We start from the raw sequence: 418,109 nt of genomic DNA on the forward strand, positions 1-418,109 counted from the left end.
GGCTAGATGCAGGAAGATTGTTCCCGATGTTGGGGAAGTCCAGAACAAGGGGTCACAGTTTAAGGATAAGGGGGAAATCTTTTAGGACCGAGATGAGAAAAACATTTTTCACACAGAGAGTGGTGAATCTCTGGAATTCTCTGCCACAGAAGGTAGTTGGGCCAGTTCATTGGCTATATTTAAGAGGGAGTTAGATGTGGCCCTTGAGGCTAAAGGGATCAGGGGGTATGGAGAGAAGGCAGGTACAGGATACTGTTGGATGATCAGCCATGATCATATCGAATGGCGGTGCAGGCTCGAAGGGCCGAATGGCCTACTCCTGCACCTATTTTCTATGTTTCTATGTTTCTGAACATAAGCTAGGGTACTGTTCGATTCATCTGGATCATCTGACTTTTGTCTATGGAACTGATGTGCTACGATGCTGAACTATATTCTACATCCGGAGGCTGCAGCGCATCGTTCGATCAGCCGAGAAGGTTTTTGGCTGCAATTTCCCCCCCACCCTCCCCCAACGATGAACTGTACACTGCAAGCGCCAGGATGCGAGCAGGTATGAGCATCTCTGACCCCTCTCACCCTGGCCACAAACTCTTTGAAGCATTTTCCCTCTGGAAGGCGACCCAGGAGTGTCAAAGCCGACAAAGCCAGACATAAAAACAAATTTTTTCCACGAGCAGTAGCTCGACTAAACAACCATATGTCTGTAGCCTCATTTTGCTTTGGTATTTTAATTCATTCTTCACATGTTTTAATTATAATGGTTTATTTTTAATTGTTTACTATATATCGTGTAGCGGAGCGCCAAGGCAAATTCCTTGTATGTATACATACTTGGCTAATAAAATGTATTCAATTCAATTCAATAATGTATCTTGCCCGTTGCTTTATCTATTGTACTGGAGTTTGACTTGATAGTATTCACATATAGTATATCTGTCTGTTTGCATAACATGTATATAACAAAATTTTCAACATATTTCGATACATGTGACAATAATGAACCTAAACCTAAAATCTTGATTTCAAAATTGGCAGCTGTTGCATTTTGTCATTGGCCATGTAAAAGACTTCACTGTGCAATGACAGGTGCTGGACTCGTCAACTTACAACCAATCTGAGCAGTAATATCCATCAACATGCCCTCTATGGTGACAGAAACAGAAATTCTGCTGCAGGAAAGTTAATACCTTGTAATTCGAGGTCCTCACAAGGAAAGTTTAATTTATTCATCTTTCAGGCAACCTAGGGACTCCCAAGCAACTGGTGCTTCACCATTTTCAAGCTATTCTGCCTTAAAGAATGTTGTATTTTCCACCTGTCAAGATCGCCTAGGCCTACCTAACTAAAAGCAACAAGTCTGGTTTGTGGAGAATGATCAGGAGATTAGGTGAATGTAGGAATTTGGAGTGGAGCAGGCCACTCCACCCTTCAAGCCTGGATACCATTTATTGAGATCAGAACTGATCACATTCTAACCTCTGCTTTGCATTCATAGTCATATAGAACAGATACAGGCTCTTTAGCCCAACTCGTCTATACTAGCCAAAGTATCCCGTCTAAGCTAGGCTAATTTTCTCGCATTTGCCCATGTCCCTCTAAACCTACTCGATGTTAGTCCAATGAACCCGATGATTCACACCTGATGAAAATCTTCATTCCATTGCTCATCAAGAATCTATCTTCCTCTGCCTTAAAAATATTCAAAACTTTGTTTCCACTGGAAGAGCAATCCAAAGACTCTTGACTCCCATTGGGGAAATAATTTTGCTTCATCTCTGTCCTAAATGGCGACCCCTGTTAAACAGTGAACATTAATCTAGATTCTATATCCACTCATTAATGAGCCGCCCACATTGTGTATTTGTCGATTAATCCTCTGAACAGAGGTGCTAGTAGCCTTAATAAATATTAAGCTGGATAAATTCCCCAGGACCTGATCTGTGTGTTCTTTGTGGGAAGCTAGCGAGGAAGTTGCTGGGGCCTTGGCACAGATATTTGCATCATTTTTAGCCAGAAGGGGATACATGGAAGATATATTTGCGCTGGGCCTCACTCTGACAATGGATGAGGCCCAGGCCCACTTACCTGGCAGGGGAATGACCGTGATCAAAAAGGCGGTTCTGCCTGGAAGAGTCTATCCCACTTGATCCAATTTGAGATACCAGCTACCAAGACAGATGTGTACAGCATTCTTCCCCCGCACAATTAAAGCATGGAAAAGTCTTCACCCTACCATAGTTACCCAACCAGGCGCAACTACATTTAAGGTAGCTCTTCTTCTCCAAGTCCACGCTCCGCCACCTCCAGTTTAAATTCCATTTGGAATATTTTGGAGGACCAAGAACCAAGAACCAAGAACAAGAATGCATTTCGTTGTCTCTGTACTGTACACTGACAATGACAATTAAATTGAATCTGAAGAAGACTGGAGGTTGTGTTTTTGAGACATCATGCTACAGCTGAACAAACCATTAGTGAAGATAGACACAAAATGTCAGAAGTTATGGGGAGAAGGCAGGAGAATGGGGTTAGGAGGGAAAAATAAATCAGCCATGATTGAATGGCAGAGTAGACTTGATTCGGAGTAAACCCATGCAGGTCACGGGGAGAACGTACAAACTCCGTACAGACAACACCCGTAGTCGGGATCGAACCTGGGTCTCCGACGCTGCATTCGCTGTAAGGTAGCAACTCTACCGCTGCGCCACCGTGACCGCCCATTGATTCATGTTGAGATCCTGCATCAGGACTGAGAGGGTTGAGAGGAAGGGTCGGTATAACGAAGTGAGAAGGAGGAAGGAATGAGGCACGGGCTGGCAGGTGAAAGGTGGAACCAGGTGAGGAGGAAGGTTCACTGGAATTTAGAAGGATGAGAGGGGATCTTAGAGAAACAAATTAAATTCTTAAAGGATTGGACAGGCTAGATGCAGGAAAAAAATGTCCCGATCTTGGGGGAGTCCAGAACCAGGGGTCATAGTTTAAGAATAAAGGGTAGGGCACTTAGAACTGAGATGAGGAAAAAAAGATTCACCCAGAGAGTTATGAATCTGTGGAATTCTCTGCCATTGAAGGCAGTGGAGGCCAATTCACTGAATGTTTTCAAGAGTTAGATTTAGCTCTTAGGGCTGAAAGAATCTAGGAATATGGGGAGAAAGCAGGAACGGGGTACAGATTTTGTACAGATCAGCCATGATCATATTGAATGGTGGTGCTGGCTCGAAGGGCCGAATGGCCTACTCCTGCACCTATCTTTCCATCTTTTCTACGATGGAGCCAGGTGGGGGAGGGGGAAGGGGGGAGTCAGGAGACAGATATCGGTGATGACAGACAAGGAAAGAGAGACAATAGCTGGCAGATGGGGCTCTCTGGTTGGGGATGAGACCTGGTGGAGTTATGCCCCTGTCCCACTTAGGAAACCTGAACGGAAACCTCTGGAGACTTTGCGCCCCACCCAAGGTTTCCGTGCGGTTCCCGGAGGTTGCAGGTGGTTGCCAGAGGTTGCAGGTAGTGGAAGCAGGTAGGGAGACTGACAAAAACCTCCGGGAATCACAAGGAAACCTTGGGTGGGGCGCAAAGTCTCCAGTGGTTTCCGTTCAGGTTTCCTAAGTGGGACAGGGGGTGACATAGACTGGAAGATGATAAGTAGGAAGCAATAACTAGCTGCAGATGTGGAGTCTGGATCTTAAGCTTTGAAATCTGTCTTTGTTACTTTTTATTACGTACAAGATGCATTGAGATCAGAGCAAAATAAAACCTTCTCCATAGAAACTAAGTTTGAATGGAATACGCTAGTACACACAGGCCGCTGTTACATTCGGGAATGAATTGAAAGTGTCAGATCCTCTGACATGTTGTTGATGCTTCTCAGCTCTCTGCCAGCCATTAGAAAATCTGCACCAGATGGAACAAAGCCAGGGAGCAGAGCTATTTATATACAGCACTGATCTTTCACGCTGTTGGACCACGTAAGCAAACACACAAACTGAGTTAGACACAAAAGGCTGGAGTAGGGTCTCGACCCGAAACATCACCCATTCCTCCTCTCCAGAGAAGCTGCCTGTCCCGCTGATTTACACCAGCTTTTTGTGTCTATTTTCGGTTTAAACCAGCATCTGCAGTTCCTTCCTGCACAATCCCAGTAACCATGTCAGGCTAATTAGTACTCGTTTTTTTTTTTTTTTTTGCTTTTCTCTATGTTATGTGCTTTCTTAAAGTAATGCGATGCCTTGGCACTTAGCTGTTATTTCCACTGGGTCATATGCTACTGTTTACAGATAAACAAACCTTCCTGGTTTTGACATTACAGTGACAGAAGGTTGGCCACCCTGATAACCACTTGTCTGCTTTCAGTTTCACGATTCACGCCCTTATTATACTAAAGAGAAAAACGTTCAATGTTAAGTCAAGGTGTTTAATTGTCTTTTGTACTGGTAACGGGACAGTGAAATTCTCACTTGCTGCAGCTTAACAGGCCGGTAAAAACAATAGAACTCAGATAAATATATAATAATCAATAATGCAATAAATTGATAGCAGTAATACTAGGTCACTTTAATAGGGCAAAACTGAAAACCAGAGTGCAACCAAAGACACAATCAATTCATAGTTTAAGAAGGAACTGCAGACGACGGAAAATCGAAGGTAGACAAAAATGCTGGGGAAACTCAGCAGGTGAAATCCATTCATAGTTGCTCTCTTTCAAGAGAGAGATAGATTTAGCTCTTAGGGCTAAAGGAATTGAGGGATATGGGAAAAAAAAGCTGGACCGGGGTACTGATTTTAGATGATCAGCCATGATCATATAGAATGGTGGTGCTGGCTCGAAGGGCCGAATGGCCTACTCTTGCACCTATTTTTCTATGTTAGTATTGTGTAGTGTTCAAGATGGTTGCTGGGAATAAGCAGTTCTTGACCCTGGTGGTCACGGTTTTCAGGATCCTGTATTATCTTCCTGATTGTAGTAGCGAAATGAGATTGTAGCCAGGGTAATGAGATCTTTGATTGTATTGGCTGTCTTTTTGAAGTAGAATAGAATAGAATAGAATAGAATGCCTTTTTATTGTCATGGTTTGAACAAAATTTAATTCCTACAGTCATGACATTACAAAAAAAAAACCAAGACACACACTTAACACAATTTACACAAACATGCATCACAGTGAATCTTCAACACCTCCTCACTATGATGGAAGGCAAAAGTCTTATCTCTTCTAGCGCCTCCTGCAGATCTTTTTGATGGAGGGGAGGCCAGTACCTGTGATGGTCTTGCCAATATCTGCCACTTTCTGTAGTTCCCTTGGTTCAGGGGCGTTCAAGTTGCTGAGCCAGGCACTATATTTTTCCACAACGTCAGGGCATCCCAAAGTACATTACAGTCAACAATAGACATTCGGAAATGTGGTCAGTGTTGTTCTGTTGCAAATGCAGCAGCGAGTTCACACAGTGGTCAGATAGTCTCTTGTGTTTGATTTGTTTAAGGAATAAACATTGATCGGGATGATAGGAATAACTCTACTGCTTCACTTTGCAGCATTTTTAAGGAAACTTTTACATGCACTATTGGTGGCACAAGAGGCCTCACCAACAAGCTTCCTCTGTAAGATAATATTTTGCAGCACGGATGTAAATGCTTACGACAGTGAAGAACTCCTTGAGGATGTAAGATTAGAAGGTGTGAAGCGACTTTATTTGTTTTGCTGACTTACATTCATGCATTAGACACAAAATACTGGAGTAACTGGAGAAAGGTCTCCCATTCCTTCTCTCCAGAGATGCTGCCTGTCCCGCTGAGTTACTCCATCATCTTCAGTTTAAACCAGCATCTGCAGTTTCTTCCTACACATTCATGCATTGTTAGTGTTGTGTCTGATGTCATTCATTGATTGGTTTCAGATGAATTGATAACCTCATCTTGTACAGCTGGTCCATGTATTGTGTTTGAAAGAATTTCCAATCACAGGAAAGCAGGACGTATTTAAGAGGCATGTGCTTTACACAAAGGATTATGCACATATTGAAATATATTACACAGTATAAAATAACATTCACAGTTTGGTAGACACAGGAACAAACAAATCAGAATCCACAAAACACAGAACTTACAATAATCATCATAATTTAACAAACTTCAACAGTCTGATATAGATAGGGTGGCACAGCAGTATATTTGCTGCCTAACAGTGTCAAAGACCCAGGTTTGATCCAGACCACAGGTGCTGTAGGTATGGAATTTGTACGTTCTCCCAGTGACTGTGTGAGTTTTCGCCAAGTGCTTCAGTTTTCTCCCACATCCCAAACACATTCAGGCTTGTACGTTAATTGACTTTTGTAAATTGCCCCAAGTAAATAGGATAGAACTAGTGTACGGGTGATCGCTGGCCAGCGCGGACTTGGTGAGCCGAAGTAGAAGAGATTTCCATGCTGTATCTCCAAACTAAACTAAATCTGATTGTATTTCACATATTATCAATGTTTGAACCTTTTCTTGTCTTTGCCATAAGTCTGAATAATACTGAATACCTTCTTATGAGTCCTTGTGATCAATTACAGTGTTAAAGATTGATAGACTGTATGTAGAATTATAATTGTACAGTCCTACTATGGATCCAACCTCCGCTCTCTCGCAATAACCAACCTGATCTCCCGGTGGCTCAGCACTTCAACTCCACCCATTCCAAATCTGACCTTTCTGTCCTGGGCCTCCTCCATGGCCAGAGCAAGGACCACCGTAAATTGGAGGAGCAGCACCTCGTATTTCGCTTGGGTAGTTTGCACCCCAGCGGTATGAACATTAACTTCTCTAATTCCAGGTAGTCCCCTACTTTATTCACCCCTTCTCAGCTCTCCCTCAGCCCACTGGCTCCACCTCTTCCTTTCTTCCTCCCCCCCCCCCCATCCTCACATCAATCTGAAGTAGGGTTTCGACCTGAAACGTTGCCTATTTCCTTCGCACCTGCCTCACCCACTGAGTTTCTCCAGTATTTTTTGTCTACCTTCGATTTTCCAGCATCTGCAGTTCCTTCTTAAACATGATTCCAACCCAGCCAGTATGTTGACTTTGCTTCTTAGCGCAAACAAACACACTGTAACTTCTGAAGCAATCCTCTCTTGGTGACACGCTGCAAGATTTTCACAAGAACTGACATTCTGAATTTTGTGCTGTTATCCTAATCCTTTTACACAACGAGAAATATTATCAGTGAAAAGGCCTTCCTCGAAAGGCTTGAGATTGATTGCAGTTAGAGAAAAGCTATCCTGTTAGAAGATGATTGGAAGAAGAAAAGAAAATTAGGTCATGGTTGTGAATGGAGAGAATAGAGCTGGGTGATGTATTTCTGATCCACCATCCTGGATGGGTCATCATTGCATGGATTTAGTCTTCTTTCAGGCTAAGTGAATCCAGTTGTTCTGAAAGAGAAATAAAAGTGTAATATAATCCTCTGGCATCAAAAAGTGTGCAAGGATAGTATTTTACTGTTGCTATTTCCTTCACATGAGTTAACATGCTCTGTCACAATGCTCTGCCCCTTAGTCCGGAGCATCTGCTAGAAGCCCACATGGTCACAAAAAAAAACGTGCAAACTCCACATAGACAGCACTGGAGGTCGATTGGAGCAGAATTAGGCCATTTGGCTCATCGAGTCTACTCCCCCATTCAATCATGGTTGATCTATATCTCCCTCTCAACCCCATTCCCCTGGTTTCTCCCCATAACCCCTAACACCCGTACTAATCAAACTTATTGGTCATCGGAGTAGTGAGGCAGCAACACCATGTGCTGGGTCGTTTTGCTGCCTTTATGATTCCTGCATCTTTTCATTTCTTATTTCATGTATATAATTACAGTAGCAATACCTGATTCAAGGTGTCGTCTCCCTTCCATCCTCTTCTCACCCCGTTTGGAACTGTTCCCAATTCCCTGAGCGCTCGCCATCTCTGAATGTGAACGGAGTCCATGTTCGGAGTTGTACAATTTGGCCGATTGGCTTCTCTTGAGCAAACTTGATGTGGCCTCCCTGCCACAGTCTGAAGAAGGATGCCGCATCTCATGAAACATTCTGCTTGGTTCCCCGAGGCGACTGATTGCGGAATGGCACCGCCCATATTTCCTAACGCCAGTGACTTGAAGGGCATCGGATGCCTTGTGTCTGGAAGATTGTGTTACCGATATTACAGAAGAGCGTATGTCACTATGTACAGCAGTCAGAGTGCTGGGCTCAATCACTAAAAATTAAATCAAAAGAACAAAGATTCACAGAATTATAGCATTAAAATGGCAATAGACACCTACAGGTATTGAAGTGGGTTTGTTTTAGGGATAATCTAGGCATACATTGACTCATAAGTTCATTGGTGATAGGAGAAGAATTAGGCCATTTGACCCATCTAGTCTACTCGGCCATTCAATCATGGTGATCTAACGTTCCCCCTTAACCTCATTCTCCTGCCTTCTCCCCATAACCCCTGACACCCGTACTAATCAAGTCATAGACTTATCAACACAAACGCTTGTGAGACAATAGCTTTTTCTTCTTCTATTTAAATCTTATCCCAATTAAGTTATAGTCACCTTGCATAAGTATTCTGCTTTCACAATACTTACTTGCTTTGTTTTATATTCAGAACCTGATCTGTTATTAAGATAAAGTAAATAGTCTATACCATCTTAATCAATCTTGTGAAAGATATCCTTTTGCACAGTGAGTTTTTGGGTGTACCTGAAGGAATTACAATGGAATAATATGGAGTGAGAAATGTAATTGAAGAAAGGGATGAAATTACAATTGATTTTACATTGCTCATGGGTAGATCATTAGAACCCTTAATGCTGGATGGAACGTGAAATCTAAGACTTAATATCACTATTAATTCATTTAATTGAACTTTTGCAATAATTATTGAATGTGTAAACTAAAACAATACAGACCCTCCCCGACATGCATGAGGTCAAGTTCCATGAACCTTTACGTAAATGAGATTTTCTGCAAATGAGATTTTCCACAAGTCAGATTTTACGCAAGTCGGAATCACCGACTCGCGCCACTAGGGCACTTTCTGCGGCACGCGGCCTTCTGGGTAAGCACCGCCGCCATGCCGACTTGTTTCCAATGTAATCTTGAGTGATCGTACAGTGTTGTGGAAATCACAAACTGCCTTGATTGCACTAGGGACTGAGTACAGAATTGTTTACGTACGTGCAAATTTACGCAAGTCACCTAATGCATAAGGTAGGGAGTGTCTGTGTACAGTGATGAATTTTCAGAAAACATATTGCAATTATGCAGCATGCTAACATCCCCACGAGAACCATCAAGTACCCATTTACACAAATTCAATTTTATTTCGTTTAAGAAGGAACTGCAGATGCTGGAAAATGGAAGGTACACAAAAAAGCTGGAGAAACTCAGCGGGTGCAGCAGCATCTAAGATGCTGCTGCACCCGCTGAGTTTCTCCAGCTTTTTTGTGTACCTTCCATTTTATTTCCCCATCAACTACTCCCAGATTCTACACCCTATGCATTTGGAACAATTTTAAGTGACCCAATAACACATCTAGCCACATCTTTAGGGAATGGGAGGAAAGCAGAGCACCTGGCAAGAGCCCAAATGTTCACAGGACCAATGCAAACACCACACTGAGCCAATACATGAGACAGCAGGTCCGCTGCTGCCTACAAGGTAAGAGAATTAGTATCCCATTGGAATAAGACAAATGTGACTTTAAGGAAATGGAGGCAATTAATGAACAAAAAAAACAAAGAAGTCAGTGGGTATATTGCCGTTTTGGGCACAGGGGTGATAACATGACAATCCGAAATATGAGGACCACACACACACACACACACACACCCCGCTGCTGGGAACCACAACTATACTTGAAATTGTCTGTAATTTCTCTGAATTGTTTTGTTTAATAAAAACTAAACCTTGCCATTGATTTGGATATCCGGGTGCTGTCGTGCAGGGTTGACGGTGGTGATGGATGAAGTGCAGCCCATTGGAGGCGTGAAGGTTGGGTGACCTTGTTTACAGCCAAATTTGAGTCAAGCCACGAGCAAAATCCTTCAGAATTAAGTGCTTTCTACTGGGAACAATTCACAATCAGTCTGAGAAATTCCACTCTTCACTCTTTCACCGGCCTTTTTAACTGGATTAGGTTTCTTTGTCATTTAATCCATGGAGCACTGGAGGCTGAGGGGGGGGGGGGGGGGGGGGGGGGGGGGGGGGGGGATCTTAATAGAGGTATATAAAGTCATGAGGGGAGTAGATAGCGTGACGTGCTTTTAACCAGGGTAAAGGAATCAAGAACTAGAGAGCATAGTTTAAAGTGAGAGTGGAAAGATTTAATAGAAACCTGAAGGGCAACCTTTTCGCTCAGATGGTGGTAGCTATAAGGGACAAGCTGCCAAAAGTACTTGAGGCAGGTATAATGACATTAGAAAACAAAACCTTTTGCACAGATATATGGGACGAAAAGCTTAATAGGGATGTGAACCAAATGAGACTAGCTCAGATGGGGCATCTTGGTCGGTATGGACGAATTGGGCCGAAGGGCCTGTTTCTGAGCTGTATTAAATCCAATAGTAGCAGTTCCTCCTTTCCAGCTCTTAGAATTCAACGTGTAGGAAGAAACTGCAGAAGCTGTTTTAAACCAAAGATAGACACAAAAAGCTGGAGTAACAGTCTGAAGAAGGGTCTCGACCCGAAATTGTCACCCATTCCTTCTCTTAAATGTCAACATTTCTCCCATATATCCCTTAGAAATAGTCTGTCTGCAATTAGCTTTATAAAATATTCAGAGTCGACATTTGCCCAACAATACTCTTTCTCCCTTGTGTAGAAAGGAACTGCAGATGCTGGTTTGCACCGAAGAAAGGCACAACAAGCTGGAGTAACTCGGTAGGACAGGCAGCTTCTCTTGGTTCAAGCTGGGCAAAAAAACGATTTCTGTTTGATTGTAAATCCTGATTAACGACCTGTTGGGCTCACGTTCAGCTCTTTCCATTCACTTTGATGAATTCACACTGTTTCTGCATTTGTCTTCCCTTCTACGTCGCTGGATTCTTGCTTTTTTTCCTGCTCTTGCCCAATCTTGGATGAATTCTAGTTGTACAAAACTCCTGTTGCACCTTCACTTTCCCTGTGCCTGTGCTCAGCTGATTTTCTTTGCTCCTATTTTTTCCTGGGCCATTTTTGCAATCTCGAGTCAGTCGGTCACACCGGGGAAACTTCCTCTTAATTTATTTTGAAATAATCAGCCTTTAACATCCCACCTCCAGGGGCGATTCACTCGCCCGATGACTGCCTAGCCTTGAAGTGTTCCCTATCTTTGGCTGCCGAGACACCCCTTAGATCCTAGCAGCTCTTTCCAGAATCATTCTGTTGATTTTTCGCTATTCCTGGATTTGCTCTGCAATCCCGAAGGGAACAAAGGCTAGTTTTCCTCTAGTTAATGGTAACATCGGTGAAACTGACCCATCTTGGAGGAGCTATGTGCAGAGATTATTTTCCTGATTTAAAAAAAAAAATCCTGGTTTCTCGGACTCACTGCGTCTCTTCTGTGCATGGATATTTTTCTCCCTGATTTTTTTTAAATTCTCAGTTAAAGGATTCCCCGCGGCTCCTCTGTGGGTAGATAGTTTTTCTCCATTTCGACAAAGAGACGGGATTTATCAAAATAAAAGACCGTCCGCATTTTGACGCACCGCTGGCGTTTAGAAGCTTCTTCCGTCCGACCCCTCACCCGTTCAGCGGTTATTGCGCATTTCTATTCCAGTTGTACCAATTTGCTTGTCTATGGTTGTAGGTGAGACTGAGATTGGGGCCCAATGCCTGGAGACCCGCCGCCCTTAACGGCTGGTTAGACAGAGGAGCGCCCGGTAAGTGCGCTGAAACGCTAGTGAGAAATTGCTACACTGGGCCATCTTGCCAATGCATAAGTATCATTTCAAGCCCCCCCCCCCTCAAACAAAAGGAGGCGCCGTGTAGGAAGGAACTGCAGATGCTGGTCTCCACCTAACATAGACATTAAATGCTGGAGTAACTCAGCGGGTCAGGCTGTTCAGCAAACAGGTGATCCTTCAATACATCTGTCCGAATGTCTTTCAGACCCCGTCTGAAGAGGGTCTCGACCCGAAATGTCACCCATTCTTTCTCTCCATCTATGCTGCCTGTCCTGCTGAGTTACTCCAGCAATTTGTGTCTATCTTCGGTGCAAACCAGTATCTGCAGTTCCTTTCTACACTAATGTATTTTAAATGTTGTTGTAGTACCAGCTTCAATTACCTAATCTGGCAGCTCGTTCCACATACCCAGCTGTGTAGAAAATGTAGCCCCTCAGGTTCCTATTAAATCTTTCCCCTCTCACCTTAAACCCATGTCCTCTGCTTCTTGATTCCCCTACTCTGGGTAAAAGACTGCATTCGCCCCATCTATTCCCTTCATGATCTTATCTGAATAAGGTCACTCCTCTCAGCCTCCTGCTCTCCAAAGAATAAAGTCCTCGTGTGCCTAGCCTCTCCAGTTCTGGCAACAGCCTCATAAATCCTCTCTGCACATTCTACATTTTTAAAAAACCATCCTTCCTATAGCAGAGTGACCAAAGAATGAACAAGAAATGGGCCTCCTCCGTGGCCAGAGTGAGTCCCACCGCAAATTGGAGGAGCACAACCTCATATTTTGCTTGGGTAGTTTACACCCCAGCAGTATGAACATTAACTTCTCCAATTTCAGGTAGTCCTTGCTTTCTCCCTCCTTTCCCTCCCCTTCCCAGCTCTCCCACTGTCTAAGCCTCTTCCTTTCTTCTTCCCACCTTTCTTCTTCCCACCCCCCTCCCCCACCCCCACATCAGTCTGAAGAAGGGTCTTGACCTGAAACGTCACCTATTCCTTCACTTCATAGATGTTGCTTCGCCCGCTGAGTTTCTCCAGCATTTTTGTCTGTCTTTGATTATTTCAGCATCTGCAGTTCTTTCTTAAAAAAAAGTAAGTTTATTGGCCAAGTATTCACATACAAGGAATTTGCCTTGATGCTCCGCCCACAAGTAACAACATGACATATAGTGACAGTTCCGAATAACTCAGAAAACACTAAACATTAATAATAATAATAAAACATTAATGATAAAACACCATTGATCAAGCATGTGAACCAACAAAATACCAGATCAAAGGGAGGCTACAGATTTTTGGCTGTTGAGTAGAGCAACTACTCGTGGATAAAAACTGTTTTTATGTCTGGCTGTGGCAGCTTTGACAGTCCGGAGTCGCCTTCCAGAGGGAAGTGATTCAAAGAGTTTGTGGCCAGGGTGAGAGGGGTCAGAGATGATCTTGCCCGCTCGCTTCCTGGCCCTTGCAGTGTACAGTTCATCAATGGAGGGAAGGTTGCAACCAATAACCTTCTCTGCTGATCGTCCGATTCGCTGCAGCCTCCAGGTGTCGTGCTGAACACAATGAACACAATACTCCAAATGAAACTTCATCACATGCTGTACGATTGTAACGTAACATCCCTACTATTATGATCAACAGCCTGACGGATTGAAGTGCAACGTTCCAAAAACCTCCTGACCACCTCACCTGTGAAACCACTTTCAAGGAACTATGTAACTGTACTAAATCTCTCTGCTACATCGCTCCAGGGCCCTGCCATTCATAGTGAAGGCCCTGCCCTGGCTCGACTTCCCAAAAAGCGACACCTGCATTAAGCTCCATTCAAGCATTCCTCAGCCCATTTGCCCAACTAAGATCCTCTGTAATTTTCTATAACCATCTTTGCCATCTATGATACCACCAACTTATTAATCATGCCTTCCACATTCTCATTCAAATCGTTGATATAAACCACAAACAGCAATGAGCCCAGCACCAATCCCTGAGGTGTACAGGTATACAGTCACAGGTTTCCAGTGCGAAAAACAACCTTGCACCATCACCTTCCATGAAACCAATTTTCTATCTTGTAGGTCTGATCTCCCTAGATCACACACAATTAAACCTTGCAAAACAGCCTACCATGGTGAACCTTATCAAATGCCTCGCTGAATTCCATATTTGCCCTTATCAACCTTGTTTGTTACTTCTTCAAAAAACTCAGATACAAACCCATACTGACTATCCTTAATCAGTCCCGGACTATCCAAATGCTTATCCCTCAGAATCTTCTCCAGACGATATCCCCCCATTCCCTACTACCTCTCTCCCACCCCAACCCCAAATGCTTGTCCAGCCTCCCAGGCCAAATGCTGACTCCCTCCAGATTCCGACTGATCCATCTCTTGCATCTTCTGTTTCCCCTTCAAATTGGAATCTGCCACACTTCTCCCAGTGTCATGACATTTCCACACGTATCATAAATATTTATAAAACTCTATGTTAGAGGAAAGAGTTATGTACAAATGTAACTCGTGCCTAAGATGATTACATGCTGCTGATTATTAATTATCCAGTTGGCATCCTGTTAATCCCAGCTGAGCCAGAACATTCAAGTCCGTACGATTATTCATCCTAGCCTGAAGGCAAATCTCTTGGTGCACTTGCCAAAGCTAAGAAATTTATTTATGCCTCGGGTGCTTCAGCTGTACAGTTCTCAATGTAAGCTTCCAAAGAAATTTGAATCTGACCACAGAATGCATGAATCGAAATACGTTCCCTTTTTCAAGAAAAATCCGTGCATGGTAGACCTAACTGAATAGCTACATCCATCTATAATTCATCAACAACACCCACCTAAATCTCTACTGTCCAAACATTCATACAAAAGCAAGATACGGGAGGTGCTGGGAGTCTAAAGTAAAACAGACAATTCTGCAAAAACACAGCACATCGAGCAGCATTTATAGAGTTAATATTTCAGATCAATTACCCTTTGCTTCATTCTCCACGGACACTGCCTGGCTTGTTCAATATTTCCATCCAGTTTATGTTATTTAACTCGATTGGTAAACCAAACTTGCCCAATATCACGCAGGTCCGTTATAATGTGCTCCCGATCTTCCAAGCTCTGGCAGTCTGCACTCTTTTGATTACATTAAAGTCACAGTCATGCATACAAAAACAAAGATATTTAGATTCCTGTTTGCACCTCTGACAGATCTGTCACAAGGCTGGAATATTTTCAAAATAGGTATTTTGTTTCTCATTATTTTTGCAGTTTACCAAATAAAAAAATTGTCTGAAGAAGGGTCTCGACCCGAAACGTCACCCATTCCTTCTATCCAGAGATGCTGCCTGTCCCGCTGAGTTACTCCAGCATTTTGTGGCTATTTGTCAGTGTAAACCAGCATCTGCAGTTCCTTTCTACACAAAAAACTTAATCTGAATCAATATGGTTTCTAACTTGACAGCTACTCCCCAAAATGCTGAATATTTTCATCATTGTCGATTTCATTTCAGATCCAGTCCTGTATCCCCAACACTTTGTTTTACTTTAAACTTTGGAGAGAAGATGCAATGCCTCATTCTTTTCTTTAGAAAAGATATAATTCAGGGAGGACTTGCTCTTCCATGTCCTAACCCTAAGCCTACCATTCTTCCCTTCTATGCACACCTTTGAAACATATAAAATTGTTAAGGGCTTGGACACGCTAGAGGCAGGAAACATGTTCCCGATGTTGGGGGAGTCCAGAACCAGGGGCCACAGTTTAAGAATAAGGAGTAAACCATTTAGAACGAAGACGAGGAAACACTTTTTCTCACATAGAGTGGTGAGTCTGTGGAATTCTCTGCCTCAGAGGGCTGTGGAGGCAGGTTCTCTGGATGCTTTCAAGAGAGAGCTAGATAGGGCTCTTAAAAATAGCAGAGTCAGGGGATATGGGGAGAAGGCAGGAACGGGGTACTGATTGAGGATGATCAGCCATGATCACATTGAATGGCGATGCTGGCTCGAAGGGTCGAATGGCCTACTCCTGCACCTATTGGCTATTGTCTAATGGGGTTGAGATGGAAAGATAGATCAGCCATGATTGAATGGTTGAGTAGACTTGATGGGCCTGAATTTATAATGGGAAAGAAGGAAATGGTAGAACAGTTAAACAAGTACTTTGGTTCTGTCATCAAATCTGCTATTCCTCTGTTCATTTTACCAATTGATCAACATCATCCTGTTGCCTATTAATTATCCCCCTCACCAGCAACACGACCAGATTTGATACTGGTTGGAATATGACACCATTTGGAACACGACTCAAGTGCAGTCTTGAAGTTGCTTAAGAAAGCATCCCACTAATTGCTGGAACAGGATGTGTCAATTTGTGGCAGCAGATTGAGTACTTTCACTGAGTTTTGATAAAGAGCTAAATAATAACTATCTTTTGAACGCAATCACATTTTTATAGCACCTTTTCACAAATTAAGAATATTCTATTTTTTTTTCCCAACCATTGAAATGCTGCTTCATTGAAATGTATTACTGGTGTAAGGTAGGGAAATGGCATTCAGTTTGATCACAGCCAGCTCCCATAAACAGTGATCAAATAATCTGCTTGTGTGATCCTGATCCAAAAATACTGGCCAGCATACTAGATAGAATTTTCTTGCTCTTTAACTCTTATTTTTGTTGTGATGTTTGTGAGCATGTGGGTGACATCCTGGTTAAATGGCTCACAGGAAAGCTTGGCTAGTGGTCTCTTTCTCTCGAATTTTGGTGCTAGTCCAGATCAAAACACTGAAGTGGGACTCAAATCCACAACCCGACTCGGAGGTGAAAGTATTTCTAAACCCACGGTTGAACATATTAATGGTTCATCATTCTTGTGCAGAGGTTAAATCAGCGGAATAAAGACAGGTCGCTGGAACATATTCGCTCAGAATAATATCAATAAATTAGCAATACATTTTCTTTATTGTATGCTGTACAGTGCAAATGGTTCTTGTATTCAAATCTACTGTCCAAACCTTCATACATACAAATGACAGAATTATTTTACAAACTATCATAACGGAAAATTAAGCAGTAGAATATTTAAAAATGTGCATTCAGTCTTGTTGTACCTTGTGATATGTATGGTGTGCGTGAAGCAGTTAATGAGAAATCTTGGATGGAACCCCTTCCAATTATTTTCAAAGATTTAAAGACGGGGGGGGGGGGGGGGGGTGGGGGGGGGGAGAGAAAAAAAAAAAGTAGCACCCTTAATGACCCCAAATGCCGTAAATATTTTAAATCTGACAGTAAACCAATAAAACTGAATTCCAATAAATGGCTTATACATTCATCATCCAACCAATTTCTTTCCTCCATTATCACAATTGAAATTATAACTATAATCAAATCTCATTTTCAGACATTTGAAGAAGTTTCCTGTTATACATTTTTTTTTTTTTTTTTTTTAAGACAAAAAAATTAGGTAGATCAAGCACAAACTTAATGTGATGATTATATCATCAAGTTTTTGATTGTGAGTATGATTATATCATCGTTTTTGATTAATGAGTTATTTAGTCATTTTAAACGTGTCACTTCCTTTTGAATCCATTCTTAAAAAGCCTACAAGTTCATCTAAAGTTAGTGGATGGATGGGTTTAGGAATTCTTCTGAAGTACCTTAGTTGTCACCTGAAAAAGGAGAAAACAAATATTAATTTGTGGGGGAAAAAAATATCAACGTTCATTCTTGAATCAGTTTCCCCATTAGAAGCATCTGTCTCCAAAGTCTGCAAGTTGCTGCTACTAGAATGAATGGTAAAAATGCTCTGCTGCGAGTAAACCCATCATCTATTTTCTTCACATTTATCTTCAAAATCTAGCAAAACAAACCCCGTAGAAAATGACATTTAGAACAGATACCTGTGTTTAAGACAAAAGGATATAGTTAGGATAAGTGTCAGGCTTGATTCCTATTCTATGCGAACATTACTGATCTTTGTTTCATTGCTAAGAGGGGTAATCCATGTGAGTGTAGTTGGTCATGGGGGAAAAAAAAACTAAGAGTAGTCATCTTGCTATTAGCCTTCCTGTTTATTATGTGTGGAAATGTAAGGGACAAAACAGGATTGAGGACAAATAACTTGTTAGGTTAAATGTCTGGGCCCACGCCATGAAAATAAGTGACAAAGTCAAATGGGTCTTTCAGGTGCCTTTCAAGAACTGAAAATCTTGAAAGTGGGCTGTTGGAGGCCCTGCAACAGCCTGGGGCTCGACTGGACCGGGCATCTCTCCCAGAGGCAGAGCACATGGACTGGACAGGGCCGACAGTGGTGGAGCAGCAGCAGAGGACACCAACAACCACGCTTGGCAAAGCTGACCCTGGAACATCGCCAGCAGAACAGACCTTCATGCCAGGTAAAGATCCCTGCACTTACGACAACTGGGACTTGAAATTGGCGCCAAACTGTATACTGTCTCAGTGTTCTACTACTACACACTTGTACTGTATCTGAGACGCTTATCTAATATGTATCCAAGTGCTCATGTATGGAGATGCTTGTACTGAACTGTTTACAAAATTGAATTTCACTGTACCTCGGTACATATGGCAAATAAAGTACCTGGAAGATTTTGAGCAGAGAGGTAAAAGGAAATCAAAAACCTTTTATGAACTGCTGTAGCATTCATTACATTCTAATATGTGGTTGCACTGTTAACACTTATTACTCACAGTTTTCACTTCTGTGTACGCTGCTAATCCATCCTCTCCAAGTTCCCGTCCAGTGCCTGATGCTTTGTATCCACCAAATGGAGCTTGAGCCCCAAATATATCATAGCAATTTATCCTGCGGGATAAAATTTGTAGGTTCAAATTTGGAAACCAGCTTTCAAAAAGAGCGCAGGAAGGAACTGCAGATGCTGGTTTACACCGTAGACACAAAATGCTGGAGTAACTCAGCGGGACAGGCAGCATCTCTGGATAGAAGGAATGGGCGACGTTTCGGGTCGAGACCCTTCTTTCGACTGAGAGTCAGGGGAGAGGGAGACACAGAGATAAGGAAGTGTAAGGTGTTTAAACAAAACATCAAAGGGGATGAGGTCAAGGAAAATGCAGAATCGATCATTATTAGCTAGGAGACATTGACAAGGAAGCACACAGAGATAACATTTAATGAGGGGGACAGTCAGATTGGTCAGAGAATGAGGAAGGGGGAGGAGGGATGCCAGCCATTCCGCTTCCTAGTTCTCCGACCAGTCTGACTATCCCCGATTAAATTTCAAAAAAAGTGTTTCTGTGTCGAATGGCACTTTTTATAATCAACAACGTTTGTTGAATAATGCCAGTACAAATATATTGAGATCAACTTGCATATCTCTATAATGTGGATGTATTCAATATCAGGTAATTAAATATTTCTGTTATATTATTGTGCAATTTGTTCAGAAAAATTGCAAAACTACCCATCCAAACAGCAGTGCCCAATATTCGGCAAAGAGCAGTTAGGCAGTCACTTGCACAAACAGTAAAGTGATAACCATTGATAGTCACAAAATGCTGGAGGAGTAACTCAACGGATCAGCAAGCATCTCTGGAAAAGAGGAATAGGTGACGTTTCAGGTCAGAACCCTTCTTCAGACAGGAAGGTTCCGACCTGAAACATCAAACAAGAGGACATGACTTCAGAATTAAGGGACAGAAGTTTAGGGGTAACATGAGGGGGAACTTCTTTACTCAGAGAGTGGTAGCGGTGTGGAATGAGCTTCCAGTGGAAGTGGTGGCGGCAGGTTCGTTGGTATCATTTAAAAATAAATTGGATAGGCATATGGATGAGAAGAGAATGGAGGGTTATGGTATGAGTGCAGGCAGGTGGGACTAAGGGAAAAAAGTTGTTCGGCACGGACTTGTAGGGCCGAGATGGCCTGTTTCCGTGCTGTAATTGTTATATGGTTATATGGTTATATCACCTATTCCTTTTCTCCAGAGATGCTGCCCGAGCCATTAATGTACTCCAGCATTTTGTGTTTATCTTTGGTATATACCAGCATCTGCAGTTCCTTCCTACACAAATGATAATGGTTAATGAGTTTCAAAGTCACAAGTTATATTATACACCTCCAACCCCCCCCCCCCCCCCCCCCCCCCACCACCATTAAATTAAATACACATTAAAAATAATTTAAAAAATATAACATGCTGGCTTGTGGACACGGCCCTCTAATGTCCAAGGGATTCTATTATCTAGATATGTCTTAAATTAGCAAGTAAGTAATTAAGTAAATTTTATTTAAATAGCACATTTAAATCAATTCGCTTTAGTGCTTTACATAGAAGAAAGTAAGTTTCCATACATCCGTATAAAATAATAAAGAGAAAAGACACATCACACCATAGAATTTAACATGAACGTCCCCCCACAGCAGAATCAGCATTTTACACTGAGAGGGAAGGCACTAAAAAGGTCAGTTAATTACGCAATTTCAACCCTTCTCTTAGGCCATGCATTTCAGGTATTTCTCTGGGTGAAAACAAAATCACCCTCCCATCCACTCCCCACTACTCTAAATGTCCTCTTTACTTATGGAGACCTGCAATAAACATTCACCTATCCCTTCACCGAATAGTCCGGCTAACAAATGTTTCCTTTATGACAACCGATTAAAAATATTTATTTAGTATCTTACCTATACTTTATGGCTTCATGCAGTTTTACCCTTAATTCAATTATAGAACACCTTCAGATTTACCCATATGCTGCCTACCAACAATTTCTCATAATCCCACTTTGCCTTCCTAATTTTTTTTAATTGCTTCCCTACATTTTTTATACTAATTGCAGCCTCCCCCATCCCCTATCTGGCATATATTCGTCTTTATCCAATCCTCAATAGGATTTACATCCTCGACATCCAAGGTTCCCCTGTTTACCCCTGGCTTTTACATCAACAGGAACATGTTGGCCTTGAACTTTTGTGACCACGTGGGTTGTCTCCAGGTGCTCCAGCTTCCTCCCACACTCCAAAGACGTACAGGTTAGTTGGTTATTTGTCTTAGTTAAAACTGTGATTTGCCGCTAGTGTGTAGCGTGTGCTTGTATAAATGGAGATTGCTGTTCGGCGTGGACTCGGTGGGCTGAAGGGCCTGTTTCTACACTGTACCTTTAAACTACACTAAAGTCTTCAAATATATTGCACACTGAACAATCCTTTGAAACAAGACAAACAAAATGAGGTTTTCCCACTCAGTGGTAAGACTAAAAAAAGCAGAGTATTATTTAAAAGGCATGAGATAATTACAGCTTGATATTCAAAGTGATCGCGATATCCTCTTATACAAAACATATGCAAAGTTTGCAGGTACAGCAAATAATTGAGATGTTAGACAGAACCCTAATTATACTGCAGATAGAGCAGAAAATAAGTCTTGCCATAATACAATGCTTTGGGGAGATTATGACATGGAGTAACAGACGAAATTTGGGTCACCCTATTTAAGTAAAAATATACTTGCGTACAAGGCGGTGCATTGACAACTCACCTGGTTGATTACTGGCATAAACTGAGCAGAATTGGTTATGCTCTCTGAATATTAAAAGGTCAGAGGTGATCTGATTGAAACATTCAAGATTCCGAAAGACTTAACGCGATAGAGACACATAAATGTTGGCTTTGCTCATGAAGTCAAGAGCCAAGGGCATTGTCTCCGAATAAAGCGGGAAGCAACTCAAGTCCAAGATTCTCTGAAATTCTCTCCCCAGAAAGTTGGGTGCTGAGTCAGTTGGTATGTTCAAGGCTAGGATAAATAGACATTTGGACAACAGGAGAGTCCACAATTATGGGGGGGGGGGGCTAGAGAAGACATGTGGGCTTCTCCTGTTCCATCATTGGCATGACCAATATATGATGAACAACATTTATGTTCCACAGGCTTCAAATTGAAATGGAAAGTAGACGTAGATATCAGAAAAGACACAGGGATCACGCACCCTCATTATAAAATGGCCGTAACATTTATGGCCATAACAGAGTGATGCACATTAATTTGAGGAACAATTACTTTTGGTGGTTTTTTCTAGACATTCGGGGAAAAAGAGAAGAAATCCAAAAGTTGAGCAATACAGGTGCACAACCTTTTATCCGGAGTTCCGGAAACCGAAAAACTCCGAAAACCGTCCATTTTCTCCAGGATGTTGTCTGCACACCAAAGCTCACGTTTGGCGCCAAACTTGACCCGAAACTACCCACGGTCAACCCAGGTCTGTACTACTGTAGCGGCTGCCTCCTCCCGGGGAGATACTTAAACATCTGTAATCTGTACATCTGTAAATCATTGCTTAAATGTTAGTCAGTTAGTTTGGAGGGCTTTTATGTGAAAGGGTAAACTTTAATTCTTAGTCCCTACCTGGTCAGAGAGGCGGGGAGCGGTCAATGCCTTACCGGGTCGCCTTGCAGTAAGCTCCGCAGCGCTGTGGCCGCCAATTTTCACACAGAGAGTGGTGAATCTCTGGAACTCTCTGCCACAGAGGGTAGTTGAGGCCAGTTCATTGGCTATATTTAAGAGGGGAGTTAGATGTGGCCCTTGTGGCCAAGGGGATCAGAGGGTATGGAGAAAAGGCAGGTACGGGATACTGAGTTGGATGATCAGCCATGATCATATTAAATGGCGGTGCAGGCTCGAAGGGCCGAATGGCCTACTCCTGCACCTAATTTCTATGTTTCTATGCTTCTAACTCCCAGCTGGGGCTGCGGGCGTCCGGCCGCGGGCGGCGCCGGTTGTAGCTCCGACCTCGGCAACTCTACCCCTGGCTGCGAGGCGCTCCAAATCCACCGCAGCTCGCGGCCGGACGCCCGCAGCCCCAGCTCCGCAAATGTTGGGAGTCGGCGGCGTCGCAGTGCTGGGATACCAGCGGGGAGCGGGCAATGTCTTACCGGGTCGCCGTGCGGTAAGCTCCGGAGCGCTGTGGCCGCCGACTCCCAACATTCGCGGAGCTGGGGCTGCGGGCGGCGCTGGATTTGGAGCGTCTCGCAGCCAGGGGTAGAGTTGCCGGGGTCGGAGCTCCAACCGGCGCCGCCCGCGGCCGGACGGAGCCCCCAGCTCCGCGATGTTGGGAGTCGCCGACCAGGTAGGGGACTAAGAATTAAACTTTCCCCCTTCAGCCCCCCACCCACCACCACCACATAAAATCCCTCCAAACTAACTGACTAACATTTATGCAATGATTTACAATGATTCCCCGGTCTCTGGGGAGGAGGCAGCCGCTCCAGACTTTTCATGCCGCCCGCGCTACCTACCTAATCTACGCTAAAAATCTTCCATTCAGAAATCCGAAAATGTCCGAAATCCGACAAGTGTCTGGTCCCAAGGCTTTCGGATAAAAGGTTGTGCACCTGTATATATATATATGTACATTGTGATTATATAGGGAAGCTTACCAGACAGTTCCTACGCGTAATCCATGAGAGATGTAATGAGCTTTATTGATATCGTTGGTGAAAACTGCAGCTGCAAGTCCATATTTGGTATCGTTTGCTCGTTCAATCACCTCTTCCAATGTCTTAAACTTCAGAATCTGCATCACTGGTCCAAAAATCTCCAAGTGAAAAAAAAATAAGAACTTGCATGAATATACATTTTCTCAGCCTTCTAGATTTTATGGAGACTTTCGATAGAACAGAGGGGAAACCATGAACTTCCGAAACACTGGTTGCCAGCATATCACTAGTCCACAGGCCTAAGATTCATTATGTTGCTCTTGGTAAAAACGCAGCTAGGCAACACCGCTATTAATTAAAAGAAACATTTACTTGGACTTTGCGGTATTATAACAGGAACCATGGACGAACCAGGCTGCCTTCTGCCACCCCCCCTCTCCCCTATAACGAATCATCTCACATTCCTGGTGTGGAGAGGCTTCCTGTGTGGACTGGTGTAGGGTGAGCCAGGGCTGGGAATGGAGTTGCTCAGCGCTGAAACATGGCAGGCATGACGAGTACAGGCCATCGCTGATCTGGAAGCACATATACCATGTGCAGACACATCACGCAGATCCTGCGGTTTCTCTCTTCCCCAACTGCTGGGTACTAGGCAAGCTGCCATCTTTGTCCGCCTGCAGTCTCCCCATTAGGAAATCAACAGCTGCTATTTAACTCAGCATCGTGACACATTGACTGAAAAACACAAGGATTTGACTCTTGGCTCTTCAAGCCTGCTCCACGATTCATCAAAATCATCTGTGATCTTCTACCCCATTGCCATTTTACTTTATCTTTTGATTCCCTTAATACTAGAAATCCATAGAACACTAATGAACTCAACGACTGATCCTCCGCAGACTTGGTATTGAATGGCCTTCTTCTTTTTCTGAGATTGTAACCACTGATTCTAGAGGCCTTAGTCATGAAAACATCCATCTGCATCTAGCTTGTTTCAATTGATCGCTTCTCATTCTTCTAAATCATAATGCATACAAGACCTAATCTATTCAGTCTCGCCTCAAATGGCAAAATCAACATCCGTGGAATCTGTTTATTCTATCTTCATTACACCATCAGTATTGCAACTATACTTTGCAGGTAAAGAGTCTAAAACAGCGCATCATACTTCAGGTTACATCATGTCTCTGTACTGTACACTGCACAATGACAATAAAACTTGAATCTGAATCTGATCCATCAGCAACTAAAAGGTTCTTACACTGTAGATGCTAGAACCTTGGGGAAAAACACAGTGTTGGAAGAACTCAGCAGGTCAGGTAGAATCTTGCGGAGGGAATGGAAGACCACATTTTGGGGGGAGACCTTTCTTCAGCATCTTCACATCCAAAATATAAGCTGTCCATTTCTTCCACTGCCTGACCCACTGAGTTCCACCAGCAATGTGCTTATTGCTCCAATTCTTTATGGTGGCTGAGGGATAAAACATTGTTGGAATTCCCTTGCTTTTCAATAAGTGTAATGGGATCTTGTATTCACCCGAGATGGCAGAGTGAGTTCAGTTCAATGTGTTTCCTGAAAGACAGGATTACCACCATAAAACCATGTACTTGCTACCAGCTCTGCACCAAGCATCAGTTTGGATTCCAGTCCCCAAAATTTCTGGAATGGCTCTTGAACCTATTATCTTGTTATTTAAATACAAGTGTCACATTATGCAGGTTATCAAGAAAGCTGACATGCAAGGTGAATATTACTGATATTAGACAATGACTGTGTACTGCAATAAATCACCTGGTCCACTCCAAATGCACGTCACAAGCCCATTACCACTAGGAGGGACCAGAGCACCCAAGTAAATGGGATCGCTACCACCTGAAGTTCACTTACAAATCACACCATCCTGACTTGAAAATGCATCAACAGTCCAGCATACAAATCTTGGAACTTAGTACCCAATAACCTTCACTAGGATTGCAGCGTTTGAAGATGGCAGCTCACTGCTACCTTCTCAAGGGCAACAAATGCTGACCTTGCCAGCAAAGCCCTGATCTCAGAAATAAATATTAACAAAGTAGGAAATATTGTAGAGTTTGGCAGACCTGTTCTTTCAGTTGTGCCATGGGCTGTTTAAGACAAATAGACAGAAAGAGGCTCACTTTAATATCTTGTCTAAAGCATACTGCGTCGTGGTATTCCTTCAATATACACCAAGATGCTAATCTCGATTACATATTTGTCACCTGATATGGAAGAATACAGAGCTATGAATAATTCTTCCAACCCCATTCTCAGGTCCCCATCCCAGTACCCTCGAGTTATTGAAATGGGAACTAGTACTCTAAATAGGTGATCAAGGGTATTATGACAGTGAGGAGGAGATTCACTGTGATGGATGTTTGTGTGAATTAAATTGTTTGTGTGTCTTGTAGAAATTGTTTCTTTTTGTATGGCTGTAGAAACACGTTTGAACCTCATTTGAGGTTCAAATGACAATGAATACAAATATTGTAATATTGTATAAAAGTGAAAAAGATAACTTTTATAGACTAAGGTTTCCGAGACCGGTCGACTCCCATAAAAGCCGCAGTGTGACCTTACCTCCTCTCTAGCAATTCTCATTTCATCCTTCACATCTCCAAACACTGTAGGCTGGATAAAGTAGCCACGGTCTGCTGCAACTTCACCTCCACAGAGTAGCTTGGCTCCTTCTTTTTTTCCAGTACTGATGTATCCCAGAATTTTATTAAATTGCTCTTCATCCACCTATGACACAAATTGATTGCAATAATTGTTGTATTCACTGTTCCAAAGATCAACATGTATAGTCAAGAGCAAATGCTCATTAAGAATATGAGCAACAATTTATTTCTGTGTGCCCTAGTGAAATATCCAAGGATTTTTAAAAAAAATTAATTTGCAGCTTCAAGTCCAGTATTTTCTCTCCTCGATTCTTGGTGGTATTTAATTATTTTGACTTTTTTTTTTTCCAAACCAATGATTCCTTTTTACTTTCAGGTTGAAATGGCAAATGTCAGCTGGCAATTCCAGCAATAAAAGCATCATAATAATCTTTTTAAATATATTTTCTTCATGATGAAGAATGTTGCCAATTTGGATGGTTTACCATCAGCCACAGCAGACAGGAATCACTCCACTGATTTTCTTTCCCATAGATGTGTTCCTCAGCTATGGATTCATCACCAAAACTCACTTAAGGGCAATAAGTGTTTAAGAAGGAACTGCAGATGCTGGAAAATCGAAGGTACACAAAAGAAATGCTGGAGAAACTCAGCGGGTGCAGCAGCATCTATGGAGCGAAGGAAATAGGCAACGTTTCGGGACGAAACGTTGCCTATTTCCTTCGCTCCATAGATGCTGCTGTACCCGCTGAGTTTCTCCAGCATTTTTTTGTGTACCTTAAGGACAATAATCCTTCTTCAGAGTGTTGCCACATAACAGCATAGCTTTGAAAAGCTTCGTACGGGCCTGCTACTGTACATTGCAGGTTGAACTTGGCTGGATATGGTCTATACCTGGTCTTAGTTTAGAGATACAGCGTTGAAATAGGCAACTTCAGCCTGAGTCCTCGCCGACCAGCAATCCCCGCACATTAACACTACACACTAGGTGGCAATTAAAAAATTGGAAGCCAATTAACCTACCAACCCGCACGTCTTGAGTGTGGGAAGAAACCGGAGGCCCCGGGGAAAACCCATGTAGGTCACAGGGATAACGTACAGACAACACCCGTAGTCAGGATCGAACCCGAGTCCCTAGCGCTGTAAGGCAGCAACTCTACCGCTGTGCCCCCAACATCCGAGGCATTACATTGGTATTCAAGAGAATTAACAGAAGGAAGTGTAAATGGTAAATGACCTCTTCACAGCATGAAGCATCGGGAAGTAGTATTCATTTAATAATAAAGAAAAACAACAGATTCTTGAAGCTGTTTAAGAGGGAACTGCAGATGCTGGAGAATCGAAGGTTACACAAAAAAGCTGGAGAAACTCAGCGGGTGCAGCAGCATCTATGGAGCGAAGGAAATAGGCAACGTTTCGGGACGAAACCCTTCTTCAGTCTGAAGAAGGGTTTCGGCCCGAAACGTTGCCTATTTCCTTCGCTCCATAGATGCTGCTGCACCCGCTGAGTTTCTCCAGATTCTTGAAGCTAGTTGATTGCCCAGGACATCTACCTGTGGCCCTTGCTCATTCTTGGCATCAAATGGATCTCCCACTGTACGACGTTTTGCTCTCTCCACACTCTGCTCCACAAATTGATCGTAGATGGCTTCTTGAACATAAGTACGTGTTCCAGCGCAGCAGCATTGTCCTTGGTTAAAGAATAGCGCAGTGTGGGCCTCCTCAACGGCAAAGCTCACTGCAAAATGGAGCAATGAATTCGATTATTTCTGAATGGACATTTGCCAGGAGGGAAGAAACTGCGAAACTAGTTTTCATCTTATCTAGATATGACCACAAAATGAAATATTATTCAACATTCTTGCCAAAATATCATCCTTCAGCACATTTGCAGATTACTAGTTCCTTTGGGTACGAGTCATCATTATTTGAATGAGTTGAGTGAAGAGCATGGCAAGGAAGATTAGTTTTCAGATGCTCCATACATTCTTTGTTGGTTTAGTTTAGTTTAGAGACACAGGGAGGAAACAGACCCTTTGGCCCACTGGGTCCGTGCCGACCAGCGATCCCCGCACATTAACACGATCCTACACACACTAGGGCCAATTTACATTTACACCAAGCCAATTAACCTACAACCCTATTCGCCTTTAGACGGCGGAAGGAAACCAAAGATCCTGGAGAAAACCCACGCAGGTCACGGGGAGAATGTACAAACGCCATACAGACAGCATCCGTAGTCGGGATCAAACCCAGGTCTCTGGCGCTGTAAGGCAACTGTACCGCTGCGTCACCGTGACACCCAAAGTTGATGGGCACGGTGATAACTTTTGATCTTCCTTTTTCACTTTGAAAACAATTTTTTTTTTAAAATGCACATACATCCAACGTTTTGTTAGCATTTCAGATTAATGACTATAAGATGGGCCCTGAAACACAAACTGTTTCTGCCTCCACAGATGCCGCTGACCATCTGAGTATTGAGCATTTTCTGTTTTATATCAAAATTCCACTCTCTGTGATATGTTGCCTTTTCATAGGCACCTTTATTGAAAACTTGTTTGTCTGCAACCCTAAAAATCCACAGAATGAGAGTTTCATTGAACATGGACTTTACTACGCAGAACCAAATAAATGTCAAGACGAAGGTGCAACTGTTGAAGTTGCAGGTCCAGTAGTATATCTTACCATCGGCGTCGGAAAGAATGATGTTCGGACTTTTCCCACCCAGTTCCAATGTTACCTTCTTCAAATTACTTTTCCCTGCAGCCTGCTGGATAAGATGGCCAACCTGCAAGAGATCATTAGAAACAGGTTTGGCAAGACATTCTTTAAAACTTCTGCTCACGCAAAGGCATTTAAATAAAAACAAATTACTGCAATGGCTGTTCAGGGAATGTTCTTCCAAACAAGGAAAATTATTAGTCATTCCCAAAGTCAGAATTAATCTCTACAAGGTCTTCTGTTATTGGTGACCATGACCTACTAAAAGAAACATTGTTACAGATTGGAATATTTTGCATTTGAGCCACACAGGAGATATATCAATTATCACTTTCCTCCTCGTAAATATTTATTCAAAAATATTGTAACTGACCTCAAAACTAGCCACAGAATAGTATCAATTTCAGAACTCGTTTAGAACACTCGAGGTCTTCCTTAGCAGTACCACATAGAGTACATAGGCAGGCAGGTCAAATTGTAAATTAGTATGTAGTCCTTTGGGTATCAATCGTCCATCTATAGTCCTGTCTGTCATGGTGGCAAAAGTGGCACACTGGCATGATTTAAGGGAATCAACTATCATTTTCATCTTGGTAGCTACAAATCTAAAAAATGTTTGGCGTTACTAGAATTCCTTGAAATTGCTAGCGTCAACAAGGAATAATTGGCAGATGAGGAACCGGTCTTGAAGTCTAGGCGTTGGCAGAAACCAACAAGTTTACCTCCACTGCAGTTAACTGCAGTTGGCACACTTTCAAAAAGGCGGGGACAAACCGCAATTAGCACAAGCTAACTTTAAGTAGTACAGGTGCACAACCTTTTATCCGAAATTCCAAATAACGAAAAGCTCCGAATAGCGGACATTTTTTCGGTCCTTGAAGACGTACACCGAGGGCGGCCCGCAGAGGTGACAGCGGAACTTCCGGTCGGTCCTCGAAGAAAGGGGAACTAAATCCCCATTCATAAAAGAGAAGGTGAGGGTATATTGCGCGGGAGGGTAAATCATTGACATTCTGCTGCTGCCTGCCCGCTGAGTTAAAAGGTTCCCACGGTAGACGCACGATACACAGTGTATCGTGAGTCTTGCGTGGGAACTTTTTAACTCAGCGGGCAGGCAGCAGCAGATTGTCGTTCCCTTCAGTTTCACCCCACCTACACCCCTCTGCTTCCCGGCCATGTGTGTGACCACTTCCCTCCAAGATACAAGATACATTTAATTGTCATTTGGACCCCTTGAGGTCCAAACGAAATGCCGTTTCTGCAGCCATACATTACAAACAAATAGACCCAAGACACAACATAATTTACATAAACATCCATCACATTGCTGTGATGGAAGGCCAAATAAACTTCTCTCCACTGCACTCTCCCCCCCCCCCCCCCCCCCCCAGATGTCAGAGTCAAAGTCAAAGCCCCCAGCTGGCGATGGCGATTGTCCCGCGGCCATTAAAGCCACGCCGGGTGGTGCGAGGTCACACACCGGGTTCTTGGTGTTAGAGCCCCCGGCTTGCGCTCGCAGAGTCCGGCCATTCCAAGATTTACAAAGTTTCCCCCCCCCCCTCCCACCCCCCACCCCCCACACACACACACCCCAACAAAAAAATAACAAAAACTACATAAAAACATAGACAGAAAATAATAAAACGCGGACAGACTGCAGAGGCTGCTGCTGACGAGAGTCGCGCCGCCCACCGGAACTTTTTCTCCCCTCTCCAGCTCCCCGCCCATTGCACCGGCGCGGGGGCTTTGCACTGTCTTCATGTCGGCGATGCCAGCAGGTCAGTGCCAGTCACCAGAGACGTCAGGACCAACGGGACACCGACCCCCAGGCCCACTGCAAGCACGGAGATCCCAGGGACCCACAGCCAGCAGCAGCCCAGTCCCGTTCCAACTCCAGAGGAACACGCTCGCCGTAGGGACAGAAGCTGATGGTGTGCAAGGTACGTCTTGTTCTTGGGGTTGCGGATGAGGGGGCGCAGCTCGGGCTGTGACGTCTCCAGCCACCCTCCTGTACAGGAGCTGAGACTGGGAACTGTACCTCCCTTGCAGGTGAGTGGGGTTGTTTGCAGTTGCAGGGAGGGGGCAAGGGCGGTACAGTTCCCAGTCTCAGCTCCTGTCCAGGGGGGTGGCCGGAGACGTCAGGACCAACGGGACACCGACTGCAAGCACGGAGATCCCAGAGACTCACAGCCAGCAGCAACTCTAGCCCAGCCCCGCTCCAACTCCAGAGGAACCCGGGTTGCGGATGAGGGGGCGCAGCTCGGGCTGTGGGCGAACTGCCACTTGTCGCTGTAGCGGCCCATCGGGGAGCGGGTTCCTGTTGGTCCTGACGTCTCCGGCCACCCCCCTGGACAGGAGCTGAGAGACGTCAGGACCACCAGAAGCCGCTCCCCGATGGGCCGCTACGGCGACAAGTGGCAGTTCGCCCACAGCCCGAGCTGCGCCCCCTCATCGGGACACCGACCCCCAGGCCCACTGCAAGCACGGAGATCCCAGATCAGCAACTCCAGCCCAGCCCCGCTCCAACTCCAGAGGAACACGCTCCCCGTAGGGGCAGAAGCTGATGGTGTGCAAGGTACGTCTTGTTCTTGGGGTGGCGCAGCTCGGGCTGTGGGCGAACTGCCACTTGTCGCCGTAGCGGCCCATCGGGGAGCGGATTCCTCTGGAGTTGGAGGGACAGGGAGACACAGCGGCTTTTGAGAATGGTGGGCAATCACTTCCAAAGTTCTGCCCACACAGTCAGTACACCTCTCCTACACTTGTCTCCCGCACTAAGATCATCTCGCAGAGAATGATCCCAGCCTAACCCTCCCTATTCTCTCCTATTCTGCAAGAAAAAACTACATTGAAGACTCAAACTCGCGATCGAGTAACTGCCGGGATCGAGGCGCAAACTCGCGACCTTGCGGATATGAGCCGAGCACTCTACCACTGCGCCAGCCGTTAAAATCTACGCTAAAAATCTTCCATTCCGAAAGCCGAAAAATTCTGAATTACGAAAAGTGTCTGGTCCCAAGGCTTTCGGATAAAAGGTTGTGAACCTGTACCATCTTTTGATAGTTTTTGAGCTCATGCCTCAGATGGCAGACGCCGAAAAGTACTGTTCATTGTGGCTGCACAAACTATTCATGTTAATTGACAGGCAGTGCAACGTTGCCAACAGCACGGCAAACATTTGCATCCAGAACCCATGTTCCGTCGAGCCAATTTCTTGACCTCTTGTATTCATTTTTCATACTGTTTTGCAACAAGAGTATTATTGCAAGTTAGATTGTAATTAACCGCTTAAACTATGTAAGGAAGTCTCTAGGTTACGCCACGTTTGTTCCCATAGAAAAGCCTGCAACCGTAAATTGTTCGTAACTCGGAAATGAACAACGGCACGGTGGCAGCAGAGTGACCAGGCACGGGAAGAATGACCAGCGGCCGTCCTCACTGACTCAGTGAGTGATTCTGCTCAGCGCTTCCTGGGTTTGCTTGGCTCAACCCAGCCCCCAATTGAAGAGAAAGTGAACGAAAATGTCACATTCCCACCTAGGAAGTCCATCCCACCAGTCTCCCAAATGCTCATTCAAATATCAGACAAAAACTAGGGAGGACCTGTATATGCAAAAATATTTACTGCAATGATTTGGTGAGAAGAGAGACACGAAATGCTGGAGTAACTTAGAGGGACAGGCAGCATCTCTGGCGAGAAGGACTGGGTGACATTTCGGACCAACACCCTTCTTCAGATTGAGTTCTGAAATTTGGTCAGTTCAATTATGGATTTCTATATTGTGTTGTAATCTATTAATTGAATGTTAAATGGTCAGCTCGACATAGACTACAAGACCTACACCAAACCCAAACCAATTAGGAGCAGACGGGGGCATTCGATCATATTTGTGATTCCAGATACAAAGACAGATGTGTACAGCAATTCGTTCTTATAGTTACCCAACCAGATGCAACTAAATTTAAAGTAGCTATTTCTTCCCAATAACCCTTTCTGGCTTAAGTCCTCCCTCCACCATCTCCAGTTTAAATTCCATTTGGAATATTTTGGAGGACCAAGAAACCAAGAATGAGTATTAATTTAGACGAAATCTTATAATATTGCTAAGAAAGGCAGCAGGACTAGGAATTCAGTTTCATAGACATAAGCAAAAGATGACGGGAAAAATACAGAATGAGAATAAACTGGCAAGAAATATATGAAAGACAGTTTCCACTTGTATGGGAAAAAGGATTGGAGACATCATTAAGGAAAATAACAATGGAAATGATGCTGCTAGGATCTACTTCTAAAATTCCATGTTAACTTTATGTGGTTTTCAAGACTAACCTCAGTGGATCCTGTAAATGCAACTTTATCCACATCCATATGCGCGGCAATAGCTGCCCCAGCTGATGGTCCATAGCCGGGAATAATATTCACTACTCCTGGTGGGAACCCAGCCTGTTAATTAAGGAAAGTGTGACAGAGGTTAAGAAACAAAGCAAATGTTTATAAATGTTTGTGTAGCCAGAAGAAACAGCAAATAATGTTATCATTGCTTCATTTACTTTTTGAATTCGTTATCAAAATTCACAAAGCTGACAGGCTGTGGACTCAGTTTTAGTGGCTTGATCATGATTAATACTTACCAATCCTTTTATGAACTTCCCAAATGTTTCGGGGCAAGCGGGAAGACTCCCCATAAATCAGTTTTATTTATCACGAACTTTCTTTTGGGATGGAGTCTTCTATCCATCACTAATGCACTTGAAATATACAAGAAGTGTCAGAATTTTGAGTGATGTGAATGAACAAAGGGGTTTTAGAGTCGTAAAATCATTGAGATACAGCATGGAAACAGGCCCTTCAGCCCAATTTGTCCATGCCAATCAAGATGTCCCATCGAATCTAGTCTGATTTGCCAACATTTGTCTCATATCCTCTAAACCTTTCCCATCCATGTATCTGTCGCAAGTGTCTTTTAAGAGTTGTTATTGTACCGGTCTCAACTACCTCCTCTGGCAGCTAATTCCATACACCCACCATCCCCCGAGTGCAAAAATTCCTCTCACATTCCTATTAAATCTTTCCCCTTAAACCTATGACCCCAAGTTCTTGATTCGCATATCCTGAGTAAAATACTGTGTGCATTCACGCAGGGTGCTCACCTCATGATTTTATACACTTTGTAGCAAGGGAAAAATCAAAATGTTTCAGGATTTGGTTTCAGCAAGAAAGGATGAATGATGACATGTCTATGCAAGGATGATGAGCACCTTAGAAAATAAGCTGCAATTCTTTATGTGCTCATACAGTAGTGTCTACCTGCTACCTTTCTGATATTGGATTGATGATATGGATGGCATACAAGGCGGACGGTGCAAATATTTTGAAAAGCGTGTATGTTTAGTTACATAAAATGATGGAAACATTTAACAGGTCTTGCAGCACCTATGAAAAAAGAGTTAACATTTCAGGTCAAAGGCGATCTATCAGAATTGCAAAATAGAGAAAAACAAGTTAGTTGCAGGAAAGATAAGGGGGAAAGATGTGAAGGACAAAGGCAAAATGTGTCAAAGGGCAAAGCCAAATTTGCCATCTTCAATCTGAAATATTAACTCTTTCCAAAGATACTGCCCGACTTGGTGCGTGTTTTATTTTTGATTGCCAACAATAATGCTATTGGATAGTGGATGTATTATATTGGGAATTCTTTTTGACTGGTACGATTAACATCAGCTCACAAACTCTTGACACATTGACATGAGTTACTTCACCCTCTGAAGACTTGCAGACGCAATTAAGTATCCTGCAATCATCCTCACATCTAACCTTATAAAGAAAGAAAAATTATTGAAGCAGCAGCTGAATGTAGATGGAATGACAACAGGACCACGAGGAACACCTTTCGCTGAGGCTGGGAAGACTTGTCCCATTGCTTTTCAAATGCTCAGACCTACCACACATGCTATCCCGAAAGATCTTGCTCACAATCCATTTAGCTAATAATATACATGGCAGGGAAGTATCTATATTGAGAATAGGGAATCTTTTCCAACAGGGGATAGCAATGACCAGGAATGGGTAAAAAAATAAAAATAGGAAAGGAAAGAGGGGTACATTCAATTAAATTACCAAGCAACATTACACAAAACTAAAATATTCTCCGGTTATGACGGAGCTTGCATGAAATGCGAGATACACCAGTCCCATTGTAAATTTTCCATGATGTACCAATGTCAATGTTTGCTCCGATAAGGTCAAATCACAAAACTAAAAGAAACAGGCACAAATGTGTAAAATCGCAAATGCAGATGTAATTCTTAGAAATTAGTTATATCTGCACATTGTAACACAATCAACTTAATACTATGGACCAACCTCTTTGATCAAATTTGCCACATAGAGGGCCGTTAGTGGGGTCTGCTCTGCCAGTTTCATCACCACCACATTTCCAGTTGCTAAGGCTGGTCCCAGTTTCCAGGACTGCATTGCCAATGGAAAATTCCACTGAAAAGAAAGATTGGAAATGAATTGTTTTTTAAAGTCACAAATGGTAATAATTATTACATTTCAAATGAAGCAGGTCAAGTCTATTACTGAGGGCTATTGATAAATGAACTACTAATGTCATTAACAACATGCAAACAATACCTTAATTAAGGGAAACTAGAAATCATGCATCTTCAGTTATTCAGACTACTACAATAGCTAACATGCTTCTCAGTTTTTAAAACAAGGCAATTATAATGTTTGGTTAGAATACAAGTGTGTTTAAAGCAGTAACTATTTAAACAGTAAAGATGCAAACTAAACATTTTTTCTTAATAAGATGTCTTCACAAACATGCAAAAACGATATTCAGGATACAGTGTGAATCGTGAATCGAATAATTCCACTTTTTAAATTTTTTTTTAAATTTTTGTGAGAAGTAAGTACAATAATGTGGTACCACAGTACCCTGATAATTTCACTTTTAATGGAGATAAATATTCTTTCAAATTTGTTCCCATTGTTCACTCACCGGGATGATTTGACCACACACACCAACTGGTTCATGACGTGTATAGCAGAAATAGTCTCCATCAATGGGAATAGTTTTGCCATGGTATTTATCAGCCCAGCCTGCATAGTACCTATTTAAAAAAAAATCAGAAGCGATTAAAAAATCTTTTATTACTTTGCCATTATACTTTGACAAAGTTGTGCAGTGTGCATTTATAGAGATCTCCAATAAAGGGAAACCTCATACAAAAACAAATGTAATACAAAAACAATGGTGGAAGTTCTTAGCTGGACAGGCGGCATTCGTGTGAGTGACTTCTCAAAAATCAGACAAACAACAGAATAGGTTCTAAGCCAAAAGAAACTTGGGAATTTAAAAAAAAATGTAAAATGGATTTTATTCCATTAAAAAGTGGCTGAGAGATCGGAGCTGCATTTAGTATTAAATGGGAACAGTAGAGAAATGATCTCAGACTGTTGAACCACATGTTGGAATAAAAAAATCTACAAGGTAGACACAAAATGCTGGTGCAACTCAACGGGTGAGGCAGCATCTCTGGAGAGAAGGAATGGACGACATTTCGGGTCGAGACCCTTCTTCAGGCTGAAAAAAAATCTACAATATGCCCAACCGAACTACGAGATGCTGTTTCCCAAACTTACCTTTGAGCGACACCGGATTAGCATCGGAGGCCGAAGATACAAAATAGGTTAGAGCAGAATTGGGATGGGGAATAGAAGTGACAGATGATCGGATGGTCAAATTCATACTTGTGGACCGCACTGATGCATTCTGAAAATGGAACAGCTAAAGTTGAGAAGCTAACTGCAGTGAAGAGAAATATAATATAATTATGGATAATGTTGTTGTATTGTCCGATATAGAATATTTCATTAGAAGCCGAGAGAGATAAAGTGCAGGCAAGGTAGCTGTGGGAGTCAGTGGACATATTGTGGATATAGACCACGTGAAATTAATAGAACAAAGTGGAAATTAATAATAATATCTTTTTATTGTCATTGCACATATGTGCAATGAGATTTGGTATTAAATAGGAACAGTGGAGAAATGAGGCATGTTGATGAAACTTTCCATTTTATGGCAAGATAGTAAATTGCATCCATACAGTCATTAAATTCTGGCAAATGAGATGAGAGAGGGGACCAAAGTAGGACTGGAATAATGATCCATGAATCCCATACAAAAAAAACAGACTCAGCTGGGATTCATTTGGGTATCGTTTTGCTGAGCGGAAACTAGGTAACTTAATATTGAAATAAAACACAAAACATGTTGGAATAACTCTGCAGGTCACTGATCCACTAAATTACCCCTGCACTTTTTTTTGTCCATTTTTCATAAACTCGTATCTGCAGTTCCTTGTGCTTACATTCTCAATGTTGAAGTAGTTCAATGCAAAAACTGGGTGAAATTTGGAACCTTCCAGAGCAATCTGTGCATGGTTGAAATTCAGGGTGTTGAACCACTTAGCGACATATACTGGACCAGATGCAGCTCAGATCTCCCAGCATGCCAAGCTAAGGTTAGGGATGCAAGAGGGTGGGCACAGTGGTGCGGAGGTAGAGTTGCTGCCTTACAGTGCCAGTGACATGGGTTCGATCCCAACTATGGGTGCAAACAGTGCGGAGTTTGTACGTTCTCTCTGTTACCGCTTGGGGTTTCATCGGTTTCCTCCCACACTCCAGAGACATACAGGTTTATAGGTAAATTGGCTTCGGTAAAAATTGAAAATTGTCCCTAGTGTACAGGATAGTGCTAGTAATTGTTGGTCAGCACAGACTCAATAAAGTTGATATTCAAATTTTGGTCATCATTGATAATAATAAACTAAATATCTGTAATTCTTCCCTTTGCATTATATATGGAGAATATTATTTTTATACACACAGGAAAACTTCTCACAAAGGGAAAAAATAGAAATGAAATGTAGCACACATACCTGATACATTTAATAACCAAATCTAGGTCTACCGCATAGGCAATGTGGTATGGTTTTCCATTATCCAATGTCTCCAATGACTGAAAAATAAAATCCAGAATGGAAATAAAATTAACAATTATTATTATTATTTTTTTTTTTAAATCAGATCAGGTTAGAACTGCCCTTTCTGATATTAGCTCCTACTGATCCTCAAATTTCTACCATGCAACTAAAATACCAAAAAGCACCACAGTATCAACAAAGGGGTGGGAGATTGCAACCGTCACGTGGTCCGCCCTGTTTCGATGAATGCAATCAACCTGGCGTGCACAATGAAATAAGATCAAATAGAACAAGTTGTCCAACAACTTTAGGCTGTGCACGCCCAAGAAGAAGTATGTATCAACATTATGGAACACTTAACTTAAAGGCATCCAAGCAAGTTTAACATGTTTATCTTCATATTTCCATTCCTTTACTTCAGAAACTGCAATTTATTCTAATTGCTGCCCTCAGATGACACTCAACAGAAGTTGAATATCAGGTTTTAGTTGCATGTCATTAACATCCAGCACTCATATCTGTCAGCTTCTCCGATTCTGTTGGCTGCTGGCCAAATATCCAGCCGCCAAAGTCTTTCAGTTCAACGTCCTATATCCTAACTCAAAATCAAGTTCAACTGCCACCATGCTTCTGGTTACAGATCCACGATGGATTAAGCTTCAAATCATGCAAAAGCTTGAATTTTAAAATTCTCACCCTTCTTTGTAAATTCTTTCATAGCCTTAAAACCTGTCTCTCTGACCAAGCTCCACTAAACTTTCCTAATGTGGTACAGAGTCAAAACATTTTAGCGAACATTTCTGCCCAAAACATTTCACCAAGTGCAATATTGTTGAAAGATTCAGACTGGTACCAGAGTCACAACTGTTTTAACTCCATTCACGATTGAGTATTTTACAGACATTAACAAGAGGATTTAATTCCTTATGTTTTAGAAATTTGGAAGATTATGTCTGGACATGCAAGAACTCACTGAACAATAATATCAGTCGGAAGAAGGGTCTCGACCCGAAACGTTACCTGTTCCTTCGCTCCATAGATGCTGCTTCACCCGCTGAGTTTCTCCAGCATTTTTATCTACCACTGCACAATCTAATGTCATTTAATGTACAAAACTTAATTAATTAATCTACCTTCAATTTGTTAAATGTGGTAACACAACTTTTGGCAAACGACTATGCATTTATATTATCAGCAATTTACATTTGATTTCAAATTAGTTTTGTTACTTGAGAAGAGCACTTTGCATTAATAAAGGACTAGCAAGTGGTAGGAATGTGTTCATTGGAGGTAATTGCCAGCGTAGATACATTGACTGGGAAACTATGCAAATACAATTGATTAATTTAGGTCATGGCACGACAGACACAGCCAGCTTTTGCTACCCATCCATACCATCGTTCAAAAGATTGTGGAAAGATGTCTTCTTAAAGCTCCTTCGTGGGAGTCTGCGGACCTACCATCGTGGAGCTCGCGATCCATTTGCTAGGGGTCGACCTCGGAGCTCCAACCGTGGATGCTTGTGGACTTAACATCATGGAGCCCGCGATCTCTGGTTAGAGACCGACTTCGGGAAATCTATGCCGTGGGATTTACGACCGCCTCTACGCGGGAGTTTCAACCGCCCGACGCGGGAGAATAAAGAGGAAGAAGTTTGGACTTTTTATCTTCCATCACAGTAAGGAACGTGGGGAGTCTGCTGTGGTGGATGTTTATGTTCTTTTATGTTGTTGTGTGTCTTGTTGCTTTTTTTCCGCATGGCTGTATGGTAATTCGCCTATCACTGTACCTTAATTGGTACGTGTGACAATAAAAGACCTTTGAAACCTTTGAAGTGCTGGTGTTTCCATACACCTGCTGCCATGGTAGAGGTCTGGAAGTGTTGTAGGGAGCAGCTAAGGCTGGTAAAAGCAGGGGATTTAATAGATAGTACAGAATGCAAACGCATTATGTCAGTTGTGGATTGTCCTATATGGCATTGAGTTTATTAAGTGTTTGTGGAGTTGTTCTGTCTGTGTGGAGCCAGCACATGATCGTTTGCACTGGTTCCTCTGGTTTAGAAAATAGACAAGAGGTGCAGGAGTAGGCCATTCGGACCTTCGAGCCAGCACTGCCATTCAATGTGATCATGGCTGATCATCCCCAATCAGTACCCCGTTCCTGCCTTCTCCCCATATCCCCCTGACTCTGTTTCTACCACATTCCTAAAGTAGATAAAAGGTTCCTGCAATTTTTCCCTTGGTGTAAGACAGTGACAGAAGAATCAGAAGTTGAACTGATCTACATGTGATACAGGGCCTCAAGGAAATAAGGAGGGGAATCGTTCTGCAGTGTATCAACGTGTAATCCAACCAGCCATATGGCATATTTGTGTTGTAAGGTAATGATGCAAAACAAACAGAAAATGCTGGAAGCACTTGGCAATTCAGTGGGGGGAGGGGAATCAAAGTCAATGTTTCACAATAAGGGCTTTTCATCAGAACTAGAAAACAAAGGTTATAGAAAGGGAGAGGGTTAAAGAAAACAGGGACTATCTGAGAGAGGATAAGGGCTACAGTTGACAACCTAAATTTCCAAAGTTGACAGGGCCGCCAACTGCAGCATTTTTAATTTCTGTACTTTTGCCCTCAACCCTTCTCCTCCCAGCTAGAACAGTAATTGCGATTCCTCCTTGTTGTCTCCTTCCTCTCACGGTGGCACAGCGGTAGAGTTGCTGCCGGAGACCGATTACAGGTGCTGTGTGTACGGAGTTTGTACGTTCTCCCCGTGACCTGCGTGGGATTTCTCCGAGATCTACGGTTCCCTCACACATTCCAAAGACGTACAGGTTTGTGGGCTAATTGGCTTGGTAAATGTAAAAGATTTGTCCCGAGTGGGTGTAGGATAGTGTTAATGTGCGGGGATCGCTGGTCGGCACGGACCCGGTGGGCCGAAGGGCCCGTTTCCGTGCTGTATCTTTAAAACTAAAACTAAATAAAACTAAAACATCCACAATCAACTGCTGATCATTCCTAATTTCCACTACTTTCAACAGGATTCCACCAACACATCTACCCCTCCCGGTACTTTGAAGGAGCTGAACCCCTTACCTGCTCCATTGTTCACTTCTCCATCTCCACTCATCACATCCCTCCTCATGGTACTTGCCCAGGAGGCCACGGGTATCTCTTACCTTCTCAGCATCCTAGCTTTTTAAAGAGATAATCAAGAGGATGGATGTGGGCAGGATGGTAGATGTTGTCGACCATTTGCCCACATTTGAACCATATCCTTCTAAACCTTTCATACCCATCTTTAGGTCTAGATATAAAAAACAACTAGATATGTGGCACAGTGGCGCAGCGGTAGAGTTGCTGCTTTACAGCGCCAGAGACCCGGGTTCGATCCTGATTACGGGTGCTGTCTGTATGTTCTTCCCTTGACCTCCGGGATCTCAAGTGTCCTCGCACACTCCAAAGATGTACTTACAGGTTCGTAGGCTGATTGGCTTGGTAAAATTGTAAATTGTCCCTAGTGTGTGTAGGGTAGCGTTAATGTACGAGGATCGCTGCTCGATGTGGTCTCGCTGGGCCGAAAGTCTTGTTTTTACACTGTATCTCTAAACTAAACTAAAAAAAACTCACAAACCACAGCTACTCTTACAGTACATTGGGTGATAATAATGCATCAAGGAAACCAGGCAAAGCAAAGAAAGTTTATGCACCCCAAGTTACTTTAAATTCATATGAAGTGTTTTGACAATGTTTTTGAACATATTATGGTAGAGAGGAAACGATATAGCTCAAGAAAATGACAAGTTTCAATGCAAACACCAACCGCTAGGTATGCTTTGTCACGCTCAATGAGGTCAGCAAGGCGGTTTAAAAGGAACCCTCTTGCTGATGCATCTGTTAATCGCCAAGGTGATCCAAGTTTAAATGCATCTTTTGCTGCCTTCACTGCCTTCTCCACGTCAGCCTGCAGGTAAATCAAAAGCAGATTGCAATAGGTGAGCACAGGAAGAGACTGCATCAGACAGTTCACAGACACACGCGCTATTGGACACCACTGTTAATTATGTCCTTTCCACTTGTAAATCACTTTTATTGTTGTCAAGGTGGTCTAGAGAAACATAGTCCAGAAGAGAAAGAGATCATTCGGTGCATCTTACCTGTGGGGACATTTTGAAATAGCTGTTTCCTTTGTCTTTGCAAATGTTCCTCACCAATCCTTTATTAATATTGCTTCTAATACCAACTTAGAGTGCATTATAGATGATATCCAGCTGTATAGTTTCCACCTAGCCAAACCTCACAACTCCCCTGGATCTTTCACTTAATTGTTTAATCCATGTCTTCTGGTTACCAATCCTTCAGTCTCAAGCAACAATTGGTACTGTATTCACTCTATCAACTATGAATATTTCAAATGTACCCTTTACTTCCTTTGCACTAACAAAATAAAAATCTCCAATCCTTCCACAAGACAATTTATTTTCTGACGTCATTCCAGTTAATCATCTTTGCATCTTCTTAAAGGCCTTAAAATCTTATTGTTTTAAATGGGACCCTGAATCAGCACAATACAGCAGCTGGTGACCAATTAAAAGATGTAGCAGGGCTTCCTTGCATTTGTCTTTTTTGCTTTAGTTTCAAGGGATGTTAACATAATTGATTTTAAATGGGGTTCAAATTTGAAAACCAGCTTTCAAAAAGAGTGTAGGAAGAAACTGCAGATGCTGGTTTTCACCAAAGATAGACACAAAATGCTAGAGTAACCCAGCGGGACAGGCAGCATTTTTGGATAGAAGAAATGGGTAATGTTTCGGGTCGAGATTGTTCCTCAGACTGAAGAAGGGTCGCTACCCGAAACGTCATCCATTCCTTCCCACCATAGATGCTGGTTGTTCCTCTGAGTTACTCCAGCTTTTTTTTTGTCTATCTTCGGTTTAAACCAGCATCTACAGTTCCTTCCTACACCTTCTCAAGTCAATTAGGAATGGACAATTAGATGCTGGCTCAGCCTGCAAAGACCACATCCCTTGAATGAATAAAAAGCTTCTTCTTTTATACAAAATCTTTAATATAGATTGTAAATAGTTAAAGCCGTAACACTTCCTTGTGGCACGTTACACGACTTAAAATGACTGCACTCATTGCAGTTTTACTTTTCCTGCTCCATAATCAAATGTAACAAAGTCTTGCCGAGATTGTGCAGGACCACGGAGTAGTCTGTGCAGTTTTCGTCTCATCCCTGAAGGATGCAATGGTGTTGGAATTATTGATGTGCAGGGTTACTATAGGGAGTTGTCAAATGAAGAATAATTGAGGTAGGATTGAGGCAGTGCTGCCAACTCTCACACATAGAGCATGAGAATCACGCATTTTGCCCAATTCTCACGCTGATTAACGTGATCAACGAGAATTCCAAAACTAATATTAACTGCTGGTGTGCGCGTCTGTTGACAAGACAACAGCATTCTTATTTTCTGTTATTCTAACTTGACCGAACCGTCACACACCTCCAAAGCATGTCCCCATGCAAATTTACATTGAAAGACACGGACCGGGCCGTGGAACCGGGGGGGGGGGCCCACTTTTTTGGCTAGACATGTTTCAATGCCTCCGGCTTTGGACGAGGTGCTACTGTGCTCTGAACAACGTGGTCGTGGGTGTTGGAGACCCCGGGCGGAGGGAGGGAGGGAAGCAGAAGCAGGGGTGGCGGCAGGTGTGGACGGGGAGCAGGGGCTGGCGAGTGTTTGCCGGGCTGGCGAGTTGCTCGCTGCAGCTTCGGCCATGGAGCAGCCTCAGTGCAAGAGTCCCGGGCCATCAGAAATGCAAGAGGCCATCAGGAATGCTTATTTGTGTTTCATGTAAAATTACTGTTACAATTTAAGACATTTGAAGCATTTTCTCTTGAAGATAGACATAAAATGCTGGAGTAGCCCAGCGGGACAGGCAGCATTTCTGGAGAGAACGAATGGGTGACGTTTTGGTCTAAGACCCTTCTTCAGACTAGAGTCAGTGGAAAGGCTTATGGTTGCAGCATTCCACGGTGAACAATCAGTTTTTTCATAAATCTCCACAATTTCTTCAAAGAATTCAACATGAAAGGGACATGTAAGAAGCATTCAGTTTAACTGTCAGGACTTGGGTTTATAAGCAATATCAAATCTAAGGAAACAAATTACCTTATCTCCTTCAGCAACTTGACAGATGATTTCCCCTGTGGTAGGATTGATGGTGGGGAATGTTTTCTTACTGACAGCGTCATGCCATTCATTATTAATAAAAATCTGCAACAGGAAAGAAAGGTGGCTTTCGTTTGTTGAGCATGGGATATACAATAACAGCAGCACAAAACTCAGAAGTGATTCTATAATTTGTCTTTTCTGTCTCCAGTGCATCTTGTACAACATGAGGAATCAATTTGTCATTGGGTTCTGTACTCAAATATGAAAGGTCGACAACATACGTCCTGTGAATAGACCTGTCTCTAATATCCTGCAAAAAATGTTCAAACATTACTTGTGAGAGGCAAGCACATAAAAAGGGTGCTATAGATGTTTATGATTTGTTAATAGCTCAATTATATTAGAAAATTAAAGCTAGACAAAAAATGCTGGAGAAACTCAGCGGGTGAGGCAGCATCTATGGAGAGAAGGAATAGGTGACGTTTCGGGTCGAGACCCTTCTTCAGACAGATTTCGGGGGGAGGGGGGTTGGGAAAAAGAATGGAAGAGGCAGACACAATAGGCTGGTGGGAGAGCTGGGAAAGGGGAGGAAGCAAGAAAACTACTTTTACTTTTTTGTTGGTATACTTATACTTGTCCATTTGGGGCACCTATCCGCGAAACAGTTTACAATAATGTTTCAAAACCAAGCAGACCAAGCAGCTTTTTAGTGTATTTTGGCATATTTGGTTTATTGCTGAAAGAGATAAAATTAATGTTAAAAGGCCTGATAAAAATGTTCTTTTACAGCAATAACGGAGTTCCAACCAAACATGTTTATATGGAGGTGACAGGTTTGGAATCATCTTCATATCCATCTGGCTACATTATACAAACTTCAAGGTAGAAAACAAATTATTCCAGCAAAAGATTCAAAAAAAGAACACAATCTCAGATAATCATTCATTTAAAAACTTCTTTTTGACTCTTGAACCGGGAGCAAACACAAAAAAATCAATGATTTAGGATTCAGTTGAGGAAAAAAGTCCCGGCTCAGCAAGTTGCAAAGGTCAAATTCTCTATTCTAACAGACTCAGTAATTTAGTATATTCAAGATGAAATGCATTTATATGTTTGGATAACAAGATCTTGCAGAGACCAAGATTAGATCTAAATATAACCGTACCAAATTGCAAGACAGCTGTTTGTGTCTGAGCCTGTCTGTAGAAATGTGTACATTTATAGATTCATCACATCACACAGCTTGGAAATAGGGCCTTTCATACAACCTACCCATTGGCAACTAAAATGGCTAAGATAGCCCCATGTATCCGCATTTGGCCTTATCCTTCTGAACCTTTCCCAGCCATATACCTGTGCAAATGTTTTTAAACATTGTAATTGCAGCTGCTTCTACCACCACCTCTGGTAGTTCATGCCGTAAGTTCACCGCTCTCTGCTTGAAAAAAAAAACCCCTTAAGATCCTCTTGAAACCGCTTCCTCCCACCGTAAACTTATGACCTCTAGTTTTACACTCCTCTATCGTGGGAAATAGACTATAACAATCTACCTTATCTTTGCCCCATATGATTTTTATAAACCTCTAAAAGGTCACCCCTCAGCTCCCTTCACTCCAGGGAAATCTGCCCCAGTCTATCCAATCCCTCATTATAACTCAAGCACTCAAATCCAGACAACATCCGTGTGAATATTTTCTGAACTTTCTCTAGCTTAATCACATCCTTTCTAAACTAAGGCAACCAGAACTGTACATAATACTCCCAAGTACAGACTAACTATTGATTTGTACAACTGTAACATGACATTCCCAAATTATGTAATCAATGCCGCAGCTGATGAAGGAAGCCATATGCCTTCTTCACCACCCTAAATGCCCGTTGCCACTTTAGGTGAACTATGTACTTATACCACTAGATCTATTTGTTCAACTTCTCTCCCAATTGCTCTACCATGCATTGTGTTATGTTCTGGGCTCATTTAACTTTCCTACTTGTCCAAGTTAAATTCTATTGGCCATTCTGTTGCTCACTTTCCCAATTGAACAATCTGATGTTGTAAACCTAGCCAACCTTCTTCACTGTCCAATATAGCACCATTTTCCAGCCTCCTATGGACCATATCAATGGACTGGCTAAAGTCCATGTAGACAACTTCTACTCCCTGCACTCATGAATCCTCTTGGTAATCTCTTTTAAAAAAGTCTAAATTTATTGAAACACGATTCCCTATGCACATAGCCATGATGAATATTCATTTTTTATCTCGGGTCTTTGTTCTAACCATCTGTCTATCAAAACATCCCCTTGCTTATACAACTTAAAGTCTGAAGAAGGGTCTCGACCCAAAACGCCACCCATTCCTTCTCTGCTGCCTGTCCCGCTGAGTTACTCCAGCTTTTTGTGTCTATCTTCGGTTTAAACCAGCATCTGCAGTTCCTTCTTACACATTATTATTACCTGCCATACTTTATCCTGCCTCTCCTCTTTTCCAGCTTTATTCTCCATCACTCCTACAATCAACCCGAAGAAGGGTCTCAATCCGAAATGTCACCAATCCATGTTCTCCAGAGATGCTTTGTGACCTGCTAAGTTACTCCAGCACTTTGTGTCCTTTTATGTATCAACTAGCATCAGCAGTTGTTTGTTTCTACATCCCTAATCAGTCCTTGCAGTCTCAGAATTCCTTCCAGTCACTTTCTCCACCATGAATGCAAGGCTCACAGGCTGTACCTCCCTTGCTTGTTCTTGCAGCCCACCTTAAATAAAGGCACAGCAGGCACCAGTTTAGTATTCTGTTATCACACCCATGTCTAGCAAAGATTAAAAAATCTCTGAGTAACTCCAGCATTCAATGTCTATCTTTGGCTTAAACCAGCATCTGCAGTTCCTTTCATTATAAAAACCTCTGTTAAGACCTCAGCAATTTCTTCCGTTACAACACCAGGAGCAAAGATTTAATTTACATTAAATTTGTAGTCTTTTTACAGGTACTTCAGTTACTCCAGATTATAAGTGTGAGACAAAGACACAAAAAGCTGGAGTATCTCAGCAGGACAGGCAGATTCTCTGGAGAGAAGGAAAGGGTGACATTTCAGGTCGAGACCCAAAGAGGGAAGATGTTAGGGTGGTGAATCTGTAAAATTCATTGCCACAGAAGGCTGTGGAGGGCAAGTCAATGGGTATTTTTAAGGCAGAGATAGATAGATTCTTGATTAGCACAGGTGTCTAGTGTTATGGGGGGAAGGCAGTAGAATGGGATTGAGAGGAAAAGATAGATCAGCCATGATTGAATGGTGGAGTTGACTAGCTGGGCCGAATGGTCTAAATGCTCCAGTGGCCCAGTTTCGATCCTGACCATGGTGCTAAGCGTGTGAGACATTTAGCCTACTTCAGAATTCAAAAAGTGAGGAGAAATGACGGTAGATAGAAGCGAGAGCTGAACGGACAACAACAGCCAGAGTGCTTGGCGAACATTGGCTGTTTGCTCACTGCATTTCATCAACTAACGCATTATTTGTGTTTTTTCTTGATTCCTTTGGCATCTAAAACGTTTCTGGCTGTAATTTTTTTTTAATCGCCCATGGTTCTCAAGTGGGTTTTTACATACAAAATGAAAACGCATCTGAAGCAAAATTCACAGCCAGATTTATCACTTCTGAGACTTTTTAGATACCAAAGGAATCAAGAAAAAACACAAATAATGTCTTATTGTTGATGAAATGCAGTGAGCAAACGCGATAATTCCCAATTCCGATATCTGCACAGCCAATGTTCACCAAGCACTTTAGCTGCTGTTGTCCCTTCAGCTCTCGCTTCTCTTCATTTCCCTTCACTTTTGTAATTCTGAAGTTGGGTACATGTCTCTCACACTTACCCCCGACTTCCACAGAATTTTTTCAGCCCAAAAATTCAACATTTTGGCGGTTTTTAACAGGTAGGAAAGTACGCGTTTCTTGCATTAATAACATATATGGTAAGTTACGGATGGATGTCCTCCAGATGGACTGAGCGGCTCCGTGCGTCAAGCCCTATGGCCCAGTGACCTTACGTGCAACCCCCCTATAGACGGCGGTGTGGAGAGATAAAGAACAATGAATGAAAGATATGCAAAAAAAAAAGTAACGATGATAAAGGAAACAGGCCTTTATTATCGTTACTTTTTTGTATATATTTCACACCTTCGACAATGATTAAGTTAATCCAGTATCTGCAGTTCATTTGCTGATTTCCTCCAGCATTTGCAGTTTATTCTTATACATATCGGGGTGAAACGGTTGGCTACATTACAAACCGGTTCAGACCGGCCACATTAGTTGTTTTTTTTGGCTTAATATGTTGGTGCAGTTGGCCTGTGAAACTCAGTATTGCTTGCTCCTGATTACCTTGTTGAAGTGAATGTCCGGCTGAGTGGACGGAGCTGGAATAGCCGCAGCCGCCGAGTATCTCCTCACTCTGGGGATCCTGGACAAGCGGCAGAACACCGACTGCAACATTGTTGTTGTTTTTCCCTTTCTTCCTCTTGCAGTTTACTCGACCGAAAAGGAGAAACTACACGCAGGGTGAACGGAAACAAGATGGACTGGCCCGCCCCGTTCAGCTCACCCCAGCAATGGCGAGCTGTTAAATCAAAACTGACAGCTCAAAACGGGGAACTAAGAAGGAGCGAGACTTAAAGTTGCTTTGCGTCATATATTTAAAGAGGCCGAACTTTGCTCAGGATAAGTGTTCTGGGACCTGTCAGTTGGGACATTTTACTGACCCTGTTTCCAAATAAAACCACTCAAAATGGTACCGCCCGGCAAACCCAGGCCGCGTAACCATGACGACGAGACCTTTGGACCCTGTTTTATGGAGATATCACGAATCGATTTACATCGAACTAGTGTCTGGCAGTGGAAAATAAACGTGTTCAGCCAAACACCGATATAAAGTTCAATATTAAATCAGTCGAAACATCAATCCCTGCTCCCATGGTCAGGTGGCTTAAACTTCCTGCACGGATTTACTGTGGCAGTGCAATGATAGGAAGAGATGGCAGGAAGAGATTTGCAAAGTAAGTTTGTACGTTGATCTCAGACTGGGAGGGGAGGAACTCTCTTCTGGTGATGTGTGCGATTTGGCTACTGATTTGCGACCACAAAAGAAGGCAAGCTAATCATCTAGCAGTTAAGGATGGGTGAGGTCAGTGGTTGTTTTTGTGTTATGGAAGGGTGGGGTAAATATCAGCGTGGAATTATAAGTGTGAGACAAAGACACAAAAAGCTGGAGTATCTCAGCAGGACAAGCAGATTCTCTGGCTGCCAAGTCAATGGGTATTTTTAAGGCAGAGAGAGAGATAGATTCTTGATTAGTACAGGTGTCAGGGGTTATGGGGAGAAGGCAGGAGAATGGGGTTGAGAGGAAAAGATAGATCAGCCTTGTTGAATGGCGGTGTAGACTAGCTGGGCCGAATGGCCTAAATCCTCTCCTATCACTTATGAATGTCAGTAATTGGTGTATTGTGTCATGGAAGAAGAGTGGCAGAATTCATAGAGCTGCTGCCTCACAGCGCCAGAGGCCCAATTTCGATCCTGACCATGGTGCTGTCTGTGGAGTTTGCATGTTCTTCCTGTGACCTGCTACAAGTTAGAATTTCATTGTTCAAAAGAAACAGGCCTTTATTATTGTTACTTTTTTGCATATCTTTCATTCATTGTTCTTTATCTCTCCACATCACCATCTATATCTCTCGTTTCCCTTATCCCTAGCCAGTGTGAAGAAGGGTCTCGACCCGAAACATCACCCATTCCTTCTCTCCAGAGATGCTGCCTGTCCCGCTGAGTTACTCCAGCTTTTTATGTCTACACTAGATAACTTAGCTTTGATAGGCAACTTGAAAGCGAAAATGTATAAATGTTGGATCCTTTGGTCGACTTACTCACATGACTAATGGAAGTCTGCCCACTCTGTACATAAACATTTGTGTTTATATCCTTCCTTATGACTCTAAAAGCGTGTTGTGTGTTCCAAACAGGCAGATAGATATAACAGACACATAAACTAGTCAGAAAAATACATTGGAGCATAGAACAGTACAGCACAGGATGTATTCTTCTGTCTTCTGCCTTCAGCCTACAATGCCTGTGCTGAACATTATGCCAGGATAAACTGAACTCAGAAAGACACGGTGTTGGAGTAACTCAGCAAGTCTGTAGCATCTCTGGAGAACATGGATTGGTGACATTTTGGGTCAGTACACTTCTTCAGAAGCTAAACTCATATGCCTGTGCATTCCCTGCATATCTATGTGCATTGAATCATTCGACAACTGACAGATAACTCATAGCCAAATCATCAAGCGAGCCAACCCACAGTTGGTGTAAATCTTGTGGGATATTCACGTGGCTCTGGTGGCTGCAATATGCACAGCTTGTCAAGAATGTCTGTTGAAGTGTGCTCTAATGCAACATATGGGAAGCTCCAATGCAGTACCAGATAAGGTCTCGAGAAATTTAGCATTCCCAACGATAACAATAACATTCAAAATAAGGATTTGAAAAGAAATCCCCGAATCTTTTACTCTTACAATTTCTCAGTTCTATCCACAATTACTCTACATCCTCTGATCCTAAGTCACCCCTCGCTAAGGACTGAATTTCATTCCTTACCAACAGTGCTATCCCACCCCCTCTGCCCACCTGTCTGTCTTTCCGATAGGATGTATAAACTTGAAGATTCAGCTCCCAGCTCTGATCCTCTTGCAGCCACGTCTCTGTAATTCCCACATCATACCTACCCATTTCTAACTGTGCCACAAACTCATCCACTTTGTTTCTTATACTGCGCATTTACAAATATAACACCTTTAATTTGGTATTCTCCTCCCCGCTCACACTGGTCGCAATTTTACCTGACCTTACTCTCTTATCCCTTCTTAAACTTTCCGTCCCATTAATTCTGGAGAGTTCTGTAACATTTCCTGCACTCTATTTCCCTTTATCTCCATCCTTATATTTCCAATTTGTTGACCCTCCCCCCCCCACTATTTAGTACTTGTCTGCATTTGTCTAAATGTCTTTTAAATGTCGTTATAATACTACCACAACCAATTCATCTGGCAGCTTGTTGCATACAGGTGTCACACACTTGTGAAAAAGTTGCCCTGCAGGTTCCTGTTAAATCTTTCCCACCTAACTTTAAACCTACGTCCTCCAGTTAATAATTCCACAAACTTAGGAAAAAGACTGTGTGCATTCATCCTATCTATGCCCCTCATGAATTCTTCTTTAGTCTTCCACAGTGCTCCTGGATATTCTTGGTCAGACCCCGCAGATTTATCTAAAGAAGGATCTCGTCCTGAAACGTCACCCATTCCTTCTCTCCAGAGTTACTGCCTGTCCCGCTGAGTTACTCCGGCATTTTGTGTCTGCCTTTTATCTACCTTCTGATGTTTTAAGATGTACATCTCCTCTATTGTAATGCGTACTATCCCTAGTCTTCATAGCTTCATGATAAAGACAGAGGGGTGAAATATTCATTGTGGAGCTTGTCCATCTCCTCACTTATCACCAGAGGGCAGTACAGGGCTGAGTTTCTTGAGTACATAACTATTTACTCTGCAAACTTAAAACACTGACTATAAAATGCTACTATTCCACAGTATCACTTTGGCAGCTCATTACATACGGGTACCACCCTCTGGTTGCCCCTCGATTCCTATCGAACTAATTGTCAATCCCCTTTATTTCTGTTTATGTTTAGTTTCACTTCGAGATACAGCGTGGAAACTGACCCCTTTGGTCCATCGAGCCCGCACCAGCCAACGATCACCCATTCACTAGTTGTACGTTATCTCAGTTTCATATCCTACGTACTAGGGGCTATTTACAGAAGCCAATTAACCTACAAGCCTGCATGTATTTGGGATGTTGGAGTAAACTAGAGCACCCGGAGAAAACCCTCATGGTCACAGGGAGAACTCCATATAGACAGCACCCGTAGTCAGCTTTGAACCTGGGTGTCTGGCGCATTAATGTAGCAACTCTACTGGTGCACCACTATGCCACCCTTATGCTGGGATAAAGTATTATGAGATCAGTAATGAACTAAACCTCACCTAAATGACCATTCATCATTTGTGATTTTCAACAAAGTCAGAAAATTATTTTAAAGGAAGAATTATCACAAATTGTTTCTTACTTTTCCATTTGACAAGAACTAAGGTTTCTTGTGTGCAAAGAGATGTCAAATTTTGAGAAAATACCTCATTGTCTTCGAGTGTGTGTTCATGTTGTATTGAGCAGTTTAAAATTGAGCAGTCGAGCAGTTCAACTCCCTCTCAGATTCAGATTCAGATTCAATTTTAATTGTCATTGTCAGTGTACAGTACAGAGACAACGAAATGCGTTTTGCTCCCGACAACGAAATGCTCCCCCCTCCCCCATCTTAATCAATTCTTAATTTCCCATCCAACTAATTTCTACTGGTTATTGTGGTTAGATTTGCCTGCTGAGAGCAAGAGAAAAGGTTGAGAAATAAAGTTTCAGTCATTAGAGCGGCACAGTGGCGCCGCTGGTAGAGCAGCTGCCTCATAGCGCAGTTTTTAGTTTTAGTTTTAGAGATACAGCGCGGAAACAGGCCCTTTCAGCCCACCGGGTCCACGCTAAACTAGCGATCCCTGCACATTAACACTATCCTATTCCCACTGGGGACAATTTTTACATTTCCCAAGCCAATTAACCTACAAACCTGTACGTCTTTGGAGTGTGGGAGGAAACCGAAGATCTCGGAGAAAATCCAAGCAGGTCACGGGGAGAACGTACAAACTCCGTACAGACAACATCCGTAGTCAGGATCGAACCCGGGTCTCCGCCGCTGCATTCGCTGTAAGGCAGCAACTCTATCGCTGCGCCACTGTGCCGCCCTTATGCCAGTACTATTCTGATCTTGGGTGCTGTCTGTATGGAGTTTGCATGTTTAGCTTAGTTTAGTTTACAGATACAGCATGGAAACAGGCCCTTTGGACCACCGAGTCCATGCTGACCATTGATCTAAAGATCCGACCCGAAACATCACCCATTCCTTCTCTCCAGAGATACTGCCTGTCCCGCTGAGTGACTCCAGCTTTTTGTATCTACGTTCGATTTAAACCAGCTTCTGCAGTGATCACCATTAATCACCCGTTCACACTAATTCTATGTTATCCTGGTTTTGCATCCTGCACACTAGAGGCACTTAACCTACAAACCTGCATGTCTTTGGAAAGTGGGAAGAAACCAGAGCACCTGAACAAAACCCATGCGGTCGCAGAGAGAACGTACAAACTCCACAGAGGCAGCTCCCATAATCAGGATCGGACCCGAAACTCTGCTGCAGTGAGGCAGCAGCTCTACCACTGCGCCACTCTGCATCCATCTCAGTTTCCTCTGGGTGCTCACACACAACCCAAATAAATGCAAGTATGTAGGTGAAGTGGGCCTTGGTAAAAAATGCACCCATTGTGTAGAGAGTGGTTGAGAAAGTGGATAATATAGAACTAAATGTGAACAGGTGATTGATGGTCAACGTGGACCAGATGGGCTTGTTTCCATGCTGTATCTTTAAACTAAACTAAAGTAAACAAATTAAGTCCATTTAGAGCAAAGCAGCAGCAGAAAAATAATTAAAGCAGGATGTGGCACTCCTGAAAAATAATAGAATTACAGGAAAAGTCATGCAACTTCAATCCTAAAATAAACTTATGGGAGACCAGTTAGTTAAATAACTATTATCCGTCAGTACTTGTGACGCTGAATGCAGTGTTACTGAATTAGTGTGAGAGATTTGCTATCATATAGACTCCCGGCTAGTGCAAAGGTACGGGTACACCTGATTAGTATGGGTGTGAGGGGTTATGGGGAGAGGCAGGAGAATGGAGCTGAGAGGGAAAGATAGATCAGCCATAATTGAATGGCGGAGTAGACATGAAGGGCCGAATGGCCTAATCCTGCTGCTACTTCGTATGAACTTACGAAAGGTACTGAAATTCAGTGGATCTCACAGTAAACCTTAAAACAGGCGCATTTACGGAAAAAATAGCACAAATATCTGTGTTTTCGGTCATTTACATCAATTCACCTGGTTTCCGTGTAGCACAATGACAGGGTATCAGCAAAACTATCATAGGAGTTGTTTCAGGGACAGTATTTTAATACATTGAAGTTATAAGATTGGAAAGAAAACATCTCTTTGTCTTGTGCTTCTCCTTACATTTTAATGGGCACCAGTGTTTATCAGCTGTCCTCGTCCTGTCTTTCCACAGGAAGCAACCTTTAGCTTTGAACACTAAATCCTGTCCTTGAGAGTGAGTTATTTCTCCTGATTTGTGTGATTCATTTCTGTTGTTTCCTAATGATCCCTTTATCTCCCCCTCACATGCACTCATTGTCAGTTAACCCTTTGTCACTGCCTTCATCTCCTGGGCAAGGCTGATTTTTCCTCACTGGTGTAACAAATCTTATGTGACCTGCAGACTAACTCAGAATTTGTTTGGATGAAGAGGTTTATGCAGAGGAGCCTCTCTTCTCTTAAACCCTGAAAGAATTTTGGAAGTTTCCATGAGATCGCCGCTTATTTGACTAATACGGGTCTAATCTGCTCAAACTCTCCTTATATGGCAAATCCACTATCTCTGGAGCCAGTGTAGTTCTCCACAAACAGCAAGTAAATCATTTCAGGTATGGAGCATAACTCCATAAGGAGCATAACTGTATGGAATACTCCATATTCAATCTCACCAAGGCCCCAAATAATGTCAGAAGTTATGGGGAAAAGGCAGGAGAATGGTGTTAAGAGGGAAAGAAAGATCAGCCATGATTGAATGGCGGAGAGACTTGATGGGCTGAATGGCCTAATTCTGCTTCTATCAATTATGACCTTGAATTTTTAATTGCAATAAGACCCATTTATTCTTGTATTCAAATTCTCTCTTGATGGACTCCCCAACAAGGATTGGTGCTGGGGCCCCAGTCATTCCCAATCTATGTAAAACAACTCAAAAAATAGGCCCTTGATACTGTACATAATGCCAAATCAAACTCATCTCTTCTGCCTGCAGCAATCATCATTCTCTTCATATTCATGTGCCTATCTATAAGCCTTTCAAATGTTACTATTTTATCTGCTTCCATCATTACCTGAGGCAGTCTCTATAAAAATTTGCCCGCACATTTCCTTTAATCTTTCCCCCTCTCATCTTAAAGCCATGCCCCTAAATATTTAACATTTCCGCCCTGGGGAAAAAAAGGTTCTGAATATCTACCTTGTCTATGTTTCTCATTGTTTTAGAAACTTTTATCGGGTCTCCTCTCAGCCTCTGACTCTCCAGAGAAAACAATCAAAGTTTGTCCAATCTCTCGTTATAGCTAAAAAAAAGGAACTGCAGATGCTGGTTTACAAAAACACTCAACACCAAGTGCTGAAGTAGCTCAGCGGCAGGCAGCATCTCTGGAGCACATGTTCTTTAGAGATGTTGCCTGACCCACTGAATTACCCCAGCACTTAGTGTTTTTTTTTTCTCTCCTTATAGCTAATACCCTCTGGTGCCGGGAGCATCATGGTAAATCTCTTCTGTGCCCTCTGGAAAGCCTCCACATTATTCCTGTAATGGGGCAACCAGAACTGCACATACTGTAACGCTTCAAATATTACCTAATCACCATTTTATAAAGCTGCAACATAGCTCTTGACTCTTATACTCAATGCCCTGACTGATGAGGGCAAGCAAACTAATTGCCTTCTTTCCCACTCTATCTACTTGTGTTACTATTTTCAGAGGGCTATTGACTTAGATCTCATGATCCCTTTGTATATCAATGCTGTTGGAGGTTATGCCATCAACTGCATACTTTCCCATTACATCTGACCTCCCAAAGTGCAATGCTTCACGTTTGCTTGGATCTAATTCCATCTGCCATTTCTCCGCCTATTTCTGTAACTAATCTGATTGTTGCTGATGTTTCAATGATCACAGGCTTTTTGTCACTTGGAGCTTGGAAGGAGAAAGTGGTTGATTAGAGTTTTACTGTATTTGGCATCGGGCTTTCTGCAGGGTTCTTGGGAAATGGTAGGATTTTTAAGTATTGTGTAGCAGGAAAAGCATTCAGGTTCACATTGGAGCCATGATCATTTAGTTTAGTTTACTTTAGTTTAGAGATAGGGCACCTAGTCCGCGCCAACCAGCGATCCCGCACACTTACCCTACCCTACACACACTAGGGACAATTTTATAATTTTACCAAGCCAATCAGCCTACAAACTTGTATGTATTTGGAGTGTGGGAGGAAAACCAGAGCTCGCAGACAAAACCCTCGCAGGTCACGGGGAGAAGGTACAAACTCCATACAGACAGCACCCGAGGTCAGGATCGAACCCCGGTCCCTGGCGCTGTAAGGCAGCAACTCTGCCGCTGTGCCACCGTGCTAATCCAAGTAAAGTTTGTAATATTTGCCAGTTTGGTACCAAGCTCCCAATGGTGTTAGATTATCAGAGTTACACTGTTTGAACAACAGAGCTCACTGCTATCTATAAATCGTGTGGAAGTCCTTGGTTGGCGTATTTGCAAAGAAAAGCCCGCAGAAAAAGAACATGTGGTGGAAATTAAACTATATTCTAGTTTGCAGACTGCTGCACACAAAGCTGCAATGTTCAGGGAGTTACTGTCGTGCTCCATCAGGCAGTATGAAAAGATGCCTCAGAAGTTAAAATTAAGATCATATTCAAGGCTAAAGTACTTGTCATTAGGCTGCACGTTAATAGTAGCCCTTCTTCAATGTTTAATTTTGTTGACTTCATCAAGCACAGGCACTAAAAATTATCTCAGCGAATTTTGGATAGTTTGAGGAAATGGGTGGGGTTCTGGCTATTCATCTCCCCAACAATTCTTGCTGAAAGCGCACATTTTGAGCAGTTTACTAACATTGAAGAATGACTACTTGAATGAGATATCGTTGAACCACTGGTTCCCATGGAATTGTACCCAAGAAGAAGAAGTGTTTTCAGCAGAAGGAGGAAATGAAAGACTAGTATTGTACTGAATCTCTGAAGGATTGTCTCTTAGTAAGATGCCCTGATTTTCGTGGCCTTCTGACCCTGTTGTGAGTTGCTGCATCTGCTTTGCTAGAACCCCAAATCACAATAAATTCACCAGCTCTAAGCAGCTCCTTCCTGTTGGGAGACTGCAATCAAGTTAGCCGTCTGGAAGGAAACTGCTGTTAGCCCTCCTCAGTGTCAGGTCATAAGACAGGGAAGCATGAACGACATTCAGAGATCTTATCGGGTTGTGTTGTGTATACTTGTAATTCAAGTTGAGAACGTGCAATAAAAGCTTGATTGTCTTGATGTCTCTGAAGGCTCTGCTGGAAATGGCACTTCCCATTATTAAAGTGATCTAATACGAAAACAGTTACAAATTGATATTTTGGGTAAAATTATTATTCTAGTTTAATTGGTTTTCTTTTCATGATTCTGGAACAAGTATTCTTTCAACTACGCACAGTGGCGCAGCTGGTAGAGCTGCTGCCTCACAGCGCCAGAAACTCGGGTTTGATCCTGACCTCGGGTGGTGTCTGTATAGAATTTGCACGTTCTCCCTGTTACAGCGTTAGTTTCTTCCTGGCGCTCCGGTTTCCTTCCACACCCCAAAGACGTGTGGGTTTGTAAGCCCATAGATGTTGCTGCACCCGCTGAGTTTCTCCAGCATTTTTGTGTACCTTGGGTTTGTAAGTTAATTGGCCTCTATAAATTGTCCTCAGTATGTAGGGAGTGGATGCGAAAATGAGATATCATAGAATTTGTGTGAATGGCCGATCGATGGTTGGAATGGACTCAGTGGGCTGAAGGGCCTGTGTACATGCTGTATCGTTCAGTCAAATGCTCCTCCTTGGAGTTAGTTATAAGAGCCCTTTTGAAAATATGTGCCAAGATGTTCATTTCTACTGCATCTGTTGGTAATTCAATCATTCAATAATTTTCCTTGCTTAAAAAAAAAATCTACTTAATATTGAAACTGATTGATTGTAAGTTGAATATGTGAAGTTAGAAAGTAAATTCAGAACATGGAATAGTGCAGTCCTTCAGCCGACCTTGTCTACACCGATCATGAGGCCAATCTAACCTATTCCCATCTACCTGCACATGGTCCATATTAGTAGAGGAGCCCTTCAAATTTGCTAGTGAAGTTCACAAAGATTATAAAATGGTTGGAGAACTCAGGGGCTGATTCAGCAAGGCGTTGGAGACTATGAAAGGATTAAAATTTGTGGTATGAATATGAATGAACATTTTTAAAATCTGGTCTTCAGTTTTCTGATTTGTTTTGTTGTTTGGTGATGTGTTGATCGCTGGGGCTTTCTATTTTATTTCTGTCGTGGTGAGATGGGCACATTTTTAAGGAGATGTGTGGGACAAGGTCTTTTTACACAGAGGGTGCCTGGAACGCACTGCTTGGGTGAAGGTGGAGGCAGATATGCTAGTGGCATTTAAGATACTTTTGGATAGGCAAATGGATACGCGTGGACTGGAGGGACATGGATTATGTGCAGGCAGAGAAGAGTTGGGCTAGGCATCAAGTGTAGGTAGGAACTGCAAATGCTGGTTTACACTGAAGGTAGACACAACATGCTGATCATTGTTGCTGGCTTTGATCTGTCATTTTGCATATCTTTCATTCATTTGTTCTTTGTACCTCTTTATATCTCTAGTTTCTCTCTCCCCTGACTCTCAGTCTGAAGAAGGGTCTTGACCTGAAACGTCACTTATTTATTTGCTCCAGAGATGCAGCCTGACCCCCTGACTTACTCCAGCATGTTGTGTCTATCTTTAGTCTTGGGATCATGTTTGGCACAGACATTGTGGATTGAATGGCCTGTTCTTGTGCTGTACTATATTCCATGTGCTATGCACTGTGCAATAAAATAAAATGAAGAGGGCTACATTCCTATACATATGTCATGCTGGTTCAGTGATATCTATTAATTTTCTTTCTTTATGATAATACCATTCAGCACAATGGAAGTGCTTAAACATGTTCCAGTCACATACAATACTATGCGTTGGTTTCAACATCTCTACCAACCAATGTGTTGACGGTTTAGTGTTTCATAACCTTACATATTTCCAATTGTTTAATTTAAATAAGACTATTTTTACATTGCAAACTGGAATGACCATAACATGCAGTCCTTAGTATAGCTGTGTAAGGCAGGGCTAACTTGTGATGACAATCACATCACACAGGAACCACATCATTTTGCTAACTTGGTGCGTACTTTTCTTTTGTCTGTTCAGTGATAAATAAAAAGCCACAGCTGGAGCCAACTGCAATTAAAATAAACATGCCATTCAATTTGACAATCGAATCACTTGGAAAGTTTAGTCAGTGTCTGCATTACATGAAGCGAGAGCCCATTGAGTTATGCATCATCCCTAAACCTAATTTGGAAATCTCTGCCTGGTAGTGTTTTGGGTCACTGCATGTTAAGAACAGTATGTTAAGTAATGCTTTAATTTGGAAGATAGTGTTCAAGAAATAAATCACATGCAAACCTTTGTGCTGATATTTACTTTAGACTTACAGGCCCTTTGGCCCATCGAATCAGTGCTGACCAGCAATCACCCTGCACACCAGCACTATCCTACACACTAGGAACAATTTTAAAATTTTACTGAAGCCAATTAACCTACAAACCTGGAGTGTGGGAGGAAACCGGAGCACCCGGAGAAAACCCACACGGTCACAGGGAGAACGTGCAAACTCCGTACAGACAACGCCGGAATCCAGATGTCTGGCACTGTAGCTGTACTGCTGTGCCACCCGACGCAGGACTGTTCCGCCCACTACATTCACATATTTAATGTTTCCTTTTTCCTATTTAGTGTTTGAAATGATGATGTGGATGCGTTGTGTAATCTTAGCATAAAGTGGGAGCAATCATTTTTTCTCAATCCCTGTATTCAAGTTTGGACCAAAGTGAAAGAACATCTCCCCCACCGGCACTGTGGGTACAATGTAAATGGTGTTTGGATCTATCTGAATGCATTCCCTATTAACATAGGATCACTACATAAATGTTCACAACTAAAATGACAATTTCATTTGTTCACAAAGAAACTAATGTCAAAAATGCAAAATCTGAAAGTTGGAGCTATGGTATATGTTGGTGTCGTAGAACAGAACAAGCAGAACTTTGCATCTATATATGGTATACTTGGATTGTGGAGTGCTTGATGCTGACACTGGATATTTCAATTGGAATAACAGGACCAGTGTGAATGAGTGATTTATCATCAGCATGGACTCAGTGGTCTAAAGGACCAGTTTCCATGCTGTGTCTCTAAACTAAACTAAACTAAACTATATAGGAGATTGCCAGAGAGGCCGAAAAACATAATTTCAAGGGTGTTCTCAAAGTTTCCTGAAGAAAATGTAATTTCCTCCTCAGTACCATCGGGTGGCGCCAGCAATGGCTGCCTTGCCGACAGTCTGTCTGCCCTTTCCTTCTTTGTGTCTGTTTTGTATGTGTTAAATTTTGAATGTATGTTTTTTAGTGTGTTAGCTTGTTTTTGTGTGGGGGGGAAGTTGGGGGAAACTTTTTCTAATCTCTTACCTCGACGGAGATGCGATTTTTTTCCGTATCGTATCTCCGTCTACACTGCGGCCTAAAATCGAGGAGTTGGCAGCCTTTGCTGGAGATCGTCCAGAAGCTCCACCGCGGACACCTGCGGATTTATCATCACAGAGCTCACAATCCCTATCGGGGGTCGTCTTTGGAGCTCCATCCAATCCCTATCGGGGGTCGTCTTTGGAGACCATGGTCAGAGACCGACTTCGGGGACTCCAAGTCGCAGGAGCTTTCGAGCGCCCCGATGCGGGAGATTCAATTGCCTCAACGCGGAATTTTCGATCGCCCTGACGGGAGAGTTTCGATCACCCTAACGCAGAAGATTAAAGAGGAAGGAGATTGGACTTTATTGCCTTCCATCACAGTGAGGAATGTGGGGAATCAGCTGTGGTGGATGTTTATGTTAACTTTATGCACTTGTGTGTCTTGTTGTTTTTTTTAGTATAGCTGTATGGTAATTCGAATTTCACCGTATCAATTGGTACACGCGACAATAAACTGACCTTGTCCTTGACCTTGAACCGTGAATTGATGGGAATTCCTGCTTTGTGAACATTAAAATGCTGAAGGAGCATCTGGGCATTTAGATCTTGCGTCTTTATGATGGGAGCATAAGGAGGCCACAGACCCAAAGACTTTGCTTTGAGACAGCATTGCTGGTACAGGTACTTCTAAAAAACTTCAATGTGTCTACAGTTCCAAAGCATACAGGAGTGGAGAGATTACTGCTGCTGGAGGGTATGTAAAGGAATTATGCCTCATGGAACCCATAGAAATAAGTGGAAGTCAATTATTCTTGATCCAAAGTAAAGGCCCAAGAAGAAGACAAGGAAAGTCGCAAACCATTTTGCCACACGACAATATTATCTACATATCAAGGTTGATGAACATCTTTTAACTGGGATTGTTCCAAACAGACCATTACGAAATGTAAAACAAAATGCTGGAGAAACTCAGCGGGCTAGGCAGCATCTCTGGAAAACATGGACAGGTGAAGTTTCGGCTCAGGACCCTTCTACAGAACCTTGAGGAGTGGGGGGGGGGTTGGGGGGGGGAGCTGGAAGAGAGGAGGGGCAGGACAAAGCCTGGTGATTGCTCGCCACAATCAGTCTGAAGAAGGATCCCGACCCAAAATATCACTTATCCACATTCTCCAGAGATGCTGCCAGACCCGCAGAGTTACTCCAGCACAATGTGTCTTTTTTTTCTAAACCAGCATCCGCAATTCCTTGACCTCCTTTAAGAAAAGTAAACCGAAGGTTTCATTCCACTGGGGCTAAGACAGATTCAGAGCAATAATTCAGCTTTGCTTCATTTCATTCTTGATGTTGAAACATTCTGAGAGATCCCCTTACTTTGTTTTTGTGAAATTCAATCAAATTCACGGTCTTTTATGACAGTTCTGGTACTCTTGGGATCTTGTAGGCCAGCCAGAGAAAGTGCTGAAGTACTTGTTTAGTTAGTTTCATGAGAGATCATTTTGAGGTAAGAGTTAGGAATTTTCAACATAAGTAGAATGAAAGCAAAATACTGGAGGGTTCAAAAGAAGGTTACATTTTGCTGCAAGGGCAAAGAGAACATTTAAGACAATGGCAAGGGAAACTAAGTTAGCACCTCTGGAGACAAGGAATAGGTGACGTTTCGGGTCGGGACCCTTCCAACCCTGACTCTCAGTTTGAAGAAGGGTCTCGACCCAAAACGTCACCTATTCCTTTTCACCAGAGATGCTGTCTGACCCGCTGAGATACTCCAGCTTTTTGTGTCCATCTTCGGTTTAAACCAGCATCTACAGTTCCTTCCTACACAAATTAGTCCACTGCTAAATTATCTGTTCAATTATGCTAACCCGGGACAACAAATAAACGCGTTGAAAAATATCAACGGTCCAGGCAGTTTTACTCCACAACTTCCCATCAAAGGCTACTAGGGACGTGGAATAAATGTTAGAACTGCAGATGCTAGTTTACAACAAAAAAAGGACACAATGTGCTGGAGTAATTCAGCGTGCAGAACATGGATAGGTGACAATTTGGGTAGGGACCCTTCTTCAAACTGAGGAGGTGTCTTGACCCGAACATGAATAGGTGATGTTTCAAATCAGGACCCTTCTTCTTCTCTCTATTCCGAGACTTCACCTACCCTTGTTCTCCAGAGATGCTGCCCGACCCGTTGAGTTTCTCCAGCACTCGGTGTCTTTTTTGGATGAATTTTAGTCTTCTGACCAAGCATGGGGCAGAAGTATTTCAGATATCCTTGGGTTACATGGTGTCATTTCAGAATCATACTTTTTAACTCGCAGAAAGCTGGAACAACAAAGTCCAATTTCTCACCGGTAATCACCAACATATTTACAATTTTTAATGAGTAAAGTTGCAAGAATGCTTTTCAATTAACAGCTGAAAATGCAGTCTTGGTCCTGATATGTCTAAAGTCTAATTCCATTAAAGAATAAAAGAATAAAAAAATAATTGGCAGAATACGAGATCTTATCACAATAAATTGTGATAAATAGTATGTTATTTATAGATCCACTAACATTACCGTACTGAACAAATGAAGGAAATCACTTAGTAGAGGACTTCTGATTGTGCATAGGATTAATCTAATGCTGTTGCTAAAAGTTTAAAGCAGTCCAAAATGGACATTCCCTTTGTTCTCTCCAGACCTCCTTTTTGCAACAAAGCATTTTTTCTCGCCTCTCCAGTCCCGATGATGGTTCATTGACCTGATATATTACAGACCCACCACCGATTTTCCGCAACCCTTTGTTCCAGAGCCTTTCTGGATTATCCGTTTTGCCAGACTAACATAGGTCAAGGCTTACAAGAGGAGTCCAATGGTATCAGAAATCCAGACGAGGTAGTGACTGGCCGCTTCACCCGGACTAGGCGCCACCTTTTCAGTCTATGTCTTTATTCCTACAACCAAAGAGCATGACTGCATTATGCTGTGCTCCATCTGCCACTTCTCTGCCCGCTCTCCCAACCTGTCCAAGTCCTTCTACAAAGTCCCTGCTTCCTCCACACCACCTATCTTCGTATCATCCACAAACTAGGCCACAAAGCCTTCCATTTTCTCCTCCACGCCCGCTTTAATAGGAGATACATAAGTGGTCACTCAGCTGAAGTATCAACGTACAAAATGCAATGAATTGAAAGAATGATCTGCTATTTCACATCCTGGGATTTCCCTTGAGCAATGGCTAAATACCTAGAGCAAGGGTTCCCAACCTGGGGTAAATTTACCTCCAGGGGGTAAATTTCACCTAACCAGGGGTTAAATTTGTTGATTCTGGATTTGTACATATTTCTTCTCATTGACTGACTGTGTTTGGTTCTGGTATACCGGTATCTGTTCATCATTAGTTGTTGCTAAATAAGTGAAATAACATCTATTAAAGTTGCCTGGGGTAAACGGGACGAAAAGGATTGGGAACCCCTGACCTATAGAAACAAAAGGAATGGCTATGAACAGACGAACCTCATTCCCCAAATCTTTCTCAAGCTTGCAACAAAATCGCTGTGACTGATTACGAATGCCCTGTAAAAAATCTTAAACGTGCCTTCTTTGAGGCATTCAATATTTGGTGGGTTAACACACCCTGTTACTGAGACACTGATCTTTAGATGCCAAGATTGCATAATATTATAATGGAAAAAGACTATGTTAGCTGCCATGGATTCAATCTGATAAAACCTGCCCTGGTCCCACTGTGCACCAGATCTCATTGAAGTAAGGAGGATATCCTGTGGTGAAGCTCCCACAGAGACATTAGCTTCCTACCTCCAAGCTAAGGTAAAGAAAACACTGGACCAAGAGGAAGAGGGAGGAGATGAGTGTGGATCCAGGGGGAAAGGTCAAGGACAAGAATGAAAACATAACAAACAGAATTTTAAATACTCAGCACAATATGTACCACTTTTGCTTGGCTGTCAACAGCAATCTCTGTCTTTTCAGTGTGAAAAATATTATTGAGTAAAAGGACAGAATATCCTGAGGAAATTGACTAGATTTATATTTTGTCACCTCTTCATTCGAGTGCACAAACAGTATGGGCTTGCATTTAATCAACTTGTAAGCGGAATGCTCGTCCCACCCATTGCTATATTTTTAATTTTAGTTTGGGTAAGGCTTGGCCATAAGTTGGGTAGAATGAGAGGATTAATACAGAACTAATGTGAATGGGTGACCGATGGGTAGCATGGACTTGGCAGGCTGAAGGGCCTGTTTCCATGCTTTAAATTGTACTCTCCCTAAACTATAATGGTGTATACTTGTTTGCGTATCATGTATCTGTACGCAGTGGATGGTTTGACTGTAGTCATGTATAGTTTTTCCGCTGACTTGTCAGCACGGAACAAAAGCTTTTCATTGTATCTTTGATACACGTGACAATAAACAAAAGCAACAATTTCCCCACAGTGCCAAGTGCAGCGGCAGGCAGGCAGGCAGGCAGGCAGAAGATGGGACTGTTCGGTGAACCTTTGTAACATTGTCGGCGACAAAACGCGGTGACGCTTGTGACCTGCCGAGGTGAGGTCTGCTCCCTGATTGTATGCAATGCAAAGCATTTCAATGTACCTAGGGACACGTGACAATAAAGTTTCATCGAATAATTGTATCATTAATAAATAATTAATTCGTGGTTACAGTGGTGATTAACAAAGAATTAAATAATTTAATAATAATAAAGATTTAAATAAATGACTTTGTGTAAGTTCTTGTGCGGTTAAGATTCCATGATGCAGTTGACGATGAAATTGCAGCAATGGTAAACTTGCCAGGCCCAGTGGCTGTGGGACTGAAAATGCCACAACAGTCAAAGTAGCTAATCCCTGTGTGGCAGAACTACAGAGGCACTTTGAAATCCAGTTAGCCACGAGCAAATAATCATTTAATGGCCTTATAAATTGGATTAAAAATCACTTGTCTGGAGCTGGGACAACAGCAAACAGCAAGTAAGACTCCGACCCTTGTACTTAGCAAGAGGATTCAATACAAAACATTGTTTGGTAAAATAATTCCACAGATCTGATAAAAAGTGACAACCTGTGTGTACTCAGACTATCATTGAAATTCAAAGTGAGATTGGATATCCATATAAATAAACCATGAGACGTTTGGCTGCCTCTGCATCTGGCCAGCGTCTGAGAGATTTTATATGGCAATGTATTCTGTGAGAATACTGGGGAAATAAATCAAAGATGATAGCCGTTGAGGGAAAGCGTATCATTATTTAATCCTCCAAACTACAAGAGTGATGCCAGAAGACTGGACATCTGCACCATTTAAATGTTGTTTAAAAAGTGAGCAATGGATAAAGGAAACAATTAGTCTGGTTTAATTTGCTTTATAATTGTCGCATTTACAGAGATACAGTGCGACCGAGCCAGATCATACATACCACACACATGAATACGATAGATCCTCTTCTGGAACAGCATGCAGAGAGTCGCCATGGAGAGGGACATCGGTTCATGAGCTGATCTGATCTGCTCTGAGGCGGTGGAGGGAGGCTGTGCAGGAGCCCGGGGCCTACCTGGATACAGTAGACCAAATGGGGAGGGTTGGCCAGATTTTGGAAATGGTGCCAAAACATGGCGGAGCCCGCAGGGGTAAATATGCAAAAGGAATTTCACTGTGCAGTTGTACATGTGGCTAATAAAGCAATTTCCAGCACTATTTTGCAACTTAAAAGACTCGGAAAAATCCGATCCTGACCAAAGGAGAAATCTCACTTTCGTTTGCTCTCACTTTAAGGCCCAGTGTACGGGCAGCACGGGAGTAGGGGTCACCCTGGCCCAGTGCGATGCTGTCTCGCTCCTTCCGCTGGCGCTCCATGCAGCTACCGCAGGCTGCGCTCGATCTATCGGCTGCCTCCTCCGACACCGTGACCCGTGACCACTGCAAATGTCCATCGCCTAGGTGAGTAGGGTGGAGGGTCCTGGCAGGTTTCCTTTCATCCCTGACCCACCGAGTTCCTCCAGCAGTTTCGCTCACGGTTCCAGCATCTCTTGTGCTGTAGAAATCGATATCTCTTCACTTCCATTTTGTCAAGTATGTGTTTGCAGATCTGAGGCTTTGATATTCCAGAAACACACCTGGGCTTCAGGGCAGGCTGGGTCACTTCTTCCAGATGTTTTTGCTGTGCACAGTATCAGTAAGAAAGAATGATGAGGTACGGAGTGAAACAGGCAATGGGCCAAGTGACTGAGTCAAGTAATATTTTTTTACTAGCTTGTGCCAATCTATTTATTCAAAGCCCCGCTCCAATATACAGGACCTCCAACAAATCACTCATTTTTACACAAAACCTCTGACAAATTGTTACTCTAATGATTGGCCAACAATGTGACAGGAAATTTGGGTGTAGTAGCTTCATTGTAGCATCTGGATATTTTCAATGACTTGGGTTTTTGCATTAGTATCGTAGCCCTGAAGCCCAGTCAAAATATTTACCTCTAGTATAATTTGTCTTTTTACCTTACTGGTCCATAGTTTGCATGTTTAGTTTTGCAGTCTTTCGTAAGTAGAGGCACAAAACCTGCAGTTTTCCGGCACCTCACCCCTGTCTAATGGTGATTCATGTATCTCAGCCAGGACTCCTGCAATTTCCTCTCGAGCTTCCCACAATGTCCTTGGATATATCTGATCAGGCCCGGGAGATGTATCTACCTTAACATGAGCTAGGACGTCCAGCACTTCTTTGACTGTAATACTGACTGTCCTCAAGACATCTCCATTAACCTATCCAAGTAACCTTGTCTTCAGGCACACAAAAATGCTGGAGAAACTCAGCAGGTGCAGCAGCATCTATGGAGCGAAGGAGATAGGCAACGTTTCGGGCCGAAACGTTGCCTATCTCTTTGGCTCCATAGATGCTGCTGCACCCGCTGAGTTTCTCCAGCATTTTTGTGTACCTCCGATTTTCCAGCATCTGCAGCTCCTTCTTAAAAACCTTGTCTTCATGTTTGTATCCACAGTGAAAGCAGAGAAGAAATATTCATTGAGTGCCTTGCCCATCTCTTGTGGTTCAACATATAGAAGGCCACTTTCACTTCTGAGGGCCCTATTCTCTCACTAGTGATCTTTTTCCCCTTAATATGTTATAAAATATCTTTGGATTCTCCTTAATTTTATCTGCCAGAACTCTCTCATGACCCCCTTCGTGTCCTGATATGCTCCTGTATTCTTCCAAAGCCACCCTTGATCCCTGCTCCTCATCTATGCCTGACCCATGCCTCATTATTCTTGGGGTTTTTTTCCTTCTTTTTCTTGGAAAACATTGGGCATTGCACAGGATGGAAGGTAGCTGAAGAGAAACTGTATTTTTTTCTGCCGACGTACCAGCAGGATGTGGATGTAAAAGTTCATGTAGATTCTATTTCTAAAGCACCAGGCACTAATGGAGAAAGTACAATTTCTGTGGCTTTGTGGCTTTGATTTCTGTAAGGGTATCGTACACTACTTCCTCTACCCGGCTGTGAATGATAAGGCGTGTAAAACAATGAAATGCATTTAAACCAATATACAGTAATTCAAATTCTTCCCAACCCTTTCACTGTCCTTGGAATGCAACTCGGAGATAAACAGTACAGCCAGTCTGACGCACAGATAGCACCTAGACTCAAGGACAATAAAGTCTTCTTTGCACAGTGAGCATAAACATTTGGGACTTAATCAACCAGTAAGGTTCAAAGGTGATGTTTATCAGTTGGAGGCGGAAAGTATAAATTCTCATCTTGCACGCAACACCCTTTGTCTTCATGCTGAACTTAGTTTATGACATATTAATCTGTCATATCTTGTTTCTGGATGGGGGTGGGATATCCCCAGACCTGGTTTTCATCCTCGGTGAAAATGATCGATCACTTTTTGTCTCTGCAAGAAATGGGCACAAATTAGTTTAGTTTAGTTTAGAGATACAGAACGAAAACACACCCTTCGGCCCACCGAGTCTGCACCGACCAACGATCCCCATACATGAGCACTATCCTATGCTCTAGGGACAATTTACAGTTTTTACCGAAGCCAGTTAACCTACAAACCTGTGGAGAGTGGGAGGAAACCTGAGCACCTGGAGAAAACCCACGTGGTCACAGGGAGAACGTATATAGTCCGTGCAGATAGCACCCATAGTCAGTATCGAACCCGGATCTCTGGCACTGCAAGGCAGCAACTCTACCGCTGTGCTACCATGCTGCCCTTGTTAACCTTGCAAAAACACACATCTTTATAGATGAAGACCATGAATGTTGGTGGGGTGGGTATGGTGGTGAAGGTGGCTTTTTGTTGTGATTTGATTACTACCTTGGGCAGAAGCGCACAACACAAGCAACACAAGTTTGTTGCTATTGTCGGGGGTTGCATGCACAGCCTGAGTTAGGGGGGCAAGCTTGTGCCCTTACATTTGTAACATCTCAACATGCATATATTTGAGATGATTATTGGTGAGGTGGTCTTGCCCTTGTGCATACTTCTGGCCTTGGGGTCCTTTTCCAGGTTAAAGACAAATGTTTGCTGTTGAATATCAGTGGAACCATTGCTGCAGATTAGTTGTAACTCCTTTCTCTTTTGTTCTTTTTTCTGCAGTCCTTTCTTCAAGATCACAGAGGATAAGCAGAAGAACCCTGTTGATTATTCCAGTCTATCTGCTATTGTGATATTGCAAAAGAGCTGTACAACATCTCCACTGTGGAATGTCGATAATATTTGGATAATCAGGAGTTGAATTTAGCTCAGAAAATAATTCCACCCATTCCTCAGCATCGACATCCATTTGCGGAATTTTCCGTGGAAAAACTTCAACTTGATTTGAGTCTGCAAACGCCTGGAGAAACAGGGAACTGCAGCCGATGTTTTTTTTTAAAAAAGGCACAAAGTAAGTACTAACATAACAGGAGAGGCAGCATCTCTGGAGAACATGGATAGGTGAGGTTTTGGGTCAGGACCCTTCTTCAGACTTTGGTTTACTTATTGTTACTTATTTACTGTATTGCATATTTATTGTTATTATTATAGACTAATAAAGCATAAACACACACCCTTCGGCCCAACTCGTCCATGCCGACCAAGATGCCCCATTCAAACTAGTCTCGTATGCCTGAACAAAATTTTGTTCAGACCAAAAGGTCTGAATGACAATAAACTAATCTAATCTAATCTAATCTAATCTGCCCCTTGACCATATCGCTCTTAACTTTTCTTATCCATGTGTCTGACCAAATGCTTTTTAAATATTGTTACTATATCTGCCTCCACTACTTCACCTGACACCCCTTTCCATATATTCTGTGTGAAAAAGTTGCCTCTCAAGTTCCTATTAACTCCTTCCCCTCTCACCTTAAACCTAACCCTTTAGTTCTTAATTCCCCTACCTCGGGAAAAAGACATGTGTATTCACTTGTTTAAGAAGGAACTGCAGATGCTGGAAAATCGAAGGTACACAAAAAAGATGGAGAAACTCAGCGGGTGCAGCAGCATCTATGGAACGAAGGAAATAGGCAAAGTTTCGGGCCGAAACCCTTCTTCAGACGGCATATGTGTATTCACTTTATCTATTCTCCTCATGATCTTATACACCTCTATGAGATTAACCCTTAGCCTTCTGCGCTCCTAGCCTGTCCACCATCTCCCTGTAGTTCAGGCCCTCGAGTCCTGGCAACACCCTTGTAAATCTTCTCTGCATTTTGTAAGAGGGAGGAATGTCTGCATAATATCAAACCTCTCCTCAACTGGTGTGGCGTGTGCTTTCACTTTTTGAAGCAATAAATATTATCACTAGGTCACAAAAGCTCACAGGACCACATCATTCCTCACACAGGCAGTCAACTGCCTCTGAAGATAGACGCAAAATTCTGGAGTAACTCAGCGGGATAGGGAGCATCTCTGGAGAGAAGGAATGGGTGACATTTTGGGTCGAGACCCTTCTTCAGTCTCATCAACTTCCTCAGTCACTTGCACAACATAAATATATTAACGTCTCATCCATTAGCCTGTGAACAAATTTGTGTCCTCTTTTGGATTATTTTTAAAGAGGCAAGAAAATAAACAAAGGTCTTTCTGAAAATCTTTGCACAAAGCAAGGGTTAAGTTGCTGAGCAAAGAATGAGGGAGGCTACACTCCCTAAAATGGAGGCTTCGCCTTCTCTTAGTGTACCACCAGAATTAAATAGACACCAGAGCCCTGTGATAAGTTGATTTATTACTGAAAGATGAATGGAATGTGGAGAACCATCAGACTTGATGAGTAATCCTTGCTCTTTCATCAACTCACAGCACAGATCAGCATAACAAGTGCAACTTGTGCAGCTGCAGCAACACAGTGCTCACACTGTCCACCGCTCACTTGTTCCTACCTCACAATGTTACGATGGCCGGCCATGTCCCTCAAGGTGAGGGATGGAAAGCAATTGTTCAATGATTACATTTTTGAATGTAATACATATCTCTCACACCTCAAACATCCAAGAGGTGCTGCAGCTTTATCTTCTCAGTACCACGAGAAGCACGGTTCAATGAGACTTTACATTACTGTCTACCCAGGTAGACAGTGAATTTTTAAAAGTTTTCGCATAGAGTACATAAAGAGTCACCAGGTTTCTGGTGTCGACAAAGTTACAAACCGTACTCATCAGAGCGATGTTGGTCTCTCTTTGCCCTTGGAGGGAATATTTAGCTTGCTGCAAAGAATTTGCCTGGTAAAGTGGTTTGTAGTGTGTGTGTGTGTGCTCCATAGCCACAAAAACAATGAATCACTTCTTCAGGAATGAAGTATTTAGTATTTAGTTCAGTTTATTTTACTATTGTCACGTGTATCGAAGTACAGTGAAAAGAAAAGTTTTTTTTGGAAGGTTGTCCAGTTAAAGAAAGTCCAAACTTGAATATAATAAAGCTGTCCAAGTTAGCACATTTAGAGATACATAATGGGAACAGGCCCTTCGGCCCACCGAGTCCGTGCTGACAACCTATCACCCATAGTGCGTCTATTCCAGAACAAGGGGTAACAGTTTAAGGATAAGGGGGAAATCTTTTAGGACCGAGATGAGGAAAACATTTTTCACACAGAGAGTGGTGAATCTCTGGAATTCTCTGCCACAGAAGGTAGTTGAGGCCACAGTTCATTGGCTATATTTAAGAGGGAGTTAGATGTGGCCCTTGTGGCTAAAGGGATCAGGGGGTATGGAGAGAAGGCAGGTTCAGGATACTGAGTTGGATGATCAGCCATGATCATATTGAATGGCGGTGCAGCCTCGAAGGGCCAAATGGCCTACTCCTGCACCTATTTATCTATGTTTCTATCCTACACACTAGGGACAATGTACAGAAGCCAACTAACATACTGCAAATCTTTGGACTGTGGTAGCAAACCAGAGCACCCGGAGAAAACCCACGCAGTCACAGGGAGAACGAACAAACTCCGTACAGACAGCACCCGTAGTCAGGATCGAATCCAGGTTTCTGGCGCTGTAAGGCAGCAACTCTACCCCCGTGTCACTGTGTTGCTAACGGTATTGGAATACGATGGAAATAATTAAAAAAAAATTGACATTGAATGGACAAAAAAAAACCTCAGAGTGTGCGGCACATTGATTGAAAACAACAGCAGTCACGAAACCTTAAGCGCCAGTCATAGTGGCGTTGGCATTGTGTGTATATTGTGTCTACCAAGTGCTCTTTGGCCAGCATCTATCATAAACAAGCTTTTAACTTTAATTACAATATCCTGTAGTAATAATTTTCAATGAAGTACAAGAAGTGAGTTGGATTGATTGTCTGGATGTCAGCATGTACTGCACCGCAATGCCAGTGTATATCTTTGATCTTCATGCTGTATGTCACTTCGAATGCCCAAAGTATTCCCCATACACTTTCCTCCCTGACGTTAGTGCATAACCCTGAGATATTGTTCTATTTACCATTTTTCATGTTAAACCTGAACAACAGGTGTCAGGTTTGCCTTTTCACTCCAGGGAACAGAAGATGTTCACAAACATACATTTCCTGGCAAAGGTCACGGTGCAGTGATCATCAGCAGGAACTCAGACATTATTTTTTCCCCTTCTGCCTCAGGAAATTGTAATACTATTTATGCTGTTCGGGTTAAGAATGGCCAACTCAGCATAAAGCGTGGATACAAACTTTCTTCCTTTGTTATGATCTTACAATGTAACCTGGAAGAAACAAAAAAGGCAAATATTGATAAAGCACACTTTTCTTGCTCACTACTGTCAATATCAGCATATTTAATTACATTTTGAAGTGCAGTTAATTCATTCACAAATCAGAAACTATAAGCAGTTTAGACGAACGAATGCATACAATTATGTTTAGTTTACAAGGTCATAAGGAATAGGAGTAGAATTAGGCCATTCGGCCCATTCAAGTCTACTCTGCCATTCAATCATTGCTGATCTATCTCTCCCTCCTCACCCCATTCTCCTGACTTCTCCCCATAACCTCTGACTGACACCCGTACTAATCAAGAAGCTATCTATCTCTGCCTTAAAAATATCAACTGGCTTGGGCTCCACAGCCTTCTGTGGCAAAGAATTCCACAGATTCACCACCCTCTGACTAAAGAGGTTTAGAGATACAGTGTGAAAACTATCCCCCATCGACCCACCATTCATACTGGTTCTATTACTGTTTTACTATTAAATTTGCACGTACCATGCATTTTATTTTAGTGTAGAGCGTTTGAAATATTTACTATTTTGTGAAGGAAAGTGAGTGTTGAAAATCCTGAAATAGGACAAAAGAAAATAAATCCCAAGTTCGCCCTATGTGGTGTGATTACAAGTGCATTCCTTATGGAACTATTTCACAAAATAATAATAAAACAAAGTAGATTGCAGGGAAGTCCAAAGATCATGTAAATATGCCGAGACTTGGCAGACTCTTACACTGGGGCTCGTAGGGAGGGGATTATTTAGACTAAAATTATTAACATAGAGAGCCATGGATAAGAAAGAATGAATAATTACCCTGCTGATCTGTTTGTCCATTTTAAATTTGTTAAACTTTGTATTGTCCACCATAATGATAGAGGTTTTTTACGAAGTTCTGGGATTGTTTAGTAAATCACCATTAGGATGTAATCTAAATTCTTATGCTTCAATAAGGAACCACAGAAAACAAGTCCAAAACAGTTTAAGTTTTAGTTTAAGAAGGAACTGCAGATGTTGAAAAATCAAAGGTACACAAAAAAGCTGGAGAAACTCAGCGGGTGCAGCAGCATCTATGGAGCAAAGGAAAAAGGCAACGTTTCGGGTCGAAACGTTGCCTTTTTCCTTTGCTCCATAGATGCTGCTGCATCCGCTGAGTTTCTCCAGCTTTTTTGTGTACCTTAGTTTTAGTTTAGTTTAGTTTAGTTTAGTTTAGTTTAGTTTAGAGATACAGTGTGGAAGCAGGCCCTTCAGCCCACCAAGTCCACGCTGGCCATCAATCACCCGTACACTAGTTCTATGCTATCCCATTTTTACATCCTACATAGGCCCCAATCGGTCATGGCTGATGCATCCTGGTTGTTGGCTGCTTGCTCCAAACATCGGCTAGAGCAGCGTGGCTTGTGGCTGAAGAGACCAATGGGGGAGTGACAGTCTCTGTGGCAAAGCTCACATTTGTGTGTGTGGTCTCTGGTCTGTTAAAGTTGCTGCGCTCCTTTCCGCGCGCCCGCTTGTCTGCCGCTGCGTTCATCAGTTTCTCCTCCCCCGTTATGAGATGTTGGTTCGGGGTACCTCTCCACCTCGTGCGGTCAGCCGCAAGGCTGTCTCAGGACTCCAGATCGAGGTCGAGCGCCTTCATACACTCACAGAGAGATCGTGCAAACTCCACGCAGACAGCATATGTAGTCAGGATCGAACCCGCAGCTCTACAAGCTGTGCCACTGTGCTGTCCCAGTTGTACTGTGAATGTATTGTATTGTATTGTATTCAAATTTATTGTCATTGTCTCAATTTGAGACAACGAAATGAATTTCCCTTACAGGCAGTATCATTAAAAAAAAACACAAATAAAATAAATAAATAAATAAAAATAAATAATAAAACATATTAAAAATAAAATTGAAATTGAATTAAAAAAAAGCACAAACACAGAAAGTCCACGACACAACATAACATAAATGGCACCAAGGTGAGGATGGCACCATAGTCCAGCCAGCCTCCCCTCCGTGTTCATCCGTGGTCGGGGCTTTCCGAGCACCCGCAGTCGCCGCCCCGGGTGGCCCGATGTTCAGGCCCTCTCGCCGGGCTGGTAAAAAGATACATTTGTCACACTCAGCAGCCTTTGTGGCTTTTTCATTAAAATTCTCCGTACAATGCATTCGCGTTGACCAGCGATCACCCCATGAACTAACACTATCCTACACTGGAGGGAAAATTTACGATTTTACCCAAAGCCAATTAACCTACAAACCTGTACATCTTTAGAGTGTGGGAGGAAACTGGAGCTCCCGGAGAAAACCCACGTGGTCACAGAGAGAACGTGCAAACTCCGTACAGACAGCACCCATAGTCAGGATTGAAACTGGGTCTCTGGCGCTGTAAGGCAGCAACTCTACCGCTGTGCTGCACCTACTAGCTCAGTGCATGCAGTTGTACCGTCACACTGTTCTTCAATTAAAATTAGTCTCCTTGACAGGCCCACAAAGAGATCAGAGCAAAACAATAACCTATCCCTTCTCTCCAGAGATGCTGCCTGTCCCGCTGAGTTGCTCCAGCATTGCGGGCAAAACAATAAAGATCAGTTCACATTGTGCCAGAGAGGCAGAGATATTTAAAGTGGGAGTTAGGGGCTCCAAGGAGGTGGATGATCATCTTATCTCATTACACATTAAACAAAATGTGTGCAGTTTGAAGTGTTGTAAATTAAATGGTCACCACAGAATCTATTACAGAATAAATCATCAGTTAAATGGACATGATAGATTTATCTTCAGGTTAATGGAATAGAAGCTTTCCATGCCATAGCATAAGAGTATCAAAATCCTTATCGATATTTGGTTACAAGTAAAAAAAAAGCTTGTGAAAAAAGCTGATGACTTAAGGAGTAGGAGAGTCTAGGACTAGAAGCACTACTTCAGAATAAATGGACGTATCTTTAGAATGGATACGAGGAGGAATTTCTTTAGCCAGTAGGTGGTGTATCTGTAAACTTCATTGCCACAGCTGGCTGTGGAGGTCATCATTGGGTATTTTTTAGATTAGTTTAGTTTACTTTAGAGATACAGCACAGAAACAGCCCCTTCGGCCCACCGGGTCCATACTGTCCAGCGATCCCTGCACATTAACACCATCCTACACCCACTAGGGACATTTTTTACATTTATACCAAGTCAATTAACCTACAAACCTGTACGTCTTTGGAGTGTGGGAGGAAACCGAAGATCACAGAGAAAACCCACGAGGAGAACACACAAACTCCATACAGACAGCACCCGCAGTGAGGATCGAACCCGGGTCTCCGGTGCTGCAATCGCTGTAAGGCAGCAACTCTACCGCTGCATCACCGTGACCGGCCTTTTTAAGCATAGATTGACAAGTTTCTGATTAATAAGGGCGTCTGATTAATTAGGGGTAGAATGCAAGAGACGGGGTTGAGAAGGAAAAATTGAGCAGACATGATTGAATGGCAGAGTAGACCAGATGGGCCGAATGGCCTAAATCTGCTCCTTTGACATGATCTTATGAGAAATGGGTACGTTAGTTTATTAGTTCTTGATTTGGCTAAATTAGTTGCTGCTTTTTAAGGAGTTCAACCGATTAGTCATGATACAATCTGTTCTCAGGGAATGCAGTTGAATAGATGGAAACTGCTCCCTTTTCATTTGCTTTGTTTCTGTGCTTTGAAGTACTACATCTTTAAAGAGACCACAAAAAGAGCTTAGTTTAGTTTTAGTTTAGTTTAGTTTAGAGATACAGCGTGGAAAAAGGCCCTTTGGCCCACCCAATCCATGCCGACCTGCAATCCCGTAGTAATAATGCACTGAACTTCACTCGCGGGGCAATTTAAAATTTTTTACCGAAGCCAGATTAACCTACAAATCAGTACGTCTTTGGAGTGTGGGAGGAAACCGGAGCACGCGGAGAAAACCCACGCGGTCACAAGGAGAACGTACAAACTCCTTACAGAGAGCACCCGTAGTCAGATTTGAACCCGGGTCTCTGGCGCTGTAAGGCAGCAACTCTACCGCTGTGCCGCCCATTTGAAAGAAATTGTTTTTGAAGTTAAAAAAAAAATCTGACCAGCTCTCCGTACAAACTGACAAACTTGTCTTCAGCATGGACAAGCGGGCTTAGCTAAACTGAGAGGCAGCAGCTGCTGCCAGAGAGATCCTGTCACCTTGAAACGGGAGAGGAGTCTGAGACACTCCTCAAACAAGGGAAGGGATATCAGGAAGGGATATCGCCCCAGGGGGCCACGTGAGTGCTACGGGTACTTTGTTTAAAAAGAGAGGTCTAAACACCACCAAGGATGACGCTAATGAATTTATAGATGTGAAAATGTCTGAAGTGTTTTTCCACAATTTTTGTTTTGTTTATATCTTTTCTTCCGAATAAGTTGATGTTTTGGAAATTATAAACAGAGACTCCGGTTCCACCAAGCCACCCATGGTAAAGACAAACGGAACTGGTATTTCAGTTGCAGGTATACAACAAAAGACACAGAGTGCTGGGGTAACTCAGCGAGTCAGACAGCATCTCTGGAGAACATGGATAGGTGACATTTGGAGTCGGGATCCTTCTTTAACCAGTGGTAGAATTGCTGCCATATAGCACCAGAGACCCGGATTTGATCCTGACTGTGGGTGCTGACTGTATGGAGTTTGTACGTTCCCTCTGTGACTGTGTGGGTTTTCTCCAGGTGCCCCGGTTTCCTCCAAAAACGTATAGGTTTGTAGGTTAATTTAGCTTCAGTAAAAATTGGAAATTGTCCGTAGTCTGTACGATAGAGCTAGTGTATGGGAGATCGCTGGTCGGCACGGACTCGGTGGATGAAGGGCCTGTTTCAGGTCTATATCTCTAACGTCACCTTTCCATGTTTTATAGAGACGCTGTCTGTCCCGGTGAGTTACTCCAGCACTTTGTGTCTTTTTTTTGCATGCTCGTGGTACTGGGCAGACCACAGTATGCTCATCTGACATTGTACAACAATGGCCATATCTACTAGATCCGTGCCAAGATCAACAAGTACATCCTCAATGGTGGCTGAATTCTTCCTGAAGACAGGTATGTTTAGTTTAGTTTAGAGATACAGCGCGGAAACAGGCCATCGAGTCCACACACCGACCAGCGATCCCCGCACATTAACACTGTCCTACACTATGGACATTTTTTACATTTATACCAAGCCAATTAACCTACAAACCTGTACGTCTTTGGAGTGTGGGAGGAAAACAAAGTTCTCGGAGAAAACACACGCAAGTCACGGGAAGAATGTACAAACCCTATACAGACAGCACACGTGGTCGGGATCAAACCCGGGTCTCTGTCGTTGTAAGCGCTACAAGGCAGCAACTCTACCGCTGCGCCACCGTGCCAGGCACGGTTGTTGCGTAGAAAGGGTAAAGTTCTTGAGGTTACACGATTTACCTCAGTGTGTACAGTATAGATAACTTTATTATAGAGATACAGCGTGGAAACAAGCTCTTCAGCTCACTGAGGCTCCACCGACCAGCGATCGCCCATACGCTAGTTCTACCGTACACACTCAGGGCAATTTACAGAATCCAACTAACCTACAAACATGCACGTCTTTGGAATGTGTGAGGAAACCGGAGCACCCGCAGAAAACCCACATGGTCACGGGGGGGGGGGGATGTGCAAACTCCATACAGACAGCACCCGCAGTCAGGATCGAACCCTGGCCTCCGGTGATGTACAGCAGCCACTCTACTGCTGCTCCTCCGTGTCGCCCTTTAGGTAAACTCACTTTGGTCTAAATTTAACTTATCTTTGTGATGTAGCTGAAGAAGCAACACATTCTGAATGTGTCACAGTAAACTGACGTGGGGTCAGCGCAAATGGTTCTTTGTTGAGCCTCACAGTGATTGTTTTTACTGATTGAAGATTAAGTTCCTCTCATTGTGTTTGCAAGTTACCTATCCCTGTCTGGCTCAGACTTTGATGCATAACTCTATGGATATAGTTTCTGAGATGAATGCATTATACAGGCGGCTTCCTCTCCCTGCCCTGTAGTTGAGGCTGAGAAACTGTGAACATGCATTGGTCTCTTGATTAAAGACCATTTGTTGAACTCAAACGTTTTACTTGCGAGAATTGAAAAAAGCAAAGCATGTTCATGAACAGTGCTTGAGGGTATGGGGTCTCTCAGAAAGTTGGCGGCCTTTGATCTCGTGACTGCTACCTCACTTGGTGAGGTTAAGATAACATCCTCAGGCGTTTGTCAATAAACCATTGGTGATAACAGTGTCTATCCAGTCAGCAGATGGATATCAGTGCAGCAGAATTTCAGATGGTACACACCAAAAGCTGGAGTAACTCATCTCTGCAGATGCCTGACCCACTGAGTTACTCCAGCTTTTGGTGTCAATCTTTGGTTTAAAGTTCCTTCCTGCACATAATTTCAGATGTACACTCAGTACACCAACTCCCCTCCCCCATGTTCAGGCTTGGCTTGTTGTCTGTTCTTGTCTCTCCTTTCTCTGCTGAAGGTGTTATTTCTTGTGGAGACACCGTCTCTCACAAATGCTAGCCACCTACCAGCACCACATCCAAATGGTCGTTCTTCACGCGCTCCCTAGACACTTGCCTACTGATGCATCTCCATCGCTCAGCTTTGACACATACACATTTTCCAGCTGGCCTTGCAAATTGCGATCAGAGGTGGGGAGGCTGCCTAAACTCTGGCTCCCTGGTATCCTCGCACGTAGATCAATTGTACTTCCACCGCCACAGCCTATAAACCCTGTGCTTAGCAGCTTCCTAACGACCTCTGTCATCACCTCAACTGTTAAGAATGGCACAAAATGCTGGAGTAACTCAGCGGGACAGGCAGCATCTCTGGAGAGAAGGAATGGGTGTGATTAGCACTGATAAGAGGCCACATGAGTGGCAAGGGGGGGCAGGGGAAAATTTTTGGGAACACAACGAAATATAACACTCATGAATGTATGTACAGTATATGTCAGAGGAATTTTGCACAGTTCTCGTTTGGTACTTTGTTTAAATCTTGAATAAAGTTTTTTTTTTAAGTTTCATTGGAAAACTTCCATCCAACATAGCTTTGGAGTTTGGAGTTTACAGTTCAGCATTTAGAGATACAGTGTGGCCCTCTTCAGCCCTCTGAGTGCACGCCAACCAGCGATCATCCATGCTCTAGTGCAATCCTAACACTGGGGACAATTTACAGAAGCCAATTAACCTCCAAGCCTGCACGCCTCTGGAATGTGGGAGGAAACCGGAGCACCCGGAGAAAACCCACATGGTCACAGGGAGATCGAACAACTTTCATGCAGATAACACACCCGTAGTCTGGATCGAACCCTGGTCTCTGGCGCTGTAAGGCAGCAACTCTACCGCTACGCCATCGTGCAGGGTTGCCATCACAAAGCCTTTTGGAGGTTTCTTGTACATGAGTGATTGATATCGAAGGGCCGAATGGCCTACTCCTGCACCTATTTTCTACGTTTCTATAGCGTTCACATCTACAAAAGTTCCTTCTATTAAACTGATTACCATGGGAAAACAGGTAAAATAATACAAATTTGCAGAGTTCTGCAGAAAGAACCGGGTAATAGGTCTTCTACAGAGCTAGTAAGGGCACAGTGGGTCAAATGGAAACCTACTCGTGGAAAGAGCATGGAAACAGGCTCCTCATCCCACCGAATCCATGCCGACCAGCGATCACCCTCACACTAGTTCTATGTTATCCTACAGTTGCATCCTACACACTAGGGGAAATTTACATAATCTAATTAATCTACAAACCCGCATGTCCTTAGAATGTGAGAGGAACCCAAAGCAGTTTAAACCAATTTAAGGCATTTGATTGATTGCCTTTTTTTGAAAGATACAGGCCCTTCAACACACTGAGTCCACACCGACCATTGACATTCACACTGGTTCTATGTGTAGGAAGGAACTACAGATCCAGGTTTACACTGAAAATAGACACAAAATACTGGAGTAACTCAGGGGGTCGGGCAGCAACTCTGGAGAAAAGGAATAGGTAACTAATTAATCTACAAACCCGCACGGCTTTGGGATGAGGGAGGAAACAGCACCCAGAGGAAACCCATTATCCAAACCTTCCGAAAGACAGCACCTGTAACAGGACATCGTTCCCTTCCATGGCCCCATAGCAGAACCGTCCATATTGCAGGACTGGAAACTGGAAGTATCCGGAGCTAATTCTGCTACCACCATCATCTATTGCGACAAGTGATGGCTCCCGCTAATTGTCGCCAAAAGCTTGCGTCCTTTTCAGGACGGACGATGACAGCCAGGTCAACATTTGTAACAAGATGGACACGAAAACATAGAAACATAGAAAATAGGTGCAGGAGTAGGCCATTCGGCCCTTCGAGCCTGCACCGCCATTTGATATGATCATGGCTGATCATCCAACTCAGTATCCCATCCCTGCCTTCTCTCCATACCCCCATTTCCCTTTAGCCACAAGGGCCACATCTAACTTCCTCTTAAATATAGCCTATGAACTGGCCTCAACTACCTTCTGTGGCAGAGAATTCCACAGATTCACCACTCTCTGTGTGAAAAATGATTTTCTCATCTCGGGCCTAAAAGACTTCCTTCCCCCTTATCCTTAAACTGTGACCCCTTGTTCTGGACTTCCCCAACATCGGGAATAATCTTCCTGCATCTAGCCTGTCCAACCCCTTAAGAATTTTGTAAGTTTCTATAAGATCCCCCCTCAATCTTCTAAATTCTAGCGACTACAAGCCGAGTCTATCCAGTCTTTCTTCATATGAAAGTCCTGCCATCCCAGGAATCAGTCTGGTGAACCTTCTCTGTACTCCCTCTAAGGCAAGAATGTCTTTCCTCAGATTAGGAGACCAAAACTGTACGCAATACTCCAGGTGTGGTCTCACCAAGACCCTGTACAACAGGAATAAGAAGATTCCCTTCCATTGCACAAATATGTCACCCTGCGTTTTGAGCTGGTATCTTTGGAATGTGGCTTAAACAAAGTGCCTTGATGGTGCTCCACTGTGTTACACTTAACACTCTGCACGAGGTTCATAAAAATAGAAAAAGCTGGAAATACTCAGCCCAGTCAGTTGGGGAGGAAAACAGTATTGAGATTTCTGGTCAATCAATTTATATCAAGCTTTCCTGTATGGACTTCATTAAAATCAGCCAAACAATGGCAGGGTCCGTTCAGATACCAGAATTAGTTGGAGGACAGGACTGGCTTCAGCTGTGAAGTCTTCAGAGTCACGTAGTCTTTTTTACAATCTTGGCATTGATTCTTTTAGAGATACAGCATGGAAACGGGCCCCTTGGCCCACCGATCACCCACATACTAGTTTTATCCAACACACTGGGGACAATTTACAGAAGCCAATTGACCTACAAGCCTGCATGCCTTTGGAATGTGGGAGGAAACTGAAGCACTCAGAGAAAACCCACACGGTCACAGGGAGAACCTGCAAACTCCGTACGGACAGCAGCCGCAGTCAGGATCGAACTCGGGTCTCTGGCGCTGGTAAGGCCGCTATCCCTCTTTGTGTCACGTCAGTCACAAGATAACATGGAATCACACATCATAGAAATAAGACTTTCAGCCTGTTAAGTTCACACTAATCATTAGGCATCCATTTAGTTTACATAAATCCTAAATTAATCCTCATATTTTCATCAAGTGGGCATTTCATCAATTTCATAATAATTTGTAATAATATAAAAATTCATCAATTTTAATTTTTTGCCAACTCCTTTCCTGCAGATGGTGACACATTGGCGCAGCGGCAGAGACCCGGGTTCAATCCTGACTACGGGTACTGTCTGTGCAGAGTTTGCTTGTTCGCCCTGTGACTATGTGAGTTTTCTCCGGGTGCTCCAGCCTCCTCCCATGTTCCAGAAATGCGCGGGTTTGTAGGTTAATTGTCTTCTGTAAATTGTTCGTAGTGTTTGTGTGTGTGTGTGTGTGTGTGTGTGTGTGTGTGTGTGTGTGTGTGTGTGTGTGTGTGTGTGTGTGTGTGTGTGTGTGTGTGTGTGTGTGTGTGTGTGTGTAGGGTGCGAAAGTGGGATTACATAGAATGAGTGTGAATGGGTTACCGATGATCAGCGTGGACTCGGTGGGCCAACGGGCCTATTTCCACTGCTGTGTCCCTAAAACTAAAAAAAAAGAATGCTTCCCCTCTACTATCTGGGTTCAGACATAAGAACGCTGCCTTGTAAAAACAGTCTCCCTTGTGTACCTTCCTTGGAGCCATCTGTTAACAGCATACAGCTCTCCCTGGGCTAAACATTTCCTTCAATTCATTCCTCTCAGAGCCTATCCTGTTAGTCTATTTACTTTGCATTAGTGCATCCCACACCCTTATTCTCAAAGATCTTATAGCGGAGCTTTGCTTATTCTCACCAGAGAAGATGTAAATGTTTTGAATCGTTCAAATGCAGTGTGAGCAAAGGCTTGCCAGCACTAAAATCCAGTTTTCTTGATTAATCTGGAAGTGTTACATCTCTACTACTCAATAGTAAGATGATTTGGACGAGGTTTATTCGCAGACGTCAGGGCAGCACAGTGGCACAGTTGCTGCCTTACAACAGCAGGGACCTAGGTTTGATCCCGACTATGGGTTCTGTCTGCACGAAATTTGTACGTTCTTCCCGTGACCATGTGGGTTTTCTCCAAGTGCTCCGGTTTCCTCCCATACTCCAAAGACATCTAGGTTTGTAGTTTAATTGGCTTTGGTACAAAATATTGTAAATTGCCCCCAGTGTGTAGGATAGTGCTAGTGTACGGGGTGATCGCTGGTCAGCGCGGATACGGTGAGCAGAAAGACCTGTGTCCATGCTGTATCCCTAAATCAAAGTAAAACTAAACTAAAACTTCATCTCTGCGTTCAAGAGCTGGCTTTCCTTGCAGTTTTTCATGAGGAGATTAGTCCATAGAGCAAATAGAATTGCCCAGATCACCTCCCACTGCAAATCAATTGACGTCAATGATGTGGAAGAATTATTGGCACAAATAGTCCTTTCACCACGCCGTAGAATCACATTTTGATGCAATTCCCTCTTCCACTCTGAGTATTATTCCTTCTGTAGCTTTTCTCCCAAATCACCGTATTCTGTTGTATTGCTGGTTACACAACACCCAGCAGGTTTGCGGTACTGTAAGCCACTCGTACAGGAGATCCCTCTTCAAGTGTTGATCTAAATAATGTCTCGGCAGAAGATTATTCAAATAATTCACCTCCAGGCACCTTGCAATAGGCGTGAAGGAACAGATGATTTTCTGTGTAGGAAGGAACTGCAGATGCTGGTTTACACCGAAGATAGACACAAAATGCCAGAGTAACTCAGCAGGTCAGGCGGCATCTCTGGAGAATAAGAATAAGTGATGTTTCGGGTCGAGACCCTTCCTCAGATGATTTTCTTCTCACAACTAAGTGTACTGAGGCCAATCGTAACATGAACAACGTATTGCACCTTTAGTATCCACTTTTAATATCCACCTTCAATAGCTACCTCTACCGGCTATAGCAATGAATTTCACAGATTCGCCACCCTCTGGCTAAAGAAATTCCTCCCCATCTCTGACCTAAAGGTACATCCAGAATAAAAGGAATTACCTTTAGAATGGAGATGAGGAGGAATTTCTTGCGCTGTCAGGAAGCAACTCTACCGCTGTGCCGCAGTGCCACACTTTAATCAGCCTATACATGATTTCATCTAGCACTATACATTATTCCCTTTATCCTGTATCTGTACACTGTCAATGGCTTGATTGTAATCAAGTATAGTCTTGTTGCTGGGGTGGAAGATTGCAACCTTCGCGTGGTCCGCCCTGTTTCGACTAATGCAATCAACTCGACGTGCACAAACGGAAGATCAAATAGAACAAGTTGTCCAACAACTTCAGGCTGTGCATGCCACACGAAAGAAGAAGAAGAAGTCTTGTTGCCGACTGGATCAATAGCACGCAACAAAAAGCTTTTCACTTTACCCTCGGTACACGTGATCTTAATAAAGTAAACGAAAGCGAAAAATTTATAGCCGTATGACATCAGGCTCAATAAGATTCATAAACAGGAAGCATTCCGACTATTTTCGTTTTCGTTTTATTTCCATTTATTCACTTCATCTCTTTTCCGCTGCATATGCTCCCCCTCCTCCCAGGTGTAAAATCCTCTTCCCAGATGGGCAGGTTGGCTAGTGGCTAGTTGTGTTCCACCCTCAATAAAGAGGCAGAGCAGACATGCTAACAAGGGGCTGGAAGCTGAGTTACAGGGTTAGAGAAGGCACCAAGAATTCCAAGCTTGTGCAGATGATGTATCACAGTGGAAAACTACAAAGCATATTTGCAGCGATAGGGAAAAATTACCCTGGGATGAGAAAAATAAAATGCTTTATACTTCGCAGAAGGTCGGTCAGTTCCGTGCCAAGTATGTGTAACACTAATATGGGCCTACAGAGCCACATTATTCATATGTTTACAATATTTCCCAGACTTGGAGAAGGTGAGGCTCCACAATTCATGTGGGATTCTTGAGGATCATAGAAATTCTTTCAGTCCAAATCACTAACCCTCAGACACCTGCCATCACCAAATAAACTCTAATTTTAAGAAAATGCTGGCTGTTAATGTCACTTGGCATGTTGCTGTCTTCTGGGATTTAGAAACATAGAAACATAGAAATTAGGTGCAGGAGTAGGCCATTCGGCCCTTCGAGCCTGCACCGCCATTCAATATGGTCATGGCTGATCATCCAACTCAGTATCCCGTACCTGCCTTCTCTCCATACCCCCTGATCCCCTTAGCCAGAAGGGCCACATCTAACTCCCTCTTAAATATAGCCAATGAACCGGCCTCAACTACCCTCTGTGGCAGAGAGTTCCATAGATTCACCACTCTCTGTGTTAAAAAAGTTCTTTTCATCTCGGTTTTAAAGGATTTCCCCCTTATCCTTAAGCTGTGACCCCTTGTCCTGGACTTCCCCAACATCGGGAACAATCTTCCTGCATCTAGCCTGTACAACCCCTTAAGAATTTTGTACGTTTCCATAAGATCCCCTCTCAATCTCCTAAATTCTAGAGAGTATAAACCAAGTCTATCCAGTCTTTCTTCATAAGACAGTCCTGACATCCCAGGAATCAGTCTGGTGAACCTTCTCTGCACTCCCTCTATAGCAATAATGTCCTTCCTCAAACCTGATTGGGTTTGAATTTCATCCCAATCAGATAGGATGAAAATGATCCCATGTTCATAAATTCACAGGAGCTTAAGTAGGCCATTCGGCCCATCGAGGCTACTCCGCCAATCAATCATGGCTGATCTTCCTTTCCCTCTCAACCCCATTCTCCTGTCTAGAGGTACAGCACGGAAACAGGCCCTTTGGCCCAACAAGTCCGTGCCGACCAACGATCCCCGTACACTGAATACTATCCTACACACTAGGGAAAATTTACAAGTTTACAGATGCCAATTAACCTACAAACGTCTGTATGTCTTTGGAATGCCTTGATGTATCTAATTCGAAATGTATATCTCCAGAATGCTTCTGTAGAATCTTCAATGTGATGTTTCAGGCATCTTGTGCAGTAGGATCTACTGCCCGTATATTTAGAGCACGTGCTCCCGTACTGCTAGCAATAACCAAGCGATTCTTTACAAACATTTTTTAAATCATGGCTTTTTGCCGCTGCTAAATTCTTGGTGGCTGGAGATTTGGGAGTTTAGTTTAGCTTTAGTTTGCAGATACAGTTTAGTAAGAGGCCCACCGAGTCCGCGCTGACCACTGATCATTAGCACTATCCTACACACTAGGGACAATTTACAATTTTACCAAAGCCAATTAACTTACAAACCTGCACGTCTTTTGAATATGGGAGGAAACAGGAGCACCCGGAGAAAACCCACGCGGTCACAGGGAGAGCGTACAAACTCCATACAGACAACACTCGTAGTCAGGGTCGAACCCGGGACTCTGGCGCTGTAATGAATGAATGAATAAGTTTATTGGCCAAGTATGTACACATACAAGGAATTTGCCTTGGTGCTCCGCTCGCAAGTAACAACGAGACATACAGTAAATCATTAAGGATAAATCATAAAGCATTAAAAATAAAACAACAATACCGCTGCACCATTCTGGTAAAGTTCTCATTTCTAATTTTGTGCTTCCTCTTGAGTTGCTACTTAAACTTCCACTATGGCGCTCATTCAACTTCCATTTCAGGAATCCCACACACAACCATCCCTCTAAATAAATATTCTCCCGCTGCGCCACATGCTGCCCCAATAGACTTTGCAGCTAATTGGGAAACAAGGAACTGCTTTGTTTAAATGGGGCAATGCCTCCAGCGCCTTCAAGTTCGGCTGCAGGAGGCGTCCCCGAGACACAAAAATGGCTGGGTGCACGAGAGGGACATCGGTTGGTGGGCCGATCCGTTCGATGGCGACGGAGGAAGGCCCTGCAGGAGCCTGGGACTTTCCTGAATCGGGAACTGCTCCAGTCAACTGAGCACGTGGGCAGACTGGACATTGGAAATGGCGGCAAAATATTCCGTATGTGTAAATATGCACACAAAACAATCCACTGTGTGGTTGCAAATAAAGTATCAATGAACCATTGAAATGAGCTTTGCCCCTCAAACCACCTTTAGAGAGTCAAGAGGCCTTCATTTATTTTCCTGTGGGTACACAAAAATGCTGGAGAAACTCAGCGGGTGCAGCAGCATCTATGGAGCGAAGGAAATGGGTGATGTTTTGGGCCAAAACCCTTCTTCAGACTGATGGGGGGTGGGGGGGAGAAGGAAGGAAAAAGGGAGGTGGAGGAGCCCAAGGGCGGGGGATGGGAGGAGACAGCTTGAGGGTTATGGAAGGGGAGGAGACAGCAAGGGCTAGCAAAATTGGGAGAATTCAATGTTCATGCCATCCGGACGCAGCAACCCAGGCGGAATATGAGGTGCTGTCCTCCAATTTCCGGTGTTGCTCACTCTGGCAATGGAGGAGACCCAGGACAGAGAGGTCGGATTGGGAATGGGAGGGGGAGTTGACGTGCTGAGCCACCGTGAGTTCAGGTAGTTTATTGCGGATTGAGCGGAGGTGTTCGGCGAAACGATCGCCCAACCTCCGCTTAGTCTCACCGATGTAAATCAACTGACATCTAGAGCAGCGGATGCAGTAGATGAGGTTGGAGGAGATACAGGTGAACCTTTGTCGCACCTGGAACGACTGCTTGGGTCCTTGAATGGAGTCGAGGGGGGAGGTGAAGGGTGAAGGTGAACTCGTTTTACACACTTCCACAGGCATCAGGAAAACTCCTGCTTCTCACATTTAATGGCATTTCCTCATCAACCTTCCAACATTGCTTCTGTGGGCAGGATGGCTTCTGTTGATACCAGCTTTAAAAGATAAATGAGATCTTATATTATGTTTCACCTTCCACTTCCCATTATTATCCCCAATAGCACTTAACACCAGTCTTCTGGCCAACAATCTCCAAACGGCAATTTGTTTAATTCAGTTCCTTCATTTTCTCAAAAGCTACCAATTGTTCAGCTCCAATCACTTCAATCAATTCCTAATTAAATTCTGCAGCAAATCCCATTTAATGATCTATTAATTATTTTCCTACAAAGCTCAAGCTTCTCTCAAAAGTACTCCAAAGCCTTTCTTTTGCCAGAGTGATCAACTCCTTCATAAGCTCCCTCTTTGCATTCCAGGGCTGCACTACACAACAAAGGTTGACCTGAAGACTGTTTAAATTGGGAAGCTTAAGTGAAGAACCTGGGGCAATGTTAAAGGACCCCAATACAGTCCATTAGACCTGGAAACATGTTGAGATAGATCATATGCTGAGGAACTGCGGATGCTGGTTTACATAAAAGGACACAAAGTGCTGGAATAACTCAACGGTTCAGGCAGCACCTCTGGTGAACATGGATAATCATCATAATCATAATCATATTTTATTAGCCAAGTATGTTTTGCAACATATACGAGGAATTTCATTTGCCACACCGTGATACTAATGAAAAGCAACAGAACACACAAAATACATTTTAACATAAACATCCACCACAGTGACTCCTCCACATTCCTCACTGTGATGGAAGGTGAAAAAACGTTCAATCTCTTCCCATCTTTGTTCTCTGGGGGCCTCGAGCCTTCCGGTGATGGGGCGATCTTGGCTCCCGTAGCGTCGGGGTGATCAGGGGGGTGTCTCAGCTCCCCTGCACCGGGCGATCTGATCCCGGGTCGGGGCTGGTCAAAACCTTCTGCGCCGTTAGAGCTTCCCCATATCGGTCTCTACCCGAAACTGCGAGCTCCTCGATGGTGAAATCCGCAGGCCGCGGTTGGAGCGTCCATCCCAGGCAAGGGATCGTAGGCTCCGATGGCAAGTCCACGTCCCCGCGGTGGGGCTCAAAGTCAGTCCCGAGCAAGGCCGCCAGCTCCATGATGTTAGGCCGCAGAGCGACCACAGATACGATCCGGAAAACAATTGTGTCTCCGGCAAGGTAAGAGGTTGAAAGAAATGTTTCCCCGACCCCCTCCCCCACCCCCCACATAAAACAAACCAGAGAACATTAACACAAACTTTTAAAACACACTAAAAATAACAAAAAAAAGACGAAAGACAGACTGTTGGCGAGGCTGCCATCGTGCGGCGCCCCCTGGTGGAATAGCTGACATTTCAGGTTGGGACTATGCAGACTGATTGTAAGGGGGAAGAAAGCCGGGAGAGCGGAGCGGCAGAAAAAAGTTTGGCAGTTAATAGATGGATACAGGCGAGGGGCGGGCTCTTGATAGGCTGATAGTTGGAACAAAGGGCAGAGATAAAAGCAGAAGGTGGAATCATTCTCGTCTAGACAGTTTTTTACGATATTATCAATAAACCAAACCACCTCAGAGATGGGCGGCACTGTGATGCAGCAGTAGAGTTGCTGCCTTCCAGCGCCAGAGACCCAGGTTCGATCCTGACCATAGGTGCTTGTCTGTATAGAGTTTGTACGTTCTCCCTGTGACCTGTGTGCGTTTTCTCTGGGAGCTCTGGTTTCTTCCCACAGTCCAAAGATGAATAGGTTTGTAAGCTAATTGGCTTGGTATAATTGAAAATTGTCCCTAGTGTGTGTAGGATAGCGTTAATGTGTTGGGGTAGCTGGTCGGCATGGACTCGGTGGGCCGAATGGCTTGTTTCCGCTGTGTATCTCTAAACTAAACAAAAAAATGTGTGTTTGCTGCTTTTATCTACATGGACTTTCCCTTTCTATCAAGAGAAGATTCCATATCTAGAAGATAAATATGTGAACAGATTTCAAAGCAACTGTCAAGGAATTAATAATGTGAATATGGCAGAGTCAATGAGTTGGGAACTCACATACTTTACAGCATTAGATACGTTATCAATGCCAACATATTTGCTTGTTTCCTGAATATTCAACGACCAAATTTCTAATATTTTACGTAGAGTCGTACAACACGGAAACAGGCCCTTCAGCCCAATTTGCCCATGCCGACCAAGATGCCCCATCTACGCTAGTCCCACTTCCCTGTGTTTGGCCCATATAAGGAAACAAGAATTTTGTTGTCTTTTAATTGAAGACAATGACAATATATCAAATCAAATCAATTCCTCTAATCAACCTTTTGTACAATTGATAGATTTGGGAAATGTGGATTTTAGATCAGCAGAAGTAACAATTCTTGCCTAGATGTTGCATTCTTCAAAACAAATGACCTTAAGCCATAATTAAAAATTGAGATTTGCAACCAAACCTGAGTAACATTGGTTTCACTGAAGTCCTCGGATAATTGTTCCTCGGTTATTCTTGTCCTCAATCCAAACTCCACCAGGCTTCCTTTCAGACTCCTTATCTGTGACAAACTTCCGATATCATTTTGCTAAAGCCAAGTTACAGCACACATGGCCTATGAATCATTGCTGTCTCAGCCTGGCAAAGTTACTCAAGGAGTCAATTTTAACCCATAGGAAATTGGGAACGTTGCAAATGCAAAACACTCTCACCGGCCAGAGTTTATGATTCTCGTACATTTGTTCCCACAGGTTTATGGCGGGATTAATCATAAAAGGATACTTCTGGGAAGTATTTTAGTTTAAGAAGGAACTGCAGATGCTGGAAAATCGAAGGTAGACAAAAAGTGCTGGAGAAACTCAGCGGGTGCAGCAGCATCTATGGAGCGAAGGAAATAGGCAACGTTTCGGGCCGAAACCCTTCAGGGTTTCGGCCCGAAACGTTGCCTATTTCCTTCGCTCCATAGATGCTGCTGCACCCGCTGAGTTTCTACCAAGTATTTAGTTCAGTTCAGTTTAGTTTAGTTTATAGATACAGCGTGGGAACAGGCCCGTTGAGTCCACGCCGACCAACGATCACCCCGTACACTAGATCTATCCTAAGCACCAGGGACAATTTACAGATGCAAATTAACCTCCAAACCTGCACGCCTTTGGAGTGTGGGAGGAAACCCAGAGCGCCCGGAGAAAACCCACGTGGTCTTAAGGAGAATGGACAAACTCCATCCAGACAGCACCCGTAGTCAGGATGTGGTGCTGAAAGACAAAACTCTATCGCTGCTCCAATGTGTCGCATCGGTTATCAATCACTCATGAACTATGTGCAAGAAACAGAAAAGATGCAGCAGGTTCTATTCGAACCTGGGGGAATGAATTCCACTGATTGACCACCCTCTGACTAAAGAGATTCCTCCGCATCTCCATTTAGAAGGGTACGTCCTTTTATTCTGAGGCTGTGCCCTCTGGCCCTAGACTCTCCCATTACTGGAAGCATCCTTACCATGTCCACTCTATCTAGGCTGGTCATTATTTCATTACCCCTTCTCAAGAGCATGACACAGTGGCCTAGTGGTAGAGTTGCTGCCTTACAGCGCCAGGAAACCGGGTTCGATCCTGACTACAGCGGCTGTCTGTACGGAGTTTGTACGTTCTCCCTGTGACCGCGTGGGTTTCCTCCAGGCACTCCGGTTTTCCCTCCGCACTTCAAAGATGAACAAGTTTGTAGGTTAATTGGCTTCTGTAAAATTGCAAATTATCCCTAGTTCCTCGGGTAGTGTTAGTGTAAGGGGTCGGCGCGGACTCGATGGGCCGTGGGTTCCACGCTATCCCTAAAGTAAAGTCTAAAAGTACTTAGAGGTTTCACTGGCCAGAGCAGCATTTCACCCTGTGAATAAACAAGGCAATATGTTATTCCCAGCTGCTGAAAAACAATACTCTTCTTAAGCAAGGTTATCACCTTAATTCTAATTATTGAATTACAGTCTGCAGCTCATTGTAGTTCAGATTGCTAAAGCCAAGAGGCCGAGGAGATATTTTTTTAATGTGGATTTGGACAGGATTCACATCCTGCAATTAATGATCCTAAATACATTTTCCCGTCCCCTGTTGAACATTCTCTGTGATCTTGAAGTTGGCTGTGGCTATTTTTCATGCTGGGAGCTACTTCTACCTGAGTCAAATGAGGACAGATATATTTTCTTCCCCCCTTTCCGCTCCACCCCCCTCCCTCACCAACCCTCACCTCTTCCACACATTATTTTAACTTTTTCTGGGATATTGTTATTGTTGCACGATTCCACCCAAACTGCTGCATCTTCCCTGTGGCAAACAGTCCACAAGTGATTGTTAACTGTTTTTAAAAACTGATATATTGTGAATTTCTCCGTGCGTGTTGTTGGTGGGGTCAACTGTGGCCTAATGTGAATCAAATATACCCTCTCTCGATCGGGGCAGAAAAAGTGGGTTCAGATCCCAGTTATCTAGTCAAGTGAAGCAGGGTTAATGGTCGTACCCCCAACTACTGTGAGGTCCAGGTACATTGAAAATCTTTAAGAAGGAACTGCAGATGCTGGAAAATCGAAGGTGCACAAAAAAGCTGGAGAAACTCAGCGGGTGCAGCAGCATCTATGGAGCGAAGGAAAAAGGCAACGTTTCGGGTCGAAACCCTTCTTCAGACTGATCGGGGTGCCCCGATCAGTCTGAAGAAGGGTTTCCTTGCCTTTTTCCTTCGCTCCATAGATGCTGCTGCACCCGCTGAGTTTCTCCAGCTTTTTTGTGTACATTGAAACTCTTGTTTGCAATAGCATCACTGGCACATTGACCATGATAACACACAAAAGCATAGGTTGGACACAAATCGCACATAAATCCTACAAGAATAAATATGAATACAAAAATATGCAATTGGAAAACAAGTCCATGGCAGTGCAAGAGGTGGTCAACAGTGTGCCTTTGCCGAGGTAGGATGAGGATTGTGCAGGTCAGTTCAAGAACCCTGATAGTTGAAGGAAAGTCGCTGTTTTTGAACCTAGTGGTGTGGGATGCAAGTTTCCGTATCTCCTGCCGAAAGGTAACAATGGGAAGAGGGCTCGGGGTTTGATGGTGGGGTTTCATTATGATAGATACTGTCTTCTTAAGGCAACACAGCTTGTAGAAGCTTTCAATGGAGGGGCAGGTGGTGCTGGTGATGGACTGGGCTGAGCCCACCTCTCTCTGCAGCCTGTTGCGTTCCAGTGCGTGAAAGTCTAAGTTGAAATTACTTTGTACATTGTGGGAGTTATTCGCTATCAGGGATGCCATCTTCAAGCTGAGGCTCAATCTGTTTGAGACAAATAGAAACATAGAAACATAGAAAATAGGTGCAGGAGGAGGCCATTCGGCCCTTCGAGCCAGCACCGCCATGCATTGTGATCATGGCTGATCGTCCCTAATCAATAACCCGTGCCTGCCTTCTCCCCATATCCCTTGATTCCACTAGCCCCCTAGAGCTCTATCTAACTCTCTTAAATCCATCCAGTGACTTGGCTTCCACTGCCCTCAGTGGCAGGGAATTCCACAAATTCACAACTCTCTTGGTGAAAAAAGTTTTTTCTCACCTCAGTCATAAATGGCTTCCCCTTTATTCTAAGACTGTGACCCCTGGTTCTGGACTCGCCCAACATTGGGAACATTTTTCCTGTATCTAGCTTGTCCAGTCCTTTTATAATTGTATATGTTTCTATAAAACCCTCTCATCCTTCTAAACTCCAGTGAATAAAGATCTTAAGACAACAACCAAATAATACACAGGACATCTCTTTGGTGTCGTGGCTAAAGTTGAACTTCTGGCCAATTTGTCTGAATTAAATGAGATGAGATGAGATTCAATTCAATCCATCTCAATTCAATTCACTTCAATGAGTCTTCATTGCCACGTCTGCACTGCACAGTGAAATTCTTTTTACATTGTTCATACATGCACAGTCGCCTTATAATATTCTGGTGTCATTTACAAAAATAACAAGTCCAAAGACCACAGTGTGGTCCACAAGCTGGATGTACTGGAGCGCCCCTGATCCAGGTAAACCCCAGGCAGCTGCAGTGCCTCCTCCATCGCCCTCGGCCGTGAACTGACGTCCCTCTCCTCGCCCGACCATCTTTGTGCCCCTGCAGCCGACCTTGAAGGCACTGGAGGCAATGCCCGCCCTCTCCCCTCCCGGCCCACTCCTCACATCCCTCGTCGCCAGCGGCTCCCTCCTCCTCGACTCGAATAACCCGGCCAACTTTAAATTGCTCTTTGTATGATCTTGTTCTGAACCAGAATTGACCTCAATCGTGCTGTCTGTCTGCAAACAGTTCCGCGGGGACCTGTTGGCTGTTAGTACTTCCCGCATTCCTGCAAGGTGAAAGCCAGAAAGTTATCAACAAGTGTCTGTGTGTTCTGGTGCCAGTACCTCAGGCTAAGCACCTCTCGGACCCTGCCTCCTCTATATAGATACATGGCTAATGCTGGGGTTAGTTTATTTGAGCTTCTGTGAAGCTGTGGATGGCAAGTCTGTGCAATGGACTGAATCCAGGGTAATTTGTGTAAACAAGGAACCACAGATGCTGGTTCACACAAAAGGTCACAAAGTGCTGGAGTAACTCAACGGGTCGGGCAGCATCTCTGGAGAAAGATCCCAACCTAAAACATCACTCATCCTTTTTCTCCAGAGATGTTGCCCGACCCGCTGAGTTACTCCAGCATTTTGTGTCTATCTCTGGAGAACATGGAGACGTGATGTTGTGGGCTGGGACCCCTCTTGCCGAATTGACATCAGTAAAACTCACAACAACTGAGTTAAACCTAAGCTATTGTTGATGAAATAACACTGGATATTTCCACAACTTTTCAAGACAATATAGAGGCAAAGAACTGCAGATGCTAGTTATTACACAAAAGGTCACAAAGTGCCGGAGGAACTCAACATGGATAGGTGAGCTTTCGGGTCTAGGGAAGGGTCGTGACCCAAAATGGCACCCATCCTTTTTTCTCCAGAGATGCTGCTTGACCCGCTGAGTTACTCCAGCACCTTGTGTCCTTTAGAGAATTTGACCCAGTTTGTAACTTCATTGCCAGTTTTATTCAGTTGGCTTCTAGCATCATGCAAATCTTTGAAAAAAGATTGTATTGGAAAATAATTTAAGTCCAGATGAAAAAGCCCACTTCTACATATTAATTAAAGTAATTAACAATTATAAATGACATAGAGTTTTTCTAGAATGATACTTAGGCTGCATTTTTTCATAATGTGTAACATACCGCTGCTAAAGACAGATCATTGAGCCCAACTTAGCACAGACTGACTCACTATAAGCTCACTGCGATTAATGGAGTGAGATGTATGGCCATGAAACAAAGGAGTGAAGTCTGAGAACACAACTAGCCAAGGCATTTGTGTTATACATGCCAAACTGACTGCAATTGTTTTTTTCCTGTGATATTTACTTATTAGGATACGATTCAACAATGTCTACCAGTCTCTAATTTCTTTACTTTTCTGTGTATTGAAATTGATGGTTAGCATACCATTCCATTCTGGAGTCGGAAGGAACTGCAGATGCTGGATTAAACCAAAGATAGGCACAAAAAGCAGGAGTAACTCAGCGGGACAGGCAGCAACTCTGGAGAGAAGGAATGGTTGACGTTTCGGGTCTGTAGAAGGGTCTCGACCCGAAACTCAACCATTCCTTCTCTCCAGAGTTGCTGCCTGTCCCGCTGAGTTACTCCAGCTTTTTGTGTCTATCTTCTATTCTATTAAGCTGGACTGATACTGTATTTAGCCTTTTACTAGTTGTGAGTGTCTCTTAAGGATCTCAACCCCGAAAAGTCACCCACACTTATCTCCAGAGTTGCTGCTTGTCCCGCTGAGTTACTCCAGCATTTCATGTCTGTCTTGAGGATTGATGAATGTTCTGGGAACTAAATGAAAGGATCATTTTTGAAAGACACTCAGACAGGTACGCGGACAGGAAAGGTTCAGAGGGATATGGGCCAAATGCAGGATAATGGGACTAGTTTAGATGGGGCATCTTGGTCAGCATGGGCACGTTGGGCTGAAGGGCCTGTTTCCATTCTGTATGCTTCTAGGATTCATCTAACATCAAGAAACCAATTTTAATATATGTACATAGATTTCAAGGGTAAGACAGAGGCACAAAGGAACTTTTTTTTTCTGATGTGGAAAAATCGAGATGATAAAATGGTGGCAAAAAGTTGGAGTGTGGGCAGTGATTAGAAACTGATCCTGTACCTACACAAGACCAGGGCAAGGAGTAGACTACGCAAGGGGCCCAACAATGTGACTGTTTGGTCATGTTAGACTGAAGTGAAACATGGGATCTGGTTTGCAACCAGTGACTGACTCCCCATGACCACGTGGCTTCTCCCCGGGTGCTCCGGATTCCTCCCACATTCCAAAGACGTGCAAGTTTGTAGGTAAATTGTCCCGAGTGCGTACGATAGAGCAAGTATACGGGTGGTTGCTGGTCGGAGCAGACTCGATGGGCCGAAGGGCCTGCTTCCACCATCGGCAAACTAAACCAAAAAGAATTGGCAACTTTCGTAGGAAGTAATTAAGAAATTAGATCATATCTAGGGTTAATTAGGAAAGATCTTATATTTCACAGTTTCCTATAAATTAGAAGACAGGCAGCAGAAAGAAATAGTTTGAAGAAGAGTTCCAACCCAAAAAATCACCTATTCATAACTTCATAAGTTATAGGGGACATTTGGCCCATCAAGTCTACTCTGCCATTCAATCATGGCTGATCTATCTGTCCCTCTCAACCCCATTCTCCTGCCTTCTCCCAATAACCCCTGACACCCATATTAATCAAGAAATTATCAATCTTTGCCTTAAGAATTATCCATTGACTTGGCCTGCACAGCCTTCTGTGGCTATGAATTCCACAGATTCACTAACCTGAAGAAATTCCTTCTCATCTCCATTCTAAAGGTACATCCTTTTATTCTGAATCCTCTGGTCCTAGACTCTTCCACTAGTGGAAACATCTCTGCACATCCACTCTATCCAGACCTTTCACTATTCAGTAAGTTTCAATGCGGTTTTGCCCCTCATCCTTCTAAACTCCAGTGTGTTCAGGCCCAGTGTTGTCAAATGCTCATCATATTCCTTTTCTCCAGATATGCTGCCTGACCCGCTGAGTTACTCCAGCATTTTGTGTCTATCTTGTGTTCAATTAATTTAATCAATCTCTGTAAAGCACTTTGGTTCAAATACTGGTTTTGTTGAAAAGTGCTATATAAATAAAGATTATTATTATTATTATTATCTTCAGCAGAAATAATATGTTCATTCAGATATTACGGCGGCAGGCGCGGGCACACCGCGACGCCCTGTGTCTCCCTTTCAAGGGAGATGCTAAAAATGCATTTCGTTGTCTCTGTACTGTACACTGACAATGACAATAAATTGAATCATTTCATTTCATTTCATTTCATATTAACCAAACTCTTTTTTAATACCACGCATTTGGCCACAGAAGCTTTTTTATATCTTGCTGTCAAATATACACGTTATTTAATGAGATATTGAAGAAAAATCGGTGAGCATGATTCATCCATACAGGCTTTGCAAAACCACAGATTCTGGGCATCTATGCTAAGCCTTGGTTCCTCGCAGGGTTGTTCAGTCAATTAGCAGCTAATAACACAGACAGTTTAGCGTGGCGTGATTTAACTGTGGGAACTTTTGCTAAAACCAGCTGTAGTTTTATTGAAACGTCAATATTAGAGTTGGTGGCTCACAGATCACACCTGTTTCTACTAGGCCTCACTCACAAACACCCTTTTCTTTATGTTACTGATGATGTGACTGCAGTCAGTGAACTTTCCTCTCCTGTCCCACCTCCCTACTGGTCCTGCCTTCACCGCCATCCCTGACACCTCATTCTAGACACCAACAACCTTGGGGAGGCACGGTGGCGCAGCGGGTAGAGCTGCTGCCTTATGCCCCTGTCCCACTTAGGAAACCTGAACGGAAACCTCTGGAGACTTTGCGCCCCACCCAAGGTTTCCGTGCGGTTCCCGGAGGTTTTTGTCAGTCTCCCTATCTGCTTCCACTACCTGCAACCTCCGGCAACCACCTGCAGCCTCCGGGAACCGCACGTAACCCTTGGGTGGGGCGCAAAGTCTCCAGAGGTTTTTGTTCAGGTTTCCTAAGTGGGACAGGGGCATTACAGAGACAGAGACCCGGGTTTGATCCTGACCACGGGTGCTGTCTATACAGAGTTTGCACACTCCTCCCTGTGACCCCGTGGGTTTTCCCCGAGCGTTCTGGTTTCTTCCTACACTCCAAAGACGTGCAGCATTGTAGGTTAATTGGCTTCTGTAAATTGTTAATAGTGTGTAGGATAGAACTAGCGTACGGGTGATCGCTGGTCAGCGAGGACTCGGTGGGTCGAAGAGCCTATTTATGTGCTGTGTCTAAACTAAACTAACCTGAACTACTTCCTGGGTGAAAAATTTACCCCACAAATCTTTAAACCACCTCCCTGTCAACTTAAAACAATGCCCTCTAGTTTTAGACTCCCCTACCAGGGGAAATAGACACTGGCTTTCAACTCTATCTGGCAATGGGGGAGATTTCAATACAATTCACCCGATGGGACCAAGCCTCTCTCACTCAGTCTGGCTGACTGTTATTTTAAACGGCAGGTGGAAAACACACATGGCACCCTGAACCTAATCTGTTATTTTAACCTAGGCCCGATTTGCTATTTTAACCTGGGATGAAGCTGCCAGGAACAGGAACCAGGGGGCCAGAAGAGGTACAAGCTTGTTTAGGAATTCAGAAAGGTCTGAACTAAACTTTGTTCGTGAGTATTATAAAATGAGTGGCAAAGTGGCGCACAGTTCAAGGCAGCACGGTGGCGCAGCAGTAGAGTTGCTGCCTTACAGCGCCAGAGACCCGGGTTCGATCCTGACTACGGGCACTATATGTATAGAGTTTCCACGTTCTCCCTGATCGTGTGGGTTTTCTCCGGGTGCTCCGGGTTCCACTCACATTCCAAAGACGTACAGATTTGTAGGTTAATCGGCTTCTGTAAATTTGCCGTGGTGTGTAGAATAGAACTAGTGTACGGGGATCGCTGGTGGGTGTGGACTCGGTGGGCCGAAGGACATGTTTACACGCTGTATGTCTAGTCTAAACTAAACTAAGTTCCAACTTGCATTCCATTCCACATTCAGAGACATTTGTTTTCATATTATATGATTACGCTTACGTCACTTTTTATGCTCCCAAGTTAATTATTTTTGTTGGTATGTGTAGGAAGGAACTGCAGAAACTAGTTTATACCGAGAAAAAGAAGAAGGGTTCTGACCCAAAACGTCACCAATTTGTTTTTTCCAGAGATGCTGCCTGACCTGCTGAGTTACTTCAGCACTTTGTGTCTATCTTTGTTATAAACCATTGTCTGCAGTTTGTGTCCATCTATTTTTATCGGTATATCATTAAATGAATGTCATTGCTTAATGGGTTATTTATAGCGGTGTGATTTAAGAGTCAAGAATCAAGGGTCTTTGTTGAACCGAAATGGAATAATGAAATTCTTATTTGCAACAGCTTATCAGCTTTGCAATCACAGAACTCAACAGAAAACGACATTTGAAAAACATTTTAAAAAAAGGTTCAATAAATTAAAAAAATAACAATGTGCAAAAAAAAAGCAAACCCCAAAGTCTCTGAAGCAATCAAGGTAGGTTGTAATTCAAAGTTTAGTTGGAGTTAGTTTGTAGTGTTCAATAGTCTGATGGTTGTTGGGAACAAGCTGTTCCTGAACCCGGACGTTACAGTTTTAAAAAAAAATCAAAAATAAGCTTTATTCAGGATAAAAAATATGTACAGAATAAGAACTGTGCAAAATTCCTCTGACGTTCTCCGTGGCTACACATACATTCGTCCAGGCTCCTATAGATTCCTCCCGATGGCAGAAGTGAAAGGGGAGAATAAGGCTTTTAGCTATTCCTATCCCCTACTCCTTACAGCAAGGTCCCCCAGCAGGATCCGAGTGGTTCTCTGTCAGACATGAAAAAGGGGCTTGTTTTCCAACAGAATTTTGCTGACTAAAGGCCAGTACTTGAATTCTCAATCCCAACGCGGCAGCCAAAGCAAACGTTAGGAGAAGTCCCCTGCAACCAGCGTGCCCCTGCCTGATTCACAGTGATTCATCGCGTGTGTGGGCTAGTTGTGGTGGGCACTGAAGAATTTCAGCAGGTTTTTCCAATTAAAAAGTATGAGATTTCATTGAAAAACGTTGCTGTATCTTAGCACAATAGAAAGAGATGTAGGAGGCCCAGTAAGTCATTTGTTTAAGAATGTAGAAAGGAATCCAGAGCCTGACCCTGGATTGAGCAAGAATGAGCCAGCATTTTGAAAAGAATGTGAAAATAAATTGATATAACAGTGAATTCTTTCTGATGCAATGGCTGCTTGAAAAATAGATTATTAAACGGACAGATGTCGAGCTCCCAGGAAAGTTTTCAGAATTTAAAAAAAAAAATGTTTGATTCAGAGAACCAAATTTTAATGGACTTTATCTGCACCAAACGTTATTCCCTTTATCCTGTATCAGTACACTGTGGACGGCTAGATTTTAATCATGTATAGTCTTTCACTGCATAGCAGGCAACAATAAAGCTTTTCACTGTACCTTGGAACACATGACAATATACACAAAGAAACTACACAAAAAATGTGGTGCTACTCTGATGGCTAATTGTTAGCAACAACAAAGCACCACGGTACACATGACAATAATCTAAACTAAACTAAACTTAACGGAACTAACCTTAACTAACTTAACTAACTAAACTAGACTAAACTAAACGAAACTCACTAAATTAGACTGAAAATGTGGCGCCACTCTGTTAGATAATTGTTAACAAGGCCGTCAGAACCTAGTTCAATCTCCAGAACTGACACTTAATTTCTACTAAGGCCATGACAGGGGCTTCACAAATGGCTTCTGTGTCTTTGGGCGAATACATCCAATGATTTACATCCTGACACCCCGCCAATATCATACATTTGTTAACATTCTTTGGATGGTATGCATCTTGGACAATGGACAGGACATGATCGGACTTGCCTCTGATTGCCAGTAATCACCCTGTCATGAAGATTGGCCATTCCAGTGAGGTATTACAAGGTGCAAAGTGCCTGCAAATCTCAACGGGGCATTTTACGGGAAAGATTTAAGGGAAAATTTAACGCCAAAATTTGTAAATGGGGTTAAAATGTAGGCTAGGTAGTCACAAAAAATGCTGGACTAACTCACCGGGACATGCAGCATCTCTGGATAGTTAGATGTGGCCCTGGACAGCATCTCTGTGAGTTAGATGTGGCCCTTGTGGCTAAAGGGATCAGGGGGTACGGAGAGAAGGCAGGTACAGGATACTAAGTTAGATGATCAGCCATAATCATATTGAATGGCGGTGCAGGCTCGAAGGGCCGAATGGCCTACTCCTGCACCTATTTTCTATGTTTCTATGATAGAAGGAATGGGTGACGTTGCAGGTCATGGTGCAGGCTCGAAGGGCCAAATGGCCTCGTCCTGCACCTATTTTCTATGTAGGAGATACTTAGCATGAACTACTTTGGCATTTGTAACATAAGCAGGAGGGCAGCACAGTGGTGCAGCAGTAGAGTTGCTGCCTCACACCTGATTATGGGTGCTGTCTGTATGGAGATTGTTCGTTCTCCCTGTGGCTGCGTGGGTTTTCTCCGGGGGACCCGGTTTCATCTCGCACTCCAAAGGCGTACAGGATTGTAGATTAACTGGCATCTGTAAATTGTCCCTAGTGTGTAGGATTGTGCTAGTGTAGGGGTGATCATTGGGCGGCATTGACCCGGTGGGCCAAAGGGCCTGTTTCCATGCTGTATCTCTAAAGTATAAATTCTAGCCTAATGCTGTTTTCGGCGATTAACTACAGGGACTTGCAGGAACCAGGAGAGTTAAGATTTAAGATTCAGCAAGAATTGGGTTAAAGATCAAACCTGCCTGACTGTAAGCTTGTTCAAGGAATGGAAAGTCTGGAGGAAAATACAAAGCAATGTGCCAAAGTAAAAATGTTCCCTACTGAGTGGAATTATATATCTTTACATGAAGAATGTGTTTACGAAAATGTAAAAGTCCACAAGTCTTCAGACACCTCAGAGTAAAGCATTCCCTTTATCTGCAAATGTCGGTAGGATTTGAGAAACAAAGATGATTAGCTTTTCTTCATAAGTGATAGGAGCAGAATTAGGCCATTCACCATTCCTTGCTGAAGGGATCCTGAATGTACACCTGTCGTAAAGTCATAGCATCATACAGCATGGAAACAGGCCCTTCGGCCCAACTTGCCCACACCGACCAACATGTCCCACCTACACTAGTCCCACCAGTCTGCGTTTGGCCCATATCCCTCTAAACCTATCCTATCTAGGTACCTGTCTAAATATTTCTTAAACGTTGCAATAGTACCTGCCCACAAATACTTCCTCCGGCTGCTTAATGCCCTGGGTACAATTTCTTGTTGGCTGATCCTGTATGGATCCATCCCAGTCTGAGATTTAGTTTAGTTTAGAGGTACAGCATGGAAACAGGTCCTTTGGCCCACCGAGTCCACGCCTACCAGAGATCACCCATACACTAATTCTATGCCCTACACGCAAGGGACAATTTACAGAAGCCAATTAAATTACAAACCTGTACATCTTTGTGGAGTGTGGGAGGAAACCGGAACACCCGGAAAAACCCCACGTGGACACAGGGAGAAAATCCAAATTCCGTACAGACAGCATCCGTAGTCAGGATCGAACCCGGGTCTCTGGCGCTGTAAGGCAGCAATTCTATTCCAATGCCACTGTGCCTTCTAAAACTAATATGCAGATATTAACAATATTTTTAAGAATGATGGAAAGCTAATGGAAAAATCAGATTTTCTATATGATTTCTTGTAGATCATAAATTTTGAGTAATACCATGGGATCGCCAGAAAATAAAGAGCCAAAATAGATCAATGTTATGTTTTATTCATGCAGTACCATCCAAATAAACGGGTCTCTCCACTGACGCAAGTTTATTTGTCCTGATGTTCACATTGGAGGTTAACTTTAAGATAGAAATTGAATAAACTAATTTTCAGCAGCATGTGAAAGAAATTTGCAATTATTTTCAGAAGTAAAAACAAAAAATAGACACTAGACAATAGACAATAGGTGCAGGAGGAGGCCATTTGGCCCTTCAAGCCAGCACCGCCATTCAATGTGATCATGGCTGATCATCCCCAATCAGTACCCCGTTCCTGTCTTTTCCCCATATCCTTTGACTGCGCTATTTTTAAGAGCCCTATCTAGCTCTCTCTTGAAAGCATCCAGAGAACCTGCCTCCACCGCCCTCTGAGGCAGAGAATTCCACAGACTCACCACTCTCTTTGTGAGAAAAAGTGTTTCCTCGTCCTTATCCTTAAACTGTGGCCCCTGGTTCTGGACTCCCCCAACATCGGGAACATGTTTCCTGCCTCTAGCGTGTCCAAGCCCTTAACAATCTTGTTCGGAAACACTCAGCAGGTCAGGCAGCGTTTACAGAAAGACAAACAGAATTAAAAATTCCAAAGATATCCAAAGGTTTGTAGATTAAGGAGATGAGGAGGAATTTCTTTAGTCAAAGGGTGGTGAATCTATGTAATTCATTGTCACGTACAGTTATGGAGGCCAAGCCAATGGATATTTTTAAGGCAGAGATGGACAGATATTTGATTAATACGGGGGTCAGGGGTTATGGGGAGAAGGCAGGAAAATGGGGTTGAGAGGGAAAGATAGATCAGCCATAATTGAATGGCAGAGTAGTCTTGATGGGGTCGAATGGCCTAATTCTGCTCCTATAACTTATGAAAAAACTTTTTTTTTTTTTAGTTTTATGCTTATGTTTTAGGACACTTAATAACCTTTAGTATTATATGGTGCTTAAAGAACAAGCAATTAATTACAGAATTTGCAATCCAGTATATTTTCGCTAGGAAAAGAAATGTGAAGGGTGTGGTGTTCCCTTAAGACTTTAATTGTAATGGTTTCCTTAATATAAGCAGGATATTTATCCTACACACGAGACAGGAAAGTAAGATGGTTGTTTTTCTGCACTGTTACCAGGATATTCACTGTCCTATAAATATTTCAATTTGGCTATAAGGTTTGGCATCATGTAGATGAAGGGAAATTCTTATTTTAGCCACATAGTCGGTGAATCAATTACTTTAAAAGCCATATGTTGGTCCGGATGTCCAAGCTTTGTTTTTCTATCGGTGCTAGTGCTGGGACATGCTGGCTTGGAGAAACATAGACTCCACCAACTGATGTACGCATTGGGGTGGGCTTTCCACTTGTTTATTGCTTCTAACGTTATCGAGGTTGTGAAGAAACTGTTGAATCAGAACAAGGAATAAGAATGATTCGAGTATCTGCTGGGAGAGAATCTCAGACATGTTGGGGAAGTCCAGAACAAGGGGTCACAGTTAAAGGATAAGGGGGAAGTCTTTTAGGACCAAGATGAGAAAAAAAAAATTCACACAGAGAGTGGTGAATCTGTGGAATTCTCTGCCACAGAAGGTATTTGAGGCCAGTTCATTGGCTATAGAGTGAGTTAGATGTGGCCCTTGTGGCTAAAGGGATCAGGGGGTATGGAGAGAAGGCAGTTATGAGTTGGATGATCAGCTATGATCATATTGAATGGCGGTGCAGGCTCGAAGGGCCGAATGGCCTACTCCTGCACCTATTTTCTATGTTTCTATATATTTTCTGGTAGAAATTGTGACTTCTACAATTGGGTGGCACAGTGGTGCAGCTGATAGAGCTGCCTGTCCGCCTGCCCGCCCACCCAGAGAGGAGAGTGTCGGACTGAGAACCGGTGAGCAGACCGGTGAGCAGGAGGGAGGGCGCGGCATGGACGGTGGAGCGGGCCGCTGGAGGCCCTGCAACAGCCTGGGGCTCGGCTGTAACGTAGAAACATAGAAAATAGGTGCAGGAGGAGGCCACTCGACCCTTCGAGCCAGCACCGCCATTCAATATGTTCATGGCTGATCATCCTGAATCAGTACCCAGTTCCTGCTTTCTCCCCGTATCCCTTGATTCCGTTAGCCCCGAGATTTATATCTAACTCTCTCTTGAATACATCATGTTCTACGGCGTATCTGCACTGGAGCTCCCGGGGAGAACCCACGCGGTCACAGGGAAGAACATGCAAACTTCACACAGGCAGCACCCGTAGCCAGGATCGAACCCGGGTCTCTGTTGCTGTAAGGGAGCAACGCTACCACCACGCCGCTGTGCCGCCCTTATAAAATTCGCAGTAACAGAACCCAGTGGAAACCTGGGGACGTCCTGTACTTGTTAAGATGGTCACTTGTCCAAAATACTGCAGGATGGCTAATATTCTCATGGTGTATCCACAAGGGCTGCTGTCTTTAGAAAGAGGGGAAAGCATTGGGGATTGAAGATGTGCTGACTCTCACCCTAATACTCACTTACTTCCACGGTTCACGTTGTGAAATGTGTGTTTAAAGAAAGGGGTACAATGAATTTGAAGAAGGTTCCGATCCAAAACTTTGCCTGTCCATATTCTCCAGCTTTGCCTGACCTACTGGGTCACTCAGGCAAAGAAACTTTGTGTTTCTTTGCTCAAGATTCCAGCAACTGCCGTTCCTTGTGTCCGCACTGTCTTCTATTCATTTTGATCAATTGGCCCATCTTAGTGACACAGTATTATGCCCCTGCGTAATGCCCCTGTCCCACTTAGGAAACCTGAACGGAAACCTCTGGAGACTTTGCGTCCCACCCAAGGTTTCCGTGCGGTTCCCGGAGGTTGCAGGTGGTTGCCGGAGGTTGCAGGTAGTGGAAGCAGGTAGGGAGACTGACAAAAACCTCCGGGAACCGCACGGAAACCTTGGTGGGGCGCAAAGTCTCCAGAGGTTTCCGTTCAGGTTTCCTAAGTGGGACAGGGACTTTACACACAGCAGAGGATACCATTTGGCCCATCGTACCTGTGTTGGCTCTTTGTAGAGATCCCTCCAACTAGTCCCGAGGTCTTGCACTTCTCAAAACGTCTCACAGATCTCTCCTTTATGTGAGGATCTAATACCCTTTTAAGAGTTACAAGCAAATCTGTTTCCTTCCCCCTTTTAGTCACTGAGAGCTCTCAACTACCAGACTTGGGTCAGCACGGTGGCGCAGCAGTAGAGCTGTCTCCCCTACAGTGTCAAAGACCCGGGTTCAATCCTGACTATGGATGGTGTCTGTATGGAGTTTGTACGTTCTCCCTGTGACCACATGAGACGTGCAGGTTTGTAGGTTAATTGGCTTCTGTAAATTGTGCCTAGTCTGTAGGACAGAACTCGTGTACGGGGACCGCCGGTCGTAGCTTGTCGGACAACTTGATGGTTTTATCGGCATCATTGACCGACGCCGGCAGTTGCCGAAAAAATGGCAGAATGGGATTGCCTTCTCCTGTATGGACTGGACTTCTAACAGCTGCAGTTAGGATGAGATCTAATATTTAGAAGCTGGGACACGAGCCAGTACATCAAAGATAATAGTGTAAGGAAATGAACTGATGATGGGATGGAGGAAGCAGACGGACTGAATCCTGACCCCTCTGACCATGTTCAAAATATAAATAGCTAAGTGAGAAGTTTGATAACTGTTTTTTAACTGTGTGCATTGGGCTTAGGAAATACTGAGTTAAGTACATCAGATGTTGATCAAAGTGGGGAAGGTATTACTAGCCTAGTGATGGTAAATGGTGAGTGTAATCACAGATGTAGAGGGGTAGAATGGAGTCTTCATGGATGTGGGATCAGGATATCATCACATGGTGGTGTAGCTGGTAGAGACGCTGCCTCACATCGCCAGAGATCCGGGTTCGTTCCTGACCTTGGGTGCTAACAGTGTGCAGTTTAAAAGGCTTTTAGACAGGCACATGAGAATAGATGAAGATAGATGAATCTTGAAGGCAGAGAATAGATGGATGTGGATCATGTACAGACAGATGAGATCAGTTTGACTTGGCATCGTGTTCGACACGAACATTGCGGGCCAAAGGGCCTGTTCTTGTGCGGTTCTATATTCCAAGTGCAAACAGTGATGTGAAGACACATGCGGACCAGTGGAGTGGTGAAGGAGCAGGGTGCCTAAATAAAGATGTTTTGTTTAGTTTAGTTCAGTTTAGAGATACGGAATGGAAATAGGCCCTTCGGCCCACCAAGTCCGTGCCGACCCATTTACAGACGCCAATTAGCCTATGTGGGAGCAAACCGGAGCACCCAAAGGAAACCCAGGCTGTCACAGAGAGAACATGCAAGCTCCACACAGACAGCACACAAGGTCTGGTTCGAACCCAGGTCTCTGGCATTGCAAGGAAGCAGCTCTACCGCCGCGCCACTGTTTCACCCCACAAACCCCCCCCCCGCACATCTCCTTTAAACTTTACCCCTCTCACCTTAGAGCTACGCTATGCCCTCTAGTATTTGCTATTTCCAACCCAGGGAAAAGGGTCTGACTGTTTACCCTGTCTATATCTTATATTCTCAGATGATTGTCAGTGAACTATCAGTTCTACCAGTTGGGCCACTGTGATGCCCTCTTTAATCTTTAATCCTTTACAGGGCAATCCTGGGACATGACCAAGTTTGCTTATGGATTAGGCCATCACAGTATTATTCTCTGACGGCATCACCTTCATACAAATGGAATGTCCAGTTTGTAAAAGTAGAAATCCCAGGATGATATGAAACATTGTGGCATCAATGCACAGAATGAAGGGATAAACAAAAGTGGTTAGAATGCTATTCGATATCCAATGTGTAGGAAGGAATTAAACCGAAGATAGACACACAAAGCTGGAGTCTTCTTCTTGAAACATAAACCAAAGGAATAGTTAGATCTCAAGCCAGGTGTTGAGCAGCCAGGTTGTTGTCTCTGTTGGCGTCAATGTCTGCCAGGCCCTGAGCTCCATTTGGTGGGTGGTAGAGTGGGCACCCAGAGAGGACATGGTTGGCTGGCTGTCGTTCTGCCCCGCATTCACAGGCTGGGCTCTGGAGTCCAGCTGGAGGAACGCTGTATCTCTACGCGAGAAGGTAGGAACGGGGGTACTGATTGTGGATGATCAGGCATGGTCATATTGAATGGCAGTGCTGGCCTGAAGGGCCAAATGGCCTCCTCCTGCATCTATTCTCTATTGTCTAAAGGGGAGAAAGTGAGAGGGATACTGAGGTGACTTTCATTCCAAACACTTATCTGCAAGCAGCGATTTGCAGGTCATTCAACCACAGATGGTTGAATGAGAAGACCAAAGATAAATTGTTTTTCTTTAAATCTCTTAAAAATAAAATGTATTAAAAATAAAGCTGTGGAAGCAGCCTCCAGCGATATCCAGTCACCTCCTTCCTACTATTGTACTCCTACTTAGGGTCAGGGCAGTTCAAATCTTGCGCAGCACAGTGTAGTACAGGTTCCTATGTTAGTTATAGCCAAAATGAAAACAAGTTAAAATAGCAACTAAAATGTTATCTGTATCGAAGTGGCTGTGGAGTTCACTTTAGCTTATCACTTTGGGATGGTTTCAGAACAGCCCCAGTCTATATCTTGGTCGCTGGCTTTCATTTTAGGATGGCCGTAGTTATTCAACTCAGGAAGGTATCGCAGCAAACAGTGAGGAATAAACGGCAACGTGGACCTTTGTGCCGTGAATTATTTGTTTCCCCCTTCATATTTTAAAGCCGAGACCTATTGTGCTACTCTGGTTGATTTAGTGATCTCAACACTGGCCCGACCACAGCTTGGGTGGCACAGCTGAGCAACGCTAGAGTTGCTGCCTTTCAACCGGGTTCGATCCCGACTACGTGTGGAGTCTGTACCTTCTCCCTGTGAACGCGTGGGTTTTCTCCAGGTGCTCCGGTTTCCTCCCAGACTCCAAGGACGTGCAGGTTTGTAGGTTAATTGGCTTCTGTAATTTGCCTCCAGTGTATATGATGAGAAAGTGGTCAAACAAAGAACTAGTGTGCGGGTGGTCGATGGTCAGCGTGGACTCAGTGGGCCAAAGGGCATGTTTCCATGCTATATTTCGAAAAGCTATACATAAGGCATAGTTTTTTTCTCTGTAGTTTACACCAGGTTATCTTTAACCAACATGCGCTATCGGGAGAGGGTGTTTTTAATTAATTGATTGGCTTATGCCTAATAATCACATGCAAGGGTGAAATAAACAACAAATATATCGGTTTCAGTCCACAATTACACTCTGATCATTTGTTTTTATCTCACTGCTGGGGGAATGTATGTTTCCAATAGGTTGTGTATTTGACCATGTCTGAGACTGCATTTTGACCAGATGTCAATGGGCTAAGACTGCAGGTACCGGAAGGTAGCCGGAAATCCCGTTGGGTGCATAGGTTGTGTCTGGGCAAGACACTTCACCCACCTTTGGTAATGGATTAAATTCGGCAGGCGCGGGCACACCGACGCCCTGTGTCCCCTTCAAGGGAGATGAGCATTTCGTTGTTCTGTATGTACACTGACAAACATTACATTGTTCACAGTTATTTCATTGTTTGGGCCATTGGGGATGTTCACCATCCCTTCATGCTGGGTGTTGATAACAAAATTACAGTTTACAGTTATCTTGTTTTTGATGTTGTTATGGGGGAAAGAAGGGAATCTAAAAGCAGACCAAAAAAAACACACACACAGTGCTGTAGTAAATCAGCGGGTCAGGCAGCATCTCTAGAGGTCAAGGATAGAAAAATAGGTCAACTCAGCTGCTATGTTGAAGTAACTACACTAGGCTGTGCTTTCTCCAATGTTATGGAACCTCCTGTCTTCAATTTGCTACTTCTGGTGTTATGTTGAAACAAATGATTTTCAAAGCTGGACAAGGGAGACAAAGCAGGAAATGCAGGATTATACAAAATGTGTAATATTTGCCATCTAGATCCCAATCTTGTTAGCTTTCCCTGTTGATATTAGTCGGTGTACCCAGATCTTACACCTACTGTTCCATGTCCACCCCTGTATGTGGATTAAAGCCCCTTCTCACTAAACGTACCACATGCAGGCATTAGGATTGTTTGTCTTGAACAAGCGACAAAGTCTTCTTTTCCTTCTCCAATGTTCTTCCCCCTAATCTGCTGATTCTAACTGAGGTACATTCGAGCAGCACGGAGGCACAGCAGTGGTGTTGCTGCCTTACAGCGGCAGAGACCCGGGTTCGATCCTGACAACAGGTGCTTGTCCGTATGGAGTTTGTACATTCTCCCCTTGACCGTGTGGGATTTCTTCGGGCGTTCCGTTTCAATAGATAATCGACAATAAACAATAGGTGCAGGAGTAGGCCATTCGGCCCTTCGAGCCAGCACCGCCATTCCATGTGATCATGGCTGATCATCCCCAATCAGTACCCCGTTCCTGTCTTTTCCCCATATCCCTTGACTGCGCTATTTTTAAGAGCCCTATCCAGCTCTCTCTTGAAAGCATCCAGAGATCCTGCCTCCACCGCCCTCTGAGGCAGAGAATTCCACAGACTCACCACTCTCTGTGAGAAAAAGTGTTTCCTCGTCTCCGTTCTAAATGGCTTACTCCTTTATCTTAAACTGTGGCCCCTGGTTCTGGACTCCCCCAATATCGGGAACATGTTTACTGCCTCTAGCGTGTCCAAACCCTTAACAATCTTATATGTTTCAATGAGATACCCTCTCATCCTTCTAAACTCCAGAGTGTACAAGCCCAGCCGCTCCATTCTATCAGCATATGACAGTCCCGCCATCCCGGGAATTAACCTTGTAAACCTACACTGCACTCCCTCAATAGCAAGAATGTCCTACCTCAAATTTCCTCCCACACTCCAAAGACGTACAGCTTTGGCTTTGGAAATACTGTAATATTGACCCTAGTGTATGTAAGATTATGCTGGTGTTTGGGGATCACTGGTTTGTGTGAACTCAATGCTCTAAATTAAACTAAACTAAACTAAACTACATTTACATTGCTGCCAGAAGTTCCCCTGGGAACATGACCCACTGTGAGGCCAAGCTATTCTGGAATGGAGACACAAGAGAATCCTGAGCAAACAACAAAGTGTTGGAGGAACTCAGCAGGTCAGGCAGCACCTGTGGAGATTAATGGACAGCTAATATTTTGAGTCGGGATATTTCTTCAGCTATTCTGGAGCATATAGCCGAGGATTGGGAGTAGGGGTGCATACTTTGTGGTGTGCATGTCGGAAACATCTTTGGTAGAGGGAAGGTAGTACTCCACTAGATTGTTGACTTGTGTGGAGGTGACTGGATTGGCAACAACATTTGGAGATTTGATGGAGTTCCAATACATGTATGGGGCCTAGACAAGATAGATGGATAGCCTGGAGAAACTTGGAATGATACACTGGATAGACCTTTGGGAAGTGGAGGGCCTGGACTGGATAGACGGTACAGGAGCCTGTAAACTGTAAGTTCCAGATTCCTTCCTACAACCATCGAGGGAAACATAGATGAGCCATGATCGAATGGCGGAGCAGGCTCGATGGGCTGAAAGGTCTAATATGATCATAGGAAAAACAAGTCATTGTTTTTACCAGTTTTACAAGATACTCCAGTCAATTTTATGGAGGGATTTACTGTCACAGAGGAATGTTACAGCTGGGAGCACAGATTAGATAAGACCCTTTCAATGATATCAAGTACTTGTTTTTCATGGGAGGAATTTGACTTAAAAATGTATTTACTCCAAGGATATTTTGATTATGTGAATTGTCCAATGTTTAGTTTAGTTTAGTGATACAGTGCGGAAACAGGCCCTTCGGCCCATCGAGTCCGCACCGACCAGCGATTCCCATGCACCAGCACTATCCCACGCGCCAGGGACAATTTGCTATCTTTACCAAAGCCAATTAACCTATAAACCTGTGTTCAAGAAGGAACTGCAGGTGCTGGAAGACCGAAGGTACACAAAAATGCTAGAGAAACTCAGCGGGTGCAGCCGAAACCCTTCTTTGGAGTGTGGGAGGAAACCGGAGCACCTGGGGAAAACACACGTGGTCACAGGGAGAATGTACAAACTCCGTACAGACAGCATCTGTCGTCAGGATCGATCCCAGGTCTCTGGCAATGTAAGGCAACAGCTCTACCGCTGTGCCACCATGCCGCCACTAAGTAAGAATATGAATGTTGTATAAGAACTGATATTATCTCTAAACTAAACTAAACTAAACTCAAGCCACAAGATTGTGATTTGGACTATGACCTCTGCCATCCTGATGAAGCTCTGAGGCAGCAAATAGTTGACAGTTTGTTACAAGATAAAAATTCATGTTAACAATTCGGCTTGCAAGACAGGCTAGAGAAATTCCTGTGGTGACTTAATCCATTATCTTCTTTAAATACGCAACAACTACCTACAAAGCTCACAAGAAGGAACCATTCTCACCGTTTAACTAAAATCACTCTACAATGATCATGTCAGGTCATGTCAAGTTTATTGTCACATGCACAAGTTTGGTTAGGTACAGGTATGGTGAAATGTTGATCATGTTTTGTCCACAAGGAATAGACAATAGACAATAGGTGCAGGAGTAGGCCATTTGGCCCTTCGAGCCAGCACCGCCATTCAATGTGATCATGGCTGATCATCCTCAATCAGTACCCCATATCCCCTGACTCCGCTATTTTTAAGAGCCCTATCTAACTCTCTCTTGAAAGCATCCAGAGAACCTGGCTCCACCGCCATCTGCGGCAGAGAATTCCACAGACTCACCAGAATCTTATTATAAACCCTCTGCTTAATACTGAGATTAACTGTAAGACCAATCACCCTCTCTGTAAGGGGGTAGGTTTGGTGGCTGTAAGGAAGGGAGTTTTTTAGTTCAGAGCAGGGGTTCCCAACCTTTTTCGCCCCGTTTACCCCTGGCAACATTAATAGCACATAACGATGTAATTTCACTTATTTATGAACTAATGATGAACAGATACTGGTATACCAGAACCAAACAATGAGAAAAAATATGTACAAATCCAGAATCAACACATTTACCCCCTGGGTAGGCGAAATTTACCCCAGGTTGGGAACCCTTGGTTTAGAGATTTAGTTCAGTTTACTTTAGAGACACAGCACAAAAACAGGCCCTTCAACCCACCGGGTCCACACCAACCAGCAATCCCCATACACTAACACTATCCTACACACACTGGAGTACAATTTACAATCTTACCAAGACAATTAACCTAAAAACCTGTAGGTTTTTGGAGTGTTGGAGGAGACCGGAGCACCCGGAGAAAACCCATGCAGATCATAGAAAGAATGTACAGACTCCGTACAGACAAGCACCCGTGGTCAGGATCGATCACAGGTCTCTGGCACTGTGAGGCAACAACAACTGTGAGGCAACCATGCTGTCCTCCTTCTTACTCATCCTTGCATCCCACCATCCAAGCAGATCAAAGATGGGAGGTTGGGAAAGAGACTAAAACATTTTGACTTGTTTTGCCCTGGTGCTGGGGAATGGTCTGGGCTAGACGCGCAATGACTGTGCACAGATGTCAGCTACGGATTAAGACCTTTCTAAAGGGTTGGAGGATGTTTTGAAGACCCTCATTTGTGTGATCGGAGACCCCTAGTATCCAACCATAGCAGTTTTGAAACATAGAAACATAGAAATTAGGTGCAGGAGTAGGCCATTCGGCCCTTCGAGCCTGCACCGCCATTCAATATGATCATGGCTGATCATCCAACTCAGTATCCCGTACCTGCCTTCTCTCCATACCCCCTGCTCCCCTTAGCCACAAGGGCCACATCTAACTCCCTCTTAAATATAGCCAATGAACTGGCCTCAACTACCCTCTGTGGCAGAGAATTCCAGAGATTCACCACGCTCTGTGTGAAAAAAGTTTTTCTCATCTCGGTTTTAAAGGATTTCCCCTTTATCCTTAAGCTGTGACCCCTTGTCCTGGACTTCCCTAACATCGGGAACAATCTTCCTGCATCTAGCCTGTCCAACCCCTTAAGCATTTTGTAAGTTTCTATAAGATCCCCTCTCAATCTCCTAAATTCTAGAGAGTATAAACCAAGTCTATCCAGTCTTTCTTCATAAGACAGTCCTGACATCCCAGGAATCAGTCTGCTGAACCGTCTCTGCACTCCCTCTATGGCAATAATGTCCTTCCTCAGATTTTGAGCTGGCACCTCCCATAGATCCCTTCAATGGTGGGGAGGTCAGTATCTGTGATGGATGGAGTAGTGTCCACCACTTTCTGTAATCTCCTTTGTTCCTTTGTGTTGCCGGACGAGGCTCTGATGCAACCAGTCAGTATTCTGTCTACCATATGCCTATAGAAGTTCAATAGAATATTCAACAAATCTCAACATAAATTCAACATATCTTGGTTGCAAATGGCATCCTAGTAGTGGATGGATGAAACACTGAACATTCAGTTTAGTTTCTTGTCATGTCTACCGAGGTACAGTGAAAAGCTTTTGTTGCGTGCTATCCAGTCAGTGGAAAGACAATACATGATTACAATCAAGCCATTTACAGTGTATCATAGTTAAAGTTAGACATTTTGCTGTAGGAATATCATAACAAGAGGATTTCAGTTTAGGAGTAGAGAGGTTCTTCTGCAGTTATATAGGGCTCTGGTAAGACCACATCTGGAGTATTGCGCACAGTTTTGGTCTCCTAATTTGAGGAAGAACATCCTAGTGATTGAGGCAGTGCAGCGTAGGTTCACAAGATTGATCCCTGGGATGGCGGGACTGCGTATGAGGAAAGATTGAAAAGACTGGGCTTGTATTCACTGGAGTTTAAAAGGATGAGGGGGCATCTTATAGAAACATATACAATTATAAAAGGACTGGACAAGCTAGATGCAGGAAAAATGGTCCCAATGTTGGGCGAGTCCAAAACCAGGGGCCACAGTCTTAGAATAAAGGGGAGGTCATTTAAGACTGAGGTGAGAAAAAACTTTTTCACCCAGAGAGTTCTGAATTTGTGGAATTCCCTGCCACAGAGGACAGTGGAGGCCAAATCACTGGATGGATTTAAGAGAGAGTTAGATAGAGCTCTAGGGGCTAGTGGAATCAAGGGATATGGGGAGAAGGCAGGCACGGGTTATTGATTGTGGACGATCAGCCATGATCACAATGAATGGCGGTGCAGGCTCGAAGGGCTGAATGGCCTCCTCCTGCACCTATTTTCTAATAGGGATTTAAGAGCGATTGTTATATGTGATTGTAGATCTGCTTCTGTGGCTGGCGCACAAATAGTCACCTGGGTTGGGCACCATCCGTAATGTGTTTACGGGTCACGGACCTGGGCTTACGTGGATCGGTGGAGCTCCAGTCCTTCCAGCACCTGGACCAGACGTTTGGACCTTTCTTTGTAAACGGTGCCACAATATGCCGACTGTGCATTTGTACGTTTTGCAAAAGAATTTCACTGTGAGGTGCATACGTGACCACAAAAAAAACATTGAACCATTGAGAATGAATCGATGAGTGTTTTGCATCACTGGTCCAAATCTTGCAGAGCCTGGATTACATTTAAACAGCCAGTGAATGCTAGGCTCTTCACACAGCAGCCAGCCCGAGATTGTAACTGGATAAATCTGTGCAGCTGATGGACATGGTGGGGCTTTGTCTGGCATTCCAAGCTCCACAGACATAAACTACTTCTCCTCAACAAGAAATACTTTTCCCTTTCACCTCCTTGATGACGTTGATGATCGCTCTGGTGTAACAGGTGCCTCGTCCATGTGCAGTGAAATACCAAACGATTAACTGTGGGGATGGGGAAGGGTGGGCTGGATTACAGCTAAATCAAACCCACACTTGCTGCCTGTATTGTGAGTTTCTCCAGCATCTTGTATTTTGCTTCTGATGGCCTATTGTCCGTGCACTCTGTGCAATAAACATTTGAACTATTAGCAACTTTGTGGCATTCTGATCCAATTTCCAGTTTCAGCGATACCACATTATCTACCAAGAACTGGAAGAACAATTATTTTTAAATTAGATTTACTTTGCATTTGACTAAGCCTTGAAAATTTACGTTTGTGTATTTGAATTGACATTTTAACAGCCATATAGTCCATCCCCCCCCCCGACTCACCGTCTGAAGAAGGGTCTCGAGCCGAAACATCAGTCTGAAGAAGTGTCCAGTCCCAAAACGTCACTCATCCTTTTACTTCAGAGCTGCTGCCAACCGCTGAGTTACTCCAGCACTTTGTGTGCATCCTCGGCAAAGGCTCCTCTAGTATCTTTGATGCTCGGTATCAACTAGCATCTGCAGTTTTTTTCTACACAGAGGTTCCTTGCAGATGTTAGTTTAGTTTACTTTAGTTTAGGGCGAGTTTGGTTCAGTTTAGTGATACAGCATGATGACAGGCCTTTCGGCCAATCGAGTCTACGCTGACCATGTTATTTATCCCACTTTCTCATTCACTCCCTACACACTCGGAGTAATTTGTAGAAGCGCATCATTGGGATGTGGGAGGAAATCCACCCGGTTGCAGGGAGAACGTGCAAACTCTACACAGACATCACCCAAGGTCAGGATCGAACCTGCATCCCTGTAAACTGCTCTACCCACTGCGCCAATGAGCTGGCCTGAGAAATCCCAGTAACAGCGTTGACAGAGAAAATAAAGACGTGGATTTGGGACCGAGATGAGGATTTTTTTTTCCACACAGAGAGCGGTGAATCTGTGGAATTCTGCCACAGAAGGTAGTTGAGGCCAGTTCATTGGCAATATTTAAGAGGGAGTTGGATGTGGCCCTTGTGGCTAAAGGGATCATGGGGTATGGAGAGAAGGCAGGTACAGGATATTGAGTTGGATGATCAGCCATGATCATATTGAATGGTGGTGCAGGCTCGAAGGGCCGAATGGCCTACTCCTGTGCCTATTTTCTATGTTTCTATGAAGGGAAAGGGCAGAAAGCTGCTATTTTACCTGTAGCCATTTGCAAATTCACTATTCATCATCATTTCTAATGGACTTCCTGAGTAGATACTTAAACAAAAGCTTCCCCCCTTCCCCCCCCCCCCCCCCCACCCACTCAGTGGCAATCCCATTTAAAGCAATCAACGCATTCAAAACATCCTTTTGAACAGTAAGGCACTGATAACGAGATACAATTAATGATGAACATTTCTTCTTGTTTACAATGTGTTAATCTCTAGTTCCAAGTTTCGGTGTTGAATAATTTGCCAATGTGTTTTGATGATTCTACAGTTTCAGTGAATACCACATGTAGGCAGATTTCAACAAACAAAAGTGGGAAAATGTACGTGCTATAATTACCAATAAATTCCCCGTCCCAGTTAGTGGTCTCTGTCAGAACTTGTAAATGAGGAAAAAAAATATCTACAGCTCAAATATAAAAATATGCATTGCCGTGTGTTTAAATCCTTCCGTGGCATTGTCCCTCTCAATTTCCACAATCATTGTGTAAATCCATGCTTCTCTATTCCTGGCCTCCTGTGCTTTCCTAAAATTCCTAAAACCCCCTAAAATTCTTAAAGGGTTGGACAGGCTAGATGCAGGAAGATTGTTCCCGATATTGGGGAAGTCCAGAACAAGGGGTCACAGTTTAAGAATACGGGGGAAATCTTTTAGGACTGAGATGAGAAAAAAAAATTCACACAGAGAGTGGTGAATCTGTGGAATTCTCTGCCACAGAAGGTAGTCGAGGCCAGTTCATAGGCTATATTTAAGAGGGAGTTAGTTGTGGCCCTTGTGGCTAAAGGGATCAGGGGGTATGGAGAGAAGGCAGGTACAGGATACTGAGTTGGATGATCAGCCATGATTATATTGAATGGCGAAGCAGGTTCGAAGGGCCGAATGGCCTACTCCTGCAGCTATTTTCTATGTTTCTATGTTTCAAAACCCTCCATTGCTAAGCATGCTTCTATCTTGTAAGCTTACAATGCTCATCCACCTCTTTTATAAGGAGGTAGATAAAAATACTGGAGAAACTCAGCGGGTGAGGCAGCATCTATGGAGCAAAGGAAATAGGCAACGTTTCGGGTCGAGACCCTTGGGTCCATAGATTTGCTCCATAGATGTTGCCTCACCCACTGAGTTTCTCCAGCATTTTTATCTACCTTCGATTTTCCAGCATCTGCAGTTCCTTCTTAAACACCTCTTTTATAAGGTCATAAGGAATAGGAGTAGAATTGGGCCATTCGGCCCATCGTCTACTCTGCCATTCAATCATGGCTGATCTATCCCTCCTTCCTAACCCCATTCTCTTGCCTTCTTCCCATAACCTCTGATACCTGTACTAATCAAGAAGATTTGCTCTCATGCTGTAAGCCATCTTGAAAGTTTAGTTTGTGATTGTCACATGTACCGAGGTACAGTGAAAAGCTTTTTTTGTTGCGTGCTATGCAGTCAGCAAAAAAAGTCCACATATGATTACAATCAAGCCATCCACAGTGTACAGATACAGGATATCGGGCATTATATTTAGTGCAAGATAAAGTCTGGTAAAGTCCGATCAAAGATAGTCCGAAGGTCTCCAATGAGGTCGATCGGAGGTCAGGACCGCTCTCTGGGTTGGTGAGAGGACGGTCCAGTTGGCAGCTGGGAAGAAACTGTTCTTCAATCTGGAGGTATGTGTTTCCAAACTTCTGTCGACAGATCTGAGCGGAGATTAAGAAGAGCATACATAGTTAGTGTAAGAAATGCTGCGGTTGAAATAAAGATTGAAAATAGTGGAGTGATTGTAATGTATGATAGCCAGCGGATCCACTTCTGGAACCAGCATGAAAGAATCGCCTGGCTTCAACACCATCTTGGTTTGCATGTATGTAAAACTCACCTATTAACCAGCCCTCGTGTTTTGTGTGAATTTTTGTCATTACCTATTTTTGCTTTTGTAACCTGTGATGTGCATTCTTTTGCATGTTTTGTTATAGCTGCTGTATGTGTTTTCTTTTGATAGTTTGGTTTTATATCAGAAACATAGAAACATGGAAAATAGGTGCAGGAGTAGGCCATTCGGCCCTTCGAGCCTGCACCGCCATTCAATATGATCATGGCTGATCCTCCAACTCAGTATCCTGTACCTGCCTTCTCTCCATACCCCCCGATCCCTTTAGCCACAAGGGCCACATCTTAAATATAGCCAATGAACTGGCCACAACTACCTTCTGCAGCAGAGAGTTCCAGAGATTCACCACTCTCTGTGTGAAAAATGTTTTTCTCATCTCGGTCCTAAAAGATTTCCCCCTTATCCTTAAACTGTGACCCCTTGTTCTGGACTTCTGAAGAGCCCAGGTCTTAAAGCAATGGTCGGTAACACAGCATATTAGTACATACACTCACTTCATCACCATGAACTTTTCACCATCATTTTTCCACACACTGCATGTGGAACGGACAGCCATGGTGTGTGGTATCAGGTCCAAAAAAACATTAATGAGTGAAGGGTCTCAACGAGAGAAATGTCACCTATCCATGTTCTCTACAGAGATGCTGCCTGACCTGCTGAGTGACTCCAGCACTTTGTGTCCTTTTCAACATTAATGACAGAACCTGTTCTAGAATCTAAAAGCATGCACCACCAGACCCAGGACCAGCTTCTTCCCCTCTGTTATCAGGCCTTAGTTTAGAGATACAGCATGGAAAATGGCCCTTCAGCCCGCTGAGCCCGTGCTGACCATTGATCACTCATTGTCGCTGGCTTTGATATGTCCTTTCTGCATACCTTTAATTCATTTCTTTCTATGTACCTTTTTATACCTCCAATTTTCATCACCCCCGGACTCTCAGTCTGAAGGAGGGTCTTGAACCAAAACGTCATCTATTCCTTCTCCCCAGGGATGCTGCCTGTCCCGCTGAGTTGCTCCAGCTATCTTTAACGTGCTTCAATGCTGAGAACTATATTCTGCACTCTGTATCTTTCCCTTTGCTCCACTTATTGTACTTGAGTTTGACCTGTTTGCATGGTATATCCGATGTGTTTGGATAGCGTGCAACACGACTCTTTCCACTGTACCTCGGGTAACAATAGTAAACCCTAAACTTAAGCCTAACCCTAAGCAATTTCAGTCTCCAAAGATTGCTGGGATATGCAACCCCCTCCAACCTAAGCTCTCAGTTCCTTGTTACAACAACTGCCTCCTGTCAATATCATCACCTGCTGTTTAAATGCCGACATCAAAGACATTCTGTGGACATTAAAAGCTTCCCAATTCCCAATGTTTTCTCCCCCCCCCCCTTTTCTCCCCATCTTTCAAACCATCTGCTCCTTATCCAGCTGCTCAGAATTTTTCTCTCTCTCTCCGAACAGTCTTTGACTATTACTTTCAAAAAAGTATGTTGTATAATAATTATTAAACATAAATAAGGGGGGGGGGAAAGAAACCAAGATAAATGGTGACTTTTTAAAGTGAATTGCACTCCGCTGTTGAGCGGTTGAAATCCACAGACTCCGTGGTTTGTTTTTATTTAAGGAAAAAAAGACCATTCTTTTGTTTTATTTAGGCACTTATGTTGGTTCCCACCCGGGACAATGCCTGGGTGTTTTTCTAGCTGAGGCCACGTTTCCCGTGGGTCAGCGGGATAGGAAAGATTATCAGATTAGCCGAACCCTTCAAGCAATCAAGTAACAAACTGCCTCTATCCGTGATCACAACTATTTTCAGCGTTTAACTCTAAACTGACTTGCAGTTCAATGGATCATGAAATCGAGATCGACCTTGGGCTGAAGATAGGCACAAAATGCTGGAGTAACTCAGCGGGACAGGCAGCATCCCTAGAACTGCAGCATCCCTAGAACCAGCATCTGCAGTTCCTCCCCACCACACATTTCCCCGCTATCCAGAGATGCTGCCTGTCCCGATGAGTTACTCCAGCATTCCGTGTCTATCTGGTGTAAACCAGCATCTGCATTTCCTTCCTACACATTTCGTGGCTGGGTTGCTTCTAAAGTCTTTTCGTTCTGCAATTTCGTTCTTCACAATAATTTCAACATTGTCTTAAAGAAATCTGCAGGAGGATCTGGACCCGGAGGAACGTCACCCATTCCTTCTCTCCAGAGGTGCTGCCTGTCCCACTGAGTTACTCCAGCATTTCGTGTCTATAAACAAAATATACGTGCAGTTTTAGATTAATTTTGAAGAAGGTGAGAAAGCCGGAATGTTTATTTATGCATTTTTTTCTTGCAAAAATAGCTGAGGAAAAAATAGAAATTCAGCCAATTTCGGCAGAGTCTGTTTTTCTAATATGGGTAAATCTCCGGAGAAATGTTTAATTGCTTGGAAAACATTGGAAATGTCACCTCAAGAGGCGGAGGAAGCGTCTTGCTCCCTATCTTCCTTTAATAAGGACTACTTCCCCCCCTCACAAAACCACTCCCAAGATATACTTCTGATTATGTGAGATGATTACTTTGTGTGTGTGTGTAGGAAGTTACTTTAAGATTTCTGTATTATCAGAGGGAGTGGAGTGGTTAACTCCAGGGGCGCTGAAGCATTGCCTCTGTCACTCGGCACCTTCACTGCTATCAATCACACACCATCCAAAAGCAGAAAAGGGTTTCCTTTCACAGAACCAGGGGCAGTAGCAGAGGGGCGGGGAGGGGGCTGTAAACATAGTAACAAATTCGAAAGTAATGTCCTTTTACATTTTGGCAGCTTGCCACATCTGAGTAGTCCTTAAATAGACACAGAATGCTGGAGCGGGACAGGCAATATCTCTGGAGAGAAGGAATGGGTGACGTTTCGGGCTGAGAAGCTTCTTCATACTGGTCCTTAACCTGTGTATCAATGAAGGATTGGCCCCACAGCAGAAGTGTCCACGTCACGGGACTGGAACCTGGAAGTATCCCGAGCTAATTCTGTTACCACCGTCATCTATTGCAACAAGTCCAAGGGCCAGGAAGCCTGCGGGCAAGATCACCTCTGACCCCTCTCACCCTGGCCACAAACTCTTTGAATCACTTCCCTCTGGAAGGCGACTCCGGACTGTCAAAGCTGCCACAGCCAGACATAAAAACAGTTTTTATCCACGAGTAGTTGCTCTACTCAACAGCCAAAAATCTGTAGCCTCCCTTTGATCTGGCATTTTGTTGGTTCACATGCTGATCAATTGTGTTTTTCATTAATTGTTTTTTATCAGTCATAACTGTCAAGTCAAGTTCAAGTCAAGTTTATTTGTCACATTACGAGATGTGCAGTGAAATGAAAGTGGCAATGCTCGCGGAACAACAAAACAACCAAACAAATTATAAACACAATCATAACACACATATTATTTTACATAATAAATAATAGAAGGAAAAACGTTCTGTACAGTTAGTCCCTGGTGAGAAAGGCGTTTACAGTCCGAATTGCCTCTGGGAAGAAACTCCTTCTCAACCTCTCCGTTCTCACTGCATGGCAACGGAGGCGTTTGCCTGACCGTAGCGGCTGGAACAGTCTGTTGCAGGGGTGGAAGAGGTTCTCTCATGTATGTTTGCTCTGGAGTTGCACTTGTTGTATAGTTCCAGGGGGGTGAGTGAAGTTCCCATAGTGCGTTCGGCCTTACTTAAGTGCAGAGCTCCTTGATCCTTGGCAGAGCAAGGATTCCCGAACCAACGATGGTAATTTGTTCCCGGACAAGAGCTTTCCACACGAAATAAGGATGCGTAGAAGCACTGGATCCATATGGATCCTGGAAACAGGCCCTCTCGAATTGTCTCCACCGAGGATCTTGACCTAAAACGGGCCCCATCTACACTAGTTGAGTTTGAGTTGAGCTTAGACTGGTGATTGCCTTACTCACAGTGCTGATAACAACATGTTGTAGCACTTGTGTTACTTGCAAAACCTTTTCCTTGTTTCTGGCCTCCTTAATTAAGGATGGCTCCCAAGGATTGTCGCAAAAGCAGGACGGAGGAGGGCAATGATCACATTTGAAAGTAAAGATGGACACGCAATAAGAGCATATGGTGTGAAGACAGGCCCTCTCAAGGATCTCGAAAAAACGGGCCCCATCTACATTAGTTTTTTGAGTAGAGATTAGCTGGTTAGCACGTCACAAAACTGAGTTCTGGACTCCTTAATTAGGCAGCCAAGGATACAAACAGTATCAGGCCTATCACAGTTAGAGTAATCATTCTGCAGAGAGCTGAACCCTCCTCATCCCCGACCCGAAACATCATCCATCATTTTTCTCCAGAGATGCTGCCTGGCCCACTGAGTTACTCCAGCATTTTGTGTCTAATATCTGTACTGTTCTGTGTTCTATAATTGGTTTAAACGAGGTTTGTTGTGATGTATTGGCCAGAATACCAGGTGTAGTTCCACCTTGTGGCTTTGCTACTATAGCCGGTGATTATCATTTTTTATCCTTAAGATCTCTACAAATTACAGTAATTTAAAAAACAAGTAATCGGATTGGGTAGAGACACTTGGAAGGTTTCAGTAGAAACTGATTACATGGTGTGGAACACCAGTTACAGGCCAAAAGGGTTGCCGTTTTTGCAGCTAAAGATGATCTCAGCCAAGTTTCCGGTAATGTTTCAAATCCCTCTGCCTTTGGGATAATTTTGAATTGAGTCAATGGAAGAGAAGCTGGTCACATTCTAGAGCCATACAGCGGGGCAACTGACCCTTCAGCCCATCTCAAGTATTGAAAAATAAAGCAGTCCAATGCACTGATTATAAATTTTCAATCTGCCACCTCTACATTGCCCATAGATATAGAGTTCTCCAGATTCAGAGCCAGTTTCTTCCCTGCTGTTATCAGGCCATTGAACCATCCTACCTCAACTAAAGAGCAGCCCTGAACTACTATCTGCGGTATTGGACTCTCGGATTATCTTTGATCAGACTTTTCTGGCTTTATCTTGCACTAATGGTTATTCACAGTATTTCCTTTATCAAGTATCTGTACACTATGAATGGCTCGCTTGTAATCATGTATTGTCTTTTCCGCTGACTGGTTAGCACGCAACAAAAGCTTTTCACTGTACACGTGACAATAAACTAAACTCAACTTTTGGTTTCCTGCACACACAAGGAACGGCAATTGCTGGAATCTTGAGCAAAACGCAGTGTTGCAGGAGCTCTGCCAGCCGAAGGGCCTGTTTCCACGCTGTATCACTATGAATTCTTACCAGCAGCAAACCAGAGAGAATAAACATATGGTTTAATTACAATTCAAATATTGTTCAAAACTCTAAATAAATAGAGGAACACACATTTATCATAAAGGTAGATGCTAAAATATCATATGTGTGGAAACGAACAGCAGATAGACAAAAATGCTGGAGAAACTCAGCGGGTGCAGCAGCATCTATGGAGCGAAGGAAATAGGCAACGTTTCGGCCCGAAATCCTTCCATTCCCTTCAGGAGTCTGGTTGTTGGCATTGCTACAAACCCTCTACAACCAACCTCTACAGGGAGCACCTGGGTACACCAGCCTGTTGTTCTGCCTCGGCTGCTAAGTCTGAATACATCAGACATTTGCGTTCATGCACCTCGCCAACTGCAGCCTCCCAAGGCACAGTTAACTCCACGATGTACAGGGACTTCTGTGAGGTTGACCACAAGATCAGGCCCAGCCTGAGATTAGTTGTGATGATCTCTGGTGGAAAGATGAGCTTCTGGTCTGGATCAGCCTGCATTTTCCAGTCCCGGGCAGTGTCCAGGAGTGGCGGTTCCTTTCTTGCAAGTAGCTTCTCTGGAAGTTGTCCTGCCTTTACAAATGGGGTGGTGTTCGAGAAACCAGGTATTGGGGGAGGGAGTGCTTTGGTGGTAGTTCTCCTTCATTCCAAGGTAATCGGCAGTGGTCGCAGGACCTGATTGTGCCTCCAGGTGCAGCGTCCTTGTGAAAGTGGTTTTGCAGCCTGTAGGATGTAGGATGTGCCTTAATGTTGCTGGGGTTTGGCAGGGAGAACATGATGGATCTTCTCCAAGCCACTGGTTTAGGTTCTTGGGTGTGGGAAGAACATCGTAGGTGGCTCTGATGACGAAGCTAAGACGGCTTCCTTCCAACTCCCACAGATCCTTCCAGGTAAGCTTCCGATGCTCCAAGTTTTCCCAGGTAGTCCACTGGCCCTGTTTGGACTGTGAGACTGCCTTTGCGCATCTCTCTGCCTCCTCTTGCTGATGGACCTCAGCAACTACCAGCTTTCTTCTCTGGATGAATGTTGCCTTGTGCCATTGGGGTCGACTTGTCCCGAGTCCAATCCCACCTCTTCCCTGCTGCACCTGCATTACAATATCTCCATGTCTGAGAGCAGATGTTGCTTGCTGTACAGCCTCCGATGGGGTCCACTTCCTCCCAGTTGCCAGTGTGCTTTTTGAATAGTGTGCTGTGCCATAACTCCTTAGCATAAATATTTATATTTTTTATATTTTATTTTTTTAAGGATATTTTTAATTGGAGATCCCAGCCGCTTGTAATGCTCATCTCCACTTAAAATATCCTTAAAAAATTAAAATATTAAAAATATAAATATTTATACGAAGGAGTTATGGCACATTCAAAAATCGCTTAGAATATTTTACAACAGAAGTGAATGTAGATAATTCCATTGACAAAGGTTGCATTCGGTAGAGTCAACAGAGGAAAAACTCACTGCCCTTTCCGGATCTCTCCTACATGCCAGTTGCCATCAGTTTCACGGTGTAATTAATGACAGGGAAAGCTCACGGTCGTCATGAAATGCAGATCAGTAAAAACTCGATAGCCATTGTGAGCTCGGCATCCGATGGAGACGTCCAAGCTGTTACTTACAAATAATTCCGACTTCAACTCCGGCAACATCAACTCACAGGATGCTGGAGTAACTCAGCGGGTCAAGCAGGAATAGTGATGCTGCCTGACCCACTGAGTTACTCCAGCATGTTATGTCTACCTTGGGTATAAACCAGCATCTGCAGTTCCTTCCTACACTATTCAACACTGTTAGTTTAGTTTAGAGATACAGCGCGGTCACAGGTCCTTCGGCCCATCGAGTCCGTGCCGCACCTGTACACTAGTTCTAGGTTATCACATTTTCGCGACACACTAGGAGCGTTTTTTAAACATAAACCAATTAATCTACGAACTTGCACGCATTTGGAGTGTGGGTGGAAACCGGAGCACCGGAGAAAAACCCACGCGGTCGCTGGATGAACATGCAAACTCCGTACAAACAGCACCCGTAGTCAGAGAAGAGTCTGAAACGTCATGTATTCTTATTCTCCAGAGATGTTGACTGACCCGCTGAGTTACTCCAGCATTGAGTGTCTATCTTTAGTCAGGATCGAACCCAGGTCTCTGGCGCTGTAAGGCAGTAACTCCACCGCAGCTCCACCGTGCCGCCCTTGGTTAGTAAAATCAGTTTGAGAAACACTTGAAATTGGTGTCTGTGTGTGAGGATAGTACTTTCTTTAGAGGATTTACAGACTGTTTATCGTTTTGGAAATATATGATTATGATCAATATCTGATCATCATTCTACATTTTTTTTTAAAGCGACCAGATTTGGAACAAACTGCCCGTTGAGATTGAGATTTGAGAAGGTAACATTTCACCACAAACTCTAGCTTCGGTGGGACTCAGCTGGAGCGGGGTTTACGATCAGATCCATTGGCTTAGGAATTGACAGCACAGGAGGTGGCCATCCGGGCCATTGTATTCGCGTCACTAACCCAGTCCCACTGTCGCTTACACAGACACAGGGTCATACAGTGTGGCAACAGCAACAGGCCATTTGCTCCAACTTGCCCACACCGACCCAACATGTCCCATCGACACTAGTCCCACCTGCCTGCATTTGGCCCATATCCCTCTAAACCTGTCCTATCCATGTATTTGTCCAAATGATTCTTAAACGTTGCAATACTGCCTACCCCTTCCGGCAACTTGTTCCATGCACCCATCCTATTAAATTCCCTCCATGTCCTTTGGATCGCGATTCCCCTACTCTGGGCAAGAAACTCTGCGTCTACCCGATCTATTCCTCGCATGATTTTGTACACACGATGATCACTTCATTGGATTTAAAAAAATATCGCTGGAAATTGTTAAACGGCGAGTGACGGTAGAACTAGACTAATCGTATGAACGTATGAACATTTGCACTCCGATGCAGTTTGTGCTCTTATTTCCATTGACAAAAGCGAAATTATTTGGGATATTGAATGTCTAAATCCTCTCCCTCCCTGCGTGTGTAACAAGTTCCTTCAAATCTTGTTATACGAAAGGGCGTTGCACGGTTGCAGCCATAAAACAAACCGACCAAGTCCTAATGTAGTGACTTTTCACGCTTAATCTCTGGGATTTTACAGTACGCCGCTCCCGCTGTGAACCATTCAAACTCCAGGAATGTAATAAGATTCTTGTTTTCTTTTATTCTCCACTGCCTGGGGTTCAATCTCTTTCACCGCCGGTTGTCACCGGTCAAAACTGCGAGACATCAGTCCAACGATTCATTGATACTCAATGATACTTTATTGTCGCATGTACAGTGAAAATGCTTTGTCTTGCCTCACAACCCGGCTAAATCACACGGCAGACCTCACCTCGGCAGCACACACACAAGAGTTCCTGGCGCCGGCAACGTTACTCATTTGATGGCATTGTCTACCTTCCTACAAACCAAGCTCTTTGTAGAGATGTGTCGGAAGGAACTGCAGATGCTGGTTTACAACAACATGCTAGAGTAACTCAGCGGGACAAGCAGCATCACTGGAGAGAAGGAATAAGTAACGTTTCGGGGTCGAGACCCTTCTTCAGACTGAGAATCAGGGGAGAGGGAAACCAGAGGCATGAAGAAGGGTCTCGACACATATTCCTTCTCTCCAGAGATGCTGCTTGACCCCTTAAGTGTTAAGTCGCTGAGTTACTCCAGCATTTTTGTGTACCTTCGATATTCCAGCATCTGCAGTTCCTTCTTGAACGCTTTTAGTTTCTTGGCTGGTTTCTTGGAGACGGATGTTATCGGGGTTTCGCGGTTCGTGCTTTTAATGTCGATTCACCAACTGCAAGTGGAAATTGCCATATTAAAATAATTCAATTTCTTCACTGATGCTGTCTGTCCCGCTGTGTTACTCCGGCATTTTGTGTCTATCTTCGGTTTAAACTAGCATCTGCAGTTCCTTCCTACACTTTAAAACCAAAAATCTGTTTTCTTATTGAAAATCGGTTTGTTCTAATCCCCCCCCCCCCCCCCCCCCCCCCCCCCCCCCCGCTCGAACTCACATTCCTAACCTGACACTTTATCGCGAAAAAAAAATCTCATGGTTGAAAGTCCCGTTTTAATTGGGAATTATTTTTGCAAATTGCATCTGCAAACAGCACCATTAAGGAGGAAGTTTCCATGGGGAGATTGTTTGTAAACAAACCACGTGGATGTCTCTTTAAGGATTGGCGTTTGGTGGGTTGTGTGTAATCGGAGCTGCCCCTTTCGGAATTGCTGATTGGTGTTGTACAGGGAGGGGGTCTGTACTCAGGGGTTATATCAAGTCTCACAGCAACGCCAGACCCAGAGATCCTATAGCGAGCCAGAGAGCCAGACCCGCGGTGAGTTTGTAAGAGGCTGTACGATGGGTGACTGTCTGTATGAGATGGAGAATAGCAGCGAGCTGATAATTGCTCCTTGTGGCAACGAGAGCCAGGAATGCGATTACACCGACTGGCGGCATTCTGCCTCGGTGGTCCCGGTGCTCTACATGCTGGTCTTTGTGTTCGGGCTGTCGGGGAACGGAGTGGTGATCTGCACGGTGTGGAGGTCCCGCACCAAGAGGAGGTCGGCAGATACTTACATTGGGAACCTGGCGCTGGCCGACCTGGCCTTCGTGGTGACCCTACCTCTGTGGGCGGTGTACGCGGCGCTGGACTACCACTGGCCTTTCGGCTGGTTGCTCTGCAAGCTCAGCTCCTACCTGGTGATGATCAACATGTACGCCAGCGTCTTCTGTCTGACCTGCCTGAGCTTTGACCGCTACCTAGCCATCGTCCACTCCCTGTCCAGCAACAAACTGCGCTCCAGCCGCACCACGCTGCTCTCCCTGTCCCTCATCTGGTTCACGGCCGGACTGCTGGCTCTACCGGCCTTGGTCTTGAGGCAGACCCACGAGAAGGACAACGTGACCGTGTGCGCCATGGACTACTCCTGGGTGGCCACCGAGGACACCGAGCATTTCTGGGTGGGAGGGCTCAGCCTGTTCGCCAGCACCGTGGGCTTCATCCTACCCTTCCTACTGATGTCCACCTTCTACTGCGCCATCGCCAACACGGTGACCAGGCACTTCCAGAACGTCAAGAAGGAAGAACAGAAGAAGAAACGCCTGCTGAAGATCATCAGCGCCCTGGTGTTGGTTTTCGCAGCCTGCTGGCTCCCCTTCCACGTTATCAAGACCATAGACGCCTTGATCTGGCTGGAACTCGTCTCCATCCAGTGCTCGGCCGACGTGTTTCTCCACCTGACGCATCCTTACGCCACTTGCCTCGCCTACATCAACAGCTGCCTCAACCCGTTCCTCTACGCCTTCTTCGACCAGCGTTTCCGAGCCCAGTGTATGTCCGTGCTGCGCTGCTCCAGGTTAAAGAAAGCTCTACACGTCTCCATCACCTCCATCTCCACCAGCATGAGCAACCCGACCAAATGCGAGCCGCCCTCCTCCGCCACCAAGGTGTAGCGCCCCGGGGTCGTGTGGGGGGGGAGGCAGGAGAGAGAGACTCCACGGAGAGGCCACCCATGTTCTCTTTGCCCCGTTGCCTTGTCTTTGGTGACTTAAATCTCCCCAAATCCCATCCAGGTCAAAACTCTTGACTCGAACCGGGACTCTGGCCACTGCGCTGAGCGATGTGACTCTGTGCGGGGACCCCGGGCGTGGGAGCCCCTGGAGCGGCCGGTGACCGAGCGCCGTGTCCCACCCACACCCAGCCTCTGGACCGCTCCAGTGACCAAACACCCCCCACCCTCCTGGAGGCGCCTCTCTCCTTGGCCTCACTCCTTTAGAAGAAAACCACCTTTCCTGACGTTGACATCTTTCCGATGTGGGTTCGGCGGTTGATTGGGAGGTTTGGGATGGGGAAGGGGAAGGGTAGATGTGTGGTCGTGAGACAGAAGCCGGTTTCTTCTGTGCCCCCCCCCCCCCCCCCCCCCCTCCCCCCCCCCCCCCCACCCCCCCCCCCCCCCCACACACACAAATATACGGAGGGTTGGAGGCCAGGCAGCATCTCTGGAGAACATGGATAGGCGAAATTTCAGGTCGGAGCCGTTTTAACAGATGCAGGCTGACCGGCTGAGTTACTCCAGCACTTTGTGTGTTTTTATTTTTAAACCAGCATCTGCAGTCCCTTGTGTCCATATTCTTCAGTCCCACCTTTTTCCTGAAGGGTCCTCACCCGAAAATCCACTTATTCATGTTCTCCAGAGAAGCTGCCTGGCCCGCTGAGTTAATCCAGCACTTTGTGTCTTTTTTTTTTACCTTCACTTCTCCTCCTCCCGGTCTTCCTTTCATTGAAACATAGAAAATAGGTGCAGGAGGCCATTCGGCCCTTCGAGCCACCAACGCCATTCATTGTGATCATGGCTGATCGTCCCCAATCAATAACCCGCCCTTCCTCTCTCTTTTTCCTCTCTACACTTTCATTCCCTGTTCTCTCTCCCCCCACTCCCCCTCCCACCTGCCCCCGCGGACAGTCCCACACGAGCGTCTCTGGAGATAAGACACAAAAAGCTGGAGTAACTCAGCGGGACAGACAGCATCTCCGGAGACAAGGAATGGGTGACGTTACCCAATCTTTCCCATTCCCGTTCCAATCTCCAGAAATGCTGCCTGTCCCGCTGAGTTACTCCAGCAATTTTTGTGTTGTCAATTTCTTCGGTGTAAACCAACATCGGCAGTACCTCCCTTCCTACACCAGCATCTCTGGGCGCTACCCGCACACACAGTCAGCGCCCAGTAGCGACCATGACCTGAGTTTGCCGCTGATCCCGCTCCGCCCTGGCAACGCGGTGGCGGGAGCTCTGAACCACCTCTCTCTCTCTGGCTTTCCCACAGCGCTCCCAAGTGGATCCCACCCGGCTGGTACTTCCCCTGAACCGCAAGATGTGAGGGGTGGGAGTGCAGAACTGTGCCCTTGACTGAAGAAACGACTGTTTGGGTAAACAAGTATATTTATTTTTTGCTTCTGGCTACAGCGAACACCCTCCATGGAAAGCTGAGATATATTTTATAAATATAGCCCGCTTCATTTGCTACTTTTTTTTTTCTAATTTAGTAAATGTTTTGATAATGATCATAAAGGCTGGGAAAAACCCCGGAAACCTCGGAACTTATTTCACTGTGTATTTTTTAACTCGTTTAAGATAAATCAGGGATCTAACCGTAAAGAGAGTTGCTAAATGGATGTGCTAATTAACATAATTAATGTGACCCATTGCTCGCTATCTATTTTTTCTTGTGTAATATCGAGTCGATTTATTTCCTAAAGGACACTTGTTGTCCGGCAAATTCACATCTAATAGTCTCTCTGATGCCGAGTACAGTCAGCCGACACCATGATGTTAACGTTGGGATTAAAGCGGAGAAGTAGAAAAATGATTTGGGATTTAGTGACATTTTACACCGAATTCTCCATTATCCTTTGGCTCGTGTAAGAATGTAGATGTAAATGTGCGGTCACTATGGAAGGAGTGAACACAACACTCTGTGTTCAACAACGCAGGTGTTAGGCTGGGTTATGAGCACACGTGCAGTTCTAGTAAGCAAATTATGCAATCAAACCTAACAAAGGAGACAGCTTCTGCTTTTCATGTTTAGAATCTGTTTAGTCCCCCTCCCGCCAACCTAAAGAGAGAAAATAGGTGCAGAAGTAGGCCATTCGACCCTTCAAGCCAGCACCGCCATTCAATATGATCATGGCTGATCATCCAAAATCAGTACCCCGTTCCTGCTTTCTCCCCATATCCCTTGATTCCATTAGCCCTAAGAGCTCTATCTAACTCTCTCTTGAATACATCGCTTGAATACATACTCTCTTGAATAAACATCTTGAATAACACAATTTTGCTGAAGATTCCAGCACCTGCAGTTCCTTGTGTCTCACTCTATACTTGCCCGGCCTGCCACACGATGGGCCGAACGGCCACCTGAGCTGCAGTGAGTATGTCTCCAGAATGAGACACCATCTCGCCAGTGCCTTGCACCCCTTTAGTACCTCGCCTATGCTTCAAGTTACAAGCTGAAATTAAAAAAAAAAAAAAGATGCTGGAAACGTGAGCCTGGTAAAATAGGAAAGAGACTGTGTGTTTTAATAATCTTGGTGGAGACCAGGGGCAGATTTGACGGAGTGGCTAACAGCAAGGATGTTCTGTGGTCACTCTGTTACGCTTGCATATTGCAAAGAGGCAGCTAATTCGTTTATTAACATGATATTGTACCAATGGAACTGGATCATCTTTTGAATTGGTTAAGTCCCACCCAATTGGTTAAGCACCAGGTTACTCGTTATGCAAACAATATTAGTCTTCACCAATCTGCCATGCTGTGTACACTTTGAGAGTGTACCAACATGATTCTTCTTGGGGGCGAGGTTAAAGCAGCTTAACTGTTGCCTGCTTTTCTGGATTAGGTACCCGAGTATGTATGTGGCTGGAGAGAATGTACACCCCGACAGTAGACAAGACACAATTTGCCCATATTTAACAATTGCAAGAGCTTTCCGAACATATCGAAGACCCTACTAACTTGCACAATTAACCGCTAATTTGTAAGCATCAATGCACATATTTTTGGTCAGAACTATTAAGGGGTTCTTTTGGCTTTTTTTTGTTCTTTTGTTTTAATGAGATGATAAACGGCTTTCATTTTGTAAAGGCCGCTGGTGTTTTTGCTATAATGTTCTGTTATTGTTCTGTAAGAAAGAACTTGACATGTTTGGTTTAATTATGAGTGGAGAAGGAGTTTTGACTTGTTTTGTCAACTCCAAGTGCTGTAAATTGTATGTGACTTGGTGCATTCATTTGAGAAGCACCAGTGAAACACTGGAGATTTCATTTGCCATAATATTTGATGTGGCTACATGTAACTTTTGAATTTTTAAAAATTGAAATATTTTCTGGACTTTTTGTATTGCTGTCTGACTGTAGATCAGTTTGACGTCCTATTGCATTTACAACCGTAAGTCTGTATTATTGTATAAAGTGTATAATGTATACCTATGTCTTCCTACAAAATGCTTTCAGTAAAATTCTCCAATTGGAGAATAAAATGTTAAACATTCTCTGGTCTGTTTTTTTTATTGTGATTGTGATTTTGTTTTTTGAAACATAATCCACATTTACAGTGTCTTTATTGCACACTCCCAAACAATGCCCAAATACCACACAGTAACAATAATTCAATTGTTACATTGTAGGGCGATACAGCACACAACAGGCCGTTTGGCCCAATTTGTCCATACCGGCCAAGCTGATAAACCAAGCTAATCTCACTTGCTGGTGTCTGGCACTCCAAACCTTCCTCTCCATAAACCCATCCAAGTCTCTTATAAAATCTCACAATTGTACCCATTTCTACCTGACTACATGTGCTGTCTGTGTAGAGTTTGCATTTTCTCCCTCTGACCGCGTGGATTTCCTCCAGGTGCTCTGCTTTCCTCCTACACGTGCAGGTTTGTAGGTGAACTGGCTCCTTTAAACTGCCCCTAGTGTGTTGAATGCAAAAGTGGGATAACATGGAAATAGTGGAAATGGTCGGCATGGACTCGGTGGGCCGAAGGGCCTGTTTCCACGCTGCATCTCTAAACTGTAAAATGCTTCTGTGTGGGGGAAAACGTTGCCCCTCAGAGCCCCTTTAAATCTTTCCATCAAACCTTTAACCTGTTCAGTGCCAATCCCGAGTATACTCTGGTCATGGCCGATAGTGAAATAAAATGTGGCAGTAAACAGGTTAACCCGATGGCATCTCATTTTAGACTGCCCTACATATGGCCCATTCACCTTATATATGCTTTTCATTATTTTATATGTTTATTAGACTAAGTGGGACCTGTTGGGTCCCAGCATCACACGGGAGGACTGGTCCCCCAACGCAATATTCCGCCTTTCCACCAATTCCAATATTGGTGGCCAGTGGGGGGGGGGCTTTCTGGAGTGCTAGTATGGGTGTTGTGGGCTGAAGGGACTGGTTTCCAAAGGGCTAGTATGGACATTGTGGGCCAAATGGATTATTGGGCTGGCGGCTCAGTCACTCAAGCCTGTTGTGCTGGCAGCTCACTCACTCACGGCTGGTGGGCTGGCAGTTGACTCACGGCTATTCTTTGAAATTCCATTTCAAGCAGGGTGCAAGGCCACCAAATTCAAATGCAGTTTCTTACCATTTCAAGCAGGGTGCAAGGCCAGCAAAGGACCAGCCTGTCTGTACAACTCAATTCTTCTAGACCCAGTAACATCCTCAAATCTTTTTTGCAACCTTTCTAGTTTAATGACATCTTTATAGCAGGGTGACCAGAACCATATGCAGTCTTATACATCTGCAACATGATGTCATGACTCATGTACTCAATACCCTGTTGGATGGAGGTAAGTGTTCCAAATACCTTCTTCACCATACTGCCCACCTGTGTTGCCACCTTTGTGGAACTATGTACCTACACCCCCAGGTCTCCCGATTCCACATCACTCCCCAGAACCCTACTTTTTACCATCCACGATTTGCCCAGGTTTGTTCCACCAAAATGCAACACTGCATTTATTGGAATTAAACTCCACCTGCCATTCCTCAGCCCAGTTGAGGCTCAGATGAATCAAGATCCCGTGTGATGATATCTTTCTTCACTGTCCACTACACCATTAATTTAAGTATTATCTGCAAATTTACTAAATCATTGAGATTATAAATAAGGAACAATGATCACTATGGTACACAACTTGTTACAGGCTTTCAGCCTTAATTCAGTTATTTAACAAAAAGTCATTTCTTAATTACACACCATTTATGTGAAAATATGTTCAGATTTTATTTTGCATTTTCTACAACTTCATGGATGTTTGCTACTAACTGAATAATGATCTGTTCCTCTTCCTTTCTCCCATTCTCTCTTTCTGTACTGTCTTATACAAGCAGCCCTTCTGCAGTTTTACAGCATGTGGCTCAACCTTGCGATTTCCCAAATCAGTTCACCATTAAGCTCCACTGGAGTGCACTTCCTGTTGGAATTATGTTAGCACAATGGACTGTTTCTACAAAGAGCAATGAGATGATGCATTGATATTTTAAAAGGTAATAAAAATAATAAATTGTAAGGACATTGGGGGGAAATGTGTCTGCTTGTATTAGTGCGACAGACTTTTTATGACTACCTTATAAGACAGTCTAGACCTTGGTCTAACATCTGCAAAATATGGCATTTCTGACATTACATTACTTGCTCAGCATTGTCCTAGGCATAAACATAGTGAATGTCGGATGCACTCAGCAAGCCAGGCAGCATCTGTATAAAAAAAAAACAGTTATGGAGACACAATGCAGAAATAAGGAACTCCAGATGTTGGTTTACCAAGTTAAGTCACAAAATACTCAGCAGGTCAGATAGCATCCCCGGAGGTCATGAATAGGTGATGTTCCGGGTTGGGACCCTTCTTCAGACATCTTAAGTCTCAAAAAGCTATAGTAACTCAGTGGGGCAGGCAGCATCTCTGGAGAGAAGGAACGGGTGATGTTTCCGGTCGAAACACTTCTTCAGACCTGAAACAACATCCTTTCGTTTCTCAACCCAAAACATCACCCCCATTCCTTCTCTCTAGAGATGCTGCCTATCCCGCTGAGTTACTCCGGCTTTTTTGAGTCTATCTTCGGCTTAAACCAGCATCTGCATTTTTTTACACATATTGAGTCTCAAGATGACCTGAAATGTCACCTATACCATATTCTCCGGGGATACTGGGAGTTACTCCAGCATTTTGTGTCTTTCCATGGAGACTTGACAAGGAAGTACAGATGCTCTGGGATTAAGTGATCATGATTATGTTTCAGGATGTAGACCCTTGTTTTGACAAAGGCTTGTTGACCTTTCTACAGATGTTTTCTGACCTGCTAAATGTTTTCAGCATTCTGCTTTTATTTCAGATTTTGAGCATCTGCACATTTTGATTTGCAATGCCCTTGGAATGTTAGCCTGGATTTTAGGATCACATTTCTGCCGAAACTTTGGAATCAGAGGAGTGCTACTGCTGAGCTGCAGTTGATATTTTCCTCTTAGACTCTTACATTCTGGTACCTCCTAGTCAGACTCTGTCACACCCTAGCACATTTCTCCTGTATACATCCCCTTAGTCTCTGAAAGTGTTTGTTAACCTTGCTGAGTATATTCACCAATGCTGGTTATTAATGAGGATTGAAGAGTTCTGAAAGCAACACCCGGAGAAGAGTCTCGACCCAAAACGTCACCCACTCTATCTCTCCAGAGATGCTGCCTGTGTTACTCCAGCATTTTGTGTCTATCTTCGACTTAAACCAGCATCTGCAGTTTCTTCCTACACCTGAAAATGAAATGTTAATATGGTGAAAACGTAGGAAACATTTGAAATAGGTTTCAATGGACAAAGCTGAGATTCATGTACCTATGCCACATCCATGAGAAAGCTTCAAAAATGTGCCTATCCTCAAAATAAGGTTTGTACAGCACTTGCATTCAAGGTTCAATTTTCTTCAACCTTTAGCGCTGGTAAAGCTTTCTTGACAATCATCTTGAGATATTCACCATCATCAATGTCTTCAATCATTGCAATTTACTCTTCATACACCAAAGCAATGGCAGGAAATAGCAACGTTTACTAGTCTTCAAACATCTGGAGTTTGTGCTGAAGACCTTATGCAACTAAATGCTCCCCTATTTACCAGGTATGCCACAGCTTAGAGTCATAGGCATTCAACATAGAGACTGGCCCTGTGGTCCACCTCGTCAATACATTCAAGGCTTGTCCCATTTGACTGGCTATTAAATTTAAAATAATTGCACTCTGTCGATTACCACCTTTTTCAATTATCTACAATTTTTTTTCAATGTTTCAATTATCAACAAGCTGACAGAGAGAGTCGTGAAGTGTTTGCTAACCAATTACTAAGTCAGCACATCTCAGAGTGGATTTCATGATGGCATCTTAAGTCTAGACTGCTTTAAGCCTAAATCTAAACATTGACAGAATAATTGGTTTCCAAAGGTGATATCGGAGTGACTCCTTGAAATCAAGTCAGCTTTTCCAGAGATGCTTCTGACCCACTGAATTCATCCAGCACTTTGTGCTTTTTGAATGAGATTCCAGCATCTGCAGTTCCTTGTATCAGCATTTGACAAAGTGCAGCACTGAGGTAAAACAGAAGGTAACGGAGATCAAGGGAAATAACAACAATCCCAGTGGCCAGAGTCACATCTGCCTCAGAGGTGGTTGGTGAAGGCTAATGATCTCAGCCCTTGGATAGGGATCACTTTTAAACTGCTACATTTACAACTTTCTCTACATGATACAATCACAAATGTTCATTCATTTTACAAATCCTCAAATCATGAGACAGAAAGACCTGGATGTCATCAGATAAACCGCAAGTTACATTCACACTATATACTCGCCAGACATGGTTCTTGAATAAACTTGAGCAAATCTTATAGAATCTTATTGGGGGATCTTATAAAAACTTACAAAATTCTTAAGGGGTTGGACAGGCTAGATGCAGGAAGATTATTCCCGATGTTGAGGAAGTCCAGAACTAGGGGTCACAGTTTAAGGATAAGAGGGGAAGTATTTTAGGACCGAGATGAGAAAATCATTTTTTACACAGAGAGTGGTGAATCTGTGGAATTCTCTGCCACAAAAGGTAGTTGAGGCCAGTTCATTGGCTATATTTAAGAGGGAATTAGATGTGGCCCTTGTGGCTAAAGGGATCAGGGGGTATGGAGAGAAGGCAGGGATGGGATACTGAGTTGGATGATCAGCCATGATCATATCGAATGGCGGTGCAGGCTCGAAGGGCCGAATGGCCTAGTCCTGCACCTATTTTCTATGTTTCTATGTAAATCCTATTCACCTTGACATTACAATCACCAAATTTCCCACCATCAAAATCCAGCAAGATCGTGTGTAGATGCAGATAGATGCATCAAAGTTAGACGGCAGGATCTTGTTATTTTGAAATAAAAAAAGATGTAGTTAGATGTACCGAAGATAGACGCAAAATCTTTCAAGTTTACAGATGATACGAAGGTAGGTGGAGGGGCAGGTAGTGTAGAAAATGCAGACACTGCAGAAGCACTTGGACAAGTTGAGAGAGTGGGCAGAGAAATGGCAGATGGAATACAGCGTAGCAAAGTGTGGAGTCATGCATTTTGGTGGTAGGAATAAAGGCATAGAGGATAGCACGCCACAAACGTTTTTCACTGTACCTCAGTACACATGACAATAAATTAAACTGAACAATTTTCTCAACCCAGAAATTGGAGGCGAAAGGTGGTTGGTGAAAGGGACTTGGGATTGTTGGTGCAGGATTCCCAAAAAGTTAATTTGCAAGTTGAATCAGTAGTAAGGAAGGTTAGAATAAAAGAGGACTAGAATACAAAAATGCTATAAGGCGCTGATCAAGCTGTGTTTGGAGTATTGTGAGCACGTTTGGGCCAGCCTATCTGAGGAAGGATGTGCTGGCTCTGGAGAGGGTCCAGAGGATCTTTACGAGAATGATCCCAGGAATGAGTAGGTTAACATATGATGAGTGTTTACTCACTTGAATTTAGAAGGATGAGGGGTCTCTGCATAGCAACTTACTGAATTTTTAAAGGCCTGGATAAAGTGGATGTGGAGAGGATGTTTCACTAGTGGGAGGGTCGAGGACCAGAGGTCATAGCCTCAGAAATAAAGGACGTTCCTTTAGGAAGGAGATGAGGAGGAATTTCTTTGTGTAAGAAGGAACTGCAGATACAGGTTTAAACAGAAGATAGACACAAAAAGCTGGAGCAACTCAGTGGGACAGGCAACATCTCTAGAGAGAAGGAATGGGTGACGTTTTGTGTCGAGATCCTTCTTCAGACAAGGGACTCGACCCGAAATGTCACCCATTCCTTCTCTCCAGAGATGGGGTTAGGAAGAAGAGATAGATAGATCAGCAATGATTGAATGGTGAAGTAGGCGATGGGCTGAATGGCCTAGCTATTTTCCTATCTCTTATGAACTTATGAAAATGCTGGAGTAACTCAGCAGGTCAGGCAACATCTCTGGAGAAAAGGAATAAGTGACGTTTCGGGTCAAGACCCCTCTTCAGGCTGGTCTGAAGAAGGTTCTTGACCTGATCTTGATGCTGCCTGACCGCCTGAGTTACTCCAGCATTTTGTGTCCAGCAATTCTAGTTGAACTGAATGGCAATTGGTTTTGATTGTGGCACAGTTGCTGGCAGCCTTGTCTCGGCTTCAGAAAACTTCAGTTTCTAATCCCATTCTGCAAACCCGAGCACAAAAACATCTGGAGGTGGTTCTGGCATTAATATTGAACAAATTCCCTTGATCTTTTATTTGTGAATTGTTATAACATAAAGATTGCAATGCATGATGGTAAACTTAGCTAAATGAGTTAAGGTCTAAAAACAAGTTAATGTATAAACCTCTTAATGTGTTGGTGTTCTGTTTACCTGTTATATGGATCTTTGTTAACTCTGACAACATGCAAATGCATCTTTGTAAAGGGGCTGTCCCACTGCGGCGACCTAATCTGCAAGTTTAGATGAGTTTGCCCTCGACTCAAACTCGCAGCATGGTCGACTCGAGGTCCTATGAGGTCACTGGAACTCTCTTTCATGCTCGAGGGAAGTTCCCGAATACTCGTGGCCTCAGCTAGGTCGCGGAAAAATTTTCAGCATGTTGAAAGATTTTCCACGAGTATAATTTGGTCGGCACGGTTCTTTTTGACTCGTAGTGCAGTGGAGTTGGGTCACTATTTAGTTACAGGCAGTCGAGGGCAGCCGTGGGCAATCTCCTTCGCTGACCGGGCATTTTGATTGGCTCAATGGAGTTTTCAGGACCAGGGAAAACCGACCGGTAGGTAAAATGCCACCTAAACTTTATTATACTTCTTAAAAGTGTCTCCACTCCTTCTCCCCCCTTCTCTCTCCTTCTCTTCGCCCCGCCCCCCTGCACTCGCTAAAGGACTTACCGTACACTGTGGCAGCCGTTTACCTTTCTCTTCATCGCGGGTGTGAATTTCAGACACTGCTCCCCCGCTTTCCCTGGACCCCGCCTTTGCGATGTGTTTGTGTGTGTGTGTGTGTGTGCGGTCGGTCGATCCAGCTCGAGGAGGTTTTCCAGGCGAGTGCCCTGAAGCTTGAAGGCTGAAGGCACTCTTCTTAACTCACGGATGAGGTCGCCGCAGTGGGATAGCCCCTTTAGAGAGGTCTTTATGTGCAGTTACCATTTGAGGCAATCTGCTGCGGAAAGATTAATAATAAAGACAAGCCAAATCAGACCTTTATGGACATTAATCATATTCCGTTTAGGGAGTCTGCATCCTGGGGGCATGAACATCGAATTCTCCCAATTTTGTTAGTCCTTGCTGTCTCTTCCCCTTCCTCAGTCCCCCTGCTGTCTCCTCCCATCCCCCAGCCTTCGGGCTCCTCCTCCTTTTTCCTTTCTTGTCCCCGCCCACCCCCGCCCCCGATCAGTCTGAAGAAGGGTTTCGGCCCGAAACGTTGCCTATTTCCTTCGCTCCATAGATGCTGCTGCACCCGCTGAGTTTCTCCAGTCTTTTTGTGTACCTTTATGGACATTAGGTTGACGGAGAAAAGGGCATTTGAACAAATGTTCCCTTTATTGCACATCTGGAAAGAGTGGTGTGGAGAGGATGTTTCCACTAGTGGGAGAGTCTAGGACCAGAGGTCATAGCCTCAGAATAAAAGGACGTTCCTTTAGGAAGGAGATGAGAAGGAATTTCTTTAGTGATTTTTTTTTGGTGAATCTGTGGAAATTATTGACACAGAAGGCTGTGGATGCCAAGACAATGGATATTTTTAAGAGAGATAGATAGATTTTGAATTAGTACGGGTGTCAGGGGTTATGGGGAGAAGGCAGGAGAATGCGGTTAAGAGTGAAAGATAGATCAGCCGTGGTTGAATGGCAGAGTAGACTTATAGGGGCGAATGGGCTTATTTTGCCCCTGTCATTTAGGAACTTATGATGGTCTACAGGAAGAACGTGTTAGCCCATGCGAATCATGAGTGTAAGGGTGTGATGGTAAATAATGCCCAATGTACCTTGAGGTTCTGTCCTGGGATGGAACTAAAAAGTCACCCGAGGTCACACGTGGCAGAGGGATTTTTGAGAACCAAAGCTAATGAAATAAAATGAATTCTGTAAAAGATCATGAATGGCCACTGATTGAGTGGTTCTTGTTTGAGGATTAAAGGATAAAGCTAAGCACATGGAAGAATGATTCACACAGGCTTAAAAGCTGTATAGGAAGACTGGAAGGAAGTAGGAAAACAATGTCTCCCTTGTCAGATTGGCTCAAAACCTAGGCTATAAGCTGTTCATCAAATATCTCCAGTTGTTAAATATATTATACTTACAAACTCTTGATCTTTTACACAAACCATTGGTTGTTGCTTGTTTTGTCTTTGGCCAAGATCCACTTGTCTTATGCGCTGCTGGAGATGATTCCTTTGGTTGAGACAATCAAATGTGGGCCTGTTTCTTTCTCAGGTAGGAAGAAAGACTATGTTACTTAAAATGAGAGAATTTGTTTATCAATGGCTGCAGACTGCAACTTGCCCTTGCCAAGGACGGCTCAGTGGCACAGATGATAGAGCCTCGGCCTAGAGCCTCGGCCTCACGGCACCTGAGATCTGGGTTCAATCCTCATCTCAGATGCTGTCTGTGTGGAGTTTGCCTGTTTACCTTGTGTCTGTGAATGCTTCCTCTTGGTTTCCTCACACATCCCAAAGACATGCAGGTTTGAGGGTTCATTGGCCTCTGTGACATTGCCCTTGGTGTATAGGGAGTAGGTGAGAAAGTGGAATAACATAGAACTAGTGTGGACAGGTGATGGATGGTCGGTGTGGACTCGGTTGGCAGAAGGGTGTGTTTCCATGTTGTATCTACAAGACTGGTACCATTGTTCCTGGAGCTGGTGTTGGGTTTTGTTGTAACATTGCAGACAGTCACAGATGTAGAGGTCAGTGGGGGGAGTCAGATGGGGAATTAAAGCAGCAGGTAACTGGAAACTCAGTCACTCCTGCGGACTGCCCTGCAGAATGATCACCCAATCTATATTTGGTGTCTCTGTGGATGAGGCTCCATTCTGAACACCGAGTGCACTATAGCAGTTGGATATACAAGTGAATCCATGCTTCCCCTTTAAAGACTGGGTCCCTTGATGATCGGAAAGGAAAATGAGAGAGGGTAGGTGTTGCACCTCCTACCTGGCAATGTGCCAGCTACCGAGAGCGTGATCACTTTGTAAAGCTGAAAGAGGGAGGGAAGGGAATAAAAAGGGACACAAAATGTTGGAACAACTCAGCGGGTCAGGCAGCATCTTCTGGAGAACATAGTTAGGTGACCCAAAATGCCAACTATCTATGTTTTCCAGAGGTGCTGCCTGACCTGCTGAGATACTCAACCATTTTGTGACCCTTTGCACAAACCAGCACCTGCAGTTCCTTGGTTTTACAAAGGAAGGAACGTGTGTTCAGTGGTTGAACTGGCAAAAATTACAATGTTAACCTGTTGAATGTGGACGCTATTGATTTGGAAGATAAGAACCAGGGGACCTTTGTTGGTGCTGTGTGCAGGAGGGGATGGGTGTAAATGCAGAGGCACGGCAAATAGATAAGATAGACGCAATGACTTGCTATGACTCCACAACACTGGAGTCATAGCAAGTCAACCTCAACCCCAAGGGGGAGAATAAGAGAAAGAATTATAAAAAAATGATGAAAAACTATTTGCTTGGGGAATTATGTGGGGCTTTCCCTGCAGTGGTGTCCTGAATAATCAGCCCTCTAATAAAATGGCAAAAAAACAACATACATTGAGGCCATTTCCTTTCTAAAGACAGATGGTAAAGAATTTGGCTACTAAACACTCAGTTTAATACAAACAGAGTCTGTTTTTAGCTCCATTCATGGCCACACGCCTTCAGCGGGCCCTTCACATTCTACCTCAGGCTCATTGAAGTGAGAATAATCACAGACAAAAGTTCAGCAAAGTTTGTTTAGAAATCTGCTGACTTCTGCAAAAAAAAAAAAAAAAAATCAGGGATATCTGGTCTGTGTTGACAAGTGGCTTCCTCTTCCCCTGAGCCACTCTTTCTGACTTGTGGTTGTTGATTTTTCCAAACACAAGGGACCTGTGTGCATCGGGCTCTCTCTGTGTGCCGAGAACTTGGCTCCCTGCCACCTTCCTCCTCGTCCTCAGGAAGGGACTGGAATCCAAACAGAATGGAGCGAGATTCGAAAAAACATCAGCCAGTCTCACCACTCAGAGATAAAGACTTTTCTTCCAAAGCAAGCCAGCTGTCAGAGATTTCCTGAGACCCCCGTATCCTTGGAGACACCTTTTTAGGCCTTGCTTCGTTCGTTTATTTTGGCTTCAGAAGAGAGCTGCACACAAATGTTGACTTGTTCAATGAGATTTCTTTCAAAGGGTTTGAACACACTCCTGTCAAAAGCTGCCCCTGAAAGAATCAACATTTTCTTTAGAAGTAAATGGGCTCAGATGTGTTAGAGAGAGTGGGGAGTGTGAATGGAGGAATGGAGGGCTGGGGGAGGGGGTGGGATGCTAAGGCTATAAGCAAACACACCATCAAGCTTGAAAATAATTCCCAAACTTCATTTTTAAATATAGAACACTCATCTCATAAGGGAAGGCTTGGAATATTTTCCAAAAAGAAAAGAGCGTGGAGCACAAAATTGAACAGGAGTAAAGCCATGTTAGAGCAGGCCATTGAAGGAAGTCAGGTAAAGAAAATACTTTGAATATATATAATGCCTTTCATCACCTCACAAATTACTTTACAATTAAGTGTTTTCACTGTTGATGCAGGAAACACTACCACAAGCTTCCACAAACAGGGTGAGGGTGGTTGTAAAGTATTTTGAATGAATCTTGGATTATGCCAGGAATGCTGGCAAGCTCTAAACACATCTGCAGAAGCTGCATAGCAAGGAGATGTGCTTTATCATAACCAAACTCACTGCTCGAAACCAAACTCATATAACCACTCCTTGACTTCAACAGCAGTAAACTCTATGTCAACATTATCTTCAGGCATCTTCTGCTCGTATCTTCAGGTCTGCCTCTAACAGCGATAATCCAATTTCCATGGATTCCAAATCCATGGAGATTTTTGACAGGATTTCCAATGTGTACTAAAAACATTTAGATTTTCAGACTTGTGTTACTTCATTGAGTTCCCACATATGTTCACAGGTCTGGTGCCTCTGACGGTTTCTTTTATTGACATTGCTTTTCCTTGCTCATTGTTTCATGAGCTATTCCCTCCTTTTCCCTCCATTCAACTGTACCAAGCTCAGTCATGCACAAAAAACTGCATTGTTTTCCCATTCCCATTTTTATCACTGCATGGAAGGAGGTCTTTTGGCCCATTGAGTCAATGCCAGTTCTCATAATATTCCGTCAGTCCCATTTTCTCACTTTAATGTAAAACCCTGATTTTCCGCTATCCCATTATTTGGAAACATGAATGGTTTGGCTCCTGGGTCCCATGTTTCCTTTAAACTCTTTGGGGCCCTGGTTCCTGCACTCCCTTGAAATTCACCAGGCCCTATTTTCCACCTTCCCTTGAAACACACTGGGGCCCTTTCTCCAGCACTCCTTTTAAACATGGCCTCGCTGGATTTTTTTTAATACTACTGTGTAAAGTATATTAAAAACAATTAAAAGTGTGTTATGGTATTAACACGAATAACATCAAATGGACGGGTTAATCTGATGTCCTAAAGATGATGGATTATCGGAATTTTACTGCATTTCCATGTAATTTAACCTCCCTCCATTTGTCGATAATTTCTCCCACTATCTGCCTATAGTAGGGGCAACTTATGGCAGGCAGTTACATAACCAGCACATCTCTGGACATGGGAGGGAACAAGAGCACTTGGGGCAAACATGCACAACCACAGGAAGAACATGCAAACTCCACACATGCAGCAGCTGAGATCAAGATTGAGGTCAAACAGCGTGACTATTTTAGACACAAAAAGCTGGAGTAACTCAGCGGGACAGTCAGTATCTCTGGAGAGAAGGAATGGGTGACGTTTCGGGTCGAGACTCTTCTTCAGACTGTTTGGTTGGAGTTCAGTGTTGTACTGTATTTAAACAAGTTTACCAATTGATAAATTTGAGAAAACTTGTTTCTCCAAAGCTTCTTTTAGCCTATAGATTTTTCTGCTGTCCAAATGGAAGAATTGTAAGGAGTGATTTGGATATTATATTGCATACATTCTCAGATAAATGTGATAAACAGTGAAATGTGGCCAGACATAAATTCTCCCAATATGACATGTGTAGCAAGTATCTACTCATCTCTTCAATGGTGCATACGAGAATGATCCCAGGGATGATTGGGTTAACATATGATGAGCGTTTGATGGCACAGGGCCTGTACTCACTGGAGTTTTAGAAGGTTGAGGGGGGACCTCATCGAAACTTACCGAATAGTGAAAGGCATGATTGGAGAGGATATGGAGAGGATGTTTCCACTAGAAGGCAGGCACAGGTTATTGATAGGGGACGATCAGCCATGATCACAATGAATGGTGGTGCTGGCTCGAAGGGCCCAATGGCCTCCTCCTGCACCTATGTTCTATGTTTCTATGTCTATGTTTCTAGTGGGGCAGTCTATGACTTTTACAAAGGCGATGAGGAGGAATTTCTTTAGTCAGAGGGTAATAAATCTGTGGAATTCATTGCCACAGAGGCTGTGGAGGCAAGGTGAAGAGTGATAGATTCTTGATTAGTATGGGTTCAGGGGTTATGGGGTGAAGGCAGAAGAATGGAGATGAGAAGGTAAGATAGATCAGCCATGACTGAATGGCGGAGTAGACTTGATGGGCTGAATGGCCTAATTCTCTCCTACTACTTATTACTATATATTGTTATCTTACAAGTACGTACATGTTCAACATCTGTTCATTTTCAGTGCGAGTGAATGAGAACAAAGAAATTGTCATTCACTGTTTGGCAAAAATGTACATGGACTTGTCTGGCTGGACATGTCACTGAATTCCATGATCCTAGTGATGTCTGATGATGCTGCTCGCCATTGTTGGCAAACTGCACACATTGTCTTCACTTCTTCCCAACTTCAGCCAACACAATAAACTTCTGGCACTAACTTTCATGCTAATGATGCTAATTCTTTATGTAGCCGTACTTGAATGTTTTTTTTCCAAGAATCATTGGCATAACTCCTCTTAATCCACGTTCTAACCTAGACCGGTCGGTTGACAATTCAAACACTCTTGTAAAAACGCTGTAAACCTTCATTTGGACACTTGCCCAGGCTGGACTGTTCTTTCGAAGTGTTTGTTTGTAGACTTACTTTGTAGTACATTTTCCCTAAGTTGCCTGAGCAACCTCAATGGCTGCAACAGGGAAATCCTTCAGGTCAAATCAGGATTATTATCACAGTGGCGCAGCAGTAGAGTTGCTCTCTTACAGCGCCAGAGACCCGGGTTTGATCCTGACTACGGGTGCTGTCTGTATGGAGTCTGTATTTTCTCCCTGTGATGGTGTAGGTTTCCTGCCAGGTACTCCAGTTTCCTCCCAAATTTCAAACACATGCAAGTTTGTAGGTTAATTGGCTTCTGTTCATTGCCCCTAGTGTGTAGGATGTGAAATTGGGAGAACATAGAATTAGTGTATGGGTGATCATTTCAGAACCTATCTATGTTCTTCAAAGTTGCCACCTGACCCACTGAATTACTCCAACACTTTTTGTAAACCAGCATCTGCAGTTCCTTGTGTCGCCAGGGCCTATACTGGCTTCAGTTCAGAAGAATGAAAGATAAGGTCATTGAATCCTCATGAGCAGCAGCAGTTTTCCCCTGGGTGTGGTGTTTAGAACTAGGGGCTTACACTCTCAAAACAAGGGTTAACCATTGAGGATGGAGATGAGAAGGAATTTCATCATCTGGAGTATAATGTATCTTTGTATTCAGCCACTGACTCCATTCAATACAGAAGTCTGAAGAAGGGTCTCGACCCGAAACGTCGCCTATTCCCTCGCTCCATAAATGGTGCCTCACCCGCTGAGTTTCTCCAGCATTTTTGTCTATCTCCATTCAATACAGAATCCCTTATTGTATATTAAGGGATTCAAAGGAAACAGGTTTAGTGCAGGAGAGTGTCCCTGAGATAAGAGATTATCCATGGTGCCCAGTACACAGAATGTACTAACACTCCAAAACATAGGCCTGATAACATTAAGAATGTATAAATTGGAATGTAAAATAAGCCATGGACTGTTATGTATCTCTAGTATATATTTTTGTGAATAAAGTTTATTTTTGAATTAAAAAAACTTCTTAACAAATCTCTATAACAAAGGTTTTTATTTAATCTGATTCTTCGAATAATGAGGATGCTTATCAAAGGCTGTTGAACATTTCACATCCTGCAATACAACTGAATAGTCATCCTGTGTCATGCCAACAGGGCCGGAAGCCACCATCATGACACAATGGCGTAGCTGGTGGAGCTACTGCCTCACCACGCCAGAGACCCGCGTTCAATCCCAGCATCGGATGATGTCTGCCTGTGCTCTGATTTCCTCCCACACCCCAAAGATGCGTAGGGTTGCAGGTTAATTGTTCTCTGTGAAATTGCCCCTAATGTGAAAGTGGGATAACATTGAATTTGTGTGAACAGGCAATTGATGGTCAGTGTGGACTCAATGGGCCATGGGGCATGTATCTCTGGATTAAACACCATGAAGACAATGGCCCTGAATACATTGGCTCCTGCGAAATGATGACTGAACAAGGGAACAGCATCAGCTGAAAGGTCAGTGACCTCCCACTCAGACAAACAGAATTGACCAACCATGACAGGTCATTAAACCTGTTCCACTCTGCACATTCAATGAACAACCTCCTTCTACCTCCTTCTCCACCCTCCCACCACAACCTTCTCAGCACTAGTTACCACACTGAAATTCATCCATTGGAGCTTGACAGATTTTTGCATGACCAAGGTTCCTTGGGAACTCAATCCGTTCATTACATTGCTGCGGCCTGTATTAACAAAATTGTGGATCTACTGGTACAAATATTTTAGATGTGTAATTTATTTATGTGGCTTCAAGAGAACAAATGCCAAGTACTTCCAGCAAAGTAAACAGAACTCTGTCTGTGTCTCTGATTGGTTCTGCTAGATACCCAGGTCCAAGTGCATATCCATCTAATTCCAAATGATCAGATCAGATCTGTCAGCACTCTACGCCCAGGCTAAATCTGATTGAACTCTTTGGACCAAGCTCTACTCCCAGTCAGGGGAAAAGGAAACATCCCAATTCAAATACAAGATTTGAAAAGCAGCCAGGTTTAAATATTTATAGTTACCACGTATGAGCTAAGGTGAAGTCATGTCTAGTTTTGCTCAGTCTCTCCATGTAAACAGAGTCTCTGTTTAGTTTTTCCTGCACTTTTCTTTTCATCCTGGTTTTTGGCAATGGTGCTCAGTGGTTAGCTGGTGGAGGGAGGGTGGCGAATGTGACTTTGTAATATCAAAAGACACAAAGTGCTAGAGTAACTCAGTGGCTCAGGCAGCATCTCTGGAAGAGAGGAGGGGCAGGACAAAGCTTGGCAAGTGATAGGTGGGTGCAGGTGAGAAGGGAGGAGAGGGAGGGAAGGGTGGGCTAGCGACAGAGGCTGGGAGGTGGTGGGCCCTCCTCGGTCATGACTGACCATGGGTGATGCATCCTAGTTTATAGGTGATGTGAGGTCGGATGCAAGCCTGGGTGATGTCATATGGAGGTCAGGCTGTTGCCCATGCAGCATGTCCCCCCTCTCCACGTCGCTGATCAATCCAAAGGAACAGCAGGGCCGTTGCAGTTTGGCACCAGCGCCATCGCAGGAGCTGCCAGAGCAAGGTTGTAGACAACGACGAACTGCCTTAGGGGCTCCGACTCTGGATTTTCATGAGGTTTACTCCAGGAGCCTTCTCCATGACTGGATATCGCCACAAGGCAGTGGAGGTTTTAAATCAGAGTTTTCCCTCTCCTAGATGGACTGCCTTCCCAGGCTGACGAACCCCATCTGACCGACAGTCATGGGGGTGAGAGCGTCTACTTTCCCGTGCAGGTCTATAGCACCTGCTCACTGCCCAGATCTCACTGCTGGGAGGATATATGTGGAGATAAGACTGGAACCAAATAAGGAAGGACAGTGGCAGAAGGGATCAACAGAGGGAGGTGATCGATGGGCTGTGAAGGAGAGAAAGGGTCATGAGCAGATGGGGTAAGTGATAGGAGGGGGAATAAATAGCATGTTGGGGAGAGTGGGGGGGAGGTGAAAGGTATGTTTGAGAAATGCAGGATAGATGGTAGAAAAAAAAGAGGGACAGAGGGGGTGCAGATCACATGAAATTGGACTGGGTTCATGCGACTGGGTTGTAGAATAGTAAGATTAAACGAGAACTTACCAGTTTGAAGTTTGATCTGTATTTTATGAGGAGGAACGTTGAGGGAATACATGAAAGAAACCCGCTACGACGCATGCGTGTCATCCTTCAAAGCAGCGGTGTGAGGTCACAGATACCCTATATTGACCTAAAATAGCAAGATTATCAAAGAGATACCAGCTTAAGATTTGACCCTATGAGGGTGGGAGCGGAGGGCATGTATTCCCTCAACGTTCCTCCTCATAAAATACAGATCAAACTTCAAACTGGTAAGTTCTCGTTTAATCTTACTATTTTACTTCGGAGTCACGTGAGGGACTCCATGAAAGATTTCAAAGCTCTGTGACCTCATGCCGTGGAAACGAGTCCATGCTTCACAACTGCCTTGGTAATTAGAGAGAAATTGTTAATTATATTCAAAGCATTCATACCAATTATTTAATGGAAATGATAAATAATATCGAATTAATTCAAATCATAACCCTGTATTCTTCAGGGATAAATTATCATACAGAACTTAAAATTGTTCCCCGAAAAACCGTTCCCATGCTGCTAACTGGTTTGTTAACATTTCTGAAACGTATTCTCCAACAACCATCCTGCAATCCTGAGGATTTGGTCCATGGATACATCAAGGCGTTTTGCTGCAGATGTAGCTGCAGCCCTGGTGGGGTGAGAATTAAATATGTTATTGTCCACTCCCGCCTATCATATCCCATATTTCAGCCACCGCGAAATGGTCTGAGTTACACTCTATGGTACAGTATCTTATAGCTGATTAAACGCCAATTCCTTGCCTCTGATAGCCTTATTTTTCTTACTGTATAACAAAACCGTACTTTACTATACATAGGCATTGTCCTCCGGGTAGGCCATCAATTCTATGACCTGCCCCGCTAATCCTGGCCTATTTTGTTTAATAATACGGTCCTGGATCACAAACCTCAATCTTCGTGCTGCAATAGTGAAGCCATCCAGTCTTACTTTTAGCAATAACTGGAACTTATGCACTGTGACTAGCGCTATCAGCATTACCATTTCTAGTTAGTTATCCAGATTTAATGCTGTAGCCGGCGACCAATTCCTTAGCAAGATCAAAGCCACACTTACATTCCAAATATAGTTATCTTACTGTTTCTTGCCATTAATAACTTAACAATGCACTTTCGGCATTATTCACAGTGCTGAAACACAGTCCTCCATATTGCAGGCTGGTAAGCAACTGTAGCACCCCCGGAACATCCTTATTTCTGTGGTCCAGAAAGTTTTCATGGCAGTAATTAGTCCATTTTAATATGACCTAAATACTGTTATAGAGTAGACCTTCTTCGTGCGGTTATGATCATGTCCACAGTTCTATCGATAGCCCCATGTCCCATAGCGGTGTTATAGAGTCTACAACCTACTAAATCAATATTTTCTATGACATGGATAGCTATCCTCAGTTACTGGATGCACCAGCAACTTAGGACTACGTCTACCGTTATACATAGTTCCAGCACCATGTCCTGTACCCCGGGAAAACCATAGTTGGGTAAGCCAATCAGGTACTAAGACATCCCCAATGCCGATTCCTGTTTGAATGTCCCTTCGTACCCCAAATTTATAACTAGACAAGGAGGTAATACATAAATGAAAAACCCCTTCCCTAGTGCAGTGAAACAGCATCTGTAGCTTCTGCCTCAGGATCTGGTATCAATGATACATACCTCGGTAACTGGTGATTTAACCCCGGATGCAATTCTAATATCCGGCCTTACCTACTTTACTGATTTTAGCAAATACCATCTATCCAACATCCATTTAGTACTTCCAATAATTTTTCGTGGCCTGGTGTCTGCCACCGATTTAGTATCCCTGGTAGATACGTAGCCCATAACCAAATATTCCTTTGGACACACCATTCCCAAGTTTAATTTGCCAATTCATCACAAGCTGGTGATATCTTTCCACCCATATGACTTAAATATGCCATCACCGAGGTATTATCTATCTACCATCTACCATGCTGCAGTTCCATTCCTGAGCAATAAGATTTTTGCCCATGAAATGCACTTAACATTTCTAACCCTTAGTGTTATGTAGGTTAGCTTATTATATATTCCATCTCCCCCATAGCTCGAGATGGTATCAGTTGTACCATAACCAATTGCACTGGCATCTGTTTGTAATAGCACAGACGGGTTGTGAATAACTATTGGGTTTGGAGCAATACTTAACATTGTGTTCCCAACATTGTAATTCTTTTATAGCTTCTATCATTTTTCCCTTGGCCAAAATAAATGACCTCTATAATATATGCGCCCATTAAACTCTGTGGCTTTCCATATTAGTAAAGTCATTAACATATTAAATGTGTTAATGGTGTCAATTTTGACTTAAGTGGATGGATAATGAATCCCAGCTGTTCAAACAATTGTATAGTGGCAACCACTGGCTAACATGCCGATTCATAAGTTATTCCCACAATAAGGATATCATCCAACTATACCATTACTCTATGATTTTGGTGTTGCAGCAGTCCCAACGCTGGTTTAAATTTTTTCCCCCTGTTGGATATTGAGTAGCAAGGATCTTAAAGATTAATACTTGCCATACAGTAGCCTGCTGAACACTAAGTCTTTAGCACTGCTAAAAATATCCATTTTGAAAATGAATATATTGCACAACATTGTGAAGTATTGATAATCCATAATAATACGGCACCCCCATCTTTCTTATTTCTAATAAAGATATTTGAGACAAATCCTGTTTTTCAGGTTTGGTTTATTCCATTACCAGCATGTATATCTGTCCGGTATATGTTGTACTGGAGGGTTTTGTTTGTGTAGAAACTCTATCAGATATCCCTTAAAACTGCTAAGGATATATCTGTCCATAGATATATTACACCACGCTTCAACATGAAGTTGCAATATCCCTCCAACTTCCGTGCTCCCTATTAATGCTGGAGCCCCAAATTCACCTACCTCCATGGTATTGGTGGTAACCAAGTTATTTTTCTTGGTTTCATATGCGGTTGTGGAGAGCCTAAAGGTTAATGTTACTTTGCATCTCCACAGAGGTCGTCCCGGCCAAACCCTAAACAGGACGCTGCTGCTGGGTACCTCTGCCCAATTCTTTGTAGTATAATTACAAAAACACTACCTCTCGTAGGATGCACATGAGGTTAATGTCTTCCCCAGATAACCTTTGGATGCTTTAATCAGCCCGAAAGTCAAGCCTCCTCGCCAATTCTTTACCTGTTTAGACAGGTCTCCCCCCCCCCAAATAACGGGGTCTATAGCCCTTTGCTTACATAGTATAGCGAACTAGGGTCTAGAGCTGGCTTAATGGCCCTTCAAACTGCACATTTCAAAAAAATAGTGCTAATGGCATCCTTGTGGTCACTAATTTTGTACACCTTATTTAACATGCGGGCCAAAGCTGTTATGCCCGCCATGAGACCTTTCAGAGTATTACGGATTTTCCCAACTCCTAACGGCCTTCCCAACATGTCTGCAAATGCACCTGTAACAATGGCTACATTAAGAGCACCACAATATTCCGGGGTATAGAAGCCTTGCCAACACTTCAGCAAAATATTAGCTTGAAGTTGATGGGTGGACACACAGTCCTTCCATACTCACAGCCATCCTCTCGCAATCATTCTCCGTGAGTTCTGCTGGCAGTACTGCTCATCATATTCGGCAGGTTGTTTTCCCCCCCTTCAATAGGGGACAGTGGCTCCATCACCTGCTCAGGCTTTACCCCGTCAGACCTTCCATACCCTCCTCAGAGGCGTCCGACATTTCATGCAGCCCATGTGGGAAACTGCTGTGGGACTTATATTATTATTTGCCCACTGTGGCTACCTCCAATCCCGGAGCCTGCCAATATGGAGAATTTTACTCCAGCAAACCGCTCCAGCCGACTTACATGCTCTCGGGCACTCGTCGTCGTGGGTGCTTAATATATGGGACCGCTCCTGCCGACCTTGGTGCTCTCGGGCACTAGTCGCACGCGGGTATATCCCACAGCCCGTCCCCATGCCTACGGGCACTGGACCGTTCCCCATGGTCCTGGTCCTCACGGGCACCTCTACCCATTTAGGGTGAAGTTTGGCACTCGCTCCCATCTGGGAGATGCTGGTGCCGACATTAATTGCTGGCTGCTGCTGGTCATTAAACAACAGCCCTTCAGCTCTATACTGACATCAGTAGCTGGCTCCCTGCTGTTCAGCATCCCACCAGTAACGACCTGTGGCTGTGGCCTGCCTTCCTTAGGTGGCTCCCTGCTGTTCAGCAACACACCAGTCTCTTCAGAATACAGCAAGCACTCTGGAAAAAGCACCAAAAAAGGTAAGGGAAATTTGTTCTTACCTGTACTGGTTTTCAGCCTGCCGTTTTCGGAGGAACGTCCTTCCTCCCGCAGCCCCACGTACCCCGTAGCGCAGGTCCATGGCTGCTGTTCCCGATGTCTGCTCTCTCTCTCCCCGGGTGGTGCAGCTGCTTCAATCAGCTGCGGAGCGCCTAACGACTGCCTCTAAAAATAGACCCGACTTGGTCTAGAAACTCCCCGGGCCGTGTAGCTTTGTTTCCCGCCCGGCAACAGTCAAAGCTTGCCGGTGCGGGGAGCGACGTCGGGCACAGCTGTTCTGTGCTAAAAATAGCCGTTTGGGAATCCCCTCCGGAGGGTTCACACTAACGGCTGCTGCTGCTGTTTCTGGCTGCAAATTTTTCTGCAGTCTCCCTCCAGCTCCTGCAGCTTCTTGTATTTCCTACCTGCAAGGTAAGTGGAAAATTTTTTGCAGTCTCTTACCTGCTCCTTTGCCTTTCTCTCTGGGGAGACGTCCTCTCCCACTTCTGACTCGTTCAATGCGTGTATGCGATATGACACGCATGCGTCATAGCGGGTTTCTTTCATGGAGTCCCTCACGTGACTCCGAAGTAAAATACCCAGGTAGAATATTGTTCATCCAGTTTGCATTTGGCCTCACCCTGGCAATGGAGGAAGCCGAGGACAGATAGCTCAGTGTAGGAATGGGAAGGGGAATTAAAATGGACGGCAACCAGGGGATCCAGATGGCCACAGCAGAGTGCAAGTGCTCATCAAAGCGGTTGCCCAGTTTGTGTTTAATCCCACTGATGTAGAGCAGGCCACATGGAGATCACTGAATGCAATAAATGAGGTTGGAGGAGGTACAAGTAGGAGGAGGCTCTATAGGATCATATGCACCAGATGATCTTATTGCTCTGTTTCTTTGCCAGCCATCCAAATAATTCCATATTAATGACTGGTTATACCCGTGCAGATTCACTCCCGTCCGTCGGGGAGAAGAAACAGAAAGTATCACCAGTCTTAGGAGCAGTTTCTTCTTCTCTGTTATAAAGCTTCTGTATTGTCTTTCCAGTAGCTGCGGTTCAGTCCCAATTCTCCAACCACCTTCATTGCAGACATTGGGTTTGTTCATGAAATATAGTGTTTAGCATTGTGCTACATTGCTGAGAATGATATTCTGCATTCTGTATCTTTTTCTTTGCTCTACATATTGTACTTGAATTTGGCTTGATTGCATTCATGTATAGTAGCATCTGATCTGACTGGATCGCAGGTAAAACAATACTTTTCAGTGTATCTTGGTACATGTGACAATAACAATAAACCTAAACTTAAGTGACATTGGGCCGGCTTCCTTCTCATTTATCTCCATTTTTCATTGTTGCTCCAATGTTTTAGTTTCATGAAAATTGTTTAATTTACATCACTGGGTATATATATTTTTGAAGCAAAACAATGACTTTGGTTGAAGAATAAATAAATCCGATTCACTTTGTTGCCTCTTGGTCTCAGAGCGCCCTCTCCTGCCCACTTGGAATTTCTCAGTTTAGTTCAATTCAACAAGAACTTCCATTTACACAATGTAATAAAAAGAAACTGCAAATGCTGGTTTATACCAAAGATAGACACAAAATGCTGGAGTACCTCAGCAGGTCAGGCAGCATCTCTAGAGAAAATGGATAGGTGACGTTTCAGTTCTGAAGAAGAGTCCCGTCCTGAATATCACCTATCCATTATCTCCAGAGATGCTGCCTGGCCCACTGAGTTAGACTTTAAACTTTAGTAATACAGCATGGAAACAGGCCCTTCAGCCGACCAGTGAACACCCCGTAGACTAGCACTATCCTAGAAACAAGGGACAATTTACAATTTACAGAAGCCAATTAACCCACAAATCTGTATAACTTTGGAGTGTGGAAGGAAACTGGAATCCACTGAGAAAACCCACACGGTCACAGGGGGAATATACAAATTCTGTGCAGACAGCACCCATAGGCAGAATCGAACCCGGGTATCTGACGTTGTAAGGCAGCAACTCTACTGCTGCGCCACTGCGCATCCTGCATTTCTCCAGCATTTTTTGTCAATCTGCATTTATACACGTTCTGTTAATGCAGAAAATGGGTCGGAAGCATTTCTTTGGAGCAATAAACTTAAAAAACTGATGGCAAGTCACAAAAGGAGTTATTATATAAGGGAATGGTTGTATGGGTGGAGGAGATTACTGAGATTTAGAGAGATCTTTGAGGGTGAGGATTTTAAAACTGAGCTGTTGGTTGACTCGGAACCAATGTAGACCATTTGTTATGGGCGTGATGTGTGAGGTGAGATGATCATCCTGCAGGCCAAGAATGCAGAGGCAGTGAGGAATTGAACTATTGCAAGCTCTAGAAAAGCTCTGGCTAACTGTTGCAATGAAGTATCAACTAGCCTCTCTCTCCCTACTCTCATTAACAAGGTCATCCAAAACTACCGTTAATGAAAGTAACAGAAACATAGACATAGAAAATAGGTGCAGGAGTAGGCCATTCGGCCCTTCGAGCCAGCGCCGCCATTCAATATGATCATGGCTGATCATCCAAAATCACTACCACGTCCCTGCTTTTTCCCCATAACCCTTCATTCTGTTAGCCCCAAGAGCTAAATCTAGCTCTCTCTTGAAAACATCCAGTGAATTGGCCTCAACTGCCTTCTGAGAGTAGTGAGAGGAAGGATAATCAAAACTCCATTGGAACAGTTATCCTGAGCTTACCTAGAGCTTGCGATCGTCCAGTTCCTCTCCTCAGTTGCTCAAGCTCCAAGACCTAAAACTCAAGGTGCTTAAGCTTTATTAGATTTGCTCACCTCTTTCCTTCACTGCATTACAATTACCCACTTATAAACTTAATGTTGGTAATTGTTTGAACTGTTGCCGTCAGGCAGACGGTACAGATCTACAAGGACAAGGACGAACAGACTTTACCCCACTGCTATAAAAGCACTAAATGTAGCCGCCAAGGAACGCAGGGGCGAGACATACTAAGGGACTGTGGTACACTGTGAAATCGACAGAAGGATGGAGGGTTGGGTGTTTATGCGTGCTATTTTTGTGATATTTATTTTAGTTGTTTATCTTTTAATATTTTACCTTGTATGTATCGTTAGCTTTTAGAAATGTTTGAATGGTGCACTGACTGGCTGACATTTTTAAATTTCGTTGTACATGGTTCATGTTACAATGACAATAAAGAAACTATTCTATTATTCTATTCTATTCTATTCTATTCTATTCTAATGTGCTTCTTACTCTTTGGAGCTTGTCATTCCTGACCCTGGGAAAGATTTGGTGGTGGAGCAGGGCAGAAATAAAGCAAGGAACTCACAATCGAGGATGACTTACTTCCACTCTTGGTCTGTGGGTACTGAGGTAGCTGAAAAGTCTCAAGTGGGAACCCAACCACCATTGGGCTGGGAGTGTGTTGGGTTGGGGTGGTGGTTTCTCAGGTGGTTGACCTTTTCGTACATTTTTACAGGGCCCGTGGGTGCTCCAGATGCTGGGCCACAAGATTCTTGCAATGTCCTTCTCCACAGTGCGTGATCGTGGCGCCGAGATTCCCCGTAATTAGTGGAAATGGCGTAATTCCGTGGAAAAGGCTTTAATGAGTTTGAGAAAGGCCAGGTATAGTAAAAGGCATAGTGAAATTCTTAGTTTGCAGCAGCAGCACAAGTTTGTAAGCACAATAATCAACAGATAATTTAATAAACAACCAAAAAAAAGTTCAATTCATAAAAAACCTAATATAGTACGAAAGGAAAACAAGCCTCAACGCCCAAAAATCATGTGATTAGGAATCTTTGATTTTGGGTCATGGGTGAAAGTTGGTGCAAAATGGATTTGTTAGAGCAATAAATAGCATGACGTTTATATCAGAAGAATTGGCACATTGTCTCAGATTTATAGTCCAGCTTGAGACAGCTCTCCTAGAGGGAAGAGAAAACATGAAAACATGCAAAGAATAGGAGTTTTTGTTACTACAGAGTTGAGTAATTTTCCTGAAGGAGATACAGGCAGATTCAGCAATGCCTCACACCATGCAACTGTGCAGCAAGATTTAGTTTTGTTTAGAGATACAGCGTGGAAACAGGTCATTTGGCCCATTGAGTCCATGCTGACCACGATCACCTGTACACAAAGTTCTATCCTACAAAGTAGGGGCAATTTTCAGAAGCCAATTAACCTACAGACCTGTATATCTTTGGAATGTCGGAGGAAGCTGGAGCACCCGGAGGAAACCTACTTAGTCACAGGGAGAACGTGCAAACTGCACACAGACAGCATCCAAGGTCAGGGTCGAAAGCTGACCTGTAGCGCTGTGAGGCAGTAACTCTACCGCTGCACCACTCTGCCTCCCCAAACCCATTGTTGTAGAATTCCCCCTCTGGTTCCAACCCATTGTGTTACCCACAACACATTAGCCCTAGTCATGATGTCACACATAGAGGATTCCATATAAATAATCGGTCACCTCTTCCTAGCAGTTCCAAAGCACAAGACTAATGACAAAGAGTGATCAAGAGACATCAGCCAGAGTGTGAGCAAAGTTTCATGTCATTTTGTGAAGGTGCTTTGCAAACGTTTTGTTTAGCATTTTATTGTACAGAAATTGGTTCCCAGATCACAACCGAACTAGAGGCCATAAACTAGAGGAATCTTGGCGAACCGATAAGACTTAATTGTTTATATGTGATTTCTCACTTATCCTAAAACATCTTTTTTTTCTCTTTCAAAGCATCCCATACTCCAAGCTATATTCCTTACTTTATCACTGTTTTGAAATGAAAATTATTGAACTGTCTCCTCATAATTATGAACCTTCTTTGCTTTCCGTTTTCCCTTCCTTCAAAAGGTGTGTTACAGCAAGCCCAAGGTTAACTTCTTGTCCATCTAATTCTTTGCAACTCAGTTGGGCTTTGGGCATTTAAAGCAAACTATCAGATTAGCCTTGTTTAATTTCTTAGAATTAAGATGTTTCATGTTGTCCATAATTAATACAGTGGTTCATTACACCTGGGTTAAATGGTCTTGATTTAGATAAATACAACAATATTGTTTCTACCAGGCTAAGTCCTAAAACATGTAATTCCTGGATGATACGTTGGAACTAGGATTGAGGATATCACTAGGTACACAGAAATGCTGGAGAAACTCAGTGAGTGCAACAGCATCTATGGAGCGAAGGGAATAGGCAACGTTTCGGGCCGAATCCCTTCTTCAGACTGATCACTGCCAGGGTTTAGTTCCATTCGTACCTCTCTCTTCTCAACCCCGGATAACTGCATTACCTGCTTTAAAGCAGATAAAGACCTAGTTTATCGGCAACATTCACTGGGCAGAAACCATGAATAGGGCTGGTCCCTGATATTTCCCTTCCGATCAAAGGGACACTGGAAGTCTAATGACCATTGCAGACTAGCTGACAGAAAAACCTATCATTAACAATTCAGTGCTTAGAGACACCCTGAAAAAGACAAAGATACCAAATATATAGAATTCCAGTTTATTTTTTCAAACTAGAGCAATAAAACAATTGGATTTTGAACAGCTTTGATTTTGGTGCCTGTCCCTTTAAATACAACCTACTTCGTTTCTCCCAGTCATCCTTTAGTGGAGCAGGTTGTTTGAATCTGCTGGCAATTAATTCAAACTCAGAAACAGTGAAGACCGTGTTAATTTGCTGAATTGTGGCTGTCTTTTGGAACCCATTAATAATATTGGTTCAGTCTCTGCAATGGTAAGAAATCACTGGATTATACAGGATTGTAATTTGGAATGATGTTTGAATAATATACCGTTAATTATTTTGTCTGAGAGGGAAACTGCTTATAAATTAGGCCTGTTGGTCACCTTTTGCTCATGTCCACGATGGTCTAAATCTGAGCAAAATTGATTCAGTGGTATTCCAGTTTATTCAAGTCGTGTATAGATCCTGTTATGGATAGGGTTGATTTCCTCTGATTGTGCCATTATGTTATCATAGTCAACTGGTTATTATAAGAAGGAAGCTCATTTTCATTCTAAAGTTACCGACAAAATCCAGTTGAGCCTTCAGATGGCAAATAACCCATTTTAAACTCTGATCCAGGACTAGCATGTGGGGTGGCAGAGTAGTAGAGTTGTTGTCTTACGACCCGGGTTCAATCCTGACTATGAGTGCTGTCTGTACAGTTTGTAGATTTTCCCTGTGACCGTGTGGGGTTTCCCCGGGTGCTGCGGTTTCCTCCCACACGCCAAAGTGTACAGATTTGTAGATGAATTGGCTTTTGATAGAATTGTAAATTTCCCCTAGTGTGTAGGATAGTTAGTGTACAGGATGATCATTGGTTGGCGTGGGCTGATGGACCTATTTCTGCACCGTATCTCTAAAAGTTTGAAGGCCTGCCCCTGGAGTTAATGTCAGACTTGTAGATGAATTGTTAATACATGCAACCTCATATTTTCCTTTAATCTACGTATTGTATTTGAGTTTTGCTTGGTGGTATCTATGTACAGTTTAAGCCGATTCGATAGCGTGCAAAACTAAGTTTTTCCACTGCACCTCAGTACACCAGATTATAATAATCCTGAACCTCTATGTTTAATATTTCACTCTCTGCCTCTGCGTGAAATGTTGGGGGCAAGGACATGTTATTAAAGCGAAGTAAACTGTTTCCAAAGCAAACCTGGAGTGGAGCAGAGCAGAACCTTAGATGTATTCCAGTTGCCCAGCTCCCTGGGCGCTAACACTGTTACTGTGTTGATGAGCATTGGGTAATTTCCTGTTTGAGCGACTCTGGGACGGCGACTCTCCGCTACAGCTCGAAGGACCGTCTATAAACTCCTGTTGATTTCCGGCTGGAAGGCGAAAGATATCGCGGACAGTCGAAGTTTGTTTGTTTGTTTCTTTTTTTCCGCCTCCGGAGCTTGGATTCGGTGGATCAATCGGTCGGGACCGCGTGTGGTTCCGGGGTGAGGTGGAGGGTGGTGAAGACACCTGAGCAACAGGTGCCAGAAACACTCACTCACTCGGGTACGGGATCGCTGCAGGAGCCGGATTGCGGTGGGACAGGGGGAGGGTGGGGGCGAGGTGAAGGGTCTGGCGGAGACGGGGTGTAGGGACTCGTGGGTACACAAAAAAGCTGGAGAAACTCAGCGGGTGCGAAGGAAATAGGCAACGTTTCGGGCCGAAACCCTTCTTCAGACTCGTAGGGACTCGTGTGTGTGTGTGGGATGTCGGGGGCTCCCCGTGGTGATCAGGGTGCTCGGTCCCACGGGTGGGAGCGGGGGGGAGAGGTTCTCCCAGGGGTGTCGAGCTTTGGTGAGGGGGTCAGTGGCGGGGTTTAGTGTCTGGTGGGGGGGGGGGGACGGGGTCTCAACGGTTGGGGGAGGGGGGGGGGGGTGTGTAGAGTCCCGCGGGGAGCGGTTTGAGGTCGCGACGGTTGGCCGTGGGAGGGGCGCGGGGCAGTTGCGGGGTCTCGCCCGTCGGCGCCCGCATCACGAGACCCTCACGTGGGGGCGGTGTCGCGACGGTTGGTGAGGGCCGCTTCGGGGTCTCGAGCGTTGGTGAGGAGGCGGGAAGTTTAAGGGGGGGGGGGGGGGTGGGGTTGAGGGTTCTCCGTTTGGGGTCTCGACGGTGAGGGGGGGGGGTGTAGGGTCTCGAGGGTTGGTGAGGGAGCAGAGCGGGGTCTCGGGTGGGGGGGGGGGTCTCATGAGGATGTCAGTGGGTGGGGTTCAGGGTGTGGGGTCTCGAGCGTTGGTGATGGGGTGCCGGCTCTCGTGGTTGGTGAGGGGTGTTGGGCCTCACTTGTGGGTTCAGGGTTCTCGGGGGCAGGGTATACTATGGGGTCTCGAGAGTTGGCGAGGGGGGCGGGGTGCTGGATCTAGTGGGTGGGTGTGGGGTCTGGGGAGGGAGGTCAGTGGGTGAGGTTCAGGGGTGTGGGGGGGGGAATCGTTGGGTGGTGGTGTCTCGACGGTTGGTGAGGGGTGTGGGGTAGCGTGAGGTAGTCATTGAGCATCAGTATCTTTGCTGAGCATGGTTCAGAGGGGGGCAGGATGTGGGGTCTCAACGGTTGGTGAAGGGGGGGGGGGAGGGGAGGTGTGGGGATCTCACGGTTGGTGAGGGCAGGGTGTGAATCACACAGTGTGGTGTCCCTATAGTGGGATATTGTGACCCACAGGATGGACGGGTTTACTTCGGGCTTGGGTTTACCAGCTTCGGGCAGACTGTACCCGTCCTGAGCACAAGGGAGGGTCAATCCTGGGGCTGGGTAACCCCCGCCCGCCCTCTTGTTCGATTGTCGTTTTACGTCCAAACCCCAGACTTGGACTCGCCTCGATGGGAGCCGTCTCCCTGCCCTTTCCTTCACCGCAGTGGTATCACCAAGTGGAACAACGAGCCAACTTACTCCATGGCGGTCTGTAATTTTAAGAAGTTACCAAACTAATCAAACTTATTTACCCCTTCTGGAAAATAAGGCATCATTCTTCAAACACAATCGAGCTATTATTTTCAATGTTTATATTTTAAGTTTTTTTAAATGTGGTGATAATGCTTCCATAATAAACAATATTTTGTCCTGTGTCGGAGCGTTGGGTCCCACAACAACTAGGTTTGTTTCTCTGGGACAGTTCTATCCTTGTTACATTTACACTCCATATGGTCCCTCTGAATCTGCACATCTCTTAATACCCTGTCACATATCAGGTAAATCTGTAAATTGTCCCTAATGTGCAGGGAGTGGATGCGAGCATGGGATAACAGCATGATCGATTGTGGGTGTGGACTTGGTGGGCTGAAGAGCCGGTGTTTTTAAACTAAACTTACGAATGGTACAGTAGGCTTGATGGCTGAATGGCTTGTTCCAACTTTTTTTTTTTTAAAGTCCTTGTGTTCCTGTAATGTGCAACTTCCTGTAGCACCCTGCTAATTTTACTGTATCTTGATTGTTGTTGAGTGTGGTTTGCAAAGCAAGAGCAGGAAGGACACGATTAAACTGTTAGACCCCAGTCATGTTTACAGGAAGAATGTTATCATACTCAAATGGGCGCAGAGATGATTTCCAGAGCGCTTAAGTCATGAGTTGTTAAGCTTGGGTGGTTTAATTTCGAAAGGAGGTTAAAGGGAAATGTCACCATATAAAATTGTTCAAGGCCTAGGCAGGATGAACTGGAAGGACCTGTTTTCCTTTGCAGTGGTATTAATAATGGAGATTTCATGCAATTGGCAGTAGTTTAGGGGGGAGTTGAAGAGAAGTGTTTTCATTTTGAGTGAGAGTCTGAAGATCAGTACCAGTGGGTGAAGGGTAGAGAAACCCTCGGCATGTTAATAGAGCAGTAAATAAAAGGGTACCGATCGTGTTCCGGTTCTGAAAGGCCAATGTGGATGGATGTTGCGAAAGCCCTCCATCTGTGCCATAAATCTATGTGATGATGACTTTCATGTTTTTCCTTTTTCAGGATGAGTGTGAAAATTGGGCCCCAAGGAATCCATGTTGATCAGTCTGAGCTGCTGTGTAAAGATGGCTGTGGTTACTATGGCAACCCGGCCTGGCACGGATACTGCTCGAAATGCTGGAGGGAATGGAATCGGAGGCAGCAGCAACAGGATGAACATCTGAATAAAGAGTAGGTTTGAATCTCAGGGATGATGTTGGTAACCAGGAGGCACTGGTCTAAATTCTGCATCCTTTTGGATTTTATTTTAATATGCAGCTTTGTTCTGTGCACTTGTGTTTATCCTGAGATTGTCTGGGAATTTGTCCAGAGCTCATTTCTGCACAGCAGACAGAAGTGTGTTTAAACCTGAACTGAGAACAATCCCAATGCCAGAAATAAGAAAAGCAGACTGCCAGCATATTCTGCTTCTCTCTCACTGAAAATGGATTCACAATGCATTGCTGATCACCTGACACCCAGAGCTTCATTGAGTTGGGATTTCTGATTATTTTTTTTCCCCTCATGATTCAGTTTTTTTGAAAAGGTAATACAAGGCAAATGTATGTGGTAGCAGTGCAGAATTTAACCATAGTTACAGGGCTCAGAATTACTTTGTGGTTTTGCAGGCCCAGACACCAGTTATTCTGCACACAGTAATCATCTGAACCTTTGACTGACTCTACAGATTGCCTCCTAAGTCAATGTTATCTTGTTTTTATTTCTAGAAGGTCAAAAGGTGTAATCAATGTAAATCTACCTTGCTTTTGGTGGTGCTCCTGTCCCCAAATTCATCTGTGATGTCTCTTGCTGACATCATCATCAGTTTTCGTACCCATGTTGGGACCAACGCTTCCCTCAAGCTCGGCCAAATTTCTATCGGTCTGGCGTCTAGAACTGCTTGAGCAGTTTCCATCAAAGAAAGACTGAGAAGGCTAAAGTAATCTTTCTGGCTTTCTGTTGCAAACTTTGTTCCTGAGTCACTGTCCCCATCTAGGAACTAGCTGAGACTTCCTTCCTTACGCCTTGCTCCCCAAGCTTGCCCCATATTTGCCTGTCACTCCTGTGGGTTGCTGACCTACATTGGCTCATGGTTGAGCAACATCGTTTTCACATTCTCATGCTTGTTTATAAAACTGTGGATTTGCCTCTTCCTGTATCTGTAATTGCCTTTCATCTGGTTGTCACCAATTCTGATCTCATCACGTTCCCCATTGCTTCATCACCATAAGTAGCAACCAAGGTCCTAGGCTTGGGATTCCTTCTTTAAGCCGCCATCTTTCCCTCTGTTAAAATCCTCTTTAAAGTTTACTTTTCAACCAAGCCTTTATTTTGGGGTGGTTTAATGTCATGTGCTGCTTAAGATGTGTTGCCAAGTTAAAGATGGCTTGTTAATTAATGCAAGTAGCTTTTTTGCTGAGTGTTGATTGTTTATTTGCTTAATGTTGGATGGTGTGGTCTAAGTTTAATCTATTTATTTATTCATCAAAGTTTAAACGTAATGTACAATGTGTCTTTGGATGATGATCAAGTAAGATGGGACCTGTTGAACTGGCCAGTGTTACTGGACATTAGAGCAGCAAATTTAGTTAAATATTTCTGTGGATCAAAATGCTGGAGTAACTCAGTGGACAGGCAGCATCTCTGCAGAGAAGGAATGGGTGACGTTTTAGGTCGAGAGTCTTGATCCGAAACGTCCCCCATTCCTTCTCTCTGGATATGCCGCCTTTCCCGCTGAGTTACTCCAGCATTTTTGTTCTACATTCAATTTAAACCAGTATCTGCAGTTCTTTCCTACACATTACTGTGGATAATTTGGACATCTGCTAATTAAGTCATTGTTTTATCTATTTAATTGAACATGTTTTTTGCCTCGCATATTCTTCGCTGGTTATTTAAATCGCCCTGTTATTTGTTGGTTATTTAAATTGCCCAGTAGAAACCTGTATAAGTATCTTTTGAGGGAAGTTCATAAAATACTTAAGAATCACTAAGGGACAAAATTTCATGAGATTTAGTGAGGTCAACTTTTGGGAAACCTCCATAAGTCCTTTCATCACTTTCTGTTGCTTTTGTGATTAAAAAAACATTAAAAAATTTTTTTTTTACCTGAAACCAACTTTTCAAGCCAAGTTTTGGTTCCTGATAAAGGAAGTTCACACTTATGACAATGCACATTAGTGAAGAGCACACTGGCCTTGTGTAGAGTGGTTGTAGGTGTCATTGGCAAGAGTAGTTTTTGCTGCCGATCTCTAACTGCCCTTAAGAAGGTGAGCGTCTTGAACAGCTGTAATCTTCCTAGCAGAGGATGTGCTGCAAAGTGCTTGGGTAGAATTCCAGGAATTAAACCACTGATGAGCGAATGGTGCAAGAGTTGGAGGGGAATTTGCTAGAGGTGGCATTCTTAGGAGCTTGTTTTTTTTAAATCATTTTGGATGGTAGAAGGTTCAGTGTTTGAATTTTTTCTTAAATTATAATAGGCATGAGATTTCTCTGCAAATCTGCGGATTTTGAAATTTGGTTTTTAAAAAAAACTGTCTAAATCTCCGCTATAAATGGCTTTCCGCGAAACAGTGAGCTGCTGCACCGTGGTTTAATGCATGAAAATCCGCTGAGTCGATTTCAGTGGGAAGTGTGTGCGCGGGTGCGGGCCGACCGTCTTTGCAAGGTATTATTTTTTTAAATCACATTATAAATTAAGGGTAAATAAGCATGGAAATTGTGTCATTTCAAGGTATAATAAACAATTATCAAAAATTTCTTGTGTAAAGGATACTTCTCTCTACTTAAAGTAAACAAGCCAGGAACAGGTATCGTGTTACAAATAGGTATAGTATAAAATATTTTCAATATGACTTGAGTGTAAACAAGCAAGGAGTTGGTGTCATTTTAAGGTATGATTATCACAAATTTTCTGTGTAAATTAAGAAGTGACAAGCAAGTAAAATGTGTTATTTTAAGGTACAATAAAAACATTCACAGTATAAATTAAGGGTAAACGGGTAAGAGAACAGTGTCATTTCAAGGTACAAATCAACAATTATTTGCATCTCTTCCTTTTTTTTTGTTTTTTCCTGTCTCATGCCTGTTAGATGTAGTGTGATCTTTTCTGTTCTTTTCTCCTTTTTAATGAAGGTAATATAGAAGGCAGGACAAGCAGAGAAGCACCACACTAGCAGGAAGTGTGAACTATGTGAATCAATACAACTTATTTCAAGTCAAATTTGACAAACCTTACCCACTGTAAACCTGTAGTGAGGTATTCAAGATTTACAGTGGGTAAGGTTCGTCAAATTTGACTCGTGAATGTCCTTGTTCACACGGGCATGAAGCAGGGCCTTCTTACTGGAATCTGAGTTTGGGATTTTTTCAATGTATAAAACTTCTAGCTTGCAATCGAGAAGGATCACTGAGTACAACTCCTTGTTGCTGTGACACCTGCTAGTTTTTAAACTGGAGCTCTCTGGTTTCCTCAGCCTGCATTTTATTCAGCCTTTTACCATTTCCGAATGTCTGTAAAATTCAGTTTCTTTGCAGGATGAACCATGAAGGGCCCACAAATTCACTGGTTGCAGGGGCCACCAGCCTACTGTTCAACTTTTCAAAGTTTGAGAAGAAGAGGAGTAGTGAGAAGGGGCGTCGAGTGAGCACCGTGAAGAAATTATTTGGCTCCAAAGCCACCCCCAGACAAGGTATGGACCCACAGAGGGTTGGAGTGTGGTGAAATATCCTAAAGGATTGTGGTTATTTAAAATTTGACACTTAACTATATGATAGCAAGTAAACAAAAGCTTAGACCATGTGGAAGGTTTCAAAGTGAGGTTTGAAGAAATATTAAGGAATAACTTTCATTTAAATAGTGCCTTCCACATCACTTTCAGGATGTCACAAAGCGCTGCCAATTAAGTTGGTGTATTCATTATGGTACTGCAGGAAGGATAACACCTAATTTATACACAACACGATCCCTTAGCCAGTCATGAGGGATTGGCTGCAAAATCACAGCTAGTAACGATGTCATGATATCCAACAGTGCAGGAACCCCTCTGAGCTGTGTATAGTTTACTTTTCTTGTGCTAGTTTATAGGGGTAGGATCTGAGAAGGGATTCAGAGGGGATATGAGTGGCATCCTCTTCATTCAGAGAGTGGTAAGAACCGAGAATGCACTGTCTGAGAGTGCCTGTGAATGCATTGCCTTTAAATAATGTCTGTGAATACTTGAATTGCCTTGCAATACGGGGGTATGGAGCAAGTTCGGGGAAATTAGATTAATGCGGATGAATGCCCACTGGTCGTTTGGACTGGAAGGTCTGTTTCCGTGCAATACAATTCCATGACTATAGATTTTTTTTGAGTCTCCAGCTGTCAAATGTGCTGAATTCACACAGGTTCCTTTTGGACCCTAAAGAAAAGGCCCTTTATTGATGTGTTCTGTTCAGTCTGACCTCTGTCTCTGCTGTTTATCCTAGAGATCCAGCATTTCCCCACAGTCAGCTCGCCAACATCCACACCGGTACATTCTGGGGATTTCACAGATTTCCTAAAGTCGTTTTGGAAACCGTCCATTCAGGTCATCCAGAAACGCTGTGTCCAATTTATTGAGCATCTTCAGGCAAGGCAGGTATGTGGCATCTTTCACCTTCTCACCCCTGCACACCATTCTGAGCCTACAGTGCTTGCTCTGTTGGGGTGGGAGGGTCGTCTTTATTTCTTTCTATTCACTGTTTAAGTTGATACGGTAGAGAAAGGCAGTGCATGGTAGAACCACAACTGAATAAATGCTGCTGGACAATACTGTCATTGAACCCCCTGTCACTCTGATGTATGGGAATAGTCTGATAGGTTGAGTTGGAGATGCCCATTTAGATCCTCCATTAGTAGGACAATTTTACATATTGTTGGATAGATTTTGTTGTAATTCTGGATCAGCTTGGAGCTCATCTGGGAGCTAGGTCAATGATGAAACGGCTGAAGATTGGTGTTTCTATAGCTGAGATGTTGGTTAACACACAAGGATGCAAAGTGCTGGAGTAGCTGAGCAGGTCAGGCAGTATCTCTGGAGACCATGGATAGGTGACATTTTAGGATGAAACCCAGAAGTCTTGACCCAAAACATCACCTATTCATGTTCTCCAGAGATGCTGCCTGACCTCCTGAGGTTTTTTTTTTTTATAGCACTTTTTGACCTTCTGATTCTTTATCACCAACTTAAGTTGGCTTAAGAAACTCTTCTGTGAAAGTGGAACTGAGAAAGAAGGTAAGATAGATTGTCCTAGTGGCACTTCTGGGCAACTATGGCTGGAAGCTGGTTTGCCCTACATGGCAGTAGAGATGCTGGTTCACCATATCTGATGGTAGAGGTGCTGATTCTGGGGATTTGACAATGGAATTTTGGTTATGAGGTGATTTATGGGATGAGATGAACTGTAGGACCTTCTATTTCACCCAATTGATGAATTTGTGTCTTCCAGGATTTGACTATAGAGGCACAATCTGAACTAGCACAAGACTTTTACCAGAATATTGCAATATGCTTTAATGGTGAGTGCAAAAGCAACACAAGAGAATCAGAGTCTGAAGAAGGGTTTCGACCCGAAACATTGCCTACTTCCTTCGCTCCATAGATGCTGCCTCACCCGCTGAGTTTCTCCAGCATTTTTGTATACAAAGAGAATGATGCCTTTTGGTTACCATTTTTGAGAGAAGGAAAGCCAATTGAAACAGAATCCCTCTGAACTGATAAAGTTGTTGCCTGTTCTTTGTAACCTGACAAAATCGAAGGAGCCTGCACCTCCCAGAAAAGCAGGCTATGTGAAGATAGCCAAAGCGTTGCCTGTTTCCTATGTGCAGAAGAATGCTAATATTCCTATCCTTATCCGCTTCATTAACACATCTCCCATTGAGAGCCTTGATGGCCTCGTTTTTTGGGGTGGATAGATTGGAGACCAAAGATATTCCCACAGAGACTGCATGAAAACTTGGATTTTTTTTTTAGGGTTTGCAAAGCTGAGCTTTGAATGATACTTCTGCGGCACTTGAGTGAATAGATACCACCCCTGGTACTGGTCAATACTCTGACCATGGCAGGGAGAAGAAATTTCTCCCACCTTTTGCTCTTAGCTGGCTTTTTTAATATTTTTTTAACCCCAACCAGCATGGTGATTAAGGTAATAAAACCCATAAATAGGTGGGTTCCCATTCCTGATCTCAGTAAATAACACTTACCTATGGAAGTCCATTCGTGGACATTGAGTCTGGATCTGAACAGTTTGTCCTGACCTTGCAAGGAATAGCAAAACTATATTCCTGAGGAGCTGGTGGTTGAGAAGCAGTTCTGGGCTGCCTCAGTGGCAGACAGTACACGGCCTATGTCTGCCATTTCCAGATAATAACTGCTGACTAAGCCTGTAAATGATGTATCCATCACTGGGCATCGAAGCTGAAAGTTCCGCCCTGTCTGGGGAGCAGGGAGGCAATGAGATGCTGCTCCTAAATAGGAAAGCCAAGTAATTTTGCTAGGTTACTCGAGTAATAGAATTGTCAGCTCTGGGTCTGAGCACAGCTATCTGTTTTTAGTGAGTTACTGAACAGCTGCTCCTTGTGTCTCATTGGGTTTAAAGTGGAGATATTCCCTTTGAGACAGCAGGATATCTTTGCAAGTCAGGAACCAGGGAGTACGTAGGGACGCCAAGGGAGAAACAGAAACATATTTGACTTTATTAGAAAGTGGCAAAACATTCAACTGGTGACATCACTTGTCTGGCAGTAGAACTTTTAAAGCTAAGGCCATTTTGTCCATTGTATTGAGTTATCACTGGCCCAAGCTGGTTGTACTAGTGATCTTTAGAGGTACTTATTGCCTGCATTTAAGTGGGTGGGAGAATTGGGAAGTCTCCATCTCTTACAGTCACTAATCCTTTTGTGTGCATTTTAGGATAGAGTTAGGGTCCTGATCCCTCTGCCTTCCTCCATGCAGGTTTCTCCTCTGAGCAAAAGGACAGGATGATGGACAATATTGAAAAATTCATCATGACCCAGCTGTATAAGACTGTGTTCTGTCCTGATATCTCAGAGGATGAACACAAGGATTTGGCAATACAACAGCGTATACGGTGAGCTTTGTTTTTAACCTGTTTTGGAAGATTTGTAACTATTTCTTGGATTGGAAGATTAAGCTGTCGTGAAATCCTTTGATGGATTCTATGAGATTGTTCAGCAGAACTGGAACTGATTGGAATCCATTCCTCTCCCATGGGTCTGAAAGTCAGACCCTGTGTCCTTGGATTAGTGATCTAAGGTGGTTTAAGCCTTTGGATGCTTTGGCAACATGGGTGCTTTTCTGCCAAGAACTTGTAGGTATAATAGGGAATATGTTTGCAAGATGTTTATAAAAATGAATTTACATTCTCTGAGGTTGGTTCCTAGTGTGAACGGGTGATTGCTGGTCAGCGTGGACTCTGTGGGCCATAGGGCTTGTTTCCATGCTTTATCTTTTGCTTTTTTTAAACGGGACTTAATTCTGACCACAATTATCTTGTTTGAATTGTTAAACTTTTTTGTGCTTGCAGGGCTCTTCACTGGGTGACCCCTGAAATGCTCAGAGTTCCCCTTGATGAGGACAAGCCAGAGGTCACCGAACATCTTGTGTCTTCTATCACAGGTTTGTGCTTGGACATGGGGCAAGGTACTTTCACATGACCACATCACACCATAGTGGCAGAGAGCAAAGGCAACTGTAAAGTGTCTGGAAATTTTCAATTTCCCCATCTCGGTTTTTCCAACTAGGTGGATGCCGGGTTAGAATGCACTTCCCCACAATCAGTGATACAGATGGAGGATATTTTAGGATAATAACTAATTTCTATTTTTCAAGAAGATTTATATTTCTGAGCAACACCAAGATCACATTTCTGTGGTGGAGATGGGTAATTACAGAAAGGCTTTAATCATGAGTTATTTTTTGCTGCAAATTGTAGCAATATGTAGTAGATGTTTGTGTTCACATAGGATGCTATTTAATTTGACAGCTGTAGTATATCCTGGTCAGCTGCGAGTCTTAATCCCACCCCCAACTCACAGCAGACCCAATAATGCCAATAGACATTCTGGTGTAGTAACAAATATCCACCATCTGGGGCCCAGTGCCAGATAGGAATATAATTGAGGGATATGTTTGGTTTCCATGTAGAACAGCTGGTATTCTGAAGGAAGCTGCAGATCACGACCAATTACATTTTGCATGTCGGATTCAGATGTATTTCTTCTTAAAATGTTTTACTAGCAATCGTGAAGATGGATTCCAAGCGAGCTCCACAGGATAAACTGGCCTGTATCTCAAAATGCAGCAGACATATTTTCTCTGCAATCCAAATCTCCAATGAAAAACCAGCAGCTGCAGATGACTTTCTCTCCAGTTTGATTCATGTGGTGCTGAAGGTGAACCCTCCCCGGCTGCATTCGAACATCCAGTACATTATCCGCTTTTGCCACCCGAAACGACTGATGACTGGTGAGGCAGGTTACTATTTTACCAATCTGGTGAGTGATGGCTCCTGTCCAGTGCTGGGGTGGGGGAACGGCAAGGGAATCCAATTAACAACACGGAAACATTGATTTATTTCAGCAGTGATTTCAGTGACTGGGTGCTCCATGTTTAGATTTTGTTCATTGTTTTAATGTTTGTTTTGCCTTCCAAAAAGGCTTTCTTTCACTCCATTACTGGGTTCGCTTGATCCATCTGGCACAGAATACTCCCCTTAACTTTCCAACCTTCAACCAAGGCAGATAGATTTCATGACTCTATTTTAACAATGATTAATGATCCACCAATGATAGACACAAAAAGCTGGGGTAACTCAGCAGGACAAGCAACATCTCTGGAAAGAAGGAATGGATGACGTTTCGGGTTGAGACCCTTCTTCACATTGGAGAAGGGTCTCGACCCAAAACATCACCCATTCTTTTCCAGAGATGAATCCTTAAATCAGCATCTGCAGTTCCTTCTTACACATTAATGATCCACCCTTCCTACTCCAACTTAGACTAACTATATTGGACTTAAGCCACATTTTTACAATTGTTTCTCTGTAGTTGAGTTGATCATTTATCTGTGAGCATAACTCATTGATTCATTGGATCATTGGAAGTATTGCTATTGCTGAAAGTTCATTATTTTAGCACAGCAATAGGAACAGTTCTTCAGGAACAGTACCTGTAAGCTCCATGACTTTGCCAATGGTTTTGAGCCACTGCTCCCCAGCTCATAATATTTCAATGCCTCTGCAGATATTAGCATTTTATTTGTGCAAAAAAAAACATTAAATTGCTTGCTTTCACGTGACCCCAGCTCAGATTTTGTAACTGAATTCTTTGCAAAATACTTCCTGTGGGAGTACAGTAAGTTTTTTTTTTTTATTTTATTTTTTTAACCTATCTCGGCACCCAGTCTCAAACAGTGTTTGCAACTGGTTGCCGAGATCTGTAAGAATGTTTGAAATGGTTAGCCATTTTCTAAACAAAGTTGCTTATTTACAACATCCTAAACATGCCTAATCCTCTTAGCCTGGCAGTGCCATGGGACGATTAGTATCTGTTCGACAGGTTCACATTTAATGTCATGCATACTCCTTGTTGTTCTATTGATTCTGATTTTGATATTGCTGATGCACAAACATTGAAAAAGGCTCCATGTAGAAGATGTTTTTGAACAGGGAAATAGAGCAAGACTTCTGCAACGTGTTTTCCCCTTTTAAAACTGAAATGGATAATTCAAGTAAGTAGAGTATTGTGAAAATGAGCAAAGGTAGAAAAAGGAAGTATGTTCTATTTTGGGATTGTATTGGATAGAATCTTTGGGTAATATTAAATTCTCTTTCTCTTCCAGTGCTGTGCTGTCACCTTTGTTGAGAAGTTGAATGGCCCCTCTCTCAATCTCTCTCATGAGGAATTTGAACAATATATGCAAGGTCACAAACTGTCTGCCAAAAAGACTCCGAGCTCCCCCCTCCTTCACAGTGCAGACCCTGGCATTCAGAAGATGCACAAGAATCTGCAGCTGCTCCTCTCTCAAGTGTGGGAGAGACAGGACCGTATTATTAAAGAGGTGAAGAAACTGGAGCAGGAGGTTCTCGAATGGAAACGATCCGTTAAGGAGGAGGTCGAGGAAACCATTGAAAAATTTCCACTCTGTAACACTTTGAATCCAGAATGAGGTATTTTGGAAATCGGGTCTGTGTAACTGTGACTTCCACTATTTGTAGAGAATCAAATTTTGCACAATAATTAGATTGCACAAATGAAGTAGGTTTTTATAAAACTTGAATGCACAATAAAACAAGCAAAATGTTTCATTACGTCTAACTTCCCATTCAATAGTTTGGCATCAGGAATTTAAATTTGTGTTACCTTAATCTTATGGCCATTCTTCAGTAATAACAAGAGACACAAGGAAAATTGGCACCCCAGAAAGTTCTACTAGATTCCTATTGTGATTATGACATTGTAGTGCATTCTGGTCTGTTTGTTGTGTCGCAGAAATATGATCCACAGAGCACAGTAATAAAGAGCGAAGACCTTTCAGGGATGGAGGGGGAGGAGAGAGCATTTTATATGACATTGTCAGAGTGAGAAGGAAACTGAATGAAAATATTTTTTGTCCTGATCAGGAATGTGACTTCATTCTGCCTTAAGTAACCCCATCACTAGAGGCCACATCAGTTCTTTCAAATACAGATTTGAACTGAGTCCTGGACAGCTATGTGAAGGTTTATAATTTGTGATGGAAATAGTAGTAGATCGTTCGGTTATTCAGTGAGATCATGCCTGATCTTTTACCTCTATATCCCTCCTCCTCCACTAACTCCATATCCCTTATGTAAAAATCTATCCATCTTGAATATAATAATAAATTTTATTTATGGGCGCCTTCCAAGAGTCTCAAGGACACCTTACAAAAATTTAGCAGGTAGAGGAAAAACATGTAAGGGGAATGAAATAAATAGAGACATGACTCGTACACAAAGTAAAGACAGAATTCAATTCAAAACACAGTATGAGGCAATTAATGCACAGATGAAAAGGGAGGGGGACGCGGGGCTAAGGATAGGCAGAGGTGAAGAGATGGGTCTTTAGGCGGGACTGGAAGATGGTGAGGGACACGGAATTGCGGATCAATTGGGGGAGTTCCACAGCCTGGGAGCTGCCCTGGAGAAGGCTCTGTCCCCAAAACTGCTGAGGTTGGACTTATGGATGGAGAGGATCTGAGGGACCGTGAGGGTTGGTAGTGGGAGAGGAGGTCAGTGAGATATGGGGGGGGGCAGATGGTGGAGGGCTTTGTAGGTGAGGATCAGGATTTTGTAGGTGATTCGGTGGGAGATGGGAAGCCAGTGAAGTTGTTTGATGACTGGAGTGATGTGATGCCAGGATATGGTGTGGGTGATGAGTCAGGGGAGGGGGGCTGCGTTCTGGACCAGTTGGAGTCGGTTGATGTAGGTGGAGCTGATGCCAAGGAGAAGTGAGTTGCAATAGTCCATAGAATATAGTTGGCAGCTGGGTCTTCACAAGCCTTGGATAGTGAACTACAAGATTTGCTATTGTCTGGGTGAAGAAACTTCTCCGCTCGGTTGCAACTGGACACCTTATTCTGAGATTGTGTCCCTTCCACCCCACGCCCCATTTTTAACTACCTCAGTCAGAACAAATGCCATCTCTGCATCCACCCTGTGAAGTCACTTAAAAAAATGTATATGTGGATAAACTTGTTCTTCTAAACTCGTTTAATTCTCTCTGCGCAAGACAAACTCATTGCCCCAGAAATTGATCCTGTGAAGCTTTTCTGCACTCCCACTATTGAAAGTATATCCAGTCACATTTCCATTGTGGCATTGAAGCAGTCTATTGTGCCAGCTCTTGGATCACGCCCATTAGTCCAGTCTCTTCCTCACTGGACTGCTCCACTTTATGTCTATGCATCCTGATTACTCTCAATAAATATCAACTTCCCCAAATTTCCTTCCAACTGTCCATACTAGGGGTCATTTACATGGCCAGTCAACCTATCAGTACATATTTAGGATGTGTAGGAAAGAACTGCAGAGGCTGGTTTAAATAGAATGTAGACACAAAATGCTAGAGTAACTCAGTGGGACAGGCAGCATCTCTGGAGAGAAGGAATGGGTGACATTTTGGGTTGAGACCCTTCTGACTATTCTGGGTTCTGAGCATTTTGGAAGTGCATCCATAGCTCCATTAGCACCACCATTGAAATCCTGGTGAGCAGGTCATCGGAACTTGGACATTTATCACATTCAGTCCCATTAAGTATTTTTTTTTAAAGTCTTCACTATCAGCCAGCGGTAGATGGCTGTGTAGCAATGCATCCACAAGGTTGTCCACCGTGGTTTAAGTGTCCTATCTGAGCACATACTGAAACAGTGTCCAGAGGATGGTGCCTGCCAGATGGGAAGAAATAAGTAGGAAGTATAAAAATTTCCAGAGCAAAATTTGCTCCCTCTCCAGCTTTGAAAGTGTATCTAGGGGGTTAAGCCAATGATGTTGTTAGACGTGTCTCTGCCTCATTGGTAAGACTGGTATGTCACCCATTTCTTTTACAGCATTCTATTGAAAGCTTGACAGGTAAAGTTAATCAGTGAGAAACTAAATACCAGAGATATTAAATCTGCTCACTATATGGTCTCCGCTGAAATGGAGAAAACAAATGCAGTTGGGTGTCTAGGTTGCAGAATAGGTCTGGTTGACTCTGAATTTACAGATGCGATCTGTTCACTTTAATTCTTCATTCCGCTTTCTGTAGCCGCTGATGCCCAAATTAAGATTGGGGAACAACATTTCTTTCCCATGGTCACACTGTAGCTCTCTGGACTCTACCCAATATTGTTTTATTCAATGATGAGAATTCTTTTCTTTTATCTCTGACTGCTTGGATTTAATTTGTTGCATTTTGGTCCCAAGATGTGCTATTTCTCTGCAGTTTTTTTGCTCCAGATACTGGGACCCATCTATCCAATTTCTCATCTTAATGTTGTGCAATAGTTGGGTTTTCTTTAACCATAGTGGTTGGAATGGGATATAATTGTCAAATCAAATGGGTAGTTTGATCTTTTTAAAGTGGATGTTTAGAATGAGATTTTCTTTGCATCGTTGCTCCAGCAAAGTTTGTTTATTAAGCTACTACAGTGGTTCTGTTGGAGATAAATTAAAGATATTAGGCAGGGCCTGTGGTTAAGTAAACTTAAAACTTGTGAAATTTTGAATTATAAACAGAATATTCATCTGTGAAGCTCCAATAATCCCTTCTCCATTCAAATTAAACAAGTTCCAGCAGGACCACTGGTCACAATTTATTTGCACGGTTTTCTTATTTGAGAGCCTGCTTGTGCCAAGGAATTAAAAATTCTCCTTCTGCCTTTGATTGTATCCACCCCAGCTCCAGTAACAGGCTCTGAGGCTGGATTAAGTTGCCTTGCATTGCTTGGTAAATGTCTGAATCAATTCTATCTAGTATCCCTTTGTTCTGCCATACGATTAACAATGGGCCAAAACACATTAAGATACTTACAAATTTTATTAGTTATGATTCAAGTTTAAGAATTGTATTCCATCATGTAAACTGAAAGAGGGAGAGATATTCAATGAAATATCTCTGACCTGTAAATATTTTACAACTTTTGTGAATTTATTCCTGATATTCTTGCAAACAAACTTTTTTGAGTCTCAATGAATATGTGGCAAATCTTTATTAAATCCACTATATTTAATCTATTTGCAATATTATTTAGAATTTGGGACTTTCATCTTTGCACAGGATGGTAAATCTTTTCAGACTTGCTGTATTGTTCAAGGCTGAACTGGCAACTTGATAATGAGCTGTGGGTGAAATGACCCCCACCTTCTTGGGTAAAGAATGGAGCAAGTTCATACACTAGCTGTTTGGGATACGAGTACAATAGAATTAACAAACCTGACTTTTGTTTTCCCCCATCATCCTTTGAAAATTGTTCTGAAAATCAATTTTTGACACCATTATCTTTTTTTTGCTTTCATTCCTGTAAAATGGTTAATTTCCCCAAATGCAAATTGCTGAATTCTATCTTGTTAGCAGCAAGTGTTATCAGATTTGCAGTGAATCTTTCTCCATTCATTCCAGCATATGCTTCAACTTGTACCTTGATTGACCATGTGGGAATTCATCAGTTGTGATCTCAAGGATAATTTAAGGAGTTGAAGCCAGTTCCTACACTAGCTACTGCTTTGGGATACGTTTAACAGAATTGACTAATCTTTGAACCTAAAACATTCATCTTATACTGTACACTTGTTTGTCAAGACATCTCAAACTGTAATCCAGGAAGCACGAGTCATGCTCCAGATAATAACATTGAAAGTTATACTTTGATCAGCACCCTACTGAATTTAAACTACTGCTTATATAAGGTAGAAAAATGCAGGTTAATTGAGCTTATAATCATGGGCACTTCAAGCAAAATTATTTACCTGTTAAATGCAAAAGTCTACCTAAATGATGTGATTTGCAGCAGCAAGTCTGTCAGCCAGTCATTCACCTAAGACAAATATGCTGCTGTAAATGGAACCATGTCAAAACATCAGCACTTCTAAAGTTGGAATGTCAACACTGGGACAATTGCAGGTGGGTGTTCATAATTCATAATTTAAATAATGAAAAGTAAAATGGTAGATGTATGTACACAAGGAACAAATGGTACAATTGTATTTTTAATAAATATAATACAAAATTACAGGCCCATTAAACAAGGTGTAAAACTTTAAAGCTAAAACCTCAAAATGAAGTAACATTTTTCTAAAACACTGCTTACATTTAGTCCACATTGCAGCAGTGTACTAGAGACCTTTCCAATACACTTTGTAACAGGTGTATGTGTGGGAGAAGAGGGTTGGGGTATTCAGTCCACTTTTGTAATTAGTTCCTCGATGTAGGCATCGAGCTCGTCGTCTGTGCTAATTTCAATATCCTGTAAAGTAAACAAGCATTTGTTAGTGTCATATTACAATAACCAGTGTAGTGTACTGAGTCCGTACACAAGAGTCGCTGCGGTTTAGAAAAATTAGCAGTTACCTCTTGAACTTTCCGCAGCAGCTCCACTATGTTGTTCCTCAGTTTGCAGAGCTTTTCCTGTGCATCTGTCAGCTCTGCATCGTTCTGTTGCAACTTTTTCTCTGTGGTTCGGACACGCTCTTCAGCACGGGTCTGGTAAGCAGTGCACAGGTTCTTCAGCCCCTCTTCATACTGCTCAAAGTAATCTTTCTGTTTTTAATACAAAAGTCAATATTTTAATTACAGTAAAGCAACTTTAATACATCTGGTACTATACATATCCAAGAGGCAATACAGATTGCTGTTTGCAATATACATGAATGGTTTGGGCATGGATGTAGGAGGCAATGATCAAGAAGTTTGCAGATGACACAGCCCAACAGTTGTGGATAGTGTGGAAGGTAGTCTTAGGCTACGGAGTGATATTGTTACAGGGAAATTGCAGATGGAGATTTCATTTAGATGTAAGTGAGATGATGCATTGTTGGGAGTATTAGTGAACTACAGACATACACTAAGAATTGGTGGCGTTGGGGAGCACTGATGAACCAATGGACTTGAGATCCTTGAAAATGGTAGCACAAGAATGTGGTTAAGAAGGCATTTGGGATAATGACTTTCATTAAATCTGGGCACTGAATACAAAAGCAGGTAGTTTATGTTCCAACTTTATAAAACTTTAGTTAGTCCCCAGAAAGATTACTGCGTGCAGTTTTAGGTGCCGCATTGTGGGAAGGATGTGTGAAAACCAGGGAGGGTGTAGAGGAGATTCACCAACATGTAGCCTGGGAGGAGCATTTCAGTTATGAAGAGACTAGAGTAATTTGGTCTACTCTCTAGAACTGGAATGGTGGAAGTAATTACATGTGTAGAAGGGTATGCTCCAAGCCTTGGGGATGAGAGCCCACTGCTCGGTGTGGAGCCCAGCTTGATTCCTTGCTGACTGAAATCTGAATCTCATTTAAGAATGGTTAATGACATCTTTAGGATGATGATCCAGTGTAGTGCTCAATTGTCATGATCTCTCTTGGACAAAATATTGGACGCAACATCCCTTGTCCTTCATTGCTGGATTCAAACATTCTTGGTATGGAGTTCTCCATTTATCTTTCAGTTCCTCGTTAATTTATAAACTTACAGGAGTTATCCTCTCAACTGTGCAGGGAATCTCATATTTCGCATGGGCAGCTTACAGTCCAGTGGTATGAGTATGCTGCCCTGTCCTGCTGGCAAACACAGGCAGGTGGGAGTAGTTCAGCTGGGACATGTTGGTCGGTGTGGGCAAGCTGGGCCAAAGGGCCTGGTTCCAGGCTGTATCACTCTATGACTATCCTTGGTGATTTGAAATCCATGAGCAACTCTGGTAGATCTGTTGCTGCACTCCCTCCAAAGCCAGTATTATAGATAGCCAGTACTCAGTGTTTCTGGGCAGTGTATGTTCTGATAAGGGATTTTGTACAACAATGGCACAACTTCTGTCTTGTATTATAGATTTTTATTCCTTTGGATTATTTCCAGTACTTTCCTTCAAGTTTTTTTAAATGGTGCACATAAAATCTACTAACCCCAAATAATTTATATCTACTGTTTTTGAGTTGATCATTAATAAATTTATTCATCCAAAGTTCTGCATGAATACATTTGCTTAAATTTTAGAATAGGACTTGAAGCTACAGGCAATAGTGTTACAAATGTAACCAAGATAATTACTGTGCAAATCTGATCAGCTAACCCGTTTGGACAGAACAGGCAAAGAGACTAGGAATGAGCTCTTAAATCCACCGATTCTCAAGAGATGCAATAAAAAAAAAAGCACATCTGCACAAAATGGCCAAAGTAAGTACTTTTAACTTTGATCCAAATCTTACCAGAGGGAATGAAGCAAGTTCTTCTGGCGTCATTGAGCTCAATTCCTCCTTATTTATCCTGTAATTTGGTGGCAGAAAATACCGCAAAGTATTTCTGAATAGAAGGAAGTGAGAAAAATGATTAAATTGTATTCACATGTTAAGAGTAATTTAAAACATGTCTTTGGCCTAACACACACATGCCGACCAAGATGCCCCATCTAAGCTAGTCCCATTTGGCTGCGATTAGCCCATATCCCTCTAAACCTTTCTGATCCATCTGTCAAAATGTCTTTTAAATGTTATTGTACTTGCCTCAACCAGTCCTTGAACTCCTCGTTCCATATACCCGTATTCGCATTAAATCATTCCCCTCTCACCTTAAACCTGGGCCCTTCGTTTTTGATTCCTCTAAGCTGGGAAAAAGTTTGTTTATACAACCATATCTATTCCCCTCATGATTTTCTTCACCTCTCGGTCTCCTGCCTTCCAAGAAATAACATCCTAGCCTACCCAATCTCCCCCTTGAGTCCTGGCAACATCCATGTAAATCTTGTTTCCATTCCATCTTAATGGCATATTAACCAAAGGAATAAAATGGCAAGAGTATGTATGCTAGGCTCCTGGAAACAACTGAGGTAGGGATTGGAGCACTCCTAGAGACAGTTAATAAAATTCACTAAAGGGCCATGGAGGTCATAGGTTCAATTGTTTGGATGATGCAGCAGGGAAATACAAAACTAAGGGAAATAGAAGTTTGGGGGAGTGGGGGAAGAAGAGAAACAGGTGCCAGCAATTACTCATGATCCTGCAAGCCATTCTGGAAAAAGCACGTGAGAATCAGACATTGACTGGCCTCGCATATAATTCATAGGCTAGATGCCTATGACGATTTTCCTGACGTTGGAGTCCAGAACCAGGGGTCACAGTTTAAGAATAAGTGGTAGGCCATTTAGGACTGAGATGAGGAAAAACATTTACACCCAGAGAGTTGTGAATCTGTGGAATTTTCTGCCACAGAAGGCAGTGGAGGCCAATTCACTTGATGTTTTCAAGAGTTAGATATAGTTCTTATGGCTAACGGAATCAAGGGGAACGGGGTACTGATTTAGGATGATCAATAATGATCATATTGAATGGAGGTGCTGGCTCAAAGGTCGAATAGCATACTCCTGCACTTATTTTCCATGTTTCCACTCAATATCTGGAATTGGATATGAAGAATGTCAACTCCAAGAGCCTTTTGCACCTGATGCATCCCAATGTTGAAGTTGTGTAAATAATGAAGAACAAATTGCTCCTTATTCCTGAATGGAAACATTGGATGGCTACTGCATCAGAGATGTCACGTTTAAATACTTTGTGATAGTCTTTGTGATTTATGCCTGCACATTTTCCTTAACCGTCCAGTCAGAAGGTTAATGGGGTAGATAACCCATTAACTCCTTCACCTGAAGCTGAGCACAAGTGATTCCACAGTCTCTTTGCTGGTTGTTGGCTGTGTAGTGTCTGGCTCCATCCTGGTACTGTCTGAAGTTGATCCTGTTTCCGCAGATATGTCTTCCTCACCACCCAGTGTGTCAGGTGTCTGGTATTCAGGAGACGGTGGCTTCATTAGTCTCACATCCATACTTCCCTTCTCAACCCTGCAGGAAAAAAGTTCTCAAGTCAACTAAATCAAATTTTGATCAAAAGATGTGCTCATGGAAAGGACAGCTGGCAGTCACCGACCAGCTTGGAGTGCCAAAAAATCTAGAAACTGGAAATAAAAGCAGAAATGCAGTTAACATTTCATTAGTTCTCAAAGGCAGAGTGGGTGGGGGAGGTATGTACAGAGCAAAGGACATGGCCAGTGTTGCTGAAGTTGTAAGCTGTTAATGGAGCAATCTAGTTGATAGATTAATAACAACAGTTATGGAGACAGAACCCAAAGGAAAATGTATGGAGGCAAGCTGCTGGAAGATAGCTGCTGGAATCTAGAAAAAATAAACTTGGAAGAACTCTGTGGAACAGCATTTGTGGAGGCAAAGAAATGGTTGACATTTTAAGTCAACACCCTGCATTTGAGCATTCCTTTGCCGCCACAGATGCTGCTTGGCCTGCTGAGTTCTTCCATCAACTGTAATATGGGGGGGAGAGGGGGGTGAAATGCAGAGCTGCAGGAAGTGTCCAACAGTCCAGTTTGTGAGTGGACGGGGAAAAAATTCATTAGCTTTCTGCCCCCACAGCAGCCAATCAGCATTATAAAAGAACTCAGAGCTGGTTACACTTATTTTCAATTAGTGAAGACCAAAGCAGTATGCCAAGGTGTGGTGAGCGCAACAGAAGGAATAGAATCATTCAAGGAGATGATGGCAGTGACAGAGTTGGATGGGGTTCTTATGATTCCACTGTTAAATATATCCTCCTCTAAACTAATTACGCTCTGCGTATTAAACTTCTCTATTTGCAAAATAATAAAAAGAAGAGACTAATGAATAAAGAGGCATACTTCAGAGATGTCTTAAAGTGTAGACCAGGGAGTGAGGAGTTTAAAGAAAAGCGCAATTTTCTCACCATCGGTCTCTCGGAGTAGTTGCCGTTGGGACATAATCAAACTTGACCTTCCACCGCACTGACTGTTTGCTGGCTGCAACAGCAGTGACCCGACCCGTGTGCCACTCCTTATTCACCTTCATTTCTACCAGAAGTCCTCGGTCTGTATACAGGAAGGACAAAGTGTTCTCATTACACAATGCGAATTACCCAATGCATTGATGGAAATACAACACACTGCCCCATTTAAATAATTTCAAGTTCCAGCACAAAATTTTTCCTCTCATGCGCAGATTGTTCATTTACTTGCTGTGAATCATAAACATTAAGAGCACAAAAAGTTCATTTGGTCCACCAGTTGGACTAAAATAAGGAACCACGTTACTGGAGCCATAATGCTAGTCAGCTCTGTCTGCTGGCAGAGCATTCAAAGATACTTCAACATAGCTTAAGAGTAGGAATTGTAAACCCCATTCCCACCTTTCATGGTGCTGACCTGCTCCTCTTCATCCACCTCCCCTCCACTGTCCGAAATCTGTAACGTAACACACTAAGACACTTATTGGGGCTATACAAACAACCAGTTCTACAATTTAGAGAGAAAAAGCACATCATTGTTTACATCATCATAATAATCATAATCATACTATATTAGCCAAGTACGTTTTGCAACATACGAGGAATTTGATTTGCCGTACAGTCATCATACCAATAAAAAGCAACCGGACATATAAAATACATTTTAACATAAACATCCACCACAGTGACTCCTCCACATTCCTCACTGTGATGGAAGGTGAAAAAAAAGTTAAATCTCTCCCTTCTTTGTCCTCCAGCGGTCGGGGGCCTCTAACCTTCCTTTGACGGGATGATATTACTCCCGTAGCCGGGCCTCCTCGTCGGGGCAATCGAGCTCCTGCATCGGGCGAGCGACCGGAGAAATGATCCGGTAAACAATGTCCGACAAGGTAAGAGACTGAAAAACTTTCCCCCGACCCCCCCACCCCGACATAAAACAAACCAGAGAACATTAACACATACTTTTTAAACACTAAAAACAACTAAAAAACCACTGGAAAAAATTCTCGGAATTGTAATATTTCGAGATAATATTCTCAAAATATTATCCGAAGAAATATGTCTTGCCCATTTCTCACTTTCTTCCTCAAAGTTACCCAAGACCATTATTCCTCACAACTGTCTGAAATCTGATTATTCCCATTTTAACCTAAAAGCTCAAGTAACTTAAAGTAAGGAGGAAGGAGAGAAAATCACTGGTAAACAACATGGGAAATTGCAAGTGCCCATGGTGGTGGTGGTGGTGGTGAGAAAATGGTGAATGTTTCTACACAATGCACACCTGCATGCGCATGACTAACTCCATGCACTGTGGGCTCAGACCCTATCAATTGACACAGTACATGGGGATCTGACTTCGAAACAGTTCCATCGATGGTTAGTAAGAGCAAGATTAAGAAACCTCATATACTGCAGGAAGGTGGCAAGTTCCAACCCTATTGATAACAGCTAATCCAGAATGGAGACCAGAAGTCCCAGCTCGCTTGCCCAGAATGGTGGGCCGGGAAGCAGACCAGCTGCAGGAGGCAGTGCAGTGCCTCAACAGAGTGGGCCGCTGAAGGCCCTGCAAGAGACTAGGGCTCGGCTGGACCGAGCGGCGCTCCAAGATCCCGAGAGCATGGGACTGCATGTGGCCAACAGCGGTGGAGGACACCAATGGCTACGCTTGACCGTCACTACAAGGCCGCCAAGACATCGGGCCTTCATGGTCAGATGAAGAACTCTGCACTTACAATATCTTGGACTTGACAAGAGGAAATTGCCTGATGTTGGCAGTTATCATACGCTGCTGCTGAAATGTATGCGGTGACTTGAGCACAGTGCCAGATTCACCCAAGAAGTCAATCCTTCTTTAGTCTCACCTAGGTTTGCCTTCCAAGCAAGATGCTAGGTGACTTTATACACCAAGGCAATGTGACCTCAAAAATCAGTACGGTATGGATAAAATAACAAAAAAAAGACACTGCTAGAGATTAGAATCCAATTACTTGATTATTTTCAAATAATAACAAATGGCATGGGGACATTGAAGGAATGTAGTGTTAGCATATAAAAGGAGGCTACTGAGGGCACCATATAAAATGTAATATTACCTCCACCACATCAGCTGTGTCTTTTTTCAAGCGCTTTGATTCGGAAACGGTGGGGATTATCTTAGATTTCCTTTCTTCCTGTTCTTTTTCTTCTTCCTCATCATCCTCGTCGTCGTCTTCCTCGTCCTCCTCGCTACTTTCCATGATCGTATTCCTTTTCCTCGTTCCGGCAGACTGGGATAGAAAAACACCTTCAATTATAACATCTTCCTAAAATTGCCCTGGGAGTGATATGGCAGGTAAACAGACCACTGAACCTGCCCGCACCGACTACCAAACACCCATTTATAATAATCCACCACATTATATTCTTTCTACATTTCCACAATATCTCTCCAGATCCTGCCACTCACCTATGCATCAGGGGAAATTTACAGAGTCCAATTAATCCATACGTCTGGGACATGGGAGGAAACCAAAGCATCCGGAGAAGATTCATGCAGTTACGAGGAGAATTTGAAAACTCCATATGGACAACAACAGAGGTTGCTTTGGCTCCGAGGCAACAGTTCAACTAATCAGTCTGAAGATGGGCTTCGGCCCGAAACGTTGACTATTTCCTTCGCTCCATAGATGCTGCCTCAACCCACTGAATTTCTCCAGCACTTTTGTCTACCTTCGATTTTCCAGCATCTGCAGTTCCTTCTTAAACAATTCAACTAGCTTGCTGCTTTCTGGCAGCAATTAAAAAAAAAAATCTCTCTGCAAGAGTCGGTGAAATGTTTCTGGGGAATTCTGTAAAGTTATAAAGACCGTAGAAGTATCCTGGTTTTATCTTTCATCTTTAAGTTCTATGATCCAACACAGAGGAAATAATTGCAGGCACCTGCTTGGGGGCCTGCGGTGGCCAAAATTATCTCTGGGGCCTTTTCCCAAGGCATTACCATCCATGGCCCTCAAATCATCAAGTCCACAACTCCTGCCAACTGCAAAGTGCACATTTGATACGCAACTAGGTGTTTTTTTGTTAGTTCCGAGTACTTCCTTCATACTGCAAAATTTGATATGAACAATTTACATTATCAGTTAAATATCGGACCCAGAGTAAAATCCAGATCCATTTGCAATACCAGACAAGCACCTTATTTCTAAGAGCACTTTAAAAGATACAGTATTTAACATTTCAGAGAATTTATTTTAACCAGTGGACAGCAGGGAATTGTCTAGTTTTTAATGGAGTTAGTTTGAGTACCAACTATGAAGCAAATAATTATCTACAAACGAAGATGCTTCATTGATTTAGCGATGTGTTTTCCTTAAACTTGTGTAAAATACCTGCACCGTCCTACTGGGCGTCTCCCTTTTGTGTCCCAAGGCCTTTGTTCCTTTCACCTGTTGGCTCTTTGCGTTCACAGAGACAGGGGTGGCATTCCTCACAGAGGTGGATGGCTGCGCTCCGATCCTGGGAGACACAGCGTTTTTTGCAGAGGCTGACAGCCGCTGCTGGGATCTTCCCGCATTGGTTACTGCTTTCTTAACGGTAACGTTGGCGTGAGTGTCTGCAGCCTTGCTTGCGAATCTGGAGGTGGATGACTTGCGTTGTAGCGCGTGGGACCTCAATCCAGGTGGGTGGCTCGGGGCATTTTTGATGATGTCAGCCAACGGCGGTGATCGTGCGCGCTGACTACTTACAGAAGCCCGTGCCTACAGAGAAGTCAAAGTAATATCTTACAAAGCACAACAAGTTTATTTTACGTTTTGTTTAGTGACACAGCGTGGAAACAGTCCTTTCAACTCACCGAGTCCGTGCCGACCAATGATCACCCCGTACAACAGTTACACCCCCACACACTAGGGACAATTTACAGAAGCCAATTAACCTACAAACCTGCACTTCTTTGGAATGTGGGAGGAAACCAGAGCACCCGGAGAAAACCTACGCTGTCACGGGGAGAACATGCAAACTCCATACAGACAGCACCCGTATTCAGGATGCCACCCGGGTCTCTGGTGCTGCAAGGCCACAACTCTACCAGCTGCGCTACTGCGGCGTGTTATTTAGAGACTTCAAAATATTCTCTCTTCTTGCCTCAGGGACAAATGAAAATGAGCAGGGAATCAATAACGCATTGCTCTACGTGGACATGTAATGAATTTTCTCCTTTCAAAACGAGAATCGATGGAATGAAGACCATCTCTCAAAATGTTTTGGCAAATTTCAATCCACTCACTAAATTGTTATTGAAACTGTGGAGTGGATATCCAAACTATAAGCAGTGGAGGCAACCAAAGGCGTATCTAGTACAGTCTAGCCAGTTCATTTTCTCCTTTACACTCTTACCAGTCTATATTAGGACGGCTGAAATCCTCAGTTTTCACTATTCTGTAACAGAGTGGAAATGTCTCAGTAAAAAAAACCCGATTTTCACTCCTCTGACTCGGTCTGAAGAAGGGTCTCGACCCGAAACGCCACCTATTCCGTCTCTCCAGAGACGCTGCCTGTCCCGCTGAGCTACTCCAGAATTTTGTGTCTACCGTCCATTAATTAACACCTAAATATCCCGTGATATGATATTACAGTTAACTTCAGTGCACAAGCCCAACTCATCTCTTCTCTAGATCGCACAGTACCCACTATTACTCACCTCCAGTGTGGGATTGCAGCTAACATCAAGTGGAAGTTTCTTTAAATCAGCATTGGAACGGATAGGCATGTTTTTCTGGGGAAAGACAAAAAACAAAAAATATACATATAATAATAGCTAAAAAATGTTTGAATGAACATTACTTAAGACAAACATTACATAGTCATAGTGATACAGCGTGGAAACAAGCCATTCGGCCCAACTTGTCCACAATGGCCAACATGTTCCAGCTACACTACTCCCACCTGCCTGCGCTTGGTCCATATCCCTCCAAACTTGTTCTATCCATGTACCCGTCTAACTGTTTCTTAAACGTTGGGATAGTCCCTGCCTCAACTACCTCCCCTGGCAGCTTGTTCCATACACCCACCACCCATTGTGTGGAAAACGTTACCTCTCAGATTCCTAGTAAATATTTTTCCTTTCACCTTGAACCTATATCCTCTGGTCCTCAATTCCCCTAGAGATTTTCAGGAGATTTTTCCAAGAGATTTTTCTACACTTTCCTAATTTTTTTTGGCAAGCACATTTTAATTCTCTGCAGGCACATTACATGTAGAGATGATGAACAAAACAATTATACAGTTTGTGTTAGATTTAAATAAAAGATGTGCCCACTCTGCAGAGGTACCGAGACAAGTTTAACAACGAGACCGATTAAACTGGTGTTACTTACTTTGAAACAGTAGAAGCCGAGGAAAAACCTAGTTGCGGGATAGTTAAATTTAAAATCAAAGGGACAGCACAGTGGCCTAACTAGTAGACAGCTACTTTACAGATTCAGACACTCGGGTTTAATTACAATCTCTAGTGGCATGTGACATTTGGCCTCCCTGTGACTGGGACTCTATTTTCTTCCATGTCCCAAAGACGTGCTAATTTGTAGTTTCATTAATCACTGTAAATTGGCCACTAGTGTGCAGGTGAGCGGGAGAATCCGAGGGATGCTGATAAGTTATGGAGGGAATACGTTACAGGGAAAATTAACGGGGGAATGGGATTGTTCGGTAAACTAGCATAGACTCAATGGGCTGAAAACGCCTCCTCTAATGTAAAAGGAAATATATAATATTCATATTACATGCTGGAGTAACTCGGCAGGTAACACAAAATGCTGGAGTAACTCGGCAGGTCAGGCAGCATCTCTGGAGAAAAGGAATAGGTGATGTTTCACGTCGGGACCCTTCTTCAGATGTAATATTTAGATTGAGCCACTTATCCCAGGATAAGGATCAAAAACTCAGGAGGCAGAAGTATTTTATCTCAACACTATTTATGGGCAAGCAAGGAATTTAAATTCATATTATGATTGAGTCTAGGCATTTTACTTTCTGGTTCCTAGCTTTGCACTCTGCATCTGCACCATTTCCACAGAGTGAGCCTTTACTTGCTTATTTAACACACTTTTAAATGTGTTTATATCCAATCAGTGGTTCTATTGGAATTTATTGTCTTTACTTGCACCTAGGTACGGTGAAATTCCCTTTTACCTGCTGGGAAAACATGAACATGGCCGTCAGAACCACTAGATTGTCGAAGAATCTGGTCATGTAACATATCTCCTCACCTATGGTAGCCATTTGGGATGGCACCAAAAACATTAGCCAAAGTACAAGAAACGCAAGTGAGGGATGTTAAAATAAGGCAGATACACGTTCAAGAATAATGAAAGTCTAGTGTCTCTGTTCACAACCTTAAACTATCTAAATTATTTAATGGGCCCGTTAATGCATCTCACCTTACCTTCAATGCTTCCAGTTTCTTTTGCTGCACTCTTATTTTATCTTCGTGTGACTTCACATCTTTTCGCAGTGCCCCTATTGGTACATTTTGCTTCTGCTCTGGAGCATCACATCTGGAAAAAAAGACGCAAAGTGCGCTCTAATGTAATACTGAAATGTAAACCATTCATTGTCCACTTTCAATGCCATATTCAAATGGATTCTAGCCTTGAAATGTCTGATCCAGTAAATAGTTCGGCACAGTGACGCAGCGATAGAGTATTTGCCTTACAGTGCCAGATCCCCGGGTTTGTTCCTGACTACAGATGCTGTCTGTACAAAGTTTGTACGTTCTCCCTGTGCCTGCGTGGGTTTTATCCAGGTGTTCCAGTTTCCTCCCATACTCCAAAGACGTGCGGGTTTATAAGTTAATTGGCTTAAGTGAAATTAAAATTGCTGCCAGCGTTTCGGATAGTGTTATTTTACGGGGTGATCGCTGGTCTACGTGGACTTAGTAGGCCGAAAGGCCTGTTTCTACGCAGTACCTCTGAAGCCCCTTTTCCACTGTAGTGTATTTAAAACACATGCTCCTTTATCGTAAGTACTCAATGTTGGAAACTTAACAATTACCTCATTGCAGTCTGTGCTCTCTGAATAGAATTTTAATCTTCCACACATCATAGGACAGTTGCATCATCCAGCCAGGTTAGACATAAAAGAGAGATTACCAACACTACCCTAACAATGTCAGGCATAGCAGGGTCAATGCAGACTTTTACCTCAGTTGTGTGTCTTGCATTTACTGTACGTACCGATTCTGGATATGATCAGGGCTCATGGAACACATCCAACTGTCTGGATATGCCTTACCAACATCATCCACTCGGTAGGGAAGGGTCCGCCATTTTAAACAGTGATCTAGAAAGCAGTTCCAAAATTGTTAGTTTGCAGAAAATGGTCCATTTTGGAATAACTGTTTAGTATCAACTTTGATGGCTCTTTCTAGATTACCAATTTTTCTCCCACTCAGTGCGGCAGTCAATTCCCTTTGCCCCTTTTCTCTATAATTCTTTTTGGGCTACTCTCCATCAAATCAGGGCACTGACTCAATCAGGGTACTAGCAGTTCAACTACCTCTGCCATTAACTTTACATTTGAGGTCTTAGAAAGTGAGCAACACCAAACAGAAGCACATATACTTCTTTTTTGGGGTGATTTGCAGAAACTATGGACAATGTGTGATCTCTCTTGGACTTGAATTGAAATCTCTCAAATGTATTTTTTCAAAAATAGAATAGTGAGCTTCCTAATCATTTAATAAGTAACTGCATGGCATTCAAATTGGCAAATTCTAAATTGCAGTTCAAGATTTGTTAAAGGCTAGCTGATGTCCCAGTACTCAGAGTCATACAGCGTGGAAACAGGACCTTCAGCCCAACTTGCCCACACTGGCCAACATGTTCCAGCTACACTAGTCCGACCGGCTTGTGTTTGGCCCTCCAAACCTGTCCTATCCATGTACCTGTCTAACTGCTTCTTAAACGTTGGGACAGTCCCTGCCTCAACTACCTCCTCTGGCAACTCGTTCCATACACCCACCACCCTTTGTGTGAAGTAAGGATAAGAGGCAGGCTATGGGCATTTTAGCCCGCAATACTCACAATTTAATCTCCCAAAAGTAAAAGCTGGCATGATACCAGAAAACAAAAAGCAAGCACCATCAATAAGGCAGAAGGAAAGAAAGGAAGCTGGGAACAGGACATGGATGGACTAAAAAAAAGGGAATCAAATGTAATGCAAGTATGGAACATAGAATCAAATATGAAGTAAGAGCCACAACTTCAGTGGCTACTGTTTAAATTAATTGTTGGTGAGCAGGAGGAAGGATTTTGATTTTTTTGACATGACTAGCCTAATAAGCGAGTTCGGTGTCTCAATAAACGCAAGGAATCACGGGATTTGTCAAAGGTCATTCGGGATAAAATAAAAGCGAACGCAACGCTGTATCAACTGTGTATAAATTGTTAACTATTTTACCAAGGAGTTAATCTAGAATTCTGGCAATTCAATAGCTTCCTTTCTTGTTCTGCTGTTCACACACTACTTACACAGTCCCAGTTCAGTTCAGTTCATTAATCTGCAATTATGAGATATTCAAAAAGTTAGAATTTATTATTTTCATTGAATCCTTAATGTGTTAGCTACTGGAATAAGAAAATATTACGTGTTTGAAACATTTTCTTATCTTTATTCATAATTTATGTGTAAAAATATATTTAATTTGAGGCAGGCAGCGACTGTATCAGTGTGATGTGGGCTGATGCTTTACCTACAGGCAGTATGAATGTAGCGTTAAGGCAAAGATTCATCTCCGAGGAAAACTGATTACAGGGTTGGCCCTGTGAAGGAGCCGCCAATACGATATACGACATTTAACTGTGAAATGCCTGCCCTTTAGTATTGGATAGGTTGAGTGGAGGATCTGTGCAGTTCCAAGTTGCCGGTGGTTGTGATGCGTTTCCCCAGTCATCTCACCCAGTGCACGTTGACCAGCCCTTGTTAGCAGAGGCTCTTTACGCAGGTGTTACCTGAAGCGCAAAGGTTTTGTGGAGGTTCTGCGTTAGGATCGGGCACGCAGCGAGCTAGTGAGAGGGCTGTCAGATCAGATCAGCCCGTGTTGCCGAGTGGCCAAAGGGCGGATTTTAATGAGTTGTTATTAAACTGTTCTGCCTGTGCGGTATCGCCAGCTCTCTTGCTACCAGATCCCCCGCCCCAACTGTCGACAAAGTCTGACTGAGAAAATGCTCCCACTCATATTACGGGCTGGCTCCGCATTTGCCCACTCGCTGGGGCAGGCAGTGCCTCCTTCAAAGAGAGTGAGAACAGGTCCCGTCAGCTGGGGAGCTGCGACCCACTCCTGAATGAAGCTTCTAGTTTGGCTGTGGTTCAAATGGCTGCAAATTCTCATCATTATCACCGCCCGGTCACCCGGACCCAGCTCCCAACTGTGTGTCCTGACACACTGGAACCAACCCCAGAGGTTAAAGTGACAGCATCTTTATTTAAGCCAACCCACCTTGAAAGGTTAGCCAGCCTGTTCGAATCCAATATGAACTTTCCAACCTACCTCCCACACAGCACGTTCTCCTTGTTTCCTTCCATCCAGGAAGGTTGTTTAGATAGGAATGCAAATGTCTCAAATTGGTTGACCACACAACTTGTAATCCGTGTAAATCAATATCGAATTTGAATGGCTGCGACTCAGGCTAATGCCAGGGATTCTTGCGTTTTTAAGACTGGTGCTATATTGAGTCAATAATTTAAATAGATACAATTGTGGATTTGTGCAGCCTGCAGTACGCTGTGGCCTACTGCTGACATATATGACGGATAAATGTATTTATAAATCTCATTGAAATGAATACGCAGGTCCGTACACACACACACACACACACAGTAGCTCAGCTAGCGAGAATGTTTATCCCGAATGAGCCATGACCTGGGCATGCGCAGTTGTAATACCGAACTCGCTTATTCATACTCGTCTGTGGAACTTACCAACTTTATGCACAGAAAGCATTGTGGTGAGACGTACCGCACTGAATGGTGGTCGGAATCTCCATGGCACGCCGCCTCTTGTACAATGTCTCGTCAGAAGGCGAGTGGTTCCAGTTGGCTGACAGATAGCCAAATTCATCCCAGAATTTCACTATCCCCTTCTGTGCTGTAGGCCAGGAGAATTACCATGTTAACTTTGTAAGTCATATTCTTTAAAAAAAAAAGCTGTACTGCAATGAATCTTGCACTATGAAAAGAGAATGTGCTCTATAACCTAGACACATCCAACAAGAACAGTTTCCAAGTAATGAATGGACAAAGGACATTTCTGGTGGAGTGAAACTTGAGTTGCCATTTGCAGCACACCAATAAAAGCAAGACCACATTAAAGACGAATTTAACATAAAACATAAAACCATCCCCCCCCCCACATTGGTTCCCACTGTGAGGAAAGACAACAAAGTCCAGTTCCTTTCCTCTTGTTCACACCGTATCCGGGGCCTATTTGAGGCCTCCGCAATTGTCGCAACGGCGACCTGATGTTTCTCATGTGGATGATGGAGCTCCGGCGTCGGGAGGACACTCTTCAGCGGCTTGGTGTGCCTGGAACGGCTCCCGAAGTCCACAGGCTGCGCTGGTCGGAGCTCCAACACTGGCGATCTCGGTGAGAGATCCCAGGCTCCGCGGTGTTTAAAAGTCAGCATCGCCGCGGCTGGGCAGCTCCGCGATGTTGGAGTCGGCGGTCTCAGCACGCCGGAGCTTACCACACGGTGACCCGGGTAAGGCATCGCCCGCTCCGCGCTGGTGCTTCAGCGCTGAGCCGCTGAAGTTCTGGCCGGTCCGGGCAGGGAACGCCGCTCCAGGCCCGCTGGTAGGCCGCGAGGAAGGGGCGAAGATACGACTAGGAGAAAAGCTGCATCTCCGACCAGGTAGGGACTGAGAAATGCAGTTTCCCACTCCCCCCCCCCCCCCCCCCCCCCCCCCCCCCCCATAAAAAAAAGATTAGACCTCCAAGACGAAACCTTTTAACATACTAAAAAATGTTTAAAAGGGTGAAAAGACAGACAACTGCAGGCTGGGCAGCCATACTCGACAGCGCCCCCCACTCGAGCTATCGTGTCCCATGGATCCACCTAGAACCAGGTCTAAAATAGGAGTTGAAATAAGATCACCTGGACAGTCTTGTGAAAAATCACAAAGCAAAAGGGATTAAATGAAATGATAGCAACAGACAATACCAACAGGTGAGTGATCTGTTCAGGTTAATCTTAACTAGCAGGTGGCAAAGAACATGGTGCGTTGACCAAACTGGTACAAAATGACCAGCTAGGTTAGGTAACTCGGTCGGCATGGAGGAGTTGGGACGAAGGGCCTATTTCTGCATGGTATAGGTTTCAGACTATAACAAACAAATATCAATTCCATTACAATTAAAGTTAAACAAGCGTTGAGCTGCAGATAAGCTGGAGGTTCATTGTCAACCATATCCTTTAAAACTCTGCATCAATCCACCAATCAGTTTGTTGTTTGTAAGCAAAAGAACTCAAGAATAACATGCGCAGAAAAAGCTCAAAGGAGCGGCCAGGGTCTGTTTAACTGTGTTTGGCACAGCTGAAAATCCTTCCCTTACCTATGCCGATATCTTTCCAGTACTGCACCAGGTGTTCTCCCATGGCTCTCAGTAGATGGCGATACTCCTTGGCATCTGCAAAGTCCTGCTTGTTGTGGGTGGGCTCCAGAACCAGGTATGGGACGTCCACTACACCCACAACTCCACCACACGCACTGATGATAAACAAAACAATCGTTTCAACTGTTTGCAGATTAACTTCCATTATATGCAACATTTTTATCTATTCCTTGGTCACTTTTTAATGTAGCTTTCCTCACGCTGACCTTCATCCACTATGAAGTCTACAAATCATCTATTACACCTGGTCCAGAAAACATTGGCTCAGCTGCCCTCCCCGATTCCCCAAATAGAATAGAATGAAATCTTAGTGGTATTTGCACCTTAAACAACCTCAGTCATCATTGTCACTGCAGAACTAAGTTCCTTCCCATATGTTCCAGTCGTCTGACCACTTCTTCCCTTGCTACACTCTCAGTGGCAGCCTCTATTCTGACAGATCCTCTAATTTCTCCACTCTGTAGCATTTTCCCTATCTTAAGGCCTTTTCCAATATACACGTGACTTTTCAAATGCAGTTAGAAAAGCCAGTGTGTTGTTTTTTATACCGGGCTGCACGGTGGTGCAGTGGTTGAAATTGGGCCTTACAGCGCCAGAAATCCAGGTTCGATCCCGACTATGGGTGCTGTCTGTACGGAGTTTGTACATTCTCCCCATCACCACGTGGGTTTTCTCCAAGATCTTCAGTTTCTTCCCACACTCCTAAGATGTACAGGTATGTAGGTTATTTGGCTTGGTGCACGTGTAAATTGTCCCTATTTTGTGCAGGGTAGTGTTAATGTGCGGGGATCACTGGTCGGCATGGACTCGGTGGGCCTAAGGGCCTGTTTCCGCGTTGTATCTACAAACTAAACTAAACTCCTTAGGCAATTAGATAATGTGACAACTTGTCACACGACAATGTTGTATCACAGGACACAAATGTGAAAAAGCACACCTCCAGATTCAGGGACAGTTTCTTCCCAGCTGTTATCAGGCTACTGAATCATCCTACTACAACTAGAGAGCAGTCCTGAACTCTTATCTATCCCGTTGGTGACCGTCAGATTATCCTTGATCTGACATTGCTGGCTTTATCTTGCACTAAACGTTATTCCCTTTATCCTGTATCTATACACTGAATGGCTCGATTGTAATCATTTATTGTCTTTCCGCTGACTGGATAGCACACAAAAAAGCTTTTCACTGCACCTCGGTACAAGCAACAATAAACTAAACTGCAATTGTGGTGGAACCTCGAGTGGACAAAGGACATTTTCAACAGATATCTTGAAGACTACGACGGACGCTGGACAAAGTGCCGTTTTCAAGATGGTGGCGGATAGAGGAGAGGATCGGTGTCGCCAGGACAACAGGCCTTTAAGGCCAAGATAAGACAAGACACTCTTAAGATCTTTGAAACTTTGTGTACTGTCTCGGCTAAGTGTACTATTACACTACCACCCTCACATCAGTCTGAAGAAGGATCGCGACCCGAAACATTGCCCATTTCCTTCACTCCATAGATGCTGCCTCGCCCGCTGAGTTTCTCCAGCAATTTTGTCTACCTTCGATTTTCCGGCATCTGCAGTTCCTTCTTAAACATATTATACTACCATTGTTGGTTGCACTTTTGTACTTATCTATGATTGTGCCCATCTATCGTAGGATTTTACTGGATTGCATGCTAAACAAAAATTGTCTCTGTGCTTAGGTACATGTTAATAATATCATCATATTCTAGTAATTTATTAGACTGATACTGAGAAAAATGGACCTCATTTATCAAAGTAGTAACAAGCTTATGGTAAGATATTTAAACTAAATGCAGGCAATTGTCCAAATACTCACACTCCTCCTTCCAGCTGTGGCCCCACTTTCTCATACATCTTGATGAGACGACTGCAGTTATAAATAAACATTCCATCCTGGACGCGATACTCAATATTAACACCGAAAATAAAACACATCTCCTTTGGTTCCTTCAAAGCTCTATAAGAGTTAGAAAATAAGATAGTTTACCAGAGATTCTCTTCAAGCACATTAACAGAAGGATTTTTATTTATAATTAGTTGGCTTTGTAAACACATTAACAAGGCATCACCTTTCCGATGGTTTAATTTACCACCTGACACATGATGTTTCTCTCAGAAATTGGGAAAATGGAATGACAAGGGACCATAAAGAAAGATGTTATTCCGCTTTTACACGAGACAACCAAGAAAATCCATAACACACGAGGAGCAGGATTAGGCTGTTCGGCCCATCGAGTATGTTCTACCATTCCTATCATTCTTTCTCAATCCTATTCTCCTGACTTCTTCCCACCAACAAAATGGGAAATGGAACTTTAACAACTGTGGGGTTACCCGCTACTACAGCAATAGCTTATGGATCCAAATGTAAGTGTGCCTGCCAGTCACTGATATGTTCTATTTTCCTATCATTGCCTGCAAAATATTCTCATATTTGTCCACCGGAACAAACCAAATCATTTAAGCATTTTAAGGCTTTTCCCAGATTCAAATGCTCAGTAGTAAATTAGCATGTAATTAAAATATAGAGACCAAAAAAAATCTAAGCCTGTGTCAACGGTCCTCAGTGACAGGAGGAGCATTTCATTAGTCGCAGTGGAGTTAGCATGGGTGGGAAGGAAAGTTGAGGACCCTACAAGAGAACAAATAGGTCTCATTCCTGAATCTGAAGAAGGGTCTCAACCCAAAACATCACCCATTCCTTCTCTCCAGAGATGCTGCCTGTCCCGCTGAGTTACTCCAGCATTTTGTGTCTACCTATGGTTTATACATCAGCCACTGGTGAAACTAAGGGAGTGACATCTTCAACTTGTGCAAGGCCTGAAACGTACCGAAGTTTGGCTTCATGTATTCGCTTCTTCACATCAGCTTCTCTGCTGAGATTGAATGCAGCATCCTGCACTTGTCTCAGATGAACCTGGGAAACAAAGGTCATCTAGGTTAGTTAACTGCAACTTTTGGCTTAAGGAGGAAAATAGAAACAAGTTCCTGACACTTACTAGAAAATACTAAAATAACAAACTATTGCAGTTGCACAACCTACTCACTTGATGTACTATTTTACACTGTACACCAAACGTTTCAAAATATTCTTAGTAAGATTGTCTAGCATTGAATTTTTGTCATTGGTAAATGACAAACAAACATTTCTAGTTGGGCAGCAATTTCTAGGTATGAGTTTTTCCAGGTTTTTTTTGCTTTAATCTCTGTTGAGATTCATGATATTTATTTTAGTTTATCTTTTTTAATATTTTACCTTGTATGTATCGTTAGCTTTTAGAAATGTTTGAATGGTGCATTGACTGGCTGACATTTTTTAATTTTGTTGTACATGGTTCATGTTACAATGACAATAAAGAAACTATTCTATATTCTATTCTGGTTTCTCTTGTAAGTTTCTTAACCAACGGGTCTGGGTATGTAATGATTAACCAGAAATTTTAAGAGTGCTGGAAATGCTAAACAGTCCATTCAGTATATTTAGAGGAAGCAGGAAAAAGCAAAAATAAAACAGATTAATAACATCCTTTCAGAAATGAAAATTAATCGACTTGAAATATTGTTTTTCTCTTCCCTGATGCTACCTGACCGGCTGAGAACTTTCCAAATTGTATTTTTTATGTATTTCCACTACTTGCAGTGTTTTGATTTGCTCTTTGATTAGTGATGATTGACGAGATTACAGAACTAACTTTGTGTAAAACATTTCAAATCCTAAAAGTCAATGCCAAAGCTCTATGAAGTTTCTAAAGTAGCTATTTCCAGATAGCAATATTCCCTGTGTGGAAACTAGCATTCAGAGTTACAGCATGGAAACAGGCCCCGAGCCACACCGACCATCCTCTCATACCAGCTCCACGATATTCCACCCCTACATCCACTCCACACACACCATGGACAATTTACAGAAGCCAATTATCCTGCAAACCCACACGTTTTGGGGATGTGGGAGGAAATCGGAGCACATGGAGGAAACCCTTGCGGTCACAGGGAAAACGTGCAAACTCCACCAAGATAGCATCCGAGATAGAACCCGGCTCTTTTGGCAGCAGCTGTACCAACTGCACCGCCCCTTGCCCATATCATATGCCCATGATGAGGCAACGTTGCATAAAGGAGAAACAGACAAAATGATCCTTTATGGCATGCAGCCAGCAAGCAACCACTGCCCACAGCTACCAGAGAATAACTATGACATTTCAATTTATGACTTCCACAAACAAATCCATGTGTGCATATTCAGATAAATGATTGCATGAGTTCTAATTATTTAATATATAAGCTAAATAAACTTACCCTTGATTCCCTGCTCAAATCACCACTCAGCTTCAATACCAGGGCACGTGCTTTACTCTCTGCTTCCCGTGACTTCTCCTCAGCTAGAAACAATAAGTGACATTATCTACTGATAGCGACACCATTAAGAATTAAAAAACTAAGTAATAACGTAAAAACAGTGAGAGATTGCCTGTCAAATATTAAGTTTTAAAATACATTGCAAATACGACATTTTCCTACTATTTACACAGACACTTGGACAACACATTTTCCTTGCAGATCCTAGTCAACAGAGTCAGGAACACAAAGATGAACCCATAGCTTTCTCGTGATTATAATGGAGCCCTGAAAATGCAAACAGTAAACCCTCTTTATTGGATTTCTTTATAATAAATTTTGGTTAAAGCAGCCTGAATCTGTTTGTTGTTGTTTCACAGAATGACCACTAGATGGATGGTGTTTTTGAACAATTGTAGCTTAAGCTTAGTTTAGGGATCCAGCGTGGACCAGCGATCACCCTTATACTAGTTCGATCCAACACACCGGGCGGGGACAATTCAGTAGTGGTTCTATCTTTCCTCCCACATTGAAAAGATCTTGTGAAAGTGTGGGTTTCCCCGGGCACCTCCCACCCCCACTGCAAAGACATGCAAACCTGCAGCCCAACTGGCCTCCGCGAACTGCTGACAGAGCAGCCGATCCCGGGCATCCCCCGCACCCGCCCTGGCACACCAGCTCCACCCCACATCCCAGAGTCAACTCACAGTGCAGGTTTGAACCAGTGCTCTCAGAGAAAACCCAGGCGGCCATCGAGAGCATCCAAGGCCTGGATCAAACCCGGGCCCCTGGCGCCAAGAGGCAGCGACTGCACAAACGACCCACAGAAGCCAACCAGCACGTGTCTGCAATGTGGGAGGGAACCCGAGCACCTAGAGGAAACCCACGTTGCGGCAGGGAGTACCTGAAGCCAGGATCAAACTTGGGTCTCTGACGCTGTGAGGTAACAACACTACCACTGTGCCGTGCCGTCCCAAGGTATTGTGTATGTCTGTGTCCTTTACTGTTTATTGTGTAGTGTATAGTTATTGGCTGCTTTTTCCCCCCCAATACTACTCTACATATGAACCCCCTCATTCGAGGGGGACAATCGGTAATAACGGACACCATCTCCTCCGTGTGGTCCGTTATAGCGAGGGTTTAGTGCATTCACATTCATTCAGCTCTGAATAATCCTGCAACATTCACTATGTTACCTTCACTGCGGACAAAAAAAGTTGCTGAATTACCAAATTTCAGCAAAGAGAAACATTTTCTAAAATTATGTAAAAAATCAACTTCATTAAAACAAATTCTCAGTACCAGCGCCTCCCGCTCAGCCCCTTACTATAATCCCTATAGACACGTGACTCGGCAGACAAATGCTGCTCCAGCTCCATAAACAAGCTTGCAGATGATGACAGTATCATAGCCGGGCTGGATCTCAGACAACAATGTGATGGAGACAGAGAGATCTATAGCATGGTGTCACGCCAACAACCTTTCCCTCAACATCGGCAAAACAAAGGAGCTGGCCGTTGACTTTGGGAAACGGGGTGGGGTAGGTGCCACGGTCAGTACCAAGGCTGTTGAAGTGGAGATGGTGGGGAACGTCATGTCTCTAGGTGTAAATATCCACAACAATTTGACCTGGTTTAACCACATCGCCAATACGGCCATAAAAACAGATACTTCTACTTCGTCAAAGGACTAAGGAAATTCAACACGTCTCCAAAGACCCTTACTGAGTCTTAGGTTTAAACATGAATAATAAACATGATGTTGAAAGCTTTATTTACCCACTTTATCCTCAGAGCAGGTAACGTGTACAAGGTGCTGCTACCCATAAAGTATAGGGGAGGAAGAAACGTATGTGGAAAAAAACCCCACAATATATTTTGAAATTTTAATGCTTCATTGTTTAATTTTCAAATCTTATAATAAATAATCTGCCTTTGTCCATTTGTCCTATGATGCTTCATCTGAATTAAAATTACAACACTGGAATACCACATCGAAACAGTAAAAGGCAGAATCACAGCACCAAATTCAAATACCTCAAAGTGGCTCATCCAATCATCCCCTCATACCTGGACTAAACAGATGACTAAACTAAGCCTTGACATCCCTCAGGCACAGCATGACATGGTTTTACGCGCAGAATCACATTTTTGCAGACATTCCTCTCCCTGCGAAACATACCTAGTTTCATCAAGTGCTCAGCTTTCTTCACCTCTTGTTCAGCACGGGTCCTGAACCGATTCGATGTATACTTGTACATTCTGTGAAGGAGGGAAAAGCTAGTTAGAGCCACTGCATCAACACAAAGATCAAAACATAATCTGTGATTTTCAATTTCAGTTTAAAACAACATGGGGATGATCAGCCATGATCACATTGAATGGCAATGCTGGCTCGAAGGGCCAAATGGCCTACTCCTGTACCTATTGTCTATCACTACGATTTGCCAATTAAACAAAGATATTGGTTTTTAAAGATCACCATTTGCCATTTAAATTAGGATAAATTTCTAATGTATATACCTGTTTATCCACAATATCCCTTTCACATTTCTCATTCATTATATTCGACCTCCACCATAAATGCACAGCAATTGTCAGGACATGCTGCCCATGCTGTTAAGAACTTGGGAACAGGAGTAGGCTATCATTCCATTAAACGATATTTTGTTCATTCCAATGCTCCATCTACGAGTCATCTGCTTGACTACGAGTCAAAGCTACAGGTTCAATTCTTTCTCCATAGACATGAACACGAAAATCTAAGCTCACAGCCAACTGCAGCCAAGACAACATGAAATAAAAAGGAACTGCAGATGCTGGTTTATATCAAAGATAAGACACAAAATGCTGGATTGGCTCAGCTGGTCAGGCAGCATCTCTGGAGAAAATGGATGGGTGACGTGTCTGGTTGGGACCCTTCTTCAGACTCAAAACCTGAAGAAGTCTCTAATCTAAAGAAGGGTTCCGACCCAAAACTTCACATATTCATTTTCTCCAGAGATGCTGCCTGTCCCGCCGAGTTACTCCAGCATTTTGTGTCTATCTTTGGTACAGCTAAGATAATGTTGGATTATCTAGATAATGAAAGTGATGCAACTTTCAGATGAAATACTGCACCAGAACTCAGTTTACCCTCTATCTCAAATGTATAAACAAGAGCAGAGGGATGCCCCATCCTTCCGATGTCTTAGTCGGGTTATTATCAAGCTCCTGTCACAAAGACCTTGCTGTATATAAAACGCCGGCTAAATTTTCCACATTACAACATTGACCAAGCTGTATTTAATTTACTTAACACATGGGTGGGCATGTCTGAATTTCAGATCAAGTCACAGTAGAGGGTATTATCAAACACACAATAACCGTGAGATACAGGTCTGAAAAATGCTGTTCTCAGCAGCATCGCAGGCACAGACCTAGACAAACAAATTATACATAAATTTCATATAAAATTCTAAAGGAATGTGCAAAAAACACACGACATTAGTCCAATAACATACATGGAAAACAAAACCAAGTCCACTGAAGTGCAAAAGATGGGTTGGAGTATTTGGTTGTCGAGGCAGGTTGTGTAAGTTTTTTTCAAGAACCTAGTGCTGGGAAAGTCGCTGTACTTGAACATGCTGGTGTGGGATTTCAGGCCTCTGTTAATCCTGCCCGATGGTATCAATGAGAATACGGCATGGTGCGTTTGTGAAACACACCATATAATCCAAGTTTATCTTTATGATAGTAAATGTCCATAGAGTCATCGTGCATGGGAAAAAAGCCCATACAACCCAACTTGTCCACACCAGCCAACATGCTCCATCTACACTAGTCCCACCAGCCTGGGTTTGGCCCTCTAAACCCATCCTGTACATGCAGCTGTCCAAATGTTTCTTAAACATTGCCATAGTAAAACATTTGCTATTACCTTGGTTTAAACAGGCAGCAAGACAGTCGTTTTGTCCGGACCTTGTGACCCTGGATAAAGATTCTCATTCTAGGGTCAATGTACAGAACAGCTGTGTATGCTCTGAAGGAGCGCCGCTCTGGTTTGCTGCAAAATAGATACATCAATTAGAAAGCTAAATTCCAAATCTCCAAGCAATCATGCAATAATCCTGAGTGACCTGCTCTCCCAACACCTGAATCTCAACCTCAGTATAGAAGTTGGGAGGTTATGTTGCAGTCGTATAAGACATTGGTGAGACCGCATTTAGAAAATATTGTGTTCCGTTCTGGGCACCATGTTATAGGAAAGATATTGTCAAGCTTGAAAGTATTCAGAAAATATTTACGCGGATGTTGCCAGGACTAGAGCTACAGGGAGAGGTTGAGTAGGCTGGAGGCGCAGGAGGATGAGGGGAGATCTTACAGAGGTATACAAAATCATGAGAGGAATAGATTGTGTAGATGCACAGAGTCTTTTGCCCAGAGTAGAGGAATCGAGGATCAGAGGACATAGGTTCAAGGTGAAGGGGAAAAGATTTAATAAGAATCTGAGGAGTAACTTTTTCACACAAAAGGTGGTGGGTGTATAGAACAAGCTGCCAGAGGAGGTAGTTGAGGCTGGGACTATCCCATCATTTAAGAAAGTTATACAGGTACATGGATAGGACAGGTTTGGAGGGATATGGACCAAGCGCAGGCAATAGTGGGACTAGTGTAGCTGGGACAGTGTTTAAGAGGGAACTGCAGATGCTGGAGAATCGAAGGTTACACAAAAAAGCTGGAGAAACTCAGCGGGTGCAGCAGCATCTATGGAGCGAAGGAGATAGGCAACGTTTCGGGCCGAAACCCTTCTTCCGTCTGAAGAAGGGTTTCGGCCCGAAACGTTGCCTATCTCCTTCGCTCCATAGATACCGTAGCTGGGACAGTGTTGGCCGGTGTGGGCCAGAAGGGCCAAAGGGCCTGTTTCCACACTGTATCACTCTATGACTCAGCTTGGAGACTTGTTGACCTAATGTCCAAGGATGGAAACTACCGATATACTAACCCTCACATGCATCATGTTAAATTGGCAGATTGCAGGGATCACACCCACAATAACAGTGTCATGTCCCTCAGCTGAAAGAGTGGTAGGGAGATTAGTGTGAAGAGGAAAAGAAGATGTATAACCCTCAAGAACTTTGTTGAGAAAGTCATCACCGCTCCTCCATTTTTCAGGACAAATTGAAGAGAGAAATGGATTGATGGTGAAAATAAAAAGTAAACTGCTCGTTTTCTCTTTGTGGAACTGGTCTTCAGATTTTCATAATTATATCTTTTACTCATTTATGACTTCAAGTCATAGTGGGAGAGTCTAGGAACAGAGGCCACAGCCTCAGAATAAAAGGATGTAACTTGAGAAAGATGAGGAGGAATTGCTGTAGTCAGAGGGTGGTGAATCTGTGGAATTCATTGTCAGATTGCCATGGAGGCCAAGTCAATGGATATTTTTTATGGCAGAGATGGACAGATTCTTGATTAGTATGGGTGTCTGGGGTTATGGGGTGAAGGCAGGAGAATGGGGTTGAGAGAGAGGGAGAGATAGCTCAGCCACGATCGAACAACAGAGTAGACGATGGGCCAAATGGCCTAATTCTGCTCCTGGAACTTAAGAAATATTTAAAATTCCCAAAGGGTCTACATCAAATTCAGTATACACCGTGAGAGCTACAAACTATCAACATATTTAGATCAATATTTAAGTTTATTTTTTACTTGTTTTACAAAAGACTACCACAATATCCAACCTCCCTTTACAAGTGCAAAAGGAATGGGTGATCTGGTTCTTCATCATCAGTGAGAGAGAAGAATCAGAGGGTGGCAAGAGTGCATTTCAATCAATGGTTTATATTATCATTCAGATCCCATAGTAAAGGTTTAAATCCATATGTATTATTTAAAATTGCAAGGCATTTCATGGCAGCTTTCATCACATTAAATAGAAGTTAAGTTGTTTGCAAGGTACTGTAAGCCTTATTCACTGTGGAGATTTTTTCTTCCCCAAATAAAACACGCCCGCAGCCTCCTCACTGATTACTCACATGCCCTCAAGTGGTGGACCTGCCATCAGAATGTCTGTAGGATCAGAGATGGCATCCAGCTCTGGCTCACCATTATCCATCAGTTTAAGGTTATAAACAATCACCAAAGTACCTGCAAAGTATTAAAACAGTACAGAATGCAGTTGAGGATTTAACAAATACACTTCACAATCAATTTTCACTGTAACAATATTTCATCACACATAATGGACACATTGTTCATTTCAAGAATTGTGGAAACATCTACAATTCCACGGTAAAACAGGTCACTCTCTAACACGTGTCTGCATCAACATTTGTTTTACTTTCCGTCAACTATTCAAGTGCTAGTTTCTCACATGCTCTTCGTAACTGAAGAAACAGGAGAGAGCCAAAGAATATTCCAGCCTAATCCGCCATTGGGCATGGCAAATACTATGGCTCAAGCCCATTCATAATTTTGTCATGTCAAAGGAGGTCGTTCTTCAGGGTGGCACAATGACGCTGCAATAGAGCTGCTGCCCGACAACGATAGAGACCTGGGTTCAATCCTGACTATGGTTGCTGTCTGTACTGAGTTTGTACGTTCTCCCTGTACGTGTGAGTTTTCTCCGGGTACTTCGGTTTCCTCCCACATTCCAAAGATGAGCAGCTTTGTGGAACCATACCTTACGTGGAAAAGACTTCCAAACTTATGTCTACTCATCAGGTCTGGAGCTTAGCTTAAACTACATCGGTTGGTGTGGACTTGGTGGGCCAAAGGGCCTATTTCTGCACTGTAGCTTTAAAACTAAAGATTGAGGCAAGCCACCTTTGCCATTTTCATATCTTTACTAGCTCTAGATTTGACCATTGTAATACCATCCTAGTCAGCCTCAAATCCTCTGGTGTAGAAATTGATGCCTTACGCCAGGGGTTTCCAACGTTTTTCATCCTGTTTACCCCTAGCAACTTTAATAGCTAATGTTAGTTTCACTTATTTATGAACAACTAATGATGAACAGATACCAGAACCACACAGTCAGTCAATGAGAAAAAATATGTACAAATACAGAATCAACAAATTTACCCCAGGATGCAAACCTTTGCCTTTCGCCTTCCTTTCAATTGTGAATCATTTCTCAGTCCATCAGCACCAAAGCCTTTGCACTCCCATTCTATGCCAGTATCTCTACACTCACAACCCCAAACTTGGTCTCCACTTCTTGTTTGAAGCTCGTCACTACATCTACTAATACTTTGGGATATATTATGCTGGAACAGGTTTGTCATGGAAAAAGGTCCTTACCATTATTTTCTTTGATTTTCTCAAACTGCTCCATGACCTCCGACTTGGACTTGAATGGTGAATATTTGTAGATGAGTTCTGTTTCGATGGCAAATTTCTCAGGGTTGTCAGTCATGGGCTCCTTTGTTTTGGAATTCCATGTTGGAAGTGGAACTATCACCTGTTGTGTCCCAACCAAAAAGAACATAATTGAAATGAAGGAACCACAGCCAAGGTTTTCATGCTATCACCTCTGCATGTGAGGATTATTACTCAGCAGGTATTAAAGATTCCTATTTATTTGGTCAAGTTAACAGAATTGGTCAGAACCACAGAGGTCAATTCCTGGCCTATGTGGCGCAGTTCAATCCAACTGTCTGACAGTGGTCATATTGGAACTAATCACAGTTCCCCAAATTAGAGACCAAAAAAAAATAGGACTACCACTTCTGAGGCCACAACAGTAACAGCAGAAATGTGGAATACAAGTGGAAAAAGCAGAGAGGTCATTAAAAAAAGCATTCACTTGCTGTCAAACAGCATAAATCACGTTTAAGATTAGGCTATTGAAACACAAGTAGAATAATTGTATCTAAAAACAGAAACTAACCTCATCAATCCCTTCCTCCTCATGAAATGTTCGTGAAAGGAAAACGCAAGTCATTGTATCCTCTTTTTTGGTGAATAAAATGAAGTCTCTGCCTATTCGCATTGAGCCACTGAAGGGGATGAAAACAAAATATTTAGCATAACGATAGAGTTGCTGCCTTACAGCGAATGCAGCGCCGGAGAACCGGGCTCGATCCTGACTACGGGTGCTGTCTGTACGGAGTTTGTACGTTCTCCCCGAGACTTGCGTGGGTTTTCTCCGAGATCTTCAGTTTCCTCCCACACTCCAAAGACGTACAGGTTTGTAGGTTAATTGGCATGATAAATGTAAAAATCGTCCCTAGTGGGTATAGGATAGTGTTAATGTGCGGGGATCGCTGGTCGGTGCAGACTTGGTGGGCCGAAAAGGCCTGTTTCTGCTCTGTATCTATAAACTAAACTACATACATTTAGCGTTACTCTCTGATATGTCCAACAATTTCAAAGTGTATAATTAAATATCATCCTTAAAGTTATCGTGCGATAACACATATTAAACAATTACCATCACAGTCACTGGTTATTAAGATCTTGCAAACTGGTCACACAATGACTAGTCTGTGGTTTATCCATATCCAAGCAAATTCTAATAATGGGTTTCCCGAGGCTTCATTTTCAATGGCTCTTTTACACAAACGGCAATAGGTATATGGAACCGCCGGCAGCGGTGGCAGTTGAGCCAAGTAATATTGCAATGTTTAAGAAACATTTAGACAGGTTTGGAGTGATGTGGGCCAAACACAGGCAGGTGGGACTAGCGTAGATGGGACATGTTGGTCGCCGACGGGCCTGTTTCTACCCTTTATGATTACATGACTCTGCCAGAGTTTTGATACGTGGAAGACACATTATTAATCTATATTCTGACTTTTCTCATACTTCAAATAGGTGTTATTATTACTTCAATTTAATTTCACCATCATGGACAATGCCACATATCCCAATGAAACCCAATATAACCTCTGTTGATATAAATGCATGTCACACAAAATAAACCCCCTTCCCTTACTCCTCTGCCTCTATTATTTTATTTATGACAACAAGGCATACATCTACTTCAGACTCTCCAATTTCTTAAATATTACTGGCCCCTGGGCTTACAGAGTTTCACTATTACGCATCCTATTTAACAATTTTGGACTGATTTCCTAAATGATGTCTCATCGGCCACCCACCAGAAATTCTATTTTAAGCAGATCACCAGTCATCTGTACCACTTGAATAAGGAGGTTCCGCTCTTTCAATGTCCGCAGTAAGATGCTGCAGATGTTCTGTCAATCGGTGGTGGCCAGTGGCATCTTTCTTGCTGTCGTGTGCTGCGGTAGCAGGGCGAAGGATGCAGGCGCCGACAGAATTAACAAGCTCATCGGGAAGGCTGGCTCCGTCCAGGGAATGGAGTTGGATTCATGGGAGGTGGTCTCCTCAAACTGCCGAGCATCTTGGACAATACAGCTCACCCCCTGCATGACACACTGGTCAACCCGAGGAGCACCTTCAGCAACAGACGGGTTCCACCAAGATGCAGCACAGAACGCCACAGGAGATCCTTTTCCCCCTGTGGTTATCAAACTGTACAACTCCCCCTTCTGTCGTGGGGTAGACACCCCTTCCCTTTCTCTCCCCTCCCCCCCCCCCCCCCCCAAAGTTTGCACATCCCCAATCCTAGACATTCCACTCCTCACTTTAATTTCACGTTTCATGTTTCTTCCTGTGTTTTACGACTGTTGGCAGACCAATTTCCCTCCTGGGATGAATAAAGTTCTATTGTATCGTAATACAAGAACATGATCATATGACCACCTTTTTCATCCTAACCTAACGGTCCAAAAAAAATACCGTGCTTTCAGAGTGAAGACACTTTCATAACTCAGAATTCTAGTGACAATCAAGTAATTTCCGTTTAATTTGGTGGTGGGTGATTAATTCGTCCAGAATACTTGGGAATGAGAGCCTGTTAAATCGACCGTGACAAATCTAGCCTGCCCATCATTTTTTCCCCTCATCTCCTCTAGGTTTATAAAACCTTGTTCACACCGTTCACTACTATGAGCATTTTCGGATCGTATCTTTACAAAGTTACTGATGACAAGGTTCTCAACTACTCTAATCTTGGTCTTCAGGATGACAATTCTAATTGTTCTCCTGCCCCCCCCCCCCCCACCCCCTATATTTTATAGAATGGCCATTTATTTGACCAATCACCTCAAAAGAGCTTTGAATATTGTTGATGCTAAAGTCAGCAGCAAAACCCAAGTTGCTGCTCTAGTAGAATTTTGTCTTCAATCTTCAGTGAAGGCTTTCTTCAACACTAACAACTGTGAAATATTTCTATGGTTGCAGGTCAATTGCCTACACAACATCAGCAAGAATTATCGCTGTCATTGGGAAATCTTGTTTTAAACTATATCAATATCCCATTAGTATTTAACAATTTCTAGTATTATATAACACCAAAAACAACATAACTTGCTACTACAAAATCCCAACAATGTTTTGCTAAGAGGACAAAGTACATTTAAAAATAAATCAAATCGGACTGAAAATGGAAAAGCTTACGACTTGAGTCCATTCCCATACTGCCCGATCTGCGTGGATTCTGGGGTTCTTTTGGCTGATTTTCCAAACTGGATCACACTGGCAGCCTCATCTGTTGGGGAAGAAGTTGAGGTAACTTAAAAAAATACCAAGGACATGTCATAAACTTCCTTCATGCTGTTAATAAAGCACATCTGTCAGCACTCATTTATATTCCAATACCAGATTTCATACTGCCAAAAAGTAACGAGTTACAAAGGTAAAGAACACACACTTGAGCAGGACGGGAGCACCACATGTTAAAATTAAGGTGCTCTAGACCAAGGTGCTCCAACAATTAGAACCAAGTAACTCCAATACAGGGTGCCTGCATATGCACGGATGGGACAGGTTTAGAGGGATATGGGTCAAACTTAGACAGGTGGGACTAGTATAGATAGGACTGGTTGTTGGTTGGTGTGGGCAAGTTGGGCCGAGGGGGCTGTTTCCCCACTCTATAACTCCACGACTCGATTCATATTCCATTGCTTTCCTATTCCTGCAATGCCATTAAAAAACCAATGAGGCACATTTGAGATAAAATCAAGCATGATTTTCTAACTCTGCCTTCTGACCGAGATGTTAATCATTTGCCCTCTAAAATTAAATGCACAAATCTGTGGCATTAATTTGAAAAGATAGTTTTCTCTGAGGATCCAGCTAACTTTTACCCCTCATTCAGCATCATTAAAATAGCCTGGTCATTATCACATTGCTTTTGGGAGCTTGCTACGCACAGATTGGCTGGAGGATTCCCAACAAAAAAGCAATCATTTCACTTTTAAAATAAATAATTAGCTGTAAAGCTCTTTGCAGTCTTAAGATTCATTAAAAGCAATGCATGAATGCATTTTCAGTCCGATTTGATTTATTTTTAAATGTACTTTGTCCTCATTTCTCACATGAGAAGCTCAACAGATATCCTTGCCAAAATAAATCAAAATAAGAGTGATCTATTTTGCCAGCCGTCTGTTGACTATATTAAAACATAATTCACTGGCTATATTAAATGGAACTCAGTTCTTTGTGTGAGATTATTACGTCATTCATATATCAGTTAAACATAATTAGCAATGCCATTGTGACCTGATAATTTGCCTGTAATCAAGACTGATGAATAAATTATTGGCTAAAACACTGGGAATAATTCCCACACTTCTCATAACACTGTGTATTGTTTAACATCAATCCAATGGCAATAAGGCCTCCAATTAGTGCCTTGCTGAAAGATAGCGTTTCCGATCGTGGTACATCGGAGCAATAGCCGTGATATTTTAGGTCAAGTCACTGGAGCGCGACGAGACAACACAGAACCAACAAAGTTCCAAATGCAAGCCTGTCTAGATAGTATAATCAATTATTGGTTTTGTTTGGGAGGGGAAATGATGGGAGAAATCCAAACCTTGATTTACTGATTTAAAAAAAATCTGATTTAGTAGACAGCAGATTAGTTACTATAGCACAAATAAATGCAAATAGAAACTGCAGCATTAAAAGAATTCTTAAAGTGCCATGACTTCACGTAATTAATGATTTATTAACTGTTTTTTTACTTGATATGTCCATGAGTTTGTTAAATATAAATTGGACTGATTAAAATTAGTTGTTTTCACAAGTCATAGTACTTTCATAAAATTAAAATCATGGTTGGAAGCTTGCTCTTCAACAACCATGGATTGTTTCAGAACAGTTTTTCGGTTACCTTCACCTTAACTGCCCTCTTGAGATCCAGAACATGCCAGAAGTGAATAGTCAATATTGACCAGGCAAAGTACATTACCACAAAGAGTGGCCCTCCATGCAATCACCTATAGCTAGTTTTGTTGGAAATAAATTCACTAATCCATAACATGCCTTGGAATAGCTTGTATACTTACTGTAATCCATTCCAGTTCCATCGTCCAGAAAGCATAACATGAATGCTCCTCGAAAATCCACATTCTTTACTGGAACGTTAACAGCACAAAAGAGATAAAACGTATATGAATAAATCCATCAGTTTTGTTTATGGTTTAACAGGATGTGAATAGATGTCATATCCAGCAAGGGTAAGAATGAATAAAACTCCCTTTACCCACCAGTGCAACATTTGTAATTTCTACACCTGCGCTATTTCTAAGTGGCATACAAGAGTCATGTGTGTGCAACAATTTAAGGTGGGTGATATAAGTGAATCATCAGCAGCCAGGAACCAAAGGACTAAAGCTCGTGTTCCCAATTTATCATTGTTAAAAAAAAAGTTGCCTTTGAAATAAGAATTCAGATGTCCTGGTGGTGCAGAGACACTGCAGTATTTTGTACGACATGGAGCTCATTTATTTATACAAATTTAAATGGCCCAGCATATAGCAGGTACTTCTGTCACATAGCATCCTTACTCTGTATGTTTTGAACTAGCATAATCTTGACTCTGGTCTTACCTGCTCTCCTACGTGATTGGTACATATTGAAAAGCTATAACCAAATTAAAGATTTTTTTAATCCTTCTGTTTCTATCATCAATTTAATTTTTACTACATTTACAGTTTTGTTTTCCTCTGGGCTCCATCAAATTCCCCCACTAACTTACTGGTATCTCAGAAACAGGTTTCACAGACTTTTAATCAATTAATTTAGAAGCAGCACCAAAGCATATGTAACCATATCTTAAGCACAAACGGAAAAATTAACCTTTTTCTTCCAGCACCTTAGTGGAATGGCCATAAACCCCAAGTCAAGCCTTTTTTTGGGCCTTGCTATATCTAATTTGTTAAGAACATATAATCTATACTAAACATCTTAGAATAAAATTTACAGGATTTTAAATGATCCCATTTTCTGTGGGTCTTGTTAATAATTAATGTGCAGTATAACATTTTCTATTTTGCATTACCATTTGTTTGTTAACAGTTACATTTCAAAACTGTTAGCTAAAGTCGGGATTAAAAACATGCAAGGCCCTGAACAGAGCAGTGGAGTGCAGCAACAATGGTGAAATAACTGAGCTCAGAGTAGAAATAACAAAAAAAAACAATAAGAGGAAAATATGCTGAAATATTCATGAAAGGGACGAGGGCAATATGCCCTTCATAGTCAAACAGTCTTCAATATTCATCACCCACAGTTAAAAAGTATCCAACTGTGAATTTTGCAGGATTGCCAGCAGACATGTAGGACCACATTAGCAAACCATTTTTAGAAGTGAAAAATTGTACAGAAGACCAATTGCTCCCCAAAACAAAACTGTACTGCAGAAAGTTGCTTTGGAGGCATAATTTTTACCCCCCCCCCCAGAATCTCATCCTTTTCCGTCCCAAAATAAAAACGTTGTAGTGTCAACGAGCAACATAGCATGGAAACCGGCCGTTCAGTCTGCAAAAGATAGCAACAACCCATATAACTCTTTATTTTATTATTCCCATATTTTCATCAATTCCTCTACATTTTCTCAGAGATCGTCGGTTTCCTCCCACATTCCAAAGACGTACAGGTTCGTAGGTTAATTGGCTTGGTATAAGTGTAATTTGTCCCTCATGTATGTAGGATAGTGTTAATGTGTGGAGATCGCTGGTCAGTGCGACTTGATGGGCCGAAGGGCCTGTTTCCACGTTGTATCTCTAAATTGAACTAAACCAAACCAAGTGGTAATGAGCGTTGGACAATGCGTAAATTTGCATTTAAATGGAAATAATTTTGTTACTTCTCACCCCATGTATAGGGCCATAATTGGGTGAATATCAGAGTAAAATTAATACAGAATAAACGCAGCCAAGTTCCAAATAATGACATGACATTATGCATACGATGCCTACATGGTGTGCTTCTAAGAGCCATCATCAATCGTGTTTCTCAAGGCAGAATCCACATGAAATTACTGCTTGACTGCATGGGCAGTCGACCTGCTCTTCGGCCTCTACCACATTCATCCACCTTTTCAAGCGTTGGACAGCAACCAACTAGCAAATGTTTCCAGCTTGTCAGATTCAACCTAGTTTCTTTCCCCCGTTTGATGGAAATCTGCAAACACCACTTCAGGGACAATCTGGGCACACACTTGCACCAACGTTCCGTGGTGCAACATTCTTTAATTAATTGCAGGGTTTTTTTTTGTTTTTTTTTTTAAAACAGCGCATAGCTAATCTATATTAATCGGAAGAAGTGATTAACTTTAACTTACCAGTATATATGTCCACTCTTGTAGCACCTGCATCTCTGCAAGATTTAATAAAAGGATAAAAATTTGAGATGAAAAACTGATGTCATTTTTGCCCAAACCATTAAAGGATAAAATGCATAACCACCCCCATCCATAACCTTTTTCAACGAGGCCTCTGTTTGTACATACTCGTAAATGATTGGAAAAATAAAACAGCTTGCTCTCGGGATAAAGCCATTCAGTTCTTTCAATGTTCCACAAAGAGGTCAGGTGAAGAGTCAGGATTGTTAAACTCTTTATCTTGAATAGGCTCCATTGAACCATTTTAATATATCTCTGATATTAAATAATTGCATCCACAGTATGGCACCTACAACAGCATCAATACTACTCATTAGTGATTTAATGCCACTTTATTGGCCCACATACCCAAGTACAGTGAAATGCGTTGTTTTGCGTACAACCTGGCAACATCATGAAGCAAACCTCACCCAGGCAGTACACAAGTGTCGCCCCTTTTTGGCACGATCTTAGCGAGTATACATTTTTCACATAAACAGGATAGATTGAAATAATTAAATATTCGCAAGTACAAGGGGAAAGAAAGTACATTCATGGACATTCTTCAGCTGGATAAACACATAAATGAAACAAAAGCAGCTGCAATGGTAGAAATGAAAGGGGGCAGCAGATGTAAAGGTTATACTCCTACCTGGCATTGTCCACCAGCTCAGCCAAAGCTCCAAAAAGAAACTCATGAGTAGTTCTGAAATGTTAAAAAAAAAAAAATTTCAAGAAGAAATATTTATAATCACTTCTGAACCACTGTATTTTCAAAACATCCACATGCAAGAACATTTCAAACCATCCACAGATGCTGCCTGACCCACTGAGTTCCTCCAGCATTGTATTTTGCCTGCGTTTTTTCCACGGGTCCAAATTATATAACACTAAAAAAAAAGTGTCTTGCTGCGATAACCTCAAGTGGCAGCAATATTTTTGTTGCATTGAGAAATACTTAGGTATCCCACCTGTGGGGATTAGGGCACGGTAACAGTCCCTACAGCCTTTGTGAGGCTGCCAACCATGAATTTACATTAAGCCCTCTTCAATTCTCCCCATTGTTGAAGATTAGAATTATCACACAAAAACCTAGCAATATGAGCAAATCTTATTCACTGCAAATTTTCTGTAATAGTTTATTACAAAGAAATGCTTGGATAACAGTGGCTAATACCATAATTAAACAAACTAAGCATTATCACCTGCAATAAGCTAACGGATACTAAAGGAGTAAAAGTTATACTCCTAACATCATTAAAAATAAATACTTGTTGATTGCCTTGACAATCATAACATCGCAATGATCGGATATTTCTGAGAATCAGTGGGAAGCCTAAACGTAATCTGTCGCTGCATGATAATTATGGTTGACGATTCCTTCACACAATTTCTTCATGGGCGATTTTGTACAAAATGTATATGTTTCTTTTTACAATACTGCACACAAAAATGAGACAAATGGGGTCAAATTTCAAATTCCTTCAAAAAATTTGACAAGCGGTTTATTGGGTTCATGACTGACATAGTATCAACACCAAATATAAGAAAAGATAGCATATTGATGGCAAGTTTCTGAAAATGGCATCAGAATACAAATACATTTCGTGTAACGGTTGTTGCGTGGCGTTCACCAGTGAACTGGTTGGCAGAGTTAGTACACATATTTCTTATTCCTTTCCATGTTTATGAATACCACATGGAACAATAAAATTGCAAACACTATTTCCACTCCATTTACCCGGTCATGTAGTAGAATACCAGTTCTATCACCTGCGATGGAGATAGTCAGGTCAAGAAATGGTAGGGGAGTGTCGGTAACTATGTTTAAATTCTTTAAAATTCTTTAAACATTAGCCATTGTTTTTTAAATTATATATCTTCTAACTAATTCCCAAGTTACCATTGTCAACACATGCCTTATATCTTCATAGTTTTGTTTCAAACCCAGTTTCAGATTGAATTAAAAAAAAAAAAAAATCAGGTTTAATCTTTATCTAAAATTCATCATATTATTGCTCTTCCCCAGCGTTATCTTACCTAGCGGATTATCAGGTCTTTGCCTTCTTTTGTTCCTCAACATCCTGATCTTAAAAAAGTACCTCTTTTACAACTCAATGAATGTCTTGCTTAGAATTACTAGTTATCCCAGTCAATGTGCAACTTGAAAAGCCCATGATTATTATATTATCAATGTTACGAGCACCTCTAATTGCTGATTTATACTATGCACTAACTATTGCTATTGTTTGGGAGCCTAAAGGCAATTCTAACCAATGCTAGTTCTCTGATCAACCAAACTAATTCTACTTTTTGATTTCCTGAATTATAATCTTTCCCATCTATTACTTTTAACCATTCTTTGATATTAGGACCATGGTTTCATTTTGCCCCATCTAAAAGTGAAGTATGTCTGAATATTTAACTCCCAACTTTGCTCACCACAACCAGTCATGCCTATTTTTTTTTGTATCATTAATTCTTCCACCATCTTATGAATGCTGGACACATTTCGATAAGGAGCTTTTGTTATAAATTGGACTAATGTCATGGTCGGTCTCATTATTCATTATATACCATGGTTAAATCTGAGGTTACGTTGTTAAATAATCTTAATTCTTCAAATTGCTTCAATCACTGGTGAGAGCAGTAATAAATTATCTTTGCATCATACCTCTATTTTCTTGTGAAATAAAAGTGGACCTAATCCAAACATTAAATGTAGATCATTAGTACCCCAACTCCTAATGATATCACTGGTCCCATCAGTACTGAAGCAGACAGTGGGATGGCTGCAATACACAAATGTCTACAATATGTCAACATCTGAACCCTTCAGGATGTTTTTCCTTTGCAAGAATTCAAATTTGTTTGTCTTTTTTTTTAAAACCGAAAAGCCCGTAGCAACAATGATGTTAAGTGTTCACAAACCCCTGGGATTCCTGTTCAAAGCTAGTTTGTAGTTTCACCATTAAATTGTTCTGCTTCAATGAAAGCAGATTGCCATATCACCAATTGCCTCATGATTTGCATTGTTAAGACCACAATCTCTCCAGTGACAGCAACGGTTAATGATAAATAAAACAATGGATCTATTCTATGGGAATCATAAAAATCTGCACGCCATACATATGAACACAAACATTTCCCTTCAAAAAATAATTGTTATCTCAAAATATCAGAGCATCCAAAATAAAGCTTACAGTTTCATCAGATACAATGACTAATATCTAAAACTGTCACAAAAATAAAGACCAGGCTACAATGCCTTCACAATTGCAATGGAGTGGCGCAGGAAGTTACCTTGACTGAGCAAGGCAGAGGGGGATTTGGAACTAATGTAGGCAAATGGGATTGTATAGATAGACATGTTGGTTGGTATAGACAGTGGGCTGAAGAACCTATTTCTATGCTGTGCAATTCTATGGCTTTGAGTATATTAGCTAGTGTGAAAAGACCAGTGTGGACATATCAAATAAAGATGCAATGCCCTTACTCATTTAATGTGCACAATTCAGATGTCTTTATTTTATAAATAAGTGTCCAGTTGAAGTACAAGAGTTTCATATTCCCATGGTACCGTTCTACGCAGCCAAACTCATCTCTCTCCACACCACATCCATAGAAACATAGAAAATAGGTGCAGGAGTAGGCCATTCAATATGATCATCCAACTCGGTATCCTGTACCTGCCTTCTCTCCATACCCCCTGAACCCTTTAGCCACAACGGCCACATCTAACTCCCTCTTAAATATAGCCAATGAACTGGCCTCAACTACCTTCTGTGGCAGAGAATTCCAGAGATTCACCACTCTCTGTGTGAAAAATGTTTTCCTCATCTCGGTCCTAAAAGATTTCCCCCTTATCCTTAAACTGTGACCCCTTGTTCTGGACTTTCCCAACATCGGGAACAATCGATTCATACATAACCTACATAACATTGATTTTCCCCAACCCCAAACACCATCTTCCTCCTTTAACATTCAAGACATTCTCAATGTACACACATTGCCCAATTAATTAAAATGATGGCATTGTAAATAAGAACAGAAATCCAGATAGGAAAACTGGGTTGATTGTACAAAAATCGTACAGAATTAGCAGGATTTCTCATTTACCTTAACATAGCTTACAAAGTTAAAGACAGTTCCATTGCCCACTATCTAATAGCAGTTGAAGCTTTAGTTGCTAGGAAAACAAGCCTTCCACTTCTACAACACATCTACAATTAACTCTTATTTATCTAGAATTCTCATGCAATCAACCAAAAATATTAAGCATTTGATTCCGACTCTCAAAAGTTCTGAAGACCTGGTGAAATGCTATTAGAGTATCTAGAACAGAGTGACCAATGTTTTGACATTTCAGTTTAGTGCTAATCCCTATGCATGAAAGACTATGCAGAGCCTACATAAGAACGATCTTATTTTTATAAAACAAAAACTTTACCTGCATTTGTACTGTTATGCAAAATAAGTGTTAAACGACATTTTTAGTCAAGTTACGTTGAATGGAAGTAGTTGTCAGCCAATTAGCAGCAATATCCTCTTTGAAGATGGTGACCTGTCACTGTTTTTACTTTACTGTAACACTATTCAGTCTTTAAATAGAATTGTATAAAACAGTTAATTGAAGGGCAAGATAAGATAGTTCAGCAATTTGAAGGTTTCTGCATAGAATACTAACGTGCGATGCACAGCATTTTATTAAAAAACATTTCTCACAACCAGCGCTTGCTGAATGCACACTACATAGTCTGATAGCCACCACTTTGACATATATGAAATGGTTATCCGTGCCGATACCCGTGCACATGAAAATTGGAGCATAAGACGACAGGAGCATTTCAAAACAAAGAGGTCTCTGCCACCCAAATTGAATCTTGGTTAGACCACAGGTAGAATACTGCATACGCTTGTGGTACTTATACTGCTAAAGCGTATGGACTCACTAAGGAGGATGCAGCGAAGATTGGATGACGTTAGATTGCACAGTCCACATATCAGGAAAGGATGAACAGATTGAGTCTCTCTTTTTAAATATTCACTTTGCATGCTTTCGTCATATAAAATTCTGAAAAGGTAATGATATGGATGTAGTGACAATATTCCTTTATGTAGAGAAGATCGTAACTGGAGGCAATCACAATTGAATAGCCGCCAAAACATCCAACTGGGAATTCAGAATGGGAAAGAGCATGGAACTCATTACCATGTGAAGTGGTTAAAATGAGTAGCTGAGATTCATTTAAGAGGAAACTGTATATGTATTAGCATAGAAGGGAGAAGGGAAAAGTGTGTATTATTGATGAAAGATGTATAAATGGGTTAGATTAAACAGGCAGGTGCTGTGCTGTACATATCCATGCAAGGCCACATCATCTCTGCTGAGCTAAATAAATCATCATCACCAACTGTCAAGGAAGGGAAGTTAACTAAAGTTAATATTCAACCAGCTGCATACAACTCATGCCTGTCAATACCCAATACGGTCGGTACAATCCCCAAAACATATACGCAGATACCACCATACGAGCTGGCCAGCGTATTTAGGAACCTCCTTTAAATAAAAAAAAGTCAACATACAGAAGTAGGGATTTTTTTTCATTTGCATTGTAAATTCACAGATCAAATTAGTACATTTTCTTGCAACAAGAGCCTAACAACCTTCAGCCAAACAAACCAACCCAAACGTCAAATAATGAAGGAAGCTACAGAAAGTGGTGGGCATCGCACAGTTCATCAAGGATATTGAACACCTCACCTTTGAAGTGATGGGCAGGAGGTTCTGCATGACACCAAATATCAAAGACCCACACCACCATTGCCACATTCTCATCTACCACAGGGATGATGATACAGAGCCCAAGAATTATTATCTCCACGTTCAAGAACAGCTTCTTCCCATCAACCATGAGGCCCTTGATCCACACTGCGCAATCCTACCTCAGCAACGAACTACAAAGGACTTTTTATAGGTTACACAATATACTCCGGCTTGCACTAATATAACTGCTAATTTATTGCATTATATTTATTGTACATGTATGTGTTGTGCTGTTGCATTACCAAGCCTGTAACACTACAGCAAGTAAGCTTTTCGTTGTTCTTTTCCTGGTGAATAAGACAAACACTCTTGTCTTAACACTTGAGATTGATAAATGCAAAGTAGCAGGCAATTATTATATCTAACAGTCTATCCACCTCCTTGTGGCATTCAATGAACTTTAGTGCCTCCTCCTCCCCCATCAACATTTTGGGTTATCTTTTACGAGAAATGCAAGTGGACTGGATGGTCAAAGGACTTGGCATCCTGTGGCAAGAGATTCAGCCCTTGACTCACAAAATCTTCCCCTCCGCTCTATCTGAAATTGTATGTGAAGGAATCACCTCTACTTGGCTAGGTAAGTGCAACTCTAACACATCCAAGCAGAATGGCCATCCTAGTTTGCACAAAAAGCTGGAGTAACTCAGCGGGATAGGCAGCATCTTTGGAGAGAAGGAATGGGTGACATTTCGCTATTACAGCAATATGTACCACATACAAGATGCACTGCTACATTATGTGGCTTTTTCGATGTCAGCTTCCAAATCTATGATCTTATGTACCTCGAAAATGTAAAGCATGTGCTTGGGAACATCACCTTTAATGGAAGATGCTGGGTCTAAAACAAAATAATGGAATTCTGTATCTTGCCGCAAGTCATCAGCTCACCACTACTTCCCAACGGCAGTGTATGCTGGCTTTGCCAGTGATTCCCATAACCATAAACAATATCATTTCAGTTGCATTCAAATACATATTGTGCATGAAGTTGCACCAGATTTATATTACTGCCTTTAGTTTGGCCTTCTATGACAGTTTTTTTAAACTTTTGCACTAGATCACAAATTAAAGAATCAATGGGGACCCTTGGAGGATTCCAACTTGATGTTAGGATATGGTAAAATAAACAATCAGTAGATTTCATGGTTATAATCAGATTAGTGCAGTTAATTTGTACAGATTGCCCAAGGACCCAAAATCCAGTGGTACTGAAAAAGGAACTCAGAAAACACACATTCAACAAACAGATAATCTGTGGGCTTTTAAGAGAAGGTAAATATTGTTGCAGGGAACTAACTGATTAATACAGAGATGGAAACGTGTCACCCGCCACCGTGTCTGATCAACATGGAGATAGACAGGGCGAGGATAATCTTGAACCGAACCATTGCATCAGAATCGTGACCCACCTCCATACACCTATTGAGTTCCTTTAGCAGGTAGATACAAAATGTTGGAGTAACTCAGCGGGACAGGCAGCACCACTGGAGAGAGAGAATGGGTGACGTTTTGGTCAAGACCCTTCTTCAGACTCACCAGATGATCCAGAGATGCTGTCTGTCTTGCTGTGTTACTCCAGCATTTTCAGGGCTCTCACTTAACTTTTTTTCTCTGTTTCCAGCCGGGCAACCTAGGCAGCTTTTTAGGTTGCCAAATGACAGTTTAGTTGGTCATTTAAGGCAGCTTGCATGACACGTGCGATAATGTGCTCGGACAAAGTGCGTAGTTACCAGTCGGAATTATGCTCAATGAAGCATTCACATATTATTTCTGCTTCAAATAAAGTCACAAACTAAACATATTCACCAATCAAGATATGATATATACCACAATGACATGCAGCAAAATTATAATACAGTATATACAGTATCTCAACTCTTTTTACACGTTGCAATGAATGCAATTTCTATTATTTCTTTCCACTTCCAAACAAAAATGTGGTTGGATCATTCTGCATATGATCAATCTCGGTGAGACTAAGCGCAGGCGATCGCTTCGCACACCACCTCCACTCAGTTCGCAATAACCAACCTGATTTCCTGGTGGCTCAGCACTTCAACTCTCCCTCCCATTCCGAATCCGATCTTTCTGTCCTGGGCCTCCTCCATGGCCAGAGTGAGCCCTATCGCAAATTGGAGGACCAGCACTTCATATTTCACTTGAGTAGTCTACACGCCTGTGGTATGAACATTGGCTTCTCTAATTTAAGGCAGTCCTTGCTTTCTCTCTCCATCCCCTCCTATTCCCAGCTCTCCCACAGCCTACTGTCTCCGTGAGTTTTATTGTCTTGTGTTCCAGATAGGACAGTGAAATTCTTGCTTGCTGCAGCACAACTGAATATGTAAACATAATACAGAACAGGAGATAAAAGTTCAGTGTGTCTCTACACCATAGACCATATATATACATAATAGATAAACAGATAAAGTGCAATAGGCTGTTATTTTTCAGAGTTTGATGGTAGAGGGTCCACTCCAGTTTAAATTTAATTTGGAATATCTTTGGAGGACCAGGAAACCAAGAAACAAGAATTACTCCAGGGAGTTACTCCAACTCCAGGTAGTGATTCTGCGTTGGTTTTCAGCGTTCGCGGCGACCGGCCAGCAATGGCTGCCAGATCTCCCACAATGCAAAGGGAGGGAGAAAGTGCCCAGCGCCGACCAGTTGCCGCAGCAGTGCGCATGTGCAGGGGCGGCCGATGATGTGCTGGCTGTGGTTGTGCGCATGTGCAGGGGGAGGATGTGCAGGCCGTGGCAGTGCGCATGTGCAAGGCGGCCGGCCATGCTGGCGGATGAGGAGTGGGAGGTGAGCGGAGAACCAGCGGCCTGGACACAGATACGGATGGCAGGTGGAGACGGAGAGTGACAGAGAGAGAGGGGGGGGGGGCATTCATAGTTGAACGATAGGTGTCCCGGGTGCTTGCCAAGCCGGGCAAAATGGCACGGCTTTTAGGTTACCCGGCGGGACTGTAGGTGGCCATTGGCACCCGGGCAACCGTTAATTTCGAGCCCTGATTTTGTATCTACCTTCGATTTAAACTAGCATCTGCAGTTCTTTCCTACACACAAGTCCTTTAGCAGTTTGTTTCTTTGCTATAGTCTGGTCAATTTGTAAATACAATCCCACAACAGAATATTAATATAACCCAATTTCTTACGACCAACCAGAAATTAATAACAAATGTAGTCTTTAAATAAGGGATATCACATATACATCACAGAATGCCGCTTGTTACTTTAACTCAGGGGAATTATGTTAAGTGTTGATGAACATACAGATGGACCTGACAACTATAACACTTCATGCTTCAACCTAATGAAATGTATTATTAACATAAATATCTTATCATTCAATTTCAGTAAATGAACAAAATTTTATTTCTGGAAAATCATCAAATTAAAGGGGAAACGTGATCATTCCTAAACAGCACCACCTTCAACAGTACCGTCAAACTTACAAACACACTTTGATCAATACTTTGCTCCTTTGTCCGCATGCCTACATGTTCTGAAGAAAACATATATGCTGGTGTTTCAGAATATATAAGCATACTCAACTTACACCACTGCCGAAAATGATTAAGCTCCATGTTAATCATTTCCAATTGACTCCTATAAATTTGTCAAGAGTGTCTTATTGTCATATGTCCCAGACAATACAATGAAATTCTTACTTGCAGCTGCACAGCAGAATATGTAAACATGGTACAGTATAATAAACAAGAAAAAATATTCAGCGCAACCCTTCCACAGAATTTATTTCTCCAGCTTCAGTCGATTTAACCTTGATATTTGAAAATATACCACTACATCTGGTTAAATCTGACATGGATCTAAATAGCAAAATACAACATCTCTAGTCCCTTTTCTGGAGGATCTATTACCCACCCCCTCATTGTACAGGGTATTGGTGAGGCCAAACCTGGAGTATTGTGTACAGTTTTGGTCTCCAAATCTGAGGAATGACATTCTTGCCTTAGAGGGAGTACAGAGAAGGTTCACCAGACTGATTCCTGGGATGTCAGGACTTTCACATGAAGAAAGACTGGATAGACTTGGCTTGTACTCGCTAGAATTTAGAGATTGAGGGGGGATCTTATAGAAACGTACAAAATTCTTAGGAGGTTGGACAGGCTAGATACAAGAAGATTGTTCCCGATGTTGGGGAAGTCCAGGACAAGGGGTCACAGTTTAAGGATAAAGGGGAAATCCTTTAGGACCGAGATGAGAAAAACATTTTTCACAGAGAGTGGTGAGTCTCTGGAACTCTCTGCCACAGAAGGTAGTTGCGACCAGTTCATTGGCTACATTTAAGAGGGAGTTAGATGTGGCCCTTGTGGCTAAAGGGATCAGGGGGTATGGAGAGAAGGCAGGTACAGGATACTGAGTTGGATGATCAGCCATGATCATATTGAATGGCGGTGCAGGCTTGAAGGGCCGAATGGCCTACTCCTGCACCTATGTTTCAACAGAATTTACAAAGGCATGCACTTCCACGGTACAGAATCTTATGCTGACAGAACAAATTTGTTGCCACGTCCTAATCTTACAGTAAAAATTGTTGCCAACACAAGAAATTACAAAGGTTACTTACTGTACTTTATTGCACATGTACATCATACAGGCACCCCCCCTGTCCAAGAGTTCAAAGCAAGAACATCTTCAAAGTGGGAGCAGAGTCCAATAAATATGCCTTGGTGCAGGGATATTCTTCCTAATTTAATGAGTTACTATCTTATAATAAATGATCCACTAGCATTACATGGCACCCATCAGAAAGCTATCATTTACACGTCTTTTAAGGATATACTTGAATTATATATTTAAATTGCTTGACACAAGTTCCAGGGTGACTGATAAGCACTGGTGATACCTGTTGGGCTGGCACGGGAAGTGTCGAACATCTTCCATATTTTTAAGCAGTTACACATAATCTTGTGGATGCATAGATTCATAGCACCATCCTGGAGAAGCATATTTTCTAAGTACCGTTCTGGATGCTCCACCTCCATTGTCATTTTGAGCAAGATGTCCATGACATATGTTGAGGTTGTGATGTTTTTTGATGTTCTCTCTATTTAATTGAAGAACATTTCTGCTCTGACAGTTATTGGATGACAGAGAAAATGTGACAAATTTGAGAGGATGGAATAGCCGAAAGAGATGGTGGCGAAATGGATAGATATGATATGACCTTGATTTATAATCGCCACGCATTGCAATTAAATGATCTTTGGGTGCAATGCTGTAGTTGGAAAATAAATATTTGCAGATTTGATAAATAATAAGAAACAAAGCGTGGAGAATGCAGGAAAGGCACAGAGGAAGACAGACTGATCAAATTTGGAAAAAGCTTCAGATATATCACGCTGGCTGATGTTAAAATATTTGCGTAAAATTGATAAAGATTGCAACCTGACCAATCAGAGCCTGTTCAGTACCACAATATAGCTGCAAACCATTTGACAACAATTAAATGTCAACCATATTGGTGGGTCAGGAGTCACAGGGGGCAGTGAAGAGGGTTTTCCAAGATTACAACAGGATCCAGATGAACTGAGGAAGCGGGCCAAGGAAGAAATTGGAATTTAACTATCATGTGCGAGGTGTTCCCTTTTGATAAATTAAACCAGCACAGTACATGGAAGATCCTAGGAGAGTGATGTAGAACAGAGAGACCTAGGGATATAGATATATAGTTCTCTAAAGGTAGCAATGCAGGTGGACAGGGTCGTGAAGGCAGCATTTGGCACGCTTGCCTTCCTTCAGTCAGAGCACCGAGTACAAGAATTGGAGCACCATATTGCAAGTGTACAAGTTATTGTCGAGACCACACTTGGGCTGCTGTTTACAGGCGGGTCCCCCCACCTACAGGAAGGATGTAATTAAACTAGAAAGGAACAGAAAAAGATTCATAACAATGTTCCTAGGAATGGAGAATTTAAATTATGACAGACTGGGATCTTTTTTCCCCTGGAGCGTGGGGGGTTGAGAAGATATTTTGGAGGTATATAAAAATCATGAGGGGCTTAGATAAAGGTGAATGGAAATAGAATTTTTCTTAGGAAAGGAGAGTCTAAAAACTAGAGGACATAGATACAAGGTGAGAGGTGAAAGATTTAAAAAGGACTCAGGGAGCAACATTTACACACAGCGTTGGGTACATGGAATGAACTACCAGAGGAAATTGCAGAGGTGGGTACAATTATAATGCTTAAAATACATTTGGACAGGTACAGGCAAATGGGACTAGCTCAGATAGACCTCTTGGTCAGCATGGAGGAGCTGTGCTGAAGGGCTGTTTTTGTGCTGTGTGACTTTGTGGGGTTGGTAAGGATGGCACATTTCTCTAAAAGCTATTGAGGGGCAGGGTAGGTGGCATTTAAGAATAATCTAACAGCTGTATGGTCACCAATGTTTCTCACCACCCCCTTCCTGGATTATTGAATGTCCAATGAAACCAGCAAGTGCTCCAACTGAAACATGTACTCCAGGATTACATTGTATCTGGACCATCATCAGAGCTCTTAATGATAGCCCAATAACATAACTAAGCTCCCATACCAAAATGACTTGGTGTAAAGTTACAACCATCACTTTCCCTGACTGGAAATAGCTTTAGTATCAAACAAGAAAATGCTCAAAACAACTTAAAAATACAGAGAACAAGCCACTTCATTTGGCTGCAGAATCAAAAGGAACACCTGTCATTTCCACATTGTGTTTACTTCACAAAATAAGGACAAAATTAAGTACCTGAAAGAACAGCAATGGAAAACCAGCAAACTGCAAATGTTGGGAATCTAATATAACATTTTTAAATTAAAGCCAAGCTTCCTCAGTCTGAAATGTTAATTATTTCCCTTTTCAAAGTTGCTGCCTGATCTATTGAGTGTTCAACATTTTCTGTTTTTATTACATAAAAGAATTAGGCAGCCAAACCAAATTAAACTAATGGTTCATAACAAGCAAGAGTAAAACCACAATAGGAAAAGTAATAAAATCTGGACAGATACATTTCAAATCACTTATGTAAGAGGAATCTCGTAAGCAATACCAATTGTTTCTATTTCTTATTTTCTCATTTTTCTTATTTGAATAAAATGCTACCACATGAGATTAATCAAGTAGACATCGCATAACATAAAACTAGAGCTTCCTCCTTTAAATTATTTCATCAATGCACAATCAAAACACATTCTACATTTCCTTATAATCGTCTGCTTTGGTCTATGTTTTCACATCTTACCCTTCCATATCTCTCTCCTCTCCACTGATTCAGTCTGAAGGTCTCGACCTAAAACGTCACCCATTCCTTTTCTCCAGAGATGTTGCCTGCCCCCGAGTTACCCCAACATTTTGCGTCTATCTTTAGTGTAAACCAGCATCTGCAGTTCCTTCCTGCACGGTCTTTTTAAGTTTATCTTGAGTATAACTCAAGTTAACCCGCCTATAGTTTAAAGGGTGTAGGAAGGAACTGCAGATGTTGAGTTACTCCAGCTTTGTGTGTCTATCTTCAGTTTAATTAAAGGGCTCGAATAAACCCAGCACAATGTCAAGAATGAAGGAGAAATGAGGAACTGCAGATGCTGATTTACAAAATAAAAAGATACAAACATTCTGGAGTAACTCTGCGGGCCAGGCAGAGTTGGAGAATCCAGCATTTTTTTAATTTCATTTTAAGAGTGAATTGAATGCATCAGAAGTAGACTGATCAGTACACCAAAAAAATGGGGGTGATAATATAACAATGTAGATACAGAGTGTGAAGAAAGCAATCACATCACTAATGAATTTTAGAAAACATGGAATCGACGATTGTATCTTCAAATAGCGAGTGTATCGTTAAATACACACGCCTGGTTTGATTTAGGTGAGGGGTTCACACTGGCTACTCACGAGTTAGTGTGCAGGTATTCGAAGGTGAGTTGAGCACGGTTGAGGCAGCTGTAGTTGGTGGTAGCCATGGCGCCTCGCTTCACCTTGCCCCGGCCAAACCTCGCCTGATGTGGGCCTGCCCGCTAACGCAGCGCCGCGGCCTCAGGCTGCGCCACCCGGGCCTCGCCTGCTCGACGTGCGCCGCTCTCCCCGCCACATATAACGCTCCCAATCGACGCGGGGCTCGGGATTTTTTTTAAAAATTCTGTTGAACTATACGTGTGTGTTTTTGTTTGATAAATCCGTCCGGTCACTCGTCGGCTGCGGCTCTGCCTTCACTCACTCACTCCCGCCACCGTATCAACCCCGCACTCCCCCCTTTCAAAAGTAACTGCAACCAGCGGCCCCTCTGCGCAGGCGCCGCCTCGGCGGTCCCACTGCGCAGGCGTCGCCCCGGCGGTCCCACTACGCAGGCGTCGCCCCGGCGGTCCCACTGCGCAGGTGTCGCCCCGGCGGTCTCACTGCGCAGGCGTCGCCCCGGCAGCCCCACTGCGCAGGCGCCGCCCCGGCGGCTCAGTCCTTCCGCCCATCATCACATCAATCTACGCATGCGCCACAGCACCTCTCCATCCCTGCTAACTCTGTCATGGTTTGGAAGAGTAGTGAAGGCAATTACCTCATTCTATTTTTCTGCCCCCCCAAAATAAAGGGGGGCATGTTTTATTCCTCCCCTCCCCCCCCCCCTCCTCCCAAAAAAAAAAGGACTGATGTCAGCTACTTTCAAACCATAGTCTATGTTCATGTTATGGTATGTTAGCTTTCATAGCAAAAGGATTTGAGAATAGGAGCAGGGAGGTTCTACTGCAGTTGTACAGGGTCTTGGTGAGACCACACCTGGAGTATTGCGTACAGTTTTGGTCTCCAAATCTGAGGAAGGACATTATTGCCATAGAGGGAGTACAGAGATGGTTCACCAGACTGATTCCTGGGATGTCAAGACTGTCTTATGGACAAAGACTGGATAGACTTGGTTTATACTCTCTAGAATTTAGGAGATTGAGAGGGAATCTTATAGAAACTTACAAAATTCTTAAGGGGTTGGACAGGCTAGATGCAGGAAGATTGTTCCCGATGTTGGGGAAGTCCAGGACAAGGGGCCACAGCTTAAGGATAAGGGGGAAATCCTTTAAAACCGAGATGAGAAAAACTTTTTTCACACAGAGCGTGGTGAATCTCTGGAACTCTCTGCCACAGAGGGTAGTTGAGGCCAGTTCATTGGCTATATTTAAGAGGGAGTTAGATGTGGCCCTTGTGGTTAAAGGGATCAGGGGGTATGGAGAGAAGGCAGGTACGGAATACTGAGTTGGATGATCAGCCATGATCATATTGAATGGCGGTGCAGGCTCGAAGGGCCGAATGGCCTACTCCTGCACCTATTTTCTATGTATCCATGTCAACTATGAAACCAAGTACTGCAGATAGACACAAAATGCTGGTGTAACTCAGCAGGTCAGGCAACATAACTGGAGAAAAGGAATAGGCGACATTTAGGGATGAGCTTCTTCTTCAAACTGAGAGACTTGTCTGAAGAAGGGTCTCAACCCAAAACGTCGCAAAGAACGGCTGATGCTGGTTAATACTTTAGGAGAAATTGAGGAAATTTTTAATAACAAAATTTGCTTTAAGCAGAGAAAGGGAATGATGCATTAAGATATCAACATGCATCTGCAATTAGGTTTCAGGGGTCATAACTCACAAATTAGTGTTAGCTATTCCCTCAAACACTCACACCTCGAGTTCAAGCATGCCTGGCATCTTGCGACAATGTTAAGGTAATTCAATACCGAAAGACAAACATTTTGAACCATAATTCCAAACAAGCGATTCAGCACGTCCTACTAAATGCTGTACCCTTTATCCTTCATCTGTGCACTGTGGACGGCTTGATTGTATTCATGCGTTGCCTTTCTTTGACTGGATAGCATGCAAACTAAAGCTTTGCACTATACCTCGGTACATTTTAGACTGTAGACATACAGCGTGGAAGCAGGCCCTTTGGCCCAACATGTCCACGCAGAACAGTGATTACCCCATACACTCGGATTCTTCTACACACTGGGTACAATTTACAGAAGCCAATTGACCTACAAACCTGCACATCTTTGGAGTGTGGGAGGAAACAGGAGCACCCGGAGAAAACCCACGCAGGTCTTGGGGAGAACTACAAACTCCGTACAGACAGCACCCTTAGTCCGTATCGAACCCGGGTCTCTGGCGATGCAAGGCAGCAACTCTACCGCTGCGCCTCTGGACCACCCTAAAAGAGGTGATTGTTCTTAACTGTAAAAATAGATCTGTGGAACAGCTATTTAACAAACAAACTGTAAAGTATTTGCAAATTTTATGTATCTTTTTCCAGCATTAACACACGTGATCTGCCTCGAGCCATTTTATTTGATTACATTTATTCCCCCATCAGGACAACCTTGCCTGAGGCTGATGTCCATGAATACTTTGGCAGACACCTGACATTTGCAAATTTCTGATAATAATTATCTGGGATGTTCTCAGACATTCAAAATAAATCCCATCAGTACAAGGAACAGCAAAGTTCTTTAAATAATATTACATTTAAACCAACAAACAAAGTTAACAAATTAACAAATGCTTAAAACATCACCTCAATGCAGCACCCTTTTTTAAAACAGTAAATGGAAAATAGACCATTTTTAAAGTATACTGTAAGTTATTACAGACATTTGTAAAGATGTTTGCCAAGTCTTACAATTGGCGGATGACCAGCGGATTTTACACAATTAAAAAAATTCCACCTCCTCTTAAATAACAATCATGCCACAAGAAATAAATATCATTTGTGAAAGGAAATAGCAATAGTTCCAAAATTAATTGTTTTCAAAGGAAGAGCACAAATTTAATATGAGATTTAGCTCATTGCTATGTATATTTTCCTTTGGAGGGTTTCACAAGAGATACCAAGATGAAAAATTCTCCATTCTCCTCATGGATCCCAATATTTCTCTACACAAGTTTGGTCAAAGATCACATTTCCAGAAGATGGACCTGGAATATAAAGAAACATCAGTAAAAGCCATGAATGTCAAGACAATTTCATCCTCATTTCTAAACAAACCAGCCTACAAAAGATGCCGTGGTTCATTAACTGTGTGCTGGGCTGATGGGGATCAGATCTGGCATCACTTCCATTTGCTTATCTAAAAGCCTTTTATACGCCCCACCACCTCCCCGGTAATGCATTTCAGGACCCCCACTGCTCTCTGTGTAAAAAAAACCCTGTCCCACACATCTATCTCCATTAAACGTTACCCCTCTCACCTTATAGCTATGCCCTCTAGTGTTGGACATTTGAACCCTGGGAAAAAGGTTTTGCCTGTCCACCTTATTTATGCCTCTCATAATCTAACATATTTTTATCAAGTCTACCCTCAGCCTCCGACGCTCCAGAGAAAACAATCCAAGTCTATCCAACCTCTCCCTGTAGTTGAATCCCTCTAATCCAGGCAGCATTATGGTACACCTGCTCTACACTTCCAGAGCCCCCAGCTCTGCTCTCGTCGTTGGATACCAAATGGCCCAGGGTAACTAGGCCATTCTTCCCCCACACCAAGTTCCTCTCCAGTCTTGAGGAGATATTTTTGATCCTTCCACAGGCAGGAACGACTACCTTTTATATACTTTTATCAAGTCTCCCCTCAACCTTCAACTTTCTAGAGAAAACATTCCCATTATTCTCTGCAGCTTATCCCGCTGAGTTACTCCAGCATTTTGTGTTTATCTTCAGTTTAAACCAGCATCTGCAGTTACTTCACAGACCCATTCCTTCTCCCCAGGGATGTTGCTTGTCCTGCTGAGTTACTCCTGCATTTTGTGTCTATTTCCAAGTCTATCCAACCTCTCTCTCTGTAGCTTAAACCTTCTAATCCAAGCAGCATTCCGGTAAACCTCCTCTGCATGCTCTGCAAAGCCTCCAAATCCACCCTGTAATGCGGTAACCAGAACTGCACGCAATACTCCAAATGTGGCCTAACCAAAGTCCTATAGAGCTGCATAACGTCCTGTAGAACTGCTAATGTTAGTGCAAATGATGTCGAATTGTGCTATGGCCATTTTTTGATCCACATGCCCAGCAGTCTTTTTGGCTATTGTCATCAAAGACCCAGATCAAATATCCAGAAGCCTGGTCAATGCAAGAAAGGTTTTAACACAATTAAGTCACTTAAGGGGCTGTCCCACTTGGGTGACCTAATTAGCGAGTTTAGAAGATTTTCCAAGAGTTTGAAAAAATTTCATGTGGAAGACCTCCTTCGACTATGTAGAAGATCTCCTTCGACTATGTGGAAGACTAGCTTCGACTAGATACGACTAACTTCAGGAAAATTGAACACCGAATAGTGAAAAGTGAAGACGACCTCCTTCGACCTCCCTTCGACTATGATGAAGGCTATCTACGACTGACTTAGACTACCCTCGATTACCTACGACTAAAATGCCGACCTACTACGACTAAACCTACGAGTAAAAAAAGTATTGAATTTTCCATGGCGACCTTTCTTTACTCGCGGGCATTTTTCAACATGTTGAAAAATACGCCGCGACCTAGCTGAGGCCTCGAACACACGGGCAGGGCCGGATTTACCTATAAGCTAGACAAGCTTAAGCTTAGGGCCTCGAGGTCTAGGGGGGCCTCGCAGAGCCGGATTTACCACTTGGCTTCATAGGCTGAAGCCTAGGGCCTCGAAATTTAGGGGGCTTCCAGCCAAGGCAGGACACCTACCGTTCAACTCTGGGTGAAGCCCCCCTCTCTATCTCTCTCTCTCCATCTCCCCCCCCGCTATCCGTGTCCGGGCCGCCGGGCTCCGCTCGCTCCTCATCCGCCGGCGCTGCCTGCACGTCCTCCTCCCTGCACATGCGCACAACCACGACCAGCACATCATCCGCCGCCCTGCGCATGCGCACTGCAACGGCAACTGGTCGGCGCTGGGCACTTTCTCCCTCGCTTTGAATTGTGGGAGATTTGGCCGCCATGGCTGTCCGGTCGCTGCCTCGCCGCCAGCGCTGAAAACCAACGCGGAGGGGGCCTCACAAGTGGAACAGCTTAGGGCCTCTCTTCATCTAAATCCGGCCCTGCTTCAATACGAAATAGATCACGGTTCTCCTTCCGCAAATTAAAGCACTGATGATGCATGTTTTCCAAACGGAAGCATGAGAACCATTGATATATTGTTTATTACCAAAAGAGTCAACTTATCTTGAATGAGCCTGGTTACCTTGTGTAAGTTTGTCTCTTTGTGCCTCACTTTCTTTCTCAGCCCGGCTGCCACAGATACACAGAAGATAATGAGAGCCAGCAGAATTAGAACATAACTTGTATTCAGTAAATGCTGGCTGCAGAGAATCCGATCTTCCTACAGGTGAGAAATAAACAAGCAAAGTACATGTGACTCAATGAGTTCATCACTTTCGGCTGAGGAATTGTATCCTCTTGTTTAACACGAAACAAGAAAACTGCAGAATAGGGACAATTTACATTTTTTCCCCCAAAGCCAATTAACCTACAAACTTGTACATCTTTGGAATGTGGGAGGAAACGGGAGCACCTGGGGAAAACCAACACAACCACAGGGAGAACGTACAAACTCCGTACAGACAGCAGCGGTAGCCAGGGTCGAACCAGGGTCTCTGGCGCTGTAAGGCAGCAGCTCTATTGCTGAACCACCGTGCCGCCCTGAACACAGTAGATAAAATATTTGTTGTTTTCTTTGTAAAACGATAGAATTAAACAAATAACGAATACTAAAGTAAGGTGTTTTTATTCAATTCTTACCTCCGACAGCAGAATGGTGAACTTGGGCTCAGGCATGTACTGTGCTGTGTAGCACTCAGCAGAAGTGTGACCTTTTGAAAATGCCTTCTCTGACCTCTCTGCGAATGTGGCCTCGTACAGAGACGCACCAGTGAGATTGTCCAGGTTACAGGAAGGAAAGTACCTAAAAGAAACAGAAAAGAAAGAAAATGTAGTTAACGTCGCTAGTAACCTTAGTGCTCTAAAGGACACAAGGGACACTTTTACCCAGGATAGTGGACTCATAGGCTAGAAGCAGAGGTTTGGGCAGATTTTGCAGTTCAGGTAGATTTTGCTTCACAAACAATTCAGTATTTACCACAAAGGTTAGCATTTATACACAGATATGCTTAATTAATTTAATTTGAAATTCCTTACAATTGGATTTTAATTCATATAGTATATCTGGATCTGTGGTCCAGAAATGTCGATTTAGTTTAGTTTATTGGACGTGTACCAGGGTGCAGTGAAAACCTTTTTTGCGTGCTGAGCAGTCAGACGAAAGACTTTACATGATTACAATCGAGCCATCCACAGTGTACAGAACAGGATAAAGGGAATAACATTTAATGCAAGATAAAGTTCAGTAAAGTCCGATTAAAGATAGTCCGAGGGTCTCCAGTGGAGTAGATAGTACCGCTCCGTCCCACTCTCGAGTAGGATTGATAGGATCGAAGTCCCTCACCCTGAGTACAGGATCCCCCCAGGGTTGTGTCCTCAGTCCCCTATTGTACTCCCTGTACACAAATGATTGTGTGGCTAGGTTCAGCACCAACTCGATAATCAAGTTTGCTGATAACACTGTGGTGGTGGGTCTAATCTCAGACAACTATAAGAAGGCCTACCGGGAGGAGGTGGCTGATCTGGCACTCTGGTGTCAGGACAACTGCCTCCTCTTGAACATCAAAAAAACTAAGGAGCTGATCATGGACTTTAGGAGGGCACATCATCAGAGGGCGTACACACCATTGAGGATAAATGGGGATACTGTGGATAGGGTGAGCTGTTTTAAATATCTGGGAGCAGTAGCGGACTGGGTCTAAAAAGATTGGTTGCCAGGAGACAAAGGGGGCCCACTTCATCAGGGACCCACTTGATATAGGGGGCCCACTTCATCAGGGGCACACTTGATATAGGGGGCCCACTTCATCAGGGGCACACTTGATATAGGGGGCCCACTTCATCAGGGGCCCACTTGCCACCAGGAAAGCTGACACCCTGGCCAGTCCGCCACTGCCTGGGAGTCCACATCTATGACATGGACATCACACGCTGCAGCACTCGTGAGTAAGGCAACGCAACGCCTTTACCACCTCAGGCAATTGAGGATATTCAGAGCGTCTCCGAGGATCCTCCAGTGCTTCTACTCAGCGGCAGTGGAAAGCGTCTTGTCCGGAAATATCACAATCTGGGTTGGGAATTGCTCTGCCCAGGACAAGAAGGCTCTGCAGAGAGTGGTGTGTTCGGCCGAACGCACTATGGGAACTTCACTCGCCCCTCTGCAGGAACTATACATCAGGAGGTGCAACTCCAGAGCCAATAAGATCATGGGAGACCCCTTCCACCCCTGCAATGGACTGTTCCAGCTGCTACGGTCAGGCAAACGCCTCCGTCGCCATGCTGTGAGAACGGAGAGGTGGAAAAGGAGTTTCTTCCCAGAGGCCATTAGGGCTGTAAACTCCTATCTCACCAGGGACTAACTTTACTGTACCATTCTACTGGGTTTTTTTATTTTTAATTGCTGGGTTTTTTTTTCCCTTTTTCCTTCCGCCCACAATATTTAATATGTAAAAGAATATGTGATTCTGTTCCATTCTGTTTGTAGTTTGGTTGTTTGTTTGTTTGTTTGTTGCACAAAGTCTGCGAGCATTGCCACTTTTCATTTCATTGCACATCTCATATGTGTATGTGACGAATAAACTTGACTTGCCTCATAACAACTGGGTTGAAACTGTTCCTGAAATATAACTAATGGACCTGTAACCTCATTCAGCTTCAGATTGAATACAAAATATAGACAGTTTGGGATGTTGTCGGGGAATTTCTACCACTCAAGGTGGGTACCCTCAACTTGACCAACTTCAGGAGACAAGATAAAATTCAATGAAATTATGGTGAGGAACACTGGAAACTGCTAGCATTAGTCAAATCCATGAGTCATCACATTCATCGCAGTTTTTTTTTTAGCATTAACGCACTGAAGACAGAATATCCTAAACTGGATAAACCGGTTATCATTGAAATATGAGTTATCCTAATCATATGATGTAAAGACAAGAGAAAAGCAGCATAGAGGGTGGCCCGGTGCCGCAGTGGCAGAATTGCTGCTTTACAGCGCCAGAGATCCGGGGTCGATCCTGATCCTGACAGTGGGTGCTGTCTGCATGGAGTTTGCACGTTTTCTCCGTGACCGCTTGGGTTTTCCCCGGGTGCTCTGATCTCCTCCCACACTCCAAAGGCGTACAAGTTTGTAAATTATTTAGCTTCAGTTAAAATTGTAAATTGTCCCTAGTGTGTAGGATTGTGTTAGGGTACAGGGATCGCTGGTGGCCGTGGACTTAGTGGGCCAAATGATCTGTTTCTGTGCTGCATCTCTAATCTAAACTAAACTAAAAGGTCACATTTAAATTCTACTGGTGCATAAGATCAAGAGAAGATCTTGAAGATGTGGATCAGTGATTTTATAGTTTTAAAACACAAAGGGGAATGTAAATGGCAGGAACGTCAAGACCATCCGCATAACTTAAATTGTTACAAAGCAGAAGATTTTTTTAAATCTCTTTATGTTCAAGATCTTCCAATCAATGGGGATACCATCTGCTCTCAATCCCTTGTCTTTTGCCTGGTTTATGTCCTTTGTACTTATCAGAGCAGCACACTTTCCACATTTTATCATGACTATCTCACCACGACCATGCAACAACTCCCCAAATTGATCTTATTCATTCTTTCCCTTGTCCACCTAATCCTAGTGTGTATGATGATGGGAATAATATATGGTTCCACATCTGTAAAGTAAAAAATGGCTTGGTGTTTCTTAGTATTCCTCCCTTTCTTGGTATTCCTCCCTTACACCCCCCTCGTTTCTGGTCATGATACGTTATCCTGATCAGGTTTAGCAGCCAACAGGTATTGGTTCAATAAATTACAAGGAAAATATCAACAAAGAGAAACAATCTTCAAATTACTGGTGGCTAAGCCCGCATACTTTTACTCAACCCAATACAATAAACATTCTAAAAAAGACACAAAAGTGCTGGAGTAACTCAACGGGTCTCCAGTGTGAAGGATCCCGACAAGAAATGCCAACTATTTATGTTCACTAGAGATTACACCTGATCCGCTGAGATACTCCAGCACTTTTTATGCAAACTAGCATCTGCAGTTCCTTATTTCTATGTTTCAACAAACATCCTTCACAATTTATCTTTCACAGACCTTGCTTGGGGCAGGACATGTGCCGCTCCAGTCAATACGATGCAGGTGAGGGGACTCTTGGTATTCGTGAAATTTACTCGTGAAAGGTAATGTTCAGGTATCCATGGTGACATGAGCATGACGTTAATCGGCTCCTTTGAATCTGAAACACAAAGGCGATGACGGCAATTGTTTAAAGTAACACAACGGAAGAACCATGGGGAATCTCCACACAAATTTCTCAGAGGTAAGTAAAGGAAAGTAAGTGAGAGGAAGAAAAGGAAAAAAACACTATAGTGGTATTAAAATTAAACATTACGTCGTGAAAGGACACAAAGTGGCGGAGTAACTCTATGGGTCAGGCAGCATCTCTGCAGAACATGAAGAGGCGATGTTTTTGGTTCAGGAACCAGAAACTTCACCTATCCGTGTTCTCCAAAGATGCTGCCTGACCTGCTGAGTTACTCCAGCACATTGTGTCGTTTTGTGTAAACCAACATCTGCAATTCCTTGTTTCGACACTGTCACTTTAGTCTTTTCGCCATTTTAAAGTGGTCTGAAAAATATGCCCTCAGTCTGCATAATTGCCACTGATTTAGATACAAAAGCCAAAACTGTCTCTCTAAACCTAAAAACTGTTGCTTTTATAGATCAATTTTAGACTTTAAAGATACACCATGGAAACAGGCCCTTCAGCCCACCGAATACATGCTAACCAGCGATCACATTAGCACTATCCTATACACAAGGGACAATTTACAATTTATAGAGGCCAATTAACCTGCATGTCTTTGGAATGTGCGAGGAAACTGGAGCACCCGGTGAAAACCCACACGGTTACAGTGAGAATGTACAAACTTCATACAAACAGTACACGTAGTCAGGATCGAACCGGGATCTCTGGCGCTGTAAGGCAGCAACTCAACCGCTGCGCCGCCCTTTGATTGGGCAAGGAGAAGAGCAGAAGGAAGCATCTCAAATCCGACAGGTACACAAAAATGCTGGAGAAACTCAGCGGGTGCAGCAGCATCTATGGAGCGAAGGGAATAGGCAACGTTTCGTCTCGAAACGTTGCCTATTCCCTTCGCTCCATAGATGCTGCTGCACCCGCTGAGTTTCTCCAGCATTTTTGTGTACCTTCGATTTTCCAGCATTTGCAGTTCCTTCTTAAACATCTCAAATCCTACATCTGTATTTACATTAAAAAAGTTTTGGAGTAACTCAGCAGGCATCTGTGGAAGACAAGGATAACTGATGTTTTGGGTTGGGACCCTTCTTCAGACTAACAGTAGTTGGGGGGGGGGGGGAGAAAAACTAGAAGAGGTGGGAAAAGGGACAAATCCTGGCAAGTGAATATTTACATCGTGTCTTTAAATATTACAAAACAGAGACTTAAAACAAAGACACAATTTATATTCAAGTGGATACTAAAGCAAAGCTGTAACTATTATGCGGCTACAAAATACTATATCAAAGAAAGGAGTCCTTGGTTTAACAGATAATGCTCGAGTTTTTATAATCTTCATTGCAACCTGTCATTTTCCATGTGTCAAAACTATTACAGCGAATAGTTTAATGAACAAGCATCCATAGATATTAGTTCTGAGGGATCAATACTGTATACTTTTGCTTACCTCCGAGTCCCAGCAGATTTCCAGGCACCACAGCCTGAAGATGAGTTGTGTTGTCATACAATCTTTTGAATGGTTTCCTTAAGTCAAACCTCATGGGCACCAGCAGAGAGATGCTGACTGGTACACCGGGTGTAGAAACAGGGGTGGAAGGCTGCCCTGTTGTGGTATGAACTAATGGTTCTGGGTCTGGTCTCCTCCTTACCGAACCATGTCCCACAAGGGCAGGTAGACCTTCTGAGCTTTCATTTTTAAATGGACAGAATTTCAGTTTCCCGAGAGACTCAAGGACTGTATTCCAGACCTAAATCAAAATAGAGACATATTTAAGCACTTCAAATAAAATGGATGGCATCTCAGTAGCATCGATCTCAGTTAATCCCCCTCCCCCCCCCCCAATCCCCCCACCACTTCAGAAAATATTGAGTTGGGGTGGGAATAACATTTGGGGCAGCACGGTAGCGCAGCTGTAGAGTTGCTCCCTTACAATGCCAGAGACCTGGGTTCGATCCCGACTACGGGTGCTGTCTGCATGGTGTTTGTACGTTCTCCCTGTGACCACGTGGGTTTTCTCTGGGTGCTCAGGTTTCCTCCCACATCCCCAAGATGTGCGGGTTTGTCGGTTAATTGGCTTCCATAATTGTCCCTGGTGTGTGGGATAACGGGTGATCTTTGGTTGATGCAGACTCGGTGGCTTGAAGGACCTGTTTCCTTGCTTTATCACTAAACAAAACCAAACAATTTCACAGCCGAAGCTATCCGGTCCTATATCTGCATAAAACCTACCCTATCCATGAACCTGTCTAAATGTTTCTTAAACATTGTGATAGTACCTGCCTCAACTACCTCCTCCAGCAGCTCGTTCCATACACCTACCACCCTCTGTGTAAAAAGATTACCCCTCTAGTTCCCATTAAATCTTTCCCCCCTATGTCCTCTGATTCTCGATTCCCCTACTCTGGGCAAAAGACTCTAAGTGTTTTACCCGTTTCTATTCTTCTCATGACTTTGAATAGCCCAAATCTGCTCCTATGACTTATGAACTTGGATGGGGCATCGTGGTCAGCATGTGCAAGTTGGGCCGAAGGGCCTGTTTCCACGCAGTCATGAGTATAGAGTGAGTACAGCAGGGGGGCTGAGCACGCAGCCTTGAGGTGCTCCCGTGCTGATTGTTATCGAGGATGACACATTGCCACCAATACGGACAGACTGTGGTCTGTGAATGAGGAAGTCGAGGATCCAACTGTAGAGGGATGCGCAGAGACCCAGATCTGAGAGCTTGGTAACCAGCTTGGAGGGGATGATAGTATTAAATGCCAAGCTGTAGTCAATGAATAACAGCCTGACATATGAGTTTTTGTTGTCCAAATGGTCCAGAGCGGAATGGAGAGCCAGTGAGATCGCATCCGCCGTAAATCTGTTGTGGCGGTACGCGAACTGCAGTGGGTCCAGGTTTTTGTCGAGGTATGAGTTGATTTGCGCCATGATCAGCCTCTTAAAGCACTTCATCACCACAGACGTTAGTGCCACTGGTCGATAGTCATTGAGGCACGTCACCTTGCTCTTCTTGGGCACCGGTATTATTGATGCCCTTTTAAAGCAGGTGGGGACCTCAGACCTCAGAAGTGAGAGGTTGAAAATGTCCGTAAAAACTCCAGCCAGTTGGTCCACACAGGTTTTCAAGACACGCCCGGGTATACCATCAGGTCCAGGCGCTTTCCGAGGGTTCACCCCTCTGAAGGATCTTCTGAAGTCGGCCTATGTGACTGTGACCGTAATGCCATCACGGCGAATGGGGACTCGGGAAGGCACATCAGTATTCTCTCTATCAAAGCGTGCGTAAAACGCATTGAGCTCGTCAGGGAGCGAACTCCATCATCAAGTTCGCCGACGACACCACTGTCGTGGGATGTATCACTGATGGGGACGAGTCAGAGTATAGAAGCGAGATCGACCGATTGACCAAATGGTGCCAGCACAATAACCTGGCTCTCAACGTCAGCAAAACCAAGGAACTGATTGTGGACTTCGGAAGGGGTAGGATGGAGTCCCACAGTCCTGTTTATATCAACGAGTCAATGGTAGAAAGGGTCAAGAACTTAAAAATCCTGGGCGTTCATATTTCAGAAGATCTCTCCTGGTCCCAGAACACTGATGCAATCATAAAGAAAGCACATCAGCGCCTCTACTTCCTGAGAAGATCACGGAGAGTCGATATGTCATGGAGGACTCTCTCGAACTTCTACAGGTGCACAGTAGAGAGCATGCTGACCGGTTGCATCGTGGCTTGGTACGGCAACCTGAGCGTCCAGGAGTAGACAAGGCTGCAAAAAGTCGTAACCACTGCCCAGTCCATCATCGGTTCTCACCTCCCCACCATCGAGAGGATCTATCGCAATCGCTGCTTCCAAAAGGCTGCCAGCATCATCAAGGACCCACACTATCCTGGCCACACACTCATCTCTCAGCTGCCATCGGGTAGAAGGTACAGGAGCCTGAAATCTGCAACATCCAGATTCAGGAATAGCTTCTTCCCCACAGCCATCAGACTATGAACTGTAACTATAACTATCAAACTATGAACTATAACAATCTATTGCACTTTATCTGTTTACTGGTGTGTGTATATATATATATATGTTCTATGGTTTATGGACACACTGATCTGATCTATATTTATGACTCCAATATCTTGTTGTGCTGCAGCAATGCAAGAATATCATTGTCCTATCTGGGACACACGACAATAAACTCTCTTGTCTTGAACTGTGCACGACAAAGTCCAATAAAAGCATTCATATTGTCTGGTTCAGTGGGTGCTGGTAATGGTTAAAAAAAACCCTACAGGACAAGTTTTCAGATTTTTCAAATGTGCCATAGTAACCTCTGCGACCACTTTGAAGAACAGACAAGTGTCTGTTTAACATTTCATCTAAAGGGTGACATATTGAAGTGCTAAAGATTACTCAAGGCCTCAACAAGTGGCTTTCCGAGAGAGGTTTCACCCGCTATGTGGAAGGCTGATAAATGTAGCAAGGTCATTTGCATCACAATTGAAATGAGTTATATTCAGCATTGTTTTTTTTGTCTTGGTGTTTCATCAAGGGAACTAAAGAAGGAAACGACTGAAGTAATGTCTGATACATTCAGGATCTTGAAATAAATATCAGTTCTTTAATAATAGTGCATAGCTCCGGGGTGGGAGATTGCAACCTTCACGTGGTCCACCCCGTTTCAACAAATGCAATCAACCTGGCGTGCACAAACAGAAGATCAAACAGAACAAGTTGTCTTACAACTTTAGGCTGTGCACGCCATACGCAAGAAGAAGAAGAAGCACATAGATCCCAAAATATTAAGCAGCTGCATAAATGCAAAGGGAATCTGATTTAAGAACTTACACTTTAACCCCTATATTTTCATGTGCAGAGGAGAGGGGGAGGGGGGGAGAGGGGGAAATGACAAATTAGGCATGACATTCTTATTGCCAATACAGTATAACAAAAATGTGTACATTTTTCATTGACTGAGTTTAGTTCATTTTGAGATCCAGCATGGAAACAGGCCCTTTGGCCCACTGAGTCCAGGCCAACCAGCAATCACCCTATACACTGGCGCTATCCTACACACTAGGGACAATTTACAATTTTTACCTAAGCCAATTACCCTACATTCCTCCCACGTCTTTGGAACGTGGGAGGAACCTGGAGCACCCGGGGAAAACCCACGTGATCGTTGGGAGAACGTACAGACAGCACCCGTGGTCAGGATCGAACCTGGGTTATATTTAACCTGGGTTGCTATATTTAAGAGGGGGTTAGATGTGGCCCTTGTGGCTAGAGGGATCAGGGGGGTGTGGAGAGAAGGCAGGTACAGGATACTGAGTTGGATGATCAGCCATGATCATATTGAATGGCGGTGCAGGCTCGAAGGGCCGAATGGCCTACTCCTGCACCTATTTTCTAAGTTTCTATGTTTCTATGGGTCTCCATGCACTTTAACCCTTATATTTTCATGAGCTGCAAAAGCAGAGGAGAGGGGGGGGGAGAGGGGGGAGATTATACTTCACGGTTATAGGTTTCCATGCAGAATCTCAAAATGAAATAAACTCAGTCAATGAGAAATGTACAGCCTTTGCTGTAAGGCTACAACTCTACCGTGTTTGCTCATTGCATTTTACCAGCTTACCTGAGGCACGTCAGGGTTTGTGATTTCATGTGACCGGATGTATATCCCCAGGCTGAAGAATGCGACACCCAGTGAGCTAACGCACAATATAAACACAACCAGTTGGGGCTGGTGGATAACAAAATACTTCACTTTCTCCAACGCATGTCGTGTTAACATGGCGGCAGCTAATGAAGCTAAATTTAAAAAAAGATAAACACATTAGTAAGTATTAAAGACATCTTTGCATAAAGCTCAAAACTGAAATGTGAGTCTTGTAGAGGTGTATAAAATCATGGGGGGGGGGAGGAATAGAAAGGGTAAATGTCCAGAGACTTTTTACCCAAGGTAAAGGAATCCAGAACCAGAGGACATAGGTTTTTGGAACTATTGGGGTAACTTTTTCACTCAGAGGTTTGTGGACACAAGGCACATCTAATCAGACCGACTTCACCACAACCCATATAACCATTGAGTGGCAATTGGCGTGGCGTTCTGCACGGATGAAAATCATGACTGCGGCCCTCTTACAAAAACAGCAACCTGTTGAGCAACCTCAAAACCACAGATCACCGAGAAAGCACTGGAGCGCAAATTTTAGATTTCTCTATGGTTTTGCATGTTACTGAAAAGAGGATCTGCTGTCTCCCAGCGCCAGAAAATTGGGTTTGATCCTGACCACAGGTGCTGTCTGTGTGGAAATTGCATATTCTCTCTGTGATCGTGTGGGTTTCCTCTGGAGGCTCTGGTTTCCTCCAACTGCAAGGGTTTGGGCCGGGTGCTCCGGTTTCCTCCCACCTCACAAATTAAGATTTGTAGCTTCATTGACCTCTGAAAATTGACCCTAATGTGTAGGGACTGGGAAAATGGAACAACAGCGTGAACTAGTGAGAACTGGTGTAAATGGGTGGTCGATGGTCGACGTGAACTTGGTGGGCCGAATGGCCTGTTTCCATGCTGTATCTCTATACTAAACTGTTAACAGCGGGATCTATGCACCATCAACTAAACTATACTATACCATTAAAACTCAGATCTGTGAAACAGAGCTCAAGGGCTACGTGTTTAAGAAGAAACTGCAGATGCTGGAAACTCGAAGGTAGACAAAAATGCTGGAGAAACTCAGCAGGTGAGGCAGCATCTATGGTGCGAAGGAAATAGGCAAAGTTTTGGGTCCAAGTTTCGTGTTTCCAGGTTTTGTCACAAGTTTTATCTTAAACATGTAACACTAATACTTCAAATGAGGTGATATGAAATAATAGATGCTACTGCAAAGAAAAACAACAAAGCAAAAAATAAACTGCTAGAGGAACCCTGCATATCAAGCACTATTGTTCTTCAGTAGTGTATGTTTTGAAGTTGAGAAGGATGTTATGTTAGAATATCTGCCATTTTAAGACACCAGAAGCTTGAACAGATTAAGCTTTGTTTTTTTCTGAGTGATTTGGCAAAGGGAATGTTACACCTATTCCAAAAGTGGATGTATTCCAAGACATTGAGGTATTTTTGTGGTGTTACTCAAAAATAGGCCCTGACCTGCATCATAACTGCCAACATGACCTGCACCTTAAGGTAACAAAAGATACAAATCGCTGGAGTAAATCGGAGGGTAAGGCAGCATCTCTAGACAACCTCTTTAAAAGAAGGGTCCCAACTCGAAGCGTCACCTAACCATGTTCTCCAGAGATGGAGAAGGTGGCGGAGAGCGGCAGAGTGGTGCAGCGGTAGAGATGCTGCCTTACAGCGCCAGAGACCTGGGTTCGATCCCGACTACAGGTGCTGTCTGTACGTTCTCCCCGTGACCTCGTGGGTTTACTCTGAGATCTTCAATTTCCTCCCACATCCCAAAGACGTACAGGTTTGTAGGTTAATTGGCTCGGTATAAATGTAAAATTTGCCCCTAGTGTGCGTCGGTTCATGTGCTGGGATTGCTGTAGTTGTGGACACAGTAGGTGTGCCTAGTGTTCCTGTGCATGGATCGCTGTAGTTGTGGACTCAGTGGGCTGAAGGCTGTATCTCTAAACTAAAGGAAAATATGCTGCCTGACCAGTTGAGTTACTACAGCACATTGTGTTATATTTTGTAAACCAGCATAGGCAGTTCCTTTATTCTGCACCCTGAAGTCATTGCTCTACAATACATATGAGTGACGAGTGCCTATATTTTCAAATACCGTTTTGTATCCGAAGTAAATATGACATTTTGGAATGTAATATCCGGGTATGATGTTTGTATGCTGGATGCAAATATTGATCATTTTTGTGCTAGTTGTTCCACAGTATGGATTACTCATGCCATCCATAACTCACCAAATGGTAGAAATGTCTATCAGTCCAATTCTTAAACTTAAACTAGAGAAATGGAGAGTAAAATCTGCTTCAAGTTGTATATTTTTTCCAGTTCATTCTCTGAATACTAACACAAACAATCTACCACAGGTAATCACATTTTGATATAATATTTTTTAAGAATTTAAATCTAAAAAATAAACTAAATTCTGTGGTTGAGGTTTCGTAAGTGGACTGATTATCAAAAATTCATATTTCATTTTGTTTCGTTTAGTTTAAGTTCAAGATACAGAGTGGAAAGGCCCACTGAGTCTGCGCCAACCAGCGATTACCTGTGCATTAGTTTTATCCTACACACTAGGAACAATTTGCAGAGGCCAATTAACCTGCAAACCTGCACGTCTTTCGAATGTGGGTTGAAACCGGGGGCCACTGTGCCGCCCTCATGCATGGAATAAAATTATCAGTGTAGGAAAGAACTGCAGGTGCTGGTTTAAATCGAAAGATAGACACAAAATTCTGGAGTAACTCAGCGAGACAGGCAGCATCTCTGGAAAGAAGGAATGAATGGGTGACATTTTCGGGTCGAGACCCTTCTTCAGACTGATAATTATTAGTGTACTTTACAAGAATGGGTAACACAGAGAGCTGGGTTTGCATGGATATGCTGGTCCTCTTGTGGTTATTTTTGCGCTAAGAAATTGCAGTTGAGAAATGGCATAAGTCATTTAAAAAAAATTGCAAAGAACAATCCTAGAAATGAAACATGTGCAACTATAATGTCACAAAAAATAGACACAAAATGCTGGAGTAACTCAGCAGGTCAGATTCTGATTTGTGAAATTGTGAATTAAGAACAGCGGGTGAGTTTATGCACAAAAACGGTGAACATATACCCAATGTCAACTGCAAGCCAATCACTGGGACACACGTTAGGCAAGGCTTCCAAAGTCTGAATCAAACTGCAATGTACCAGCTGTGTTGTTAACGACTCTAATCCACACGGGAGTAATGGGAAACCACAGTACAAAACTGTCGAGATATCTCAGGTCAAGTCTCACCGGAGCTTCATATATTTGAATACAGAACAATTATAATTATTTTACAGTTTTTATTATTTTTGCAAGAATGATTCATGATCTATTTACCCCCCCCCCCAAAAAAAAATCTCCAACTGTTTATCTATTCCTAATCACACATCCTCCAGAGACATTAGTGTCGAGAAGAGCAAATCGTGTTTGTTTTGACTTCGCTGTTCTCATCTGGCACAAGGCAATGAGTCAGATATCATAGTCTGAGTCTAGCATGTTATGGGATTTGTCTCAGTGTTATGTCCCCCAGGAATTAGGAATTTAGCAAGGTTTGGACACACTGTGGAAGGAAGAAAACTAGGGTGGTGGGAGCAGCAGGCACTATATTAGAACAGCTGAGAACAGAAAGTGCTGGAGTAATGTAGTGGGTCAGGCAGCATGAATTATTCCACCACTTTTTGTTCTATGCAAGATTCCAGCATCTGCAATACCTTGTGCCTCCATTATAACAGTTGAGACAGATGGTATCTCAGCTGTTCCTTCTCTCCAGAGATGCTCAGCAGCGGCTCCACCCTCTCCGGAGACTAAGAAAAGCAGGTCTCCCTACTGTTCACCTAAGGACCGTCTACAGGGGCACCATCGAGAGTATACTGATCTACGGCATCACTTCCTGGTTTGGGAGCTGCAAGCCTTATGAACAAAAACAACTTAACAGGATAGTGAAGACAGCCAGCAGGATCATTGGTCCTCCACTCCCTTTCCGGTTTGAGATCTATCAGAAGCGGACCATCAGCAGAGCCATCTCCATTCTCCATTATTAAGGACCCCTATCATCCATCACACCACATCTTCTCCATTCTGCCATCTGGGAAGAGGTACAGGAGCATCAGCTGCAAAACCAGCAGGATGCTACACAGCTTCTTCCCACAGGCAATAAGACTGGTTAACGGACTGTGTCCCCTCCCCATACATTATACACCAACACATCTAACCTCGCCTATACTTTGACAGCTAGACACCTGCCAAAGCAAAGCCACTGTTCGGTCTGGATGTCTGTTTTTATTTCAATTTCTAGGCCTATTTTAGATATGTTCATTTTAATTTTAAAGCTATATGTATTTATTCTGTTTTTATTAACTGCACTGACGGGAACTGATTGAGAAACAATTTTTACGTTTCATCTGTGTATGTAAGAACTCAGTTAAAATGACATTAAAGTAAATACTGAATACTGAATGCTGCCTGCCCTGCTGAGTTACTCCAGCATTTTGGGTCTATCTTCGGTTTAAACCAGCATCTGCAGTTGCTTCATACACAGGTGGCATCCTACTTTTTAGTAACTAAGGAAGAGATTACATTAACTACATCGTGTTCTAAATTTTTCATCCCACCTCTCTAATGCATTCCGTTCACCGCTCAGTTGGATGGTCCTGAATTTGCCAGATTCCACTCGTATCTATCTGCAGATAGAAAATCATCATATTAAAGGCACCGAATAAGCTGAAATAGTATTTGCCTCATACGAGAAGACTAAGGTATCGCTTAGCTTTTCAAAATTTAAATAGGTCAAGAGTTTCAGAAAAAGAAAATTACGTTGGAATTCTGTGAAATATTGATTCAGGTTGTTTGGTTTAGTATATTGTCAAGTGAACCGAGGTACAGTGAAAAGCTTTTTTGTTGTTGTGTGCTATCCAGTCTGTGGGAAGACTGTACATGATTACAATCAAGCCGTCCACAGTGTACAGATCCAGGATAAGGGGAATAATGTATACTGCATGATAAAGTCAGATTAAAGATAGTCCGAGGGTCTCCAATGAGGTAGATGGTAGATCACGGCCGTTCCCTAGTTGATCTAGTAATGAAACATTTAGATTTACTGAACTCAATACATTTGTGATAAATAGCTTTAAAATAATAGGGCATGGACACTTCATCTATTTAAAAATATGAAACATTTTAAAATAAGCAATTCCCAAGCAGTATTCAAATCATGTAGTAATAAGTTAGCTAATGGATTAGAAATAAACAAATCTCCCTAATCACTCTTAAGCAATGTTTTGAAAGACACGATGGATCAGAATCACCTACCAATTACGAAGGCACATACCCATCACGAGTTGATTTAGAGCCAAATTACAACAAAATTAGGCACACGTACCAATGAACTCTATAGCTGCGCATAATGCTTATAACTTAATTATCACAAGAATCCAAGAGATGGAAATAAGGCCATCAAATTAAATTTGCAAAAACAAGTTTATCATTAGGGAGCATTTTTCATCTTTTAACTAATCCAAGGTTTAATCTCGAGAGGGAAAATTATAATTTCCAATCCTGCTGCGTTAGAGTCAAGAGTGTTTAATTGTCATTTGCACCGACAATGGAACAATGATATGCTTATTTGCAGCAGAAAAACAGGCCTGTAAAAGCAGTGCACACAGATAATATATACAATACCAAAGAATCAATGAACACACAGAAATGCAACTGTAGTACATACATTATACATAAATGTTGTAATGGAGTGATTTTCTGTGGCGTCTTTTGACGGGGAATTTAAGCTACCAGTCATTTATCTTTGCACAATGTCACCTAAATGCAAGATCAATTAGAATGTTAGTTTATTGTCACGTGTAGTTGCGTGCTAACCAGTCAGTGTAAAGACAATTCATGATTACAATCAAGCCAGCCACAGTGTACAGATGCATGATAAAGGGTTGTTTAAGAAAGAACTGCAGATGCTGGTAAAATCGAAGGTAGACACAAAATGCTGGAGTTACTCACGGGTGAGGCAGCATCTTTGGAGAAGGAATTGGCAACGTTTCTTCTGAAGAAGGGTTTCGACCCGAAATGTCGCCAATTCCTTCTCTCCATACATGCAGCCTCACCCACTGAGTTACTCCAGCATTTTGTGTCTACCTGCATGATAAAGGAAATACGTTAATAACGTTTAGTGCAAGTTGAAGTTCAGTAAAGTCTGATTAAAGGTCTGAGGATCTCCAATGAGGTAGATGGTAGCTCAGGTCTGCTCTCTAATTGTTGGTAGGATGGTTATCTATAATTAAGGTCATTAGTGATAGGAATTGAATGAGGCCGTTTGGCCCATCAAGTCTACTCCACCATTCAATCATGGCTGATGTACCTCGCTCTCCTAACCCCATTCTCCAGCATTCTCCCCATAACCTCTGACACCTGTATTAATCAAAAATCTATCTATCTCTGCCTTCAAAATATACATTGAATTGGCCTCTGCAGCCTTCTGCGGCAAAGAATTCCACAGATTCACCACCCACTGGCTAAAGAAATTTCTCCTCATCTCCTTCCTAACAGAACGTTCTTTAATTCTGAGGCTATGACCTCGAGTCCTAGACTCTCCCACTAGTGGAAACATCCTCTCCAGATCCACTCTACCCAAGCCATTCACTATTCTGTATGTTTCAATGTGGTCCCCCCTCATTCTTTTAAACTCCAGCGAGTACAGGCTCAATGCCGACAAACCCCAATGGGTTAATATACTAATAGAAACATAGAAATTAGGTGCAGGAGTAGGCCATTCGGCCCTCCAGAGCCTGCACCGCCATTCAATATGATCATGGCTGATCATCCAACTCAGTATCCCGTACCTGCCTTCTCTCCATACCCCCTGATCCCCTTAGCCACAAGGGCCACATCTAACTCCCTCTTAAATATAGCAATGAACTGGCCTCAACTACTACCCTCTGTGGCAGAGAGTTCCAGAGATTCACCACTCTCTGTGTGAAAAAAGTTCTTCTCATCTCGGTTTTAAAGGATTTCCCCTTTATCCTTAAGCTGTGACCCCTTGTCCTGGACTTCCCTAACATCGGGAACAATCTCTGCCTGCATCTAGCCTGTCCAACCCCTTAAGAATTTTGTAAGTTTCTATAAGATCCCCTCTCAATCTCCTAAATTCTAGAGAGTATAAAACCAAGTCTATCCAGTCTTTCTTCATAAGACAGTTCCACATAACAGTGGAGACAGTATCTCCATAAGACAGTTTCTTCATAGAGAGTTCCAGAGATTCACCACTCTCTGTGTGAAAAAAGTTCTTCTCATCTCGGTTTTAAAGGATTTCCCCCTTATCCTTAAGCTGTGACCCCTTGTCCTGGACTTCCCTTGTTCTTGACTTCACATAAAGGGAGGTCAGCGAGGTATTATTAAGGTTCATCTTGTTCAGTTCTTTTCATGAGGTTACGTTTGTTAACTGGGATGTTTGACAAGATAGGAATCGAACCGTTCTTCCATAATTGTGGCACAAAAGGCGGAGAGAATTAGAAGACACAGCAAAGAAAGATTGGGATGAAACTCCAGTGAGAAGTAAAAATGAAAGTATATTAAATAAAATGAATCGAGAAAGAATACTTGTCAGCAAAGATCATGATGACAGACATGTAGATAGAGATGTAAAATTGTGGAAGAAGGGACAACGAGGTTGAATGGGAAGGCAACAAAATGAATGTAAAATAATTGAATGTTCAAAATGCCGGAGTAACTTAGCGGGTCTGGCAGCATCTCTGGGGAACATGGATAGGTAACTTTTCGGGTTGAATTCTTTCTGCAGTGCTTGCTACTGGACCACAACCTCACACTTTCGAGTCTGTGTGGTAGGTGGTGTGCAATGGACATTCTACATTAAGTTTATATATAATCCAAAGAATACAAGCTCCTTTAGAGAAGAGATACAAGGGACTATGCTGGTTAACAAACAAAGACACAAAGTGTTGTAGTAACTCACGGGTCAGGCAACATCTCTGAAGGACATTCATAGGTGACGTTATGCATTATGACCCTTCTTCAAACTTCACTCCTTAGGAGTGGAGTGTGGAATGGAATCAGATTGATGTTACGGATGAAAAGGTGAAGATAAAGGTTTCACTTCACACCAGTGTGTTAAAATAAACAGTTTCTTCCAAGGCGTAATCAGATGGGCTGACTGATAGAATGGAGGCAGTTAAGAGCTCAATTAAAGTGTAGAAATTTGGTTTAGGTTTAGGTTTATTATTCTCACATGTACTGAGCTACAATGCAAAACTTTGTTTTACATGCTATCCAATTAGATAAGGTAATACTTTGCATAAATATAATCAAGTCAAATTCCAGTATGAATGAATGATATCTTTATTTCGAACGATTAAAAAAAGAAAAGATGAAAATGAATAAATAAAAGGAAAATTATATATATACATATATATATATATACATAAATACATACACACATACATACATATACATGTACATATATACATACATATACACATATACATATATATAACATATATGTACATGCATACATTAAAAAATCAAAAGCCAATTTCAACATAATACACATTAGACTCGTTCGAAAAGGGATAGGAAGAAGCCTATGCTTGTCAAGTCCTACCCCCATTCTTCATCATTAACAAATGCAAAATTCAATAAAATAAAAGTACAATAGATAGAAGGGAAAATACAGAATGCAGAATATAGTTCTCAGCATTGTAACATTATGTTTCGTTGATAGAGTCCATTGTCCACAATTGGGTAGAGGTGAATCGGACAGCACCTTAGCTTTTGAAAAGACCGTTCAGAAGCCTGATAACAGAGGGGATGAAGCTGTTCCCGAGTCTGGTAGTTTGCACTTTCAAGCATCTGTACCTTCTGCTGGATGGGAGACAAGACACAAAATGCTGGAGTACCTCAGCGGGACAGGTCTTTGATTACGATGGCTGCTTTTCCATGGGGGCATTACGTTTAGATGAAGTGAAAGGTGGGAAGATTTAGTTGAGTATCCAGCACACCTGTGACATTGCCAAAGGTTGTTGGAAAGATGCAAGATGCCTATTTTATTGAACATGAGGAATGCCAATAGAGGATGGAGAAACCATTACTTGTTTCTTATTACTGTGATTGAGTAGCTCAATGGAACTGGATGAGATGAAAGAGATTCAGAGTCTGATGTGGTTCAATCTTATTAAACTAATTTACTGATGCCGAATCTTCTAACCAGAGAAGGGAATCAAGAACCAGAGGACATAAGTTTAACTCAAGAGAGAAAAGATCCTGAAGGGTATTTGTTTTCCACACTAAGAAGGTAGTGAGTATATGGAACGAGCTGTCAGAAGAGGCAGTTGAGGCTGTTACTTGAACAACATTTAAAAGACATTTGGACAGGTGCATGGATAGGAAAGGTTTAGAGGAATATGGGTCAAATACAGACAAGTGGGACTAGCATGGATGGGGCATCTTTGTCGGAATGAGCAATTTGGGCCGAAGAGCCTGATTCCATGACGTGTGGCTCTTAGAAAACTTTGTGAAAGAAACATGTCACAAAGCTGGCCAAACAGGGAGAGAAGGGCACAAGGAAACTCAATCATCCTAACACTGAAGATAGACACAAAATGCTGGAGTATCTCAGCAGGACAGGCAGCATCTCTGGAGAGAAGAAATGGGTGACGTTTCGGGTCAAGACCCTTCATCAGACTGTCAGGGGAGGGTGAAACGAGATGTGGAAGCTTACAAAAAAACATGTAAGGTGGGAAAACAGATAAAAACTGATCCTAGCACTATCCAAAACTATCTGAAAGAACTGATCTTAACATTGTCTTTAAAAAAAACCCTCAATCTACGAGAACCACCTCGCCCCTTCATCAAAGAAAATAAAATGCTGGAAACTTGAAAAACAACAGAGAATGTTGCAAACGGTCAACAGGTCAGGCAACATAAAGTAGGGTTAATATTGTGTAGGAAGGAACTGCAGATGTTGGTTTAAATCGAAGATAACACACACTGAGGTTCAAATAACATGTAATAAATATTCAATTCAATTCAATTCAAAAGGCTGGACAGAAAAGGAATAGGTAACGTTTAGGGTCGAGACTGTTCTTCTGACTGAAGAAGGGTCTGGATCCGAAACGTCGCCCATTCCTTCTCTCCAGAGATGCTGCCTGTCCCGCTGAGTTACTCCAGCAGCTTTTTTGTGTCTTATAGAAACATAGAAATTAGGTGCAGGAGTAGGCCATTCGGCCCTTCGAGCCTGCACCGCTCCTTCCCTTCCTTCAGACTTTGGGGGTCTGGAAATCAGGCAGCAGTTCCCATGGAGGCCGCAGCGTTTCTCCAATAAAGTATCTCACGTACCGGGTAACTCAATACTTATCGACGACCGCCGTCACACTCCCCCCGTCCCTCTCTAAGTCAACGTTGTCGGGCCCATCCTCCATGTCACTCACCTGCAACGGTGCGGCGTCAACTCCCGCCCTAGTCCCGGTCCTGTCCCGCCCGCCCACCTCGACGGAAGTGGCCGCCAGCATCGGCGGATATGGCGACTGTTGATCCCAACACACACGTAGCACTGGTGCAACAGGTGAGGTCAGGACCAGCACGGCGCTGCCCAGCACAACCTGGCCCGTTGCACGGCCGCTGCTGCAACGGACTGCACCATCTCCTGATCCTCCTCCTCCTCCAAATTTCCAGCAAACATCAGCACTTGCATTTATAATATCAGCGCAGAGAATCAATTCAGCGAGGCGTGGTCTTGTGTCGGAAGGATCTGCACTTGATGGGATTTCTTACACCCAAGATAGACACAAAATGCTGGATTAAGTGTGTAGGGACTGCAGATGCTGTTTTTTCCAAAGATCCTGTAGCAGATCTTTGTTTTTTTCCCCACCAAAGACAACAGACCCACAATGCTGGAGTAACTCAGCCGGTAGGACCAGAATGTTGCAAATGTCAAACATACCACCTGTGAAGAAACAAAGAGCTGCAGATGCAGGTTGAAGCTAGATACAAAGTGCTGGAGTAATCCAGCGGGTCAGGCAGTATCTCTGGAGTTCATAACTTCCAGGAGCAGGATTGCTAGACTTGATGGCCGCTGTGCCCATCAAGTCTACTCCATTCATTCATGATATGGGTTATCTATTCAGCGCTATTTTCCTGCCTTCGCCCCATAACCCATGCTAATCATGAAACTACAAAAGCAGTCATTCAAGGAGGAAACGTGCCCTTCGGCTCAACTTGCGCACATTGACCAACGTGCCACATCTACACTAGTCCCACCTGCCTGCAATTGGTCCATATCTAAACCTATCCTATCCATGTACCAGTCTAAATGTTTCTTAAAGGTTGCAATAGTACCTGCCTCCACTACCTCCTCCAGCACCTTATTCCACACACCCACTACCCCTTGTGTAAGTTACCATAGGATGGCTGGTGTTTTAGGTTGAGACCCTTCTTCAGACTGAAAGTAGCGGGGATTTGAAGAGCTGGAGGCGAGAAACACATCACTACACCAGCAAAACACAAGGTGTTGGAGTAATTCGGGGGTCAGGCAGCAGCTGTGGAGGGGATGGACTGATGATATTTTGGGTTGAACCCATCTTCCATTCCCTCTGCAGATGCTGCCAGAGAATGTTGCAAACGTTTAACTGGTCATGCAAGTTGTTACTCCAGCACTTTAAAAAAAATAATAAACCAGCACCTGCAGTTCCTTAAATGTCCAACATAGAAAAACAGGTGCAGGAGTAGGCCATTCAATATGATCATGGCTGATTATCTAAATTCAATACCCCGTTCCTGCTTTTCCCCCCAATATCCCTTGATACCTTTAGTCCTAAGAGCTAAATCTAACTCTCTCTTGAAACATTTAGTGCTTGCTAAAGATTCTGACCTGTAGTTTATTGCATCTACATCATTTGGTGAGTGTCCTTTATGCAGTTTTTGAGAACAATACATCCAGGGCTGCCCTTGTATTGCCAGACAATTAGCACATTACTAAAAGCTGCACTATTAGAAAAGGAATGGACGACATATATAAATAGATAGGCCAGTTAAATTTAGATGGGAACAGTGACTATTGGAATCAATCCTGAAAGACCTTTATTTAAAAATACTTATCAAAGAAAATCAGCTTATATTGTAAAGTTCAGTTGGTAGAGCTGCTGCCTCACAGCCCCAGAGATATTGGGTTCAATCCAGACCTCTGGTAGTTTGTCAAGTTTGCACCTTTAACCTGTAACCATGTGGGCTTCCTCTGAGAATCTGCAATTAGTTTCTGCTCCAAATTCTACGCTTCACTCACTTGGCATATCAGTTAAAAAGCATAGAAACAAAGTACCAGCAAGCCAGGCAACATCTCTGGAGAACATGAATGGGTAATGTTTTGGGTTGGGTAGTTGGGGTGAGGGGAAGAAAGCTGGAAGAGAAGTGGGGGCAAGTGATAGGCGGACATAGACGAGAGGATCTTTTGATAAACAGATCGTTAGACAAAAAGGCTGGCAGTATCATCAAAGACCCACACCATCCTGGCCACACACTCATCTCCCTGCTACCTTCAGGTAGAAGGTACAGGAGCCTGAAGACTGCAACGACCAGGTTCAGGAATAGTCATCAGGCTATTAAACATGGCTCTGACAAAACTCTGAACATTAATAACCCATTATCTGTCATTTTGCACTTTATCTGTTTATTTATTCATGTGTTTTGTAGTCAATGCCTATTATGTTCTGTGTGCTGAAGCAAAGCAAGAGTTTCATTGTCCTATCAGGGACACATGACAATAAACTTGAACTTGAAAAGTGTGAGATAAGGAGAGAAGAGGTGCAGATTGTGCCTAGAATGGAAAGCCTCGTCTTGGGAGCAGATGCAGAGATTGAGGGAGAAGATCAATGTAAGGAATCACCTGTTAAAAGAAGAGAGTCAACATTTTTACTCCTCATCTTTGGAACTCTCTTCCTCATAGGCTAGTGACAGCAGATCCCATGAAACTTTCGGCAGACCCAGATAAGTTTGTTGTAAGCAAGGCGGTGAATGGTTGCCATGAGTAAATAGGAATGTTGGAGTTGAGGTTACAATAAGATGTTAAATGTTTGAAGGATCATGTAGCTTACTCCAGCTCCCAATTTGTACGGTTATGTTCCAACTAGTTTTTTATGAATATGATGTGGAAAAGTAAATTATTCCTTGAATAACTCTAAAAACTGTAAATTAAACTGAACATCAAGTCTGAATAAAATAAGTTGAAACAAAACAAGTAAAATTACTGAATACCAGTTTTAATAAATGCCAGCTTTTATGACTTGCTTAGAAGACCAATTTGTGTGGATAAACCCCCTTAGACAAATAGAACGTGGAATGGAGGTAACCACGTAGCTGCTGGACCTTTTTAATAACAGACATGAGCTGGCAGTCCACAACCTTCTGGTCTTTCTTGCGCTGTTCTGTTAACTGATACTTCTGTGAAGAGAGAAAAGGATAATAGTGAGGCAAGATAAAAAACTCAGTAAGACTACAGTAATTTTATCAAATCTGGTAACTGCTGTAATGTTGTATGTGAATTGTGCGTTGGACCATTAAACAACTGTTACAGATTTCAGCTTCCTAAGACAGAGAAGTCGCAATTATTGTTTCTGCTCCAAATTGTGATGCAACCAAATGAACACTTCAAAAAAATGCACAGGATCAGGAGCAATACTTAAATTTGTGCATTTAATGCCAGCAGCAATGCTATAATTATTTATCTCTTAGCAAGACAGTATAACGTGTGCCCTGCAAATTGTACAATGTACTCGCGTAGAAATAATCAGCAGATAGATTTTTAGGCTCATGTCATGTGCATTCCACTTTGGGTGGCACAGCGGTAGAGTTGCTGCCTTACAGTGCCAGAGACCCGGGTACGATCGTGACTACAGGTGCTTAGGTTAATTGGCTTCTGTAAATTGTCGCTAGTGTTGGTAGAGTGGAGCTAATGTACGGGTTGGTGCAGACTCGGTGGGCAGAAGGGCCGTTTCCACACTATCTCTAAACTAAACTTAGCTATAATTATTAAGCACTTGTATTGACATAGGGTAACCAAATAGGCTTACTATTTTGTATATCCTACTTACTTAAGGGGCTGTCCCACTTGGGCGACCTAGTCCACGAGTTCTGCCAAGTTTGCCCTCGACTCATACTCGCAGCATGGTCGACACAAGGTCGTAGGAGGTCTTTGTAACTCTCCTTCATGCTCGAGAGTAGTACCCGCGTACTCGAGACATCAGCTAGGTCACGGCGTATTTTTCAACATGTTGAAAAATGCCCGCGAGTAAAAAAAGTTCGCCATGGGAAAAAAAAAGATACTTTTTTACTCAAAGGTTTAGAGTAGGCCGTAGTAGGTCGGCATGCAAGTCGTAGGTAATCAAGGGTAGTTGAAGGTAGTCGTAGATAGTCTTCATCATAGTCAAAGGGAGGTAGAAGGAGGTCGTCTTCACTTTCCAATATTCAGGGTCCAATTTTCCCAGTTAGTCGTAGCTAGTCAAAGCTAGTCTTCAACATAGTTGAAGGAGTTGAAGGAGGTCTTCTACATAGTTGAAGGAGGTCTTCAACATGACATTTTTTCAAACTCTCCTAAACTCTTCTAAACTCGCCAATTAGCTTGCCCAAGTGGGACAACCCCTTAACCAGATCCAGTGGGACAAATGGAAAATTGTATCTCTAAGATCATGGTGCAGAACATTGAATCTTTTTTTGATGCTCATTACTGGGAAAATACTTATTTGCAGTAATTTTCATTCTAGAAATTCCTTAAATCAGCATCAAAGGCTAAAACTGTGGAACACACACTAAAACGTATCCATAATATACTAATGGACGTGTAGTTCCTCAGGACCTCCAAACGCACTTTCGATCTATGATTCTATATTGATACAGTGTGTAAACAGGCCCTTCGGCCCAACTTGCCCAGACTGGCCACCAATGTCTCCACAACTTGCCCAGACTGGCCACCAATGTCTCAGCTACACTTGTCCCACTTGACTGCGCTTGGTCCATATGCCTCTAAACCTGCCCTATCCATGTACCTGTCCAATTGATTCTTGAACAATGGGATAATCCCAGCTTCAACTACCTCCTCTGGCAGCTTGTTCCATACACCCACCACTCTTTGTGTGAAAGTTACCCCTTGGATTTCAATTAAATCTTTTCCCCTTCACCTTGAACCTATGTCCTCTGGTTCTCAATTCCCCCACTCTGGGCAAAAGACAGTACATCTACCCGATCTATTCCTCTCATGGTTTTGTACACCTTTATAAGATCTCCCCTCATCCTCCTACGCTCCATAGAATAGACACCCAGCCTACTCAACCTCTCCTTATAGCTCACACCCTCTCATTCTGGCAACATCTTCGTAAATCTTTTCTGAACCCCTTCAAGCTTGACAATATCTTTCCTATAACATGGTGCCCAGAACTGAACACAATATTCTAAATGCAGTCTCACCAACGTCTTACACAACTACAACATGACCTCCCAACTTCTATACTCTGACCGATGAAGACCAAAGTGCCAAAAGCTTTTTTGACCACCTTATCTGCCTGCCAATCGACCTTCAAGGAACTATGCACCTGTACTCCTTGATTTCTCTACACTACCCAGGGGCCTACCATTTACTGTGTAGGTCCTGCCCTTGTTCACGTCACAAAATGCAACACCTCACACTTTTCTGCAGTGAAATTCCATCAACCATTCCTCCGCCCACCTGGCCAATCGATCCAGATCCTGTTGCAATCTTTCACAACCATCTTCACCATCTACAAAACCACTAACTTCTGTATCATCAGCAAACTTGCTAATCTTGCCCTATACCTTCTCACCTAAATCATTGAAGATGACAAACAGTAACGGGCCCAGCACTGAACCCCGAGGCACCCCAGTCACAGGCTTCCAGTCCGAGAAGCAATCTTCCACCATCAAACATCACTAAAACTTTATCACAAATTCAAATCATTCTTTTACAAACCTTGGGATAAATCTTTGTTTCATTGCTGTTTGTCAACACTATTACAGCAAGTCTGGTGGGAAAGACCACTGAATGGGTTAAGACAACTACTGCAAGGAAAAAATTGTAGCAAATCATTGCTCAACTTTTGCCAGAGTGGAACTTGCACCTTCACACTCAGTAGGAATCATATGCAGTAGTTGACTTAAGTAATTACAAAAACAATGACTTTAACCTTCTAATCCAAAGCACAGAATAATAAATGGGGTATGGAGAGGGCAGGTACGGTATACTGAGTTGGATGATCAGCCATGATCATACTGAATGGCGGTGCAGGCTCGAAGGGCCGAATGGCCTACCCCTGCACCTATTTTCTATGTATCTATGTAAAACTGTAATTCATCTAAATAAAAAAAACTTCCCACTTCACCAAAAAGCACAAGGTCCAAAATTCTACTCAATTAGCACGTAAAGATGTTGACACACAATAAATACGACAGCCACTAACCACCACATGTTTATCACAGGATTTTTTTTCAAAGCAAAAAAAGTGGGAAATAGTATTAACCCCAGGACACCCGAATGTGTCACAAATAATTAATAACATAGTGCCATGAGGTCTTCCTGGTCTAGGAAAGAGCGGGCAAGTTTCTTTCAAATGATGCCTTATTTTGCCAGATTTCACTTCTTCAGCACTATGGGGTCTTACTAGTCCAAGAAATTGGGGATAGATGCTCTGCCTAACAATTTGTTCAAATGATGACTTCCTTTGGCAGACTGCACCTGGATGTTAGGACTTCTAGACATCTGTGTCTTGTCTCTGGAGTAAAATTAAAGCACATGCTGGGACACAAGGTGCCACTGATGACAAAATACAGTTCCGAAAAATGTGATGTTGAAATCAAGTCTTGTTTTTTTCCCCTCAGGGGTGTACAAGATCCCAAGGGACCAGTTTGAAGAGTAAGCATATTGTAGCCAGAGTCTGGTCAAAATTCACCTTTTAATTGACGTCATTGACATAAACTATCCAGCTATGACCAGATTACTGTTTGCAGCGTGTCCTGTCACAACAGCAACTACACTTCAAGAAAGAACTTCATTAGTTGTCAATCGAGTGACTAGTCCCAAACAGTAAATGGCATCATGTAAATATACTACCCCCACCCACAATCTATACTGTTGGTCAAACCTTTAGACATTAAAAGTTCAGTCTAGAATGCCACAAGGGATTGAAAGACAGCAGAAAAATGGAAAAAAAGAAAATCGACTCTTAGCAGAAAGCTCCTGTTTGTAATTGAGACAATAACAAGAGCAGGGTTGATTGCAATACAATCATGCCCTCTAGCCTTCGTTATATCCAACACAAGAGGTTTACCACATACAAACAGTTCTGACAAAAGGTCAATGACCTGATGCATTAACTCTGTTTATTTCACTATAGATACTGCTTAACCCACAAGTATTTTCAGCATTGGCCTACGTTTCAGATTCTCAGCCTCTGCTGTGTTTCCTTAAAACCGCTTTCTAAACAACTACGGCAACAGCATGAATCATAAAGAGGTATCAGGAAGAGGTAGAGGGAGGGGGATAAATCATCCCACTTTGGTTTCTACAATTCTAGATTTCCCCCCATAATTTGACCCCTTTCCACAAATAATTTACCTGAAGATACAACTCGTATAAACCAAAAAGTGACGTGACGTGCACTGTCGCATGGCCACCCATTCTCCAGCTTGCTCTGCAATGCTAGTTGCCCCAATCCAGTAATGAATGGGATTCAAATCGTTAAAGGGATTGTGATTCCAAAATAGTATCGATAAAAGTTTCAGAAACTAAGTTTCTGTAAGATGCTAGAATCCAACAAAACTGCCCTGTGGCTCATGGGAGGGGCAACATGCGATTAATGGAATTCAGGTCACGCTCCAAGTTAAAGCCTCAAACCGTGTACACCACACGAGAGATACTTTAACCACAACCAACTGTACAGGGAAGGGGAAAATTGAGGTACCATGCACAGGGCAGGAGCAAAGGCCAACCTATTGTGTCCACCAGGAAAAAATTGGAATACCAGGAAAAAAGAGAGGCCATTTTGGCGACTCAAGTAACAACCATCATGTGTTATGACTCTAGAGCTGGAGCATCTTAATATAGTGCAATGTTACCTCTTTCTCAGTGTCAAAGATCTCGCCTTCTTGGTGTTTGGGCCGGCGCAGCCTCTTCCTCTTGAAGTAGGAGTCAGTCAGGTGCTTGGGAAGTTTCACGGTGGACAAATCAATCTTTGTAGATGTCGCAATGACAAATTTCTGGTGAACCCTTCGCAGTGGGACACGGTTTAGAACCAGGGGGCCTATGGCAAAAACAAAACAGTAACCATCTCAATCAACACAAATAATCTGGAAAAGAAACATAAAAAGTAAAGTTTAATGTTAGCCCCATTGAATAATTCACATGTTTTTATTGCAATATGTCCCAATGCTGTTATAGTATGTTTTATATTAAAGAATTTCAATAAGTCAGTCTGACACATGAAGTAGAGGTCAGGATAGGTAGTGGGAAGTTTAATTGGATGCATTTGTCTTTTTGCACCACTTTTGTAACAAAAATACTGAAATACATACCATTGTGACGATGGCCTTTAAAGGCAAAATTAGTTTATAGACTCATGAATTTCCGTCCAAATGGACCCATTTTGCCCCAGTATGAGAGGAGCAGAAATTCAGGCGACCGTCAGCCCATCGTATGTTTATGCAAAAATCCAATTGTAATTATTAATGACCAAGTAACATCATGTAATTATGAATGAGTGCAAATGAAAAAAAAAAAAAGCTTTCACTTGCCAGGAAACCTAGTAACATCAACTCTAGCCCCCAGAGACTACAATTAAAGGTGACAACCTTTTATCCGGAGTTCCGGAAACCAAAAAACTAAAACCGGCCATTTTTTGGAACACCAAAGCTTGTAAACTTGACCTGAGACCAGCAACAGACCCAGCTATACTACTGTAGCTGCTTCCCCGGAGACCGGGGAACCACTTAAACAGCTGTAAATCTGCTTAAATGTTAAAGTTAGTTTGGAGGGCTTTTAGTCTCTAAACTTTAAAGTCCCCTATCTGGTCGACCGGGGACCAATGCATTATTTGAAGTAAGCTCCGAGCGCCCGCCGACTGCCAAATGGGGCTGCGGGCGTCCGGCCGCGGGCGGCGCCGGTTAGCTCCGAAAAAGCTTTACACTGGCCCGAGGCAAAACTGCCGCCCGCCCGCAGCCCCAGCTCCGCGATGTTGTGTGTCGGCGGCGTCGCAGCGCTGGGATACCAGCGGGAAGCGGGCAATGCCTTACCGGGGCGCCGTGCTGTAAGCTCCGGAGCGCTGTGGCCGCCGACTCCCAACATTCGCGGAGCTGGGACTGCGGGCGTCGGCCGCGGGTGGCGCTGGATTTGGAGCGCATCGCAGTCAGGGGTAGAGTTCCCGGGGTCGACGCTTCCAACCGGCGCCGCCCGCGGCGGATGGAGCCCCCAACTCCGCGATATTGGGAGTCGCCGACCAGGTAGGGGACTAAGAATCAAAGTTTCCCCCTTTACCCCACCACCACCACATAAAATCCCTCCAAACCAACTGACTAACATTTATGCAATGATTTACAATGATTCCCCGGTCTCCGGGGAGGAGGCAGTCGCTCCAGACTTTTCAAGCCGCCCGCGCTACCTTCCTAATCTACGCTAAAAATCTTCCATTCGGAAATCCGAAAATGTCCGAAATCTGACAAGTGTCTGGTCCCAAGGCTTTCGGATAAAAGGTTGTGCACCTGTACTACAATTGAATGGTAAATCCACAGCCTCTACCTTGCACCTGTGACGACCGTCAGCAAGATAAGGATTGTTCCTGGGGTGATGGTTTTCCGCAGGCGTCTTTTATGCTGGCTGAAAGGCTTGTTACCATGGCTGAGCCTTTTACGGGGAACATCTTCAGTGGGGTAATAACGTGGCTGAAAGATACAAGGCAAACATACAGAATTATAGGTGACTGCACAGTATACTTATGTCCCACATAATGTATGTTAACAAAATATAATATAATAAAATTGCACCCAAGCTTTATTCTAGCTGCCCAGAGACCTACATCAGCCCACAGGGATTGTGAAGTAACAAGGAGTAACAAGAGCACATGCCCCTTATCATGTGAAATGTGCAAAACCATTGTCAGAGCTTGGGGATGAGGGGGGGGGGGGGGGGGGGGGAGATAAGTAAAGGTAAGAGGCTGTGAATTGAAGCCAAATTATTGCAGAACGTGAAATCTCAATGTGAAAATGGCAGTTTGAAGGTTGCTGCTAACATCATTTTGTTCTACAACACTTCATAATTAGCCATTTTAAATCAGAACTCCAAGACATATTAACTCAAATAATGAAAGGCCTCGGTGGAGAGGATGTTTTAGTCATGGGAGAGTCTAGGACCAGAGGGCACAGCTTCAGAATTAAAAGACAAATCTTTAGAATGGAGATGAGCAGGAATTATTTTGCCAGAGGCGGCGAATCTGTGGAATTCATTGCCAAAGACGGCTGTGGGGGCCAAGGCATTCAGTATTTTTTAAACGGAGATGGATGGGTTCTTAATTGGTATGGATGATAAAGGTTACGGGGAAAAGGCACGAGGATGGGGTGCATGGTGAAGAATAGATAAGCCGTGATCAAATGGTAGAGCAGACCTGGGGACAAATGGCCCAATTCTGTTCCTATGTCTTATGGAAATTGGGCAATCCTAATACTAGCTATTACCACATCTCCCTTAGGGGAGAGAAAATCACCAAGAGTGCTGCAAAATAAAACAAAGTTTCATACAACAGTCTCAACTTAATATGACTTGAAACAAAATGAACAAAGTGGTGACCCTCCTGTTCCACTGTGCCAAAGTAGGATTTTTTAAATCATACTTTGGCATAGTGGACCAGACTTGTTTGCAAATCTCAAAACAGAAAAGGGTTTTGTTACCATCTTGCGGATTTTGACAACGCGGCTACCGCCATTCTTGTCTCCACCAACAGGCTTGGTGACGCTAAAGGGCTTCTTTTCCTTCAGCTTCTTCTCAATCTGAAAAAGGAATAAGACAGGACTTTAATTTTAGTCACAAAAGATGCAAAGAAAAACAGGTGTACAGAATTGGATGCTTAAAACCAGTTACAGCAATAATTTACACACAATATATTTTGGGTGCCTAAATAAACATACTAGATTGTAGATGACACTGTAAAACAAACTTCCAGAGCGCCTTCAGATCCTTCTGCTCACCTTGGTTTCAGGAGCATAATATTTGCGCTTGTACATGGCTCTTCTGGCAAACATGGCAGAGCGGGAATATCTGCCAATGCCCCGGGCCAGCACTGGGTTGCGACTGCAATGGTGCCGTCCTTTCTTCGCTTCCTTTTTTTCTTCTGCCATTGGTTCTTTCTTCTCCGCCGCTGCCTGTTCCTTTGCTTCCCCTGCCATCTGCCAAAATGATATTGGGTTTTAGTACAGGTGCGCAAGGGCATGAAATGAGACAAAAGTGACGTAGGCTGCCATCCCACTGGTAAATCAACCAGACCAAGGCAATGCTGGGAAATTAGGTTACTACATGCAAATTGCAGCCCAATTTGTTAAAATAATACCAACATGATAAAAGACCCTAGGTAGACAAAAATGCTGGAGAAACTCAGAGGGTTAGGCAGCATCTATGGAGCGAAGGAAATGGGCAACGTTTCGGGTCGAGACACTTCTACAGATAAAAACCTTAGACATCTAAAATTAAACACATTACAACACCATCCACAATTGAATAAACAATTTACTGCTAGACACAAAATGCTGGAGTAACTCAGCGGGACAGGCAACATCTCTGGAGAGAAGGAATGGGTGACGTTTCAGGTTGAGAACCTTCTTCAGACCCTAAATGTCACCTTTTCCTTCTCTCCAGAGATGCTGCCTGACCCTCCAGAGATGCTGCCTGATACTCCAGCATTTTGTGCCTACCTTCGATTTAAACAGCATCTACAATTCTTTCCTACACATTTACTGCTGGATATGATTTCAAATAATATCTGAAATAACAGAAAATTTAAATGGACTGGTTTGCCATGAGTCAACAATGAAGTAAAATGCAACTTTCTGCTCTGGATTGTCAAGGACTGTCACTGCTCTGCTCACATCTTAAGTCCCACACACCGTCACAAGGATGACACATTGATGCAGCAAGTAGAGCTACCTCACAGCACCAGAGACCCGGGTACAATCCACACCTCAGGTGCTGCCTGCGTGGAGTTTGAATGTTTTCTCTGTGATCACATGGGTTTCCTCCCACATCCCAAAGCCGTGCTAGTTTGGTTAAAGGTTAATTAGCCTTGGTAAATTGCCCCTCAATGTAGAGGGTGTGGATGAGAAAGTGAAATAACATTGAACTAGTGTGGTTGGTATGGTGTTGGTGGCCTGAAGGGTCTGTTTTCATACTGCATCTCTAAACTTAATTTAAAAAAATGAATGGGCAAATTGTCAGCCAAAGCAATTTGCTCCTTATAATCGAAGGTAGACACAAAATGCAGGAGTAACTCAGCGGGACGGGCAGATGCTCTTTATAATATCCCAAATAAAATGTAAGTTGTCCAATTGTGCCATATACAGGTATTACATGTGATTATATAAGCAGATAATATTCATACAACGAGCAAGTGACAATATTATTTACCAAATGGAGAAAAAAACGTCAATACCCATTGATTTGTAGGAAGGACTGCAGATGCTGGTTTAAATCGAAGGTAGACACAAAATGCTGGAGTAACTCAGCAGGACGGGCAGCATCAATGGAGAGAAGGAATGGGCGACATTTCGGGTCGAGGCCCGTGAGGGGAGTGGGTGGGACAGAGATAGAATGTAGTCGGAGACAGTAAGACTGGTGGGAAAACTGGGAAGGAGGAGGGATGGAGAGAGAGGGAAAGCAAGCGTTATTTGAAGTTAGAGGTCAATGTTCAAACCGCTTGGGTGTAAGTTAACCAAGCAAAATACGAGGTGCTGTTCCTCCAATTTGCACTGGGCCTCACTCTGACAATGGAGGAGGCCCAGGACAGAAAGGTCAGATTGGGAATGGGAGGGGGAGTTGATGTGCTGAGCAACCGGGAGATCAGGTAGGTTAAGGCGGATTGAGCGGAGGTGTTCAGCGAAACGCTTGGTCTCGCCGATGCACAGAAGTTGACACATGGAACAGCAGATGAGATGCAGGTGAACCTCTGCCTCATCTGGAAAGACTGTTGGGGTCCTTGGATGGAGTCGAGGGGACAAGGTAAAGGGACAGGTGTTGCATCTCCTGCGTTTGCAGAGGAAAGTACCTGGGGAGGTGGTGGTTTAGATGGGAAGGGACGAGTTGACCTGGAAGTTGCAGAGGGAACGGTCTATGCGGAAAGCAGAAAGGCGTGGAGATGGGATGTGGCCAGTTGTGGGATTAACCAATGATGGGCAATAACCATTGATTATTCAGTATAGAAACTGAACCTAGTGTTTCAGAATCTAAGAAGCAACAAAATGTATTTTTGGACAAGTCATTTGGATAAACTGGTTCCATGGCTATTAAAATATAATAAGAGATAAAGGACCTGGGACAGTTATGTTCTAGTTAACCCTGTGGGAGAATTAACAGGAAGGCCAGGCCGAAGCTCAGTTGTAGCTCTAACAACTAACCCAATGTAGACTGTCGGCCCTGGTTACATCTACTCTCCTCTCTGTTATATATAACGGTGACTCGGCATCCACCGCGTCCGTGTCGCTTTCCAGCTCAGTCTCAAGGCCAGAGCCGGCATTACGCCGCCTCTCCTCTGGCCCCGCCGAACTCCCCCAACAAAACGCCGCACAAACGGCAACTTAAATCGGCATCCACCGCAAATATCGGCTGATCCCAACCGATGATACCCCGGGACGTGCTTTTCGTGCATCATTTGATGTTAACAAGTCCCCCCAGCACGGATGGAGCCCGATATCCAACCCTCTCGCTTCACGACAAACGCCGCCATTCTTACCTTTCACTCTAAAAAGGCCCGACATCCGGGCCGCCGGGGTATTAACGTCTGCGTGCGTCACACAACTTCCGGACAAAAACGGCAAGGCACGTTGGGAGTTGTAGTCAATTAACTATACACAATGAGATGCACTGAAAACAGCAAATATTTTAATAATTATGTTTTAATCTTTCTAAAAAGATATACGGATTTTGGATGACTTTGTGATGGACACAGTCATAGAGTGACTCCACTTCCATTGAAGATAGGCACAAAATGCTGGAGTTTAACTCAGTGGATCAGACTGGAGAACATGGAATCTCTGGAGAACATGGAATAGGTGATTCGGGTCAAGCCCCTTCTTCAGACTGAGAGTCAGGGGAGAAGGAAACTGGAAATATGAAGAGGTACAGAGAACAAATGAATGAAAGGTATGCAAAAGGAGATATCAAAACCAGCAAAGATCAGGGAAACGTGGAGCCCACAATGGTCCATTGTTGGCTTTGGAGATGGTGATAAGGAGTGGAACTAATGAGTGAAATTTTTAGGACAATTAGGGTTGGGAAGGGAAGGCCGAGGATCTTTGAAGTTAGATGGTCTCGCCTATAGGAGAATGGGTACAGCAGATGAGGTTGGAGGAGGTGCAAATGAACCTCTGCATTACCTGAAAGGGCTATCGGGGTCCCTGGACAGAGTTGAGGGAGGAGGGATAGTGATAGGCAACACCACGAAGCACCCGGAGGACGTGCAAACTCCACAGACACCGCCCAAAATCGAACTGGGTTTCTAGCTCTGTGAGGCAGCAGGTCTATCAGCTGCGCTACCCTAAATGAAAACTTGTGTCAAGACCTAAAATGATTTACTTCTAAAGATATTTTGCTACCTTTCATTCCTTGCTCCTTTGTGTGTCTACCATGGTAAGAAGTGCACATGAAACGCAAGCCGTTAATGCCTTGGAGACAAGAACAAATCGTGACACAATGAGATGCACTGAAAACAGGAAATATTTTAATAATTATGTTTTAATCTTTCTAAAAAGATATACGGATTTTGTGGTGGACACAGTCATAGAGTGATACAATGTGGAAACAGGCCCTTCGGCTCAACTTGCCCACAACGACCAATATGTCCCATCTACACTAGCCCCACCCGCCTGCTTTTGGCCCATTTCCTTCTAAACCTGTCCTATCCATGTTTCTTAAACATTGGAGAAAAAATAGTGAGTCATGAAACATGGAAAGCAGGCCCTTCGGCCCAACTCGTCTATGTCGACCAAGATTCTCCATCGATGGTAATTCCGATTGCCAGTGTTTGTCCTATATTCCTCAATCTTACTTATCCCTCACTTGCTCTCATTCAACCAATGATACAGCAATCTCATCAAATCAATCAGGCAAATTGCAACCAGCTCATATTTTACCCTTCAGTAACTTTGTTGAACCATCATCTTGATACTCTATGTCACAAAATGGCTTCCTCACGGCAGGGTGAAAAAACAGTAACAATCTACTTTTAGATTTTTCTTACCTAAATTTGATGAAAGGAATAGAGAGGATTGATGCACCGAGTCTTTTACCCAGAATAGGGGAATCAAAAACCATAGCTATAAGGTGACAGGGGAAGGATTTAATAGAACCCAGAGGGGCAACCTTTTCCACACAGGGGATGGTGGGTCCTCTATCTTTGATGATGGAACGAGCTTCCAGAGGAGGTAGTTGAGGCAGATGCAATAGCAACATTTAGACAGATCCATGGATTGGAAAGGTTTAGAGGGATATGGGCCAAAAACGGGCAGGTGGGACTAGTGTAGATGGGGCATCTTGATTGATCTGAGCTAGTTGGGCCGAAGGAACTGTTTCAATAGACAATAGATACAGGAGTAGGCCATTCGCCCCTTCGAGCCAGCACCGCTAAAAGAGTCCATGCTGAATTGCTCTATGAAAGAATAAAGTATTGCAGGATTGTGTAAAAATACAAAGACAATCAGCGTTATTGAAAATCCAAAGTATTTCACAGACATGATTGTAATTTTATTTAAGAAATGTATAGGCTTAAAAAACACACAGGCAATTGTTCTGTTCATCCCCAGTAATCAGCTGTTCTTTGTGGAGCCTATTTGTTTCAATTCATGCTTGGCAAAAAAAATTCCTATGAACCTCATCTGGACCAAAGATCCTCTAGGATCTTTGATCTGGACCATCAGCAAGTCGCAACGAGCGTGCCGTTCCAAAAAAGTGAGCTAAAGGATAGTCTTCACTGAGGCCAGCTGCTCCAAATGCCTGCAAAGTAAAGAAATAAAGAGTTGGCAAACACAAGTGTTGGATGATTTTAGACTTTAGTGGGCGCGGGCGCGGCCACTGGACGGGTGATCACAACACAACAAGGGCGACACCAGGCCTCGACACCTTCCTCTGCCCCGCCCCCGCCGTCCAACGCATGGCCCCGGCCCGACGCCCAGGCCCCGCCCCACAGGCCCCGCCCCACAGGCCCCGCCCCCACAGGCCCCGCCCCCACATGTCCCGCCCCCGCCGCCCAGCCCCGCCCCGTGCAGCCCCCGCCCAGGCCCCGCCTCTCCTCACTCGGCCCGGCCCACCACCGGCCGTCAATACGCCATCATCCTTCCCCTGCGTCCGACCTCACCGTCCCACCGACCTCATCATCCCGCGTCCGACCTCACCGTCCCACCGACCTCATCATCCCGCGTCCGACCTCACCGTCCCAACCTCATCATCCCGCGTCCGACCTCACCGTCCCACCGACCTCATCATCCCGCGTCCGACCTCACCGCCGGGATCCCCTCGTCATCCGCGGGACTAAACGGCCATTCGGCCCCTCGAGTCCGTTCCACCGTTAACTAGTCTTGAGGCAATACGGCGCGGGAACAGGCCCTTCGCTCTATCGAGTCCATGCCGACATTCCGATACACTAAATATCTTGCTTTAATACCAATTTCGACTTCACAGCAACTAGAGACATTAGCAGAATCGCTACACCGCTCACATCTGATTTTTGTTGCATTTGCTCTTGCTTTGCATCCAGTACCATATTTCCATCATTAATGCAAGCCTGATTTACGGGATTTGCATTACCCATCATCAGCTAAAAAGTTGAAATGTACAAGAAAAATGTACCTCAACTGAGGAAACATACTTCAACCTATCTGATATATACAGGTGTTTGAATACAATTTGGTGAGTAAGAGTGTATTATTGTTTTAATTATTTAATGCTTTTACTCTACTCGCACTTAAATTATCTTAACTGTCTAATTTTTATTCCCAGTGCTGAACAAATGTTATAGTCATGGTAAATAATGAGTCCACTGTCTGGTCAGCTGGAAGCAGTTATTTGAAATGAGCCGAATCAGAATTTATGGACCCTGGGGTTACTAGTGTGAGAGAAGGGTTAATAGGGATGATTGAATTATACTAGAACTCTGAAAAATATAACTTAGAAAGAAATGAGCTTATCCGCAGAAGCCAGACTGCTAGTAGAATAAAGTAACAATATACAGAACAGAGAGAAATTCTAGATAAAAAGTAGCAAACAGATAACAACTTCAGCAGAAGGCCTTGGGAGTCTTGACGTCAGGAAATGGTCCGAGACATTCCTGGACTTTCTCGTGTGAATGTGGGCTTTATGTTATGATTGGACGAAACTCGATGGGGAGACCTGAGGTAGTGACCACAGTGAAGAAGGGTATAAAGATAGAAAGCATCTCCATTTTCTTTGTGCCTCCAGGGGACATCAGAGGAGAGACACCTATTCTGCAGAATATGAAATTAATAAAAACACTTCTTTGTCTGAATTTGTCTCAAGAGCATTTGTGATTTTTGAATCTCACAACTTGGGGGCTCGTTCCGGGATCCAATACCCTAGACAGCTGACGGGAGTAGACGGACGAAGGGAAGGTGCACCTTGCTGAGTTCAGCAGTCTCAGACTCCTTGCTTGCCATCAGCTGTTTAAGCAGTAGTATCCGGACCACACAGAGACTCGGCAAAGAAGTGGGAGTAGTTGGAAATCGTGAAAAATCAATCGAGCAATTTCTGTGCACAGAACCCAGGTAGGAACAATGACTAATAAAGTACTTCCTGGGCGATTGTGGAAAGACCTTGTACGGGCAAGGCAGGTATGATGAACACTGTATTGAGAATATGATGAACATGGTATTAAGAATATGATGATGATAAATAAGGTAATTAAACACGGTGTTTAGAAAAAGGGAGGGGAAAAGGCTGTGGGCCAAATCCCCGCATTCTGCCCAATAGTCCGTTGGGGCAAATGCTGGACCCTGGAGGGCAGGAAATACCCAGGGGTTGGAGGAGCCAACATGATAAGGTATAGTCCGTTGGGACAAATGCAGAGCCGGAGGGGGCCAAAATACCCAAAGGAAAGAGAGAGAGACAGGGGCCGGGGTGGACGGAAATCACCCGGCCAACAGGACGGGGAGTCAAAGGGCAGAAGGGGAAGATAAGTTCGGTTGAAATTAGACCCCCGAGGGAGGTACCTAGGAGAGGACCCTGAGGGGGAAGGGTGTTTGTTAAATAGCCTCCTTGAAGATTCTTTAGGTCTGACAAGAACAGTTAGATCAATTCCTTTTCACAGAAGTGAAAAACAAGTAGTAAAGATTATGTTGCAGGCAGTAGAAAAACAGCAAATAAGGAACAGAGAGAGCAGGATGATGAAGGAGTTACTCCCGAAATTAGCAGATAAGAAGACGGCAAAGGCCAGGGACAACAGTGCAGGACAGGGAGAAAATATAAAATGAATAATCTATTTGAAGTAAGAACGGAACGAATGTGATTTGTATGTAAAAACCGGTTTGGAACGAATGGTTGTAAGATGAAAGGTTGGAATGAGCAAGTTGTAAAATTGAACACAGTGGCGGGGGCGAGCATTTGTACTGTAGTTCAAATTGGATTGCGAACAAGCTGTACAATTAACTCTTTGTATCCTCGTAACCTGAAAAAGGGAAGTTGTAAAAATCAGCTTTTGATTTTCTTTTAATCGTTTCTTGATGTTCTTTTAGATTTCTTGTCAGTAAAGTTAATTTGGAAAATTGTTACTAGTGCTAGGAACTGGACATTTAAAATAATGGTGAATATGGATTGAAATAATTGGAAATAAGTTAATTGATGAAACATGACCAGCTTTTATGGTTTGTTGTTTTATGGTAGACATTCAAGTTGAGAAACAGAGAGAGAGAGAGATACAGACACCGAGACACAGAGATACAGACAGAGAGAGAGAGAGAGAGAGCCAGGCACAGAGATACAGACGGTTCACCAGACTGATTCCTGGGATGTCAGGACTGTCTTATGAAGAAAGACTGGATAGACTTGGTTTATACTCTCTAGAATTTAGGAGATTGAATTTAGGAGATTGAGAGGGGATCTTATAGAAACTTACAAAATTCTTAAGGGGTTGGATAGGCTAATGCAGGAAGATTGTTCCCGATGTTAGGGAAGTCCAGGACAAGGGGTCACAGCTTAAGGATAAGGGGGAAATCCTTTAAAACCAAGATGAGAAGAACTTTTTTTCACACAGAGAGTGGTGAATCTCTGGAACTCTCTGCCACAGAGGGTAGTTGAGGCCAGTTCATTGGCTATATTTAAGAGGGAGTTAGATGTGGCCCTTGTGGCTGAGGGGATCAGAGGGTATGGAGAGAAGGCAGGTACAGGATACTGAGTTGGATGATCAGCCATGATCATATTGAATGGCGGTGCAGGCTCGAAGGGCCGAATGGCCTACTCCTGCACCTAATTTCTATGTTTCTATGTTTCTATGAGTCAGACAGAGAGACAGAGACACAGAAAGACAAAGAGAGAGAGCGAGAGAGAGAGAGGGAAAGAGAGAAAGAGAGAGAGGAAGAGAGAGAGAGAGAGAGAGAACGAGGGAGAGAGGAGGAGAGGGGGGAGAGAAGGAGAGAGAGAGAGAGAGGAGGAGAGAGAGAGAGAGAGGGAGAGAGAGAGAGAGAGAGAGAAGAGAGAGAGAGAGAGAGAGAGAGAGAGAGAGAGAGGAGGAGAAAGAGAGAGGGAGAGGGGGGAGAGAGAGAGAGCGAAAGGAAAGAGAGATGAAAGAGAGATAAAGAAAGGGAGAGAGTGGGAGGGAGAGAGAGAGAGAGAGAAGGAGAGAGAGAGAGAGAGAGAGAGAGAGAGAGAGAGAGAGAGAGAGAGAGAGAGAGAGAGAGAGAGAGAGAGAGAGAGAGAGAGAGAGAGAGAGAGAGAGAGAGAGAGAGAGAGAGAGAGAGAGAGAGAGAGAGAGAGAGAGAGAGAGAGAGAGAGAGAGAGAGATAGAGAGAGAGAGAGAGAGAGACAGAGAGAGAGACAGAGAGAACAGAAGTAGGAGACGACAGGATGACAGATTATCCCTTGGGGCACCCATAAACTGAGAGGGCTAAAAAAAAAAAAATTAAAATAAATAATAAATAAAAATGCTTCACCCTATATCCCTGATGGGGAAGGAAATGGATTAGGGCTTTGGAGGAGGAGAACGTGGGATGATTATTGGCCATGAAAGATTTGAAGGCACCATTGGTAAAAGTAGTGGGAACCACTAAGTGTCAGATAAAGATGATGTAAATTGTTACAACCGGGCCGACAAAAGACTACAAACATGGCCGCCGCTCACAAACTTACCGGCTACAGCGCCATCTTCAGGTTGGATGCCGTCATGACCGAGGGTATGCAGGTCCCTCAGCAAATGTTACCCACTTAAGGTGAACCCCAAGGAACAAAGGGGAATGAAAAGGTGGAGAGTTGAAAATGAACAAGAAAAAGAAGGCATGTGGACATTATATTATGAACTATTGTGGTGGAAGTCATTCTTCTTAAAGTCAAGCAGAATTGAAGGAGGTGGTGGGATTGTCATTTATTTCCAACCCCCGATTCAGCAAACAGTTGGTCTCTGCGGTCAATGTCAATGAACAAGGCCCCTGGTTGAAAAGACTGAAATAAGTGATGAACTGACACAAGTGAGTCCTATGAGGGAACCAAGCGGGGCCAGAGAATTACATGCCAATAATACATGTCTTGGGGAACTTTTCCTCAAAGTCCTATCAGGAGTGAAATTAATCTGGAGATTATAAGCCCTAACTGGACTGGGGTCCCCAAGAGAGAGAAAGGGATTTAAGGGAGGATGTCAAGAAAGGCCAGGATGAGGTAGGTTTTTTTAATTAGATGGGAAAGGCAGAGTTGAAAGTTGAGGGGGAACTTCTTTACTCAGAGAGTGGTAGCTGTGTGGAATGAGCTTCCAGTGAAGGTGGTGGTGGCAGGTTCGATATATGGTTATATGGTATACCCTTAGAAAGTATTTGTTGATGTGGACAATTTGTTGGTTTGTTCCACAAGTGAAGAGAGAGAAATACTTCAGAATATAAGACAGCAGATGATGACCTTGGGAAAGGTAGGATATAGTTCAGACTAGATTGGGAATTTTGAAATTGTATGGTGAAATGGAAAAAGTACATGTCAAAGAAGTTAAATTAAAATGCAGACAAAGCAGCTGAAACAGCATCTGGAAGAGATGTCCAGGGTAAGTCTGAATCGATTTAGGTATGAGCACTGTAGTGTCGTTTATGCTGAATAAGGTAATTAAGAGGTTTGGTAAACCTACAGAAATCAGCTTTGACAACGGATTGTTTTCATTTGATGAAAAGAATAAATGGAACATTGAAGGTTAAAATAAATAAGATTTGTGTAATGCTCTGCCATTGGCACTGAAGAAATGTTGCATGCAAACTAACCAGCAGGTGACACAATGGAGAAGTTCCTGCAAGGGACCGAGTTTGGAACAGTTACCGATTAGAATTTAAAAAGTATATGAAACAGTTAATAATGATATACAAGTCTATTTATGAACAGGTAAAGTAAAAGCTGTCGGAGATGGACCAGGAAGAAGGACCCTTTAAACCTGAAGACAAGGTGTATGTATGAGTTTTCTAAATCACCGACCGATGTTCGTTTAGAAGGTTGAGATACCTAGTACGATTTCAATAATTACATGAGGGCTGGCCCACAGGTACGAATAGACAATAGCCCTGAGGTAATTGAACAGGAGGACAAAGAAGAGTAGAGTTTTAACAAGAACTTGTTTGACATCAGTGGTGGGAAATAATGGAAAGGATACTAAAGAGAATATTATAGGAATTTGGACAAATAGGGTAGGATTAGGAAGAATTAGCATGGATTTGTGATTGTGACATTTGACTAATCATGATTTTTCTTAAAAGAGGTTATTAGGAAAATTGATGAGGTTAAAGTGGTGAACTTCAGTAAGGCCTTTGACAAGGTTCAATAAAGGAAATAAGGTTGGTTAAGAAGTGGTTAGTCAGGAATAGCAAGATGGATTAAAAGTGACTGTTGGGAAATGTCAGAGAGTAATGGTGGATGGATGTTTATCAGATTGGAGGTCAATGACTAGAGGGGTACCTCAGGGATGTGTGTTGGGACCACTGTTGTTTGTCATGTGAATCAATAATATGGATGTTGGTGTGGTAAGATAGATTAAGAAGTATGTAGATAATACTAAGATATGTGGTGTTGTGAATAATTAAGTAGATTTTTAAAAATGTACAGAGAGATTTAAGTCATTTGGAAGACTGGGTTGAAACATGACAGATGGATTTAATGTTGATAAGTGTGAGGTGATACAACTTGGCAGGACAAATTCAAATTAGACTTACATGGTAAATGATTGTGAATTGAGGAATGAAGTTGAACAGAGGGATCTAGGAACAACTGTGTATAATTCCCTGAAGGTGGAATCTCGTGTAGAAAGGATGGTAAAGAAAGATTTTGGTGTGTTGGCCTTTATAAATCAGAGCATTGTGTATAGAAGTTGGGTTGTAATGTTAAATTGTACAAGGTATTGGTGAGGTCAATTGTGGAGTATGGTGCATAATTTTGGTAGGCATAATTATAGGAAAAAGGTTAAAATAGAGAGTACAGAGGAGATCAATTAGAATGTTGACTGGGTTTCAGCAACTAAGATACAGAGAAAGGTTGAACAAGTTAGGTTTTTATTATTTGGGAAAGAGAAGGAATACCCACCATGGTAATGATGTTTTCTTAAGGAACTGTTTACTGGCAGTATCTCATTCTATTACAGAATTAAAAACCAAGGAGCTGTTGGCACAGAGTCCCCATCTCGACTTGCCAATCCATTCTGTGAAAGCAGAGAACTGGGATCTTGTAAAATCATGGAAGGAAGAAAAGCTGCAACCAAAGTGGACTGGACCCTACCTTGTGTTATTAATCACCGAGACAGCAGTACGAACAAAAGAAAAAGGGTGGACACACGCAAACCGATTTAAGGGTCCTGTGGAGGCCCCACCAGACAATATCAGCCCGTAGACTGTGCGTGAAGGGAAGGAACCATTGACTTTGTGCCTATTCGGATGTTGTATTATTCCCAGCGCTGGCCTTCAGAACACAGTATGACTAGCGAGAGGAGGATAGGGAGGCGAAGAATCTGCTGCTAGCACTAGAAAAGGAAGATATAGTATAATTCAAAAGATGCGTAGCAAAAAGAAAAATGGTGGATTGTGAGAGAAGGGTTAATAGGGATGATTGAATTATACTAGAACTCTGAAAAATATAACTTAGAAAGAAATGAGCTTATCCGCAGAAGCCAGACTGCTAGTAGAATAAAGTAACAATATACAGAACAGAGAGAAATTCTAGATAAAAAGTAGCAAACAGATAACAACTTCAGCAGAAGGCCTTGGGAGTCTTGACGTCAGGAAATGGTCCGAGACATTCCTGGACTTTCTCGTGTGAATGTGGGCTTTATGTTATGATTGGACGAAACTCGATGGGGAGACCTGAGGTAGTGACCACAGTGAAGAAGGGTATAAAGATAGAAAGCATCTCCATTTTCTTTGTGCCTCCAGGGGACATCAGAGGAGAGACACCTATTCTGCAGAATATGAAATTAATAAAAACACTTCTTTGTCTGAATTTGTCTCAAGAGCATTTGTGATTTTTGAATCTCACACTAGCTTTTCGGTTCTGTTAAGGCACAGCTTCTGACGTTAGTTGTATGGGGTTCGCTGATGGTCATCGGAAAACCCTCATGAAGATTTAAATGGATTAACTAAGTCAGTACAAGCGGGCACAAAGTGCTGGAGTAACTCAGCAGGTCAGGCAGCATCTCTGGCGAATGTGGATAAGTGACTGACCGGGTTGATGGTGGAGTCAGATACGATAGTGGCTTTGGATTGGCACATGGATATGCAGGGAATGGAAGGATATGGATCACGTGCAGGCGGAAGAGATTTAGTTTGGTGCTGGAGTAACTCAGCGGGTCAGGCAGCATCTTTGGAGAAAGTGGATAGATGACCTTTCGGGTTGGTACCCTTTTTGAGACTCAAAATCTGAATTGTCACCTATCCATGTTCTCCCAAGATGCTGCCTGACCCACTGAATTACTCCAGCACTTTGCATCTTTTTTTCATAAAGCAGCATCTGCCGTTCCTTGTTTCTCCATTTCAGTACTGGCACAGCTTTACAAAAAAAAGACACAAGGTGCTGGATGAATAATGTAAATGAAAAGAAAAAATTGATGTGCAGATAACAGAGTTACAACCGAAAATATAGGACAAAAAATATATATCTTTGGCCTGCTCCACTGTTCACTTATGCATGGCTGAAAGAGTATTATAGTGATCATTCACGGCGGACTTTGACATATATATCAGGCAAGTCAAAGCAACAGGTAAAGGGCAAAGTGAAGACTCATGGAGTGTATCAGAGATAGTTTACCAAATTGAGGAACCAATTTAGGAATAGCCTACATTAGATCCATTATTGTGCTGTGATGAGGTCTCTGGAGGAATTGACCTAATCCAAATATAAAATGAGATACCATATATTCAACATTAAAACTGGATAGACACAAAAAGCTGGAGTAAGGACAGGCAGCCTCTCTGGAGAAACGGAATGGGTGATATTTCAGGATTTCTGAACATTCTGAAGGATCTCAATCCGAAACGTCACCCATTCTTTCTCTCCAGAGATGCTGCCAGTCCCGCGGAGTTACTCCAGCTTTTTGTGCGTCTATCTTCGATTTAAACTAGCATATGCAGCTCCTTCCTACACATTAAAACTCGAGGTATGTGAAGGAATGGAAGGAGGATGGTCATTCTCACACCATGTTGGAGGGAGTTCGGGCTATTCTCTCAGGGAATCTGCTCATCTTTTTTTAATCCCCTCGGGCAGAGCAGAGCTTAAACAAGGACCATTTCCCTGCAATGTATGAAAGCACTGTATAATAAGACCATAAGACATCGGAAATAGGCCATTCAGCCTACGCCATTCAATCAGGGCTGATCTAATTTTCCACTCAACCCCACTCTTGCCTTTTCCCTGCAACCTTTGATGCTCTTCCTATTCAAGAACCTTTCAATCTCACAGCATTTAAATAACATTTGGACAGGGACATGGATAGCTTTTCACTGTACCTCATCACACATGACAATAAACTAAACTAAACTCGAACGTTAGCAAATCAAAATGTTAGCTTCGTGTTTTTCCCTCCCCAGATGCTGCCTGACCCGCTGAGCATTTCCAGTCTCTTCTGTTTCTTTTTGTATACTTTAAAGATACTAAATAAAAGATAGTGTGGAAACAGGCCCTTCGGCCCAGAGTCTGCAGCAAACAGCGATCACCCCATTTACCAGTACTATCCTACACAATAGGGACAATATACAGAAGCTAATTAACCTACAAACTTGTACGTCTTTGGAGTGTGGCAGGAAACCGGAGCACCCAGAGAAAACCCACGCAGTCACTGGTAGATCATACAAAGTCAAGATCAAACCCGGGTCTCCGGTGTTGTAAGGTGGCAATACTACCTCTGTGCCACTGTGCTGCACCATTTTTTTATTTTATACATTTAAGGGTATACTCGTGCCAATATATATCATAGTCTCAGATAAAACAACATTGGATTGGAAACTAAAATATTGTAGTTTACACAATTACAACAAACACATTATGGTTTCTGGTTAAAATTAGACGCAAATCTCATTTGATTTTCTGAAGATGCATGTTCAGCCTGATTTTAATTAATGTTCACCATTTTCTGTCACGCATCAGAAATCCATTTGTAAATTGCAGAAGAATGGATTTCATTACAAAAAAAAAAAGGTTATGGTAAATAAGCTATCAGAGCAGTGTGAAGGGTGTAATTAAAGGCCTCACATTCTCCCAGATGCAGGAAAAGTTCAATCTTTGTTAACCAGCTTCAAACACATTCCCATCAAGGTGTTAATTCCCTACTGAGCACCAATTCACTGGGCGTCGTTCATATTTTCTAGGAGCAGAATTAGGCCATTCGGCCCATCAAGTCTACTCCTCCATCCAATCATGGCTGATCCAGCGCTCCCTCTCGAACCCCATTCTCCTGCCTTCGCCCCATAATCTCTGACACCCTTACTAATCAAGACTCTGTTAATCGCCTAAAAAATATCCATCGACTTGGCCTCCACAGCCGTCTGTGGCAATGAATTCCACAGATTCATCACCAGCTAACTAAATAAATTCCTTCTGATCACCTTTCCAAAGGCACTTCCTTTTATTCTCTAGTGCTCAGCAGGCTGTGTCATTCCGAACCAAACACTTCACCCTCTAGCAGTGGAGATGCAGATCTGCAGCGCTTCCAGGAGTGTTGAAACCAGTATTTACCCGCACACAACTGACTGACTTCATCCACTTCACCACTAACTTCCATCCGGCACTCAAATACACCTGGACCATTTCCGACACTTCCCTACCATTCCTTGACCTCACTATCTCCATTGCAGGTGATAGACTTCTAACCGACATATACTATAAACCCACTGACTCCCATGGCTATCTGGACTACACTTCTTCCCACCCTGCTTCCTGTAAGGACTCCATCCCCTACTCCCAATTCCTCCGTCTACGCCGCATCTGCTCCACGGATGAGGCGTTCCACACCAGGACATCTGAAATGTCCTCACTATTCAGGGAACGGGGGTTCCCCTCCTCCACCATAAATGAGGCTCGCACCAGGGTCTCTTCCATACCCCGCAACACTGCTCTCTCTCCCCATCCCCGCACTCGCAACAAGGGCCGAGTCCCCCTAGTCCTCACCTTTCACCCCACCAGCCGTCACATACAAAAAGTAATCCTCCGTCAGTTTCGCCACCTCCAACGTGACCCCACTACTCGCCACATCTTCCCATCTCCCCCCATATCTGCCTTCCACAAAGACCGCTCCCTCCATAACTCCCTTGTCAATTCTTCCCTTCCCTCTCGGTCCATCCCCTCCCCGGGCACTTTCCCTTGCAACCGCAAGAGATGCAACACTTGTCCCTTTACCTCCCCCCTCGACTCCGTTCAAGGACCCAAGCAATCGTTCCAGGTGCGACAGAGGTTTACCTGCATCTCTTCCAACCTCATCTATTGCGTCCGCTGCTCTAGATGTCAGCAGATCTATATCGGTGAGACCAAGCGGAGGTTGGGCGATCGTTTCGCCGAACACCTCCGCTCGGTCCGCAATAACCAAGCTGACCTCCCGGTGGCTCAGCACTTCAACTCCCCCTCCCACTCCGTCTCCGACCTCTCTGTCCTGGGTCTCCTCCATGGCCACAGCGAGCAGCGCCGGAAATTGGAGGAACAGCACCTCATATTCCGTTTGGGGAGTCTGCACCCCGGGGCATGAACATCGAATTCTCCCAATTTTGTTAGTCCTTGCTGTCTCCTTCCCTTCCTCAGCGCCCCTGCTGTCTCCTCCCATCCCCCAGCCTTCTGGCTACTCCTCCTTTTCCCTTTCTTGTCCCCACCCACCCCCGCCCCCGATCAGTCTGAAGAAGGGTTTCGGCCCGAAACGTTGCCTATTTCCTTCGCTCCATAGATGCTGCTGCACCCGCTGAGTTTCTCCAGCTTTTTTGTGTAACCGTGTTGAAACCAGTAGATGTGGATACTCCTGTTAACGTTAAAGTTCGGATCTTCAATGAGATCGCTTTGGCTAGTGATTGTCGGCAAGAACACTTCTAAACCATCGCGCACGGTGGCATTGGAGGCACCGTTCAGAAGCAGCAGGAGGAATTAGGCATTAGTGATCGCCAGTCACCGATAGAGTTCTTAAAGCATTTTCACAAAGGCTTCTGTAATGGAATGGTGAGTCATACAATTCTGCTTCATGTACACTGCGTGGGAAATTAGTTATATCTTTGGATTGTAGGTTCTCTTCTTTGGAGCAGGTCCCACGGCAAATTATTAAGAATTCAGCACAGGGACTGGGACCAGTCACGGTGACAACTGCGGTTCTTATCCACGACGCACGTCAAAAGGCCTTCATTCCACCTACTCATGTTGCACGATTGTTTTAAATATAACTTTCCATAAATAATCCCAGAGGCAACACCGTTTCACCGAGCCTTGTTGATGTCCTTCGTTCCTTAGCGTTGACAGGTACCCACTCACCAACTAAACTCACTGCTAAAGACCACTGCACTCCCTGGAAATCTTCTCACACAGGGACAGAACAATTCATTACACACAGCTAAACCTAGAAGGTAATAGTCCGTCACCAAGGCATGACACTTTGTGTTCTCGAGGTTGATACTGAAAGCAATATACAACTGCGTAAAAGCAGTTTCCTCAGCACCAAGTCCATGAAGCTTCTCTCAATTAAATAAATAAAATGCACATGTTGCTTTCTTCAGCAAGCTTCATGTTGTCAGTGAAGCTGATGGAACACGGAGGCTCGTACATTTCTAGCTTCAATTTGATCGCCGGCTCCTTGCTTCCTGCTGCCGCCCCCGATCAGTCTGAAGAAGGGTTTCGGCCCGAAACGTTGCCTATTTCCTTTGCTCCATAGATGCTGCTGCACCCGTTGAGTTTCTCCAGCTTTTTTGTGTAACCTTCACTTCTTTGGGATGTGGGAGGAAACTGGGGCACCTGGAGAAAACCCTCACGATCACAGGGAGAATGTACAAATCCATAATGAGGATCAAACCAAGGTCTGTGGAGCTGTGAGGCAGTAACTTTACAGCTGCACCACCATGATGCCCTAAATTTAATCAATCAATGGCTTGGTCACCAACCTTGTTTTCTTCACCGTTGGCCCATGAATCTGCAGTTCTGCAGATCAAGCTGAAGGTGGTGCCCCAGCCGAGCATGGTAAGTCTAACTGAACACAGCACAAGCTCGTTGCTTACTCCTGAATTCTATCTCCTCAACCCAATCACATTGATCAAGACTTCAACAACGTCACTTTCAAGTAACATCTTGTTCAGTTACTCCTTTTTGGAGAATTGGGCCCTTCACCTTGGAGCGCAGGAGGATAAGGAGTGATCTTGTAGAGGTGAATAGATTGGGTAGACACACAGAGTCTCTTGAAACTATCAGGCAGGTAGGACTATTGTATGTAGACACAAATTCTGGAGTAACTCAGCGGGGCAGGCAGCATCTCTGGAGAGAAGGAATGGGTGACGTGTCGGGTCGAGACCCTTCTTCAGAATGAAGATTTAAACCAGCATCGGCAGTTCCTTCCAACACATTTTACATGCTATCCAATTTCCGCACAAACAAATTATGTCCAATGAAACTGCAAGATGTAGATATTTACCTAAGGCAATTATTATTATCTTAATTATTATTACCTCTAAATTTTCATCCTGAAGGATTTGGAAAAAACCTGAAGGGGTGGGGAGTGAGGGATCTTTCCAAAATAATAAATGAGGGTCCATTTCAGGTACAAGTGCCTGAGTACGTTTCTCCCTCCTGCATCCTTCACACACATCCACATCACCCCTCCTCAAATCCCTGGCACGGTTGGCACTCAGTTGATGTCTTGTTGTTCTATGTTGCACAGGAGATACGGATGAGAAGGGAGGAATCCGCGGAAAGTCAGGTAATTTTCCCGATCCACCCTACACTGGTCTTGGTAAGGGTGACATTATATTTCGGGGGGGAGGGGGGAATCAGGGAATATTTGAATATTTTTCTGATAGACCCAAAATGCTGGAGTAACTCAGCGGGACAGTTTGTATCTCTGGAGATAAACCAACATCTGCAGTTCTTTATTTCTAATATTTTCCTGATCAGTTTTTAAATGACTTGCTGAGTAGAGTCCCAGAGATGGCAGTGAATTTGTTTTAGTTTTGGAGATATAATCGTGGAACAGGACCTTTCCCCACCGGGTCCATGTCGACCAATGATCACCCATACACTTGTTCTATCCTACACACTATGGACAATTTACAGAAGCCAATTCACCTCAACCTACATGTTTTTGGAATGTGGACAGAAACCAGAGAACCCGGAGAAAGCTCAGGCAGTCACAAGGAGAAAATACAAACTCCTAAGAGATAGCACGGGTCAGGATTAAACCCGTGTCTCTGTCCCTATAAGGTAACAGCTCTACCGCTGCCACACCGGGCTGCCCGAAGCCTGAGCTGGTGACATTTTTCAAAAGATTCTGGAGTCATGAATAAATTCTACGGATCTAAAGAGGATAGAATCTTGGAATTAGAAGTTACAGCGTGGAATCAGGCGCCTCGACCCAACTTGCACACGCCGACCAACAAGTCCCATCTACACTTGTCCCACCTGCCTGTATTTGGCCCATATCTCTCTAAACTTATCCTATCCATGTACCTGTCTAAATGTTTCATAAACGTTACGATAATATATGCCTCAACAACCTCCTCCGGCAGCTCGTTTCATATACTCACCACCCATTATGCAAAAATGTTGCCTCAGGGCCAAGGGCAGCATGGTGGCGCAGCAGTAGAGTTGCTGCTTTACAGCGCCAAAGACCCAGGTTCGATCCTGACTTTGGGCGCTGTCTGTAGGGAGTTTATACGTTCTCCCCGTGACCGCGTGGGTTTTCCACTGGTGTTCCAGTTTCCTCCAATGCTCCAAGGACGTACAGGTTTATGGGTTAATTGGAAATTGTCCAGAGTGTGTAGATAATGTTAGTGTTCGGGAATCGCTGGTCGGTGTGATCTCAGTGGGTTGAAGGGCCTGTTACTGTATCTCTAAACTAAACTCTAGCTCTATTAACTCCTTCCTCCCTCACCTTAAACCTATGATCTCTGGTTCTCGATTCCCCTTCTTTGGGCAAGAGCCTCTGTGCGTCTACCCGATTGATTCCCCTGATGATTTTGTTTACTGCGGCTGCTCTCTCCTCAGGCATGGAAGTCGAGCCTGGGCCTGCAGGCCGCGGTGCTCCCAGCTACACTTCTTCAGGAGCCTGGCCGGCAGAGCCACGCATGGTGGCAGGCAGTGAATGCGGAGGAGGTGAGGGTCAGGACGGGTACAGCGGTGACATGGAGGGAAGCAGCAACAGGAGCCCAGCAGGTCAGTCTCACCTGAAGTACCCTTCCAACACTCCACCTTTCCCTCCTTTAGTGCCTATCGTGTCTCGCATTATTTCCTTCTCTCACTCCCTGCACCTTTCATATCCAGCCATTCTTTCTTTTTCTATATAGGGTGGGCAGGATCAGCTTTGGTCTCCTCCATCTGCTTGATCTTGCTTTGACCACCAGTCCCCTCTTCCAGCTATCTTCTCCCCCCTATAATCAGTCAGAAGAAAGGTCTCGACCCAAAGTGTCACCTATCCTTGTTCTCGAGTGATTCTTCCTGACCTGCTGATTTACTCCAGCACTTTGTGCCCTTACAACCTTGGTCTTATTGAATGGGCCTGAGGGGTAGAGGAGCCTTCTCCTGCTCCTCAACAGACTTGGACCTGCCCACCCCCTCTCCCAGCTGTCTTATGTTCATAAGTTGTAGGAGCAGAATTAGGCCATTCTTCCCATCGAGTGTACTCTGCCATTCAATCATGGCTGATTTATCTTTTCCTCTCAACCCCAGTCTCCTGCCTTCTCTCCGTAACCTTTTACACACTTACTAATCAAGGACATCAATCTTCGCTTTAAAAATATCCAATGCCTTGGCCTCCACAGCCGTCCGTGGCAATGAATACCACAGATTCACCACTATCTGACTAAAGAGGGAGGTGAATCTTCTCCTCCCATCTCACCCAACACCCAGTCTGAAAAGGCGTTCCACCCCAAAATGTCACCTATCCATGTTCTCCATAAATGTTCCTGACCTGCTGATTTAATGCAGCAATTTATCTCCTGATCCTAATTAGTACGTTTATAAAACAAAATACAAAGTGCTGTGTCTCCATTGTATGTTTATAATGTACACAGAGAAGGAACACAGATCATGCAAAGTGGCACTGCAGTGACAGTATAAAGTGCCAGTATTTAGTTACTTCCTCTTTGTTCATTGCTTGACTTCAGGGCCTGTCCCACTTGGCCGTCATTTGCGCGCTATTTACGCGACCTCGTCGTTGCGTTGAGACGCATGGGTAACATGTGGGCCGCGCGGGAAGGTCGCATGGAGCAGTTTTCCAATTGCTAGCACCACTCAAGAAACTGGAACATTTTAGAAAATCACCATAAATATGATAAACTGGGTATTCAAATGATATCATACGTTCCAGACGGCTGTGCTGACGGATGAAGACGCACGATGACGCGCGCCACCGTCGCGAGTCAGTCACTACCGGCCTGTCGCGTAAATGACGGCCAAGTGGGACAGGCCCTTAACTCTTCACAAGCTTCTCCTTTGGTACTTTATGAAGGATTTCTGCTTCCATCTTCCTTTCAGGCAGTGAATTCCACTTCTAGCTTTCTCCCGCGCACCCCCCACACGATAATCAGTCTGAAGAAGGATCCCGACCTAAAACGTCACCTAAGCATGTTCTCCAGAAATGCTGCCTAACCCGCTGAGTTCCTCCAGCATTTACTTTAGATTTTAGAGATACAGCACTGGAACAAGCTCTTCATCCCACTGAGTCCGCACCAACCAATGATCACCCCCTTACACTAGCACTATCATACACACTGGGAACAATTTTCAATTTTTACTAACACCAATTAAACTACAAACCTGTACGTCTTTGGAGTGTGGGAAGAAACCGGAGGACCCAGAGGAAACCCATGTGGTCACAGGGAGAACGTACAAACTTCCCACAAACACACCCGTAGTCTGGATCGAACCCGGGTTGCTGTAAGGCAGCAACTCTACTGCTGTGGCACTGTGCCACCCCCTTTTGTGTCCTCCTTCATCAGTTGGGTGAAAAACAATTGTTGCCTCTCTTTTAATCCTCCCACCAAGTAGCACAGACCCATCTCCTTCATTTGTAGTCTTTAGCCGTCTAGATTAATGTTGAGGATAACAATGTTTGATGGGCATTAGAAAGGGCTGATGTAAATCATTGGAAATTTCTGGTTGTGTCTCTGCGTTCTCCAATATGTACCTCCTCCTGTCTGTTCAATTTGATAAAAATCCCAGTGATAATCATGGACACCCCTCTGGGCCTCTCAATGCCCATTGACAGCTTCCATAGCCGTCTGCCACAATGAATTCCACAGATTCACCACCTTCTGACTACAGAAATTCCTCATCATCTCCTTACAAAAGGTACGTCCTTTTATTCGAGGCTGTGCCTTCTGGTCCTAGACTCACCCACTAGTGGAAACATCCTCTTCATATCTACTCATTCTAGGCCTTTCCCTGTAAGTTTCAGTGAGGTCACCCCTCATTCTTCAAACCTCCAGTGAGTACAGGCCTAGAGCCATCAAATGGTTGTCATACATTAACCCATTCATCGCTGGGATCATTCTCATAACCCTCCTCTGGACTCTCCAACCCTCTCCTACTCCCTCCTCAGATATGGGGCCCAATTCCACTCTTCTCATTTGATATGAATTGTCCCAGGTCAGTGCAAGGAGACGTACTAGTAGAAACACTAGTAAGGAGCATGAATAGGCCAACAATGAACCATTGTGGGCTCCACCTTTCCTTGGTCACCTGTGCCGATTCAGCTTTGAACCTTTCCTTCTCCTGACTCTCAGGCTGAAGAACGGTCTCAACCCGAAACGTGAAACGTTGCCTATTTCCTTTGCTCCATAGATGCTGCTGCACCCGCTGAGTTTCTCCAGCATTTTTGTGTACCTTCGATTTTCCAGCATCTGCAGTTCCTTCTTAAACAACATGCTGCTTGATCCACTGAGTTACTCCAGCATTTTGTGTCACCTTCAGTGTAAACCAGCATCTGCATGTCCTTCCTATGGTAAGATTAGGGTATTTTGGAATAAAATAGCCTATGGACTAAGGACATCATTCCTGTGCCAGTAATTTTCACAAGACATGATGATGCAGAACTGGAAAGGGTTATGGTTGAGTTCTTCATTAGGATGGAGAGTGACATTGTTAATTCAGAAACAATGGTTTTGAACTTAAAGAAAGGTAACTTTGAGGGTATGAGACGTGAATTGGCCAAGATTGACTGGCAATTAATTCTAAAAGGGTTGACGGTGGATATGTAATGGAAGGCATTTAAAGACTGCATGGATGAACTACAAAAATTGTTCATCCCAGTTTGGCAAAAGAATAAATCAGGGAAGGTAGTGCATCCATGGATAACAAGGGAAATCAGGGATAGTATCAAAGCAAAGGATGATGCGTACAAACTAGCCAGAAAAAGCAGCATACCGGAGGACTGGGAGAAATTCAGAGACCAGCAGAGGAGGACGAAGGGCTTAATTAGGAAAGGAAAAATGGATTATGAAAGAAAACTGGCAGGGAACATAAAAACTGACTGCAAAAGTTTTTATAGATATGTGAAAAGAAAGAGATTAGTTAAAACAAATGTAGGTCCCTTGCAGTCAGAAACAGGAGAGTTGATCATGGGGAACCAGGATATGGCGGACCAATTGAATAACTACTTTGGTTCCGTCTTCACTAAGGAAGACATAAATGATCTGCCGGAAATAGCAGGGGCCCGCGGGTCAAAGGAGGTGGAGGAATTGAGTGAAATCCAGGTTAGTCGGGAAGTGGTGTTGGGTAAATTGAATGGATTAAAGGCCGATAAATCCCCAGCGCCAGATAGGCTGCATCCCAGAGTACTTAAGGAAGTAGCTCCAGAAATAGTGGATGCATTAGTAATAATCTTTCAAAACTCTTTAGATTCTGGAGTAGTTCCAGAGGATTGGCGGGTAGCAAACGTAACCCCACTTTTTAAGAAGGGAGGGAGAGAGAAAACGGGGAATTACAGACCAGTTAGCCTAACATCGGTAGTGGGGAAACTGCTAGAGTCAGTTATTAAAGATGGGATAGCAGCACATTTGGAAAGTGGTGAAATCATTGGACAAAGTCAGCATGGATTTACGAAAGGTAAATCATGTCTGACGAATCTTATAGAATTATTCGAGGATGTAACTAGTAGCGTGGATGGGGGAGAACCAGTGGATGTGGTGTATCTGGACTTCCAGAAGGCTTTCGACAAGGTCCCACATAAGAGATTAGTATACAAACTTAAAGCACATGGCATTGAGGGTTCAGTATTGATGTGGATAGAGAACTGGCTGGCAAACAGGAAGCAAAGAGTAGGAGTAAACGGGTCCTTTTCACAATGGCAGGCAGTGACTAGTGGGGTACCGCAAGGCTCAGTACTGGGACCCCAGCTATTTACAATATATATTAATGATCTGGATGAGGGAATTGAAGGCAATATCTCCAAGTTTGCGGATGACACTAAGCTGGGGGGCAGTGTTAGGTGTGAGGAGGATGCTAGGAGACTGCAAGGTGACTTGGATAGGCTGGGTGAGTGGGCAAATGTTTGGCAGATGCAGCTTAATGTGGATAAATGTGAGGTTATCCATTTTGGTGGCAAAAACGGGAAAGCAGATTATTATCTAAACGGTGGCCGATTGGGAAAGGGGGAGATGCAGCGAGACCTGGGTGTCATGGTACACCAGTCATTGAAGGTAGGCATGCAGGTGCAGCAGGCAGTAAAGAAAGCGAATGGTATGTTGGCTTTCATAGCAAGAGGATTTGAGTATAGGAGCAGGGAGGTTCTACTGCAGTTGTACAGTGTCTTGGTGAGACCACACCTGGAGTATTGCGTGCAGTTTTGTTCTCCAAATCTGAGGAAAGACATTCTTGCCATAGAGGGAGTGCAGAGAAGGTTCACCAGACTGATTCCTGGGATGTCAGGACTGTCTTATGAAGAAAGACTGGATAGACTTGTTTTATACTCTCTAGAATTTAGAAGATTGAGAGGGGATCTTATAGAAACTTACAAAATTCTTAAGGGGTTGGACAGGCTAGATGCAGGAAGATTGTTCCCGATGTTAGGGAAGTCCAGGACAAGGGGTCACAGCTTAAGGATAAAGGGGAAATCCTTTAAAACCGAGATGAGGAGAACTTTTTTCACACAGAGAGTGGTGAATCTCTGGAACTCTCTGCCACAGAGGGTAGTTGAGGCCAGTTCATTGGCTATATTTAAGAGGGAGTTAGATGTGGCCCTTGTGGCCAAGGGGATCATAGGGTATGGAGAGAAGGCAGGTAAGGGATACTGAGTTGGATGATCAGCCATGATCATATTAAATGGCGGTGCAGGCTCGAAGGGCCGAATGGCCTACTCCTGCACCTAATTTCTATGTTTCTATGTTTCTTTGAACAATCTAAAACACTAATATTGTTGCCATTCCCTCAAATATTGACTGTTCTCAACATGTTTATATCCTCTGTGCAAAGTTCATAAATTAACCACCTGGAATGCTTCCAACTTCTCAAGCATAACACCAGGTCATCTTAAATGTCCTTATTCATTATGACGCAGGAGACCATTCCGTCCTTTAACTCCCTGCAAAGAAAGCCGACCAGTACCATTCTCCCCTCTCCTTAGTTTAGTTTAGAGTTACAGCATGGAAACAACCCTTCGGCCCACTGTGTCCATGCCGACCAATGATCACCCATTCACTAGTTCTATGTTATTCCAATTTTGCATTCTACAAACTATGGGTAATTTACAGAAGCCAATTTATCTACAAACCCGCACATCTTTGGAATGTGGGAGGAACCCAGAGCACCTGGAGAAAACACATGCGGTCACAGGGAGAATGTGCAAACTCCATGCAGACAGCACCAGTAGTTGGGATCGAACCCGGGTGTCTGGCGCTATAAAGCAGTAACTCTACCGCTGCGTCACTGTGCCCCACATTCTGCGCACAAATACCCATCGACTATTCTGTTTGATTCTTCGGCCACATACCTACTGTCGGTGGGAATTTACAACAACCAATACACCTAAGGGTGGGAGGAAACCAGAGCAGCCTGCAGAGATCCATATAATCGCAAGAAGAGCAAGTAAACTCTGCAGAGGAAGCATTCAAAGTCAGGAATCAACTTGCATTGTTCGGGCTGAGGCAGTGGCACTAACTCCGCCACCCTAAACATGCCGAAGTTCACTTATTTCTTCCTTTCACCTTCCCCTGTATAGAATCAAGAGTGTTTAATTGTCATAGGTACCAACAGCAGAATAATGGGGATCTTACTTGCAGTAGCATAATATGCCTGGGAACACAGTACATGTAGATTTGGCATGTCTCCAACAACTCGTACACACTTCTACAAATACACCGTAGAAAGCATTGTGTCAGGTTGCATCCTAGCTTGGTTTGGGAACAGCTGTGGCCAAGGCTGTAAGAAATTGCAGATTTGTGGATGTAACCCAGTCCATCACACAGACCCACCATTGACTCCGTCTACACTTCACGCTGCCTAGGGAAAGCAGCCAACATAACCTGAGACCTTTCCCACAACCCAGGTAATTCCATCCTTTTCCTGCTCCTGTTAGACAGAAGATGCAAAAGCTTGAAAGCACGCACCATTCGACTCGGAAACAGCCTCTTCCCCCCGTTATCAAATTCTGAGCGGTCCTTACATAAGCTCTCATTTATCCAACCTACTTCATTGAGGACATTGGAAATTTTTTCTCTGGAATTGTTACGCTTCAACGCAGAGAAACATATTCTACACTCTGTATCTTTCTCTTCCCTCTACCATTTATACTTGAATTTAGTATTCATGTCATTCATGGTATTATCTGATTTCTTTGGTTAGCATGTGAGCAGAAAGTTTTTCACTGTTCCTCGATACATGTGACAATAATAAACCTAAACCTAAATAATATGTAGTAATAAAATATGTCAATAAATTATTTACCACCGTGCAATAGGTAATAGTACGAGCAAAAAAGCAGTGTTACCTAGGACAACCCATAGAAGTCCATAGTTAAGGTTAGTGTTGTGTAGTGCTCGCTGAATAAATACCTAAAGTGAAACTGTGTAAACTAGCTTTTGACATTATCTGTAGAGAATGGATGAGAAACGTTTCTCTGCTAACCTGACCCACATATCCTCTTGATACAAAGCAAAGCAAATGAATCATTCATTGAAGCTGCTGGTGAGACATCGTTCATGCAAAATGGCTAATGCATTTGCTTACTTAACAGAAGATGTTACATCACAGTAATTCTTTTGGAGATGATTCAATGTGAAAAGTACCACATTACTTCCATTAATAGTATTTCAATATTCTGACTACTAAAATGGAACACAGATTAAGTTTAGTGTTATAAATGATTTATTCTCATGAAGGGTGGGTTGCCAAACTCTTATCTCTTAAATATTTCAACATGTTTGATGCTTACTCTGTTTTGAGTCCAGGTACTGCTCAGCATTGGTCTAACACTGTGAGGAATATGATTGATAATTTAAAAAAAAACAATTATAGATGCTGGAAATCTGAAATAAAAACCGAAAATGCTGGAAACACTCAGCAGATCAGGCAGCATCCGTGGACAGAGAAGCTGTGATAATATTTCAGGTCAATTTTTTGGGTGGCTCAGGTAGAATCACTGCCTCACAGCACCAGAGAACCAAGATTTAATCCTGATCTCAGGTGCTGTCTGTATGGAGTTTCACAGCCAGGCTAGTGAAATGAGAAGAACTAAGTTAGAAGAAGGGTTCTGACCAGAATTGTCGTCTATTCCTTTTCTACAGCAGTTAGAACGTTTCAAAGACCAGAGAACCAGTACCACTCATTACTATTTGGGGCCAAAATAGTGTGTTACTGTGTGCTTGATATTATACATACAGTAACAGAGTTAAATCTGTAAGATAATGACAACGGCATTAATGCACATGCAGATAAAGGCGGAGAAATCGACTGAGGGAGGTGAATGTGATCTGGCTAAACAGTACAGCGCAGGAACAGTACATCACAGGGTCACAATGTCTGTGTCGAACATGATGCCAAGTTAAACTAACCTCCTCTGTTTGCACATGATCCATATCTCTCCATTCCGTGCACATTCATGTGCCTATCTAAACGCCTCATAAACACCACTATCAGATCTGTCTCCACCACAACCCCTGGCATCACTCTCTGTAAAAAAGTTTGCCCTGCACATCTCCTTTAAATTTTGCCCCTATCGCCTTAAATCTATGCCCTCTAGTCTTTGAAAATCCACTCAGGGAAAAAGGTTCTGCCTCTCTGCCCTATCAATGCCTCACATTATTTTATATAATTCTATCAATTCATAGAGCATGGCAATAAGTCCCTTCAGCCCAACTGGTCCATGCGGCCGAGATGCCCCTTCTAAGCTAAAACCATTTACCCGCATTCAGCCCATACTGTATCCGTCTGAACAGTTCCTATCTATGTACCTGTCCAAGTGCCCTTTAAGCGTTGGAGGTGGCACCAAAGACATAGAAACATAGAAATTAGGTGCAGGAGTAGGCCATTCGGCCCTTCGAGCCTGCACCGCCATTCAATATGATCATGGCTGATCATCCAACTCAGTATCCCGTACCTGCCTTCTCTCCATACCCTCTGATCCCCTTGGCCACAAGGGCCACATCTAACTCCCTCTTAAATATAGCCAATGAACTGGCCTCAACTACCCTCTGTGGCAGAGAGTTCCAGAGATTCACCACTCTCTATGTGAAAAAAGTTCTCCTCATCTCGGTTTTAAAGGATTTCCCCCTTATCCTTAAGCTGTGACCCCTTGTCCTGGACTTCCCCAACATCGGGAACAATCTTCCTGCATCTAGCCTGTCCAAACCCTTAAGAATTTTGTAAGTTTCTATAAGATCCCCTCTCAATCTCCTAAATTCTAGAGAGTATAAAGCAAGTCTATCCAGTCTTTCTTCATAAGACAATCCTGACATCCCAGGAATCAGTCTGGTGAACCTTCTCTGCACTCCCTCTATGGCATCCCCAGGTTTGATCCTGACTGGAATTTGTACATTCTCCCTGTGACCTGCGGGGTTTTCTCTGGGACCTCCAGTTTCCTCCTGCACTCCAAAAACATGCAGGTTAATTGGCTTGGTATAAATGTAAATTGTCCCTAGTGTAATCACTAGTTGACGTGGGCTCGGTGAGCCGAGGCACCTGTTTCCATGCTGTATCTCCAAACTAAACATCTGGTTCTAGATTCCCCTGCTCTGGATAAAACTCCCCTCAGCCTCTGACACTCCAGAAAGTCTGTCCAACCTCTCCCTGCAGCTAAAATAGCTGAGTTAGCTGGAGCTCTTAAAGATAGCAGTCAGGGGATATGGTGAGAAGGCAGGAACGAGGTACTGAATGTGGATAATCAGCCATGATCACAGTGAATCACATGATCACAGGCTCGAAGGACCGAATTGCCTACTCCTGCACCTATAGTTTATTGTCTTTGTCTATTGCCTAAAACCACCTAATCCAGGCAGCGTTCTGGTAAAGCGTTGCCTAATCTGCCGATTGTTTCCAGCATTTTGTGTTAAATTGCTTTCACCCTGCTGACGTTAACTCTAACCCTTTTCCCCAGCCGGACGGCGCCACTCTCCAGCTCCAAGCTCCCGAGCTCCTGCTACCCAACACCAGGCTGCTGCTACACAGCCTCCCCAAGCAAGTACGTATCTCCCGCGGGGTGGGGAATGAGGTGAGGCGAATGGGGAGCGCCTGAGGGAAGGCTTGACCAGCTGTGCGGGGATCGGACACGATGCCAACGCTCAGGAAAGAAAGTCAGATCAATGGACGAATTACTGAAGGGAGATGGGAGGGAGCTGGATTAATTCCACATTAATAGTATTTCAATGGAGTTCTGACTACTAAAATGGAACACAGAGCATTAAGTTTAGTGTTATAAATGATTTATTCTCATGAAGGGTGGGTTGCCAAACTCTTATCTCTTAAATATTTCAACATGTTTGATGCCTACTCTGTTTTGAGTCCAGGTACTGCTCAGCATTGGTCTAACACTGTGAGGAATATGATTGATAATTAAAAAAAAACAATTATAGATGCTGGAAATCTGAAATAAAAACCGAAAATGCTGGAAACACTCAGCAGATCAGGCAGTATCCGTGGACAGAGAAGCTGTGATAATGTTTCAGGTCAATTTTTTGGGTGGCTCAGGTAGAATCACTGCCTCACAGCACCAGAGAACCAAGATTTAATCCTGATCTCAGGTGCTGTCTGTGTGGAGTTTCACAGCCAGGCTAGTGAAATGAGAAGAACTAAGTTAGAAGAACGGTTCTGACCAGAATTGTCGTCTATTCCTTTTCTACAGCAGTTAGAACGTTTCAAAGACCAGAGAACCAGTACCACTCATTACTATTTGGGGCCAAAATAGTGTGTTACTGTGTGCTTGATATTATACATACAGTAACAGAGTTAAATCTGTAAGATAATGACAACGGCATTAATGCACATGCAGATAAAGGCGGAGAAATCGACTGAGGGAGGTGAATGTGACCTGGCTAAACAGTACAGCGCAGGAACAGTACATCACAGGGTCACAATGTCTGTGTCGAACATGATGCCAAGTTAAACTAACCTCCTCTGCGTGCACATGATCCATATCCCTCCATTCCGTGCACATTCATGTGCCTATCTAAACGCCTCATAAACACCACTATCAGATCTGTCTCCACCACAACCCCTGGCATCACTCTCTGTAAAAAAGTTTGCCCTGCACATCTCCTTTAAATTTTGCCCCTATCGCCTTAAATCTATGCCCTCTAGTCTTTGAAATTCCACTCAGGGAAAAAGGTTCTGCCTCTCTGCCCTATCAATGCCTCACATTATTTTATATAATTCTATCAATTCATAGAGCATGGCAAAAAGTCCCTTCAGCCCAACTGGTCCATGCGGCCGAGATGCCCCTTCTAAGCTAAAACCATTTACCCGCATTCAGCCCATACTGTATCCGTCTGAACAGTTCCTATCTATGTACCTGTCCAAGTGTCCTTTAAGCGTTGGAGGTGGCACCAAAGACATAGAAACATAGAAATTAGGTGCAGGAGTAGGCCATTCGGCCCTTCGAGCCTGCACCGCCATTCAATATGATCATGGCTGATCATCCAACTCAGTATCCCGTACCTGCCTTCTCTCCATACCCTCTGATCCCCTTGGCCACAAGGGCCACATCTAACTCCCTCCTAAATATAGCCAATGAACTGGCCTCAACTACCCTCTGTAGCAGAGAGTTCCAGAGATTCACCACTCTCTGTGTGAAAAAAGTTCTCCTCATCTCGGTTTTAAAGGATTTCCCCCTTATCCTTAAGCTGTGACCCCTTGTCCTGGACTTCCCCAACATCGGGAACAATCTTCCTGCATCTAGCCTGTCCAACCCCTTAAGAATTTTGTAAGTTTCTATAAGATCCCCTCTCAATCTCCTAAATTCTAGAGAGTATAAAGCAAGTCTATCCAGTCTTTCTTCATAAGACAATCCTGACATCCCAGGAATCAGTCTGGTGAACCTTCTCTGCACTCCCTCTATGGCATCCCCAGGTTTGATCCTGACTGGAATTTGTACATTCTCCCTGTGACCTGCGGGGTTTTCTCTGGGACCTCCAGTTTCCTCCTGCACTCCAAAAACATACAGGTTAATTGGCTTGGTATAAATGTAAATTGTCCCTAGTGTAATCACTAGTTGACGTGGGCTCGGTGAGCCGAGGCACCTGTTTCCATGCTGTATCTCCAAACTAAACATCTGGTTCTAGATTCCCCTGCTCTGGATAAAACTCCCCTCAGCCTCTGACACTCCAGAAAGTCTGTCCAACCTCTCCCTGCAGCTAAGATAGCTGAGTTAGCTGGAGCTCTTAAAGATAGCAGTCAGGGGATATGGTGAGAAGGCAGGAACGAGGTACTGAATGTGGATAATCAGCCATGATCACAGTGAATCACATGATCACTGGCTCGAAGGACCGAATTGCCTACTCCTGCACCTATAGTTTATTGTCTTTGTCTATTGCCTAAAACCACCTAATCCAGGCAGCGTTCTGGTAAAGCGTTGCCTAATCTGCCGATTGTTGCCAGCATTTTGTGTTTAATTGCTTTCACCCTGCTGACGTTAACTCTAACCCTTTTCCCCAGCCGGACGGCGCCACTCTCCAGCTCCAAGCTCCCGAGCTCCTGCTACCCAACACCAGGCTGCTGCTACACAGCCTCCCCAAGCAAGTACGTATCTCCCGCGGGGTGGGGAATGAGGTGAGGCGAATGGGGAGCGCGCGATGGAAGGCTTGACCAGCTGTGCGGGGATCGGACACGATGCCAACGCTCAGGAAAGAAAGTCAGATCAATGGACGAATTACTGAAGGGAGATGGGAGGGAGCTGGAGGCAGGTGGAGGACATTTCAGAACGCGTTCATAAGTTATAGGAGCAGAATTTGGCCATTCAGTCCATCGAGCATTCTCCCCCATTCAATCATGGTTGATCTATCTTTCCCTCTCAACCCCATTCTCCTGCCTTCTCCCCATAACCCCTGACACCCTATAATGTACTAATCTAGAATGTCAATCTCCACCTTAAAAATTCCCATGACTTGGCTTCCACAACCTTCTGCGGCAATGAATACCAGAGATTCACTACCCTCTGACTAAAGAAATTCCTCCTCATGAATGAGCCGTTGAAAGTCTAGCAGCCGAGGCGATCTCACAATCTTGTGCAGCAGCTCTAAGCTAAGCAATGGCTTGATTAGTATGGACGTCAAAGGATGGCGGAGATGACTCATGGGCCGAATGGCCTAAATCTGCTCCTATGTCTTGTGGTCTTCTGGCCGCAAGTGGTGCTTACCCAACTGCACAGTTTCCAGCAAACTATGGGACGATCAGAAAATCTGTGCAGAAAAACATAAACACAGAGGATGATAAAAATAGCAGCAGGAGTAATCCATCCAGCCTATGATCAGCCATTGACTAAGATCGTGGCTGAGTTTTTAGTGTTGAGGTCCTGGGAAAGTTCTCCTTTGTTAATTGGGCAGGTAGAGCTGCTGCCTCACACTGCCAGAGACCCGGGTTCGATTCTGACCTTGGGTGCTGTCTGTGTGGCGTTTGGACTTGTTACCTGTGACCGTGTGGGTTTCCCCTGGGTGCTCTGGTTTCCTATCACATCCCAAAGACGTGTGGTTTTGTATTTGGCCGTGGTCAATTGCCCCAAGTGTGTCGGGAGTGGACGAGTAAGTGTGATAACATAGAGCTAGTGTGAACAGGTGATCGATGGACGGCGTGAAATCAGTGGGTTGAGCATCCGGCAGAAACCCACGCGGTCACAGGGAGAACGTGCAAACTCCACACACAAAGTACCCGAGGTCAGGATCAAAGCCGGGTCTCTTGCGCTGCTAGGCATCAGCTCTACCTCTTTGTACAGACGTGTATTTTGAGTGGATGGTTTCCTTCCTCGTTCATTGGTGACCTTCATTTTGGTGCTCTTCTTACTGACATTATTGGAGAGCAGTGGACCTGTTGGACTGACATTGTTTTTGTCTCCTTGTTTACAGGTGGCCCTGCAACCTATAGACCAAGTCAGGGATCAACTCCCAGATACCCCGAGCAGCAGCCAAGTAAGAGCGACCCCCCCCCCGTCCCTTCCCTCCCCCGCCCATCCTTCCGCATTCTCCCTAGTCTTCATCTCGGTCCATCGATGGGCAGGGAAAAAAGAAAGACTTCCCTCTTGGGTGTTTTTTCTGTCTTTGACAGCGGTGGGCTCCCCGGCCCTGTCACATTCCGTGCCCAGTCAGCCCCCCCCAACAGTCGACTTGGGATACGTGGCAGCGAAGGAAGAGAGAGGCGTCAGGCAATCCAGCCAGTTTGCTGCACCCAGCGGCAGCCCCCCACTGCCTCCCTCCCACCAACAGCAACAGCAGGATGAAGAGGATGAGGAGGCTTATGATTCGGATGAACCCAGTAAGTAATCGTTGGGAAGTCCAAAAGGGCTTTATTAGTGTCATTTGGTTTGGTTTAGTTTAGTTTAGTAAAGACATCAAAGGTTACGGCGAGAAGGCAGAAGAATGGAGTTGAGAGGGAAAATTAGATCAGGTATGATCAAATGGCGGGGTTGACTTGATGGGTCGAATGGCCTAATTCAGCTCCCATGGCTTATGGTCTTAGTATTGGATACAATATGAAACATAAGTGCCTATGTTATCTGTGAAATGACAGCAGTAGCACCAGAGGAGATGTATCAGAGTTGTGATGTGGTGATGTGACATTTATGGGAAGAGATTATGGTTTTTAAACCAAAATAAGAGTGATTGACGAGAGAGCTAATTTCACCCTGACATTAGCGATTGTTGGCTCAGATGGTCTTGGTTGTGTTCACAGCGACACTGGGAACACTGGAGTTCAGTCTGACATATGACCAGGTCAACAACGCTCTGCACTGCACCATCGTAAGAGCAAAGGTGAGCTGGCATGACTCATTTCACTTCAAATTCCCCCTTTCTCTTATACCTCCGTGATCAAGTACAGAGTGAGGATTCCAAAGATATCAAATCAGTTTCTAGTCCATCAAGAGAATAAAAGTCAGCATTTATTCTTTATCAGACACGACAATGGAAGCAGAATTCATTTGATTCAATTATTCAATTCAATTCAATGATGCAATGTTATTCTACTGTCAAATGTATCCCGGTACAGTGAGATTCTTTGTTTTTGCATACGATACACAAAGCGTGCAAAGAGTCGCCACGCATTTGGTGCTGATAAAATGACAAAGTACTCATTAAGTACTCATGGTCCATCTTTGTTCTTGGCACCCTCTCGTAACACATCTTACGGAATGAGTGCATCCTTCCCTGTTTAGGAACCCTCTGTGCAAACCTATGTTTTTCTAAGAAAGATTAATTGGAAAGTTGAAGCAGGCCGGGCATACATGTCACCAGCTGGATGCACTTGTCCCAAAATACAGACCAGGGGAGCGGTTGCCTTTAGTTTGGTCTAAGGACCAAAGGGGCGGCACAACGCACAGCAGTAGAGTTGCTGCCTTACAGCGCCAGAGACCCGGGTTAGATCCCAACTGGATGCTGTCTGAACGGAGTTTGTACGTTCTCCCTGTGACCCCATGGGTTTTCTCTGGGTGCTCCGGTTTCCTCCCATTCTCCAAAGACGTGCAGGTTTGAGGGTTAATTAACTTCTATAAATATTTGGTTGGGCCACATTGGTATAGAGTGTGTAGTTCTGGTAGCCTTGCTGTAGGAAGGTTGTGATACAGCTAGAGAGGATGCAGAAAAGATTCACAGAAATATTGCCTGGACTGGAAGACTTGAGTTATGAGGAGAGAATGGACAGAGGCCCGGGACCGTTGGTGAGCAGTGGAGGAGGGTCAGGGCTTTTACCAAAATCCGTAACGTTCCACACTCCATAGGGAGGGTTCTGGTGGAAGCCGCTGATTGGTGGAAGCAGACTAGAGGAAGCAGCTGATTGGGTGCAACCTCAGGTTAGCATTTGTGCTTTCTGGTTAAAGGTGCAGTGCTTTAGTAAAGGTACAGTGGGCTAAAGGTACAGTGGGCTAAAGGTACAGTGGGCTAAAGGTGCAGTGCTTTAGTTAAGGTACAGTGGGCTAAAGGTACAGTGCTTTTTGTTTATATAATAAAGGGCTGTTTAAAGGTCACGAGGGAGCAGCTGTTGTGAGTCAGATACCTGCTGATTTCTCCCAGCAGTTTCTATTGTATTATACTGGTATCAGATCCAGGGTAAGGTGGGAGAATGACAGTCAGAGCAGTATACTGTTCTGGATGTCAGATGTGGGAGGTCATGGTGTCGGATGGCCCTCCAGACGTCCACATCTGCACCAGGTGCAGCGAGATGGGGCTCCTAAGGGACCGTATTAGGATCCTGGAGCAGCAGCTCGATGACCTCTGTCTGATCAGGGAGAGTGAGGAGGTCATAGAGGGGAGTTATAGGGAGGTGGTCACTCCAAAACCACGGGAGAGAGACATGTGGGTCACGTTAAGGAAGGGCAAGGGGCAGAGGCAGGAACGAGTGAGTACTCCAATGTCGGTACACCTCGCAAATAAGTACTCCTGTTTGAGTACGGATGGGGGTGACAGCCTACCCGGGGGTAGTGACAGTGGATGGGCCTCCAGCACAGAGACCGGCCCTGTTGCTCCAAAAGGTAGGGAAAAAAAGAGGGCAATAGTAATTGGGGACTCTATTGTTAGGGGGTCGGATAGGCGATTCTGTGGACGCAGTCGGGAGACCAGGATGGTGGTCTGCCTCCCTGGTGCCAAGGTCTCGGACGTGTCTCAACGCATCCAAGATATCCTTAAATCAGAGGGAGAGGAGCCTGAGGTTGTGGTACATATAGGTACCAATGACATAGGTAAAAAAAGGGAAGAGGTCCTGAAGGGAGGATTTAGGGAGTTGGGAGGAGAGTTAAGAAAAAGGACCAAAAAGGTAACAATCTCAGGATTACTGCCTGTGCCACGCGACAGTGAGAGTAGGAATGGAGCGAGGTGGAGGATAAATGCGTGGCTGAAAGACTGGTGCAGAGGGCAGGGATTCAAGTTCCTGGATCATTGGGACTTCTTTTGGGGAAGGTGGGACCTGTAAAGAAAGGATGGGTTGCACTTGAACCCGAGGGGGACCAATATCCTAGCGGGGAAATTTGCAAAGGCAGCTGGGGAGACTTTAAACTAGAATGGTTGGGGCGAGGGACTCAAATAGCGAAAGGTAGTAGACAGAATGGGAGGCAGGAAGCAGAAATGGGAAGCACTCGGACACAAGAGGGGAAAGAAAAAAAAGGAAATAAACAGAGAATAAGAGACGGGGGTTTTCTTAAATGTGCATATTTTAATGCTAGGAGCATTGTAAGAAAGGTGGATGAGCTTAGAGTCTGGATAGACACCTGGAAGTATGATGTTGTGGCGATCAGTGAAACGTGGTTGCAGGAGGGCTGTGATTGGAAACTAAATATTCCAGGATTTCGTTGCTTCAGGTGTGATAGAATTGGAGGGGCAAGAGGTGGAGGTGTTGCATTGCTAGTCAGGGAAGATATTACAGCAGTGCTTTGGCAGGATAGATTGGAGGGCTCGTCTAGGGAGGCTATTTGGGTGGAATTGAGAAGTGGGAAAGGTGTAGCAACACTTATAGGGGTGTATTATAGACCGCCAAATGGGGAGCGAGAATTGGAAGAGCAAATATGTAAGGAGATAGCAGATATTAGTAGTAAGCACAAGGTAGTGATTGTGGGAGATTTCAACTTTCCACACATAGACTGGGAAACACATTCTGTAAATGGGCTGGATGGTTTAGAGTTTGTAAAATGTGTGCAGGATAGTTTTTTGCAGCAATACATAGAGGTACCTACTAGAGGAGGGGCAGTGCTGGACCTCCTGTTAGAAAATGAGACGGGACAGGTGGCAGAGGTATGCGTTGGGGAGCACTTCGGGTCCAGTGATCACAATACCATTAGTTTCAATATAATTATGGAGAGGGTCAGAACTGGACCTAGGGTTGAGATTTTTGATTGGAGAAAGGCTAACTTTGATGCGATGCGAGATGATTTAAAAGGAGTGAACTGGGACATTTTGTTTTATGGGAAAGATGTAGAAGAGAAATGGAGGACATTTAAAGGGGAAATTTTAAGAGTACAGAATCTTTATGTTCCTGTTCAGTTGAAAGGAAACAGTAAAAATTGGAAAGAGCCCTGGTTTTCAAGGGAAATTGGACATCTTGTTCGGAAAAAGAAGGAGATCTACAATAATTATAGGCAGCATGAAGTAAATGAGGTGCTTGAGGAGTATAAGGAATGTAAAAAGAATCTTAAGAAAGAAATTAGAAAAGCTAAAAGAAGATATGAGGTTGCTTTGGCAAGTAAGGTGAAAGTAAATCCAAAGGGTTTCTACAGCTATATTAATAGCAAAAGGATAACGAGGGATAAAATTGGTCCATTGGAGAGACAGAGTGGACAGCTATCTGCAGAGCCAAAAGAGATGGGGGAGATATTGAACAATTTTTTTTCTTCGGTATTGACCAAGGAGAAGGATATTGAATTATGTGAGGTAAGGGAAACTAGTAGAGTAGCTATGGATACTATGAGGTTCAAAGTAAAAGAAGTACTGACACTTTTGAAAAATATAAAAGTGGATAAGTCTCCAGGTCCTGACAGGATATTCCCTAGGACATTGAGGGAAGTTAGTGTAGAAATAGCCGGGGCTATGACAGAAATATTTCAAATGTCATTAGAAACGGGAATAGTCCCCGAGGATTGGCGTACTGCGCATGTTGTTCCATTGTTTAAAAAGGGTTCTAAGAGTAAACCTAGCAATTATAGACCTGTTAGTTTGACTTCAGTGGTGGGCAAATTAATGGAAAAGATACTTAGAGATAATATATATAAGCATCTCGATAAACAGGGTCTGATTAGGAACAGTCAACATGGATTTGTGCCTGGAAGGTCATGTTTGACTAATCTTCTTGAATTTTTTGAAGAGGTTACTAGGGAAATTGACGAGGGTAAAGCAGTGGATGTTGTCTATATGGACTTTAGTAAGGCCTTTGACAAGGTTCCTCATGGAAGGTTGGTTAAGAAGGTTCAACTGTTGGGTATAAATGCAGGAAAAGCAAGATGGATTCAACAGTGGCTGAATGGGAGAAGCCAGAGGGTAATGGTGGATGGCTGTTTATCGGGTTGGAGGCAGGTGACTAGTGGGGTGCCTCAGGGATCTGTGTTGGGTCCTTTGTTGTTTGTCATGTACATCAATGATCTGGATGAAGGTGTGGCAAATTGGATTAGTAAGTATGCAGATGATACCAAGATAGGGGGTGTTGTGGATAATGAAGAGGATTTCCAAAGTCTACAGAGTGATTTAGGCCATTTGGAAAAATGGGCTGAAAGATGGCAGATGGAGTTTAATGCTGATAAATGTGAGGTGCTACACCTTGGCAGGACAAATCAAAATAGGATGTACATGGTAAATGGTAGGGAATTGAAGAATGCAGTTGAACAGAGGGATCTGGGTATAACCGTGCATAGTTCCTTGAAGGTGGAATCTCATATAGATAGGGTGGTAAAGAAAGCTTTTGGTATGCTAGCCTTTATAAATCAGAGCATTGAGTATAGAAGCTGGGATGTAATGTTAAAATTGTACAAGGCATTGGTGAGACCAAATCTGGAGTATGGTGTACAATTTTGGTCGCCCAATTATAGGAAGGATGTCAACAAAATAGAGAGAGTACAGAGGAGATTTACTAGAATGTTGCCTGGGTTTCAACAACTAAGTTACAGAGATAGGTTGAATAAGTTAGGTCTTTATTCTCTGGAGCGCAGAAGGTTAAGGGGTGACCTGATAGAGGTCTTTAAAATGATGAGAGGGATAGACAGAGTTGATGTGGACAAGCTTTTCCCTTTGAGAACAGGGAAGATTCAAACAAGAGGACATGACTTCAGAATTAAGGGACAGAATTTTAGGGGTAATATGAGGGGGAACTTCTTTACTCAGAGAGTGGTAGCGGTGTGGAATGAGCTTCCAGTGGAAGTGGTGGTGGCGGGTTCATTGGTATCATTTAAAAATAAATTGGATAGGCATATGGATGAGAAGGGAATGGAGGGTTATGGTATGAGTGCAGGCAGGTGGGACTAAGGGGAAAAAACCTTTGTTCGGCACGGACATGTAGGGCCGAGATGGCCTGTTTCCGTGCTGTAATTGTTATATGGTTATATGGTTATAGACACAAAGTGCATTTCCTGGTGCGAACAAGATTGAGGGACCTGATGAAAAGGTTTATAAAATTATGAGAGAATAGGTAGGTTAGGTAGTCACAGTCAGTTTCCTAGGGTTGGGGGATCTAAAACTAGAGGGTATAGGTTGATAGTGAGAGGGGAAATACTAAAAGGTGACCTGAGGACTGCTTTGTGTTTTAAAGTTATAGAGTTTTAAAGTTATAGAGATAGAGATGGGCATCTTGGTCGAGTTGGGCCACACAGACTGTTTCTATGTATGCTGGTTAACTCTGAATCGTTACAAATCTACAATTACAATGTGATCTTGATGAACTGGGCCAGTGGGCTAAGGAATAGCTGATGACATTTAATTCAGATAAAGGTGAGGTGTTGCATTTTGGAAGGACAAACCAGGACTAGACTTGCACAGTAAATAGTAGGACCCTGGAGAGAGCGGTACACAGACCTAGCGATGAAGGGAGCAACACAAGTGGACATGTTGGTAAAGAAAGTGCTTGGCACATTTGCCTTCATCGGTCAGGATATTGTGTACAGGATTTAGCACAATATGTTACAGTTGTACAAGGCATTCGTATGGCCACATTTGGAATATTGTGTATAGTTCTTGGTCCCTTGCTCTAAGAAGAATGTCATTCAACTGGAAAGGTGCAAAATAGACAAATTGATAAAAAAAACCCAGAACGTTACGAGTTTATACATACTCTGGACTATAAGGAGAAGGCTGAATAGGCTGGGTCTTTTCCCCCTGGAGTGTAGGAGACTGATGGCTGACCTTATAGAGGAATAATTTCATAGCAAAAGGATTTGAGTATAAGAGCAGGGAGGTTCTACTGCACTTGTACAGGGTCTTGGTCAGATTCAGATTCAATTTTAATTGTCATTGTCAGTGTACAGTACAGAGACAACGAAATGCATTTAGCATCTCCCTGGAAGAGCGATATAGCAAACGATTTAAATGAATAATAATAAGTGTCCGGGTGGGGGAGTGGGGTGGTGATTGGCAGTCACCGAGGTACGTTGTTGAGTAGAGTGACAGCCGCTGGAAAGAAGCTGTTCCTCGACCTGCTGGTTCGGCAACGGAGAGACCTGTAGCGCCTCCCGGATGGTAGGAGGGTAAACAGTCCATGGTTGGGGTGAGAGCAGTCCTTGGCGATGCTGAGCGCCCTCCGCAGACAGCGCTTGCTTTGGACAGACTCAATGGAGGGGAGCGAGGAACCGGTGATGCGTTGGGCAATGTTCACCACCCTCTGCAATGCCTTCCGGTCGGAGACAGAGCAGTTGCCATACCATACTGTGATGCAGTTGGTAAGGATGCTCTCGATGGTGCAGTGGTAGAAGTTCACCAGGATCTGAGGAGACAGATTGACCTTCTTCAGTCTACTCTGGAAGAAGAGACGCTGATGAGCCTTCTTGATCAGAGTAGAGGTATTGTGGGTCCAAGAGAGGTCATCGGAGATGTTGACTCCCAGGAACCTGAAGCTAGAAACACGTTCCACCTCCGTCCCGTTAATGTGGATGGGGGTGTGCGTGCCGCCTCTGGACTTCCTGAAGTCTACAATGAGCTCCTTGGTCTTCTTGGAGTTAAGGGCCAGGTTGTTGTCAGCGCACCATGCTGCTAAGTGCTGGACCTCCTCCCTGTAGGCCAGCTCATCGTTGTTGCTGATGAGGCCAATCACCGTTGTATCATCTGCATACTTGATGATGGTGTTAGTACCATGTACAGGTGTGCAGTCATAGGTGAAGAGGGAGTAGAGGAGGGGGCTCAGCACACAGCCCTGTTCAGGGTGAGGGTTGAAGAGGTGTGCTTGTCTAACCTCACAGACTGGGGTCTGTTGGTTAGAAAGTCCAGTATCCAGTTGCAGAGGGAGGGGTCGATGCCCAGGTTACCGAGTTTGGTGATCAGTTGGTGGTTAGATCACACCTGGAGTATTGTGTACAGTTTTGATCTCCTAATCTGAGGAAAGACATTCTTGCCATAGAGGGAGTACAGAGAATGTTCACCAGACTGATTCCTGGGATGGCAGGACTTTCATATGAAGAAAGACTGGATAGGCTCGGCTTGTACACGCTAGAATTCAGAAGATTGAGGGGGGACCTTATAGAAACTTACAAAATTCTTAAGAGGTTGGACAGGCTAGATGCAGGAAGGTTATTCCCGATGTTGGGGAAGTCCAGAACTAGGGGTCACAGTTTAAGGATAAGAGGGAAGTCTTTTAGGACCGGGATGAGAAAATCATTTTTTACACAGAGTGGTGAATCTGTGGAATTCTCTGCCACAGAAGGTAGTAGAGGCCAGTTCATTGGCTATATTTAAGAGGGAGTTAGATGTGGCCCTTGTGGCTAAAGGGATCAGGGGGTATGGAGAGAAGGCAGGGATGGGATACTGAGTTGGATGATCAGCCATGATCATACCGAATGGCGTTGCAGGCTCGAAGGGCCAAATGGCCTACTCCTGCACCTATTTTCTATGTTTCTATATAATATAGAAATTAGGTGCAGGAGTAGTCCATTTGGCCCTTCGAGCCAGCTCCGCCATTCAATATGATCATGGCTGATCATCCAAAATCAGTACCCCGTTCTGGCTTTTTCCCCATATCCCTTGATTCCCTTAGCTCTAAGAGCTAAATCTAACTCACTCTTGAAAGCATCCAATGAATTGGCCTCCACTGCCTGCAGATAATTCCACAGATTCACAACTCATTGGGTGAAAAGGTTTTTCCTCATCTCCGTCCTAAATGGCCTATCTCTTATTCTTAAACTGTTACCCCTGGCTCTGCCCTCCGCCAACACCGGGAACATTTTTCCTGCATCTACCCTGTCTAATCCTCTAAGAATTTTATGCTTCTACAATAGCACAATAGTCATAGAAGCAGCGAACAGCCACAGCTTTTTCCCCAGGATAGGGGAGTCAAACACTAAATGGCACAAGACTTTAGACTTTAGAGATACAGAGTGGAATCACCCCCTTTGGCCCACAGAGCCCACACCGACCAGCAATTCCCATACACTATCACTATCCTGCGCATTAGGGACAATTTACGGAAGACAATTGACCTACAAACCTGTACATCTTTTGAGCGTGGGAGGAAACCGGAGCACCTGGTAAAAACCCACACCGTCACAGGGAAAACATACAAACACCGTACAGACAGCAACCGTGGTCAGGATTGAACCCGGATCTCTCTGGCGCAATGAGGCAGCAACGCTACTGCTGTGCTACTGTGTTGCCCTCGGTGGTACAATATATTGGTATGGTCACAATATTATGTACCGTTCTTGGTACTCTGCTATACGAACAGGTGCAAAATAGATTTACAAGGATGAAACAAGTTCTGCAGACTTTGAGCGTTAAATAGGTTAAATAGGCTGGGTCTTTTTTCACTGGAGTTTAGGAGGTTGAGGAGTGAACTTATATGGGCGGCTCGGTAGCGCAGTGGCAGAGTGGCTGCCTTACAGCGCCAGAGACCAGGGTTTGATCCTGACTCCAGTTGTTTGTCTGAACAGAGTTTGTACCTTCTATGCTGTGTGGGTTTTCTCCGGGTGCTCTGCTTTCCTCCCATATCCCAAAGACGTACAGGTTTGTACATTAATTGGCTTGGTAAAATTGTAAATTGGCATCGTTTGTGTAGAATAGTATTAATGAGCGGGGATTGCTGGTCAGCACGGACTTGGTGGACCGAAAGGCCTGTTTCCACTAAACTAAACTAAACCTGTAGAGGAATTTAAAATCACGAGGGCCATAGATTCGGTGAACAGCCACAGTCTATTGCCCATATGGTGGAGTCAAATACTAGAGGGCATAGATAAGATGAGAAGCGGGGGGAGATTTAAAAGAGACTGGGAGGGGCTTGGGGGTGGGGGGGAGAGTCAACGCTTTCACATAGAGGGTGGTGTCTGCATGAAATGAGCGGCCAGAGGAAGTGACGATAGGCGGGCACGACGCAACGTTTAAAAGACAGACAGTACATGGATAGGAAGGTTTGGAGGGATATGGACCGTGGGACTAGCTCAGTTAGGCAATCAAGTAGGCATGGATGAGTTGGGCAGGAGGGTATGCAATGTATACTGTTGCACAGCTGTATAGCTCTATGAATAATGGGACCTGTTTTCCAGACAGCTCGCACTGACATACTCTCTGCCCTCTCTCTACAGGTTGAGTATGGTGCTGAAACGGAAGAGCGGGGCCGAATCCTCATCTCGCTCCTGTACAGCAGTCAGCAGGGCGGACTGATCGTGGAAATTATACGCTGCGTTCATTTGGCTGCCATGGATGCCAATGGATACTCTGACCCCTTTGTCAAAATGTATGCAAACCTCTCGCTGTTTGCTACTTGCTGACCCTTTATCGTGTGGCAAAGAACCGTCTCTTTCAAAACAGGGTGGCTGGTTTCTTGTGTAGAAAGGAACTGCAGATGCTGGTTTATACTGAAGATAAACACAAAGTGCAACACAGTAACTCAGCGGGTCAGGTAGCATCTCTGGAGATAAAGGATGGGTGATATTTCAAGGGACCCGACCAGAAATGTCACCCATCCTTTTTCTCCAGATATGGTGCTGGACACACAGATTTATTGCAACAATTTGTGTGTGGTTTCTTCCCTGTTCTGCTGACAAACATCAATTTAGTTTAGTTTACTAAACCGAGGCCTCAGCTCCCAAAGTGTCTTGTTTTGCTCCCTTAGACTGCTGAATTTTCTCCCAGGAATGCTGGTTCTGCTTCCTCAAAGCGCCAGATTTGCTCTCTCAAAGCATTGATATTGCTTTCATGGAGAGTTGTTCTATGCAACGATATGAGAAAAATATTTGATATATGCAGCAAACAGGCACAGTGGTAGAGTCGCTCCCTTACTGCGCCAGTGACCCAGGTTCGATCTTGACAATGCGTAGTGTCTGTACGGAGTTTGTACGCTCCCTCTGTGACCGCGCAGCGACCACGTGCTCCGCTTTCCTACCACATCCCAAAAACACGCAGGTTTGTAGGTTAATTAGCTTCTGAAAATTGCACCTGGTGTATAAGACAAAGTTCGTCTACTAGTAATCAGTGGTCGGCACGGAATCTGTGGGTCAAAGGGCCTGTTTCCACCCTGTATGGCATAAGCTAAAACTAAACACGTTCCAAAAACGCGCTTATTTGTAGATTAATTGGCTTCTGTAAATTGCCCCTAGTGTATAGGATATGAAAGTGGAATAACATAGAACAAGTGTATGGGTGATCAATGGTCGGTTTCACCTCGATGGGCGAAGAGCCTGTTTCCACACTGTATCTCTAACCTAAACTAATATGAAAAACAATTATATATTAACCTCTATCTTTTACCTGGGAATCTCTTCCATTGACAGGATTTATTTCATGACAAGTGGTATTCATTTGGTGTTCATTTACCATCATGTTCCATTTCTCTATTGCTATCGGACTGTTGGGTAAATAGTGATGACTGTCTGCAGTGAACAAGGCAGCTGAGCAGAAAATGTTTACATCACGGTTACTTGCAAGGTTTATCCTCAGTCTCTCATTTTAGTTGAATTGTTCACGCCGTTCAGCTTTCCTTTTTTTTCCTTAACCAGGAACTTTTATTGCATAATCACAGTTACAAAGTACTGCAAAGATCAAAACTGCCCAGCAGTTTTCATAGATCATCGATCATAAAATTACAACATTATCATCTATATCCACATCTCCCCCCACCCCTCTGGTCCTTCAGAGTCCCTGTGGACATCGCATTTTCCCTCTCCAGGGACATATGGACACGGACGTAGCCGTGGCCAAAGAGTCCATGCTGAATTGCTCTATGAAGGAATGAATTATTGCAGGATTGTGTAAAAATACAAAGACAATTAGCATTATTGAAAATCCAAAGTATTTCACAGACATGATTGTAATTTTATTTAAGAAATATATAGGCTTAAAAAACACACAAGCAATTGTTCTGTTCATCCCCAGTAATCAGCTGTTCTTTGTGGAGCCTATTTGTTTCAATTCAAGCTTGGCAACAAAATTCCTATGAACCTCATCTGGACCATCAGCAAGTCGCAACGAGCGTGCCGTTCCAAAAAACTGAGCTAAAGGATAGTCTTCACTGAGGCCAGCTGCTCCAAATGCCTGAAAAGTAAAGAAATAAAGAGTTGGCAAACACAAGTGTTGGATGATTTTAGACTTTAGGGATACAGCGTGGAAACAAACCCTTCGGCCCACCATGCTAACCAGCAATCCCCATATACAACCACTATCCTATACACTATAGTCAATTTTACCGAAGCCAATTCACCTACAAACCCATGTCTTTGGCATGTGAAAGGAGACTGGAGGAACCGGAATAAACACAGGCAGTCACAGGGAGAACGTCCATATTCCGTATGGACAGCATCCATAGTCAGGATCAAACCCGGTTCTATGGTGCCATATGGCTTTCTCTCTCCTCACACCTCTCAATGTGGAAATACTCTAACGTTAAAAAATGCTACCCAACAACTCACTCACAACTACAAGTGGCAGCACAGTGGGGCAGCGGTAGAGTTGCTGCCTTGCAGTGCTAGAGACCTGGGTTTGATCCTGACTATGGGTGCTGTCTGTATGGAGTTTGTACATTCTCCCTGTGACTGCGTAAGTTTCCTCTGCATGCTCCAGTTCCCTCCCATATTCTAAAGATGTGTGGGTGTGTAGGATAATTGGCTTCTGTAAATTTGCTCTCAGTGTGGAGGATGCAAAAGTGATCTAGCGTTGAACTAGTGTTCAGGTGATCAATGGTTGATGTGGACTTGGTGGGTCAAAGGGCATGTTTTCACTCTGTATCACTAAACTAAACTAGGAAATCTGAATTTCACAGATAGATGAGAGTCTCAGCTTTATGATGGCATCTCTGCATCAATCAAGTATGATCCTAGAATGGAAACCTGAAATGCAAATCTTCAACTTCGACATTGCCTGAGGTTTCGTAATTAAAGCTTCAATGTTAATGTTTTCCCCTATGCTTCTGAGGAAGTGCCAAGGTTGGTCCACCACAAACTTCTGATACTTTAGACAAAGGAGGGAAAATATTCCCTACCAGGCTAGTTTTATGTAGGAGATTAAGGTTTTCCAAACTCTTACAGATCGTCTTATAGGCATGATGACCTTTAAAAGGCTACCTGCAATGAGATTTCGTCGAGAATTATTTCTAGCCTATGGTTTACACAGGCATTTCGGCAGGGAAAACATTGACAATAACCCAGGTAGAAACAAAAAGGAAAATCATTGTGGACACGCTTGGCTTAGATTCAATAGTGCTACAGCTTGAATGAAAGAATGGAAACACAATTCATTCTTTATTTACACACAAGCTACACTCACCTGGATGGCACGGTCAATAACACGCAACGCCATGCTTGGTGTCACCAATTTAATCATTGAGATCGCAGAAGCTGCTTCCTGCATTGTTAAAAACAAAATTCATAAACTATTGTATTAAGTATAAACAAGTGAGAATATTAGCTGCAATATACAAAGCTATCAGAAAAGCAGAAAACTACCCTGGTTGATAATGCACCAATACTTCATCCATAATCCATTAAGAAGCAGCAATAACAAATATTTGTTCTCTTAATAATGACCTGTTATTATTTGTGATTAAGCTTTAATCGTATCACATTGGTGGTGTGGGCCCATGATAAGTTGGAGGATGTGTCACAGAGTCATGCCACAGAAACAGGCCCTTCGACCCAACTTGCCCCTGCCGACCAAGATGCCTCATCTACAGTGGTCCTTCCTTTGGTTATTGTACCTGCCTCAACTAATTCCTGGGATGCAAGCAGAAGCCTCCACGTGGCGCATCCCGGGCACTGCTGACGACAGCAACAGCACAGTGACTGAAGTAGCCAATTCTGCAACCACCGACCGTCAACCGTCACTGACTGACTGGTAAGACGTGATATCGAAGATGGCCGGACACGAGGAAGAAGAACTATTTCCTCCGGCAGCTCATTCCATATACCACATGCTATTTGAGAATGGTGGGAGAGATGTACAACTTAAAGCATTACTAGATGGTCAGACCTCCTTTGGCATCTACTAATTAGACCGGCCTCACATAGTCTAATGCACGTTTCGTTAGGATAATACTGCTAATTCTAGGTGGACATTATAAACCAAACAAATATTACACCAATGTTTGTATCCCAGGAATAACCAGCCCCCCGAGATTCAATGCACTATAGTCTGATGTGACATGGATTATTTATTCATATAAATTCAAGAGTGGTAAGAGGGATTAAGTGGCATTAAGGACACCAATGTACAAGTGCCAAGAGCTCAAACAAAGTGAATAGCTGGCACTTCTTTCATTCTAGTGAATTACAATGCTTACCAGGTAGCTTGATTGGGTGACTGGTTTGTAGAGCACATGAATTGATAGGGTGAATGCAACAAGTCTTTTACCCAGAGTAGGGCAATCAAGAATCAGAGGACATAGGTTTGAGGTGAGAGGGAATGAGTACAAGAAATGTAAAATGTTGCCAATTTTTAAATCGGAGGTACAAATAGATCATGCTCAGTGAGTCTTTACCTTGTTTCCCACAATATCCATCAGATGGGCAGCTTTGAGCACCAGCAACCGTGCTTGCTCAATCTCAACCAGGGAGTTGGCAATGTCAGCCTTGATCGTGCCCTGATCAGCTAATGACTTTCCAAAGGCCACTCTTGTCTTTACCTACGTACAGACAGTGGGAAGTTAGAAAACAAGTTAACAATCTTCCCTACATAACTGCATTCCCGTTTTGCAGAATTAGACAGTACCAGCAAAGAGATTAGGCCGATACACCGAGCAGTTGCAGCTATTGAATGGAATACCTTAGTGGTGTTATGTGTAATGGTTCCAATGGGACTTTATTTGTCACATGCAGTGTACAGTGTAATTCATTTTTCTATATAGTCCAGTACAAATATCACTGTACATAAGGACTTAGATACCACTGCAGCATGACATACTAACACAAAAAAAATATCATTTATAAATTGTTTGATATTGTTAAGACATCTCTAAACACCACACCATGAAGCATTTCAGAATACAACCAATTGCAACAAGTAACATGGGTTTTTGGTTTGTACATAAAACAGGTCTGCATAAACAACAATCCGTGGTCTAGGTCTGACTGAAGATACATTAAAGGTCAATTTATTTCTATCAGACACTCACCCTCTCCTTCATCAGTTCCAACGCCCGATCAGCATTGCCGATGAGTCGCATACAGTGATGTATTCTTCCTGGTCCCAGTCTACCTTGGGCGATTTCAAAGCCTCGGCCGGGCCCCAGAAGAATGTTCTCTTTTGGCACTCGTACATTTTCAAATATAAGTTCACTATGACCACCTGGAGCAAAACAACAAATGAGCTTTTATCATCAAATATAGGCAGCACGGTGGCGCACCAGTAGAGTTGTTGCCTTATAGCGCCTGAGACCCAGGTTCGATCCTGACTATTCAATTCAACTTTATTGTCATCGCACAAATACAAGTATGAGTACAACGAAATGCAGTTTTGCGTCAGTCCGTAGTAGTAGTGCATAAAGAAATTTAAAAAAATAGAAAGAGAGAAGATACAGAATAATCAAAAAATACAGAATAATTAAACAATGGGGACGGAGGGACCGGAGAAATCTATCGGCGGGACTCCGAGTTCAGCAATGTGATTGTATTGTTGTAGAAGCTGTTCCCCATCCTACTACGGGCGCTATCTGTACGTTCTCCCCGTGACCGCGTGGGTTTTCTTCTGGTGCTCTGGTTTCTTCCTACACTCCCAAGACATAGTTTTGTAGGTTAATTGGCTTTGGAGAAGATTGTAAATTGTCCCTCGTGTGTAGGATAGTGCGAACGTACGGGGATTGCTGGTCAGTGCGGACTCAGTGGGCTGAGAGGCCCGTTTCCACACTGTATCTCGAAACTAATCAATCATAATTGGATCTACGCCTCTTTTGACCTCATTTTGACAACTGTCTTATTGTCTTACAACTGCATATTTGTTATTTTTCACCAATTCTATATTCAGGTCAAAAACTTGGCTTACGTTCACAAGTCATTAGTGCAGAATTAGGCCATTCAGCCCATCGAGTCTGCTCGTGTGTTTATCAACCACAGTGGAGGAAGTGGTGATTTGGCCCAACTTGCCAAAAGAGCCCCCCAATTAGTCCCATGACTCAACTCCATTTTTTTCCTAATTTCTTTCTTTTATGTGTAAAAAAATTGAAGAAGTTGCTGAAGAGCCTTCTTTGAAATGGAACAACCCACATGATAATAATTCACTGTGTACAAATAATTCACCCCATTGTTTTCTGCTTAATAGACCTTACTCCCCATCTGCTTGGTCAAAAGGTTTTAAAGACCCTTAGTTGTTCAACCAGTTCCACAGTTATCTAAATTAACCCAAGATGAATCTCCAATAACAGCTTGCCTTACCTGGAGGATCTTCCATTCCATAAACAGATAAGGGTCGGATAACTTTAATCCCTGGAGTATCCATTGAAACCAGGACCATGGACTGCTGTTTGTGTTTACTAGCTTGTGGATCAGTCTTCCCCATAAATACACAGAGTTTACAGCGAGGGTCCATCGCACCTGTTAAGATACACAGAGGAACAATGGCTATCACTGCAAGGACGGTAAATTCACGATGCTTGTAAGTATCACTGATAGATTGTGTAGCATAATTATGCTAATAGATAATCATAATAATCCAGTTTTAATACCCTGAGAATTTTATTGTAGGTCTGATTACATGCTCTACAAGGAAAGATCAGTAAAACTTGAGGTCTACGGTTGAAAAATAGAAATGAACGCGACAAATTAGTTTAGTTTATTGTCACGTGTACTGAGGTACAGTGAAAAGCTTTTGTTGGATGCATTACCAGTCTGAAGAAGTGTACCGACCCAAAACATAACCTATCTATTTTCTGTAGAGAAGCTGCCTGACCCGCTGAGTGACTCCAGGACTTTGTGTCTATTTTTGCTACAGATTTCATGCAAGGCAAAGAAAAGGTATCTCAGAAATTTGCCTAACAGCACCAGAGACCGGGTTCGATCCTGACTACTGGAGCTGTCTGCGCGGAGTTTGTATGTTCTCCCTGCGACCGCGTGGGTTTTCCTCGGCTCTGGTTTCCTCCCGCATTCCAAAGATATACAGGCTTGTAGGTTAATTGGTGAGTGTAAATTGTTGCTGGTGTGTAGGATGCGAATGTGGGATAACATAGACTTGTGTGAATGGGTGATCGGTGGTAGGTGTGGACTCGATGAGTCGAAGGACCTGTTTCTATGCTGTATCTCTAAACTAAACATTGAATTTTCTAAGTCAAGGGGATATAATGTAGGCTTAAAAAAGTAAAAAAATAAATTAAAAAACAATGAATTAGAACCTTTTTATACAAAGTGTAAACAATTATAATAACATGCCATGGAGGCTAACAGATATAAAATAGAAATTCAAAGTACACCGAAATAAGAAAATGGGAGATCTAGAGTAGAATGTACAATACATAAAAAATACATTTATGACATTTCCTCTAAAATGATAAATTTCAGAAATAGGACATGCATGACAATATCTAATTATCTCATATAACCATATAACAATTACAGCACAGAAACAGGCCATCTCGGCCCTTCTAGTCTGTGCCGAACACTTATTCTCCCCATCTACCTGCACTCAGACCATAACCCTCCATTCCTTTCCCGTCCATATACCTATCCAATTTATTTTTAAATGATAAAATCGAACCTGCCTCCACCACTTCCACTGGAAGCTCATTCCACACAGCTACCACTCAGTTTTCACTTTTAATAATTTAGTTAGTCCGAGCACGAGTTCAACTTGGGCTAATGACAAAAACATATAGAGATTATAAATAAGAAAGACTACAGAGAAGAGCAGCAACATTATTACAAAATGTAAAACTGCTGGACTCTGATAAAAGTTGGGAAGATGGGGAAAGTAACAGATGAAGCATTATTAATTTGGCAGTCAATGAAAGAAAGAACGCATTAATTATTGACATCAGTATTCATTTGAAGAAACATTTTGTGAGAACTAAAAATGCAAAGTATTGGGCATGAGAAAATATAATTGAATTCACAATCACTGGCAGAGGGATGAATGGGTTTAGTTTAGTTTAGAGAAACAGTGTTGAAACAACCAAACCTGCAGCGATCAACACCCCATACACCAGTTCCATCCTACACTCTAGAGACAACTTACAGAAGCCAATTAACCTACAAACTTGCACATCTTTGGAATGTGGGAGGAAACAGGACCAACTGGAAAAAAACCCATGTGGTCACAGAGAGAACGTGCAAACTCAGTACAGACTGCACGCGTACTCAGGATCGAACCTGGGTCTCTGGCACTGTAGAGCAGCAAATGTAACCCTGCGCTACTGTGCCGCCCAAATTAGCAACTGATCATTTGGACGTGTCCTATTTTAAAATCCGATATGAATACGAGACTTGTACGACAATTTCTAGATGATCCATGCAAACCACCAAACAAGAAAAAATTCTAACACAGCTTAATTCGACATCAGCCACACCAGACTCAACTGCATCGCTGGGAATGTCCTCCTAATTTCAATCTTTACTTGGTTATCTCCAAACACACATCTCCTACAGTAGTGGTTTGAGAGGGAACCATCCCACTCTTTCCCATTTTATCACATTGTGCATTTTCCTTACCCGATGTCCACCACTTGTGGCCATTGAGAATATAGAAGTTGCCCTCCTCAACAATTGAGGCTTCAATGTTTGTGGCATCGGAAGAGGCAACCTGCATGATTCAAGAAAAGGAATCTGAAACCTCTGCAAATAAACCTCTGGCAAGATGACTATCAAGATCTTGAATATGAACAAGCAACTGAGTCTTTTAACGCAAAAAAAAAAAAAAAAATTACAATGCAGTCTATTTTAACAAAAATAGAAGTATGGGAGGAAACCGGTGCATGCAGAGAAAACACAGGTAAAACGTAGATATTCAGTCACAGGTAAAACGTAGATATTCTGTACAGACCTCTGTTCAGGATCGAACCCGGGTCTCTGGTGCTGTGAGGCAGCAACTCTACCGCTGCACCACTGTGATGCCCCACACATTGTGGATCCTTTTACAGGAGAATAGTTCCAAAAACACCAGCATTTTGAATATGTCACCAAGATGGTAATTCTTCTCTTGACAGAGATGTACTGACACTGTTGTGTTGCAGGAATCCTGACCAACAAAAGTCGTTTTGACCAAGCAGATGGTGAGAATGGTTTTAACCAGCGGAGACAAGGTTAGGGTAATCAGGGGAAAATACTGGGGAGAATTCTGAGTGGAATTTGCACGTTGTTTCTCTGCCAACCTTTGTTTCACTTCTTTGAGATGCTCTTGTTTTGTCCCGCATCTCAAGGAATTGCTGGTGGGTTAAGCGGCGACTACAAATTGCCCCTTCTGAAAAGTAGGTGATAAGAGAATCGGGGGCAAGTTGATGGACATCTTACCTGGAAATAAGTGTATTGAAAAGAATGTTCTGAGAGCCAGCATTGACTCAATGTTCATAAGTTATAGGAGCAGAATTAGGCCTTTTGTCCCATCAAGTCTACTCCCCCATTCTATAATGGCTGATCCACCTTTTCCTCTCAACCCCATTCTCCTGCCTTCTCCCCATAAAGCTCTGTTCATCATCTTAATGTATCATCCCATTGAAAGCATGTTCAATTAACTCTTGAGGTCTTCACATACCTCAATACCTACCAACTGATTCCAATACATTTATATCTGATTGTATTCTTGTTATGGATTCCTTTTAATAAGCAAAGAGAATATATCAGACCAAGAGCACTCAGACAATGGTAATGACTGTCAATGGCTTACAAGCATACACATTCTGAGGTATTTTGGGCTTCTCTAACAATTTTGGTTATGAGCAGAGCAACAAAGATCAGAATATCTTTCATACCTGCGGTTCAGTCATAGCAAAGCACGACCGGATTTTCCCCTCCAATAACGGCAGAAGCCATTGCTGTTTCTGTGCTTCTGTTCCATATTTCACCAGCATCTCCATATTCCCTGTATCTGGTGCAGAACTGTTAAAAATCTGTTCAACAGAATTCGTTATAAAAATATTAGCAGACTCGTGTGAATAAAGGTCAGTTGATTACATCAGAAACATGAGCGCACTCTTTACCACAAAGATACAAATGAAACAGTAATACCTCTGGTGCAAACAGTGATCTCCCCATAACCTCACAGAAAAAAGCATATTCCAGATTTTTCAGCCCAGCTCCATATTTAACCTCAGGATCAGTCTCCAGGGGTAGAAACAAGTTCCAGAGACCACTTGCTTTGGCTTCATTCTGATAATGCAAAATAAAAATCTTTGCTTATTAGACAGCATCAGAAAACATTTTTGCGAAACATTTTCTTGTCAGCATACTGCTTCCTACTACTTCACACAACCAAAACCCACAACATTCTCTGATAACCTGCTTGAGCTGTCTCAGGATGTTTTAGGGGTCGGGGTTATGGGGATAAGGCAGGAGAATGGGGTTAGGAAGGAGAGATAGATCAGTCATGATTGAATGGCAGAGTAGACTTGATGGGCCGAATGACCTAATTCTGCTCCTGTGACTTATGACCTTAAATCAAACAGTTTCCAGACATCTTTAAACCTAAGTCTAATGAAATCCCCATTCTATGAAGCTTTGCTTAATTTCCCCTTCCTCATAAACGCATAAAATTCACCTCCAGACTTGATGTCTCCAGAATCTTGAAGGTGGCTCCTAAACTCCCCTCTCCCACTTCTCCGACCTCTCTCAATACTCTCATGGCCACAGCGAGCAGCACCGGAACAGCACCTCATATTCCCGTTGGGGAGTCTGCAAATGAACATCGATTTCCCCAATTCTGTAATCCTTGTCGAATGTTTCCTCAGCTCCCCTGCTGTCTCCTCCCACTCCACAACCTACTCCCTTTCTTGTCCCACCTCCCCCCCAATCAGTTGAAGAAGGGTTTCTCCTATCTGTACATGTTCAAAAATCTCCTAATCCTTCCTCAAAAAAACAAGCCACAAACATCAAATCTAAAGCATTTCCAATTGTAATTTGTCGAATGTTTAGCCGTCTCCACACCCCTCATGACCTCCACCAACTTTTTATCTCCTATGTACATGTTCAAAAATCTAAAAAAATAATTCACACCACTATCTTTTCTAGCTGTTCAATACTAATCCATACTCTCCGATACCAGTTTACTCTAATATTGCTCTCCCCACACCACCTCCCATCGCCCATGTCAGAGATTTAATCCACTGGGAATACACATTTGAACTATGCTGTTCAGTTTAGTTTATTGTCACGTGTACCTAGGTGCAGCGAAAAGCTTTTTGTTGTGTGTTAACCAGTTAGCAGAAACACAATGCATGATTACAATCGATCCATTTACAGTGTGTAGATATATAAGGGAATAACATTTAGTGCAAGGTAAAGCCAGCAAAGTCCGATCAAGGATAGTCCGAGGGTCATCAAAGAGGTAGACAGTAGTTCAGCACAGCTCTCTGGTTGAGGTATGGTGATTCAGATGCCTGATAACACCTCAAAAGTCTCCTCAAATCTATTTCAAACTATTTATCTGCTACCTCTCCTACCTCCTTTGTGGTGAATGCTCCTTTCTATCTTGACTTGCACGCTATTTTAAAATGTTATTATACAAGCATCATATGTAGTTATAAGAATTATTGATATTTCAATCTCTTTTCTTCCTCAATATTGGAGGATTTCTACACACCAATGAGCAATTCAATCCACAGCCCGCAACTGAATGCCAGCATATAGGCTGCAGGCATGGCCCATACCAACCCAGGTACCAATCTATCAGTCTGAAGAAGGGTCTTCCTTCTCTCCAGAGATCCTGCCTGTCCCGCTGAGTTACTCTAGCTTTTTGTGTCCATCTACCAATCTACAGACTGGTTTGTGAGGTTGTCTGGGGTGAGGGAATAAGTGGCTGAGAAAAACTGAGCTGGATGTGGGAATGGAAAGGGAATGTGAAATAAATATTAATTTTTCTTTAAGAAATTATTTTTCAAAACGACATCAGATAGCAAACATATCTTAAAACGATGCCTCGTTCCAAAAGTTCAGAATATCATTTTTAATATCTTTCTGTTCCATATTTTACCAGGACTTCCAGGGATCCAGGACTGCGTGGGCTGAAGGGCCAGCTCACAGGATTCTTCCTTAAAACTTGGTTCAGATAAAGTCATACAGCATGGAAAGAGGCCATTTGGCCCAGCTTGTCCATGCTGACCAAGATGCCCTATTTAGTTAGTCCCATTTGCCCACGTTTGGCCGACATCTTTTAGGACCAATCATTTAGAATGTGGGTCCATTGGCCTGGTATGGCATATCAGAATGTGGATCCATTGGCCTGGTATGGCATATCAGAACGTTGTCTCTGTTTGGAACTGTACAGTGCAAATACACCAGACAAAGTCGGTGGGTAATTTTAAAAAGATTGGCAGGTTCTTGATTAGTAAGGGTGTCAAAGGTTATGGGGGGAATGCCGAAGGATGGGGGTGAGAGGGAAAGATAGATCAGCCATGATTGAATGGCGGAATACACTCGATGGGCCGAACGGCTTAATGCTGCTATGACATGCAAACTTATGAACAAATTCTTCAACACAGTTGAACACACCTTCAATTCCTCTATTCTAGGATTTGGGATCCATCGACGATCGGATCTGTGATAGTCAGCAAGTTCCTTCTCATGGGGATAGACATGTTTATCCATGAAGACAGTCAGTCTGTGGTACAAGTCTTTCACCCGCGTAGGTAGTCCCTCAGGTGAGATGATCAAATGTCCTTTGGGAACTGACACCAAAGATCTGTAGTGATTAACATCAAGGAAAGATGGAGACAAGAATGTTGCTGGCGATGTCCTCTGCCGGTTCCATGTGGAGTACTTTCTCACTGGAGGCCCTGGATTTCCAACAGGAATTGAATCGAAGATTCGGAACCCTTCTCTTACTGCAAACACCCATGCCAGGTCAGCCATTTTTGCAGCAAGCTTCCCAACTATTTCACCTTTATCTGAACTTGCCTGCCCTAAATAGAATATTAAGAGAAACATGAGATCAATTAAATATTCAGAAACATGGAACTGCAGATGCTGCAGTAGCTCGTCGTGTCAGGACCCTCGAGAAGTGTTCCCACCAGAAGCATCGCCTACCCATATCCTCCTGAAATGGTGCCTGACCCACTGAGTTACTCCAGCACTCTGTATCTTCCATTCAAATATGTATATTGAGCAACCTGTGTAATGGATGTTTGAGGCTCCAGTTTGGAGTCCACAGGTTAGTGATTGGATGTCCTTAAGGGATAAGAATAAATAATAATAGCAAATATAATGGCCGGCCATTCGGCATGTTTACTTGAGCTCAGTTTAGAGTTGTGCGCGTGGAAACAGGCCCTTTGGCCCACTCAGTCCACACCGGCCTTGATCAGCCGTTCACACTAGTGCTATGTTATCCCACTTTACCATCCACCAGGGGGAATGTACAGAGGCCAATTAACCTACGAACCTGCACCTCTTTGGGATGTGGGAGGAAACCTGAGCTCCTGGAGGAAACCCACACGATCACAGGAAGAATGTGCAAACTCCACACAGACAGCACCCGAGGTTTGGATTGAACCTAGGTCTCTGGCACTGTGAGGCAGCAACTCTACCGCTATGCCACTGTGCTGCCTCGTGTGCATAAGATCTCTCCTAAACTTCTACAGATGCACTATGGAACGTAGTTTAACTAGAAGTATCTCAGCCTGGTGTGGCAACGGCTCTGCTTTTCTCTCCCTCTTTGAATAGTTCAAGAGAATCTTTCCCAAATCCATTTCGTTGTTTTCTTGACAACCTTTTTGCTTCCCAGGAGATGAATTGATTTCTACTGCAGATTAATATTTAGTATTGAAATATCTAAGACCATAGAGGCAGGAGCAGAACTAGGCCATTCAGCCCATCGAGTCTACTCCGCCATTAAATCATGGCTGAGTATACAATCTAATTGTAACGTGACTGAATGGGTCTACAAATGCATGGAATTTCTAGCAGATGTCATTTAAAAAATCCGTCCTCTCTTTCTCCTGCTAACACTGCAGCCAAATGTAGCATCCTTGCCGATAGCAACCAATCTGGAATTGTTATTCTCTGAATAGCTCAATAATTCTTATATCAAACTTAGTTTTGCAATAAAGTTTGAGCCGCTAGTGATGCCTCAGTCATTCGGCACTCTGCATTAACGATGCAAAGCCCTACATGCAGAACAAGATCCATAGTCCAATCCTTCTGGATCACCACAAAGTCAATGGAGCACAAATAGAATGCGTTCCATGTCATGGTCCACAGTCTTACCTTGAAGTGACCGCTTATAGACACCCTGGAGTATCGCTGAGATTCGGAAGAAGGAGAAAGCCAGATAGAAATTCCAGTTCTCAATGGGATTCATCCCCAAGTTGTTGCAATAAAGGGCAAGGTATTCCAAATCGGATGGAATTCCTAATTCCTTTAAATCACACTTACTCATTCCTGCGGCAGAATAGAAAGAGGCTTAATTAGGGTTGAACCACCACAGTAAATCAATCCTCAATCACTGACCTGAAGATTATTGCATCAAAATTTTGTACTAAATTAAAATATATCAAGAACTGTAGCAAAATAACCTACATGTAAACCACATTGAACCACCTTGTTTCAGTGATCTCTCTATTTGAGTTCAAAGAAATCGTGATCTGAGTGTAGAAACTGAAATGTATCATTTATACATTTAAAGCAACTTAAAGGAGCATATTATGACTTTGGACATGAATGTTTGAGGTTTAACCAAAGCCACCACTGACACATTAACTGATCAGACGTTCTAGCAGAGCAATTAGGGTGGCACAGTGTCGCAGCGGTATTGTTGCCTAACAGCGGCAGAGATGCGGGTTCAATCCTGACTATGGGTACAGTTTGTACGGAGTTCTCTCTGTGACCGTGTGGATTTTCTCCAGGTGCTCCGGTTTCCTCCTGCATTCCAAAGAAGTGCAGGTTTGTAGGTTAATTGGTTTCTGTAAAATTCTCCCTGGTGTGTAAGATAGAACTAGTGTAAGATGATCTCTGGTTGTTGATTGTATGCTTATTTTGTATTTTGTATTTTTACTTCTATTATCTTGCACTATGACTATGGCCAGACGCTAAACTGCATTTCGTTGTACCTATACGCGTATTTGTGCAATGACAATAAGTTGAATTGAATTGAATTGAATTGATGTGCTAAATAAACCAAATGAACTTGTGCAATGATTTGGCCAGCATTAGTTTAGTTTAGAGATAGAGCATAGAATCATGCCCTTCGGTCCACCAAGTCCACACCGACCATCAATCACCTGTACACACCAGTTCTATGATAATTCATAGAAACATAGAAAATAGGTGCAGGTGGAGGCCATTCAGCCCTTCGAGCCAGGACCGCCATTCATTGTGATCATGGCTGATCGTCCCCCATCAATAACCCGTGCCTGCCTTCTCCCCATATCCCATGACTCCACTCGCCCCTAGAGCTCTATCTGACTCTCTCTTAAATCCATCCAGTGACTTGGCCTCCACTGCCCTCTGTGGCAGGGAATTCCATAAATTCACAACTCTCTGGGTGAAAAAGTTTTTTCTCACCTCATTCTTAAATGACCTCCCCTTTATTCTAAAACTGTGGCCCCTGGTTCTGGACTCGCCCAACATTGGGAAATGTTTTCCTGCATCTAGCTTGTCCAGTCCTTTTATAATTTTATATGTTTCTATAATTCATTTTCCGATCCACTCCCTTCACACATGGGGCAACTATACAGCGGTCAATTAACGTCCAAATCCGAGGATAGACACAAAATGCTGGAGTAACTCAGCGGGTCAAGCAGCATCTCTAGATAGAATGAGTGTAAACCAGCATCTGCAGTTCCTTCCTACACATTTAACCTCTAAACCCATACGTCTTTGGGATGTGGGAGGAAACCGGAGCACCTGGAGTCACAGAGAGAACATGAAAACCTCACACGAGGTCAGGATGGAACCCGGGTCTCTGACACTGTGAGGCAGCAGTTCTACCCGCTGCCCCATTGTATCTCCTTCATCCTCACTAGTTCCAAAAACAGGTTGACGGGACATGCATCTCATTGCTCTTTGGCAACGAGATTAAGTTATAAAATTAATGCAATTTATTTATTTCATTTTGGTATTAAGGCCCCAGTAATAGAAAACTGTTTAACTCATATTACCTCTGATAAGGGGGAAGTCCTCTGGAAGATGATGTGCTACGCAGTTATAGGCAACATCACAGATGGGATCACCCAGTGTAGACAGCTCCCAGTCCAACACTGCCAGTACCTCAGGCTTGTCAGGGTGGAAAATAAGATTGTCCAGTCTAAATCATTGAGGAAAGGATGGAAAAAAACAGGATGGATGTGGAAGGGAAATGTTTGGTAAAGATGGAGAGGTAACAGGAAGGGCCAGTAGGTTTGGGGGGGGGGGGGGGGGGGGACGGACAGGAAAGTGAATGTAAGTCAGAGGAGAGAGAAATTGAGAACAAAAATAGTGTGGTCAATAAAGAGAAAAATATTTGATTTCAATTATAAATTTCAATCAATTTCAAAATTGCACAAGGCTACACAAAGTTATACTTGCAGCATAACAGGGGCGACACGGTGGCACAGTGGTAGAGTTTGTGCCTTACAGCGCTAGGGACCTGGGTTCAATCCTGACTACAGGTGCTGTCTGTACAGATTTTTATACGTTCTCCCTGTGACCACGTGGGTTTTCTCCAGGTGGTCCGGTTTCCTCCCACACTACAAAGATGTACAGGTTTGTAAGTTAATTGGCTTCGGCAAAGATTGTAAATTGTCCCTAATGTAGAGTAGTGCTAGTGTACGGGGATCGCTGGTCCCCACGGACCCGGTGGGGCGAGAGGCTTGTTTCCACTCTGTATCGCCAAACAAAAGATACTTTCGTATTTCTTGAATACATTGATACCCAGATTACAAGCTTAAACCATGGGACACAGCATCCCGTTGAAGTCAAGTCTTCAATGGTCCATGGATTTTGAACCCTAGTCTTAAATATTACATTAAACTGGTATCTCTGAAGCTTGTGGATAAATTTGTCTCTGATGAGACAGTTATCATTAAGTAGGACAGTTTAAGACACACCTGAAGTCTCCGTGCACAACTGTGATCTTTTCCTGCTCTGGGATGCGCAGTGGAAGCCACTTTATCAGTTGTTCCATTGCCGGAATAACATGGGTTTCACTCGCTCGATACCGCTTGGTCCATGTGTGAACCTGCCGCTCAATGTAATTGCCTACGTGGAAATACAGTAAACACTCGTTTTAACCGACCCCATTACAATGGATTTCAGTTGTAGAGGACGGACCTGCCGATACCATCCTCCCGTAACCTCCCAACAATGGCTTCCGCGTTACCCTGGGCTCGCAAGAGGCATGAGCGAGCCCTTTGTCATCCATCAAGCGATTCGGTTAACGTGGCTGTTGTTGTCAAAGATCCTATAGTGGAGCAAGATAGACCATTCCTTCTAAATGCAATGGGCTGACGTGTGGTACGCAACGGAGCAGAACGTGGGCCTTTTTTTCATCCATTTCAGTAACCCGACCCGACCTGACCCGACCCGACTTGCAGTGTAATCAACGTTGCGGGGGAACAGTTTGCGTTAATAATTTATAATTCTGAAAATGCAGAGAGGATTTTTAAGGAAGAACTTTTATTTTTACGAGGATGTTTCCATACCGGCTTCCGTCTCCGCACGAGTATCTTTGTTCCGCTACGGGATCCTTGGTGCGGAGATGGAAGCCGGTTACGGAAATGGGGCCGAAAATTACCCATGAATCTGCCCATGGGTAATTTTTCTACGTCTTTTTTGTCGAGTGATCTATCTTGCTTGCTACAGGATCTTTGGTTGTTGTGGCCCACGTTGTAGCCCCTGGGGACAGCACTTAGTGCGGGCCGCCAGCGCAGAAGTGTCACGCTGGATCACCACACGGTTCCCTCCCCTCTCACCTCCTCCTTTCTTCGCTTTTTCCACTCCCTACTCCACTACTGCCTCCTCCTCCTCCTGTCCACTCGGCCTTTCCTTTCCCCTTCCTTCTTCCTCCCCGGAGTCACTGGCATGCTCCACCTTGGAGGGTGTCAGCAGCGGTGGGGAGAGTGAGGGGGGGGGGGGGGGGGGGGGTAGGAGGATGAAGGGCGGGGAGCGGGCCCCGCCGTGGCCAGCTGCATCTTGTTGTATCTCCTGTATTAAAAATATCCATTGACTTGGCCCCCACAGCCTTCTGTGGCAAAGAATTCCACAGATTCATCGCCCTCTGAATAAAGAATTCCCTCCTCATCACCTTCCCAAAGGAACGTCCGTTATTTCTGAGGCTATGACCTCTAGTCCTAGACTGCCCCACTACTAGAAATATCCTCTCCACATCCACTCTATCCAAGCCTTTCACTACTGGGTAAGTTTCAATGAGGTTCCCCCCCCCCCCCCCCCCCCTCATCCTTCTAAACTCCAGTGAGTACAGGCCCAGTGCCGTCAAACGCTCATCATATGTTAAATTAAATCTAACTCAAAACACAACTAGAAGGAGCAAATATACGATAGGCAATAACTGATCAGAAGGTGGCACGGCGATAGAGTTCCTGCCTTACAGCGCCGGAGACCCGGGTTCGATCCTGACTACGTTCTCCCCGTGACCTGCGTGAGTTTTCCCCGAGATCTTTGGTTTCCTCCCACACTTCTAAGACGTACAGGTATGTAGGTTAATTGGCTTGGTGTATGTGTAAATTGTCCCTAGTTTGTGTAGGATAGTGTTCATTTGTGGGGATCACTGGTCGACACCGACTCGGTGGGCCGAAGGGCCTGTTTCCGCGCTGTATCACTAAGCTAAACTACAGAAGGTGTCCCATACCAATTTTCCCATAATCCTCCAGTCCAGCCGCCTGGATATCAACCTTGTGAATCTTGCAAAGGACATGGTTCATGGCGGTGTAGATGTCTCCCCGCTGGCTGGCCGTTAGTCCGGGCAATGTTGGGTCCTTAAATATCCTTCCTGGGCAATATTCCATCAGGTAAAAGGAAGTCCCAACAACACTGGGGAAAAATAGGGGGAAAACACCATGTGTATGGAATGAATGATCGTGTTATACACTTGTGCAAGTGTGTTTTAAAACACAGCAACGTGTCTGGGCAGCAAAGGCTCCGGAATAATACAGCCTTCAGATAAATAATAGAAGGTAAACAAAAATGCTGGAGAAACTCAGCGGGTGAGGCAGCATCTATGGAGTGAAGGAATAGGTGACGTTTCGGGTCTCGACCCGAAACGTCACCTATTCCTTCGTTCCATAGATGCTGCCTCACCCGCTGAGTTTCTCCAGCATTTTTGTCTACCTTCGATTTTTCCAGCATCTGCAGTTCTTTCTGAAACATTTTGGATTAATAATCATTAGAAGTACGGTAGAAGTAAAATTATGGGCATTACAATTACATTTCCAGGTAGAGTTCAGCTTATGCTTGAAAACGCATATATAATTAGACAAACATAAATCTGCAACACAACACATATTCGCTAGTTTATATCCAAAACAGATTATATTCTTCCTTTCCCTCATTGTTCTAAAATCCTTCAAGTTGCTTTTTTTTTAGCAGATAAGGTAAACAATCATAGAGGATTTTATGTACATTATTAAGAGCAAAAGGTTAAGAGGAGAGAGAACAAGGCTATTTAAGGTCGATGTGGTCGTGTATGTGTGGAGGTACAGGAGATTGGTGAGGTCTTAAAAGAATATTTCTCGTCTGTAGTCATCTTGAAGGTGGCCATGGAAAATGGGAATCAGAGGAGAAAATAGAGTCTTGAAAAACATACCCACATTGCAAGGGAGAAGATTTTGGCAGTCTTAATTGTGGATATGAATAGTTTGGGGCATGGATAGGAATAGCTTTGGGCAAACACAAGCAAATGGGACAGGTTCAGGTAGGCGGGTTAGTGGACATGGACAAGTTGGGTTGAAGGGCCTTTTTCTGTGTTGGATAACTCTATGACACCCACTTGCCCCCCATCTCAGGTTGCATACCTACCCTTTCCCCCCCCCCAAATACTCTTGCCTGCAATAATGACGATACTCATGCACTTATTTATACGCAACATACATTGGAACGCATCTTTTGTACCTGGGGTCCTCGCAAATGTCGAGTAGCGTAGGGACAGGAATTCCCACAGCTCCGAGAGCCTTCATCACCCTGAATAAACAGAGAAGTGAAAGCGAAACTTTAAGCATTTAATTAATCCTCTCAGCAAACTACAAGATAATCTTTAGAATAGTGTGTAATTAAATGATCATAACCTCTGCAACTTGTGTAAGAAGGAACTTCAGATGCTGGTTTCAACCAAAGGTAGACACAAAATGCTGGAGTAACTCAACGGGGCCAGACAGCCTCTCTGGACAAAAGGAATAGGTGACGTTTCGGGTCGAGACCCTTCTTTAGACCTCTGCAACTTCCCTGTTTTTAACATTTCTTTCCTCCCCTCCTGGGTTTATGCAATCCAACATGTATTGGAAGCTTTCAATTGCATGCTGGCTTTACTTTACTTGCATGCTGGCTTTACTTATTAATCCGTGTTTGCGCATTATTTAGTTTAGCTTAGAGATCTAGCGCAGAAACAGGCACTTTGGTCAACCAGGACCACGCCGACCATCGATCCCCGTACACTAGCGCTATCCTACACACTAGGAACTATTTTACAATTTTACCAAAGCTATTTAACTTACAAATTTGTGTTGATTGGGTGTTTTTGTCATTTTTTAAAATTATATGTATGACTGCAGGGAAACGAAATTTCGTTCAGACCGAAAGGTCTGAATGACAATAAACAAATCTAATCTAATCTAATCTAATCTTATGTTTGCTCCATATCCACTTTCCTTCGATTTACTTTTCATCTGATGTTTCTATATTTGGTTCAATTTTCATTCATGTTATCAATGTGAAATCTGTTTAAATTCTTTTTTCCTGCTTCATCTTATTAGAGGTAGAGTTGCTGCCTAACAGCACCAGAGACCCGGGTTCAATCCTGACTGTGAGTGGAGTCTTGTACGTTCTCCCCATAACCACATGTGTTTTCCTCAGGTGCTCTGGTTTCCTCCCACACTGCAAAGGCGTACGGGTTGGTAGGTTAATTGGGTAAAGGTTGTAAATTGATCCTAAGGTGTTGGGTAGTGCAAGTGTACTGGTCCGCGCGGACTCTGTGGGCCGAAGGGCCTGTTTCCACCCTGTATTTCTAAACTAAACTAGTCAAATAAAGTATCTGGAGATACACCTGTCTGGATTTTTAAAAAGGAATATGATGAAGCAGGAAAAATGCAGCCTGACTTACTGACTTATTCCTGCAGTTGTGTATTTTTTTAAACTAAGATGTGAAGTTTATGACAAGCACGTTCTCCCTCCGTTTACTCACAACACACCTGTATTCTCTCTCCACTGCATGCGCCGACGGCAGTAGTTTTCCGGGAGGTTTCTTTCTCAGAACCAGCTGGTGGGCGCCACTCTGCACGTGGTACGTAGGATTAGATTGTCCGTGAGTGAACTGACGGAGGAGGACTGCATCTGGAACCAGATTCATTGTTTAATGTATGAAACAAGTCATCAATAAACTAATTCCCACCACGGCAACACTGGTCACAGACATCATTCCACAGGAAACACAGCAGCCCGTGCACCCACAGATTACAATAATTCATTAACAGAGTGTGGGGCTGCATGTTTGTTTCCAGTGTCAGCCTGACTGTCTTGCAAAATGTTAGCAGTTCCACTCAATCCAAATTACTAGTTTTGTCTAGAGATACAGTGGGGAAACAGGCCCACCGGCCTACCGAGTCCTCACCGGCCAGCGATCCTGCACACTAACACAATTTTACCAAACCAATTTGCCCACAAACCTGTATGTCTTTTGAGCAGGGGCAAAACAAAATTGCTATCAAAACATGGGGGGTGGGGACGACACAATCTCTTGGTGGCCGCGCGCACACAAACACGATTTTAAGCTGTGACGGGCGATGAAAGGCCCCGCGAACGGGCCGATTCAAACTCCACTCTATGATCTTTGCTCCACTAGGAAGTCTCCCTCCCCCCCCCCCACTGCCAGCTGACCGACGTCTCTCTCGTCCAATTGGCGCCCTCGATCACCAGTCCGCGGAAAGCGGAGATTTTTAATAGTTTTTTTCACCGAATTTAATAATCCGGATTACAAAACATGGGGGGGATTGTCCCCCACCTCTCAAAACATGGAAGGGGCGTGTCCCCTTGTCCTCCCCATGCTTTGGAGTGTTGGAGGAAACCCATGCAGGTCTCAGGGGGAACGTACAGACAGTACAGAACAGAACATACAGCACCCGTAGTCAGGATTGAACCTGGGTCTCCGGCGCTGTAAGGCAACAACTCTACCGCTGCGCCACAGAACGTCTTGTGAACATCGTCTTACTTTCTGAGTTAATTACTGTGAAGCCATCTCAATGTTCTCTCTAAGGCAAGCAAATACTTCCTTGGATAAGGAGATCAGACCAGAAACATAATTGTAGCATGATATTTATACCTTCATCCTCCATGTAATAAATACACAAAATATTCTTTAGAGAAATTGCAGGTGCTAGAATCTTGAAGAAGACACAAAGTGCTGGAGGGACTCTTCTCTGTCTCGTGTTCTCGTGTATTTTTATTTCTGATCTTCCAAGAATCCAACACTGCAGAGGTAAGGGTTTCACGAAGGTGCCCAACGTACCTTCTGAACTTAGTCCCAGAGTAGTCTGGAGATAATTCTTTAGACTGTCTGTCGGAATTTCCATGCCTTTACGAACGGCCCGAGTCCCATGCACAAAGCCACGCAACGGAAACCCCAGCTTTAATTCCAGCTCCTGGATAGCTGTGGCTCTATCTGCAACCTAGAAATTAAAATCAAAAACCTGTCCCATATTAGACCATAAGACACAGGAGCAGAATTAGGCTCTTCGGCACCATTGAGTCTGTTTTATCTATCTTTCCCTCTCAACCCAGTTCTCCTGCCTCCTCCCTGTAACCTTTGACATCCTTACTAATCAAGAATCTATCATTCTCTGCTTTAAAAATAACCAATGACTTGGCCTCCACAGACATCTGTGGCAATTAATTTCACAGATTTACCACCCACTGGCGAAGGAAATTCCTCTTCATCTCCATTCTAAAACTATGTTCTTTTATTCAGAGGCTGTGCCCTCTAATCCTTAAGCCCCTGTCCCACTTAGGAAACCTGAACGGAAACCTCTGGAGACTTTGCGCACCATCCAAGGTTCCCGTGCGGTTCCCGGAGGTTTTTGTCAGTCTCCCTACCTGCTTCCACTACCTGCAACCTCCGGCATCCACCTGCAACCTCCGGGAACCGCACGGAAACCTTGGGTCCGTGCAAAGTCTCCAGAGGTTTCCGTTCAGGTTTCCTAAGTGGGACAGGGGCATAATTCTCCCAGTAGTGGAAGCATCCTCTCCACGTCCACTCTATCTAGGGCTTTCATTATTCAGTAGATTTAGATGAGATTCCCCCCCGCCCTCCCCCCTTCCTCACCCACTCATATTGTTGTTCAGCTGTTGAATCTGTGTATTTTATAAACTATTTAATATCCATGCTATTATGAACTCTGCAATGGAGCTGAGCAGTGGTCTTATGAGTTATAGCAACACAGAAATGCACCATTCAGACTATAAAGGTCTTTGAACTGATTCCCGGCCAAATATGCTGTTGGATCAGTTCCCTCTGGGCCAGAGTGGACCATAGTTTCCACTCTGGATATCTATCTGGCGACCTGGAAAACTATAACCATGGATGGTGTGAGTTCTATTGTGATGCCAGAACCATCATATATCTGGTTTGTGATCACCATCTGGTTCATTCATAAAAATCACTCATGTGGTCTAGGTGCCGGAGATTTGAGAGAGGAGAAGATGCCATCTGACAATGAGGATGAAGAAAAGCTGTAATTTGGGCAGCACAGTGGCACAGCTGGTAGAGCTGCTGCCTCATGGTGCCAGAGACCCAGGTTCGATCCTGACCTCGGGCGCTGTCTGTGTGGAGTTTGCATGTTCTCCCTGTGACCCCGTGGGTTTCCTCCGGCGTCTCTGGTTTCCTTCCACATCCCAAAGAGTGATTTTTATGAAGAGGTGCAGGTTTGTCGGGTAATTGGCCTCTGTAAATTGCCCCCAGCGTGTGTAGGAATGGCATGACATATAAATAGCGTGAATGGGCGATTAATGGTCGTGTGTGGACCTGATGGGCAGAGAGGCCTGTTTCCATGCTGTTTCTCTAAACTAATATTGACAGAATCAAAGGCACCTGTACAATGCATCTCTCTCCTCATTAACCCATTACAGTCTCAGACTCGCTACCTTACCTTAATGGTGTGGATCCCAAGCTGGGCTGCTGCTTTCAGGTTTTGTCCAAGATCATCGAGGAAGATGGACTCTTCAGGGCAGACCTTCATTCGGTCCAAACAGAGTTTGTAAATCTCAGGGTTCGGTTTGGAAACTCCTTCCCGGCACGACTCGACGATCTGCAAAATAGAACAGTACAGCACAGGAACAGGCCATTCGGCTAATAATGTCTGTGCTGAACATGATGCCAAGACCAACACTTACCTGCCTGTACATGCAAGAACGGAACTCACTATCAAAGCATGGAGGGGACGGGGGACACAATTTTTTGGCGGCCGCGCGCACATGCGCACACTCACACACGCGCGCGAGGCTTCGGAGGCTCAATCCAGTGCTAAATGCACCGGGTTAACTACAGCCCTGTCTGGACTGATGGGACACCAGCGCTGCTTCTCCACGCTGGCCACATTTCCCGCAAGTCCAGGCAGGTTAACCTGGCGGGGATGTCGCCCAGCTCTCAAAACATGGGGGGGGGGACGTGTCTCCTCAGGCCCCCCCCCGGGTTTTCCGCCCATGTACATGATCCATATCCCTCCATTTCCTGCATACCCATGTGCTAACCGAAAAGTCTCTTAAATGCCACTAACGAATCTGCCTCCACCACCCACTCCAGCAGCCTGTTCCAGGAACTCTGTACAAAACAAACTTTCCCCACACACTTCCTTTAACTTTGCCCCTCTCACCTTAAAGTTGTGCTCTCTAGTATTTGTTATTTCCACTCAGCGAAAAAGGTTCAGACTGTCCGCCTATTTATAAAAAAAGGTTCTCAAGACCTGGCAACATCCTCGTAAATCTTCTCTGCACTCTTTCCTGCTCAACAGCAGCTTTCCTATAGCTAGACAACCAAAACTGAACTTAATACTCCTGAAGTCTGAAGAAGGGTCCCGACCAGAAACATTACCTATCGCTCCCCCCCCCCCCAAGCTAGCTGCCTGACCTGCTGAGTTACCTTTGCATTTATAACCATATAACCATATAACAATTACAGCACGGAAACAGGCCATCTCGGCCCTACAAGTCCATGCCGAACAAATTTTTTTCCCCTTAGTCCCACCTGCCTGCACTCATACCATAACCCTCCATTCCCTTCTCATCCATATGCCTATCCAATTTATTTTTAAATGATACCAATGAACCTGCCTCCACCACTTCCACTGGGAGCTCATTCCACACCGCTACCACTCTCTGCGTAAAGAAGTTCCCCCTCATATTACCCCTAAACTTCTGTCCCTTAATTCTGAAGTCATGTCCTCTTGTTTGAATCTTCTCTGTTCTCAAAGGGAAAAGCTTGTCCACATCAACTCTGTCTATCCCTCTCATCATTTTAAAGACCTCTATCAGGTCACCCCTTAACCTTCTGCGCTCCAGAGAATAAAGACCTAACTTATTCAACCTATCTCTGTAACTTAGTTGTTGAAACCCAGGCAACATTCTAGTAAATCTCCTCTGTACTCTCTCTATTTTGTTGACATCCTTCCTATAATTAGGCGACCAAAATTGTACACCATACTCCAGATTTGGTCTCACCAATGCCTTGTACAATTTTAACTTTATCTTTGGTATAAACCTGCATCTGCAGATCCTTTCTGCACAATACTCCAAATGTGGCTTTCTCAACGCCTTGTTTGTACAACTACAGTTTTCTGGGAATTTATATGTTGGAAATATTTGTTCAAATGAATTCAAATAATCAACTGCCTAGGCAGCATTAAATCTCATTTTCCTCTATTGAATGTTTTAAGTCAATGACATTTCATCAAAACTTGTTGGAATAGCTCATTGACTTGAAGCATGTACTCCATAGTGTTATTCCAACGATGCTTCCTGATCAGCAATTGATTTAGCAATTGATAAGTTTATATTTCAGATTTTAGCACTTTCATATTCTGCCAATCTGTGCCTCTCATAATAATTTTATATGCCTCTCTCCTCATGAAGAAATTTCAAAGCACACTGAAGCAAAGAGTAACTCTCAATCCAATTTGATTTCTGCATCCATGGCTTATAATTTATACATTTGACACTGCACCACATTAGATGAACTATACAAATCACTGCAATCAAAGTAAGCAATGCATATTTATTAAAATGGCAAATAAAGACTGGACATACTGTACCAAAAAAAGTAATCCTTGATGAATTGCTTATACATAAAGCGCTGGAGTAACTCAGCAGGTCAGGCAGCACCTCTGGAAGTCATGGATGGGTGACTTTTCTGGTCGAGACCTTTCGGGTCTCGACAGAAAATAAGCAGGACTGAACTTAAAGCAGAGTCCACATGGTGGCACAGAGCATTCGCAGTCTCAGCTCGATTTAATAGCTTGTTTGCGCAACATAACAAAGATGCAGGAAGAAAATAAATCTTGCTTGAAGAATTGTACTCACCACATCAAAAAGGTTTTTATCTGAAGGCAAGACACTCTGGCCTTTGAACCAAAAGTTATTGGTCAGTATAGCAGCTTTCAGTCCCTCTGCCTTGATGCACTGAACTGCCTCTCTCATTGCCACACACATCCCATCACTCATGTGATCTGTCACTTTCAATAAGTAAGATTGGACTGTATTGGTAGTTTGAATCTGTGTGAGGAAAAGGAAAATGGTTAACACGTTCAATAAAGGGGAACGATGTACAAGTGAAAAATACAAATAAACAACACAATTGGGAAAACACGCAGGGAAAATAGACCATTTTTTTAAATGTAGACACAAAATGATGGAGTAACTCAGCGGGATGGGCAGCATCTCTGGAGGGAAGGAATGGGTGACGTTTCGGGTCCAGACCCTTCTTCAGGGTCTCCTTGTACATTACTCACTGTAAGTGTACATGCAGGTGCAGCAGGCAGTGAAGAAAGCAAATAGCAAGTTGGCCTTCTTAACGAGAGGATTCGAGTATAGGAGCAAGGTCCTACTGCAGTTGTACAGGGCCCTGGTGAGACCGCACCTCGAGTATTGTGTGCAATTTTGATCTCCTAATTTGAGGAAGGACATTTTGCTATTGAGGGAGTGCAGCAAAAGTTCACCAGGTTAACTCCCGCGATAGCAGGACTGACATATGATGAAAGAATGGAACGACTGGGCTTATATTCACTGGAATTTAGAAGGATGAGAGGGTATCTTATAGAAACATATAACATTTTTAAAGGATTAGACAGGCTAAATGCAGGAAAAATGTTCCCGATGTTGGGGGAGTCCAGAACCAGCGGTCACAGTGCAGATAGGCCATTTAGGACTGCGATGAGGGAAAACTTTTTCACCCAGAGAGTTGTGAATCTGTGGAATTCTCTGCCACAGAATGCAGTGGAGGCCAATTCACTGGATGTTTTCAAGAGAGAGTTGGATATAGCTCTTAGGGATAAAAGAATCAAGGGATATGGGGAGAAAGCAGGAACGGGGTACTGATTTTGGATGATCAGCCATGATCGTAATGCTGGCTCGAAGGGCCGAATGGCCTACTCCTGCACCTATTTCCTGTGTTTCTACGTGTTGTCTATAGTTAGATTTTTTTTAATAACAAACTCGTTAGTGAGAATCGGATTTCTGCTTATTGATTATTTTATAATCTGAGTGATACTTACAGCCTTCCCTGGATCTTTGCCGCATAATTTTACAAACTCCTCAAATGTCAGTTCCCCCAGCAAGCAGCGATCCCACGCAACGCGAGTCTCTCCACTTAATATTGTCCGCCATATTGACCCAGCCTGGAGGCCATTCTGCCGCTCCCACTCTGAGGAACAGGAAGAATTAAATAAAGCTATGGATTATAGAATAGTCGACAGCTGGGAGCTACAAAACATGGAGGTTAATGCCTCAGAAAATCTACTGCACCTAAACTAGACCATAGAAACAAAGAACTGCAGGTACTGGTTTAACCCAAAGATAGACACAAAGTGCTGGAGTAACTCAGTGGGTCAGGCAGCATCTCTGGCGATAAAGGATAGATGACATGGAGTTGAGGGAGAGGGTATAAGGACAGATGTTGCATTTCCTGCTGGGTTTGCAGGGGAAAGTACTTTAGGAGGCAGTGGTTTGGATAGAGGGGATGAGTACCAAGGAGTTGCAGAGGGAGCGGTCTCCATGGAAGGCGGAAAGGGGTGGAGATGGGAAGATGGGATTAGTGGTGGGATGCGGAGACTAGGGGAGTGAAAGGTGAAGACCTGGGGGACTCTGTCCTGCTGGAATCTGGGGGGGGACGAGAGCAGAGCTAAAGGACACAGAGGAGACAAGTGTGAGGGACCCATCTATGACAGAAGGGCGAAACCCATTTTCCCTGAAGAGTGAGGACATCTCGACTGTCCTAGCATGGAGGGAGCAGATGCAGCAGAGGCGGAGGGATTGGGAGTTGGCAAAATGACAAGGTGTCCTAGTCTTTGTATTTCCCTCCACACTGCCAAACAGTTTAAGTTTCTCAGGTACACAAAAATGCTGGAGAAACTCAGCTGGTGCAGCAGCATCCCATGGAGCAAAGGAAATAGGCAACGTTATTTCCTTCGCTCCATAGATGCTGCCTCACCCGCTGAGTTTCTCCAGCATTTTTGTGTACCTTCGATTTTCCAGCATCTGCAGTTCCTTCTTAAACAGTTTAAGTTTCTCAGCAGCCCTGGACATCTGAGAAAGCAGAAAAACCTGCTTGTGAAAGGGACAAAAGCAGCCACTTATCCTCCCAGTAACTGGTCTCTGCAAAGACCCGAGCATGTTGTTTATTAAATATCAAACGATAAAATAAGTGCAGCCAAATCTCTGTCCTTTCTCTGAACTGAGAAATGATCTGTGTAGCTGTTCTCGATAGAGTTGCCCAACTGCTTTTAATCAGTTTAAAACTGCCCAAGTGGGAAATCTGTATTCTGAGTTTAACACTTTATCTGCTGCACTGCAAGGTAGTTTCGTGCAGGTTAGGTACAATTGGGATTAATGTTTAGGGTACTTGATGTCGTAAGACATATATGACATACGTCATGACATATAGCAGAATTAGGCCATTCGGCCTATCAAGTCTGTTCTGACATTCAATCATGGCTGATCTATTTTTACCCTCTCCACCCCATTTTCCTTCCTTCTCCCTATAACCTTTGACATCCTTACTAATCAAGAACCCATTAATCTCAGCTTTAATAAAACCCCAATGATCTGGCTTCCATTGCTGTCTGTGGTAATAAATTCCACAGATTCACCACCCTCTGTCTAAAGAAATTCTTCCTTGTCTCCATTCTAAAGGTATATTCTTTTATTCTGAGGCTGTGCCCTCTGGTCCCAGATTCTAGCGCTACTGGAAACATTATCTCCACATCCACTCTATCTGGGCCTTGGCCTCCACCGCCGTCAGTGGCAATGAATTCCATTGATTCACCACCACTGATTCACCACCTTGCGCTGTAGGCTCAATCATCCGAGTTCCAGTTTCCACTCCTGTATAACTCCTGACTCTATTCCAACTATTTGCCATCCTGAATAAAAAGCAAATTAAAATTCTGCAGACTCACCAGCAGCAATGCTGTATGGAGAAACCATCAGAACTCCGCCCATGTCGAATATCACGGCTTTGTACGGTCGAGAGGCAGAGTGTTTCCATCGCGATGATGCCCACACGGACAGGGGTAAATGGCGCAGGGACGGCAACCTCCATGGTTTGGCCGAGCAATACCGCGAGACACGGGACATCCCACAGACTGACATGGTGGTGGGAGCAGCTGTGGAAAGAAAGGGAGGTGTGCTAATTGGAAGCCCAAAGGTGCATAAATGACAACACTTGAAATACTTGTTCAGTTTATTATTGTCATGTGTACTGAGGCTTTATGTTGCGTGCTGTGGCGGGCCGTGACACGTTGGTCTCGGACGGTCCTGTGTCGAGCTCGAACACTCGCGTGGACCTGGCATGATCTGGGCCGAACAATCAACGCCGTCAGCTGGCGGGATGCAGCGAACGGCAGAGCCAGTCTCCACTTCACGGTCAACACGTTAACACACACAACTTGCCCTTTTGGACTAATTGTTGAGCTCTATCGTTTAATTATAAAACTGAATGTTTAAACATTAAACTGAGTGTTTATGCAACACATGAACCTCTTCAGTGCTAACCAGTCAGTGGAAAGGCGATGCATGATTACAATCGAGCATCCACAGAGTACAGATACAGGATAAAGGGAATAACATTTAGTGCAAGATAAAGTCTGATTAAAGATAGCTCAAATTTTTGTTTCAGTTTAGTTTAGAGGTACAGCATGGAAACAGATCCTTCAGTCCACCGAGTCCACGTTGACCAACTCTCACCCGTACACTAGTTCTACCCTACACACGAGGGGCAATTTAACCAAAGTCAATAAACCTGCACATCTTTGGAGCGTGGGGGGAGACACCCGGAGAAAAAAAACCAGGCCGTCACAGGGAGAACGTGCAAACTCCATACAGACACAGACAGCACCTGAGGTCAGGATCTAAAACTAGAAATAATAGAATTTTTCTTAAGTCTTTATGATCCCAATATTTTGCTGCAAAATATGTCGCTGCCAGATGAAAGATATCTTCAGGACTTGAGAAGTCTTTCTGGCACTGAATTTAATTATTTCTTCATGTCTAACAACACACCTGAAACATTAACATTGGCTGACCCAAGGAACTGCAGATGCTAATTTATACAAAAAGAGAAGCTGGAGTAACTCAGCGGGTCGGGCAGCATCGAAGGAGGACATGAACAGGACTCAGTAGACCAGTAAAATATAGACACAAGGGACCGCAGATGCTGGTTTATTCACGTCCTCTAGCGGTGCTGCCAGATCGGCTGAATTACTCCAGCACTTTGACACTGACTGACAACATTAACTGTTTCACTCCCGCACAAACAGTACCTGACGAATTGAGTACTTCCACCATTTCCCCTTTCGAGCATCTGTCGTGTTTTCTTTTCCCGTTTATTTACCGGATAAGAGTTCAGTAAAATTCACCATTCATGGTCAACTAAAGCAAGACTCCCGAGATTCAAGTCTAGTTTAATTTAGTTAGTTAAGAGTCATAGAGTACGAAAAAGAGGCCCTTCGGCCAAACTTGCCCACACCAACCAACATGTCCCAGCTACACTCGTCTCACCCGCCCGAATTTGGTCCGTTTCTCTCTAAACCTGTCCTATCCATGTACCAGTCTAAATGTTCCTTAAACATTGTGATAGTACCTGTCTCAACCACCTCCTCTGGCAGCTCTTTCCATACATCCACCACCCTATGTATGGAAAAAGTAATCCCTCTGGTTCCTATGAAATCTTTCCCCACCTCACCTAAACCGATGTCCTCTGGTTCTCAATTCCCCTAATCTGGGCAAGAGACTGTGGGTCCACCCGATCTATTCCTCTTATGATTTTGGACACCTCTATAAGATTAGATCTATTAACCTACAAACCCCTACATCTTTGGAGTGTGGGAGGAAACCAGGGATCCCGGAGAAAACCCACGCAGTTCACTGTTTTACTTTACTGCGTTAATTACGTTTTTTCACATCTTTCATTCAATTGTTCTATATCACCGTCTATATCTCTTGTTTCCCTTTCCCGACTCTCAGTCTGAAGAAGGGTCTCGACCCGAAACATTACCTATCCCTTTTCTCCAGAGATGCTGCCTGACCCACTGAGATACACCGGCTTATCTACGGTTCTCTGTTTCCTCCCATATTTCAAAGAAGTGCAGGTTAATTGGCTTCTGTACATTGCCCGGAGTGTGTAGGATGGAACTAGTGTACGCTTGGCTACACGCAGAAAGTGTGGCCATAATGGCCTGTTGTTGGCTGAGGAACAGGTGATAACGAAGGGATACATGGATGCAATGCAATACAATACAATACGGTTTTATTCGTCACATTGCACATAAAGTGCAAGTGAAATGAATTTGCCAGCAGCGGTACAATGAGAAACACCCAAAACACACTAAAAATTTGCGAACTGGTAGGGTGTCTAGACTAGAGTGGCGGAGAGGGGAGAAGAGAGGGGATGGATGCAGGAGTTACTTGAAATTGGAGGAATCAACCTTCATGCAGCTGGGTTGTAAACTGCCCAAGCGAAACGGGAAATCATTGACTCTTCAACCATCAGTTAGAGGCTCCATTAAAAAAATCGAGCTATTTGCACAATTGCGCTCGGGTATGAAGAGTAAAATTACTAACTTCAATTCCCAGACTCTTTTGGGATGTTCTCGGCTTGTTTCACGTAGACATCTGCGGCATGGAGTTGACAACTAACTTATTCTCGGACTTCCAGCCGGGCGCGGTCACTGGACGGGTGATCACAACAAGGGCGACACCTCGTCACCAGGCCTCGACACCTTCCTCTGGCCCGCGCCCGCCGTCCAACCCTTGGCCCCGCGCCATCCAGCCCAGGCCCCGCCCCGCCGCCCAGGCCCCGCCCCGCGCCATCCAGCCCAGGCCCCGCCCCGCCCCACAGGCCCCGCCCCGCCGCCCAGGCCCCGCCCCGCCGCACCCCGCCCCCGCCCAGGCCCCGCCCGCCCCGCGCCATCCAGCCCAGGCCCCGCCCCGCCCCACAGGCCCCGCGCCAGGCCCCAGGCCCCGCCCCGCGCCATCCAGCCCAGGCCCCGCCCCGCGCCACAGGCCCCGCCCCGCGCCCCAGCCCAGGCCCCGCCCCGCCGCCCAGGCCCCGCCCCGCCGCCATCCCCGCCCCTCCCCGCCCCGCGTCACCCAGCCCAGGCCCCGCCCCGCCCCGCCCAGGCCCCCCGCCCCGCCCCGCCCCGCCCCGCCCCGCCCCGCCCCCGCCCCCCAGCCCCCGCCCCGCCCAGGCCCCGCCCCGCCGCCCAGGCCCCGCCCCGCCCCAGCCCAGCCCAGGCCCCGCCCCGCCGCCCAGGCCCCGCCCCGCCCATCCAGCCCAGCCCCGCCCCCCCCGCGCCATCCAGCCCAGGCCCCGCCCCGCGCCACAGGCCCCGCCCCCCGCGCCATTCAGCCCAGGCCCCGCCCCGCCGCCCAGCCCCCGCCCCGCCGCCCAGGCCCCGCCCCGCCCGCGCCAGCCCCCCATGCCCCCGCCCCCGCCGCCCAGCCCAGGCCCCGCCCCCAGGCCCCGCCCCGCCGCGCGCCCAGCCAACCCCCAGGCCCCGCCCCGCCCCCAGTCCCCGCCCCGACGCCCAGGCCCCGCCTCTCCTCACTCGGCCCGGCCCACCACCGGCCGTCAATGGTCAATACGCCATCACCCTTCCCCTGCGTCTGACCTCATCATCCCGCGTCCGACCTCACCGCCGGGATCCCCTCGTCATCCGCGGGACTAAACGGCCATTCGGCCCCTCGAGTCCGTTCCACCGTTAACTAGTCTTGAGGCAATACGGCGCGGGAACAGGCCCTTCGCTCTATCGAGTCCATGCCGACATTCCGGGCTAGCCCCAATTTGGCCCATGTCCCTCTAAACCCTTCGTATCCACTTATCTGTCCAAATGTCTTTTCAAACTCATAATTGTATACGTTTCTTTCCTATTTCATTTCTCCAGAGACGCTGCCTGTCCCGCTGAGATACTCCAGCATTTTGTGTCTCCGGTGTAAACCAGGACTTGCAGTTCCTTCTCACACATTCTCCCACATCCCTTAATTATTTTTAACAACTAAACATCAATTAATCTCCGATTCAAATGAATGAGGGGGCAGCACAATAGCATAGCTGGTAAAGTTGTTGCCTCACAGCGCCAGAGACCCAGGTTCGACCCTGAACACGGGTGGTGCCTGAATGGGTGAACGTGTGGGTTTAATCTGGGTAGTCTGTTTTCCTCCCACGTCCCAAAGACATACAGACAACTAATGTAGGCTCATTGGCCTCTGTGAAATTGCCCCTAATGTGTAGGGAGTGGATGGAAAAGTGGGATAATGTTGGCGTGGCCTTGATGCAAAAGTGGGATTAATGTTGGCGTGGCACTGTGAGGCAGCAGCTCCACCTGCTGCGCCTATCGTTTGAGAAATAATCGATGATAAGTGTGAGTGGAACATGGATGTGGGAGATTTGAAATTGAAACTCAAAATGCAATAAAGCAGAATCTGTTCCTTATGAATATACTCAAGTTATTACTGCAACTCAGTTAGCTGTTTCCGATATCAATTTTTATTTGTTTCGGGTCAAGACCCTTCTTCAGACTCGGAAGAGAATGATCCTTGACTAGACTACACAATTCAACAAGGGTACAAAGACTAGACAATAAGACATTCCAAAGACGTACATGTTTGTAGGTTAATTGGCTTGGTATAATTGTAAATTGTCTGTTGTGTGTAGGATAGTGTTAATGTGCAGGGATCAATCAGACGGTGGTCGGTGTGGACTTGGTAGGCCGAAGGACCTGTTTCCGCACTGTATCTCTAAACTAAACTATAAGGGTGTGTAAGGAATGTGAGCACTGCATCCTGCTGCTGCAGATCCTCTGTCATGTTGTATTTATCTCTTTTCAATACACTTTTGATTATTCCTGCGCCTTTGTTGGATCTTCTGATGCTCTGAGAATGGCTGAAATTTTATCTAAGTGATCCGTGTTGAGAAAGTCAGAAATTGTGCGCCTCTCACAAATCTCAGCACCATAGAATATGTAAAGCACGGAATAAGGCCATTCGGCCCATTGTGTCCCCACCAGTTGAACAAGATACCTCGCCAAAGAACCTTCTAGCAATTGGATCACGTGGCACAGCTGGTAGAACTGCTGCTTCACGGCGAGGCTTTATAATTGCCGCGGGACTTATTTACCATCGCCCGCCGGGGGCTTTGACTCTGACATTGGGAGGAGAACGAGGAGTGCAGGGGAGAATAAGACTTTGCCTTCCATCACAGTCAGGAGGAGATTTACTGTGATGGATGTTCGTGTAAATTGTGTTGTGTCTTGGTTCTTCTTCTTGTTTGTATGACTGCAGAAACCAAATTTTGTTTGAACCTCTGGGTTCAAATGACAACAAATAAATTGTATTTGTATTGTATTCCTTCTCTCCAGAGATGCTGCCTGTCCCACTGAGTTACTCCAGGTTTTTGTGTCTATCTTCGGTTTAAACCAGCATTTGAAGTTCCTTCTTACACCAAACGTCACCTATCCATGTTCTCCAGGGATGCTGCCTGACCCTCTAGGTTACTCCAGCACTTTGTCTTTTTGTTGTTTGTAAAGCTACATCTGCAGTTCCTTGTTTCTCCATTTTACTATCACAAGAGCTGGAGATCAGCTCATGGATGAAGCCTGCTCTCCACTCCTACAGCTGGCTTGAGCAGCCCTTCATACGGATAGGATGATTTGAAAACGATACTGCAGAATAAATCACTACTAAATCAACTATGTCATGTAAATGGCTTTATTTAAACCACATCTTATAAAAAGTACATGTTAAAAATGTTAATATTAACAAAAATAATGAACTAAGCATTAAACATATAACTATAGGTACAAAGCAAGAATTTCATTGTCCTATCTGGGACACATGACAATAAGCTCTCTTGAATCTTGAATTACAGCACATAAACATATTTTCATCAAATAGCTTTGCAATCCACATGTGAACAGTCTCATCTGGAACGATACACTAAATATCTTGCTTTAATACCAATTTCAACTTCACAGCAACTAGAGACATTAGCAGAATCGCTACACCGCTCACATCTGATTTTTGTTGCATTTGCTCTTGCTTTGCACCCAGTACCATATTTCCATCATTAATGCAAGCCTGATTTACGGGATTTGCATTACCCATCATCAGCTAAAAAGTTGAAATGTACAAGAAAAATGTACCTCAACTGAGGAAACATACTTCAACCTATCTGATATATACAGGTGCTTGAATACAATTTGGTGAGTAAGAGTGTATTATTGTTTTAATTATTTAATGCTTTTACTCTACTCGCACTTAAATTATCTTAACTGTCTAATTTTTATTCCCAGTGCTGAACAAATGTTATAGTCATGGTAAATAATGAGTCCACTGTCTGGTCAGCTGGAACCAGTTATTTGAAATGAGCCGAATCAGAATTTATGGACCCTGGGGTTACTAGCTTTTCGGTTCTGTTAAGGCACAGCTTCTGACGTTAGTTGTATGGGGTTCGCTGATGGTCATCGGAATACCCTCATGAAGATTTAAATGGATTAACTAAGTCAGTACAAGCGGGCACAAAGTGCCGGAGTAACTCAGCAGGTCAGGCAGCATCTCTGGCGAATGTGGATAAGTGACTGACCGGGTTGATGGTGGAGTCAGATACGATAGTGGCTTTGGATTGGCACATGGATATGCAGGGAATGGAAGGATATGGATCACGTGCAGGCGGAAGAGATTTAGTTTGGTGCTGGAGTAACTCAGCGGGTCAGGCAGCATCTTTGGAGAACGTGGATAGGTGACCTTTCGGGTTGGTACCCTTTTTGAGACTCAAAATCTGAATTGTCACCTATCCATGTTCTCCCAAGATGCTGCCTGACCCAATGAATTACTCCAGCACTTTGCATCTTTTTTTCATAAAGCAGCATCTGCCGTTCCTTGTTTCTCCATTTCAGTACTGGCACAGCTTTACAAAAAAAAGACACAAGGTGCTGGAGGAATAATGTAAATGAAAAGAAAAAATTGATGTGCAGATAACAGAGTTACAACCGAAAATATAGGACAAAAAATATATATCTTTGGCCTGCTCCACTGTTCACTTATGCATGGCTGAAAGAGTATTACAGTGATCATTCAGGGCGGACTTTGACATATATATCAGGCAAGTCAAAGCAACAGGTAAAGGGCAAAGCGAAGACTCATGGAGTGTATCAGAGATAGTTTACCAAATTGAGGAACCAATTTAGGAATAGCCTACATTAGATCTATTATTGTGCAATAAGCTTAATTGATAGTGCTGTGATGAGGTCTCTGGAGGAATTGACCTAATCCAAATATAAAATGAGATACCATATATTCAACATTAAAACTGGATAGACACAAAAAGCTGGAGTAAGGACAGGCAGCCTCTCTGGAGAAACGGAATGGGTGACATTTCAGGATTTCTGAACATTCTGAAGGATCTCAACCCGAAACGTCACCCATTCTTTCTCTCCAGAGATGCTGCCAGTCCCGCGGAGTTACTCCAGCTTTTTGTGTGTCTATCTTCGATTTAAACTAGCATCTGCAGCTCCTTCCTACACATTAAAACTCGAGGTATGTGAAGGAATGGAAGGAGGATGGTCATTCTCACACCATGTTGGAGGGAGTTCGGGCTATTCTCTCGGGGAATCTGCTCATCTTTTTTTAATCCCCTCGGGCAGAGCAGAGCTTAAACACGGACCATTTCCCTGCAATGTATGAAAGCACTGTATAATAAGACAATAAGACATCGGAGATAGGCCATTCAGCCTACGCCATTCAATCAGGGCTGATCTAATTTTCCACTCAACCCCACTCTTGCCTTTTCCCTGCAACCTTTGATGCCCTTCCTATTCAAGAACCTTTCAATCTCACAGCATTTAAATAACATTTGGACAGGTACATGGATAGCTTTTCACTGTACCTCGTCACACATGACAATAAACTAAACTAAACTCGAACGTTAGCAAATCAAAACGTTAGCTTCGTGTTTTTCCCTCCCCAGATGCTGCCTGACCCGCTGAGCATTTCCAGTCTCTTCTGTTTCTTTTTGTATACTTTAAAGATAGTGTGGAAACAGGCCCTTCGGCCCAGAGTCTGCAGCAAACAGCGATCACCCCATTTACCAGCACTATCCTACACAATAGGGACAATATACAGAAGCTAATTAACCTACAAACTTGTACGTCTTTGGAGTGTGGCAGGAAACCGGAGCACCCAGAGAAAACCCACGCAGTCATTGGTAGATCATACAAAGTCAAGATCAAACCCGGGTCTCCGATGTTGTAAGGTGGCAATACTACCTCTGTGCCACTGTGCTGCACCATTTTTTTATTTTATACATTTAAGGGTATACTCGTGCCAATATATATCATAGTCTCAGAATAAAACAACATTGGATTGGAAACTAAAATATTGTAGTTTACACAATTACAACAAACACATTATGGATTCTGGTTAAAATTAGACGCAAATCTCATTTGATTTTCTGAAGATGCATGTTCAGCCTGATTTTAATTAGTGTTCACCATTTTCTGTCACGCATCAGAAATCCATTTGTAAATTGCAGAAGAATGGATTTTATTACAAAAAAAAGGTTATGGTAAATAAGCTATCAGAGCAGTGTGAAGGGTGTAATTAAAGGCCTCACATTCTCCCAGATGCAGGAGAAGTTCAATCTTTGTTAACCAGCTTCAAACACATTCTCATCAAGGTGTTAATTCCCTACTGAGCACCAATTCACTGGGCGTCGTTCATATTTTCTAGGAGCAGAATTAGGCCATTCGGCCCATCAAGTCTACTCCTCCATTCAATCATGGCTGATCCAGCTCTCCCTCTCGACCCCATTCTCCTGCCTTCGCCTCATAATCTCTGACACCCTTACTAATCAAGACTCTGTTAATCGCCTAAAAAATATCCATCGACTTGGCCTCCACAGCCGTCTGTGGCAATGAATTTCACAGATTCATCACCAGCTAACTAAAGAAATTCCTTCTGATCACCTTTCCAAAGGCACTTCCTTTTATTCTCTAGTGCTCAGCAGGCTGTGTCATTCCGAACCAAACACTTCACCCTCTGGCAGTGGAGATGCAGATCTGCAGCGCTTCCAGGAGTGTTGAAACCAGTAGATGTGGATACTCCTGTTAACGTTAAAGTTCGGATCTTCAATGAGATCGCTTTGGCTAGTGATTGTCGGCAAGAACACTTCTAAACCATCACGCACGGTGGCATTGGAGGCACCGTTCAGAAGCAGCAGGAGGAATTAGGCATTAGTGATCGCCAGTCACCGATAGAGTTCTTAAAGCATTTTCACCAAGGCTTCTGTAATAGAATGGTGAGTCATACAATTCTGCTTCATGTACACTGCGTGGGAAATTAGTCATATCTTTGGATTGTAGGTTCTCTTCTTTGGAGCAGGTCCCACGGCAAATTATTAAGAATTCAGAACAGGGACTGGGACCAGTCACGGCGACAACTGCGGTTCTTATCCACGACGTACGTCAAAAGGCCTTCATTCCACCTACGCATGTTGCACGATTGTTTTAAATATAACTTTCCATAAATAATCCCAGAGGCAACACCGTTTCACCGAGCCTTGTTGATGTCCTTCGTTCCTTAGCGTTGACAGGTACCCACTCACCAACTAAACTCACTGCTAAAGACCACTGCACTCCCTGGAAATCTTCTCACACAGGGACAGAACAGTTCATTACACACAGCTAAACCTAGAAGGTAATAGTCCGTCCCCAAGGCATGACACTTTGTGTTCTCGGGGTTGATACTGAAAGCAATATACAACTCCGTAAAACCAGTTTCCTCAGCACCAGGTCCATGAAGCTTCTCTCAATTAAATAAATAAAATTCACATGTTGCTTTCTTCAGCAAGCTTCATGTTGTCAGTGAAGCTGATGGAACACGGAGGCTCGTACATTTCTAGCTTCAATTTGATCGCCGGCTCCTTGCTTCCTGCTGCTGCCATCTCACCGATGGGAGTTATCGAAGATCTCAGACGCTAGAATTCACGTAAAGAAAAGCTGGTTTATTTGTGTTTCGATTTGAGACTTTACTTTCAACTGTAAAGATACGGCGTGGAAACAAGGGCGTTGGACCACCGAGTCCACGCCAACCAGCGATAAACCCCTTACACTAGCACTGAAACTAACAGAGGAAGAGTTTTAGTTTTAGAGAGACAGCCTACAAACAGGCCCTTTGGCCCAGCGAGTCCACACCGACCAAAGATCACCTGGACACTAATTCTATCCAACACATCATGGACAATTTACAGAAGCCAATTAACCTACAACCTGCATGCCTTTGGAATGTGGGAGGAAACCGGAGCAAAGAAAACCCATGCAGTATAAGGGAGAACGTACAAATACCCTACAGACAGCACCTGTAGTCAGGATCGAACCTGGGTCTCTGGCGTTGTAAGGCAGCAACTTTACCACTGCACCAGTGTGCTGCCTTGCTATGGCCGTGCTGAAAATTTATGACCTGGATTTTCATTGAATGGTCCTCACCCAGTGCCTTGTATTCCACGTATGTTTGATCGCACTCCCAGACAAATGACGTCAAGGTATTTTTCTGTCCCTTACACCATTTCCTGCTGTTTTCACCATTTCCCTTATAAAGCACAGAAGAGTAGAATGGCCCCGACCCGAAAGGTCACCTATCCATGTCCTCCAGAGATGCAGCCTGACCCGCTGAGTTACTCCAGCACTTTGATTATTTGAAAAATACAGCATGGAAACAGACTCTTTGCCCCATCGATGCCATGCTGACTAGTTCTATGACGGCACAGTGGCGCAGCGTTAGAGTTGCTGCCTTACAGTGCCAGAGACCCGGGTTCGATCCTGGCTGCGGGTGCTGTCTGTACAGAGTTTGTACGTTCTCCCTGTGACCACGTGGGTTTTCTCCGGGTGCTCCAGTTTCCTCCCGCGCTCCAAAGACGTACAGGTTTGTACGCTAATTGACTAGGCAAAATTGAAGATTATCTCTAGCAGGTGTATGACAGTGTTAGTGTTTGGGGATCGCTGGTCGGCGTGGACTCGCTGGGGCGAAGGGCCTGTTTCCGCTCCGTATCTCTAAACTAAACTAAATCATTGGTCTACCAGCGGCACACTGCGAGCAGCTCTCCCCGACCCGTCGCCATTCTCACCTGAATAAATGAGCCTTTGCTGGTGTACAGGGTGTGCACAGCTGCCAGTGGGATCCAGATGATGGAACAGAGGGAGATGATCCAGCCGAGGCCCTCAGCCCAAGGGGGGTACTTGTATGTTTGACCGTATCGGGCAGGACTGTAGCGGACTATGCTGGACACCAGGATAACCTGCAGGGAAGCAACACACGGCATCAAAGACTAGTTTGACAAACATTAAATGTTGCTGAATGAATGTATCAGATAAACATTTTCATGAATTGCACCGTCATAGAGTCGTAGGATAAGGGAGAGCCAGTGGATGTGGTGTATCTGGACTTTCAAAACGCCTTTGACAACCTTTAGAATGGAGATGAGGAGGAATTTCTTAGTCAGAGTCTGAAGTCTTAGTCTGAAGTAACAAGGAGTAGCAAGAGCCTTTGACCCTTATATTGTGAAATGTACACAACCTTTGTCAAGGCTTGGGGATAGGGGGTGATAAGTAAAGGTGAGGGACTATGAATTGATACCAAATTACTTTTAAGTCGAAAGGCAGGAGGGTTGAAACAAGACCACTGATAACATATCATTTTATTTCACAACACGTTATAATTAGCCATTTAAAATCAAAACTCCAATAAATAATAACTCAAATAGAGAAAGACCTGGAGAGATTGGATGAGGAGAGGATGTTTACACTAGCGGGAGAGTCTAGGACCAGAGGGCACAGCCTTAGAATAATAAGATATATTTAGAATGGAGATGTGGAGGAATTTCTTTAGCCAGAGAGTGGTGAATCTGTGGAATTCATTGCCACAGACAGCTGTGGAGGCCAAGTCATTGGGCATTTTAAAGGGAGATTGGCAGGTTCCTGATTTGTAAGGGTGTCAAAGGTTTTGGGGAGAAGGCAGGACAATGGGGTTGAGAGTGAAAGAAGGATCGATCAGCCATGATCGAAGGACGAAGTCAACTCGATGGGCTGAATGTCCTAATTCTGCTCCTGTAACTTATGAACCTGTGAACCACTGGTCGCCTCCAATCTCTGAGGAGTTGTCATTGTTTTGGGAGGGGGAGAATTAATGGTCAAGGAACTTAGCCCCTCCCTGAATCGATGTGATCTCCCTCTCTATCGCGGATAAGAGCGTTATTGGGAAGTTTAGTTACTCACTGTGACCAGCAGTGGAGAGACAACCCACCAGCACAGCTTGAAAAAGAAATTTGGTTCAGTTCCCAACATCTCCTTGTAGTTGGCAGATAATCTACGAACACCTGCAACAGAATGCACACACAACACAGTGAGGATGTTGCTCTGTAACCACAACGTGGCTGATGAATAGTATCTTGTTTCAAAGAGGACGTGTTTATTACTTAATTACAGTATAAGCATAAACATTATTAAGAGCAGTGTTGATTTTTCAGCCAACTCATAGTAGAGTGGAGATACAGGGAACTGCAGATGCTAGTTTACCAAAAAAAAAGACACAGGACTGGAGTAAAGGTCGTTAGGAGGGGAGAGAGAATGGGGGTCTGGCCTATCGCACCCTTCAGGTCGGCTGCGGGGACAGAGGTGGAGGGGCGAGGAGAGGGACGTGGCGTAAAAGGAAAAAGATGGCTGGAGACCTGGGGCAGGCAGCCTGGGACTTGCCTGGAATGGGCACCGCTCATAAGAACTGGAGCATGGACATTGCACAACAGCACAGTTTGGGAACAGCTCCAACCAAGACTGCAAGAAATTGCAGGGAGTTGTGGACGCAGCCCAGACCATCACCAAATCAACCTCCCTTCCATTGACTCCATCTACACTTCACCCTGCCTCAGCAAAGGCCACTAACATAATCAAGGACCAGACTCACCCCGATCACTCCCACTTCTCTCCTCTCCCATCAGGCAAGAGGTGAAAATGAACACCTCCAGATTCAGGGACAGTTGCTTCCCAGCTGTTATCAGGCGACATAACCATCCTATCACAAACTAGAGAGCGGTCCTTACCTACCATCTACCATCTAAAGAGATCTTTGAATTTTCCCTCAGCTTAAACCTATGTCCTCTGATTGTCGATTCCCCTACTCTGGGCAAGAGACTCTGTGCGTCTACCCGATCTATTCCTCTCATGATTTTGTACATCTCTACAAGATCACCCCTCATCCTCCTGCACTCCACGGAATCGAGTCCCAGCCTGCTCAACCTCTCCCAGTAGCTCAGACCCTCGAGTCCAGGCAACATCCTCGTAAATCTTGTTTGTACCTTTTTCAACTTCTCTTGTTTTATAATCTGGCTGGATCTAGCAAATGAAACACTTAATATATTTAATCCTTCTGCTCAGGCACTCTGCACAAAGCTCTCCCGTGTAGTTCAACACATGCCCATACTTGTGGGATAGAGATAATGCTGAACTTGGCAAATGCAGGAGGAGACAGTTTACTAGTTTAAAGGTTAATAAAAAGAGATAATTGAGGCAGTTACAATAACAACATGTAAAAGACACGTGGATAGAACAGGTTTAGAGGGATACGAGCCAAAGGTTGGCAGGTGGGACTGGAGTAGATGGGGCATATTGGTCGGCATGGCAAGTTGGGTCAAAGCTCCTGTTTCTCTGCTCTATGACTATTTGCGATTCACCTGCTGTCTTTTGGATATTTTTAAGGCAGAGATGGACAGATTCTTGTAGGGGTTATGAGAAGAAGGCAGGAGAATGGGTTTGAGAGGGAAAGATAGATCATCCACGATTGAATGGCAGATTAGACTTGAATGAAGGGACAAATTACCTAATTTTGCTCCCATAACCCATGAACTTATTTATCAGGACAGATCATTAACTTATCCGTGTTACTGCAAGAGGGGCAGAGAGAAGATGTGAACAGGGTTCGGAAGGGAATCTGGTGGAAGTGGAGGGCAAGATCTAGACAAAATAAAGCAAGATATCTCACAAAAGCAAGGGGGGAGCACAGCATCGGGCTTCTGAGTGTCAATAAGGTAAAATGAAGATTGTACCATAGAACCAACAAACGGCCAAAACTTCAAAGAAAGCCAGGAACATGAGTGACACCACGGCTGTGTAATGATCCATTAGTTGGAAGAAATAAATTCCGCCCTTTTAAAACAAAACACGAGAGTTAATTAATCACCTTTTGTTGCATAAAGATAATGTGATATTTCTAAATGACTTTTAAAAGGCGTTTGGACAGGAGCAAACTGGATTGGTTTTATTAAAATCGAACAATATGTCGATGGCCCACACGACCTTTCTTTCCTGTAACTACTTCCCTGCTCTCCAAAAGCTCTAAACCATCCCTGTGGCTCTAGATTGTAGAGAGTATAGATCTACTTTCTGCTCTGTGTGGAGTCAAATGATTCTGGCTTCATTTACATGGCACTTGAAAAGCGCTATACAAATAAAATTATTATTATTATTATTATTATTATTATTATTATTTACAGTGGTGCAGCTGTAGAGTTGCTGCCTCACAGGGCCAGACACCCGGGTTCGATCCTGACTACAGCTGCTGTCTGTACGGAGTTTGTACCTTCTCCCTGTGACTGTGTGGGTTTTCTCTGGGTGCTCCGGTTTCCTCCCACACCCCCAAAGACGTGCAGGCTTCGGTAAAAATTGTAAATTGTCCCGAGTGTGTGCAGGATAGTGCTAGTGTATGTGGTGATCGATGTTCGGCGCGGACTCGGTGGGCCCATGGGCCTTTTTCCGTTGTGCATCTCTGAAGTCTCAACATAAAAACCATGGTCAACATTCAATCCCAGTATTTCTCCTGAACATCCACTAAAAGAACAATACCTGTGTGACGTTGGGAATTCCAAGCAAAAAGGCCACACAACACACAGCAAGAACCACGAGTTCTTTGCGTCTGAAAAATTGCAGCAGACTCGTCCCCCAATTGTCCATCAGACTGACCACCATCACCTCCACCATGGCGAACTAGAACGGAACGAGTTAGAGGATTTATTAACAAATAAAATGTTCAGAATCAAAAACATTCACCACATAGCTTACTGCAAAAATAATCTGCACTTCTATATTTTCAAAACAGAATAAAACACACAAAATACTGGAGTAACTCAGCAGGTTAGGCAGCATCTCCGGAGAACATGGATACGTGATGTTTTGGGACGGGTCCCTTAATCGTTCAAAATCTGAAAAACGGTTCCCACCGCAAACATCACCTATCCACGTTCTCCAGAGGAGCTGCCTGACCCGCTGACATGCCAGCATCAAACTAATCTCCTCTGCATGCATGAGATCCATATCCCTCCATTCCCTGCATGTCGTTTTCACCCTTCTGTACCTCTTGCCTGATGGGAGAGGGGAGAAGAGGGAGAGTCCGTGGTGAGACTGATCCTTAATTATGCTGCTGGCCTTGCCGAAGCAGCATGGTGTAAATGGAATCAATGGATAGGGAGGTTGGATTGTGTGATGGTCTTGGCTACAACCCACCCGTCCCCAGCCTATGATTTCCCTCGGGTTTAACCCTTCCCCCGACTCCGCGTTCCTTCCCACCCAGCCTTGGGTTAAACTAATGAATATTTACCCCTTCACCCCGTTATAGCAGACAATCGGCAATAAGGAACGCTATCCCCTCTCCTCCCCGCGGTGCGTTATAGCGAGGGTTTCCTGGATGTTATTTATGTGTATTACACTTACAGCTATGCTGCGGTAAGAAAGGGTTTCATTGTTCCGTTGTCGGTACATTTGACAATTAAACACTCTTGACATGACTTCAGACACAGCTGTGAGATCTGCTCTTAGCTGGCAGATGACACCTAGTCTCTTACCTGGCTGTCCACTCCCAGGCAGAGGAGCATGAAGAAGAACAGACTGGCCCACATTGGGGCAATTGGCATGGTTACAAAGGCCTCCGGATACACGACAAACACTAGGCCCGGGCCTGCCGGAGGCAATCAGACGTGAAATTAGTCAGAAAACTCTGCCGAGGACATTCGTCAACAATGAGATTTCTAACTCTTCCCGCAGCCCGACAATATGCATGTTTAGATTTATTATTGACAGGATCTCAAACAACTGTTTGATCAAATTTTTTAGTTTAGTTTATTATTCTCACATGAAAAGTGAAACGCTTTTTTGTTGCATGCCATCCAGTCAGTGAAAAGACTATACATGATTATCTGTACACAGTGGATGGCTTGACTGTAGAGGAGAAAGGGAACAATGTTTAGTACAAGGTAAAGTCCTGTAAAGTCTGATTAAAAATAGTCCGAAGGTCTCCAATGAAGTAGATGTAGGTCAGGTCCGCTCTCCAGTAGGTGAAAGGACGGTTTAGTTGCCTGATAATAGCTGAGAAGAAACTGCCTCTGTATCTGGAAGCGTCCATTTTCAAGTCATAATCTGTCTGAAGAAGGGCTCCGACTCTAAATGCCACCTATCCATGGTCTCCACAAATGCTGCCTGATCCACTCCAGCACTTTGTGTTCATCTTTGGTAGACCTACAATTTCAAACATTCATTCCAAACATTTATCTCCCTCCCTTCCTGTCTGGTGAATTGCTCCCATTATATTTCTTGAATTGTCCTAATCAACTACATTATTGCTGCTGATAAAGTAATTCTGTGAACAAACCCCATTGGAGACCATTGGACTATCTCTAATCAGATTTTACTGGACTTTATCTTGCATTAAATGTTATTCCCTTTATCCTGTATCTGTACACTGTGGAATATCTCAATTGCAATCATGTATAGTCTTTCCGCTGACTGGATAGCACGCAACAAAAAGCATTTCATTGTACCTTGGTACACGTGACAATAAACTAAACTATCCATCCCATTAAATCAATGCCATTTTGTTGGAGATGAGAAGCTGCTGGCAATGTCTACCCAGGACTGATGAGAAGGTAACTTACCATCAGTGGCAATGTCTTCAACAGGTAAATTGTGCAGGTGGCTCATGTACCCAATGGCAGAGAAAATCACTAATCCTGCAAAGATACTTGTGACCGAGTTTATCACTGCCACAATGAATGTATCCCTGGGAGAAGAAAATAAAGTACAGACATGTAGAATATGCATAGCAGAAACACCCAAGCAAAAATAAATCTGATGTCACGTTTCAAGCTGTTACGCAGAACTGGTCATTAATGTCACAAATAGGCCTGCCAGGAGTCACTATTGGGCAACTTTATTTATTCTCACAAGCTGCTATCCTGGTCTCTGGCGCCGTAAGGGTGGCATACGAGTAGAGTTGCTGCCTTCCAGCGCCAGAGACCCGTGGTGCAGACTACGGGTGCTGTCTGTATGGAGTTTGCAAGTTTTTTCATGTTCTCCCTGTGACAGCGTGGAGGTCGGGCTGGTTGTGATCCAGGCCCTCCGGCTTCCTCCCACATCCTAAATATGTGCAGGTTTGTCGGTTAATTGGCCCCGAGTGTGTTGGATAGAAGCAGAGAAGATAAGACAAAGATCATTGGAGTAACTCAGCGGGTCAGGTAGCATCTCTGGAGAGAAGGAATAGGTGATGTTTCGGGTCGGAATCCTTCATCAGACTGAAAGGTAGCGAAAGCCAGAACAAAACAGGACTGGCAACAGATGACCTCAGGAGGGATGGAGTCCATAATAGAACTAGAAAAAGGGTGATCGCTGGTTTCCACGCTGCATCTCCAAAATTAAACATGGTCTTTCTTTTTGCGTCACTTTTCCTGTTGAGATCTGATGGTATCTCGCATGTATAAATGCTACCCTTTCTGCAATAATAAAACAGTGAGCAGGAATGTTACCTGAGGATGTTGTTATTGAATTTGTTGTAACTGGCCATGGATATCATGGAGCCAAATCCGATTCCAAGCGAGTTAAAAATCTGTGCGGCAGCATTCACCCAGACCTATGGTGACAAAACAGGAGGCATAAATATGACATGATGATGTGATGAGTGAGCAATTGTGAGTTACGTTGAACTTGATCATCAGTCACTAATCATTGACAAAATACTACAGTTGCTGAAAATCTGTAGGTCATTGAGCCGAAGCATTAACTTTGCTCCTCCCTCCACACATGCCTCCTGACACCAGATGGCAGTGATGGCCAAGTCAATGGGTATTTTTAAAGCTGAGATTGGCAGGCTCGTGATTAGTAAGGGCGGCAAAGATTACAGGGAGAAGGCAGGAGAATAAGGTTGAGAGGGGAAAATAGATCAGCCACGATCGAATGGTGGAGCAGACTCTATGGGCTGAATGGCCTAATTCTGCTCCGATGCTTTATGAACTTCTGAACGATTGAAAAGGAGAAGATAAGATCATTCAGCTCTGTGAGCTTGTACTGCTATTCATAGAGTCATACACTGTGGAAACAGGCCCTTCAGCCCAACTTGACCACGCTGACCAATATAAGTTCCACTTACATGTGTTTGCCCCATATCCCTCCATGCCCATCCTATCCATGTACCTGTCCAAACGCTTCTTAAACATTGTGATATATTACCTGCCTCAACTACCTCCTCTAACAGCTCGTTCCATACACCCACTGCCCTTTGTGTAAAAAAAGTTACCCCTCAGGTTCCTAATAAAACTTTCTTCCCCTCATGTTATACCTATGTCCTCTGATTCTCAATTCTCATACTCGGTATCTGTGCATTGACCCACTCATGACCATATACACCTATATAAATCTCCCCTCATCCTCCAGCGCTCCACCATGGACTAAAGTCCTCGCCTGCTCAACCTCTCCCTGCAGCGCAGGCCCTCGTGTCCTGACATTGTAGCTCATTCTTGATCACATATTCCTGTGCTGATCCCAGCTTCGGTGACTAGGTTCGATTCTAAACTCTGGTGTTGCCTGCGTGGAGTTTGCATGTCACCCCGTTATCATCTCCCATATCCAAAAGACACGCTAGCGGCTGATAGGTTATCAAGCTCCTATAACGTACTCATAAGCGTTGTGTGTGAAAGGGTGTGCGTGTTACAGGAAACCAAATATGGGAAAGGGATTGCTTTGTAGGCTAGCATAGTTTGATGGACTGAATGTCCTCATTTTACACCGTAAGGAAATATAAAAGTATAAAACATAAAATAATACGAAAGGCAGTTTTCTACTAAAATCCTGATGCTGACAGGCTGATGACGTGGAGGGGTGTTGGGGAAAAATGTTGCCTAATCAGATTTGGACAATGTGCATATTGTTGAACCAAATCCCAAACAGCTTAGACACAATTTTTCCATACTTCCCTCGACTCACAACCCAGGGAATTAACAGGAGAAACTCAGCGGGTGCAGCAGCATCTATGGAGCGTAGGAAATGGGCAACGTTTCAGGCCAAAACCCTTCTTCAGAACCCGTCTGAAGAAGGGTTTCAGCCCGAAACGTTGCCTATTTCCTTCGCTCCATAGATGTTGCTGCACCCGCTGAGTTTCTCCCAGCTTTTTTGTGTACCTTCGATTTTCCAGTAACTGCAGTTCTTTCTTTAACACCAGGGGATTAACATCCCACTTGTTTAAATGAATAGAATGCGGCCACCTGCTTTTCAGAAGATCGCGTGTAAAACAGTTTTGTTTTTTAACGACAGAGCCAGAGTGAAGCATCGGGACAGTGTCCCTGCCTCGCTCTGACCTCCCGCTTAAAACCCATTCATTGTTCTCATAGACACCTGGACATCCAGCAGCTTGCTCCAGTCGGGCGTGAGGAAGAAGAGAATCCCATCCTTGGCTCCTGGAAGCTGGACATTATTGATCAGCAGGATCATTAAGATGATGTACGGAAATATGGCTGTGAAATACACCACCTGGGAAGAGAGACGACAAGAGATTACTCCAGCATTTTGTGCCTACCTTCAATCTAAACCAGAATCTGCAGTTCTTTCCTACAAATGAGATTGGCCCCCATTTGGTACACTACAATGCAGAACAAAATCCTATTTTAATCAGTCAGAAACACTTGGAGCCTTTTTCCAATCCTCCTGACAAAAGCCCACAGGATATTCCAGTTGCCAAACATTTTAACTTCCCTTCCCATTCCCGTACTGATCTTTCTGTCCGGGGCCTCCTAGACTGTCAGAGTGGGGCCGCATGCAAATTGGAGGAACAGAACCTCAAATTTCATGTTCATAAGTTATAGGAGCAGAATTAGGCCATTCGACCCATCAAGTCTACTCCGCTATTCAATCATGGCTGATCTATCTTTCCCTCTCAATCCCATTCTCCTGCCTCCTCCCGCGGCCCCTGCCACCCGTACTAATCAAGAATCTATCAATCTCTGCCTTAAAAATATCCATTGACTTAGCCTCCACACCCGTCTGTGGCAATGAGTTCCACAGATCCACCACCCTCTGACTAAAGAAATCCCCTCAACTCCCCCCCTATATTATCATGCCCTCCCCCAGCATTTAAAATTTGGCCCCCCCCCCCCCCCCCCCCCCCCCCCCCCAGCCTCCCCCCCCCCCCCCCCCCCACCCCCCCCCCCCCCCCCCCCCCCCCCCCCCCCCCCCCCCCCCCCCCCCCCCCCCCCCCCCCCCCCCCCCCCCCCCCCGCCTCCCCCCCCCCCCCCCCCCCCCCCCCCCCCCCCCCCCCCCCCCCCCCTTCAGCCCCCCCCCCCCCCCCCCCCCCCCACCCCCCCCCCCACCCCTTTCCCCCCCCCCCCCCCACCCCTGATTTGACTCCCCCCCCCCCCCCCCCCCCCCCCCACCCCTTGAATCACCTTTCCAGATATTTGACAGAAATATACAGAAATAATCCCAAGATAAGATCAGAAGGCCAAACAGGTTCCACTGCATGTTGCCTGGCTGCTCGATCCCACTGCTCATCCCCAGCAACCTGTAACTGTTCAAAGAGTCAACTTGCAGAGTTTTGTTTCACTCCCATCACAATACTTCAATCGTAATTGATTTCTCACAGTGGATTAAATTCATTTTTTCTATGCAGTGCAGCACAAGAGTCTTTACACATAAGCATTCAGATACATCTTAGATAAATGTCTAATGGGAGTGAGGGGTAACTTTTTACACACAAAGGGTGGTGGGTGTATGGAACAAGTTGCCAGAGGAGGTTGTGGAGGCAGGGACTATCCCAACATTTAAGAAACAGTTAGACAGGTACATGGATAGGACAGGTTTGGAGGGATACGGACCAAATGCGGGCAGGTGGGTCTATTATAGCTGGGGTAAGTTGGGCCGAAGGGCCTGTTTCCACTCTGTATCACTCTATCTCAGATACAGTACAAGCGTATAGCAGTAGTACAGCGAGACAGTATACAGAGTCGCCAGTATACTGGCAACAGGTTTGTTTATAGGCAGTGGTGCAATGAACACCCAAGTTCCATCACAGAGACAGAATAGGATAGAGTGTCACTCTTCACACAGAGCCGTCTGGGATATATATCTATATATACGTTTCAGGTCTAAAAAAAAAAGGGTCTTGACCTGAAACGTCACCCATTCCTTCTCTCCAGAGATGCTGCCTGTCCCACTGAGTTACTCCAGCACGTGGTCTATCTCCAATGTAAACCCGCATCTGCAGTTCCTTCTTACACATATTGCAAGCCTGCATGCATGGAACAATCTGCCAGAGGAAGATTGGTACAAATATGAGAGTTAGAGGGCGGCACAGGAGTGCGGTGGTAGAGTTGATGCCTTATTCATGTTCGGCACAGGCATTGTGGGCCGAATGGCCTGCTCTTGTGCTGTACTCTTGTTGGCTCTAGTACAGAGGAGGCAAGAGGGACGGCACCATGGCGCAGCGGTAGAGTTGCCACCTTACAGCGCCAGAGACTTGGGTTCCATCCTGACAACATGCAGTGACCATTTTGTCAGGGAGTGCATTTCTAAGGTGGAAAATTATGTACAGAAACATTATTAACGATGGAGATTTGTTTTTAGGTTGATGAATAATGACAAATTGCAAAGGCTTTGGAATTCTTGAATATTCAAGAAAGCTCCTTTGAATTGCAAAGATTCAATAATAATCTCAAGTGTCTGCACCGCAGGTCATGTTTTTCCAACTGTTTACTATGTTCTCACGGGAATCACTGACTCACCCAGATGGGAACCTCTCTTCCATTAGGAGAAGTGGAAATTTCCGTGTTGTCAAACAACATCTGGATTTCTGCCCATAAGAACTAAAAGTTCATAACATTTAAGGAGTCACTGGACAACCACTAGGTGGCACAATAGTCGGCTTCTCACCTCACCTCTACCATGTGTGAAAACTGCAGAAGGGTCTCGACACGAAACTGTCTGAAGTCTCGACCCAAAACGTCACCCATCCCTTCTCTCCAGAGATGCTGCCTGTCCCGCTGAATTACTTCAATTTAAACCCCAGCATCTGCAGTTCTTTCCTACACAAGGAACTGCAGATGCTGGTTTACACCGTAGAGAGGCACAAAATGCTGGAGTGACTCAGCGGATCAGGCAGCATCTCTGGAGAAAAAGGATATGTAACATTTTGGGTCGGGTCCTCTACACCTTTACCCTTCCAGCAGCCGGGCAAGATTATTGGGCCCAGCACTTGCAAGCTACATTATCATGAGGGGTTATAGGAGTAAGGGATATGAATGGGGCTGTGAGACTATGGGAGGATTTGAAGGGGCAGCACTGTGGTGCAGTGGTAGAGTTGCTGGCTCACAGCGCCAGAGAACTGGGTTAGATCCCGGCTACAGATGCTTTCTTTATGGAGTTTGAAAGTTTGCACGTTCTCCCCATGGGTTATCTCCGGGTGTTCCTGTTTCCTCCGACATACCAAAGATGTGCAGGGTTGGCAGTCAATTGGCCTCTGTAAATTGTGCTGGCCAGAGCTAGTCTACGGGTGATTGCTAGTCGACCTGAAACGTCACCCGTTCCTTCACTCCAGAGATGCTGCCTGTTGCGTTGAGTTACGCCAGCATTTTCTGTCTATCTTAAATGAGTCGGGACATCCACACACTGAACTAATGGTATGTCATTGTGAAAAATACGTCACGAAGGCCCTGTTTCCATGCTGTATCTCTACACTAAACAAAATTTCCATTCGTATTCTTTTGACGCTACAGCTGACCTAACCTTTGGGTCTCGACCTGAAACATCACCCATTCCTTCTCTCCATTGATGCTGCCTGGAGGTCCCGCTGAGTTACTCCAGCACTTTGTATCCATCTTCAGTTTAAACCAGTATCTGCAGTTACTTCCTACGCCAACCATTTTACGACACATTTGCAACACTTTTGAGGATTAATAATGTAAATTGGTTGGGATGTGTATGAAGGAACTGCTGAAGTCTTAAGAGGATATCCACCTGAAATGTCACCTGTGCCTTCTCTCCAGAGACGCTGCCTATCCCGCTGAGTTACTCCAGCATTGTGTGTCTACCTTAAATTAGTCAGGACATCCACAAACTAAACTGTGAAAAATACACCCCAAACAGCAACTGTTCACTCCAGCCTATTTTTTATTTTGCTACTTGTACCTCTCTCTTATACTTACTCAAAAAACTGCTGACTGGCGGATTTGAGATGGGTGGCGTTCCTAGCAAATCCATCCGAGCAATTTTCCACCACGTTCCACGTGTTGTTGCAGCTTTGCCAGGGAAATGTGGCCCGGAAGGAGTTGAAGAGGTAGTACAGAGCCCACGTGATTATAACATTGTAATAAGTACAAAGCAAGAATGAAATGACAACCGTTGCCACGCCGACACCTGCACAGCATCAAAGGGAAAGTCATTAACAAAAGAAATGTGAGGTGGGAACAAACCACAGGCCACATCTGCACCTCGCACGGAGGCAACAGGAGGCCGGCAGTCCAACACGAAGACTTGCCCGCGGACCAAAAACACTAACAGTCAAACTTCACCTATTGATAAGATATTGCCTGGAAAGGAAGCAAAACAGAGTTTTTCATTGTATCTCGGTGCAAGTGGCACTAAGAGTTCTCCCCTCATAATGTGCAGGAAGGAACTGCTGATGTTGGTTTACACCGTAGATACAAAATACTGGTGTAACTCAACAGGTCAGGCTGCATCTCTGGATAGAAGGAATGAGTGGCATTTCAGGTCTCAACCCTTCTTCAGACCTTCTTCAGTCTGCAGAAAGGTCTCAACCCCAAACGTCACCCATTCATAGAAACATAGAAAATAGGTGCAGGAGGAGGCCATTCAGCCCTTAGAGCCTGCACCGGCATTCAATATGATCATGGCTGATCATCCAACTCAGTATCCTGTACCTGCTTTCTCTCCATACCCCAATCCCTTTAGCCACAAGGACCACATCTAACTCCTATGTTCAAGAAGGAACTGCAGAGGCTGGAAAAATCGAAGGTAGACAAAAGTGCTGGAGAAACTCAGCGGGTGCGGCAGCATCTATGGAGCAAAGGAAATAGGCAACGTTTCGGGACTATCGATCTCCGCCGACTTGGCCTCCACAGCCTTCTGTGGCAAAGAAGTGGGATAGTCTCTCTGCTGACTGGTTAGCACGCAACAAAAGCCTTTCACTGCACCACGGTACATGTGACAATAAACTAAACTAAATAGACTCATGCCAGGTAAGAGGAAGTGGCTGAATGTAAAACACAAAAGGAAAAGCGTAGGAGTCTAGTTCAAGGCATTGTAAATGCGTCCGGTGGGAGGGGGGGTCTGATGGTAGAGTGCATTCGACTTTACTTGCCGTGCATCTAAATATTGTTCCAGGAAATCTCTGTAGGTAACAATTACTCCAAATAAAAGCTCCCTCCCACTCAAATAAGATGGGTGTGGGGGATAAAATTATTTAGGCAATGCTTTAGAAACGTTTATTAGGTGTTCTTCTATAATGCTCCGTTAACTTTTCCCCCCAAAATAAGTATGACTAGAGATATTCTACAGATGTTGTTAAACCGGAAAGTGTGCAGGAAAAACTAACGAGGATGTTGCCAGCACGCAAATGCCTGAGTTTTCGGGGGGAGGTTGAGCAAGCTAGGACTTTATTCCTTGAAGTGCTGGAGGATAAGGGGTGATCTTATAGAAACATAGAAAATAGATGCAGGAGTAGGCCATTCGGCCCTTCGAGCCTGCACCACCTTTCAATATGATCACGGCTGATCATCCAACTCGGTATCCTGTACCTGTTTTCTCTCCATACCCCCTGATCCCTTTAGCCACAAGCGCCACATCTAACTCCCTCTTAAATATAGCCAATAGAGGCGTACAACAATCATGAGAGGAATAAAGTCGGGGAATCGAGAATCAGAGGACACGGGTTTAAGGTGAGTGGGGGGGGGGGGGGGGGGGGGGGGGGGAAGATTTAATAGGAACCCAAGGGGAAACTTTTTTTTTACACAAAGGGTGGTGGGTGAATGGAAAGAGCTGCCAGACAAGGTAGTTGTGGCAGGTACTATCACAATGTTTGAGGAACATTGAGACAGGCACATGGATAGGATAGGTTTTGAGGGATATGGGCCAAGCGCAGGCAGGTAGGACTAGTGTAGATGGGGCATGTTGGTCGGCATGGACATGTTGGGCCGAAGGGCCTGTTTCCACGCTGTAAGACTCTATCACTCTCTATACTCAGCATTTGCACTTTTTTTTATCTGCACCTTCCCTGTAGTTCCTGCACTATATTCTGCACCCTGTTTGCTTTCTCTTTCACACTGCCCTATGTACTGTGATACGCTTTGCCTGGAATGCATGCAAAACAAAGTATTTTACTGTAATTTGGTTCTCGTGGTTCAGTGAAACTTAGACCTACGGCAGGTCTCAGGAAGTGACTGACGGCCAAACACAAAAGGGAAACCAAACGAGTCTAGCTCACTGCATCGTGGCGGGTAAAAGCTTCCTGTGAGTCCGACTGTCGTGCGCTTTAGACTTTAAGAGATGCAGCGTGGAAACAGGCCCTTCGTCCCACGCTGACCAGCAATTGCCCCACACACTAACACTACCCTACACACTAGGGACTGTTTACAGACACTAATTAACTTAAAAACTGGGATAGACAACATGCTGGAGTAACACAGCGGGCCAGGCAACATCTCTGGAGAAAAAGGATGGGTGATGTTCCAGTTGGAACCCTTTTTCAGAATGAAAGTATAGTGTGTGGGGGGGGGGGGGGGGCACCTTTATATCTTTGGTATAAACCAGCATTTGAAGTTCCTTCCCACATATACCCTACAAACCTGTACGTCTTTGGAATGTGGGAGAAAACAGAGAAAACCAACGCAGGTCACGGGGAGAACGTACAAACTCCGTACAGACAGCACCCGTGGTCAGGATGGAACCCGGGCCTGTGGCTATGTAAGGCAGCAACTCTACTCCTGCGTCACTGTGCCAACCTTTTTCCGATTGGGTAGATTTAGATGCCTGCCCTTATTAGGTCTAATGTGGTCCTGTATATACTTGGGAGTTTGTCCGCTCATTGGGAACTGAATTTAACTAGCACCTGAAACACAAAGGTCTATAAGGTTGAAGTTACAGTCTGGGGTCTAGCTGATTCTTGAATCCAACCTCCTTTCTGAAGAAGGGTCTCGACCTGAAATGTCACCCATTCCTTCTCTCCAGAGATGCTGCTTGTCCCGCTGAGTTACTCCGGCATTCTGTGTCTATCTCCTTTCCTAAAATGTGTGCTGAAGGTGCCCTGATAAAATGTGGCAGCTGTAACGGTGCATTAAAGGCGAGAAGAGAACGAATCAATCAGCAAGCTGCAATGCAAGCGGCAAAGATAAAATCTAGCAGCACAAATGAAAACAAGGAAGTCAAGGCACAAATATGTGGACTCGGGAAAGCACAAGATATTCCAGAGAAAAATGAACAAATAAAATAACAAACACCAATGTTTGGAACCCAAACATCTAAATAATAAACATCTTGATTCGTACGGATGTCAGGGGTTATGGGGAGAAGGCAGAAGAATGGGGCTAGGAGGGAGAGATAGATCAGCCATGATTGAATGGTGGAGTAGACTTGATGGGCCGAATGGCCTAATTCTGCTCCTATCACTTATGAACCAAGAAAAATTAGCTAAACCATCGAGGTATCACACGACGCAGCCCGTGTCATGACCTTCGTGATACTGCTCAATATTCCAAAAAAAACATTAAAGTGTAAACACTCTAGGGTTTGAAAAAAACAAAAACCATCTGATAATTAATAAACCATTCACTGGAAAGGCCAAGATGACCCCTGGCCAGGTTGGCTTTGTGACAGTATTTCTCCCCCAAATCGTGAATTACTAAGCCCGGACTTTGATGGTAACAGATTCCCACCAGATCCCCTGGCGCCAGCAGAATATATTTATAAATGAATCGATAAATTTATCCTTACAATCTGCTAAATGGCGTCATGGCAAAGAATCAAAGAAAAGCACTAATCTCAATATCATATGTACCTGTCGGGAACTCATCCAAAAACATGAAGTGGGAAGTTGGAATGGCTTTGTTTTGAGCTGTCAATTCATGATTAAAATGGGCAAACAAGAATTCACATCCAAAGATTGGATTTGAATGTCATTGTAATACGTGGAGATCAGGTAACAAGGTAATAAATAGTTGTTCGTGTTTTTTTTTTCCTCTGCCAAGTAAAAGCAAATATTTCACATTACTTTATCTTGAAATTTCTCATGGAGTCAACATCCGTGGAACTGGCAAGATTAATAGCGAGTACAATTGTGAGTTGACTGCATTACATTGGGTCATTATATTAGGGTGGTGCAGTGTGGCACCGCTGGTAGAGCTACTGCCTCGCTACGCCCGACACCCATGTTTGATCCTGACCCCAGGTGCTGTCTGTGTGGAGTTTCCATGTTCTCCCTGTGACCACGTGAGTCTATTCCGGGTGCTCCGGTTTCCTCCCACATCCGGATTATAGAAGGAGTGAAAGGAATTCCAAAGTACAATTATTGGCTAATTGCATCTGAAAACAATGGAGATGCAAGGGAGATGTGGAGCTTTATGGAAGGTCCAGTCTGAGTGAATGTTTATCATGGTCGAACTAAGCAAGGCGCAATATTAATTCCAGGTGGCAAGTATTAGACCCCAAGAACAGCTGTGATAAAACAATGTTACAATGAGGACAGAACGCAGATGAAGAAAGAATGCAGGTACATCATAGCATATGATGAGTGTTTGACGGCACTGGGCCTTTACTCGCTGGAGTTTAAAAGGATGAGGGGCCACCTCATTGAAACTTCCAAATAGTGAAAGGCCTGGATAGAGTGGATGTGGTGACAATGTTTCCACTGGTGAGAGAATCTTAGACCAGAGGCCATAGCCTTAGAATAAAAGCACATACTGTACCTTTCAAAAGGAGATGAAGTCAGAAAGTGGTGAATCTGTGGAATTAATTGCCACACGAGGCCGTGGAGGCCAAATCAGTGGATATTTTTATGATGGAGATTGACAAATTCTTGATTAGTTACAGGTGTCAGGGGTTATGGGGAGAAAGCAGAAGAAGAATTGTTAAGGGCTTGGACACGCTAGAGGCAGGAAACATGTTCTAGATGTTGGAGGAGTCCAGAACCAGGGGCCACAGTGTAAGAATAAGGAGTAAGCCATTTAGAACAGAGACGAGGAAACACTTTTTCTCACAGGGAGTGGCAAGTCTGTAGAATTCTCTGCCTCAGAGGGCGGTTGGAGGCCGGTTCTCTGGATGCTTTCAAGAGAGAGCTAGATAGGGCTCTTAAAAATAGCGGAGTCAGAGGATATGGGGAGAAGGCAGAAACGGGGTACTGATTAGGGATGATCAGCCATGATCACATTGAATGGCGGTGCTGGCTCAAAGGATCGAATGGCCTACTCCTGCACCTATTGGCGATTGTCTAATGGGGTTGAGATGGAAAGATAGATCAGCCATGATTGAATGGCTGAGCAGACTTGATGGGCCTGAATTTATAATGGGGAAACAAGGAAATGGTAGAACAGTTAAACGAGTACTTTGGTTCTGTCTTCACTAAGGAAGACACAAACAATCTCCCGGAAATACTAGGGACCGAGGATCTACTGGGAGGGAAGAACTGAAGAGAATCCACATTAGTCAGAAAATGGTGTTAGGTAAATTTCTGGGACTGAAGGCAGATAAATCCCCAGGGCCTGATGGTCTGCATCCCAGAGTACTTAAGGAGGTGGCTCTAGAAATCGTGGATGAATTGGTGATCATTTTCCAATGTTCTCTCGACTCTGGATCAGTTCCTGTGGACTGGAGGGTAGCCAATGTAACTCCACTTTTTGAAGAAAGGAGAGAGAGAAAACGGGGAATTATAGATCAATTAGCCTTACATCAGTGGTGGGGAAGATGCTGCAGTCGATTATTAAAGATGTTATAGCAGCACCTTTGGAAAGCAGTGAAGGGATCGGTCAAAGTCAGCATAGATTTATGAAGGGGAAATCATGCTTGACTAACCTTGTGGAATTATTTGAGTATGTAACAAGTAGAATGGATAAGGGAGAGCCAGTGGGTGTGGTGTATCTGGACTTTAAAAAAAGCCTTGACAAGGTCCCACACACGAGATTAGTGTGCAAAATTAGAGCACATGGTATTGGGCGTACGGTATTGACATGGACAGAGAACTGGTTGGCAGACAGGAAGCAAAGAGTAGGAATGAACGGGTCCTTTTCAGAATGGCAGGCAGTGACTAGTGGGGTGTCGCAAGGCTCGGTGCTGGGACCCCAGTTGTTTACATTATATATTAACGATTTAGACGAGGGAATTAAATGTAAAATCTCTAAATTTGCTGATGACACAAAGCTGGGTGGCAATGCGAGCTGCGAGGAGGATGCTATGAGGCTGCAGGGTGCTTGGATAGGTTGGGTGAGTGGGCAGAAGCATAGCAAAAGCAGTACATTGTAGATAAATGTGAGGTTACCCACTTTGGTGGCAAGAACAGGAAGGCGGATTATTATCTGACTAGTGTCAGATTAGGAGAAGTGCAGGTGCAACGAGACCTGGGTGTGCTTATACATCAATCACTGAAAGCAAGCATGCAGGTACAGCAGGCAGTGAAAAAAGGTAACGGCATGTTGGCCTTCATTGCGAGAGAATTTGAGCTTAGGAGGAAGGAGGTCCTTCTGCAGTTGTACAGGGCCCTGTTGAGGCCACACCTGGAGTATTATATGCAATTTGTCTCCTAATTTTAGGAAGGACCTTCTTGCTATTGAGGAAGTGCAATGTAGGTTCACCAGGTTAATTCCGGAGATTGCGGGACTGACATATGATGAAAGAGTGGGTCGACTGGGCTTGTATTCACTGGAATTTAGAAGGATGAGAGGATATCTTATAGAAACATATACAATTCTTAAGGGATTGTACAGGGTAGATGCAGGGAAAATGGCCCAGATGTTGGGGGAGTCCAGAACCAGGGGTCACAGTTTAAGAATAAGGGGTAGGCCATTTACGACTGAGATGAGGAAAACATTTTTCAGCCAGAGATTTGGCTTATCCCTTATTCTGAAACTGTGTCCCCTGGTTCTGGACTCCCCGACATCGGGAACATGTTTCCTGCCTCTAGCGTGTCCAAACCCTTAATAATCTTATGTGTTTCAATAAGATCCCCCCCTCATCCTTCTAAACTCCAGAGTAGACAATCCCAGCCGCTCCATTCTCTCAGCATATCACGGTCCCACCATCCCGGGAATTAACCTTGTGAACCTACGCTGCACTCTCTCAATAGCAAGATGCAAAGTTCAGGAATGTTTGTAGGATATATGAGCTCTAGCAATTATAGTATTTGTTTACATTGTGGTCACATTCGGAAGTTTATTTGCTAGCCTCTCCAATGGAACGACAAAAGTATTTACTTTCATGTGTGCAAAATTAGATACAGTTGCTTCCTTAAAGCGCCAGAGACGCAGAGATCGATCCTGACTACGGGTGCTGTCTATACGGAGTTTGTACATTCTCCCGTGACCTGCACATGTTTTCTGTGGGATCTTCAGTTTCTTCCCACACTCCAAAGATGAGCAGGTTTGTAGGTTAAGTGGCTTGGTAAAATTATGTGTAGGATAGCGTTTGTGTACTGGATCACTGGACAGCATGGACTCAGTGGGCCGAAGGGCGTGTTTCCGCGGTGTATCTCCAAACTAAACCAAACTCAGGAAGGGAAAAATATTAGAGGCCATAGCTTTAAGGTGAAAGGGGCAAAGTTTAAAGGAGATGAACGGAGCTTTTGTTTTAAAATACAGAGGTTGGTGAGTGCCCTGAATGTGCTGCTGGGGTTGGTGATTGAGGCAGATAAGATACGGGAACTCTGTCGGACTTCTCTGATATCGCCGGGTACTGCAGGGTCGAGTCATGGATAGGGATGATAATGCTGTCATCTGATGATTGATGTTTGCAAACTGCAGGGCAGTTTTGTTCTATGCAGTACTTTGCAACAGTGATCATAGAAAATAGGTGCAGGAGGAGGACATTCGGCCCTTCTAGCCAGCACCGCCGTTCATTGTGATCATGCAATAAAAGCTCCTTTTTCGAGAAAAAGAGGCAGATATTAAGAGACTTATGGATAATCATATGGATGTGTGTGTAGGGAATGGTGGGATATGGAATCTGTGCAGGTGCATCTTGACCCGAAATATCACCTATCAATTTTCTCCCACAGCTGCCTGACCCACTGAGTTACTCCAGCATTTTAGACTTTAGAGATGTAGCGTAGAAACAGGCACTTCGGGCCACCAAGCCCAGGCCGATCTGCGATCACCCTATCACCCTATCCTACACACTAGGGACAATCTACAATTTTTACAGAAGCCTAATTAACTTACAAACCTGCAAATCTTTGGAGTGTGGGAAGAAACCAGAGCATCATGCAAATCCCACACGCGCTCACAGAGAGAACATGAAAACTTCACACCTGTGGACAGGATCGAACACTGCGCCACTGTGCTGCTATTTTGAGTCTATCTTTGGTATAAAGCAGCATCTGCAATTCCTTGCTATTAGTTAAGAGATGATCTTGGCATCAGGTTTGCCACAATGTGGGCCGAAGGGCCTGTTATACTGCACGGCTGCACTGCTCCATGTTCACATTGATCACATGCCATGCTGCACATTGAATGGCGGTGCTGGCTCAAAGGGCCGAATGGCCTACTCCTGCATCTATTGCCTATGTTCCATTTAGATCGCACCCTTTCTGCTCCTGCCAGCCGTTCAGAGTATTAATATTCCACGTGAACAAGGCAGACCGAATCGCAGTGTAATGCCTCACTCTTTCACAAACGCAGCAAGAGTTAAACTTTGCAGTGCACATCAGCTTACATCACTGGGAATGCACGTTCCCAGCCTGCAGATAAAAATCAGTCAGTGAAGAAAAGCTAACTCTCCACAGTAATTAATCTATGCTGCGGAATAATTGTAACGTGCCTCATTGCAGTACAGAAAGTGCAGAAAGGAGCAGCACGGTGGCGCAGCAGTAGAGTTGCTGCCTGACAGCGCCAGAGACCCGTGTTCGATCTTGACTATGGGTGCTGTCTGTACGGAGCTTGCATGTTCTCCCTGTGACTGCGTGGGTTTTCGCCAGGTTCCTCCCATTTCCCAGAGATGTGCAGGTATGTAGGTTAATTGGCTTCTGTAAATTCTCCCTCGTGTGTGGGATAGAACTAATGTTTGGATGGGCTGAAGGGCTGGTTTGCACGCTGTATCTCTACACTAAAAATACCCAATGACATGGCCTAAAAAGCCATCTGTGGCCATGAATTCGACAATTTACCACCCTCTGGTTAAAGAAATTCCTCCTCATCCTCATTCTAAAGGTACGCTCTTGTATTCTGAGACTAGGCCCTCTGGTCCTAAACTCTACCACAATGAAACATTGTATCAAAAGATTGATCGGTCAATAAATTACTACACATCTTTCTAGTGCTGAGGTCCAGCCCTCTTAATCAACGGTATCCAGTAAAATCATTCATCAACTGAACAGTCCTTTGGATTTATTAAACTCCAATTCACTGCATTTGTGAGGAACGGTCCCGATCCGAAATGTCACCTATCCATATTCTCCAGAGATGTGGGCACTTTGTGTCATTTTTGTAAACCAGCACCTGCAGTTCCTCGTCTCAGCATTGGTGACTGGTAGCCTGAGGAGTTAACTATATCAGCTATGGGTGTTTTTATCCCGGAGAGTACAGGATAATGTAATGTCAAGTACAATATCTTAGAAAGAGTGAACTGGAGAAACCTGCTGATAACACACCCAGGAGCAGAATTACAGCTAATAGCTAAGTGAAGAACGAAGTCCCTTTGGCACTGCAAACATGAAACATTATTGCTTTTTGGAATCTCAGCCATGCTGATAGACAAGATAGTCCAATAAAAATCTGAGCGATTTGGCAGCAAATGCAGTCCCAAGAATAGTTTTAGTTTTTTTGTTTTCGAGATACTGAGTGGAGACAGGGCCTTCGGCTCATTGAGCCAACACCGACCCTTGATCACCAGTTCACATGTCCATGTTATCCCACTCGCATCCACTCCCTATACACGAGGGGAAATTTACAGAAGCTCATTAACGCCCATGACGTTACAGGGACGACGTACAAACTCCGCACAGACAGCAGCCATAGTCAGGATTGAACCTGGGTCTCAGGCACTGCAAAGCAGCAACTGTACTGCTGTGCCACCTTACTGCCAATAGTAGCAGCAAAAGATGTGCAACTTTGGTGAAAATTCTTTTAAAGCCGAATCAAAGCAATAACATACTAAAATATAGCAAGTTACATTTTAATCTGAGCACTGCTGGGATTGTGTACCAAAGTGTGAGAGAAAATGTGCTGTTTGACCAACAACATTCTTTGCCTCATTACCTCTAATACTGAAATGATTCTGACTGTTGTCAGTATACATTGATGGTTGTATGAAAACAGAAGATGCAAAAGTACAAAACACTTTATTGCGGCTAAACATAGAAACTAGGTGCAGGAGTAGGCCATTCGGCCCTTTGAGCCTGCACCGCCATTCAATATGATCATGGCTGATCATCCAACTCAGTATCCTGTACCTGCCTTCTCTCCATACCCACTGATCCCTTTAGCCACAAGGGTCACATCTAACTCCCTCTTAAATATAGCCAATGAACTATGATTCAAAAACTATGGTGGAGATTAATGAATGGGTTTTCTCTCTTGCTTATATGGATAATTAATGCCTTGATGCCAAAGGACAAGAAAAATACCATTTAGAAATTATAAAACATTTAAATACATATGACAATCCATAGTATATTTAATTAGTCTAAAGAACGGTCCCGACCCAAAATGTTGCCTATCCATGTTCTCCAGAGATGCTGTCTGACCTGCTGCTGATGCACACTGTAGCCACCCAAGTTGCAGACTTTGGAATGCAATTGGTCATAGAGTTTTTCAATTATGATAGTGTTTCACACCACCCCACCCCTGTAGACTTGAGATACAGCATGGAAACAGGTCCTTTGGCCCGACCAGCGACCACGAGGGACAATTTACAATTACACGGAAGCCAACTGGGCCTACAAACCTGTAGATCTTTGTGGTGTGGGAGGAAACTGGAGCACCCGGAGAAAACCCTTGGTCACAGGGAGAATTTACAAACTCCGTACAGACAGCACCCGTAGTCAGGATCGAACCCGGGTCTCTGGCACTGCAAGGCAGCAGCTCTGCCCGCTGCGCCACTGTTCCGCCCTGCATGCTACAGGATCTATACATGAAGACTACCACCAGCCTCCAGCAACGGCACTTAGAGTTGATTTATTGAACCTATGAAGCTGACCACCAACTTGTATGGCAGGGAGATGGTCTCATTGTCCTCGAATGCAATCAATGTGTCTATTATCTGCCCCAAAGGCAACTTTAACATTATATGTAATTTGATGTAAAAATAAGAGCTGCAAATGTAAACAGGATAAGTGTTCCTTATTCTTAACCTGTCCCTGGATGGACGTTGGAAACAGGGTGGCACAGCGGTAGAGTTGCACCAGAGTCCAGGGTTCGATCCCGACTACTGTCACTGTCTGTCTGCTTTGCATGTTCTCCCTGTGACTGCATGGCCTTTGTTCTAGTGCTCCAGTTCCTCCCACACTACAAAGACGTACAGGTTTGAAGGTCAATTGGCTTCATTAAAATAGTTAAAGGTCCTTAGTGTGTTAGATAAAGCTAGTGTACTCTGGAGAGTGTAGACTTGGAAGGCCAAAGAGCCTGCATCCGTGCTGTATCTCTAAAGAATGCCCACACCAAAATGCTTCGATCATAAGATTGCAGAAACACCCAAAGATTAAATTAATCATCTCATGCATGTAAATGCAGGGCAGACTTTACTAGAGCTAATTTTTCATTGAATGAGGAGAGAACAGTATGGTTAAAGGCACACAGTTGAAGAAAACAACAACAATGAAAAGATAATGGTGTTGGGAGCCGAACTGCACTGTGGACAAGTGTAAAGTTAAACACTCAGCAGGTACCTCCGCTCCTGCGAATAATACTGTGGTGGTGATAGGACTCGATGGGAAATTGGGCAAATTGAGGGACTGAGCTACAGGAAGAGGTTGAGCAGGCTAGGGCGTTATTCCTTGGAGTGCAGGAGGATGAGGGGTAATCTTATAGAGGTGTACAAAATCATGAGGGGAATAGATCAGGTAAACACACAGAATCTTTGGCCCAGAGAAGGGGGAAATAGAGAAACAGAGGATATAGGGTTAAGGTGAAGGGGGAAAGATTTAATAGGATCCTGAGGTGTAACATTTTTTTTTAAAGGGGTAGTGGGTGTATGGAACTAGCTGCCGGATGAGGTAGTTGAGGCAGATACTATCATAATGCTTAAGAAACATTTAGACAGGCAAATGGATAGGATAGGTTTAGAGGGATATGGGCCAAATGCAGGTAGATGAGGCATGTTGGTTGGTCCATTTGGCAAGTTGGGCCGAAGGGCACGTTTCCTTGCTGTGTGACTCAAATCAGTTTAGATGTGAGAGAGTCGGAATTTAAACCAAAATCGGAACTATTGAACATAAAAAAAGTGACTTAATTGGAGTTTGAGTGTCTGGATGTGGTATCAGAGTCTGTTCTGACCTAATGTCGCTGGCATTCGCTGAACCCACGTTGACTAGGGGCAACTTCACCTAAGGGTCAAAGGGTCACATGCACGAGACAAAAGAGGTCATGGGAAGCGTGACAACATCATGGCTAGCGACCGTGTGGGGAAAAGATGCGGAATTCACTACCTGTCTCTCCGTCCGATTAGCACAGATGTGAATGATCAAGCGATTAACAGATTTGATCGGGTAGACTATCTCTGTCTCAACAAAAGAAACTGAGGAGAAATTCTGCAGGTTAGAATTGGAGAAAATATAGTGCAACCCTCTTGAGAAAATACAATAAAGGCAAAAAACAAAACCAGGTATCTGCCAGTGACTGAAGACCAAGTCCAATAGCTTGCAATGATAGGAAAACCATTCAGAGCAGCTGCCATGTGTCCAAAAGATGAACTCAATGTCCAAACAATTCCGGAATTGCAAATATACTGTGAGGATGACTTTACATTTAAAAAGCAAAAGAATGTTGGAAAAGATATACGTATAGAAGGACACATATTTGGACTTTAAGACAAGAAGGGAAAGATTGAATAAGAACTTGAGGGACAATCTTTTCAGCGCAGAGGGTGGTGGGCAAGTGGAACGAGCTGCCAGGTGGTAGTTGCTATAACAACATTTAAAAAAAAAAATGTAATTTATATTTTATTAGAAGCGGTGTACAAAAGTATAAACCGCGGCATATGTCATAATACATTTATTGTACGGCTTCCAATTTAATTAAAAAAATGAAATGGAAAAAGAGGAAGAGCAAGAAAGAAAGAAAGAAGTGAAAAAGAAAGTGAATGTGTAAGAAACTAAAACAACATTTAAAAGACATTTAGACAGCTAGATGGATAGGAAGGGTTTGAGGGATATGGGCCAAATGCAGGCAGGTGAGACTCGTGTAGATGGGGCATCTCGATTGGCATGGACAGGCTGTGCCAAAGGGCCTGTTTCCATGCTGCACGAGTTTATTTAGAAACATAGAAAATAGGTACAGGAGTAGAGGCCATTCGGCCCTTCGAGCCTGCACCGCCATTCAATATGACCATGGCTGATCATACAACTCGGTATCCTGTACCTGCCTTCTCTCCATACCCCCTGAACCCTTTAGCCACATATAACTCCTTCTTAAATATAGCCAATGAATTGGCCTCAACTACCTTCTGTGGCAGAGAATTCTAGAGATTCACCACTCTGTGAAAAATGTTTTTCTCATCTCGGTCTTAAAAGATTTCCCCCTTATCCTTAAACTGTGACCCCTTGTTCTGGACTTCCCCAACATCGGGACCAATCTTCCTGCATCTAGCCTGTCCAACCCCTTAAGAATTTTGTAAGTTTCTATAAGATCCCCCCTCAGTCTTCTTTAGGATCGGTACCAACAACCAGATTCCTAATGCATTTGGGTTCAAGCTCTTGGGCGATTTAGAAGTCGTTTTGTCTTCATGCAATGGGATATTGTGAATAATCTCGTACTGGCAGCAGATAGCGTTGCTGTTGGCTGGGTGTGGAACCAGCTACGGATGCATTAGACATTAAAGCCTGTTTGTCTAGGACATTTTACAAAAGAAACTAGCCAATAATGGCCAATCGTTTAAAAAAAAATAATAATAATAATAATGTGGTTCACCATCTCTGACGCCAAAGGCTCTCTTGGCTCCAAAGATTTGAATACAAAATGTAATTTGATAAATTTTACTGAACTCGTCTTTTACATCTCAGGTTTCTGCAAAATATCTGAATTGGGTTTTTTTTCTTCCCGAGTACCCTGGGCAGAATTCAAACCATGAAATAGATTGTTAGGCCAGGTCCTAATTGATGACTGGTAGCACTGTTGGGTGACGATTGCTGTAAAAGGTTCTGAAACAGTGCCGATAATTCAGGAGTACAGTTCTGAAAATGCCCTCCCTGCCAACTTGCACCATGGAAGAGATTGGTGGTTGGACACAGGAAAGGTGTCGGGGTTGTGCTCACAATGCCCTGACAGATTTACAACATCCCACCGACTTCTGGGACTTTATGAACCACGACTACCTCAAAATAAGGAAGGAACATTCAGGATGCCAGGAACACACAGATGCCACATGTGTGTGCACCTCTTCACACACTGTACTAGGTGGGGCAGGTGGTGCTGGAATGGTTAGGGGACTTTGCCGTATACATAGGTTCATAAGTTATAGGAGCAGCATTAGGTCATTTGTCCCATCAAGGCAACTCTGCCATGGCTGATCCATCTTTTCCCCTCAACCCCATTCTCCTGCCTTCTCTCCATAACCCTTGACACCCTCACTAATCAAGAATCTATCAATCTCCACTAATCAAGACACCTTTACTAACCAAGCATTTGTCAATCTCCACCTAAAAAATAATATCCATTGAGGGCCTCCACAGCCGTCTGTGGCAATGAATTCCACAGGGTTACCACCTTCTGACTAAAGATATTCCACCTCATCTTTCTAAAGGTACGTCTTTTTATTCTGAGGCTAAGGTCTCTGGGCCGAGACTCGCCCACAAGTGGAAACGTCCTCTTAACATCCACTCTAGCCAGGCCTCCCACATTGACCTCATCAGTAACCGCAGAGCAGAGAATGTTGCTTGATCGAGTGATGAATGAATGGCATTAAGAACAGATGTGGTTTCTATACTCACTGTCGTTTCCCCAAGCTCAATTTCACTCAACAGGAATGACTAAACTTTCTTGGAAACCAAGCCCAGCCTTTGACTGAAATCTTGTCACCATACTTTCCCCAACCAAACCCATATCTGTGGGATTAAATTCACCAGTTTCGATTTGTTCACCATTTCACTATTCAAAGTTTCCAGTTCACCCCCGGACTGCGCAACTTGGGAATGACAGAATGCTTCCTCCTGCTCATGTGACTGCTGCTCCGGCAACACCCAAGAAGCGAATGTCACGGGGCCAAAGAGAGCCTGGCCTATTGGCATCTCCTCCACCACCAATGCATCATGCATCACAAACAAGATGCACTACACTTGCCCAGATTTATAGAGCTGTATAGCACAGAAACAGGCCAATCAACCCAACTTGCCTATGCCAAACCAGAATTACCCGAGCAAGGTCCACTTTCGACTTGAGATACAGCGAGGAATCAGGCCCTCCCACCCACCGGATCCACACCGACCAACGATCACCCCATACACTAACACTATACATTACAGACAATTTACAATTTGCAGAAGCCAATTAACCTACAAACCCGGGCATTTTTGGAGCACAGGAAGAAATAGATCACCCAGAGAAATCCCACATGGTCACTGGGAGAATGTATAAACTCCGTATGGACAGCACCCGTAGTCAGAATCAAACCCGGGTCTCTGGCACTATAAGGCAGCAACTCTACCACTGTGCCACCAGCAGTTTGTTCTGCCAGCTCGTTTTGTTTTGGCTTCTGTGATAGTAGACTTGAGTGTTGTTGGAGCTGCAGACATCTGTTTAGCCTACATCCCCCTCACACTCCACTAAATCTTTCCTCTCCCTGCATCCATCTAAATGACTAAATGTTATTGTGCCCACCTTTGCCACTTCCTCTGGTAACTCGAGCCACATACCCACAACACTTCACCACATCAGAATCTCCCAAACTCATGACCTCTGGCACCGAGGAAGATAGAAAGTGCTGCAGTAGTAACTCAACAGGTCAGGCAGCAGCTCTGGGAAAAAAAGGAATAGGCGACGTCTCGGTTCAGAACTGAAACCACAGTTCTTTCTATTCCACAAGATAGAAACCGTGTGCATCTGCTACTTTGCAGTCCCACATCAACACAAGTCCCAGAAGATTTTCATTCCTTCATTGGTCTCTATCTTAAAATTCTTAAGGGGTTGGACAGGCTAGATGCAGGAAGATTGTTCTCGATGTTGGGGAAGTCCAGGACAAGGGGTCACAGCTTAAGGATAAGGGGGAAATCCTTTAAAACCGAGATGAGAAAAACTTTTTTCACACAGAGAGTGGTGAATCTCTGGAACTCTCTGCCACAGAAGGTAGTTGACTATCTTGACTATTGGCTATATTTAAGAGGGAGTTAGATGTGGCCCTTGTGGCTAAGGGGATGAGAGGGTATGGAGAGAAGGCAGGTACGGGATACTGAGTTGGATAATAAGCCCTGATCATATTGAATGGCGGTGCAGGCTCGAAGGGCCGAATGGCCTACTCCTGCACCTAATTTCTATGTTCTATGTTTCTATCCCTGGAACTTCCCACCAACAGCACTGAGGAATGAATACCTTCAGCTAAAGGATTGCAAACTGTGGAGGCAACTGGTTAACAGTACTTTAGGAAATGAGAGGCGAGCAATCCCATTAATGAATCCACGCCACAAGGTTTGTCATTTTACCGAGAAGCAGCTCTTTCTCAGGAAAACCACGTCACAAATAAGTCTCACATTGACTTCCCAAATGAAAAAGGTCTATACTTGCTCATCACACCTGCCTGCCCTGATCCAGGTTTTGAAAGGAAGGGTGCTGGTATATCAGGCAATTTTATTTAATGTTAAAAAAAATTTAAAGTAGCCAGCATCTACTGACCTTTGCACTGCACATTTTATTTTTAACGCCATGTTACTAATTAAGCTGATGGTTGATAAAGATTTTCCAGGTGGTGCAGGGTCTCGAGATGCAACCACGTTTTGGTGGCTGGAGTCCATTAATGCTACCTGAATTTCTAGTTCCATTCCCCTGCTTACGTCCCTGCACCCTATTCTTTCTTGCAAGCTTTTAAATGCACTTAGTTTCAGCTAACAAACTGCCTACGGGCTTATCCACAATAGGCCATAATCTTCCACCACACAGAAGATTCTCATCTTCAAGAGAGTTTAATTAGGCTGCTTAATTCACTGGAACTAAACTGAATTTAACAGGAATAAAGACAGTGAGCTTCTATATTGCTGGGACAGGGACTGCCTGCTAGATAAGGCAGTTTCGAGTCCACTCCAGGTAATGACACATTTGCTGGGAAATCTATAGAAGTGCTTCCAAGTGAAAATTAAATAGCAATTGGACAAAAGGAGTCACCGATATCAAGCTGCCATTATAGTTCCTGTTTGGATACTAATGTTTACATCAAGATAAGGAAAGGCAGATGTTGGTTTACTCATGGAAATGAAGACAAAATGGTGGAATAACTCAGCAGGTCAAACAGCATCTTAGTTTTATTTTATAGAGATGCACTGTGGAAACAGGCCCTTCAGCCCATAGAATCCATGCGGAACTGCGATCACCCGCACTAGAGTTCCATCCTGCACACTAGGGACAATTTACCGTTCAATTAACCTGCAAACCTGCACACCTTGAGTGCAGGAGGAAACCAACACGTACAAACTCCGTACCAACAGCACCCGCAGTCAGGATCGAACCCAGTTCTCTGGCGCTGTGAGGCAGCAACTCTACCACTGTGACTGTCATCTCTTGAAGACATAGATAGATAATTCATGGGCGGAAATCCCGGGGGGGGGGGGGGGGGGGGGGGGGGGGCCTCTCCATGTTTTGAGAGGAGGGAGACGTCCAGGTGGAACAAAGATCATAGAGCGGAGTTTGAATCGGCCCGTTCGTGGGGCCTTTCATCGCCCGGCCCGGCATAAAATCGACCGCGGGATCTTCCACTGTCCCGCAGTCAAATTGTTGTGTCGAGGCGATCGAGGCTCTCGATGTTGAAGCCCCTGCTGGGGGATGGAAGATCCCGCGGCCGGTTTTAAGCCATGCCGGGCGATGAAAGGCCCTGCGAACGGGCCGATTGAAGCCCCACGATTCGATGCAGACGAAGTTGCTGTTGCCAGAGTTCGGAGTCGGTCACCATCCAGGTCAGTTCCCGATGTTATCGTCTACAGGGCCCGCGGCCGAAGCCCCCGAAGCCTCGCGTGTGCGCGCATGCGGCCACCAAGAAATTGTTCTCTTCCCCGCCCCCCCCCATGTTGTGATAGCGATTTCCTCCCCCTGGATAGATTACATTCCAGGTCAGGATACTTCGAGTCTGAAGAAGGGTCCCGACCCCCAATGTCACCTATCCATATCAAGAGATGCTGCCTGACGCACCAAGTTAGTCCAGCACGTTGTTTTTTTTTCCCCCTTGGTAAACCAGCACATGCAGTTCCACGTGTCCTTTCATATCAATGCTATCGATGCTGTATCTCTAAACTGAAGCTCTGTTCACCGAAAACGTTGACTCTTTCCAGAGATGTTGCCCGACTGCATGTGTTAACATTTTCCATTTTTTCTGGCAATTTATAGCCCTTGTGCCTTGGTAGCTTTCCATCACTTCATCTACTCCTCTTCTTACCCACTTTTGTTCCCTTCTCCAGATTTATTATTAAGGGGCAGATACTTTTTCCGCTCTGATAGATAGTCTGAAGTACGGTCTCGACCTGAAACGCTCCCCTCTCCTTCGCTCCAGATGTTGTCTGTCCCGCTGAGTGACTCCAGCATTTTGTGTCTATCTTTGGCTTAAACCAGCATCTGCAGTTCCTTCTTAGACATTAATAGAGAACAGTTGGGAGATCAGGTCGGCCATTTCAATTGTGCTAAAGGCCCAGTTTAAAAATCCATGCGGCCACGAGCAGGAAAGGCCAACAAGTCCCATCCAAGTTATTGCCGCGCTCCTCTTAGTTTGCTCCAGTGATTACTTCCAGGTTTCTAAAGATCATAATTCCACCTTTGAAGATGGGATTGAATGTGGGGTGTACGTGAAATGGTGGACCGTCAGGAACCATCAAGAGCTACCTGGCCATGGGCTGCCATGCAAGGCGGTGGGCAGAGTATAGGGTGGTTTTGTGCACTTCAGTAAATTTGTCGGTGCCAGAAACATAGCGACTACTGTGTACTGCACAGGTGGGGGGTCTGCCTTGTGGTTTTAACCGGGTTGTGTGCAATACCATGCATTTCACTGTATCCAAATACATGTGACAATAAAGTATCATTGAATCACCAAGGTAACCATGGAGGTGAAATCACTCGAAGAGGCGACCATTGGACATGTGGCAGCTCATTCCATATGCCCACCACCCTCTGTGTTTAAAAGTTTAAAATTGTCCTTTGGGTTCCTAATAAATCTTTCCCCTCTCAACCCATGTCATCTGGCTATCGATTCCCCTACGTTTTGCAAAAAAACTCTGTGCATTTACCTAATCTATTCCTTTCATGATCTTGTACACTATAAGTTCAAAGTGGCTAAAATAGCTTAAAGTACTGTTTGGTCTTTAGACTACATTTCCTCCAGTCTCACTAGTGCTTTTACCTGCCAAATGTTTCTTAACGCTGCGATAATACCCTTCAGGTTCCCAATTAACCTTAAACCAACGTCCCCTGGTTCTCGATTCCCCAACTCTGAAAAAAGACTGCATTTGACCCGTCTATTTTCATTCACGTCTACAAAATCACCCCTCATTCTCCTGTGCTCCAACGAATAAAGTCCTAGCCTGCCCAACCTCTCCCTATAGCCCAGGCTCTCGAGTCCCTACTATTCCACATCTGCAAAGAATCTGAGCAATTTTACATTCTCGGAAGCTTTAAAAATATTTCTTAGTTTGTAAATGACTTATGAAGTGCAACCATGGTTACGCAGAAAAAAAAGTCAACAAACCCAAGCAGTTCCTTACTGCAGGCAGTAAAAAAGAAAAAAAAGTTTTAACTGCAGTACAACAGCTGCTTTTTAAATCTTCATCCAAAAACTAAGCAAGTATCACAAAATGCCAATTGCGGAGATGTGTGGTGTGTTCTAATGCTTTAGGGATGCTTGTGGTCTTGAAGGCTATGCCTAGTTACAGCATGTCCTAGAGTAAACACTAAAATACTGGACATTCACAGGCACCTGTAATGAGCCTGTGTAGAGGATGCAGGGGATGGCAAGATAAATTGCAGGGAGTTGTAGATGTAGCCCAGTCTAATCTCACAGATCAGACTCCCCTCCATTGACTATCGACACTTCACACTGCCTCAGAAAAACAGCTATGATAATCAAAATCTTGTCCCGCCCCAGTCAATCCTTCTCCCTGCTCTCATCCAGCAGAAGGTACACAAGCCTGCAAAAGCACGTGCCACCAGACTCAGTTATCAGGCTTCTGAACAGTCCTTCCATAAGCCAGGGCGCTGTCTGATTCGCCTCTATCCCATTGTGGACATTGGACTTTGTCTATGGATCTGATGCGCTATGATGCTGAGCACTATATTCTGCACCCTGTATCTTCCCCTTTGATCTATCTATTGTACCAGAGTTAAACATGATAGCATTTACATAGGGTGTATCTGACCTGTTATACCTTGCAAAACAAAGCTTTTCACCGTACCTCTGTACAATAATAAACGCAAACCCTAAATCAGTGTGGAGCCGTCACCAACCCGTGAATAGCACTTAGCTTCACGACTCAACTGATCTGTAGGAGGGGAGCCCACACGCGTCTACAACTGATGACGTTGTTCTCCTGATACAGCAACTTGAACACTGGGCTTATTTTGTGAACAAGTGGGTGCGCTTTGGCACTGTGTTTCCAGAGTCCTGCATTACATCCCCAATGAAGAATGCAAGACTTGCTTGCACCAGTTGGCCTTTTATGTTGTTTTAAAGGATGTCGGCCAAAATGTTAGTCAGGGCAAAAGCTGCTAGCAATTCCACCACAGATGAAGCTTCTTTAAATGGTGCTCGAGTTCCATTGGCAGATGGGGGGGGGGGGGGGGGGGGAAAGAAGGAGGAGGAGAGAAGATGTGGACAATATATCCCAGAAAAAAAGGAAATAAGAAAAACAGTGAAAGCTACAGGGAAAGGACACGGTGCAGAAGAGAGAGCAAATTTTAAAGAAGGCAGTTGATCAATTAACATGCACTCGACTGTCATTGCAGATCACACTGATTCTAGCTGCCGAGTTTATTTTAGATCGAGTGGGGTTGGATTCAGTCACTGCCAGACAAAAATAAACACGAGGAAACAGCATTGATTGGCAAAGGGTTAAATGAACAGACTAAATCAGAAATAAACAACATTGTAAATACATTTTGCCAGTACCACCTGCATTTAACCTCAGTATGCGACCCAAAGTTAGCCACTATCGCCCAGAGGGGCTGAAATTCCTCGTGTGTTATTTTTAGAGTTCTGACTCGTGTGCCTCTGCAAATGTTTATACATTAGTACTTGACGACATATTAAATAACAATCAAGGGGAATCAAGTGGAGAAGTTCCTTTGTTCTAATTTTGACTGCATCAATAAGCTGGCTAAAAAATATATACACATATACATATATGTATCTCTGGGAAATGCAAGTCCCAAAGGCTGAATTACTTAAATTCATCTCATGACGAGAAGAATTTATAGCAGCAACAATATTTAATTTAAAAAAAAATCTGTGTTTGACTCAGAATTATGACGAAGGTTAGGGTTCCAGGAACTCTTGCTCTAAGCAGCAGTCACAAGATGTACCACTGCACTGTGATCAATCATTGGTTGTAAGTTCATAAGTTATAGGAGCAGAATTAGGCCATTCAGCCCATTAAGTCTACTCTGCCATTTAATCATGATCAATCTATCTTTCCCTCAACACCACACTCCTGCCCTCTCCTCATAACCCCCGACACCCATAATAATCAAAATGCTATCTATCGCCGCCTTAAAAATATCCATGGACTTGGCCTCCAGAACTCTTCGCGGCAATGAATTCCACAGATTCACCACCATCCGACTAAAGAAATTTCTCATCTCCTTGCTAAAGGAACATCCTTTAATTGAGGCTGCAACCTCTGTTCACCGACTCCACCACTATTGAAAACATCCTCTCCATATCTACTCTATCCAGGTGTCTTGGCATCAAGAGTATGCTTTCGGCCAAAGAGGTGCCAACTGCTCAAAGTTTATGCCAGAAATTGTCTTTAACAAGAGCATTCTTTCGTGAGCCGCACAAATCTCTGGAAAGCATTGAGCAAGCAAACACAAGCTACTTCCAACCCCATCAAGGCTGCTGTGCCATTGGGTCTTAGGAGTATTGGCTGAGCAGTTTAAGGTAAAAGCCTTTTCAAAGTAGATAATTAAAAGATTACATTAATCGCCTCTCAGCTACACCTTGGACATTTACAAATGAAACCAGACACAAACGCTTCAGTTGTATCCAAGCTGAAACAGGCTCTAGAGAAGGATTGTGTCTCCTCAGTATCTGGCTGGTATGTTTGTTTCATGAAACTGTAGACAGTGGTGGAAAAGGAGACGGAGCAGGTACAGGGTTATGTGGCACCGATGGACAGGATCACACATGATCCCATCAAGGGGCCGGGCAACTACCAACTAATGAAGGGACCAAAGATAGACACAGAAAGCTGGAGTTACTCAGCAGCTCAGGCGGCATCTCCTGAACCACTGACTTACTCCTGCTACTTGTGTGTAACTTCAGTTTAAATCAGCATCTGTAGTTTTTTTTCCTACACACAATGAAGGGTCCATCCTGCTTCCACTTCTTGTGCATTTTGCAGGTTCTTGAAGGATGTGCTGGCGGTGGAGAGGGTCCAGCGGAGGTTTACGAGAATGACCCCAGGGATGATGGTGTCAACATATGAGCACTAGGCCTGGCATCACGGGAGTTTAGAACAGTGTGAAGGGACCTCATTGAAATTTACCGAATAGTGAAAGGCCTGGATAGAGTGGATGTGGAGAGGATGTTTCCATTGGTGGGAGAGACTAGGATCAGAGGCCATAGCATCAGAATGAAAGCACGTTCCTTTGGAAAGGAGACGAGGAGAGATTTCTTTAGTCAGAAGGTGGTGAATCTGTGGAATTCATTGTCACAGAAGGCTGTGGAGGCAGAGTCAATGGATTTTTTTTTAAAGGCGGAGATGAATAGATTTTTGATTAATGCCGTATCATGGGGAGGATGCAGGAGAATGGGGTTGAGAGGGAAAGATAGATCATCAATGATTGAATGGCAGAGTGGACTTGATGAGCCGAATGGCCCAATTCTGCTCCTACAACTAAAAAACTATATCCAGCACTCTTGTAAGTTTACATGGGCACTAGCATTTCAGTCTAGAAGCACGGCTTATACTCACTAGTTAATTATTGTCCTACTTGGTCTGTTCATCAAGTTAGATTTTTAAAATAAACAGAGACGATAATTTGCCAAGCAATGTCCATGCCTTCAATTCTCTCCTCCCCTCTTGAGAGGCAGGTGTTCAGCCTCAAATAGCAGAACTCAAGTTAAACTGCTCTCCCTCCTACAGCATGGGACATAACCAGACCATTAAATATTGTCAGATGTGGTGTTCTCCTGGGAATCATTGCAAGTTGGAACAAGTTAAAGCAATGATGACTGGCTTGTCATTAGCAGGCCAAAAGGTGCAACACAACTTCAAATGTTGTTTCCCTCGACTGGATCCACCTTAGACTCGAGATACAGTACAGAAATGGGCCCTTCAGCCCACCCACTCTGCACTGACCAGCAATCACCCCTTACACTAGCAATATCCTACACACTAGGGACAATTAACTGAAGCAAATTAACCTGCGCACCTTGAGTGTGGGAGGAAACCCGAACAAGCTGATAAAACCCACGGGGAGAATGTACAAACACCTGTAGTCAGGATTGTACCTGGGTCTCTGGCGCTGTAAGGCAGCCACTCTGCTGTTCTGCCACTGTGTCACTCTTTATGGGTAATATTTTCTAAATGAGGGCCAATTTCAAATGCTGAGACTCCAGACTGTCTTCTATAATTTCTTCTATGGTGGTTATTTAATTTTATTTTTTTTATTTTTACTGCTGGCAACCTACATTTATTGGAGTATCTACAAGTGGAAGTGGAAACAGAACATTTCCCAGCAATAGAACAGTAGCCATCTCCATCACCATACACTTCATAACGATGGTGGTAATGTAACAGGTTACACATGGAGAAACGCATGCTATCATATTGTTTGGTCTTGCATTGTCACCGTTCCAGACAAGAACATGGTTACAATTGGAACACAATTCTATAGCCTTTTAAATTAGTCTCCCTTCTCTTGGCCGACCCCTCAGGATGTCAGGATTTCCTGCCTTCAATCCAGTTCCATTGTTTCCAAGATGGCCGACATGACATGGATTCCAAAGACTCTGCACTGGTGGGGTGGTGGGGTGGTGGGTAGGAGAAAGAGTCCATGCACAAGCTGTTAGACTACAGGGCAATGTATTTTATGTTTAGTGACGGCCAAGTTATCAATGTTCACTTCTTCTAATGCTAGGGAGAGAACATAGATGAGAAATTTCAAAACTGGAGCATTTTCTTGTTGTTTTTTTTAAATCTATAGGATTTTGTAAATGATTGTAGATTATTCTGCAAAAACAGTATTACATGGAGTGTCATTAAGGCTTGGCTAAACATTTCAGATCCTTCCATTTTAAACCCAAGACTCAAGCCTCCAAAGTCATTGGTTCCGAATGTTTCTCTTGGCAAAGAACTCAGTCAGTGTACACCCCTCCCCCTATGAATGAAGTCAACAGTGACTGCGAGATCTCATCCATTTGGGCCGATTCGATACAAATCACCTTCTGTGGCAGATACAAAGTAACAGGTCTCTTCCTAGTTCCAGCCTCAAAGTACCAATGATGGTTCAGGAAGTTTAATGGCAATGAAATTGACTGCAAGAGCAAGCTTTTGGAAATAGTTAATGCTGATCTGACCGAGTCATGACTCTTGGGAGATTTGCTAGTCAGATATCAGCTGTCTGGAAACAGTTTAGACTAGTTTAATGGGTAAACAAATGGGGAAAGTTTTGTGTTGTCAAAGGCTTCAAAATATACAATACTTCATCAAATTCAGAGAGCTGAGTGTGCTGAACTCTATAAATAACACAGGCCGAGCCGAGGTTTGTATTTAAATGGTTAGTCCTCTTGCGGTTGAGGTCCAATAAAGAAGATCTAATACACTGTAATTGTGATAATCAACCAACCTTTGAGGAGAGGGCAGATTCTAGCCAAGGCGTGGACAGGCCCCAAGCTCGTGTACTGTCCGATGGTGTATTCCATGAGAAGCAGCGGGATCCCACACAACAAGACCATGACCAGGTATGGGATAATGAAGGCACCTGCCAGAGACCAAGAGAGTTAGGGTAAGCGATAAAGAATATATACATACTTAAACACACACACACACATACAGAACAATAATAATAATAATAATCTATTGTAGTTCAGAGCCTATACGAGGTTGTAGAGTTTAATAGCCTGATGGCTGTAAGAAAGCAATAAGGAAGGGTCCCGACATGAAACATCACCTATCCACCCCCTCCACACATGCTGCCTGATCTGCTGTGCTCACAGGCACAGTGGAACAACGGTAGAGTTGCTACCTCAAAACCAGAGGCTCAGGTTAGATCCTGACTAAGGATGCCGTCTGTGTGGACTTTGTACGTTCTCCCTGTGACCGTGCTGGTTTTCACCGGGTGCTCTGGTTTCCTCCCACATTCCAAAGATGTACAGGTTTGTAGGTTAATAATAATAATTATAAATTTTATTGTCATTGCACATCAGTGCAACGAGATTTAGTATGCAGCTTCCAACCGATATAAAAAAATAAATAAGCTGTGTGACGTGGCCATCCGTGGGAGACAGTCCAGGGGGAGGATGGGGAGCACTCAGCAGGGCCGGTTCAGAGCCACTATAGCTCTGTAGAATTGTGTAGAAAGAAACTGCAGATGCTGGTTTATACTGAAGATAGACACAAAATGCTGGAAAAACTCAGCGGGTCAGGCGGCACCTCTGGAGAAAAAGGATGGGTCCCGACCAGAGACATCACCCATCCTTTTTCTCCAGAGATGCTGCCTGACCCATCAAGTTACTCTAGAAATTTGTGTCTAAGTTCAGGTCTGTAGGTTAATTGGCTTCAGTTAAAAAAAAAATCAAAAAAAAATGTGTCCCTGTGTCCCTGGTGGTCGTATGTATGGGGGCCGAAGGGCCTGTTTCCATCGTATGGTCAGCAATTTGCTTTACAGACTTGGTAGGGAGTAAACAGCGATTAACCAGGGCTCGAACTGCTCGGTCCGCAATAACCAAGCTGACCTCCGGTGGCTCAGCACTTCAACTCCCCCTCCACGCTCTCTGTATCTCCAACAGTCCAAAAGTCCTTTCGAATTCAATTTTGTTATTTGCTGCTTTACAGAAAAGAGACCCCCCCGCCCCCGTAGATGGAAGGGTAAACAACAGATTAACCAGAGGCTCAATGTCTGCATGTTGTCCAATGTACATTGGGAGAATGCAACTACATTGGGACAATGTAGGGCTGGGAGAAGGTCAAATAAGTTTGAGCCTTGCCTTGCCCTCAGGTTCTACTGTCCTGAGATGTTTACCACAAGTAAGTACTTGCCTTGAAAACTTTCAGTGATTCAGCCTCCAGCTCCCTAGAGAATGGAATTGCAAAACACCATGATGCAAAGCCAAATTACTCCTTATACCGGTATAGTGTCTTCCCCACCTGCCACGTCTAAAACAGCCTGTTTATTGGTTCAGTCCAGAACGTATTGTTCCAAGACATTTCCCCAAGGTTGGGGTGGCACAGTGGTAGAGTTGTTGCCTCACAGCGCCATAGACCAGAGTTCGATCCCGATTACAGGTGCTGTCGGTACAGCGTTTGTACGTTTTCTCTGTGACCGTGTAGTTTCCTCCCACACTCTAAAAACATGCAGGTTAATTGGTTTGGTATAATTGTACATTTTCCCTAGTGTGTAGCATGGTGCTAATGTAAGGGGATCACTGGTCGTCACAGACTCAGTGGGCCGAAGAGCCTGTTTCCACGCTGTATCTCGAAACTAAATTAGTCAAGGCTACTGCCAATTTGATTTGTTCAGTCTAAATGAAAATTAAAAGCACCCACAATTCTATCAAACCCAGTTCACATAATGTCTTAATCTATAATGTCTCATAGTGGTGCAACCCTTGGTGGATTATAGACTACTGCCACCAATTACTCATTCCCCTTTCAATTGCTTCCCATTACACTTAAAACAGAAGACTCCCATTATCGTCAGCTAGGCAGCACCCGAGGGAAGTGAAACCACAAACATTACCACTTGATGTTTGAGGATATTGCACTTGTTCTTTGGCAACATCAGAAGACGTAGCATGTCTTGACCCGAAATGTCACCCATTCCTTCTCTCCAGAGAAGCTGAGCTACTCCAGCATTTTGTGTCCATCTTCAGAAGACATAGGACTAGCTTGCATGATCTGGCAACACACAGGTCTGCCTTCCCTCTTTCAATCTTTGTATCCAGGCAGACTGCTTGCCCACCTTCCTATTCAGGACGGCCCACAAACAAATATCTTCCTGCTCAGCAGTGTGCAGCTTGAAACAATATAGTCTCAAACTCTGGTTTAGTTCATTATTGTCACGTGTGTGAATTGTTGACATTGGTTACAGTGAAAAGCTTTTTTGTTGCCTGCTATCCAGTCAGTGGAAAGACTGTACATAATTACAATCAAACTATCCACAGTGTGCAGATACAGTATAAAGGGAATAACGTTTAGTTCAAGATAAAGTCCAATTAAAGATATTCCAGAGGGCCTGCAATGAGATGGTCATTGTTGTGTGGGAGGATCCTGGAGAAACCCCACGCGGTCACAGGGAGAACGTGCAAACTCCGTCCCGACAACACCAGAGGCCAGGATCAAACCTGGATCGCTGGTGCCATAAAGGTAGCAACTCTACCACTGCTCCACCCGTACCATCGAGCCTTCACCAACCATTGGTCACCCATTCACACTAGTTCTACGCAAGCCCACTATCCAAACACAAAAATATTTCCAGTTCTGATAGGTCTCGGACCCAAAACATTGACCGGTTTTCTTTCCCAACAGACGCTGCCCAACCTGCTGACTGTCTCCAACATTTCCTATTTTTATTTCAGATTTCCAGCATCTGCAGGGTTTTGAGATTCTCAGTCAGAAACAAAAAGGAGAAATGGGAGAAATACTCAAACCCACAATTAGCTTGCATACTCATCTTGTAATTTGTTTAAGCAATTGCTCGTGGAACAGGAAGGAGATGGTGAACCTAATACCACGGTGTCTGGACAATAACCTCTCCCTCAATGTCAACAAGACAAAAGTGCTAGTTATTGACTTCTGGAAGCGTGGTGGAGTACATGCCCCAATCAGCATCAATGGTGCCAAAGTGGAAATGGTCGGGAACTTAAAGTTCCTTGGTGTTAATAAGACTAATAATCTGTCGCAGACCAACCACGTTGATGGCACAGTCAATAGAACACTTCCTGAGGAAATTCCCCATGTCTCCAGCGACTCTTACAAACTTCTGCAGACACACGGTAGAAAGCATATTGTGGGGTTGCTTCATAACTTCAGAGTAGCTCTGCCCAAGATCGCGAGAAATTACAGAGTTGTAGATGTAGTCCAACCATCACATGGACCCAGCTTCCCACCATTGACTCCATCTACACTTCACACGGCATCAGAAAAGCAGCCAACGTAATCAAAGACTTGTCCCACTACAGTCATTGCTTCTTCTCCCTGCTCTCATCCAGCAACAAATACAGAAGTTTGAAAGCGCGTACAACAAGTGACAGGAACAACTTCTTCCCCTTTATTATCAGAGTTCTGGATAGTCCTTCCACTAGCTAGGATACTGTCCAATTCACCTCTACCTCATTGTGGATATTAGACTTTATCTATGCAACTGGTGCACTATAATGCCAAGAACGATATCCTGCACTCAGTATCTTCCCCTTTGTACTCAAGATCGACCCTGGTGTATTTATGTATAGTATATCTAATTTTTGGAGAGCATGCAAAACAAAGCTTCTCACTTTAGCTCAGCACAAGTTACAATAATCAGGAGCAGGGGTGGCACAATGGCATAGCATAGAGTTACTGCCTAAAAGCCCTGTCCCACTGTAAGAGTTCATTCAAGAGCTCCCCCGGGTTTTTAAAAAAAAAAAAAAAAAAAAAAAAAAAAAAACTCGTGGTAAGCACGTAGAATGAATGTAGCGGATACGTCGGAGCTCGGGGATGTCTCCTAGCGGCTCGTAACACTAACGGCAGGTACTCGGGAATCGCGGTAAGCTCGGGAAGACATATTGAAAAATGTCCACGAGAGCCCCGAGTACTTACGAGTGGCCATTACCGTAAATCTCCGAGTTCGAATCAGGGCAAACTCGGGAGAACTCTTGAATGAACTCGTACAGTGGGACAGGGCTTTTACACCACAAGAGACCCCGATTTCATCCCGACTGCAGGTGCTGCCTGTACGTTCTCTCCGTGACCGCGTGGGTTCCCCCCCAGGTGCTGTAGTTTCCTCACACACTCCAGACGTACAGAGTCCACCGGGTCTCCAGCAATGCAAGGCCGCAACTCTACCGCTGCGCCACCGTGCCCAGTCAACATTTCAGACTTTAGAGTCGATGTGTTGCCAGGGGATCCTTCATGCTGCTTTAAGTTTGGCACCATTACATTCTGCATTGAAGGGGAAACCACTGACCCATTGAGCTTCTGATGGTAATTGGTAAAGTCGCCAATAAGCAGTGTGACCAGCCAGCTCCAATTGTTCACAGGTTCTGTAGCCATCCATCTTAAACTTGTTTCTAGAGGACTTTTTGATTTTAGAGATACGGCATGAGAACAGGCCCCTCAGCCCACTGAGTCCACGCTGAACAGCAATCGCTCCTTACACTATCCTACACACTAGGGACAATTTACATTAAAGCCAATTAAGCCACAAGTCTGCGTGTCTTTGGAATATGGGAGGAAGCCAGAGCATCCGTAGATGGACACGGTTGCGGTTGCAGGGAGAAGGTAGAAACAGCACCCGAGGTCAAGATTGAACCCGGGTCACTGGAGCTGTAGCAACCCCCCCCCCCAACAACACAACACCTCTGGTGCTATCTGTGTGTGGAGCCAGCACATTCTCCCTGCGACTGTTTCATAGAACAATACAGCACAGGTACAGGCCCTTCAGCCCACAATCCTTGTGCCAAACATGATGCCAAGTTAAACTGATCTCATCTGCCTGCACATGATTCATATCCCTCTTTTCCCTGCACTTCAGTGTGCCTATATAGAAGCCCCTTAAACACCACTATCATGTCTGTCTCCACCGCCATCCCTGGCAATGGGTTCCAGAGCTCGAACAAACTTATTCACCAAACTACCTCCATTTGTGCCTACGTCACCCCAAAGACGTGCGGGTTTGTGGATTAATTGGCCTCTGTAAATTGCCTCCGTGTGTCGGAAGCAGATGAAAAAGTGGGATAATATAGAACTAATGTGAATGGGTGATCGATGGTCAGTATGGACTCGGTGTGCCGAAGGGACTGTTTCCATGCTGTATCTGTGAACTAAACTTAAGCAGGTGTTGTGCCCACTTGCCGAGTCATTGTCATCTTGCTGCTACCAACGTAAACTGTAATTCCTATGGGCCTAAAATGATATTTAGCTCCATGCCAACTTCTTGCAGATTACTTTGCAAATACAATCTTTTTGCCAACTCGTGATGAATCAGCATTCCAACTGCACTCTTGATGTGAACTTCCAATGTATGAGGCAATATGATGCAGTCACAGGAAGTGACACAAAAAACTCATTGTGTTTCGTTCTGGGTAAAAGCTCGAGTGCACGAGTATTCAGCATGGTTTCAATTTAACTTTTTCATCCTACCGCTTCCTGAAATTTTGAAATGGGTTTAGGTTTATTAGTTTAGAGAGTTCCGTTTTTTAGCAGAAACAGGCCCTTAGGCCCGAGTCCGTGCCAACCAGCGATCCCCAAACACTAACACTATTCTACACCCTGGGAACCGTTTGAACTTTGTATTGAAGTTAATTAACCTACAAATCTGCAAGTCTTTGGAGTGTGGGAGAAAACCGGAGCAGCCGGAGAAAACCCACAAGGGAGAACGTACAAACTCTGTACAGACAACACCCATGGTCAGGATTGAACCCGGGTCTCTTGTGCTGTAAGGCAGCAACTCTACCACTGTGCTGCTCTCTGTTAGTTGTGTGATAGAATTATTACGTTATTTGTAGCAATGTTGCAATAACCATCTGATGTACAAAACCAAACTGACCTCAGATGCATCAATAGCACAGACATTGAGAAAATGGAAACTTAACTGAACTAACTTCAAGCACCAAACCTTAGCTGCAGGATCGTACAATTGATGCCTCTGGCTGCAGGGTAATAATTAACTTTAAAAAAAATTGTTACATCCTACCCTTTCAGCAATTCTTCCATATTGCTCCTAAACCAGGAATACTGTTGAGGAACACCGCCTTTACATTACCACTCATTCAAAGTCTGACATAGTTTTAGCTTTAGAGATACAGAGTGATGTCAGGCCCTTCGGCCCACTGTGTCCGTGCCAACCATCGATCGCCCCATACACTAGTTCTAACCTGCACACTAGGAACAATTTACAGAAACCAATTGACCTACAAATTTGCACTTCTTTGAAATGTGGGAGGGAAGTGGAGCTCGCAGAGAAAACCCATGTGGTCACACAGAGAGAGAACGAAAAGCAGATAGGTTACGTTTCGGGTCGGGACCCACTCAATCCACTGCTTCTGCGAGCCTGATGACACATAAACGTCACCCACCCCTATTCTCCAGGGATGCTGCCTGACCTGCCGAGTTACTCCAGCATTTTGCATCTTTTTTTTTTGAGCAAGTCAAGTTTGTTTCTACATCAGACATGTCAGCTTGGCAAAGCATTGCCAGCAAATCATTAGTGCGGTAAGAAAGTAGACATTTGTCGTGCTCAATTGAACATTGAGCAAGCCACTTAATTAATGCTTTGTGGCTTATGAACAATCTGTTGTACAGAAACAATGCTTGCACTGAAGATACCACTTCTAACGATTTGTTGACAATTACAGTCAGCTAAAAGCTCAAGTGAGGCTGGAGGAAACACAGACCAAAGACAAACCAGCAAATTAAATTACTCTAGCCACTTTGGTGAGGGCTGATCTGATAAAGGTGTACAAGATCAGGAGAGGAATTGATTGGGTAAATGAAATGGTTCAGAGAAGATTTATCAGAATATTGCCAGGACTCAAGAGGCAGAGCTACAGGGAGAGGTTGAGCAGGCAAGGACTTTATTCCTTGGAGCACATGAGAAAGATGGATGATCATACAGAGGTGTAAAAGATCATGAGAGGAATAGATCAGGTAAACAGTCTTTCACCCAAAGTAGGGGAAAATCGAAGAACCAGAGGACATAGGTTTAAGGTGAGGGGAGAAAAGATTTAATAGGAAGCGGAGGGGGTAACTTTAAAAAAAAAATTTTAAAAAAATGGTGGTGGATGGAACAAGCTTCTGGAGGTTCAGGTAGGTATTATCATTATATTTAAGAGACATTTGGACAGGTACATGGATAGGATAGGTTTAGAGGGATATGGGCCAAATGCAGGCAGGTGGGACTAGTGTAAATGGGGCATGTGGGTCAACATGGGCAAATTTGGTTTAAGGGCCTTTTTCACACTGCATGACCATAACATGGATAAAACTCCCACTGATTCAAATAGCCAGTACTTTCTGGTCATCTCGCTATAAATGCAGGTAAACCTGTTGCCAACATTGGCTCAACTCCACTGGAATGCCCGACCCAAGATATTAACTTGGCCGACACTTCAGGGAGTATTGCTTCCAAGGTCAACACTGGGTAAAACATTAAACCAAGACATTGTTTTCCCACTTGGTGGGATGAAAGTGAACTCGGTAATCAACAACGAACGCTCATAGAATGGGAAAATTCAAGACACGTTTACAGTCATTCAAAGTTTAGTGATATTGAAACAGACCCTTCAGCCCATTGAGTCCGTGCTGGTCATGATATATATTAGTTCCATGTTCACCCACTGTCACATCCACTCCCTACACACGAGGGGTATTTTACTGAGGCCAATTAACCTACAAGCCTGCATGTCTTTGGAGTGCGAGGAAACCCGAGCACTGGGAGAAAGTCCACGCGGTCATAGGCAGAATGTACAAACTCTGCACAGACCGCACCCGTAGTCGGGATCGAACCTGGGTCTCTGATACAGAGAGGTAGCAGCTGTACTGCAAGAAATAACACAACTAATTTTTCCAACCAATTACAATAAAAGTAGACAAAGGCCATGTTTAAAACAAACCAGCATGAGTTTAACGGGTTCCCCCAAAGATGATCGGGTTAAATCGTTGAAGTTGAAAGAAGCTCTAGATTTTTCTTTAAAACGAGCCTATGGATAAATAAACATTGCTGTACTTGTAGGAGGCAATGGTTGTGAAATGGGAAAGTGAATGCAAGGCTGTTATCTAGCAATGGTCCTACCAGCAAATATGCACGACTCATAATTTAGACATTAGAGATCGAGATACAGGGTGGAAACACTATGGACTACCACATCCACTCCCAACAGCGATCAGCCCATAGACTAGACTATCCTACAAAAACCAGGGACCATTTTTACCAAAACCAATTAACCTACAAACCTGAGGTAGACAAAATTGCTGGAGAAATTCAGCGGGTGCGGCAGCATCTATGGAGCAAAGGAAATGGTCAACGTTTCGGGCATTCGGGTTTCGGCCCGAAACGTTGCCTATTTCCTTTGCTCCAGCAATTTTGTCTACCTTTGATTTTTCTGCATCTGCAGTTCCTTCTTGAACAACCTACAAACCTGCACGTCTTTGGAATGTAGGATGAAACCAGAGCACCCAGAGAAAAGCCACGCGGTCACAGAGAGAACGTACAAACTCTCCCTCAGGCCACTGGGATCTCAGCAATGGAGTTTAGGGACAGCACAATGGTATACTGGTAGAGATGCTGCCTTACAGTGCCAGAGACCCAGGTTCGATCCTGGCTACGGGTGTTGTGTGTACGGATTTTATGTGTTCTCTCTGTGACCGCATGAGTTATCTTCAGGTGCTCCAGATTCCTCATTCACTCCAAAGACAAACAGCTTTGTAGGTTGTAGATTTGCTCTACCTAACACTAACACACATATGTTTCACACGACTCGGATCTATAATCCAGTCCGGGTTTTACCATACAGTCACCATTTATTACTAACATTTCCAGACACTAGCTGTTAGTCGAGATGTAGTCACAGTGGTGTCAACATGCGGTGTAACTTTATTATATGTTAATAAACTTGGTGGATCGTTATTTGGAGTATTTGTTAATAGCTCTACGTGGTGTCAGAAGTGGGATTCGAACCCATGCGGACATATGTTCGTTGGATAACGCGGGTGCTTGATCGCAGTATTCAGATCTCTGGGGTTGATACAGATTAGTACTTCTCCTGCCTTCTCGTCACCACGGTTGGTGTCCCACTCTCCAGTCTCCCCTCAACCGTCTGTCGGATCTCCGATGCTCCAACAGCCCCCGGTCTCACAGTTATTGCCAGTGAAGGGTGGAGATGCGAACTTGTACCGTACGCATATGGGTCACATTTACAAACCTACCCGTAGATACGGGGACTATGCTTAACCTGCTCCAGTGATGAAACAACTGCCTATTCTTAGAGACGCCATTTAAACTTGATTAGTTTTACTTGCACATATATATTCGTAGTTACGTTATTTTCTTAAGAGGAAAGATGTAGATCTGCTCTACCTAATACTAACACGCATGTTATACACCACTCAGATCTATAATACAGTCCAGGTTTTACCATATAGTCACCATTTATTACTAACATTTCCAGACACTGGCTGTTAGTCGAGATGTAGTCACAGTGGTGTCACTTTATTATATGTTAATAAACTTGTTGGATCATTATTGTTAATAGCTCTACATAGGTTACTTGGCTTCAGTTATAAAAAATTGTAAAATTGTCCCTAGCCTGTACGATCGTGCTAGTATACGGGATCAGTGGTCGCATAGACACGGTGGGCCGAAGGGCCCGTTTCCATGCTGCATCTCAAAACTAAATCCTGACTGCTGCCTTAACTGTTTAAGAAACATGCAGACCATTACATTTTTCCAATTTCAACAAGTGTAGCGTTCACAAAGCATCATAAACAAATAGGCTAAACCGGCAGCTGCAAACTAACACATGAATCCAGGAGTCAAAAGATGCAACAAGTAGGATGCACAGTATATTTTACCTCGTGAACTTTCCATACTCTATGAGTGTTATGAAAGTGGGCATCATTCAAGGCAAAAAAAGCTATTAAACAAGATAGTATGTACCAGCCGAGTTATTCCAGCACTTTGTGACTTAAAAAAAGAAAAAAAAGCCTGCAGTTACATTGGCAGGCTGTCAAACACCAAAGAAAGGCAGCTTCATACTCTTTGAAAAATACTGCCCTTTTCCTCAAAGGAGCAACATTCTTGGGAACAGTGGTCAAAAGTGCTGACAGCACAATTGCACAACCAATAATTGCACAACTAATCCTCAGTTCCCTTTCCCTGCCAGCGTCTCTGGCGACAACAAATGTAATCACACCATCAGGCCTTGTCCATTTTCAGTTTTAATTCTGGGTTTTACTAAGCTTCTCCAGTCTGCATTAGAAATCCACAACAAGAATATTTTTGACCCAAAAGGTCACCTATTTCTTTGCACCAGAGATGTTGTCTGACCCACTGAGTTACTCCAGCTTTTTGTGTCTATCTTTGGTTTAAACCAGCATCTGCAGCTCCTTCCCACACAAAAAGTATTAACAAGTCCCAAATCAGAGTAATGTTTCAGAAGATAGACACAGAATGCTGGAGTAACTCAGCAGGTCAGGCAGCATCTCTGGTGAAAAGGAATAGGTGACATTTCAGATAGAGACCCTTCTTCAGACATTCAATAATGTTTCAGTTGCTTATCCCACTGTTCCAAACATGTCCTCTATTGCACACTCAATTGTTATTTAACATTGAGTGTTATCTACGCAAATATTTCCAGCATTTTGTTTTAGCTTCCATTGATTTTGTTTCCCATAATATCCAATGAAAAAGTCTGCTGTTTATCTAGCACCCAGATGGCCTTATCTGCATATCTCACACACCAGCCTCCCCTCTCCCTCACAAAACACAAACATCTCTTGTTTAGTCTCTCCCCCAATAAACCAACTCAAGGCCTTTCAGAGTATTAGCAAACAAAATTTGACACCGATCTCCAAGAATAAATATTGGGAGTATCTGAAGGGTTTGGGGTCATTATTATCAAGTCTTCCTTTGTTTTGCACACTATCCAAATAGATCAGATATACTATACACAAATACAGTCAAGTTAAACTCAATATAGATAGAGCAAAGGGCAGCATGGTAGAGATTAGTCTCAACCCAAAACATCATCTATTCCTTTTCTCCAGAGCTGCTGCCTGACCTGCTGAGTTACTCCAGCTTTTTGTGTCTATCTTCAGTTTAAACCTGCATCTGTACTTCCTTCATATACAGCAGTAGAGTAGCTGCCTCACAGCGACACACCCTGACTACAGGTGCTGTCTGAAGAGTTTGTACTTTCTCCCTAAGGCAGAATGGTGTATAGGATATTGCTAATGTACGGGATGATCGCTGGTAGGCATGGATTCAGTGGCCAAAGGGCCTGTTTCAGTGCTGTTTCTCCAAAGTCTAAAGAGAAAGGGGAAAGATAAGAGTGCAGAATATAGTTCTCAGCATTGTAGTGCATCAGGCTTTAAGTAGGAGAGATATCCTCACACTAGGTATGAAGGAATGCTTTGGAACATCAAGTTTGTTATTTGCCACAAGATACATGCAGGATGAAAATCTTACTTAAACAAGACAAAGATTTAAATGTAAATTTTGTAAGATAATGTTTTAGCTTTTTATTATCACCTGTACTAAGGTATAGCAAAAAAGCTTTGTTTCAAATGCCTTCTTTTTAAAAAAAAATGTATTAAATATTTTTATTAGAAGTGATGTACTATAATATAAGATAAATAACATATTACATTTCATGTACAACTTCTTATTTTAAATTTAATAATAGAAAAAAAAGTAAGAAAAGCAAGAAATAGAGATAGAGAATATTATATAGCTCGAAAAAGGAAAGAAAGTGATGTGAAATAAGCAGAAAGAGAAAGAATAGAGGAGAAAGAGAAATGGAAAAAAAAGAGAGAAATTGAAAGGGATATGCCTCCTTCGTATCTTTACCCAGTCTTCACCTGGTTATGACACAATTAATTTCTAAGGTTGTGTTGCACCACATGTTTGTAATAAGTCGATAAATGGAGACCAAATCTTTGATTTTTCCAAATGTTTCTCCCATCTGTGATAAATGCCCATCTCAAAACGCTGATCTGTTTCGAAATGCCTTCGAAACAGATCAGATATACAAGTATAATCCAACATGGATAGGTTTGGAGATATAGAGGGATATGGGCCAAAGAGCCTGTTTCCACACTGTATGACTCTAATCAAGTCAAACTGTTTATACAGCACCCAAATACATCTCCAATTAGTACAAACACCAAAACGTAAATTCTGCGAGACGATGGAAAGAAACTGTGCAAAAAAAATGTATGAAACTAAAAGACAACCACGAGGCTAGAATTGTAGAACATAGAGAGCAGTCTAGTCTACAGTGGACTACACTCCATGGCCGGTTTGTTCCTGCCTTCACTCTGTGGTTAAGTGGCAGCCTCAGCCCCAGCCCCCACTTACCTCCGCCGCTTCGATAACACAGATAGGGGAACCTCCACACGTTGCCCAGTCCCACCGCGTAGCCGACACAGGCCAAGGTGAACTCCAGCCGGCGACTCCATGTCTCCCTGACCCGCAGCTGGCCGGATCCGACCTCCTTGCCCGGAGCCTCGGCTCCCCACTCGCTCTCCACTCTTGCTTTCTGCTCCTGGGCAGCGGACGGCGACAGCAGCCCGTCCTGCGCGGTCTGAGCCCCGACACCCATGTGTGTAGCTCGTTGTATAAGCGCTGCCCTGCAACCTCCAGCGGCGGCGGGCTCGCTGCCTCTTATTCATCGCTACCTTCCCCGAGCTCCTCCCTCGTCGCCGACCCGTATCCAATGCACACCCTCCGCCCATGATCCATACATGGACCTTCACATTCCCCGGGTTTATGTAACGCTATTTTATATAACGCGGACCTTGCCGCGAGGGTTTTGACCGAGTCCCCCCCCCCCTCCTGAAGAAAGGACCTGAAGAACACATACATATGTGTAGGAAGGAACTGCAGATGCTGGTTTAAACCAAATATACTAGATCCTTTGGTTTAAACTGAAGATAGACACAAAAAGCTGGAGTAACTCAGCAGGACAGGCAGCATCTCTGGAGGGAAGGAATGGGTGACATTTCTGGGTCGAGACCTTCAGATATGTGTGCATAATATATATATATATATATATACTAGACTAAGTGGGATCCGTTGGGCCCCATGTTCACACAGGAGGGCTGGTCCCCCGACGCAATATTCCACCTCCACCAATTGCAATATTGGTGGTCAATGGGGGGGGGGGCTTTCTGGAGCGCTGGTATGGGTTCTTGGGGTGGCAGCTCAGTCCCTCAAACCTGATCTGCTGGCAGCTCACTCACGGCTGGTGGGGTGGCAGTTGATTCATGACTATTCCTTGAAATTCCATTTCCATTTCAAGCAGGGTGCAAGGCCACCAAATTCAAGTGCAGTTTCCAACCACTTCAAGCAAGGTGCAAGGCCACCAAATTCAAGTGCAGTTTCATACCACCCAAGTAGTGCCTTTGAAGTTGAAAGGCACTACTTACTGCAAATGGTGGCTTGGGTGCTTTGGCTTGAAGTTGAAAGGCACTACTTACTGCAAATGGTGGCTTGGGTGCTTTGGCTTGAAGTTGAAAGGCACTACTTACTGCAAATGGTGGCATGAAGTTGAAAGGCACAACTTACTGCAAATGGTGGCTTGGGTGCTTTGGATTGAAGTTGAAAGGCACTACTTACTGCAAATGGTGGTGTGTGTGCATTGGCTTGAAGTTGAAAGGCACTACTTACTGCAAATGGTGGCATGAAGTTGAAAGGCACTACTTACTGCAAATGGTGGCTTGGGTGATATGGCATGAAGTTAATAGGCACTACTTACTGCAAATGGTGGCTTGGGTGCTTTGGCTTGAGGTTGAAAGGCACTACTTACTGCAAATGGCGGCGTGGGTGCATTGCTTGAAGTGGTTGGGAACTGCACTTGAATTTGGTGGCCTTGCACCCTGCTTGAAATGGAATTTCAAGGAATAGTCATGAGTCAACTGCCAGCCCAGCAGCCGTGAGTGAGCTGCCAGCAGATCAGGCTTGAGGGACTGAGCTGCCACCCCAAGAACCCATACCAGCGCTCCAGAACCCCCCCCCCCCCCCACTGACCACCAATATTGGAATTGGTGGAGAGGTGGAATATTGCGTTGGGGGACCAGCCCTCCCGTGTGAACATGGGACCCAACAGGTCCCACTTAGTCTAGTAACATATATATATATATGTGTATACACACACACACAAATACATATATATCTACATATACACACATATATGTAAACATATAACATATATGTGTATACACACAAATGCATATATATCTACATATACACACATATATGTAAACATATAACATATATTATGTGTATACACACACACACACAAATACATATATATCTCCATATACACAAATATATATAAACACACATATGCATGTACATAAAAACAAACAAACAATAATAGTGCAAAAAGACAAAATATTCTTCCTTCCAGCACTCAGCGCTGCCTCGATGTTGGGCAAGATTGAGCAGCATCTGATAGATGTATATGAGAGGCCTAGATTGGGTAGATATGGATTAGCATGGGTCAATGGAGAATGGGGTCACATACAGTATGATGAGCGTTTGATGACACTGGGCCTGTACTCGCTGAAGTTTAGAACAATGAGAGGGAACCTCAATGAAACTTACTGAATAGTGGATGTGGAGAGAATGGTTCCACATGTGGGAGAGTCTAGGACCAGAGGGCACAGCCTCAGAATAAATGGTCGTACCTTTGGAAAGGAGACGAGGAGGAGTTTCTTTAGTGAGAGGGTGGTGAGCCTGTGGAATTCGTGTTCTCGACAGCTGTGGAAGCCAATGGATATTTTAATGGCGGAGATTGACACGTTCTTGATTAGTGCAGGTGTCAGGGTTATCGGGAGAAGGCAGGAGAATGAGGTTGAGAGGGAAAGATAGATCAGCCATTATTGAATGGTGGAATAGACTTGATGGGGCGAATGGCTTCATTCTGCCCTATAACTTATGTACTTATGACAGTCAGAACTTTGTTCCCAGGATGGAAAAATCAAATACCAGAGGGCAACTGAAAAACATCTCTACCATGCACTGTAGATGGAATCTCCGGAACAATTAATATCACAGTTATGTTATGGCGACAGTATTATATTACTTTATTTAACCGTGTCCAAGGTGATTTATGTAGAGTGGACAATATTGAGAGTAATGATTCAATGGTGATTATGTCACATGAGGTGTATCATGCCATGAACAAGCTGTCCAACAACAAACCAAGTGGCTTAGATCATATTTTTGTTGAACATCTTAAGTATGCGAGTACTCCTTGCTATTTGTTTTACTGGCTTTATGATTCATGGCTTGTTACCAGACTCAATGTTGTTTGTTCTGCTTGTGCCGGTCATTAAAGGCAAAGCTGGTAAAGTAGGCAGCCTAAATAATTACAGGCCCATAGCGTATCCAACATATTGTCAAAAGTCCAGGAAAGAATTCGGCTGGATAGATTAAATGAGTTTGTTAACTCCACATATAACCAGTTTGGTTTTAAAGTTAAACATGGCATTGATCTATGTATATATGCCCTAAGTAGAGTTAATAGGACTTGATGTTTCAATCCCTGTAATAAGTCGTCACTCTTGCTATTTGCAGTGGGATAGGAGTGGTGAAAGGTACGTCATCGGGCTCATCAGATGGGCACCCTCCTTCTTTGACGTTTCATTGATAAGCCCACAACATTTCCAGAGAGTTCAACGGTGATACCTGGCGTCCCAGTTACACCCTCCTCAATTCCATACCCTCCTGTCTTCATCTTGCAGCCCAATTGTTGTCTCTCCTTTTGATCCAAATCCAATTATTGCTTTTTTCTGCAGGATTTGATAATGATTTGATTGCCTGTTGGAGGGAGCGACCCCTCACCCCCATTTTCTTTAATAGCCTAGTCGTAGATGTTGCAACAAATCTCCTGCATCCCACTTCGACAGGGAAAAAACAAATTTGGAGGTAAACACTCGCAATTCTTATGTGCTTTATTGATGCTTTCAAAGCCTTTGATCGTGTTAATCATAGAAAGCTGTTTGTTAAATTGAGTCAAAGAGGGTGTGCCTAAATACATTGTGAGAATTCTGGCTTACTAGAATGTCCAGCAGACCATGTGGGTGTCTTGGTATCACGTTCAGCACAGAGAATGTGGGCCAAAGGGCCTGCTGTTGTGCTGCACTGTTCTATGTTCCATGCAAGTGGAAGAAGAAACAAGAGCCCCAATTTGGTGGTAAATGAGATAGTGTGAATGCACAGAGTCTTTTACCCAGAGTAGGGGAATCAAGAACCAGAGGACAGAGGTTTAAGGTGAGATGGGAAAAATTCAATAGGAACCTGAGGGGCAACCTTTTAAATTGAGATTGGTGAGTATATGAAATTAGTTGCCAAAGGAGGTAAGTGCTATAACAGCATTAAAAAGACATTTGAACAGGTACGTGGATAGGAAAGGTTTAGAGAGATATGGGCCAAATGTAGGTAGGAGGGACTAGTGTAGATGGGGCATCGTGGTTGGCATGGACAAAGTTGGCTGAAGTGCCTGTTTCAGTAATGTTTGACTGCACAACTCTATCTGTACAATGAGCCACACGGGCATGATGGGCTGAAGTGCCTGTTTCTGTGTTGGATGACTTGATGATTCTAGTTAAGGTTTCAGTTCCAGGACTTTTGATCAGAAGAGTTCCTACGTTAAATCTGTTCCTCTGTCGACAGATGCTCTGTTTTTATGAGAGAAATATTTGAGACTTTATTTGAGATTTAATGGCAGCAGGCTGGCGCAGCTGGTAGAGCTGCTGCCTCACAGCACCAGAGACAAGTTCAAACCGGACCTCGGGAGATGTCAGCGTGGAGTTCTCCCTGTGACTGCGTAGGTTTCCTCCAGGTGCTCCGGTTTCCTCCCACATCTCAGGGATGTGCGGGTTTGTAGATTAATTGTCCCTCTGTAAATTGTCCCTAGCGTGTAGGGAGTGGATGCAAAAGTGAAATAACATAGAACTAGTGTGAACAGGTGATCGATGGTCGGCATGGACTCTGTGGGCTGAAGGGCCGATTCCCATGCTATATCTCTAAACTAAACTGAACTCAACATCCGGCATTTTAAGGGTTCTGTTTTGGCTTTGGTCATGCAGGATGTTATTGAGCAAAAATCTGACAGGTGTGAAGAGACTTCCCGAGCAGCTGTAGAATGCATCCGTGCTCTGAGCCATGAATTCTGAGCCACTTACCAGAGAACTGAGTTAAATTCTCAGCACAAGACAGACTGCCTCAGGAACTCAGCAGGTCAGGCAGCATCTGTGGAGGGAAATTGATAGACAACGTTTCGAGTGGGAACTCTACTTCACGACTTTAGCAGAGGGGAGATGGCTGGTACAGGGTGAGGGGAAGGAATAGGATTGGGAAATGATAGGTGGACTCAAGTAAGGAGGGTAAGCACAAAAGGTTGGAGTAACTCAGTGGGTCAGGCAGTGTCTCTGGATAAAAAGAATAGGTGACATTTCAGGGTTGATACTCTTCATCAGACTGTCACAGTGGTGCAGCAGTAGAGTTGCTGCCTCACAGCTCCAGAGGCCCGGGTGCTGTCTGTAGAGTGTTTGTATGTTCGGTTCGGATAGTACCTGCTTTAGATTGAAGGAGCAGAATTCCTTACTTAACCCATCCTTCCCTGCATCCATCTATCACTTGGTAGACAAAAGTGCTGGAGAAACTCAGCGGGTGCGGCAGCATCTATGGAGCGAAGGAAATGGGCAACGTTTCGGCCGAAACCCTTCTTCAGACACAGCCCGAAACGTTGCCTATTTCCTTCGCTCCATAGATGCTGCCGCACCCGCTGAGTTTCTCCAGCACTTTTGTCTACCTTCGATTTTCCAGCATCTTGAACATTCCATCTATCACTTGCTAGCTCCTGTCCCACCCCTTCACCACACCTCCATCTAAAAAAATGTTATTCTTACCTCATGTTGACTGCTGCGTTAAATATATGTTTGCCCTGTCTGCAGGTCAAAGAACTGGATGCATTCTTTCACCTGATGCCTAACTTGCCATTCATTAAGCTTTAGCCTGTATTTCTAGTTCTTGTTCTCTGTCTTCAGACACACTACAATCTCCACATCCTTCTTTCACATTTTTACCAAATTGAGCGTAACATAGAAAATAGGTGCAGGAGTAGGCCATTTGGCCCTTCGACCCTACACCACCATTCAATGTGATCATGGCTGATCATCCAACTCAGTATCCTGTACCTGCCTTCTCTCCATACCCCCTGATCCCTTTAGCAACAAGGGCCTCCTCCCTATTCCCAATTCATCTGCAGACTAGGGGCAACTTATAGTGGGCGATTTAACAATCTGCATGCCTTTTTAGGCAAGTGGGAGGAAATCAGAGTGTTAGAATTATAAAAAGTAGAAACGAAAACTGTTGTAGACAGGTCCACCACTCATTTTCCGGCATGCTTGTTTCCAGAGCCTTGCTGGATTATCCATTTTTCTGGACCAACTGAGGTCACGGACTCCGAGAGTAGTCCAGCGGTACCAGCCTCGGCTGCCGAGTACAGGTCCACAAAGTCGGCCGCGGATGCTGGTCATAGGAACGAATCTGCTCGCTCCGTCCGGGCCGGCGTTCCAGAGCCCCAGATTCAGATTCAGATTCAGATTCAATTTTAATTGTCATTGTCAGTGTACAGTACAGAGCATTCAGCCCCAGCCACAGGGGTGAAGCACGATCTGTCAATCGGCTGCGGAAGTCCTGATGGGGTTGAGTTTGGCCGCCAAGCCTGGCCTAGGCTCCACATTTTCGGGGGGATTCCGAGACGGGGGTGTGGGTAGTGAGAACCGGACCACCAGTTGCTGGGAAATAGGTGAAGGACCTGTATTGCAGGGCCTGGAAAGAAATTACTATTTGCTCTAATTCCAAGGATTTGAGTTCCCAATCTTAATCATTAGTTTCACCAATTACCTTGCATCGTCCTGTCAATAAAAACAGTTTATCTTATTTACTCGTCAAAACCCCCTGTGACCGAGACTGCTCAGTTTAATCTATTCTTATTCTTCTTGGTTCCCAGGAGAAGATGACTCCAGCTGTAATTAGGAGTTAGAGAGTTGCACAGCATGAGACAGGCGCAACGTGCCCATACCAACCTTGTAGCGCATTTGACGTGTAATCTTCCAAACCTCTCCTGATCATGTACCGGTTCAAATGTCGATTTAAATGTTGTTATTGTACCTGCCTCAACCACCCTTGGCAGCTCGCTCCATGTACCCAGCACCCTCTGCGCAAAAAAAGTTGCTCTTCAGGTTCCTGTTAAATAATTCGCCACTTAACTTCAATCTATGCCTTCTAGTTCTTGATTCCCCAATCCCATGAAAACTACAATAGTGTCTATGCCATTATGACTTTACATTAGATCACCCCGGTCTCCTACACTCCAAGGGACAAAGTCCTTGCCAGCCCAGCCTCTTCCTGTAATTTTGGCTATCTAGTTGAAAGAATAGTTTATTTCGGTCATACATGCCACTGTATGTCATGTTGTTACTTGTGAGCGGAGCACCGACAAATTCCTTGTATGTGAATACTTTGCCAATAAACTTACTTACTTACTTAAAAAGAACAAAACTTTACAATCTGTGTGAATATGAACCAACAGTATCCATTTCACACAACGTTCACATAATCAATGACCGAAAAACTAATAGGCTGAAGCCACAAAGCTTATTTTTGCCTATCCTTTTCTGGCAAAATCCCCATCAATAATTTCTGCAGTGTTTCCAGCTTAACAGCATTGTTCCATTAGCAAGGTGATCAAAACTGAACGCAATACGCAAATACGCCCTCACCAACATGAACAATTGGAACATAACGTCCCAACTTCAACACATATGCTCTTATTGTTGAAGGCTAGTGTGGCAAAAGTCTTCTTCACCACCCTGTCAACCTGTGACTCCACATTCAGGGAACTATGTACTTGTACTGCTTAGATCTTCTGCTCCACAACACTCCCCAGTGCCCAACTATTCCAAAAACCAACCCCTTGCCCTTCTCTCAATTAAACTACGTTTGCCATTTCTTGGCCCACTTGCCCCGGTGATCAAGATCCTGATGATAACCTTATTCACTGTCTACACGGTCTACACCAGTACAGTGGTGCAGCGGTAGAGTTGCTGCCTCACAGCGCCAGAGATCTGTGTTCGAACCTGACTACGGGTGCTTGTCTGTAAGGAGTATGTACGCTCTCCCTGTGACCTGTGTAGGTTTTCCCCGGGAGCTCCAGTTTCCTCCCGCACTCCAAAGACATATTAGAGTCCAACGTTACTGGAACAGTCCGCCTCGGCTGCCGAGTGGCCGAGATACCGGTCCGCAAAGTCGGTTACGGGAACGGATCTGCCCGCTTCGGCTGGGCCGGAGTTCCAGGGCCCCGGCCACAAACGTCAAATTTGATCCGTCAATCGGATACTGAAGGCCTGTTGAGGTTGGATTTGGCCGTCAAGCCTGAGCTACATTTTCAGGAGGACTTCCCAGTGGGGGGCAAAATTCTTGTAATTTTGTCCGGATTAAAGAAACTGCTGGACCTCCAGTTGTTGGAAAATCAGCGAAGGACCTATATTGCAGGGCCTGTAAGAAATTACTATTTGCTCTGATTCCAAGCCTCTTCAGGATGTGAGTTCCCAAAATCATTTGTTTAATCAACTACCTTGCATCTTCCTGTCAATAAAAACCATCGCTCTTATTTACTAGTCAAAACCCCCTGTGACCGAGACTGCTCAGTTTAATCTCTTCTTATTCTTGATTCCCGGGAGAAGATGACTCCAGCTGAGATCTACCATGCAATGTAATTAGGAGTCAGAGAGTCATAGTGTTACACAGCACCAAACAGGTGCAACTTGTCCATGCCAACCTAAAAGCCCATGAGAGCTAATCCCATTTGCCTGCATTTGACCTGTAATTTTCCAAATCTCTCCTGATCATGTACGGGTTCAAATGTCTTTTTAAATGTTGTTATTGTACTTGCTTCAACCACCTCTGGCAGCTCGTTCCATGTATCCACCTGTGCAAAAAAGTTGCCTTTCAGGTTCCTAGAAACATAGAAATTAGGTGCAGGAGTAGAGGCCATTCGGCCCTTTGAGCCTGCACCGCCATTCAATATGATCATGGCTGATCATCCAACTCAGTATCCCGTACCTGCCTTCTCTCCATACCCTCTGATCCCCTTAGCCACAAGGGCCACATCTAACTCCCTCTTAAATATAGCTAATGAACTGGCCTCAACTACCCTCTGTGGCAGAGAGTTCCAGAGATTCACCACTCTCTGTGTGAAAAAAGTTCTTCTCATCTCGGTTTTAAAGGATTTCCCCCTTATCCTTAAGCTGTGACCCTTTGTCCTGGACTTCCCCAACATCGGGAACAATCTTCCTGCATCTAGCCTGTCCAACCCCTTAAGAATTTTGTAAGTTTCTATAAGATTCCCTCTCAATCTCCTAAATTCTAGAGAGTATAAACCAAGTCTATCCAGTCTTTCTTCATAAAACAGTCCTGACATCCCAGGAATCAGTCTGGTGAACCTTCTCTGTACTCCCTCTATGGCAATAATGTCCTTCTTCAGATTTGGAGACCAAAACTGTACGCAATACTCCAGGTGTGGTCTCACCAAGACCCTGTACAACTGCAGTAGAACCTCCCTACTCCTATACTCAAATCCTTTTGCTATGAAAGCCAACATACCATTCGCTTTCTTCACTGCCTGCTGCACCTGCATGCCTGTTAAATAATTCCCCACACCTTAAATCTAATTGGGTCCACTGATGTTTGTCATGTACATCAATGATCTGGATGATGTGGTGGCAAATTGGATTAGTAAGTATGCAGATTATACTAAAATAGGTGGTGTTGTGGATAATGAAGTAGATTTTCAAAGTCTACAGAGAGATTTAGGCCATTTGGAAGGGTGGGCTGAAAGATGGCAGATGGAGTTTAATGCTGATAGGTGTGAGGTGTTACATCTTGGCAGGACAAATCAAAATAGGACGTACATGGTAAATGGTAGTGAGTTGAGGAATGCAGTTGAACAGAGGGATCTAGGAATAACTGTGCACAGTTCCATGAAGGTGGAATCTCATGTAGATAAGGTGGTAAATAAAACTTTTGGTGTGCTGGCCTTTATAAATCAGAGCATTGAGTATAGAAGTTGGGATGTAATGTTAACATTGTACAAGGCATTGGTGAGGCCAATTCTGGAATATGGTGTACAATTTTGGTCGCCTAATTATAGGAAGGATGTCAACAAAATAGAGAGAGAGTACAGAGGAGATTTACTAGAATGTTGCCTGGGTTTCAACAACTAAGTTACAGAGAAAAGTTGAACAAGTTAGGTCTTTATTCTTTGGAGCGCAGAAGATTAAGGGGGGACTTGATAGAGGTCTTTAAAATGATGAGAGGGATAGACAGAGTTGACGTGGATAAGCTTTTCCCATTGAGAGTAGGGAAGATTCAAACAAGAGGACATGACTTGAGAATTAAGGGACAGAAGTTTAGGGGTAACATGAGGGGGAACTTCTTTACTCAGAGAGTGGTAGTTGTGTGGAATGAGCTTCCAGTGGAAGTGATGGAGGCAGGTTCGATTTTATCATTTAAAAATAAATTGGATAGGTATATGGACGGGAAAGGAATGGAGGGTCATGGTCTTAGTGCAGGTAGATGGGACTAGGGGAGAATAAGCGTTCGGCACGGACTAGAAGGGCCGAGTTGGCCTGTTTCCGTGCAGTAATTGTTATATGATTATATGCCTAAGAAGGAATTGCAGATGCTGGAAAATCAAAGGTAGACAAAAATGCTGGAGAAACTCAGCGGGTGAGGCAGCATCTATGGGGCGAAGGAAATAGGCGACGTTTCGGTCGAGTCCCTTATACTGTTCCATCAGGGACTGGATTGTTTTTAGTGTTATTATGTGTGAAATGTTTTAAATTTCATGTGCGATGCTCTGGTATTCCCTGGGAAACGTCTTTTCATTTTGCACTGTACAACTGTTGCTTGCAAGATGACAATAAAGGTTGATTGATTGATTGATTCTTCAGACTGATGTGAGGGTGGGAAGAAGAAAGGAAGAGGTAGAGACAGTGGGCTGAGGGAGAGCTGGGTAGGGGATGGGAAAGCAGGGACCACCTGAAATTTGAGAAGTCAATGTTCATACCGCTGGATTGACGGATCAAAACTGAACGCAATATGCAAATATTCCCTCACCAACATGAACAACTGGAACATAACGTCCCGACTTCAACACGTATGTTACTGTTGAAGGCTAGTGTGGCAAAAGTCTTCTTCACCACGCTGTCAACCTGTGACTCGCGTTCAGCGAACTATGTACTTGTGCAGCTTAGACTTTCTGCTCCACAACACTCCCCAGTGCCCAACTATTCAAAAATCCAACCCTTTGCATTTATCTCAATTAAACTAAGTTTGCCATTTCTTGGCCCACTTACCCAGGTGATCAAGATCCTGCTTTAATTGATGATAATTATGATGATTGTAAGGAGATAGCAGATATTAGTAGTAAGCACAAGGTAGTGATTGTGGGAGATTTCAACTTTCCACACATAGACTGGGAAACACATTATGTAAATGGGCTGGATGGGTTGGAGTTTGTAAAATGTGTGCAGGATAGTTTTTTGCAGCAATACATAGAGGTACCTACTAGAGGAGGGGCAGTGCTGGACCTCCTGTTAGGAAATGAGACGGGACAGGTGGCGGAGGTATGCGTTGGGGAGCACTTCGGGTCCAGTGATCACAATACCATTAGTTTCAATATAATTATGGAGAGGGTCAGAACTGGACCTAGGGTTGAGATTTTTGATTGGAGAAAGGCTAACTTTGATGCAATGCGAGATGATTTAAAAGGAGTGAACTGGGACATTTTGTTTTATGGGAAAGATGTAGAAGAGAAATGGAGGACATTTAAAGGGGAAATTTTAAGAGTACAGAAACTTTATGTTCCTGTTCGGTTGAAAGGAAACAGTAAAAATTGGAAAGAGCCCTGGATTTCAAGGGAAATTGGACATCTTGTTCGGAAAAAGAGGGAGATCTACAATAATTATAGGCAGCATGAAGTAAATGAGGTGCTTGAGGAGTATAAGGAATGTAAAAAGAATCTTAAGAAAGAAATTAGAAAAGCTAAAAGAAGATATGAGATTGCTTTGGCAAGTAAGGTGAAAGTAAATCCAAAGGGTTTCTACAGCTACATTAATAGCAAAAGGATAACGAGGGATAAAATTGGTCCATTGGAGAGACAGAGTGGACAGCTATCTGCAGAGCCAAAAGAGATGGGGGAGATATTGAACATTTTTTTTTCTTCGGTATTCACCAAGAAGAAGGATATTGAATTATGTGAGGTAAGGGAAACTAGTAGAGTAGCTATGGATACTATGAGGTTCAAAGTAAAATAAGTACTGACACTTTTGAAAAATATAAAAGTGGATAAGTCTCCAGGTCCTGACAGGATATTCCCTAGGACATTGAGGGAAGTTAGTGTAGAAATAGCCGGGGCTATGAAAGAAATATTTCAAATATCATTAGAAACGGGAATAGTCCCCGAGGATTGGCGTACTGCGCATGTTGTTCCATTGTTTAAAAAGGGTTCTAAGAGTAAACCTAGCAATTATAGACCTGTTAGTTTGACTTCAGTGGTGGGAAAATTAATGGAAAAGATACTTAGAGATAATATATATAAGCATCTAGATAAACAGGGTCTGATTAGGAACAGTCAACATGGATTTGTGCCTGGAAGGTCATGTTTGACTAATCTTCTTGAATTATTTGAAGAGGTTACTAGGGAAATTGACGAGGGTAAAGCAGTGGATGTTGTCTATATGGACTTTAGTAAGGCCTTTGACAAGGTTCCTCATGGAAGGTTGGTTAAGAAGGTTCAACTGTTGGGTATAAATGCAGGAATAGCAAGATGGATTCAACAGTGGCTGAATGGGAGAAGCCAGAGGGTAATGGTGGATGGCTGTTTATCGGGTTGGAGGCAGGTGACTAGTGGGGTGCCTCAGGGATCTGTGTTGGGTCCTTTGTTGTTTGTCATGTACATCAATGATCTGGATGAAGGTGTGGTAAATTGGATTAGTAAGTATGCAGATGATATCAAGATAGGGGGTGTTGTGGATAATGAAGAGGATTTCCAAAGTCTACAGAGTGATTTAGGCCATTTGGAAAAAATGGGCTGAAAGATGGCAGATGGAGTTTAATGCTGATAAATGTGAGGTGCTACACCTTGGCAGGACAAATCAAAATAGGACGTACATGGTAAATGGTAGGGAATTGAAGAATACAGTTGAACAGAGGGATCTGGGTATAACCGTGCATAGTTCCTTGAAGGTGGAATCTCATATAGATAGGGTGGTAAAGAAAGCTTTTGGTATGCTAGCCTTTATAAATCAGAGCATTGAGTATAGATGCTGGGATGTAATGTTAAAATTGTACAAGGCATTGGTGAGACCAAATCTGGAGTATGGTGTACAATTTTGGTCGCCCAATTATAGGAAGGATGTCAACAAAATAGAGAGAGTACAGAGGAGATTTATTAGAATGTTGCCTGGGTTTCAACAACTAAGTTACAGAGATAGGTTGAATAAGTTAGGTCTTTATTCTCTGGAGCGCAGAAGGTTAAGAGGGGACCTGATAGAGGTCTTTAAAATGATGAGAGGGATAGACAGAGTTGATGTGGACAAGCTTTTCCCTTTGAGAATAGGGAAGATTCAAACAAGAGGACATGATTTCAGAATTAAGGGACTGAAGTTTAAGGGTAATATGAGGGGGAACTTCTTTACTCAGAGAGTGGTAGCGGTGTGGAATGAGCTTCCAGTGGAAGTGGTGAAGGCAGGTTCATTGGTATCATTTAAAAATAAATTGGATAGGCATATGGATGAGAAAGGAATGGAGGGTTATGGTATGAGTGCAGGCAGGTGGGATTAAGGGGGAAAAAAAATGTTCGGCACGGACTTGTAGGGCCGAGATGGCCTGTTTCCGTGCTGCAATTGTTATATGGTTATATGGTTATAACTTTATTCAGTGACTACAAGGTCTACACCAGCACTGTGGTGCAGCGGCAGAGTTGCTGCCTTACAGCGCCAGAGATCTGTGTTCGATCTTGACTACGGGTGCTTGTCTGTACAGAGTTTGTACCTTCTCCCCGTGACCTGCGTGGGTTTTGCCTGGGAGCTCCAGTTTCCTCCCACACTCCAGACAAACAGGTTTGTACGTTAATTGGCTTGGTATAATTGTAAATTGTCCCAAGTGTGTCGAGGATAGTGTATGGGGATCGCTGGTCGATGCGGACACGGTTGGCCGCAGGACCTGTTTCAGTACTGTAGTGTTATCTGCAAACTTACTAACCATGCTTTGTGCATTTTCATCCAAATTGTTGATAAAGATGACAAATAACAGTGGGCTCAGCACCGACTCCTGAGGCACACCACTACTCATGGGCATGCGTTCTGAAAAACAACTTTCTATCGTAACCCTCTGCTTTCTACCATCTTATAGAACTATGGTTATTGGTCCCAAAGTGTCCCCCCTCTATTTTCCAAGAGATCAAGCTTTACCCTTTGTTCGGTGGCTTCTATATATTCCCTGAGGAAACCTGCCTGTAAACACTCAATAAATTCCACACCATCCATGCCCATCATAATATGGCAGTCACAGGCGATATTCGCAAAGTTAAAGTTCCCTATCATGACATCAATATGGTTCTTGCATATCTGCACCGTCCCTCCGATTCCTGTTGACTATTTGGGAGCCTAAAGTACAATGGCACCAAGCTGCTTCTTATGTCTTTACTTCATGCATAAACTGGACAAACCCTCGTTAATTTCATCTCAGACTTACAGTAATCCCTCATTTTAACGGACCTCTTTATAATGGATTTTGTTTATAGTGGATGGATCTACCGCCGGCCCCCCACATCGCCCCCAGTTCGCGCCTCTGCCACCACTGCCCCACACCGTCAACCACCCTCACCTGCACTCCGGCCACCTGTGGGCCGCGACCCTTGACTCCACCGATCCTTGCCTCTCCCCCAGCCGCCAACAGGCCGAGGCCGTCAATTCACCTGGATTCCAGGCCCACTTCTGGATTGGGAGTCTGAACAAGGGTCTCGACCCGAAACATCATCTATCCATGTTCTCCAGAGATGCTGCCTGACCTGCTGAGTTACTTTGTGTCCTTTTGCGTTTATCTGATCTGATCTGGGAACGGCAGCCAGTCCCTGGGCACGCAGAATGCCAACTTAATCATCATGGACAAATTGTGCCAGCCATGTACGTCGCATAACTGACTCTATACAGATCTGAATGGGCTTAAAATTACCATTTAAGCCAAATTGCTCCCACTTTCCACATTTTGAATCTTGAGATCAATATCCCAATGCTCTGTTATTTAACAGCGTTTAAGTACTTATGAGGTAGTCAGGAAAGGGAATATGTTTTTTGTTAGTTTGCTTTAATTTGTTAGTTGATTGTTAGGTGCGAGTGTCCCGGGCCGTCGGAGAGGCGCCGCTGCCGCGAGAGACTCTGTGCCGAAGGGACAGACTCTCAAAGGGAGGTGGAGAGAGAGAGAGGGGGGATGGAGACAGTGGGGAGAGGGAGAGGGGGGTGAGAGGAGAGAGAGAGGGGAGAGACAGAGGGGGGGAGGAGGAGCCATCTTGGGAACGGCTACTAACCAGCAGCCATCCGTTTAATTCACTGTTTTTTTGCAGTTTTAGTTAGTCCTGTGCCCTGTTTGTGGGAGAGATAGTCTTTTTAATGTGGGGGGAAGGGGGTAACTATATTTCTAGGTCCCTACCTGGTCGGTGAGGCAGCTTTTTCTCCGGGCTGCCCCGTCGACCCGTCCTCGTGGCCTACCAGCGGGCGTGGAGTGCCGTTTCCTGGCGGGGACCGGCCAGCACCTCGGCTTCGGTGGCGGCACAGCGCTGGAGCGCTATCGTGGAGCGGAGCGGGCAATGCCTTGCCTGGGTCGCCGCGCTGGAGCTCTGGTGAGCTGTGACCGCCGAGTTCAACACCTCCGGGCTGTGGGTTTGCGGAGCGGAGCGGGCGGCGCCGACTTTAACATCGGGAGCCTGGGAGCTCCAAACCGGCGCGGCCTTGTCGGCTTCGGAAGCCGTGGTCCCCAGTTAGGAAGCGGCCGTTCCAGGTGGCCCAGACGCTGAGAGGGCTCTCCCGACGCCGAGGCAACACCATCCGGCCAGAACGGCCAGGAACATCGGGCCTCCGTAGAGGCAATAGCGGAGGCCTCAATAGGCCTGACTTTGGGAGAACTGGGGATGGGGACTGGACATTGTGCCTTCCCCTACAGTGGTATCCATTGTGGGGGGATGATTTTTTGTGTGTAATGTAAATATGATAGTTTGTGTCCAAGATGGCTGTCGAAAGGGAGAGTGGACTCTGGCACGCTTTAGCTGCCGCTGCTCTCTCTTCACATTGTGTTTTTTGATTTTTTGTCTTTGGAGCGAATTCTGTCTTTAATTTGTGTATTGGTGATGTCCTTATTATTTATTTTACTCCGACTATATGTTTTTTCTCTCTTGTTAATTTTCTGTAAGGTGTCCTTGAGACTTTGAAAGGCGCCCATAAATAAAATTTATTATTATTATTATTATTAGAGGGGGGGGGGGGGGTGAATGGAGAGAGAGAAGAGGGAGAGGGGAAAGGGGTAGGGGAGAAAGGGGGGGGGGGGGGAGAGAGACGGGTGAGAGGGACGAAAGAGGGAAGAGAGAGAGGGGGGGGAGAGGGTAGGAGAGAATGGGAGGGAGAGGGGGAAGAGAGAGGGGTGGGAAAAGAGAGGGGGGGGAGGGGGAAGGAGAGAAATGGGGGAAAGAGAGTTGGGGGGGGCAAAGAGAAAGAGGAGATAGAGACAGAGGAGAAATAAAGAGCAGAGAGAGAGCAAGGGGAGAGTGATGTGGGAGAGAGAAATGGGGGAGAGAGAGGAGAGAAAGAGAGAGAGAGAGAGAGAGAGAGAGAGAGAGAGAGAGAGAGAGAGAGAGAGAGAGAGAGAGAGAGAGAGAGAGGGAGAGAGAGAGGGGGAGAGAGAGAGAGAGAGAGAAGAGAGAGGGGGAGAGAGAGAGGGGAGAGAGAGGGAGAGAGAGAGAGAGAGAGGGGGGAGAGAGAGAGGGGGAGAGAGAGAGAGAGGAAAGAGAGAGGGAGAGAGAGAGGGGAGAGAGAGGGGGGAGAGGAGAGAGGGGGAGAGAGAGGGGGAGAGTGAGGTGGGATGGGGAGAGTGAGGTGGGATGGAGAGAGGGGAAGAGAGAGAGGGAGAGAGGGGGAGAAAGAGGGGAGAGAGGGAGAGGGAAGAGAGAAGGAAGAGGAGAGTGAGGGGGAGAGGGGAGTGAGAGGGGGGAGAGGAGAGACAGAGAGGGAGAGAGGAGAGAGAGAGGGGAAAGAGAGATGGAGGAGAGAGAGAGGGGGGGGGGGGGGGTTGAGAGGAAAGAGTGTGCATCCTGGAGGACAACCAGTGGCTGCTGGAAGTAAGTACTAAGCACTGGGTAGAAACAGTGGAAGATTGTGGACTTCAAATGGGGGTGGTTGGAGAAAGCATCAGAACCATGGGTCACAGTTTAAGAATAAAGGGGGGGGGGGGCAGTTAGGACTGAGATGAGAACAAACTTTCTTCATGCAGAGAGTTGTGAATCGGTGGAATTCTCTGCCACAGAAGGCAGTGCAGGCCAATTCACTGGATGTTTTCAAGAGAGAGTTACATTTAATTCTTGGGGCTAACAACATCAAGGGATATGGGGAAAAAACAGGAAAGAGGTACTGATTTTAGATGAATGGCAATGCTGGCTCGAAGGGCCGATGGCCTATTCCTGCACCTATTTTCTATGTTTCTATGCTTGAGTATATGGCAATAAAACTTGATCACTTGATTTTGAATCATTCATGCATGGTGGAGGTATAATGTAGTCATAGAGTGATACAGTGTGAAAACAGGCCCTTCGGCACAACTTGCCCACACCCGCCAACATGTCCCAGCTATGCTACCTGCTTTTGGACCATACGTCCAAACCTGTCCTATCCATGTAGCAGTCTAACTTTTTCTTAAATGTTGGGATGGTCCCTGCCTCAACTACCTCCTCTGGCAGCTTGTTCCATACACCCATCACCCTTTGTGTGGATAAAGTTACCCCTTAAAAAGTTACCTCTTAAAAATACTTCATACAAAAAACATTGAAATCATACTTCTACAGTGCACTAAAACATGATTTTAATACATCAAATTTCAAAAAGTTCCTACCCTTGGAGGGGGGATATCCTTCTTCCACACCCTCTCCCCACTCGGTTGCTCCACTCCCTCACCGGGTACCCCCAAGGCCAGTGGTCAGTGATCACACAGCCTCCCCCCTTTCAAAAATGCTCCAATCCAATTTAAAGCATATATATTGTATTCAAGTGTAAGTTAAAAGACTCGCTGCAATATGCACCATATTGCACAATTCCAATGGGAGGGGGACACCCCCGCCGGTCGCTATGCTCCCTCGGGCTTGGTCTCTCGCAATTTCTCACTCCCAACTCTCACCCAATGTTGGCAGCCCTGTTATTAAATATAAAAATGTTAAACTTAGCGTGACAAATAAATATGCAATAAAATATTTGATATTTTAGACAAAAACAGACCATGATTGTTCAAGCTAGTAAGTATATATTGCAACATTAGTAGTGCAAAGTTCATAGAGGTTCAATGCTAAGGTAGGATTGTGGATAGGATTGTGCAGGGTGGTTCAAGAACTTGATGGTTAATGGGAAAATGCATTTTTTGAATCTGAAGGTAACATTTCTCAGGCTCCTCCTGTAAGTTCTTTCTGATGGTAGCAGTGAGCTGAGAACATGGCCAGGGTGGTGTGGGTCTTTGAGATATTAGCTGCCTTCCAGAGGCAGAGCTGACTGTAGAAGAGGCAGTGGTTCCTGTAAATTCGGAACAGGGTCCAAAAAAGATTTACAAGAATGGTTCCAGGCACGAAGGATTACGGCTACAAATTTAAACTGGAGAAAGTGGAGTTGTATAAAATCTGTTGTAGGATCTCGGGGAGCACTGGTTTAAAATGTGGCAAAAAGATAGAGAGGGCTGAGAGGGGAAGCCTTTTAGACTTTACAGATACAGCATGTAAATAAGCCCTGCAGCCCACACTGAATGCAATCACATACATTAGTTCTATCCTACACACTGGGGACAATTTACAGAAGCCAAATAATTTACAAATCTGCACGTCTTCGGAGGGTGGGTGGAAACTGGAGCACCCGGAGAAAAGCCACGTGGTCACTTGGAGAAGGTGCGAATGCCGCAGACAGCTCCCATGGTCTGGATCGAACCTGGGTCTCTGGCGCTGTAAGGGGGGGGGGGGGGGGGGGGGGGGGGGTGACTGACAGTCAGCATGGACCTGATGGGCTGAAGGACCTGTTTCTGTGTGTTGCATGACCCTGACACTGTGGTAGCACCGCGGCATGTTCATGGCTGAAACTCAGAAAGTCTACAAGTTGGAACAGTCAGAAAAATTACTGTCGGGTCAATGGTTGGAGAGGTCC

The 418,109-nt window shown here is 43.8% G+C and overlaps 9 protein-coding genes and 2 long non-coding RNA genes across 22 annotated transcripts; 5 read left to right on the forward strand and 6 right to left on the reverse strand.

The window, feature by feature from the left end:
* Nucleotides 1-17,385: 17,385 nt before the first annotated feature.
* Nucleotides 17,386-48,506, reverse strand: LOC129709155 (aldehyde dehydrogenase, mitochondrial-like). Its single transcript, XM_055655306.1, has 13 exons — nucleotides 48,206-48,506; nucleotides 43,821-43,925; nucleotides 41,468-41,608; nucleotides 37,607-37,686; nucleotides 35,665-35,776; nucleotides 35,022-35,150; nucleotides 32,988-33,101; nucleotides 28,625-28,727; nucleotides 27,490-27,674; nucleotides 25,896-26,060; nucleotides 23,295-23,452; nucleotides 18,595-18,709; nucleotides 17,386-17,552 (listed from the first exon to the last, which is right to left on the reverse strand). The coding sequence occupies exons 1-13, from the start codon at nucleotides 48,314-48,316 to the stop codon at nucleotides 17,520-17,522; spliced, it is 1,551 nt and encodes a 516-aa protein (XP_055511281.1). The 5' UTR covers nucleotides 48,317-48,506; the 3' UTR covers nucleotides 17,386-17,519.
* A 94-nt stretch (nucleotides 48,507-48,600) lies between these two features.
* LOC129709156 (uncharacterized) lies at nucleotides 48,601-69,322 on the forward strand. Its single transcript, XR_008725468.1, has 2 exons — nucleotides 48,601-48,876; nucleotides 69,053-69,322. It is a non-coding gene; the product is annotated as an uncharacterized LOC129709156 (long non-coding RNA).
* A 59,107-nt stretch (nucleotides 69,323-128,429) lies between these two features.
* On the forward strand, nucleotides 128,430-163,529 carry LOC129709159 (apelin receptor A-like). 3 transcript variants are annotated; one of them, XR_008725470.1, is made up of 3 exons: nucleotides 128,430-129,517; nucleotides 130,986-131,088; nucleotides 163,394-163,529. XR_008725470.1 is itself a non-coding variant. In XM_055655313.1 (2 exons), exons 1-2 carry the CDS (start codon nucleotides 128,520-128,522, stop codon nucleotides 131,023-131,025), a joined length of 1,038 nt encoding a protein of 345 aa, XP_055511288.1. In that variant the 5' UTR covers nucleotides 128,430-128,519; the 3' UTR covers nucleotides 131,026-133,024. The 3 variants fall into 3 exon arrangements, 1 of the variants encoding a protein (XP_055511288.1); XR_008725469.1 differs by lacking the exon at nucleotides 163,394-163,529 and adding an exon at nucleotides 132,559-133,024; XM_055655313.1 differs by lacking the exon at nucleotides 163,394-163,529 and having other exon boundaries at nucleotides 130,986-133,024.
* Nucleotides 160,756-174,593, forward strand: LOC129709158 (rab5 GDP/GTP exchange factor-like). Of its 4 annotated transcripts, none has more exons than XM_055655309.1 (9): nucleotides 160,756-160,967; nucleotides 163,394-163,561; nucleotides 166,907-167,061; nucleotides 167,840-167,991; nucleotides 168,842-168,911; nucleotides 170,347-170,482; nucleotides 170,939-171,030; nucleotides 171,652-171,908; nucleotides 173,254-174,593. In XM_055655309.1, exons 2-9 carry the CDS (start codon nucleotides 163,395-163,397, stop codon nucleotides 173,578-173,580), a joined length of 1,356 nt encoding a protein of 451 aa, XP_055511284.1. In that variant the 5' UTR covers nucleotides 160,756-160,967; nucleotide 163,394; the 3' UTR covers nucleotides 173,581-174,593. The 4 variants fall into 4 exon arrangements, with proteins under 4 accessions (XP_055511284.1, XP_055511285.1, XP_055511286.1 ...); XM_055655310.1 differs by having other exon boundaries at nucleotides 160,800-160,942; XM_055655311.1 differs by lacking the exon at nucleotides 160,756-160,967 and adding an exon at nucleotides 161,443-161,500.
* Nucleotides 174,594-178,103: 3,510 nt separating this feature from the next.
* morc2 (MORC family CW-type zinc finger 2) lies at nucleotides 178,104-227,693 on the reverse strand. 2 transcript variants are annotated; one of them, XM_055655307.1, is made up of 26 exons: nucleotides 227,322-227,693; nucleotides 214,249-214,302; nucleotides 213,558-213,592; nucleotides 211,279-211,347; nucleotides 209,384-209,474; nucleotides 206,790-206,898; nucleotides 206,201-206,360; nucleotides 204,934-205,045; nucleotides 202,836-202,961; nucleotides 201,099-201,178; nucleotides 198,879-198,961; nucleotides 197,414-197,499; nucleotides 196,399-196,539; nucleotides 194,509-194,663; nucleotides 192,916-193,044; nucleotides 190,133-190,238; nucleotides 189,343-189,454; nucleotides 187,600-187,674; nucleotides 186,290-186,658; nucleotides 185,015-185,188; nucleotides 183,324-183,393; nucleotides 182,865-183,006; nucleotides 181,760-181,954; nucleotides 180,330-180,423; nucleotides 178,483-178,671; nucleotides 178,104-178,378 (listed from the first exon to the last, which is right to left on the reverse strand). In XM_055655307.1, exons 1-26 carry the CDS (start codon nucleotides 227,387-227,389, stop codon nucleotides 178,310-178,312), a joined length of 3,093 nt encoding a protein of 1,030 aa, XP_055511282.1. In that variant the 5' UTR covers nucleotides 227,390-227,693; the 3' UTR covers nucleotides 178,104-178,309. The 2 variants fall into 2 exon arrangements, with proteins under 2 accessions (XP_055511282.1, XP_055511283.1); XM_055655308.1 differs by having other exon boundaries at nucleotides 183,324-183,378; nucleotides 227,322-227,692.
* Nucleotides 227,694-229,736: 2,043 nt separating this feature from the next.
* LOC129709160 (transmembrane protein 248-like) lies at nucleotides 229,737-253,034 on the reverse strand. 4 transcript variants are annotated; one of them, XM_055655314.1, is made up of 9 exons: nucleotides 252,847-252,861; nucleotides 251,276-251,370; nucleotides 247,107-247,175; nucleotides 242,418-242,593; nucleotides 238,233-238,533; nucleotides 236,620-236,761; nucleotides 233,164-233,326; nucleotides 232,607-232,744; nucleotides 229,737-230,381 (listed from the first exon to the last, which is right to left on the reverse strand). In XM_055655314.1, the coding sequence occupies exons 4-9, from the start codon at nucleotides 242,574-242,576 to the stop codon at nucleotides 230,361-230,363; spliced, it is 924 nt and encodes a 307-aa protein (XP_055511289.1). In that variant the 5' UTR covers nucleotides 242,577-242,593; nucleotides 247,107-247,175; nucleotides 251,276-251,370; nucleotides 252,847-252,861; the 3' UTR covers nucleotides 229,737-230,360. The 4 variants fall into 4 exon arrangements, with proteins under 4 accessions (XP_055511289.1, XP_055511290.1, XP_055511291.1 ...); XM_055655315.1 differs by lacking the exons at nucleotides 251,276-251,370; nucleotides 252,847-252,861 and adding an exon at nucleotides 252,939-253,034; XM_055655316.1 differs by lacking the exon at nucleotides 251,276-251,370 and having other exon boundaries at nucleotides 252,847-252,935.
* Nucleotides 253,035-255,745: 2,711 nt separating this feature from the next.
* On the reverse strand, nucleotides 255,746-266,612 carry rpl6 (ribosomal protein L6). The gene is given in 7 exon segments (XM_055655318.1): nucleotides 255,746-255,942; nucleotides 260,623-260,807; nucleotides 261,430-261,451; nucleotides 262,267-262,440; nucleotides 263,443-263,541; nucleotides 263,740-263,937; nucleotides 266,490-266,612. Coding segments are annotated over 6 exon segments (831 nt in total). The 5' UTR covers nucleotides 266,490-266,612; the 3' UTR covers nucleotides 255,746-255,789.
* A 2,469-nt stretch (nucleotides 266,613-269,081) lies between these two features.
* LOC129709163 (uncharacterized) lies at nucleotides 269,082-276,427 on the forward strand. 2 transcript variants are annotated; one of them, XR_008725472.1, is made up of 2 exons: nucleotides 269,082-269,659; nucleotides 274,331-276,427. It is a non-coding gene; the product is annotated as an uncharacterized LOC129709163 (long non-coding RNA). The 2 variants fall into 2 exon arrangements; XR_008725471.1 differs by lacking the exon at nucleotides 269,082-269,659 and adding an exon at nucleotides 272,809-273,441.
* Nucleotides 276,428-280,293: 3,866 nt separating this feature from the next.
* On the forward strand, nucleotides 280,294-308,892 carry LOC129709363 (rabphilin-3A-like). The gene is made up of 8 exons (XM_055655662.1): nucleotides 280,294-280,615; nucleotides 282,315-282,353; nucleotides 283,637-283,804; nucleotides 293,178-293,261; nucleotides 295,730-295,813; nucleotides 297,133-297,538; nucleotides 297,956-298,035; nucleotides 307,470-308,892. The coding sequence occupies exons 1-8, from the start codon at nucleotides 280,613-280,615 to the stop codon at nucleotides 307,653-307,655; spliced, it is 1,050 nt and encodes a 349-aa protein (XP_055511637.1). The 5' UTR covers nucleotides 280,294-280,612; the 3' UTR covers nucleotides 307,656-308,892.
* acad11 (acyl-CoA dehydrogenase family, member 11) lies at nucleotides 308,860-340,167 on the reverse strand. Of its 2 annotated transcripts, XM_055655319.1 has the most exons (21): nucleotides 339,966-340,166; nucleotides 337,304-337,510; nucleotides 335,402-335,550; nucleotides 334,212-334,403; nucleotides 331,787-331,945; nucleotides 330,151-330,310; nucleotides 328,838-328,979; nucleotides 327,546-327,614; nucleotides 326,287-326,468; nucleotides 324,527-324,677; nucleotides 323,600-323,745; nucleotides 321,708-321,881; nucleotides 319,998-320,407; nucleotides 317,520-317,660; nucleotides 317,264-317,401; nucleotides 316,008-316,098; nucleotides 313,743-313,901; nucleotides 312,488-312,660; nucleotides 311,855-311,998; nucleotides 310,645-310,722; nucleotides 308,860-309,417 (listed from the first exon to the last, which is right to left on the reverse strand). In XM_055655319.1, the coding sequence occupies exons 2-21, from the start codon at nucleotides 337,494-337,496 to the stop codon at nucleotides 309,262-309,264; spliced, it is 3,207 nt and encodes a 1,068-aa protein (XP_055511294.1). In that variant the 5' UTR covers nucleotides 337,497-337,510; nucleotides 339,966-340,166; the 3' UTR covers nucleotides 308,860-309,261. The 2 variants fall into 2 exon arrangements, with proteins under 2 accessions (XP_055511294.1, XP_055511295.1); XM_055655320.1 differs by lacking the exon at nucleotides 317,520-317,660 and having other exon boundaries at nucleotides 339,966-340,167.
* A 2,926-nt stretch (nucleotides 340,168-343,093) lies between these two features.
* On the reverse strand, nucleotides 343,094-399,279 carry LOC129709165 (sodium- and chloride-dependent GABA transporter 1-like). The gene is given in 13 exon segments (XM_055655322.1): nucleotides 343,094-347,373; nucleotides 348,520-348,690; nucleotides 349,667-349,767; nucleotides 351,490-351,589; nucleotides 352,286-352,426; nucleotides 353,281-353,393; nucleotides 354,367-354,491; nucleotides 355,234-355,337; nucleotides 357,095-357,275; nucleotides 358,158-358,262; nucleotides 360,895-361,105; nucleotides 386,305-386,439; nucleotides 398,950-399,279. Coding segments are annotated over 13 exon segments (1,881 nt in total). The 5' UTR covers nucleotides 399,194-399,279; the 3' UTR covers nucleotides 343,094-347,223.
* Nucleotides 399,280-418,109: the final 18,830 nt, after the last annotated feature.

Source organism: Leucoraja erinacea, chromosome 25, assembly GCF_028641065.1.
Source record: "Leucoraja erinacea ecotype New England chromosome 25, Leri_hhj_1, whole genome shotgun sequence".
Taxonomy (NCBI): Eukaryota; Metazoa; Chordata; class Chondrichthyes; order Rajiformes; family Rajidae; genus Leucoraja; species Leucoraja erinaceus.

Excerpts from the sequence above, each read along its gene's own strand:
- LOC129709363 (XM_055655662.1), top strand. Across the intron at positions 295,814-297,132 it reads TACACAGCCTCCCCAAGCAA|GTGGCCCTGCAACCTATAGA; the intron begins GTACGTATCTCC and ends CCTTGTTTACAG. Across the intron at positions 298,036-307,469 it reads GCACCATCGTAAGAGCAAAG|GTTGAGTATGGTGCTGAAAC; the intron begins GTGAGCTGGCAT and ends CTCTCTCTACAG.
- LOC129709158 (XM_055655309.1), top strand. The coding sequence starts at position 163,395 with ATGAGTGTGAAAATTGGGCCCCAAGGAATCCATGTTGATCAGTCTGAG. Across the intron at positions 167,992-168,841 it reads AGCATCTTCAGGCAAGGCAG|GATTTGACTATAGAGGCACA; the intron begins GTATGTGGCATC and ends TGTGTCTTCCAG. Across the intron at positions 168,912-170,346 it reads TATTGCAATATGCTTTAATG|GTTTCTCCTCTGAGCAAAAG; the intron begins GTGAGTGCAAAA and ends TCCTCCATGCAG.
- LOC129709155 (XM_055655306.1), bottom strand. The coding sequence starts at position 48,316 with ATGTTGCAGTCGGTGTTCTGCCGCTTGTCCAGGATCCCCAGAGTGAGG. Across the intron at positions 43,926-48,205 it reads CGGACATTCACTTCAACAAG|ATTTTTATTAATAATGAATG; the intron begins GTAATCAGGAGC and ends TTCCTGTTGCAG. Across the intron at positions 18,710-23,294 it reads TTACGCGTAGGAACTGTCTG|GATAAATTGCTATGATATAT; the intron begins GTAAGCTTCCCT and ends TTTATCCCGCAG.
- LOC129709159 (XM_055655313.1), top strand. The coding sequence starts at position 128,520 with ATGGGTGACTGTCTGTATGAGATGGAGAATAGCAGCGAGCTGATAATT. Across the intron at positions 129,518-130,985 it reads TCCGTGCTGCGCTGCTCCAG|CGCTCCCAAGTGGATCCCAC; the intron begins GTTAAAGAAAGC and ends GCTTTCCCACAG.
- acad11 (XM_055655319.1), bottom strand. The coding sequence starts at position 337,496 with ATGTCAGTCTGTGGGATGTCCCGTGTCTCGCGGTATTGCTCGGCCAAA. Across the intron at positions 330,311-331,786 it reads TTGGGATCCACACCATTAAG|GTTGCAGATAGAGCCACAGC; the intron begins GTAAGGTAGCGA and ends TTTAATTTCTAG. Across the intron at positions 320,408-321,707 it reads CTATAAGCGGTCACTTCAAG|GGCAGGCAAGTTCAGATAAA; the intron begins GTAAGACTGTGG and ends TATTCTATTTAG.
- LOC129709160 (XM_055655315.1), bottom strand. The coding sequence starts at position 242,576 with ATGTTAACACGACATGCGTTGGAGAAAGTGAAGTATTTTGTTATCCAC. Across the intron at positions 238,534-242,417 it reads CAAACCCTGACGTGCCTCAG|GTCTGGAATACAGTCCTTGA; the intron begins GTAAGCTGGTAA and ends ATTTTGATTTAG. Across the intron at positions 232,745-233,163 it reads TCACCATTCTGCTGTCGGAG|GAAGATCGGATTCTCTGCAG; the intron begins GTAAGAATTGAA and ends TCTCACCTGTAG.
- morc2 (XM_055655307.1), bottom strand. The coding sequence starts at position 227,389 with ATGGCTACCACCAACTACAGCTGCCTCAACCGTGCTCAACTCACCTTC. Across the intron at positions 190,239-192,915 it reads TCCGACCACCATTCAGTGCG|ATCACTGTTTAAAATGGCGG; the intron begins GTACGTCTCACC and ends ACTGCTTTCTAG. Across the intron at positions 181,955-182,864 it reads ACTACTCCGAGAGACCGATG|GGTTGAGAAGGGAAGTATGG; the intron begins GTGAGAAAATTG and ends TTTTTCCTGCAG.